This window comes from Epinephelus lanceolatus, chromosome 9 (genome assembly GCF_041903045.1).
Source record: "Epinephelus lanceolatus isolate andai-2023 chromosome 9, ASM4190304v1, whole genome shotgun sequence".
NCBI lineage: Eukaryota > Metazoa > Chordata > Actinopteri > Perciformes > Serranidae > Epinephelus > Epinephelus lanceolatus.
Window position 1 is genome coordinate 16,362,113 of NC_135742.1, and position 488,775 is coordinate 16,850,887.

The following is a 488,775-nucleotide window of genomic DNA, read 5'->3' on the forward strand; positions in this document are numbered from 1 at the left end:
CAGGTTTCGCCTTGACATGTGTGGCATTTCAGTCCAAACGCTATACAAAAACAGAATAGTGTCACAAATGGTTTAAGATACTTTAAATCTAACACTCATTGTTTTATATATTTATCTAAAAAAAGAAAGACAAATACAGGAAGAAAACACAAAGAAAAATGAGAGAAAGTGCAAATATTAAGTTTTTTCTCACAACAAAAGAAAATTGAAAGCAGAAATTATTACTCAACAGCCTGATCAAAATGAAAAAAAAAAATCGAGAATTTTTATCATTACACCTTATGGCAATACACATGACATGAATCATAATCGTTACCTGCAGACAGAGTCACAAAGAGGATCAGCGCTCCAAACCACTGCATCATAAACGAGGAGAAAATCAGACTTTTAATCAGCCGTGTGAGAGGAGAACTGGAGAAAAGATGTGAACTGTTCCTTTTATAGTCCGACCCCGCAGTCCTCTTTCAAAACCTGACAGTTACATTTCTTCACAAAACCTCCTCCCAAAGTGAGCACAAGTATTTCACTGATTTCTACAGCGACATCAGACATTTGACATTTATTTTTGAAACCTATGGACAAATTATGAAAATTAGTGAAGTTATTTTCTGATTGTGATTCATCTGGTTTCACTCAGTACGTCAGGAAGCAGAGGTGGTCCTACATTCAAGGTTTCACCTGAAGTAAAAGTTAAAAAAAAAAAAAAAAGTCTAAGCAACAAAATGTACTTAAAGTAGCCTATTAGAGTAAAAAGTACTGTTTAGGCACGGTGGTCCATTTCAAAGAGCTCTAATACTGTAACATTTATTGGAATGTTATATAATATAATTTGGCACATAAACAGCTTTTACATGTAACTTCTTTACATACTGTTGGATAGTTCAGCCTGTAGCACAGTATGTTTGATAAATTGTGTTTGGTTTGAAAAATCTTAATTTGTAAAGTAACTAGAAACTTAAAGTCAAGCTATGCAGGATTTTCATTAAAAAAAACACAATGCATAGACTCAAACAGAGGAAATCCACTCAATTATCACTGTCAACCCACTAGAAGTGTGTGCTGGTGTATTTTTCTGTCCTCTGCCTGTTTTTTATTTTATTGTATTTTATTAGTTGAGGTCAGGGCTTCATAAAAAGGTAGCAGCCAGACAATAAGGTGGAATTTATACTCTTGCGTTGTATCAATGGCGTAGCTACAGCATGTAGGCTCTATGTCGACATGGAACCTATGCCGTAGCCTGACATGCCCCTCCCCAGAAATGTAACTACACGTCACGGCGACACAGCTGTCTATGTTTGCAAACTGAAACCATTTCCCTCAGTGGAAACAAGCTATTATTGACTTTAATTTCAGAGATAAGAAACAATAAATTGTGAAGACAATAAAACCTCCACAAAAATAGCATTTTAAGTCTTGTATGTGATATATCCTGGCTTCATATTCAGAGGAAATCTCTGCTTGTCGCTAGGCTAATTCATACAATGTAAAATGCCATAGGCTTGTGCTAATAACGTTAGCATGTCATAGGCCTTTTTGTTTGGGAAAACACGTTTAGTATAAGACAGTTGTTTTGTCGGTCAACCTTGTGAGTTGTAACAGAGCCAAATTGTGTGCCGTTACCTTTGTTAAATGTTGCTGTTGTCCCTGGCTTCATATGAGAAGAGGAAAAGATCGCTGGCTGCTAGGCTAATGTAAACAATGTAAAATGCCATAGGCTTGTGTTAATAACGTTAGTATGTTGTATTTGTTTGGAAAACATGTTTAGTATGAGACAGTTGTTTTGTCAGAGAACCTTGTGAGTTGTAACAAAGCCAAATTATGTACAATTACCTTTGTTAAATGTTGCTGTTGTTCCTGATTTTAGCCTATATGGCCTACTTTACATTTCATGGTTCAAGTGACCCAATTCCGATTTTTTCCTCTCAAGTGGCACAGGTCGGATCTGTAACATGAACGTGTAAACAGGAAAAAAACGCATGATATCGGATATTGTAAGACCAGATTCAGGCCTCCTTCATATGTGGAAATATATCGGATATGAATCAGACATTAGGTCTGTAATCTAAACAGACAGATCGGATATTTCCTGGCAATCCACGTCGTACGTCATGAATAATGCGACGACAGTGCATTTTGATGACGTGCTCATGAGCGAGGGAAAGGAAGGAAAGCCGAATAATCGCACGTCAATCAAAAACTGTGAACCAAGAAAAGCACAATCTATCCCAAGTGAGACAAACTGCTTGATCCCCGTCTCCAGTGTACCAGCAGAGAACCTGCAGAACCGAATCAGCGACAAAACACACCGGGCTACACAGCCTCTCTACCTGAGCAGCTGAAGCTGCGGCTCGCACCCCTGACACACAGACACATAGACGGCGCTTCTGCTTGCCAGCCAAACCTGTGCGCAACTGTGAAATAAATATGTGAGGTGTTCTTTCTTTCTTTCTGTCAGCGACATACACTCCTAACACAGGACGGGTTGTTTTTATTGACTGAGTTGATTATTAAGCCATAGTGATGCGCGGATCGGCTCTGATAGCACCCGAATCAGCATGTATGCATCAGTCATCCAGCTGCACCTGTCTGCAGCTGCATGGACATTTCCACCACTCAGTGTAAGTTACCTTTTAAATTATGTGGAGCAGCGCCAGCTTTCCAGGTGATTTATTCTTTAACGATTAACTTCAAATATTTAAAGTTAGTTCTTAAAATTGCTTTCAGTAATGTAAACATTTCAACGCGCGCAGTAATGTCACTGTAGCAAATACCGTGGGCCATTTACACAGTGGTCAAGAGTGCTGGACCAGAGGTGTCACACAAAAAAACAGGTTCTGCGTTCTGTTTTGCCTCCGTGTTTCCGTGAAAAATAAGGTGAATAGAACATGTAAACAGCAGTCAGGAAAAATCGGATATAGGCAACAAATCGGAATTGGGCATCAAGACATGGTAGTGTAAAGGCAGCCTATGAGAAGAGGAAAAGATCGCTAGCTGCTAGGCTAATTTATACAGTTTAAAATGCCATAGGCTTGTGCTAAAAACATTAGCATGTTGTATTTGTAGGGATAATGTGTTCAGATAAAGACAAGCGTTTGTTTGTGAATGCTGCGAGTTATAGTGAAGCTGTTTTGTGTACTTGTTGTCTCTATAAAGCCATGTTTAATGTGTGTTTTGAATCAACTAAACTTTACAGCACTTCACAGAAACCCCACCGCCGACTTGTGTTTTTGAGGTGTAACTGCGGAGCGACACAGACACACCATCACACAAGTATAAATGCTCAAAACGGCTATATAAATCCATATAAATCCTGCTTAAGATTCAAGATTCAGGATTCAAGATTCAAGAGACTTTATTGTCAATTCTACAGTTATGTAACAGGCATAGCTACAGAGAATCAAAATAATGTTTTACTCTGAACTGACCCATGGTGCAGACAGTGCAAAAGGATAAGTATAAAATTGTTCTGATAATACAAAATAAATATAAATAAGTGCAACCAAGTATCACAAAGATGTAACTTCAATCAGTTCAAATGGTGCAAATATTCAATAACTGAATAGCAGCTTGCAACCAGACAAGAACAGTAAATGGAAAATGAGTATATGAGTACACTGTGGTCTGGCTGGTGCTTTTATGGGTAATATGGTTGTGGCTGTCTTGTGTGTGTCAGGCTGCAATGCCTCAGTTCACTGGAGGCTGGGGATGGAGGGTGGGGGAGAGAGCTCAGTTTCCTGACAGCTTGGTGGATGAAGCTGTTCATGAGTCTGGGGGAGCAGACAAGAAGACTCTGGAACCTTCTCCCTGATGGCCGGAGGCAGAAAAGGGTGTGTGAGGGGTGGCTGGGGTCACCCACAATGCTGAGCAGCAGAAGTGGCATAAAATTAAAATTCTCGAGTAAAGTTGAAGTACCATCAGAGTGGCCTTATTCCAACGTAAGCATTTGTGTTAAGTGTTAGTTTGTCTGATTAATTTGTCAAAGCCACTTTGAACAGGATGTAAAAATGTCTCACTTCGGCAGCATCTCAAGAACATCTGGTGAACTTGAAATGTTAAGGTGGAAGAGATGATGTGAATGATCATCAGTGTGGTTGTTGACATACAGTATCGGTTACAAAGAAATCCTTAAAATGAGTTGAAAACGTGAACATCACCAAGACTGGGATTATACCACATAACAAAAATATGCAGCATTTCACATGGATTATTCAATGAGTCTGTCTTTGCTTAAGCTCCTACAAACTAACTATAACACTGGTAATGTGTAATTCACCTGACATAATGCTGACTTTCTCGGTGAACCATATTCCCTGTTTCAAATAAACATTTTAATACAAATCAGAATATAAATATCAGCAGCCACTGAGCTGGTGCCTTTGCTCTGATCATTTATTCTGTGCCAGTAATAAAATAATAAACTAATAATAATAAACTTAAATTATATAGCACCTTTCAAAGCATAGTTACAAAGTGCTGTACAATAAAATGTAACACAATTAAAACCCAAAAAGAATAAAACAAATAACATGCCATAAAATGTCATCTAGTAAAAGAAGTATGTTTTAGCGACATCTGATTTTTGATATCACACAGACAGTCCTGTAGAGCATGCTGAGGTCACTTGGTTTAACAGGGAGGTACACCTGAGTGTCATCTGCGTAACAGTGGAAAGAGACACCATGTCGACGGATGACATCACCCAAGGGGAGCATATATAATGAGAACAAGATAGAACCAAGGATTGTCCCTTGAGGCACACTGTACTTGATATGGGAAATGGATGACAGACACTGTTAACGGACACACAAAACTTCCTGTCTGACAAGTATGAAACGAATCAGTTTAGGTCAGTGCCAGATACGCCCACCCAGTGCCTCAGTCTATCTAAAGGAATGCCATGATCTATTGTGTCAAAGGCCGCACTTAAGTCCAGCAACACAAGAACTGATCACATGCCTGCGTCAGCATTCATTAAGAGGTTGCTGACAACTACTAGCACAACTAGCAAACTATTTGCACAGAAAAAAAAACAAAAACAAACAAACAAACAAAAAAAACACAACAACAATACACAAATAATAAATAGATAAAATAAAATGCAGTTCGGGACAAGTTACCCAAACACCTGTCTAAACAGGTGCATCTTAAAAGAAGTCAGCAGACTATAAGGGGGCAGGCAGAGCATTCCAATACTGAGGTGCTACAGTCACAAAGGCATGATCACCATGGGACAGACAGCAAATCTATTGTACTAGATTGAAGAGAGCGAGCTGAAGAGTGCGGGTGAAGTAGTCCAGCCACATAAGAGTGATCCTGACTGTGTAATGCTCTTTAAGTAAGAATGAGAATTTTGAACTGGATCCTAAACTAAACAGGGAGCCAGTGAAGGGATTTTAGTATCTGTCCTAACTGTCCCAGGGAGAGCAGCCAAACTCCAGGACACACACCGAGCATGGTGCCCTACTGCTGAGCTGCGCCGCCGTGTCTGGCCCAGTGGGATGTCGCACCACAGAGAGAAATATTTTCTAGAGCTTTGTTTTGGAGCTGCCCAAGTCTCATACCATACTAGTGAGCCCGGTCTCACTACGAAGATGTTGAAATCCGACACTTGGGCATTGACTTGCAGCTTCAGAAACCAACGAAAAAAGTCATCCTTTGACGTCTGCGTGATACACAGACGGTTGCCGCTATAGTTTACCAGCAACTGGTGGCATCATAGGGGAACGCGGCGGGACCAGAACGAACGTTAAGGCATGATCTGAACTGTGCTCTCTAAATCCATATTGGTGTTCGTATAAGATATTATTTTCTTGTAAATGTTTTAATACTCTACTGTAAATTAAATTCTCAAGGATTTTTGAAAAACAAGGTAAAATGGATATAGGTTGATAGTTTGTGAAATTTCTTTGATCTCCAGTTTTAAACAATGGTACAATTTTTGCTTTTTCTTTTTTAGATCTTTGGGAACAACACCGGTTGCCAAAGATCGGCCTAGAATATGGTTGAGAGGTTCCAGTATGTAGTCTGACACATCCTTTACTAATGAAACACTGATTTCATCATGGCCAGCTGAGGTGTTTTTTAAATTCTTAATAATATCACTTACTTCAATTAATTGTGGAGGGTTAAACTGTAATATACAGGGATAGTGTTTTCCTAAATAATCTAAAGGACTACCCTCAGTGATATCAGTTTTATTTGAGAGAAACGCGCCCACATTTGTAAAGAAATTATTAAAACCACAGGAAATTTCATGTGGATCACTGATCAGTTTATCCCCACTCAAAAACTGAGAGCCAGAGCCCAATGATGTCTTCATTTTTTTTATTTAACAATTGATTTAATGTATTCCATGTAGCTTTTATATTATTTGTTGATTCTTGAAATTTCTTTGAGAAATATATTTTATAATTTTATAATCTTGGTGTATAATCTCTTATAAGTAACAGTTGCTGACTTTTTTGATTCTTGCATTTTATGAACTACACTAAAAATAGGCAGATGATCAGAAATATCAGTGTATAATATACCACTTTTCAATTCCCAGTCAAAGAAGTTAGTAAAAATATTGTCTATTGAAGTGGCAGTTGTATCAGAGATCCTAGTTGCCATATGAATTAAAGGATAAAAATAATTGGAATACATTGCATTTAAGAATTCTGCAGTCTGTGGGAGACTCTCTCTCTTAAACAGATTGATGTTAAAATCACCAATAAGGTAACAGACCTTACCCTCTTTTGAGACAACCTCCAGCATATCTGTTAATTGCTGATTGAAAAGATCAATGTCTGTATTAGGTGGACGGTAAATAGCCCCTATGATTACATTTCACCTCTCAAGAGATGGGCAAGAAATGAGTTCAGTAAAAATACATTCTGCTACAAAAGATTCAAAATTCCCAAGATCATCTCTGCTGATAAACTGATAATCTTTGTGAATAAATAGTGATACACCTCCTCCAGTTCTTACTTCCATTGTAAAATGAACAGCTTTATAATCAGATATTTTATATAAAGATACCATAGATCCATTTAGCCAAGTTTCAGTTAATGCTATAATAGAAAATCTATGGTTCAGACATGAGAGATAGTGGCTTAAATTATCATAATTCTTGGGTAAACTCTTGATATTAAGGTGAAAAACTGAAAATGTTTTTGATATGTTAGGGCATGGAGAATTTTGACATATCAACTTGAAATCTTTCTCTTGATAATATTTACATATATCTGGTCTTTGCAATAATGTCAAAAAATTAAAATCGGGATCATGTTCATCAAAGCACTTTCAAAGTCTGCAGCAACTAACCATGTAATTTGGTAATTCATGTCATTATGCTCATCATTGTTTATATTTTATGTTGTGTTCTGTCGCTCATATTTCCATGAGTCTAAACAGTGAGGTGAAATGCAGAACTTGAAGAATTAGACAATTCAATGGTAGATTATGTTGTGTTTTTATTTAACAGACATTGATCTGCAGTCCTTTACAGCGTTCACATTTTGGAAATGTGTTTATTCTTATATAAGCTGGGTAAAAAAGATATTCTTAAGCTGTAGCTGCTCCAGAGCCTCAGAGAGAGAGTGTGACGATGGCTGAGGATACCAGCAGGAGGAGGACAATGGATGCAGTGGGTGTGGCGTTGGATTGAGCAAACTGGTTGTCATTACACAAGTCCCCCCTACAGCACCTTGTGGGACTATTACATGAACCACTGAACATGCAGCTCCTGGCGATGTAACCTGCAATATATGATGGGAAAACCCCCAGTTTCATTAACAATAAAAGCCACCAGGTGTTTAGTACAGCAATTTATCAACTCAGATAGATAAATTATTTATTTAAAATACATAATATTAGCTGTGGAGGAACAACTCACCATTCAGATCACTTACGGCACAACGGTCAGATTCAGGTGGACAATATTCCACATCTGTGCACTGGAGGCCTGAACATGAGTAGCATCTCAGTCCACATGCTACACAAAAATAGAGAGAAGACATCTAAATGAACATTTTTAAATTTTCCACTGTCGTAATTTGTGCTGCACTCAACATGGGCGGGGTCAAATGTTTGTGCAGTGAGGGACTTTTTTAGTACTTTTAGGGGAGAAAGCAAACCAAACAAAACAAAAACACAACAAATAAAAAAAAAAAGTAGAAGAGCATTCTGGAAGTGTTTGCACGTTGTGTTTTAAAATCCAATCCAATCCAAATACATTCTTTTATTAATATTCAAAATGAAATATAAATATATCAAATTATTAACCAGAAGCCACAACCATAATTACTTTTTATTTATTTGTGTTACAATGTCAAGCCAAAGCACTTGTATCATAAGCTGTTCTTACCTGCAGACAGAGTCATGAAGAGGATCAGAGCTCCAAAAAACTTCATTGTGAACGGAGAGAGAAAAAGACTTTTAATCAACCCTGTGAGAACTAGAGACAAGATGTGAACTCTTCCAGATCTCTCCTTGTATTGTGCAACTTCTCAGTCTCACCACAAATTTTCTTCAGAGTCCTCCCCAGGAAGCCTCCTCCCACATCACTTCCCAGAAAAAGCCACGCAGATGTTGAAGAAAACTGAAACATGCACAGGACTGCACTAACAACATGTGATGCTTAAACCCTGAGCACATTCAGTGGGCTGTGGAGGGTGTGGTTATCACATTTTTTTACTGTATATGTAAGCCGGGCTGTTTATTTCACTCTGAAGTGCACACGCATCCACAGTCAGTGCCCAGTGCTTATAACACACACACACACACACACACACACACACACACACACACACGTCTGACAAGTAACACAAATACACCCAGTGCTTAAAAACAGAGACCATCGATAAGCATGGATGACTCACTTTACATTCATTTCCTGTATTTGTGTCACATGGGTATTGCCACTGCCCTGCCTCTTTAGGAGATACATGGATGTATAAAGAATAGGGATGCACAATATGTATTGGGCCGATAAATAATCAGCTGATAATTGGACATTTTTATAAATATGCATTATTCCAATAATTAAAATTATAGCTGATAAATAGCGCTGATAACACGGAGCCAGACTGCTTTCATTGACTTCACAAGGACAGTATCTACACACCTGACATAGTGGGTGGTGTTACATGTACCTTTAAACTTGGTTTGTGAGCCGCCGATAAACACAACTGCAACACGTTGCAGCTACTCTGCTCCATTTGTTTTCGAGCTGCCCAAGTCTTGCACCATAGTGGTGAGCCAGGTCTCATTCCAAAGTCGTCGAAATATGGCGCTTTGGCAGTGACTTGCGGTGTCAGAAACCAATGAATAAAGGTGTCCTTTAACGTCAGCATGATACGCAACCGGTTGCCATTATAATTTAACGGCACCCAGGGGCATCAGGGGGAAACGCAGCGGGACAAGGACAAAAGTTGAGGAGGCGAAAGTCCAGGTACAGCAGGCAGGAGGAATGGTGGATGGGTCCAACAAACACTGACTTTCATCTGGGAGAAAGGTGTTTGTGTCCTGCAAGATTCTAAAGCCAAACCCCTCTTTTTTCCTAAACCTAACCACGTGCTTTTGTTGCCTAAACCCAACCATGTGTGTTTGTTGTTGAAGGAAAGAAACGTCAATTTGTGGTGTTGTACTGACGTAGTGCGCTTATTTTGAAAGCAACTGTACGTAAATGTTAAATTTCCTGTGAAAACACAAGTGTACTCTGAAAGAAGACAATGCATGTAACAGGCAGAACTTGACATGCCGTGTCAGACCGTCAACAACCAACGCACCCAGGGTACCTTGCATGTTGTATGTGGACGTGGAAAGTCCATTACCAAGCACGTCAATATGTGTTGAGGTCAAAGTGAGAATGTGTTGCACGGTGTGGGTGTCTGTCACAGTTCCAGAAGAAGACAACAGGATATCGCCGAGGGTCTGATCTCAAACCGCCTGTCATCGGTTAGACACAGTGCTGAAGCACCATCTCCAGAGTGTTAGCACGAGCTAACAGCAGCTTATATCCAACACCAAGCTTTCAAAAGGCTTGACTTATTAATAACCACTAGCCATGTTAGCGAATATGTTTTATCATTACCTGGAACCCAGTCTGGAGCACAACTAAGCATCATGTTAATGAGTTTGTCTTGTACTGGTGGTGGGCGTGGTTTGTAGGGGGTGTCTCCTGTAGGCTTCACACAAAAACTATGTTTGTTTCAGATGAGTGGTGCTGCTTCCCCACTGTGTGACCTATAGAGCAGGCGCACTAGAGACTCCCACCGATGGCCGAGCTGGTTGCTTCCGGTTTTACACTTCGTTAAGTTGAATGGGGATAAAGAGAATCAATCATTCAGCTCTTTTAGACTTTCCAAATGTAATCGCATGGAATGGATTAAATCCCGATAGTGAAACAACTCATTTTGTGGGGGATGTGACCAGTGTTGGTCAAGTTACTTGGAAATAGTAATTAGTTACTGATTACTGATTACTTCTCCAAGAAAGTAATCCAGTTACTTTACTGATTACTTATTTCCAAAAGTAATTAGTTACTTTACTAGTTACTTTACTTAGTTACTTTTCAAAAACATGATGCACAACCTGAATACGCTATAAAGCAATAGACCTTTCAGCCTAATTCTATTCTTTCTGCATATTCCATCATATAAAATTGAATCAAATGAAACAGTCTCTTTTTTAAAACTTGTTTAAGGTATCCTGCAAATGACTTTCTCTGCGGCAGCTGGACACCGCTTTTGGTCAGTACTTTTTCTACGATGCGTCGGAACGATTCTAGTCTACAGTGGAAATGGGCAACATGTCCTCGACAATATAGCCAGCGACGAGCTTCTTCAGTTCAGCGGCACTAAGTCCTGTCGCTCTTAAGTCGATTTTCACCTGTTTCACAGGAGAGGGGCCTTCGGAGGTTCGCCCGGTGGAATTGGATGTGGTAGCCGCAGCGGTCATGTCAGTGGGGGGATCCGGGGTTTTTTCAGTGAGTTTCACATTCCTGTGCCGGCTTGCTAGGTGCTTGCTCAGATTTGAGGTGGAATTTTTCGCTGTAGATAAAAGTTTTCTTCCCACGCAGAGTGTACAGCGGACGCTGATGTTTTTTTTGTCGCCTTTTACTGAGTCAAACTCAAAATAATGTCGGTACTTCCAAGCATTAAATGCTGCATAGTCCTGCTCTCTCCCGCGCTCCATGTTGTCTCTTGTTGATGATCACAACACGTGTCTGCTGTCTGCAACGTCGCGCCGCTCAAACGTCATTGTCACGAAACAGTCTCACAAAACAAAATCACGGTTAAGTAACACAGTAACGCAGCCTGCTTGTGGGAAAGTAACAGTAATCTAATTACTGTTTTTGCAATTGTAATCCCTTACTTTACTCATTACTTGAAAAAAGTAATCGGATTAAAATAACGCGTTACTTCTAACACGTTATTGCCCATCAGTGGATGTGACACAGAAGTTTTACCCACTGATTTACAGATGTCTTGTGCACTTGTGAAAAAGTATTTTTGGGCTGCAGGGCATCATGTGACAGTTTAATTATACTGTTTGGCCACTATGAAAATTGGCTTCAAAGCCCGATGCACTTGCTGGGGACCTGGTCCTGAGTCTCTTCATTCCAATAGGAACAGTTAACCTGAGTACAGTTCATGACCGATTCTTTCGTCTCAGTCACACAAGTAAATATTGGATTCAGTTTTCACAAGCCACATATCCTCCAAACATTCTGACAAATCAGGAGAAAATTAACCTTGTTTGAGACGTGTTTGTTTCAGCCACAGACGCGTACTCGTTACATCTGGCAACACAGAATCTCCCTACTCTGTTGGTGCTTAACTGACAACATGTGACTCTTTTGTCACATGATCTATTTTTATGTCTACATTCCTTGACCTGTTGTGTCATTGTGTCATTTCAAAATCTATCACTTCATGCATTTTTTTTCATCTGCAGTTGAATTTACAGCTCAGGGTAGATTTAAAAGGAGAACATACTGTATATGTTAGAATTAAATTTGTTGTTCCACAGTGATATTTGCCCTGTAAAACAGGTATTGTTCTGTCATGGTCCTTGGTTTTTGTTTATATTCTGTTGTCCTATGGACTATGTCTGTTTGTGTTTCATGTCATGGTTTTACTTCCTGTCTTTGTGTGTTTCCCCGCCTGTTTTCTGTCACACCTGTCTCGTTAGTCCTTCCCTGTTCCCAGAGTCTGCAGCCTACATGCAGCCTTAAAGCAGGCATGCCTTTTCACAACAAAACAAAACATTTCTAGACATTTCCTATTCCAAGCTTAATATTTTTAAAAATAAACCAACAGTATGTCGGACAGAGTTCATTTTTTTCAGCACATCCTCTGAATTGTGACAAAAGTTTGTCTCACTGCAACCTATAGTCAATTCAGAGGTCTGCCACTCTGTATGTTTTAAAATATGCAAATCAGTCAATATCTTTGTCTCCACAAGTCTTTAGTCTAATACTATCGAAATTGACACAGATTTTTTCCGGATACAAGATATCTATCAAATAGTGAGTCCACAGTGATATCCAGTGTCTTACACTTATAAGTGCTGCAGTCATTTCCAGCTTTTACATATTAAAAAATTTGTTTATTTTTTTGAGTTATACAAATTTAGTAAGAAAGAATGCCGATACTCTTAATCTGAAGCTGCTCCGGAGCCTTAGAGAAAGAGTGTGAGGATGCCTGAAGATACCAGAAGGAGGAGGACACTGGAACCAGTGGGTATGGCGCTGTTACACAAGTCCGTGTCACAGCACTGTACGGCACTAAAACAAGAAGCTTGGTTGATACAACCTTTGAAGAGAGCATCTGCAAAACATGATGGCAAAAAAACAACTCAGCAAAACAAAAGAAAAAAACAAAACTCAGTTTCAAAAACAATAAAAGCCACCAGAAATTTAGTACAGCAATATATCAGCTCAGATAGATAAATAACCTTTTTGAAATACTGAATATTAGCTGACGAGGAACAACTCACCGTTCAACTCAAAGGAGGTACAACGGTCATAGTTTGCAGGACAAGTCATTGTGTCTTTGCAGGGTTTTCCCACACATATGTAGCATCTCAGTCCCCATGCTATACAACAATAAAGAATAGTGTCACACATGGTTTAGGGTAATCCAAATGCAATGTTCATGGAAAAACACAAAACAAAATTCAATTTAATTTTTCTTTTCTTTTCTTTTGCCATGCATCTAAAAGTGGTGTTGCAAGAAAAGACGACCGTCATACCAAATCATAAGTTTCTCAAAAAAAAGGAAGAAAGAAAGCAAGCATATTTCAAAAATCAGACCACCATTAAAAAATGTTCTTTTTTTTTGTTATTAAAAATAAAGTAACACAAACTTTCTGACACCACTACAATGACTTTAAAATATTAATAACTTTAACTTCATTGTGAGCAGAAAGCAAACTCTTTTAATCAACTGTGTGAGAGGAGAACTTAACAGAAGGTGTGAACTCTTCCAAAAGCTCTTACTTTTATAGTCCAACCCGTCTGTCCTCTTTTAAAACCTGGCCGTGTCATTTCCTTCCGAAGCCTCCTCCCATATTACCTACATTGAGCACATGATCCCAGAGAGACAGCCATGTAGAGTGATACACGTTAGGCTATTAACAGTAAAATGTAAGTAGTCGTTCCCAGCAGAAGTAGTTTTTGAGCTCTTTTATTATACATATTATTCATTGTAATATTAGTGCTGATTCTTAAGCGCATAAACAGCATTTAAATGTTACAGCTGGTGGCACGCGACATGACTAAAGCCCTGATTTTCCCCTCACCAACATATTTTGGAGCTCCTAACATAAGCCCCATTGAGCCACAAGACTCAAACATCATTTGCCGTACAGTGTACAGGGGGCGGTGAGCACTAATCGTGAACCCATTAACTGCTCCCAACTGGCCACTGGACGCTTGGATTGATTTCTGACAGGTCACAAATTTTGGATGGGCATCATCAGGCTTTCGCACAGTTGAAGCAGAGCCACAAGTTGATTTCCTACGATCAGTGCCTTTTTCTTTTCATCACACCATCCAAGTGCAGCAACAATTTTCTAAAAATTAGGCTGACTGATGATGTCTCTTTTTATTTTTATATATATATATATATATATATATATATATATACAGTACAGGCCAAAAGTTTGGACACACCTTCTCATTCAATGCGTTTTCTTTATTTTCATGACTATTTACATTGTAGATTTTCACTGAAGGCATCAAAACTATGAATGAACACATGTGGAGTTATGTACTTAACAAAAAAAGGTGAAATAACTGAAAACATGTTTTATATTCTAGTTTCTTCAAAATAGCCACCCTTTGCTCTGATTACTGCTTTGCACACTCTTGGCATTCTCTCCATGAGCTTCAAGAGGTAGTCACCTGAAATGGTTTCCACTTCACAGGTGTGCCTTATCAGGGTTAATTAGTGGAATTTCTTGCTTTATCAATGGGGTTGGGACCATCAGTTGTGTTGTGCAGAAGTCAGGTTAATACACAGCCGACAGCCCTATTGGACAACTGTTAAAATTCATAGTATGGCAAGAACCAATCAGCTAACTAAAGAAAAATGAGTGGCCATCATTACTTTAAGAAATGAAGGTCAGTCAGTCCGGAAAATTGCAAAAACTTTAAATGTGTCCCCAAGTGGAGTCGCAAAAACCATCAAGCGCTACAACGAAACTGGCACACATGAGGACCGACCCAGGAAAGGAAGACCAAGAGTCACCTCTGCTTCTGAGGATAAGTTTATCCGAGTCACCAGCCTCAGAAATCGCAAGTTAACAGCAGCTCAGATCAGACACCAGATGAATGCCACACAGAGTTCTAGCAGCAGACCCATCTCTAGAACAACTGTTAAGAGGAGACTGCGCCAATCAGGCCTTCATGGTCAAATAGCTGCTAGGAAACCACTGCTAAGGAGAGGCAACAAGCAGAAGAGATTTGTTTGGGCCAAGAAACACAAGGAATGGACATTAGACCAGTGGAAATCTGTGCTTTGGTCTGATGAGTCTAAATTTGAGATCTTTGGTTCCAACCGCCGTGTCTTTGTGAGACGCAGAAAACGTGAACGGATGGATTCCACATGCCTGGTTCCCACTGTGAAGCATGGAGGAGGAGGTGTGATGGTGTGGGGGTGTTTTGCTGGTGACACTGTTGGGGATTTATTCAAAATTGAAGGCACACTGAACCAGCATGGCTACCACAGCATCCTGCAGCGACATGCCATCCCATCCGGTTTGCGTTTAATTGGACGATCATTTATTTTTCAACAGGACAATGACCCCAAACACACCTCCAGGCTGTGTAAGGGCTATTTGACCAAGAAGGAGAGTGATGGAGTGCTGCGGCAGATGACCTGGCCTCCACAGTCACCGGACCTGAACCCAATCCAGATGGTTTGGGGTGAGCTGGACCGCAGAGTGAAGGCAAAGGGGCCAACAAGTGCTAAACACCTCTGGGAACTCCTTCAAGACTGTTGGAAAACCATTTCAGGTGACTACCTCTTGAAGCTCATGGAGAGAATGCCAAGAGTGTGCAAAGCAGTAATCAGAGCAAAGGGTGGCTATTTTGAAGAAACTAGAATATAAAACATGTTTTCAGTTATTTCACCTTTTTTTGTTAAGTACATAACTCCACATGTGTTCATTCATAGTTTTGATGCCTTCAGTGAAAATCTACAATGTAAATAGTCATGAAAATAAAGAAAACGCATTGAATGAGAAGGTGTGTCCAAACTTTTGGCCTGTACTGTATATTGTAATGTTCCTGTGGTTATGCCACTCTCTTCATCTGCTGACCCTGCGGTGTCTGGCCTGCACTCTAGGTACTTTCCTACTGGCACTTTAGTTTTTATTTGCGACAGTTTAATTTGCACTACTGTATTTCATCTGCACTTTTTATACTACAGGTTTGTTTTTTTCTATCACACTTTTTATGATTACCTCCTGGGCTAGTGCAGCCTTAAGGAGCTTTTATTCTTTTAGCCTTACCTGATATGTTAAAGTTGTATTTATTTCATCCAGTAGTCCTAATTGCACTATTATGTTATGTTATTCAAATCTGTGCCTTGTATACTACATGGTTGTCTTCTGTGTGTCTTGTTTGTATATGATGGTTGTAATGGCTATGCAGCTATGTAGCCCAAAACAAATTTCCCGCTTGGGACAATAAAGTTTATCTTATCTTATCTTATAGGACATGCCTGATATTTCATAATGAACAGTAAAACTGAGCATTTTTTGCCTGCCTATTTGTTTGTCTGACATTTTTTTTTAATCATTGAGAAAATGCTGATTTGACATCAAGTTTAAAAAAAAACAAAAAAAAAAAAACGTTTGCCATTTCCTCGTAGCTTAGCTTGCCACATGTCTCTGGGGATAGCTTCAATGTAGTGAAAATGGAGCGACGCCTGCGAGCTAGTTCAGGCAGTCAACTCGGGCTGCACTCTATGTTCTGCTGTTGAAATAAACATTTAAAACGCGAGTTGTCTGACTGAACTTTATTTTGATGTAGAGTAACTGGTGGCTCAGCTCACTACATTTTTCAGTCGGTGAAATCTGGCGCATGGGCAGTGACTTGCAGCGTCATAAACCAATGAAAAAGCCGTCCTTCAATGTCTTCATGACACATGGACAGTTGCCGATATAGTTTGACGGTGCCCAGCAGTGTCAGGGGGAAACGCAGCGGGACAAGGTCCAAGTCCAAGTGGGGCGGGAGGGAGTGGTGGTGGATGGGTCCAACAAAAAACGATTTTCACCTGAGAGAACGGCATTCGAGTCCCGCATGATTCTAAAGCCAACCCCTGTTCCTTTTTCCTAAACTACGTGTACGTGTTTGTTGTACTGTATGTAAACGTTAGATTTCCTGTGAAAACAGAAGTGTATCTTGAAAGAAGACAATGCATGTAACAGGCAGAACTTGACACAGTGTCCCAGAATGTCAACAACTAACGCACCCAGAGTACCTTGCGCGTGTTGAAAATACACGAGCCCACTATTTTTAACTATCAAAAATCTTGTAAACCATATTTCTAATCGTAAGAGAAGAATAAATAGTCAGATAAATCATGCTGCAAGTATAATATTATTGCCTCTCATGAACTGAGATGATTCTAATATTCCTGTAACCGTACCATCACCGGATGGCAGGGATGGTACATTGATGGTAAGATAGAGTTGACTAGATGAATTTTAGTAATTCAGCCATTTTATGTCGTACAGGAATGAAAACCACATAGACCACATTCTGCAAGAAAAAAAAGACCAGAGTCGCAGTGAAATATAGACAGGACATGTGTGTGTGTTTGAGTGTGTGTGAGTATGTGTGTGTGGGAAATGACTGGAAGAAAAAAAGAATATGATAAGACTCTAGTCTGCTTTTTTCCTGCTAGGATAATCAGAAGAGTCATTTTTATGGGTCTCCACAGCTCGCTGTTTAGTTGTCTTTGACAGGGCCTATATTCAGACAGAGCTGGAAAGGCCAGGTCTTGCCTGGACAGTATCTCATTGGCATTTTAACTGAGGGAGATGAGAGGAGTGTTTTATAATAGGCTTACTCGGCAAAGGTTCAGCAGCTAGTAGTATTATTGTGAAGCTGAGAATTCAAGTGCAACTTTATACAGGCATAAAGTTTATGATGAACCTATAAAGAATTTAAAACAGTAGTCAAGTGACAGCACCGGGTCATGAGTTTGCACTTTAGAAATAAAAAAGAAAACAGAAAAGTTCACAGATCAAGGTCTGTGTGTGCAAACTCGAAGAAAAGCATTTTGGGATGTTTTTAAATGTGGAATACACATTTCCTGAAACTATAGCTCAGTTTTCAAAACTCTAAACACAAAACACAAAACTGAAGAGATAACCATTTTGTCAAAACTCCACAAGTCTATTGCAAAATTAAACACTGCATGCCCAACCCATCACGGTCTCACTCTGAAGTTGCCGAAATCCAGCACTCGGGCAGTGACTTGCGGTGTCAGAAACCAACAAAATAGGCGTTCTTCAATGTCGGCAGTGATACTTATAGTTTAACGGTGGCCAGTGGTGTCGCGGAAACGCAGCAGGACAAGGATGAAATTTTAGGTGGAGAAAGTCCGAATGGGGCGGAGGGGTCCAACAAACACAGACTTTCCACCAAGAGCGGTGTTCATGTCCCGTAAGATTCTAAAGCCAAACCCTGTTCCTTCCTCCTAAATCTAGCCATGAGCTTTTGTTGCCTAAACATATTGCTATTGGGTGAACGTAATGGAACTGTGCTCAGAGTTAAGCAGTTTGGAGTCTTGTTGTTGATACATGAGCTTCAAGTTTTCAGAATAGCTTGTTCACAATCAGGGGATTATTATGACAATTATATACAGATGAAGGGCAGGATGATAAAAGGTGATAAATCTAGCCTATATATTGTGTGAATTCGAAATAGAGGAACATGTCAACATAAAGAAGTTGGATAACCCTACAGGCTGCAGGTATCGTCCGAAAATTTAAACTCATATCTTACTATATAATGATGAAAACTCTGTCTGTGTGTGTGTGTGTGTGTGTCTGTTCCATGTTTTTCTCCTCACTGACTTGGTCAATCCATGTGAAATTTGGCACAGTGGTAGAGGGTCATGGGAGGATGCGAATGAAGCAATATTACATCAATAGGCCAAAGGCGGGTGCTATAGCAACCGATTGAAATTGCAAACTTTGAATGGTCATATCTCATGCCCCGTATGTCGTAGAGACATGAAACCTTGCACAGAGATGCCTCTCCTCATGAGGAACAAATTTGCCTCAAGAACCCATAACTTCCGGTTATATAGATTTTCCGCCATTTTGAATTTTTTGGAAAACACTTCAAATCGATCTCTTCCTAGGAAGTTTGACCGATCTGCATGAAACTCAGTGAACATAATCTAGGGACCAATATCTAAAGTTCCCTCTTGGCAAAAGTTGGAAAACTTACTAAAACTGAGCTTCTATAAGGTAATGAATATTGCGGAGGGCGTGGCTCATCACATAAAGGTGTATAACATCTCAATGGTTTCACCCATCACCAAGCAACTTTGTAGGCATATGACCACACATAATCTGAGGGGACCCCTCCATTATTGACCCCATCAAACAAAATGGGGGCGCTAGAGAGCTAATTTCTTATCTAGGCCTAACTGCCATATCAATTTTTACTAAACTTGGTAGATATGTAGATCAGGATGCCTCAAGGTGACTGGAGAAATTTAACTCTAATTGGCAACTGGGTGGCGCTGTAACAACAGAAAAATGCTTAAAAATGGCTAAAATGCGACCGATCGTTGTGGCTCCCCCTGAGGCCCAATGTTTTGTTTTTTCTTCTAATTTTTGGTATGACTAAGTCACTGCATGGTATGCTGTACATAATCACGGAAACTGCCAGTGTGTCATTCTGTCAGTCAGTCATTCTGACTACTCACTGATGTGGCCATCTATGTGAAACTGCACATAGGCATTGAGGATTGGCATAGGTAGAAGGTGACAAAGCTACCAATGGGTATGGACTAGTACAGTAGAATGTGATTTATACAAAACAGAGATGATTTTTCCCACAGCTGGAATGATTTGCCCAGTGTGGACAAAATTGTTGTTACAAATGACTCCATCCATCAGACCAGGTAGCGTTACTGATGTTAAACAGCGAGCCAATGAAAGCATGCAAGTATTTTATATTATGTGTGCAGTTGGGTCCAAAACTGAAACGACTGGCATCTTGTTTTTGGCTGGGTGAATAACTGTGCTTGAGTATAACTGTCTTTTATATTTCAGCTCTGTACATGGATGCACCACTGTCAGGCAAATGTTACTACTGTATCAATAATTACTGCACACATTATATGTTGGGGGTTATTTTTATTATTTAAGTTACTGTGTTATTTATTAATGGGTACATTATTTATATTTAAGTAGTAATACATTCAGCATTATTGAGTAACTGGTAAATTTTCATTTCATTGTCATTTATAGTCCTTTGTATATTGTTTCATTTGTATTTTCATGTGCAGAGTTTAAGTCATTTGTCCCCTTGGTTATGAGCTAATTGGTTCCTACCTGCCCTTGTTTTGTGCAGACAGGTGTGAGTGAGACACATAGAGAGTGGGTGCCTTGTGCTTAACAGTGAAGAGATGTTGCTGTACCCCAAAGCTGGGATGTGTTAGCACTGTCTTGCTGTGTTGATAAAATTTAAACAAAGAGGAAGAAACAAATGTTGTAGCCCGTGTATTAGCCACAGCACGGAAGAAGTGGGGAACACCAACCATCAAGAAAAGAGGGTTACACTAGCTAACGCTGACTAATTTTAGCTACGATTTTCTACCTAATATGTCAACTGCTTTCAGAGGTCTGGTGAAACAGATTAAAAATCTGGGTCGTGGCTAAAATCAAGAAAATGTTTGCACAGCACATTGTAACTGCATCCAACTCAGGGCATGTTAAACACAACACTTAAATGTTTACGTTTGAAATTAGTTGTCTCTGCTCCTCTGATGTATGACGTCATGTGCAAAGAAGTACATAGATCATTTCTTGCTTGTAAAAAATGGGAGGAAAACTCTTAGTACATCTGCATTTGTATCTTTAGGGAGGGGACTGATAATTGTTGTAACTCTGCAAAGGGCAAAACAGAAACCCACTAACTACACAGGAATAAAAAAAATCAGCATTTTCCACTAGCTCCATCCTAGCTCCATCGAACAGTGACCTCCGGGATCTTGTTCACGAGTGAGGGTAGGATGGAGCGGGAGATTGACAGGCGGATTGGGGCGGCGTCAGCAGTGATGCGGACGCTTAACCGGTCCGTTGTGGTGAAAAGGGAGCTTAGCCAGAAAGCGAAGCGAGTAGAGCCGCTGCTCCTCCACATCGAGAGGAGCCAGTTGAGGTGGTTCGGGCATCTGGTAAGGATGCCTCCCGGACGCCTCCCTTGGGAGGTATTTTGGGCATGTACAAGCGGGAGGAGACCTCTGGGCTGCCCCAGGACACGCTGGAGGGATTACATCGCCTGGCTGGCCTGGGAACGCCTCGGGTTTCCCTCGAAAGAGCTGACGGAGGTGGCTGGGGAGAGGACTGTCTGGGCTTCTTTGCTGAGGCTGCTACCCCTGCGACCCGGACCCGGATAAGCGGAGGACGACGAGACGAGACGAGACATTTTCCACCACCACTGTCACATTGTGTACCACTTGTTTTGGTGATTGTCTTTTATTTGTCTCCTGTTTGCACATAACAGGTATGACAGTTATGCTGGTTAGAGCTCTGGAAATAATTAACTCTCTGAAATGCAGGGCAGGTGATGACATAGTTGTGCAATGTGTCTGAGATTAAAACAAGTTACAGTAAACGAGCTTTTGTTTATTGCCTCAGACAGTCGGTTAAACGGTTGAGTGTTAGGCTGTAAAAAGATTTCCCGGAATTTAGTAAAAGCGAAAGAACAGTAAACAGTTTACGATTCAACATTGAATTCAATATGTCTAAAACTGAATGTGAATCTGCATCCTGTATCATGTGACCTTACCTGACGACCTGTCATACCCACTGCCTCAGAGGTAAAAAGTTATTATCTATCTTACTGGAAAAGGTGACGTGACACTACTGTTTAGAACTGAGAGTTTCAACAGGCTCAAAGTGTTGACATGATTATTCTGTTAGGTTTCGCATCTCTCTTAGCGAAGTGTGGTAACTTATTTTAAAACGAAAATGAAGTTGTGGTTAACCCATTCACCAGAAAAGGTGTGAGCATCAGACTGAGTTGACCCATGAGTCCTAAATGTGTGTAAGAAATGAAAAAAAAAAAACTATAAATGTTGTTTTGTGTGATTTATTAGTCAAAGCCACTTTGAACAGGATGTGAGACTTCCTGACTTTGGCGCCATCCTGTGAATGTTTGGTGATACAAGTTTGAATTGCTAAAGAGGACGTATTTACAGCAATATGTGTCTTTATAGTGGCTCGACAGGGTTGGGCACTGAATCTGCAATACATCTGCACACAGAGTTGTACAGTTGCACTCCTGTTCAAAGGTCATAGCTAACCTTATGTCAACATGGCAGCAGGTGTATTCAGTGGCCGAACTGTTAATTTTTAACAAGGGGGATGCAATGTAGCTTTGATTTTTTTGCGTGCACACATCATCAAATATGACAGCACAGATGCGCAAAATTAATCAAGATAAAGAAAAATGGCATGATCTATACCTGCTGCCTTTAAAAAACTCAAATAATGTAATAGTATTGCTATTGCAATACAGACAAAAAACATTTTAGAATATAAATAAGAGTAGTTCTGAAATAGCTGTGAAAATTAATCTTAGAGTCACTCTTATCCAATAGACATTTCCTCAGCCAGTTATAATTTGCCCTTACCTGTGAAGCCTTGGGCTGATAATTGGAGCTGCTGTCAGGTCCCTGTCCTGACACCTGCCTGGTTTCCCCCTGTACCTCTTCTATCTATTGTAATTATATAGATAATAAATGCACAAAGCAAAATTCAGAAATATAATTAAGAATAGTAGTGGTGACATAGCTGTGGAAATTAATCACACAGTGACTTTTATGCTATAGATATTTTCTCTCAGCCAGTTATAATCTCTCCTCACCTATGAGAACCCTGCATGATCATCCTTGCTGGCCTCTGGTCCACTGTCTCCTCCCTGACCCTGCTCTTTCTATTGTGGCAGCAATAGTGAGCACAAGTTCTGGGCAGAAATTAAGGAGGAGTGGGCTTATTCCAAGCATGAAACTAGCTAGCAAGCGATTTAACATAGGTAACCATAACATTAGAATTCTTGTTAAAGCCCGTGTAAAGCAAATTCTGCTATTTTCTTCTAAACATATTAAATAGGTCATAAAAGTATTCCTCAAAATGTGTAAAATAGCCTTTCAACCATTTACAGTTGAATTGTGGAGCTAGGCTTCACAAACTGTGTTTCTAGGTTTCTGTGTTCTGGATTTAGTGGGCGGGCCTTAAATCATAGCTGCGTTGTGTAAGGGAGCTATCCCTGCTACAAACACGCCCCCTGAGGCTGTTATTCACAAATACTTTCGGGTAGAAAACCAGCAGAGTGTAACTATATATATGTATATCTCACATTTTTCACGTCACTATATCACCATTTAGACTAATCTGATGTTTGTAAAGTCTATGAACACAATGATTGAACAAACGTTACTATTTCTGTGTGCATGTTTTGTAATAATAACATGGTTATCGTAGATTAGCTGGGCTAACCGTTAGCTGTTAGCCGTTAGCCGTTAGCGGCGTCTGTAATAACTCAATAAACGGTCCGTGAAAAAAATATTTTTTCCAGCGGATGTCTTAGTTACAACATGATTGAGCTAGCAAAGCAGTTTTGTGTTGCTATGTGTGGTATTTATTCAGTTCTGGGAAATCACGATGTCTAGAGAGCATCAGTGGCTGCTGCTAACGGTGACAGCTAGCACTAGCAGCAAAGCTAACATCAGGACGTCATCTGTTAAAAGCCTCCCGTTGTCGGATACGACATGAAACTACTCCAGTTAGCTCAATCATGTTGTAACTAAGACATCTGCTGGAAAAAATATTTTCAGTCAGTGGAGCCGAACCGACACTCTCCCTCCCTGGATTACATCCTCCCGTTCCGCCCGCTGGTGCGGGGTTACGTTCATGTACAGTACAGGGAGGGTGCTTCCCTCCCGCGAGTGGGCATGGACTGAATGGCTGCAGCCTGGAGTCATGAGACACAAGAGGCTGCAGACATACCCCTCCAGACACGCCCCCAGCGTTTCACAGCAGAGAGAAGTGCTTGTTTTTCCAATATTTTGAGAGCTGATTTTATATACTTAGCGATTTTTTTAATCTTTCAAATTTGGCTCAGTGATTAATGACACATATTTCTGTGATGTGACAAACTTATAACAGACATTTTTTGCTGCTTTACATGGACTTTAACCAGTTTAACTTGATATAATGGCCTCTATTAATTAGTCATCATTTAGCTATCATTATCTACATGCAACAGCATTACTCAACTTACACAGTTTGTTTGGAAGAAACTGCAAGGTTTTTTGCTTCTTGCTGGCTGGTTTGCTGAACATAGTTAACACACAGCAGCACTGCCCAGCAGCACATGTCTGGTCTGTGATTGATTCAGATCACCACACGAGAGCATGTGTATGCCGCCTGGCGCAGTCTTCTTATGGTGTGTCTAAAGACGGTTCAGAAACACACGTTATCACATGTTAAGGCTGTAAAAAAGTGCGGGGGACGGAGGACACAGATATGGGAAGTGCGGGGGACATGTTCCGTGTGCTCCCCCCTCAAATTACGTCCGTGCCTGCACACACAGATTCTAGATTAACAAGGGGGATGCTTTTTGGTCAAGGTTAATAAGGGGGATGCTTTTGGTCAATTTTCTAACAAAGGGGATGGCATCCCCCCTCATCCACCCTCAATTCGACCACTGGGTGTATTACCGAAAACGTTTCCAGCTACCTACGTTAAAGCTAACATGCATTAATTAGCATTGCACTGACAACATGTGACTCTTTTGTCAACCACTTTTTTTTCTTTTAATTTGTCGGAAAGTATTTGGGTGTATATACAGTAAATTCACGTTATCCTGGGTTTAAATTTTGAGTGTTCCTCATGATCAACAGACTGCAAGTATTTTATGTCAACACTCCTGTTGTTCCATTCAGTCATTTCAGTGTCAAAAAGTGCTCCTTTTTTCACGTTAGTTAAATTCACAGCTCAGGTGGATTTAAAAACAAACAAACATTTGTAATATTAGAATTTTGTTGGTCCACAGCAAGAAATAGGTTTATGTCACTAATGCTACTGATTTGTCTTGTAAAACAGAGAGTTCTCAAAGATGCCATTTTCTAACATGCCGTCCATGTCAGCCTTGTGACTCTATTTGCCTTATCAGCTGAACTAAGCTATGCCAACCTTAGCACAGAGAGCCAGTAGAGTGACAGAAATAAAACTGGGGCCATATTCACAAAGCTTCCTAGTGCTAAGAGTTGCTCCTAGTGATGAAAGTCTAAGAAAATTCTTAGAATTGTGATGTTTTCCCCTTAAAGTTAAGAATAGGTACTTGTAAAGATAAAAGCTATTCACAGAGTGCTTAGCCCTTAAAAGAGCTCCTAAGGTGAAAAACTGTTGGGAGTAGAGAGGTGTAGAGAGTTTCTTAATCAGAGGAGAAAATGGTGGAAACACAAAGAGGTCAGAGAAATACTCTCTGAAGACAAAAACACAGTGAATAGATGAAATGCCACAGATTAGATTGTGCAGGCATAATATTTGTGGTCGATCTCATTAGGGATACACACACATTTTCCACCTAACAAAATAACACTATAACACCAGAAATAAAATGATCACAATACCAAAATATTTTGAAAACTGTAAAACTGTAACAGTGCAGCAGTGATGACTTGTGTCTGTCTCAACCTTCCATCAGCATGGTGATCAAACCAACAATGACAGCACTGTCAATCTCAAATTGTGATGCAGTTTATGTCATTGCCACTGGGTGTCCACACCTTGCAGGCTCACAAAAGTGCGTGTCCCAGACAACCAATCACATCTGTTAAAATAATGCATCACACCTAGCAACAGGGTCAACCACAACTTCTCACTAAGATAAAAGTTTCTGTCCCTTCCTTGCTCACAGTTGCTCTGAGAACTTTGCTATATCACTCTTAAGCTAGGACTCCTTACTAAAAGATTTTAGGCTATTTTAGAAGCTCTCTGAAAGTGTTCTCAGAATGTTTGTGAATATGGCCCCAGGAATAGGGAGACTGGGGTAAATTGAGCCAAAGGGTAAGTTGAGCCACCCCTTGTTGCTAGGAAACCGTCAATAAAATTGAGCATGTGACCAAATATTTAGGAGGAAGGCATCATTTTATGGAATCTGTGAAGGTAAGAACCACATGGGTTGAGTGGTTAGAGATTTATGAGATTTAAAGCATTTTTCACTGATGAAAGTGAATTTAGTCTATCATAAGTTTCATGGGGATTGTGTTTAGACCAAAATAGATCATTTTTAATTTGTTTTATACATCAATTGTGGTATTTATTAACTTCAAAATGAGGTAGTACAGCTAGCATGAAAGTGCACCATTTTAGCTGTGAGGGCTAATAAAGTCAGTATGGTAGCTATGGGGTAAGTTGAGCAATTTGAACAGGGGTAAGTTTCTGAGAAGAGGCAAAGCTGGATATGGTAAACCAAGCAAGGAGAAAGATGAGGGATTCTTCCCAAGAAGCGATGTAATTGCAAAACTCCCCAAACCTCAGAGTCCCAGCAGTTTGTATTCCCCTGCAACCTGGACAGGTGGGATATTGAGTAAAGGGGCAGGTGGGATATGGATGGAAGGAGGGAAGGTGGTGGATGGAACAAGAGTAAGATGGAGGGAGGAGTTTAGAGAGGACGAAGGAGGACATATAGAGGAAGGATGATGAGAGAATGAGAGTTTCGGTTCAGAATGCTCAAATGTGTTAATAAACAAGTTCAAATTATTATAATACCTTCAATTCCACAATTGGCCCTCCTGTTAGCAAGGACACCAAACTAGGATTCACGTCTACGGATTTAGTTCAGTGTTTTCTTTCCTGAAACACAGCTGTTAAGGTTCTCTTGCTAAGTGTACTTTAAGGCATTCTCAGGCCTATGTTAAAATGTTTTGAAGTTGTTATATGACATGACATGACCTGGCTCAAAGCCATGACAAAAACGAGGAGACGTATGGTTTTTAAAGTAAAAACGAAATGATTTTATTACAAACAATATAAAATTAGGTAATTGGCAACATAATCAAATACTAACTGAACTAACAAATAAACTAACTAAACCACAACATAATGCGCCAAGGAATCGCGGTCGCAGTGATGCAGCCGCGCCAGGTAGGTCACGGAGCAGAGCAGAGAAGACCAAATGTGAGGAGTAGTGCCAGCTCTTATACACCTGTGGACTGGCCAGGTCCAGCCAGGTGTGGCAAGCCCCACCTACGACCTGCAGGGAAAGACAAGACAACACAAGAGAGGGAACACAGAACACAACAGCAGGCCCTAGAGGCAGGAGGCCGTCACACAATGATAATTTAAAAAAAGATTTGTACCTGTTGAATTGTGTATTATAAATACAAATACACATGGATTTGAAGAAGTGTCTTATTTAATTCAGTACAGACATGTATAACTGTGGAATATCTTAACCCAGGGAGGGAGAGAGAGAGGGGGAGGAGAGAAGGTGAGGTGGGGGGAAGGGCGGTAGGAGGGAGGGCGGGGGGAGGGAAGGAGGGAGATGGCTCAACTTACCCAACTCCTATGCTCAACTTACCCCAGACACGGGGTAGACACAGTGTATCTCCTCCACCTCTTGTAGCAACCCTGTACCTACAGCTTTTTATAAGCGGGTGTTCAACAGTGTTTCAAGTCAAGATCTGAGGATTATAAATACATATCTTCAAACAGCTGTTGTAAAACCCATACTAAAGAAACACAACCTTGATGGGAATGCACTGATAGCCAACCTCAGATTCATTAGTAAGATACTTAGAAAAAATAGTTTCAGTGCAAACAAAGTCCTCTCTCAAAGAGAATAGTATCCTGGAGGAATCAGTGACCTCAAACTAAATTCTGATGAAAATAAGGTCTCAGTTCTTGTCCTCTTGGACCTAAGCGCAGCATTTGATACAACTGACCATCTCTCTGACTGCGTGTTAAACTGATTCAAAACCTACATTAAAGGGAGGAAGTTTTACATCAGTCTTAGAGATCACGTGTCTGAGAAACATAACCTCTGTTTTGGGGTTGCATAAGCGAGCTGCCTTGGTCCGTTATGTTTTCACTGTACATACTCTGCTGCTCCAAAAGTGTGGTGTTCTGAATAACCAAAAGGTACATTCAAACAGTGCCCCGAATTTACGAATGGTCCAGCTTGGAGTGAGTATTTCTGAATTTACCCAGTGTTTGCAACAAAGGGCTGCAGTGGTGATGTTTTTTTTTTTGTTTGTTTGTTTTTTTGTAGTCCGACGTAGAAGTAGGTGTCGCCCTGGTTCCCTCGTCAAAAAATCAGTGGGATTTTTCTATAGATTTTGGATTCTTGAAGAAAATAATCTCTGTGGCAAAGAAAAGTTAATGATACTCACTTCAGCAAGATAATCTTCACAAATGAAAAATGAATACCACTTTTATGATTTGTGAAGTGTAAATGCAATCGCCAGAGATAAAAAGCTAATGCGAGCAAACCACACTATGGTCACATGACTAATGCCTGGCTCACACTACACGGCATTTTTGTCCGTTCCAGCAGTCACTATGTCAGACTACGCAATTGTGGAGTCTTAAAATCGTGCTGTGTCTTGGCTGACAGACATGACCTTAAAGGGGGGGCCTCAGGGTGTTAATAACAGGCCTTATTTCATGTAACCAAAGACCCCTTTGACTTCAAGTCGAGGGAACCAAAATAGCAGAAATGCTAACTGAGTTCCAGGTTTTCGGACTCATTCCTGCACTACTCAGTGGCAATGGTACACATTAAAATGGGCACCACTCTGACCATCTCTCTACGTTTCTTTGAAAAAGAATTTCAATTGTCTCATTCTGTTTCTATGGATTAAACACTCACCTCTGCATTGCACCTTAAAATTTTTAAGCACTGACACTGCAAAGTACGTGAGGTGCTGCCGTCTGAATACGTTTGTCTGCTCTCATGTTGATTTCTGGCACACCACCAGTTAAGTCATATAAAGGCTCTGCCTGAAAATAATTATGCTAAATAAGCTAGAGCCAGCACTAATTTTTGAAATGTTCAGTCACTTTATGTAAGATTATTATAGGATAAGACTATATTTCACAATATTTTTTTTGTGGTTTTTGTTGATTGAAAATTTAAACAATTGCTGTAAACTGCAGCCTTCCTTGATGCTACCACCAGATGGCACCAACAAATCTTACACACTGGCTTTGACTGGTAAATAACACAGAACGTTTCTAAAAATTAAAGTGTTATTTGGAAAAATATCACTTATATGTGTTTGTGGCAGACATGCAGGTAAACTAGATTCACTTTTGCGTGAAAAAGGTCAAATAAAGTTTAAGGGATTTTGTCTGGTTGTTTCCACTGTGACATAACAGAGTTTGAAACGCTGAAGGGAAGTGTTTCCTAATAGAATGATTGCCAATGTTAACGGTCTTTGTATTGCAGTGAATAGATAATTCCTTTGATTATGAAGGTACACTGACAAAGAAACAGACATTTTCTTGCACTTTTGTGTTCATACAGTACCCTGAACAGAATGAGCTGAAAACATGAACATGACCGTAACGATATTCTTTATTTTACACAGTTTTTTTTAATGAATTCATCTTTGTTTAAGCTCCTGTGTGCAAACTAAACTAAAAGATTTAACCACTACGTACTTTTCACTTGTAAACCACCAGCCTGTTGTGTTATCTGTAGACTGTCCTCAGAGTTTTAACGTGTGAAGACTGTTTAGTTATCAGTGTGCTATATTTGCCACATTGCTGGATTTCCTCATCTTTATTCCACCTCTGAAGAGGGGTGTGCTGTCTTTAAAAAAGATAATATATATTTTGGCAGGTCCAAGTACATAAAAAACAAGTTATTCGACAGACTGTTCCAGCTCGATATCAGACACTAAATATTTTCTACACTGTATTTGTGTCTGCTGATCTGCTCCATCAATCTTCACTCATGTTTCTAACTGGGTTTTCCACACAACTTAAAGAATTAAAAAATTCAGTGGTCAATCATATTGTGTTTTTATTGAACAAACAATGATCTGCAGTCATTTACAGATTTTACATTTTGAAATTTTGTTTATTCTTCCAGAGTTACACACTGGGTAAGACAGAAGACAATATTCTTCAGCTGTAGCTGCTCCAGAGCCTCAGAGAAAGAGTGTGATGATGCCTGAGGATGCCAGTAAAAGGAGGACACTGGAACCAGTGGGTATGTTGCTGGAACCAGTGGGTTTGGAGGTGGGACCAACTGGGCTGCCATTACACAGGTCCCCCTCACAGCACTTAATGGGACTAACACAATTACTTTTGATCATGCAGCTCTTGACAACTTCACCTGCAATACATGATGGAAAAAACTCAGTTTCAACAACAATGAAAGCAACCAATCATTTAGTACAGCAATATATCCGCTCATATAGATAGACAGTCACTCTGAAATACTTAATATTAACTGCGGAAGAACAACTCACCGTTCACTTCAGCGGTGGCACAACGGTCGAAGTTGGGAGAACAGTCTATTGGGAAGTTGCAGGATTTGCCTGAACATGAGTGGCATCTCAATCCGAACGCTATACAAAAACAGGATAGTGTCACAACGGGTTTAAGATCCTTCAAATCTAACGCTCATTGTTTTATACATTTTCATAGAGAGAAGGTGAAGAGAAACTTGAAAGAAAATGCAAACAAGTTAACAAATATGAATCTTAAGTTTCTCTAAACAGTATAGGTATTTTGAAAATCAAATCGTCTGCAAATGGTGCTTTAAATTTTGACCTAAAAAAAATCATAATGTCATTATTATATTATAAGCCAATAGGCTACACGTGAATCATAATCGTTACCTGCAGACAGAGTCACAAAGAGGATCAGAGCTCCAAACCACTGCATCGTGAACGAGGAGAAAATCAGAATTTTAATCAGCCGTGTGAGAGGAGAACTGGAGAGAAGATGTGAACTGTTCCTTTTATAGTCCGACCCCTCAGTCCTCTTTCAAAACCTGACAGTTACATTTCTTCACAAAGCCTCCTCCCAAAGTGAGCACATTATCTCCAAGAAACAGCCATGCACAGTTGTATGAATAAATACAAGACCGGAAAGTGACATCAAAATCATCTCCAGTAACAGATTACATTTGTTTTGGGTGAAACATCAGAGCGTAAATGTTGCGATTGTTCATTTCAAAGTATTTCATTGATCTCTACAGCAGTAGTAGTAACAGTAGTAGCAGTAGTAATAGTGGTCAAAGAAGTAGGAGTAGTTTTAGTATAAGAAGTAGTAGTAGTAGTAGTAACAGTAGTTGTAGTAGTAGTAATAGTTATGGGTGCAGATCCCGGGGGGACGGGGTGGACATGACCTGATCTCTCCCTCCACTTTCTCTCAGCCACTGGAACGTGGCCATCGGCTGGCACTCTCACAATAGTCAGTAAACAAATGCCTTTCTGTGAGTAATTTTGATTTAAACTTCCTCAAGAAAAGGAAAGTGTGCCCATAAAAGATTTAAAAACGTAATCAGATTCTGTTTGTCGCCTCAAGTGAAGTAACTTATCCCTAGCCATGATTTGCACGCGTGCAATTAAAAAAAAAATCACAACTGATTGTGTCTCCCCCAAACTTCTTATCAGATCTGCACCCGTGGTAATAGTGGTAGAAGAAGCAGTAGTAGTAGCAGCAGAAAGTGTAATGTCTTTAACAAAAGACAAATAATATTTTGGCAGGTCCAAGAACATAAAAAATAAGTTATTCGACAGATTGTTCCAGCTTGTTATCTGACGCCAAATATTCTCTACACTGTATTTGTGTCTAAAGTGATAAGACACTTAGTTGAACTTTGAATTTGTTGCACATCAGCACTTTGTGGTGATAAATGTAAAAGGTAACCACCAGCATCAAAGCAGGAGGTGCAAAATCTTAAAGTCTACTGATCTGCTTTATTATTCCTCAGATCAACAACTAAACATGTCATTTCTTTATTTGCTTATGACTGTTTACATTTTATGTCCTGTTTTGTCACTCATGTTTCTTATTAGGGTTTCTGCGGAACTTAAAGAATTAAAAAATTCAGTGGTCAATCATATTGTGTTTTTATTGAACAAACACTGATCTGTAGTCATTTACAGATTTTACATATTGAAAATGTGTTTATTTTTCCAGAGTTACACACTGGGTAAGACAGAAGACAATTATTCTTCAGCTGTAGCTGCTCCAGAGCCTCAGAGAAGGAGTGTGATGATGCCTGAGGATGCCAGTAAAAGGAGGACACTGGAACCAGTGGGTATGTTGCTGGAACCAGTGGGTTTGGAGGTGGGACCAGGGGGTTTGGGGGTGGGACCAGGGGGTTTGGGGGTTGGACCAGGGGGGTTGGGGGTGGTAACAGGGGCTTTGGAGGTGGGACCAGGGGGTTTGGAGGTGGGACCAGGGGGTTTGGTGCCGTCTTCACCAGTCTGGTCGCTGTTACACAGGTCCCCCTCACAGCACTTAATGGGACTAACACAAATACTTTTGATCATGCAGGCCTTGACAACTTCACCTGAAATACATGATGGAAAAAACTCAGTTTCAACAACAATAAAAGCAACCAATCATTTAGTACAGCAATATATCCGCTCATATAGATATACAGTCACTCTGAAATACTTAATATTAACTGCGGAAGAACAACTCACCGTTCACTTCAGCGGTGGCACAACGGTCGAAGCTGGGAGGACAATCTATTGGGCCGGTGCAGGATTTGCCTGAACATGAGTGGCATCTCAATCCAAACGCTATACAAAAACAGAATAGTGTCACAACGGGTTTAAGATCCTTCAAATCTAACGCTCATTGTTTTATACATTTTCACAAAGAGAAGGTGAAGAGAAACTTGAAAGAAAATGCAAACAAGTTAACAAATATGAATCTCAAGTTTCTCTAAACAGTATGGGTATTTTGAAAATCAAATACTATGCAAATGGTGCTTTAAATTTTGACAACTGTTTAAAAAAAATCATAATGTCATTATTATATTATAAGCCAATACACATTAATCATAATCGTTACCTGCAGACAGAGTCACAAAGAGGATCAGAGCTCCAAACCACTGCATCATGAACGGGGGAGAAAATCAGACTTTTAATCAGCCGTGTGAGAGGAGAACTGGAGAGAAGATGTGAACTGTTCCTTTCGTAGTCCAACCCCTCAGTCCTCTTTCAAAACCTGACAGTTACATTTCTTCACAAAGCCTCCTCCCAAAGTGAGCACATTATCTCCAAGAAACAGCCATGCGCAGTTGTATGAATAAATACAAGACCAGAAAGTGACTTCAAAATCATCTCCAGGTAAAGGTAAAGTTCCACCTGAGTGTGTGAAATTTGTTCTCCGCATTTGACCCATCCCCTGAGGGAGCAGTGAGCAGCAGCGGTGCCGCACTCGGGAATCATGTGGTGATCTAACCCCCCAATTCCAACCCCTGATGCTGAGTACCAAGCAGGGAGGCAATGGGTCCCATTTTTATAGTCTTTGGTATGACCTGGCCGGGGATCGAACCCACGACCTCCCAGTCTCAGGGCGGACACTCTACCACAAGGCCACTGAGCTGGTAACAGATTACATTTGTTTTGGGTGAAACATCAGAGCGTAAATGTTGTGATTGGTCATTTTAAAGTATTTCATTGATTTCTACAGCAGTAGTAGTAACAGTAGTAGCAGTAGTAGTAGTAGTATACACCGATCAGCCAAAACATTGAAGCCACTGGCGGCTGAAGTGAACAACATTGGTCATCTTGTTACAGTGCAATATTCCACTGGGAAACCTTGGGTCCTGACATTCATGTAAATGCTACCTGATGCGCTCCACCCACTGGAACACCGTTGCAGACCAAGTAAACCCCCTTATGGCAATGGCACTTGTTGATGGCAGTGCCCCCCCCCCAGCAGGACAATGCACCATGCCACACCACAAAAACTGCTCACAAATGACCCGAGGAATTTTACAAAGAGCTCAAGGTGTTGACCTGGCCTCCAAATACCCCTGATCCCAATCTGATCATCCTTCTTGGACCAGACTTGGCTCTGACCTGTCAAGGCATGAACACAGGACCTCTGGGGGGTACTCTAAAGTGCCTGGCACCAGGACGTTGGCTTCAGATCTTTTGGGTCCTGTGGGTTGTGAGGTGAGGTAACAGCATGTCCCACAGATGTTTGATCAGACTGGGATCTGGTCAATGCCTTGAGGTCTCTGTCATGTTCCTCGGGCCACTCCTGAGCAGTTTTTGTAGTGTGGCATGGTGCATTGTCCTGCTGGGGGGGGGGGGGCAATGCTACTGGGGAGTGCCGCTGCCATAAGGAGGGGTACCTGGTCTGCACTGGTGTTTAGGTGGGTGGAGCGTGTCCGGTGGCAACCACATGAATGTCAGAACCCAGAGTTTCCAAACAGAGCATTGCATTGTAACAAGATGATCAATGTTGTTCACGTCACCTGTCAGTGGTTTTAATGTTTTGGCTGATCGGTGTATTTCCCCCTGAAATGCAGTGTAGTAGAAGTGTTAAGTTGCCTCAAATTTTAAAATAGTAAAACTACTGCAAAATAGTATTAAAGCACAGAACCTTGAGGGAATGTACTTAGTTACTTCTCTCACTACCAGAAAGACACCTGAGTGTTTTTTTTTTCCAAATTATGCATAAGTGTCAGAATATCTTTCAAATGATACTGATGGGATTTGTATTTCTTCAAGTTGCTTTCTTGCATTCTCGATACCACCACCAGATGGTGCCAACGCCATAAATGTTCAAATCCTACACACAGTGGCTTTGACTGGTAAATTTGACAGGAGCATTCCACTAAATAAATAATGCGGGATTTGTAATTACATCGCTCACATATGTTTTTGTGGCTGACATGTAGGTAAAGGGCCAATAATGGTATTATTTTATTTTAGGAGATTTTTAGTGAAATCCATCTGGGTGTTTATACTGTGACACAACAGAGTTTAAAATACTAAAGACAAGAGTTTCTTAGTTGAATTCCTGATCATGTTAATGGTCTTTTAAATGACAATGAATACATAATTCCTGGATTATCAATCAATCAATCAATCAATCAATTTTATTTATAAAGCCCAATATCACAAATCACAGTTTGCCTCAGAGGGCTTTACAGCATAAGACATCCCTCTGTGCTTGGAACCCTTGCAGCGGATAAGGAAAAACTCCCCCCAAAAAAACCTTTTAATGGGGAAAAGAATTGTAGAAACCTCAGGAACATAAGGAAATTGGTGCTCATCCAGGTTTTTATATCATTAAGGCATTTTTGAAGTTCGGTTAATTGATCAGTTTCTCCTGGCTTTATCAATAAATACAATTGTGTATCATTTGCATAACAATGGAAATTTACAGTGATCTCTAATGATGTTACCTAAGGGAAGCATATAATAGAGTGAATAGGATTAGTCCAAGCACAGAACCTTGTGGAACTCCAAAACAAACTTTAGTACGTAGAGAGGATTCATCATTAACATGAATGAACTGAAAACAATCACACAAGATAACAAGATAAATAAGATTATGAAGGTAAACTGCCAAAGAAAACACATTTGCTTGCACTTTCTGTGTATGTGCAGTAAAGGATTGTTCTTGTGAGGAAAAACTCAACGTCCATGTTTAATTACCCTGAACAAAATGAGTTGAAAACATGAGCATCGCCAAAACTAAATTTAGAAGTTTTCACATGACCTAAGAGGTGGGAGTAACTCACACATGTGCAAGTCATAACCTTCAAGTCTCAAGCAAGTCCTAAGTCACTGTGGTGAAAATCAAGCAAGTCAAGTCATACTCACAAACTCATACAGGTAATATAACATAAACTGCACCCAGTGTTGGAATGTAACTAAATACATTCACTCAGGTACTGTAAGTACAAATCTTGTCTTTTCATCTGATGTTACCGTCTGCCTCTGCTACACTACATTTATCTGACAGCTTCGGTTACTAGTTACTTTATAGATTTAGGTTTTGCACTCGAAACTAGGAAGCACAAAAGCAAGACAACCCCCAAAAAGGAAGTGGTTTTACATGTGGTGGCCACAGACAGTTGCTCTCTCTTTATCCTTTCTGACTGATTCCTCTCTAGTTCTGTGTTCTGCTAGTGTCCTTGTCACTACTGGTAGCATGAGGCCGTAACTGCAGCCCAATCAGGTTGCACAGGTAGTCCAGCTCCTCCAGGATGGTACATCCATACATGTGGACTCAAGAAGGTTTGCAGTGTCTCCCAGCACAGTCTCAAGAGCATGGAGGAGACACCAGGAGACTGGCTGTTAAATGTGAAGAGCTGGACGGGGCCGTAGAAAGGCATCAACCCAGCAGCAGGACCAGTATCTGCTCCTTTGTGTGAGGAGGAACAGGAGGAGCACTGCCAGAGCCCTACAAAATGACCTCCAGCAGGCTACTGGTGTGCATGTTTCGGACCAAACTGTCACGAACAGACTCCATGAGGGTGGCATGAGGGCCCGACGTCCTCTAATAGAACCTGTGGTCACAGCCTAGCACTGTGCAGCTCGATTAGCATTCACCAGAGAACACCAAAATTGGCAGGTCCACCATTGGTGCCCTGTTCTCTTCACAGATGAGAGCAGGTTCACACTGAGCACACGTGAAAGAGTTAAAGAGTCTGGAGGCGCTGTGGTGAACGCTATGCTGCCTGTAACATCATCCAGCATGAGCAGTTTGGTGGTGGGTCAGTGATGGTCTAGGGAAGCATATCCTTGGAGGGTCGCACAGACCTCCATGTCATAGCCAACACTACTGACCTAAATCCTGATCTATGGGACGTAATGTATTGGTGCACCTGACGCTGCCAAGTACCACCACAGACTGTCCAGGAGCTCACTGATGCCCTAATCCAGGTCTGGGAGGAGGTCCCCCAGGACATCATCTGCCAACTCATCAGGAGCATGCCCAGACGTTGTAGGGAGTGCATACAGGCACGTGGGGGCAGTACACACTACTGAGTCACATTATGAGTTGATGTGATTAAATTCACAAAGGCTGGGTCGGCCTGCGATTTTACTTTTTTACTTTGATTTTCAGTGTGATTTTGAATCCGGCCCTCAGTGGGTTGATGATTTTGGTCTCCACTGACCGTCTTTTTGTTCTCACCAAGTTATGCAGTGTACATCAGTAACAACTTTCAACTTGACTAATTCGTTCATCAAGATCTGATGTGTGCTTTAAGTGTTCCCTTCATATTTATAAGCAGTGTATATAGTAGTAGACTACAACAGTCACAGGGGGCATTTTTACAGTACTTTTACTTTCATGTTCCTGATTATACTACATATAAGCAATAGATAAGTAATGTTTCAAATGCAGGAATTTGACTTGCAACAGAGTATTTTCATGGGGTGGTATTAGTATTTAAACCCTTTAGTAAAGGGTTAAAATACTTCCACTCCAGCTCCGAACCCTCTGGTCAGGGTGAAAGACTCCACTCACATAACATACCTGCTGCTGTCAGGAACCGGAGGCCAAAAAAGTCACTGAAGAAACTACTTCATGGCGCGTGGATGCGCACGGCAAGCACACATACACACACTCAGATAGTGAACTAATATTTGGACAGCAGGGAAGAACAGTCGTTATGCACTGTGGCAGCACTAAGAGGACAAATGAGAGAGCCTGAGCATACAAAGCCAGCGGCGCATGTATCGGCTATCACAGCGGTGACTGTGTGTGCGTAACGGCCCGTTACTGAATGAGTAATAGGCTAGAAAACCTAACTCCCATGCATCACGCAGATATAAGTGAATTAAACCACAGGAAACGACACGGAGGAGCTCATGATACTGCTGCGCATTCTGCCACTCCTCTGAAGCGAGCTGTGGGCAGTAGGGAGTGGCAGGCAGAGTGGGCACGAACCTCGTCCCGCTGCGGCATGTGCGTCATCATATTCAAAAACCAAAAAAATACTTTTCAATATCTAAAAAAATACAAATATTAAATAAAAAAAATTCAAGGCCTTTCAAGTGATCTGTCTCAAGTCAAAATCTCAAGTCATGAAAAGCAAGTCAAAATCGAGTCTTGCGTCAGTGTTAGTCAAGCAAGTCTCAAGTCCCCATAACCAAAACTAAATTCAGAAGTTTTCACAAGACCGTAACAATATCCCCCATTTTACACCGATTTCTTATAAGAAATCGAAATTCACTATAGTGAATGCATCTTTGTCAAAGCTCCTGTGTGCAAACTAAACTATTTAACCAATATGTACGTTTCACTTGTAAACCACCAGCCTGTTGTTATCTGTAGACTGTCCTCAGATTATTCTGTGAAGACTGTTTCATTTTCAGTGTGCTATATTTGCCACATTGCTGGATTTCCTCATCTTTATTCCACTTCTGAAAAGAAAGTTTTGCCTGATACTGCCTCCAACAAAAGATAACATTTACATTTTTATTTTAGCAGGTCCATGTGCATAAAAAACAAGTTATTTGACAGATTCGTACTTGATATGTTACAGGAAATATTTCTACTTTTTATCATGTCTGAAGTGGTGAGATATGTGACCACTGGCATCAAAGCAGGAAGTGCAAAATGTTAAAGTCTGCTGATCTGCTTCATTAATCCTCAGATCATCAACTAAACATGTGCATTGATTTGCTTATGGTTTTTCATATCTTACTTCCTGTTTTGACACTGATATTTCTGGGGTTTCTGCAGAACTTAAAGAATTAAAAAGTCAAAAGGTAACTGTATTATGTTTTTATTGGACCAGCTTTTATCTGCAGTCATTTGCAGCTTTTACATATTGAAAATGTGTCTACTCTTAACAAGTTACAAACTGGGTAAGACAGAAGACAAATATTCTTCAGCTGGAGCTGCTCCTGAGCCTCAGAGAAAGAGTGTGATGATGCCTGAGGATACCAGCAGGAGGAGGACACTGGAACCAGTGGGTGTGGCGCTGTTACACAAGTCCGTCTCACAGCACTTTATGGGACTAACGCAGAGAGCACTGAGCATGCAGTTCTTAACAACAGCACCTAAATCACAGGAAAGAAGAAAACTCAGTTTCAACCACAATAAAAGCCGCCAGGCATTTCACACAGCAATATATCAGCTCATATAGACAGTCAATCGAAATATTTAATAGCTGTGGAAGAACAATTTACCGTTAGATTCAGCGATGGCACAACGGTCAACGCCTTGAGGACAAGTCATTGGGCCGGTGCAGGATTTGCCTGAACATGAGTGGCATCTCAACCCAAACGCTATACAAAAACAGAATAGTGTCACAAATGGTTAAAGATACTTCAAATCTAACACTCATTGTTTTATACATTTTCACAGAGAGAATGTGAAGAGGAGCGTGAATGAAAACGCAGCAAGTCTTTTTTTTTAAGAAAAACAAAACGGAAAACCGAAATTTTAACGCAATTATATTATAAGCCAAAGTACATAAATCACAAGCTGTTTTACCTGCAGACAGAGTCACAAGGAAGATCAGAGGTCCAAAGAGCTGCATCGTGAGTGTAAATAATACCAGACTTCAAATCAGCCGTGTGAGAAGAGAAGTGGGGAGAAGATGGGAGCTCTTTTGAAGCTCCTCCTTTTATAGTCCGAGCCCTGTGTCCTCTTGTGACCCTCAATTGTATTTCCTCACAGAGCCTACTCCCAACGTGATCACGTTATTCCGCATAAACAGACATGCAGACCATGAACATGAAAGCTGATAAATACTGGTGCTGAATTTCCTGTCCACACACAGTATATGTTTGATGTTTGGTAAAATGTCAGTTTATGCTGAAAAAGATGCAGACACCCAGTAAGCAGGCCCGCCATCGGGTGGGGGTGGGGGGGGTCAAAGGGTAGAATGAACCTGGCCCATGAAGGTCAAGGAGGGGCCCATGAAAGAGTCTATGGACCTAAGGCATTACAAGTTAAGCTCTCTTGTCAGAAAGGGGGCTAAACAATTCCCACCAAAGTTGCACTAAGTTTTGGCGAAGGAAAAAGTAACATTTCCATTGTTCAAAATGGTGTTTTTAAATATGTCTGCATCTTGGAGTCCCCCAACAGTCTTTGAACTCCATAAACTGAGTATGACTTGAAAGTTGAGAATTGACAAGTATATAGCCTACTCTTTACACTATTTCAGTTCTGCACACGATGTTTTTTACTTAATGTTTATTTAGTTTTCATCAACAACAATACGGTGTATACATTTTCCTTTTTTTCCAGCTGTATGTGACATTTGTATAGATTATATTCAGAAATTATCTAAACATAAACATAAAAAGACGACACAACGACAACACAAACAAATATCCACTCCAACATATTAACCCATTAGTTAGAAAAAGCAAAATCTAAATAGAAAAAGGTGAACTTTTTTTGAAGAAATGAAAAATAAAAGTAATAATTGTCCACTCCACATTATAGTCATTAAAGTACAGGTGCAAAATTTATACTACAGACTGACATGTATGTATGTGATATGTGCATAGGGGAAATATAAAAGCAAAAGTCTGGCAGAGCCTGACTGGATGATAAACCTCACTGTACCACTTAAGGCATGACAGGGCTCTCTGTCTAAAGAGTAATTTGTTCTGATAGAGACTTCCTGGATCCATGGATTGTAAGTGGGCTTTCGGCCATCTGATGGTTATACACTTAAAGGCTTATCCCTCACATTCAGACTTTCAGGAATAATACCCAGTAGTGCTACCGTAGGTTATTGTAGTTCTGCACACAATTTGATCAGTGTATGATTAAAGTAGCCTAAAGATGAGGGGCCTACTTTTGAAAATGTTGTCCCTCTGCTTGTATTTCCTAACAGCTGGCCTGCCAGTAAGCAGGAGTCTTCAACATTTTTCAGACCAATGACCTCTTAGCTGAAAGAGAGATGAAGCAGGGACCCTGTGATGGCCACACTTGCAGCCACACAGCTGCATTAAAGTCTGTATCCCAGCTGGCACTCACACTTTGGTTTCTTTTATATTTGTAGTTCATTTTTTCCTCATTTAGCTTATCTTAATTACATCTCACATTACAAACAAATAAATGACAACACATTGGATTTTGTTTCATACATCATACTCATTTTATTTTACAGTTTTGACAGTACATTAGTTTCTATTTGTAGCGCACACATTTGGTTAACTTTTGTACAGTCACTAGTTTCTTTAAGTTGTTCTAATTTTCATTTCTTGAGTTACCAGTGTGGTCTGATCAGCCAGTATATATGTTCCCCATTGTGTCCACTTTGTAAGGTCTGTTGGTGGTGTTAAGGTCACTTTAGTTGAGTTCTGTTTATTTGACCTCTTTTATGGGCCCAGAACTTTAGTTATATATTTTGTCATTTGTACCTTTTTTTTTTTTTTGCTTTTTTTGGGTAAAATAAAAGCCCTCTTTTGAAAACCACCTGAGTCTCCTCTTGTCTGCCAGCTCGGTCCCTTACAGACCCCATACCACATATATGGCATAAAACGGAGATGCATGTCAAACTGGGCCTAAAATAACATGTAGGGTGGCCTAAAGTGCCATGTATAATTTATGGCATTTATACTTAGAGATTTATTCTGGCTTCATATGAGCAGAGATCTCCCTTTGTCACTAGGCTAATTTGTACAATCTAAAATGCTATAGGCTTGTGCTAATAACATTAGCATGTTTTATTTGTTTGAAAAACGTGTTTAGTATAAGACAGTTGTTTTGTCAGTGAACCTTGTGAGTTGTAATGGAGCCAAATTATGTACCTTTGTTAAATGTTGCTGTTGTCCCTGGCTTCATATGAGAAGAGGAAAAGTTTGCTAGCTGCTAGGCTAATTTATACAATGTGAAATGCCATAGGCTTGTGCTAAAAACATTTTCATGTTGTATTTGTGGGGAAAATGTGTCCGGATAAAGACAAGTGTTTGTCTGTGAATGCTGCGAATTATAGTTATGCTGATTTGTGTACTTGTGTTTGAAATTGTCTCTATTAAGCCATGTTTAATGTGTGTTTAATGTGTGTTTAATGTGTGGATTGCATGTGTTTTTAATCAACTAAACTTTACAGCACTTCGCAGAAACTCCGCCGACAACTAGTGTTTTGGAGGTGTAACTGCAGAGTGACACAGACACACCACTGCACAAGTATAAATGCTCACAACGGCATAGGCCACGTGCATAGGCTATGGCATAGGGTCTGCCGCACGTGTATAAATTCCGCTTAACTCCTAGCTAACTAGTTCACCTCGAATGGACAGGTGCCACACAGTGATTTAGTGTTAGCTTATTAACATGATTAAACAAGAAAAAGCAGTAGAACATCATAACCTGACCTGTGGCACTTTATATATTTTTTACTGTACCATGATTACCAGGATTCTGCTTGGTGCTCTGGTGATTGCCTAATGCCATGCAGCTGTGTGACTGGGAATGGAGGTTATTTCTGCATGTCTCACCCTGCTTTTCTGTCTTTTCACACACTGAGGAAGAAGTGTTGCTGGCTTTTTCTTGTTTATACTGTTGTTCTGTGGCTGAGCACCTCCAGACGTTTTTCTTCTTTTTTGAGAGTGCGTGTTGTCTTTCTTCATTTATTAACATGACTATACAAGGATTCATGGGTAACACTTAGCTTATCATCAATGTTGTGTACCACAATTTTTTTTCCATGAATACAGCAATTGATTTTTGCCTATAAATTGGACTCATGTTAATGTGTTTTTTCAGACACATTTTAATTTTTGGAAAAAAAAAAATAAAATAAAATAAAATAATTAATTAAAACTTAAATCACCAAATGATAATTAACCAACCTCCCTGCACTAACTCTGAGGACCCCCTCATTAAGACTCAGGCAGTCATGCTTTCAAAAGCTCAAGAGGTCAGAAAATTTTATTGTTATTTCAAAATACCAAAAAGTGTCATTGTGGATGTCTAGCAATAAGAAGTTTAAAAATAATATCAAATACCCTAAAATAAAATTTGTACTTTTTTGTTTCCGGATAACAAAACTTCACACAGAGGACACCTGTGTAGAGCCTTGCCTTCAAACCAACAGTCTTTATATTTGGGGACATTTGTTTGCTCATCATTGAAATTCCTGTTACATGCATTGTCTTCGGCGCCATTAAACTATAATGGCAACCGGCTGCGTATCATGCTGACGTTAAAGGATGCCTTTTCTCGTTGGTTTCTGATGCCGCAAGTCACTGCCCAAGCACCAGATTTTGACGACTTCGGAGTGAGACCAGGCTCTTCAGACATATTTTAATTTAAATAATAAAACTTAAATTAAAACTTATACAACCAAACAATAATTCGGCGACCCCAATGCAGTAATTCTAAGGACCCCCTCATGAAGACCCAGGCAGTCAGGGTTTCAAAAGGTCAAGAGGTCAAAAAAATTTAGTTACCTTGAAAAACAAATACAAAAAGTGTAATCCATGATGTCCAGCTATCATAGGTCTTAAAAAATTGTCAAATTACCTAAATTTGAGCATAGCATTAGTTCAGGCAGGACATGTCAAGCTCAGCTTGCATCCCAGCTCCATCAGCTGATCTCAAACAGCCAATCAACTGATGGATCAGCTGATTGATAGAGGGGAGTCAGCTGATAGATCACATGATTCCTTTCTATGCAACCAATTGAGGAATCTCATTCAGGGCGCCCTATTTAAACTGCTCTGGCCTGCCTACTGTTGCTGCTTCCTCTGCAGGATGCTTTGCAACCCGCCTCCACCCCAGCTCGTCCTTTTCATGCTGTATCTGACTTATCAGTGTCATTTGTGTTTGTCATTGATGCTGGTTTGGTTCTGTTCCCGGGGGGTCTTTGTTGCTGCTCTTTCTGCCTTAGGCTTACCATGTAGGCGCATGGAAGGGCGGAGAGGTGTGCTCTCTCCGCCCTTCCACATAGCTGCCTGGAAGAGGCTTTCTGCATAGGCCTAGGAAAGGCAGAGGGGCCCTAGAACAGAGCCATACCGTCAAATATAATACTGCAAATGGAAAAAGTTTTCTTTGACAAAAGTGTTCCTGACTGAAATAGGATTTGTACTATTCTTGTTTCTAGATAACAAAACTTCACACAGGGGACACCCGTATAGAGCTTTACCTTTAAACCAACAGTCTTCATATTCAGGGGCATTTGTTTGCTCATCATTGAAATACCTGACCACTGTTACTGTACTGTACTTACTTGTCATGTCCCTCATGATAACTTTGGTCATCCCCTGGCTGACTTATTTTTAAACTGAGTGAAATACTTTGCCAAATATGGAATGGATTACCATGAAAACTGGTTCAGATATTCGTGGTCCTCAAAAGATTAATCTTTATGACTAGATTCTCTGACTTTTCCTGCAGTGTCAACCCAAGTTTTCCCCTCTCCATTTGTGTTGAGGTGCTCCTCTCGCGCAGTGTAGTCCAGAGTAAACATGTGCTAGTGAATGCAACCCCCAGTGTGCCTCCCTCCTCAGCCACTCCCCTAATTAGCACCCGATTACATAAGATCCTGTTGGCAGTGAAAAGCATTCTTTTGGCTCCTGTCCTCCCTGGTGTGGCTTGTTGTTTCTAGCAGGTATGTACTTAAACTTCACTTGGAAAAGTCAACTCTTTTCCTCCTGCACACTTAGTTGCCTGTATTTTGTTTTTAGCTTTGATCTAATCTGCTGGCTGAGCATGATTTTTGTGGAAACCCTGTTGTCCTGCCCATCTGAGTGATCCCGTGTTAATGCCCCATATCAGAGGTGGTGAGTAGGGTCCCAACACAAACATTTTAGTATACAGCACTGTGAGGCAGTGCAATAAGATGTTCAAATCACCACCATTTTTATTTGAATAAATGTTTGCATTGTTTTGTTCCACATCCAGCCACTTACTCCTGTCCTGCAGTGACTCATGTCCTGCACATTTGTTTTTAATTTCCCTTATTAGTCTGCAGTATCTGCACAAGCCCTTTTCCACACACACAGCCTTTGTTCCTGCCTGCTGCATTTTGGATAAATTTTCCTGTTCTGTATGGAAAGTATGGAAAAGTATGGAAAATGAAAAATAAAGTATGGAAAAATATTTATGTTTCCAGACTATTACCACTGTTCTAAAATACTGTTTTCTAAAATAGAAAAATAATTTAATCAATCCGGATCATGTTTTATGCCGGGCCAAGCACAGTTTGTGTGAGAGCAAATGTCTCAGAAAACATACCGCCCCTTTTACCTGATTGACAAGTGGTATGTCCAGTCCGCTGACTCATGACCCTCCTCCAGCTCCCCAGGTATCAAGTTTGACTCCAACACTGCACCTTCCACAAGAAGACGAGTTTCATGTGGCTAACAATGGGTAGATGCAAGTTTTTGGATGGATGGCTTGACAATATCATATATAAATGTGTAGGAACCCTGCCTCTGATTTAAGGATCTAAAGCTGTTACAAATCCTGGATGATGGCACTGGGACCAGTTGGTGAGGCTCTGTTACAGTCCCCTTCACAGTGCACCATGGCTCCTACAGGGGGCTGAGCTGGTTTGACAGCCTGCCAAAGATGGTGGGTAAACTCTCAAACCTGCTCACAAAACATATTGTGACATGTTTAAAGGGCCAGTGTGTAAAATGGGTTGAAAACAGTGACATCAGTGGTCAATTCTAGACTGCAGGGCTCACTCGCTCACTCCTCCCGTCGGGTAAATGACGGTGGGCTCGTAGGGACAAGAAGCCTTGCGCACGAGTTTTTCAGGAGTAGGTCTATCTAGCCACAACGTGAATGTTTATTTAGAAATCTAAGCCATGTTACGATATTGTAATGAATCCCTCACGAGCAGGAGACCAGAGGGAAAAAGGCCCGTTTATTTGAGCACTCCAGAAACTCCGGTAACACTCCAGGGGGTAAAAGACTCCGTCCCAAACTCTGACTCTTCTAGCGTAACAGACACACTTCATACACACATACTCGTTTACCATACCAAGTGGGGACCCCCCTCCCCTCTCTGCTCCGCCAACCTCCAGTCCACACACTGACTGACAGCGTAGCCAGTAAACAGAGCTCAGCTGTTTATTTAGCCTAGCAATATCTCCGGACTATAGTAGCTGCAATGGACGACTTTGAACGCGATTTTGAAGAGTTTCTTGCAGCGGACACAGACCCAGAGCCATACCTGTTTGAGCCAGAGCATACAGATGAGGAACTCCATGTGTTTGATGCTGAGCGGGCGAGAAGAGAGGCTGAATGCACAGAATGGGATTCGGTGCTATCATTGTGGGGAGATATATCATCAGGAGGAAAAGCGCCGCAGAGAGTGCATCACAAGGAGTGAAGCTGCGTCTTCTTTTCCTCGCAGATGACGGTTCAGGTTCATTCTCTCCTGTTGCATGGTAAGTGTGGTCCATTTGCAAACTTTATAACTAAAAAAACTTTTCTCTACTCTCTATCGACGAACTACTAACACTCTCTGCTGTTTCCTCCTCCTTCTTCCTTCCTTCCTTCAGCTGTCTTCGTTGGTCCATTTATACACGCGAAACGCGTTCTCTGGCTGGCTGGATTGTCTGCTCGGGCTGCCTTACATACATGGGGGCGCAAGATGGCGACCTCTCTAAAGCAAGGCCCTTGCTATATATATATATATATATATATATATTCATTCAAATAAACACAAGAAGTTTGTGCTCTAATAAAAAACAAAAAAAAAGGGATCAGCACTCAGTGAATAATCCTCCTAAGCCCTACGATAAGCTATTATGGCAAGGCTTAACTATATAGACCCGTGAGCAGTGATAACTAACATGTCTTTGGGGTCATCGGGTGGGAACCTCCTTTCACCGGTGTTTCGTCTAGTTAGTCCCACGACACCTCCAGGAGGCTAGACAGTGATCTCTGGCGTCCCAGAGACACTCCCCTAATGCCAGGTCTCACTGCTCCCCACACTAACCGAACAACCTCCTTTACCTTACCTATACTACCACAGAGGAGGTAGACCCAGGGAAGGAAGCCTTGTTAGGCTATCACACTCCCCCGCCGGGTTAGGCTGTACAGTCTACCTCCCCAGGACGAGCCCTCACAACAATGACACCTCCAGGAGGCTGGACAGTGATCTCAGCCCAAACAGCACTGCCAACTTCAACCAAGCCCAGGCTCCGTTTATGCGAGCTCCAGGCAGAAGCAATGCTGATACTACCTTTACTAGCACATTCACCATACTCTATTTCACACGCTACATAGCATAACTACAATGTAAGCTAAAGTTAAAGGAGATAAATGAACTCACAGGATCAGCAAACACACTCACTTTGCAGCATGGTCTCAAACAAAATGGATTCAAATAGGCCACTCCCACACTTAAATAACCTTCCTCTTCCTGGATTTCCTTCTTACTTACACATGGCTTTCTCAGCCCAAACAGCACTGCCATCTTCAACCAAACCCAGGCTCCATACATGCGAGCTCCAGGCAGAAGCAATGCTGATACTAGCTTTCCTGTCACATTCACCATACTCTATTTCACACACTACATAGCATAACTACAATATAAGCTAAAGTTAAAGGAGCTAACTGGACTTACAGGATCAGCAAGCACACTCACCTTGCCGCATGGCCTCAAACAAAATGGATTCCAATAGGCCACTCCCACACTTAAATACTTCCTCTTCCTGGATTTCTCCTGACAGGAAGTGGATCTCTCCACCTGATCTCAAGGAGTTATGTGCCCTGCTTAGTAGTTCCCCCTGCTGGCCCCCAGCTGACATTATTTCTTCTGTAATAGATAAACTGGCTGCATTTAATTGCTTCATCTGACATTTCCCTCACTGTCTTCCTCAAATTCTGTCCCCGCACTCCGAGTTCCCCCAGGAGTGAGACAGTTGATCTTGCTATGAATCCCCTACACCCCACTTCCACTGGACAAATCCTAGTCTTCCATCCTCGCTGCTCAGCTTCTGCTCCTAAGTCTGCATATCTAAGCTTTTTTCTTTCATAGGCTTCTTCCACTGAGTCTTCCCAAGGAACTGTCAGCTCAATGAAATAAACTATCTGTTGACTCACTGACCACAACACTAAGTCAGGCCTCTGCCTGGTACAGACTATTTCCTGAGGAACAACAGGCTTTCCCCCTAAATCTACTTGCATTTCCCAATCACAAGCACCTTCTAGGCGGCCACACCCTTGCCTCCTCACTAACTTATCCCTTCTGTATTTCTCTCCCTCACGGACAAACTGAATTACTAAGCCCCTATCCTTAACACCTTCTGAATTCACCTGTCTTCGTTTCCCTTCGATGCCTGTAGCTAAACATTTCAACACCTGATTATGTCGCCATGTATATCGGCCTTGTGACAAGCCAACTTTACAGCCTGACAAAATATGCTTTAAAGTTGCGGTACGTGAACACAATGGGCATGATGGGTCCTCATTTACCCACAGTTTTAGGTTCTGGGGGGTTGGTAACACATCGTATGTAGCCCCTACCAGGAATCTAATACGATTCTCCTCCATACTCCACAGGTCCCTCCAACTAAGCTTCCTCTTCTCTACACTTTCCCAATTCAACCACTGTCCCTGTTTAGCCTGGGCCACTACCTTTGCACCCCTTACTATCTCTTCCTGTCTGCGTATCTGTTCTGCAACCAACTTTCTTTTATCTTTGAGGCCTGCTGTATTCCATACCGGTTTACCTGAACCAAGCCCCAGGCCTCCCCGGCCAAACTGAACATTACCTACAATCTCTGCATGTCTAAGAGCTGCCTCTGCCTCCTGAACTGCCGATCTTGGGTTCCACTTCCTCCCCTTGGTTGGATTTGGAACCACACTCCTAACTACCACGTCCTTACTCCCAGATAACAAGAGCTCTGTCCTGACCTTGGTACATTTAAATTCCTCTGTTAAACTAGATACTGGCAGCTGAAGTATCCCTTTTCCATACAATGCAACACTACTTAGGCACCTAGGAGCGCCCAACCACTTCCTAATGTAGGAGCTAACCGACCTTTCCATTCTCTCCACAACAGATATTGGAATTTCATAAACTGACAATGGCCACATTAACCTAGGATATAGCCCAAATTGCAAACACCACAACTTCAACTTTCCTGGAAGTTCTGATTTATCTATTCTATCCAATCCTTCAGCCACATCTTTTCTAAATTTCACCACCTGTTCCTTATCATTCAACTCTACATTGTACCACCTACCTAAGCTCTTTACTGACTTTTCCCTAATTGTTGGGATTTCCTCATCATCTATGACAAACTTCCTATCACTTAACTTCCCTCTACATATCGAGATGCTTCTAGATTTACTAGGCTTGATTTTCATGCTGGCCCACTTGAGGTTCTTATTTACCTTCTCTAGTAGCCTCTTTGTACATGGCATTGTTGTGGTCACCAGTGTCATGTCATCCATGTAAGCCCTAACTGGTGGAAGATGCAACCCATTCTGCCGTCTCTCCCCACCTACCACCCACTTAGAAGCCCTGATGATTACTTCCATTGCCATAGTAAATGCTAATGGAGAAATTGTACACCCTGCCATGATGCCTATTTCTAGCCTCTGCCAACCTGTTGTGAAACCTGCTGTACTTAGACACAACCTAATATCCCGAAAATATGCTTTCACTAAGTTAACAACTACCTGTGGCACTCTGAAGTAGTCAAACGCACTCCAAATGAGGCTGTGCGGTACTGAACCAAACGCATTTGCAAGATCTAAAAATATTACATGTAGGTCCCTTTTGTTAATCTTCGCTGCCTGAATCTGGTGCCAGATCATGCTAGTATGCTCTAAACACCCTGAAAAACCTGGTATTCCTGCCTTCTGCACCATGGTATCTATTAAGCTATTCCTTTCTAAGTAGCTAGCTAGTCTCTGCGCTACTACACTAAAGAAAATCTTCCCCTCCACATTCAAGAGAGAAATCATCCGGAACTGGCTAAGGTCCACAGACTCCTTCTCCTTAGGAATGAGGACACCCCCTGCCCTACGCCATGCTCTTGGTATAATTTGTTTTTCCCAAACTATTCTTAGCTGTTTCCACAAAAATTTAAGGGTATCAGGCGCACTTTTATAAACCCGGTAGGGGACTCCATTAGGCCCTGGGGCCGAAGAAGCCTTTGCATGCCTGACCACCTCCTGAACTTCCTTCCACCTAGGTGGCCTGACATCCATCTCATGCTCTATCCCTCCTAATGGAGGGATATCAGGTGGGAAACCTACTATCCTATTCTTCTCCAAATCTGAATACATGCTTCTCAAATATTCTTCAACCTCTAACCTTTCTGCTTTAAGCTGCCCTCCCTTTTCCTGGCTGAACAATCCTTTAACAAACTTAAAAGGGTCCCTGAAAAAACCTGTCCTAGCATATTCCTTCTTCCTCCTCTTTTTCCTGAGATGCTCCGCCCTTCTAAGAACTGCTAGCCTGCTTCTCAACTCCTCTTGCAACACCTTAATTCCCTCCCTTTCTTCTTCTGTAGCCTTTTTCCACTGCTTTCTTAACTGTCTCCTTTCCTTGACTAACTTCTCTATTTCTCTCTGCCGCCTAGACTTACCTGACTGTCACTCCTCTTTCTCTCATGCACACCAAACCTCTCTACACCATATGAATACATTATATCTCCCATCTTTTCTAACCTTTGTATTGCATTTCCTCTAAGCCTACTCAAGATTACTGACAAGTCTCTATTAACTATCTCCCATTCTTTACTGTCATTTGCTCTAGGCCATCTAACTCTAACCTTTTGCTCCATAGTTCTTTCTCTGGCTAGCATACTGGCCTCAGTGTCACCTGCATCCTCTCTTACTACCCCCTCCTCCTCAGTGGCAGCGTTACTGATATCCTGCGAACTGTGGTTTTCTACCTGCCGCTGGACTTCATCCGACTGACTCGACTGACTTCTTAGGAAGTACTGATCAATGCGGCTACTCTGCCCTTTCTTTGCCACAAACTCTGACTCTTCTAGCGTAACAGACACACTTCATACACACATACTCGTTTACCATACCAAGTGGGGACCCCCCTCCCCTCTCTGCTCCGCCAACCTCCAGCCCACACACTGACTGACAGCGTAGCCAGTAAACAGAGCTCAGCTGTTTATTTAGCCTAGCAATATCTCCGGACTATAGTAGCTGCAATGGACGACTTTGAACGCGATTTTGAAGAGTTTCTTGCAGCGGACACAGACCCAGAGCCATACCTGTTTGAGCCAGAGCATACAGATGAGGAACTCCATGTGTTTGATGCTGAGCGGGCGAGAAGAGAGGCTGAATGCACAGAATGGGATTCGGTGCTATCATTGTGGGGAGATATATCATCAGGAGGAAAAGCGCCGCAGAGAGTGCATCACAAGGAGTGAAGCTGCGTCTTCTTTTCCTCGCAGATGACGGTTCAGGTTCATTCTCTCCTGTTGCATGGTAAGTGTGGTCCATTTGCAAACTTTATAACTAAAAAAACTTTTCTCTACTCTCTATCGACGAACTACTAACACTCTCTGCTGTTTCCTCCTCCTTCTTCCTTCCTTCCTTCAGCTGTCTTCGTTGGTCCATTTATACACGCGAAACGCGTTCTCTGGCTGGCTGGATTGTCTGCTCGGGCTGCCTTACATACATGGGGGCGCAAGATGGCGACCTCTCTAAAGCAAGGCCCTTGCTATATATATATATATATATATATATATATATACACTACAGGCCAAAAGTTTGGACACACCTTCTCATTCAATGCGTTTTCTTTATTTTCATGACTATTTACATTGTAGATTCTCACTGAAGGCATCAAAACTATGAATGAACACATGTGGAGTTATGTACTTAACAAAAAAAGGTGAAATAACTGAAAACATGTTTTATATTCTAGTTTCTTCAAAATAGCCACCCTTTGCTCTGATTACTGCTTTGCACACTCTTGGCATTCTCTCCATGAGCTTCAAGAGGTAGTCACCTGAAATGGTTTTCCAACAGTCTTGAAGGAGTTCCCAGAGGTGTTTAGCACTTGTTGGCCCCTTTGCCTTCACTCTGCGGTCCAGCTCACCCCAAACCATCTCGATTGGGTTCAGGTCCGGTGACTGTGGAGGCCAGGTCATCTGCCGCAGCACTCCATCACTCTCCTTCTTGGTCAAATAGCCCTTACACAGCCTGGAGGTATGTTTGGGGTCATTGTCCTGTTGAAAAATAAATGATCGTCCAACTAAACGCAAACCGGATGGGATGGCATGTCGCTGCAGGATGCTGTGGTAGCCATGCTGGTTCAGTGTGCCTTCAATTTTGAATAAATCCCCAACAGTGTCACCAGCAAAACACCCCCACACCATCACACCTCCTCCTCCATGCTTCACAGTGGGAACCAGGCATGTGGAATCCATCCGTTCACCTTTTCTGCGTCTCACAAAGACACGGCGGTTGGAACCAAAGATCTCAAATTTAGACTCATCAGACCAAAGCACAGATTTCCACTGGTCTAATGTCCATTCCTTGTGTTTCTTGGCCCAAACAAATCTCTTCTGCTTGTTGCCTCTCCTTAGCAGTGGTTTCCTAGCAGCTATTTGACCATGAAGACCTGATTGGCGCAGTCTCCTCTTAACAGTTGTTCTAGAGATGGGTCTGCTGCTAGAACTCTGTGTGGCATTCATCTGGTCTCTGATCTGAGCTGCTGTTAACTTGCGATTTCTGAGGCTGGTGACTCGGATGAACTTATCCTCAGAAGCAGAGGTGACTCTTGGTCTTCCTTTCCTGGGTCGGTCCTCATGTGTGCCAGTTTCGTTGTAGCGCTTGATGGTTTTTTCGACTCCACTTGGGGACACATTTAAAGTTTTTGCAATTTTCCGGACTGACTGACCTTCATTTCTTAAAGTAATGATGGCCACTCGTTTTTCTTTAGTTAGCTGATTGGTTCTTGCCATAATATGAATTTTAACAGTTGTCCAATAGGGCTGTCGGCTGTATATTAACCTGACTTCTGCACAACACAACTGATGGTCCCAACCCCATTGATAAAGCAAGAAATTCCACTAATTAACCCTGATAAGGCACACCTGTGAAGTGGAAACCATTTCAGGTGACTACCTCTTGAAGCTCATGGAGAGAATGCCAAGAGTGTGCAAAGCAGTAATCAGAGCAAAGGGTGGCTATTTTGAAGAAACTAGAATATAAAACATGTTTTCAGTTATTTCACCTTTTTTTGTTAAGTACATAACTCCACATGTGTTCATTCATAGTTTTGATGCCTTCAGTGAGAATCTACAATGTAAATAGTCATGAAAATAAAGAAAACGCATTGAATGAGAAGGTGTGTCCAAACTTTTGGCCTGTACTGTATATATATAAAAGCATAATTATAAGGCTACGAAAACCAAACAAACTTTATTTTATAGCGATCATACACTTGTATAAACATATTAATGGGTAGAATATTCAAATTCAGATTCAGATTGACAATAAACCATGATATATAATAAACCATTAACCTTTAATATCCACCAAGCATCAACATGTTGTATGAACCGATGATTAATTTGGGTGTGTGCTTGAAATTATTAATATCAGACAGAAACTTGTAAAGTGAAAGAAAAACAGAGAGACACAACAGTTGAAGATGACAGGATAAGATCTGGGGTCTGTGCAGGTATTTGGGAAATCCAGTATAGTGTCACACATAGTTTAAGATACTTAAAATCTAAGGCTTTTTTTTCTGTTTATAAAAAAAGTTCAAACAGGTGCCTTTTTGTGGACCAATGTGTTCTGCTGCAACAATGAATAACCACTGACGGCTTGACTTCTGCACTCAAGTATTCTCTCTCCAGAACTTACTGTATACATTTTGTCGTCTCATGTTGTCTTCAAGCACATCAAATGCTTTGTGTGGTCGATTCCTGAGTACTGAGTGTTTCCAGATGAAGTCTAGTACGTTAATTGAGTTTTACTGACATATGGTATCGTGTTGCACCCTCGTGACATTGGTTTCTGGCACAGTAACTGTATCTGCAACCACAGGGATGTTCCAGTAAGAGAGAGCACAGAAACATAAGAGCAAACACACAGTAGCTCAACCCTAAAACGGTCTATGAATTACATAAAAAAAATAAACATTTATTACCCTGCAGTGTGGAAGAGTTGAGCATGTTAATTCATCCTTTTCTTATTTTTCAAAATAAGCATCTTTAAAGGTGCTATAAAAAAAAAAAAAAATTTTTTTATGCTAAGCAAGTGTAGGTGCTATTGTGACAGTATCATAACATTCAATCCACGGAGAAACGAACACAGTCCGTATTCAGAAACTGTGCCTTTAAAGGAGCCCTCTGGACTTCCGAGAAGTTGTGTTGTCACAACCACGGACTGTATCAAACTTAAAACATAAACACTGTAAATGAGTCCTCTTGGAAGTACTCACTCCGAGTGCTGGAGAGAACTCTGCCACAAATTAGACCGCTCGTAAATTCAGAGCGCTGTTGGGATGTACCATTGGGTTATTCAGAACTACACACATTTGGAGCAGCAGGGTGCACCCTGGGCGCGTCAAGCGGTGTGAATGTGTGATGAACTTAATGGTAACTCATGTAGAAATAGAGTGCTCTATCACTTCAACAACAGCGCTCTCATTATTAGGGTTGGGAATTTCTCTATGATAGATGATTCGATACGTATCTAGATACACGGGTTACGATATGATTAAAAAACGATATATTTTTAATACAGAACGATTCGATACAGTGTAGGAACGATACGATTCGATACAGTGTAGGGATGTTACGATTCGATATGATTTGATACGATTCTATGGTTAACATTTGTTGATGTAGACATTAATCATATATTATAAAATAAAGAAGCCAATTCTATAAAAGAGACATTCTTACAGTATTTTCAAATTTGTAAAAGACCACATCCCCAAGCATTGTTGCTGCATGGCACTGGCAAAAATAAAATAAAAAGACAAACAACAACGAAATCACACATTGTCTGTGTTTTTGTATGTATCTTATATGGACTTGAGTCTGGAATAAAGTTTATTATAAAGCTGTACAATATAAACATAAAGCAGAATAAAATAATAACATGCAATGTAGGGGCAGAATCTGACCTCTCCTGTTAATAGTTGATATCATGGACTGTGATGACTAGCAGCTTATCACTGACAGCATGTCAGACTATTTCTCTGTGTTTGCTACACTCTGTGTTTGTCATTTATAAAAAGATAAATCACTTTTCTATAATACATCAATGATATTTCAATGGAATAGATTACTTATTGACTTATTCATACTTCAAAAACAGCATCAATAAGTGATTAACATAGGGGGGATCAAAATAAAATAAATAAATAAAATAAAAATCAACCAGCCACCCTCCTCCCCTGACAAGTAAAGAACAGTCCCTAAAGTGCGGTGAGGTTTGTGGAAATGTGAACGGCTCGTTTCTCCTCTGACACGTCACATACCTGTGTGCTGCCACGGCTCGGCTGTTCAGGTACTTCTGGGCAGTCATGACACCGACGAAGACTTCTTGGACCTGGTGCCGAGCTTCTCAGTCGCCGGTAAGCCATTATCTTGCGCCCCGGAGCACTATGGCCACCGTATTTGACAGGAATACGTATTTCTGTCTGTGTCTGTGACCCCCCGTTCAACCCACAACCGGCAGGATTCGCCTTTAGTTTCTGCTGCGGCTTGGCTGCTCCCTGGTTTATCCAACCAGCATTAGCTTCTGTTCCTCAGCTGCACCGGTCAAGCTGGCGCTGATGTTTACATCCATTATCGTTGTTAGTAATGCCTGCTACGGAGCATGCCACCGGCTCTCGCGTTGTTTTAGAGATGCAAACTGTTAAAGCCAGTCAACCGATTGCTAGTCTCGCGATATCTGATCCATGACTCTACAATCGATTCATCTAAGGATTCATGGCTGATTCGTATCGATTGAGGAGGCTGCTACCGACGCAGCCGTATCTCTCGCTTGTCAAACCGGATATCCGGTCGTATCGGTTAATCGTTCCCAACCCTACTCATTATAGTGTAGAGCATCAGATAGGATTTATTAGGAATAGGAATCATTAACATCTCCGATTCAGTTGGGGTGAAACGATTGGCTCTGCTTTTAACTCCGCTTTCTGCCACTGAAAATCACGTTATCTGCACTCCATTGATGATGGCTTTTGGTGCTCACCGTGAACACGTGTCCCCCTGGCTGAACATACTCCGAGTTGAATGAGCTAATTCCGATCAACTGTTCTGAAACTGAAAACTTTCCCAGCTCAGGCCCAATCAACTCGGACATCGGGATTACGCTCAGAGTCTGTTGAGCCTGCTTTCTGAAATAGGGCCCTGGAAACACTGACCAATCAGAGCAGAGTGGGCTTAAAGAGACAGGCACTAAAATGATTCAGAGGCTGAAGACAGGTATATTCAAGCAGTCAATACAGTAGAATATTGTAGAAAAATAATGTGGTTTTTGAACATTAAAGCATAAAAAGTGTTCTATTAAAAAACAGACATATAAGTGTGAACCTGAAAATGATCATAATATGGGACCTTTAATTGCAGTCATTCAAAGAAGAATGAAATAAATTAATTTTCTGACTTTCAGACACCACGACCTTTTTTCGATTCAACATTAACTTTCACATATTAACAACTTTTCTTTGCTGATATTACAGTGTGAAGCCAAAACACATGAATCACGAGTTGTTCTTACCTGCTGACAGTTAAATAGGATGAGGAGAAAAACAAGTTTTTAAGACTTCTTCCAGGTTTCCACATAAAAACACAACACCAGCATACAACATGGACAATCAAAAACACAACCCACAAACAGTATGACTTACCCAAAGCCCACATTCACATTCAGGTCAAACAGATGGTGGGCAGGGTAAGATGAGTCCTTCAGGATGTTTTTTGTTTTCTGGAGACAGCGGGAACGAAAAAGTCTTCCAGGGCAGGTAGCTGTGTGTGTGTGTTTGTATTTTTTGTGCAGCTTTTATCACTCTCTTCAGGGCCATACCACACCAGGATGCCATAAGTCAGGACACTGTCTACAGTGATAGAAGGACAGCAGCAAAGCTTGTTGCAAGCAGATATTCCTGAGAGCTCTCAGGAAATGTAATCGTTGCTCCTGATCAGGCAGTTCGTGTTGGGTGCCAACGGGAGGTCCTCTGAGATATGTAGTATGCAACGCCATTTTAAACCCTACAACAATGGGTTAGGAAAAATATGTCCTTCTGAGGAGCAGAGTTTACACTGGTGGCGTCTGTCTGAGCAGTGCAGTGGCAAATCTCTTTCTGTCTCTGTCTCTCAGTCTGTCTTATCAAATCAGAGGAAATTTCTACATGGTGATAAAATTTGTTATTGTAACAAAACAAAGAACAATCTCTAACTGTTGCACCATGTGGAAATGTTTTCTTTCTTTTTTCCTTTCACAACATGCAAAATATGTTATATGTTGTTTTAGGAATACGGCAACGCCTAAAACCATGTTTCTGCTTTCACTGTTTGTTTAAATATTATTTGATAAGTGGACTCAAAGGTTGAAAGATGTGTCATGTAGCATGACTGTTTTCTTGACTGTTGTCTCCAAGGTCCAGTGAAGCTCTGCTGGCAAGTCTAAATTGACACAATGCCATCAAAGTGTTAAGAGGAAACAAAACTTTGAACATCTCCAGTTCAGTGGAAACTGTGTAAACACCAACCACGGATGCAGCTGCAGTACACTGCTGTCGCTAAGAAAAGCTTAACGGTGTTTTACATAAATAGAGAGATCTCTGGAAGTAAGAATATAGTTTGCCTGAAAAGGAGGTCAATCATGGTCAGTTGCAACAGCTGTGGAGACACTTTTAATTCACACACTGAAAAAATGCCCCATCAAATTTAAGTGAAAACATTTTAGACACAAGTTTTCTTTTGCTTGAAACAAGCTAATTTGGCAATCACAGTGAGTTATTTTTTACCTTATAAGAATTCTTGAAATAAGTCATCCTGTCCAGCCACCAAAAGTCTGAAAACAATATCAAATTACTTTAAGATAAACTATGAAGTGGCCCCCTCCTTGGCCTTGGGCGCGGGTCATTTGTACCTTTTGATCCCCTCTGATGGCGGGCCTGACCTTATCACTTATGTGGCGGTGTATTTTTCTGCAGAGACTCTGCCCTCTGCCTGTATTTTCCTTTTTTTCTGTGTTAGGGACGTTTATGGGCGTGTACCCCCACAACTCTCAGCTGAGGCTGCAGCTTTGTAAAAAGGTGTAAACAGGTGCCAAACTGTAAGCAGCAGATTATTTTGATCATTAGTTCAGTTGTAGGTCAAAAGAGAGATGATACTGATTAGTGTGTGAGGTTACAGTCTGTGGTGAGGCATTTCTCCAAAGTCATATTGCACTGGTGGGTGAATTTAAACGTATTTATTGTTTTATATAAAATGTCATAAATATGGAATTACATAGTGTGTGCTGCCAGCAAGAAGCTTTCAGGACATTTTCAATTTCAGATCTGTACAGTCATCATTCATGGAAAAAAACACTACCTGTGCTTACTGCTGTAATACGCATGCGCAATTACTTCGACATTTCCAGCTCTGACTAATGTAGCCTTCACACCAGGCGCGAGTGAAGTGAATTACTTGCTCGTAACGCGAGTAACGCGCCGCGCGTAACGCATGAGTTTGGACGCTGGACCATCTTGTTCGTGTTATCGCATCATTCGCGCGAGTAGCGGGGAAGCCGGCTGTGCTAACTGGAACTAAGCTAGTGCTAACGTTCATAGTACAACCATTCTGCAAACTAATTGAAGACACATATTTACAGAACTTACCAAGTAGACCAGTCTCCTCGGCGACTTTCACCCAAGCCTGCTCCTTTTTGTCTCTGTAGAGTAGACACGTAATATCACATAGCTCCGGGTAGCCACTGACGACCATGACTGAGATAATCACCATTGCTGCTTTGTACCTGCTCTGGAAGTCCCAGATGCGTCGGAGGGCCAAACACCGTTGTTTTTGGGTTCACCCTATCCTGCAGAAGCGCATCCAGCTCTGTGAGTTTCACCACCACCTCCAGGAACTCCGCCTGGATGATAGCCGCTTTCAGCGGTACTTCAGGCTGACTGGGGCCCAGTTTGAGGACCTGTTGGCGAGGGTTGGCGCCAGGATCTCCCGGCAGGACACCAACTACAGGCGCTCCATTTCAGCTGCGGAGCGTCTGTCCATCTGTCTCCGGTGAGTAGCAGTTTATTGTTGTGTCAACAACTGGACGTCTGGACTTTAAGTCCTTAAAAACTCTCCAGCTAATTCAGAATGCAGCAGCACGTGTACTAACAGGAACTAAGAAACAAGATCATATTTCTCCTGTTTTAGCTTCTCTGCACTGGCCCCCTGTAAAATCCAGAATTGAATTTAAAATCCTACTGTTAACTTATAAAGCTCTAAATGGTCAAGCTCCATCATATCTTAGTGAGCTCATAGTGCCATATTATCCCACCAGAACACTGCGCTCTGAGAACACAGGGTTACTCGTGGTCCCTAAAGTCTCCAAAAGTAGATCAGGAGCTAGAGCCTTCAGCTATCAGGCTCCTCTCCTGTGGAATCATCTTCCTGTTACGGTCCGGGAGGCAGACACCGTCTCCACATTTAAGACTAGACTTAAGACTTTCCTCTTTGATAAAGCTTATAGTTAGGGCTGGCTCAGGCTTGCCCTGTACCAGCCCCTAGTTAGGCTGACTTAGGCCTAGTCTGCCAGAGGACCCCCTATAATACACCGGGCACCTTCTCTCCTTCTCTCTCTCTCTCTCTCGTATTCTATTACTGCATCTTACTAACTCGGCCATTCTGGATGTCACTAACTCGGCTTCTTCTCCGGAGCCTTTGTGCTCCACTGTCTCTCAGATTAACTCATATCACAGTGGTGCCTGGACAGCGTGACGTGTGTGGTTGTGCTGCTGCCGTGGTCCTGCCAGATGCCTCCTGCTGCTGCTGCCATCATTAGTCATTAGTCATACTTCTACTGTTATTATACACATATGACTATTGTCACACATGTATGCTGCCAGATATTAATACATACTTTCAACATATTGTACCACAGTAGCCAGAACTATAACTATAATATTATTACTTTCAATAATGTTGTTGTAACCTACTGTTATTACCTGCATCTCTCTCTCTCTCTCTCTCTCTCTCTCTCTCTCTCTCTCTCTCTCTGTCTCTCTCTGTCTCATTGTGTCATGCGGATTACTGTTAATTTATTATGCTGATCTGTTCTGTACGACATCTATTGCACGTCTGTCCGTCCTGGAAGAGGGATCCCTCCTCAGTTGCTCTTCCTGAGGTTTCTACCGTTTTTTTTCCCCGTTAAAGGGTTTTTTTGGGGAGTTTTTCCTTATCCGCTGCGAGGGTCATAAGGACAGAGGGATGTCGTATGCTGTAAAGCCCTGTGAGGCAAATTGTGATTTGTGATATTGGGCTTTATAAGTAAAATTGATTGATTGAATTGAATTGACTGGACGTTGTTGACACGCCAGTGACGTCGGGAGAATCTCAACGCTGATTGGCTTTCGCGGCACAGCATCACGCGAATTTGCCTCAAAAGTTCAATATGTTCAACTCGAGCTAGACGCGTCCATCGCGCCGCCCGGCGCGAATTCGCATCTAATCGCGTCTTTGCATTGACTTTGTATGTAATCTTGACGCGCGAATTTGCGAATTCGCGTTTGGTGTGAACGCAGCTTAATTCACTTCACTCGCGCCTGGTGTGAACGCTACATTAGTTTTATGTTATGCCTCTTAGGATGCGGGCTAGGCTGCCGTTGTGACAAGCTAGCTTGTTGTTAGCATGCTAGCATGTGGCATGCTGCGGTTCGTCCATAGACTGTATAAAAAAACAGCAGTAAACATTAACATGCTGCCTGACTGTTTTCGGGCCTGTTTCGGGGTGATGTGCAAACAAATGTGATATGTTTTGTCCTTCATACTGTACAGAAATTACAGTAGGCTAATGCTCAAAGAAAGGGATGCACAATAACTATCGGGCCGATAACAGGAAATTATTACATTCCGATAAGTCCGATATCATGACGAATAGCCCCAATAACATATAATTTTGTCAGCACGGCAGTGCCCTGCTCCCACTATGAGACCTGAATGGCCTGCAGTGAATGCTGCATTAAAGTGATGTCGGCATAATCAGAAAAACTCTTTCTGACTGGGAAAATTCAAGAATACCCCCTCATGTTGGAAAACAACTCATTAACTCAGTCATAATTTCACACAGACGCGCACACACTCTCTCTCTCTCTCTCTCTCTCTCACACACACACACACACACACACACAGACGCGCACACACTCTCTCTCTCTCTTTCTCTCTCTCTCTCACACACCCACACACCCACACACACACAGACGCACACACTCTCTCCCTCTCTCTCTCTCTCTCTCTCTCTCACACACACACACACACACACACACACACAGACGCACACACTCTCTCTCACACTAGTGTCGCATGGTATACTCTTACCAACGGTAGACCGCGGCACTAAAACTCCACAGTACATATGATACCATAATGTTGGAATACTGTAGTACTACAGTACCTCATGGTACCACTACTGTGGGATAAGTTGAAAGTCCAGTCGCAAGAGGGTGAGTGTCCATGCGCCGTCCAATAACGGCGCACGCTGTCCAATAACGGCGAATCCTGCCGGTTGTGGGTTGAATGGGGGTCACAGACACAGAGAGGAATTCCTGTCAAATACGGCGGCCATAGTGCGGTGCAAGATAACAGCTTACCGGCGACGGATAAGTCCGGCTCCAGGTCTAATAATGTCCTCTTCTTGGCGTCATGACTGCCCAGTAGTACCTGGACAGCCGAGCCGTGGCGGCACACAGGTATGTGGCGTGTCAGAGGAGAAACGAGCCATTCACATTTCTCTTTGTGGCAGGTAACGGCCCACAAACCTCACCGCACTTTAGGGACTGTTCTTTACTTATTGAGGGACTTGTCAGGGGAGGAGGGTGGCTGGTTGATTTTTATTTCATTTTTTTTATTTTATTTTGATCCCCCCCTATGTTAATCACTTATTGATGCTGTTTTTGAAGTATGAATAAGTCATTAAGTAATTTATTCCATTGATATTCTTTTTTATAAATGACAAAAGGCACATCTGCCTCATTTTTGCTGTGGTATCGTGATACTACTCAGAACCATGATACTTTCACTGGTATCGTACTGTGGGTCACTGTATATGTGTGTGTGTTATCGGTTATCGGTATCGGCCTTTAGGAGCTGAAAGTTATCGGGTATCGGTATCGGTATCGGTTTAAAAGAAAAGTTATCGTGCATCCCTACTCAAAGATATATATCTAGCCCTTGCTGCACATTCAGACTTTCCTCAGTGAAATTATGTGCCTTCTTAATACTTGTTTTATTTACAGGTTTCTACCATAGTATCAAACTGCAGTTTGTTTAAAGGTTTCTTCAAGAGGCCTGAGAACAAGGCGTTACAGTAGTCAAGTCTGCTGTAGATAAAAGGATGAACAAGTTTTTCGGTGTCTTTTTTTGATAAAAGAGGTTGTACACATTTCTAAGATGAAAAAATGCATTTTTTGGTGATGTATCTTACTTGGGTTTCAACACACAGGTCACAGTCAAATATGACTAAGTATGTAGCTTGTAAGCTGTTGTAGTTGTCATCCTCAAGCCAGAAACACATTTATAGTGAGCATTTTGAGGTTTAGAAGACGTTCAGAGCTGGTTCAAAAGTGAAAGGTTTTTTAACCATTTAAAGACATTGATCAAACAGTTATATTTAGACCATATTTCACCAGGACTTGCAGTATTGACTTTCAGCTGAGAAATCTGGATGTGATTTCTTAATTAGGCTCCAAAATGATGATAGACTATTGTTTGCACACTGTAGAGGATGAAAAATGTCACTATTGCAAATCCTGTTGAAATATGGTCTAAATGTGAACATTCAATCCAATGTCTTTAACTAGCCGATGAAAAAACCTTTGTACCATTTCTGAACGTCTTTTCACTGGTGTCTTTTCACTGGAAAAATGTTCGCTGGGAACCTTAAACGGGTAACACCTTCACAGAGCCTTGTCCAACAAGTGATGGAACCTACCTGCTATAAGTTGAACTGCAGATCCACCACTTTGGTCCAGACTGAAATATCACATCAGCCACTGGATTGCCATAAAGTTTTGTACAGACATTCATGTTCCCCAGACAATATCTCTGACTGACTGTGGCCCCATGACCCTTTGGCTTTACCTCTAGTGCTAACATGAGATTGATCTTTTTTTGTCCAGACCTTTAAATCCACCCGCTCCATCTACTCGACTGACGGAGTGTAATGAGTTTAAATTCTGCCTGATATCAGGCAATGATCTTTTAAATTTGAGTGAAATGTTTCTTTAACCATATGATGGATTGCCATGACATTTGGTGCAGATGCTTATGGTTGGAGGATGAATCCCAATGATTTGTGATTCTCTGACTTTTTCTCTTGTGCCACCTGCTGGTCAATGTTTTCACTTACCTAGTGAAATATCCTGACATCTATGGATTAAAACAACTTTGGTACAAATTTTCATGATCCCTTAGACGATGAATCTTTGTGATTTAAGTTATCCCCTGACTTCTCTTCTGGCACCATCATCAGGTCAAAATCAAACTTTGTTAACTATCTGAAGCAATTTTGTTATCAACAGAACTTGACAGATTGAAAAAGACGAAAGCGAAAAAAAGTCTAAACCGTGAAATATTTTTATTCCCAAAATAAAATTGAGATTACATAGTCATGCAAGCCAAAACATTTACGAGATTTGAAATACGATTATTATTTATCTTGAATCTTCAGAGATACAAAGTAAAAGAAAAGTAAAATAGTATCAAAACATACGAGCTCAGCATAAGCCCAAGTAAGACAAAATTGCTAATTAAGCAGATGATATTTTCTTGCACCAGATAATCAGGGCCACACTAAAAAAAATCTGACTTTAGATGTTAATGTAAAAGCAGCTTAATATTGAAGTTGTTTATTCTTCTTCTGCAGTTTGGAGCTGGAAAAGAGGTGCACTGAAATAACAAAATCCCAGAGCCTTAGGGGAAGATTGTGATGATGGCTGAAGATACCAGCAGGAAGAAAACACTGAGACCAGTGGGTATGACACTGGCACTAACAAGACTGGGTCTGGGAGGAAATAACATGGCTCCGTTACACAAGTCCTGCATGCAGCAAACCATGGCACCCTCACATGCTGAGCTGGTTTGGCAGCCCCTGGTAACCCTGAAATAACCTGCAAAATACAGCATGAAAAACAGTTTACAAAACAGGTCATGACATGTTTAATATCCACCAGGCATTCAGTGCAGCAACATTTTGTATCAACAGTTAAACGATTGACTTGAGTGTGTTCAACATTAGCTGTGGAAACTTGTTATGTAAAAGAAAAACGTACCGCCTTCTCTGAGAGAGAAACAACGGTCAGAGGTCGCGGGACAAGTTGTGAAGGCTGTGCAGGAGTAGGGGTCGGTTGCTGTGCATGTGTAGCATTGTAATCCACATGCTGTACGGAAAAACAGAATACTGTCACACGTGGTTTAAGATTCCACATAGGTCAAGGTCAAGGTCAGCTTTATTATCTACGAGGGGCAAATTGTGGTACAGCCAGCAGCACTCACATCTAAAATCACATATCTAATGCCCATCGTTTTACAAATGTGCACAAAACACACTGTCAGTTAAACAGATATTTTTATGTTCTTACCTGCAGACAGAGTCATAAAGATGATCAGAGCGCCAAAAAACTGCATCGTGAACGGAGAGAAAAACGTTTTTCTGATTAACTGTGTGAGCAGAGAACTGGAGACGATGTCGAATCTTCCAAAGCTTTTCCTCTTATGGTCCAACCCGTCAGTCTTCTTTCAGAACTTGACTTGCATTTCCTCACAAAGAATCCTCCCAAGTTACCTGAACAACGCCAGCCCCAAAGGGAGCTACAGCTCAGAGACGACTACAGTCATGTAAATAAGTAAATACGATAACTAAAACTGAAATGGTTATCATGTTTAGTAGCAGATAAATTTCCTTTGGGTGATAGAAATCCGCGTGTAAATGTCACAGTGCTTAATTACAAAGTATTTCATTAATTGCTGCAGCCACATCTGACATTGACTTTGCAACCTACACATTATTATAAAACATAAGTGAAGCTTGTTTTCTAGCCTTAGTTACACTGTTCTGTCAGAAAGACATGAGGGATTTGCTTCTAAATTATCCATTTGTTTTTTTCCTCTTTGAGAAATTAAGAAATGCTTTTGTCTGATTTATTTGTTAAAACTTCTTTAAACAGGATGTGAAATTTCCTCTCTTTGACCTTGTGAACTGGTGAGTTTGAAGTGTTAAAGTGGAGGAGGTGATAAAGTGAAATATGATCGATATGGTTTTTGAATTTTCTGTCTGCATACAGTGTTAGTATGGTGTTCTATGAAAAGCGTGTACTTTGGGGGCGTCGGTAACAGAGTGGATAGTGCCAGCGCCCCATGTACAGAGGCATTGCCTCGTTGCAGCGGTCGCGGGTTCGAGTCTGGCCTGCCCCCTTGCTGTGTGTCAGTCCCCACTCTCTCTGTCTCCCCATTTCACACACTGTCCTATCCGTTAAAAGGCAAAAAAAGCCCACAAAAATAATCTTTAAAAAAAAGGAAAGTGTGTACTTTGAAAAATGCCAGTTAACGTTAAAAGTAATGCAGAATGACAGTGAATATTTAAAAGGTTTAAAAAGCTCAAAGGGTCTGAGAATTTTATTGTTACCTCAAACAAACACAAAAACCTGTGTAATTCACGGAGTCCAGCTACTGTACCAGAAGCCTTAAACCTGCAGTGTGTAGGATTTAGTGGCGTCTAGCAGTAAGGTTTTATCATTGAGTGTAAAAATAATGGATGTAGCTACCATGACGTCACCTACTGGTTTGTGGACTCCTGTTTTGAAGAACTTTGGGCATTTTGGCCATCACTATCTTGGTTTTTTGGAGCCAGAAAGTGAGAGTATTTAGACGAGTGGCTGGATCTGACTGAGACTAAGGTCACTATGGACAGACGGCCTGTTACTCAAAGTGACTCACCCTTAATTATGCATAACTTTAAGTCTAAATAAATTGTAAACAGGTGACTCATAAAAATTGACCCACGCACAGTTGTCGTGAAGGGGGAAAATAGCAATACAAACCAAAATTGTCTTTTGTACCAGGCTGTATTCATGCTTATTTCTGCCGTAAAGTTGGGCATTTTAACATGGAGGTCTATGGGGACTGACCAACATCTATAGGATTGACTTTCTTTAGGAGCCAGCTTCATGTAGCCACTCAGAGTGCCGTCAGTTTTAAATGCTGCCGTGTCGCATCAGATTGAAATGCCGCAAACACCGTGTTATACTGAGCTGGAAAGTCCCTATAGGGTGGTGGAGGTGGATGGGTCCAAACTAACCCTGGACTTTCACCCAGGAGCCTGCTGTTTACTTCCTGTGTGATTGTTGTTTCACATGATGTCTTTTCTAAACATAACCATGTGCTTTTGTTGCACAAGGAAATAAACGCAGTGTTTTAACAGCGTTGTAAGTTTATTTTGAAAAAGACTGTATGCGTCTAACAAGCAGAAACTGTGCATGTCCTGCGAAACGAAAATGTATTTTTGAAAGGACACAATGCATGAAACAAGTGTATATTGAAATGGCGTATTGGAATGACAACAGCAGACACTGGAGGATATTTAGTGCATCGTATGGAGTCGTAAAAGTCCACTGACAAAATGGCCATATTTGACGAATTGGGATGAGAACTATTGTGGCCGGTGCGAGACAAGCAAGTGCAAATGGCCCTATCTAAAGCCAGTGTTTGTTTTGTCCATTCTGGGCTACTGTAGAACAACATGACTGAATCTGCGGACGAGGACCCACTCCGTATGTAAAAATAAACGGCTCATTCTTATTTTCAGGTGATTGAACATTTATGAAAACATAGTTGTGAATATTATAGACCATTTATATGAATAGATGCCCCTGTATCCTACACACTGGATCTTTAAAGCACGACTGAGTTTCTTAAAAGAAGGTTCATGTAACACAACTTTACACGGGGGACACCTGTATGGAGCCTTGACCAACCAGGTTTTAAACCAACATATTGGTCTTCTGACCACTGAACCATCTGTATAGCAGTACTGTGGCTCTAAACATGGCCATGTTAGTCAGTGCGTCCACCACTTTGATTCAGACTTAAATATAAATGTTAATGTAACAGCAGCTTAACATTGAAGTTGTTTATTCTCATTCAGCTGTACAAATGGGGTCAGAAAAAAGTGCAGCATTGTAATAACAAAATCCCAGAGCCTCAGAGGAAGAGTGTGATGATGGCTGAAGATACCAGCAGGAGGATGACACTGGGACCAGTGGGTATGGCACTGTTACACAAGTTCCCTTCACAGCAAGCCATGGCACCTCCACATGCTATGCTGGTTTGGCAGCCCTTGGTGACCATGTTATATCCTGCCAAGGACGATGGGAAAAAAAACCTCTCAGTTTGCAAAACATATCAGATACACCAGACATTTGGTACAGCAGCATGTTGAATCAGCAGTTTGATGATTGATTTTGGTGTGTGCAATATTAGTTACAGAGACTTGAAAGAAAAACTTACCGTCTACTCTGAGAGAGAAACAACGGTTGAAGATGACGGGACAAGATTTAGTGTCTGTGCAGGAGTGCGGGTCGGTGGCTGTGCACGTGTAGCATCGTAATCCACACGCTGTACAGAGACACAGAGCACATCAGGTCAAGATATGCTACAGAGCACACATCACTTTGGTTTATTACCAGTTTATGTCACAGCTTTTCTCTCGCTTACACACATTAAGCAAATCATAGGTCAACATCATTCTCTAGATTTCAAAAACTTTCCTTTGAGCTTTAACACTTTTCAAAACCGTTAATATAACCACACAAAACACAAAACCACAACCATGTCAGCAAACTGCAAACACTTGTATGAGCTCTGAACCTGCCTCTCAACCCATAAATGAGGTCAATAGATTAAAGTTAAAGGTTTAAGGTTGCAACACATTCTCACCTCCAACTCGTCCCAAAACTGACACTTGGTCAGTGTCCCTACACGTCAAACAATAATGCTCTGGCTGACCCTACAGCACCAGATTACATATATAGTGTCTTTTCAAAAAACATGTCCGTGTTCACAGCAGCTGTACAGTTTCCGCTCAGTACGCACTTTCAGTAACTTCCAGTTTATAGTTTTTAGATTTACTTTGTTAGGTTTCAGCAACAAAAGTACCTCATTAAGTTCAGATAAAAGATCATTGTCTGGGTTAAAATCCGTATGTTACTGAGGTAACATAACAAACGACATACTTCACACACTATTTCGTAGTTAAAATATTTTGACATTGACTTTTGGTTTCCCACAGGACCCAAACACTGATCTCCTAGGTGAAAGTCTTGTGTTTTACCCACCACTGCTCCCCGACCTCCTCTCAACATTAGATTTCTTGCTCTTTTTCTACATCAGTTGCTCTGACTGTCTAATAAGAACTCAGCCTGGTGTGTCTTATACAGATGTTAAAGGATGTCAAGGCAGGTCAGTATCAGACGTTGAAGGCCACTGACTAAGCCTTGGTATGATGACTAGCGCCCTAGTGACCCACTGACCATCAAGTGCTCTAACTGGGCAATATATTCCTTTTATTGGCATCTTTTCACCACTATGAGGTTAACCAGTGAAGATTACTGGAGGTCACTGTTTCAGAGCAAACAGTTTGACCCATAACTGCCATAAAACCACAAATGTTTACACAAGCACTGAGAAAACAAAACATAATGTGATCATTTCTGTTCCCACGCTTAATGCTAACCAGTTCAATCTTCTCATAGATTAACATATTTCCCGACATGTCAAACTATTACTTTAACTCTCTGACACCACTTCCCTTTTTAGCTTTTACAAAAACCTTTAAACCTTTAAAACTAACTTTAAATTCACAGTAAAGTATTATTAGTAAAGTATATTTAGTAAATGCACACTGGCCAAACTCGAAAGCGGTTCTTACCTGTAGACAGAGTCATAAACAGGATCAGAGCTCCATAAAGCTGCATTGTGAACAGGGAGAAAAACAGATTGTTAATCAGCCAAGTGAGAAGAGAACTGGAAGGAAGCCTTCCTCTTTCAGCTCAACTTAGCTGCAGTCTTCTTTCAGAACTTGAACATTTGCATTTCTTCACAAAGACTCCTCCCAAGTGACCTGAATAATGTCACCCCTAAAGTGACCTCATTGTCCCAGAGAAAGCCATCCACTTTTTGAAAAAGATTACAAAAACTTAATGCTGTTTGATAGACTATGAGACCATCTTTAGTGGCAGAAAAAAATATATATTTGTGTGATAAATGTTCACATTATTTTTCAACCCCCCCTAATTGCTTGTCTGGACGAATAGAGAGAAAGCACTTTCACTTCCCTCTTGTGGTTCTTAAAATACATTAGCCTTTGTTAATCAGGTGCTCCTTCACGAGAACAAATAAAGCTAAAAATAATGATCGGGGAGAGGGTACATGAGGTATTGAAATAGAGAAGAGTAAGCCAAATGGAAAACTTTGACACAAAGTGACCCTACAGTAGGCTACGTGCTGAGCCATTGGTCAGCCTCTGACCAGGCTACCAGGCGATGTCATCAGTTTGGCATGACAAAAAATCTGGTCAGGATAAGGATCAAATGGGCTTTTATTATTTTGTTAGATAAAAGTAGTGTCTTCTGTGTGTAATGATTGATTGTCCTCATATATGGGGCTGTAAGAAATGGACCTCATTCTCAACTTCACCTAAATTACACAGCAAAAAAATTCTGTCTTCCACTGGGGTGGCGTTAAACCTGTGGTTCCCAACCGGAGGGCACGACCTATTTAGGGGGGCACCAAAAAGCCAAGGCTGGGTCATAAAGCCCCCTTGATAATTTTAATGTGCTATGTGTCAAAATTTGTGTCAAAAACATATACATTTAAGGGTTATATTAAAAGCGTATTCATTTATTTAAAAAAGATAAAAAAAAATTGTATGGAAACTTTTTAAAATATGTATCGTGAGAATATGGGTGTGTGTAACGTGACCAAAGTCTACAATGGTAAAAATATGGGTCCCTCAAGAAAAAGGTTGGGAACCACTGCATTAAACCCTCCAGTCTCTAAGGCTAATTGTCGTGAGTGCAACTGTGCACACAGGGGTCTTTTGTCTTTTGTCTAGAATATACTTATACTTACACGTAACGTTCCACATTGCTTTTCTTCATGAGACAATAAGTTTGTAGTTTTGATTTATACCAAATAACAGTCCATTTTTCTCTAAACATGTGAAACATTTCACTTCTTATCTCCTGAATATCACAAAGTAACCTGTTCTGAAAAATAAGTGACAAGTTGTTCAAATAGAATAATGATTTCGACTTATTAGTCCAGGGATGACAGCGGGAGAGATGTCCCAATTAAATATCTTTTTAGCGAGTCTCTGATCCGACATCTTCACAGGTTTATTCCATAGCCGAAGCATGCCATTTATGCCTGATGTTTGGAGGTTTCCATCCCATGTCTCCACTAATGGCCAAAACTGAAGTAAATTTATGGACACCCAAGAAGGATAGAACCGCTCTCTAATGCACTGTGTTACAACTTGTATGTTTTTGGAAACGCCTAACACCTGATCCCAGTGCTCTACCTGCTGACTGTTATACTGTACGTTGCCACCCCGAAACACACACACACACACACACACACCCATTTAGTAATCACATGAAATCCAATCTAATCCAGTACAGTTTAGTATGTGAATACAGTGGCTGCTCTATGCGACAAGCTGCCAGACCTAACTAATCCACTTGCCTTTCTTATTGGAAAGATTGTCCGTGTTTCATAATCATGTTATTTTGTTCATTTATTGTTTTATTTAAAACAGGGACTGAACAATACACTCACCGGCCACTTTATTAGATACACCTGTTCAACTCCTCATTAACGCAAATAGCTAATCAGCCAATCACGTGGCAGCAGCTTAATGCATTTAGGCATGTAGACATGGTGAAGACGACCTGCTGAAGTTCAAACTGAGCGAATGGGGAAGAAAGGTGATTTAAGTGACTTTGAACGTGGAACGGACTGGTCTGGGAATTTCAGAAACTGCTGATCTGAATGGCCAGACTGGTTCAAGATGATAGAAAGGCAACAGTAACTCAAATAACCACTGGTTACAACCAAGGTCTGCAGAAGACCATCTCTGAATGAACAACATGTTGAACCTTGAAGCAGATGGGCTACAGCAGCAGAAGACCACACCAGGTGCCACTCCTGTCAGCTAACAACAGGAAACTGAGGCTATAGTTCACACAGGCTCACCAAAACTGGACAATAGAAGATTGGAAAAATGTTGCCTGGTCTGATGTGTCTGGATTTCTGCTGCCACATTCAGATGAACATGAAAGCATGGATCCATCCTGCCTTGTATCAATGGTTCAGGCTGGTGGTGGTGGTGTAATGGTGTGGGGGATATTTTCTTGGCACACTTTGGGCCCCTTAGTACCAACTGAGCATGGTTTAAACACCACAGCCTACCTGAGTATTGTTGCTGACCGTGTCCATCCCTTTATGACCACAGTGTACCCATCTTCTGATGGCTACTTCCAGCAGGATAATGCATCATGTCACAAAGCTCAAATCATCTCATACTGGTTTCTTGAACATGACAATGAGTTCACTGTACTCCAATGGCCTCCACAGTCACCAGATCTCAGTCTAATAGAGCACCTTTGGGATGTGGTGGAACGGGAGATTTACATCATGGATGTGCAGCCGACAAATCTGCAGCAACTGTGTGATGCTATCATGTCAATATGGACCAAAATCTCTGAGGAATGTTTCTAGCACCTTGTTGAATCTGTGACACCAAGAATTAAGGCAGTTCTGAAGGCAAAAGGGGTCCAACCTGGTACTAACAAGGTGTACCTAATAAAGTGAGTGTATATGGATTGCACCAGATGCAGCACAATGCTAATTTTCGTCCTTGTCCTTAGGCGTGGATATACTGCACATAAAAAAATGTAAAACATTAATATATAGCCACACATACCTGTAGGACAGACCAGCATAGAGCCTAAATGTTTGGAGAGGCTTTATCAGACCTTAATAAAAACACAACTGTCTTGTCTTTCATACATTTTTACAACATTAGTTTTAAACTAATAGTCTCTAACATTTGTAGGAAGGACAATCCACTGTTGTTACTGAAAAAGCAGCCTGGCCTTTGTTCATGACCAGTAGGTTATATTTTTATAATAATTTCTGTTCTTAATTATTTGTCGCAATGATATGAGACATTATGAAGTGGTACTTACTGTGGTATAATAGTGTTCTTGTCTGTAATTAGGGCACATTGTTAAGTCTGGAGACGCAGATGCAGAGGAGGCTCTCTTTGGCACATAATGAGACAGGAAGTAATTAAGTACGTTTCAAAATAAAAGGGCAATAAGATGATGCAACTAGATGAGATGATATGCCACAAGTCAAAGTCTTTAAACATAACAAAAAAAAATCTGCACATCATTCCTAACTGACTGTGTCTCTCTCCTGTAAGTAATAGCAACTCAGAATAAGCTTGTTCAGGGCCTATAAAAAATATGCTCTCTTTCTAACAGATATCTACCGGTTATTAAAGTTAAAGAGGTTTCCTTTGAGCTCATTCATCCCTGTTACCCTGTCAAGTCATTTTTAGTCAGGTTCAAGAAGGACAACGACACCATGTGCATTTTGTAACATGCAACCAGAAACTGTCTCCCCTTTGTACTGGACTTGTGAACACACTCTGACTCTGTGGTAAGGGATCTGTTGGACTATAATATGATGCTTTTGTACTTTGCTTTACAGATATACTGTTTGGGTTTACAAGTTATAAGTAAGAACTAGAAAATGAGTTTTTTTTCTGTGTAACCTGTGTAAACTCATCATATTGCTGGCCAAGTTTTATATCCATAAATGTAAGGTATTAAAAATCAAACCCTCTTTCTGCACCTTTAAAAAGGAAGCAGAATCCTACATCAGGACTCGGTATAATTTTATTGCATATCTTGTATTTATCTGTATCACCATTTATTTTTAACCCCTGGCATTGTCTGTCTATCTCGTTGTTGTTCCTTATTCTCTGATCTTCCGTTATGTTCTCTCACACTATTGTGGTTTCAAACAGATGTCCCGGGGCCAGAACCGGCCCACCAAAGTGTCCAGTCAGGCCCACTGGATGACTTTGCCCACCTAATAGTGATGTACTTGTGAAGGCCTCAGAGATTTTTCCACCCTGACGAGAATACAGCTCTCTGAAAAAGCAATGAAAACTTATTGTGGTCATATTTAAAGATATCGAACATTGTGTTAAATATTGTCAATCAGCAGCTTCAGCACAAAAGAATCTGTATTACATTTTTATCTTAAAACAGTATTGGTGGAACCCTGCTGCTAAGGTGCTTGCAAAACTTTTGATTTGTAAATGGTTTGTAGGCAGGTGATAACTTAACCTGCTTCCTCTATAGCCTCCACTTTGGTTTGGTGTGGTGATGCCTTTATGCACATGACAATGTCTAATTTAATGTTTATTTAGGGAAGTCCTCTTGTCAAGCCCCTTGAGGGTTTTTGGACCTCCTTGCATGTTCCCCATTGTTCTTTTTTTTTTTTTTTTCCTAAAAAGAAGTTCTTATATCACCACCTGTAAATTGTTTTAATGGTAATTGTATTACTGATTGTCAATTTTTTTATGGTAATTGTAATGTTGACTTTTTTTTAATACGTGCTAAACAAACAAACAAACAAATGTCAGCATTACTACACAGGAATGGAAATGTATGAAAATTAAACATGTAGACTAGGGTGACCAACTGTGCTCATAGACCCATCTGGGGGGATTTTTGGAATTATTTTGCATTGTTTGGGGGCCTGGAAGTGTGATTTTTGTCTTGTCCTGCCCATTTTTTATATTTATTTCTTTTTAAAAAAGATCACCCTGTTTGTATTGTATTTCCTCAAGAGTGAATGTCTCATTTGATGTGTCATGTACCAACCTTACCAAAATCAATAAAAGTTTGAATTATAAAAAAAAGAAAGAAAAACAAACATGTAATGACACTGAGTAGTGGACTGACTGAATTTGGAAAAACTGAGACATATTGTTGAAATTGCATTTATTCTTTTAGAGAAATCACAGGCTGTTTGCCATCTGTGTTGTACATGGATGAGCGTTTTTAAAATGTAGGCTACTTCATATCAGATCTAAAATTTGAAACACTTATATTCATTGATGAATTTAAGGGCATCATCATTAAGAATGTGGTGACAGAGATGTGCTTGTTTTTCTTAAGAGGCCACTATGTTCGAATAGTTTTATTGTGAATTTGTATTTGTTGCATTTTAAATGTGTATTGATTGGCTGCTACCTCGGCCAGGTCTCTCTTTTGAAAGAGATTTTCAGTGTCAATGGGACTTCCTGGTTAAAAAAGGTTAAATAAAAAAAAAAAAAATACTAGAGATAAAAAAAGGAAAAATTTGGAGGTGTTTGTTATTTATAGGATGTTATTCAATGGTTTTACTGGTGAAGCCCACCTGGTAGCAAATCAGACTGTATGTGGCCCATGAATTAAAAGTTGTTTTTTTTTGGTTTTTTTTTTAGAGATGTAGGTTTCTTTTGCAGTGGGGGGATTAACTAAAGAATGAAAAAAATAAAAATAAAATAATAACAGTAAATAAAATCAAACCTCAAAACGGACTAGGTGTGCAAAAAGAAACAAAAAACATAGTCTAAATAAATGGTTTTATTTCGAAAAATATAACCGGAAACCTTCTCGCGTTCTGATTGGCTTGACGCTCGCTGCGTCATTTACGCGCCCGGGTGATCTCAGCACATGCGCCGAGCTATGTTTACTTTGCTAAAGCTCCTCACTGCTCTATGTAGCTTCGCATGTGCGCAGACTTCTACACGTTTATTTCACGATGCATGGCACATAAAGACACATTCAAACATGCCAAAGTCTGTGAAGAAGTCCTGCACCACCCAGACCTCCATCAGCAGGTACTTCGGAGGGCTGAGCAGCAGCAGCAGCAGCAGCAGTGCCTCCAACACTCAGTGTGGGATTAACCAAAACCCTGCTGTGCACCAGCTTTCAAGAGGCAAGGTTAGTTTGCTCCAGTGAATACACACACACAGATGAACACACATGCTCAGAGCAGACATGCTAAACTTGCTGCTAATTACTGAAGCTCTGCTGCCTTTGTCCTGCAGAAGAAACTTTCCCCTGATGATGATTTTGGTTTGTCACCAAAACGAGCCAGGCTTCCTGTGCAAGACCAACAGGTGGAGGATTTGGACTGTGAGCTGGCACCCTGCCAGGACACTAAAGGTGAGTGTGTGCACCTCAAACAGGAAGTCAGTCCATTTCTTCTCAGCCCTCACACACATCACACATGGCTTCTGAAAGCATCACACCTCTCCAAACAGCATGTGCAGTAATGTTTGTAGTGTGGGAGAGATATAAGATGGAGTTGTTATGATGCATTTTGGTTGCTGGTGTGACACACCGGTGCTTAAATGCAGGAGAAAATCTTCCTGAGTGCACCCAGGTGAAGATTATGTATGAAAAACTGTCACAAATATATTTGAATTTCTTTCATGGAACTGTATTTCTTCTCACTCCAGAGACGACGCAAACCTCTAGGCGAGGAGCAGCCACCCTCTGCGCCTCCACCTTGGAGAGGCTGAAAGGCTTCACCTGCTCAGCTGAGCCCAGTATCGGGCACAGCGACGCTCAGAGGGGAGAAAAGAGGACAGAGGGGGCTGACAGTAAAATCAGTGAAAGAGGAAGCAGCGGTGTGTCTCCTTGGGACGTTAAAGATCAAAACAGCGACAACAAAGGACTTCAGCCGACAGAGGAGGAGCGTGAGGACGAAGAGGAGGAGGCTGAAGAAAAGGAGAGCTCAGTTCTGGCTGCTACAAAACAGGTACACAGTATGTAGATGTTGACTTCATCACATGACTGTCATCAGAGGATGTTTTGCCCTGCTAGAGTGTCTATGAGCACGGCGGCACCATAGGAGCTGACCTCTGACCTTTGGAGAGAAGTGTCAATGATGTTTTAGAGTTTAAGCTGTGTGGAGTTTCAGTTTTGTCTCTGGAAGTTGGGACTCTGCGTGAAACGTAAATAACAACAAAATGCAATGATTTGCAAATCCCTTATGATCTGAAACACGTTCCAAAAAAGGTGGGACAGTGCTGAACGTGTTTACCACTGTGTCCCATCACCTTTTCTTTCAACAGCACTCAGCAAGTGTTCGGGACCTGAGGACTGTAACTGTGGAAGTATTGAAAGTAAAATTATTTCTTATTCTTGCTTGATGTACGACTTAACTCTCCGTTGTTGTATTTTGTGCTTCGTAATGCTCCACACATGTTCAATGGGAGACAGGTGTGGACTGCACACAGGCCAGTTTATTACCTGCACTCTTTAACTATGAAACCACACTGCTGTAACACATGCAGAACGTAGCTTGACATTGTCTTGCTGGAGTATACAGGAACATCCCTGAAATAGACGTAATCTGGATGGCAGCATATGTTGCTCCAAAATCCTCTACGTATCTTTTCAGCATTCATGGTGCTCTCACAGACAGTTACTCATGATGCCATGGGCACTAACACACCTCCATACCCTCACAGATACTGGCTTTGTAGTTTGTGCTGGTGACAGTCTGGATGGTCCCTTTCCTCTCCAGACCAGAGGACACGAGGTCCATGATTTCCCAAAACAGTCTGAACTGTGGACTCGTCGGACCACAGCACAGTTTCCCACTTTGCATCAGTCCATCTCAGATGAGGTTAGGCCCGGAGAAGTCGGCAGTCTCTCTGGATGTTGTTGATATCTGGCTTTCACTTTTCGTGTTGCGGTCTTAACTTGCATTTGTAGATGTAGCGACAAACTGTAGTTCACCGACAATGGTTTTCCAAAGTGTTTCTGAACCCATGTAGTAATATCTTTTATCCAGTCATGTTGGTTTTTAATGCAGTGCAGCCTGAGGGGTCAAAGGTCACAGGCATTCAATACTGGTTTTCAGCCCTGCCCCTTACAGGCAGAGATTTCTCCGGTTTCTCTGAATCTTTTGATGATACTATGGAATGCAGATGGTGAAATCCTAAATGTCTTTGTAAATCTGCATTGAGAACATTTTTAAACAGCTGGACTATTTGCCCACAGGCGGCACGGTGTTATAGTGGTTAGCGTTGCCGCCTCACAGGTTCAAACCCAGGGTGGGGGATCCCTTCTGTGCGGAGTTTGCATGTCCAGGTGCTCCAGCTTCCTCCCACAGTCCAAAGACATGCAGGTTAATTGGTGACTCTAAATTGCCCGTAGGTGTGAATGTGAGTGTGAATGGTTGTCTGTCTCTATGTGTCAGCCCTGTGATAGTCTGGTGACATGTCCAGGGTGTACCCCGCCTCTCGCCCAATGTCAGCTGGGATAGGCTCCAGCCCCCCCGCGACCCTCAAGAGGATAAGCGGTTACAGAAAAATGAAATGATTATTCACACTAATGATTCTATTACCTTTACCTGTGGAATGTTCCAGGTGTTTTTCAAACATTTAACAACTTTCCCAGTCTTTTGCTGCCCCTGTCCCAACTTCTTCTGAAATGGGTTCTTGTTGGGCTATAGACAACATCAAATAAAAGATGAAGTGACTAAACACGCACAGCGAAGTTAAGTTAGTTTCTTCTGCTCTGTTAGAGCAGAATAAAGAACTTTGTAATTTGAGCTGGGGACAGTTTCTACTAAAAGGACAAAGAGTGATTTTATACGTTTTGTTTTCTGTTGCAGGGGTTCCGCTTTTCTCAGTTTGCCAAGCCAGGAGGAGGAAGGAGTGCAGAGCAGAGTCCCCCATCAGAGTCTAGCGCCCCCTCCAGACGCTCAAAGAGTGTGTACACTCCCCTGGAGCTGCAGGTCATCCAGCTGAAACAGCAGCATAAGGATGCGTTGCTGGCTGTGGAGTGTGGATACAAGTACAGGTTCTTTGGGGAGGATGCAGAGGTGAGAACTGAAAAGCATCTGTGGAAGAGAATTAACAGTATCAATCCAAAATTTATCACATATATTACTGTGTGAAAGTTATGGATATTGTCTTCATCTTGAAATCATTTAACCCTCTATGGTGCCGTGTTGCCACTCAGTAACAGTAACATCCCATTTCTGTCTGTTTACACTCACACAATTCATCCTGGAATATGATGCCAGGACCTTAAAGAAACCAACAGCACTGTTTATATTTTCACACTACTCTCTGGAGGCCATGTTGATTCCCTTTCTTGGGGCCTTTCTCACACTGTTCAGCTCCATCATCTTTCCTCACAAAAATAGAAAGGGTATTTTTCTGTTATCACAATAACAGATGAGTAGAGTTTAGTTTTTATTGTTTAATGTGCTTTATTTGATAATAAAAAAATAGAAAATAACACTGTACACTTATGAATTCCCATCACAACATTTTTTTGGTACTTTTTTATTTATGTTTATGTACTGCTAAATGTATAACAGTCATAACAAGTTTCTTTTTATCTCCACAAATGAACCTAGAAACATTTAATAATATTAGCCGCGATAAAGTTCAGGCCGTCACACTGCATAGCCTACTACAACAGTGCACTTTGAGTGTTGTCTCTGCAGTGCAGCCTGTATGCTTATATTTTACACACATTTTTTCTTTCATTTACAGAATGAATGCAATATTATTCAGTAACTCTTCAAAGAAGCAGAGGGTAAAATTATCACTCCCGCTTAATGTTAGCAGGGATAAATTAGAATTTAAAGGTGTGGAAGACAAGCTGCTAGTAACCCAGCAGCAACACAACAAATGGTGGCAACATACAGTATGTCAGGAAAGACACACACTGGGAGACTGAAAACAGGCTTTTAAATGTAAAACAAATAATCAGACACTGAAGTGTAACTCAATATTTTGTTTTGAAGAGGGGTATGACAGTTTAATTTGCTAAATTATTGATGTAAAGTTGCTGAAATATGCTTTCACTCTTTAATGCTTTCATTCCTGTGGGCTGTTCCACAGTGTTGTCTGAGGGCAACGTTCAGACAAACAAGTGTATGAAAGAGTTCATTTTGTAATGTTTTTTAAGAGGTTATTAAATATTTTCCATTAACAAAACCCCTCTTTTGTATATTTAATACAGCTATGTTAGTTTAGTTTATGTGATTTACAAGAGGACAGTGTGCAATGACATTAATCATTTACAGGAGATGAAAACATGATTGCACCAGATTTAGAGAAACACTAATTTCCATCTGTGGTCCTACACATAACAAGTAGATGCAATTAATAAAAATAAAATTCAAGGTGCAATGCACACTGCAGTAAATCCACGTGCCTAACACAATAGAAACAGTATACACACTGCACAGTACAAATATAATATAGAAAACACAGTAGCTACCTTGTAAAGTGACCAGGTTACCGCTGCAGGTGCTTTACGTAAGCTAAAGTTTTTTGTAATCATCTGGCATTATAATGTGCACCACAGAAGGTTAAAGAATATTTTCAGGTATAAATGTAATTGTTACGTGTGTTCCCTCTGTATAAAAGGTGTTTTTTGTAACTTATTGCTACATAGTATATTTTTAAATCAGTGTCATAGTGGATAGGAAAATCCAGCATAGTATACCTTTTAAAAAAATAATCTTTTACAGGCCAATATGAACAAGAGGAATGCAAACCTGTTCTAATGTTCATGACTTGGTGGCCGGCTTGAAAAAGTGGAACCTTTTAATGACGTAAAAATTTTAAATGTTACACTTTTGTACGACAGTAGTTTTCTATGACGGTGTTGATATTAGTCTGAATGTGTTTGTACAGTAAAAGTTATTTACACTGTAAAACTAGGATACGATTTTATATCCATGTTAATCTTTAGTTTCCTCCATCGGACTTCCCAGCAGCTGCAGTCTGGATAAAATAGGGATGGACTTTATTACTTTGGCCCTGAGTAAAAACTTCTAAAGCCTCACAAATACATTTATCAGCATTTGAGCCTGCTGGGGCCTTGAGGGCCAACTTTTATTAACTTTTATTAACTATAACTTTTATTAACTTTTAACTTTTTTTCAGCATTCATAACTACTTTACACGTTTGATGAATGAAACAATCTCAAGTTGATATATCATGACAGTTATTTTAAAAAAACCCATCCATTTATTTGGCTTTATCCTGATTGGACCCTGGTTGGAAACTGCTAAGCCCTGCGGTGAAACCCAGCATGCTGAGGGCCATTACCGCACAACCCCTCAATGAGCCTGCATCGATTCCCTCATCCAGACTGAGCCCAGAGAGCTCCAGACAAAACAACTGTCTACCTGCCGCGGGGAAATCTAAACACAATCCCTCAGAGTGACACAGACTAAACTCACACACACACACACACACACACAAACAGATATATACACACACACTCTTTTGTAAGCACACTGAGAATAAACTGTCATGTAGTAAATGGGTACAAGCCGCCCCCTAGTGCCCACACAGCAGATTACCTTGCATTGGCGATGCTCTGCAGGAGCCTGCTGGTTTGTTCGGAGAGGTCAGAGGGCACCAGGATCTCCACAGGGTTGATCTTTAGGATACGACCCTCCAGCTCAGAGCGATACTGACCATCAGGGAAACAGTCCAGTAACACGTCGCCTGTGCTGGGTTGAACGGCCTGCATACATAAACAAACGCAAAAAAATGAATGCACACAGTGGTCTATAACATAACCCCTTTACATCAGGGGTTCCCAGCTGGTGGGTCGTGGTCCAAAAGTGGGTTTAATCGCTAATTTTTAAATTAACTATAAATATCAATCCGCTTAAAGCTATATTGCATAACTTCTGTCGCCTCCCAGCGGATAATGTGTTATTACAACTAATAAGCCGGTGGCACTTCAATGTACACAGAGTAACACTCGCCACACACCGTGTACACAGAGTAACACTCGCCACAAACCGTGTACACAGAGTAACACTCGCCAGTCGCCACACACCGTGTACACAGAGTAACACTCACCACACACCGTACACAGAGTAACACTCGCCAGTCGCCACACACCGTGTACACAGAGTAACAGTCACTTCACACCGTGTACACAATGCTACACAACGTGGCGAACACCAGGCTGCTAACATTACATTGCATTCATAGCACCATTTCCAAGAAAATAATAAAGTACTAGGTCCAGTACATGTAACAGCAATACATACTACTCATAATATAATTATAAACCAAGTCACTTACTTGTCCAACAGCAGCAAGGCAACATCCGTGTCTGCCCTCAGCCCAATTTCTTCCTTCAGGGCTCTCCACCGAGGAAAAGCGACGCCAATACAAATCCTTGTCTGCCTTCTCAGTCAGTCACTTTCCTTCTTTGCAAATAGAACTTCAGCCGAACGTCCAGGCTTTTTCTTTGTGGTAGGATCCACTTCTGAACCGTGTCTCGGCCGCTTCTCCGCCATGTTGCTTTCTCTTTCTACCTGTGCTCTACCTCTCAACTATGACACTCTCCGCTCTTCCTCCCCCTCCCTTCTTGTTGTGAGGAAGCATTTCCTTTGCGCCAGCGCAGGAATGTCGCCGGTCGACACACATACTAAAAATGATATATATGTTGAAAAATACCGCGAGATGTTAGAGGAGCCGATCGGCTTAATCAGCATTGTGTCATCTCCTCTAGTAGTGGCTTGGGTGAAACGGACATTTACAGACCTGTAGAAGTTACGCACTATAGCTTTAAAACTAAAAGATGTGATGATGTGCATTCATAGTTTCAAAGAATTCATATTCATCAGCCTCACCACCAGCCCCACAGTGAGCTGCTTCTTCAGTTTGTCCCATTTCTCACTGATGCACAGCAGGAAGCTGTCAGGAGTCAGCTGTCAGGAGGGTCCAACACCACGTCACCACAGCCTCCCTCCTCTACATCCCCAAGTTTGCAGACGGGGTTCACATCTCAAAAACAAATCTGTCAAAGACACTGCTTGAAGCGCAAAGAGATAGAAAAAGCTCTTTTAAAGGACTCTACTTTGCAGTGTGTTTGTGTCTAAGTGTCTAATGGAGACAAATTGGTCCACTCTGCAATTTACCTCCAATAAAAGTGCTTGTGTTTGCCACTGACAGGCTCAGATTATAAGTGACACCATTACGGGTGGGATCCCTGCAGAAATAGACCTTTTATTAAAGAGTAAGATCCTTTTTGATTAACCAGAAACAGCCCCAAAATCACCATTCCTAAATCCACCAGACTTTTATACATGGTCTATTTTACGACCAAAAAAAAAAAAAAAAAAGACATCACCAAAATTTATTTACCATGTGGCATCATAATGTGCACCACAGAAGGTTAAAGAATATTTTCAGGTATAAATGTAATTGTTACGTGTGTTCCCTCTGTATAAAAGGTGTTTTTTGGTAACTTATTGCTACATAGTATATTTTTAAATCAGTGTCAGTGGATAGGAAAAATGATTTCTTTTTATCTGATAATTACTGATATCTGAATGCTCAGGTTAAAAAACAACTTGTATGCCAGTACTATATTATAGATTCAAATTTTAGACCCAACACCAATATGTCTGATCACTCAACTTGGCCTTCATTATCCTTTAAGGCAGCACAGACCTCATTTCTTTGTGTGTCGACAGATTGCTGCAAAGGAGCTGAATATCGTCTGTCACCTGGATCACAACTTCATGACGTGCAGCATCCCCACACACCGTTTGTTTGTTCATGTCAGACGGTTGGTGTCCCACGGACACAAGGTATGGAACATATCTTATGTATTGCTCATATTTTGAAGCTGTTTAGACTCGCAGTGTTTCTTATTTTGACATTGTCTTTAATTTCTAGGTTGGTGTGGTTAAGCAGACGGAGACGTCGGCGATCAAGGCCTCAGGGTCCAATAGGAACGCTCTGTTCGCTCGTCAGCTGAGTGCTCTGTACACCAAGTCCACTCTGGTGGGAGAGGGTATCCTTATACAGCGTGAATATCTGTGTGTGTGTGTGTGTGTGTGTGTGTGTGTGTGTGTGTGTGTGTGTCCTTGAAGGGTAACTTTTGTCATTTCAACTCGGCCTCTATTTTGCCTGTTTTTGTCTTTAAGTGACTAATGGAGACAATAATTTTTCTGCAGCTGTTGGCGGCGATAAAGCCTGCAATGTACGCTAGGGCATATGCATACCTTCAAATTCCATCCACTAAAAGTGCTTGTTTTTGCCACGGACAGGCTCAGACTATAATTTCGAGTGTCTGAAAACATTATGGAAAGGATTCCTACAGGGACAGACATTCTCATTAAAGAATAAAATCCTTTTTGTTTAACCAGAAGCAGCCCCAAACTCACCCTCAGCAAACCAACCAGACTCCATTTAAATAAATAATCATTTAAGCATGTATAGATCCAGCATATTTTCACATCTAACTGGGTGAATTAAGGGTTTATTTTAACTAAATCAGATTTGATGATTGTTGGAACAGTGGAAAGGTGAACTAAGATGGATTTTATTGGCTTTATTTTATTTCTGTCGACTTTAAACCAAGTGTGTTCTACGATTATAAAATTGCTGTTTTTTTAAATGGAGTCTGGTGGGTTTAGGAATGGTGATTTTGTGGCTGTTTCTGGTTAAACAAAAAGGATCTTACTCTTCAATAAAAGGTCTATTTCTGCAGGGATGGCCTCTGTAATGTTGTCAGACACTTGTAATAATAATCTGAGCCTGTCAGTGGCAAAAACAAGCACTTTTATTGGAAGTAAATTGCAGAGTGGACCAATTTCAAAAAATGTTGTCTCCATTAGACACTTAGACACAAAAACACTGCAATGTAGAGTCCTTTAAAACAGCTTTTTCAATCTCAAGCAGTGTCCTTAACAGATTTGTTTTTGAGATGTGAACCCTGTCTGCAAACTTGGGGATGTAGAGGAGGGAGGCTGTGGTGACGTGGTGTTGGACCCGCCTGACAGCTTCCTGCTGTGCATCAGTGAGACCTGGGACAAACTGAAGAAGCAGCTCACTGTGGGGCTGGTGGTGAGGCTGATGAGTACTAATTCTTAAAATCTATGAATGCACATCATCACATCTTTCAGTTTTAACCAGATTGATATTTATAGTTAATTAAATTAGCAATTAAACCCACTTTTGGACCACAACCCACCAGCTGGGAACCCCTGATGTAAAGGGGTTATGTTATAGACCACTGTGTGCATTCATTTTTTTGCGTTTGTTTATGTATGCAGGCGGTTCAACCCAGCACAGGCGACGTGTTACTGGACTGTTTCCCTGATGGTCAGTCTCGCTCTGAGCTGGAGGGTCGTGTCCTAAAGATCAACCCTGTGGAGATCCTGGTGCCCTCTGACCTCTCCGAACAAACCAGCAGGCTCCTGCAGAGCATCGCCAATGCAAGGTAATCTGCTGTGTGGGCACTAGGGGGCGGCTTGTACCCATTTACTACATGACAGTTTATTCTCAGTGTGCTTACAAAAGAGTGTGTGTGTATATATCTGTGTGTGTGAGTTTAGTCTGTGTCACTCTGAGGGATTGTGTTTAGATTTCCCCGCGGCAGGTAGACAGTTGTTTTGTCTGGAGCTCTCTGGGCTCAGTCTGGATGAGGGAATCGATGCAGGCTCATTGAGGGGTTGTGCGGTAATGGCCCTCAGCATGCTGGGTTTCACCGCAGGGCTTAGCAGTTTCCAACCAGGGTCCAATCAGGATAAAGCCAAATAAATGGATGGGTTTTTTTAAAATAACTGTCATGATATATCAACTTGAGATTGTTTCATTCATCAAACGTGTAAAGTAGTTATGAATGCTGAAAAAAAGTTAAAAGTTAATAAAAGTTATAGTTAATAAAAGTTAATAAAAGTTGGCCCTCAAGGCCCCAGCAGGCTCAAATGCTGATAAATGTATTTGTGAGGCTTTAGAAGTTTTACTCAGGGCCAAAGTAATAAAGTCCATCCCTATTTTATCCAAACTGCAGCTGCTGGGAAGTCCGATGGAGGAAACTAAAGATAAACATGGATATAAAATCGTATCCTAGTTTTACAATGTACATAACATTTACTGTACAACATTTAGAAGTGACGAAATAACAGTCAGTGGATGCTCTGACATAGAGAAGTGAAGGGAAAGGCACCAGACTAATATCAGCACCGTCATAGAAAACTACTGCCATACAAGTAAAAGTGTAGCGTTTAAAAAATTTTTCAAACCTGCCACCTAGTCATGAACATTAGAACAGGTTTACTTGCTGTAATCATTCCTCTTGTTCTTATTGGCCTGTAAAAGATTCTTTTTTCAAAGGTATACTCTGCAGGATTTTCCTTTTAAAACAACGTATACAGAAGTAATCCCACTCTGTCATCACTTACGACCCACTACAAGTGTGTGGTGGTGTATTTATCTGCAGAGACTCTGCCCTCTGCCTGTTGTTTCCTTATTTTGCTGTGTTTGGGACGATACTGCCAGACCGTAAGCTGCAGACATCTAAGTGGAAACTACAAAAATCCAGACAAGGCGATGAAATATGCATATATAGAAAAGCAAATATAGCAAAGGGAAACACCAAGTGGACAAAGCTGGGGTTGCCTTTCAAGTTTGCTGGCGACACACTTTACAAAAGGTAAAAGACAGTTCTTGCATCATAAATCTTTATTGTGGTTTTTGTGTAAGCGATAGGAAACAAAATCTACAGTCCTTGTTGTCTCCAGTAAAACGTATCTGAAGGTAACATGAGGCTTAAGCAGGCGTAATTTCCAGTTGACTCTTTGCTAAGTCCTGCCTCGGACGCAGACTGGCCAATCATAACGTAGCATCAGGCCAGCTCAGACCAGGGTCCAACAACAACACAGCTGTGCTCCATTGATTCAGATTTCCTTCATTTTCAGGCTGGTTTTGTGGATTTGGAGTTAAATGTTGTGCCTGGGGCACGTCGTGTATTAATGATACTCGTTACCTGGAGAGGTTGGAAAACTATATACGTTTCTTCCCTGTTCCAAAACCAAAATCAAACCCTGAAAAGTGTAGGGTTAGCTAGCTAGCTACTGAAGATATAGATACTGAATGTATACACATGCTGCTTTTGTTTTTTTAATGATTATAACAGTGAAAAATAGACCGACCCTGCTGTACAGGAACCAGTGAAGGGAAGCAGGGAAACTTTGCTGATATTCAACCAGCTGTGTGTCATCGCATTATGCGCAGATGAACATTGTTTGACCCCTGCCCGTCCGGCGGCGGAGGTCTGACCGCTAGCGGTGGCACAGGGGTGAAGCCAAACACTGTTCATCTGCACACACTGCGATGCCACACAGCTGGTTCAATATCAGCAAAGTTTCCCTTTATATTCATTGTCTTCTGTGGCGATCAGCAGTGATGTGGTGGTTCACTTTTACACTGTGATCTGTAGCCTGTAGTTCGGCTTTAGCTTCTAACTATCTTTGTCTTTTTAACCTGTTGTTGCTGCTGAGTCAGTTTGACATCCTGGATACATCCTTCAAACACAGACTGTAGACCCCTCTGTCTGCTTCTCTCTGGAATCACTCTTTTAGTTTTCCAACAATATGATAATATTTCTTCAGGGAGTGCAGTTAGTTACAGTGTGAGCTCCATGCTTACTCTGACAGCCTGTCGGACCATTGCAAAGGGGCGGAGCTTAGCAAAAGGTCAATTGATATACCAATTTTCATTTACTGGGTTAAGTATTCCTTTCATGGGCAGTGTGAACAGGAATAATTTCTACAGACTGAAACCTTCATTTAATGCCTCTTTGGATAACTATTTTTTTTAATAGACTTGAAAATTGTATCACCGTCAGTTCAGATAATCACAGACATTTTGCAGCGGTCGAATCCCAGTGAGAAGCTCAGCATAGGTACAACAGGGAGTCATCAGCTTTTATGTTGAACTAACAAGCTTCAGCCGAGACTCTGCTGCAGAAGCAGACGTCTATTTAACGCAGGCAGGCTGCTGTGTGAACCACAATATCAAAAAGAGCAAACAGTTTGTCCTTCGTTAGCTGGCTGACTAACATGGTCAGCGACAGTGACTACTAAACTGATGGCTCAGAAACCTGTTGCCTTCCAACGTGCCACCATTCGCCGACGGTCTGCACCCAGCATGTTCACACCAGTGGGGACGGGTTCCTCTTGAGGCTGCCTATGATTGCATTATGCTGTGAAAATGAAATGAGGGAGTGGGAGGGAGCAGAGTGGATTAGAAGGGAATGGTTGGATAAATAGAAGGGATGTCTGCTACTTTTTTTGTCTTTGACTCTTTGATGGGGCACATTTCTCATTATCCATCTTCCGTTTTATTCCAGTGGCTACTTTTTGTTCCTTTTTCATTTTTTCCCTCTCTGTTTCAATTTCATTCTGGAAAATTTGGTTCATTTGTATTCTTTCTCGCTACCCCTCCTGTTGAGTGATTATAGCGGAGATAGACCTGTAAAGGCCAGTCCAATTATTGTCTTTGAACAGCACTGGTGTTGTGATCATCAGAGACAAGACTCTTCTCAGTTCAAAGCCTGTATCATACAAATACAGGGCAGCTTTGTTTCGCTCAGCTCAGACAGAAAATTCATATTCTCACAGGCCCTTCACAGATCACTACTATTGGCGACCTCCCAAGATATTTTTCTAGGTAATTAGTTTTTTTTCTCTCAATCATAATTCATCTGATGACACTTTAAATGCATAGATTATTCTGAATAGATGTTTTGATAGACCTCAGCGCTGACACTTGTTGACATTAAGACCCACCCAGGTGAGCATTTAAAACAGGGTTTTTGTGGCCGCTGACGTTAGCTCGACAGCCTCCGTGTCTCTGGGGTGGGCTGACGAGACGAGCCCCTTGGCAACGGGAGGTATGTGTGTCCATGGAGCGGCAGGTAATGAGTCCCTGGGAGGTTGGGAGCAGCTAGGTGCGGTATTGGCTGCTTTACTCATCCCCAGCCTGGAGTCATGAGTCAGGATTAGAGCGGTGACGGGGATCAGAGGGGCTGAAAAGCTCGCTGGCTGACGCTGTCAACACAAATGTTCTCACTTTCCCAAAGATTTTAAGTCGATGCCTGACACTCTTGAACTCTTACATCCTGGGCACATGACAAGACGGTAGTCATGCATCAGGCACAAACACCAAAAGACTTAATATATGTATTTTATCTGTGTGTGTGTGTGTGTGTGTGGAGATTTAAACACCCACTCTCAGAGCTTTGTGTTCACCTTACAGCAATTGAGCCTGTTTCCATCTGGTATTATCATGCATCTTGGGTGATCGGATCATAAGGGGACAGCTGGAAGTCTGTCTATTCCCACCTGACATTAGGCTGTGTCTCCACACGCGTCTGGGCTGACCACTTGTTAATAAATCTCACTTCCCCGCTCCAAATGCAAATAAACACCTGCATTATTTTTGTTTGCACAGAGCAAATGCTTTTTTATTAATTAGCGGGTGGTTTGTCGTGCTAAATGCACACTTACAGCCTTTACTATTTGAAATGAATAAAATCTTATTTAATTGTAGGGTTGTGCACAGCCTATTGATTGGCAACCCATCCTTGCCTCTCTCCCTCTTACCCCTTGTCCACCAAAATTAGTGCATGTACGTAGGTTAAACCCGGGATTTGCCACTAAAAATAAGCTCGTTTTCCATTGCCAGTGGACCACAGCTAGCAAAGGGGCTAAAACTAGCACATCCACCTGGTCATAGTTTAATCACTGCTAATAAAAGCTAATCAGACCTGCCAATATAACATTTCCCACTGACTAAAGAAGCCAGATGTTAAGTGTGTTCTTTGTGCAGTGGGAAAGGGGCTTCTCTCTGTCTTTGTTTATCATGAGACAAACTTAGCTAGGAGACTACTGCTGCATGAGTGTGAGCTCCACGCTGGGGTGAGTTGGTGAGAATCTGCACAGCTGCATACACACAGTGACAGGGCTAACTGTAAGCATCACAGGGCTAACATTACCTAACGGTTATTAATGGGTTCAACAACTAAGTCTAGCCGTTTCCCTGTTGATGTGAGTTTGCTGGGACCGTTTAACAGCTGCACACAGTCCTTCACCTCTGTGTCAGTGCAACTACTAACTAACACCCAGGTTTTTTTTAATCTGGTAGGGTGTCAGATGAGCAATGTTGTCAGCTGAGTAGGCTGTCCCTCAAAGCAGTAAGGACACATTAGCGCTAGGATTGTGCCGTGTCATCACGTTCACGATAATATTGAGATAATTTTTAATATCATATGAAAAATGCATATCGTGATACTTGTGATATTTCGACCTGTTGACATACTGTTGTCATGTCATGTCAGCTTCAGTAGTGTGGAGTAAACTGTGGCGTCCTGAATGTTGTATTAACAGCCCAGAACTTGTCAGACTCTTTTAGCGAGTTACGGCGAGTTACCCTCCCTGCAGAGGGAACTCATTCAGCGACTCCTCCGGCAGCAGCACAGTGTCTCTCCTTCTCCTTTCTTGCCATGCACACACAGGAGTCAAGTGATTAAACCTATGTGCCTTGCGGCTCAAGAAAAAAAATATATAAATGTGAATGTGTGATAGTTGTGGTATCCTAACAGCCTGTCACAGGTTACAGCGTGATGATTAGAGGAGAAATGGCAGAGCATAAAGGTCCAGGTGGGAAAAAAACAATTCAATTTGTGGTAGATTTTATTTTGTTGAACTATTAATATTGTATACAGAATCTGAATCTCACTCTGAGTTACTTTTGTTTTTGTTGTTGTTCAGAGATCATTTTTGTTTAGTTTTTACTTATTATTTGAAGGCAAACTGGTTAATAAGTAAAACTATATCACTTACTTTGTTAAATCGCCCACCTCTAATTAGCGCACACACCGCTGAAAGAATGTGGCCACTTGCGATCCAATCACCCAGGAGGCACATTATCACCTGGTGTAAACAGGGCCATAGATACTTAGAGAGCGCCTCAATCTGTTGTGCATATTGACCTCTGCTCTCTGGGTCACAACATCTCTGACTTAACCTTTAACCCTGATTTTGATTGATTATCAGCATCACATTTCTCTGAGCATTTGAAAAAAAGCACGAAAAACTCTGCATAATGTGACGCACCCACCACTACACATCTGCAGTGATGAACCAAACCCAAGTACTATAAAAGGGAAAGCAGCTAACATCGCTGTTGACTCTTGTTGAAACGTTATTTCATTGTTGTGACGGCTGAGAAACCCCAGGTTCATAATGCTATATCTTGTCAGGGTTTTGCAGAGATGCTAGGCTGCACCCTTCTGTTCCTGGATCAATACCAGCAATTGTTGCTGTTCTTGTAAACCTCATAATATGGCTGAATTGACTGGTTAAATGATTAATGGTCGTAGTTGCACCTCTGGCACAATATACGGTCTATTGATCACTTTTATACAATCTTTGCTCCCAGTCTGACCAGTGACTGGAGTGAGAGATGATGATTATTCTATGTGTGTGTGTGTGTGTGTGTGTGTGTATAAGCATTAGGAAACGGAAGAAAGAAAATGCTCCAGCACTGCGTCCAGAGCCACGTGTTTGCCTTGGTTGCCCTGGCAACAACAGAGCGGACAAAGCGACGAGTCCTTGAAAGCAGCAACACCGAGCGAGTGAATGGAGCAGTAGGGAGATTCAGGGAAACTGTGTTTATGTGTGTGTGTGTGTGTTTGAACATGCGGTGCGACTGCGTCTAATTTTTCTCACAGACAGGAAAACGATCAGATATGGGATGTTGTGTTTCCTTCGTTCGTCTGTGCGTACAGTCACAGGCCCCACTGACCTCTTGAATCAGTGCTGTCATGTTGTTCCCCTCCAGCGCTCAGGCTGATGACCGGGTGAGAGTTGAGAAGAGGGACAGCGCTCAGTTTGAGTTCGCCTCTGCAATGAACACAGCCACTGAATTCTACTGCCACACCCAGGAGAAAGGTGTGTTTGTCTGTGCTACTATGTGCCTCTTTTCTTTTCAGTCTTTTACTCTATACTCCCTTCAGTTACTCACACACTCTCGGGCCTCATTCACTGACCATTCTAAAGAAGAAACTTCTTCTAAAAAGCCACTTACACAGTTTTGCCAAGATTCTGATGTGCACTAGTGTTTTCTTATTTGGGATTTGTTCTTAGATAAAAACAGAATCTACATACACTTGAGCACACGTATGCACATTTTGTGCTGACATGTTTGTGTGAAATAATTGGTTTATGTGTTTACATTCTACAGTTGTAAAATATTATAGAATTTAAATTACAATTATATTTTTGTAATTTATAGACCCTTTTAGGGCCGATGTCACGATGATGTCAGTTTGTTAGCTGGAGGCAAAACACGTCTCTCCACTACAGAGCTGTAGGCTACGTAGGAGTCTGAATATGTCGTCTTGTTGTGTTATTGGGAGCCAGAATAGAAGGAGTCATGGCTCAAAACTTAAATTTATCGCATACCAGCCGCCACTGCCCGTCAACAGAAACAAAGACAACTATGGTTAAATGTGATGAGATGAAAGAACTGGACGGAGGCGCTCATCAAAAATGCTCACATGAGCAGCACACACTACATATCAGGTTAGAGAAAAAGTATTTACTGTTGTAGCGATGAATAACGTTATGTGTATGAAGGGTTATCATGTCCACCTCATCAGACATTGGGGAGGTATTAAGAGGAATATTTGATATCTCTGTAATGCTAACTTATCACGCCAGAAAATATCACAGGCCGTTCGGATGTGCGGGACAAAAAGTGACAAGCAGCATTCCTAGTTATTGATAACTTACAGAAACATTGCGTGAAATAGTCCACCTTCCACCTTGGAGCGTGCTGTGTTGACAATGGTGCTACTACATTGCATTAAGGTTGTGGTTTGCAAGTCAAGTGCTTGATTAACACATATTTTTAACATCTCACGCATCTTTTTGTGGTATCTTAAATCCACTACTGACACCGGGGGGAATCCGGTGCTCTACACTTAGGTTGGACATTTTTTGTCTTCTTCTTTTACTTCTGCTTCTTCTTCAATTTCTGTGTCCACACAGCCCTGCAGTCTCATGCCTTTTTATCTACAGGATGTTTACCTATGCCAATTAGGACCAACACGCACTTTCAGTTTATGAGGACAGTGGGATTCATCAGTATCTGAACACAGGTGTAAACAATTCTGCCATTCACCAAAACATCATAAATCTGACACACACTTTTCTTCTGACCTTTTTTTAAGAATGATTTTAAGAGAGAACTAATGGTGAATGAGGTCCATTGAGACTAGGACAGCCATTCAGCTGTAACGCGCTGGATGTGTCTGAGGAGTGGGCCTGTGAGTCATGGCTGTGTTTTATCTGTAAAATGTGGCATGTTTGTGTGTCTGTGCCCTCCAGGCTCTCGCTCTCTGTCAAGTGTTGCATCCCTGGAGAGCCCAGTGATCTGCTGTCTGGGGCCGCTCATCCTCTACCTCCAAGAATTCAACCTAGAAAGAGTTCTCAGGAGTGAAAGGTACACACACACATGCTTTGCACTGCGCAATTATCCAGGATTTCTACTGGTCGCTGAAATCCTGGGTTGAGCTAATATGATGAGTCAATTAATCACATGGTTGATTGACAGAAAAATAATTGTCCATCATTTTGATAACTGATGAATCATTTCAGTCATTTTTCAAGAAAAAAAGTAAAAAATGCCAAACATCCAACTTCGTAAATGAGAGATTTTGCAGGGTTTCCTTTGTTCATGTTACTCAGACTAAATTATGAATGGCTTTTTCTAAAAGGATAATCAGTAGATTAGTCGTTAGTTGCAGCCCTAGCCTAGATTTACAGTTTACAGGAATGTACCACAATGTGTTTTATAATTTATTTCACATTTGTGATGCAGCTGTTAGCCCCTTCTGTTCACCATGTACAACATTTTTGAGGTGAACGTCAACAGGAAGTTTCCTGTCTGTGATCTCCTTCACAGAATTACACACTCTTAATTCCATCATCACATTTTTACATCTCTTCCCATTGATTCATTGATCATTTCATTATGCAGCTGTATTTTAATAAGTCTTTTTTACTCCGTGCAGCTCATTCCGGCGTCTGTCCTGTGAGTCGCAGAATATGGCCCTCAGTGCCGCCACCCTCAGGAACCTCGAGATCCTCAACAATCAGGTAACAGCACGTCTCAGCTGGCAGTCATGGAAACTGGTCAAGCGTAATGAAAGGGTGGGGTCTGTCTGGATGATAAATGGTTCACACTGCACCATACTGCATAATCCTCGTGTGTATACTAATTGCCAAACAGAGCCATCTGCACTTTGTCTTCTTGACTCAAGTCTTAAGTGTGTGAAGGGAGGTCATAAGCAAACTGCCAGTCAGTTGCATGCCTGTAAAGTCTCTCAGTGCTGCCCGTTAAAGCAACACAGCATTTAAATGTTTTTCTTTTTAAACCTGTGTTAACGGGGCGTTGGTGGCTTAGTGGGTAGAGCAGGCGCCCCATGTACAAGGCTGTTGCTGCAGCGGCCTGGGTTCGAGTCCAGCCTGTGGCCCTTTGCTGCATGTCATCTCTCTCTCTCTCTCTCTCTCTCTCTCTCTCTCTCCCTCTCCCTCTTTCAAACTTACCTGTCCTGTCTATTAAAGGTTAAATGCCCTAAAAAATATCTTAAAGAAAACCTGTGTTATCAGCATGTTTTACAGAGCTGAAACCAAGTCCTTTTAAAAAAAATGGGTCTAATCTTTGCTTTTAAGTTGTGTGTGGCAGCCTGCTCTCTCAAATTTTCTGGTAAATAATAATAATAAAGATCTTTATTTATTGAGCATTTTTCAAAACAGTTACAAAGTGTTTACATGTCAATTTTTGAAACAGACAAGACATGAAAACAACAACAAGTGATAAATACACTTTAAATGAACTTAAAACCCAAGTTAAATCAGGAAAGGCTCTCCGATAAAAGTAGGTTTTAAGAAGGGATTTAAAAGAGATCACTGACTCGGCTGACTTGATTTCCTCGGGAAGATTGTTCCAGAGCCTCAGGAGCCTGGCAGCTTTTCCTCTTGTGCCACCATGAAGCTGACATTTGTTTTTTTCAGTAAGTTGTCCAATACTTTGGTTTCTGACTAAATATGGGCAGTGTCAATGACATCAGATCCATTCTTTATAGTCCTCTCTGGAGGAAATTTGCTTCACAGTCTGTACAGTCAAACACTCAAAACAAGCAACATACAGAAACAAACAAGAACATCACAGCAACAGCTCTATTACAGTGACCCCAGGCTCTTTAAGGCAGTAGTTGCTGAGGGCATGAAACTACACCCAAAGCGAGATTTCTTGCAGAGTCGCTGTCTGAATCTGCAGCCATAGGGGTTAGAGGGTGAAACACGGGTTGAGGGGGTGGCAGGGGTTGTGTGCTTTGGTCAGTGCTCTGCGAGTGGTGGCAGTGTCAAGGAGGGCTGGCAGGGTGGGGGTGGGGAGGCCAATTATTTCAGAAGATATACCGGTGATTTTCAGGAGCTTGTTTCTATCGGGGCGGTGGTGAAAGAGCAGGTGGTGCAGTGGAGGAGGATGGGTTCAGTAATGCTATGATACAAGAGAAGCCACTGTTATTTTCAAATCAAATCAAATCAACTTTATTTATATGGCACTTTTCATACAACAGTAACACAAAGTGCCTCACAGAGGTTAAAAACAACAAAGATCCAAAACAGAAAACAAAAAGAAAAGAGAAAACCCAACCCTTCCACCCCACATAGATACGTAAATATACACACAAACACACACACACACACACACACACACACAGCTAAAAGCTGAGGGACTAAAACAGTAAGATAGGATAAAAGGTATAAAAAGAACCAAATAAACAAAAAGCTATTTAGCTCATAAAATTGAGTTAGTAGCTAGGTAAGAATGATCTAAAACAGAGACATAAAATGCATCAAAACTAAAACCTATAGGCTAACTAAAATAACAAAAGATAAAGGTTAAATAATATAAGAACGTAAAAAGAGGAAGGGTAAGAACATAAAAAATTAATAAAAAATAGATAATAGATAGATAAATCGATTATAAGAGGAATTTAAAATAGATAAATAAAGAGATCAGTTAAAAGCCTGATTAAAGAGATGAGTCTTGAGCCTCTTTTTAAAAACATCAACAGACAGTCTCTGCAGCTCTGAGGTTCACCGGCAGGCTGTTCCACAATTGGGGGTCATAATAACTAAATGCCGCCTCCCCGTGTGTTTTAGTCCTAACTTGTGGTATGGTCAAAAGGCGGGTGCCGGAGGACCTCAGGGTCCATGAGGGTTGATATGGTAAAAGCAGGTCAGATAAATAAGAAGGCCGAAGACCGTTAAGACATTTAAAAACTAATAAAAGAACCTTAAAATCGATCCTGAAGCGCACGGGGAGCCAATGCAGCGATTTTAAAACTGGTGTAATGTGCTCCCGCCCTCTGGTCCTTGTCAGCACTCGTGCAGCTGAGTTCTTTAATAATTGTAGATTTGAGATACTCTTTTTGGGAAGACCAGAGAGCTGGGCATTACAATAATCTAACCTACAGGAGATAAAAGCATGCATCAGCACCTCCGTGCTGGCCTGAGAGAGAAACGGGTGGACTCTGGCTATATTCTTAAGGTGGTAGAAACCTGCCTTTGTTATGTTTTTAATATGCGGAATAAAACAGAGCTCAGAGTCAAAAATCACACCCAGATTTTTTACAGATTGTGTTGGTTTAAAATCCTGTAGTTTTGGTAAAAGTCTCTCTCTCTTGCCTTCAGGACCAATGACTAAAACCTCTGTTTTGTCCTGGTTGAGCTGTAGGAAATTCACTGCCATCCATGACTTGATATCTAAAATACAGTTTAAAAGGGTATCAATCGGCCCTGTGTCATCAGGAGACACGGCGATGTACAACTGTGTGTCATCTGCATAACTGTGGAAGCTGATGCCGTGCCTCCTGATGACGTCCCCCAGAGGAAGCATGTAGAGATTAAAAAGAGTTGGACCTAAAATTGACCCCTGGGGGACCCCACACTTTATCTCATGGGTTCCTGAGGAACATGTATCCATACTTACAAAGAAGTGTTGATCAGTAAGGTAAGAGACGAACCAGTTAAAAACAGTACCAGAAAGGCCGACCAGGTGCCTCAGTCTATTTAATAAAATGTGATGGTCTACTGTATCGAAGGTGGCGGTTAGATCCAGTAGTACCAAGACTGTGAGTTTATGGTTATCTAAATTGTACCTGATGTCATGTAAAATCTTTAAAAAGGCTGTGGTTCATCCTAAAACCAGACTGATACTTCTCTAAAGTGTTATTTGTATTTAAAAAATCATTTACTTGGTTAAAAACCAGTTTTTCTAAAATTTTGCTTAAAAATGGTAAGTTGGATACAGGTCGATAATTATTAAAAATGTTGGGGTCTAAATTGCTCTTCTTCAGAAGGGGCTTCACCACCGCCGTTTTCAAGAGGTCGGGAAGACACCTGTCTGAAGAGAGCAATTCACCATGTACAGTAGCTTTTCCTCAAAGAATCCATAAAATGTTTTAAAAAACGGTGCGGGAATTGGGTCTAAAAGGCAGGTTGTGGGCTTTACTTGGGAGAAAACTCGACCAAGTGTCCTTGCATCAACCAGGGCAAAACTCTCCAGTATTTCCTTAAGTAAAAGCAATGATCCAGGTGTGTCGACAATCAATATTTTAAAATATTGATTATAGCTTTAAGTTAAGCCCAGAGTCTTCATTTTCGTGACTTATATTTATATATGTCAGGACTGTCCAGATTGTGTCCCCGCAACTTAGCAGAAACCAGGTTGCAGTCGTGGTTGTACAGCGGACTGTCAACATTTAAGGGGTGAGTTAAATTGTCATTCCTCCGATCACAAGAGGATGTTCAGTGACTAGTGAGGCTTGCATGGGTGACAGCTCAAAAGTTCAGCACGACTCCGCTGCCGTGGCATGTGCGTCACATGTGAAGTTCAAGCTCAGTTCAGACCTCCTCACCTGACTCCTCGTGGCTTCCATATCCTTCTCACATCTTAAATGTAGCACATCATAATGTATTTTCTTTTCCTGAAATTTGGCACATTCAAATGGTGCATGTGTAAATTGTGTTTTCTGTGATTGTGTGTTCTTTCGACGACAGACAGATGGTGGTGTGAAGGGCAGTCTGTTGTGGGTGTTGGACCATACTCGCACTCCGTTTGGGAGGAGACTGATGAGGAAGTGGGTGAGCCAGCCCCTCACAGACTCTCAGTAAGTACAGAGTAGCCTATGACCTCCTGTCAGTGTTCAGCTAAACTGATATAGCTTCTTTCTCTAGTCTCGCCATCAGTGCCACATAGTAAATCTGAACATCAGGAGTTTGTCTGCTCTGTGAGGCCGTCTGGATTACAGAACCAAGATGAGGGCACATTCTCGCCCTGAATTTGGACTTACAGGCAGTGCTTATGCTGCTTACCATCATCTGGGATGGCTGGTAGAGATGGGAAAAATTCCAGTGTTAACGATCTGCAAGCGTTTACCTCATCACACAACTCGAGATGGTTGTGTGATTGCAAAATTAGTTGTGCGTAGATAAAAATACTGTGTACTGACCGTTTAGTTTTTATTTATCTGAAACAACAGACTTTGGCCGACATGGTGCATTGGTGTGTGATTTTTCATGCACTTATGCATTATTGAGAAAAACACAAGTCTCCCAGTCATCATTATGGTAATTAAAATCATTTTGATATGACATGAATGCAGCGTTATTCCAAGGCTGTTAACCCTCCCCCCAAAAAGCTCCACTTATGACATGATTTTGTAATTATTAAGATGTGTTTTTGTTATTTTTCAAGCTGCCTTGCTGCAAATAAATTTTCCTCTAGTGGAATAGTAAAGATCTGAATTGAACTGACCAGATAGCCTCTGGTTTGTCAGTCCTAGTGGAGGCACGCAGCCTGAGAGAAAGCAGTGTCTCTGACCTGAAGCCTAACTTTGGACAAACTAGGCCATGCTTACAGGATCATACATTCACTGTGTTGTCTCAGTGGGACAAAAAGTACAAGTGCACAATGACTGCAATGTTATATTTGATGTTTCATCACAAGATGACACTGTATAGATTGCAGTCCTCATCCTCTTTCTCTTAAAATACAAAATAAAAGAGTATCCTTAAGATGACAATATGGATCGATGTTTTCACTTTGCATCAATGATATTGGATCGTTGATCATTGAATCGATATATCGATCATGTCAGTGGATCACTACACCCCTATTACTGTATTTTGATACAGTCACATATGAAATTATTTCTTTTTCTCATGTTTCAGTTAATAATTTAAATAATAAATTCTCCAATGTCACATATCAGTAAGCCAGCATTGTTAGAGAGGATGTAAGACAGCTTATATGATATGGACACTGACTTATTTTTATCCCCAGCAGAGCAGTTGTTCTTCTTTTCAGAAACACTGCAGGGTAAAACCGCACACAAAAACTGCTCTGGAGGCGACCTCTTTGAACACAAACACTGAAACTGACTCATAGCACTTCTGCCACAAACAACCTCTCAGTTATATTATCGCAGCACTGTTCAGGTTCTCTTCTCCGCAGTGTAATGTTATTATCCATATATTGATTGCATGACTATTTTCTGTGTGTGTGTGTGTGTGTGTGTGTGTGTGTGTGTGTGTGTGTGTGTGTGTGAAATGCTCTCTCCCTCCCACAGTGCAGGGATTATCGCTGTGGATTGGGCACTGCGCTCAGATTATACAGACAGCTCCTCTACAGAATTTCAACATCAATAAAGCCCAGATTACACGCAGGCACATTAATACTAAGACACACAGTGCAGCAGCACACGACACAAACACTCATGCACATGCACACACACGCACACGGCATACATGCATGATTGAGTGTGAGTTTGATGTCCATTTTATTACATAACTCAGATCAACTTTTCTGCTTTTTTTCCCACATTTTTACTCTGTCTTTAGTAGAATGTGTTTTACCAGGTTATGCGTAAGTTAGACACAGGTCATCACTTGTTTTTAACACTTTATACTCTAATATTTCATGTTTCAGCTGCCCACATTGTAAAAAGTACGAAAATGTTGCCTCAGTGGATCTGTTTTTAAACTTTTTTTAAACTAATACACACATTTTAATACTCCAATAACACACCTCTAATCTGTCATCAGAAAGGATATTATTAAGGTACTGCAAACTAATTAAAAATACAAACTGAAGAAATCTTACTTATTATAGAAAACACTATAATCACTTCCTTCATAGATGGTTGACTTTAAAGGAATACTTCACCCCCTGAATGGCCATTTGTACCATCCACCATGTGTTACGCTGAATTTGTGAAGCAAACTGTTTTTCTCACATGCCTCCACGATGAAACGAAGAATCCAACCATGGTAAAAAATCTGGATGAGCTTGGGATATCGTCAAGTGGTGGAAGTAGCACTTTGAGGAACTCCTGAACCCAGCCATTACATCCACCATGGAGGAGGCAGAGCCTGACGACTCAGGGAACCCTCGCCCATATCCCTGGCAGAGGTTGCTGAGGTTGTCAAAAAGCTCCCCAGCGGCAAGGCGCCAGGTGTGGATGAGATGAGATTGTGGTGAAGAGAGAGCTGTGCTGAAAGACGAAGCTTTTGATTTACTTGTCCATCTACGCCCCAACCCTCACCTATGGCCATGAGCTCTGGGTAGTGACTGAAAGAATGAGATTGTGGATACAAGCAGACAAATTTTCTCTGTGGGGTGGCTGGGCTTAACCTTAGACATAGGGTAAGGAGCTCGGGCATCTATAGGGAGCTTGGAGTGGATTCGCTGCTGCTTCGCTTCGAAAGGGGTCAGTTGAGGTGGTTTGGGCATCTGATCAGGATGCCTCCTATGTGCCTTCTGTTAGAAGTGTTCCAGGCACGTTCCACTGGTAGGAGGCCCCGGGGCAGACCCTGAACACACTGGAGGGATTATATATCTCGTCTGGCCTGGGCATGCCTAGGGGTCCCCCAGGAGGAGCTGGAAAGTGTTGCTGGGGAGAGGGATGTCTGGGGTGCTTTGCTTGGCCTGCTGCCCCCGTGACATGGCCCCTGATAAGCAGATGAAAATGGATGGATGGATGGGGCTGAAGTTATAGGGGACCTATTTAACAACAGCAAAACTGTATTAAAACATCTGTTTATAAACTCGGACTCAGTGTAATCCAATTCAGGTCTCAGTACTCTCCAGACAGACAACCCCTTCCAATGAGGTACTGAACTTTAAGTGAAACCTATCTCTCCTCAAAGCCAGACTCCATTGACAATAATGATAATTTTACCTCGCTGAACACAGAAGCTGCTGATCTACCACTGCCTCGATTGGTAGTTTGTTTGTGTTTCTGTATGACTTTTAAACATCAAGGTCACACAATAGCACACAAGCAAACTACGTGGCCAGCAGCTCTGAGTCTGGCCTTAAAGAGATCATTGATAAGTCTCATGACTGGACAAGTCGGGTTGTGTGAGAGTTTGTTAACAGATGGTTGTTGTTGTTAAACTCCAACCTCTATGAGTTCAAATTAAGCTTCTGCATTCACAGTGGAGGCATGTTAGAAAAATCTTTTCTTCACATATTTGTTTCTAACTCTTTGTTGGCTCTGCAAACAAGATAAAGGCACTTTTTACCGTATGGTATGGTCCTAAGATTAAAACCTTCTGGGATAATGTTACACAATCCCGGGGAAAAATGATTGGCTACGCTGTTCACTGTGACCCAGCATTGTGTCTTTTGAGTTATACAGTTAAAGGAGACTGGTCATATCACAATGCACAAATTGTAACAGCTGGATGCATGACCGCTAAAAGACTGATGACAACAAACTGGAAGGATGCAGCTCAGCTAAAAGAGGGACTGTGGCTTCAAACATTTGTGTAGATGATCTCAGCTTCCGACCTTTCTGAGGTTTATAATGAGGAACAGCAACTGTGGGAGGTCATACTGAGTACTGTTCGTAAAATGAGCCAAACTCCAGAAGCAACATGAATGGTCCAATATTTCTTTCTGTTTTGTGTCATTTATCCTGCAGATCAACAGCTCACTAAGACACACATAATCCCTCTGTAATTCTGTAATTACCACCCCTGTGTTTTTTTTTACCTGGTTTAAATACCTTTGCAGATATGTGAGTTAAGTATGCTATCTTGTTGTTGTGTTTGTTCAAAGTTCAAGTAAAAAAATCAAAGTTTTCTTCACAAATTCAACGATACACAAATGGTCGTTAAAGGGGATGTAGAATTCCTTTAAGTTGTTAAGGCTACCGGCGAACGCCAGCTCATCACAGAATCTATGAATCAGTGGCAATTTGGCAGTTGTTTCAATCAAGTCCAATTCAGTTCCCCAAAGAAGAACTTATTTTTTGCTGATGACTGAGATTGAACATTTTAATTTCTTCGACTCTTTGCCTTCCTTCATTACTCTTTACTTTCCTTTTCTATCATGAACCCACAGGTCTATCTCAGAGAGGCAGGATGCTGTGCAGGAGATCCTGGAGTCACACTCTCCCACTTTAAATTCCATCAAATCCCTGCTGTCGCATTTGCCCGACCTGGAGAGAGGCATCTGCAGCATATACCACAAAAAGGTAAAATAAAAAAAGCATTATAATTCACGCACACACAGACACACGTCTTACCCCTTGGATATGATCGTTTTTTCACAACCTTGGACTTTTCCTTGCAGGACTAGTGATCCTTCCTTTCAATTATGATAACATGTTACTCACCTTGTGAAGCTGAGATCTGTTAGAAAAATCAAAAACTACAACCCTCTGATAAAGGCAGTAAAAAAAAAAAAAGCAGATCTCCCTTTTCCTGCTCTTTGTGTCATAATGAAAACCAATACAATTTCAGCTCCCCCTGTTTCCGTCTCTCTCTTTTATGACGTGCGTCATGATTAACAACAGGGAGCAGTCGCCTCGGTGCCACTTACCTGATTGTCTGACACAATCTCATTTCCCATCGGACCCATTTTTGAAATGTCAGAAGGCTTCATCCCACCTGTGTGTGTGCATGTGTATGTGTTTTACAGAGATGAGAGAGGCACTCTGCTCTGAGCTCATGATCAACTTTCTGACTCCTTCATATATTGTTAAAAGAAAACGATCAAATGTCACTGAACACACACACAAATATACACACGCATGCACAACACACACAGGGGCCTTAATTGTCATTTTGCCCATCTGTAGATAAATGTGCCTGTGTGTAATGGCCTGTGTCTCTATGGCTCCGTTGACATAATGGGAAGGAGGACATACTGGTCTCCAGTCACTGTCTGTTTGGGTTCATGAAAGAGCATCTCAGGGGACCATTAAAACTACAGCATGTGATTAATGCCATAAACCATTGTCAGGGTGACTCTCATTAACCTTTCATGACTTGGTACTGTTCTGTGACATCACTAATGGGAATGTGAAGTCGATGTAATCCACGACATCGACTCTCTTCTGAGGTATTTCCATGCGGAGCATTAATTAATCATCAACTGAATTTCATCTCAGAGGTGTAGTGTGTAGGATTCAGGGATGTCTATCGGCAGAGGTGGTCTATAATATTCATAACTATGTTTTGATTAGTGTTTAATCACCTGAAAATATGAACCGTGTTTTTGTTACCTTACAATGAACTGTTTTATCCACATATGGAGCTGGTCCTCTTCCACAGAGTCAGCCATGTTGTTCTACAGTAGCCTAGAATGGACAAATCAAACACTGGTTTTAGATAGGACCATTTGCGTTTTTTTTCCCATTTCCACTGCAAAAAGTTGTGAATGGTACCAATGGAACCATTCCATTCTGTTGGAGTACCTAGCACACAGATCTGGTACTAAAAGGTGGAGCTGTGAACACAACTGTCCATTGATTGGTCAGTAGCAAAGGGTCACTCTGCTCAGGGCTGAGTTGTGGCTGGTTTTTAGGCTCATGTAACCACTGTTCATACCGTGGAGAGTTTTATTAATAGACTGTAACTATAAAATGAAAGGATGTTTTGCTGCCTCTTGCAGCAGCTGGAGTTGGAGAAAAAATAACTTCACTCACTGGGCCGACTGCCAGCAACTTTTAGGTGGAACGTTAACATTGTAATGTTACTCAGTGTACGAGCTGACAGCGTGAATCAATCAACACACCTTAAATAATTAATATGACAACTTTGACCATTACTTTAGTTTTTATATGACATACAGTACAGGCCAAAAGTTTGGACACACCTTCTCATTCAATGCGTTTTCTTTATTTTCATGACTATTTACATTGTAGATTCTCACTGAAGGCATCAAAACTATGAATGAACACATGTGGAGTTATGTACTTAACAAAAAAAGGTGAAATAACTGAAAACATGTTTTATATTCTAGTTTCTTCAAAATAGCCACCCTTTGCTCTGATTACTGCTTTGCACACTCTTGGCATTCTCTCGATGAACTTCAAGAGGTAGTCACCTGAAATGGTTTCCACTTCACAGGTGTGCCTTATCAGGGTTAATTAGTGGAATTTCTTGCTTTATCAATGGGGTTGGGACCATCAGTTGTGTTGTGCAGAAGTCAGGTTAATACACAGCCAACAGGCCTATTTGACAACTGTTAAAATTCATATTATGGCAAGAACCAATTAGCTAACTAAAGAAAAACGAGTGGCCATCATTACTTTAAGAAATGAAGGTCAGTCAGTCCGGAAAATTGCAAAAACTTTAAATGTGTCCTCAAGTGGAGTCGCAAAAACCATCAAGCGCTACAACGAAACTGGCACACATGAGGACCGACCCAGGAAAGGAAGACCAAGAGTCACCTCTGCTTCTGAGGATAAGTTCATCCGAGTCACCAGCCTCAGAAATCGCAAGTTAACAGCAGCTCAGATCAGAGACCAGATGAATGCCACACAGAGTTCTAGCAGCAGACCCATCTCTAGAACAACTGTTAAGAGGAGACTGCGCCAATCAGGCCTTCATGGTCAAATAGCTGCTAGGAAACCACTGCTAAGGAGAGGCAACAAGCAGAAGAGATTTGTTTGGGCCAAGAAACACAAGGAATGGACATTAGACCAGTGGAAATCTGTGCTTTGGTCTGATGAGTCCAAATCTGAGATCTTTGGTTCCAACCGCCGTGTCTTTGTGAGACGCAGAAAAGGTGAACGGATGGATTCCACATGCCTGGTTCCCACTGTGAAGCATGGAGGAGGAGGTGTGATGGTGTGGGGGTGTTTTGCTGGTGACACTGTTGGGGATTTATTCAAAATTGAAGGCACACTGAACCAGCATGGCTACCACAGCATCCTGCAGCGACATGCCATCCCATCCGGTTTGCGTTTAGTTGGACGATCATTTATTTTTCAACAGGACAATGACCCCAAACACACCTCCAGGCTGTGTAAGGGCTATTTGACCAAGAAGGAGAGTGATGGAGTGCTGCGGCAGATGACCTGGCCTCCACAGTCACCGGACCTGAATCCAATCGAGATGGTTTGGGGTGAGCTGGACCGCAGAGTGAAGGCAAAGGGGCCAACAAGTGCTAAACACCTCTGGGAACTCCTTCAAGACTGTTGGAAAACCATTTCAGGTGACTACCTCTTGAAGCTCATGGAGAGAATGCCAAGAGTGTGCAAAGCAGTAATCAGAGCAAAGGGTGGCTATTTTGAAGAAAGTAGAATATAAAACATGTTTTCAGTTATTTCACTTTTTTTGTTAAGTACATAACTCCACGTGTTCATTCATAGTTTTGATGCCTTCAGTGAGAATCTACAATGTAAATAGTCATGGAAATAAAGAAAACACATTGAATGAGAAGGTGTGTCCAAACTTTTGGCCTGTACTGTACACTTTAAGTAATGAGTAGATCTTCAAGCGTTTATATGTATTAATTTCGACTGGATTATGTGAACAGCATGTATTTTAATCCGGAGAAAAGTTTGGAGAAAAAAAAAGCATTGTGAAGTATCGCTCCTGTGGGCTACAGCAGCACTAAATCCCTGACCTTGCCTGAGAAGGACTAAATGCACAAACCTGCTATTTTTAAATATTGCATGGAGAGAGACTCTCACTGTAGCCTGTTTTATTTTGTTCTGAAAATGTCAGCATGCAGCCTCATTCTGTGGACGATAAACAAGGTGCAGACTTCCATCTGTGTCACTGGTAATGAGGAAATACAGTGAGTGTTGGACGGAGCAGTGAGTGACAACACCCCCGCCCACATTTAAGAGTACTGTTTGCAGTGGAAATGCCAGGGTCTAGGTACCATGTCTGAAGGGTTACTTTTGGTTCCAAAGGTACCATACTCAGTACGTTTACATGGACAGTTTAATTCCACTTTCATTTGGAATGAAAGGCCATTCCGATTAAAAGTGGTAATTCCGATTGAAAATTAAATCTGATTAAAGGAGATGGTTTATTCCGTTTGTCATTCCAAATGAAAGAATTTTGTGTGCATGTAAACGCTCATTCCTCTTTAAGTTCATTCCGGTCTTTCTGCGCATGCTTGTTTCCTTGCCCTTCTGGCGCGATGACGTATATAGCGCGCATAGCAACGGGCTGAGATAGAGCAGTCAGACTCGTTGCACTCACCGGTTTCCATACGCCAAAGCACGGTCTTCTATCTCCCTTTTTCGACCTTCTACCTCCCTTCTCCTCCTCAGCAGACGAAGCATTAGTAGAACAAGGTTGTTGTCATACTGCTGCTTCAAGAATATAAGCAAAGCATGCCTGAAAAAGGCACTAAGAACGGCGTCGTCAAACATCTTGTTATCCGGAGCGAGGACTACAGTGTTTTCTTCCGGTAAACGTAAACACGTAACATCCGCCCCGCCCCCTATCCAATCAGAAACCTTCCCTGCCCCAAACCTTGTGCAGACCCGAATAAAGGCGAATAAACTGATCTCCCATGTAAACCCTCATTCAAAATGAATATTTCCCATGTAAACTACCTGAAAAACTTTAATTCCGGATGATTTCATTCAGATTTATTTCATTCTGAATGAGAAGCCGTCATGTAACCGCACCCAGTGAAAGTGTTCGGTGGAAACGGGGCTTTACGCCTAGTCTGCAACCTCATCGCTGGATGCAACTAAATTCTACACACTGGACCTTTAAATGGCCACTGTTTGACTGGGGTGGTACACCTTGAGGAAACATAAATCAGTATCTGCTCTGATTTAGAATACAGACAGCTGTATTTCTTATATTATGGATTGTCAGCAAAAACCAATAGAACTGAAATCTACACAAAATAAAAAGTATTAATGGCAGCCTTTGATCATCACCTAATTTTAAAGTGATGAAGCATGTAAACACATTTGTCTTGGTGATATTTGGCATCAGTGACGGAGGATAACAACGGCTGAAACTCTGAATAAATCCCGTATCTGCGTCTTGTCTCACAGTAAAACATCTGTGATATTTAGTTTTTCGGGGGGCTTTATATTCCTGCTGCTGTATTGTAAAGACTTGCAGACTGTGCTGCTGCTAATGAGTGGTGTCTGTCACCACAGTGTTGGCTGTAATACATGGTCGCTCTTTAAGCTTGGCTGCCATACCCAGCGCTGATGAGATTTAGTGTTCTAATCTTGCTGGCTTACAGAATCCCCCAGTAACACACACACACACACACACACACTAGGGTTGCCACCATACCAAAATTTTACACTCAGATACAATATTAGTATAAAAAAACCTTTTAACCTTTTAAACATGTGGTATTGAAAAAGTATCAAAGTATCAACACTTTTGACAGCCCTAATATACACACACAAAAAATGATTTGCATTTAGTTGGAGAATAAAGTCTGTATTTTTTATTTCTGGTTTATAAATTGCCGTTACCATCTAATCATCTGCAGCTTCATTTACCACTTTAACCAGCTGTTGCTCACCTGTGTACACTTCGTTAAATATTCTGCATATCTCCCTCTCTCTGTGTGTGTTCCAGTCTTCCACGCAGGAGTTTTACCTCATTAGCAGCAGTCTCTCTCGCCTGGGGCTTGAACTGCAGGCCTTGCTGCCAGCTATCCAGTCACAGATCAGCTCTGCGTTGCTCCGAGGCCTCTTGTTGGACACTCCTGACCTGCTGGCTCCGGCCCACAGCCACCTCAAGGTGCTCAATGAAAAGGCCGCCAAGTGAGTATCCAGCAGCACGTGGAGGAGGTGTCCAGGTGAAAGAGGAGGAACTGAGAAGCGATTAGGGCTGCTCCATCCACTTTATTCCTAGTCCCTATGTTACCTTGCATGAATTATGGGTGCGACTTCCACCTTGCAACCTTTTGCTTGGAGAAACAATCCCCTTTTGTTCTGGGTGCATGTTTGACACTGTTTTTGAAGCAACAAATTTAGCTTAGTCTGGTTGTTCCAAACGTTACAGACGTAGGCAGAACAACAGGTACTGGAGATCCACAGGGACGTTTAAGAAAATGCTAATTTAATGTTTGTTTAACATCTGTTAAAATGAAGCAGTATTTGCTAAACTGAAGGCTTTCAAAAAGAGCCATCGTTCACAGCTAGCCAACAAGATTAGCCACTGAGACTAACCATAGACAAACAGTGCGACTAACTGCTTCCACTGTCTCCCCGGAAGTTTTACCCATAATCATTTCTGCAGTAGCACCTTCTGGAATAAGGTGGATATATTTGATCTTTCAGTGTTTCAATGTTGTTTACAGCGATAAACACATTGTGAGAGGCTGCGATATTGCAGTTTGAATATACTAATATTCAATTTTAAAATCCCCTCAATGGTTACAGTGTACGATATCCCTCCATCCTCGGACATTCTGTCTGTAGGTGTTAGGTTTTAGACGAGTGCTGCGATACTACTCTGCATATTTAAAGAAGGAAAGTGTGACAAGATGAGTGAAGGCTAAGGTGCTAATGCCAGAAGGGAACTGGTGCCTAAATGCATGGCAATATTTTGGATACAGGAGGGATGGCGTGGCACAAGTAGAGGTACTGTGCAAGTCTGAATCAAATGTAGTGATTTAATGCTAAAGCTGATTTCTTACTGCTTGTGAACAAAGCTTAATGAGCAACTGATTTGTTGGATACACTCACTGTAGTCTGGCAGTGCAGGTGTGCAGCTAAGGATTACTTTCATTAAGGATTAATACATTCATTTTTTAAATTAACTGAGTGATTGTACAGTCTCTAAATTGTCAGAAAAACATGAAAAATGCCCACCACAATGTCTCAGATGCTTCAGACCCCAAATATAAAACAGAGAAAAGCAGCAGTTGTCACATTTTCAGAGCAGATACTAGACAGTGTTTGGCATTTTTGCCATTATCAAAACTTGATTAAAGGTTTGTTGATTAATTAAAGAACTATTTTTTAGCACCAGTGTAGGACTTAAAATACTACAGTTAGTTTTGTGGGAAGATTGTCTTGCTAATTAACTTGATGTGTGATAGCACTGTATCAACATTATCTCAAAATTAAGAAATGGAGAACTTGCAGCAGCGTTTGTCAAGACTTTATTTTACATATTTTTACGTGAACATATCCTGGAGCTGACATATACACACCTACGCACATGAAAACCTTGGTTTTTATTATTTCATATGAAGATTTGTAAATCACTAAATGTCTGAATGTTGATGGAAAAAAAATATGTGTCCCTTCTGTGACTCTTCTACAGTTATTTCATTGGAGTCAGTCACTTGTTTCATTCAGTTTGATGGTTAAACACCGGTGCATAGTGGCCACAGTACCACAGAAATAGGCCTGAACATGTAACCATCAACAGTTGGCATGGAGCTCCAAGGATCTTTAGTGATTCCCTCCCTCCAGTTTTTGCTCCTGAATAGACTGTTCATGTCTCAGAAACTCTCCTATGTTGTGTGTCCGTCCTCCTTAACAAGCTGCTTCGATGTGTACGGTGATTTGTTGTAAGCTGCCATCACATTTGGACTGTGTTTCTGTGTTTGTGGAGGTCTGGAAATAAGACAGAGCTGTTCTCAGATCTGTCTGGCTTCCCAGTGCTGCAGGAAAGGAGGGAGCAGATCCAGTCCGTCCTCAACGAGATTCAAGACCACCGCAAAGAAGTCCGACTGACGCTGAAGGCACCTGCGCTGGACTACACCACCGTCTCTGGACAGGAGGTACCAACTGTGTGTTTGAGGCTGAGAGTGAAAGACAGGTGGGAGGAGATTGATGGCCTGATTCGGGTGGAAGACTGAGTCACAGTGATGATCTGATGTCCGTGTGTGTGTGTGTGTGTGTGTGTGTGTGTCAGTTTTAATCAAGAGTGACACATTGTTTTGTCCGTCTGCTCCCGTCTTATTTATCAAAGTCTTCCTCCTCGTCTTCCTCCTCTGCCCTCAGTTTCTGATTGAGGTGAAGAACTCGCTGTCGTCCACTGTTCCACCTGACTGGGTCAAAATCAGCAGGTGAGCTCACAGTTGCAGCCCACACACACACACACACACACACACTAGAGACAAACACACACAGACACAGTCAGTTTTTCTAAAATTATATAATAGTGGCACTGACTAAAATTTGCTCCACGGTGTTAAAATCACCTCTGAACCAAGTGAATTTGAATTATTTTTGTAGAAGTGTCATCAGAGATTTAGCTGCATAATTCTGAGGAAATTTATTTTTTCATTGAATGGTTAAATGCGGAGTGAGACATGCCTCTAAAAAACTGACGATAGAAAGTTTGTAATGAAAACCTTTTTACATTTCTAATTATCTCAATATATGATATATGATGGCAGAATAATGGAAGATAAATGTTTCTGACTGGTTGTTCAGGTGAATGTTAGAATTCTATATGAATTCAAGACACCACCTTTTATACATACAGTATGTTTCCATGACAACAGCAGACCCCAAAACATATACACAGTGGGAGCAAGAGGTCAAAACAATCTATATATATTACTACACGAATGACCGAAAAGCAATGGTGTGTTTAACGACAGGTAACCATAGCAACAGTACTTGTTTTAGACTATACTACCAGGTGATCTGGTCTAACTAATCCTATGATGGTTTAAAGCTGCACTTATCAATAGTTTTTATATTAATAATGGATCAATAGACTATGTGTAATGTGAAAAAGGTCAATCATAGTGATGAAGTCATTGAGAAATATCACCTGACTTTAATGATCTCCTCAGCTTTATGCAGCGTTCACTGTGTTTCAGTTCGTTGTTTTGGTTTTAGGTCTGCAACTTTACTACCAAACAGGAGGTAGACAAAGCCCCTAGCTGACTAGCGGATTAACATAAGCCCCGTTTCCACCAAACACTTTTGGTATGGTACCTCTGGCACAAAAAGTAACCCATCAGACATTTACAAACTAGTCCATACCCATTGGTAGCTCAATGCCTATGTGCAGTTTCACATAGATTGACCATGACAGACAGAATGACTGACTGACAGAATGACACACTGACAGTTTCCGTGATTATGTAACCATACCATGCCATGACTTAGTCATACCAAAAATTAGAAGAAAAAACAAACAATGGGCCACAGGGGGAGCCACAGCGATCGGTCGCATTTTAGCCATTTTTAAGCGCTTTTCTGTTGTTATAGCGCCACCTAGTTGCCAATTACAGTTAAATTTCTCCAGTCACCTTGAGGTGTCCTGTTCTACATATCTACCAAGTTTAGTAAAAGTCGATATGGCGGTTAGGCCTAGATAAGAAATTAGCTCTCTAGCGCCCCCATTTTGTTTGATGGGGTCAATAATGGAGGGGTCCCCTCAGATTATGTGTGGTCATATGCCTACAAAGTTGCGTGGTGATCGGTGAAACCCTTGAGATGTTATACACCTTTATGTGATGAGCCACGCCCTCCGCAATATTCATTGCCTTATAGAAGCTCAGTTTTAGTAAGTTTTCCAACTTTTGCCAAGAGGGAACTTTAGATATTGGTCCCTAGATTATGTTCACCCAGTTTCATGCAGATCGGTCAAACTTCCTAGGAAGAGATCGATTTGAAGTGTTTTCCAAAAAATTCAAAATGGCGGAAAATCTATATAACCGGAAGTTATGGGTTCTTGAGGCACATCTGTTCCTCATGAGGAGAGGCATCTCTGTGCAAAGTTTCATGTCTCTACGACATACGGGGCATGAGATATGACCATTCAAATTTGCAATTTCATTCAGTTGCTATAGCGCCCTCCTTTGGCCAATTGATGTAATATTGCTTCATTCGCATCCTCCCATGACCCTCTACCACTGTGCCAAATTTCACATGGATTGACCAAGTCAGTGAGGAGAAAAACGTGGAACAGACACACAGAGTTTTTGTCATTATACAGTAAGATAGCAGGTTTGTGCATTTAGTTCTTCTAAGGCAAGCTGGGGGGTTTAGTGTTGCCACGGCCCACAGGAACGACACTCCGCAATTGTTTTTTTTGTTTTTTTTCTCCGACTGAGGATTGGGATATTTACAGTTCACATAATCTGGTTGAAATGAAGATATATTTTTAAACACTTGAGGAACTAGTCGTTGTTTTAAGTGTTTGTATCATCCAAGAGAGACAATAAAAACTAAAAAGTAAGGGTCTAAGTTGTCACATTGAAATTTAAGGTGTGCTGATGGAGTCAAAGTGTGTTGCTCTGGTCTACTGGCAGAGGAAAAGCAGGGTTATCCCGCATTTAAAAAAACACAAATACACAGGCTTATTGTGGTGGAAAAGGCATTTAAGTCTAACGGTCCCTATGAGGTGTTGAAAATAGTGGACTCAGGAGGGGAAACCACTCTCCCCCTTAACTGCTTGTGATGTTTTCTGCCCCCACTATATTATCTTCTTACTTCATCATGGATTAATTTTCTCATATTATAAACCTTCACTGTGTTCCTGGGGAGTGGCTCCATCCCAAGGCATGCAATATATATGAGAGAACTACAGGGGTAGATAACTGATTAACAGAATACGGGAAAAAAGATGCATATGCTTTATGTGCAGTGGTAAGCACTGTTGACTCACAGCAAGAGGGTTCCACGTTCAAACCCGCCGGCCATCCTGGGCCCTTCTGTGTGGAGTTTGCATGTTCTCCTCGTGTCAACAGGGCTTGTTCAAAGGCATGCGGGTTAGCACTGATTCCAAATAACCCACAGGTGTGTATGTGAGCATGAACCTGTCGGCCCTGCTTTAACCCAATGATCTGCCCAGGGTGCACCCCGCCTTCGCCCAATGTCAGCAGGGATCGGCTCCAGCCCCCCTTCAGCCCTTAAGAGGATAAGTGGTTACAGAATATGGATAGATGGATAATTATTTTCAAAATTTTATTTTCATCTTCGCGTTTTTTTGCTTGCAAACTGCTGGATTATTTTACTTAACTCTGCGGCTGACGTAGTCCTTATCCATGGACATAATGCAGCTGATGACTATGTGTAACAAGTGGCTTTGTTTTAAGGAGGCACGAGACGAAACAGTTGGTATATGGCGGTCTCAGCACTTGTTGAAGCTCAGTATATGGCATCATTTCCTGAATTATGATTGATGTGAAGATCATATTGCACATTGCAGAGACAGGACACGGGGCTTCTCACTACTACAAGTCTGGTTACAAGTTCACCTCGGCTCTGAAAATGCAGTGGGAAAGGGACTGGGACACAACCTTTAAAGAAGATGAGTGGGATAAAATCACGGGGGTTAGGAAGTAAAAAAAATGTTGAAGGAGAGTACACTTGCAAGATAAATGCAACACTTTCTAATGTCACAATGGAGGGACAACTACACAGGTTGATTTTAGCGCTGCTCATTTTTGGACTATATTGCTGTCATTGTTCAGGAGGTGCACATTAATAATCCTCCAGGACTGTAACATGCTCATGTTTAACCAAAACAATGTGTCATGTGACTACAGTTGGTTCGGATCGAGGTCGGAACACGTTCTCACCACAAACGAACCACACCAGAGTTTGTTTGTAACCAGACAGAGACCACCTCTTCAAGAAGGTCTTGGTTGTTTTGGTGCACACCTGAGTGCTATTGCTGTGTTCACACCTGCCCATACAAACCGCACATAGGTAGCAAACGAACTTGAGTTCGATTGAACCGAACCAAACAGGGCAGGTGTGAAAGCACCCTTAGTCCATGCACTGTGGTCATGCTCAAAAGTACAGGCCATTTGGATCAGAGTCCATGAGTACATCACAGAGGTCGCAGGGGTAGATTATGACTTTAGTCGTGGTGCATACATTCTTGAAAATCCTCAACCTACTGACCACATTATAAAACCCCCAGCACATTGGATTCAGACAAGTATTATGACTGGTAAACAGATGATAATGAGAAAGTTGGAAAGCTATAGAGGGCCCATTATTTCAAGAATGGATCTCAGAAATGAGCAAGGTGGCAGCTTTTGAGAAAATACCTCATAGCCTAATAAATGAGGTAGAATAACATAATAATAAATGGGGAATGTTACTGCGGTTCCACTCACTACAGGGGGGCCAGTGAACACACTTGTCTGAGTGAGGGGTGTGATTTTGATTTTGATTTTGCTAAGCACCAGGCTCATAACATACAGTACAGGCCAAAAGTTTGGACACACCTTCTCATTCAATGTGTTTTCTTTATTTTCATGACTATTTACATTGTAGATTCTCACTGAAGGCATCAAAACTATGAATGAACACATGTGGAGTTATGTACTTAACAAAAAAAGTGAAATAACTGAAAACATGTTTTATATTCTAGTTTCTTCAAAATAGCCACCCTTTGCTCTGATTACTGCTTTGCACACTCTTGGCATTCTCTTGATGAGCTTCAAGAGGTAGTCACCTGAAATGGTTTCCACTTCACAGGTGTGCCTTATCAGGGTTAATTAGTGGAATTTCTTGCTTTATCAATGGGGTTGGGACCATCAGTTGTGTTGTGCAGAAGTCAGGTTAATACACAGCCGACAGCCCTATTGGACAACTGTTAAAATTCATATTATGGCAAGAACCAATCAGCTAACTAAAGTAAAACGAGTGGCCATCATTACTTTATGAAATGAAGGTCAGTCAGTCCGGAAAATTGCAAAAACTTTAAATGTGTCCCCAAGTGGAGTCGCAAAAACCATCAAGCGCTACAACGAAACTGGCACACATGAGGACCGACCCAGGAAAGGAAGACCAAGAGTCACCTCTGCTTCTGAGGATAAGTTCATCCGAGTCACCAGCCTCAGAAATCGCAAGTTAACAGCAGCTCAGATCAGAGACCAGATGAATGCCACACAGAGTTCTAGCAGCAGACCCATCTCTAGAACAACTGTTAAGAGGAGACTGCGCCAATCAGGCCTTCATGGTCAAATAGCTGCTAGGAAACCACTGCTAAGGAGAGGCAATAAGCAGAAGAGATTTGTTTGGGCCAAGAAACACAAGGAATGGACATTAGACCAGTGGAAATCTGTGCTTTGGTCTGATGAGTCCAAATTTGAGATCTTTGGTTCCAACCGCCGTGTCTTTGTGAGACGCAGAAAAGGTGAACGGATGGATTCCACATGCCTGGTTCCCACTGTGAAGCATGGAGGAGGAGGTGTGATGGTGTGGGGGTGTTTTGCTGGTGACACTGTTGGGGATTTATTCAAAATTGAAGGCACACTGAACCAGCATGGCTACCACAGCATCCTGCAGCGACATGCCATCCCATCCGGTTTGCATTTAGTTGGACGATCATTTATTTTTCAACAGGACAATGACCCCAAACACACCTCCAGGCTGTGTAAGGGCTATTTGACCAAGAAGGAGAGTGATGGAGTGCTGCGGCAGATGACCTGGCCTCCACAGTCACCGGACCTGAATCCAATCGAGATGGTTTGGGGTGAGCTGGACCGCAGAGTGAAGGCAAAGGGGCCAACAAGTGCTAAACACCTCTGGGAACTCCTTCAAGACTATTGGAAAACCATTTCAGGTGACTACCTCTTGAAGCTCATGGAGAGAATGCCAAGAGTGTGCAAAGCAGTAATCAGAGCAAAGGGTGGCTATTTTGAAGAAACTAGAATATAAAACATGTTTTCAGTTATTTCACCTTTTTTTGTTAAGTACATAACTCCACATGTGTTCATTCATAGTTTTGATGCCTTCAGTGAGAATCTACAATGTAAATAGTCATGGAAATAAAGAAAACGCATTGAATGAGAAGGTGTGTCCAAACTTTTGGCCTGTACTGTACATGGTGTGCGTATATTGATATGTTTGTTACAAAATGTTATGTGTAGTTGTAAACATACAAAGACATGTTATCAGTAGTGCGTACAGCTCTTGTTGGGATTGTAATGAGTGCAGGAGGGTGGATGTGGCGATGGCGCAGCCAGAGGGAGGAAATATTTACAGGAACACTATTTTGACACTTACCTGTTATGGACATTTAACAGTGGTATGGGTTCTATTATATCTATTAGTGTAAGTCAGCCCTTACCTTTACTATATTTCCTTACCTTTCCTTACCTTTTTTTCCTTTTCAGGTGGTTTGGTGTTGTTGAATATTTGAAATTCAGTAAACTGAAGTCATAAATAAATAATGATTGATGTGACATGTTATGCATTTTTTTCTCTGCTTCCTTCACCTCCCCCTCCTCTGCAGCACCAAGGCAGTCAGCAGGTATCACTCTCCGTTCCTGGTGGAGCGCTACAAGAAGCTGCTGCAGCTCCGAGAGCAGCTGCTGCTGGACTGCCAGAGAGAGTGGACCAATTTCCTCGAGTATAACATGCACACACACACACACGCACGCACACACACACACACACACACACACACACACACACACAGCTGGTCCTAAACTCGAAGGAAAATTGCTAAAAACATGTCAGTCTCTGGTAGAGAGAGATGCCGGCACAGCTCTCAGCCTGCCAGAATTAGTCTGTTTTGGTCAAGTACGCTGTCAGTGCCGTCTGCTCAGAGCACAGTATGCACTTACCTTAATTTACACTTGAAAATCTCTTTTCTCTCCCTCTCTCTCTCCGCAGCCAGTTTGGGGAGCACTATCACACCATGAAAAGGGCTATTAGTCACCTAGCAACCATGGACTGTCTCTTTTCATTGGCTGAGGTGGCTAAACAAGGGGACTATTGCAGGTGATGTCCTCTCATGACGAATGTAAATATTGGTGCATGTGTGTGCGCCTGTTGCGTGTGAGTTTGTACTTGTGTGTGGGATATAGTGTGCATGTGGGCGTCCTGTGTCGTGTCCTATATTCTCAGACAGGCTGTGTGTGGGAGTGTGCACCGGGCTCAGCAGCGTGCTCAGCCAAAACGCCAACATCTCTCCCACTCACTCACACACACACACACACACACAAATTCACACACACCTTTAAATTGTCCATTTCTACCAATTTTAGTATTTTAGCTTCACATCCATCCTCGTCTGCGTGTGCTGTCCCTCTTTTTTGCTGTATTTGGACATTTAATTCATCCCACGCACTGCTTCTCTTTAAATCGTTTTCTTTTTTGCCAGTCACTCAATTTTCCATGTTCCCTGCATGTAAATATGTTTTTTTTAAGGAATAGTTTGACATTTTGTGAAAAAATAAACATATTTGCTTAGTTAGATGAGAAGACCAGTACCACTCATGTCTGTACAGTAAATACGAAGCTTAAGCCAGCAGCCTGTTAGCTGAGCATAAAGACTGGAAACAGGGGGAAACAGCTAGCCTGGCTCCGTCCAAGGCTGTAAAGTGTAAAAACAACATGTTGTCGTCTAACGAGGGGGTTACAGTATGTGCCGGGCTATTTCTTGGCGGGGAGCAGAAACTTCCTGGAGTCTCTGCCGGTTGCCTGGCAGTGTATTTGTCAGGAAGTTACTGCGCCAGTCCTCTCATTTAAATCTCAGCAAGAAAGTCAATAAGCATATTTCCCAAAATGTTGAACTGTTCCTTTAATACAAGCAGGCATCCAAGTTTATGTGTGTGTGTTTTGGTTTATTTTGGTAGAGCCTGGCCAGTAGATCATTAGGCTAATATTATCAGCCAATATCTGGTTATCACAGATAAATTGTATAACTGTGTAAAAAGAGAAAGACGAGTGGCTGCTCTGTATTTAAAAACGTAGATCAAAAGCTTGTGTCAGGTGCTCGTGGAGAATGGGAAACAGCAGGATCGACAGGAAGGCAATCCAGGCTAATAGTAAAAATAGAAAAACAAGGATGGAAATATTAAAAACACCTTTTATTGTAGTGGCTAAATCATCAGAAGAACCAACATTTTTAAGCCACTGCAGGTCTTCTTTAGGGCTTTCAAAACATACAACACAGGCATGGCCCAACCTTTATAATCACAGGAACCAATCAGAGGCCATCACATGACCCATATAATGGCATGACAGGTGAGACAAATAGACATTGATGAAAAGATAACAAGTTATTAAAATCACAGAGTGACAGGCTAGATATGATAAGACACCCAGAAAAAATAGATTTTAATATATACACACCTGTCTTAAACCACAGGCTGTGAGAAAAATGGCGAAGCTCGTAGCTCCAGTTGAAAAAGCTTCCCTTAGATTAAGTTTCTGTGTTCTGGATTTTTGCAGAGCATCAGTAAATGTTTTCTTGGCGGCATATTTATTTATTTTAAACCTAAATATTTTCTCAGTGCAAGTTTTTATTTTTTATTTTATTCGTATTTTTTATTTGAATGAGTCCAATTTCAGTGCTGTTAAATATTGTTTGCTGTTACTGTCATGTTTGATAGCAGGGTGTGTTGTTTAAGTGAAGTAAATATCTTTACTTAGACATATCTTTATCATAAAATGTTTATCATAAAATGATTTCAGCCTCAGACACAAGGCGACTGAATGTGATCCACAAAATATACTCCTATCCTCTCAACAGTCGAATTTAACGGACACAAAAAAAGAGGAAATAAAGATTACAAGTCCAAATCCATTTGAAAGAAATGCCAAGATTTACTGCTGCTGACCTCTGGGTGACTTATTTTATTCTCTAAGATGTGTTAAGTGTGTGTGTTAGCCTTTTTGTGTCCCTTTATGATCATTCTGTGTTCCCTCTCTGAACTCTGGGGTCTTTGGGTCTGTTAATGCAGCACAGGAGGAACTTTCATAAGTGTTTTTTTTTCCCCTCAGCAACAGTTTGTTGAGTTTGATTTGTAGGGTGAAGTATTGATCGGTTTTGTGGTCGGATCAATCAGAGCTGATCAGATCGATGCGTTAGGTTGGAGGAGCAGATGCTGCAGAGGCGAGTGAAAGCAAACATTAAGACCCAGCGTCAGAGTGCAGGGTGTGCAGTTTCCATGGGAACGCAGCCATGTTCATCTCAAGTAGTTTGGAAAAAGATGAACACTAAAATAAGAGAGATGTTTGAACAAATAAAGCATTCTGCTTCTATATGAAGTATTAAATGTTAATTTAACTTTGACTGCAAGTAGCATTCTGCTGCTTAGTCTAGTCCGGGGAGTGTGGAGCCCTAAATAACTGAATGGTATATATATATATATATATATATATATATATTCCAACAGTTCTCCAAATTAACGATCCAGCTCCAAAAATAGAAGATCAATACACGGCAGCAAATGGCAATATTGTGGAGGGCCGTCACAAAAAAAAAAAATGTGCGGGAAACCCTGCTTTAACTCACAAGTGTGTTCTCTGTGTTCAGGCCAGAGGTGTGTGAAGGGCAGTGTCAGATTGTCATCAGAGACGGCAGACATCCTGCCATCGACTTACTGATGGGAGAGCACAACCAGTATGTGCCCAACCACACCGAACTACAGGTACACACACGCACACATGGGCTCATTCAGAGCGCTTTGAACAAAGTCGAGCCAAAACACACACAAACGTTTGCTCACTAACTCATTGAGACACTTCTGAAACAAAATTGTAACAGCACACATGCTCATAAATACACACATGATGCACACACTTACAGACTCGCATGGCACCACACACACTTCCTCGCTCAGTGCTGGAGTGGGTGTAGGTTAATTTTGCAACAGTGGCACAAGCCAATAGGAAGAGGAGCCAAGCTTTCAATCCACCCACCTCCTCAGCTGTGCAGGACAGCATGCAAATATCTTATTCTGTCTCTCTCCTCGCCTGCTGTCTATGTCACTGTTAGTCTCCTCTCCTCTCCTCTCCTCTCCTCTCCTCTCCTCTCCTCTCCTCCAGGGTGATGGCAGGAGAACTATGATAATCACTGGCCCTAACATGGGGGGTAAGAGCTCCTATATCCGCCAGGTGGCCCTGATCTGTGTTATGGCTCAGATGGGCTCTTACGTCCCGGCCTCTGAGGCCCGCTTGGGCATACTGGACGGCATTTACACCAGGTATGAACACAAGCATGTTGAAATCTAGATCTCAGAAATGATAACAGACTGCATTTGATATTTTCATGTTTTGAGAAGTGACTTAATGCTCAATGTAGCGTATACAGATCCCAACAGCAGCACATCAAGTGCAATCTCAAGATAAACAAGAGCCCACACACTGAATAAATGCTTCTAAACAGACATGATGAATTTGACCCAAGTGGCATCACTGAGGTTTGTGTTGTAAATATTGTAAATCATTTAATGTGTACATATGGACATAATTGATGGGTTGCAAGGACATTCTCGGTCACATGTTGTATATTACCTGATGAAGAGGAAATAATGGTGTGTCATATTACACCAAATAAATTGTCTTTTTGAGAGCAACTGATTTTGTGGGCATTTTTCTCTTGAGAGGTGACTTGGTAACATGTTGAGTACTTTAAAAATCACAAACTTATCCATCATCTCCTCGAAGCTGGACTTTAATACTACGTTATTTTAGTGAAAATGCATGTGTTGGGAAGTACTGAGCACACGACTGGATAAATGAGACTTGGTTTTAGGGCTGTGCCATATCGTCTCGTTCACGATAATACCGGTATGATTTTTAATATCATAAGAAAAATTCTTATTGTGATACTCGCGATATTTTGACGTGTTGATATATGACGTCATACTGTTACCCACGACAACAACAAGCATGGCTGAAAAGTTGTGTGGAATAAACTGTGGCATCCTGAATGTTTTATGAACAGCTCTGGACTTCTCAGACTCTTTTAGTGAGTTACTGCTCAGAGGGAACTCATTCAGCGGCTCCTCTGGCAGCAGCACAGCGTCTCTCCTTCTCCTCTCTCGACATGTGCATGTGTGAGTCTGTGTCTCAAGTGATTTTGTCATAAACTTTTGGTAATGTAAATTTTCTTAATGCTTGTGACTTGACAAATATCCCCTACTTGAATACTGACGACAGATGATGTTGATATTTTGTTGGTTTTAAGTTGTGTTGTTAAGTAACCAAAATCCTATATCTTTCTTACATCTCATGCCAACGTCAGGTCGAGGTAGAATAAAGACATTTGGTCGTGAGGTGTGGAGACCAAAACCTAGCGTTTGCAAAATGACGCAATGTAAACATCCACCCAATGCGACATTCCTGCGTCACTAGACATTTAACATATCGTCAACCAGATTTTCATTCCAAAAGTTTGTATTGACGTCCAGTGCAAACTGAGATACAGCACGAGTTGTGAGTTCGTAAATGGATGTTTTGATGTAGTTAACTGTTGTTAAATGTGGTCCCCAAACAATCAGTACACTTTTCACTGGGTCTACTTTCCTCTGAAAAAGTAGTCCTATCCATAACTGTTGAAAGCTGCAAGAGTTAACTATAAAAATATGTTTTTGTTTTTTTGTAATTTGCATGAACTGACACTTCACCAGAATCCTCCAGCTTGTGAATTGGCTTCAGGAACCAGTGTGGATTTTTACAGAAACATGAGACGAATTAAAGCAATCATTTGATGCAGCTGCACAGAAAAATGAACACAGCTTGCTTGTAGTCTCTCGATAACACCAGCATGTAGATGTTTATTTTCCTGGCAAGCATATTAAAGATGACATATCAATAAATAATGACACATTCACACTTTATAACAGCATACAAACATTTGTCTTTACCTTGTCCATGATGTTAAAGTGACTCAACATTGCCTTTGCGAACCACAGTGTTTGTCTCTTTTTACCGATGGACAGACACAAACATGCTCGAGAAGTGATATCTAGGTGTCTTTTTCTACCATCGTCTTTTTCAACAGGGAGACAAAGATTGTGACCATGACAGCACTGACGGAGCACAGCATCACCTCAGCAGATTGTTTCTTATTAGTGCAATTACACATAGAAACGAAGGTGGCGACGACCTGAGGCTAAAAAAAAAACAAATCCCACTGTACCCCAAAACACCTTATTCACCTTGTGTCCTCTCCTCTCCTCTCCTCCAGGGTGATGGCAGGAGAACTATGATAATCACTGGCCCTAACATGGGGGGTAAGAGCTCCTATATCCGCCAGGTGGCCCTGATCTTCATTGTGACATCAATGATTTTATTTTATTATATTTTTTGGGAGAGAGTTACTGCCTCAAATGAGAGAGTTCAAGTATCTCAGGGTCTTGTTTACGAGTGAGGGTAAAATGGAGCGTGAGGTAGATAGGCCGTTTCGGTCTACAGTGATGCGTAGACAACCGTTGTGGTGAAGAGAGAGCTGAGTTGGAAGGCAAAGCTTTCGATTTACTGGTCCATCTACATCCCAACCCTCACCTATGGTCATGAGCTCTGTGTAATGATGTGGATACAAGTGGCAGAAATGAGCTTCCTCTGTGGGATGTCTGGGCTCAGTCTTAGAGATAGGGTGAGGAGCTCGGACATCCGGAAGGAGCTTGGAGTAGAGCTGCTGCTCCTTCACGTCGAAAGGGGTCAGTTGAGGTGGTTCAGGCATCTGATCAGGATGCCTCCTATGTGCCTTCTGTTAGAGGTGTTCTAGGCATGTCCCACTGGTAGGAGGCCCCTGGGCAGACCCAGAACACACTGGAGGGATTACATATCTCATCTGGCCTGGGAACACCTTGGGGTCCTCCAGGAGGAGCTGGAAAGTATTGCTGGGGAGAGGGATGTCTGGGCTTGCAAGGCCTGCTGCCCCCACGACCTGACTTTGGATAAGTGGTTGAAAATGGATGGATGATTTTATTTTAGGACTCACACTCAGGCTACATCCACACTAATATGTTTTTGTCTTAAAATTGATAAGTTCAGCACATTTGCATGTAGCACCCACACCACTCCGGTGTTTCAAACCCCTGAAACAGACATGCTTGAAAACGCTGCTGTCCTCGGACAGTTTGAAAACTCTGTGGTTGTGTTTTGGTGTGGAGACATTTGGTGACGATGGCCCACGTTTGTTTCCTGGGTCTTAGCAGTCACAACATGTCAAACCAAAACATTATAGCAGGCCTTCATACCTTTTGCGATTTTATCCTTCTTGCCATAGCTTCCTCCAGCGATGGAGAATGGTCCCGGTATTGCTCTAATGTGTCACCGTATTTGCTTTGGAACAACTCCAAAGTTGTTCACCATCGCTTGACAACCGTACACTTTCAGTAACATGGTCCATGCAAAGAAATCTCTGGTCTTGCTTGTCGCCACTGCTGTTCTCCCTCCATCGTAAAACACATCCATAGTAACTAAGCAACCAACCGCAGAGTAGACAGTCTGCTTCTTGTTTACACCTGCACACAAAGTGTACCAGAACGGTCATGTGATATTTGTTTTCAGGCGTGGTAGTGTAGACGGAGATTATTTCTGAAACTGTGCTAAAATGCTGGTGTGTACGGAGATCTTTTTCATTTTAAAACTGCCAGCCTGATACTCATGTTAAAGGTGGGAGGTGTTGGATGTAAATGTTAAATGGACCTGCACTTGTATACCTTCTTTCTAGTCCTCTGACACTCAAAGCACTTTTATACTACGAGTCACATTCACCCATTCACACATGCATTCATACACTGGTGGCCGATGCAAGGTGGTGCCACCTGCTCCTCAGTTTTTAACACACACACCAATGGAACAGCCATCGGGAGCAATTCGGGGTTCAGTATCTTGCTCAAGGACACTTCGACATGTGGACTGGAGGAGCTGGGGATCGAACCTTCGATCTTCCGATTAGTGGACGACCCGCTCTGCCTTCTGAGCCAATACAATGTCGGCTGTTTAGACTGGGCAACAATCAATTTCTCTTCTATCTTGGCTCATTTGTAAAACTACAGGCAGTGACAGTCAAGTGGGATCAACCACACATATTTCTTTGCCATTGGTTGAGGCTGCGACATCTTCAGTCAAAGTTGACAAAATTGAAATCGCATCGCATATCGCATTGCATAGAAGTGAACAGGAGGCGGATATTTGCCAGTGTTAATTCTGCGCATGTGTGACTGTGCCCTTAGTGTGGATTTAGCCTCACATTAATCCTTCATAATCCCATTGTGTTCCTTACACACACAAGATGAGGTGTATGGGGAAAAAAAAGATGAACAAGACCTGTGTGACAAGGCCGGCTCTATTGTTCTGTCACGGTTCTGTACGTTGCAGCTCCCTGTATCGTAGGAACCTTCAGACAATAAGGCTTTGTTGGAGAAGATCTTTCTTTTCCCACGGCTGATGATTATTCTCATTATGATGAGAGTAGCAGTGAGCTCTGCATGTAGTTTCCAATCCTGACTACATATTAGAGTGGAGCACAGGCCAATATACGGCATGGTCTCTGTTATTCTGCCTCTGCTGCACTATGTGATTAGACCTAATGGCTTGCAGATGTGTGTAATTGTCTTTTTTGTGGGTTAAGCATGTTCCTATGTATTAACCCCGTGGGTGCCAGAGACCTGTCAGCACACCAAGAGTGTATGTGTGTGTGTGTGTGTGTTCGGATTTCTCTCTTTTAGAGACACAGTTGCCGGTTTTAGAGTACTTATTAGTGTAATGAGGTGATTTGGGCCAGTCCTCATATATATAAGAGTCTGCTTTATGGTCAGGCAGAAGTAAAGAACTGATCATGAAACTTAATTGTAGTACACATTGTATATATTTGGTCATTGTTTAAGATGAAAACAAAATTTAAAAACAAATTTAAACATTTGAATTAAACCAAAATAATAAAAAACATGTCAGTTGGCACATTAAAGTTAAATGCTGTTTATAATATGAAATTATTTTTATTAGAAAGGGGACCTATTGTGATCATTTCCAGCTTCACAGTTGTATTTTGGGTTTCTCCTATAACTTGTTTACATACTTTAACGGTCAAAAAACACTTTTCCTCTTATACTATCTGTGATGGAGCACCTGTATTCACCCTCTGTCTAAAATGCTCCGTATTTGTGCCTGTCTCTTTAAGTCTCCCTCCTGAAAATGCCCAGTCTGCTCTGAGTGGTCAGCATTTCCAGGTCTTCTGTATCACAGCGTCTCTGCACCGTCATTGCGGCCGGGGAAGGACTGTAACAGAGAATAGCGGCACTCTTTTTTTATCATAGCACATCACCTTCTAAACACAATTGGACACGTTCCAGCAGGAATATGATCCAAAATTGGGGAGAAATTAACAGCATCAGTCACCAAGATAACATTTTTCCCTGAGGTTAGCATGTAGCTTCATGTAGCAGTGTGGGCTATGTGATGTAAACCCTTGCAGTAGCGTGCCTGGAGTAGATGACCATAAAGAGAAATCGCGACCTGATGTCATGTTGTCATGACAGTAGAAAAAAACTGTTGGATACAGTATTCAGAACAGCCTGAAGCCTGAGGGTTTTGCTCACAGAGATTACATGTACATATATGTACCTCATTATTTGAAACCTGGGCCATGTTGAAAATCCTTCATTGTGACAAAAAATACAGAAAAGCATAAGGCCCTGAACACACAGAAAGTGTTTTAGCAGCTGGAGGCGCCTTTTTGTAATTGTTTTTAATGAGATTGAAGGTTTTTACCCGCAGTTTTTGTGTTGCGATGCGCCTTGTGTTTTTGCGTTCTAGGTAGGCTACTTGGCGTTTTTGCCGGAGCGCTTTGAACACCTCAAGATGAAAAAACTTAAACTCAAAGCACAAAAACGCCCCACGTCACCTGTTTTTTTTGTCATCTTTTTTTTCCGTTGTCCAATCAGATGATTTGAGAGGCGGGCTTTCTGTGGTGGTCACGACAATAAGTTTACTGGATACCCAGAGCTATACGGCCCGACAATAGACAGCAGGCTGTCAAACTGCCCCCGAGTCATCCTAAAATATGCCTGGAAATGGCCATCATTGAGGGGAAGCTCCTGGACCAACTGGTGGTGCTCCCCATGACCCATGCTCTTTTTTAGGGTGTCATGTACCCACACAGATCTTTGTTTATCTGTGCCCAACAAACTATCTGTTTACAGCCACTCACCCTCAACCAGAGCTACAGCAAGTACCCTCTGCCTCAGTATTTTAGGAACTAGATACTAATTACTGTGAAATAACTAAAATAGATAAATAAACGGTAGATTGATTAGACTGGAAGGTTGGAATAAAGAGGTGAGTCCGTGGTTGCCTGGCAACAATAAAAAGACGCAGCAAGTTTTTTTTCACTAGTGGCATTTAATTTAAAAAGAAAAAGGCACTGCGGCGGACCTCGTGTTTTGCAACCTGCAAAACGCTTTCTGTGCAATCAGGGCCTAATAGGTATATTTTTTGGACACGTTCCACTGTTTACTTTAAGTGAAAATGCTTTAAATCTGAATTTTAAAAGGTAAATTCCAGCTAAATACAAATCAGAATCCTATTGTTAAAATACCAAGAGCAACTATGGGTTAAAAAATTAAATCTGAAGGACATAATCAGGTGATGAGACACTCAGTTGTATCATATTCTTCATGTTTTTCTACAGTGGTGCTCATCACTTTGCAAACTAAGGTAACTGATGTCTTCTACCAGCAGGAAACAACAACTTTTAGGAGAGCACAGGGACATAAAATTGCTTCAAATTGATTTGCTTCTTTGGAGCATTTTAAGCCTTTATTTTAGCGAGTTGGTCGTGTGGAAATTACAAGAAATGAGGGAAGAGAGTGGAGCGACGTGCAGCATACTGTAGGTCCTCAGCTGGATTTGAAGCAAGGACGTTACGTTAAAAATCTGGATAATTCTTTGGAAATATTGGTTAATAAAACCCAGAGTTATAATGTAATGTTTGGATTGCAGTTAACGCTTGTTGGGTAACTAGTGTCAGCTTTAGGTCAGGGTGTGGGGTCAGCTTAGAGAATGAATGTACTTCAGTCAGTGAAGGTCGACCAAAGTTAACCATCTCTGTCTATCTGAAAAAAATGCAGCTTTAAGATCTAATTAATGTCCACAGAGAAAACGCACACACAGCCACACGGTATCCGCTGTTCTCTCCTCACCTCTGCTGTTACCTCCGCCGTCCTATCTGTTTCTAATTGGACTGCTTGCCATCTCTCTATCACTGAAATCCTGAGGAGAATCTGTTTTGATAATAAGCGCTCAATCAATTCCCACTGCTGTGTCAAGCGTAATAGACGCAGCGGTGGGATTTGCTTCATCTTGTGTGTGTGTGTGAGAGGTGCTGTGTGTTTATGAGCCAGAGCAGAGACAGACGTGGAGTGAGAGCTTGTGAGTGGAATAAGCAGACTTTGTGGGCTGGGGTAATGAGATGGTGCGTAGGTGTCTAATGGGATATCCTGTCTGAACTGATCCAGATGATTGATTATCAATGAGGATAAAGTGAATAATCTGGAGATCGCTTTAAAGCAGTGTGCCACCTCACAGAGTCTTGGTTTTATTTTCCTGCCCACTCCACTGTGCTACAGCATTTTTACAAATATGCCTCACAGTGGTTTGAGCATAATTCAGTGTGTGCGAGTCTTTTACAGACTTTAGCATAGTAAGCCTGGTGTTTCTGTGTGTGTGTGTGTTTCCCGGTGGCTGACGGATGCATATGTGTATGTGCAGGTATGCAGCTGCTGCGTGTATGTGTGTGTGTGTGTGTGTGTGTGTGTGTTTTATTGTGGGTATTGAGTCCTGAAGGTTATAGAGCACATTCTTCCATCCCTTCATGGTTGTTATGGAAACAGCAAAAGGAAGCAGAATGTAAAACCACGTATTGAAAAGGACCTTTAATCGACCATGGACGCGTAGCAGTGATTATACCATGTTTTACTAAAGTCTTTTACAAGGTCCCCTCCCGTCAGAAAATGCAGGGGTTTTTTTTATTTTTAGGGGGGCCCAGAAATGTTGCTAATATGCAGAAGGACCTCACAAACAGTGCTGAGTGTTTTGGTGCCAGCGGGTCTCGGTGTAACATCATCACCTTGGTGGGTGTTGTACAGCGATGTGAAACATGTTGAGCATGTGGAAAAATGTTGCATCCTAAATCGACTCATTCGTTCCTCAGAGTTTTTATAGTGCTGCAGAGTCAGTGCCTGTGCCATCTTGTAGGCGGCACACAGAGCTGGTGAGGCCTTTAGTGTTCTGTGGGACAGCGTTAACTCTGCAGAAATAAACTGGTTGGACAAAGCTAAATGATTGACTAAATAATTTACAAATGCCTTGTGGTAATGTGCTCACTTTGATCCTCTTGTTGTACAGATCTAGATAAGAGGATTACTTCTTGTGGCTTTATTCTTTTTTTTTGGATTTCCATTAGCATCAACGAAGTGGTTGCTCGGCCCAGTTGCCAGAAGTAAATGGTCACATTTTACTTTCCTGCAAACCCCAGATCTATTACATTTGTATGTTATTGTGTAGTAGATATGTTATATAACTTTACATTACAACAACGCTCTGGTTAACATGTTATATTTAGGCACAAAACCAACTGGTTATGGTTAGGAAAAGATAATTTTTTTTGGCTTAAAATATTAAGTTTAGGGGCACAACCTGGGCTGGAAAAGCAGCTGTCTGTGTAAATAACAACCGCTTTTTGTTGCACTAACCCTGCTGGAAAAACAGAAGTGGGTTACTAACATTGGTGCCTAAAAAGACACTGGAAATAGTGATGACTGGCTGCATCAAAACAGGTTTTGTTGTTTGTTGGTCTCAAACAGTGGTCTTCATCTTGGCAGTCGTCACACCAAGGTCACGCCTATGTCAGGCCAAGGTGACACGCCCTCCACCTTCTGTCACTTTTCTGTAATTTTAGAAAAGTTGATATGATACTTATAGAATGTGCGAATGTTATGTATTTGTGGTTTGCAGAAATGTACAATGTTCAAATTTTCTTCTGGCAGCTGGGCTGGATGATGCATGTATGAGCTAATATGATCTTTTCCTAACCATAACCAAGTGGTTTTTGTGCCTAAACCTAACCACACATTAACTGCAGTGTTGTTGAAATGTAAAGTAACGTAAAGTTTTAACATGTCTTCTATATTATAAGTGGTCAATCACGTCAATCACTGCTTGTGAACATGTCAAAGTTGGCAGCACTGATTAAATATGAATCCAGATTCTGTTACTGCATTGCCTATTTCTTGCCTCAAATATTTTCAGAGGCATATTTTAGTGCACTGTTTAGCTGTAAAATGAGAACGTTTGTGCCATGCTGGAAACAGTTGACTGCTCAACAGTAAACTAGAATATGTTTCTGAAAGCATTTGAGGCGAGAAATAGGCACTGCAGTAACAGAATCTTTATTCATATTTCATTAGCACTGCCTAGTTTGACAGTCTGACCGCAGTACAGAGCAATTGACATGATTGACAGCTATGTTGGAGACTGCTCTGGTGTGTGACTTTAGAAACATTTTCAGCAAATTAGAAAGTTATTTATTATTAAAATGTGTCACTGTGGTCACATGACTGCCAAGTGATGACAGCCAGTCAGTTTGTTGCTATCTTATATATGACCAGCACCTGCTTTAAATGATGTACGCAGCTACTATGCTTTTTTTGTGTCTTTAATCATTTTACGACGACATTGTTGTCATCGAAAACTCAATCCAGGTCTCAAAATATCAATATGTGACTTTAAAAATTGCATTTGGTGTTTGGTGTTGTGGTACCGCTGTTTTATTTTGTTTGTTTTTGGCCAAAATCAAGAAGTTTTGATTGGTTAGTGAAGAGTGATGTCACAAGGTGTTAAGGAAATGAAATAACGGGGCAATCTGAGAGCAACAAGGGAACCAAAGGAGTCAGAAGAACACTTGAAATTTGGCTCAACATTTTTTGGTTCTGGAGAGGTGATGATAAATGGACTATTTTCAGAATCACTTTATTTGGCGGGAAAGGAGGGACTTAATGCAGAGCAGCAGGACATCCAGCTGGTGAAGCGCGCCTGTGTTTTTGCCGTGCATCCGCTCATCAGTGGACGGACAGAGTGTGTGAACAGCGCGCTTCCTTTTCATCTGATTCTGTCCGTCCTTCCCACAGCGCAGTATAGATCCAACTGTCATAATTTCCCCTGAGTCTTAGCATACATGCACACACATTATAAATTGGCTAATGAAATGCAGCAGCATGTCTGCCACACCCCTCTCCTATGTGGCGTGTGGTGTAACCATGGTAACTCATGTGCTGGAGGCTCCTGTCGGTGGTTCATTGATACTGTGGTACTATGTCGAAGGACAACCAGGACAGGAAAAGACAGATTTAGAGGTGAGAAAATCTGACTGGCGGATAGATGTGGCATCTGTGATCCAGCTGGAGTCACTGCTGGGTCTGTCAGTGTGTATCAGTGCATCAGAGGAGCTCTCACACTGGATTTGAGGCTTGTGAAGAGCTGAACATGTTGTTATTCTATTTCTGTAATCAGTCAAGTCCTATTGACATGGGCTCAACAGGTGGTGACATCAGTCCTGAACTATATTTGTTCCATTGTTGGAGTCTTTCTGATTCCCTGTCACTGGCCTCAGATTTAACCACAGTGCAACATCATTAACCACAATTATACTTGAATGTGTTTGTCAATAAATTCATTACATGCGTTCCAGGCTGACCAGTAAATGTGTTTAAAGTGTTGTTTCTCATTATATATCGGGCCTCATGCAAGAACATTTTCTGTTCATTTTCTAGTCTTGTATCAGCAGATTAATGTCCATGGTTTTTGAAAGAGATGTTCAACAATCAGATTCGGGTGTTGTGTTCAGGTGTCTTCATTCTTTAGGTACCATAGTGTAGCTACCTGTTTTGTGGTTCAAAATCAAAACAAAAACTGGCCAAACATCAAGGCTTCGCTTTGTGAGACCTGCAGTTATTGATTGGAAATAGATGCATTGTAAATAAATAATTGGTTAGGGCTGGGAAATGTGGAGAAAATCAAATAAATTTTTGACAGAATACCTGTATATTGTTGGCTGGGCTCAGCCTTAGAGATAGGATGTTTTGGGCATGTCCCACTGGTAGGAGGCCCCGGTGCAGACCCAGAACACACTGGAAGGATTACATATCTCATCTGGCCTGGGAACACCTTGGGGTCCTCCAGGAGGAGCTGGAAAGTGTTGCTGGGGAGAGGGATGTCTGGGGTACTCTGCGGTTGACTTTTGGTGCTTTCACAAAATATTTAGACAATGACATTTTCAGTACATAATCATCAGTAATGTGGATATATTGACTAAGTGGGTAAAGACAAACAGAAAATGACATCACATTATTGTAATGTAGCCTTTAACGCCTCCTACATACTATGAGATTTTAGCAATCTAATAAATTTAGTACAAGCCACACTGTGCGACATGGATCTAATAAACTTGGGTACGACATCAAGTTTGATGCAGGTTGTACAATGACACCGTCTACTGTCTCCTTCGTCCGTCTTTACACAATCATAGTTCGGCCCAAACTTTGCTGCAGACTTCCTGAGAGGAGCTGCCCATTGGGGAGCTCCCCCAAGAAATACATAAATTTAAGGGCTTTTTTTTTTGTGTGTGCGTTTGTTCCATCATGTGTTCAACTGATCACTGTCCACATTTTCGTCACTCAAGGTTCCTCTTGTGCTAGGAGAGTACCTACTCTGAAATAAGAGCTAAAAACAAGTCCCTCAAAGTGGCGCTCTAAGAAGAATGATTCTTACTAGTTCTCATGGCGCACACACAATAAAAAGGGGGCCTTCTCAGAACTATGATAAAGTTCCTCCGGTCCACAAACCCCTGTTGTTAAGAACTGAACATGGCCTCTTCAAAAGAGTGCAACGTTGAGGGCCTAGAGTTCAAACTGTGTGACACGACAAGCGGGGAGGATGAGACTTGATCCATTTTAAGTCCTCCACACTGTCACCCACAAACTGCTGCTGTAGCTCGACTTCCTTCTTTTTCCTCTGTGCAGTTTAAATAAAGAGCCGCAGGGTGTTATGGTTACTGTCTCACACTTTTCTCGCACCCCTTCTTTTCCATCTCAGAGTTCTGGAAGAAAAAGAGAAGCAGGTTCACGGATGAAAAATTCTCCATTTGTCCGTCTGTGGGTGTTTTTTGGGTTTCTGGAAGAACACCAGAATTATCTCAGTGGCTTCAACTTTGAGAACACATCATTTATAGACTGGAAGCATTCAAACTTGATACAACATTTTATAATCAATGCATGGACATGAATTCTGAAATCCCCACGCCAAAGATTATTTCAAAATAAAATGATGAGATGATTCTGGCAGCCTTTCAGTAGCTTTTTTTTTTTCCTTACAGATGAGCATTAAAGTATTTCCTATAATGTTTTTTTGCTTCATGAGGGAGTCTGACTTTCCATCTAACCTTGAAAACAGACAGCACAATCAGTCCGACAGTCACCATCTCAAAAAAGCACAAAATACTTTGTAAACTGATGCATAACGACCTCTGACCTCTCCTGTTGTTCCTTGTCCGATTGGTCATCAGGATGGGAGCTTCGGACAACATCTACAAAGGGCGCAGCACGTTCATGGAAGAGCTGACCGAAGCCTCGGAGATCATTTCCCGTGCAACCGAATGTTCATTGGTCATCCTTGATGAACTGGGACGGGGCACAAGCACCCATGATGGGATTGCCATCGCCTATGCTACCCTGGAGTACTTCATCAGAGATGTAAGTGTGTGTATGTGTGTGTGTGTGTGTGTGTGTGTGTGTGTGTGTTTTTGAATCGACACTCTTAACTAATGACATGGGAATAAGACAGATTTAAATATTTGAAGAGGAAAAAAATATGAGAAATGAGAGGGAAGGCACTGATGGGACATTTGGGTAACCGTTAGCAAAGCTGCTGAAATACCAAATAATTTGAAATACACCCAGTTGTCAAACACACAGATTCATCTTGTGGCTAAAACCACTAGCATTGTTGGATTGAGCCCAATTAACCATCAAGCATATGGCCTCAAGAGGTGTGTGTGTGCGCATATGTGTCTGTGCAGGTGTTTTATCGTATGTGTTGTGCGCTCTGCAGACTGCAGCGATTGTTTGTTTCGCAGAGAGAGAGACGAGGCTCCAGAGAGGCCACAGAGGCTTGATCTATAATGTTAATATTCTGTTAGAGAGCAAGCTGCAATGGAAAAGGAGAGAGAAGGAGTGATCCCTAGTTACCTTCTCGTTCAGGGGATGTATGTTGTACTGCAGCATGCTTCATTTAATCTTCCTGAAACACCCACATAATCAAGACTGATGACAGGTTGTCCAATGTCCACCTTTGCACTCTCAGGGGATCATATGTGTCTATATGCGTCGCTGACTTTTCTTGATTACATAATTGCTGCTTATTTTTGTCATCTGTCATTATGACGATATGTACGGAAGGCGGAAAGGTCCGATTTTAGCCGGCAACCAAGGGACCAACGGGAAGAGAGGAGCTGGAGTACCTTGAGTACTTGGAATCAGTATTCCTACGAGAGAGACTGTGTGTGTGTTTTCTGCTGGGATTATGTGCACAGTCAAGAGCCCTTTGGGTGTTGCACAGTATTGCGTATCTACATTTTGACAGAACAGATGAGCGGTACCCCGAGAGAATGAGCGAGGGTGTGTATTTGTGTGTGTGCGCGTGTGTGTGTGTGTGTTAGTAAAGGGGGTTATCAATACCAGCATTGGCAAGTCAATAATTGTTCCCCTGTGGAGAACTTACAGTACTTGTTTGTAGCAATATGTGTTAAACCAACGGATCGATACTGTGAGCACAGAAAAACTCATAACACTTTGACGTGGGCTGCGTCCTTCAGCGTCACAGCTGTTTATTTTCTCAGCTGTTTACACTCAGAATATTTTCACCTGTGTAGCTTTAAATAAAACATGAGGTGTCTGTTCATTCTAGTATTAATGTGTCTAATTTAAATAAAACCATTTGCCTTTGGAGTCACACCTGCTGTCAGAAAGTATGTTACATATGTCAAATAGTGTGAACGCACATTAATTACCATAGAAACAGTTCTTTTAATGTGGCATTGACGCACGTGTTGACTGTGTTGATATATACCATTGAACAAGTAACTTTACTATCAGAGATGACAGTAAATCTCTAAAAAAAAACTCAACTACATTTGAAATTAAATCACCAAAAACTGTTAAGTAAAGATGAATTTCAACTAATGTATTTTAAGCTGCACTAACTGATGTTTTTTAATGGATCAAATTACCTTTGCCGTATAAGAGGTTTTGCCTGCAATTCAATTGGAAGAGACTAGTTCTGAGAGAAAATAGTATTTATTAACATGTGCACATATGAATGAGAAATGTGAAAAGTCTTTGGCAATTAGACCCCACCGTGATGTCATCTATTCCAGGAGGGTGGTAAAGAGATTAGGAACCCCTCCTGTGGAGTCTAGATGCTGGTGGTGATAATGGTGGTGATGAGACGAGATGAAGAGGGAGCTGAGGATCTGCATGTGAAGAGGAGTGGGCTTTTGATGAGCTCGTCCTGGGCTCTGGATAAGGTGTCTGGAGGTGAATGGGGTGGAGCTGACAGCTGAAGGGAGCAGAGAGGAGAACAGATTTAAAGTTTGGCAGCAGCAACATGAATGGCTGAAGGAGATCGTAGCAAAGTTTGATTGGCTAACCAGGAGAGGGAACACCCATAGTCAGCTGAGTGGTGGAAGTAGTGGGAGTGGGATACAGAGAGAATTGTGAGTGGATATAGCGTAGAGAAAGTCTTCCAGATTGAACTTACGCTGAGCTTCAGTAGTTGACCCACAGTCGTCCTCAGCTCTCTGAAGTCTTTTGATCTACTTTGGGTCTTAGTTTTGGCTTCTGGGCCCACAAACTCTGCTCTTATTCGTTTCCAGCAGCAACAAGAAGGTGTTTTCATTCTTCTGTAGCGTTTATGAAGACCAAAACAGAGCTAGAAAGTAGGGATGCACCTGTACTGATTTTGGATATCAGGCTGATTCAGACTAAAGATCGCTGGATTGCTGGATTGATCCCAGTGACAATGGGCCCAGTCACAGTGACGCACACAACTCATTAGTTAAACCCTGGTATCAGATTGGTACTCGGTATTGGCAGATACCCAAAGCACAGGTATCAGGACTGAAAAACTTCGGTGTATCCTTGTATAAAAGGACAGTAAATATTAGAGCTGCCCCCTGAAAGTCAGAGATTCGAATCATCGGACCCCTCAGTTGACTGTATTTCCTTCAAGTCAAACAGTTGGGTTTTCTCAGTTTTTGTTTTTGAGTCAGTCAGTGTGCAGTGCACTTCTAGGACATTTTGGTCCCCAGATTCTGCTGCAGAGTGAGAGCTCCTGCCTTACCCGCTGCTCTTTGGTACAGGCAACTGTCCGCAGGAGGAGAAGCTTTGCACCGTAAGGCTCTGAGATAACATTATATCTTCTGCCTTCTGTTTAGAAGTGGTGAATTTACAGCTCACAGCAACTAACACAAGACGGTCTCTGGCTTTTGTTTTATATCTAGTGATGCCAAAAATGCGGTTGTACATCTCGGGGCTGTTGTTAGCGCAGTTAGCTTGTTTACTATATTATGTAAGTGTCCCTGTCACACTGAACATCCTGCTTAACCCACTTCAAACTCTTGAACTGTGCATGGGGAAAAAAAAACAGGAACAGATGATTGAATATTAGTATTAAACAGCCAAATCTGATTTGACTGGAAGAATTTTGAGTTGGGTACAGCCCTAACTTTATAAGGTGATGTCAGATGTTGTGTGTACAGCTTATTCTGATGCCCTCAAGTGGCCAAAAAAGTATTACTGCAGCATAAGAGTTTCTATTTGCACATCTGCCAAGATGGATACGGATTCCGTTGCATCAGTTGCATAAGTTTGACTTTGTTTTTTAGTCTTCAAGACTCACAAAGACTACAACTACAACTAACTAACACTGTTAAGCTCGAGTGGTACAGAGGTTTGAACAGTTGGGTGGTGTGTGTGAGTGGTATTAGCGCCCTCCAGACTGTAGCTCCGCTGGGGAGAAAGGATTTATCAACTCAGATGTTCCACGCTGACCTTAGGGAACACGTATTTAATCTCGCACTTGAGGAACTTTTTTTCTGGCTATCGTGGATAAGCACACCACCAGCTGTTTCACTGACAGTCAATGAGCCACACAAACCACTGAGTCTGAATTTGGGGCCTCCTGGTGGAGAGGATGAGTCCTGGGGTGCAGCTCCCACTTCAGTCCATACTGATGGATTTCTGGAGGTTTACCATTTAAGTATACTTACCCTGCTGCTGCCTTCTGGGTAATCTGACAAGCTGTGTCCAATCTATGAAGCTGGTATTTTGGCATTTGTTTATTTTCTGTTTTCCAAGGACTCAGTCAAAAAGCTCCAAATTGCCCTGATTTACCGCTGTTCAAATATAGATGAATAAACATTTATCTTTGAAAAAACTCCTTCCAGTTTTCATGTTTTGCCAGTTCCACATCAATCTTTGGACAGAATCTTGGGGTTATGTAATCCTGCTGGAAAACGTAGAATGAAAATGTGTAAGTAGCAGCTAATGCAGCAGGCAGCTGCTGCTGGCAGGAGGAGGGAGCTCTCTAACTACCTGTTGTATAACAGCATTGATTTGTTAGAAAAGCCTCGCTATTAAAGGAAAGACAAACAAAAGAAGTTATGCTGTACAACGAAAGGCCTCCTCAGTACAGGCAGACCTGCAGAGTCTTTCATGCTCACTCCTCTTCCTCCTACTCGCCCTCCTCCTCTTGTGCCCCGTCCTCCTCTTCCTCCTCCTCACCAGACTCCACTGTTCACGTCAAAAGTCAGGCTACTCCTCCTTTGACTCGGTTGTTATAGTAACACACCTTTCCCTGTCCCCCAGCACTCACCTGAGAGGTAGTTAAGAATGTAGATTGGTTTCATAACACCACTCAATAAAAGAGACAGCCTTTGACGCAGAAAGAGAGAAAGAAAAGCAGAGGAGAGAGGATCACTAAAACTCACTTCTGCAGGAAGTTGCTGGGTTGAAATCACGATCAGCATATGCTTGGTTTAGTGCATGCTTCTCTCTAGCTGTGATGTGCACCTCATCCTGTCCTCTTCTTTAGCCATCACACACTCTCAGACTCACTTGGACTCTGACTTGTATTCACGCCAGCAGCAGGTCCAGGTATTAGCTTCACACTAAGCTCATCACTGCACATCGCTCTCCACTTGTACCATGACTCAGGTTTGCATGTGACTGCACTAACACTGCTGTACTGCACTGTAAGAGCAGGCAGAATCAGACCCAGCTTTACACTTGGAGAACTCACTAAAACTCACTTTTGGCTGCATGCTGATGGATAGATTTTCAGTAGAATGTATCGCTCCATGTGGGCGTAAATGGTCTGATGTGCTCACGCTGATGCACAAAGCTCCTATGGAGACCCACATGTGCTCCACTGCACACTGCACTGCTCCTCACTGTACTCATATACAGCATATAGAGGATGAAGATGCCAGTCAGTTTTTCTCTCAGCTCACTGTGATTGCAATCCCCAAAATACTAGCTGTTGTAAGTTGGATTGTAAGAACATTGTTGGAAGCTTTATTGCATGGCATACATTGTTCAGAGCAGTGGCTCCTAACGTGTGGGTTTGATTTGGTTTTGATTTTTTTGCACAGTATGACAAAATGGCAGAAATACAACAACAAAAGAAGCAAGTTGTGCAGATGGATTAAAAATCCTTAAAAAAAGAAAATCTCACCTCAGTAAGCACTATAAGCAAATACAAAATTCAAGTTATCAGCAGAAATAAATAAGCAAAAAGTCATTTAGTCCTTCATTATACTACCTTTGAATGAGCACAAATTCAGTTATGCACATTTATGAAACAACCTTTAAAACAACCTTGCATGAAAACCTTTTTTAACAAGAAAAACTGCTTCAAGTGTGAGCATAAATGGTTGTCTGTCTCTATGTGTTAACCCTGTGATAGTCTGGTAACCTGTCCAGGCTGTACCCCGCCTTTCTCCCAGTGTCAGCTGGGACAGGCTCCAGCCCCTCCAAGACCCCTAACAGGATAACTGGTTACGGAAAATGAATGCATCTCTAGTTTCTCCTTCAGACAGCTGTATTTATTTATGTTCATTGCCAAACACAGCACATCATGAGAACATTATAATTTACCTTCGCCCAATAGTCAGTTTTACCAAAGGGAACTTGAACACATCATAATGTAACTCCATGCAACCTCCGTCAGGACTTTATTCAGCCACCAGCTGCTAACGGCTAACGGCTAATGTTAACGAGCTCTCCTGCCAGTGTCAACATTAATTTGTTGTTTGCAATGTAGCACTACCAGGGAAACCATAGGGTTGGCAATGAGTTTACTGCACCCTTTGGTCCCGACAATGTCCTTGGAAAGATCTATGTTCCTTCCAAACATATTTTCTATTGTCTTGGGAAGGACGGGACACTGTTAGCTTCGAGCTGAGAGTTTTAGCATGCGCAAAATTGATGTGACACAAGGGAAAAACATCGTCCACTACCATTGGTGAATATCATCTTACTTGCCGATTGGCTGATGACCGTCAACAAGATGACTATCGGCCCACACTGATGTACAGCCTATAAATCAGTGCGTTCCTACATATACAGCTTTGAAAGCTCCCTGAAGCACTGCTCCACGTCAGCATCTCAAACAGTCAGTCCTTCTTGCTCCCTGTCTGTTACAAAAAAGCCACTAGCACTGATGCTCTGAGTATTTCTGTTTAAACAAAATACACAATTAGATCTAAAAGACTTGTATAATTAAGGCCAATGAGAGAACAAGATTGACTTGCAGCCAAAGTCAGAGATCAGAGCACCTCAGTGAAAGCCTTGTTAGTTGTGAGGTGAGAACACAAAGGGTGTTGACTTGAGTCAGAATTAGATTTGTGTCTAATTGGATAGAGAGAAGTAACAAGGCAGAGAGACAGCAACAGTGGTGTTGACACCCTCAGCTTTTTCCTCAGGATCAGATTTCCGAGTGGAAGCACTGGGTGCTCACACACACTCATGTCTCTACAGGTGTACAGTGAAACAGACACCAATTTGGAGCTCAGAACCCATCGACGACGTAACACAGGAGAAGAAGAGGTGGACAAGGTGACAAAGAAAGTGTTATCTGTGGCATGTGGCAGATCAGCAGTCTGTCAGAGATGATGTTTTATTTTAACCTTTGTGTCAAATCAGCCGAACACACAGCCCGTCCCATCTGGGCCCAGCCGCCTTAATGTTTGAGCTCTCTGAGCATTCCTCTATCTGTTTATAAACACACAACAAACAACTTCTAGCTTACATTAAGAATGGATATTTGTAGATGATCCTCTTTTTCAAGTCCCCAGACTAACACGATTTATTAGCAGAGAGGCCAAGAAATAGCCCTCCTAAACAAGCAGAGAATTATCACATGACTCTGCAGTTCCCCACCAGTCTACGGAAAGTTTTAGTGTCTTTTAGCCCATTGTTTTGTTTTATTGGCTCAGTCTGACCACTTATCAGTGTTCCTTCATGCCACAAAAGCTCTGATAAATGACCTGCACACTGCTTTAAGCACCAAACAGCAGACAGACACAGTTTTTGACTAGCTTGTGAACACAGTGGAGCACTTAACAGCTAAAGAGTCGGACGTCTTATCAGACGTTGGTGGAGATCAAAACAGAGCTAAAAGAAGAGTGATTACTTCTGGTAAGAAACACATCTTCAAATAAACTTCCAAGCAACTTTTACACATGCACTGCAAAACTAAAATGATCTAGATATTATCTGATAGTGCTACAGTTGGATCGGACTTTACACTGCCAGCTCACTAGTACAAAGTCCGTGTAATGTCCCATTGAGCCCATGTAGGAGTAGAGCATCTAACTGTCTGAATAAATCACAGCAAGCAAGTGGGCATGTTGATGTGTGTATAATGAGGCTCAAGCAAAACCTGAAGAAAATCTGAGGGTGAAGAAGACGGTTTGTTCAGAAAGCTCGTAGTTGGTTGATGGTCCACTGCGAGGCAAGCTACCGTCTGTCCCAGCTCCTGCCTCATGGCACCCCCTCAATGCTCTTAGCTGAGTGTCCCATGGGGTCTGAAGTGTTTACTTTAACAAACTTAGTTCTCAAAACAGGCCTGGTCGCCTGAATACCGCAGCTAGGAATGATGTTCTATTTTGTGGGTTTTCTCTCTGAACTGGGGCCGTGATTAAGAGGGACGGCCGGGGGCATTCGTATTGTGCCGCTAGAGATGAAGTTCTTGGTAAAAGCATTTGCCAAGAATGTTCTCATTAAACAAGGACAGCAACAAAAATGTCTCACTGGAGAGACGGCGAGATTCAGGAACTTCTGTCCTGAAGGGCCAAAGCCGACATCGTCAGACAGATTCAAGGAGCGGCAAGAGACTCTGTTGTGTATGACTAAATTACAAACTGGCCATGTTACTACGCTGTAATCCGCGTCATGTCCTGCTTGCTGCACGCTTTACGCAGGCGCCACCCCTTGCCTAAACCAGAGTATTTCCAGCAGGTGAGAACACTTCTGACACTGGAAATCTCCTGGTGTGTGCTACATGTATGAAAGGGGAACTCTGGACAATGTCAATATATGATATGATTATATGTGTATATGATTTTTCTTGCATGTTGTGCAGCCCTACTCTGTGTTTGTATGAGATGCATCAGGCTTCCAACTCGGTTTGGTGGACGGTTCAAACAACGTAGGGCTTTCACTCAGGAGATCAGTAGACCACTGTTTGTGTCCCGTCTGAACCAACTATGTAACATAGTAAACATCATATACATCATGTGACATACTTGTTAACTTACTGACATAAGTGAAGTTACATAATAGATGTAGATACTTAAACCAAGCCCATGATCTTTTTTTGTTGATGAAACATTTCCCGCAAACTGGAAAGTTTATTTTCAAAGGACAGTGTATCATGTAACGAGCAGGAAATTGACATGCTGTCCCTGAACATTGAAAACTGACGCCAGAGGGGAACCTAAAGCGCTGTAGTTGAATGCGTAGGGCCACTGACCAAACTTCTTTTGCTGCAGTATTTGACAGGTTGAGAGTGAGGAAGTGTTTGGATTTCTTTTAACTTGATTTAAACAATTATTTGATCATCGAAATTGCCTGTGATTAATTTTCTGGTTACCGACTAATCGATTAATTGTCTAATTGTTTCAGCGCTAATTTCATCACATCGTCCAGCTCTGCAGAACACGGCTGTCAGTTCACCCAAGGGTGGCCTGGTAATGAGCCGCCATTAGCACCTAATCAGACCATTATCCAGGCTGGAGCCTCCCGCTGCCACGCTCCGTTTGTTTTTACCTTTTTCAGTGTAGGTGGACAGGAATGATTGAAGTAGCTTGCCTGTGTGTGCATGTGTGCCCGTATGAGTGTGCAGGTCTGTGTGTCTTTGTTTAAAACATGTGGGAGTCACCATGCACGTCTCTTTCAGAGGAAGGTATTACTAGTGACGTGTGACCTTTCTTAGACCGAGCGGTTAGTGGGACGATCCTGGAGTCAGACGAGTCCTGCAGCCGCTTGTCTGCTGCGATGATGTAAGACTCAGGCCTGCTTCACCATGATTCACCACTACTGTTTTCATTACTGTCATCATCAGACCTAATGATTATTAATACTAACACTAGTCCAGCATTAGCTTTTATGTTTCAACACTTTGTCACATCGTCAGGACTGTTTTTAGTATGCATGAGATATTTTCAGTGTTTTGTGTTAACGCGTCCTCCCTGCTATCATTCATGTGATTGGGCTGTTAAAGTAAGCAGGAAAAGGAAATGCATTTGTTTTAGTGAAGAGCTCTCAGCAGCTGTCCTGAGAGGGGAAAAATGTTTGTGCATGCATTTTAGAGAGAGGCTGAGTGACTGAGTGCACGCCCCATCCGCTTTTTGTGATTTTCACGTCTTAACCTTAATGCCAGAGTTCAGTCATGTAGCCTTTGGGTGGCTCCCAGGCCTGACAGAGATTAAAGTATAGCGGGATGAGGTGAAGTGCCTTCACTTTGCTCGATCCCCCTCCAGAGCCTGAAAAGCGGGGAGTGGTGTTTACAGTGAGAGGCAGAAAAACGGAGTGATTGACTGCAGACATCCTGAAGAGAAAAACAAAACAAAAGAGTGATGGGGGAAAGAGTGACACAATACTGTATGTATGTGTTTATACTGGTGGTAATATTCACAAAGCGTGTACTCATGTATTAGCTCAGCACACTGCAGGGTACAGAGGCGGTTAAGTAACACTGTGCCAAAGTACGGTAGATATAGATGATCTGCTTTTGGCTTTTCAGCTACAACTTTTGCTTAGTTGTGGTAACAGGAACGCTGTTACATAATGCAACATTTGTTATAATACCTACCATTTGGTTTGTGTATCACTTTGTCTCTTTCCTTTGTCTCTTGTCTTTTTGTTCTTTTTGCCGCCTACTTTTCTCCTTTGTGTGAGGCTGAAGAAATAGTAAAAAAAAAAAAAAAGATTAATAATCACTGAGGTCAAAAGAAATAAAAATATTTAGTAGAATAGAATCAAGATTCTGGTGTTTACTAGGCTTATTAATCATATGCTTGTAGAAAGGGTAAATATGCATATTATGTGTAAGGGCTTACACCACCAAGTGAGCGTGCGCTTAAGGTGACGTTGCTTTGTAAATTAGATGGTTAGGGTGTTCATTTGTTGGCTGGTGCGTCACTGAAATATCTCAACAGCTTTTTGAGGGACTGCCGTGAAGTTTTGTGCAGACAGCCCAGCTCCTAATAGCAATTCACATTTGTTTTGTTTTTTGTTTTTGTTTTTTTTCTGCGACTAAGCTTCCAATGAAATCTTGTCCACTAATGACCTTTCTTGTCGACTAACGTTTGCTCAACTATTAGGGGGCAGCCCCAGTGCTTAGTGCCAACTGGAAGATATTAGAATGCAAATATGCTAAACTGGTGAACATGGTGAGATTATGTTTACTAAATATCAGCATGTTAGAATTATCATTGCGAGCATGAGCCTCACAGAGCCACCAGCCTTTAGACTGTTAGTCTTGTTTATTGTGTGATAGACTTTTTTCACAGTAGACATTTTTGACTTGTCATAGTCGGGAAAGCACAGGTGTATTTATTAACGTTAATGGTGGCTGCATTCCGCTAAGGGGAGGTCTGGCACTGAGCATGCTGGCTCACTGGAAGAGCTTACTGGGACACTTAATGGAATTGAGCCATCGTTAATGATATCAATTTCACCTGTGATTTTCCCACTATGACATGTCAAAATGTCTGCAGTGAAAAAGGTCCACTATGGCTTCACCTTGTTTATGAGGATGTTTCTGTTTCTTTACTGTGTTTAATGAAAATTTGGCTCATTATTTTTTATATGTGATTATTATTCAATCAACATGACCACCCAGTATTAAAATGTGTCTGTTTAATAGACCGTGACAAATACAACTGCAGTATCTCAACATTTACTTCAGTTTTCCCATCATTTTCTTGTCTGCATTCTGTGCACATAGTGATAGATCTCAGTTTTCACAGGCACTTTGCAAAGCTGGTGAGTAGGTGGGAAGGTGGTAGTTCTATTGTCAGTAAAACCAAACATAGCAGGTGGGGGGTCACCTCAAGTGACGTTACTAGTGTACAGCCTGTACTTACTTTTCTTACTTTTACCTAGAGATGTCTTCAACTCTCAGAGACAACAGAAATGACAAGCTTCTGTGGCAGGCCGGTATAAGCAGCGACTGCAGTGATGACATTTCTTCCTGCAGCTATGCTTTTTTCTACCTTTCTGCTGAATATTCTCTTACATATGTGAACTAGGGTTGCAGCTGTGTACCATTAAATTGTGTACTGTGGTATGAAAATTGATGGTTGTCATACCTTGTACATTTGCTTATGTACGGTATGATATAAAAAGTGCAACCGCACACGTCCTCCTTGACTGCCTGTCAGACTTTTTACACATACTAACATTTAAATAATAGTTTCGAGTTTTAATGACAATATAGCATTTGTTAAAAACCCTTCTGTTTTAATTTCTTTAAGGCTCACTATAAGCAATGAAAATAACAATGTTGTTATGCTGTATATTGTGATATTGTGAAATAGTGATATTTTCTTTAAAGGTTAGTGTACCATGAAACTCCCATAACATTGCAACCCTAATGCAAACACATAGACAAAGAATGGATTACAGCCACTGAAAGCACCATGAATTGCTCATCACTTGCAACCATCTGCCTCATCTCAAGGTCCGAAAAGATATTGCGCTGATGATATTACCGTACAAATATGCTGTTACATTTTTTGAAGTTGTGTGCAATCGGTTTGAAGTCGACCCATCGCAAAGCCCCGCCCCTTTGCGATGGTGTGTCAAGCTGTTGTAGCTTGCATGGAGCCCACACTGTAACTAACTACACTTCCTGAAGAAATATCATCACATTTTTGTAAAAATGTAATATTGATTCTAGAGAGAAGCAGACAGAGGGTTCTACAGTCTGTGTTCGAAGGATATATCCAGGATGTCAAACATCACTGGTGATCAACACAGAACACAGAAGACAATGAAAATAAAGGGAAACTTAAGTGATTTTCAACCAGCTATGTGTCATCGCACTATATGCATATGAATGGTGTCTGGCTTTTCCTCGTCCCGTCTGCGCTCAAACTACACTTGCAGACAGGCTGGTAGCTCTGGTGGAAGCCAGATACCATTCATTTGCAGACACTGCGATGACAAACAGCTGGTTGAAATTCAGCAAGTTTCCCTGCTTCTCTTGTAAAACAGGGTCGGTCTTTATTCATTGTTACAAGCACTAAAAGCAAAAGCAGCATGTGTATACATTCAGTAGGCTATATCTTCAGTAGCTAGCTAGCTAACCCTACACTTTTCAGGGTTTGATTTTGGTTTGGGAACAGGGAAGAAATGTATATCTTTTTCCAACCTCTCCAGGTAACAAGCGTCATTAATACATGACGTGCCCCAGGCACAACTTTTAGCTCCAAATCCAGAAAATCAGCCTGAAAATGAAGGAAATATGAAACGATTGCATAAGAATCAATGGAGCACAGCTGTGTAGTTGTTGGACCCTGACTATACCTAACTGCTCCCTTAGGTATAGTCACGTCCCTAACTGGACCCTGACTGCTATACATTAATCGACCAGACTGCGTTCGAGGGGCGGGACTACGTGAAAGATCAATTATCCATGTTGGAAAGTATAAACGTTGCCTTTGCATCAAGAACACAGTGGGCAGAACAACAGAGCAAAAGAAGAGCTACAGTGAGCTACAGGTCATGACCGACGAGGTTCATTCCCCAAACCTTAAGGCAGTCTGGAAAGTCTCAGAATGGCACCCCTTATAAGTGCACTTAAGTTACCACCAACTCTCTGAAGATATTAATAATTTCTGTGTAACTGCATGCAACACTGATCAATGTGGATTAGACTGGTTTTGCAACGAGGCTCATTTGCATAGAAAGGGGCCAATGATGCACTAAACGATGCATGGCAGCACAGTTTAGGGTGCATTTCACCCTTAGCGAGTGCATTGAGAATTACACCATTTCTTTTTGTTTATTTGTGCAGCTTTAGCTGCAAAAACCTTGCAGTCCTTTTGTGAATCTGCCCCCCGATGTACGGATTGCATTTACATCTGGTTGACCGTGTTTATGCAGTTTTCCAGATCCGTAACATGCTGAAAAGTCTGGTACACAGGGTCCCTGGAAGCTCCTCAACCTTTTTAGACCTGGCATCAAAATGTTAACACTTCACTCTCTCTTTCCTTTTCTTAGGTGAAATCCCTCACCCTGTTTGTGACCCATTACCCTCCTCTGTGTGAGCTGGAGCGGGTCTATCCTCAACATGTGTCTAACTACCACATGGCTTTCCTACTCAATGAACCTGACATCGACACTGACACTGACGGTATGTGTGTGCGCATTTTTGTGTGCATGTGAAAATGATTTAGATCTTTTTTTGCTGGGAATTCCTGGTTTGACTGTTGCCTTGCAGGTAAATTGAGAGCAGTCATATTTTTTCTAAGTCATTATCACCTGGCACTTTGTTGAGAGTTTAATGTATATGTGTGTGTGAATGCTTACAGATGGAGAGGTTCAGCCAGAGTTCATCACTTTCCTCTACCAGTTAACTCAAGGAGCTGCAGGGCGGAGCTATGGCCTGAATGTTGCCCGATTGGCTGACATCCCAGATCCTATACTACACTCTGCTGCACGCAAAGCCCAAGAGCTTGAGAGCATGGTCAACGCCAGGAGGTACAGCGAACACGTGTATTCACCCTGACCATTTCTTAAAGGAATTTCACACAAAAAGATCAGTTTACAAGTCACAGGGAGAACAACTGTGAAAACATTTGAGTAATATATTTTGTGGCTCAGGAGGAGCTTTTTAAATTCTGGGAAAATATTTCTGGTGATGGTAACGGGGTTATCTGTGTTTGGGCTTTTTGAGACTAAGAATTATAACAGAGCATGTGTCATAAACTGGAGGTGTGAAGTTTCAAAGATGTGGGTGTTTACCTAGCAGGGTGGGTCAAAGTAGGCGTTCAGACTGAAAACAGCACTGTGTTAAACAGCACAAGGGGGCTATGTTGTATCAGGTGAGATGGTGAAATCCAGGAAGTACCATAGATCAGTGAATTTAAAGGGTTATCAGATGCCAAAACATTGTACAAAGATTTGTAGAACTCTGTGACAGTATTTTACAACTCTGGAAAGATATTACAAAGGCAGTTAATAATCATTATTTTCTCTAACATCACGTTCTAACTGAATGTGACGTGTGAGCATCAGTTCGATTCAGTTATTTTCTACTTGAAGGTTTGACCTGGCCACAAGGGACGCGCAGCACTGCCATTTCGTCAGATGCCCTGGTTCTATTTATTCCTGTCGCTCGCTATGAAAGCTCTGCAATGAACAAAGAATGACTAATTCACATAGTTGAAGACAACTCATCCTTTAACTACAAACATGAAATGGAATTGCAGCTGATTGGAGGGAGATCATTGCCAGGGAGCTGAAAGTTTCTGCTAAGGCAGTGGTTCCCAACTGTTCCAGCCACGGGGTCCAAATTTCTCCTTAGTCATTAGTTCAAGGTTCACACAGATTAATACATTCAGTGTCACACTTGAGTTTGGTCATGTCATCAAGTTAGTTTGCCGTCTCTGTCAAGTAGCTGTTCATTAGTTACTCACTTTACAGCAGGAAACCGCACTTCAAAGTAAACGCTCTGTGCTGGAAATTCACTGTACTTTGAAAAAAAAGTGTGCTTTTACAAACCTGACATGTTTTGGGAGCCACTTACGGTCAACGTTAATTTTGACAGCTATTTTAGATTTAGTTTTAGTTAGTTAGTTAGTTTTTTTTTTATCTTTAAACAAATAGCCTGTTTCAAACTCATTCCCTCTTGACTTTAGTTGTTTTGTTTACTTTCCTCACTTTCATTTTTCTTCACGTGCGCTGAGCTGAACAACCAATCAAAGTGGTTTCACTCAATGGGCTCAGCTGTCACTGATGCCAGTTCAATATGCTGAATCGGACAAAAGAAGCAGACAGGGGCCGATGAGGGACAACAGTGAAGGACGCACTGCACCACCTAGGGCGAAAGACACTCATCGATGGCCCAACGTTGACAGACGGCTGGCCGTTGGCTTTGTGTGTCAGAGCCATAAAAGTAACCCTCCCAACTCTGCCAACAGTCCTGTAATCCTGTAAGAGCACTCCTGCTGCTTTAACAGTCTGGTCTCATTGAAATGGACTAAAGTTGCTGGACTAAAGACAGTCCGAATGCAGGTTAACACGTAAAACTATCAGGTTGCATTATGGGAAATGTAGGATGTGGTGCTTTTGGGGCTTGACCCATATTAAGGACAAAAGTGAGGATATTTCAGCCTTGAATGCTTTAATTTTTACTTTTATTTTACATTTTGAACATGTCTCTCACAAATCCCCCTACTTCCTGGATGGTTAATGCTAAAACTGTGGAGTAATATCCCTTTAAACCTTCTCATAAATCAAAAATATTTTGTTCCAGCACTTTTAGAGAGTTTCTTGAATACTGTTCAATACTAATCAAGCTTGACAGCTGAGAGGAGTCAAATGTGTGTCATTAGGAAATAAAACTCAAAGCAGCTCTGCCAACATTGAATGAGGTTTATTTAAGCTTTATCACGCAAATGAACTTGATTTCATTCTTGTGCTGCTTACCAGAAAATGTACCAATATTCCTGGTACATCAGACGGGGTACAGAGTGCTGGTGCAGCTCAGATTTAGGAGAGACAGAGAGGAGAAAGACCTACAGGCAGGTTTATGATAGGACGTTTGGAATTCATCTACCGCTGCCAAACTTAGGCCCCTTTGATCCTCAGACATGCAAAACCATGTTGCTGTCAACTTTTATTTCAATGTTTTTAGAGACTCTCATGATGTCTGAAAGGGATGCAGCCAGTACGACCTCTGGACCGTCTTATCACCACCATCAGATGTTGTGTGGGTTGTCAATAACTACTTTTATTTAGCTGTCTGTGGCGCAATTTTCCTTCAGCAGAAACAGGATTGCTTTTTCAATTGTTCCTTGTTTAAAGGTCTGATTTGAAATTAATGTTCCTAATCTGTTGTAATCCAAATTTAATTCATATAAATTTGCTGGAATTGCTCATTAAAACCAAATGGACTCAGTTTTGTTAAACTATTGTCATACCTCTCTCCCAGGGGTCCTGATCTTATTTGGCTAATTTATTTTTCCAAGTCTTGAGAGGATTGTACAAGTGCATACTAATAGTGGAAGGAAGAGAAAATCTGATGTAGCCAAGTTTTTCTATTTGGATGAACCACACACTGCCAGGTACAGATGTTACACTTAAGTTTGAGCTAGGAAGTGGGAATAAGACAAACTCTTTTGCTGTCAAAGCATCAGCGTTTTGCACTTTTTCCAAATACACTCTTCTATCTCTGTAAATTTGTACATGGCATCTCCTCGCTCTGTAACAGACAGCCTGCTGGGAGTTGAGTGCTGCTTAGCCTCTTCCTAAGTAATCCTCACCATATGAAATATCAGTCAGCACACACACACACACACACACACACACACACAGCCATACTTCTCTGTCAATGTAATCCTCCCTATATGAAATGTTTGTCCTTTGTTGGAGTAAAGCCATGCTGAGTACACAATAATCGTACGCAGGAGATGAGCTGCCGGTCGGAGGTTAAGAACAGGGATTTTATTGTACCCTCATTGTACTCTTACACAGCTGTATGTCAGGGTAAGACACTGTGTGAGGATATACAACATTTTTATATACAGTGTTTTGTTGAAGCAACATTTCTCTGTCTTTGTCTCCATCTCTCTAGGAAGAATAAGAAAATTCTCTCAGATCTTTTGAGCATTTCGGACAGATCGTCCTTCATGGAGTGGCTGCAGTCAAGCTCTTGACGGCGCTACAGCGGTAGTCAGTACCACCAGATCACTAATGAAGAAGAGAGAATGCTCAAAGAAGCATATACAAGGAAGTACAGAAGTAAAAACTTGTTTGAAAAATGACTCAGCACTGATGGAGTAGTGGTTGCTGCTGCTATCTTTGCTAGTTTGTGTGCATGAAAAGGATTTTAACCCTCTCAGGTTCTGGTTAGCACCACCATCTGTACTGTAACCTAATCATCATACCATCAATTAATACCCACCAGATCAAGATTTTACCTACGAGACTACATGTCACATTCATGTGTTTGGTGATCGTGATTAAATAAAGAAAGAAAAGACAAACTTGTCACTGTTCTTTTACCTTCAAAGAGAACACCACCAATTTAGCATTACACTACTACAACATTCACATAGTTTCGAAGAACTGTTAAAAAAGATCAAAATTGATGCAGCAGAACCAGAGATGTTTTACTCCATGCATTTTCTCCTTTGTCAGTGTGTGGCATTACCCATAATGCAGCTTTACCGTGACAGTTTGGTTAGAGATAACAGTATGTTAAAGTTATGCTATTAGTGTCTAGTGTGGCCTTGAGCCCCTCGCCTCAAGCACAGATGATGGATCTGTCTTCCTTCCTTCTCCTCCTTAATAACTGAGATTATACATTCCTCTCAAAACTGCTGCTATAACTCCAGTATTAAAGAAACCTGGTGCAGATCCTAACAACTTGAACAAATTCCTTTCTAAAATACTTGAAAGATCAGTTGCCACTCAGATCCACACTCACCTTAGTCACAACAATCTGAACAGTTTCAGTCCAGTTTTTGCTCTTTCACAGTACTGAGAGAGCCTTGGTAAAAAGGCGGTATCACTGGCACCGCTCTCGACTGGTTTAAACATTATCTCTGTGGCCACACTCACTTTGTTCAAATCAGAAATTTCAAATCCAACTTTTTTCAAGTTACTAGTGGTGTTCCTCAGGGCTCTGTCCTAAGTCCCCTTTTATTTATGATCTACCTTCTACCTTTTGGCCATATCTTCAGAAAATTTGGCATTCAATTCCACTGCTATGCTGATGACACCCAGCTCTATCTATCCACTAGGCTTACCTCTACTCTTCCCCTCAATTCCCTTTGGCTTTTGTGCAACTTCCTCAAACTTAACAGTAATAAAACTGAGGTTCTCCTTATGGATACTAAATCTATTTTGGCTAAACCACACAGTTTCTTCCTAACCATTGACAACTCCAAAGTCCATCCATCCCATCAGGTTGAGAGTTGGGGTGTCATCCTGGAGGGTACACTGTCTTTTGAGGCCCACATCAACAATGACACTCTGTCTGCATACTTTCATCTACGAAATATACCTCAGAGCGCTGCTATCCTTGTTCATTCTTTGGTTACATCCTGTATTGATTATTGCAATTCTGTCCTCTGTGGTCTCCCTCTCAAGTGTCTTCATAAACTCCAGTTGGTCCAGAATTCATATGCCCGTATCATTACCAGAACCCCCTCCATAGATCATATCACTCCTGTTCTTCTTCTTCTGGCAACTTCACTGGCTTCCTGTTAAATAATGCATCGATTTCAAGATTCTGCTTCTTACCTTCAAGGCCCCTCATCACTATCTGCCCGCTTGACTACCATGGGTTCTAGAGCCTTCAGCCATTTTGCCCACACATCTGGAACTCTCTTGCCCATGACATTCACAATATTTAGGCTCCCTTTCCACTGTCAATCCCGTCTGAAAACCTTTTCAAGCTGGCATACTCAGTCTGATTTAATGGCGACACACATATTAACACCGATTAACACTGATGATGATTTTATACCTAATGTTTTTAAGTACGATTTTTGTCCAGTCATTTTATTAACTTTTATTGGATATTAGGGAATTGTTCGATTATATGACCTATGGATACATTGCTGCTTGTTTTTTTTTGTTTGTTTTTTTTTTACTGTGTCTTGTAAGGCGTTCTTGAGCGCTCTGAAAGGCACCTACAAATAAAATGCATTATTATTGTTAATATTAGATGAGAAACTCCAACTCCAACTCCAGGTTTCTTTTCATTATCAAACTTGTGGTCTTGTGGCGTCACTTAAAGGCAGTTTATCGAGCCCGGTCTCCCTCCGAAGTCGCTGAAATCTGGCGCTTGGGCAGTGACTGGCGGAATCAGAAACCAGTGAAAAAAGGCATCCTTTAACGTCTGCATGATACACAGCCAGTCGCTGTTATAGTTTAACAGCGCCCAGCAGTGTCAGGGGGAGGCTCCGTGGTACAAGGACAAGGGCAGGTAAGTGTGACGGGGGGTGACATGCAGCAAAGGGCCACAGGCTGGATTCGAGCCCGGGCTGCTGCAGCAACAGCCTTGTACATGGGGCGCCTGCTCTACCACCAAGCCACTGACGCCCCACAAGGACAAAAGTTAAGGCGGTAAAAGTCCGACTGGGGTGGGCAGGAGATGTGATGGATGGGTCCAAACACCGACGTTTACCCCAGAGAACGGTTTATATGTCCCGAACCCTGTTCTATTTTCCTAAACCCAACCAAGTGTGTTTGTTGCCTAAATACAACCACCTGTGTTTGTTGTTGAAGGGGAAAAAAAGTCAGTTTGTGGTACCGACATAGTGCATTTACTTTGAAAGAGACCATATGTAAAAGTTAAATCTCCTGTGAAAACATAAGTGTATTTTGAAAGAAGACAATGCATGCAACAGGCAGAACTTGACGGTGTCCCAGAATGTAAAGAACCAACGCACCCAGGGTACCTTGCACATCGTATGTGAACGTGGAAAGTAAATGACCAAACGTCAATATTATGTGATGAGGTCAAAGTAAGAATATGTTGGTTTATCAGACTTTGTGCTTTAGTGCAGCTCCCTCTGGAGCCACACAAGGTTTTCCATAAGTTGTTGTTTTTTTCATATTTAATTGTACTCTTCCAAAATATCAGTGGAGCTCTGTGTCAATATAAACTACAACATTTCTTGCTGTCGGGCGAAAAAAAAAGCCTAAAGGAAGTCAAGGTTGAATTTGTAGGACTATTGATCTTTTTTCTTTATCCATTAATATATTCATTAGTGTGTGCTCTTTGATGCAACGCTATTAATAATGCAGAAACAAATCACAACATTTGCCACTATGGAAATCAGCATTACATCTCCCTCTCTCTCTCACTCACACACACTCACACAACTCACGCTCCGCCTTTAATTCCGCCAACTCCAAGATCAGCGCGCATCACCAGAGAGAGAAAGAGAGATAGTGTGAGTGAGTGTTTGTGTGCATGCGATAGAGAGACAGAGAGTTAACCACTGTCAAAGCCGATTACTCTCCACTGGGTCTGTGATTCTGTCACTGTGTCCACTTGAGGGTTCTCCCCTTTGTGAACGACACGCCTCTCGCTTCCTTCCTGCTTGTTTTCTTTTTTATACATATATAAAAGCGTGCTTTTTGACGAGCAGCATGGATTTATCCTAGTGTTTGTGGGACTCGGACTTCTGTACTATGAGTTCTTCTGCAGAAGCGCTCCAGTCAGCGGGGCAACTTTTTGGTGCGCCACGGCGCCTCTGAGCCGCGCATCTCTGGGTGGGAGAGTTCACACGCAACCCCCGGCGAACATGGGCTGTGAGAGCTCGCGGTGAAAGCTTCGCTTGTCCCACTTTCTTCTTCCCTTCCAAAACCGTACGACAAAAATGCAGAAGAGCTTCCGCTACAACGAAGGGCACGCGCTCTATCTGTCGGAGTACGCGCGTAAAGAGGGGACTAAGCGCGGCTACCTGAGCAAGAAGACCGCGGAGAGCAGCCGATGGCACGAGAAGTTCTTTGCCCTCTACCAGAATATACTGTTCTACTTCGAGAACGAGCAGAGCACGAGACCTGCCGGGATTTACCTGTTGGAAAGATGCACCTGCGAGCGCGCGCCGGCGCCCAAGATGTCCACTACTGGGAAGGAAGCGCTGGAGAAACAGGTGAGAGTTTTAAAAGAGCAGAGGGATGTCAGTCCACTAAACCCTGCTGTGAATCAAAGTTCCCACATTTTTCCTATCTTGTCTAACTTCCCCAAATCTACTCAAGCCCACTGATGTCATCATGGTGCAGTCACTCATTATAATACACCAAATAATCCACAGACACTCCAAGGAGATAAATACCTGGAGTCTACTGTCTTGTGTTTTCACATAACCCATGGAGACATTTATACTGATTATTGCTTGTTTGGTAAACTTTTTAAAAATCAGAATAATGACAACTACAAGTTCAAATTGTTTCACAGCCCTTAAACTGACCATGTAAAAAGAGCAAGTCTCTCATGAAGCATCATTTAAGTGGCTGCAGCAGCTCAGCATCTCTGCTCTCTACAGTTTCAGCAAGCCCCGCAGTGTCAAGTGCTCCAAGTGCATCATCCCCAAGCAGGTGATCATCCCCCAAAGACTCAGATGTGCAAATGGGAGCAGGCTGGTGGGAGAGTTAGATTTCCCACAGCATGTTTTTTCCAGCTCAACCCAAACGAAAAACCCTCTTCCTTTTCACATAAACGTATTCCTCTCTAGTTTTATCTCTGAGGTCGTGAAATTTGCCGACCGCAGCGACAAAAGGTACTTAATTTGTAACCTGTTGAGTGTGAACCCAATAGTCTGTCACATTTGCACCATAATGCAGTTAAGTTATTCTGAACACCACCTTATGTGGATTAGCCGGACAAGGTTGAGATTATCCGTAGCCCAAAGTCAAATTCATTTAGAGTCTGATGGGAGGAAAGCAACAGGTTCTTGTATTTAACCTCATGAAAGCTATAAAGCAAAAGAAGACCTTTTCATTCTGCACTACATGCATATTTTATATTTCCTTGATCCACCGCTTCAATTAATCTACATCTTTACATTTAATAAAATATTCATTCCCAGGATGCCATGTTTTTATGACTCTAACATTACATCATTTAGCTACACATACTGCAGCGTGGCACATTTAATGTCTTCAGAGAGCTTTTGATCTGAGCTACAATTTTAAGTAAACCTTTAATGCATGTTTGTAGATCCGCAGCTGCATCTTGCAGGGCTGAGAAAGGGTGAGAGGTTCATGACTTTAAAGCAGGGTAATATGTTTGGGCAAATCTGTCAGTGACTGCACTCCTGGAAGTTGCCTCAGCATTGTTGCTCCAACAGTTAGGTAGATCTTGTTGCTAGGAAACATTTGAATTACCATTTGCACATGCATTTCATTGAGAAAAAATGGAACATGCATGCACTGGTCATGAATCCCAGGGTGATATCAATCAGAGAGACAATCTGTCTTATAGTAAAAAAAAATAAATAAATAAACAATGTCTTGCAAACACTCCTTCATTAGAGTATTCAGAGCAAACAAAATGATTTCTGTTTCTGATCCCAGTTTTCAGCTGGCCTCGGGGACTGTGTGTGTGTGTGTGTGTGTGTGTGTGTGTGTGTGTGTGTGCGCGCAGGCATCATGCCCATTAAAATGTAGAAGGAGCGATACACTGGAGAGCAGTGACTTTTTTACAGTTTGAGCAAGTATTAAGGAGACACTAAGCGGATGCACAATTAATCATATGAGAGGTGTGGAGAGAAGCGAAATAGCCACCAATCATGATCACTTGATCACCATCGCTAGAAAATATCCCTCCCCACTGACTCCCACCTACTTATACAGTAGATGTCTGTCTCTTTAAATGTACAGTCAATTCAGTCAAGACAATTCTTTCCAGATGTATGCAAATGGAGAAAAGGCTTCAGGAGAGCCAGGAGATGGTAGAGTGTGGTTTTAATCAAGTCATACATAAAGCAAGAAGCACGTGTCTTTATTTCTGTAATTGAGTTGTTAATAATGATGATGAAAGGAGGACAAATCTCTCTTATTTGGGGGCAAAATTACATCTGGCTCCAACTGCTAATGTGATGTAAGCCCAAAACCTGTCTCATCTGATGTTACAGAGCTTGGCAATTATGATGTCTCATTTTACCCTCACTCTCACTGACTGTCTCGCTGTCTCTCCCCATCTGTCTCACTCTCACACTACAGCTGTGGTATTTAATTAGGGTTATTTTCAATCTGCCCTCAGATGAAACCTCATGTGCTGCAGTATAACAGTTTAACTACATAGCCATGCACACAGCAGGCACCGAATAATGCTGACACTTTCCCTGGCTTATGAAACCGTGTGTGTGTGTTTCAGATGAGTTTCGATCATGGAGAATCTCAGAGTTCAGTCTGATCCTGGGTTTTATTCCTTGTGGCAGGGTTTGGTAGGATACAGTAAGAGAAGGCCTTCTATCTTCCCATCAGTTGCTCTCGCTCTTCGCTGTGTTTCTGTGCAGTGGAGTGAGTCTGCCAGCAACCTGCAGTATCACACCCCCACAGTGAGCCACAATGCAACCACACAAATATCACACAGCCACTGCGTCTCTCCCTCTCTCTCACTCTCTGTTGTACTCTCACATAGACACAAACCCTTCAAATCATTTGGAGCGCAGTAACACTGGTCTGAATGCTTTCCACAGTGACCACCATGGACCTGCATTGGCGATGTGAACGCATGTGTGTGTGTATGTGCGTAAAAAGGCCAGCCGATTTAGCTGTGTATAATTATCAAACCATCCCTCCCCCCATCGTCAAGCGTGGGGTTGGTTATTGACCCCGGAGAGAGGCACAGTTCATCAGAGGCCATGAAGCAGGGGAGATGACTATTACATACAGTACGTGTAGGCAGTTTACAGATGGCCACCCATATGTCAAATTGTACTGAGCGATTCAAAGGCCTGGGGGTGCTTTATTGAATGATCATGTTGTAGAAACAAACAAGTCGATCATTCATCATTTGATCCTTGTAGGACTTTGCTGGTCTGTAGTTTGGGAGCGTCATCTGATTGGTCGGGAGCCAGGATCCAAATAAATATAGAGACAAAGCACGGATGAAATCAATGCAGCTACACAGGCTGTTTAATCGGCCAACAGAAATTACAGCTCCACAATCAGAGTTATGCATGAAAAGCTTTCTTCAAAGAGAGTTTGATTTCATTTCTTACGCTCCTCACAGGCTTAGGAAAAAGTTTTATCAGTGTTTATTCTCGGACATCAGTTAGCCCCTCTGGTGAGGAAAGGAATCGATTGGTTGTTTTGATTTCCTAGACTGAATATGAAATACAAAAATCTGAAAGGGCTTGGCTTACAACTACTGCACTCTGAGTGCACAGTAAAAATCAAATAATAAACAGGCACAGCTTGACATGTTAGGGGTGGCTGTGGTTTGGCAGGTAGAGCAGGTCAAATTGCAGAGTTAGTGGTAAGTGGTTGCCCCCGTCAAAATGTCTCACAAAGTGAACTGCTCCGGCTGCTAATACTGCAATACTGTACATGAGAAAGATACATGAATAATGCATTGGTGATGTAATGTAAGCTCAGTCAGGCTTAGTGGAGGCCCCAAGGTGCAAATGATAACATTTCTGATAATAAATAAAAATAATAACAAAAAAACTCCCACATCAACAGTGGAAACAAATATGCAGTCATTTTGTGTCTCTTCGCAGTTCCTTTGCATCTTTTTGTGGTCATTTTGTGTCTCTTTGTCATCACTTTGTGTCTCTTTGAGGTCATCTTGTGTCTCTTTATGGGCATTTCTATTCTCTTCGAGATCATTTTGTGTCTGTATTTATTTTGCATCTCTTTGTTGTCATTTTGTGTGTCTTTGTTGTCATTTTGTGTGTCTTTGAGGTCATTTTGTGTCTCTTTGCAGTTCCTTTGTGTCTCTGTTGTCATTTTGTGTCTTTTTATGGGCATTTCTATTCACTTTGAGATCATTTGTGTCTCCGTGGTCATTTTGTGTCTCTCTGTGGTCATATTGTGTCTCTTTGCAGTTCCTTTGCATCTCTTTGAAGTCATTTTGTGTCTCTCTGTGGTCATTTTGCATCTCTTTGAGGTCATCTTGTGTCTCTTTATGGGCATTTCTATTCTCTTCGAGATCATTTTGTGTCTGTATTTATTTTGCATCTCTTTGTTGTCATTTTGTGTGTCTTTGTTGTCATTTTGTGTGTCTTTGAGGTCATTTTGTGTCTCTTTGCAGTTCCTTTGTGTCTCTGTTGTCATTTTGTGTCTTTTTATGGGCATTTCTATTCACTTTGAGATCATTTGTGTCTCCGTGGTCATTTTGTGTCTCTCTGTGGTCATATTGTGTCTCTTTGCAGTTCCTTTGCATCTCTTTGAAGTCATTTTGTGTCTCTCCGTGGTCATTTTGCATCTCTTTGAGGTCATCTTGTGTCTCTTTATGGGCATTTCTATTCTCTTCGAGATCATTTTGTGTCTCTGCATTTCCTTTGCATCTCTTTGTTGTCATTTTGTGTCTCTCTAGTTCCTTTGCATCTCTTTGTTGTCATTTTGTGTGTCTTTGTGGTCATTTTGTGTCTCTTTGCAGTTCCTTTGCATCTCTTTATGGTCATTTTGTGTCTCTGTAGTTCCTTTGCATCTCTTTGTGGTCATTTTGTGTCTCTTTGCAGTTCCTTTGCATCTCTTTGTGGTCATTTTGTGTCTCTTTGCAGTTCCTTTGCAGTTCCTTTGCATCTCTTTGTTGTCACTTTGTATCTCTTTGAGATCATCTTGTGTCTTCTGTGGTCATTTTGTGTCTCTTTGAGATCATTTTGTGTCTCTGTGGTCATTTTGTGTCTCTGCAGTTCCTTTGCATCTCTTTGTTGTCATTTTGTGTCTCTTTGTTATCACTTTGTGTCTGTCTGTGGTCATTTTGCATCTCCTTGAGGTCATTTTGTGTCTTTTTATGGGCATTTCTATTCATTTTGAGATCATTTGTGTCTCTGTGGTCATTTTGTGTCTCTCTGTGGTCATATTGTGTCTCTTTGCATTTCCTTTGCATCTCTTTGAGGTCATTTTGTGTCTCTGAAGTTCCTTTGCATCTCTTTGTTGTCATTTTGTGTCTCTTTGTTGTCACTTTGTGTCTCTCTGTGGTCATTTTGCATCTCTTTGAGGTCATTTTGTGTCTCTTTGTGGGCATTTCTATTCACTTTGAGATCATTTTGTGTCTCTCTGTGGTCATATTGTGTCTTCTTGCAGTTCCTTTGCATCTCTTTGTGGACAGTTTGTGTCTCTTTATGGGTCAATTTGTGTTTCTTTTAAAACATTTTGTGTTATTTTTATAATTTATAACTGTGATGATTTTTTTGTGTTCACCTTGTACAGATGCTGCATTTACAGTCTGTCACATGGCTCCCTTTAGCTTATTATTATTATGCACTGTTTTTTCTGGTTTTGGAAGAACACAAGATGAGACATGAGCTTGTCTCTTTTCCTAACCGTGCCTTTAGCAGCTTTATTCATAAGGAAATGCCTTTTTATTAACTTCAATATTTCTGTCCAAAACTGAGTGCAGCCAGAATGTTGTGTATACTGTAGCAAAAAGTTCCATTCACTGCCAAACCTTTGAGCCATGTATGAAGGCATTACATGTGTAAAAATAATCAGAACCAGCCCTGCTCATTTATCGAAGATAATAGATGATATGTTGTGTTGCAGCCTTTTGTTTTATAAAATGTTCTATAAAATGCCATGTTTCATTATTTCTGTTGCATTTTGCACCTCAGGGCCACCGACATTAGACTAAATAGACATCAGTGTATTTATGAATTAGGAATATTCCTCCTCCGAGGCATGTATGCGTATTATGTTCAAGTATAACATTTGCAGAATCTAAGGCTCATTATCATCATCAAGGGCGTTTCAAAAGGGATGAAAAAATTAGCTGGTGAGGGGATCAAATTTGTGACCTTCCCTCCATCCCTGCTTAAATTACCTGGCTGTGGTGCAGTGAAATTCATTAAAGAGTTAAAGCATGGGAGAGATATCATAGGTTAATTCAACCCTGTGTGATCTGACTACATTGGCTTTAATGAAGTGTGTTTTTGTTGAGTTAAAGGCACATTGGGGTTCTTTTCAACGGTCCCCTTCCTCATTAAACTTGATGCAAGAAAAAGTGGGGTGACACTTTAGAGCTGAAGTGTCACTGCTGACTTCCTTATGCATGTGTGTGTATGAGCATGTGTGTGTAATTATTTCTCATTAGAAAGCTCGTCAAGCCCTAAACGGTCCTCTCAGAGCCTGGCGTTTTTCGTTGTTGCTCGCACTAATCGTCTGCATCGAGGAATCAATGCTTCCCATATTACTGGAGTCTGATCTGCTTTTCTCCGCAGGCTGCTTTTCATTTTCCTCTTAAGTCTTCTGCCAAGTGTTTGAGCCATTATGGACCTCATTAGTGTCAGATAAGAATTTACAGCTGCCATGTGTCTGAAAATCTGCCTCTTGTGTTTGAAATACTGCACTAATCAAAGTATGGACGACAATGAGGGTAGATTGTGCCTTCAAGAGAACACTCCTGGTACAACATCAATATTTTTGTGTCTAATACACTCCCCCCTCCCATTATGATCATTGTCTGCAGATTGTCAGATGTTCATGAGCAGCTCCTTTTCAAAGAAGTAGTTCAACATTTTGGGAAATATGCTTATTTGCCAGAGAGGTAGATGAAAAGATCGATGCCAGTCTCATGTTTGTGTGTGAAGTGTGGAGCTCCAGCCAGGAGATGATTAGCTTAACTTAGCATAAAGCTAAGGCTCAATCCAAACTTCAAAAATAGGGCAAGTTACATGCTGTAAATATCCCCTTTTGAGCAGAAGCTGGGAGCAGTGACTTCCCAGAGTCTTGTCGTCATCGTGGGGTTAACAGGCAACCAGCTGCACAGAAGCGCTGAGCAGATGGATAAACTATTGAGCCTTAAAGGTAGCCTACTGGTGGGATTTTTTTTTTTTACTTTGAAGAGAACCAGCCTAGCTGTTTCCCCGTGTTTCCAGTATCTATGCTAGGCTATGCTAATCACCTCCCAACTGTAGCTCCACACTTAAAGAAGTATTTCACTGCTGTAAGGATGATCTTCTCATAAAACTGGGCTGTGTATGCAGAAGAAAGACACAAATACTTTTAAAATTGGTGCTACATGACCAGAGAAAACAGATGAAAAGGGCTGTAGCATTTGATTTTACCTACCAGAATGCACAGCGCCACACCGCACCAATAAACACTCCCGCTGGTGCGTAACCTAATCCAAGCTTGGCCGTTTTGACCATAGACTGTATAAAAATATGGACATACTCACCATGACATCACCCATTGGTTTCTGAGGAGTGGGTTTGAAGCTCAAAGTAGTCGGCTCTGGCCATCGCCATCTTGGCAGTGCCTGACTCCGCCCAACTCCCGGCCAATCAAAAATGGGCAAAGAGGCGGGCCAAATGAAGCCTGGTTGCTTAAACACGCCCACCTCGCTTGAAGCTGTTATGTTAGCTAAGGCTAACAAGCTAGGCTAACAAGCTACGCTACTTTGGCTATCCCTGTGGTGTTGGCTGGTCCCGCTCATGCGCCCGGTTGGTGCCAGCTCCTTCACGAAACAAAATATCCACAAGGCTAAAACACGGCTGAGAGGTCAGGTTCAGTGACTTGCGAATTACCTGAAATGACGCCTAGTAGACAGCCAGCGGCTAGTTAGCCACCCGTGATGGCGCCACCTGTCACTCAAAGTGACCATGCCCCTAATTATGCGCAACTTTAAGCCTTAATAAAATTTAAACGGATGAGTTATAAAAAAAAATTCACCCCCCCCCCCCCCGTACAGCTGTCATGAAAGGGGAAATTAGCTATAGAGACCAAAACCGTTTTTTGTACCAGGCTGTAAACATGTTTATTTCTGCTGTAAAGTTGAGCATTTTAACATGGGGGTCTATGGGGATTGACTCCCTTTTGCAGCCTGCCTCAAGTGGCCATTCAACGAACTGCAGTTTTTGGCACTTGCGCATTGGCTTCACTCATCATCCCTGGAGGTTTCCGCTTGGTTTTGACGCATGAAAAAATATGGCAGCCATCTGGTAACAAAATATTAATTATAGTTAAAACAGTAAGCTGATGCAGAACAACCACTGCTCCACCCTTGGTCTTGGCAAGGTGCTGGAAACATCAGTAAGTCTGAACTGGTAGAAAAAGATTTCCGCACACTTACATCTATGCAGCATTTCACTTTATTGTTGAGCTTTCGGTCCATTCGACCTTCATCAGACCATACATATGGCAACAATGGACAGGCAGGTAAAGGTGTCACTCTCAACAATCTCTGCCTCCCTGGAGTTGCAGTTTTTTTTTTTGTTTTATTAAAATACTGAATGGCAAACTGAGGCATACAGATGGAAGCCGCACTTGTCTTGTCATACAATACCAGAATACAAGAAAGGGGGTGGAACACAGTGAAAACAGAACAACATATAAAATCACAAAGCACCTTATAACAGTGTCAAATTACATTTTCATGAGATAGTGAATGGGGCTTTGAGAGGATTCCGGCAAAAGTCATCATTAATCAGAAATCCCCAAATCTATAGAACACGCATCTCAAAAGTAGAACAAAGGGTTATGAAGGGGTATCAGATGAGAACCATCATTAATCATAGAACAGTGAGCTAAAATATGTTTCCGGAAACATTTGAGGTAAGAAATAGTAATGCAGTAACAGAATTTTCGTTCATATTCCATCAGTGCCGCCTAGTTTGACCGTAGTTTTTTCAGCCTCCATTTTAACAATACAAAAAAACAGCATGGTACCCACTTTCTGCTCACAAATTCTCATATTACAGCCAAACAGTGCACTAAAATATATTTCTGAGGACATTTTAGTCACTAAATTGGCAATGCAGTAACAATCCATTTGACCAGCACTGCCTGGTTTTACAGTTTGATCTGAGTTTGAGAGATCTGCTGCTATAGCCTACTGTTTGTGTCCGTAGTGGTGGGTATACAGACTATTGAAGTACAATCTGTAATTCGACAGCTCCAGAGGTGAGCGCAAAAGGATGAGCAGGGATATATGGGTGCTGGTTAGATGGAGGGAAGTTCACTTTATTACATTTTTACACATACTACCAACATTGTTGATACAAGGCTAGTTGGAAATCTGGAAAATGTCCCTTTAACACACATACATGTCACCAATCTACTCAACTGACTCTCAGAAACTGCAAATATGTGTATTCTGCATGATATTAAATCATTCCTTTAATGCTGCTCCTATTAATTATGCCACATGGCAGTGGATGAGGGGGTTGTGTGTAATGTGAAGGGGCTTGCTCCCAACAGAGAATTACCATCCGACTCTACAGTTCCCCTCAGCTCAGCAGAGCTTTTTAGTAAGGATAGACCGATACATCGGCCGGCCGATATATCGGGCTGATATTTGAGTTTTTTTACTTGTATCGGCATTGGCCGATACGCGCGTGGGTTCACGGATTTATTTTTCCCTGGCATGATTTACAGACAGGCATCCACGGGCAGCTCTGTGTTGCCGAAAGACCCTGCAGCGCACATGCAGCGAATCCTACTGTGTACAGCAGTTGTTGTTTTATTTATGCTTCAGCTTAAATATTTGTTTATTTTATAAAGACATTACTGGAAGATTTAAGAGCACTGAATTTGAATGTATAACAATAATAATAATAATAATATTCTACCTGTTCTACCTCAACTTTCCATCTTGTTTTAGTATTTTTTACTGTTCAATAAATGTTTCTTATTTTAAACTTGAGACCTGTAATATTTGTTATCATTGTGTCATTTTTTTTATGTAAATTGAGGGAGCAAAAGCAGTATCGGCCCCAAATATTGGCTCAAGAAAATCGGCAGTCCATAATCGGTCATCGGCTAAGGGTGATGGAAAAAAATTGGTATCGGCATCGGACCTAAAAAATCCATATCGGTCTATCCCTACTTTTTTAGCACCTTTCAGCTCATTGTTTGGTTTTAGTTTTACAGCTCACAACTTGACTCTTTTGCATCTCCAACTGCTCTCTTTAGTGCCATTTTCAGCAGATCTTTTAAGGAAAAAGTTCTAAAAATCCAATTCCTGCTCAGCTCCAAATTTGCTGATTGTTTGTCTCCAAAATGGCAACATAATGTGAATACGTTGCACCGTATTGATCAGCTTGTTGGGAAAGCTGAATGTGGCAGGACTAAAATTGTTGCTAAGACTTGTCAGTCACCACAGTGCCTCAGGTTAGGCAGAGGAGAGGTGAGAATAATACATAATACAAACATCCAGCAGGTATAAGTTTCTATTTCATCACATCCCCTCCTGAACTGGTGCTGGGCTGTTCACGGGGACGCCCTGGGTGATAAAAGCTCTCGGGGCATCGAGCCTCTGTACTCTTCAGTGGTGTTATTGTTATTGCTGGAGCTGCTCCCATCTATTATACATGCTCCTCCTGTCACCAGCTACAGGTGCTGATGTGGAGTGGTGGCACAGAGAAAAGGAGACACATCCCACGAGGAATGTATAAAAAAACTTTAGTGTGAGGTAATAGGATTGTCAAGTATAGTTTCATGTGTGTTTGTTGTTGTTTGCTGTGCACTTTATGAGCAGTGTATTTTACAGGATCAGGTTAGGCGCACTGGCAATTCTCAAGAATATAGTAAAACAGATTTATGGTGTGTTTAGACACCTCCCACTCCTGAGGGAGTCGTAGAGCAAACTCTCTAATCCAGCATCTATTGCATTAAGGCGTCAGGATGTTTCCCAACAATTCTTCCTGGCGATGGATTGACAGAGCAGCTGTAAAACAACAACACATGTCTTAGTTGGGGGAAAAAGCTTGATGATAGCTTTATATTATATATGTTTGTTTTTGATTTAAGTGGAGTAGCAGGACAGCGGTGAAACAGTGGAGGAGGGGAGCTATCTGTTTAATCTCCAGATAGACAGACAGGTAATCCCTGATCAAAGTGTTCTGAGGCAGGCACAACCGTTATTAGGATACTTATATACAGTGTGTGTATGTGTGTGTCTGTTTGTGTGTTTGTGTGTGAGAGAGAAGGCCCCATACTTTGTTAAAGAACTTCTTTGGAGGAAGTGAACAGCATGGAGGGCAATGAAGAAGCAGCAGGATGTGGGATGTTGATTCAGTGATTGTCACATTAGCTGGTACATCATTAGTTGACTTCAGTGGTTACATAAAGTGCTGCTGCTGCTGTCGGATTAATGTTTTGTATCTCTTCACAATGACAAAACTAGGAAATTAAAAATCTGTTCTTGTTTTGTAAAGTGAAGTAAAGCTGGAATTACAATATAGTCTTATAGAAATATACAATGAGGACAATTTAAACACAGATTGAGAAGTTCCCTGATATCAGACAGAACTGTCAACTCACTGTGTTTCCATCTTCAGTCTGACATTGTGTCCACTGGGAGGGGGATTGATTCTGCCTCACCAGTCACTAGAAAAGAATCAGTCTACTTGAAACTACTTGTTTGGTTCGGTTCAATCGTATTCAATGTTGTTTGCCCCCTGAGTGAGGTTTGATTGGGCAGGTGTGAACACAGCAATCACACTTGGGTGCGCACGAAAACAACCAGACCAAGACCTTCTTGAAGAGGTGGTCTCGGTCCGGCTACAAAGGAACTCTGGTGCAGTTTGTTTGTGGTGAGAACGTGTTCCGACCTCGATCTGAACCAACTGCAGTCACATGACACATTGTTTGGGTTAAACATGAGCATGTTACAGTCCTGGAGGATTATTAATGTGCACCTCCTCCTGTACTGCCTTAATATGCACATTCAGCACATTCAATGCATCAAAACATTGTTTTCTAGTTGGAGCCGCGCCTCGTTTTCAAACTGTATGGTTTGACTAAAATGAACAATGACAGCAATATAGTCCACGATGAGCAGCGCTAAAATCACCCTGCATAGTTGTCCCTCCATTGTGACGTTAGAAAGTGTCACATTTATCTTGCAAGTGTACTCTTCTTCAATGGTTTGTTTACTTCCTGGATTTTTCCCACATGGAAATTCTGACCAATCAAGAGCAGCTTTCTCACGCAAGGCATTTGATCTTGTCCGCTTGTAAAAGGTGCCGTAAGAACACGAACCAACTCTAGGCAATTACACATCTTTGAAACAAAATTAGTCCCTGATTCAGACCAAAGCAAAACAACTCTAGTTCTGAAAGCACCCTTGAACTCCATGCTGATTCATAGCTATGTCAAAATACCTGTATTGTCGGTCCTTTAAGATAAGAGCAGAGCGAAGTAAAAACAAATTACAATGTCAGCTAATATTGAGACACCATATCATTAAGGAACAGCCTTGATAGCAGCGTCTGTCTTGTCTATACTGCTTGCAATTGTTGTTATTATTTCTCAATGGTTGTGGAGCGCCAAAAGCACAAAAGTGAAAAGTGAAAATGAAATGCGAAAATTAACATTCCTACTAAAATTGTGACACATATCGCAGCCGCAATATCCGTCAAAATGATCACAATATGACCTTTTTTTGTATATCGTGCAGCCCTAATCTGAATACTACAGGGATACGTGCTTGAAAGTGTGTCTTTAATTGACGACTCGTGTGTGCTTTTGAACCTACAGAACAATTTTTATGTCCACCCTGCTGGTGTTGTGGTGGTCAACAGCTTCTTTGTACTGTTGTAGGAGTCTTTAAATTTTCTCTTGGAGCTGCATGAACATATACAGAATGCCCATCTCCAGCCCTCACAGTCTTCTCGCTCCAAACATCAAGTGGGGCTTGTTGAATGCTGATGCTGAGGTGAATAATAATGAGAAGTCCATCTGATTTACTGCATCTTGCTTGGAAGTAGTTAACCGCACTTTGGCCTGACTCTGGAGATGGTCCATCTAGGGTGCAAGTAGTGGGGGAGACGTAAATCAATATGGCATGATTTGACTTGGCGCAACCAAAAGTGCCAAAGCCCTTCTGGAGTCTTGTCAGCACTGAGAGGCCTGGCAACCAGAGAAGACTCCAGGAGGGCCTCATGAAACCAAAAATGGTTGCTGTTATACTTTGGGTTTTTGTGCAGATTTAACAAACAAGATATAATTTGTTAACTACTAAACCTTAAAGACGCTAGTAGAAAGAGTTTGTCACCTTTGGACAGAGCCATGTAAACTGTTTCACCGTTTTTCCCAGTCTTTATGCTAAGCTAAGCTAATTGGCTTTTACTTAACACTCACATTTGTGTATCGATCTCATCTGAATCTAAACGAGAATGCAAATAAGCATATTTTCTACAAAGTTATTTATTATGGTACATATGATGGATGAGACCTGGCCACTTATTAACAAAGATGCATGGGTGTGCAGGTATTGCAACCTGCTGTACAGTAAATAAGGGCAAATTTATCTTATTGAATTCAGACGGTTTTCATGACAATAGCAGTTTGTCTCTTTGTGCTCGTCCTCGGAGCATTTTATGAAGCTACATTCGGTACAAAAAGTACATTATTGCCCCTGTGGGAGCACGACAGGAGCTGAGAAATGAGAGGAATATAAAAAGGAGAGAAGCAGATTGTGAGTCGGATCCAGAAGACTGGTGGGTGGAACAAGTGAACCCACACCCCTTCTATCCTATTATCTCTCTAAAGCTTCTTCTCACAAACGACTTTTATTGTTTCAGTCACTGATTTAACCCCAATAATGGCCAGTAACATATTTTAAAGCCTATTCTGTACGTGTTATAGGCCTCAGTCCGTCATAAAAGCCAAAAAGATGCAGTTTTAAAAAATACCCACAGTGTTAGAATATTAAGTTCATTTAATTAGTTACTGGATTTTTGCGCCTAATTTTCTATTTTCAGAATAATCTGGTTTCCTCTCTTGTGTTTTATCCATCCATCCATCCATCCATCCATTTTCATCCGCTTATCCGCTACTCAACTGACCCCTTTAGAGGCGAAGGAGCAGCGGCTCTACTCTGAGCTCCCTTTGGATTTCCAAGTTCTTTACACTGTCTTTAAGAGTGAGTCCAGCCACCCCTATGAAGAAAACTCATTTCGGCCCCTTGTATCCGCAGTCTTATTCTTTCGGTCATTACCCAGAGCTCATGACCATAGGTGAGGGTTGGAACGTAGATGGACCAGTAAATTGAAAGCTCAGCTCCCTCTTCACCACGACGGTCCAGTGCAGTGCTAGCATCACTGCACAAAACCGCCGATCCATCTCATGCTGTATTCTACCCTCACTCTTGATCAAGACAGCGAGATACTTGTGTTTTAGTAGAATATTGTCGTGCTCTTTGTGTGGTCTTTTCAAACCAAAATAACTGATATTTGTTGTAAATATAAAAATAATCTCCTGCTGATATGTTTGGGGCATTTTGTTCCCCCATGAGGATGCCAACAACAGGTGGCTTGAGATTAGCTCTGTTTTGATAATCACTCACGATCACTACATGCGGTTCTTTTTTAGTATCTGTTGTTCTATTCTTTAAAGGGAAACTCAACATGGTGTATATACTCACACACATTCATATAAAGGAAATCCAGAATATGAATTATATCAGTTGCTTCTATCGTCTCACATACACACACACATGAATCTGGTCTCCTCTCTTATGTCTTTCTCTGTAATGGTAATTATCACCCTGTGGGACGCAGGATCACTGAGCAGTCTCTGCTTCGCCACAACAGTGCAAAGGTGGTGACGCATTAAACATCAGCATCCAGTGGAGAACACTATGTTAAAACTGCTTCTTAATGATTTTTCTGTTCCTTTCAACTTCGTAATCAGCACATATGGATCTACGGAATAGGATGAGGCAAAAACCTGTGAAAGTTGTCAGATGTTAACACACAACAAAGGGTGTTTTATCAGCCAACCTGTTTTCCCTGCAGCACTGGATTAGATCTAATAGAAAGTGCCATGTTGCACACCAGCTTACAGAATTTTTTGTTCAATGGTGGCAGTGTCTTTTCTAAATACGCTCTTTCATGCAAATCAAGTTCAAATGAAGTGAGGCCAACCATTGTGGTTTGGCCATGGTATTTTTGTGAAACACACAACCACAAAAACACACCATGCTGTACATGAGACAAGGCAGTAGGGCAATGATCCATTTTTCTGACCTACCTGACTCCTGGTTCCACCGACACAACTTTGCATCGTGTTATTTGTATTAAACATTTCTCAGAATCAATAAGGCCTTATTTTCAGGCTTATATTAAATAACCGTGCCAGTGGTTTTGTGTGTTTTAGCACATTTGAACCACAAAATATTTGCAGGTCACAGAGAAATCAGTTAACCGTTTGCAAACTGCGGAGTTTTAGAAATCTGACAGGTTTTTTTCTACTGATCTATTTAGACACTGGTTTGTGTTTGTTCAAGTACGATATGAAAATAGTAGACATTTGAAACTTTGTACAATCTATTACATTGATCATTATGTCTGCAGTAATTTTTTAAAAACTTATCAGTATGAGGCAATGGAGGGCTGACCTTTTAAATCAATTAACACACAAGCAGTAAATGCAAACTGTGGCTATGTCAGAAATCATTCACCGAACTGTAAACCCCAGTGCGCTCACTTAGCTTACAGTATTTTGGAAACAGCTTGCACTCAAAACTTTTAGTTTAGTATAATACAATAACATAAAAGTTCTGAGTACACCACACAGAAAGTAATGTGTCACATGACCCTTGTCTGACAGGAATTTTATGTCACTTTAACATAATTTTTCCTTTGTTTTTTGAGCATTTAATCCTGTGTTATATGAACATAAAAACATTGAGAACACGTTTTACAACAATTTCATTTAATTTCATCGAGCTATAAAATTATATTGTGGCGAGCCTCGTGTCTTGATTGCCAGAGTAAGGCAAAGAGATGAATTCTGAACCTGGAAGTGCTCTTTATTTCACCCTAGCACAACTTTATGTTAGACACTCTAATATCCACACAGGCAGGAGGTCACTAACTGCGTTTACACATGAACTCATAATGCAAAATATTTTTGATACTCTGAATCCACTATATAGGATATAATAATTGCCACTAGACATTCAAACAGCACTACAAAATGGTGAACTCACAATAGAGTCCACTATATCCTGAGTAGTAAGGGATTTTGGACACAGCCATTGTTCACTGTGATGAATTAAACAACTCAAGAAAGTTCTAAAAACCCCTTCATACCTACAGTCCACTCACACAGGTGTTGCCACTTATGTTGTTTGATAGGACCTCTTCTCGGGACTGTGTGGGTGTTTGCATGCTGTGCTTGATTGAAATATTCCTCATCAGTTAATTGGCCATGTTACAGCTGCTGGTCTGTGTTGTTGTTTTTCTTTGTGTCCCCTTCCCTTTTTTCCTCCAGGTCCTGCCTCTCCCTCATTACTAGTGGTTGATCACACCTGAAGCCACTTGTAATCAGGGAACCATAGAAGTGGAAGGACTGGCTGCGACCTGGGGTACAGTGGACCGTGACAGCAGAGCTGTGTGTGGTGTGTGTTGTCTGGTAGAAGCATTTTCACGTTGGGTACTCCTTTGGTGTGGAAGGGAGGGTGTTGTTTTCCAGTTGCTGTTTTGCTGGCCTAAACTTACGTTTCTTTGCTTGTGTTTTATAGATGGTCTGGCAACTTGTGTTGGAGCAGCTCGCTTTAAGTTTTCATTATATTCTGTTTTGTAAATAAATCATTATTAAGTTAATGTTGACCTGCTCTCCTCTCTCCTTCTTCCGAAAATACCCGTTAAACATTTTATATGGACAGGGGATGGGAACGTAACATATTAAATGTTTACTGGGTATTATCGGAAGAAGGAGAGAGGAGAGCAGGTCAACCTTAACTTTCTTCCTTTTCCCGCTGCGTTTCCCCCCCTGACTTGGCCGGGTGCCGTTAAACTATTATGGCAACCAGCCGCGTATTATGCCTACGTTTTTCATTGGTTTCTGACACCGCAAGTCACTGCCCAAGCGTCGGATTTCAACGACTTTGGCGTGAAACCAGGCTTGATAAACTGCCCTTAAGTGACACCACAAGACTACAAGTTTGTAGTTCTGCCCACCCTACTGAGAGTTTTGCTGCCTTACCTTTCATTCTTGTCCTACCGCCTATACTTAAACTATATATATACTGGAACTGCTCTATGTGACTGTGCAGTTCCTTTGTTATTTCAGTACGCTCAGAGTATACACATTTAATCCCAGTGGGGATCAAACCTTTAACACTTTCAGCATTCATGCCTCCTTCTGCCCATTGAAGTAAACAACATCAAAGCAGTAAAATGCCAGTCGCTCTGAAAGGCAGAGAGTGAGAGCCGAGAAAAAAAAACAAACCACGAGGTCCATCTGTGGTACTGTACAACACAATTTGGCCTCTCATCAATACAGATACCAAAGCAGACAGCAGCGTTGCATCATTAGTTGCTATTCCAGTCCCCTAATCATCAGTGGATCCCAACAACATTCTGTCATCTCTGCCTTTAAATATTTATAACACATGAGTATTTCTGGATCCCCCAGCCATCGCTTGCCTAATGAATCTATTACCAACAAGTCCAGTTTCATCTTTGACTCTTAAATCTTTAATAAAGAAAGAAGTATTACATCACAGCACCACCATGAACCTCATAGTGTGTGTGTGTATGTGTGTGTGGAGAGGATTTAATTTCTAACGTTCAGTCTCTGTTGGACAGTGAAATCAAATCTAGTCTCAATCCTCACCTCTGTTCTTGCAGCAAGCAGTTTTTAATGACTGACCCGCAATGGCTTCTGAATAATAAAATTTCCCTTCACCCTGCTCAGCGGTGGTAAAACACACTCTTTTGTGTCACGCTGTCAGTTTCACAGTCTCATTTTCCATAATAGCTGTTCCTGAGATTACGCAAAAAAGGTGAGTGGTAAATTGGACGTCGGTGACATAAAGAGTGCAAGAGTGGAAAAGAGTCTCTGTCTCTTTGTTTCTTTTTGCTTCTCCTCTCTGTCTTTATTTGTTTAAATGAAATCTCTTACAGTACAGTGAAGGCCCTGAGGGAAGGAGGGCACATTTGAGCTGATCTGAAGGGAGAGCGAGCCGGTCGTCTTGAATGGTACTGTAGAGTTGGGAAGCTGCGTGTTCGCAGCTGAGACAGAGTCAGACCTCTCACTGCTTTTACATGTTCCTTTCTGGCTAATGAGGACACAGTACAGTGTTAGAGCGTAATTCATTGCACTGCATTGTTAATGTTTTCAATGCCATGAGGTCCAGCATGATGCAAAAATCTTCTGTAAAGGATGTGATACCATTAAACTTTAATGATTGCCTGGGGGCAAGTGGGTCACTGCTGCAGCACATAGCAGGAGTATACAGCTAGGGTTAAAAGAGAATAGAAACATAAAAGCAGAATGAAAATGTGTATACTATATACAACAGATTTGACTTACTTAACATACAAACTGAGAACTTTAAAGTTAAGTCGAAGTGTGAATGGAAAAATGGACTGTACATTCAGAAAGGAATTCAGTGCAGAAGATCTTCCTGGAAAGGGAGATTATGTGAACACAGATAATAGGCTTACCAGTGTGTGCTGTGCGCAGTATAAACAGTGGTGGATAAAACCAAGGTACATTTCCTTAAGTACTTTACTGTGGTGTTCTGTGGAGTTTTCTGAAAGCAGGGGTGTCAAACTCATTTTAATTCATGAGCCACGTACATCTCGATTTGATCTCAAGTGGGCTATATCAACAAAACCACTGCATAATAACCTAGAAGCACTACTCCACTAATTACATGTGAATTTTTCCATACAGTTCCCCGAACAGTAATCCAAAAGTGGAAGCTATTGAGGAAGCAGGTTATCTCTAGCCTTAGGCCCGATCACACAGGAAGTGTTTTGCAGGTTGCAAAATGCGAAGCATGCCACACTGCCTTTTTTAAAAATTGAGTGCCACTATTGAAAAGAAAATGCTTGGTGCGCCTTTTTTATTCTAACCACCCCGCGTAGTCAATCTACTGTTTATTTTAGTTATTTGACAGTAATTAGTATCTAGTTCCTAAAATGTTGAGGCAGAGGGTACTTGCTGTAGCTCTGGTTGAAGGTGAGAGGCTGTCAACAAACAGTTTTTTGGGTACATCTGTGGAGATCTGTGTGGGCACATGAGACCCTCAGAAGGAGGGTGGATCACAGGGAGTACCACCAGTTGGTTCAGGAGCTTCGCCTTGATAATGGCTGTTTCCAGGCATATTTTAGGATGACTCTGGGGCAGTTTGACAACCCACTGTCTATCGCTTGGCCGCATAGCTCTGGGTATCCAGCAACCACTACCACCAGTTTCTCCTCCGTTTACCAAGTGTAAACTCATTTTCGTGACTACCACAGAAGGCCCGCCTCTCAAATCATTCAATTGGACGATGGGAAAAAAGATGATGAAAAAAGAGATGATGTGGGGTGTTTTTCTACTTTGAGTTGAAGTTTTTTCAACTCGAAGAGTTCAGAGCGCTTCAGCAAAAACACCAGGCGCCTAGAGTGCAGAAATGCCAGGCACGTTGCAACCCAAAAGACTTGAACAAAAAGCTTCAGTCTCAGTAAGAACAATTACAAAAAGGCACCTCCAGCTGTTAAAACGCTGTCTGTGTGATCTGGGCCTAACAAATCATTTACAAATGAAAAGACAGAAATCTGATACGAATACTTTTTGTATGGAAGCTGCTGAATGACAATATTTTGCTCATTGTTTAATCTCTTTTAATACAATAAATATTCATTGTGTCAAACTGTATTCTTGTCAGGGTGGTTTACATGGCATATCTATTAACTTTCAAATTTGCTCCTGAAACCTTGCACCTCTTAGCCTTCACAAGTGCATCAATATTAGCTGTGCAGAGTCATCCAGTGGGCCTGATTGGACCCTTTGGCGGACCGGTATGTTTGACACCCCTAATTCAAAGAAACAAAGTTTACCATCAGTGTTTCTCACCAAAACACAGTTTACATCCTGCTGGCTGAACAGCCGCTTCGCAAATGTTTCATGAAGAAGGAAATGCATTCAGACCCTTCTGAATATTTTAAATTGCCCATTGTTTAAATCCATGTTTGGTAGCTTGCTGTCTTCTTCTTCACTGCCTTTATGGGCACACTGCTACACTCTTTTGCTTCCTTGTGTGCATGAATGACACAAACAAAACAGGGACATGAGTAAAAAAGATTGTATTATGGCAACACTAGTTCTCCACAGGATACCTTTAAGGACCATTTTGAGGTACTTGACTTGAATATTTCCATTTCAAGCTACTTTTATTTCCACTCCACTTTATCTCAAATTTAAATATTATACTTCTTTACTCCACTGGGCCTACATTTGATAGCAGATACTTTAGAGACTTTACTTATCAGGTCCTATTGATCCCAAATAGAGAGGAGAACTTAAACCTACTCTTCTTCATGAGCCCGCGGCTCAAGGCTCCGGCTCATGGAGAAGAGTAGGGATGTTAGCGTTAGCTCCTGGAGTTAGCACTAGAGCTACTATGGCTACTGGAGTAACTTACAGCTATGGAGCGCTTCTACCAGCTCTTCTAGTGACTGAGCCTCGCCTCCATCTCAGCAGATATATTGCATTTACTACAGGTACCATCATCATTGAAGTAGGCAGGGAAATAGCTAAACACAGTCACGTGAACGTACATGAGCACGCAGCCGGACCGGCTTGTAAACAAGGGGCTGGAGATCAACACAGAGAGAGGGTGTGTGAGGTCATGCTATACTCCAGATGAAATTAGACCTCTAGTTCTTCACATAGCAATTTTTTAATTCCTTCAATCTAGAAATGATGAATTTCGCTTATTGCTCCTTTAAGTAATATTGTAAATGAAGGATATGTGTTGCAGCAGAGTGGTGTTGCTTCTTTACTTAAAGGTCCAGTGTTTAAGATTTAGAGGCATTTATTGGCAGAAATGGTACTTAATATTCATTACTATGTTTTCATTAGTTCATAATCAGTTGTTAATATCTAAATCATCAGTGTTCGATGTCCCCAAATCCGACACACCAGACCTTTAAGTAAAATATCTGATTATTTATTTCACCATGTAGCATAAAAGACTACAGTGGCTATCATTATTATCACTGCATATTCATTCATTATTTTATTTATTCTGGTGACATGCCTTCAGCCCGTCCCACATGAGATTATAAGATACCATCTTTGTTTTAGTTAGTTAGTAGCAGTTTATTTCAAACATGTACAGTAAGTAGCAAGTAAACAAAATAATCATACTATGGTAGACAGACATAAAAAACAGGTGACTAAAGGAAGCATGAAAACTGAAAACAACATATAATGATTTGATTTACATGTCAATAAAGGAGTGGAAGGAGGTACAAACTTATTTATTCCCACTTCTTCTAATAGTCAATCATGAAGCTCCCCATCAGTATAAAGCTGTACAATAACTAATTCTCCAAGACCTATTCTAATATGTTAAACAAATTACCAATAATATTTGTCTTACAGCAAGATATGAAATAATTACAAAAATACTTACATATATTTAAACCTTATTCAAAACAATAATTTCATCTTTATATCCTTATCCAATCATGACAGATGTGTTTTGCTTTGTCAAACTATGAGTATATACACAGACTGTTTACATATACATACTCAAAACTGATGGCAATGAATAAATGAATAAATAAAGAGTAAACTCTTGCTGATAGTCAAACACCTTCATTGTTGTACCTTCATTTTTATGTGGGACAGGAGCATAAAAGAAACACAATTAAACTACAGTTATGAACAAACAACAAAACAATACAAAAGAAAAAAATCTAAATTAACTGTTTACACAAGGAAGCATCAGACACTCACAGACCATCTCCATAAAGAGCTCCTTTTCTTTTCTCCCGGGGTTGTTTATGTAATAATAACAACAGGGAGATCTGTTTGATCAAAGCAACCATGTGAATCAATACCAACATGGTGTGAAAATATCTGTGTATTCACTTTAATAAGGCTATAAAAGGCAGATATATTATGAACACTGACATGCGCTGTGCACGGCAAACATCAATAACCATTAACCCCATCAGTGCACTGTGTTATCTTAAATGTGCAGATAACAAGGACTCAGAGTATCCATCTAGATCTCTAAAATCTGCATTAGCCAAATTATTTTATTTTCCACTTGACACTGCTTCCTTCTCACGTCTGAAATTGCAGGATGGATCACTAAAAGCTTTAAATGAATAGGGGCTGCGCTGGAAGTGCAAAAAACACGGCGGAAGCGTCAGATATTGTGTTGCCATGGAAATGTTATCTTGTTAGGTGATGACACAATTCAGAAATATGTACTCGGTTAAGAAATATTATGTAACCGCTCCCTCTCTCGACCCTTCTCTGTCGCTCTTCCTCCCTGTCAAAGACTGTTAGAGCACAGATTATTGTTGATGTAATAAAATGCAGCCAGCCAGTGAATCGAAATGACAGATACATAAAAAGCAGGGATGGGGGGGTGGAGATGGAGATGGAGGAGGGTCTCTGAATGTGTGTGTGTGTTCCAATAACCTTGGTGACTGTGTCCCCAGCCCATTCCCACTGCAGGGGCCGAAGCCCGTCTATCCTCCTGCAGGGTAAACGTCTCTCCTCTGGACTTGGTTTGGTTCACTGAATCCTTACTGAGAGAGAGACAAAGAGAGTATGAAGGGATGTGGGGATGGAGGAGGAGGAGGAGGAGGACGAGGAGGAGGAGTGGGTTTTGACAACAAGAGAAGTGAGGATGCTGGTTGAGCGGGGCAGAGGAGGCGGAGTGGGATGATAGGTGAAGTGCAAAGACAGAGAGAGAGAGAGAGGAGGAGGAAAGAGGTGGTTGGATGATGAGAAGAGAAGAGGAGGAGGAGGAGGAGAAGAGAGAAAGTCCATGCAAAGCTCAGTCTTCTCTGTCTTCCCTGACTAAGAATAGCAGCTCTTCTGCTAACCCAGTGCCCCAGGACATGACCATTTGAATAAAAGCCTCTATCACTTCACGTAACGCTTGGTGTGTGTGCTCTACTGTAGGTGTGTGTTTGCATGTGTCTGTGTGTAAGTGTGGGGAAGTATGTTGAGGGCAGATACTCAGGGAAATTCATCAGAATAATAAGAGAGACAGACAGGAAACGAGACTGAGAGATAGAAAGATAGGGAGTGGGCTAATTGATGATGATGATGATAATACGCTGGTGAAGAACGGAGACACAGGCAAAACTCAATGTTTTATTTCAATGAGCAGTTAACTCTGTCATGTGTGTTGAAAGTCCTGTCTCACTTTCTGTCTGCCTGCTTCACGCACGGCCTGGGGAACTTTATATGGGATGAATCTGGGCAAGAAAAGAGCGTGAAAAGCAAATGTAGTCGAAGCCATGTTCCCATATGTGTGCGCCATATGTCTGATTAGCTGTGGCTCGCATCTCACAGGAGCAACCAAAACATCCCGAGCTGTAAAGTGAGACTGTTGGAGCTGTGGATGTGTTAGGTGTCAGGGTCACAAATATAAACAGCTTTGCTTTCTTTATCTCCTCAGCACTACTTCCTCATCATGTTTGGTCACGATGGACAGAAGCCTCTGGAGCTGCGGACAGAGGAGGAGAGTGACTGCGATGAATGGGTGGAGGCCATCCAGCAGGCGAGGTACATGCACAGTATTCCAAAAAGTGAATTTGTGTGCCTTCCCATCTCTGTTTTGTGCAGCACAAAATGTGACATCACACATTGTGACCACAGTTTGATGTGATGTGACAGAACATTAAGCTTAGAAAGCATTAACACAGCCAAACCTGTGGTTTTTCATCATGTAGCCCATTAGATGTAAATCATGTGTAAGGCTGAAGCTTTGTGTTCCAAAGAATACTTATACTTTGTTTCCAGCCTTCTACGTCTCCATTGGTTTAAGTTACTAAGTTGGTATGAAAGATTGGAAAATTTGATTTATACATGCAGTAATCCATCTTATTTTTTTCTCAGACTGACATTATTGTGGCATGAGCTGCAGCAACTTTTAAAAGATCCTCCTCGTTGGTGTGTTCAAAGAGGCTCAGACATCTAAAATTTGAGGTTTGGAGTTTGGACATGGTCGTCCTGATAAAAAATGCCTTGGTGCAATACAATCACAGCCTCATTAGTGTCATCTGTGCTTCCTGCAGCTTCACAGCGACTGTTTCTGACATGAGGAACTGTGCGACCGACTAAATCCACAATACATTGTAAGGGCACAGTCATGCATGGGCAAAATGAACACTGGCAAATATTTGCCTTCTGTTTTCTCACATTCAGTGCAAGCAAAGGTACAAATAAAGCAGTCCATTCTAGCGGCGAAGCAAATTTGCATCTTCGCATTGTGCAGAGTTCAATTTTGGTGAACTTAGACCAGCAAAGTTGCAGCCCTAACCAATAGCTAAGAAGTATGTGTGGAGGGGAAATGTTGTTGCCGTTTTTTAACCAGCCCTCATTGTATAAAATCGGTCAGAGAAACACAAAGTGCCCCACATGAGAGATGCTGCCTGGCTGACAGTGAGTCGGGAGACAGGCGTGGAACTTAAGAAAATGGAAAATGTACCAATAACATCAAATTTCGTGGCAAGCTAGCTTTCAGTGTGCGTCACACCCTGCACTGCCCTCATACGGCTTGAATATCTCTGCAGGTGATGGTCACTCGCCTGCACTCACTCATACGTGACTGTGCCCTAATCCAGTGGTTCCCAACTGTTGGGTCTTGGTCCAAAAGTGGGTCACAAGTCCATTCTGAATGGACAGGAAGTGACTTGCAAACATGTCAAGTTTGTAAATACCCCACTTTATTTTTAATTCCACTGAATTTCCAGTGCAGAGCTTTTATTTTGAAGTGCCATTTCCTGCTGTAGATTGAGTGACTATTGGACAGCTACTTGACAGAGACAGCAAATCAGCTCAATGACATGGCCAAATGCAAGCCAAATGCAATGTATTACACTGGGTGGACCTTGACCTAATGACTAAGGAGAAATCTGGACCCTGGGGCCAGACCAGTTGGGAACCATGCCCTAATCCCTACCATTAAATGCTACACACCTGTGTCTGACTAAACCTATTGTCTGGACTGTGTGGGCATGTAGAGACAGTGGGCTCGTATCAATTCTCTAATTTGTGCCTCGTCGTCTCCTCTCTCCTCCGTCCTTCTGCCTGTAACCCAGAAGTCAGTCTCAGTGCACCACCTTCAAGTATTTCTAAAAAAAAACCCAAGAGTAGGAGGCTTGCTGGAGGAGCTATGAGAAAGGATGCACAGATGTGTCCTTTGGGGAAGAAAAGAGGCTGATGATGCAGCTGTGCCACCACATATTTAATTGACATTGCTTTAAAATGATGGCTCCAAAGCCCGGTGTCTCATTATGTTAAATGTCTGTTGCCTCGACTCCTCCCTCCTCTTGTCTCTTGCCTCCTCTGTTTGCATCTCAGGTGGGAAGGACTTAGATGATAGGAGAGGAGGCAAGGAAAGGAGTGAGTGAGTGGACAACTCCTGAGCCACAGCCGCCCCAAATTAAGGCAAATCACTGCACACAAACTTTACATCTGCCAAATCTGAACCAGTCTTTAGTCGCAGCCCAAAGAGGACATTTGACTAAAAACATCTGACAACCCTCAGAATACTGTCAGTAGATTAATGCCCTTTTTCCATGGTCACTCTTGGCTGCGCCGAGTACAGCCATGCCACGCTGGTTTGTGTTTCCATTGTCAGTTTAGACACACTGTGCCATGTTGAGCTGCGCCGGAGATGGACCTTCTCAGGAGTAGGCCCAAAAGCCAGGCTACTCGGCAGTGATGTCTAGTCAACCGCAGCCAACCCCCGACAACCTCCCTTCTCCCCACAAACAAGCTGTGTGTTGCAAGACTGCACTCACCTCTGTCTGCAGGAGACCAGAGAGAAAGGCATTTTTAAAAGTCTTTCAGTACTTCTGTAGCTTCTAACTGAATCTCTGTGGTTTGGAGTTTAGTTTCTCTCCTGTGTCCTGTTTTTACTTTAGATATCTGCTTTATTTTATTATTTCCTGTTTGCCATCCGCTGAATTAGTTGTGTGAAGTTGGTGCTCGACAACTCAACATTTCCTTATTTTGCTGCTTCACAATAAAAGTTTTTACATAACAAAATAATAGGGGACTTTTATTTTTAAGACTCTATAGGAATATGTTTATTATAGAATTATTGGAACTTTATTAGTGGCTTTTCTTTGATTAAGACCAGTGTAATAATATGGCAGGGAGAAAAGTGAAAGCAGAAACAGCCAGAGTGAGATGTTGATGAAGAGCTGCAGACAACAGGCTCTTACTGCACCTCTGCAAACAGCTCACCTCCAACAGGTAAACTTCTTTTACCTGCCCTGCTGTGGAAAAACACATGCAGCTAAAATAACAGGGGACTTTAGCCGTGGATCGGCATGCTGCTTTTAAACGTCATCACTCAAGATGAGCCATCATCAGTTTAAGACACACCTTCAAGCAGGTAGCGCTGTTGTAATGGAAATCCAAATCCCTGCTGTGCTGGGCTGATGGCCCAAACCAAGCCAAACCAAGCCAAGCCAGCCCATTATTGTTAACAGGCCAAACAATGCAAATGCCGTCGGTGCGGTCCTTCTTTCTTGACTATAAAGCATCTGTCTAATTCACCCTAAGCCAATCTGCTTCATCAGGAACGTGTGTTTGCAGCTTGATCTGATTTGATTTACAGTGCTGGCAACATAACAAGACAATCCCACAACTGGCATCAGAATTTAATTCGAACGTTGCTCAACGCAGATGGGTGCACTAAAATATGACACATCTCGTTTTCCAGTGGAGCTCTGCCCACTTCAAACCAGTGAGAACAGTGAGGGCAAAAGTACCAACATATCTGGGGAAATAACCAGATTGTTCTAAGTTTGGCAGAAAATGTTGTGTTCAATGAGGACTCCATTGCTCAAAGTGAGAAGCTGTTGAGAACCTAGGTTTTCAGGGCTTTCAAGATTTTAAAGGTTCACACAGGATGGATCGTTTAAATCATCCCCAAGCATTCATTTCAATAAAATGAACATCCAGTGTTTTTGTTATTTCCTCATCTTCTGCCATAACACACAACTAGGGACAAAAGCAAGCAAAGAAATACAGGCTGTTATTCAGTCATGTTTATGACATAAGTGCCTCATATAACTGACATCTCTGTATATATCTGGTGACTTCTCTTTATTTTCAGTTACTCTGACATCATCATTGAACGAGAGGTGTATCGGCAGAAGTACATCCACCTGGGACAGATAGTGGAGACTGAGAAGGTGGCAGGCAATCAGCTGCGGACCCAGCTGGAAGATCAAAATACAGAAATTGAGAGGCTCAAAGCAGAGGTACAGCATGCATGCGCACACACACACACCTACACACCTGAAAGGTGTCCATTTAGGTGTCCGTTGCATCTCCTATGTGGGATCTAACCGCCAACAGCCAGTGCATGTGTGAATTTCATATAACACAGAAGACAACAGCGAGTGCTGAGCTTTGGACGAGGAAAAGTAGCTGGTGGTGACTGTCTTTGTTGGTGTTTTTTGTGAAAACAATTCTCTCGGGCCACAGTTTTTTGGCTGTGCTGTAGATACATGAGTTGCTCTTCTTCTGTTGCTTTTCTGATACAAGTGTCAATTTGAGTGGAACTCTGGAGTTATTGTTGTTTAGGTGTGCTTGCTGTAAACACAAGCAACCAGAGGTGTTGCCAAATCAAACAGGACTGAAATCTAACCATCTAACTTTAGATAGCATGTGTACAGTATCTTTTTAAAACAGGGAAATATGAAATGATCATTGTTGGTACCTTAACAAAAACATGATGGTCTTCGATGAGAAAGCCTCTGGGCGCGACAGCCAACATTTAGGCTGATCCGTTGTAGCCAGCAGATATTCAAGACTTCCTCTTTCTTGTGCCGGTTACTTCGGCTAATCTATATAAACAGATGTCTGCATATGAATGCAAACAAATTCTAAAAGGCTAATATAAAGCTAACTAGTCGTCAGACAAAGCTGATTGGTTCTGGGATTGTATCTAGCCAATGCCTCTCCACAAGGGGTCCGTCCCATGTCTCTTATTTTTATAGTGCTACTGCTAGCTCCTCACTTGAACCGGAAGTCGTTCGAGGCCCGCCATTTTCTAGGCCGTCCCAAGTCTCTTATTTGTGCAGCGAGGAGCTAGTGCTAGGAGTTAGCAGCAAACTTTAAGCAGCTACGAGCTAGGATGGTCGAGAGCTTCCTATCCAGAAGAGTTTTTCAGCTGAACGCCATGACGTATAAATACCTGCCCTCTACATATGGCACATTTGAACGAGATGGCGGAGAAACAGTAAAAGAGTAAGTACCCATTACATGCATTCTTTGCAATGAATCGCTGACTATGTTGAATGATGGTGAGTTAACTGAATGATCGTGCTCATCACAGTGACCGTGGAATAGCAGGGCTACAGACCGTTCTGTAATTGCACAAACTTCGACAAATGACTCAATAACAATGGTAATACATGCAAAAGTGTGTGACCAGAGTCATGACGGCGGGGGTGGGGGCTACTGTTTTGGTCAGCGAATATAATGAGACTTGGGATGTACCCATAGTAACGCCAGACGCTGGCTGCTTTACGGAGCAGATCCAGCGGTGCCGCCGTCATCAGGAATGGACGTCGCTTCACGTGACGCTTCAGTGGAAAGGACGTCTCATGTCTCTTAAACCGACAATGCTCGCTCATCGCTCCTAGCGCTAGCTCCTTGCATTTTTTCCCTAGGTGGGAGGAGCTAAACAGCTAGCAAAGTCGGCTAGGTAAGATAACTAGCAGTAATTTAAGAGACCTGGGACGGACCCAAGGATTGTTTACCTGCCATTTGAATGGGATTGGTCAATACTACTGGAACTACAAACAGAAACCAGAATACTTCCAGTAACCATGTTTTTTAATTTAATTTATGACCTAACATAAATGTATGAATGGCACCGTTACTGGGTCAAAATAACTATATATTGGTACGCCTGAAAAACCCAATGAAATAATATAAATAACACTAAAACTAGGTTGGTGCCACACTGAACCAGCACTGGGGTTTAACATTTGGGTCGATTGTGGTAGACCCAGTGCTGGGTCAACGTAGCACCAACCTAGTTTTAGTGTTATTTATATTATTTCATTGGGTTTTTCAGGCGTACCAATATATGGTTATTTTGACCCAGTAACCGTGCCACAAATTGAGCATTGCATTAGTTCAGACAGGACACAATGGCAAGCTCAGCTCACATCCCAGCTACATCAACTGATCTCTAACAGCCAATCAACTGATGGAGCAGCTGATTGATCATGTAGGCACATGGAAGGGCAGTGAGGTGTGTTATCTCTGCCTCAGGCTTTACACGTGGAAGAGGCTTCCTGTGTAGGCCTAGGAAAGGCACAGAGGCCCCAGAACAGAGCCATACATCCAAATATAATGCTGCAAATGGAAATAAAGTTTTCTTAGACAAAAGTGTTCCTGACTGAAGTACATTTTTGTTGGGTCATAAATTAAACTAAAAATATGATTACTTTTGCCCAATGTGATGTTATTTTTAATCATATTAGCTCATCATTTAAACCAAAATAGTGTCATTTTTGACCTAGGTTTAGAGTTATTTAGTCTTGTTGGGATATTGATCCATATTCTAAGTCAGAGGTACCTGGTGGAGGTTTCATATGTTATGTTAACATTTAGAGGACGTGAAACACATTGTGTGTAGGGCTGCAACGATTAGTCGACTAATCAATGACTAATCAACTATTAAAATAATTGGTGACTATTTTAGTAGTCGACCAATCAGTTTGAGTCATTTTTCATATAAAAGTACTATAAAAGTACCCCAAAATACTCTTATTGCAGCTTCTTACAATACGTTCAAATATTGGCAGCTTTACACCATCACCCCTGACAGTGAACTAAAACCCTTTGGCGTGAGTACGAAACAAGACATTAGATGACATCATTTTGGGGTTTGGGAGAGACAGACCGACATTTTTCAACATTTTAACACATTTTTCAATAAAATGATTAGTCGACCATTCGAAGAAATAATCGACAGATTAGTCGACAATGAAAATAATCGTTAGCTGCAGCCCTAATTGTGTGTCTTCTTGAAGTCTAACAAATGCACGTCCCTTCTTTTAAAACACTTGTAAAGCTCATGTCTTGAATGTCTGACATAGTGCATTAATAACATTTATATTTAGATGCTTGCAGCCTTCTTCTTCCATACTATTGTTGGCATGTTACTGCATTTCTGTGGGCATTATGGCCGACCATTGTTGATCACTGGAATAACATGTAACTGGTGGAGGAATGCATTGCATTTGCATGTTCATCCTTCTGCATGTAAATGATTCAAATAAAACAGGCACCCACATGGCTCCATAGGAAGGAAAGGAAACACACACACACACACACACACACACATAGAAATATCCCTTTGGGCATGCAGTGTGTGCGTCTTCTCACAGCTGTGTTTGTGGCAGTGGAGGAGGAGGATCTGAACGGTCCTCATTCACCACCAGGCGTAGGTGGAGAAGCCCACCGCTCAATAAAGACAGTCCATCAGCTTCCTTGCAAACAGCTGCCAAACCATTACGCTTATCGAACACAACACGTTTCTGTTCTGCCGTCACAGCATGGTGAATCAGATGTGCGCGTTGGCACAAAAAACACAAATGACCTCTGCAACATTGTTAATCACAACTAATTACAATTCTCCCTCACACACACAAGTGACAGCAGGTAATTATTGGTTTATGCTAATTAGATCAATAGCTGAAGTTGTTTTTGAAGTAAACAATAAGTGAGCTTACTCACTGACGTCACGTCAGTTATTTGGTACTTTTCTTTCACACATTTACAAACAGTTTCATGTCATGAAAAACAGCAGGACACAATTTGTTCTATTAGATACCAGTTTTAAAATCGGATATATGATTTTGCATTAATTTGCCACATCAGGAGGTAAATATCTCGGTGTCAGATTTTCTTTTATTAATATTGTAACACTGATTTCAACCATAATTCTAGCCAATGAGTTTGAGAACTGACTCCCAGATGAAGTCATCCGTAATAGTGATCCTTTTTGTAACACCTTATTTTGTGGATCTGTCATTTATGAATAGTTTTCTAATGATTTTTGTGAAAGTTTTCTGCAATAAACATAGTTGTTTGATCCAAACCTAGATTGTAGACAAGTACAGTATTTGCATATCAAACTGTCTCGGATGCAGATGTATGGGAAAATATTACTTCAGTCTTTGAACACAAAATCCTGCACACTGCTTTTGCTCAGCTTCACAATTTATTGATAACACTAATGTTTGCGTCCTCTTGGACCTTCATCAAGAATGTTTAACACCATTATTTCCAACCTAAATAAATTGGGAAATTATTCCAACATTATACACCTTTAAAATAAAGCTTTACCATTGTCTTTTAAGATTTAATTGCTAATCAGATATTTGCTAAAAAAGTGCCTCTCCTGTATCAGATAAGCTAATCCTTTGCAAATGTTTTCTTGCCACATAGGTAGCCAGACAGTACACCAGAGTTCACACCAGTTGCCAGAAAACTGTTGCTCTGTTTGTTTCAGCAAATATTTGATATTTTTACATTATTATGTAGTGCAGCGATTCCCAATTGGTGGGTCGTGGTCCAAAAATGGGTTACGGGTCCAATCGGAATGGACCACATGTGACTCATGTCAAAACGTCAAATTTGTAAAAAAGCACACATTATTTTGAAGTGCAGTGAATTTCCAGCATAGAGCTTTTATTTTGAAGTGCTGTTTCCTGCTGTAAAGTGACTAACCAACAGTTGCTTGACAGAGACAGAAAACTCGCTCAACGACATGGCCGAATGCAAGTACAAGGCTGAATGTATTAAAGTGTGGGACCTCAAACTAATGACTAATGTAGAATTTATACTTCTGCGTCAAATGGATGACGTACAGTGTTGGCTCTGCCTCAAGCCTTCACTGTACCCTACGCCGTAGCCTAACATGCACCTCCCCGGTGTAACTACACGTTTCGGCGATACAGACCTCCTGTCTATTTTTACACACTGAAACTATTTCTAACCCTAACCCAGGAATAGCATTTTAGTCTTGTGTGTGATTTATCCTGGCTTCATATGAGCAGAGGAAATCTCCGCTCATTGCTAGGCTAATTTATACAATGTAAAATGCTATAGGCTTGTGCTAATAACGTTAGCATGTTATATTTGTTTGGAAAACATGTTTAGTATAAGACAGTTGTTTTGTCAGTGAACCTTGTGAGTCGTAATGGAGCTGAATTTTGAAACATTACTTTTGTTTAAAGTTGATGATGTTCCTGGCTTCCTATAAGTATGGGGAAAAGTCTGCTAGCTGCTAGGCTAATTTATACAATGTAAAATTCCATAGGCTTGTGCTAAAAACATTAGCATGTTATATTGGTGATGAAAATGTGTCCAGCAATAGATAAATTCTTGAATGCTGCGAGTTATAGTGAAGCTGATAGGTGCACTTGTGTTTGACATTGTCGCTATAAAGCCATGTTTAATGTGTGTTTTGAATCAACTTCAACAAACTTCACAGCACTTCACAGAAACCCTGTCGCTGACTAGGGTTTTGGTGGTGTAACTGCAGCAGACACACCACCGCACAAGTATATATGCCCACAATGACATAGGCCATGTGTGTAGGCTAATGCGTAGGGTCTGCATACAGCTGATGCACAAGTAGAAATATGTAGTTTCTTTACATTTTAACAAGGCTGTCATTAAAGTGTGGTTATGTTTAGACACAAAAACCACTTGGTTATAATGAGAAAGAAATCATGTTTTGGCTTAAATGACATGCTTTTCGTGGTGCTATCCCAGCTGGAAAAAACAGCAATGGTTCGCTAGAAAAACCCACATTTGTTGGTCTAAAAAAGCTGTTGGAAAAATAGTGACAAGTTGCTAAAACACAACCAGTTTTGTTTGTTTGTTGGTCTTGAACAGTGGTCAGCAGGTTGGCAGGCTAAGTCAAAAGTCAGCTCATTTCCTGCATTACTTTAAAACGTTGATATGATACATATGAAACGTACAAATGTAACATAGGCTTATTTGTGGTTTGCAGGAATGTACAATGCCAGTGTTTTCTCCAGGCGACTGGTCTGCAGAGTGACTCTAAATGTACAGGTGCTTGATCGAAATTGAATTCAGCAGTTTGCCCCAAAGGAAGCTGTTTGCTTGCTTGGCCAGCTGCTAACATCTCAACAAATCACAGCTCCAGCACCATTTCCAGTCCAGTCTCGGCTCATCTGTGTCAATAATGGCTGATATATTTTATGTTTTGTTTGTATAGGCTATTTCTGTCTTCAGGAAGAAATAACACTAATGGATTAGCCTGTTAGGCTGCTTTTAGTTGTAATTCTCCCTCAGAGCAACAAGTGTGGAAGCTTCTCCCTGCTACACACTGTGATTATATCTCTTTGGCAGGACACAGTGAGCCCTGCTGATAATGAAAATGCTAACGACAGACATTTTATATTAGGAAACATCTGCCTGTGTAATTGGCCTGCTCATGAAAAAAGGATTAGACTTTGAGAGCCAGTGTGCAGTCGGTGATCCATCTCATTAAAACATACTCTTGTTTATTTGTTTATGTGTGTGTTGATCCGTGTTTATGAATAATTAAACCAACTAGCCACTGTAACTGTCAACAGTTGGCAGACTGGCTCCTCACTTCTGCCATTTGCATGATAGCGCTAGTGAATAAGAAAATGAAGATGAAAGTGTGTGGCTGGAAAAGGCTTTGGTTTCATCTTTCATGCTTTTCTCCATCTGTGATAAACTGATGTTGTCAAGAGGCCCGAAAGTAAAAAACAAATAGATGGAAGTAATATAGTACTGGAGCCAGTCGTAACCTCTGCTGGGTTCATTTCTTCACTGAGGATAGCGTTGCCAAGAAAAACCTTTTACCAACTATGTTTGAAGTTAGTCATCACTGTTATTTAAAGAGAAGTTGTGCTGTCTATTATTAGGTTTACTACGTGAAATGAGATTTTTTTTCCCACAGCTTAGCAACATTATGAGTTTGGTCTGCCCGGCGTTTTCCCTTCATGATGTGTCTGGTGTATGCCTCTGCTTTTAAACCTGGAAGATGACATTAACTTTGTGGCAGACAGCTGGCTTTTCTCACCTGCAGCAAGTAAATGTCACATGTCTAAAGGCTAATCTGACTCTGCTGTGTGAAGAGTTGGAGCATCTCATGGCTTTAAACTCAAGAACTGTCATAATTAAATGGATTAGGTCTCTAAAAGGCATTCATATTATGGTTTCCATAGATTGGTTTGTGCTAAAATAGATTCCCCTGCAGCGGATTATACTTACATGAGGATTATACTGCTGTGCCGTGGATGCACTACAGGTGATCAGGCACATTTAAGCCTTAATTTGCTTACTGTCACCAGCTGATAGCAGCCCTCCTCTGTCATTTTCTCTTTCTGGATAAAGGAACCAGATTGTCTAAGATAAGGAAGTCTGATGTCTATCTGGTGCAAACACACCAACTGAACACACACTGCATGCCATATTCAACCAAATTACTCTTAATCCCTGTAGAAACCTCATGGATTAAATCTACTACCTACCTACTATACCTCAGAAGACCATTGTTTCTATTTAATGTGATTTTACTGTAATTTAATGTCTCTTTTGTGCTGACATTAAGTCACCCACATTATGCTCATATTGTTTCTGACTAAATTTCTCTTTAAAGATTATAGCTCTGAACAAAACTAAGGAGCGAATGCGGCCTTACCATGTCAACCATGAAAACGAAGACCCGGATATCAAAAAGATTAAAAAGGTAAGTAAATATTTTTATGTTTTCGTCTTTCATAGTTTCTTAAGGAATACTTCACCCACTAAATGACCATTTTTAAATCAGTTAGTCATGTTGTTTTAACACTGAATTCAAAACCTTTTCTTGTATGCCTCCATGGGAAACGGCGAAGATATTGATTCATTGATTGATTACGACCCACATGTAACAACAGCAAAAGTATATCAAAACACCCGTTTACAAACTCTAACCCAGCTGGTAGTATAATCCAAGTCTCAGTTATCCCGTCATATATTCAGTACTTCCCAAACACATACATTTTGTTTGATAAAAAAGCTGAATATTGTAGTCTGACTTTGAAGAGAGCATGGATACATGTTTTGGCGAAAATTAGGGCTGCCCCCGACTAAGAATTTTCCCAATCGACCAGTAGTTGTCATTTAGGGCCATTAGTCAACTAGTCGCCTGCATGTTTACGATATTAATTGAGTTATTAAATGATATATTTTGGGCGGGGCAACACAATGGTTTGAGTTGAAGGTGTGAGAAAGAATAGTATCAGTAACATTGTTAACACTGTGCTACATTACAGAGAAATACCAAACCCTACTAATGAACCTTCATTAATATAGGCCTATATTTTATCTACAAGTGCACGTCACACACTGAGCGAGCTGCCTGTTTCGACACTGTCGGCTAATGGGCGTGTAGCTACTTCCATGTTTCAAATGATACGTCATGTTTGTAGTCGACCAATGAAGATGAGTTTACATATCACCTTGGGTTCGTCCTTCACCTTCTCAAAATGATCCCACTCTTTGGATTTCTTGCCCGACATGTTATTAACTAGCCTGTGGAATAACCACAGGTACCAGCCCTGGAAATCAGGGGCTGTACACATGCTGCGTCTTTAACCACCTGGAAAATGCTATGTTGGGCGCTGGGTGTTATTTTTGTGCCTTTAGTGTACCGGCTTTCAAGATTGCAGCGTCTGAGGTTGCTAAGCAGTTCTTGGTCAACTAACATTTGGTCGACTATTAGGGGGCAGCCTTAGTGAAAATGTGTGTGGGAAGTATGACTGGATAAATGAGACTTTGGTTATACTGCACAAGTTTGCTGTTGTTAAATGTGGTCCACAATCAATCAATGAATTAATATGTTTGCTGTTTCCTGTGGAGGCACATGAGAAAAACAACATTTTCTTCACAAATTCAAGGTAACACGGCATGACTCACTGATTTATACATGGTCTTTTTGTGGGTGAAGTACTCCTTTACCTGAGATTTCTTGCAAGTGTTACACCCTCCATGTGTATGACTGTGTCTACCTTGTTTGTGCTTCCTCAGGTGCAGAGTTTCATGCGGGGCTGGCTCTGTCGAAGGAAGTGGAAGATCATTGTCCAGGACTACATCTGCTCTCCTCACGCTGAGAGCATGAGGAAGAGGAACCAGATCGTCTTCAACATGGTGGAGGCAGAGACAGAGTATGCTAACGCTTTGCAATACATGACCATAACAAACATTCCCAAGCTGTATTTCACAGTTATATAGTCAGTGCTCAATAGAATTTTTAGAAGACTTACTTTATCACGATATACAATAAATTAGATTAAACTGAATCACAGTCAGATTATCAGACCCCGATTGGAAGACAAAACTGGGTGTATGCAGTTTGTGAGCACAGCTTACACGCAGATTGTGGATGGTGGTTGCTTCACGTTTCACAAAATATTGACAAACTGCAGACCATTGCTTCAAACCCTGCAGGCCTTTCCCATTCTCATGCGTGAGTTGAGTTACTAGTGTGGCATTTATTTAAATAGGTATAGCTTGTTAAATTATCTCAAGTTGCAAATTGCAAAAGATATTTCTATCGCCAAAAATGTTAAGTGACAGTGAGTAACGTGTTTGTACAGTGATGGGCAAACAGGAACAGGAAGAGGCATTCATTATTCATTACTTTCAGCAACAGTAGAACAAATAAAAACATTCAGCAAATTTTATTATCCAACTAGGACAACATTATTAGTTGGCCTGCACTTATTACAAAACACAACTATTAAAAATATCAACAGTGTATTCATTGAACATATTGGCTTATATACTGTATGTGTTTTGAAGCTATATCGCAGTGTTAAGTCTAAACCCAGACATTATTAGGTGATACATTTGAGGGTTTTGTCATTGAGAGTTTGTCCATGTGTGTGTGACGACAGGTACGTCCACCAGCTCTACATCCTGGTCAACTGTTTCCTCAGACCTCTGAGGATGGCCGCCAGCTCCAAGAAACCCCCCATTAGCCATGATGATGTCAGCACCATCTTCCTCAACAGGTGTGTAGATGTTTTATCCATCTTCGCTTGTAACCATAGACTGTATAAAATAATAGTGATGATGACCCATTGGTTTCTGGACTCCTGTTTTGAAGCCTCAAGTCTGGCATCTTGGCCGTCACCATGTTTGATTTTCGGAGCCAGAAGTGACCTTAATGGACGAGATGAGGGAGGGGACTCTGGCTGTTTGAGTTAGAGTTTTGGCGTCTAGACTACGGCCTCATAGCTCCCAGCGGATATGTTTACATGAGATATTGGGCGTCATGATTAAATATTCCCCCCCTTAGCTGGAGCCTGCAGGTGGATGCTGGGGTGGAGGTGGGGCTGAAAGAGCAAGCAGCAGCACTGATGCAGGGCAGCATCGGCACAGACAATGCAGAGAAAGAGCTGGGAAGATTTTGCATCTTAAATAGACCGCCAAATTGGGAGGGTGTGTTTGTAGATGACATATTGAGAGTGACGCATGACCTGTGTGTATGAATCAGTGCAGCTTAAGCTGACTGCCTGAACTAGCTTGCAGGTGTCGCTCCATATATCACAAAAACTAGACATTTGAATCCTTAGAAGGTATTTTAGTGCAACCAAACACTGACATAGACTTTTAGATTAACAAAAAGTTATAATTTACTTTCATTAAATGAAAAGACATACAAAAATAGCTACGACTATGCCTACAATCTGTGAATCTGGGGTTACACAATCATTACGTTACCCAACCAGTGTTGTCACTGTGGTAGCAACTTGTCAGTGGTCACTTAAAGCAGCAGTGCCCTAATTATGCATGACTTTAAGTCTTAATAACATTTAAATGGATGAGCTGTATACAAATATACCCCCTGTACAGTAATCATGAATGTTGAAATTAACTATAGAGACCAAAATAGTTTTTTGAACCAGGCTGTAAACATATTTATTTCTGCTATAAAGTTGGGCAGGTTTAAGGGGATTGATTTGCTCAAGGTGCCAGCCCCAAGTGGTTGTTAGAGGAACTGCAGTTTTTGGCACTTCTGTGTTGGCTTTGTTTTGCTGCCCCAGAGGTTGCTGTACGCTTTTATCTGAATCACTGAAGTATTACCAATGCAGGAGGGACAAGCAGAGACAGATGCTGAGGAATTTAAACAAAAAACAAAATCATTTTGTCATTTTGTTTTCACACTACGTTTACACTGTGTCTACAGTGAGACCATCATGTTCCTACATGAGATTTTCCATCAAGGCTTGAAGGCGAGGATAGCCAACTGGCCAACTCTGGTGCTGGGTAAGCTGTTACTCACACAGCACGCACATACACACTGTGTGCAGCCATTCAGTGACGTCAAGGTCAGGTTTTCAGTGGTCCATTTTTGTCTCATTCAGACATCTGTCATGACGTCTTACTGCCCCTTCACACACACATACACACACAAGCTCATTTCCCTATCTCAGTCAGCAACAGGCACACTCATTGTCTTGACAGACAATGACCACCCAGACCAGAAGGCATCCCACAAATTCACCTCCTAAAACAGAAGCACCCTCGTCAGATAAGCATCACCTAGGAAACAGACTGCTGAAAGACACAGTAGCAAATTGCTTGTGACAAATTCAAAAAGAAAAGGGTCGACTGATTAAACAGCCTTATCTGACGCTCTGCCTCAGGCTGATGCTGAACGGAGATTTTCAATCAAATCTGTCTCTGAAGAATTTTCAGAAAAGATCGCTTCCCTTTTTGACATTGTTAAAAATGTTATTAAAACATTTAGTCTCCGATACAGGATGCTTTTAACTCGACACAGACTGTGTTCAAACGAATAACTGCATCCATCTGTGACTGAGAGAACGAAGGCTCTCTAAATCTGTGTTTGCCTTTTCTTGCAAATTTTGATTCTTTTATCCTCTTAAGTTGAGAAACAGAGAATCTAGTCATTTGTTTCTTTGCAGTGAATCATGAAATAACATCTATTTCATCCACTGCTGTTTCAGAGGGTCCCATAAATTATATTCATTCTTTAAGAAGACTCGACACTTTGATGATGCCTTTTAAACAAATTGCTTGCTGTTAAATAAAGATGAAACATGACTGATAAAGAAACTTGTGAAAGTATCAAAACAGTGTTAACTGGATTTGGTTTAAAGGAGTCAGTTTCACAGCAACTGAAAAGCTTACATTAGTTTTAAAATATCCTCCTAACATTACCTTTGCCACAGGCCTTCCACCTCTTGTAGTTTGCCTCACCATTATGGGGCTGACTTGAATGAATTTATACTAGTAAATGAAATTGTGTTTTCTTTATTTGACTGTTAATCCTCTACCTTGGCCTTCTGCCCTCACTGTGAGTGTAGGCGCACAGCTATGCTGTGAGCTAAGCACACTTAAAATAAAGGTTAATGACATCTGTTGACCTTTGAAGTTTTTAGTGGAAGTAACTGTCAAACTGTGAAAACACGATTAGACAATGAGAAACAATGAGAATTAGACCAGAGTGATTATTTATTTGTTTTTACCAGGAAGTCCCACTGAGATTGAAAAATCTCTTTCACAAGAGAGATCTGGCCGAAGTAGCAGCCAATCAAAACACATTTAAAATGCAACAAAAATCCACAATAAAACATCAGCTATTCAAACATAGTGGCCTCAAGAAAAACAAGCACATGTCTCTGTCACCACATTCTTTATGATGCCCTTAAATTCATCAGTGGACATAAATGTTTCTAATTTTCGATCGTTTTGAAGATTGTTCCATGTCGAAGGTGCAGAGTAGGAAAATGCAGTATTCCCTAGATCTGTTAAAACCTGGGGTACATTAAAAAGCTTGGACCACCTGGAGGAGTGTAGCTGGTAACTACCAGAGCTGACACACAGAAGGGTGCAGAGGTAGGCCAGAAGTTTGCTCAGTATTGCTTTATAGATAAAGATATAGTAGTGGTGTTGTCTGCAAGTGGTCAATGGCATCCAACCCACCAAATCATAAAGCATGTAGTGATGAGTAAGTGACTTTGCATTTGTAATAAGAGAAATGCATGGTACACTGAATCAAGGCTACATAAAACAGGTTGCATGCATATACAATATATCATTGTAATCAATCACAGACAGAAAAGTGGCCTCCCCAAAATTAAGCAATAGCTGCCAAACTAGTTATGCTGTCACAACTAAAACATCAACATTTAGTCCCCATAAGAAGCACAAAACAGTATTTAATCTAGAAACATACACAAAAAGTGCATGAGAGTAAAAGTAAGGAGAGTAAAATGCTTAAAGGGACACCTCAAAACCAAAAATGCAAATTTCCTCTTGTCTGTAGTGCTATCAATCAATCTATATTGTTCGATGTGATAGTGAGAGTGTTGGAGATATTGGTCAGAGAGTTGTCCGCCTTCTCTTCAATATGATGAAACTAAACGACATGTTTGTGGTGTCAAACAATTCATTAAAAAAAATTGCAATGTCCCTGTTTCAGAAATCATGACCTGGTTACTCAAAATAATCCACAGGCCTTGTTGTGAGCAGTTTCATGTAGGAACTCTTTTCTTTCTTCTGAACAACACCGCAGAAGGAAGCATGCATCTAGTCAGGAATGAGAGGCTTTTGTCCCTTGAGGAGTAACGTTAGGTGAGGTAGCAGTAGATGCGCACCTACTGCTGTGTGATGATAGGGTTGGCAGGTGTAGTTTAGAAGACAGAAAATAGCTCCATCATGAAACTGCTCACAACAAGGCCTGTGGATTATCTTGAGTAACTGGGTCATGATTTCTGGAAAGAGACATTTACTGAGTTGAACTTTTTTTTTTTTTTTTTTTTTTTTTTTTTTTTGGCGCACCACAAGTGCCATCGAGCAATCACAAATGAACAATCACAGAACAGCTATAATAAAAACACTACCAGCAGATAATGGCACAACAAGGGCATTTATGGAGTAGATAAAATATGTCTGTCAATATTTGCTTAGTCACAGATCTGACAAAACTGCAGAGCTGTGCCAGCAGTGGTTGCCATAGCAACAAAATGACTGAAACCAACTGCTAGTGGCAAATACTTGTTGACTGCATTCAGTCATGTGACTTACACACTATATATATAAATATGTATAAAGAGCCTATATATGTGTGTGTGTGTGTGTGTTTGTTTCTAGCTGACCTGTTTGACATCCTGCTGCCCATGCTGAACATCTATCAGGAGTTTGTGCGTAACCATCAGTACAGCCTGCAGGTTCTGGCCAACTGTAAGCAGAACAGAGACTTCGACAAGCTGCTGAAACAGTACGAGTCTAACGCTGCCTGTGAGGGAAGGATGCTTGAGACTTTCCTCACATACCCCATGTTCCAGGTAGATCATGGGCACTACATCAGCCATGTTTTCACAAACATATTTTAGCACAAATGCAAATGCCTTTGTCATTCATTCATCTTTTAATATCTTTTCTCCACATTGCTGTTCTTTGTTAAAAGATTCCTCGCTACATCATCACCTTGCATGAGTTATTGGCACACACGCCTCATGAGCACGTGGAGCGCAAGAGTCTTGAATTCGCCAAGTCCAAATTAGAAGAGTTGTCCAGGTATGTGTCTGATTGTCAGAATTATCAACTTTCCTGACCCTTGATATTGAACAATGAAGTAACTGGCGTATTTGTGTGTGGCCAGAGTAATGCACGACGAAGTGAGTGACACGGAGAACATCAGGAAGAACCTGGCCATAGAGAGGATGATAGTGGAGGGCTGTGACATCCTGTTGGACACCAGCCAGACCTTTGTCAGGCAGGGTAAGTCGTCATCAGGTCACAGCACTGCTCACCAGACAGCAGCGCTCTGGAGGTTTTCCTGACAGTAAGACCCTCTTGCCTGTCAGCCTGAGAGCAGAGAAATAATTCCTCGGTGATGCTCAGTCACTGAATCATGACATTAGCGTCTGTAACACTTTCTACAGCTGGAGATTTGTCTCTTTGTCACCTTCCCAACTGAAAATGCCATTCTACAAATTGGCTTCGGTGCTTCCCAAACACATCATTCTGATTAATAGTAACAACAAGCATAATTTAAAGCAGGAATATCTTCAAGCACTTCAAAACAGACATTTCTTGTACAATGTTGCATTTTCCTACATGAAACCGTCAGATAAAACCAAATCCCTCGTACCAACTGAAAAACCTCTAAGCACTTGTACTGTCTTCACCTACAGTGCACTTATAATAAATTGCTTTAGGCAAAAGAGCATGCAAAATTCATGTAATATAATATACAATTGTAAATATAAATCCACTACAAGTTCTGTTTTATGTTTTATTATTATCAAGTTCTCATTCTCTTACTGCGGAGATAAATAGATTGCCTCCAATGCCAAAGCCTTAGCCTGGAGTCATCAAGCCAGAACTAACAGCCTGCCTAGCCTGAAAAAAATAAATAATTCTTGATCACATTAACCTCAAATGTAGCACAAAAATGTTCTACTGTAAATGTTAGAGCCACATGTTCCGCCACACCACTAGGTGGCTTATGTCACTGGCTGAGGGAGGCCATGGTATTTAAGTTCATGCCTGTTAGCACAGGTGTTGCTGATGTTAGGAAGCAAACAGTTTTCAACTGTGCTCACATTACAATTCATAAGACTGTATTTATTGACACTTACTGGAAATTATATGAACATTGTGAGAAAAAAAGTACACGTCCAAACAATTCAGCCAATTAGCAACCAGTAGCAGCTAAAGTATAGTTCTAGTCACTACAGTAGATGTAGTTATCATCAGTTGCTTCCAGCAACAAGTAGCTGGAGAGACAGTCCAATAAAGGCACTAGTCCAAGACCTGCAAAAGGTTTATACTGTTGATGTGCTCTTGAGAAAGGCACCAAACTCAAACCCGTGCCAGTGTTTATTAGAAGATGCTAATTGCTACATTGAATGGAGAGCGGCTGTGACTCAGAGGTAGAGCGGGTCATCCACCAATTGGAAGATCAGTGGTTGATCTCCGGCTCCTTCAGTCCACATGTCGAAGTATCCTTGAGCAAGATACTGGCCCCAAATTGCTCCCGATGGCTGTTCCATCACTGTGTGAGTGTGTTAAAAACTGAGTAGCAGGTGGCACCTTGTATGGTAGCCTAGGCCACCAGTGTATGAATGTGTGTGTGAATGGGTGAATGTGACTCGTAGTGTAAAAAGCGCTGACTAGGAAGGTGCTATACAAGTGCAGGTCCATTACCACCATACCATGAACTGCCTTTCTACCTGAGCAGAAAAAGTGCTTTACAATTTGCCTTCCATTCACCCATTAACACACACATTCATCCTCCAAAGGTGGCAGAGCTGCCATGCCAGGCCTGTTCATTAGGAGCGTTTTGGTGCGCAGTGTCTTCTACAAGCAGAGAAAAGAAGCCGGAGATCAAACCACTACCCTTGCGATTAAATGATAACTGGCTCTACCTCTTAATTAACAGATGCCCCAAGTGTGCAAACTCTAATGAGCTACCATGTCTGATCTCTTGTTTTGTTGAGGTCACTTAACATGAAGGGCTCGCACCAGTTTTGACAGTGCAAGTCTTCTCTTGATCCAAGGTGCCTGTCTGTTTGTACTGCTACGAGCAGGGATACAGTTCATGCCACTGTTTTAATGATCTCCTTCTTCATAATTTCTCCTTACATCTCACAAAATACACATGTGCAGAAATAAGTAGTTCAGAAATGTTGCTTTTTACACACGTCTGTTTGTGCCACTGTGGATGCTTAACAAACGCAGCCCTCAGCTTAGTGTCAGCTTAATGAAATACAGTGTAATCCTGTGCCCCTCCTTGCTCCTCAGGCTCTCTGATCCAGCTGCCGTCGGTGGAGCGGGGGAAGCTGAGTAAGGTCCGGCTGGGCTCTCTCTCTCTAAAAAAGGAAGGGGAGCGGCAGTGCTTCCTCTTCACCAAACACTTTCTTGTCTGCACACGCAGCTCTGGAGGAAAACTGCACCTCCTCAAGGTGAGAGTACCTTAACCTCAGTACTTTAAGTAGATCTTTAAGTGGAAATTAAGTTTTTTATTGACTTTTAAGCCGAATTCCAGTAAAGTGTTGATGATATTTGGTGTGAAACTCTTGCAGCAAGGTGGAGTTTTATCCCTGATTGACTGCACACTCATAGAGGAACCAGATGCCAGCGACGATGAGTGTAAGTTTACCACATCCATGAAGTGGTGTGGCTGCTTTGGTACACACACACACACACACACACACACACACACACACACACACACACACAGCTCTTATTGGCCCATTTAGGCCCTTCACCACTCATGGAGGTTAATTAGGTGTCAGATGATAAGTGTCTAGAAATGACTTCCCTTTAAATATCAGATGCTTACCCCTTTAAATGTCAGGGTTTGATCTTTTGACATTGATGATCTTTGTCCAATTTTATTTTTTTCCCTGAGGATTTATTTTGTGAATAGGGAGATTGATGAAACACCTAAACACACACACGCACACACACACACACACACACACACACACTGCTGAGACAATCACATGCATGTGCACACTTCAACACACACCTTTACACTTAAGCCTCAGGGGTGTGTAGAATGGAGATAGCAGGTTCGCTTAATTAACCCTGTGTGTGTGTGTGTGTGTGTAAGCACATGCATTTTTACTACCATCATAACTGAGAGGACAGTAAAAAAGCTTCATCTTTTTCCTCTATCACACAGCTAAATCTGGCGGTCAGGTGTTTGGTCAGCTGGACTTTAAGCTGGTAGTGGAGCCAGCAGACACACCTTCGTTCACCGTGGTGTTACTGGCACCATCGCGGCAGGAGAAGGCGGCATGGACCAGTGATATTAGCCAGGTAATACACAAAGCCACACAAACACACACACACCCAGACAAACACAAAATAACAAGAACCTCCAAATAGCAAGAGCGTGTCTCCGCTGGGCATTGAGAAGGCTTAGTGATAAGTAAACACAGACACGGGTGCAGCTCCCCAGGGGCGAGTTCAGCTCACTGCCTCAGTGCTTCACAAACAGAGTAGCACCATACGAGCATGTCAGACTGGATTAATTCTTATAAAGAAATACATTGACAGCTTTAAATGGCTTCTTTTTCCCTCACTTTTTTATCAACCATACTTTTGAAGTATTTTGACAACAATTTTTAGCATTTATTATAATTTAATGGGAGTGTACAGATAAATAAATGAGTGCTGAAAAGATTATTTCAAAGTAAATCTATTGTATTTTATCTGCTTAAAATGTCCAGTGCAAGATTCAGGAGGATATATTGGCACAAGTGAAATCTAATATAATAATTGTTTTTTTTTTTTACATTGTATTATTGCCTGAAAAAAGACAGAAATCACCATTTAAACCTACATAGGGAGCAGGTCTTCATCTATAAGGTCCTTCTTCCTACAGTAGCCAAGAACAGATTAACCAAACACTGGCTCTAGATAGGCCCATTCACGTTTTCATGTCAGACACCGCAGTTAGCAGCCACTCCTCAACAATTTTTAACATTAAACTGCTTTATTCTGTGGGAAGAAGAATAAAAAAAGAACTTCAGGCACTTATGTGTGGAGCAGGAACAGATGCATTTGAATTGAGTCAAAAAGCCTTTATTTCAAAACATACCTGCTTATAACAAAACACTGACCGGTTTCAACCCTGAGGTCTTCGTCAGGGTGCAAAAGAGTGGGCAGGAGTCAAGCAAGTATTTTATAAGCTTGGTAAGGGGTGTCACCCCATCTTGATTAATAAGTGAGCACAGGTGGGTGATGGCAATGGATTACAATGAGAAGCCATTTTGAAAATGACACACCTCCACAAGTGTTTACAAAAACAAAACAAAACAAAAAAAATCCATGTACTAAAATGAAAAATTACCAACCAAATGTCAAAAATACACAATGTAACCATACAGAAAACATAAACTAAGGTGTAGTGTTTCTGTCCTATGATATTCAGTGATTAAAAAGATAATAATAATAATAATGATGATGACGATGATAATAATAACTAAGAAACAGTAATGATTAAAAAAAAATCTGAATAATATCAAGACATCAATCATGAACAATAGCAAGAGCAGATCACTTGTCATATAATGATATTTCTAAATTAAAGGAAGGGTGTATAACCAGTTTCCTAATTTAAACCAGGATATATCATTGCATCGAGTTTAAAAATCCAAAAAGTTTCTCTCTGAAGAAGTCTGCGTAAACAATCTCCACCTCTAATGGACATCTGTATTGATTCTAAGCCTTGTATTCTCAATAAGGAATCATTGCTATTATGTACCTCTCTGAAGTGTTTGGCCATGAGGTTGTCCTCATACTGTGTCCTAATCAGGTATTTATGTTCTGAAAGTCTATCTTTAAGGCGTCTTTTCTTCGAGAGCACCTGCGTTTTTTCTCGATAAAGATGGTCCTCAAGCACACTACTATTTCGTTCTTCAAAGTCTGCTTTATTCTGTGTTTTTACCAGGTTAAATCACCTAGTTCATTTCTTTTGAGAAGATGAGACCTCTGTGGATAATTTTGCCCCTGAATGTCTAGATCTTAGATTGTCAGAGAAAAAAGTTGAGCACACATTAGCATGTGGTGGGCAAGCCGCCTGTGTCTGATGTGCCAAACCGAATCGGAGAAACACTAATTTGTAAAGAGAAATTGCTTTATTCTGTGTTTTTACCAGTTTTAATCACCCGTTCCATTTGTTTCGGAGACTAAGGGCTCATTTATGCTCCCTTTACGTACGAAAATGTATACGTCCGTTTCAAATGATGTTACCGTCACTGCCCACATACTTCCATGCGCCCTTTACGTTGGCATGGATGTTAACCAATATATCCACAAGGAGGCAGCCCAGCATCAAAAGTTTATGACAACAACAAACTCAAAAACAAACATGGCGACTGTGGAGGAGATATTGATAATGTACCTCTTGCATAAAAGACAAAAACAGGCAGCGTTGTAGGAGGCGGTGGTCGGTAAGGCCGTTAAATACATCGCGACTGGAGGACGGAGAATTCTTTTCTCTACTACTGCCGATGAGAGAAATTGAATTGTTATTTCTTCCTCGTGTCTCACTAGAGCTACGTATCGGGTAGTGACGGCAACACTGCTCCCACGGTTCCCGGTGGTACTGCTCCGTTTGGCCCGTATCCGTAAACTTTGAAATGTGCAGAAATACGGACGAAATGAACGCGGAGCACGGACAGAAGGCTCCGTCCGTATCCGGATCCGTATTTAACGTTGAGCATAAATGGGCCTTATGAGTCCTCTGCACTGAAGGAATCCTAACTGGGAGTTCATGCGTGGCAAACAGGAGAAGTTACAGACTGTTGTAATCTGCAGTTCTCACCACTAGATGCCACTAAATCCTACACACTGCTCCTTTAAAATAAAAGTAATTAGCAAACATTCTCACTTTTCCCCACTCATACTGGCATTCTTTCACTTTATCTCTCTGTCTGTAGTGTATAGATAATATCCGCTGTAATGGCTTGATGACCAGTGTGTTTGAGGAGAACTCTAAAGTCACCGTGCCTCATATGATCAAGTAAGTATGAATGTGTGTGTGAAGAGGAGCACCCATCTCTTCATGCCAGTTTTGTAACAACATATGATAAAGCATACCTGGGTGAAAATGTTACAGTCGTGTTGATGTACAATAAATGGTTAGGCTGTATGTTTTATGCTTTTTTAAATGTTTATTTCTGCTCAAATGTGATTTTGGTATCCACTCGTATTTCTTTGGGATATATGGATATTTATTTTATTCATTTATCTCTTTTGTACTTGGCTGTTTTTTGCTCAGCTACTTCATAACCTTTTCCTTGCTAAAGCAGCCCAGCAGTCACCCATGCTCGGTTGTGTGTGTGTGTATGTGTGTACGTGTGTATCCATCAGATCCGATGTGCGTCTCCATAAAGATGATGTTGACATTTGCTTCAGCAAGACGCTCAACTCCTGCAAGGTCCCCCAGATCCGCTACGCCAGCGTGGAGCGGCTGCTGGAGAGGCTGACCGACCTGCGCTTCCTCTCCATAGACTTCCTCAACACCTTCCTGCACACGTACAGGATTTTCACCACGGCAACGGTGGTCATGGATAAACTGGCCGACATCTACAAGAAGCCCTTCTCCTCCATACCTATCAGGTCATACAATGCAAACACACGAATACGCACTCTCACACACAGAAAAGGTGTTGACTCAAACACAACTGCTTGGTTTTATGTGTCTGTATATATGAATGAATGAAAAATGCAGTGAGTCTTCTGAGTGTGATTTTTAGCTTCTCTCTTTTTGTTGAATTCTGATGTAGTCAGATGTAGGTCAGTGTTTTGGACTCTCTGTCGACAAGGTTGACTACATACTGGCTGAAATACATACCAGCCTGTGTGGAGGCCAACAGAACAGATGCTTCAACATGGTTTCTGGCACCGCTATAGGAATATACTGTGTCAGATGAGGAGTTTCTCTCTCTGCTTTATTCATGCTCTCTTCTCTTATTAGGTCTCTGGCTGCATCATGTTTGTGTGTTTATATTTCTTCCTCAACTTTACTTAATTTAGCTTTTCAACTGGAAAAGCTTTGTCTTTTCCTCCGCCCCAGGGCAGGTTTGTAAGTAAAGCCTAACTCAGCGTGGCCTGTGGCTGCCTTCACTGGAAGAGAACAGGGAGGACTCATCCAGAGACTAGAGGTGTGCAGGAAGGGCAGTGGGGTTGTCAGGGCAAGTCCCTGCTCTTAAGGTCTTTACTTGCTTCATTTTTCCCCTAACGCCATTCGAGTTGGGCACATGAGCAACTCAGATATCCTTTTAGTCAAACCTTCCACTATTTAACTCTTTTACTCTCCTCCATCCACCAGAGAGTCAGTACAATAGAAAGTTTTAAAGGAACATGATTTATTGTTTTTGAAGGTGCTTTTTAGCCATGTTGACTCTCTGCTGGTCAGTTGGCTCAGCTCTTTAGTCCAGACTGAAATATTTCAACAACTGTTGGATGGATTACCATAAAAATGTGTACAGACATTCATGGTCCCCAGAGGATGAATTCTCATGACTATGATGATCCTTTGACTTTTCATCTAGTGCTGTCATCAGGTCCATATCTTTGATTTGGCCAATACGTTGGTTAGTGACCATTTACCAGGGAAGGGTATGGGATGGGAAGCAGTTGAGAGAGGCCACTTCTGATGTCCTACCCTCTCCTGCCAACCCAAATCTCTGGCTTGGAGATGATCCTGCTTGTCCATTGTGCTCTGTGCCAGCATCACTTAAGCATATCCTGGTAGGATGCAAGACCAGCCTTACACAGGGATGATACACCTGGTAGCACAACCAGGAACTTAAGTGCTTGGCAGCTGAGCTTGAGACCAAGGGGTTAACCACCAACATCATGCCTCTCAAACCCCAGCATAAGTTCCACCGGTCTGCATCGTTTGTCTGGGAGGGAGAAAAACAAGTAACAAGCCTCTTGCCTTCTGATTCAAGCCTGCTACATGGAGCCAGGGACTGTGAAATGCATGCTGACTTGGGCCAGCGCCTCACTGTTCCACCCAAGATAGCAGCAACCAACTTATGACCAGACCTAGTTGTCTGGTTGAAGTCCTAACTGTCGACTGGGAGTATGCCATGGAGGAGGCGTTTGAATGCAAGGGATTGTGCTATGCTGATCTCATAACTGAAGCGGTGACTAGAGACTGGAAAGCTGAGGTGCGACCAATCGAGGTGGGCTGTAGAGGCTTTGTAGCTACATCCACCACTAGGCTCCTCAAGGAACTTGAGATTAATAGGCAGGCCCAGAGGAAAGTGGTCGAGGATCTGGCCAATACAGCTAAGAGGTGCAGTCACTGGCTATGACTGAGGAGAGAGGATCCCGTCTGGGCCCCTAGGTGACCACGGAGGAGCCAACCCTCTGATACACACCCAGGCCTGGTCAGCCTGTGGTAGGCCTGCCTCAGCGGAAGGTGTCTTGTGATAAAGGCCGAAACTCCTGATGATGTTGAGGTGCACAACTGATGATGTGATGACACTTCTTTGCTGTGGTCATGTCTGCTGCCCAGCAGAAAATATCTGCTGTCAGGTAGCCGTTTGTTTGCTTGTTTACTATCTGTTTATGAAAACACCATACCTGCTACACAGGAACATGTTAGCATACTGACATTAGCATTTAGCTGAAAGCACTGCTGTAAGTGCAGCCTCAGGGCCACTAGCACGGCTGTAGTCTCTTAGCCTTATTTTAACCTTGTGTATTTACATTTAATGGCTCTCTTAGAATTTTGAATATTATATCTTGCATTTGTTAATTTTTCCAAGTCTTTGAGTGAGCATTAATCATTTAATTTAATGTGTAATTGTTTGAATCCTCTGGCTGCTTTGTGTGTTGGCTGTCCTCTGCACCAGCTGGAATATGAGAGCTGCTTCAGTTAGACGCATTACTAACAGACACATTCACTGTGAAGATGTGCTTGTCATAATTATGAGAATAAGCAAAAAAACATGATTTAAATTGTATTTCTTGAATTACCTTTGTTTAAAAATGTATTATCTTATTCACATATGTATAAAATGTCCCTAAATGATCTCTTCAAACTTGCTGCCTCACTGAATTATTTGAACAGTGCATGGTTATTATAGGACTTGTGGTTTCAAGTCAGTCCATGGATCTTGTATTTGGGGGTCGGGTTGCGTAACTAATTGGTAATATGCGTGGATCTTGAAAATCAGACCCGTGCAGAACTCTGCTGAGATTTTCACTCCTTTGTAAATGAGTAGGTTGAACTTTGGGAGGCACTTCAGTTGGAGGATCCCAGGAAATTCCCAAATTCCCCCTTTTCTTGGCTCACATACCTCTTACTTTTTTTATTCCTTAATCAAAGAGGTACCCCCATTTAATTTTTGCCCCTTTAGAGTCTCCGTTAGAGACTCCCTGCGTACCACTGTTAGGGACACACACATGTTCTCATAAATGCATAAACACAGAGGTACACACACTTTAACACAGCTCTCTCTGTGCAACCGTTTTACACTGGATTTTCCACCCATGCATGTGTTGATATTCGGGAAATGAACCCTCACATGCTGCCTCCTCTCCTCCTCAAACACACCTTTCCTCTTCCAAGAGATTCATCTATCATCCTTCCATCATCTTCCCTCAAGCCATCTTCTATCTTCTGTCTCCTCTTCTGCATTTTCATGTCTCAATCCAACCATCACCCTCATCCATTTAACCATTTTTCTGTGTCATCCATCCCCCTATCTCTTCATGTCCCCACTAACTACAGGGTGCGGTATCACTCATTTGATCGTCTGTCCATCTCATCCATCTGTCCCGACTACAGTCTGAAGATCAAGAAGATAGCCATGGATCAGCCCAAGTAACCGATTCTTCTCTCTCTCTGTCCTCTTTCTTGCTGTCTCTTTCCAACTTTTCCTGCTTGTTCTTGATCTGACACTTCATTGATGCATGACTTTCCCTTTTTAATCAACCTGCTATCTCTATCTCCTTATATGAATGTAAAAACTCCCAGTAGTTGTAGTTTCACCTGTTTGAAACATTTTAGGTTGATGATATGTAGATGGGAATGAGAGATGGGAAATAGTTTCTTCAATCTGCAGCCGGTCTGTAGCATGTTCTCTCACTGGAGCATCACTTCCTCAAGGCTGTTTTATTTCTCTGTATTCATATTGATCCCTTTTTGTCATTCCTATTCAGTCTGCTTTATGTCCTTCTCTTAAGCATCTTCCGCTGCTTGCTTCAAAGTTTTTCAGCATCCCTCCTCTCGGCTTTTCATGTATCTTTCCTTCCTCTATCTGCCTTTCATTTCTCCCTCTCCTCTTTCAGTCTGGGATGCGATTTGCTCCTCTATTTCCTGCTGAATAACTTGTGTGAATAAATGATGGATGTGTTTATCAGTGCATGATTACATGATTACTCCCTTGATGTATCTCTGTACACATGACTCTCTGAGCAGTGTTAATGTCACCGCAAAATGCTTGTTGATTAAAGCTTTGGCACTTTCATTGCCTGGTAAATAAGGCGTTTAAATGTTCCAAATGTAGTCTGTGATAAAAGATTGGAAACTTTCAGCTTTAAGGGTTTTTGAGGGGGTTCACATACACATTTGCTGAACAGTTTTAGGTTAATTGGACCCTTTCCATACATGGACCCAAGAGTTTAGGTCAGTGCAGCAGAACAATATTCCTAAATATTAGTCAGTACATCCAAAATAGCAAAGTTTTCTCTCTCCACTGGTCAAGTCCATTTTTCTTCACAACAAAAGTTATCATAGGATACCTTTCATATAGAGCAGGCCCAGACCATACTCTTTAAAACCTGGAGTCACCCGATCTCAGCTTAACCGACAAAATGTTTAACTTGTTAACTGGTGGAAAAAGCACCTTAAAAAGAGAGGGCAAACATGCCAACACATGGTTGCTTTTTACACACGTAGTACACAAATCAACATTATCATAAGTTTGGAGTTCTGATATGTTCATTTGACAAGTGTATGTCCAGTGTCCACTCTTTTTTTAGCTCAGTTTTGGTCACCACCAACTGAAGGAAAATTCCTAGCTCTTTAGCTGCAAAATATTCAGCTATGTTGCCTAGTTGCCCACCTGCTGTTTGGTGCTGCTCTAGGTAGTGCACAGTGGGTTTTATCAGAACTTTTTCATTTTAAACAGCTTTCTGAGAGCATGTGGTACGAAAGCTAAAATAAGTCAACGTTGGCTTTTGTTTTCACACGGGGCACAAACAGCAGTTTCCTGGGTGAAAATGTTGAGTTTGTTTGCCCCATCCATCCCACCCGGAGATGGATGGGGCAGTATATGTGAGACCTCTTTCACATTACATGTAGTAATTTCATCCTTTGAATTTATAAAGACAACAATTAGAGCAGCTTTAACTTTATGATAACTTGTCCTACTACTTCCTGTTCATTAAAAATTGGGAACCATGTATACAAAGCTCTAAAATTCCTACTATTCATCTGATGTGGATGTAAACACCCTAAAACTAGAGCCGAAGGATACATGGAAACCTCAAAGACATTGTTTTATTTCCAACCAAGTCTGCCGGAGCACAGACACAACACCAATCAAATTGCGTCACTGTTCTAATATTTTCTGACTGCACTGTTTGTGCCCACTCATTATAAGCCACTCTGGATTATCTAAATGCCTCGAATGTAACGCTGAATGCCTTGAGGTCTCCAGTGTACTGTGAAATTAGAAATTTTTCTATGAGACACTGTTTTCTACTTCTTTATGAATTCTAAATACACAATATTTTGACCCTAAACCAGATTAATGTCTCTAAAACAGGAAAAAATATCTGACAAAATTATTTTGCTAGTGAAACTTTTACTCTTTAAGGCACACGGACAAACAAGCTCTTATTTTGAGCTGCTGCAATTCCACGTTTTCTTTCCATCTTTTTTTAAATATCCTATTATTTTGCTAACAAATGGCTTTTTTGCTCTTTCCAGGTCCTTGGAGCTGTTCTTTGCCACCAACCAGAACAACAGAGGTGGTGAGCACATAAACGACAAATCTCCTCGTCTCTGCCGCAAGTTCTCTTCTCCACCTCCTCTGTCCATCCCGTCCCGCACCTCCTCCCCTGTCCAAACACGAAAGCTTTCCCTCCACTCACCCATAACTGCCAGGGTCGGAGGCCTCGACCTCACCAGTCCTCTGTCCAACTCCAGCCTCAACCACAATACCTCCCAGTCTGCAGCCAGTAGCCCCACATCTGCCTACACTCCCCAAACTCCGACACCTCAGACCCCGACTCCGACCGCCACCTCTCCTCCTCCTCCTTCATCCACCTCTCCTCCACCCAACAACAATAAGCCACTGCACGAACAAGTTCCTCCCATCCCCTCATCTCCGGACCAGAGTCCCTGCTCATCAGCAGAGGGGGAGGAGGTGCCCAAGATCGATCCCTTCTGTGGCAAACTGAGACGGAGCATCCGCAGAGGTATGCTATAGTTTCCACTTCAATACAGTGCAAAAACATTTATGCTGTACAGAGTATTAAGACCAGGTTTGATTAAAATGTATATATATAGTATATTAGTGCCAATGCAGAAGCAGTGTTTCACTGCCCTCTCAGGTTGAAAGTGTAAAGTCTGTTTGACCTCTAACCACACTCATTGATGCCATATCCTACACCGTAGCCTGACCTGCACCTCCCCAAAAATGTGATGAGTAGAGAGAAGTTCACTAGCTGCTAGGCTAATTCATACAATGTAAAAAGCCATAGGCTTGTGCTAAAAACATTAGCATGTTTTATTTGTGGGGAAAATGTGTCTAGCAGAAGACAAGTGCTTCATCTCTGAATGCCTTGAGTTATAATGAAGCCGATTTGTGTACTTGTGTTTGAAATTGTCTCTATTAAGTCATGTTTAATGTGTGTTTAATGTGTTTTTTGGGTGTGTTTTGAGTCAACTAAATTTTACAGCACTTCACAGAAACCCCGCCACCGACTAGTGTTTTGGAGGTGTAACTGCAGAGTGACACAGACACACCACCACACAAGTATAAATGCTCACAACAGCGTAGGCCACGTGTGTAGGCTACAGCGTAAGTTCTGCATAGAGCTGACACACAAGTATGAATCCTGCTTCAGAATCATGACGTGGTTAGATGTGGTTAGATGTGGTTAGATGTGAGCTTTTTTTACCTTTAGCCATACCCAACAGTGATGTCTCCATGTATTGACACCCCCTGGAGAACACTACCACATTACTGTAGCAAGATAAGAAGGTAGGGAGTTCAGGAGGTGTCACATTACTCCTAAACCAGATTAAAAATCATTTAATGCCAGCTTTCAGTATTGACAGTTTTCCATTTTAAGTGCCACAGACGCATTACGGTCTGTACCAAAAAAGTATTGAGGATCAATACCCAGTCCTACTGTACATAAACACTTTATTGATAATATGGATATAGCCAGTCTCACTAAATAGCACATTTTGAAAGGCTTAAGTGGTGACCTGCTTTTAGAAATTCATTCGAAAGATACTTTAAAAAGAAAAATCACATAATATTTATGAAAGCAACAGAGATATTCTGTGGGCATTTCAAGAAGGTTTAATTATACAAAAATATAATGATTGTAATTATTTTATGGGGGAATGTAAGGGCAGAATTGTGAAGCATCTGCAGATGATTCATATTCTCATTCTGTGTTTCTACACTGCACTTAGCTCATTAAGATATTGTCTATGGCTGAACGTCGACATATAGTCTTACTGGTGTGCTGAAATGCTCATGAAGAGCTGGAGGTCACTTGTCAAATGGCACAGTGTGAAGTGCTCCCTTTTAGAGCAGAACAGGCGCCTGGTGGGACATCATTATCTGCTCACATTTGTGTGCTTGAGTCTTCCCACCACACACACTCAGATCTTCTAATAGTGGTGTTAAACAGCCCTCTCAGACTGGAGAGATATAGTGTCAGGGCATCTGAAGCAGCACAGCAAGGACAAGCTGCAGTAAGACTCTCATTAGCATGTGCACACACATAAAATATATTTGTGTGTGTTTGTCAGTGGCAGCTGCTTAAAGTTTACTAGGAGACAAGAGCCATTAGCACTCGTACCATCAAACCACTCTCACCTCCTCTGCATAGTTCCTCACAGTTTCTTTAGCTTGTAATCAGATGTTTATGTGTTTATATGTATCCATGCACATGTAGCTATTTGCATATCTTCCTATTTGTCTGTTGATCGTGCCCTTTCTCTTGGCCTTTCTTTGTCACTGACAAATTACCGGTGTGACATTCTGCATATATATATTAAAGACTCATCAGGTGAAATAGGCAATCTCCGTGTCTGTCAAGTTGAGTGAAAATGGTTGGAATTAAACAACAGATGCATTTGTGAGGCAACAGGATGCATTACTGTAATTAGTAACACGAGCATCTACAGTGTAAAGCTCCTGGTAACCAGGTGATGTGTGGTGTCTTTGGTACTTAAAAGGACACTTTGCAGAATTTCCAACCAGCCTTGTATCACAACAACATTGGTAGTGTGTGTAAATGAACTGTGGTAAAATTCCCTCCATCTTACCAGTGCCCAGATCAATCTGCTCATCTCTCAGCTCAAATCTGCCAGATGTTGTGTTTCACTGGCTCCAGGGCTGTTACAGATTGAATTTCTGAATTTTTGTATGCCTGCAACCATGGACATAAAAAAATTAGCATAGCGTTAGTTCAGACAGGACACAATGTCAAGCTCAGCTCACATCCCAGCTACATCAGCTGATCTCAAACAGCCCAATCAACTGATGGAGCAGCTGATTGATGGAAGAGAGTCAGCTGATAGATCACAGGATTCCTTTCTATGCAACCAATCAGCGAACCTCATTCAGGACACCATATTGAAACTGCTCTGGCCTGCCTACTGTTGCTGCTTCCTCTGCAAGCTGTTTTACAACCCGCCTCCACCCCAGCTCCTCCTTTTCATGCTGTGTCTGACTTATCAATGTCATTTCTGTTTGTCATTGATGCTGCTCTGTTCTGTTACTGGGGGGGTCTTTGCTGCTGCTCTCCCTGCGTTAGGTTTTCCATGTAGGCACATGGAAGGGCAGGGAGGTTTGCATTCTCTGCCTCAGGCTTTCGTCGTTTGCACGTGGAAGGGCAGACAGGTGTGCTTTCTTTACCTTATGGCTTTCGACGCAGGTGTGTGGAAGGGCGGAGAGGTGTGCTCTCTCCCCCTAAGGCTTTCCACATAGGCACATGGAAGAAACTTTCTGTATAGGCCAGAGGAAAGGCAGAGAGGCCCCAGGACAGTGCATTTTCTACCTCTTGAGCAGAAGAGAATAACATGGCCTTTTTCTACAGCATAGACAGCCTAGTTTTATGAAAACACCATCTTTCTGGCAGTGAAATACTTCTTAATGGCTGAATGCATAAGGGTGACAAATTAAAGGAAAAACCTGAATAAATGAGTGTAGAAACATAATGAATGCAAGTGCATCCACACAGGAAACTAGGTGACATTGAATGGTTTGAAACATACAATATTTCATGTTCCTCAAAATCCTCAGATCTCAACCCAGTTGTGCACCTGCAGCACATGTAAATGAACACTTACTTGGACACAAAACGTGCAGGGAACAAATAAAAGTGTTGATGTTATCAACTGGTTATAGTGAGTGATTTCTGCATGGCTGTGAACTTAAGTGTAATAAAGTTCTTCTCTCCAGTAGAACAGAATGGCCACCACCATGACCATAACCATCATCATAATCGTCATCATCATTGTTATTCTTGTCCCTGTCCTCATGTCTAGCCGTGCTGGAGTCGGTGTCACTGGAGAAAATTATCCCCGAGTCTCCTCAGAGCAGTGAAGCAGGAGACATGTCTCCAAGTCGCTCTCCTTCCACACCTCGACACCTCCGCTACAGACAGCCTGGAGGTAAGACTGTGTGTGTGTGTGTGTGTGTGTGTGTGTGTGTGCGCGCCTCTGTGGTTTTATGACTCATAACTAGACCACAGTGCCATAGCTAAAGGCCCTCACAGTGGGCAGTGCTGTGCCCACTGACAGGCCACTCGGCAGAGCCAGGCAAACATCCCTGACCCTGGAGGCCAACATCTTTAGTGCGGCAGCATAATATAAAGCTCAAATACAGCCAGACCATGGCATAAATGGTCCTGTGTGACTGAGGGAAGATGACTTTAAAAGTCGTGGGTTTGTTTTCCTTGATCATAGTGGGGACTTTTGTGTGGCTGCTGGATATGAAACCCAATCACCAGAATAAATGTTGGAATTGTACATTTCTCCAAACCATGGATATTTAACATTTGTATGTTGTTATTTGTTGAAACTTTACATTTCCTTATGTTTAGACTTTTGTGAGTAATGTGTTTTTATGTTTAGGTACAAAATCCATTTGGTTATGATTTGGAAAAATCAAGTTTTGGCCTAAAATACCTGGATTTGGCAGCACAGTCACTACTATAATGGTTTTATAGACACAATTAAAGAGCGCTTCGAGCTAGGGAGCTGAAATCGACAGAGCAGCTTCTTGGAGGCGCAATGAGGTCGCTCTATGAGTTTAAGCCCCCTAGACCGAGGTTTTAATGAGATAGAGTGTCCGTCCACTAGCCCTACCCTGGGCCCAATGCTAAGGTATTGGAAGCGGACACACTCTGTCCGCTTCCAATACCTTAACATGATGTCAAAGGTATGGCAAATGGACAGGGCTATATATTCCCAAATGCTTTAGCTTAGGGGGCTGAAATTTTGAGGTGTGCATCCACCTGGGGAGACCTTTTGGCCTGCAGGCCACCTGAGTTTGGGGCCAATCTGAGATGGCTGAATTCCCAGCCCAAAATTGAAAAACCAGCCAAAATTCAACCTCCACCGACCAGCTTAGTTTTTTCAGAGTGGAATGCTTGGGACGATGGGGGCGACAGGAACTGAATTTCAGCCCCCTAGCTCAAGTGGTTTGGGAGATATAGCTCTGTCCATTTGTTATACCTTTGGCATAATGTTAAGGTATTGGAATTGGAAAAAGTGTGTCCAGTTGCAACACCTTACCATTGGGCTCAGGGTAGGGCAAGTGGACAGACGCTCTATGTCCTCAGCCCTTTGAACTAGAAGGCTGAAATAGACAGAGCATCTTCTTGGAGGTGCGACAAGGCCACTCTATGAGTTTCAGCCCCCTGGCCTGTGCCGTTAAGGAGATAGAGTGTCTGACCACTCGGTGGCTGCTGAGCTGCAGACCACTGTTTAGGATCAACAAACAACAGAATCAGTTGTTTCTTAGCAAGACATTGGCAACCACTGATGACAAAGTCAGCTCATACACAGTTTACAGAAACATACAATGCTAATGTTTTCTTTTGGCAACTGGTCTGGAAGATACTGTCAGTGACGAGGAGGTAAAGCATATTTATGGTCCGCAATGTGCATGTGCATGTAACAAGAATAGCAATGTTGGTGATTTGGAGTTTTATATATGATAATAAAGACAATAAATGATGAATAGGTGAATTTTCAGATTTGTATTTTGCATCTATACTTTCTATTATATAGCAAGTACCAACAAGAATTAGTACAAATTCATATTTTTCTTTTGATATGTTTATGACTAATGTAATAAATAAATGCGCTAAATAAACTTGGACATTATCTACAAACAACATATTATTTTCATGCAAACTACTGGTTTGAAAAGTTGGTTTTATTCATACCCATTCAATTTGCCATAGTGCTTATTAACTCAGCCTGCAATGTACAGATTGTTATGGCAATATTTGCTTCAATAGATCATTTACATGAATAGTAAGACAAACTTTGAATTGTTTGCCATGTGCATACTGCGTACCTCTCATCAGAGGGTTACCAAGCAACCATCACCTATGTGGTTATTAATTATGTTGACACAGGAAAACGTTGCAATTAATATAATAGCCAATTTGACATTTAGGTTAAAAAAAGACATGATACGAAAAACGGTTATTTTGATTTGTGACCAATCATGTTTCATTATGTTTGTAGGAAATTAAAGTTTAGTTGTAATCACTTGTGTCAACTCCTCTCGATGATGATCAGCGGCGAAAAATCATAACAGCATTGTTGCCGTTGATGATAATTATGTGTTTATGTGTGTGTGCAGTCCAGTCAGGGGAGAACTCACGCTGCTCAGTCTCTCCTGCCTCAGCCTTCGCTATCGCCACCGCAGCAGCAGGACATGGTTCACCACCAGGTACACACACACACACACACATACACACACACACACACACACACACACACACACACACACAATGATTAAACATACTGTAAAACTGCAGAAAAGGAAAAGATGTGTTTAAAAATGATATATCATTAAACATAGGAGGTTTTCTTTCTTGTTTCACTTTGCAAAGTTGTAGTATTTTTATCTGATACCAAATCAGTAATATTTAATATTTACAGTCCTCAAAAGGTACAAAAGTATCAGAAGGACATATGATGTTTTTACTTTGTTAATTCATCTTTCAGCAGCCATTATTACTGTGAATATTAGTATTTACATGCAAAGCGTATGACCAGCTCATATAATATATTTTGTAGAAGAGATAGCATCGCCTGGAAACTGTAAAAATGTAAATAAAATTGTCACTCACCTAAATTACAAAAAGACATAAACAGGTTTTATATTCCCAACACTTCTTCAGCTACCCCAATACAACAGAGATGGATTGTATTTCTGCTGGTCAAAGCCTTAAAAGAATAAAATAAAATAAAAAAAATAAATAAAATGAAATAAAATAAAATGATGAATAAAAAACATTATATTATTATATTTATTTATTTATTTATTAAGGTTTTGAAACTATGGAAATGGTTGACAGTGAGGTCTGTTGATTATCAGCACATCAGTGTGGGTGTATTGATCCTTTAAAATGCTGACTACATGGTGACATATTGAAACTCAAAAATTTCAGAACATGTACTTTTACTTTTGAAAGTTAAGTACAGTTTGCTGCAAATTATTTTATTTTATTAATTGTTTGAAATACTTTAAAGCATTTTTTTTTACTTATACTACGTTTTCAATACTTTTCAATCACTAACAGATTTTGTTTTGTTGGTAAATACACTTGTAATCCTCAGTTCATCACTGAACTTTTATATCATCACACAATAATACAACTTTCTCTCTGTCTCTCTCTCTTCTTTTTTTGGTTTTTAATTTTTCCTCCAGTGTTTACTAACTCTGAAAGAACTTGTGATAAAGAGTTCATCATTCGCCGAGCTGCAACTAACAGAGTCCTCAACGTGCTGCGGCACTGGGTTTCCAAACACTCACAGGTCTGTCTGCACCCACTACTGTCTGTGTGTGTGTGTTTGTGTAGGTGTGTGTGGGGGGTCCCCTGTTTTTGCTGGGGTGATCAAGTCTGCGGTCTCATTAAAACAGGCATGTGATGCATTCTCTCTCTGCTCCGCTGCTCTCACTTGAGCATGTAAACAGGCACACGCACACAAACACACACTGAATATTGTTGCCGTGTCAACTGGACGACCAGCTCAACTCGCCACAGTCCACCTACTCCTCTGCTAAACAGCCAGTGTTGCCTCTAATGAAGTGAATATCACGGTAATTGTCTGACTCCCTGCTTGGAGGTCTAACTGCATCGATCTGTTTTATGTATTTTTGTTCAATAACACAAAATGCTGTCATGACAGGCCAGCGTTAGTCGGCTTATTAACGCAGAGGTAAAAGAACAAACACACACACATATACACCCACTCACGTTTTTCTTTGGGAGGCCAGAGAACAAAGAGCTTGTTAAAACTGACCTTTGAACAAGAGTTAAATTGGGGTGGAAGTGAAAGGAAAAACGAGGAGGAAAAGAAGGTGTTCAGGCTGGAAGGACTGAGGGGGCTCAGGAGGAGGAGGGAACAGTCAGAAGACATGAAGGATTATACAGCAGTGATTGATGATGGATCAGACCAGTGTGTGGAGACTAGAGAAAGCCATATGATATATATACAATGACACTATATAAATATGTCAACCATCAGATAATTCACCGTGCTGTTTATACTGATGTGGTAGCTGCCTCTTTAATATCTCTGAGTGTATTAGGACCATGTTGCAAATCAAAGATGAGGACAGATTTATAGAAGTATTGGATTTATATAGGATTTCTGTATCATGGTAGTTTTTAATTGATCAGTCGCCGATTGATCAGTTTGCTGGATTATCTTAAAACAGATATTTTTATCTGGTTATTTTATCCATAATCACATTCTCAGTTGATTTTCCAGAATGTAATGCTGTTACGTTTGGGTTGTGGGTAAAGTTAAAGTACAGGGGACAGCTTTTGTGATGTGGCCGACTTTAATGTCCACAATAACAGCTGGACAGCAGAACTCTGACAGTAAAAAGTCTTTCTCCTTTCTCCTAACAGCCCCTTTTCACTAACAGGGGCTACGACTCACACCGTACCTCTACTTGCCTGGGGTTAAATGTCAGTTGGAACAATCAACTGTAAAAATAATGGACGTAGCTTCTGTGACATCGCCCACTGGTTTGTGGACTCCTGTTGTGAATCCTCAATTTCAACCAGGTCCAACTCCAAAGTCGTTGAAATCTTGCGCCTGGTCAGTGACTTCTGACATCAGACACTGACATAAAGTAGTTAAGGTGAATGAAAGTTAAGGTGGAAGTCTGAGTAGGATTGATCGGAGGGGGGGGTGGATGGGTCCAACAGCCACCAACTTTCACCTGGGAGGCTGGCGTTCATTTCTCATAAGATTGTAAAGCCAAACCCTGTTCGCTTTTCCTAAACCCAACCATGTGCGTGTGTTGCTGAAGGAAAAAAACATCTGTTCACGATTTTTGTACTGTATGCAAACTGTACATTTCCTCTGAAAATGGAAGTGTATTTTGAAAACTGACAATGCATGTAACAGGCAGAACTTGTCATGGCGTCCCAAAATGTCAAGAAGCAACGCACCCAGGGTACCTTGCACGTCATATGTCAGCGTGGAAAGTCTGTGTGAAGATAAGTGTGTGACGGGGTTGGAGAGAGAATGTGTTGTCAATTTAAGCGTTTAGTCTGTCGCCATCTTGGTTTTTTGGAGCCAGAAGGGATGGATCTGACTGAGAAGCTGGGGACACAATCGGCACACAGCCTCTCACTCAAAGGAGTCACGCCCTTAATTATGCATAATGTTAAGCCTTAATAATAACATTTTTTCAAAAATTCATCTGTGTCTAAAAAAAAAAAATAATTAATTAATTCAAAAATTCACTGACATGAATCCAGCATATTTTTGGCAAAAATAAACTGGCTATCCATCAAACCTATTTAATTTACCGCACACAACATTAATGACAGCTAACTGTTACCCATGAGTTTTTGGCAATCATGTGAGCTAGCCAACATTAAATTACTGTGCGATACTTTTATTTGGTCACATATTGGCTAATTAGCTGTGTTATTATGTGAAGTATTTGGACAGTCTTGTGGGCCACAATAAACCATTTTGTAACTCTTTCAGCAAGAGACCCTGAAATGCTGTTCACCTCAGAAACCACTGGCGAAAATGCTATGCAACATTTGCTGCCAACTTAGCAGCTGCAGGCAAGGGCAAATGGGACAAGACCTAAAAGTATTCATAGAATAATCTCAAGTGCAACTCAGTTTTATACAACTATGTAGTAGGGGGTTCCTGCTGTGTCTGTCTTTCAGCTAAGGGGTCCTTGGTCTGAAAAAACATTGCAAACCCTTGACTAAAGGCCTTTGCACACTGAGTCTTTTTTTTTTTTTTTTTTTGATTTATTTAATCTGTCAAACGAAAACAGTCGTTAGGCACAGAAACCTTGCACACTGATTCTGATGTATTTTTTTTATCTATTCTTTGTGAAAATTGTAATACATGACAAAATTAAGCCATGCATTTTGTCCTTTGCCTCTCTCCACTGGAGTTACCTATCTGGCTGTCAACACTCCCTCCCTGTCTTTCATTTGGCACTGTGGCTGCATGAAGGGGTGGAGCTGTTCTCCCTCTCTGTCTCCACATCCTCCTCCTCTTCATCATCATTCACCTGATTATTACTGTCTGACCTGTTGAAAGTGAGCTGTCTGAGTCATGAAATGTGTCTCGTCGCTGCTGTGTCCCGCTGCCAAATTTTCTTCACTGATTCTTGGTTAATCGTCTCTAAAGGCTCTGATGGATGCAAAAAACGCAGAAAATCAAACCTGTTCCAAAGGTTTCAATGATGGACAAAAGTTTCAGACTCAGTGTGCAAATGTGATTGACGCAGTGTGGGGTCATATTTATTTTTAGACGAAAAATCAGACTCAGTATGCAGAGGCCTTGGGTGTAATACATTGACTTCACTGTCTGTTGGTCTGTCAGTCCACAAATCTAAACACTTAGGAAAACTACTGGCAATGTGCACAGCGTTATGTAGTTCCTCATCTACACCAGAAAAGAAAAGTTTAAACTGTAAAATATACATAATCACTATTAAATAATTATGTCAAAAAACCCTGTTAACATCAGTAAAATATATCTCTTATCAAAAGAAATATCAACATCAGTGTCTGATATGATGATACATGATAGAAGATTATGTTCACTCCAAACATCCATCTTTGTGAGGACCAATTAGAGCTTCAGAGAAGACTTAGAAAGTAAGAAAAAGCATGTTTTTGGTTAACTTTCACTTCTGGTTTTAGAGTCGAGTCAGAATTAGGTCTAGGGGTAGTGATTGGTGCTGGGGGACCGATTACGTATGTCAGCGAGGGTCCTTTTAAAGTAATTAATTTGTGTTTGTGTTCAGGACTTTGAGATGAACGGGGAGCTGAAGATGGCAGTGATCTGTCTCCTGGAGGAGGTGCTCAGAGATCCGGACCTCCTGCCACAGGAGCGAAAAGCTACTGCCAACATACTAAGGTAACACACACCTGTATTTTATTCTATTGTGTTATGTTCTCCTGTATTTATGCTGTGCTGTTTTTTCTATTCTCTACTATTCTATCCTCCTGAGACCCTGTGTCCTCGTATGAGAACATCACATTTTGGGTTTACTTGACCTTATACTTCATTCTACTTAACTTAGATCTGTTGTCCTTGTTTGTGGACACTTTTTGTGCCATCTAATGGTGGTACATGCACAGATCACTAATTAATGTAAAAACAAGATGGCAGCCATCACTGTTAAGTCAGTCTGCAGCCAGTCCTGACACAGAAGTGAACAAAACATGATCACATTTTATGATAGCAACTTGTTTATTTATGATTAATAATGTTTGTAGTTTGATATGGCAACAAATTTTACCAATTTTAGCAACAATAACAAGCTAAGACACTGTTAATTAGGAAGTACTTGTTTGAAGACACTGGGACTTCATTGTCATTTCATTTGAGGACACTGGGACTTAATTATCATTGATGATGTTTCATTTGTTACACTTATCGGGTCCTACTGATCCCACATAGCTAAGAGAAATTAAAAATGCGAACCAAACAAAAGTTTTGGTCTCAGGAGGATATACTGTTCTGTTCTGATATATTCTTTCTAATGACATTTTCATCTATTATGCTATATATATTCTGTTCTGTTTATTTTTTCCTGTTCTCTTTTCTGTTTGCTTTACTTTATTCTGTTCTAATCTGCTCTTTTCTGTTCTGCTCTGTTTGTTTGTGTTCTATTGTACCATGTTCTTTTCCATGTTATTCTGTCTTAGTCTGTTCTATTCTACTCTGTCTCCTAGTGCCCTTTCTCAAGACGAGCAGGACGATGCCCAGCTGAGGATCGAGGACATCTTGCAGATGGTGAGAAAACTGCAGCACACTGACTCATTGCAAACATGTTGTTATGATTTTATGACATACTAGATGTTATTCTGTTGGATTAATGAAGCAACAGTTAACTGCAGAGAAGAAAAATCCTACCATTTTCTACAAAACCTGAACCTCTTTTTATTGCAGGCAGGCTGAGTTATGCAGTTTTTAATTTGAATTGGGACATTAATGTGGTCCTCTATGGGATGGCCTTGTTCTATGAAGCCAGGGCCCCTGAAGTACTTACACTTTAATAAACACCTCCCCCAAATACATTACCAGTTCCCAGAGATGGAAATAATCAGGAGTCGTGAGTGTGCCTATTTAATTATCTTGGATTAATAATGACTGGGAATAACAAACACACATACAATGCGTGTATGAGAAGCCTCGGTCAGTACAGGCTGTCCTTTCCCCCACACCAGGAGTAAACACACCCTCTCCTGACTGTGATGGTCTCCAGGGAACTGTCAGCTGTCATAAAACATATCCATCACAGCCTGTCTCTTTATTAGATATTTATATCTCCTTGTCATCTGTGTTATGGTATGAATATTTGTTTATGACTCTGTTTGTATGTATATTTTGTCCTGTGTGTGTGTGTTTAGGCGGACTGTCCGAAGGCAGAGTGTTTCGAGTCTCTCTCAGCGATGGAGCTGGCCGAGCAGATCACTCTGCTGGATCACATCGTCTTCAGGAGCATTCCTTATGAGTCAGTCCTCTCGTAAAACTCTCACGCTGTGATCTGCATCAAGCCAAACAGCATTTAATCACCTTTATGAATACTGTTTATAATGAAAACTCTAAGCAGTCCATGTAAAAGTATGGTTCTAGAGGAGCAGCGAGGAAAACTGAGGGCATTGAATTTTAACTTCAGTTTTACTTAATACTGAATTTATACTGACCCACAAGATACAGACATCACTATCTGGTAAACTGCTGTTATGGTGTTATGGTGAATTCACTAGCTTTGTACGCCACACATACCAGCATGCTATGCTACGTTGTTATCAAAAGAAGTCAACGTTTACTTCTGGCCATGAACACTGGTCCCGTGGGTGAAAGTCCTGAACTTGTTTGACCCATTCACCACCTGTCCCACCCACCTTATGAGGACTTATTCCATCTTTATACAACATTATGCAGACTTTGTCGCTTTTTATACTATGTCACCTCACCTCCTCCTCTGCGTAAATGGGTGGCAGATTAAGATTAATTAAAAGTTATGGTATTAACACCAAACACCCAAAATATAAAATCACTGGTGGGTGAAGTGAAAAACATTGATCATCTTGTTACAATGCAGTGCTCTGCTGGGAAACCATTGGTCCTGCTATTCATATGGATGCCACTTGACAGGCTCCATCCACCCATGCACCATTGCAAACCAAGTATCAATGGCTCCCTGATAGCAGTGCCCCCACTGCTGGACAATGTGCCAAACCACACCACAAAAACTGGCCTCCCAATTCCACTGATTCCAATCTGATCGAGCATTTGTAGGAAATGCCGGTACTTCAGAGATGCCCTTCGATCTTCGGTATGGCAGGGTACATGGTCCTGCTGAAGGAAGCACTGCCCTCGGGAGTGCCGTTGTCATGAGGGAGTGCTTGGTCTGCTGTTTGGATGGGTAGAGAGTGTCAAGTGGCATCCAAATAAATGCAAAGGTATTCCAGCAGAACACTGCATTGTATGAGATTATCAATGTTATTCATGTCACCTGGCAGTGGTTTAAATGTTTTGGCTGATCAGTGTAGGCTCTACATCATGTTTTTTTTTTGAGGTGTAAATTGTTTCTGTATTTTTGCAATATGACACATATTTGCACTAGTAGAGTAAAATAGCTCAGAAGCCTCAGTGCATCTCCATCTAATTTATATTCACTGTGTTGACCTTTCTCAGAAATCCGTGACCTTAGAAAAATAATCCAACTCTTTGGTTTGTGAAATTAAAAACCAGTGAAAACAACAAGGAAACACAGCTAACTTCTAAGTAATTGAAACTAGAATAAAATGCATTTTGTTGTTTCTCAAACTTAGTTTTGGCTAGATTGCAATACAAAATTTTCATCCAACAGTATTGTCATACACACCAAGCTCAGCTCTGGACTCCTCAGCAGCCTTCATGAGCCATCTGTCTTTATTGTGGTGTTTAAATAGTTTAAGAAATCCTTATCAACCCCTGCTGGGGATATGATAATATCTTTAAATCACAGGCTTTAGCTAATATAATTTACATCTTGTGAGATTACTGTGCTGTATTTCAGTGTGTGTGATCTAATTTGGGTTTATCGCATGTCTCTGACCCCCCTCCTCCCTCAGAGAGTTCCTGGGGCAGGGCTGGATGAAGGTTGATAAAACAGAGAGGACACCATACATCATGAAAACTACTCAACACTTCAATGATGTAAGCTCTTTGAATATCTGTGATATATTCTCTCTCATCCTTCTGTAAATATCCAACACACTTCTTTTATATTCTCTTTTCCTTTTGAAGATGAGTAACCTGGTGGCATCACAGATTATGACCCACACTGACGTTGGCTCCAGGGCCAACTCCATAGAGAAGTGGGTTGCTGTGGCTGACATCTGCCGCTGTCTCAACAACTACAACGGAGTACTGGAGATCATATCTGCGCTCAATCGCAGTGCCATCTACCGTTTGAAGAAGACTTGGGCTAAAGTCAGCAAACAGGTGGAGTAATTCCCCATCAATCCTCGCTGTGTACTTTAAAAAAAAGTCTATATAAAGTTTACCTAAGCATGATCAGAAGAAAGTCCTTTAGTCTTCATAATCTTCTTCAGATGCATATAAATGATTTCATTAGAGAGAGAGGGAAGGGAAAGACAGCGAAGAGAGGCATTTATCTGTAATGTTAAGTATCTGCTTTTCGCTCAATTCTTATGAACACTAAATCAATCAAAGCCATAATCATCCAATCACCAGACAGTCTGTCTCTCCAGAGAGCCACGCTGCCTATTCAGGGCCGAAGCAAATTCGATTTTGTCATTTTTATTATCATCATGTTTTATTAAGAGTAAGTGGATCTTGGGTTAATGCAACTGTCTTGTTTGCCCTGTGTTGCTCATAATAGTCTTTGTAAATGACTTTATCTGTTTATTTGTGATTTGCTCAGACTAAAGCCCTGATGGACAAACTGCAGAAGATTGTCTCCTCTGAGGGACGCTTTAAAAATCTGAGGGAGACCCTGAAAAAGTGAGACTATATCAATATCACAAATAACAAAATAGAAATGTGCTTTTATTGACTTTGAGACAATGTGCACATTATTTCCTCACACTTTCTTCCTCCAGCTGCAACCCTCCATGTGTACCATACCTGGGAATGTATCTAACAGACCTGGCCTTTATTGAGGAGGGAACGCCCAATTTTACTGAGGAAGGTCTTGTTAACTTCTCCAAAATGAGGATGGTAGGTGCATACATGCATACAAAAAATAATGCAAATCATCCATGCATCATGTGTGTTACTTTAGTGTCAACTACAATTCATAATTTTCTTCAGATATCCCACATCATCAGAGAGATCCGACAGTTCCAGCAGACTCCATACAGAATAGAGCATCAAGCCAAGGTACGTTTCTGAAAACACATTGAATATGTTTTCCCTAATAGAGTCAGAGTTCCTCTTATTTCTCAAGACCATCACCAAAGCACCACTGGACATCATCAAATGAACAGAACATTTAAAGCATAATAAATAGTCAAATTCATTTATATAACACTGTTGGAAAAAAATACTCTAAAAAATGTTGGGTTGAATATGACCTATATATATATATATTTCCTGACCCGAAAAGATGCAGAAAAATTGGTCCACTCTTTTGTTACCTCTAGGCTGGATTACTGTAACTCTCTATTATCAGGTAGCTCTAGTAAGTCCTTAAAAACTCTCCAGCTAATTCAGAATGCAGCAGCACGTGTACTAACAGGAACTAAGAAACGAGATCATATTTCTCCTGTTTTAGCTTCTCTGTACTGGTTCCCTGTAAAATCCAGAATTGAATTTAAAATCCTACTGTTAACTTATAAAGCTCTAAATGGTCAAGCTCCGTCATATCTTAGAGAGCTCATAGTGCCATATTATCCCACCAGAACACTGCGCTCTGAGAACACAGGGTTACTCGTGGTCCCTAAAGTCTCCAAAAGTAGATCAGGAGCTAGAGCCTTCAGCTATCAGGCTCCTCTCCTGTGGAATCATCTTCCTGTTACGGTCAGGGAGGCAGACACCGTCTCCACATTTAAGACTAGACTTAAGACTTTCCTCTTTGATAAAGCTTATAGTTAGGGCTGGCTCAGGCTTGCCCTGTACCAGCCCCTAGTTAGGCTGACTTAGGCCTAGTCTGCCAGAGGACCCCCCTATAATACACCGGGCACCTTCTCTCCTTCTCTCTCTCTCTCTCTCGTATTCTATTACTGCATCTTGCTAACTCGGCCATTCTGGATGTCACTAACTCGGCTTCTTCTCCGGAGCCTTTGTGCTCCACTGTCTCTCAGATTAACTCATATCACAGTGGTGCCTGGACAGCGTGACGTGTGTGGTTGTGCTGCTGCCGTGGTCCTGCCAGATGCCTCCTGCTGCTGCTGCCATCATTAGTCATTAGTCATACTTCTACTGTTATTATACACATATGACTATTGTCACACATGTATACTGCCAGATATTAATACATACATTCAACATATTGTACCACAGTAGCCAGAACTATAACTATAATATTATTACTTTCAATAATGTTGTTGTAACCTACTGTCATTACCTGCATCTCTCTCTCTCTCTCTCTCTCTCTCTCTCTCTCTCTCTCTCTCTCTCTCTCTCTCTGTCTCTCTCTGTCTCATTGTGTCATGCGGATTACTGTTAATTTATTATGCTGATCTGTTCTGTACGACATCTATTGCACGTCTGTCCGTCCTGGACGAGGGATCCCTCCTCAGTTGCTCTTCCTGAGGTTTCTACCGTTTTTTTCCCCCCGTTAAAGGGTTTTTTTTGGGGAGTTTTTCCTTATCCGCTGCGAGGGTCATAAGGACAGAGGGATGTCGTATGCTGTAAAGCCCTGTGAGGCAAATTGTGATTTGTGATATTGGGCTTTATAAATAAAATTGATTGATTGATTGATTGATTGATTGATATAATCCAGCTTGGGTTGGTTGTGCAACCCAGTGCTGGGTCAAACAAGGACGACTCCAGTGCAAGTTTACTTTGACCCAGCGTGTTGGTTTATACAACCCAGTGTACGGGTAGTTGTAAATCTTTGTTAGGTTAAGATAACCCAGTTTAAGTTATGTGTTTAAAGGATTATGCTCTTGTTTCTGCATTTATTCCCCCTATTATATATTTATATTACATTACAAGCCAAGTTCCACAGTGTCTGACATATTTCGACTCCTTCATCCTGATAGACTTTCCATTCATTTCCATATTGTGCAGGAAAAAATTCAACTTTCAGAAATGTTAAACTTACATAAGTTAAAAGCAATGATATCAACAAGTTGAAGTATCTTTCCAAATGATCTGTGTATTTCAATGCCCTGATCACAAAATAAATTGTGATATAAAATGTCAAAGACTGACTTTGACGCTAGTATGTAGAAGTGAGTTTGAAGGTTTGAAAATACAAATCCATCATGGAAGTTGTGCTCCTGGCTGCTGTTGTGAAAAGATTATTAAAAATCCCTTTTTGATCTATGATAGGCATTTGGAAATATATATTTGTAACATGTCTGAGAGCTAAGGACTTGGCCCTGCAGAAGCCATCTTAAATCTCCAGTCCTCTGTTTCTGCTATAACATATCCATCTTTCAAACAGCCACTGAGTATTAACCCCCTGCAGCTATTAGCTGAACCAAACAGACATCAGTGGAGAGCAGTTTAGATAAAGACATCTATGAGATCTAAATTCAATTTGAGTGAAGCAGCACATTCTCAAAGTCATTTAGGTTTATACCCTAGTTAGCCTTTAAGACCATGTAGTCGTGTAGTTGCTAAAATGTGAAACATTTCATCTCTTAACTGAAAAATCAATTCAACTCAACTTTATTTGTACAGCACCTGTCATACAAACATGCAGCCTAAAGTGCTTCACGTGGCAAAATTGGACACAGACAGTAAAATATTAAAAAAAGCAAACCAACCAACACCGAACACACTTACAAAAAAGATGATTAAAACTTCATAGGATAAAAAGAGAATAAATACATAAAGACAACAGAATAAAAATGAACAGGAGGGAAAAAGAAGGCAAAAACCAATAATATTCAGAGATAATGAATTCCACAGTTTAGGGGCGTAGAAACAACGACTACAAAATGAAGCCAGAGCTTTGTATCACTGGTCTGAAATACCGGTGATAATAGAATTTCATGTCACAATTATTCTGGCCAAAATAACTGTGATTCATGATATTGTCCTAGTAACCATCAAAATATTCTTAAACTTCAAATAGCACTAAAACATACTGGAATCACTTTACCTTATATTTTACTAAAAGACCAATACTTTATTGCTTTCATCACAGATAGGACACACCATTTTTTGTGAACATACTTTTTATTGAAAAACAAATAATCCAACAATTTTACTAAACCAGGTTTGTCAACTGTTTGAAATGGCTTTTTTGAAAGCGTCTTTTTTTTTTTGGTAGTGCAGCAGTGTCTTTGGGACATATTCAGAATTATCCAGATAATGTAAATTCACCTGATCAACCTTTTTGAGTGTACCACGATCCACAGTAAAATCCTCCCATCCCTTGTGTGAATCTAACAGTACTTCTCCCCCCTTTTTATACTTCCTGTCCAGGTGACCCAGTACCTTCTGGATAAGACTCTCATCATGGATGAAGAGACGCTCTATGATCTCTCGCTGAAGATCGAGCCCAGGCTTCCTGCCTGAGTTCCAGCTGTTTGTGGCCAGTGGGAGCCTGCCAAACCTGGACCCCCAAGGGCAACACGCCCATGTAATCTCATCAATCAAGAGGAAATCGGGAAGTTTTGAGAGCGACATGGAGACGAATATGAGAGCGATGCTGACTGAAGTGAGCGATATGTTTAGAGTCAAGTGTGAGGACAGTTGAACGAGCTTTTGCAAGAGACTCAGAGAGCATGAGAAGAGGACAGGTTGAGAAGGAGTTGGACTGATTGTCTTCGAGGAGAACAAGAGGAGAGGGTTTTGGTTGCATTGGGTTTTGAGGAAATGACATGTCGCTGTTTGCGCTCATCATTCCTCGGTGGAGAGTGTGGTGCGCATGACATCACACTTCCTCAGACAGCCCGAGAGTGCAGGAAAGGCTGAGAGCATGGAGCAAGATACAGTGGATGTAACAGAGATGTAGCATATACAGATAGTGTGACAGAGAGAGATGTCTGAGCTCGTGTCTCTGTGCTGTTGTCTGTGTTCTGTTGCCTGTGCATTTCCGTGCCATGTCCTGGAGCAAAGAGCCCCCAAAAAAAATGCTTTCTGTCATGATGGTCACTGCATAAAACTTGCATGATTTCAGCTTGGGATGTAACTGTCTAAATGGCCTTCAACCTGACCCCTGACCCTCAGCTTAGCATGCTTCACTCTCACCGGGGTGACTCTCTAAGCCACTATGCATCCTCAGTGGGCTGGGTACGGCAAATACGCCTTTAAGCCTTCAGATATAATATAGAAAGATACTAAAAGATACTATAAAGATAATTTAAAGTGGAAATTTGGTATATTTTAATAAAGTGGCTGATTTTTACATTGATAAAAACTGAAATATGTATTTAGTCTTTGCCTAAAGACGTCCCATGAGAATGGAAAGCTTTCTAAAAAAAAAATGTCCGCATGAATGATACAAAATTAAAAACTTTATCAGTGCCTTCCATTAGTCAATTTCCCCCCAAATTGCCAATTTACAAGAGTAAAGTTTTATATAAATCCTGCTTAGAAATCTTAAGATTCCTTTAAAAAAAATTAGACTGTAGTTTCACTCATTCAACTTCTTTTTATCAGAAAATAGGTCATGTAGACTCAACAGTAGCATGTTAGTGTGAACACAGTAAAGTCATTGCAGCAAATATCTCCCTCTAGTGTTTAAACATTGTTATATCCTCTACTGACCCAAAGCTTTTGCAGCGTTTGTGTGCAGTTTGTTTGGCTTTTACAAATTGTCAGATACTGACATGTGTAGTCAGGTCCCAGTGTGTAACTCTTGGATGTAGGCTGGGACAGTTTTTGCACTCTCTAAGATGTAGCTTCGCTTGAGTGACAGTATGATCGTTATTTACCATGCTACTTATTTCATCAGATACTGTATTTATGTTTGTATATAGTGACTCCACACATATCACATGATTGATGAAGAAATACTTTGAATTGTTATGCTGTGAATATTGATTTTTTTTTATTTGTCTCTTGCATTTATGTTGAGTTCTAGTTTTGCATCCCTTGTAGTGCGAGAAATCTGTATAACTTTATTCAAAAGAACAAAAGAAAAAAAAGATGTATTTTGAAGGTTTAAAAAAATGTAGCATTTGAATAATCAAAATTTGTTTTCTGTATTGCTGTTATGATGAAACCTAGTTGTCCTGCATGCACACAACAGCTGCATGTTGTGCATGTCTGACTGGACGCTCCCTGTGCGTTCTCCCTCTGCTTCTCTATATTTATATTGTCTCTGTAGCTGTCGGGAGGCTCTCTTAAAAGGCATAGAAACAATATTTTGTCCATCTAATCTGGCACATTTGTCTCATAGTGTAGCTCATAATGTCCAGCATAGTCTTTAGGCTATGTCATCTGCAAAACAGCCTGTTGTTATGAAGTAGCAGTGTTGGAAGTTTTGCAGGCCAACTTTCCTCATAAAACAATAACCTTGTTCCAGATTGATTAGAGGAAATGTTTTCAGGCTTTGCTTTTCGAAAAACGTGTCCTTCGCACTGCGTCTGTAATTTTGAGTGTCTGTTTCACACACAGGTTTGGGAAGACAGGATGCTATGTTTGTATTGTAATATCATTTTTGTGTATTTGTCTGCATTTTTCACTTGTAGGTCCAGGGGAAATAAATTCAACATGCCTTATGTGTCTGCGCATTTCCTTGAACTGTTCAGTTATTTTGATGATATTAAGTTGCTTCTGCTTCCTCTGGCAACACCCTCCTTTCAGTTTTCAACATACCATAGGGCTCTTACAATCACCCGTGCATCGACACTCTTGTGACACAACCCTCCAGAGGGGTCCAGGGGCATTCCTCCCAGAAATTATTTTTTAAGACACTTAACAGCTAAAGAAAACATTTTAGAGCATTTTGAAACAAACACCTTGGAGCAGTAGTTCTCAAAGTTTAATGACCGAGTGTTGGTCATGGTATGGAGCCAGCATATGATCGAGGGCCTCACAGTAAAGGTGAGCACACACTGACTTTTCTAGGACAGTTGTTTTAATTGACATTTTATGACATATACTGTGACTTTTTCATTACAATGATATTGTATTCTATCAGTTTTCATGCTGTACTATGACATATTTGTCACATTTTCATGACAAACTGTGATATGACTTTTTATTACATTTATATGACATACTGTACAATCACATTTTTTATCATATTTTTACAAAATTCTATGCTATGACATTTTTAAATTACATTTTCTATGACATTCTATACTGGGACTTTTTCATCACATTTTTATGAAATACTATACTATTTTTTCATGATTTTGGACAACATACTATACTATGATGTTTTTTCATGATTTTGGACCACATACTATACTATGACTTTTTTTCATGATTTTGGATAACGTACTATACTATGAATTTTTTTCTCATGATTTTGGACGACATACTATACTATGACTTTTTTTTCATGATTTTTGACAACATACTATACTATGACTTTTTTTCATGATTGTGGACCACATACTATACTATGACTTTTTTTCATGATTTTGGACAACGTACTATACTATGAATTTTTTTCTCATGATTTTGGACAACATACTATACTATGACTTTTTTTTCATGATTTTGGGCAACATACTATACTATGACGTTTTTTCATGATTTTGGACGACGTACTATACTATGACTTTTTTTTCATGATTTTTGACAACATACTAAACTATGACGTTTTTTCATGATTTTGGACAACATACTATACTATGACTTTTTTTTCATGATTTTTGACAACATACTATACTATGACTTTTTTTTATGATTTTGGACCACATACTATACTATGACTTTTTTTTCATGATTTTGGACCACATACTATACTATGACCTTTTTTTTCATGATTTTGGGCAACATACTATACTATGACGTTTTTTCATGATTTTGGGCAACATACTATATACTATGACGTTTTTTCATGATTTTGGACGACGTACTGTACTATGACTTTTTTTCATGAGTTTGGATGACATACTATATACTGTGACTTTTTTTCATGATTTTGGGCGACATACTAAACTATGACGTTTTTTCATGATTTTTGACAACATACTATACTATGACTTTTTTTTTCATGATTTTGGACCACATACTATACTATGATTTTTTTTTCATGATTTTGGACAACATACTATACTATGATTTTTTTTTCATGATTTTGGACAACATACTATACCATGACGTTTTTTCATGATTTTGGATGACGTACTGTACTATGACTTTTTTTCATGAGTTTGGATGACATACTATATACTATGACTTTTTTTCATGATTTTGGGCGACATACTATACTATGACTTTTTTTCATGAGTTTAGACGACATACTATACTATGACTTTTTTTCATGATTTTGGATGACATACTATACTATGACTTTTTTTCATGATTTTGGACGACATACTATGATGTTTTTCATGAGTTTGGACAACATACTATACTATGACTTTTTTTCATGATTTTGGACGACATACTGTGCTATGACTTTTTTTCATGATTTTGGACGACATACTCTATATTATGACCTTTTTTTCATGATTTTGGACCACATACGATACTATGATGTTTTTTCATGATTTTTGGCAACATACTAAACTATGACATTTTTTCATGAGTTTGGACGACATACTGTACTATGACGTTTTTTTCATGAGTTTGGACGACATACTGTACTATGACTTTTTTTTCATGAGTTTGGACGACATCCTATACTATGACTTTTTTTCATGATTTTGGACCACATACTATACTATGATGTTTTTTCATGAGTTTGGACGACATACTATACTATGACTTTTTTCATGATTTTTGATGACATACTATACTATGACTTTTTTTCATGATTTTGGACCACATACTATACTATGACCTGTTTTCATGATTTTTGACAATGTACTATACTATGACGTTTTTTCGTGGTTTTTGACAACCTTTCATGATATACTTCACAACGAGTTTTTTAAAATCACATTTTATGACTTAGTTTACTTTGACTTTTCTACTAACTTTTTTGCCATACTATACTTTTCCATTTTTTTCAAATTTTATGACATATTATACAATGACATTTTTATTACATGTTTTACGACATACTGTACCATGACGTTTTAATAGAATTTTTATGGCTTTCTTTACTTTGATGTTTTTATTAAATTTTTCAATGACACACTATACTTTTACTGTTTTCATCATGAACAAATATATTATGACTTTTTTACATTTGTACAACATATTATTGTTTGACATCCTAGAGGATACTATACCCTGACTTTGTTATGACTTTCTATGACGTATGTGTAAGGACATTTTTGAAATAGACTTTTTTAGAGACATTTTATTGTGTGACTTTTATTTTGATGGCATATTATACATTATACATATTTTAAGGGGGAGATATTTTGAGAAATTTTACAGCAAAGGAACCATTTTAAAGCATTTTGACACAAAAAATCTGGGATGTGTCCCCTTCAATATGTATTTAAATTACGCCCCAGTAAATTGGGGTAAGTAATGGGGTAAGTAATTGAAATACAAATCATCATTTTAAGAGGTGAAGAATTCCTTTAAGTCTGGAGGTTATCAGACAGAGTCTCTACATCCTCTACAAAGTCTTGTTTGAGTACTGCTGAATGGTTTTGACAGCCTCTGTCCTGAAGTTACAAGCCTCAGTAGTTATTGTCATGTAGTGTGACCCAGCACTGTGGGCATACTGCCACTCTGTGGTCATGACCAGCATCACCTCTTTGTGCACCAGTAAAGGCATGACCCTTTATACATCACCTGATCTCATCCCTTCTTGTTTTACTAAACTAGCTCAGTCTTACAAGTTAAACGATAACGTGCAAAAACGTTTGCTTCTTTAATCTCTACTAGCTATGATATCAAAGTGAGGTTTAAATAGAAAAATAAAACACTTGAATCCAGTTTTAGTATCAGTTAGTGCAACAGCTGATATTGTTTGCTGCAGTAAATAATGTCAGAGTGAAGGAAAGGCAGAGAGACTCAGACATACCAGACAGAGTCAGACATAAGTGTGACTTTTAATTTTGCAAGTGTTTGCAAGGTGATAAAGTCATCGTTCCAAATGTTCTCCATGGGATGTGACAAGCTGGCAGAAGGGCAGGAAGCTGAAAGGTGGCAGTTGTACATTGGAAGCATTTGTTTCTCTGTGGGAGTTTTACAGCAGATCAACCAACACGACTCCTGTTTCTGACAGACAGATGGATAGCTAGCTGAAGTTTACCACAACACTGTGTGTGTGACATCTCAGCCCTTTCCAGTCAAAGGCAGCAACTCATGGGCTTTGTGGAAATTTGTCATACTGGACTTGTTTGTTTAGAAAGCTGAATAAAAATGTTCCTTACATTTAGTACAAGCATTAGGCTACTCTCCACATGTTTGTGTACTATGGTGCCCCCTTGGGAAATTTTTGCTTTTGTCAACACCCATGTCAGTGCTGAAACTGGACTTTACACTTAGCGATACAAAACAAACGTGACATACAGGAACATTTTCAAGAGGCTGATATATTCTGAGCAGGGTTGATATTCCTGTAGACAGACAGGTGAACCCAACACTTTTTGGTCAGGAGATAAGTGCATACAATACACTCATACTTAAGTAGAGCTAGTGAAGGGACAGTAATGTTTTTGGTGCCTTCTTTTTGAGCCACAATACTAAATACTAGTGTAAAAACTCCAGCTGAAGTGTCACAGAGCACCTGACCTCGTAATCCCTTTTCTGCTCGCTATATTTAAGATGCCACTGATCGGTGTGGGCGGTAACTTTACTGACTTGTCAAAGGTGTCAGAAGTTACCGCAAGTGGTGCTGCAGCTAAGACTGATTTAGGAGCAAATATTCTAAAGATGTTTCATGAGCAAAAAGAAGAGCACATGAGAGAAAATGATAAAAGCCTCCTGTGAGTTTGTATTCATGTGTATGTGTGAGCAGGCATGTGTTTGAGTGCGCGTGTGAGGAGGCAGGTAGACATGCTGACTGACAGTAGAAAGAGGATTTTCTGTCTGTTGCTCAGTGAGAGGCTAATCCCAAAGCAGTGTCCCCATCTCTCTGATCCCATCTCTGTTCTTCAGTCTGCTCTCGCTCTGCACATTGAGCCTCTCCGGACTGAGCTGCAGGAAACACAGGGGCCCTTCGCTGCCTCCGCTCTTCAGATAAACCTCAGGTGAGTGATGGACTCTCTCTCCTCGCATCTCGGATCTTACTCTTGCAGCTCTGTCTGTGTTTCCTACCTCCTTATGCACACATGCCTCCCATTGAAAAATATAGAAGCATTTGTTTGAGAACAATATAAATGTGTTTATAAAACAGAGTATGCATACAGAGCATTTCATAGCATATATGCATGATCCTCAGCCATTTGTTTTTCACTTGCTCCATGGGTGAACAGTTACAGCACACTGTACAGTCTACACAGCAGCCTCTTGCATTAGGGGCCTCTTAATCTGCCTGATATTAACAGGGACACAGCCACCTGTCCACAACTGGTCCTCTTTATGTTGTCCGTTTCTCAAATATCCAGCAGTGTCTTCAGCATCTAAGCCTCACCATTTATCCCAACATGTTAATCCCCATTTCAGAACGTTCTAAAGGTTCAGGTGCCTCTCTTCATTACTTTCCCTCTTCATTTAATCTTCTAGTCTCGGTGAGAATCCCTCTAATCCTAACATTCCCACCCTCTTTCTTACCCTTAAACCTGACCTTAATGTGACCCTTAACACATCCCACGCTGCCCCTCACTTCTTTAGATTTTCACCACCTTCCTAACTCCTTTGCCTTTCCAAGTTTTTTTTCCACAGCTTCTCTCCAACTCAGCTTTCCTTCACTTCCTGTCTCTCTCTCTCTCTCTCTCTCTCTCTCTCTCTCTCTCTCTCTCTCTCTCTGTCATCCTTTCCAGAATTTCTTTGACTACTCCTCAGTACTTGGCTGCTCTGTCTCTATTTTCTCCCTGCTTGTCTTGTGTAAGATCAGCTGACTGACCCAGGATGTCAGAGAGGGTCATATGTTGTCTGGGGCCGATGCCAACTCTAAACTGGCACATCAGCTTAACCTCACCAACTGCTACTATCAATACTGCGTGTGGGTGTGTGTGTCAGGTGGCTTTGACCCAGTGCTTGAGACAGATATAGAATTTGCACCTATATTTTGGAGAATCTTACAGAAGTGCTGTAATATGTATTAATATTGCAGTTTATGATGCTATTTCTATAGCTACTGACAGGTGTTATAGGGCCAATGACATATTATAATATGGCAGTATCTCTCTTAGTATCCAATCACAAATCATCTGATCACCTGAGCTGGTGAATCTCCCAAGGCGACCAATCAGAAGGCTTCAGTCTGCTTCTCGAATAATCTCATCACACAGACTGCAGCAGTATCTGTTACTTAAGCATTTGATGGGTTAATGCAATTAATAGTTTAGTCTGGGTTTGTACCTGTAAAGATCGGTGTTCTAGTTGTAAACTTAAAAACCTCTTCCACCTCCCCAGGATGTCCATGTCCTCAGCTGACATTCCTATTTTTCAGAGGCTGTAGGGGGCAGAGTTTTAAAGCTAGCTTGCTCGCTAGGGGTTCATTTCAAAGTTAGGCTCATTTTTGGTGAGGGAAAAAATTGGGATAGCCATTTCACAGGTGTCCTATGACCTCTCACCTCAAGATATCTGAATGAAAATCAGTTCTATGGGTAATAATGATAATAATAATCTTTATTGATAAAGCACTTTTCAAACAGAGTTACAGAGTGCTTTACATGTCAATGATTAAAACAAGGCATGAAAACAACAACTTTTAAAAGAAGTGATAAAAACACTTTAGTGTATAAAAACTGAGGAAATAAAAGACAGTTTAAATGAACTTAAAAGTCAAGTAAAATCAGGAAAGGCTCTCCGATAGAAGTCTGTTTTAAAAAGGGACTTAAAAAGAGATCTCTGACTCAGCCGACCTGATTTCCTCAGACAGACTGTTCCAGAGCCTCAGAACCCTGATGGCAAACGCTCTGTCCCCTTTAGATTTCAGCTGAGCCTCTGGAACAGACAAAAGACCTCTGCCCAAATATACCCTGGAGTGTACAGTACTAAGAGGATGGAGATATAGCTGTGCGAGGGACATAGTGGGAGCCAGTGTAAAGAGGCTAAAACTGGAGTGATGTGATCACATCTCTTGGTTCTGGTTAAAAGCCTGGCAGCTGAATTCTGTACAGTCTGGAGTCAATTAATAGATTTTTGATTCAGGCAAGAAAAGAGGCCATGCAGTATTCTAGTAAAATTGCCTCTGTGTCTCAAGATGGGAAGATCATATTTCTGAAATATTTCTAAGCGAATGCAATGTTATGCATTATGCAGTACAATTGTGTTTGCATAAACTGGGCATGACTAGAAAGCTGAGACTCTTGGATTCAAGTAGCCCAGTTTTATTCATACTGTATGTGAGACCATTTTTCAAATGAACATCACTGTATAAAGTGACCCATTATGATCTCTCGGATAATCACAGCCTCATGAAACTTTACACCCACAAACTACAGACCTGGAGCATTAGGAGGATGTAGCTTTCATAGATATATTGACAATAATTTTCTCAGCAGTTTCTAGAATAGAAATGCTTGTGCCATTTAACGGTAGAAACATGCAGTTCTTGCAGAAATCTCCAAATATCAAGTGTTTTTGACACCAAATGACAGCATGGATTTTTCTATGGTGTTTCTCAAGGTCTTGGTGATTTAAGGTGGTATTTTGAGTGGATTTTAGTCAGTTTTTGATCAATCCTCTGGCAGTAAAAAAGATTTACATTTAGCACCAAATTTATGTATCAACTCAAAAATTGCTGCAACAACTTATGAGACATAAATGAGCAAAGAAATGCAGTCATATACTTCTTTCGTAATGTTCAGAGCCCCTGTACACTCTAAACTTCCAAAGTCTGAATAAGTGCTTACCTAAAACACAATGTTTATAATTTATTTATGACTACAAAAACTTAACAGTGCTGAGCTGCATCTCAAATCAATCTTTAGACTCTTAGCTCTAAGACGGTGTAACCACTTCATGTGGCAAATTCTGCTGACCTGCTATCTCCCCCTAAAAATCCCCAATCCCCCCTCAAAAAGACAAAAATCCTTAGTCTTTGGTAGAGAGAGGGGGGTGGAGGAGGTTAAGATAAATGTTGGGTGGCTGTGGCTCAGAGGTAGATCAGTTCCTCCAGTAGTGCATGTCAAAGTTTCCTGGGGCAAGATACTCATCCCCAAATTGCTTCAGATGGTTGCTCCATCGGTGTGTGAGAGCGTGTGAATGGTTGCTGAGTAGCAGACGGCACCCTGTGTGGTAGCCTCGGACACCAGTCTGTGAATGTGTGTGCAAATGGGATGAATGTGACAAGTAGTGTAAAAGCGCTTTAAGTGGTCAGAAGGCTAGATAGGCGTTATACAAGTGCAGGTCCATTTACCAGTGTTGAACTGCAACAACTAAAGCAGAATATATTTCAAGTGCTGCAGCATTGTGAATAGTAATTAGAATACAAAAGCCCAAACCACTGCTATTTCAATTGTGTATTTATTTACTTTAAATGAAATACACATTCATGTTTAAAGGTTGTACAACAAACACTGCCACAGATTGTTGTGTAGCTGCTTTTCTCTGGCGCTCTGCTTCAACAATCTGATTCCCAATTATCAGCTTTCTCTGAATGCCATCGGAAACATACAGGATGCTGCAGTTAAGTTCAGGCCCAGTGTGCTACAAAGTAGAGCAAATAAACATAAGGACATAACAGTGACATTTAAAACTACTTAATGAGACCATAACCAACTATTACCAGAAGCAGCATGGATATTTACATGTTGGTATCCAGTCAGTTACAGAGCTTTCCTACAGAATGTTACTGGATTCAAAGGTGTAATTTGATCAACAGATAGCACACTATGCTAACAGACTGGAAAGTGTAATTTTAACCTTTGCCCTCTGACCTTCACCAGGTAATAACCAGGATCCCGTAACCATGGCGAACTCTTTCACCCGCATGATCTCTGGCCGTAACACGGCTGTGATTCTGGCCAGCATGGGAGCTGGCACGCTGGCAACTGGATACCTCCTCAGTGACAACACTGGTGCTGCTGGTTCTGCTGGTGCCAGTGCTGAGAGGAAGAGGTGCTATCCGCCCAGGTACGTGTGTGTGTGAGTGTGTGTTTGTGAGGTGTGTCAATATCACCCGTGTAGCCAATTTGTCAAATGATACTGTTTCCTTTAAAGAAGGGTTAATGGACGCATATCAGTGAGGCTGTTTACTTCTAAATGTTTCAGGTTCAGGATCTGATACAGCCATGATACAATACAGGCCTGATAAAAATTAAATGTCAAGAAGGTATCTGTTTGAAATTGCTTTATGTGTACCTCTAGTTTTTTTTTCTCATGTTTGTGTACTATTTTGTGTTTTAAATTACGTCAGCTCCGTCCTAGAGAAGTCAGATGGATTTTATCTGTTATATTCATTGAATAATTGTTCCTTATGATTTATAAAATTAGTTCATGTTAATAAAAAGTTTCTGTGGTACACCTAATGTGTGTTCTGTGTACTAGAAATTGTATTATGTGTTATATCATATGTTTATCACAAAGACAACTTATATTATCAACTGAAAATTATAAGGGGGTAACATAATATTGAATAAAGATATATCATATCTGTATCATATCATATATCATACAGATAATTATATAATCTTGTATTCAATATGACAAAAATCATCAAATACTTCCTTCATGTGTTATATTATAAAACTAAGACATTTTGTGTTGAAAAAATTCAAGTCATCAACTGCAAAAAGTGCTTTTTAATAAAAATTTAAAACACTAGGAGGTTGGCCCACTACAAGGTTTAATTGTCAAGATTTTTAAAATATATTTCCTCAGCATTATTGAAGAGTAAACATTAAAAACCAAAACAACAAAAGGTTTTGAAAATTGCACGATGCAAAGTGAAACTTTGTGTTTTTCTCACTGCTGAATTTCAACCAGACTGTGACTGTCACCAGAAACATGCCTTTAACTCTCATTGTTTTTATTGTAAGTCACATCAGCATGATTAATCAATGGACAACACCAAAGGTACAACAGTACATGTTTTTATATGTATTTAGAAAACTACAGACATTCATACTACTGAAGGACCTCTCCAAAACTTAAAATATATCTCTTGAAAGGTTACAGAGTACTAAAACAGCTTTACTAGAACTGAGGCTTCTTTGTCCAAACTCTAAGTTGGCTTCGTTCTACAGCTCTGATTTCCCTGACCTGAGGAAGCACAACAACTGCATGGCATCAGCCCTGACTCCAGCCATCTATGGACGCCTGAGAGATAAAATAACCCCCAACAACTGGACCCTTGACCAATGCATCCAGACCGGAGTGGACAACCCAGGACACCCCTTCATCAAGACTGTGGGCATGGTAGCTGGAGATGAGGAGAGCTACGAGGTTGGAGTTTACGTTTGCAGTGAGTTTTTGTGTCTTCAGTCCTAAAATGGGGGAAACTAAATGCTTGATTTTTGCCGACAGGTGTTTGCTGAACTCTTTGACCCTGTTATCAAGGACAGACACAATGGCTACGACCCTCGCACGATGAAGCACCCCACTGATCTGGATGCTTCCAAGGTTACACCTACATTTCTTCTCTGCATCATATGGCCTTGTCCCTCCATCACTTCCTGCATCCACTCCCACATACAATGACCTTATACTTTCTCCTCCTCAGATCACTTCAGGAATGTTTGATGAGCGCTACGTGCTCTCATCTCGTGTCCGTACTGGTCGGAGCATCCGTGGACTGAGTCTTCCCCCTGCATGCACGCGCTCTGAGCGCCGTGAGGTGGAGCGTGTGGTTGTGACAGCTCTGTCTGGCCTGAAGGGAGACCTGGCTGGTCGCTACTACAGCCTGGGAGAGATGTCTGACAGAGAGCAGCAACATCTTATTGATGTTAGTGCCTAGTGACACACACTCCCACACACACACGCATAGTCAAGGCTCTGAATTTTTTTTGATAACCGTTGCCATCTAATGTTCCCATGAATGTTCCTCTGTCCCTTCACTGGCCAATCAGGAGCACTTCCTGTTTGATAAACCTGTGTCACCTCTGCTCACGGCAGCTGGGATGGCCAGAGATTGGCCTGATGCTCGTGGGATCTGGTAAGATTAGGAGAAACTTGGCTGTAAGTTTAGTTTAGCTATAGTCACTGCATAGTTTGCCTAGCGTGCTGAGAAACATTGTTTTTTAAGAGATGTGCCTCAGAGCCATCACTAGTGGTTGCTTTGTGCTTGGGGCAACTGGATTTTTAAGCTCAGACAGTAGTAGAAACACAGATATTGCTGCTAATGTGTGACCATCTTAATCCCATAACTTTTTTTTAGCAATATAGCTGAGTCTTATTTACAGACATTCACCAATTTGTGAGATACAAATGGTTATTTAGGAATGTAAAAACAGATTATGTAGAAAACACTGTGCCATTGTTGTAAAGCGTAAAATCGCCAGAAAACAACAAGCCGATTCAGACTTTAGACTAGAGTTTAGCATGCTTTTTCATTAGCTTTAGTTGAAGCTTAAAGGAATACTTCACCCTCATATTAATCATTTGTATATCACTTACTCACCCCGTGTTACCTTGAATTTGTGAGGAAGGCTTTGTTATTCTCACATGCCCCCACGTTGAATGAAGAATCCAAAAACTGAGAAAATTCTTGATGAATGGAAGCAAATGGGGGCTGCATTTGATAACAGTAAAACTATATCAAAACATCTGTTTACAAACTTTTACACAACTCATGCAGTATAATATGTGTATTCCATTGAAATCCTGCCTCCCACATTGTTGAATGACCAGAGCTCTGCTATCGCTCACCAACGGCTGTTGCTTCCTGGCCAGTTAACAAGCTGAGAGGTGGGATTTCAATGGATTACATAAACAGAGTTCAAACGCTTGTGCTTGCCCAGGTGTGCGAATTGTCCGTGTGTGAGAATGTTTATGTGGAATGGATTTGAAAAGTGAGGTTTTAGTGAAAAGGCATGTTTTTGGGAAGCACTGGCCATACAACTGGGTAATTGAGACGTACAAGTTGTGTGTGAGTTTGTAAGCGGATGTTTTGATATAGTTTGATGTTGTTAAATGTGGACTCCTTTCACTTGAATTTGCCAAGAATGTTCACCGTTTTTGGATTCTTCATTTATCATGGATTCATGAAAGAAACACAAAGTTTTCATAATGAATTCAACGTAGCATGTGATGAGTAATTGATATACAAATGGTCATTGTGGGGGTGAGGCATTCCTTTATATGACGTCTTGTAGACAGCCACTTGCTGCATGGCAACTAGTGGCACATCAAGGGTGAATTACATTCTGTCAGCAATGCTACCGCTGTTAGCTAAAGTTAGTCATATGCTGGCTTCCTAAATCGGTACTTGGCCATAAAAACTTAGAGCACCCTTGCTTTGGCACATCACTGATAGTATCTTGAAAATGGCTCTTGCAGCTCCTCTAAACACAAACTAATAGATAATTTAATTTCCTGTTTAATGCCTTTAACAGCTCTTCTGTGGCGATAAAGCTTCATTCTCCTCTGCAAATTCAAAATATCTCTTCTCATGCTTCTCTTCTTCCTTTACCCTCTTAACTCAAACTTCAGGATCATTTTCTTTCTGATAAAGTAGTGTTGCTCTGACCCTCACATCCTCACCTGTGCCTTTGTAGCCCACGACTGGCCTGACACTGTGGGCGTTTTCTCTACTGAATGATTCAATTGTATCAGCAGATTGGTACCAACATCAGAACCCAGCTTTGAATAGAAGTTTAATGCTGCCCTCCTGACTGTCTCAGGCACAACAACGAGAAGAACTTCTTAATCTGGATCAATGAGGAGGACCACACAAGGATCATATCCATGGAGAAAGGTGGAAACATGAAGAGAGTGTTTGAAAGGTTCTGCAGAGGTCTTAAACAGGTATGCACATCTGTCTCTTCTTGTACCTCCACGGTTCCGTGTGGATTTTTAGAATTGTTGCCTTCAAGACTGTAATAAACCTAAAATATAAAAACAATATATACAGTCTTTTCCTGTAACTTTTAGGTGGAGCAGCTAATTCAGGAGAGAGGTTGGGAATTCATGTGGAATGAGCGTCTGGGCTACATCCTCACCTGCCCATCTAACCTTGGCACCGGGCTCAGGGCTGGTGTGCATATTCGCCTGCCCATCCTCAGCAGGGTAATGCAGCTGAACACTTGGTTCAGCCTAAACTACACATATTCCCTCCCGCTTAAGGTTCATGTCTAAAAAATGATATTTGTTCATGATCCAGGACCCTCGCTTCAAAAAGATCCTGGATAACCTGAGGCTACAGAAGAGAGGCACAGGAGGCGTCGACACGGCTGCTACTGGAGACACCTTCGACATCTCCAACCTTGACCGTCTGGGCAAGTCAGAGGTAAACACTTGAAGAGGAAGGCAGCAGCTGAAGTAAGAGTAGAAATGAGCAGCAGGCAAAGAGAGACAGTCAGACAGAGGACAGCAGACATCCCAACAGGTGTGTGCTGTGAATAAGTGGACCCACTGCTGTTCTTTAATCTGTAATCCAGGCAGGGATGTGCCAGCTGAGGTTAAAAGACCTCTGTCTCCTTAGCTGAGCCTTTCCTGCTGCACTTCCTCACAGGCTGTGGTGACGGCCTCCAACAGGCGCTATCAATCAAAGGCTGTTAAAGGTCATAGATAGTTAAGGTCAGGGTTATGGTGTGGTTAGAGTCTGCCAATCAGAAGAAATCCTAAACTCAGGGAGCTTAGGTCCCCTAATGTTAGCTGAATTTGCCAATGCTTCCAGAAGTCAGCAGGCTATGGAGAGGAGGGGGGATGATACGGGCATCATGTATGCCAGGTAGTGGACAACACACAGCTGAGAGTCACAGAGAACTTAAACCAAAAGACAGCTTCTAAACAGACATGGCTACTGGCTCTCAACTACCTGCCATGCAAAGGAAAGAGTGCTATTCTAGAAGTAGTCGGGTTCAACTAATCATATTTACTGACAGTAAGTAGAAGCATTTCGTAAAACTCTTTAAAGGTGCTGGATGTAACTCTGGAGAAAGATAATTGATTACCAGGTTGCCAAAAACTGATGCTTTGGGTTGGCAGTTCAACCCCTGTGTCAACCTCCAGGACTAAAAAATGAAGCCAACGCAAAGTGCCAAAAAATTGAGTTCCGCAAATGGCCACTTGGGGCTGGCTCCAAAAGCAAGTCAGTCCCCAAAGGTTTTTGTCTCTATGTGACAACTCCAGAGGCATCAATTTTTATCGAACTCATCTGTTTATATTTTATCTAGGCTTAGAGATATGCATAGTGAAGGGCATGGCCGCTTTTAGTGACAGGTGGGTGCCATCCGTTGACCAGTAGCTACCACAGTTGGTTAGGTAACGTCACTGGGGTGTAACTTCAGATTCACACTGTAGGCTTAACTGTAGTTTTATTCTGTGCATTTTCAGTTCGTGAAAGTTTAGGTCTCAAAAAAGTCCCTTTGGGAATTTGGTTGTCCTAAAATATCCTCTCAGGAATCAGAAATTCAATTTCTATGTTGCCTGTTTTTTGCAACTAAAAATTAGCATTAGCATTATCACAACCAACCATAGCTGTAAATGCGCCCAGCTAACCAAGCTAGCAGCTAGATAAAGGGATATATCCGTCCTCTTGTCCACATATGGTCACTTCTGGCTCTGAAAATCCAAGATGGAGACGGCCAGAATGCCAAATTCAAGGCTTCAAAATGGAGGTCCATAAGAGTTACAATGCCTATGTTCATTATTCTATACGGCCTGCTGTCGGACTGAACCACCAACCCAAAGTGTCAGTATTTAACGACGTGGGAATGAAACTCAATTATCAACTATCTTTCCCCAGAGTTACATACAGCACCTTTAAAATATTAAAGAACATGATTAAACTAAATTTTGCAATGAAATGGGGAAAAAATGTAAAATACAAAATGCAAAGTCAGTAAAATCAGATTACTTTCATTTTTCTCTTCTAACTGCACATTGTGAATGGTTTAACAACTGTCCACTTTTGACGTCCAAAAAGACAAAACAGAAGTATACGCACACTGCTAACTGCAAATGTAGCGAAGTTAGGCTAATTGTAGCTAAAAAGTTACTTACTGGGTTTGAAAGTATACTCACTGTATTCCAACAAAACCAGCTGATTTCAGTTGTTTGCTTATATAATTCTTATAACATTAAAATAAATCCTGCAGACTCTTCAGCCTCAGTGACACATCTTGAAGAACAATTGTGTTAGCTAAATATCAGGATCATACTGCAGTTAATTATTTGCATGGATTTTATTTCAAATGTAACCTGAACACACTGATGATGAGATTTTTGACACTAGTTAACATGCGTCCACAGGTCGAGCTGGTACAATTACTGATTGACGGCGTAAACTACCTAATTGAATGTGAGAAGAGGCTGGAGAGGGGGCAGGACATCAAGATCCCCTCCCCCATCGCTGCGTTCAGGAAGTGAACGTCACTTCTGCTGGGAATCCTGAAGTAGAGCAGGCGCTCCAACCGCTGGTTGTTAAACTGTTGGTCTTACAAGATATTCGTGGCATGTATAGCGCTGTACTGACTTACATGCACAATAAATTACATGTACACAAATTCTAAACACAATAAACTCCTCTGATGAACCGAGTTGTATGTTGGTGATGTCACAGCCTGTGGTGGAAAGCAAAACATTACCCAAAACCTAAAACATCAGAAAGAACTAAGCTTATCAACAGAGGAGGAAAGTAACTAAGTACACAGTACAGTACAGTTACACAAGTGGAGTACTTATTATAACTTTGAGGTACTTGTACTCATTTCTAGTTTATGCTTTGTACCTTTACCCCACTACATTTCAGCAGGAAACATTGTAGTGTGTACTCCTTGACTATCTGACAGCTATAGTTACTTTCTGTTAGTTACTTTTCAGATTAAAATTTAACTCAATTCATTCATTTTCCGTAACAGCTTATCCTGTAAGGGGTCATTGGGGTGCTGGAGCCTATCCCAGCTGACATTGGGTGAAAGGCGGGGTACAGCCCGGACAGGTCTCCAGACTATCACAGGGCTGACACATAGAGACAGACAACCATTCACACTCACATTCACACCTACGGACAATTTAGAGTCACCAATTAACCTGCATGTCTTTGGACTGTGGGAGGAAGCCGGAGTACCCGGAGAAAACCCACACTGACACAGGGAGAACATGCAAACTCTGCACAGGAGAGAAAGGAAAGAAAGCACAACTCAAGTGCACACTCACACCTCCCACAGCTTCACTACTTCCTCCTCTCTCTCAGACAGAGATGTTGGTATTAAGTCATGCCGACTGCCAGACTTAATAAGATAGAGCTATATTGGACAATAATGTCACGACCTTTGCAACCCTATAATCAAGTGCCCAACCCCTGCTTGTCCTGACTAACAAAGAAGACTTAAGCCACTGTTACTGAAGCGAGTAAGTGTATATTCTACGATGAAAAAGAAATTAATAACATCAGGAATTAAAAAAGGGCTAAAAAGTGCACAGAGAATGGTCTACTCCACATGAGCTTACAGTTCACCTGTCATTCAGCGTTCACCTACCTCCTATACAAGGCCTTTAATCCATGGGTGAAAGGCCAAGCTTATTACTGCAGACAGCAGACAGACCAAACAGAGGTGGCTGCCTGCTCGACACTGCAGTATAACACTGCCACTTTTATCTTATTTACATGCTTAGGCAAGAAGTGGGGATTATACTTTATAAATAAAGGCATCCTGCCATGAGAAATTAGTGCTTTAATTATTTGGGTGAATGGTGCTGCTCTTCCTTTTCTGGCAGCAGATTAATGACGTAGATCTATTAATGCTATTAGAGATCTACGCTGAACAGCTCAGAAACTGTGTGTGTATGAGTGTGTGTTAGTCAAGAATTAATGCTGTAATTATTACAACCTAAATGAGGCTAGGATTTATCTGATGGATGCTGAAATTGGATTTCCTGTGCAGGGATAGTGAATCATTAGATTGCTCCTCACACAGAACCAATAGTAATGTTTAACTGGGGTTTTCAACCACCTAAAGGGACATTTAACCCCAGTAAAGAAAAAAATGCATATTTGTCCTCTTACCTATTTATCAGTCTGCATTGTTCTGGTGTGAGTTGCTGAGTGTTGGAGATGTCTGCCTTCTCTCGACTATTATAGAACTAGATGGCACTCAGCTTGTGGTGCTTAAAGTGCCAAAAAGTACATTAGAAAAACTCAACAGCGATGTCTCTTTCCAGGATTTATGATCTGGTTACTTAAGATAATCCACAGACTTTGTTGTGAGCAGATTCATGTAGGCACTATTTCCTTTCTACCAAACTACACCTGCCAACAGTATCACCCTGCAGCGTGCATCTACTGCTAGCTCACCTAGCACCACTGAGCTAGCTAACATTACAACTCAGCTGAGGAGGATGCCATTAATGTTTCCATCTTAAGCCATCACGAGCACGAAACTCCCTTCTAGGAGTAGATGCAGACATCTCTATGGCCAACACATTCTCACAATGTCCTTGTCAAATATCTACATTTGGTCATGGACTTTCCACATCCAGATAGGACATGAAAGGTACCCTGGGTGTGTTGGTTATTGACGTTTTGGGACACCATGTCAAGTTCTGCCTGTTACATGCATTGTCTTCTTTCAAAACACAACAACAACAAAAAACACCTGGTTGGGTTTAGGGAAAAAAGCAGGCTTTCGCTTTAGAATCTTACAGGACGGGAACACCACTGTCTTGGGTGAAAGTCTGTTTGTTGGACCCATCCACCACCCCAGCCCCACTTTCACCACCTTAACTTTCATCCTTGTCCCGCCGCATTTCCCCCTGATGCTGCCAGGCGCCGTCAAACTATAAGTGCAACCTGTTGCATGTCATGCTGACTTTAAAGGATGCCTTTTTTCATTGGTTTCTGACACTGCAAGTCACTGCCCAAGCGCCAGATTTCGACGACTTTGGAGTGAGACCAGGCTCCTATGGCCGATATCTCAAACACTCTACAACTCACACTGCAACTACCTAGATTGATAAAGAGCACTACAGGTACGTGACCCTTAACTGTCTCTTTAAAATGTATCATCAGTGTATATAGTACTTTCAAGAGGCCTAGAGAGGCCGTTTTTATAGCAATGAAATTAATATTCTTCCAAAGTCATTCTGGCTGTATAAACACTGATTAGTTACACATTGACATCTCCAGGTGTGGCAGCTTCAGTCTCACCTACACCACCGACGGCTCAAGTGGTTTTGATGAATGCTTTACAGAAACACAGTTCGCGTATGAGTTTCAGCTCAAGTTCCGTAAACTCTCATTGACTCTGGAATTCCTTTGAAAAAATGAATTGATGATGAATTGGTGTGACTGTGCAAATAAATGATGAACATTAAAGGATAGCTGGTGGACACTCCCCTTATGTGAACTGCCCAAACAATTAATTATTGGTATTTAGCCAATGTGGTGGGTTCTTTTTTTTGAGGCTATAAAACCAACAAGGAAGTGGATAATGTTCATTTGACATCAGATGTCTTGACAAGTTTTCAATTCTCTGCACTTTCTTACTTTATCAAAGACGCAAAATGAAGCTTTGTGTGTTTTTGGCGTTCATTTTAACACTGCTGTCAGCAGGTAAGGGCACTAAAGATAAACAATCTGCACAGAAGTTCATGCAGAAATTGAGCTCATTTTTATCAATGATTGTGAACACTTTTGCCTTTTCCTTTGCCTGCAGTGTGTGGCTTAAAATGTTTCACCTGCTGGAGCGCAAACCCCGGCACCTGCACTCAGATATGGAACTGTCCTACACATTACGACCGCTGTGCCACCACCATTGGTAAGTTGAATTGACAAACACATGTGGCTTTGATATTTTGTCCTCTGTGTAATATGATCTGCGTAGTCTGAGCTTTGATTCTGTGTCTCATCACATATTTTATTAATGGAACTTTTCCTGTCTCTCTTTGTTGCAGTTGCTGAAAATATGATCACCAAAGAATGCATGAGAAGCGATGTTTGCAATAACGTGTATTCTGTGGGTGTCAGATGCTGCGCTGAAGACTTGTGTAATGGAGCAAAACACGCTGGAGTCTTTGTCCCTCTACTTCTAGCACCCTTGGCCATCATTACACTCTTCATTTGAGGCTTAACGTCCTCGGTTTTCCATTTTAATGCTGTAAAAATCTGCTGTGGTGCCTGGAGTGTTTAAACGAGGAGGCAAAATCCTGGTAATTGAAGAAATTTTGAGGCATTGGTGATCTCTGAAAGATATTTCGAACCCTTGAGGGTAGACTGTGAAATCTAAAATCCTTTTGGACAATTACGAAGAATTTGCTTTTTGCACTCTTTAATTATTCTGATGGTTATCTGTGCTGTGCCATTTCATTGTATTTTGTACATGTTTAAGAGACACTTTATATTCTTAAAATATGTGTATATATAAAACAAAATGTAATGAGAGTGAACTGGTGTCACAAAATAAAAATACTCCTGACAATTAGTCAATATTTGCTCATATTTGAACAACAGCTTTGCCACACCTTTTTCCCTTCACATTCCATATACTGCCAGAAGTATGACTCTGTGAGCTCCTTTTAAAAGAATCTAAAAACCCCACAAAAAAAACCAACAATGCAAAATTATGTTCATACAGGAAAACTGTAGCTATCTTATTTATGTAAGCTATATATTAGAGGAAAGAAGAACTTGCTTGGTGCTTCAACTGGTGAGTATACCATGCATCGTCATGTGTGTAGTTACTGAAACAGGCAGTAGAGGGCAGTACAGGAGAAATCAAAAAGTGGCACACAAACTCTTGAGAATGGTGAGATTATCTGTAAGTGGAATCTACATCTCGCAACCAACCAAGCACACAAATATTTGGGTGCATCGGTTTTCTCATTTTAGGCTATGTCTGTTCAGATAATCTAAACATATAACATATAAAAATATTGCAATTTGTTACATAGAATATGTTATTACAGAATTCTTTCAAGAGCTTGTTCTGATTGATCTTCCTCTTAAGAATCTTCCATTACTGGTATAGAAGCTGTATTTTAATGTAAGGAGCCCATATGGTGTTAGGGTTGGGTGCAAACTTTGGTTTGAGAATTTACAGGTTGTGTTTTGCCTGTAAAATTAGGTAAATCTAATGCAATCACAATCAAGTTGAGTACAAAATAACAGCTATGACTGATGTAGAATAACAAAATGCTACATTAAAAGCTGCGGACCAGCAACCCAGTTTGATTTACTGGGGTAAATATATTGCAATTATGTAATTAATGGACATTTTTTAAAGTGAAGTCATAGCCGAGAAATCACCAACTGACCCGGTGTGCACTTCTGAAAGAGCAGATCAAAACCACACCCAGCTGATTATCAGCTCAGAGTGGTTTATTACACAGTGACTGCATATAAATAAACTTACACTCCTTTGTTCAGTCACTCTTGAAGTTACTGCGGTCTGCAAAATAAAAGGCAAAACAAAACAACTGGGGTTTAACCATTGTGCAATCACTCCAGTTTCGGAGAATAACTCCTCTATGGCTGTGTGTAAACTGTATTCATCACAGTTCACAGCACTCGGGCAAGTCATCCTCTGATGTTTGTAGTTAATATTGCTTCACGTCATTGATAACGGGAAGTTAAAGTTACATTATTGGGAAAACCTATCTGTAACCCTGCATAAAAACCTGATTTTAACATCACATTTTCGAATGAACTCTGACATACCTCTAGTTAATCTATACTGCTAATTAAGTCTGTCTGTCTTTTCTATGAGTCACATAAATGCAAAAAAGAATGATGGCGCATTAGGATCTCCACACTCAGATACTGTAAATTTAACTTTAGAGTCATGTTGTCAATTAACTAACATTATGAAACTAATGAACATGACAAATTGTTTATTATTGTCATGGTTTACATATAACAGCTGAGAATTCCCACACTCTGATACATTGTAGTAAATCACATATACGCAGTGTGTGAACACTGTACCGTATGTAATTTGTTGTGATATGTTTGCTCTGGGGTCAGTTGCTGATGTTAACTTGTGAAGTAGATTGATTTAATGCTCTGTAAAGAGGCACAGAGAGCCACAGAGCCGAGGTCATATATATAAACTGGTAGCTAATGTGTTGAGCAGTAGATAAGTGAGTGTGTTTTCACCAATGGATGCTCATTTAAGGACGTAAACGCTTACAACCACTATTTGTCTTGCTCTAAAGTAACTCTCCTTCCATCCGGCATGTAAAATGTTAATATTGACATATCAGTGGGAATTTATTTGCTGCCAGTCCCGCTCCAGCTTCCAACATAAGCTGAGCTGTCTGGTAAAAGAGTATAGATGGCTGATTGTTCTGGCTGCTCTTGCACTTTAATTTTGAGATCATGTTTTTCTTGCTTAGCTGGATGATACCACAGAAAATTAAATCTGATCTACTGCTATTGTATGTTTGCAAACTGCAGATGCTGTAGATGACCTAATGTATGGATGGAGTGTTTTCTTTTTCACATTACACATCACAACACAGATGCCCAGGCTACGTCCACACAAACAGTACATTCCTTATTATTAATTAACCGCCTTCCTCAGTCTGACATCACAAGAACTGACCAGAAGAGAGACATTTAAGCAAAAATGACTGACAATAACAACTGGACACAGCGGCGAGCGCAAAAATCATTATTAAGCCACATAAAGTTAGCTAATTAACCCAACACTTGTTGAAGTATCAACAGTAGACTAAAACACTAAAGAAGACAACACAGAGATGTATAAACAATATAAACGCCACCAAGGCTGCAGCCACAAAAACACATTAGAAAGACTAGCGCAGTGACTGCACAACATGTAGTGCACACATGCAAACAACATATTGCCTCCCATTACCAGAGATGGGACCAAGTCACACATGTGCAAGTCTCAAGTAAGTCTCAAGTCTTAACCTTCAAGTCTCAAGTAAGTCCCAAGTCATTTTTTCTTGAGCAAGTCAAGTCAAGTCAAGTCAAGTCACAGGTTATGTCAAGTCAAGTCAAGTCCTGTAATAGGTCAAGTCAAGTCCAAGTCACAGGTTATGTCAAGTCCTGTAATAGGTCAAGTCCAAGTCAAGTCACATTATTATTGTAATTTTACCTGCAGAATCTGATCTTGATAAAGTGAAAAGACAAGATATAAGTAACTGTCAGTAAACACTGACTTCATCGCTGCAATGTTTACTTTGCAGGGACGACCCCCATGCGTGCGCGCACACACACACGCGCGCATACACACACTACCCAAGGCAGCAGCCAAAATCACCCATTTAGCTCATTTAACCCTGTGTTGCTCGTTCATAAAACGTACAGCCGGTCTTGTGATGAACCGGTCGGAATGTTCGCTCACGTTTTTTGGGGTTAATGTTAGCAAACAAATTAAAAAACAAGTTCCACCAAACCGATGACTCTCGGTACCCCTCCCGCTGACATGTTGATGCCTATCTGATATAAGAGGGCGTGTTTTTCCAATAAACACGTAAGGTACATAGAGAGGGCATGACTGATTGACAGGGTAGTGATCTAGTCATGACAACGCCATTCTCAGCCTGCGGCCCTTTTTAAAATTAATTTAATTTTATATTCAAACTGAAAACCTGATGTGAATAACACTCAAGTCATTCAAGTCATCGTGTCTCAAGTCAAGTCCCGAGTCTTTAACTTCCAAGTCCGAGTCAAGTCTCAAGTCTTTTATTTTTTGTCAAGTCAAGTCACAAGTCATCAAAACAGCGACTCGAGTCGACTCGAGTCCAAGTCAGAATGACTCGAGTCCCCATCTCTGCCCATTACTGACGTTCTCCTCTGTGGAGAGAAACAAAAATGAGTGTGATGTTGTGCTCACCTGTCAAAACGTTCAGTGAGTTTTGCACACCACAAAGTCCTCTACAAGATACTCCTTGTTCAGTTTCACTGCTTGCCCATTCCCTAAAGCAGAAGTCTCACTGTGGTCATCAAGTTTTCCAACATTTGAGCTGAATGAAGCTCTTCAGTCACATCAGAGATAAACAATAGTAGCAGAAAGGTGCTCACACACTGAAGGTAAAAGTGCCTTAGTGAGCACAGAGGTCACTGCTGGAGGATCCACCATGAATATGTTAGCATTAAGCATGTTAACCTGAACCAGTGTGCACCTGTTGGTGATGCAACATCCTGGGTGTATTTGATTTGGGTCACGTAGCATGCTGGTAGGGTGGTGCATTAAATCAGCTACCGCTTTGTTTTGTTTGTTTGTTTTTTAACTATGCTGAGGTAAAATAATGCTAACAGTTCTGTTTAATATGACTTTTTTTAACTAGAGATGGAAAAAAAATACTTAAGCCTAAGTAGCCTACAATTAAAACTATTGTTTGTTTTTTTTTTTAATTTCTCAAAAAAGTACAAATGCACAAAAGGTTTACAATCCATAGACAACAAATACTGGACTTTTACTCCACTACATTCATACCATTTCAGAGGGTCGTCTACTGTTTCCTATACTGTTAATATAACCTTTTACAAACTATCAAGTATATTAAAAATATATATATATATAAAAAAATATAACCCCTCGGCAAAACAGTGGTAGTACTGCAAGAAAACAAGACAAAAATACAATTTACCAAAAAAATTAAAGTAGAGTGTCCGAAATATTAAAGGAGAGTCATGAGTTTTACCTTATCAGTCATGAAAAGGGTTAAATCAGCTCCCACTTAAGGCAGGACCAGGCATTCACCTCTTTAAGAGAGACATCAAACCCAGGGATTGTGCTGGCTGTCAAGGGAAAATCTGGCCTACAACAATGAAACATCAATCATTTTAGAAGTTACATGCAGAACACCAAAACATACAAATCAAAGAAACACAGGACACAGCTTGAAAATACACTCCAACATAACTCGCCACAGGAATGAGGAGCAGTGTTTTTGCAGCCTGAGAATCTGCATATGGCGTATATATATATAGAGTAGCATGAATGAGCTACACCTGGAGCCCATTCAGACCTAATCAGGCTCTCTTAAGGTGGACTGACCTTTAAGGTGCCAACTTGTTAATGTATAAGTCCTAAATGAAAGGTCTGACTCTATGATCTAAAATATCTTTAATAGTCCCAAACAAACTATAATAGAAAAAATATACTGATGGAGAAAAGATCTCAGGAAAGTTAAAGAGAAAGTGAAATAAAGAATGATGAAATAGCAGTAACAGATTTCTCTCTGTGGTGTATTCCCTAACCAGTCCAGTGTGAATAACATCTTAAATAAGCATCATTTCCGCTTTCTGTTACGTCAATGTTATTACTAACGCAAGCATGTCTCTTTCCTTACAGGGTCACATCTCATCTTCCCCTTTTAGCCCTACGAGTGACAAACTAATTTCCAGTCCACCATCACAGGCCACTATAAATACATTACAGAGTATTCAAGACAGCTGTGCTCAGTGCTAGAAACAAATAATCAGACTTTATCTCTTTCGATGGCACCCAAAGTGCGTTTCGTTCTCTAATGAAGACTGAAAATTGCAACACATCGAGCGAAAAAAAGACATCCGCTGGTTAATTGAATCATCGCGGTTGAGCAGGTTTGAGATTAATTCCACGTAAGGAGAAGATCAAAAGCGAGCCAGTTAGAAGGACGTCGAGGGGAATAAGAGCACTGAGGCTTGTGGGATAATCCCATTAAGAGCTGCACATTCATTCAGACTGAGGAGCCACAGCTGTACAGTATGTAAGAGATTAGGGCTGTGATGGAGAGGGGTCACAAGCAAACCTGTATTTCCACAGTTTCAGGACACTGTGGTGTATTATTCTGTGCACTCAGTATTAGGTCTTTTTAATTATGATTCTGAGCAATGATCAACCACTATGAAAGCCATTTCAGAGTTTGTCTCTGGAACAGATTGGATTACAAAAACGAAGAGAAATGCATGCGTCATTGCTTAATACTGATTGCCAAGGACATATTTTAATACACTGGAATACATATTTACATTGTATGTATGTATGTATATATATTTATACACGTATCCCTGCAGGTTATAGCAATGATGTCATCTCTGACTACACTGCAAGTATATCACCTAAGATTACACTTTATTCTTTCGGAGTCTTGGTTTATCTGTCTATGCATGAATATTGATACTGAGGAAGCGGCTCATTGTAGCATCTGCCACAGAGGCAAACTATTCATTGTCAAGGTCACCTGCTCAACGTCCGGGATGACATTTTATCATACCACACAGTGTTTATCAAAGCTTAACACCATGGATGAAAGGCAGCAAAAATCTGTGATTGAAACAAGACTAAAATTGTCCACAGCCACACTAGCGGCTCTGTGAGGCTGTTGTTTGGCATAGTCATGCTTTGAGCTAAATAAGCTCGCTAACATGTTCACAATGAAAATGCTAACTACTGTTCAGCAAGCATAAGGTTAGTTTCTATGAACAGATTTTGCATTTGTGTGCAGATCTGTAGGCAATGGGACATGATTTTGGTATCGGAAGTGTTCTGGTTTCCGTTTGTAGACGAATAGTACTGACTAATAATGTTTGAATGATAGGTAAACAGTCCGTGTCGAGATGCTGAATGCATTGGCCGAATTGCAATCTCTGAACCCACTGGCTATGTCTCATAACGAGTTAACTTTAAAATATCTTATTTGCAAATATCTGTTTACAGAGATTAGCCTAAATGACCAGCGCCAGAAAAACATTCTTAGCTCAGATATCCGTCAGCTACACTGGATCAGTTGGAATCCCCAGAGGCTTATTGTCTTCAGACAATAGCCGATGGGTTCTGAGATTGGTACAATGCTTACCAAATTCACCATCTTGGTGTTGTGTGTTAGCCTGCTAAAATAATTATCAGAAAGTACAGTTGAGGGCTTGCCTGGGTCCAGACCTTTGAATCTGCCCACTCCATCGCAATCAAGTTGACCGATTCATCTGGCATTGTGACATGAAACAGCAGTTTCTTGGTAAAAATAATTAACAGTCACTGAGGGACACGGTGGGACTAAAGTAGCCAATTAGGATCTGGGACAGGACGAACACTGTTGTCCAGTGGTGCACCACAACCAATGAGTAGTAATTACAACAATGGCGAGCGCTATAGACGAGATAGAGGCTCCTATCGAAGCTGCACTAAATGGACATGTCTTCTCAAACATCCTCTTCACTCTTAAAAGCCTAGCAAAACAGTCATGTTGGCATTGCTATGCATTGGTGTGGACATAAAATTACATTTGATTCAGGTGGATACATTGGTCTCTAGTACCTGGTTAGAGAAAATCAAATCCTCTTCCTCTACAGAAATCACCTCAAGTGGGTGCAATGTGAGACTGAAGATGGAAGCAGAGTGAAACAGGCAAGCTGAGGGCCTGAGGCTGATGCAAATGTCATTAGTTTGCAGCATTTAGCATAAACCAAAGTACTGGACCATTAGAAATGTGGACTTGATGCTTTTGTTCGATGAAAAGTTAAGGGGTCGTCAAAATTATTACAATTTACCCCGACAGGGACATGAACATCTGCACCACATTTCATGGCAATCTTTCCAGTAGCTGTAGAGATATTTTTCTTAAAACCACAAATTTCAACTTCCTGGTTGCGCTAGAGGAAAAGTTTAGATAATTGCTTAAGTTATTAAAATAAATCCTCCAGGGAACATGGATATCTTTTTAAAATGTCATGCCAATCCTATAGTTGATGAGATATTTTTGTCCGGACCAAGGCGGCGTCACTAGCCTGACTAAAAATGCAAGATCTGAATCTCCCGACGGACTTAAAAATCTCTGCTCCTTTATCAACTGCCCGATCAAAACTAACAGTGGAGAACAGTTGTTTCTCAAGGCAAATCATTGGTATGTAAATGTTATACAGTTTTGTTAAAAAAAAAATCTTCTGCCTGATAAATAAACATAAAATACCCAGTACCACACAAGCACATCACATGCTGTATTCAGTGCTGTTTCACTGAAGAACAATCCCACATTTTCAGATCTGTGGTTGTGTGATTAAAATGGACGAAACAAACACCAACTGAACATGCAGTCCTAGGCTATAACAAAAGGGAAGAAGCCTCATAGAAACAGACTGACTCACAAAAGCAGAACATTGAAAATGTGCTTTATCATGCAAGTCATATTTATTTTTAAATAATCAAGGCAATATAAACAGAGGAGAAAGCAGAGATGTAAAACCTCCCAAAGAATACTGAAACTGATACAAACTGAGAACAACAGAGGAAGGTTTGAAATCAAAGCTCCTGCCAAGAAATGTAATGTATAACAGATTCTCTTGACAAACGACTAGAAAGAAAATAATTAAATCCAACATCCTCCATAAATTTGAGACGAATAAATATAATTCTTCAAATAAATATACCACGATCAAAGCGAAACAAAATTAGGTCTCTAAATAAAAGATTTGGCAATACAATACAAAATATGTATTAACGGCATTAGTCAAACTGGTGTATTTACAAAGAGATGGATGACTGTGTGATTGTGTGTGTGCGTAGTTATAAGTGTGTGTGTGTGTTTGTGTGTGTGTGTGTGAGATCTCATTCCACAGAGCAGAAGTTATCCAAAGCGTTCTCTCGGGTCTTGGGGAGCTCACGCTGTTCCAGTAGTCGGTACTGGAAGGAAACACGGTTGATGTAGTTCCCACTGGACACCAGCCTCACCACTGAGTTATCACAACCAATCTTCATCTGGGCTGAAGGGCCAGAGAGAGAAAAACAAATCCTTTACACTGGAGCACATTCTTGGTCACCAGCCAGTCCTTCTTAGCCTGGTTATGACAAGTGTGTGTGTCTTTGTTCTGTGTGTGAAGGGTTTAGCATTGCACCAATCGAGATAAGTCAATAAAAATATTATAGTATTGTACAGTAGTATTGCATATTGCGATTCAAAATGTAGGAATATTTTATTCCCATGTTAATAAAAGAGCCTTGATAGTGCATCTTTAATTACATTTGTTTTTTTTTTCCAGATATTTTCAATTTTTGATATTAAAATAAGGTGAAAATCAAGTTGTAAAATACATAACTGCATGGCAAATATTTCACCATGAGAAATGATCTTTTATTTTTGTATTTTGAAGGACTTATCTGCAGTATCATCTGTCAGAACTTATATTATTGGAAGCATATTTTGAACTGTCCTCACCACGAGAGAACCATTGTACCTCGTCATAGGACCCTGCTGTAAAACTAGTGAACAGCGTTTTAATGTGTGCGATAATATGCAGCCAGAAATTAGTTTAAATGTTTTTGCCAGTATGATGAAATGTGCCAAACTGTGTTTAAAATCAGGGTAATTTTCAGTGAAAATCTGCAGGCATAGCATAGCAAATCATATCATTGTCCATTACAAGGAGTCATATTTCTGACGGAAACCTGCTGTTACAGTGATAATCACATATTCACACTGGAGGGAAACTGGAGGGGTTCAGACTCACCGAGCCCACTGAGGGAGAAACAGAGGTCAGCTACAGGGAACATCATCGAGGTGTCCACCCCATTTCCCCCGAGCAGCTCCACATAGTCACCAGACCCCGAACAGCCTGTCCATACCTGCCTCTGTTACATAAACAAACAAACAAAAAACATTAGATTCCGTGCTGAAGTGCAGCTAAAGCTAGCAGGAAACATAAGTTCTTTTTTTTTTTTCCCCACTAGTGGCGCTATGGAGCACTGTGTTGATGAACAGCTTTGTATCTTGTGTCTACTGGCACATTGCTAGTAGTTAAAGTAGTCACAAGTAATGTTGAAGAAAGTTTCATCTGTGTTGGTGAGAAATATCTGTCCTGAAAATATAGATAATCATGTTTGGTTAGAAGAAAACTCAGCAGGGCATCTTCTTTAAATCCCAGCTTGTCTGCATGTTGTCGGTTAATGTGTGGTACTGATTACCCTCCTGAGATCCTGTGTCCTCATATGAAGACATTAGATTTTGGGTTTACTTGACCTTATACATCTTTCTGCTTGAATTAGATCTCTCGTCCTTGTTTGTGGACACTTTTTTGGGCCATCTAGTGGTAGTAAGACCACAATACACTAATCCATGTAAAAACAAGATGGCAGCCATCTCTGCCAAGTCAGGCTGCAGCTGATCCTGACACAAAGGTGGACAAGGTCCAAAACCTGATCACATTTTATGGTCGAAACTTGTTTAATTTATGATTAATAATGTTTGTAGTTTGAAAGGTCAACAAATGTGACCAATTTTAGCAACAGTAACAAGTTAAGACACTCTTCATTAGAAAGTACATCATTTGCAGACATTGGGACTTTATTAGCATTCCTTTGAGGACATTAGGGCTTATTATTATTGACAACATTTAGGGGTTTTTTTTATACTTATAAGTTCCTACTAATCTTAGATAGCTAGGAAAAATTGAAAATGCACACCAAACAAAATTTCGGGTCTCAGGATGTCAGAGCAGTGTCTCTCAAAGGGGGTTTCCGTACCCCTAGGGGTACTTTGGAGTACTGCAGAGGAGTATGTGAGATTTTTTTCATTCATCTTCTAACCGCTTCATCCTCTTGATCACTAAACTGTAAGTGCAGCTTATCAAAAAGATGCAGTTTAGTTCAACTACTGTCTTAGTGTTATTGCTTGGTGACAAAAAATGGTCTGCCATGAATTTATTGACAGATTCTAAACATTTTAAAAGGAAGCATGTCAGTGTTTTTTAGTTACACTGATGGCACAATGCTGTATTGTACGTCTTAATATAGGCCTTTTTTCCCCACACAGGTCAGGGGCTACTTGGCTGAAAAAATATTTTAAAGGGGGAACATTATTGAAAGAAAGTTGAGAAACCACTGCATTAAAGCAGTTACTATAAACACTGCTAACAGATGGTTCTATCTAACTATCACGTAGGCAGTAATCTGATATTCTGTTGCTATATACTCTAAGGCTAAAGGGTACCTTGGTCCATCATATTTTCTTTCAAAGCATACTTTTTACATAAAATAAGATTACATGCAGCTGTGCCTGTAAAACAGTTCATACAAATCATCTCAGAAACGGAAAAATGTACAACATTTCTGTAGAAGTGTCAGGTTGTTGTATTTGGCCCAACAAATGCAGCCCTTACAGTTTATCATAATGTCAACAGTCAGACCAGCTGCAGGAGTCGTTCTCTTCTGTCCAGGTTTTTAATCAACATGTTTTACATAATTTCTGCCCTTCTTTAGTTTGAGGGATTTTGATGTCATGTGGTGTTCATTACTGAAAGTTTATGAACCATTAAAGGAATACTTCACCTACAAAATGACCTTTTGTCAATCAGTTAGTCGGCCATGATACCTTGAATTCATGAAGAGAACTTTGTGTTTCTTGCATGCCTCAGTGAAAAATGGCGAACATATTGATTTACTGGGGACCAGGTTTAGCAACAGCTGAACTATAACAAAACATCTGCTTCCAAACTCTCACAGAACTCTTGCAGTATAATTCAAGTCTTGTTCATCCAGCCGTACACGCAGTACTTTCCAAATACAAGCATTTGTGCCAAAACATTAGTGTTGTAGTCTGAAGTTTCACTCTCCTTTCAATTTAAATATCAAGTTTTTGACAAATATGTGTGTGTTTAGGAAGTACTGACAATACGACTGAGGCACGCAAGAAACACAAAGTTTTCTTCACAAACTCAAGGTAACACGGCATGAGTAAATGTTATAAAAATGGTCATTTTGTGGGTGCGGTGTTCCTTAAAGTGAATATTTACTGATGAACAATGAGCTAAAAGCCACTATAAAGCTTCCTGAAGCAGAGTCGGGAGCTGCAGATTGAAAACAAGTTCACACAAGTGAAACCTGTCATATTGTCATTATTGATTATAGTCGCTTTAAAAATGTTTTGACTCAAATGTTCTTTACTACAATTTAAACTGTTTCATTACAATTTACACCAGAGTTCAACTTGATTGAACATTCAGCATAAAGGGTTAACAAAAATTTCACCCTCCCATTTGCTGATGACAACAGCTGATTGAAGCCTTTATGAAGCCATTGCGCCTCCACACAGGTGTTTTCAATTTGCCTAATTAGACCTTTTGCCATGGAAGTGTAATTAGACTTTGTTGCACCTGTTAGAGCAGGATAATATCTGACAACAGAATCACTCACAGCACCAGTGCGGCACTGATTTGCCAAATAGAACATTGATTTTGGACAACTCCGCAAAACCATGGATCATTTTCTATTTTCATATCTATATATGGTTAATACAATATGAATAAGGTCTAAATAGGTTAAATAAAACAAATGAGTAAGGAACCTTTTGATATGTTTGGAAATATGAGTATTTGCTTTCTTGCCAAGAGTTTGACATGAACATTGACAAGATTCACACGTGTGTAAGGTAACATTTATTATACAGATATATATATATATATCCAATATATGCTGCTGGAGCCAGAAGACGGATAGCTTAGCTTAGTATAAATACTAAAAACAGGGGGACACAGCTAGCCGGGCTCTGTTACTACAACTACATATTGTCATTTTTACACTTCTGTATTTGTTTGAATTTAACAAATGAGATATTAAAGGTACTGACAGGGGGGATTAGTAACATTTGACAGACCCAGACGAGCAGTTTTCAGCCTTTGAGCTAAACTATGCTAACGTCTCCTGAAAAATATTAAACTATTTAACTATTCCTTTAAGATTAGGAAACTATAGACCAATCTTACTGCAATAAAAACAATAAGTTAAATGTGTTAGGGTCACTATATGTAAATATTTCCCCCCGCAAAATGCTCACATAAGTTATAAAAGTTTTTTTTTAGTAGCCTGATACTGAGACTGAATTTTATTTCACTTTAGTCTCTTGCTATTTTTATGAATATACAGTAGTTAAGTGAGTAGATACAGTATGTAGGAAGATGACATCCTACTTCTAATCACACCTATGAAGCTCTGGTTGGTCAACTGTTTCTCTAAGTAGGGGAAATTGATTGATTTGGGTTCATATCCAGGTGAATGGAGTTGGTTTTGACCAGAGGCTGATAGAGCTTAATGGTTAACTTTACTAAATGGAAAAAAAGATTAGGTCAAGCTGTGATAACAAATGTGCATGTGATTAATATGACTGATACACAGATAGACGTCTTCCTATCTGAGTCATTTAAAGAAGAATTCCAAAGTTAGAAAAAGCAGTTGTTTGTCTGTCTGTCTCCGTGTCTCACCTGCGGGCTGAGCTCATTGCTTTTGGCCTGCTCCAGGCTGAGATCTGTCAGTCGGATCTCCACAGGGTAGATGATGGAGAAGCTGCAGTTCCTGCGCTGGTGTGGCATCACCATGGTGAAGCTGCCCTCTGGACTCTGAGACATGATGTTACAGGCTTTACACACACACACACACACACGCACACACACACACACACGCACACACATACAGGAGGAGAGGTTTCAAATTAACAGTTCCCCGTCACCAGAGAAACTCATTACTGACACCTCATGTCACAAATTGGACATGATCAAGGCTGACTGCGGGGAGGGGACACAATTAGGGCTGAGCATGGAAATCCAATTCCAGTTCTGATGACAAAGATAAGAAAATAATGAAATCTGAATTGATAACAGTATGGTAGACTAGACAGGCACCAACAGGAGTCGGAACAGTTTACTCCTGCAGGCATGTTGTTCATTTAGAGACATTTTCGTGGTGAAGGAGCCGTGCCAATCAAAGCTGATGAGAGAATGTTTGAATAAATATTATTGAGTGGTATTTGTTCTGCAAGATTTGGAGACGAGATTAATGACTTTTAAGTGTTGTGTGTGTGCGTGGTTTTTCCATTTTGATGAGGTAAGATCACATACAAAGGAGCAGAATGAATATAAATAAAAATCTGCTGTTATTTTAATGAAATCTGTCGAAAACAGGTGAAATATTTGTTTTCATTGGCCATGAAGGGTCCACACATGTTGAGGGACATGTTCTGAGATTTGAATGTCATTTGATGGCCAGTTTTACTCATTTGCGGCCTTCTTGTGACACAGCAGAGGCAGGATCGTGACCAGCCTCAGTTAACTGTCATTATATGAATAAGAGTTCACACATGTGCCTGAGATTTATGTTGTCTCCCTGATAAGATAATCCATTCAGACTCCCTTTTTTTTGTGTCACTGCTCTGTCTTTGTCCGTCTTTGTCTCACAGCCAGACTGTGATCGTTATGTTGCTTGACACAGTGTTAACACCGTGTTTGTCAAGCAGCTGGAAAACAGGTGCATGCCTCTCATTCAATCCCGTCCTGTCGCTCTCGGCCTTGATTAATGCTCGACCAGGCGCAAATGTCCGGCAAGGACACACATGCATGCACACAAGTCACTAGTCTAGCCTTCATTTTAGGACAAGAAAATAAACAGCACAAACCTGATTTAGATGCAAGGCTGCATTTGTTTAAATGATTGCTCATGATTTTGTTTTTTGTTTACAATTTAGTTTTTATGGATGTTGTTTCTGTTTATTTTTGCTTTTAGACTTTTTAGCCCTTGAGTGACTTGAAGGACTCACGGAAGGGGTTGTGTAGCTTTTTGACAGAGAGGGTGAAGCCACTGTCAGGGCTTTGGATGCGAAAGAAGATCATGGCGACGTTCTGTGAGGAGCGGCTGCTGGCTCCCGGTGCTGTGGAGGAGCAGTAGTCTGTGTAGCGCTGGTGCAGAGGGAGCTGGTGGTCCTGTCTGCTGGGGAACTTCTCTCCCTTCAGAACCCAGCCGTCAAACATCTGCAGCAGGAAAATCATAATTTCATTTTATGATTTCATGATTTTATTCATGATATTTGCACCACATTCTTTATATTGTTTGAGGGAAGGTGTTGGGAACCAAAAATGATCCATGTATAATATTTATTACAAAGCCACTCCCCTTAACATGCACAATATGGAGTGATAATTTTCAAGCATCGTCTTAAAAGTTGGAATAAGAATTTGAAGCAGGTGTAAAGCTCAGTATGACATACTTAGTTTTGTGTAGGAATACTGGTAAAAGAGACACAAAATTACCATCAGTGGGACTTCTCTTCACATAGGATGTGATCATGATGGAAATTTGGCAGTTCGAGAATGTGTCAAGCTAATTTTTTTTACGTAGGATGAACATGTGGTTGTTGATATATATTATATATTATATATTATATATATTAAAAAACTGAGAACTGAGTATATCAGTGATACTGTACGATGAATGAGTTGATCAATAAGCCAGTCTCCCCCCCAAAAATCCTTATTCTTTTATTATCAAACTTGATTGAACAGCATAATGTTTTTGAATAGCAAAAACACTGCTGTTAGCTTATGCTAGCTAGTTAAAATTAAGTTAATAAAAGGCAATATTATTTAACTTCAAGTGTCTTTTTTGCATGTGCCTGCGCCTGTAAGATGGTTATTTGTGCTTACAGTTTTATGTATGTGTTTATGTCTGTGTTTGCCTTTTTTATTTTTTAATTTGTGATTTTAGCTACCTGCTCTGATCTGCGCAACACTCTGGGCAAAGTGGTTTTTTTTTAATTGTGCTTTAAAAATAGATTTGTCTTGACCTTTCCAAGGATATTAGTCTAACACAGTTTACAGCACCATCTATACTGCAGTGCTGTGAATCATACTAAATTGCAACCATAATCCAACATGAATTAATTGAATTAAATTCAATCTCATTTATGCAGATGATGTGTTTGAATATAAAGATGTGTGCTGTTTGGTTGTGTTGAGCCTCTTTCTCCTGTTAAAGGGGGTCTGTGGCGTTCAGGTAACACCTCGACCCGGCGTGTAACCCCTGTCTGTGTTATAAAGTTAACCAGTCTTTCTCTTTGTTATGCCTTTTACCACTTGAGCACACACAGACTGGAGCTGCAATGTCACTGGCAGGCTTGGCTTCACAACTAAAGCCTTCCCACACTTGCTCTGAGCAGTGTGACCAATGCATGGAGGATTCAGTGGGGCGTTTGGCCCTTAAACACCGCCTTAACCCTGTCTGGCATCGTTTTAATCAAACAGAGGCAGATGAAATAGGATTCAGAGTTTAAATTCCAAAGCTTCCTTTGTGCATGGAAGACAGGACTCTTCCACTCACAAAAGGGGCTGGGGGATGCGTGGGTGTTGTTTTTGGTGAGTGGAGCCAACCTTGATGAAGTCTCCGGCGCTGCAGTCGATGTTGACATCAGACAGCTCCAGGCTGATGACCTCACTGGGCTCGGCGATGATGAAAGCAGCACAGGCCAGCTGTGGCCGAGACGCCACGAAGGTAAAGTAGCCATCGGTGGCAAGCATGTCCAAACATCCTACGCAGCATACACAAACATTACTGATTGATAATGACAGAGAGGGGATTCACGGAACAATTTTAAGTCAGTGTTTGACCACAAGTAAACATCCAGGATTTAGTGGGATCTTAAAAACTGCTCATGAACTCAAATTGTGATGTTGATCAGCTTCATGGTCAAACACAGTGAACATAGATCTTGACTGGGAAGTAGAGCTAAGATGGCTTTAGAAAGTTTGTGCCAAAATTATCCTTAAGTGTCAATTCATTCTGGGTATAACATTGACATTTCTAACATTTTGCCTTGTGCACTTTAAGAAAACATAAAACGGATGTCGTATAGTTACTGCAGGTACAGTGTTATGTACAATAAAGACTAAGTCATGGATTGTTTAAGTGATTAATTGACTGATTGATGGATATAGTATTAAAATCAGTACCTGCCTGGTCACTACAATGAGCATCTCTATACTAAATGTTTCAAATTCATCACTTAACAATGCTTAACTTTTAATTATGCAAAGTGTCTACTTGTTGTTTGCCAAGTCTGTGAGTCAAATCAGTGACTGAATAAAGACATCATTTACAGCTGCACTTACTGAGAGGTCTGCGGAAAATAAGATCCTCTGATTCTCTCTTTTGGTCCAAATTGAGCAGAGAATATAATCCATCTGCAGCTTCATTGTCCTGAATAAAAACACAACAGACACCAAATGTTAGGTTGAGAGAGACAGTCTAACCTGTCTGACTGAAGCGATGTGGAATTATTTGATTAACAGTGAAAAGTCTTACCTCAATGTAGCGACTGAGCCCCATCCTGGATGAGAGGGAGATCAGAAAGAGGAACAGCTGTGTGCGCAGAGCCACCGACATACTGGAGCGCGTCTCTCAGTGGAGTGTTTCCTGAAGCAGAGGGGAGAAAATAACAGCGCTGTGTGAGAGGTGGCAGCTTTTATAGCAGCACACACAGACAGGCATGCAGGCCCTACATCAGAGGGTCACTGACAAACACTGAGCCATGCAGACTTAGTCATTTTAATCATGTATGGAAATCTGTCAGTCATCAGACCAGTATTAGTGCACCATGCTTCCCTGTGTGTGGTCTAATAATAGCTTAATTTTGTTGAAACAAATCAGTTGAGTCAGAATGTAAACGTGCCAAATTGCATACACAATATTATTTTGTTGGTTTTTAAATTATGATGGCATTTTATTCATGAAAAATGAAGCTAACATGACAAATACTGAAATAAAAAATCCAGCAAACAAAGCAGCAAATTCATTTTCACACTTTTTTATATTCATAGAGTTCTTTTGAACATTTGGCCAGATGAAAATTAATTTTATTGGTCTATTTATTTATCTTTGTCTTTATAGATGAATGGATATTGTCCCTGATAAATAAACACAATGTAATAAAAATAAAAAGTTCAAGCTCTTACAACTATACAACTACAACTACTAGCACTATATAAGCACTTTTTTCCTTTTTATCATACATTTCATGTGTGATGTGTATCTAACATTGCAATAAATTCCTTCCAAAGTTACCGTAAAACTTAAATTAAAAGCCCATTCCCTTTTAAAAGCCCAGTGTGGCTACACATTTTGACAAATAAAGGTCTGTCTCAATTAGACACCTGGTCTGGTTGCCAAGCAGTTCTTTTTAAAAGCTGTTTTAATAGAAGTTCTTAAGATATATAAAAGCAGATTGTTGGCTACTTCAAATTATGTGTCTATTTAGCTGTAAGTTATTCACATTCCTTTTGTCCATAAGAGTCCGCAGATCAAAAGAATCAAAAAGGTTTTTCAAAAAAATTAATCCAACTTGTGAGTATTGTTTTAACAGGATAAGGTGGTGTTGTGTTGGTATGTCAGGCGCATTAATTCTCGAGTGCCTTCTCTCCCTGTGATGCATTGTTTGTCGGAGCTAGATCATATATATACTGGTTTAAATAAACAATTCGATTGTATTTCCCATCTTTGCTGAGCAACAGTTTTATGTGAAAGGAATTACAGGCCTGTCCCAAATATAAAGATAATAGCCCGGGGTACTAATTGACGTTTTACAGTATACCCTGCCTGCAATGATTCAGTTTCCAACAGCTGCAGCTTCAGTTTTGACCAGCCATTCAAAACAAAAACAACTTGAAGTGTTTGTGAATGGGAAGCCAGTGAGGGATCAGGTTAGAGAAGCAGGCTTGTGACTGAAGCTTTAATCTCCTGTGAGGTACAGGTCTGACATCTGTAGAACTTTGACTCAGAGTGAGTGCTGACTGGGGAGGAAACGTTTTCTGATGGTGACTGTGCTGGACTAAATCAACTGACTAAGTTATTATTAATACCCACTGTGTATCATGGTGTTTTTCTCAACTGTTATAAACATTATTGTTTAGGAGACAAGGATTGCCTGGTCTCAAAGTGTACCTTCTTTTACCCTTTATCTCCTACTCCTCTCTTCCTTCTGTCTGTTCTGTGGTCACTGACTTGTTGCCTTCTTCGTCATTAAAAGAGAAATCATGGAAAAGTTTGTGGTCTGTCCTTCTAAACCAAGAGCTAAGAGCAGGTAGATTGATACTGTGGCAGCAAAAGCCAATCAACAAATACTATCAGTAATGACATATAGTTCTATCTTTATATTCAGTGTGGAAACAACATTCTGTTATAAGTTAGCTGGTGGCACTAATTTTGTTAAACTCAAGCACACAAAGATAATCACATCAGACCAGAGGATACTTTTGCTTAAATGACATGTCAGTTTTCTTTCATTTGATGATCTATTTCTGGTGTTTCTGTTATTTTGGTAGGCGCATGTTTCATTCCCACCAGAGACTGGTTGTTAAGTGTGTTGTTGTGTCATTCCTTGCGTGTCCATATCAGGAGGCTACATTGTCGGTTCTGCAGTTATGTAACAGGCACTCAGAGAATCGAAACAACGCTTTACTCTGAACTGACCAAATTGTGCGAAAGGATAAGTATAAAATAGAAGAATGAGAATGGCAGCTTGCATACAGCATACAGAAGCTTTCAAGAACAGTAAATGGTAGATGAATAGATTACAAGTAGATAACTACTTGTTCAGGTGATACTTGACCAGTGATATGCCCCACATCTTTAAGGTTTTTAAAATACCTTCACCTTTGTCATTCAGATAGTATGCTGGGGTACAGCACCAAATTTTGGGGCCTATGCATACACAGTCTCTATGGGCCCCCTGCCCCTCTTCTCTTGATCCATGTCTCCCTTACCTTTTGATTTTCTTTTGTTGGTCACAAAATCAGTTTCCTTTCTTTCCCTTTACTTACTTTACTTTTTTGGAACCCAGATTTTCTTTACTCAGGTATAAATATGACAGTGTGCTCCAGCAGCGTGAGCAATCAATCACTCAACAAATGCTAGTGCTGGGGTGGACTCAACCATTTTGCACCTTTAAGGGGTGAGAGGGGCCTCAAAGAGCTTCGACAGTTATTATTTATACAAAGTTCAGTCTTTCAACCAATTTGTTATCCAATTTTAATTGAGTTATGGCACCAATCACTTATAAATAAGAAAAATTGCAAACAAAACACACTTTTCATTCCAGGCTTTTCGAGGGCCCCCCTCCCACTGGGCCCTGGATCAGTCCCACTTGTCCCCCCATAATAACGCCCCTAAATATAATAGCTCGTGTTGTTTGTCCAACTAATCTATTTTCTTAAAAAATCTAATATCATTGGGTAAATGGTCTTCTGTTGGGCTAATATTTAATTCAGAGTATTGAAGACCACATTTAGTTTGCATCACTGGACATCTTTGATTCACAGGTAGAGCAGCTCAGATTATTATGGTATGGATTTGTCAGATAAGCATTCATCCTGTGAACCCTACTCCAGCATGGTATAACAAAAATAGGTTTCAAGATATATGCCAAATTCCTGCCCTACCTATGACATGTAACTTAAAAACAGTAACACCAGATGATGTCTGCCTCAGTTTAGATGGCAGGAGTGAAAATTAGTCATCCTCAGCATTTGTTGTGTTCTGGTTTTATAGTGATGAAGACAATTGGGGAACAATTAGATAGAAAATAGGATGCAGGCTCTACAGGGTGATTTTTTTCTTTGGAAACTATCATGTTTTTCTCGAATGAAGTACAGATTTTAAAGCACTCTAAGAGCTCAAATGACTTGGGAAAATAATGCATATAGCTGTGTACATGAAAAATAAAAAATCTGCCCGGGGAAACTCCCTGGCTCCACTTGGGTGTTTTTCTGCTAGTAAGACCCAAAAGCCAAAGTATTCAAACATACAGCTGTATTCAGAAGCAGAGTATCAATGGTATCTTTTTAACAAAACAAGAAGAAACTGAGGAGCAGCACAACTCAAAGAACAAAAAAGAACTGAGAAAGAGTGTGAGAGAGAGAGATAAGATGTGATGTAATTTGGTTTGCAGTGACACAGCAAATTCATTTAGATGAGACTAATCGTTTGTGTCCATGCTGCCTTTGCGAAAGGTCAGACTAAGAGTGGAGGAGATGACGATCATCCTGTCGGCATTCATACACACTTCAGCCCACACTTTCTCTCATTCATCTGAAATGAAGACGAGAGACTGTGTGAAACTCCGGCCCGCAATTATCTTATGCTAATGATAGCTGACATTTTCTCATAGCGTTGAAGGTCTGTGACGCCACACACACACACAGGACTACAAGCTGAATAAAAACAAACAAAAACAATAATGAACATAATGAATAACATTTGGTTGAACAGCCCCTCGGCCTGTTGTCTCACAATGCTGATGACCTATTCAAGGTGTATTACTTTCATTTAAAAGCCAGTGGTCAGCGATAATAATTAGTTGTCTTACAAAGTCCTCGTGTTGAGGAGATGTCTGAACCTATTAGCCTGTGTCTCGCTGCAGAAGTGTGCTTTGCTAATGTGAATGACAGCAGAGGAAAAAGGGAAATGCTGGGCTAAATGCTACATGGTGTGTGGGTGTGTGTGTGTGTGTGTGTGTGTGTGTGTGTGTGTTTGTGTGTTCATCTGCTACAAGTGCTCATCCCTTGGCAGTTTCACACAAATGCTGCGATGTGTGTGATGTGGTGCTGCGATACATACTGTAATTGTTTAAATCCAATTTATTAAATGAATCGATAGACTTTAATGAACAAGTAACCCCACACAGTCTCATTACACTGCTCTGAATGATGAACAGATTTATCAATTCGCATTATGCTGGTCTATTCCCAGAGTTCATCTTCTAATCTGATCTAATATAATCATATCTAACCCCTCTTCCCATATCACAACCCCACAACCCCACCACTCACCCACCCAGCCTCCATCCCTTCACTGAAAATCCTGAATGAATGAATGAATGAAGGAACATGCTGTGCTGCCCAGAGCGAAACTCTCCGTGCATGTTCTGAATTTCTGTTCACATTGAAGAAAACAGTAGCCAGATACAATCAGCAAACAAGTACACAAAGAGAACATGACAGCATAGAAAGTGTCCTGCTAATATGTGGCATACAAACACAGACAAACGCATACATATTAAATCAGCTGTTAGAATAAGTGAATTTTGTTTGGCATACAAATGTTGGCAAATGTCCCTGCTCTGATGTTGCCAAAAATGTAACATGAAATTCAGTTATGATTAATTATAACATGATTTTTAATTGAGGATGCTCCATGTCCTCATTATTAAAATGAATCCAAGTGCCAGCTGCCTCTGTATCAGCCATGGAAAAGACTACAACACCATCTGGTGGCAAATGTAGGAACAGGTTTAGGCATCTGAGGGTCATAACAATGCAAGATATGTACAAATTACAGTGGGGATCAAGAACTACACCCACAGTTTTCTTAAAAATGCGACTACTTCTGCTCATCAGGACTGAAGCAGTTCAGGAAATTCTAAGTAGCGTGATTTGGAGTGCCCTCTGTGTCTGTGATGTTCACCTCAGCTGGCCAGATGTGCCACTCAATCCTCCATGTGGTCAAAGTGAAATCACAATGATTGTTGACTCCAGACATTAGCGACTTAACTCTGCCTCCTATCCCAGCATGCAACCTCCCGCTGCACACCTGCTCCCTGCCAAAGACAGTACATATAGCTAAGTATTTTTGCTCTGTTGTTCACTGTGTGTTGACTCCCTCACACACGCACACACTACTTGTGTGGATCTGTCCGTCAACGCAGCGGCCCAGCCCAGCTCTCTTTACTGCCTGACTGACCCATTCATCTCCTGTGGGGGCCGTAATGAGCCGACCCTCCCCGTTTGGACCGACCTGACAGAGAGAGATTACTTTAAAGCCTGCATGGATTTTCTCCCTTGTCCCCTCCTCCGCATTGCTCTCCCCTGAAAGTGGTTAATTCAAAGTGCATTAATGAGGAGCGATGGATAACACACTCTTCTTTTAATTACCTTCCAACGGAGTTCTTCAGGGGAGGCCTGGTGACTCCCATCTGATGCCTGTTTGTTTGGTTTGCTTTTAAAGTCTTTTGTCTCATACATTATGTCGTCAGAGTAAATTATAACAAAGCATGTATGGCTCAGTCAGACATGCTGTATATTAAGGTCATAAATAACTGGACATACAAAATATACCTTCATAAAAATGGTCTTGTATGGTCTTGTTTCAACTGGGCAAGGTCACTCGAACCTTGATTCTGTTCATCACTGAGAATATATTGATACTGGAAAGATCCACTCCAACATCTTGGGCTATTCGTTGGTCTGGTAAAGCAACAAACACATTTACTAATCATGCAGTGGTGATTGATGGTGCATGCAGATCATGAGAATAATTCTACATAATAGTATAATTACAGAGTGCACTGTGGAATAATTGTTCCAGAGCAGCAGGGGACCTCTTATCTCAAGGAAACACAATCAGGCAGACTGATGCCATCACACACTGTAGTGGCCCAAAATGTAACTAAAGAGGCTGAGGGAGTGAAATCATTGTTTAAAAATTTAACTCCAATCTTGTTTGACTGATTGGTGAGAAAATAGTTGATCAAAAATCATCACATTATATCAGTATATCCAACCGGAGTCCGTCACCATGTGTTTGGTCCTAATAGCTCACTCATTACCAACTCACTCAAGCTGCATCCTAAAAGACAAAGTTAAAATTAATTATGACGGGATGCTATTGAACATCCTCTCTTGTAAAATGACTTGTTCTTTCAAACAAACAATTCATATCGTAGTGACATGTTTTTTGCAGAAGACACAAGTGAGAAATGATTTCAGTGAGAACAAACCTGCTTCAGTGTAGTGTAAAATCTGCTGGGTAAAAATGATTTAGGACCACTTCCACTGGCTTGCACAAAGTCTCAGGAGACTCCTATTAGTCTTGGGTGGTATCAAGGTATTACAGTATACCAGGGTATTTAGAAATCCCAAAGATATGATTTTCATTCCCGTCAAAAAATACAGATGCTCGTCTTTCTATTAAACGGATACAGAGATGCTGTGTTGAGGCGATGTAGTGCACAGCAGGTGCCACCAGAGGTCAGTCTCTACTGGTTGAAGATGCACCTGTAAGTGGTGGGGATAACGTTGCATGACTAGTAAAAAAGAAAAATACTCCTGACCCTGTTTAGGAGTATTGCCACATTTAACTTTATCTTGAGATGACCTCTTCCGTCTACAAAAGCAGTTTAATAGCTATATGATTTTATTCCACTCGTCATCTCAATTCAGCCTACTGATGCGTTAGCATTCTTTAACAAGTGTTATCGGTTCTTCCAGCTGCTTTTTCTATCTTTTAATTATTCGATGGGCCATAAGTATTTAAACCCAGCCAGACTTGTCTAAATAGGCTAATTGCATGTTAGAAATGCTACACGATGACACACGCTACAGTGACTTCTATCACTGGTAGCTCAGCTTTTACGTGTTTTTTTTTTTTAATTTGTTTGGTTTTTTAAATACTGTTTTACCCAGGTGACATGTCAGAAAGGTATGAAAAAATAGCTCCTACATGGCAGTCTGCGGCCTTTCACTTCATGTCTTAGAAATCATTCCTCCAGCTGCAGGCAGTGACCAATTACTGGGATAAAAACAGCGGACCATCAACTGCCTCTTTGCATCTGGAGGCTCCTGTCTGATGCTTTTATCCATGGCTTCCTGAAGCATGTGTTGGCCAACATGGACTCTGGTACCCAGTGCAAGAAAGGATGTGTGCACCTGTGCCAAAATAAGTGTCCACTGCCCTTTTCATTTGTTAGGCCTCTCAAGTCAGAGGCACTGCAGTAGACAAGGACAGGACTAATGCATTTTCAGCACTTACTTTTTTGAACCAAACTCTTCCTCTTTTTGTATAAATTATCTAAATCTTGGACAATTGCAGATATTCAGTTTGGTGGAGGCCTCTGTACTCCTAACTCAGGGGAGACAGAAGAATGAAGTAAAGATAATATTTAATACAGAGTATGAGTGTACAGATTAACAGATGATTTATGCTGATTTAACAGAAGTCTTTGGCGCTTGGACACCAGAGGGAGATATTTTGTGATCAAGGGACATCTAAACACCAGCAAGATGAATCCCCCCGTGGAGTCCAAACACTGGTGGTGGTGGTGGTGGCTGATGACTCTGAGGCTGCTGACTGCTGAGGCGGATGAAGCCGATGAATCCGTAAAGACTAGGTGGCGATGGGGAGGTGGAGGGAATGCAAGATGGCAGAGAAAGAACCATATTTATAATGAGGATCAGTAAGATGATAGGCTGACGAAGAAGGTGTCGCTGTGCTATTGTGAATCAGGTGATGACTCAATTGACCTACCAAGACAATGACACCTAGAGATAGTGAGCGAGCATGCCTGCAAGGGGTGAATGACAGGGTGAGAAAGAAACTTACAGCCTGAGCATGAAAAGTACTGTCTTCCTAACTGAACGTTCACCAGAGCTTCATATAAAAGAACCAGAAGCTACTTAGTTTAACTCAGTTCTGCCTGATCTGATCCGTTCAGTTTGTATATAAACTGTATATTGTCACCCAAAAAATAAAGTTCCCTGGCTGAAGTTCCCTCAAACTCTGAAACCTGTCTGCTCAGGGCAGGTGGGTGGGCCTCTGACACTCAGTAAATGTGTTCCTTCATCATTCCGCCTCCACTGTGGTCTGGCCAGTCTTATCCTGCCTAATAAACATTGATTAGTCCACATAATCAATGCACTCAATGACAATGATTCAGTGCACTGCATAAATGTATCGACTGCAATCAGCTATAAACAGCAGCCCTCTTTTTCATGCATTTTCTGCCTTTTATTAGCCATGTTCTGATGGAACAATAATTGTATGATTCTCTGTAGAGTTAAGAGACATATTTCATTAAGTGATGCCGAGATGAGATAAAAATCTATCGACCATCTGTCTAGATTTTTTTTTTAATTAAATAAATAATTGTATGAATGAATTAAAAAAAAGCACAGTAGTGTGACCCTTCACAGCCACCACAAGGTGGCAATGTTTAGCTGCTGTTGGCATCAAAGCACTGACAGCTCTTTGTTGCTTTTTTACTGTGAACGGTTGCACAAGAAATTATATTTTCTGTATCGTGAGTGAACTGAATAAAACATTAACCATGAGAAGAAATCTGACTTTTCCAGGCTTAAGATTCAGTTATGATCAGAGGGTTCAAATCAGGAAATGAAGTAGAAAAACTGTTGGATATTGTAACACAAAACTAGTTTAGCCACCTGCATTCAAGTTCAACATGTAAAAACACATCTAGCCTGTCAGTCTGGGTGAGGAAAAGTTTTTGGGGATTACCATAACACACCTATCTGCTCATGTACAACACCATCTAAGATCCAAAAGATGTATCATCTTTCACTAAACAGTTGAATTCAAGGAAGAGGTGCAGCAGGAAAACCCCAATGTGAAGCATGTAACTTTGCCGCTCCTGGTTCCTGTGGCCATGCATGACCAGGTCATGTAATGAATGTTGATAAAGTAGAAAAGCCCGTTTAATCAGGACGGATCACTGTGCAGAGGTGGAGAATGTCAGAGAGAGCAGGCACAGCTGCTTAGTGAGAAATCCAATATTGACTGTCGGGATAAATGTCCTGCATATTCTCTCATCTGTCCCAGGGGCCGTGGTATTATGCCTCTCACGTTAGCACTCCTAATTGGATTAAAAATGGCTTGTTATTGGGAGAAAAATGACTGAGAAAACTATCATGATTATTGCCTCTCAACAATGTTGGCTCCCAGAGCTGAAGAGCTGAAGTGATTGTCATGGTTTTGGAAAATGTCAGAATCAGGCAATGCAGTTTGTGTTGAAACACACAACTGCTTTGATTGATTGCGTTTTAAGATCAAACCAATGCAGTCACATTCAGAGCCTTATTCATTGTCTTAGTTTGAGGATATAACGCAAGAAACATCACATCAAAGTGGAGCATCTATGGCATTTACATGCAAAGTTTCATACTTTTCAAATGGTTATATAATCAGCTAAACGTGTAGTGTATGCATGCACACATAGCTGTGAATGCATGCGTAAACAGAAATGAAACAGACATATCCATCAGACGTCCACTGGGTTTTGGTTTGTATACCACCAGGAGCACCCATTAACAGAAAATAAATGCCTGACGCCATAAAGCTGACAGTGTCTCATTCATACTGACACTCTGGCTAAATTACACATAAAAGCACTGATAACATCATCATTAAATATTGATTTTAAGGGTGGTTGAAACGAAAACACATCCACACATATTCTGTAGATGAGGGGATTTGGATGGGAGTCAAATCAGATTTAGCAGAGTGGTTAAAAAAAAAGGCAGCTGCCATGGCTTCTCGTGGGAAAAAGATGGACAGGAGAGAAGCAGAAGAAGAAAAGGAGAGAGTAAGAAAGAGGGAGAGGAGGTGAAGAGCAGAGGGAGGTAAGGGGTTGGGGGGGTAGAAAGAGATTTAAGGCTGAGGCTCAGAGCAGATGTTAGTGTTGATGATGATGGATGCAGGTTGTTGAGATGCAGAGTTGTTATCATGAGAGGCACTCGCAGCCTCCTCACAGCACACTTTCCCCCCAGATGTCACTGTGTATCTGTGTGTGTGTGTGTGTGTGTGTGTGTGTGTGTGTTGCACAGCAGTGGAGAGGGAGATGCTGAAATGAGCATGCCACATGCCCAAATTAGGTTAACGCTAAATCTACTTCATCTATGTTGGTTTTTTATGAAGTTGTAGATTGAAAATTCTTTTAATGCAAGAAATTTCCTCTTCAGTCTGAACTTAGATCAACTACAAGCTATCAAAACAATGAACAGAAGCAATGAGACACGACAATGGAGAGTTTAGAGACTGATTGTGTCACAGATGATGCTAATGAACAGCTATCTTAACAATAACACTGTATGGCAGAGACATCGTAAAAAACAACTTCCTCTAAAGGCACAAATTGGATTAAGTTGAGGATTTTTCACCTTTATCTCATAGAGGAGACTGTTTTTTGCATCACACCTCGTATCACTGGGCTACCACGTACATCCCTGCAATAATCCAGATACACTAAAATCACACATTTGCCGCACACACACACACACACACACACACACACACACACACAGGCAGCAGGTGGTGTGTGTGTGTGTGTGAATGGGACATGTTGAGTGGTAACCTGCGCTACACTCTAACCAGATAAAAGGTGCAGGACAGAAACATGTTGGTAATTGATTGCTAATTAGTTCTTTTGTTGTCGTCCATTGTGTCCTGACAGAGCTTTGCCCCGGGCTGTCTATTCACCCGCAGACTCTGTGGCCTCACAGCAAGGAAATAAGCATAGCCAGTCCATAATGAGACACACTCATGTAACCCCGGCAGGCGACAGAAGCCGCTTCTGTTACTGAACTCTTGGATGTAAATAACAAAAGACTTGACAGTGTAAAGGGTGGATTTTTTTTACCCGTTCACTCCTCATGGGTTTTTTTTTTCAGACAGAGAGAAAATGTTAGGAAAATGGGTTGAGGAATATCATACTTTAGAAGATGTTCATCTTTTCTTACCCCTGACTCTAAAGTGCTGGTGACAGAAGCACTAGTTTTATCTCACTTTGATTACTGCTCAGCAGTCTGGTCGGGTGCAACCAAAAAAGATCGGTCTAAGCTCCAAATAGCCCAGATAAGGCTGCGAGGCTCACACTGCCCTGCTTGTTAGGTGTGAAGGCAGAATATAGAGAGAATGCATGCCAGTCTCTCACAGCTCAGAGCTGAGGATAAACTGGCATGCAATCTGATGAGTTTCTTTAGGAATATCTGTTTTAGTCAACAACCAAATTGTCTACAATAAATTATGTTAGAGACCAAGTAGGGCTGGACGATAGAGAACATGGGTGAATTATGAGACAATGGGCCTCTGGGCAAAGACATACAAAACATCTCCTTCAAGAAATAATACCCAACACATTCTCACTCTGACCTCGTCACATATTGCAATTTTGGTCATGGACTTTACACGTCCACATACAACATGCAAGGTACCCTGGGTGCGTTGGTTGTTGACGTTCTAGGACGGCGTGTCAAGTTTTGCCTGTTACATGAATTGTCTTCTTTCAAAATAAACTTCTGTTTTCACAGGATATTTAACGTTTACATACAGCCTCTTTCGAAATAAAAGCACTACGTCGGTACAAGACCTCAAATTGACGTGTTTTTTTCCCTTCAACAACAAACACACATGGTTGGGATTAAGCAACAAAAGCTTGTGGTTAGGTTTAGGAAAAAAGGACAGGGTTTGGCTTTAGAATCTTACAGGACGCGAATGCTGCTCTCTCAGGTGAAAGTCAGTGTTTGTTGGACCCATCCACCATCAATCCCATCCACCTCAGTCGGACTTTCGTCACCTAAACTCTTGTCCTTGTCCCGCTGCGTTTCCCCCTGATGCCGCTTGGCTACATTAAACTATGACAGCAACCGGCTGTGTATCATGCCAATGTTAAAGGATGCTTTTTCCGTTGGTTTCTGACGCTGCAGGTCACTGCCCAAGCAGCGGATTTCAACGACTTCAGAGTGAGACTGGGCTCTCTCAGGTGAAAGTCGTGGTTTGTTGGACCCATCCACCATCCTTCCCACCCACCTCAGTCGAACTTTCGCTACCTAACTTTTGTCCTTGTCCCGCTGTGTTTCCCCCTGATGTCATTTGGCTACATTAAACTATAACAGCAACCAGCCCTGTATCATGCCGAATTGAAAGGATGCCTTTTTTTTGTTGTCATTGCCCAAGTGTCGGATTTCGATGACTTCGGAGTGAGACTGGGCTCGCAAGACACACAGACCTGTTGGTGGTTTTGCCTCTTTTTTGTAGTGACTTTGTGTCTCTTTGAGGCCATTTTGAGTCTCTTCCTGATTGGTACATGTTAATATGAGTGACATTTTGCATGTGAAGGCTAGAGGAGCTTCCCTGACACACTGGGCCCGTTCAATAATCTATCCATGAAGGAGAAATCAAACATCACATTATATTTCACCAAATACCATGATATCAATATTGTGACAAAACTGTAAGATTGACTATTGGTACTTTAACATCGTATTTACATAATGAGATCTTTGATGAATGTAATCATCAGTAATGTGGATATAATGACTACGTGGGTAAAGGCAAATCACACAACAGGTAGAACAGTCCAAGAAAAGACAACACTTATTACGATTTCCAGAATCTAAGATGATATCTAGTTTCATATTACAGTATAAATATAATACATATATAATGCCCAGCCCTTAGACTAACATAGTCACACTATCAAGCAGCTTGCCGGTGTGCACTAATTAAATAAAAATCCAGAACAGATGAGGTATGAAAATCAGTAATGTACAGAACCATCATAATTTGGAACAAGTTATCAACGATAACCATTTTCAAGACTGTAAATTTAGATAAGCTTATTCCTTGTAATCAATTTAAATCCTGTTTGACTGACTTAGAGCAGTTTGAATGCCTGTGTTTTTCTGTGAATGGATATTTTTCCCTATGCTGATGTCTCTGTCCATACATATTGTAACCTTTACATTATTCTATTGTTTTATAACTTGCTGATGTATACTGTAACTTTAACTGTATACTGTAACACACAGCTGGTTCAATATCAGCAAAGTTTCCCTTTATATTCATTGTCTTGTGTGGCGATCAGCAGTGATGTGGTGGTTCACTTTTACACTGTGATCTGTAGCCTATAGTTCGGCTTTAGCTTCTAACTATCTTTGTCTTTTTAACCTGTTGTTGCTGCTGAGTCAGTTTGACATCCTGGATATATCCTTCAAACACAGACTGTAGACCCCTCTGTCTGCTTCTCTCTGGAATCACTGTTTCATTTTTCCAAAAATACGATCATATTTCTTCAGGTGGTGCAGTTAGTTACAGTGTGGGCTCCATGCTTACTCTGACAGCTTGTCAGACCATTGCAAAGGGGCGGGGCTTAGCGAAAGTCAGTTGTAGGCCCAGTTTAAAATGCAACTCAATTTTATACAGTATATGAATGCTCTGTTTTCTCCCTGTCTCTCTCTGTCAGCTAACAATTCCTTGGCCTAGTGTCTAGTGTGTAGGAATTAGTGGTATCCAGCAGTGGTACAACCAGCTGAGATCTCTCCTGTGTGACAAGCGTGTAGGAAAATATGGATGTGAAAACATGAATGGCCCTGCGTAGAACCGGTATATGGTTTGTCCACTCTGGGCTACTGTAGAACAACATGGCGGACTCGTTGGAAGAGGACCCGCTCCATATGTAGATATAAACGGCTCATTCTAAAGTAACGAAAACACAACAATTCTTAGTTTCAGGTGATTTTGCACTAATGAAAACAGAGTTATGAATATTATACTCAATTTCTGACCCTAACTCCTACACACTGGACCTTTAAAAACATATTAAAAATAATAACAATGTTAATTAGCTGAACTGAACAACTAAGACAGATTGCTGTTTGATGTGTTGTGACATGTTTTTCACTTGACTTTTACTTGTCTAGAACATATTCTTACTGAGTTTTGTGTTATGTTTTGTCGTATGTGTGGACCCCAGTAGCTACCACCTTAGTGGCAGCTAATGGGGATCCAAATAAAGACTAAAACCTGTATGCAAGTCTCCTTCCGTAACTCATGATGAGGTGATCCATTTACCCCTAAAACTGTCCAGCTGCAGTGTCCCCCCCCTTTCAGCTGCATCCTGCTTTACAGTATGTGGTGCAGCAGACTATGTGCCATTTACACTGTGCTGCTGCTATAGCCACATCTCTCTCCCTCTCTCATCAGTGCATGAGAAATTACCTAATGAGGAATGGGTCGCACATTTCCACAAACTCATTAACCCGCGAGCGAGTGAGACTAATTGCAGCGTTTGGGTAATGTGATTTCACATCTGTTACTGCAGCCCAGGACACAGTAGTCAGCACAGGGCTGGATCTGGTGGGCTGAGCCACACATAGAGCTAGATTTACCAGAACAACAACAACACACACACACACACAGTGAGGCTGACACTGCTGCAGCTTGAGCCTGGATGGGTGGAGCAGCAGTCAGTTTGGCTGTGGTTATAACATTTGATCAACTGTTGTCATGCGATATCTTGTAATTACATGCCTCTGCAGGGTAGGTGGGCCACCTGCATTCACTCTGAGAAGAATCAGACTTGCTGCCAGAGCTGGGATGAGTAGTGTGGAGGTAAATATACAGTATTGGACACATAAGCAATGACTTTGAGTTAGTGGCCATTGTGAAGCGGTCATTAAAATAGGGAAAAAAAATAACACTAATTAGTTTTTGTTTTCTCTGTTTCCCAAAAGACGTCCATTTATTTTGAAATCCAACGTCAGATTCAGAGGGTTGCCCAATAATTCCCCATAAATAAACAGGCTAAACATCCATTTACATCTCTGATTGACACTGACTGTGATGCTCAGTGAGTATAAACCATGGATAATGTGAGTATTTTCCCCCTATACATTCACTGTGACTTGACTGTATGCTTGGCAAAAAAAAAAAAAAAAGATTATTTCTTAATTAACTGCAGGTCTTGCTTCTGTGGTTTGCTGCAATTAGTCTAGACTGTACATTATCACAGTGTGGCCTGTTTATGGTATCAGTCTGTAAATGTAATCATAGTGCGATCCTGTGTTGTACTGCCACAGGGCACACTTGTAAGTAGCTTAAAAAATAATGTTGTTTTTATTGTATGTTGGAAAACTTCAGGCTATTTTATTCAAGCTAATTGCATATAATGGAAACATAGGGTTACACACAAACACACACACACTCAATATGAAAAGCACTGAGAGGAATAAATGATTTTTGCAGGGGTCTTGACTTTGGTTGGTATTTTCAATAATTCACTAAATTACTGCAAACAAATTTATGTTAATAGAAAAGGTGGGAACCAACTGTTTAATATGGGGAAAGTAATATACTTTTGTTAATTATGATTAATCCTTTGTTTAACCCCCCTGCATTGTTACAGAAACTCCAATTATAAGTTTACAGGCAGTGGGACTGCTTATGGTAATGCCATATCTCATCAATTACCATCCCGTGACCGTAAATTGGCCTCAGCGCTGACAACGAGATGAGGTTAACACGCTGATTAATTTGAGCTGCTGTGATTTCAGGCTCAAGTTGACACTTATAATCTTTGACACAGACAGTGAGGTCTGCTCACTTTCATAATGGAAAAATTTTATTTACTTCTCTGCGAGCTGCGCCAGAGTTTATAGACATTACATCTCACATCAGGATGATTTGAAATTAAAGTAACGCAAACAAGGTGAGAGTTTCTCTTATTGTACAACTGACGGGCAGGTAATGAGGAACTTTAAATAGGCTAAATGTCAAATGATCACAAGGTGTAAAAGAAATAAACTGCTTAATACTGATAATCTGTATTTTTACTTTTGTTATGACACGTGTGTAATGTAGGAAACACTTGGTCTAATAATAAATCAGAAATAATGAAAACATGTCATTTTAACAACTTCAGGATGACAATGTGTCAGTTTACATTCATACACGTCTCAGAGGATTGTGTTGTCCACTGCTTTAAAAACATATAACTGATATTTGTACTACATCCAGTATTATTGATGCTGTCATTTAGTTTCCAACACACTAATTATACCTTGGACGCAAGCAATTATCAGCTGTATGAAATTTCAAATTATTTTCTGCATTTTATTTCACTTTACCCTACAATTAACACCCAGCTCAACCTGTTTTAATATTTATTCATCTAGCTGATATGATGCATCGTGCTTGCTGGGTTTGTGCTCATCACTTTGTGCAAGACAGCTCACTCTATAAACAGCTGTATGTGTTGCATATGAAGAGTGAAGTGACTGAGAGCAGTTATTGATAATGTGTTGTAGGACCAAGGGTGGTGCACAATTTTGGTCACTTGGTGTGAGGGGTCAAGGATGGATTAACTAGGGCCGAAATGGGAGGGGAAAAGGGGCTCAAAAAGCCTGGAATGAAAAGTTTGGTTATGTTCGCAAATCTTTATTTCTCAATAATTTGTGCCGTAACTACATCTCTGACTCTTGAGGTCTCTGAGGCTCTTCTCACCCATCAAGGCATAAAATGGGTTAGTCCGCCCCTGTGCTAGGATTCATCTCTGAACGCCATAGAGCCGAGTGAGTGGCTGCTTACGCTGTTTCAGCACCTATGTACACTCTTGTTTTTCCCCCAAAAATGGAAATCAGGGCTCCAAAAAAGACAGAAAGGAAACTGACTGTAAAAAAAAACATAAATAAGTACAAAAGTTGCATGAGAGAGATATAGATCAAAAGCGGATGAGTGGGGGCCCCACAGAGATTGCTTATGCATTGGGCCCAGAATTTGGTGATACGCCCCTGCTTGGTGTAACTCTTGATTATTGGTGTAAATTTCTTAAAAAGAATATGAAGCCAGCATGTGGCCGGTCCATGTAAAAGTCTGTCGGCCTATCTGCACATAGAACTGTGTGAATAATAATGTGAAAGCTACACAGTGATTCTGCACTGGCCCATCTTTATATTAAACCACTTTGATTTCACCTTAGTAGCTGTTTGGCCTTTATACTGTGTGTACAATCAGCCATTTGGCAACTATCAAATAATACTGTTGCTTCCCTGTGACTCCTGATGTAATCAATACAGGAGTAACCTGCAGCTATCAGACTAAAGTGTGACCCAGATACAGGCTCTATCAATAGGGTTATGATGGGCTGAAATATAGTTACCATAAGATTCCCATTTTCATGCCTTTTTGTATTTCCATAATAACCCCAGTTGGGTTTTGTAACATGTTTAGTTTTGCTGCAACTAATCGATTATGTCATTTCTTTGCAGGGTAGGATCAGCCAACTTTAGCCTCCAGATAAAAGCTTAACAAAGGCTGATATACACTATAGACACACACAGGTCTGTGCCTCCTCCTATTTAGTTACAGTCCATCCAGTCTGCTCAGTGGGATGACCGTCATGGTTAGAGGCAATGACCGTCACATCACAGCTCTGACATCTTTACCGCTGCTGTCTGCCACACTGGGACCAGTCACCCCTCATAAACCCTTTAACCCTGTCACCTCAAACACCGGTCACTGAGCAACGACCACTAACAAGATCAGTTTGTGCAACAAAATTACATCTTAGGATATCTAAGCATGCCAGGCTGGTATAGATAAAGTAGAAAGCCCTTTAATATTTTTGATGGATAACCAAAATAAAATGCCAATAACCTACAAGGGCAGGTCAGCACTGAGGGTCACATATACTGTTTTTATAGTATATACAAGTGCCTATAGGAGTTTGTATAAAATGGTGGTTATGATATCTTGTTAACTTGGAGACATAAATCATTCTTGTTTTGACATTCTTGAAAATTACTTTTATTTGTTTGTTCATTTTAAATTGGTACAAACCCGTCAATGTGGTGCATTTCGATGTAAGATCAAACATTTAAGAAATGTGTCAAGTAATAGCACATACAATAAGTTAAAACATGTCACAAAAAAGACCAGCGGGTACATAGCAAGAATGTTTCATCTACACAAAACATCCTAAAACAGCGTAGGCCTACTGAAAGATCATTGTTCATTTTTTTTCCTCTTTAGGTTTATGCTCCCGTCTCACGCAGACGAGACCGAGGTCGCCTCACAAAAAGCACCTCTTCAATCTGAGTGGGCACCATTTTCTCCTTAAATTATCCAAGCGTTTAAATCCACATGCACAGTGCATGCCCGAGACCCAGTTCAATAGGCCCACCTACAGTATGGAGCGTGTGTGGTAGGCTGTTACCAAAAATTTATACCCAATCTTATAAATTACCGTTTGACATAACACAACTTCACCTGAACACAATAACATGTGTGCGTAAAGACACACTCAATGAAAACGTAAATACGACGATTGTTTGGCTCTCAATAATTAGGGCCTATAGTCTAGAGATCATTACAATAGATTTATTATCAATAGTTGATAAAATCCTTTTGAATTAACAAGATAAATAACCCCAAAACCCAAGATATTTTTTCTTCCATTTGTCCATCAGTGTTGTCCTTTTTTGTCATTATGTCTAGATGAAGTCACACACAGTCTCCATTTTCTCACATTTCAGGCCTGATTAGCTCGCTCGTTCTCACGTTTTGATCTAATAGCGGGAATAAAAACAGAAAAAGAGCCGCAGGGTGGGGCTGGGAGAGGGGGGTGAGGAGTAGAGGAGCGCGCTGGGGTGTTTTTTTGAAAAGTCACTAAGTGAAACTCATGGACACTGTGTGCTCCAGCGCTTTGCGCCGCAGTGACGCGATGCTTGTCCCTCTCCACATGTCACTGTCCGGTGAACTACACAGCTGCGGGGAGCCCGATACGTTCGTGGGGCCGGAGAGAGAGGCCGACATTCCCGGGAAATGCGACTGGTAGAGGTGGGACTGCAGACCGGAGCCGTTGGAGGAAAGGCCGTTGGAGAGACCCATGGAGTTTGGAGGCGGGCCTGGACCTAAGCTGCACTGTGACAGGGACTGTGGCATGCCCGGCTGGCGACCCAGGGCCGGCGGGAGCTGCAACTGCGACACCCCCGGCATCCCCGTGGCCCAGCGAGAGTCGTTGGCGTGGAAGGAGCACAGGCTGTTCTCCATGGCGGCCGCGGCAGAGAACTGTGGCAGGCCCGGTGTCGGGAGCAGCGTCCCCGGGGCGCGGAAAACATTGGTGGTCTTCTTCCTTTTCTTCCACTTTGCGCGTCTGTTCTGAAACCAGACCTGCAGGCAGAGAGAGAGACAGGACCGTGAGCCAACAGGACAGACCGAGGAACATACTGCAGCACTATTCGTTTGTATTACACTGTGATGAGGGCAGTAAGGTGGGTGTCATGGGAGAAAAGCGATATTTACGCACTATAATCTTACTAAAATCTTGCCAGACACATGACTTTAGGGCTCTAATTTGGACATTAGGGTCTTTAGAATATTATTACAACAAAACCACACATATTTAACTGTATTCCACAGCAGGGACAGCAGCATAGCGTGGAAAGTGGTTAGAGATTGCGTCCTTCTTCCCCTGGTGAAATCCAGTGTGTTTGAGCAACACTCTTTCTGAGGCCAGAATCTGACCTTATATCTGAACACTAAAATAAATTAACAAGACATAAATATAGACCCTCTGCATCAGAATATATTCGCCACCACCAGCCTAAAAGGCAGGACTTGGACGGAGTTATGTCCAATATCATGTAAACTGCATCAGTATATATGAAGGAGGCTGTTGTAAATACCAACCATCCGGCCTGTGTTTCCAAGACGCTATAGTTTGGACTGAACCAGTCAAAATGCCAGGGTTATGAATTTCACTGTAAATAAAACTCAATACAGGAGCCGCTTTGTCCCAAAACGCAGCCGTCACGGAGGGTTTATTGCGGCTGTTCCGCAGCAGTGGGCCGAACAATTTATCTTTCTAACATCTTATTTACAGGCAGATTAACTGAGTGTTGCCCTAAATATTGTGTGGACTCAAATACAAATGGCCCCGTATTACTGTACACAATCCACGTGCAAATAAAGCCTACCCATCCACACACGCGCGCAAGAACCACAAACACACCGACCTCAACGTACACAGCCAAAAACGCACGCGCGTCCCTGCTGGGCTTTATAAAGATTTCATCATCTTCGGGCGTGATTAATGCGCGCGCGAGGCCGTGAGTCGATGCCTCCGTATTAAAAGTGAAATCTCGCTCTCATTCCGCTCAGCCATCCGTGAAACGTCTCCAAACCCATTACACTCGGGGGGAAAGAAAATGCAATTTCTCATTCCATTAAAAAAGTACAATATATTCTTGAGTTCTATTAAGACGTCGCTGATGGAGCATTTTAAAGGCGAGGCTGTGGAGGCACGCGCGCGGGGCCAACACGCCCACTGAAGGCTGCACCTGCACGACCTGCACTAATGTTTACCAACAGCGAGCAGGAGCCGACCTGCACTGAGCGGTGAGGATCCTGCATCGCGCAGAATAAAGAATTGATTATTAAGGTGACTAATGATTGGACTGGTTTTATTGCTTTCACTGGGATCATTTGCATGAATTTCACATCACTGGTTAATAACCCGTTCACTGTTATAAATAAGACTGAAATTGGTTGATAATGTGTTTGGTTTGTTGGAGCCTGGTGTTCCTGCATGCTTGTTCGAAAAATAAGCAGCCAGTGTAAATTATTTAAAAGTGGTTCATATGTTCAAAACATAAATATAAAATAAAATGTCACCATAGTGAGCAAAACACAGTGACACACAATCTCACCCTGTAATTTTGTAAAAATGGGTCATTTCTTGTAAAGCAAATTCTTTAAGATGTAGCCTAGAATATATTGACCATTATTTCGGCTCTTTATTTGTTATAGTAAGAAATTATCAAAAATAACTATTATTAAAAAATTACCAAAGCCTCACTACCAGCCATGTTATCTTATATAATAGCTGCAGGATCCACAGAAGCAAAAATAAACATGAATTAAATTGGGCAAATGTAAAAATAAAAAGAACTTTCACACCTCTAATTTAAACATTTCCAGGTTCAGTCACCACAGGTGGCCTTACGCAATATTTTCTGAAATTTATAAAAGCCACCTGAATATTTTTTTGACTCCATGAGCACCGGGTTCCTGCTCCTGATCCTCACATGAGAAATGTTTCAGCACCTTGGACAGAGCCACGTGTATGTTATTAGATGGGCACGGCTTCTTAAAATTAAATATTGCTTACCATCAAGCTAAACTCAAATTAACTATGGGATTTTATAATATTATAATTCAATTAAAATTGGATTGAGTTGGCATATTTTGTAAAACAAGTGTTACGGGACTATGAGGACATTAATCTGTCTTCACACACACGGTGCTTTTTCATGCGAGTACACTGGAGCTAGATATATATATGAGCCTAAATAAGAAAATATTTCCAAGGGATTCTTTAATGTTTATAATAATCTGCACAATAGTACACTTTAGGTTTTGTTTTATTGTAACTTGGGCTGCACCTACCTATTAGCTTTGACATTTTAAGCATTTGCACGCAAAACTTACTAACACCTAATGGCCACAAATTTTCTGTGCGCAACAGGAGCAGAGATATATAAGTAGAAATACATTATGATACATAAAAAAAAATATTAGAAGTGGCCAAACTATCTTTTGCAAGCGCACAGTGAGAACACTTGTACTGATATCTCCTTCTGTGAGTTCAGCCTTTTGCTCACTGCCTTCAGGACTGAGTTAAAGGATGATCTTGGATTTATTTAGCGCTAAAAATCCCTCCAACATCAAACCTGGACCCAAAGCCACACCCTGCTATATCACGCCAGTGTTTGCATTCTGTAAAATCCACACTGCACAAGTGTTTACCTGAACTCTGGACTCAGTGAGGCCGATCCTCAGCGCCAGTTCCTCCCTCATGAAGATGTCAGGGTAGTGGGTTTTGGCGAAGCTGCGCTCCAGCTCGTTGAGCTGCGCCGGGGTGAAGCGCGTCCTGTGCCGCTTCTGTTTCTGGCTGGCGGACTGACCGGAGCTCTGCTGCGGCTGCTGCTGCTGCTGCTGCTTCTCCTGCTCCTTGCCGTTCACCGGCATGCCGGCGGAGTTGGATCCCACAGTGGCGATGTCTTCTCCCGGCAGAAGAGTGGTTCCCTCTACAGAGTCCGAACCAGGGGCCATGTCTCCCGGATGCCCCTGGTCTGGCACCCCACCACCCAGCCGGCACTTGAGAGCCTCTCGGTGTCCGAGTAACTCTGCAGCATCCTTCATCCCTGAGAGGATGAGGAAGGAGAGGGGCTTTTAGTGAATACATGGCACATCTCACAGCGCAGCATCTTTAAATGAGCATCACATGAAATATCTTTGCTTCTTCATGACAACAGGCGTAATTCAAAGAATACAACAAATAAACTCAGTGTAGCTCGGCTCGTAATTTTACACCGTAATTTTCGCTGTCAGATCATTCCTGATAAATTACTGCAAAGAACTGCTGCAAGCAACGATAAACCACTTAGCTGTTAACACAATTAACTACACAGTCTATCTATCACTTCACAAGGTTAAACAAGAAGTTGGAATCTTACACTGGAGTTTAGGGCCGGAGTTTAGTGATGATAACTCACCGAGCCGAGCATCCAGGAGGTCGGCGTGAGAGAGCATCGCGTACCGCTCCAGGGTGAAATGCGCTCCAAAAAAATCCCACAACTTTGGGCAATTTAAAAAGTATATATCGTCTAAATGAACGAAAATTCGGTTTGTGGTTAAAAAAGGAGGTCCCTTGCATTATAATGTCCTTTAGAGCGATGGGGAGGCGCTTATTAGTTGAAAGAACCCGTGAGCTTCCTCAAATAAGAGCCAATCAGAGCGGGAGCTTGGAAATGTCAGCGACGTGACTCCCCCCTCTTTTTTTCTTCTTCTTCTCCTTCTTCTTTTTACACACACATACGCACGCACGCACGCAGGCACGCGCGTACACAGAGCCAAACGCGCACGAAACCCTACAATTCAATTCAATCCTCTGCCATTCCGTCCTCTGATTTATTAGCTTTTCATGCTCAAATTATTCCACGTTAAACATCTTAATGTGTTTGTTTAATCTCATATAGCCTGTGCCATGACAGGACTCCTGTTTGTAGCGAGGTATACATGTAAAATACTGAAGGTGAGCTCGTGCAAAGGCTGGGTTTATTTCGTCAAAGGAGGTTGGAGCTTACGGGTTATCTGAGCCAGAAAATGCACTGCAATTAAGTAATTAGCCTTATCAAAATCTCAATTTTCAAATCATTGGACTGTGCCAATTAGTCTGTTTACAGACAATAACTCTTCTTCAGAGAGGGAGGATTATCAACAACAGAAAATCTATAAATTAAAACAAATTGCGAGTTAATTACTCTTTGTGTATTTATAAAAAGTATACATTTATTTTCTATTGGCTGGCACAAGAGATAGAGTGTATTCTGCTCAGATCACAGTCTGCACTTTGGTCATAAAAGAAATAAATGTAGTAGATGAGGAGCCTTATAACGCCAGGCCTCCTCCCTGCACCTCAGAGCCCCACTTCCCTCCCGTCCTTGGATCACAAACAAAACGAATATCGCTCCCATTCCCCCATGGCAGGTGATTTGTGGAGACAAATCGAGGAAATAAATAAATAAACGAGTACAGATGGATTTAAGCTCCGTTAGTGATCGGCCGCTTTAACTCCCATCGACTTTTCATCAGCGCGCGCGCAATTAAAGGTATTTAGGCCTGTTTGGTTCACACAAAATCAGACGTGGTAGACCCTAAACGATTGTGCCCCTTTAGCACTGGTCCATAAGTAGGTCTATTATACAATTAACAGGACAGCCATTGATCTGCGCTCCACTCTTACTCCTCCAGACAGTGCTGGTTAGAGAGGGCTTTTGGCAGATGTCAGGGTGAGCATGGTGAATAGACCACCGCCTGGGACTAAATAGGTTTCTTTGCAGCCGCACAAAGGAGGCGTCCGAGCGAGGACTCCTCTCTCTCTCTCCTCCTGCACCACATCGGCAGTTCATCTTTTATGCTCCTCAACCGCAATCTACCGGGACGCAGGGAAGTAGCCTATATGTGGCACAGCGTGAAAACTTAAGGAAATGGGCTGGTGCATGGTCCACTGAGACGAGGAAAGCTGTGACCAGCTCCCGGAGGTTTCAGGAGAAGCAATCAGCAGCAGCAACAGCAGCAGAGCCTCGAGTCGTCTGATTCAGACGTGTAGACCAGGAGAGGAGAGGGACTCTGTGTGATGGGAGTTGTAAGGCCAACCCTGCGTGTGTGAAGGGCTTGAGCCAGGAGAGACGGTCTGTATGCTTTGGAGGCTGTTTGATTTCCACTTATTGGAAGCATGAAGACAACTGATGTAATATTAAATAAATAAATTACTGAGAGAAAAAAAATCTAAATTGTTGAAATTAACTCAGTCCATGAATGTCTTTTTTTTTTTCTAAAATACTATTACAAATGTGCATTAATAAATATGTGAATAATGAATAATTTATGACAGGCTATATTATGTAAATTACGAATTAAGTGAATGTAATAATAAATTGCATTCATTTAATTCCAATTCAGGATGATTTTGAGGCCATTATTCAATGAGTGAGTCTAATTTGATGAAATCGTGCTTTGTATTATTTTTAACAATTACAAAATAAACATGTACCCTACCACTATTTTTATTATTATTATGATTATTAAAATTGTTTTATTATTTTTTTATTTTATTTCTATAGAAAACAGACAAGACAAAAAAATATACAGATGTTGCTTTAACAACAATGATAATTATGACAATAATTATAGTTACAATAATAATAATAACCATAAAAACAACAATAATAAAATATTTTTAAATTATTAATAATAAATACTATTTAACAATAATGATGATGATAATGACAACATCATAACAATAATAATAAATAATAATAAATATAATAATAAGAAAAATATAATAATATTTTTTTAAAGTATTAATAGATATGCCATAATTGAAAATCATTAACATGGACGCCCTGTATGCATAAGTTAAGGCACGTGTAAAAACCAGATGGTTGTGGTTACTGTTGACTCTTTCTCTGAACACCTACATGATAAATATTGATATTGTGTTTTGTTGCAGTGAGAGCAGCCCGGATAGCAGACATCCCCTCAGCTGTCCGATCCTCAGGCTGTAACTTATTGCTGTAATAAGAGGAACCCACTTGAAATGGGTCTATGTCTCACTCAGCCTCCCTAACTGGACCGCATCAATCTTCCCCCAGTAAAAACACACTCACATACAATCCTCCCGGGTTAATGCGGCGCATCTGAGTGCGGAACGGCTGTTTACACGCGAGGAGACACTTTTAATGGAAGCGCACCAAAAACAAATGCAATTTTGTAGAGCAATTTCAAAGATCAAGAATTCCGTGTCCACCCTCTCCGCGGTTTTTTTAGCAATCAAACTGCGTTAAATCCATTGCTCATATGGGCCTTTGCAGAACAGGTTAAAATAATACAAGTAACAGAAGGCAGGTGCAGGGATGAGATCCTCTACACCACAACCACACCGCAACACCAGCAGCAGGCGTTTATGTTCAGGCCTATTGCATCGCCTCGTACATCTGCATCCACATCAGTTATAGAAATCTTAAAAGGGGATCTTAAAAAAGGGAAATCGATTTTGCCGTCTGCTCTCTAGCAAATCACACTGTAGTTTTGTGCAGCTGATGTGATGACAGTCGGTGGAATAAGAAGCAGGCCAATAAGTGCGTTGCATCCGAGCCCGGGAGACGCAGAGAGAGGCGAGAGCGGGGAGCCACAGACAGGCAAACCCATTAGAGGCTCCCCTCTCCGGCCACCCAGCCTGGCTGCACCACCCCGCGCATCTCATGCCCCAATTAGGCCCTCTGCCCTCCGCCTGCTCTCCGTTACTGCGTGATCTGGTGGACAGAGCGGTAATCACGGCTTCAAATAAAATAATCAGCAAAGAAGAGCGATTTCCTTAATGAGGAAGAAGAGGCGTGTGTCACGGAGAGTGTGGTGCGGTGGCGGCGTGAGTGCTTGTGCGCGTGCGTGTACGTGCTTGGGGGTGTGTGGTTGTTGGGGGGGTTATTAAAATAGCAGTGAAAGTCACAATAGGCGTCATTAAGAGAGTCTCAGCAGCCTTAAAGATGTCTCATTAGCTTTGCTGCTAACAGCTGACCTCATGCTCGGGTGTGCTATGTTTAGGATCAATTGTAATGAGGAGAAACAGAGTGAAAACCCTCAGGTTAGTCACAGGCATATGTGGTGCATCAACAGTGAGTTCAGCACCTTATACTGTTCAAAATCAAACTTAAAGGTGACACGTTTAAACAGGGTTCAGTAGCTTCAAGGAAAAGTACAACCATGACAGCATCACTTTCCCATGTAGGTAATATCTTGTGGCATAGGTGTAGATTTTATGAAGAAAACATTTTAATCTCTCAACATAACCACAATAACCCTAATTCCCTCTGCACGTGAATGCAGCAGGGCCTCTTAAAACATAGTGCTTCATAAAACCCTGCCATATTTGTGCTGTTGTGATGCTTAAATGAATAATAATAGCCTGCTCTCCACAAAGAGACCATAAATATTGACTATTCAGCTAAAATTCTCTTAGTCAAACAAGACACTTTAACGTCTGATTAGTCACCTAATTGACTAAAAGGTGGCAGCCCTAAACATCACACACAGTCACTGGAAGTCCCAGCAACAGAAGGCTGGTGGGGCTGCTGATGCTGGTGCATGTATATTTAGGATATATACTCAAATGACACATGCAGCTATTAAGTTACATCACTGAAACTCAACTGAGCTGGCTATATGGTGCAAAACAATTAAGGTAATTTCACAGTTGTAGTTTAATTCATAAGGTTTTATGTTCTTTCCTTTAAATGTTTGCTGATAGATGTGAACCCAGAGCTCTTCCCCTCTCCGTCTGAACACTGGACATTTTGGAAATACAGGGTTTAAGGCCAGCAGCAGAACAGATCTTCTTTAAAATCTGTTTTGACAGCTTATTGGCTGAGAGCATCTACTGAGCTTTGCAATACAGTTCTGATAAAAGCTGGATTCCACATGATCATGAGCCCTGTATGTTTCCATTAGTCCTCACTAGTGTTGGCAGCGTCACTTGAATGTCTATTTTTTTTTCCCTTTTAATTTCTTCCATCACATTTAAAACAGAAGCAAAACGTTTGACTAACAAGGTTAGAGTATTACGCATACAGCCTGTAATCTATTGTATTTACAGTGTGACCTCAGTCATTTAGGCTCCTCCAGCTGGCCACAGATCTAATTCCTTCTCCTCCCCAACACCTTGACTTTCCCTCCAGTTCTGCTCCAGCTATTAGAATATGTTCTTTCTTAAGTCCGGTCATTAGTTAGGTCCATTACTGTGGCTCCATCATTAGGAAGCTGTAATGCATCATTGAAGGTAATGAGTGCCTTACATTACAGGTGCCAGCGAGCCTTAGACACACTAAACGAGAGCCTTTTTTTTTTTTTTTAACTCTGCAGCCTGAAAACAACCAGTTTTACTCGTTTTAAACACAAAGCTGTCAGAGTGAGGTGGTGGTGGCATAACAAGGGCATAGCAATGATGTGATATAAGAGTCAGTGCATTATGAAAGATTTTATTTACATAATACCACCTTGTGAGAGTAAAGATGATCACATTATTTATAATTTAATAATTTCAGATAGTGAGAATAACCTGTAGCAAACAGACACACACACACACACACACACACACGTCCTGCACACACTCGTGCTCCTAAAATACCAGATAAAAGGGGAGGACTTGGGTCAGTAGTGTCTCTGAGTAGCTTGAAATTAGAAACATGTGCTGGTAATTATCAAACTGCAGCAAAGCCACATCATGCAATTTAATGCCTCAGCAAATTAAAGAATAAATGGGATCAGTCTCTTTGACCTTGCTCACTCTGACTTGCCGAACTTGATCTACCTGATACTTCAAGTGTGTGACTCGCTCACTCTGAGACATATATAGGCACACACACGCACTCTCTATCTCTCACACACACACACACACCCAGGCCAATATATAGCCTACTGTGGAGAGACAGATACAGATACATGTGCACATAAACACACATCCTAAAAATGAGCTCTGGTTGATTGTGTGGTGATGGGAACAATGTGAAAGCAATGCAGTAAAACCTATAAAATGAAACGAGAAAGCGCGCACACACACACACACACACACACACACACACACACACACACACACACACACACACACACACACACTTGTTGTATTTCTCTGTTGTCCCTTCTTCCTCGTGTTTCCTGCGCGTTACTCACCCAGCCAGTTCAGCTCGTCTCTCACTTCACAAATCCCACACTTTCCAATCCATCCATTCTCTTTATCATACTCTCCTCGTCTCCTCCCTCCCTCATCTTCTCCTCCTCTCTCTCTCTCTCCTTCCTCCTCTCCATCCACTCCGCCACATTTCTGCCGCTTCCCTGCTAAACACGGCGCACTACCCCTCCCAAGATTAATTGATCATCAATTTAGCTCTAATTTGGACCAAGTCAGCTGGTAAATGGGGCAGTTTTCCCTGATTGTTAGTGAAATGTGTGCAAGTACATTGATAAATTTTGATTATTTATCAATTACAACCAAATGAACTAAATCTATTGAATAAATTCCAGCCTGATTGCCATAATAGAGTTTGAAAATATGGCTATTGATAATGATTCCGGCTAATAGTCTTTTCCGGCCGTGGTTGCCGGCTTGTCGGAATGACAACACAAAACTCATTTTTCACAGAATCAGCTGAGTGAGTGCGAGGCCGATCTTTCATTAATCAGTCACATTACGGAGCTGATACGCCGTAATACGCGACGCTTTCCTCAGAAAGACTCAAACACTTTGTCATATTTTATGTCAATTACCAGTCATTTCGTTGTGTTCCATCAAGACATCATGTAATAGTTAACATATGCTAAGGTAAAGCTCCCCTGTCCCGCCCTCCGGGAGCTCCATTGGAGGATGCCGTCTCTGTGTTTGGGGGGGAGAGATGATGAAATGGGCCCTGCTCTTAATTTCTTATTTTCCTGAGCGGAGGCGCTTATGGGAAGGGTGGGGCACGGGCTCTTTTAAATGGACCTGCCACCGTGTTTTCCCAAAGTTAATGGAAAAGCAGCTTGCTGGAAAATAGGAGAGGGAAAAATTGGAATTAGGTTCAGAGGCTTTCACACACAATAACAAGGGATAACAATGAGCCCAGGGCCCGTTTCTGCACAGACATACAAATTAGTGCTGTCATATTCTCACAGCCGCACGCTATTAACTAAAAGTGATCTTTTAGGTTTTTATTTAGAAATTGCAAGAAAGGTGCGTGACACGATTTCTCGCTCTGGAATCGTATTAAAAATGACAAAATGCCATTAAATAGCCTATAAAGCATGTAGGAAAGCCAGACCGATATATTGCTCCGTACACTGCTCAGTGATTTGATCTTAAATGTGTGTTACCTCTGCAGCCTGACCGCTGGGAGAAAAAAGGAAAGGAGCTGAAATAACTGCGATATCAGCCTTTCCTTTTTAATCAATGATATGAGCCCCTCTGCACCAATCATGGCCGCTGGAAGCAACTTAATGATCAGCATTTAGACTGGGCAGGTAAACCGCCGCGCTATGGAGCCAACACAGGGGCCAACTGCAGGTGAATTAACCCAGTCCAGATCTAATATGCTGGTGTCAGCTCTGGTTAGTTCATGGCTAACTGCGGCCTGTATTGGCAGTGGCATAGCATCCAGCGTTGTCTCCCTCATATATGCCAGCAGGCAGCTATCTATAATCGATGGCCACTTTTAATTGGACAGGCTGTCTGTTAGTGGACACTGAAGGTTGTGCGGGAGGGGGGCACCACTGTATTTACCACACGGTTATTGTGGATAAATAGGTCGGGGACGTCTCTCTAAAGAGCCAATCAAGGCTTCTGCTGTTGCATGACAGTCAATTATATTTGGAAATTTCACGCAGTGACCCTCAACAATTTATTCCAGTCATGAAACTCTATAAACGAACCAGTAATGCATTTATTTATCAGTATTTTCTTCAAAATGATCCAAACTGGGCACTGAATTATCATTGTGTGTCTTGTGTGGAGCCATTGTGCCCACAGTCAAGTCCATCACTGATAAATTATTGCACAGTCAATGACATTATATCATATGTGCAGATTTTGGTGGGGACACTCAATATGTGGAACATGTGCATTTGTCCCGGACAAAATTAGACATTTACGCAATAAATTAATGCAGAAAAATCACAGATTGGCGCATACAAACTCACCACAATGCAGGAAATTAAATGTTTTATGCTCGAAATCTTCTGGTGGAGGACCCTCAAAGCACCCCATTCCCTGTGCCCTTCCAGCATGGTATCAACTTGTAAACAACCAAGATAATCCAACAGTTTACCATCTTCCTTACTATATATAATTGTTTCCAGTGCTTCAAAAATAAAGAAACCTCCATTAACGCAGATATCATTTAGGCCTAATTGAAGTGAGTGGGCCTGTTATATCCAAACACAACTCATTTTCACTCCTCTAAAAATAAAAGTAGATTTAAGATATGAAATCAGCACGGTTAGACAGAAATATCTGCACTAATACAGTCAATAAATGAAATCAGACGTCATTAGCCTCATTTCTATACCGAGCCAAGGAGGTCAGAGAAGAGGAGAAATGTGAATTAATTCTCTCTAAGCCGGAACGACCTACTGACGCTGGGTTGAGAGGCTTTTCATTCCGTATCCACATACTATTCATTATTTCCAGAATGAACTCCGCAGAGGTAGGCTACACTGCCTTGACTAATAGGCCTAAGTGACTTTTCCTTTATTTCGCCTCTTGATTTGAAGCTCGGAGGTGTGCGGTTAAAAATACCACCCAGATGTGGCTGCATAAAACTGGCCTACATGTTATTTAGAGAACAGCCGAGGCGCCATCTGATGAACATTGCCTTAACTGTCCTTTCTCATTTCTCCCTCACGGTTGATGATTGCTACCCCCCAATCCCATACCGCCACTCTGCTCCATTTTCCCTTTTCTATTTTATTATTAGGCTACTATTTTTTAAAGCGCTGTGAGGAGGCTGGAAGCAGGAGACGGAGGGCCACCGGTGGACATGCTGCTTTTGGCGCAGCCTCTAATTGATATTGAGCGAGCTGCTGGTGAGGAGCGCACAGGGCCACTGCTGGCTAATCTATGCTTTAATCAGCGTGTGTAATGAGAGTGGCGGCACGCTCGGAGAGAAAAGAGACTTACAAGAAACGTCTGTCAGGGTCCGGGGGAAAATATTGGCTCTAATTGTCGTGATTAAAGAAAACTAGAAGACTTTGGGCTGCATTGAGGAAGAAGAAGGTGTGAGGGAGTCTGCTTTCCTTCAGCACCACCTGAGCTGAGTCCTCATGGCGCTGTCCAAGGTGCTGAAGCTGTGCACGCAGGTACCTGAAACACGGCTCCCATTAACTCCCACTTTAAACCACAGGTGAAAATGTCTTTGCGTGTCTCCCCAAATCTGGATTCTCGCAATTACTGCGCGTATATCTCAGAAGAACCTGATCACAATTCTGGTGAGGTAAGCTAATTAGTGCGCGAGGCTGCTATTGCAACGGAACAATCCGTACCGAAGGGAGAGGGAGGAGGACAGGCAGGCGGAAGGCAGGCCGCAGACTGAATAGCAAGCGGAACATTAGCAGAGGTGTGTGTGGGAACACTGTCTGGCAATTAACAGGGCATTAGAGATGGGCGCGCGCGCACTCAATCACATGCATGCACAGGCGTAACCATGCATGCACGCACACATGGGCATACGCATCACATGACACAGCCTCTCTTACATAGACACACATTGGCTGCATGTACACATCTTTGCAAGTGTTTGCGCGTGTGACAAAAACTGTAAAATGTAATCAAAGTGTGAAACTATAGGCGAAGTATAAATTGTTGTTGCTGATAATTTGCTGCTTTGCATTGCATTATTTAAGTTTATCGTGGTTTTGCTCCTCTGTAGGCCTATATGAAATACTACAGGTCACATTTTAACATAATAAACAAATTGTAAAACTCAAATAATTGACCAAAACTACCACTACATATGTGTAGATTTCAGGGGGATGCAGGGAACATGTCCCCCTACATGTCTGCCACCCCCAATTAAAATATGAAAGTAGCAGAGGATTTTTATTTGGATTAAATTAAAGACATCTCCACCATAAATTGGTGCAGAAAATTTCTCCAGAATGCAGGAAATTAAATGTTTGGCCCAGCCCCAGCTCCCCTTTTCATCTGCGTCCCTGTTGGAACTAAGGACAGTACTCTCAAGCATTTGGAGTGAGTTAGTTTTGCATGCAGTCGTACAGGTGTTCCTATTTTTCTGGCCACTCAGTGACTGACAGAGAGAAAGAGGGGAGAGACAGAGGAAGAAAAAACAGCGCAGGGCAGCCGAGCGCCATTTTACACCCAGAGCCTCAACAAAGCTGCCTGACAGTCTGCCTGCGGCTGAGATTAGCCTCATCTATCCGGTGTCAGTGACGGTCGTGTCCAGAAAATCACAGCATAAACGGGTCTGACGGAGGTGTGAGTGAGGGAGAGGAGGGAGGGAGGGAGAGAGCGGGGTCATAGGATTACTCATACAAACAGACTGAAATAGACTCCGGTGCTGTGGGAATGTGCTGAGAGGGGAGGGATGAATTGGGTTTCCATGTGACAGAAACAGAGCACACCTCAGTCTTCCCCGGCCGGGTCCACTTCCTGTCCCCGGTGCCAACACTTTGTCCTTTCATCAATCACACCTGCATGAATTATATATGTATATATATATATATATATATATATATATATATATATATATATATATATATGTGTATATATATATATATATGTATATATATATATATATATATATATGTATATATATATATATATATATATATATATATATATATATATATATATATATATATATATATATGTATATATATATATATGTATATATATATATGTGTATATATATATATATATATATATATATATATATATATATATATATATATATATATATATATATATATATATATAAAAACAATGCACACACACACTCAGACACGCACGCGTACACACTCTTGCTTTTTTGTCAGTAAATAACGCATCTGATGCGTAAACAGTGCCTTTATCTCAAATAGATGGGTCGCTTTTATCATCACATAACTGAAGGGGGATTTCCCCCCCTAAACAAAATGAGATATCCACCAGCCCACAAAAGTGACAACTTCTCTAACAAAATGATTGATAGCGCAAACTGGGAAGAAATCATGGCACTTTTTAAAGGTTAGGAGGCACCTGGAATCATTGGCTGACAAAATGATTACACTTGCACAAAGTGGGTCCTGTAAATTTAAGAGATATGACTGATGAACCTCGGGTGCTGCTGTTGTAAATGATATTGTGTATCCAGACTCCTTAGCCGTCTTATTTAACTGCAATCATCTGCAAAATGAGGCGACTACTGGGAAATTTGAAATTAGATGTTGTAATGTGAAAATGTGTGAGAAACAAAATGTGAGGCTATAGGTTCAACCACATACTGTAATTATAATCCAATAGACATTTTACAAGCAGGCATTTTCCTAACCAAGCCAGTGCTTCTGTAGACAATTGTAGACAGTTAATAATTCCAGGTCTGTAGGCTCCTTGAAATAAATTACACATTTTAAAAATAAGTTGTACCCTATTTACCTTTCTTTTTCCTATTAATATTTTGCCTAAATAAATTGGAAAACAAACTCCGGAGCGTCTCCTGCCTGTATCTGTGCTCATCATTTGTAAAGTGTCCGGCGGGACGGAGGAATGGAGATATCAGGAGCGATCGTATTTATGAGGCTTTCTGACAAATAGGCGCAGATACGCTCCGCCGGCGCACTGCCTGTTTACATAGACCAGCTCCATTTCAGCGCCAGGCGTTTATGGAGCGTGTATGTGTGTGTGTATTGACGTGCATGAGCGTGTGTATGTGTGTGTGAGGGTGTGTGCTTCGTCCACAGATGGCCTGATGACCTTGGAGAGGGTCACCTGTGAGGAGGTGATGCGTCCCGGAGAGACAGAAGACAAACCAGAGCTGTGTGGACGCAGACAGCTCCAGCAAACCTCCCAACCCGCGAAGCTGCTTAAGTTTTGAAGGTGACTGCGTGATTTCCTTCCTCGTGCATCTGGAAATGCCAACGTCCTGTATGCACTCTGCCTCTCCCGGGCTCCCCGTGCGCACTAACTGCCTATTATGGCTCATATTGGAACGACCCGGAGTTATTTCCTTTACAAATAAAGTGCCTTTGAAAGAGATTAGAGAAATATGTATGAATTTCAGCTTAATTTATTTGATCATTCCACATTACAAAGCAGCGTAGTGCTCAAATGTGATAACAAGTTTTCAGTTCCTTTCATTATGTAAGAGAAATTAGACCTCGATAGGATTTCACTGGGGCGCGGTGGTCCCTCGGATGAAATGTAATTTGTGGGGAGAATTTGTTGTATCTGTCACAAATATTCCCAATTAGCCGCGTAATTATTTGAGGGTTTCTGCAATTACGGCTTAAACCGGTAAATTTGAAGCTGTAGCTGTCCCTAATTGGTCTAGATTTGATATTTTGCATATTTGCATAATGAGGAAATTGGGAGGAAATTGTGTTCATCCATTTGTGAAAAATTCTATGAATTTTATGAATCTGAAAGCCATCCCCTTGCGGTGGGTGACTTTGCCTCGGCTCCCAGAGGAAGCGGGGCGGGGGCGCGCAGGGCACGGTCACGTCTCCATGTGCGCTCGAGACGCACTCAGGGTGAACACAAGAGCTGTACAGTACTCTCTGCAGGAAATGTTGCAGAGATCCATGCCATGTAAATAAAATACTATTGATTATATTAAACAAATGATCCTGATTAATATTCAGCCCATTACAGTACAGAAATACATTAGAATAAAAATACCGCTGCAGCAGGATGAATAAGAATATACATTTGTGATGAAAGCTCTGTAATGGAATTTGCTTTATACATCTGATCAGTGATTTATCAAACATTAGCAGAGGCGCCATGGTTATCTTTTTCATTTTCCATCAGTTAATAAACAATATGGCTGTAGGGTTTTATTAAGAAGTCTTTGATTTTGTCATTAGGTTTATATTAGATAATTCATCCAGATTGGTCTGTGAGACTTAATTATGCATTATCACAGTGTGCTGATTGATATTGAGAAAGCTAAGTGTTCTATGTAATTGGTAATAAAGAAGGTAATTTTAGAAATTTGTCCAATCAGTAATGATTATGAGGCTGTGAGTAGGTAATGATGTTAACCCTAGTTGCCTTTTACACAGTCCACCTCTAGCATATCAAATGTTAAATATAATAAGCTCTGCAAAAAAAGAGGAAATACCCTGTTCACACACATTAACATTATTAGAAATATCTGTAGTTTCAGAAGTTAATGAGGATTTAAAAAATGAGTTCAAGAGGCCAAACAGTACAGTGAGACACTTCACCTCTGAGGTGTTTCTCAGAGACAATCTCACAGGAAGGCTCCACCTGGTAATAGTGCTGGTGGAGTGTGTGTCCTCCTCATGTGAGGGCTGTAGCCCGCTGAGAGCCGTATATCAGAAAGCAGTAAAAGAGAGACGCTAAGAGCACTGATGAATGTCTGGGAGATAGATGTGTTAAGTGACCTTGGTACATTACACTCTCCTTCAAAGCCGCAGCAATGAAGATTAGTATAGTCTTATCTCACCATGCCAAGTGTGCTTATGTGTGTGTGTGTGTTTGTAGTCTAGTGGCTGTATCTTATCCACTTCCCCAAGAATATCTAGGTCTTATGTGTGTGTGTGTATGTGTGTGTGTGTGTGTGTGTGTGTGTGTGTTTGTGTGATTGTCAGCTTAATGTTGTCCCCCTTTTGCAGGCATGTACTGCATGCATATGTATATAAATGTGTTTAAATGTCATACTTATAATTAACAAAAAATTGAACATTTTACTTTTTTATGTAAACTAGCAATGCTTTTTATTAGCAATTAATTTAAATTAATTCTTTTTTTTTGGTCTATGAAATGTCAAAAAATAAAATAAAAGAATTGCTCATCACATTTGCTGTCCAACTAACAGTCCAAATCTCAAATATATTCAATCTACAATGATATAAAACAGGAAAAAGGCAGATTTTGCATTTAAGAAGCTACAAAACTGAAACATAACTGATTACCAAAAGTTTCTGAGTTATTTTCTGCCTAATTGACTAATTGTTGCACCTCTATTTTAATTTGTTTACTTGTCATATAGGATAATAAAAAAAAAAAAACTCCCTTTCAGAGAAGGTAGCATTTACGCTTTAAACACAAAAACATTTGGCTCATGCAGAGAAAATTTTGGATTGAGCCTGTCAGCGGAGACCCTGAATTACTGCGAGCGTGGTTTTATTAAGAGGGAAGAAAGCAAGCCAAAAACAAACACAATCACATTGATTTATGGGAGGCATATCACACAAAATATCCTTCTTTAATATTCGCGGGCAGCTCATAAAATAGGCTGCATAATAATTTCACCATTTCATGGGATATTAGACCATAATGACCACAGTCCACCCTTCTACACCCCACAGCCCTACAGGCTACACACACATACAGATATACACCTCAACCCCTGGGCAGACCAGCGCCGGGGCTAATTTATAGGTGAGAATGAAAGGCAAGCTTAATGTAATGGCTCCTTACAGCCATGAGATATTATTCGCACGATCACTCCATGGGTTCAGAAGGAGGAAGATTTGGAAACAAGGAGGAATGTGGACTAAAGGAGACAGCAGGTCAAAAGAGAGAAAGAGGAAGAGAGGGAGTGAGAGAGAGGCTAAACATCAACACAGGGATTGGAGGGCTCACAGCACACATTCTGCTTGTTTTTTTTTTTTCCAGGGAAAAAACAACAGCAGCCATGAATGTGTTCCCAATGAATCTACAACTACAAGCCTGAACAAATAGAATCACACACACACACAAACACAGCGGCAACAACAGCAGCAGCAGCTGAAACTGGCGTATTCTACTCTTTGAGTTAATGGGAATAAAATACCTCAGTGGATGAGTGCAGATGTGTTTGATACAAATAGTCATTTTCCTATTTGCTGCCTCATTGGGCATGATGAATGATGGAAGTCATGGAGGCGGTGTGATAAATGGCAGCACCTTGGCTCTACTGCATGGCCTATTGATTCTCCTTCTTTATTACCCCTCCAACCCAGCTGGCTGCTCTGCCCCCCCTTACACACACACACATACACGAGCACGCACACACACACACAGTGCTCACAGAGTGCAAATACGCACGTGCGTGCAGCCATGTGCTCGGTGAACACACACACACACACACACACACACACACAAAGCATGCAACACATGCACAGTTTGAGATACACAGAGCAAGGGACGGTGATGAGACACAGCAAGAAAAAGAGGCAAAGAAAAAGTAATAAGAGGTTGGAGGAAGGGTGAAGAGAGCATAGCAGAACTGTGTTTTCATATCTGTGGTTTAACAAAGCCATGAGATGGTTGGCTCGCGTGGAAATCTACATCCAGCAGGATGAAACACAAACTCCCCCAAAAATCTAAGGGGAAACGAAAACATACAGATGACTCAATTAAAGCGTTTTGTGAAGGTTGATTTAATCTTCCTGAAAATGTTTGGTTCATTTATAAAGCCCAATCTGTCAAAGACTGAATAGTTTGATGAGGGATTGGCCTGTGTGTACAACGCCATCAGTCACACAGACAAAGCGGGCAGGATAAATCAGTGATATGACCATCTACTGAGCTCTTCATCATGAGGTAATGAGGGTAATATCCTCCTCTGCACAGTTACATCCACGCAGGTTTCAAATAGACAAACACAAGAGCCCTGACTACCTCTGCTGTACATATTCACACACTCACACAACCACACCGGAGTGACGTCTGAGTGGCAGTGACAGGCATATTCTGTGTGACAACATGTCTAAAGGTGGGCCAGGAGGACTACTTCCTTGGACAGCAGGAAGTGACACGGGTCAGAGGGACTAAGGTTAGCTGAGGAGAGATACGGCCTGTCAGAGACGTATCGAGGTAATGTCTCTATCATCGCTGTCACAAAAAAACCCAAAACTCCTTTTTCAGCTTTGTCTCTCCAAAGCAGCATGAAGAAACAGAGTGATCAAACTGCGCTGACCTCTTCGACTTCAATTTACCTGCTGCATCTCCTTGACCTTGAACCACAGAGATAATAATTCAGGGTCTCGGGCAGGTGATAAATAGGTTTGTGTGCATGTGTGCACATGCATGCGCCTCTGTGTATGTCCATATCTAACTCACAAAAGCCAAAACAAATACAGAGGCAGTGAGCTGGACACACAGCGGCAAAGCACACACATGGTTAAAAAACACATCTGCTACTAGATTGTTATAGAAATTACTGTTTTGCTATTAAGATCAACTTTGTTTTTTCTTTGCATGATGTTGCTCTCCACTTTTCCATCACAGGGATCTGTCAGTGCTGCTGTGGTTAAACATGGAGGTTTTACTACACTGAATGTTTTTTGGTACCACTCTCTTAAAAAAGGCATCTTACATAACAGGTTTACACAGTAATTAGTATCTAATGGTTAAGTAATAGTTTACTAATGCTTTACAGATCAGTCAGAAGCCATTAATAAGAGCAGGCTTTGTGTTGCCAGGTTGCAAATAATCAGGCCTCTCACTCTCATATATCAAGACAATTTATTTAATAAGCAAATGGAACAATGCTGCAATGTAAAAATACTTCAATATCCTGTAACAAAAATGTCACCAAAGTATTAAAAGCAAAATGTAAAAATATCAAAAGTAAAAATACTCTAATGTATAAAAATGGCTCCTGCGAGTGGTTTAATAGTGTTGGGAAGGTTACTATTAAAATGTCACAGGTTACCGATCAGTAGCTTGATTACATTTTGATTACTTTTCTGACAAATGTTTTAAACTGGGCAATAAAACCGAAAAAAACACTATACTAAAAGAAGGTATTCCTGCGCAGCAAAAAGATGCAAAGCAACAGAATTCATGTTTTATTCTGCATATAAACCTTTACCAAAAAGAATATTCGGATGTGACCTCTTTGTAATCACCAACATCCTGATTAGTAACTGTAATTAAATTACATATTTTTCCTCAGTAACTGTAACTGATTATAATTACATTAATTATGTTATGTAATTACATGTCACTAGTTACTCCAAAACACTGTATATATTATATTACTGGATTATTATTGCTGATGTATGAATGTTTGAGCAGCATTTAACTGTTGTTGAGGCTGATTTGAACTATTTTAAATGCTGCAGAGTAGTTTCCTCCATTACACTGTGTAATATTTTATAAGCTCATCATGTTATATAGATTACATTTGAAAAGTAATTTTAAAGTTGTCAAATAACTGAGTGAAAATTACATATTACTCTTTGACTGACCTCAAATTGGCACTTAAAATCAAGTACATGTACGTTAACAAAGTGTTTATATAAAGAAAAAATAATAATAGAAATTAATGATAAATAATAATAATAATAATAAAGCCTTTATTTAGCATTAATAAAGCTTTTAGTTACAACCTATAAACACTATATAAGGGGCTCCTTAATAGAAATATCCTTTTTCAGTAACATGTAAACCCCCATACCCCCATAGCCAGCATTTAGTCTTTATAAGTAGTGTATAACAAACTATAAAGGTAGCTGTAAACAGATATAAGTGTTTATTAAAGTATTTGTCCAACATTGCAGCTCCTCCTCTGAGTGTATCAACAGATACTGAATGACGTTACAATAAAACTCAGTTGTGATAATATAAAATGTGTTTTCTTAGCAGAAGTTACAAATGTTGACAAATATTGGAGATTAATAAACATCTAATGTCCTTAAATCTGCTTAACTACACTGTAGTGTGTTATAAACATTTATCAAACAGGCTGATGGATTATAAATACTAAATAAGAGAGTTAAAAGTCTTTTTGGATGAATGTATATTGCACATGATGACATAGGTCAACACAGCTTAATAAGGTCAGTCCACCGACAGTTTTTATGCTGACTGCATTTTTTGCTACATGCATGTGTATGTGTGTGTATGCGTGTGTGTGTGTGTAGGCGCCACGAGCATGTGCGTGCACATGTGCGGGCTTGATGGCTTCCACCTCACGCTCCCTGCTTTAAAAGTCCATTTGGACTCCTGCCTACAATCACCTTCTCGTCGTCGCTGTGGTAACGGAGCCAGGCCTAATTAGTATGCATTATCAATTAACAAACTTAATAGCCGGCAGATTGATTAGATCCTCAGTTATAGGGGCAGAACTCAGGCGAAACATGGAATGAAAAATAATCATACGCACAGGCCTGCATGCTCACTCTCTCTCACTCGCTCTCTTTCATTCACACACAGCTACACACAGCTACACACACACACACACACACACACACACACACACAGCAGCAGCAGCAGCAGCAGCTCACCAACCTTCTCCTCCTCCTCACTTGTGTAATTACTGTATGCATATGGTGGTGAGTGGATTGGGAATGAGGCAGTGTGAGGTTTTAAATAAACCTTCAGCTTATAATGAGTCAGGCCGCCATGGCTAGTTTAGCTCTGATTGTGCTCCACTCTAATGAATGACAAACCTTCTCCACTGCACATGCATGCACATGCACACACATGCACACACATACACACACAGACACTGTTTAACTGTGTATCAATACAATAAAGACATGTGCAGTGTGTGGAGAAATGTATAGGGTGCATCTTTCACTCCCACACACCCACCATGCACACTGTGTGTGTGTGTGCCCACACACATGGACGCAGACACACAAAGTCATACCCACACACACTGAGAATGTAATCAGGCGTTAGGTTTACCCTCCTATCAGTCTAATGGAGGTTAATGAATGATTAGGTCTAATAATTTTAGAGTGGAGCTCTAGCTTAGCCGCACAATGCATCAAACGCCTAACAGAGTGGGAGCAACTAGAAACAAACTCAATGTTGGTGTTGTGATGGTGACATGGAAGTAAAAGGAGATGATATCTAATATTAAAAACATTATCATTAAATTCAGACCATCTTAACATTTTTTCAAAAAAATAAATCTTTAGTTTGTGTGAGTGCTGAGCCCCAGTTGTGCTGTCCGTGGTGCTGAAATGCTGGAGTTAAACAGAGAAGCTGTTCTGCTGGTAAAATAAATTAGATAAGAATATTTTGCATTTTCTCTAATCTCTGTTTAAATAAACTATAAAATAATCTAAAAACAACAGGTGCAAACAGGGAGTCAGACTGTCAAGGGGAGAAAGCCTATAGCTTATCAAAAAGTGACACATTTTCTAGGTAGAATAAAATATTAGTGTTGGTTTTCCTTGACATAATTTATATTTCGGTCACCCAGGGACACCATGATGTGACTGACTTTAAATGTTTGAATTAAAAATCAAAGTAAAATTCGAAGAAATGTATTGTGACTGATTAAAAAACGTGTCTGACAAAACAACCATATAAGCTAAAACAAAATTATTTTAAAATAAATACCTGTGCCTTCTAAATTACCCAGAGTGGATGTGATCGGCCTTCTGCCAACTTCATATTATCACTGGGGAAATAATTGATTGTTCAATGACAACAACAGATCTGACCAGTGGTGTAGTGGTAGTTGATGAGATAGGTGTACCACTGGGTAGATGGGTAGGTTACTGAGGAGGAAGTGGGTATAATCTCCTATATGTTGCAATTTGGGTATACTATAAATGGCCAGAAAAAGAGCGGTGAGTATGCTGTATACCTGTGTATATCCTCCACTACACCACTGGATCTGACACTAAAACATACTGAGACAGTCTCTACGATACAAGCCAAGGTATAGCAGGGGAATTTGTTTTAAATGAGCGATACTTCAATTTATTTTGGAATACTGATGGTTTGCTGACATGTGTCCTCTTGGCACTCAGATTGAACACAGTGAGGCGACAGTGAACCAATCAGCACAAGGATATGGGTTTCCTTCGTAAGCTGTGGCGACTAAATGCAGGGCTACAGGCCCCGTATAGAACCAGTGACCTACCACATCAGTGAAAGGCCAATTCATGGGCATTAAAATGCAAACGCGCGCATATTTCACAGTGTTAAATTTTATGAAGCATTTAAAGCACCATCCCTCCAGTAGTAAATCCAAATGGTCTTATTTCCTATTCATAATATTCATACTCGCCTCCTCTAAGCAGCGGCATTAAAAATGTTTGCATCTCCACCAACTTAGAGGTTGAAATTAAACTGAGTTTGGCAGTGCAGACACATAGATATTTACACATAATCACACACTCACACACACACACACACACACACACAGTGTGACTTTAGTGCAGATGTGTGCCTGGTCTCCTCTGCTGCATTGTGGCCCAGTTTGCAGCCATCTCCCTCTGATGTATAACTCGTTGTCCAAGCCTTAATGTTGATTTATTATCCATCCATAAATTAGAAAAATATGTTTGAGAATTCCGTGGCGCAGCCAGGCTCTGCGGACCGTCTGGGGATTGGCTGACGTGTCAGAGGCGCATATTGGCTCGCCAGGCAGCCTTTTGTTTCCCTGCACCAGCAGGCATTTAATGAGTGCTGATGGCTTAAGGTAAATGTGTTAGGACAGACAGCAACAACAGCCACAAAAACAGCCTGCTACATGGGAGAGAAGTAGAGCCGCTAAGCAGCACAAACCTGCTCCTTTTATTTACAGACGTCTGTGCATGTTAAACAACAGCATGATTTTCATTATATATCATTTGGCTCCTTTTTTTTTTCGTGAAGAGTCAAATAAAGTTTCACGAGCAGTTGATGACTATAAACTTCATGAGCAGTGTCTTTACACTACCTGAAAGACTTCTTTGCTAATTTTACAAAGCTTCAGCCTTCCATTCAGCAGTTCAATAAAATGCCTCTCCAGAGCCAACTCATCATATTAGCTCCAGTTTCTGCAGTATGCAAGCCTATTTTTCTCTTATCCTGCTATTATCGAATAAGGTTGATTATTACTGGTGATGATTCTCCAGCTGGTCCTGGCTTACTTGTGTACCGACATACATACTAATTCCTAATAAAGCCTCAGACATCTCTTGGGGTAGCATGTTGCAGCACAAACCAGTCTGTGCCACGGCCCTAGCAGAAATGTTTTTGTGCAGTTTGCATTAATCACAGAAGTAATCACAGGTCAAGGTTTAATTTTGTGACATAAAGAGCTGCCGTGATGTGCGTGGGAGCATCATTCCCCATTTATCCAGAACAGCCTCCAGCTCTGCGAGACACACTGTACGCTGCATAATCAACACACTGAGACAGAAACATCATTGTCATCTTGTCTTGAGCTGACACTGTCACTTCATTGTCATGGCTGTTAGGTCTGCTGTGCTGATGTCCTGCTCTACTGTTTATGTTACAGATGTTGCAGTAATCAGAGCAGCAGCGTGTGAAGGACTCAGCCTGCAACCCCGACCAACATCACGCCTGCAAAGGTCATTGTGGAAATGCTGGGTGATGGTGATGGCTTGGATAGAATGAGACATGGTTCCACTGAGATAACCCATTTTTCTCACATCGATACTGCCGCCATCAGTGGCTCTCATTTGCTCTCATGCTCATTTGTCTCCCTGACATCGCTAAACACCCAGGAAACTAAAATTATCTGACACCCAAAAGCTGTACGATAACTAAATACATGGACTTTTATTTTTAAAACTTTACAAGCTGCTTCAATGTCAAGTTTCTTGTCCTGGTGGCTCACTGTAATAGCAGCAATTAAGCTAATTCAGTTGGACAACAATAAGGACAGTAAGGCGTTCATGTGTGCTCAATGTTTGTTCATAATCCATTACCATATTTTAATCATCTTGTTAGAATTTTGAACCAATTACAGATCTTGTCACAACATTAGCTGGCCAGTTTACCCTCAAAATGGCTTTATCCATTAGCCGGGTTTCTGAGTGCCTTTTCTCATCTGGAAAACGATGAATCGCTCTCATGGAAATCCATATCAGTCAAGACACAATTGCTGTTTTGATGCCAGCCTGGGTTGAGGAAACAACTGATGTAGGTTTTTTTTTGGGGGGGGGGGGAGAAAAAAAAAGATGCCTGCGAGGCACACTCTGAGCATTTATCCTGGGCCATAATGGGGTGCTGAGTTGCTGGTGGCGGCCATTGTTTAATGATCTCCTTGGGCGCTGGGAGTAAACTACTGCGGTAATCAGAAGGGTAAACTCAGCTATATTTCAATTTGGAGAGCCGCTCTTCCGTTCAGAGAGGCCGCTCTGAGACGATAAATAATAGGACTATTTAGCCTATCCCACAGGCTGCCTCTCTGACACCTACCCAAACACACACACACGCACACACACACACATATAAGGCAGCCTATAACAATTCATGTCCCTTCCATAAATCAGCCCCACTAAAAGCTGGTGATTAGCGACATCATTTAGCCCCTAAAACCCAAACAGCGACAATTGTTTCCTTCCCTGTTTTAGGGAGAAGATGGAGAGATGCACAGATGGTAAATTGGTTGGAGGGGAATGAACTGTAGCTGGATGACTGGACTTGGGGATGTAGAATAAATTCAATGCAGGCTTCGGTTCTGGAGTTGAGATTATTTGGGCTATTTATTGTGGCCAGTGACGGTTTCGACCTTGACTATGACATGGTCGCTGAGGTGATGATAGCGTCCTTTAAAAAAGTATTTTGTTGTTTATAAGAGTTCAACAAAATGTTTACGATGAGGGTGGATGTAAATATACAGACTGAAAAATCAACTTAAATAAATCCATAGTTTACATCTAATGGTGGTTTTAAACCAGAGAGTTCCCTCTTATTTCTAGAGCAAAACTACAGATAAACAATTGGATCTAATGTGTCAATATTATGCAGATATATCATTGGAAGAACATCTTTAGTGAGTAATTTCAGTACTTTTAACTTTCCCACATATCTCATTATCTGTCTCCTCTGTTTATTGAGGCACAAATTGACAACATTCAATTGCATAGCTGAGCGTGCTCACCCTTTACAACGTCTAACAGACCCCTGGTGACAAACAAGCAGTTGACTTGAATCATTTTTTAGTTATACCATCCTGTTCCTAGAATAATCCCTGGTGCCTGTTGTGCCTTTAAATTTATATCATTATATACAGACAATTGCATTCTTCTTATTTTCTTATCAAGAGCTCAGACAGCCCATATGATGATTTTCTTTATCATCCGTACATCAGCAGTGGAGGCAGTTTTCTAATTATGGTTGACCACCGCTGTAGCGTCAAACACTCCTAGTGTTTATTTGCACTGGAGAATGTCATGTTGAGAAGCGGAGGACTTAAAGCTCACAGTGGAAGCGCACATTGAATACAAAATAAAAGCAGCTGATGGTGCCATACTGTGCTTTATGAATGCAATATATAATGCTTGGAGTAAAGACTATGAAAGAGATGAAGAGAAGAGATTGTTTTTATGTAGACACTCTGGCCTGCTATGCAGAATAAATAAGTATTTACATCTCTGCTTTACTGTTTCTCTTTTCTGTCTTGTAAGGTTGGTAAATACATTGGGGAAACGACTGTAATAAGCCAAGAATGTTTGCTTTTCACTGTTTGCATTGTGTTTTCCTCAATTAACAAAAAAAAAATGATCACAATAGTAGAGATAACAAATGAAAACTGCAGTGTAGCGTCACTGAAAAATCCTCCTAAAATTGTGACTAGGGATGTTTGTAACTTCTAATTTCCAAAAGTTTAAACTTAGACATAGCCGACTAGTCTTAAAGAAAACATTTAGAAAACACTAAAAATTGAGCACAATTCAAACTACGACCTTTAAAGTTAAAAAAAAATACTGCATATATTACAAGAGACATTTAAAATCATTATCACATCTATTCAATAACAAAAATCGTATTTTAGATGCTGATAACATGTGAGGGACTTTGTACCATGCAATATGAACACTGCATATTGTCACACAAAACATGACACCAACTTGCTTATTAAAAGTTAACAAGTAACATTTATTAGAACAATATTCTTTGGGAAAATTAAACTTTAGTAAACGTATTTGATAAGTGCAACAGCATTTTCACTGTGTGAACGCAATCGCATAAAATAATAAGTTTAATTGACTAGTATTTCTGGTGTCTTCTAGCAAGTGCTGCAACATTTAATCGACTAGTCGACTAATCATGGACATCCCTACATGTCACAATAAATTCTTAAAGATTGATCATTCCACATGCAGCTCATATTAAGCAGTTCTTTAAAAAAAAAAAAAAAACATGAAATTTTAATTGGCCCATATTTCTCCACTCAAAAGAAGCAGCTGTTACTGAGCTAAAGAGAAATAAAAAAATATATTTTCAAGCCAATAACAACCTCTTTTTTTTTGAGAAACCACTGATTTACATGCACCAATAAAATCAAACCGATTAAGCAACCTAACCCCACAATTTGCTCATCCACCATCCTGCAGTACTGTTGTACTGGTCTCAGTGGAAAAGGATCAGACGTGTGTCTGATGATGGCTTCCTAAAGAGCTTCAATTAATGGCCTGTCACTTATCATTAGAGCCACTGAAAGGCGGGACACCAGGGAGCATGATGCAAACAAAGGCACGTTTTAGAACGTCAATTCTAAAAGCACCCATCGACTCTCTATTGTAGCGGCCGGCCTCTGAGGCCCTCATCCCTGCTGGCCCCGAGCCCTGCTGTCCCTCCTGGGGGATTAGAGGGATCTGGAGAAATTAGCCGTTTGGATGTCAAGCAGAGGCCAAAGGACGAGCGGGTGTTAATGTCCCCTTTTACAGGAACAAAAGCAGTGATTTTAAATAACATGTCTCCATTGCCGCCTGCGTCCACTCCAGTCGCAGTGTGAGAGTGGTAGGCTACTCAGCGGTGTTAATTGATTGAAGTAGTGTGTCTGATAGCCTACAACATCCTGCATCTGTGGCTCAGAAATCCAGCTTGTTTTCACAGTTTTAATTTACATGACCGGTGCCACTCCAACATTGTGACAGTGTGTATAATTCCCTCAACAATTCCTCAAAAACTGTAAATCAGATTTTTTTAAAATGCTTTTATTAGGAGCTAAAAGGTGCAAACGATGTCAGCATTCAACTTGGAGTCATACAAGTCCTAATGTAGCCCAACTACCTTTGGTCTGCCACTAGCAAGGATGTTTACTCTTCATTACAGTTTCAGACAGAGGCAGGGAGATCCTCAAAGAGAACATCCACAACAACATCCTCTTGACTGGGGCTCTGCAGTGCTGCTTTTGTCCATTACGCTTGGCCTCCTCATTGACAGCCAATAAATCATTCATTTAGAGGCAAAGCAGGGAGAGAATCAAACAGCCATTTCAGAGCCTGAGGCCTTTCACTGTAGTGGCTGCTGCAGGCCACAGATCTAATGTAGAGTGGCTAGGCTACAGGCGGGTGGAAGGGCTCTTAAGAGACAGGAGCGCATTGTTTGGAGAGACGGGAAACGCTGCTCTCATTAGACCTGGAGCTGAAAACCAACCTGAAAGGCCTGCTTCAATTTACCTGCCCTGTGCTTGGAATAAATCACCCCTGTGTGTGTAGGTTTGTGAGTGTGTGTGTGTGTCATGCACACATACAAACACATGTACATCTGCTAACACATACACACACACTCATAAGCAGACACTTACAAAGAGCTTTATACATGCCTTTCAGAGCGCACCTCTTCAGCTTCAGAGTTGTTTTAGCGCATCGCTTGTTAGAGGTAAAACCTTTTACCTCTCTGCTTCCGATGGCCCTTTTGTTAAGCTGCTTTCTCATTCAAATCAGAATCACAATTAAGCTCGTCCTGACTTGTGTTTTTTTTTCCTTCTCTGTCCTGTAGATTTGAGTACGTCTTTGCACAAAGTGATTTACTGCTGCGAAGAGTAGCCTATGCACGAGCAAGACTACAGTCACAGACGTCAGGCTGCTGTGACAAAAACAGTCGCCTCTGGGCAGATATGTATAAGCTAACAAAGATTTAGCTGTTATCGCTTCCAGGGAATATTGCCAGGAATATTCTGGATAATTCTGAACTCAGATTTAGCCTTTGGCCTGTTGCCACACTGAATTTTCACTAGAGCCAAAAACTCACTCAGCGCAGCCAAAGTAAAGAGAATCTAATACTTTACACCAGGTAGTCAGGCACAGCAGGTAACACTCTGTGACAAATTCCAACACACACTGAGACAAAATAAAAGAAAAGAAAGGAATACATTTCACAGTCAATGATATAAAGACCAGAAAAGGGAATTGGCAGAGCACGAGAGCAGCCTGGTGGAAGAAGGATGGATAGAAGGGTGGAGGGATAAAGAGAGCAGAGGGGAGACAAGCTGGAAAAGTGGGAATGGAGAGTGGGAAGTCCGTGCAGAAGTGTGGTGGCAAAGATGTCAGAATATTTAAATACTGATAAGGCCCTCTGTTGCCCCTCGTCGCTGCTAATGACAGACTCGTCAAAGCCAGACAAAAGAGCTTGCAGCCTGTCACAACACACACACCAGGGTACATCTGTGTTTACGTGTCGGGGGGATTCTCACATTGCCGTTCTGTCAGGGTGTAAGGTACCATTGAGAGGTGATAAATCTCCTCTTCCTTGTCAGAGAGTGCTGGCACTGCATCCTTAGACACTCGCACAACAAAATCTCCACTTGGGTCACTTTCTTTTTCTACTCTCTCCTCATTTCTCCTTTCCTTCTTCCCTCACTCCCCTCATCCATTTGTTCTCTCGGCCTGCTGTGTCTCCACCAGCATTCAAAATTAAGGTGTCACACTAGAGCAGATGGATTACACACGCATACACAGAGTCACACACACAACTCATAAATGAGGTGAAATGGAATCAGGCTCTTATTGAATGCCTGCTTGAAAAACTGTGTTTTGTCCGTAAGCACTGCACTCCGTTTCAACCCATATCGATCTCTGCTTGTTGTTTGTTTTGAAGTGAATAGTATGTTTGGACTAACGGCAAAGTCTTTGTCTCTCAGACTGCTGACAGGAAACAGCAGGTGATAGAGCAACATCATGAAAAGGACGGCCTGCTATAAAACAGGCAATGAGCACCATGAAAACGAGTGCCTCACAAAACACATAAGCCTGTTTGATACATGAACACGGAGTCATGTCAGACAATAAAGCATCCGTGCAACAGACACTCAACCAGACAGGGGGAAATATATTTGTTTGGGTTTTACTGTGTGACTACATTTCCAATTGTTATTGCAGCTGGAAACTAAACTTTTGTTCTAAATTGGCTTTAAAAAGACATCATAAAACTGTCTCTCCATCTTTCATCGCCTCTCCACGTCGTCTTCTTCCGTCTCCTCTTTGTGACTTTAGCTCTAAAGCAGAGGAGAGTGTCAGCGAGTGTTCTGTTTGATTCAGTGCTATCTAACCTTGCTTTATGAAAGCATTAAATTGATGGTTCCAGACCAGCCCAGAGAAAATGCACATAAAACTGAGACTAACTGAGAGATAATAGTCCTCGTAAACTGGTCTAAGAGCTCTATAACTCACAACGTCCTCAACTTGTTCTGTCTTACACAGCACAAGCTGTCACATCCAAAATACTGATGCGCCCGAAGGCACAAACTGCAATGCAAATGCAAACAAAAGGGAAACCACACTTCAATAAATGAGAATGAGACAAGACTGGAACCTACTATCACATCCAAATCTATAGATCAGTGTTCAAATACACAAACCAACACTAGGAAAAAACTAAATCTAAGTCTTTAACAGCTGTGATATTGGTCATTTATTGTAAAAACAGGCATTTACTTTGCATGACTGTCAATCTAAGAAACACAAAAATGCTTATTTACTATACATCAATCAAACCTTTAAAGGAATAGTTTGACGTTCAGGGATATACCCTTGTTTGTTTTCTGGTGGAGAGTCAGATGAGAAGATCAATACCACTCTCATGTCTTTCCATTACATATGAAGCTGGAGCCAATAGTTAGCTAAGCACAAACACGAGAATCAGATAGCCTGGCTTTATTCAATGGAAACACCTCTGATGCTCACAAATTAACGCACTGCTTGCATAATCCATAACTGTAAAAACAAGCATTTGCCATTTTATGTGGGTTATATGCCAGACCATTTCTTAGCTGGCACCAGTAGCACCAGAAACATTCCAGCATACACTACCTATAAAATGGTAACATATCGATTTCACACTCGTATTTGTACGAATTAAACAATCAAGATATAATGTGTTATTTTGTGATCTTTAGGAGGTGCTGTTGGCTTTTGTCACTTTGGACAGAGTCATTTCTCTTTGTTTTAAGTCTTTATGCTGAGCTAACTAGCTCCAGCTTCACATTTAACATCAGGGCTGTAGTCAACCAAAGAAAAGCTTGGGCGACAGAAATTCTACCTACTCTTCAACCAATTGATTGGTCAATGGGGGACGAAGAAATCTCCAGAGTAAAAGCTCGGACATTCCTTCTGCATTGGACAGCTGCGGTCATGCAGATGCGGTTCTATCCATAGTAAAATTGAAGGTCCGCATCAGCTCCCAGCAGTAAACAGGAGGGCTGGGAGGTGAGCTTATCGGCCTACTACTGCCAACATTGGCTGACACTGAAACGAAGAGGACACTGCTGGTTCTGGAGTGAATGTCCGTCAAATATCCAAGTTAAAACTAACAACCATGGTGCTGTGGCTGTGGCTGGCTTGACTGCAGTGTTTGGACTGGACTGCAGTGTGGAACAAGAGATTGGAGCATTTGCATTGGGCGCACTTGCTACGTGAACTGTCTGCATGGTCACAAAAAAATGGTCTGCACATAGACATTCACATACAGTCCACGCAGACCTTCACAGACATGAGTGGATGACAACATTTACATCATGTGGACCAAAGCGGACCCTCGTGGGCACAACTAAATGCATTTTTTTCCAGGTAGCTAAGAGTTGAAATAGTGCTCAACTTCAGGACAAATGTTGCGCTCATCACTGTCACTTTTTACACAGCTGTCCCGTGACAGGAGGAGGGGCGGGACAGATACCAAAAAGACCAACTGTCACATACAAGCGCTGAACAACAACAACAACCGAGGAGAAATTAGAACTAAACCCAGACTGAGTGGCGGGTCCGTCTTCTCTCTCTACATGCTTCAGCCTTCCCTTCATCCAGGGCAAATACTCTGACTTGTGCTGACATTTTTCCTGCACAGATAATGACAATCATATAAACTAGACGCAACCAAAGCATCTCAGCTGAAAAAACTCTGCTCCCAACACACTGCCTAATATCAGGGATTGTCCAACCAATGAGACTTTGGTCGGACAAGAGCATATTGACCAAGTAATTGACCAAGAACGTGTCAGCCCTATTTGACAGAAACACGTGAGTGGTGTTAATCTTTTCATCCAATGCTGCTTGAAAGTGAATTAGCTTATTTACCAAAAACTACAAATTGAGGAGTTTTGTGTTGAGTACTACACCAACTGCTCTGTTGTATCACTAGATTCTATCAATAATATATATTATACAAATATATTTCACCATAATGTGGAGACATATCGTATCCCTGCATACACACAATAGGATTTTTCTACATTCTTTATCTTCAATTAACATGACGACTAGAAATGTATGTGACTGTGTGTGCAGCAGTAGTGGTAGCAGCTGCTGTCAGCTAGATGAGTGATGAGCCATGTAAGGGCAGCCTTAACTGTGTTTGTGCGTGTGAGTGTGTGGTAAGAGAGAAGAAGATAAAGACATTTTCCCCTCAGCACCAAACACTTTCAAGGTCCGCTCAGCTCCCATAAACCAACTCTGCTTCTGGATTCTCAGCCTCCTGTGCCTTAAACCTAACCATTCCCTCCATCCTCCACCTCAATCTACCTGTGCAGGACAACACAAATCAAACAGAGGAAGCAGGGTTTTATAGGCTGATTAAAATTTTACAAAGCCCTCCAAAAAAAAAGGACAATAAGTGCTGTTGTATATGCAGACAACAGGTATGGTGCGCATTCAGTGCATGAGATCTGTGAGTCTATTGTACATCTTTGCAGGTTGCACAGGGTGGTAATGGATGGCCGGCGGGTGCCCGCTGACGTGTTATTCTTTTATAAAACATTGCCTCTGCGTACCGGAGCGCAGGGGAGAGCGTGTCATGCTTGTGATGAATGACCAGAGGGTAACATCTTCACTCCTGACCCCTAACACAGGCGTGCATGCTCACACATAGACACAGACGTACATACATAAAATCAAGCATGCACTCATGCACATTCACGTTAGTAAACAGATTTTTTTTTCCACCATGAAGGCACACATAAACATCTGATGTGGTGAATCCACTAAGCAGAGGGTGATCCACATGCAGGGTAGTGACCTCTCTCTGTGTGCCTTCCTTTTGAGTGCGTGGTGAATACAGAAAGGCTCCGTCTTTGTATTCTTTTCAAAGCTCCTGCTCAAATTTGTTTCATCGCTTTATCATTTTTTTTATTTGATCACAAATCCGTCATTAAAAAAAGACTTTTTCTTACTTCCTCTCATTTATCACACAGCCTGACTAACAGGCCTGCAGTCATCAAAGGTATCCTCAGCTATGTCTCCAAACAAAGCATGAAAGAACAACATCAAAAGCAGCTCCTATTAACACTGGCAGAGCTGGAGCCGTACTGGACAATGGAGGAGCTGGAGAGGTGAGTAATAAGCGGTGACCTTCTGCTTTTACATGCACACACTTGAACACAGCACAATCTAACAAGCAGCAAAGAATGCTTAAACATCAGAGGGCTGGAGCTGCAATAACTGAAGAAGTGCAGCAGCAGAAAGAGAAAAGGAAGAGAGAGACAGAGAAAGAGATAGGAAGAGAAGGAGACATGATAGGGAGGAAAGCGAGACAGAGGGCATGAGGAGGGAGACAATGAGACAAGGAGACAGAGACAGAGTGGGTGAAGGTGGCGGAGGAGGCAGCGGAGGTTTGGCGGGGCAGGTGGGGAAGGGGAACAGGCAGCCAGTCTATTATCAGGGGTCTATAGAGAAGCATTTAGGGACAAATAGGACACCACCCCCCTGTCACCCTGAACCATTCAGCCCCTGTCAGCCCAGGCCATTCAGCCAAACCCCAGGGGGAAGTGGCAGAGGGGGGACAGAGGGGAGGAAGCAGGACCAGGGTGGTGGGGGGGGCTGAAGATGGAGTACCCTGGTACCACCCCTCCATGATGCTTCAGATGCTGTATCTTAGCAACGGCACTCTGGGTGTGACCTGTAGTCATATGGCTCCATTCAGTTTCACAACTCTTGACACACACACACACACACACACACACACACACACACACACACACACACACACACACACACACACACGGGCCCCGCAGTGCTCATCAGGAGCCAAAACAGGCTCTCATGTACAACAATTAGCACAGATCATGCCCCCCACCCGACTCGCCCCAACCTGGCCATACCAGCAACCCCACAGGGAGCAAACTTAATTACCATCAACAGACAGAGGGGAGTTCATCTTTACACACTTAAGATGATCCACTTTGCACACAAATACACACACGGCCGAGCCATCCTATACGAAAACTCTCTATTTCAGCACGCTGTCAATCACATGCTAATTAAAGCAGCGTATTGATGGCATTCTTCTCTCCCCGATTTTCATATGGAATTAGCATTTAATGAATTGTGTGCAGATTAATTACAACATAATGATATTTAATTGTTACCAACTAATTGTTGTGGCGCTCTTTGTTTTGCAGTTGCCGGGAACTTTGTTTGGTTTTAGTTCAGAGAGGAACAGTTGGCTGGAGAACACTTCATTGAGCAACATTTACACTTGAAACGTTTCAGTAAAAAGAGCCTTTTAATCACAATCACGATTTTTGTTTCATGAAAATGAGCGAGTAATATTTCGTGTGAGATAAGTGATGTTAAAGATCGAAGGTTGGGAGGCATGTTTTGGGTGAAATGTGTTAATAAACATGCTTTGATTGCTTGGATTCATAGAGACAGTGCTTTATCTCTGCTGTCACCTTTACTGCGAGAGACAGGCACTCACATACAAAGGGTCTTAGTTTGGTAATCCCCCTTTCAGAGGGATAAATGTCTTTATCAGGCTTGTTCGGGCTAATAGATTTATATACCCCATCTATTACTTATCCAGGGATTATCACTGTTGCCTGAAGGTAGTGATGTACAATGTTTACCATGACCTTGGGCCACACACACACACACACACACACACACTTCCAGCACACTCAATTTGCCATGGAATTGGTGAGTGATAATAAACAGGCGTGCAATAATTGTCCCAAAGTCACTTTGTTCTTTTTCAAACTCTGAGGACCCTTACAAGCCAATTCTGAGACCTACTGAATAAGATTGTCTACTGAGTCTTTATGACTACTCATTAAAACACACTTTTATCATTTGTTATAATATAGCACACTCCTCTCCAAATGACATCATTAAACATAATTCAATCTTTACCTCTTCTTCATGTGTGCTGGTTTTCCTGATTTATCCCCACTTTTATTTCATTTTCTCTCTCCGGCTCCACAGCGGCTGCAAACTGCTGCACTGCCCCTATGTGGATGGTGATGGAGCTGCACGTTCGCCGACACATAACTGCACTAAAAAAAGAAAAGAAAAGAAAAGGCAAAGATCACTGAAAACCAAACTGTCCACTCAAACCAAATTGATCTACAATATTACTAGAATACAAACAGACAGCATCAAGTTTGCACAAATGTTGCCAGGCACAAACACTGGGCACATGCACACAGAAACACACACCCACAAACACATTGCTCTCTGTCTGTATATATACACACACGCATAGGGCAATTTAGTAAATGTCATCAGGTCTGCAGAAAGAGAGGGAAATAGGCCTGCCTCCCATCTTTGTATTGGGAACACAGGTGAGATTGATGAGTAGCGTCTGTTTATGATATCGGTTATTCAAGATGAAAGATGAGGGTTTGTAGAGGGGTTCCTCCCATTCACTGTCATTGATTTACACACACAAACACACACACACGCGCGAGAACATACCCACAGTGAGTGTCCTTGCTTTGTCAATAGTCAAGGTTATTTCATATGCAGTGGAATATTTGACTAATATCAAACACAGCAAATAAAAAATACTTTTGGCTGTGACTGCAGAACAAAGACTTCTTAAGGGACGTATTCTCACCGGACAAGCAAGTAAGTACTGAATGAACATCCATCAGCGAAGAAAGAACATAAAACTGTGGTTTAAAAGCAATAAAAGACGGCAGGGAAATTTGTGAAGAGCAGTCAGGGTGGAAAACGAAGCACTCAAGCCAGAACCAATTCTGTTCTGGTGAATTAAAACCTAAACCCCTTTCGCATTAACATCCACAGAGAGACAAGTGCTGTGGTAAGTGAATGTGTTGCCTGTGTTTGTGTCAAAAGCCTGTTTTTCTTCCTCGGCCAATTAGAGGGACTATGGCACAAAGGCAGCTAATTTTGTCAAGCTCCTGTAAATGGAATGATGGATGCTGACGTTTGGGGGGAGGGGGGTGGAGGGCCACTGTGAGTGAATGTACGCCTCGTGGTTACCCAGCAAGGCCTCCTTCATTAAAGCTTCTTCTAGAGACAGACACAGTGAGAGAAAGATGCACAAACATTCCCTATTCAGGATGAATTAAAAACCCACAACACACTACTTTTCACAAGAGAGCATTCATTATGGAGCCCTAATGTAATGGCATAAAGCACAGGAGCAACAGCCTATCAAGTGCAGCAATTTGGCTTTTTTCACTTGTGCTGTTTCGTTGCTATAGGGTAATTTGTAGCACTCAGCAGGGCAGGGTAAAGTGAATCAAGATTAATTTACATGCAGGCGAACACTTAGGCAGAGGCAGAGCGGTAAGCAAACGCACCGTCTCTGCGGCTTAGCGGGAAAGAAGGCAGCAAGGCAGAAGAGGGGGGAAAAGTGTCGGATAATTAAGGAGCATCAAATGTGATTGCTGAAGGCAGTTAAAAGGCCACAACATGCCGACTGTGGTTGCTCTCAGAATGCAGCCTTCGCGTTTTCTAGTGGAGCTGCATTGATGGAAGCATGGATTCTAATGGGAACAACAGCTGTAGAGCCAACCAGCCACTCCAGATTCAGTCTTCATTAATTGTGCTTTAGTGTCTTCTCCTCTAAGCATATTATTCCAATACATTAGTTTGTTTTCATTTAGGGAAAAGAGTGCCGTGCTCAGTACTGCACCAAGCAGGACAGTGCTGAAGCCTCTGGACGAGTCAAGGAAGCTCCGTATGAACCAAAAAGCAAGAGGTTATTCAATTGAAACACTTGATTTAAATAACACATCGTCGTACATCACGGTGACACAAAGACAAAGCAAAGAGTCCCTGAAGATGCGAGGTTGAAGTGACAAGGCTAACTTGGACAAACTGCTGCAAACATTCACACACAAATGCAACTACAAGAGCAGCAAGCAGAGGGGAATGAAAATGCTAAATGAGCTGTTTGAGGTGGACACACGTCTCGGAGAAGCTGAATCCTTGCCCCACTGAACAGACTCAACATATCAGAGAAAGAGATCACTGGGATGGGATAAAAAGAGAATAGCTGGTAGAGTTTCTCCCCTCTATCGCTCAGTGGTAATGGACCCTGGACCAAGCCAGTGGCAGGGGAATCTGATCAAGCATGCTGTCCTGGAGACCCATGCGCGCACTTCACATGCACGCACGCACACACGCAGTCACACACAGAATCATTCTGTCAAATCTGAATAAACACAAACACACATCGGTTGGATTGTGGGGTGCAGCCTGGGGATTCGGGGCGAGCGTCTGGCATATTTGGCCATCTCAGATCTCCTGTCAGGGTCTGAATGCAGGATGACAGCAAGAGAGAGCCCGCAGCGTCTGGAGACCTGTCTCCATCTATGCATCTCTCACATAAACAAATTCTCCCATCGCTGTATTCAGACTAGCCTCTCTGCTCTATTACACACAACACACAGCTGCCACAAGCACTCAGACACCCAATCAACAACCACAGAGAGAGAGAAAGAGAGAGGGAAGAGAAAAGGAAGAGAGAAGGGGAAGAAAGAGAAAAGGCAAAGGGGGGAGAAGGGCAGCAGAGGGAGATGGAGGAGATGGAGGAGAGGAGAAAGCGAGACAGGAGCAGCGTCGAGGGAGATGCTGAGATGAGAATGTTGAGAGGAGGGCCAGCGCTCCGAAACTGTGCTCAGCGTTCTGTCTGGCCGAGCAGGAACCTCCTAAAAGCAGGACGACGACCAGCGTGGATGAAAGAGAAATGGGCTCTAGTGGGATGAGGAATAGACAGGGGCAGGAGCGGGGGGCTAAGGGTTGCAAACACACTGAACGCATGAAATATTAGGACCACCTGCTCTTTCCATGAAATAGGCTGAGCAGGAGAATGCAACGGCTGAGGCTGGATATTAGGAGAGTGATCCTGGTGTTTTGTGTACTCTGCGGGATCGGGCATAGCAGCTCAGTCGCCAGCACCCAGAAATGTCTGTTTCATGTGCATGTTTACATGTTTGTTTATTTCCTCCTGAGTACTTTGTTCTTATTTTTCACAATTTAGTTCATCATCAGCTGCAGGGTGCTGCATGTTGTACAGACTTTAAAGGACTACGAGGAAAATGTGCAACTCCTTGGTCGAAATGACATAACCCACATGATTTAAATATAATATCTGATAGCTAATACTGAAGTTTTTATAGGGTTTTCATAGCTTGAAGTACATTACATTAAAATAAGGTTGTAACTTCTGATTGTTTTCATTTTTGATTCATTTCTCAGTTATTTTCTTAACTAATTGTTTGTTCAGGAAATGTCAAAAAATAGTAACATCTTCAAATAGCTGTTTTCTCCAACCAACAGTTCAAAATCTAAATTTATCTATACGGTGATTTAAAACAAGCATGCAACACCTTGTATTCTTAGACTCTCAGAAAAGGAAGCTCAGAAGAGCAAGACAGAAAGGATCCCTCTGTCAAACATGCAAGAGGTGTCTTAGAGTCAATATAAGAAGTGGCAGTAGAAAGAAACAGAATAAGAATATTGAGTAAAAAGATTGTTGTGAGGTCATTTTCTGTTCATCAACTGAAGCACTACATCAAAAAGGAATTCAATTAAAGTTTACATCGTAAAGAAAAATGCAATGGGCTCCTCTTTAGTAATCATCCAGAATCACCACAGAGATCGACTTAAAGAGTGGAGTTACTCAAAAAATAAAGTCATTTAGCATTTTCAAGCTTCCGGTTCTTTAAAGGGGACCTGTTGTGCTCATTTTCAGGTTCATACTTGTACTTTGGGTTTCTCCTAGAACATGTTTACATGCTTTAATGTTAAAAAAAAACAACTATTTTCCTCATACTGTCCGTGCTCGAACACCTGTATTCCCGCTCTGTCTGAAATGCTCCGTTTGTCTCTTTCAGCCCCCCGCCTCCAGAAAAAGCCTGGTCTGCTCTGATTGGTCAGCGTGTCAGGGTCTTCTGTATCCTGGTGTCCCTGCACCATCACTGCAGCCAGGGAATGACTGCAGCACAGTATAGCGGCACCCTCTAGCTTAAAGCAACACTTACCTTTCTGAAAAATGTATGCTTTTCTTTGTTTAGGTTAAAATGCTATTAATAAGCTGATGGCACACTAAAATGTAAGTGAATTCCACCAGAAATAAAAACTCATAATTGTACCATTCTCATATGGTTCTAAGAAAACTCCGATCAATCATAGCTATGAATGGCCGAGCGTCCTGTCTGTCTTCCCCACGTGGAGGCCACTGACTGACGTAACCGCTCGCGTAACAACTTGGGTCAACATCGGCTCTGCTTTCGAGCGATGGTGAAGACTGATGCAGCTTCATCCTGAGCTAAAAAGGGACGAGATGGTCGCAGAGTTTCTGCTGGACAGGTATTTTTAGTTTGCCTCTAATGTAACACAGATTGTAGGCCTAACGTTATATATGACAACACAGCATCCAGTTGCTAATGGCTAACGTTAGCCTACTGTAGCGTAGCCTCTGAAACATTAATGTTATCTTCCTTGTGTGTTTCCACTTACGTTAACGCTACTATCTAACTTTAGCATTATAACCTTATTCTAAAACTCAGTCATCGCTGACTCCGGTTGAGTTTTAAAACTCTGGGGTTGCGTTTGACTGTCTTGGTTGTAACGTTACACTCGCTCTCCTCTTCCGTGATTCTAACGTTACCTTGCCAACGCTTACATCTATCATAGGGGGACGTAATGGAGGAGGGGGGAAGTAAGCCTTTGGAGGGAGGTGGGAGTTGTGGATGTTTGATGAAATTTTTTCTAAGTGCTGTGTGAAATGCAAGAAAGAGTAGCTTTAAATAACTACCAATAAAAGCTTCAGAACAAAAATTCTTCAAATCCAGACATGTTCCAGCAGGAATATGATCTGACATTAGGGAGAAATTAACAACCTCAGCTACCAAGATTACATATTTCCCTGACGTTAGCATGTGGCATGCTAACGTCACTAACAAACACTTTCAGTAGCAGGCCTTGAGCAGATGACCATATAAGAAAACTATGAGCTGATGTCATCTTGTCTCCTAAGTTGAAAAAAGTGGCTGCAAACAGAATATTCACAACGGTCTGAAGCCTGAGGTTTTTGCTCGCAGGGATTCATTTTACACACGTTTACCTCATTATTTGAAACTTTGGCACATTTATCATGAACATCTGACATTCTCACATCTTATAGGACATAAAATAAGGAAAAGCATAAAAGGTCCCCTATAAACCATCACCAGAAGCTATAAGAGGTGACAGAAAACGTCAGCTAACATTTATTTATTCATTTTTCATAACTGCTTTTCCTGTTGGGTTTGAGGGCTGGAGCCTATCCCAGCTGACATTGGGCAATAGGTGGGGTACACCCTGGACAGGTCACCAGACTATCACAGGGCTGACACATAGAGACAGACAACCATTCATGCTCACGTTCACACTAATGGCCAATACCGTAGCCTAGTCTTCGGATTGTGGGAGGAAGCTTGAGTACCTGCAGAAGATCCACGCCGACAAGGGGAGAACATGCCAACTCCACACAGAAGGGCTCCTCCGCCCCAGGTTCAAACCAGGAAACCTCTTGCTGTTAGGCAACAATGCTAACTACTTCACCACAGTGTGACTTCAGCTAACAACAGCTAATTAATACCAGGTGTGTCTGTTACTTCCTGTCATCTGGTTACTCTACTCTTATGTTTTAAATACCAGTGGATCTCCTGATGTGTAGGCATTGACCTAATTGTCCAACATCCAACTCCACGGCAGATTTCCTTTTCTAATTGCCCAAAGCTATGAAGTTTGCATCAGTATGTGTTCAACCTTTGGTCGATTAGCAACTTGTTCAAGGCGTCATCATGCCCTCTGGGATACACATTTGCCTCTAGTGAGACTGAATCAGACTACAAGAAGTGTGTGAGAATTTGTAATGACTGTAAGCCCCTTCTGAGTCCAGATTTGTGTCAGGCAGAGGAGCACCTGAGAAATTAGCTCAGTGGCAAAAGTTAAAATGGGCAGCACAGTAAATGTGATAGGTGGACTGAAACACACCCAGAGACTGTGCTGTTCAGCCAGATTGATCTCCCACATTACAAAACATCCCTCCTCCTTCCTCTGCATCCTTACTTTCTCTGCTCCCACCTCTTCTGATCAGATTATCGATCCCCAGACCAGTCGATCGGTTGCTACTCTGTGATCTGGGCCGGGCCAATTACTTCAGTGAGTAATAGTGATTAGTTTGTGTCTAGATCAATCCACACTGATACAGGCAGAGAGGCTGCTAATGGGGCCAGGGGAACCACTGACAGCCACATCAGCAGCACATTTGTGAAACAACAGTGTCGTAGAAGGATCCTGCGCTTACTATCTTGAATGTAATTGTTTTATCATGCCATCAAACCTCCACAGAGTACATATCTGTGGAGGTTTGCAGGTCAATTCAAGACCTGCAGAGGCTGTCTAGGTTTGCAAAAAGTTTAAATGTCGCACTCCACAAAGAAACAGACAGATACCGCGCTGCAGCCACACACACACACACACAGACACACACAGACACACAAACCCACCACATATAGTTAGTGCTTAAATCTCAGCCTGTGGCATTGGTGTGACATTGTACAGGTCATTAAAGGAAAACTAGTACTAATGTCGAAGGCAAATCTATTTATGTTGATAGTATTCATGGGCAATCTTTCCATAACATTGATCAACACAGTTTGTCTAATAGGAAAATAATAAACAATTACTCCTGCAGACGAGAAGGGTAATTGATTTTCTTCTGTAAATTACTACCACCATCAGCCCTGCGTACACAGAAAGGTGATCATCTGCATAAAATCAATGGGATATGATCCTATCTGTATGATAATCATGGACTGTAACCAAGGAGCCTTCATTAGCCTCAGAGAGAGAAGGGAGCGTGGAGGGTAAAACAAAGAGACAGACAGAGCGAGCGGTAAGACTTTAAACAGATGGCTGCATAAATCTTGCCTGTGTCATTGCTGCTGGAGAGATCTTCGACATTTTTGTGCATCAGACATTAGAGTACAATGTGAGCTCTAGAATCAATGCAGCATAGATTGTATATGACATTTACGAAACTGTTAAATGCTTTGGACCAAAGCAGATCACCATAATGCTCTCATGTGTTGAGCCTCCCTTGAAACCTGCAGTCACACTCCGGCCAAACAATATGATGCTGTATGAATTACGTGAGAACTGTACGGACTCGTGAAGTAGTAGAGATGAAGGCAGCATTAAATCTCCCTGATTAATTTCTGATGGGTGCTCACGCCACCCCTGGTGTTCCCAGCCAGACACTGACTTATGGTGATTAGTAAGCCCACCACCAGACAGCTGTATGTATGACTGTGTGCAGGCCTCCAAATCAATATGGCCACCAATATTAATATCACCACATACGTCAACAGAACAGTATCTGCCTGCAACAAGGACAAAGAATGAATGGAATTGCAACCAGTTCTCATTCCCAGGTCTCCAAATACAGACACTTCGTCACGCCCCTCGACATCTCATGGAGACGCACAGGGTACACTGTAGTGTATCTAAGCAGCTGAAACACACTGGAGCATGTGGTTAATGTTGTGAAATGGTCATGGTTCGATTTAGGCAACAAAACTACTTGGTTAGGTTTGGAAGGAAAGAAAACATGTTCCAGGTTAAAATAAGTATTTTTGTGTGACATTGCGACCATTAGTAAATTGACTATTTCACATTAAAACAACATTTATTTTGGGCCATCAATATCACATGCTGAGGGACATGACAAAGCGGTTTTATTCGCCTCCCTGGGGATGAGAACTGGCTGGGACATGGCTTACTAACACTATCAGTTACTTAATTTACAAGACCATAACAAAAATATGTAACCATTCTCTCACTCTTCCATAGTCACACCAGATAAACATTCATTCATTTCAGTCATTTTCCGTAACCGCTTATCCTGTTGGGGGTCACAGGGAGCTGGAGCCTATCCCAGCTAACATTGGGTGAAAGGCGGGGTACACCCTGGACAGGTCGCCAGACTATCACAGGGCTGACACATAGAGACAGACAACCATTCACGCTCACATTCACACCTACGGCCAATTTAGAGTCACCAGTTAACCTGCATGTCTTTGGACTGTGGGAGGAAGCCGGTGTACCCAGGCAAAACCCACACTGACACAGGGAGAACATGCAAACTCTGCACAGAGGGGCTCCCCCAGCCAGGGTTCAAACCAGGAACCCTCTTGCTGTGAGATGACAATGCTAGGCACTTCACCATCGTGCCACCCATACTAGATAATCAGCATTGGTCACTTGTTAAAGCACTTAAAATCACTCATGTTTGTTTTCCTGACGAGCATGTGAATACTCTGAGAAGTAAAGTGAATTCGGTGGTTTAAGCATCCTGGAGTGAAGTTGCATTTTGCGTACAATTAATAAGGTAGATTCCAGCATTTTCAGGCTCAGTTTGTTTAAATTTGACAAGTTTTAAGCCAACAAAATACTTAATCAACGTGTCTGACACTGACACCAGAGACTAACCATGAGCACAATCCTTCCTCAACCTGAACCAAGTAATTCCGTAGCCTTGACCAACCATATTTTAATCTTACAGATATAAAAACACTGATATGACCATTTTTGTGGCAGTCATATGGGTCGTTTTGGACGGCAATAACAAACAACAACTTTGACATTTAGGTATGAGGACATAGTCTGGCTTCGACACTTAGCTACTGCAGGGCCCGCCCACCATGGGGGAAAATTAGCTTTTGGGCCACTACCGACACCATGCTTATCCTGCTTTCTCTGATCAAATACCTGTTAAGTGCACATCCCAGTCTTAACATAACATTATATTTCACCTAAAGACACAGTAAACAACTACTTATCTGTATGTCCATTAAGATTTGATGATACAATTTTATTTCTCTATTTATTTATTTATTTATTTATTTATTTATTTATTTATTTAGTCATTTTAATTTAAACTTATGCTCCACATGCAGCCCTGATCCCCAGAAATTAGGTTTATATTCAGCTAATTTGAAACAGCAAATATGTTTTTGATGGAAATGTCATGCCGAGTGACTTAATGAGTAGGAGAGAAAAAGAGGAAAGAAATATACTTTTTCTAGGATATTTACTGAACCATACCAATTTTTTTACCAGTATTATTTTTTTTCTTAAAGCATTTTAGTTATTTCATTTACTTTACGCCCCTTTATTATTTATTGCAATAATCCTACGTATGTATGTAGGAATGTATGCATGTATCCTTATATTACTGTCATATCTATTTTATTATTATTCTGTTTATTTGTTTTGCTTGTTTTTGTTACTTGAGATGGGATGGTGGGGTGGGACGGACATACAATAGCTACTGACGCTGTCTTTTCCTTTTGTTTCTATAAGAAGTAAACCAGCTGCTGTAAGAGGGTATAATTTTGACAAATAAAGAGGATTAAAAAAAAAACCCAAAACTTAATGAATAAAGGGTGTTTATCAAAATAGCTTGCAAGTCACAAAAATGTTGATACTGAATGTATCATCAGAATGTTCTGACAACGTGTTTCATTTGTTTTTTGCCAATAGGCAGTCTTGCTATATACTATCCAGTCGTAGGACTACAACATTATTTTATTGTTTTTCTTTTTTTATTAAAATTTAACTGAAATCATGAATTTTCCTTACCATTATCAAAGTGCTTTTGTTGCCTAAACATAATCAGAGACAGGAGTCTGAACATGTACCCTGGATTCAGGTGTCAAAGTCCTGCACTTCGTATGTCCGCCATCCACTTCAACCACCACCCTGTAATTCCAGCACAGTAGAAAAGTGTAGAAAAGTAACATTGTCCATGAACATAATCCAGACAGTTATTACGTTATCACCACAACATAATCACAAAAACAATTTAGTATTATGCAAACATAATTTCTAGGAGACATGGTTGCCATGTGAAGATTATGTTGCCAACAAAATCAAGTACTTAAAATCTGACTTGGACTCTGGGTTCTGGACTTTCTTTGGCTCCTAAAAGCCTCAGCATTTCAGTTTATACAATGCTTCAGATGTGTACTGCAATTTACAAAGCTACTAAAACCCAAATAACACAGTGAACCTCGGCATCTGGGGCAGTTGCTGGCTTCGCCTGGTTGGTAATCCAGCCTTGAGCTACTAAAACAGTTTACAAACAATCCACAAGGTCTCCACCAACTCTGTAGCTTGTTTAAGGCGACCGAGGCGGGTGATGGGTTTGACAGCGGAGCACAACCTACAGCACGACAGATAGCTTTTAGTGTGATTACTTTACTGCACCTCCATATCTCTACGAATCAGTCTTTCCTGTCTATTCAGAAGCCAAACACAGACATACTGTATAATGAATCTATTTTAGGCACCGACGGCACTCAAACTCTTTTCATCCTGTGTTTACTGAGGAAAATGTGGTACCCAATATTGTAAGACCCTAAAACCAAATAGAGGCCTTTTCAATAATAAAGGCTTTGGGCTTTTAAAGCTGAGAGAATGAGTAGCTGGAGACAAACAGCAAGGAGAGGCTTTCAGTATATTAGCTTCTCAAATCAAATCACTGTGAAGGGAAGACAGAACCAGCATTTAACATAGTAAGGAGGCCTGGACATGGACGAATAAAGTGAATGCTCTGTTTGAATCTGTCCTCCCTTCATAGACTTTAATGGCCTATGGTAAAGTGAAGTGCGTTAACACTTGATAACTACATTAGCCCCGGACTATTTTTTAAAGCACAGCGAGGGCTTAGTCCATTTACCATTTCCATTTGCATTATGCTGTAAATTGCGCAGAATGAAATCAAAACCTCTGGCACACTCAGCCCATACCCTGTTATCAAATTATATTGATTTATTAAAACTAGTTAATTTGAGACACTAAGTGCAAATAAAGGCACGGACTAATATGTAGTGGCCACTGTGCATAGCCAACACACCGCCTCACACTGCAGCCAAGTTTGCAGGTTTGGATATAGTAAATATACAGCTGAATTATAGTTGTTGAAGAAGTAGCTTTGTCCAGATTGATGTCCTGCTTTCGTCATGACCGGCTGAAAGGCTGGGATCACTCAATACTAATCAACAGGCTGGACACGAGCTGGTCTTTATCACTTTGTCCCCTTTATATGACTCCCAACCTTGGCTGCGCGACCAGTTGCCTGATTTCTCATTTTGTTGCACTGCGACTGACAGTGAGCGGCTCTGATTGAGGGGATCCATTAGGGATCAGCCTGAGGAAAGCCTGTTTGATGGATGAGACCAGCAGTCACCTTCAGAGCTTGCTAACAACACCTGTATCCTCTCTGTCACACATACACACACACGCGAACACACACTTCTGCTGACATATAACAATTCACACAGTGTATTGTGTAGAGAGTGAGAGACAGAGAGATTTTAAAAGATGAAAATCTATACTGTCTTATCAGCGGTGACTGCTCAGGTCCACCTGTAGCCAAAACTCAAAAGTGACGAAACTACACTTGTTAAATAAGAGAGCTACTTTGAAACAAAACATTCAAAGCCTGAGTCCCAGTTTACCTGATGGATGAAAATTCTTATTTAATCATTTAAGTTTTACACAAGTCCTGCAACATAAATACTATTTAAGAGAGATTTAAGCTCAAGGAAAAGTTTTCTGTTTCTATATTTCATCATAAACAAAACCATTCAGACCATCTGTTATGAAAAATGTTTGGCAGACAAAATTTCTCACAGACATGGCTGAAAAAACTGACACTAGACACCGAGACAAAGATAGCTGTGACAAAAATTTTAGCAAGGCCATCTGAAGTACTGGGAGGGAATACACTTTAATCAACATATCCAATGTAGATTAAACACGTCCTGTAAATGGCCATCTCCTAAAGATGCTGTACCTCCAACAAATAAATTTTACAACTCCAAAGTACTATATTAATAAGCTAGAAAAGTGCACTCAGTAGCGTGCAGATCACCGCCAGGCAACCGCAGGTTACTGCCACTCTACACACGGCACAGCTGGATCCAGTGGATATGTCCCTCCCACCTTCCTTACAGTCAAGACGGCGGCAAATATAACCACAGTTTTTCCATCTCATATCTTGCCAAACTTTCATGGATAATAAAATATCGGGTATGGAATTAATATGCAGATGCCCACTCAAAGCACTTTAACACTACAAGTCACATTCACCCCTTCACACACACATTCACACTGCTGGCCGAGGCTACCATACAAGGTGCCACCTGCTACTCAGTAACCATTCATTGGCACTCACACATCGATGGAAGAACCATCAGGAGCAATTTGGGGTTCAGTATCTTGCCCAAGGATCAAACTGCTGATCTTTTGATTAGTGGACGACCCACTCTGCCTCTGAGCCACAGCCGCCCCAATGAGACCAAACTTTGATATCAGTTTTTCAGCCACGAAAAAGGCCAAAATGTGGCCTGCAGCAGATAGTAAGGCTTCTTATTTTTAGCTGAGCTGATTACCGCAAATGTCTTTTGCTCTTTGCTTTTGCTACGTGATTTTGACGAGGACTTGTGACTCCTACCTGCAGGATAAGAGGTCAGCAGTCAATGACAGTATGAAACAGGTTTTTCAACAACTGTAAATAACTGCAACCTGGAGAGGACTTTGATGTCAGTCAGAAATGCACACACAAAATATTAGGCTTATGGTCTAGTAGTTCGCGAAATTAGCTGCGGATTGACGAATACACACTCATACTTGCATAAAAGCACACACAACAAAATGCATGATTAATAATCAATTAATCAAACAACACGCAGTTACAGATTAAACTCAAAAATATTAAAGTCCTGTTACATTACATCAATAATTCTCAAAAAATAACTGAAAGCTGAATGTTAAAATCTTTATCTATCTTTCTTGGATGCAAACTACTTAAATTACAATTTCAAACGATAATTATTATGTCACACTTTAACGTCTTTGGGGCTTATTTGGCATCATTTAGGGCCATGGTTCCCAACTGGTTCAGCCATGAGGTCCAGATTTCTCTTTGGTCACTAGCTCAAGGTTCACACAGTTTAAAACATTCGGCATCATACTTGTGTTTTGCCATGCTGTTAAGCTAATTTGCTGTCTCTGTCAAGTAGCTGTCCATTAGTCACTCACTCAACAGCAGGAAATGGTACTGCAAAATAATAAGTCTGTGCTGGAAATTCAATGCACTTAAAAATAAAGTATTATTAAAATATTAGTATTAGTAAGTAATAGTTTTTTTTATAAATTTGACATGTTTGCGAGTCACTTGCAGTCCATTCAGAATGGGCCCCGACCCACCAGTTGGGAACCACTATTTTAGGGCATTCCTTCCAGTGCCAGATAGAAACAGGCCAATGTGTGAAGGAGAAGTTATTATTTTCCATTTTAAAAAGGGACTGTTGCACCCAAGACAAAACGTGCAACAGTGGTCACAGACATTAACTGTATTATGTATGTAGAAGTATGATTAATAAGAAAACAGAACAGGTATCTGTGGTGTAGGAGGGAGATATCACCACAGCCTGTGACAGCAGCATGTAACAGGTATGAGAACAGTCTGATGTCACCTGTTTAAATACTGGTACATCGTGTTTTGAGTTGCTAAACATCATCAGGAAAATTTTAGATGAGCTGACCGTCAGCTGAAGCAGTGTGCAGGACATTCATGTGGTCACATTTTGTTCTCAGAACAGCCCTTGAATAAGTCATCAAGTCATAAGTATCTTTTATTTCGCCTGTAAGTGGCAGTCGTTTTCTCCACTCAGCCACATACAGTATGTTTATATAAATGTATGTATACACCTACTGTATGTGTGTGAGTCTACGTGTGTTAAATAGTCTTCTGTGTGTCTAGCAGGCTAATTGCTCTCAGCAGTATTATCTCATTAGGGCCCATCAGCATTTGGCATTTAAATACAGAGCTGCTAAAAGCCTCTCTGCTTATTTAATATTAACATTACCATCCATCACATCCTCCAGAGAGGCAGGGCAGGCACGGGCCTTGGTCTTGTTAGCTCCTTTTCTCCTGACTCTCAGCTCTTGAAGCCTCTGGGTAATTTTTTTCTTAAATCACCAATTGATGCATTTAATAAGAATAATGTTGTTAATAGCTACAGCGCGAATGTGGCAAAAGGGGAGAGCACAATCATATCACATGCACAGTCAATGAACATGGTAGGAAATAAGGAGGGGACGCCGAGATGAGTGAAGGTAAGCAGGAAGGTGAAATGGAGGATGAGAGATGGAAGAGTGAGGAGGGATGGGAGCGGGTGAAAGAGAGGGAGGGAGGTCAGCAGAGCGGTGTTAGAGAGGGGAAGGTAGAGCCTGATGGGCACCAAATGAACAAATTATGACGGGCTCCATTTTGCAGGATGGGGTCACACACCCCCCATCCCACCCTCCTCTCTCCTCCACTCCTCCTCTCTTCTCTTCTCTCTCTGACAGTTCAATTTCCCCCTCTCGCCTCCCTGCTCCTGCCTGCTAATTGTGAGTGAAGCCTTATCATTGGGCCCCCCATCCACCCTGGGTCCGAGGCATCGCGGTGTCTGTGAGAGGAGACTGGAATGTCAAAATGTTATCCGAGACAGCAAACAGCCAGAGAGACGGAGGTCACACACAATAAGACCGGACGTTCATCTAGATGCAGAAGCACAGGCACCTCTCACAGGATGCACAGACAAAAGGAAACCTAGCGATGTCTGTGCAGAAAATATAATTCATAAATTCATTTTCATTTATCTCTGCTGTAAGTGTGTGAAACAAATGATCTCCACATGCTTTTTCTAGTGTTTAGCTTCTTGTCAGTGGTCTGAAAGATTGGCTGCAGTGAAGGATAACTGAGTGCCAGGTGTCAATCAAATACAATCATGAGAAAACACCTCCGTTACACCAGGGGCAATAAAACTGTGATCCAATAGATTCTGTTCTGAACCATATTGGATTTTGAGACTAAGAAAATCAAACTCACACATTCACGGCGGGAGCGAATTCTTGGAGCTGGATTGATTCATGTGCTTTGTAAAAATGCCTCACACAATCACAGAAACACACGCACACACTCCTCTACCCAAATCTTGGCTGAGAGCACTTGACTCTCGTGTGCAAAGTGGAGCTGAGGCATGTTATTTACAGACTGGAGGGGGCCAGGTTTAAATGACACCTGAGGATAAAGCTCATCTCACACCAGTGCTCAGCCCTCTGTCTCTACTTTGTCATTTGAAATTGAAGCATTGCCGAAGAGCATTTGCTCATGGTTTCCTTTTTAGTCGCACTGTTCCCTCTGTTCATACGAGACAGAGACAGATAGACAGACAAGCTGAGAGATATGAGGCAATCTTTACTCCGTGGGGAGCAGCTGGCTGCTGGATAGGTTGGGGTTTAAAGTGCGTTAGTGGTCAGCTGATAGGGCTGATCTAAGGTCAGAATAATCTGAATGCAGGAGGAACTATCAGGGGCGACACAGGACAGAATCACTGACCCCAGACGTCCCCTATCACGGAAAGCTAGATGGAGGGTAAGAACGGGATAGAGGGGAGAAGATTCAGAGCAAGAGCGAGAGAGAGGGAGCGCTCATCTATATTCCAACACTGGTAATGAGGGTTAATTCATTGGTTAAGGATTAACAAGGTGCAAGAGTATGATAGGCAAGCGGTTGCCTTCTTGAATATAGGTTTAAATCAACCCCATTATGCGTGATGTAATTTCAGCTCCAGAGCCCCGCCTAGTGGGAAAGTAATTACGCCATGACTTCAGGGACTCGTCTTAAAGTAAAACTACAAACCTGTGGTGCACTGACAGATGAAAAATGGGCCATTCATATGTCGGACCTTTTTATTCTCTCCTTCGTTAAAACAATCATTCAACATTTCACATTGTGCAGTTACATCAGAGTGAAAGCTGCATTACTACATCGTGTTTTCAGAGGGATTAGATGCACTTTACTACTCTGTGTGCCATATGCAAGAGGTGAACATCAAACCGGCATCACCTTAGATATTGCTTCTGCTACATCCACTATGAATCAGATTGAATGGTACAACAGGGTGCAGAAGATGCAGGATGGCATGCAGGTTACATGCAGGTCATAGTTTAGTATCGACCACTGTTTAGAATCAGTGAGTTTAAACTGCAGTTAAGTGTTTTTTTCAGCTCTTTGATTAAATATTGAGTCCTTTAAATGTTGAATTAAGCCTCTTAAGTGTATATTAAAAGGTATACTATGCAGGATTGTCAGTTACTGTTTGTTAACACACTCGCTACTGAATCCCCAGACTCACTCTTGTTTGGCATTTCACCTCACTGTATTTGCATTTTTTCAGTGTTGTGTCTCTTGAATGCTTTCTGCTTATTGCCTGGCACCTGGTCGCCACTTTTTAAAAGCCCTTACCTCACCTGAGCGCTGTGGGGGTACACACCCATAAATGTTTCAAATACAGAAAATAAGAAGAATCTAAGTAAATATAGGTGGAGGGCAGAAAAATACACCACCACACACTTCTGGTAATGATAGAGAGGGAAATACTTGTGTGTAAGTCTTTACATTGTTTTTGTTTATGGGAAAATCCTTGTTTGTCTTTAATGGGAAACTAAGTAATTTTCAAAATCCACGTTTTTCCTATGGTCTAAAAACAGTCTAAAAATGTTAGGTCTTCAATTTGGGAGAGAGTTGCTCACATTTACTAGAGAGATAAAACTCAAATTCGTGATGTCATCAAGTATAAAGTTTGGAGCTGCTCCACAGACAATGAATTGGGAAAGATGTTTGACCCAGAGCACACAGGGGAATGTTCTGAGTACAAGAGCACATTTTCTGTTTCAGAACTGAGAACACTAAAATAATATTAAACTCATTTGGGTATAAAAAAGAAAACAAACATTCTGTCAGTCTCCCATTACAGTACGTGTCTATGGAGCAGCTCTAGACTTTATACTTGATGACATCACAAGTTTGAGGCTTACTTCTCTGGTTTCTGGCTTTAAGAGAGAGAGTAGCTCATGTTCACAAATACTGACTGAACTTTCAAAGGCCATCAAAATAATATACTGACTTTCTTAATTTAGGTGGTGTTCCCCTTTAATGTAATAAATGGGTCCATGTAATCGATAGAGATCATTAGTACTGGTATTAGTGGTATATTTGACTTCAGTATGCTAGTGATGTTACTGTTGGTGATTTTATGATGCACGACTCTATGTCTGTATTGTGACAGGTGACAGGAAGTACAGCAAGTGGCATTTTAAATTAGGCCTAATTTTACAGGTGAGCACAACAACTGCATGTAATGTAATCAAGACAGAATTTAGAAGCCATCCATACTTTTAGAGTAAACAGGATTCAGAATAGATGCAATTTAAAAATTCTATAAGTCATTCAACTTTCAAAATCATCTATAAATTAGGTGCCTTAAAATTCAGATGCACCTTTTTCACATTAAATAGAAGGTCTTTTCTTATATATAATGCTAATTTTTAATGTCAGAAGTTTCATATATTCACAGCAAACCCTGTCAATTCTTGTGATTAAAGAGTATGATTTACGACACTTATTCTTTGATGCAAGTGGAGTGGTTCTGATTAGTCAAAGAAAACTTGTTGCCAACTATCTTAATAATCGATTTATCATTTTATTCATTTTTCAAACAAATGTCAAACATTTGCTGATTCCAACTACTTAAATGTAAATATAAATTATGACAGTTATTAAAGAGTGTTTGGGTTTTGAACTGTTGGTTGGACAAAAGAAGCAATCTGAAGATGTCCCTTTGAGCTCTGGAAAATTGCACTGAACATTTTTCCACTCTTTTCTGACATTTGACAAAACAAAGTAAATTAAAAAGCTTTGATGTTGGAACCAGCAGATTTTAGCTGCAGTATTTTTTTTAAGTCTAAAATTGTGATTTCTTTACAAACTGACAAAATAAAGCAATGAACCTGCACATTCATGTAATAACTGGGTTTGATCTCAGTGTGTGAAAAAAAGATGAGCTGGACCTGACCTCCAGGCAAGCCCAGACTAACTAATGATAGCCTGAGTTAAGCTAATATTTCATCATCAGCTGAGCCAGTGTTAGAATGATCTTGATACTATTAGCAGCCTAATGGCTAAATACTCCGGCACTGCTAAAAAAGGAGCCAGCCACTGACACACTTAGCATCCATTGGCTCGTTTAGCATGGACATAAATGAGCATGTGAAATGGAGACATGAGAGGGATGGGCACACCAGTGACCCCTGCATATATACATGCACGTATACAGACACATACACTACCACACACACACACACACACACACACACAAGCACGGACATGGTGACCCCTACACGGTTGATGAGACAGGAGCTGATATGCGAGTCAGACGGAGCCACATTTGTAAAAAGCGATAGCCAATTACGGCAGCCCGGGCTGGGGGATAATAGCCTGCCTGTCAGGCTCTGTGTGCAGTATATGCGAGCGCATGTATGTGTGTGTGTGTGTGTCTGTGCCTGAGCACGTAGTACCCAAGAGTGAATATCGGGTTCCTATTCTCATCTATTTGCCCTATATCTCCATTCCTTAGATATTAATTTCAGAGCAGTGCTGCAGCACAGGGCCCAGGTCGTTAGTGTGATTCATCTGGGCGTCATCCAAAATGGGCATGAAAAAGACAGAAAGAGTAAGCCATGTCTACCAAAATGGGAGGCATATTTCTGTAAGATTTCAGCACCATGGAATAATGGGGAGGTTTTTATCCATAATATTCTCTATCCCTGCTTTATATTACAAATGATGTGAGATACTGGGTGAAGCAGAACATAAAGATGGAAAATAAAAAAGACTGGTGAAATATAGGGAACATATTCCAGAGCATCAGTACGAGGAGAAAGAACTACACTCATGATCACAGAATGAATAGCATATCAGTGATAGTATATATTCCCTGACACTGTACGATTCTTGGCGCTCCAACAATGCAAAATCATGTGCCAAGCTTTTCCATCATAGAGATGTTGGGAGTGAAACACAGCAGAGACAGAGGGAAAAGGCAACAGCGGGGACATTGGTTTCAAAGCTCAAACATCAGTGTTTGTCCTGTACTTTCCACAGACACATGATCTCCTCAAGGACTCGGCCCTGTCAGCCACAGTGGCCAGCCACCTGAAACAGAGGAGTGATAGACTATCAGAGGAAGGGAAACTGTTCAAGGGAATTGTGTGGATTTAGTGGTCTAGTGCTGACACATGGCTTTGAGCATGGTAGAAAAGCACTTTAACTCTTCAGTGCTTTTATCGCATGTACACACTCCATAAAACATGGCTCCATGTCGCAGCACGGCTCACACAATACAGCAACACACACACATAACACTCGCTCAGAAGCAGCAAGGTTGTCAGGAGAAACCAAAATCTTTTCTTTTTTTTTAAAATAACAATTGTGTTATTGTCAGTGTGGATGTCAATCAATAAGAAGCAGTTGACAAGAGACTGGGAAAAATTGTCAAAACAGCTTTTAAACTATCGTAACCATTTTAATTCACATCATGAGAGCAGTGGTGGGTAGAGTACTGAAAATCTATCCTCAAGTAAAACCATATTACTTTCATTAAAAATGGCTCAAGTAAAAACGACCTGGTTAGTAAATTACTCAGACTACAAGTTACTTTTAGTGTGAGCCTGTACAAAATGATTAAAAAAAAAAAAAAAAAAAAAAAAAAAAAAACAGCACTCGTTGATAAGGTTTGGTAAATAAAATAGCAATAAAAGCATTGTCGCCTCACAGCAAGAGGGGTTCAAACCCTGGGGGTGAGGGAGCCCCTCTGTATAGAGTTTGCATGTTCTCCCCATGTCAGCGTGGGTTTTCTCCGGGTACTCCGGCTTCCTCCCACAGTCCAAAGACATGCAGGTTAATTGGTGACTCTAAATTGCCTGTAGATGTGAATGGTTGTCTGTCTCTATGTGTCTGCCCTGTCAGTCTGGTGACCTGTCCAGAGTGTACCCTGCCTCTCGCCCAATGTCAGCTGGGATAGGCTCCAGCACACCTGCGACCCACCACAGGATAAGCGGTTACAGAAAATGAATGAATGAATACACAATTGAGATATGAACAATCTCCCACACTCTCTCTCTCTCTCTTCCCCTCTTTCTTATGAAAACATCAAACACTACATGTTAAATTAACTTGGCTAACATTAACTAGCTAACATCTTTTTCTCATGCAGTTTGCGCAACTTCAATATACCCGCAGAGGTCAGAATATGAGTTTATAAAAGTGGAGATCGGTGTTTTTCGGGAGGTGCAAGCACTTCATCATGTAACCGTTGGTGTATTTTAGATTTTGGTACAAAAAGTGTGGCCAGATGTGGTCAGGGATTTGCTGAAAACTGTCTTTTGTTCCTGCTTTTGCTCAAGGAAAATAAAAATAAAAAACTTTCATAGTTTCCTTGGTTTTGCTTTGTGGTGCATCCTTTTCTTTCAGACAGCTGAACCTTTCTATCTGCAGAGACACTCCTTGCATGCTCCCCCCCTTCTCTCAATCCCTGCATTTAAAAACAGTTGCAAAGAAGGTATAAATGGCAAATGTAGTGAAGTAAAAAGTAGATCGTGTCTCAACAATATACTCTAGTAAAGAGTAGAAGTACAGTTTAAAAAAAGAAATATAAAAAGTACTTGTTTCTTTCAAAAACTCCTCTTTAACTCATGTGCATTACTTGTAATAAATTACTACCCACGCATGGGAGACATAACAGTCATTTTAATACATTTATACTTGCCACGTCTCCAGAAAGGCTCAAGTTGTCATTTGTTCCTCATGTAATGAGACTGTGGATTGAACATAGCTGACTTTAACGTGACCTGTTGTCAAATTGTTTTTGTCTTTTTCCCCACTGTGAGCAGCCACTTGATTCCACTTTCTTGTCTGCACTTGCAGTATTTCCGCTATGAACTCCGATGGTGGGACCCACACAGCCAGAGACTCGTGCACCCAATCACACTCTCGTATTTATAAAATGCATTTTGTCTCTGCGGTTGCCATCTTATCATTTCCATAAAATCAAATCACAGAGGGGAGAAATAAAAAATCCTACAGAATTGAAACAAAGCACAGCAACAAAAAAATGTTATGGAACTGCTTTTTATGGCTTTATTTGATTGAATTTAAAGTAGTTTTCTATAAAAAATTGATTAACTGAAAATAAATTATTTTTCAAGGGCTGGCGGGATACAAGCACATGAATTTTAAATCTATTCAGAAGCTGTAAATAGTTTGCTCTTGTTGTTCATATCTATTTGTATTGTGATACTGGAGAAAAATGGTGACGATATGGTGGATTGAAGTTTTGACTATATTATTTTTCATCAGCAGGCCTCTCCTTGTATATTTATATACATAATTCATATGTGCTTAAAGAAATCCCAGATTGGGGTTTTAATGCTGAAAACAAACAATGAAGTTAGAGCGTATCCTATGCGATATTCCCCTCTCCCCTATTCATCTCCGTAATAGAGATGCAAGCTCCGTAATGCTCGCTGGGAGCCAAGCATGAGATTGAGGATTTCTCACACGCCATGCATTATTCATAGTCCAGAGCAACAGAGTGTGTAAGATGAGAATTACACAGCATGAAGAGAACAGGGGAGAGGGGACTGAGGGGAGAAGAGGGGGAGAGGGGGAGGAAGGAGAGGGGAGCAAAGGTGAGAGACTGTGTGGAAGAGAAAGAGATAAAGGAGAAGAAAAGAGAGCGAGATAGTGGACACTGTCAGACCTCCATTTCCTCTCCCTCTCAGGTTAACCCCAGGATTGTTTTTGGAGTTTGCGAACAGTGGGGTGGAGGAAATGAATATGGAACCGGGAGCCCCAGATAGCTCGACCAGATTGGCACACAATTTGCATTTGTTAAATGTGCGTCTTGTGAGTTGGTTTGTATTCCGAGCACAGACGGAGTAGTGAGCAGGAAATTTCAGGGTTCTGTTATGATTCGTGTCCGGCCTTCGTTCTTCATAATGAAAAACAATGGGAAGTGAGTCAGGGTTGGAATTGATTTGTTTAACAATGGAAATGAACAAAGTAGGAGGCATGGACCAAAATAGGAGGCATACTTTCTTAAACGAAAGCTCGGGACCAAGAAATTGCAAGATTGTGGCTGATACAATTTGACAAATGACTTGTACAGAATGATATAGAGCATTTTTCATCAGAATAATTGGTAGATAGATAAAAAAAATGATTTCATTTCCATTAAAGCGCAAAAATATTCCTGTGCTGACATACGTGAGGCTGGCCAAGAAACTCTCACTGCACTTAATTTGCAGCTTAAAAAAAGTTCCTGGAAAAAAAGCGGACACAATTGTACAATGCAAATGTAATTCATCAGCAACCATTTTCTGATTATAATTATTCAGGATATGTAATGTGAAATAGCAGCAATAAAATTTTAGTTATTCCTCTGATGACCCCATTTGCTTGGTCTGAAAGCCTTTCTCAGCACAAGACTAATGTTATTAGTTTGCCAAGTTAATGGAATATTACATTATATATTTTTTTCCTTTCAACTTAAATACGCATGTGAGCATGTGTGTGTGTGCCTCTGTGTGTGTGTGTGCATGTATGTGTCTCCTCAGACGCAGCCTTAATGACAAGAATGTGATGGTTACTGGCTTTTTAACTTCCCAGTGATGAAAAGCCAGTATTAATTTAGGCTACAGATTTCATTTGTTCCGAACAGGAAAAACAATATAAATCACTTTTAGAGTGATTAGAGAGAGGGTTGGATTAATCCAGGCCTGATTAGGGCATTATGCTGGCTTGTTATGGACACACAGGGTGACTGACGGTAATTACTGTCTGTAATAGGAGAGCACACACTCAGTCAAGGCATGAGCCACGGCACAGTGTGTGTGAATTTGGGTGTGTGCGGTTATGTGCCGCATGTGTGCGCGTAGTTTGACTGAAACTAGGGTTGATAATGTTTGCTTTTCACCAATTACACGTTGAAATATGTAGACTGTGTGCAATCAGAGCGCGAGCTGAGAGAGCAGCCTTGTGTGAGAGACAGCCGCAGATATCGAGAGGGGTATGCGGAGGGAGAGGTGAAAGAGTCATGGCTTTGTTTATGATTATTGATATCCTTAGACAAACATATTCACCCGGGTAATAAAAACAGATGGCAGTAGGTAAGGCAAATATTACCCTGTGGAAAATTAGAGAGGTGCTAAATCAGCAAATCGAACCTCAATGTGCGCAGGCACACATGCAAAGCCGTGCACACACACCTGAATCTAATCCATACACATAAAACAGACAACGTCTAAGTGGGATTTCTACCTCTACAAAAACTGCAGCACTTAAATTAAGGGATATCCTGATTAGACTCATTTTCTCATCTCTTTCCGCACAAAAATAAAAGTCAAATATAAATAAATCTAGAGTAATCATTTTTATTCTTTTCAAGCTGCATTAATACCATATAGGCGTCTCGACAGTACTAGAAAGCATAGAGCAGATTCAGCAAAGCCTCCATATGCCAATATTGTCTTTATTATGGGGACTTTCCTGCAGGTGTAAAGCTAAATATCTTTTATAGTTTGGAAGCAGACATAAGGCGCCCAATGAGATGTGTCCCATTAAAGGCATGGAAAATAAGTGTGCATATTTAGCAGAACGCTGCACATCTCTCCTCCAACTGCACTCTCCCTCCACCCAGAGCACTCCCGTCTCTCTCCTCCATGCTCCTCTTCCTTTTCTCCCCCTCTCCTCTTTCTTTCTTTATGGCGGCAATTGTTCCTTTTCATCACATCATTGGTTGAGAGAGAACTTTAACACGCCGTTGGCTCAGCAAGAGCTCCACATGATTTGATAGGCTGAGAGGCCCCCCTCCGTCGGTCCCTTTGGGCTGTAAAACAACAGTCTAGAAGCTTATTTTATGAGTGCACGCCTCTGCTCTTTGCATGTTTATGTCAAACATTTGGAACAAATGGCATCCATTGGCTGGAACAACACAGATAAATCTAGTCAATTCACAGGCAAGGAGAGCAGCACAGGCCACTGAGAAAGTGGCCCACTTGATGGCTGACAAGAGGAGTGCTTGCATTATTCAATTAATACCTGAAAGGGGTATATTTTATGCAGCATTTACTAAAGCATCCACCAGTCAATGTGTGCATGGCGCGCACAAATACACAAACGCACACCCACACAAACAAACAAACACAGGGACTTGTGTTTGCATCCTGGGAAAAGACTGGACTCCCCTTCCATTTTGCCAAATCAAATATACAGTGAGAGCAAGCTAAAAGGCACTTTCAATCAGCCGCTCTGGGTCTGTCTGTCAATCTGGGAACAACAACAATCTAGCCTACTTGGAGTGGTCTAGTCAACATCCATTCCCCAATAAATTCAATCAGTGATGCTTTGTGTGTGCGTGTGAGTCGCGTGTTGTGTGTGTCTAAGTGCAGGTGTTTATGAGAGAGGCAGAGCGAGAGACAGAGACTCTTTCCGACAGGGTTGTTTTAGAATAACAAAGGATCATTTTAAAGTGACACCTGGATGTATAGAGGATGTTGAATATTCACGGAAAAAGATATAGACACATCCAGGTTGGGAAACACGGGAATTACAGAATAAATTTTGCTCTGTGTGTAATCCTACTCCTCATTCACGGTGACAATAGGAATCTCTAGTTCACCAAATAATCTTAGAAAGCCAAGTAGCAGAGTTAACAGGCCTGAGCTAATGACATTGATGTGGAGGGCTGCACGCTGGAGTGATTGTCTGACTGTTTGAGACCCAAAAGCAGCGCTAGCAAGCTCATCATGGACCCGCACTCTCATTATTTGGCCACAAATGGAAATGCAAATCGCTCGCTTTGCTGCGGACGCCTCAAATTTATTAAACTAAAAGGTTTAATTTCCATTTTTCTCTGCATCAGCTTTATTTATAAATGTCGTGCCCTATGAAGACCCTGTTATTTTCTCCCTCTCCTGCAGGCTCTTAACAAATCTGCTCATTAATATGGAAATGGAGAATCAATCGCTTTTCCGGCGACAGAGCACCATTTCCCTCTGCGGTGTGTAATGTGCTCTGACTGGTCAAGAGCACAAACAAATTCACCTGCATGCGTACTCCATATATAAAGCCATACATTAACACATATCTATATACAGTATCAATTTATCTCACCATCCTTATAGTCATATAGGAATAATGCATTCTACATTGTGTTTGACTTTATGGTCATGACATCAGTTCAGTGCTGAATTTTCCAGCCCATCCACATGACTGTCAGACTATTGCCAGAATGGCACCAGATGTTGCAGCATTAATAACCCATAATATCAAGTCCTGCTTATCCAACCTTTTCAGAGCCCTAAAATAACACTCATAGACCTTAATGAGATCTAATTATGCACAAGGTTCTTATTCAGGGCAATATGACGATAATTGCATCTGCGGCTTTTAACACTTGGTCGTCATTTTGGCCAGTAAATTGCTTCGCTCTTCCTCTCCATCTGTCTGTCTGTCAGTCTGTCCGCCTCCCCCCGTCTCTTTTTCCCGTCTGTCCACAGTCAACAGTGGGGAGTGAACTATCACACCTATCCACTCTGGTCCGCGACCTAATGAACATTTCTAAATGGCCATGACCAGCTGGTTAAGAGACTAATGTAGCAGCTATTAGCCAAAGCGGTTGTTTCCTCACAGAGTCATCTGTGGAAAGCAGCAGAAGAGAGGCAGAAGAGAGTGGGCAAGGACGGACATGTCCCTGTTTTCACATTATCCTACTTCTCCACAAACACATATACAGTACATACATACACACATGCTGTACAGCATGTTTATCTTTCACATTCTGCAGCAAACAAACCATGTGACGTATTCTCAACCCACAGTGCATTAGTGCTTATTAGGGCCTCAAGGTGTGTGAGTGTGTGTGTGTGTGTGTGTGTGTGTGTGTGTGTGTGTCTTATTAGGAAAATTCAGTTTCACTCAAGGTCTCGGCACTGCGGTTGCAGACCAGTGGCCATTGATTATTCATAGAGTCTGTGATTGGGTCCATTAATACAAGATTAGGGAAGGAACCGATGCTCATTTTGTGTGTGTGTTTGTGGACAGGAGTTGAATCGTAATGAATCCACAGTTTGTGTTTATCTAGAGTCTATCAATGCAAAACATTATATAGGTACAGCACATAAAGCAGAAGGAGCACATTAGCAGGGTATGAAGGTGTTTAGTTTCTGATTAACAAAAGTACATTAAAGGTTAGTTAAAGGTATTAGGTGTTGGGGCTATACGCCAGAGTAACACAGTGCCTTTGTTTAAAAATGAGCAATAAGATTCAAACAATAAAAGGGAATATTTTAACCTCCATCATTTACCACATACTGTAAGATTTCCACCTAATAGCATTTGTTCTTCAATTGAAACTTAATCTGAGTAAATGGTGCTTAAATGTTTAAATCACATTTACAGGCTGTCAACTGATGTGATGTTCTTCACATGGTCACCCTTTGTTTGAATGAAAATAAATTGATGGCAAATGAGAAAGGATTCTGCAGAGTGGCTTCAGGAGACCTATTGGATCGTAGCTCCCCCAAGTGGTCATTTGGGGCAACTAACAGAACCTCAGAGCCAACGCACCCACAGGAGCTCTCTGGGGGTCTGATACTTCTTATAAGGAAGAGTGAAATAAAATGATTTCCAGTAAATTGTCTGGGATTGCTGCTGAGAAAGAGGTCAGTGTTACATATCATGAAATAAGTAGTCTGGGTTCGCCTCTCCGGCTCTCACAGCCAAAACACCAACTGAACAGCAGACACTTTCATACATCATCATCGTCATCATCATTATCATCATTAACATAATCATCATGATCATCAAGTGGAGGAGATTGCTGTGCTATTTGACCTACAGGAGCTCGAATACTGTGTAGTGTGCACAATATATGTGCTGTTATAGAAATCAGACCAGAAAATAATAATCAAATAATTTTGGTTGAGGTTTTAGTTCCAGTTGTGTTTTGGGGGTGGTAAAGACTAAATCTGAGAAACACTCCCTTCAGTCTTTCCCAAAAAATGATCTTAATGCTTTAATTTTTTAGGGTGTATCTGAGAAACAAATATGGAAAAGGTAAAAGAAATCGTCTATAATTCAAATTTGGGTTGACATCTTTGGGATAGGGGGGGAAAAAAAAGTATAAACAATTTAATCCACTTTAAAAAAGTCCACAAAAGTCATTTAAAACTCTACTTGAATAGAGCCAGAGAAGTATGATGAGTAAAATGTAGTTAAAATATCAACTGCCCCCATCAGAGTGTATTGTATTTTTGGACTATTATTAATGATAGCAGTGGCATTAAGAAATTATGACAGGCCCCAGCGCAAACTGTTTTGTCCGGCCCTATCGTGCATGTATTGTCTTGACACAAATAGACTTGAGATTGGCCAACAACAACATGTACAGGTATATTACCCAGCAATCATCATTGCATAGTTTTTTGGGATATTTATAGATCCTATATTTATATGGGAAAAGCATATTTAAAAAAAAAAAAAAAGAAAAAAGAACCATGACAGAAAGGTTTGTCTTTTTAAGGACATATGTGGCACCATTTTTAAATATATAATTTTTTTTGTTATCATTTATCTTTGAACAGATATATCTTTGAACACAAGGTGCCAATCTGAATCACTTGCAAGGGCCCGCTCTCTCCATGGGCCCCTCCCTCCAGGGGCCCTGGTGCAATTGCACTGCCTGCACTGTCTACTGTATATTTGCACCCCTGCATGACAGACATTTTTATTTAAAGGTCAGTGTGTTGGATTTAGGGGCATCTGTTGGCAAAAATGGTATTTAATATTCATGACCATGTTTTCATTAGTTTATAGTAATCTGAAAATTAAAAATCTTTTGTTTTCGCTACCTTAGAATGACATATATCTACGTAACTGGTGAGTCCTCTTCTACGGAGTCCACCATGTTGTGCTACAGTAGCCCAAAATGGACAAACAAAACATTGGCTGTAGATAGGGCCATTCATGTTTGCATGTTGGCTACCGTAGTTCTCCGACACGCTTCACAAAACAGGAGAAGTTTCAGTTCTTTTTCTTTGTAAGCTCATCAAATACAGTGTGTCATATCTAAAGTACAAACTATAATGTTCCCTCTGAACTGTAGGGGAGTACTCAATAGCAAAAAAAATGGGAATACTAAAGTAAGTTACTTAAAAATTGTACTCAAGGCTGGAAGCAACTGGGTTAAGTAGGCAACTGCCAGTAGGTGCCATAGATCAAGGGTCTCCAAAAGTCCCTCAGGGTGAGTGTCAGCTGATGTCTGGCAATTTTCATGACTGCATATTTGTTAGAGAATTTGCACCACTAAAAGTACAATATCAACTAAAGCAGATTCTGTGTTATTAAATAATTGTGTTGTCCTGTCCTATAGAGGGGCCGTGTGTTGTGCTCATGGGACATATCTTTAACTAAAGATTTGTTTAATTACATTGCTGCAAAATAACATGTGGCAGGTGGCATGGAGGAAAAAAGGGGGTGCACCAGGTAGTGACACCTTGGATAAGGGGTGACCTGCAGGAGGAACGGAGGCTGTGATGTTGGTTCAGGAGAGTGGGATGAGACAGGTGCACATCTCATCCCATGCTGGTGTGTCGGGAAGACTGGGGCAGTGTAGGCCTACAAGTGTTTTTTGTGTTAAGTGTTTTATGCTGTTGAGTTTGAATGTTTTTCACATTTCTAGTTTTCATGTATTTCAGGTATGCTTCCCTGCTGAGTTGAAGGCGGCTGTCTAGTCGATAGGAAAGTAGATCAGTGGACCACGTATTTTAAAATTTAGCCATGTAGTTATTTAACTTTTAATCTGAATGCATTTTCATATTTTGTGATGTATTCTTCAGGTTATTAATTTGTGTCTCTGCAGACCAGTCAGACGGTCAGGGCAAGATTAAGGTGTGCCATGGTTGACTGTTCACAGTGAAAATAATCACGTGTGGTAACTTTGGAAGTATGTGGGCACTTCGAATGCAAGATGTATTGATTGCAGTGTGCACTGGTGTGACAGTGGAACCTAAACCCTGCCAAGTTAGTGATAGCTGGAGGAACAATCCTGAGGAGGGTTTCTCCCTTCATATCATTTCATTCATTCATACAGGAGAGGAGTTAAAAGTATTATTGTGTGTTACGGTTAAAACTTGCATGACTCAGTTAAAAATTAGTTTTCAGCAGGTTCCTGTTATGCAACATAAACACATTACAATACAGTAGAGAAGCAGAAACAATCAACAGAGGCCAAACAAGAAAACATAGGCAGCTACTGAGACAATGCAGAGTAGACTGAAGTGGAGTGAGTAAAATGGGATATAGGATTTAACTCAGTGGTTGCAGGTCTGTCCTTCCATCAGGTAGTGTTTATATGTGTGTTTGAAATGTGTATAATAAAGGTTATTGCTCTAACATAGCACGGGATCTTGTTCCAGATCTTAGTGTAAGTGTGGCAACATGATCTCTGATCAGTAAGTGCATGCGAAACTGATCTAGTGATGCAACTCCATCATTTCCTATCATTTCTTATGCTAGAGACCTGTAGTGGTTGTTACAAACAGACACACAGAAAACGTGGGGCCAGGGAGTATTTCAGCATAGGAGTAGCCTACAGGCTGATTTTGTGTCTCTGGATAAATAATGAAACTGCCATGCACTGTAGCCCACTTGATGGAAACTTGGAGCCAATGTAGGTGCATGCACAATTCACAGAAAGTGAAAATGGGGGTAGAGGTCAACAGGGGCCCCAACATACATTTTTGCCCCTATGTCCAAGGGCCCCCTGACATATTAACCTGACCACATCTCAGATGAAAGTGGCTTATCCCTGTCATTTAAATGAAATCAACAGTGTTCGTGTCTCAACTATACAATTTTGACTTTCTGTGTGAGACAACCAGAGAAACAAAGGGCAGATCCTCCTCGCCCCAGTGCACCACACCGGTGTGTTCAGATGTTACTGTACCTGTCCAGGCGTCATGCTATCCGTGGTGCTGAAACCGTGACGTAGTAGGCGCCGCACATCACGCATCCGCTCCTCCTGCCATTTTTGTGCTACTGGCTAGCTTGCTAAGCAAGGGGTCTCCATCAGCAGGAGGCGGAGAGGACTGCAGGCAAGCAGAGAGAGAGGCAGTCAAATCAGGAGACTGAACCTTCCCTTGAGAGTCGGGGAGCTCTTCCACACAGGAAACCGTTTTTAGAAAGGCTGTACAATGTCCGACTTTGACAGCAACCCGTTCGCAGACCCGGACTTCAGCAATCCATTTCAGGTAGCTTACTTAGCTAACCAGCCAACATTAGCTAGCTAGCTAGCTAGCTAGCTAGCTAGCTAGCTAGCTAGCTAGCTAATGTACGCTTCAAAGCCCAATGAGGCCAGTGTTACTTTAGCATCCCTGCTAACTGTCTCAGCTAGTAACTTGACAGCTAGCTTGAGCGTTTCCTTGGTATGTGGCTAGGTAGCATAACGAGCTAACCATCGCTCACATTATTTATCTTACCACTGACGCATTATATGGCTGCTCACTTTGTAAAATAAGCTGTGAAGGATTAGCTATCTTGCTACTGCTGAGGACGTTGGTGTTTTTAACGTTGTGTTGACGTTTAAGCCAACTAAGAACAAAGACACATGATGTTAGCCGGCTAGCACTGCCCAGCGTCAGTAAACATTTGATGGCACCTGCTAGCTTGGTAAATAAGTTAGCTAACCGGCTTGTTAGCATCAGTTGGGTGCATTGTGTGCCCACAGTCATCTCTAAATGTCGCTTGGACGCAGGCTTAGGGGATTTAAACGTGTTGGTGGAGTTGTACACAGTCACAGCAGTGCTCCAAAATAAACTTAACTTTGCATCATTTAACACTGCATGCATAAACGTCGCACACAGTATTGGACCTTAATATTGTCTTGAAACATTGACTTCCTGTTCATCTTAGGACACCGATTTAGCTAGAAAAACATTAAGATTTAGGCTAGATGCAGGCATCAAGCTGTTTCTTTGTGCTACAGTTATGCACAGAGGAGTGTATTCTCCTTTGCAAGCTATCTTACCTTTCCTGCCAACAGTCTGTTGATTGCACCCTAACAGGACACCTAGTGCGTGATTTAAATGTTAAGTCCCTCCCCTACTTGCAGGTGTGTTAATCAGTGGGTGGAGTCTTGGTTGGAATAAATACCTGCAAACTGTTGGCTCTTAATGGCACATGGTGTTGCATGCACATCCTACTCTCTATGTCCACCGTACTTGAAATTAACAGACCCAGCGAATGTGTGGTCAGCTGTGTTTTTTCATACAAATAATAGGTTAAGTTACAACAACAATAAATACGCTTTTCATTTTGTGGCTGTAGTTTTTACCCCTCTAAATCTCTCTGTCCTCCTTTCTGTCCTGTAGGATCCTTCAGTGACGCAGGTGACCCGGTCTGCCCCTCCTGGTGGTCTGGAGGAGTATAACCCCTTCACAGACGCCAGAACGGTCAGCTTAACTAGTGTCGCCATCGATGAGTGTGTGCATGCATGTGTTTGTGTGCCTCTGAGTCATTGACCTCATTTAATCCACTACCCTCCTTCTCTCTTTCTCCACCTCTCAGTCACAAAGGATTTCACTGACAAAATATGACTGTGGCCTAATTACAATTTTGATTCAGGGTCTATCTTTTTGATTGCACAAATATTAATATAGCAGGTCTATGCTGGTTTACAGGCGGCCCCTGGGAATGCCCCCAAAGCTACTCCTGCCCCTGTCCAGCAGAACACACAGCCTGCCATCATGAAGCCCACAGAAGAGCCGCCGGCTTACTCACAGCTACAGGCTCAGGTACTGCTCACAATAACATCTTTATATATACTGACTCACCTGCAGTTTTATAGCACATGTACAAAAACTCTCTGTCTTTGTTTTTGGTTCACATTTCCTCTTGTTCTTCATATATTCATCTGATGGCCCAACAGCGGCGTAATGAGGTACTGTCTTACATGTGATGCTTTCCCTAACCTGTCATGTCACAGTCTTGAGTAGTGTGAATTCAGTTGTTGCCCTGTCCCTACATGTAGCTTTCCTCTTGCTGTTCAGTGTTAGAGCTAGTTCACTACTAACTGAAGAAGACGAGTGAGCTAACAGCTGATTGCTTTTAGGATTATAACCTTTTTTCCCCTTCCTAAACTAGCACACCTCTAAGCTTACCTGAGTGGAAAAACACCTTTATTACTTACCTTACTGGATATCATTACTCCTGTCAGTGAACTTTAAGAGAGTTTCTGTGTCTGTGTTAGGACCAAGCACGTGCTCAGGCTGAGTTGTTGAGAAGGCAGGAGGAGTTGGAGAAGAAAGCAGCAGAGCTTGATCGTCGGGAGAGAGAGTTACAGTCCCACGGAGCTGCGGGAGGTCAGTCGGTCACCTCATTCACTTGCTTACCGCATAAACCTCAGGATCTAAATGGTCATTCTGAATCAAAGTTAGATTCATGACAGTTTTAAGACTCAGAAAGTTGAGTTGGTTGAAGTTGGTTTACAATGGCAAGAACATAATTGCATAGTTCCAGTTGTGATAGTTGTCACAACTGGAACTATGCAACCAGTTGTAACATCATAACTCTCTGATTCATATATTATATACAATAATAATGAAGCATTTTGTCTGTCTAATTATATTTTATTTAATAATATGCAGTGATTTATAACACCATGGATTTTGGAATTTTAATTACATTTCAACCAGTATTATTTTAGAGTAGAAATAATGAATACATAATGGTTGTGTGAACCAAACTTAAACTTTATGGGAAAGCATTGTTCGGGCTTTTTCTCTGCTGCAAATTAGAATGATCAGTTTCAGCATTCAACTTTATTTTGTCCCCAGATGGCAATCTGTTTTATAGCAAGCAACATTACAGTACATAAAAGAACATCCAGTCCAGTAAGGGGGAGGAGGTGTCCTGAGTACATGGGTGGATATACACTACAGTGATGAATATTTTGGGGAGTTCCCAGGGTAAATAGGGGGAGCACAAAGACACAGATAAGAGTTCATCATCTGTTGTGTACGGCACGTCTCTTTTGCACCAGTGCTCATTCCTGTAGAGAAAAACCCCTTCGCCTTGTGATTTGCCAGTACCACTAATATCTAGTTCTAGATGCACCAGGTGCACCAAACCATCAATGGACAGTTCGGCATCCAAGTGTCCTTGATTGCCTCTAAATAGGCATCTCTGAATCCATGATGGAATTGAACATGGGGTTGCAGATCATCTGTTTTATTTTGGAGAGATTGTTCATTAGCGAGAATGATAGATGATCGTGATATACGAGAGATAGTTTCCGCAATCAAGACATATGAATCCCTGTTTTCCCCGCTTCCTGGTCTTGTGGTGCAGAGGGCCATAAAAATCTGTCTGATCATTCCTATGATCAGCAAATGAATTGAGGCACAAAAGGATTAGACTTGAGGGAGGGGCTGAGGAATTCCATTTAAAATAATTAAAATTTTCTGTGAAATACCTCTGTCATAAATGTTAGGGTTACCAGCCTCTTGGACACACAGCAGTTTACTTTTTATTGTACAATTGTGAGCCTCCAGCAGAGAAAAGGTCGTTCTGTGTGAAATGAAAATTTAGGAGAAGCATCTTTGAGCTTCATGCACGGTGGCTTACATTATCAGAAGGCAACTAGAAACTGTGAATAACTCTGATTAGAAAGAGTATGCTAGCACCAGTTTTAAAACAAACATAGAGTAGGTTTTCTGCTGAATGTTCCCAATCAGAGTCATCAAAATATTCACTCACACTCATACCTTACATTTACTGATTTCAGGTGTAGTGATCACAGCATCTATACATTGTTGTCTTTGTCCACACAGGGCGTAAGAACAACTGGCCTCCCCTGCCAGAGAAGTTCCCCGTTGGCCCATGTTTCTACCATGACATCGCAGTGGACATTCCTGTAGAGTTCCAAAAGACCGTCAAGATCATGTACAACCTTTGGATGTGTAAGTGGATCATCTGACAGCCTCCAAAAAGGGCAGTTACCTTCATTGTCATTTATTTTAATTCTGTCTCACACCTCCATCAGAGGTCCACGATCCTCAGAACACCTGGGTTTTCAAGACGAACCCACACATTGCATTGCAAAAGAAGCAACCTGCTCTGCAGCATATTTCACCACAGAATCATAAAAAAATATGTAAAAATTTGAGCCAGTTTGTAATCAAGCATGCTTGTCAACTCGTTCATCACAAAGACATTAGAAAACAAAGAGATTTTTATTTAGTTTGCTGAGCAGACATTATAATTTGTCATGTGCCTGTACTGAAATGGCACAAAATGTCTTTATTTCTGTTTTTTTATCAGTTCACGCAGGCACGCTCTTTGTGAACATGTTCGGCTGCCTGGCCTGGTTCTGTGTGGACGCATCTCGCGGTGTAGATTTTGGCCTGGCCATGCTATGGTTCTTGCTGTTCACTCCCTGTTCATTCGTCTGCTGGTACAGACCGCTTTATGGGGCTTTCAGGTAAGTAGATACATGGAAGATTACACCGCCTTCAGCAGCAGCTGAACGAAGCAGAGACACGTCTCTCTGTGGACAACCATTGTGTGATAAGGCAAAAGGCCGTATTTGCTCTAAGTATGAAACCAGTAAAACAGGTGGGCAGTCGACTTTGAAACTGCTGTTATTTCTTGAGGTTATAGGAGCTCATTCTTATCCTCTGGCCGTTTTCTAACTCTAGTATTACAAATTCCCTTTTTTTCTGCATGGGTAGGGTGCCAAGACAGACTTTCACGAGGAAATCATGTTTAATGACAGATGAATTAGTGATAGAAATGGACAAAATGTTTTATTTTATTGCCCCTAAATAGCTCTCTCTCTACCTTGCTCTCTGTCTCCACCACAGGAGTGACAGTTCATTCCGCTTCTTTGTCTTCTTCTTCGTCTATATCTGTCAGTTTGGAGTTCACGTTCTACAAACTATTGGCATCACTGGCTGGGGAACATGGTAAATATATAATTTTGTGCTTTTACTGACGCTGTACCCCTCATAGTGTGCACTGAAGTTCCCTCACATTGTCATTGTTTTGTTTTGCCAGCGGTTGGATCGCAGCTTTAACTGGTCTGAACACCAGCATCCCAGTGGGCATCATCATGTTGCTGATTGCAGCCCTGTTCACTGCACTGTCTGTGGGCTCGCTCATCATGTTTAAAAAGGTACGACAACCACAAAGTGCTCCTACGTGCCAGTTGCTGTGTTTAATAGTCTCTACCTGAGATGCAATAGCTAGCACCTCTTTAAAAACCTATCAATGACGCAAACAATTTAAACACTATCAGTAAATGTTTAGATTGTTTAGAGTGGACAGACGTACACTGACTAATATACTGATAGTGACAGGAAATGTGGGTCCAAGCCGCACTATCAAGATGGCAGGAATAAACAGGATACTGTGCGTCATAACTATTCAGTGCTTACGTTGAGCCAAATGTCAGAGTTATGATTAGCCAGGAAGTGAGCCATATGAATCATTCAGTGCTGCGAAAGGCCTTGTAATTGATTTAGTCCCAGTGAAACGAAAGTGAGAGCGTCTTTAGCTTCTGTGCTGTGATGTATTTTCCAGTGAAACTGAATATTTCAGCAGTGTACAGTCACATTAAGGATTTAAATGACATACTTCACATTTGATTGGACCTCTAAAAAGTGGGAGTTTAGGGCGTTGATGTAAACATATTTTTGACAAAATGTATTTTTCATTTAATCAGGTCTTTAAATCACTTGACTTGAATCCATCTAATTTTCTTCTCTGCTCTCCCCAGGTGCATGCACTGTATCGTACCACTGGTGCTAGTTTCGAGAAGGCTCAGCAGGAGTTTGCAACTGGGGTCATGTCAAACAAGACCGTTCAGACTGCAGCCGCCAACGCCGCAGCAAATGCTGCAACCAATGCTGCTCGTGGGGCCTTCAAACCTCAGCCATAAACTGAACATACCCACACGTACATGCACACACGCGCACACATACAAGCATACACACATTCACACACAAGAATTGAAGATGCACCACTCTGGCTCCACAGGCTCTCAGATCAAATTGATTCTATTTATGAATGTTGTTATGCTAAGATTGCCCTGCACACTCGCTTGCACACACACTTGCACCTGCTTAAAAAGTGCAAAGAGTCGGAGACCAGAGATAACATAGAAGTTAGTCAGATAAAGTGACCAGAGTTGTTCACCTTCACTTGAAATCAAATTTCAGAAACAAAAAAACTCTCCTACATTCTTTCTGTCTGCTTCTCAGTCAGATGACTGCTCACATCCCTTGAAACATCCACTAAGTGACTCGAGGTGTGCTCTGAGTGTGTGGGATTTCATCTCACGCTTTCTCACTCGCTCCTTCCGCTTTCCCTGTTCTTCTGTCACCTCGAGGTTATCCTAGGTCAGGCAGAGGTTCGCAGTTCTAGCATACCTTATTTTTGTCATGGTGATGACCTCCAAACAGCTTCCTGCCTGGTTAATACAGTACACAGTTATGAAAAGTGATAATCTGATCATGGTGTTTTTGCACATAGCTCTGTTGTCTCGGTCACATACGGAAAGTACAGTGTATGTTTGACTGCCTGGGCCTACGTGTGAATGTGTACTTTACTTTAAGAGAACTTTGGCTCTCACTTTTTTTTTAAGAATTCAGTCATTGACATCCGAAAGGTAAATTGTACCTTGTCCTACATCTGTGCTTCTATTCTGAGACAAATATCATCCAAGTAGAAATATGTCGGTATGTTCTTATTTAAGGACCCGCCTACAGCACCCAGCAGTGCTCCAGTGAAACCTGTCAGTTGAACAGTTATTCCCAGTTTGTGTGCTACTTTGATTGGCAATGTGGGCTGGATCAGCATCTCCGTGGCTTCCTAAGATTTGACAGCATGATAACGACATGCATGTTCAGCACAGTAACGGTAGCGGTTTCTTTGGCAGAGTCATACTGTCTGCTTTTCTCTGGCTACAGCTGGTGGCTGGTTTTGAGGGGAGGATGTTCGCCTACTTATTTTCCCTCGGTTGGGTTTCTGTGAGACGTGAGCTGTAAAGTTATTGCATGTCCCAGCGGCTGTGAACTGATTGACGATGTTTGGATCTAATTGTGAAGATGCACTAAACACCCAGGTCAGTAGGGTCACCAGTTCTCACAACAGACCTTGAAGAGTTAAGTTATGTGCTTTCATAGCCTCGGCCCAGTTGTTGAAGAATTTAATCTGGGTCAGAATGATGCAGATTTGGAAATTGGAAATACTTTGTGCCATTTTTTCAAAGCAACATTGGATTGGATCACCCTGATCCAGATACAGACTTTTCAAGATCACTAAGAAACACTAAAAGAGGCTACATATCACAGTGTAGGCAGCCTGCAATTACCACTTATCCCCATAAGTGTCGCCAAAGAGAATAAACAGATATGTGAGATTGTAACTTGAAGCCTTGGGGTGTTATCCCCATAAAACAATCCCCCAAATAGCTGTCAGTATCAGTAAGAAAGTAAGTATTTAGTTGATAGCCTAATAAAGTGCAAAATATAAATACAGTCATAAATATTTGACCATTTTAAAAGTTTAATTACATTTTGTTGCTGAAATCCACCCATCTTCTGGGACCAGGATGATCCTGATTTTGAACAACACGTACTGAAGGTTAGGTTTGATCCAGATCAAAACTGAAAAAGAAAAAGACTGGATTATGTGATATAATCTGATTTCAGAATCTTTTTTGAATGACCCGTTTTGCAGATTTGATCCAATCCGATTCCCCAAATCTGATCAGATTCTTTCTGAACAACTGGGCCCAGGTTCACTAAAGACAAGGTACAACATAAGAAACTTCCTAATTTCCCCTCATGTATATGTGACATTAACAGACTACTATGTGGCTCCATCTCAGTTGTTTTTTGTAGCCCTTCACTTGGTTAAAAACTAACGCTGCTATGAATTGGAGCGCCACTTGGTGGTGGACTCCTGCTGTCATGTTTCCTATTGAAAAGGACACACACTATTCATTCATTCATTCATTCATTCAATCATTCATTCATAGGAAGAACTGAGAGAAGTGAGCGGCCTTTTCTCACAGACGATGACCTGGACAGTGGTGAAAAATTTGATTTTTCTAGAGATTAACCTGCATACATGAAATAGTAAAAACACTGACACTGTGTATATGTACACAACATAGACTAACAGCCCGTTTGCATTTTTACAGACTTTTTTTTTTCTTCTGTTAATGTTACTGGCATCTGAAGTTTCATAGCCAAATGAACATTAAGATAACAGAGGATAGGACTTAATGCACATTCAGTGATATCACTAAGATACATTAATTTATATACAATAATAACAGTGTTATTCAGAACTAAGTTGTACAGACTACTGTCGCTGAAGTGAAATATGGAGGTGGGTTACATTTGTGTCGTGCTTTAGCACCTCTCATAGTGGTGGTGAGTGTGTGACGGCGTGCATAATCGATGACTGATGACTGGTACTGCTTTTATCACAAATGTACGGACTGAGCATTATCGTGGATGAAATACTCCTGCAAGTGTTACCAAGTTGAAGGTCAGTAGTTTGTTGTGAAATAATCAGTCTACATCTCGGCAGTATTTTTTTGTTTGGAAATATTATGTTTTTAAATTCATTGCACATTTCTTGTTTTACGTTGAATTTAAAGGAAAAAGTCAAACCTGTTTTTATTTATGGCGTAATTTAAGTCGTTTGCATTTCAATTTTGTTTGGTTTGATTTTACATTATGTATTATGTTTGTGTGGTTTTGTAATGACATGATCATAGCTATCAGCTAGATTTAAAAAGTGTTCAATGACTTTGCAACTTGACCCTGCAAGAGGTGTGTTTGTGTGGATGAGGATGTGTGAAGGACTGGTATGAAAGGCAACAAAAAAAGGACAAAAAAATCTCCCTCAAGTGTTATTCTATGTCCTGAAAAGCTGTGAGAAATCTACCAAATGTCCATATAGATTTGTTTTTAAATCTTGGTTCGTGACGTGCTCCCTTGCCATGTTTTACTTTAAATATTACACGACTTTTCTTTGCTACAAACACCCACATGATTCCCATGTATCTATAGGTTTAAACAGTCGTTACATGAAGCCATGCCACAGTGGGTAATTTCTTGATGTGTTTTGGCGAGCCGATCCGCAGTACGGAACGATGTATTTGAAGTCTGCTGACACAAAACTGTGTTTTTGACCTGTGACCATGTTATTTCGCTGAATCAGAGAAGAAACTCATTCAAAAGGGACACTTGTACATTTTGTAAAGTTGAAAATTTGATCCCCATCATCAATCACATGTAAAAAAAAAAAAAAAAAAAAAAAAAGATAACATAATGCACTCTTGTCTGGCCTTTGTTGCATGTGAAATAGTTTGAGTTTTGTATATTTATGGTATTAACATGAAATAAAATTTGAAAGAAATATTGGTTGACTTGTTTTTATAAAGTTATGTAACTTATCGGCTTCTTATCTGTGTAAATTATTGTCAAAAAATTCCTTTAACCAAATGCCCTTGCCAAATATTTGCTAAGGATTGTGACAGTGTTATAAGCCAGCCTTGTAAACCTTTAAAATCAAGCAATGTCTACTTATAACAAGACCCCTTGTCGTAGTTTGTGGACGCACAGGAGTTGCAAGTAGTTCAACCAAAAACTTGATGCTGATGCAGGTTTAAGAGCACTGACAAAATAAAAACTTGGCAGTATTAGCATCCAGATTTGGCCCACTGATATCTGATACCTGACCTTACTTTCATTATTACTGACATTTTTTCTTTGCCAATCTTGTCAAACCTGTTGAAGGGACCATTTTCTAATTCACAAGAAAAACACAATTTGATTCACAGTGGGATTTTTTAAGGTGCCAAAGTGCATTAATAAGCATCAAAACAGAGCTTGTTTATCAAAAAGAGTGTCAGGGGAGAATCCCTGTGACACCATGACAGATTTGCAGGCTAAACATTAATATATTATTAATGTTTGTTCAGTATCTGGCGCCTGGCTGACTGTCATTTTTGCCAAAGTGGCCTCCGTGGCAAAGCAAGTTGGGTATCCCTGCTTTAAGGTATCAACCGAAATAACCAGTACCACGTAGTATTGAAACTTCTTCAGTCAATCAATTCCTCCATTTGATCCTTTTTGTACCAGGAGATTGAAAAAAAACAATTTGTATGGTTCTGCTCACAGCCAATCTCCACAGACGCTCCTTGATTTAATGCTAGGTGTGATTGCTGCTGCTACAACCAGCGCAGTCTGTGGTGTGGTGAAGTCGAGCACAGTGTACTTTGAAGTTTAGTGTGCTGAGATGCCACCAAAACATTCAAAAGTGTGGCGGTACTACACACCTGTGGCATCTGGTGGCATTTTACCCAACTGAATGCTTACATTCAGGTGATGGTACTCCACTGATACCAGTATCACTTTAAGTGTACTGGTTTCGTAATTCTTAGGGTGTTTTCACATATAGTCCTTTTTAAATAAATTGAACGCAGTCCTCTGAAGAGCACCAAAAAGTGGACCATCAGAAAAGGGACTTAGTTTTTTTTTTTTTTTTTTGTTCACATTGTCAGTCCATTTGAAAAACTACTCAGTTCTCTTTCTGGTCAACTTCAGCTCTGATGGGGCCTCAGTCCTCTTCCTGTTCACAATATAGCCTATATATAATATATATTGACATAGTTTTGTTTTTACTTTGAAGTGACTTGCAGTGCAGTTATGAAGCCACTTGCTTTCAGGTGAACTCAGCGTTTCTGTGCTGTAGACTGTTTCCATTTGATGTATTCTACATTCCACATCTGGAGAAGTGCTGTATCTTCTGTGGACCAGACCACTCCTCATCCTGCGTCTTTGCAAGTGTTACAGGCTGACATGGTTTTGTCTGTGGTTTCAAGCGTCTTAGTGCAATAGCATGTGATCTAGAGGGTTAAATACAATGCCAAAGAGCAAAGAGAACCTGGAGCTTTGTGTTCAAAAGACAGGTTAAGTGAACTGCACCGTGGACTTGAAGAGTCTTGTGACCTCCCTCTGAGGGGTCTGAGTTCATATACACCCAAATAAGCTTGAATCACTGCCCTGAGTCTGCTTAGAGGGCTTAAATGATACCCAGCCCAATCCTGGTTAGGAAGCACTGGTTTAAGTTCCTGTTCTGCGTTGTCTACTTTCCATCTCTAGGTGTCAGTGTTTCTTCTCAGGAAGTCTCAGGAAAGAAAACATGGAAGAAAGAACTTCTGCACATCAAAGCAAAACAAAGCTTAGTAAAACTCAGAATTACTAAAGAAGGCCTGGTTTATTAGAGTACAAAGTACAGACTGTATCACTCCTCACACATATCACCCTCTCACACACATGCAGCATCAAACAATGTGCCACAATGCTGTTGCTCTTTTGTTAATGTAACAAAAACAGCCGACAGTTCAACATATTAATTTAAGCACAGACAGACTAGAAACATCCTCTCGATCCACTCGCTCTCACACTATAGTTGAATTATTGCACATGTCATCTACAATGAATAAAAGCAATCACATGATGTTACATTTACAGCAACTTACTGAAGCGTGGCGGGGAAAATGGAAACAAGTGTACAAAATATGAAGCGATGTGAAAGGGCCAAGTGCAAAACACGATATCAGGCGATCTCCAAAAGTACCAAAGAGGTCTGCCTTAATCATGGCAACGCTGATGACCCATTTTGCATTCATCTAGCAGAGGCTCAACAAACACTTTTAGAAAATGTTCCCACTTATTTGCGTCTCGGACATTTTTACAAAGCCAGATCTAGTCTGTGTGGTGTGCCATGATAAGCTCTGGTGCAGCCTGTTTTATCTTGCTGTGAGCAAACATCCCCTCACGAAAGTTCGCCACAGTGAAACATATGGCGAGGCTCTGTTCCTGCTCTGCTCTGTTCACACACTCTGCCGGTTAATAAGCTGCAAGGGACCCACAAACAATCTGTATGAGAAGGGAAACTCCCTTTAAAGTGAACAATCCTTTAAGTGGCACATGTGAAGTCAGCCAGAGAGTCTTACTGTCCTGCTGTGCCGCACAATCAGAGCATATGGACGCTAAGAAACCTCAGCAGTTAATGTCTGTCACACACGCAGACGCACTCCGCACACATATGCAAGCTGTTGTTGGGAGTTTTAGTGGACACATCTGCTAGTATTCAGTGGTTTGTTGAGGTTTGCAGGTGAACCGTGTGAATGAACATTATAATGACAGCCTATAAACTGTGCGACTGGCAGTGTTTAACCTGTCCACTACCAATTTCTCCAACTAATCTCCTGCTATTCCAGTACAGTGTATTTTTTTAAGGCGAGAAATATTACAAAAATAAACAGTAACTTGGTTAAAAACATTGAAGAAGTCTACAGGTAATGTTCCTCAGCCTGCTGCAGTACCAGAGCCTCAAAGCTGTACAAGGGAAATTTTTTTGCCTTTGTCTTGGTATCATCAGGTAGGCGAACCCCATGCCTAAGAATTTAAAAAGCATTTACCAAGGCTTGTATGTTCTTAACAAACTCTTTCAGATTAATCACCATCCTTCCTCCACTGAGATCTACAAGCGTCCACCTAAGAGAAATTACACCACCGATGATTTCCTGGAGTTTCCCGTTGTTTCTGAAGGCTCACAGCAAGCAGATCAGACTCTTCCCCTCCTCAATCTCCTCCTGAACCTTGTCGCTGGAGGTGGCAATCTCAGCCTGTGCGGACAAAATAGCACACAGGAAGGATCCCAGCGTGCCTCCTATCGCTGTGTAGAACGCCCAGCCGAGCGAGCACTCAGCCGGCCTAAAGGGCAAGGCCTCGGGGCCGCAGTAGCCCATCACCTTCTCCGAACCCCAACCGGCAGGGTACAGCATGAGGCCCACCATCAGCAGCAGGCCTGGAGGAAGAGCAGACGACGAGACAATGGGTTTAGTCACGTACATGTAAACATGGGAAAGCACAAACAGATCCTGGTGCAGCTGCAAACATGATGACTCAACTCTGGTGAAGAAGACGTGTAGTTTTCAACTGACAAGCAATTGATTTGTGGTGAGAAGAAAGACCCTGTTGACTGCTTCCATAGTGATGTCACACAATGATAGATTACCTGCCTGACAGACCTGTCCGGCCAAACACACCTGTGGGAGCTCATTGTTGTAGTAACATGCAAAAAGACTTGGAGAGGTCTGGTTGGAATATCCGACCTCCAACTAGGAAAAGTTTGATGGAACGCCACTAGATGTTGCCAACTTGTAAACTCAACAGCGACTCAGAAATTCCCTAAAGGCTGCAGCATGATTATAAAACATACAATAGGCTTGTGTAGGCGTGTGACCACAATAAACTCACAGATCCCAGATTATTAGCACTAGCTTCTGCAGAATGAGATGTAGCCGTTTGGCTTCTTGAGTTTGTCAGTGATTCCTCCCTGCTTCTCTGAGCTCAGGCACCGGAACATGTGGGTCAGAGGACGCACATTGTGTGGGAACTTCCAGTTTCCTTCCTTTTTAACTGGCAACTTTGAACGTGTGAGCCCAGAGGAAGCATGGCAATAAAAAAGAGCATTTGTTTATATGTCTTTTTGCTTGTTTTTAGGGTGAAATCACCATGTATACTTTGTATGCAACAGACTTACAAATTTCATTATCAACACCACATATTTGTTGCAAACAATTTGCCCTTTGACCTCTATTTTGCAGAAATCATAGCAGATCTTCACCTTGTTGTCTGTGTTATGTTAGCAAGGACTTTTTTTTAATTTAGTATGGTTTCGTGACATTATGATATGGTTACAATAAAGTACAATATTTTGCACATATATACACACAACATATTAGAATTTGAAAGGAATACAACAATAAAGCCCAGGACTTATTTCTATTATTGTCTCTTGTGTTCCACAGTCCACCAGTCTTTATAGACACAGCCCAGGCTTCAGTGTCTGACATTAAAGGTCCCATATTACGCTCGTTTTCAGGCTCATACTTGTATTTTGGGTTCCACAAGGACATGATTACATGCTTTAATGTTCAAAATGCGTTGTATTTTACTCATTCTGTCTGTCTGAATATACCTGCATTCACCCTCTGTCTGAAACGCTCCGTTTTAGCACCTGTCTCTTTAAACTCACACACTCGAAAAAGCTCTGTCTGCTCTGATTGGTCAGTGTATCCGGGTCTTCCACCTCTCCATTTGGCAGCATCCGTGCTCTGTTAATGTTGCCAAATGGAATGACTGTACCAGCACACACTATCTTTATAGACTGTTTTAATGGAATTACATTACTAGGCAACAGCTTGAGACCATGTTTATTTCCTGTCAGCTGATGTCATTCACATACACCTACAACAAGGGAAATATTGAAGAAGGAACGGTCATGACGACAGTGACAGCGTTGGAAGAGCCAGACTTTGGTGCCAGTTGTGTTGTTGTTTCAAGTTTGACTTAAGAGTCCTATCACCAGATTGAAAAGCACACATTAGTGATGCTTACTGACATTTGATGTTTGATTTTTTTTTTTTAAATCTAAATATGGTCCTTGTTATTGGTCTCCAAACGGATCACGACTCTGTCCATCAGCTGCATCTGAGCCTCTTTTGGACAGAGCTATGGTCTGTTTAGAGACCAATAACTGGGAAAGCATATTTAGATATTTAGATTAAAAAATGTCAGTAAGCATCAGGTAATGTGTGTGGTGGAATCTGGTGGAAGGATTTTTCAAAGTTAAAACGACAAAGATATGATGGGTTATAGTGTGATTTACAGTGTCCGCCCCATTGACTTCAATAGAACTGGCACCAAAGTCTGGCTCCTTGATTGCTTTCACTTTCATCATGACCATTCCTTCCTTTGTATTGTCCTTGCATTACAACAGGAAATACAAAGGGACTCGTTTAGAGTGTTTATTATTCAAGTTTGACACAGTATAGTAGTGGCTTTACAACTTCACAGAAGTCCTGACTGCCTGTTTAAAGTCACAGTTTCTGAATATGTACAGTGGGCATTTCTCTGTGGATTGAACAGTACTTCTATAGCATCTATACCTGCTTTATATTAAAAAAGACTTGGCAACCTGACAATATGGGATCTTTAAGAGATATCAGAAAGTTGAAACCTGTGAATTCTGATTTCAAGTCATTAGTCAGCAAGATTTCATTGGTCGCTTAGTCGCATAAAAAAAAAAAAAAAAACGTGAAACTCTATTAGGAGCTGTGCCTTGTCAAAATAAATCAAAACCTATACGACTGGAAATCCAAAGTGTGGGATCATCACACCTTCAACTCAAACCATTGTTGCCCTGCCCAAAATATATAATTTAATAATTAAATTAATATCTTAAACATGCAGGTGATTAGTCGACTAATAGCCCTAAATGACGACTATTGGTCGACGAAGAAAATTCTAAGTCTGAGGCAGCCCTACTAAACACACACACAGATAGATGTCTCACCTCCAATAGCCTGTAGCAGTCCACAGATGTTGAATATGCTCTTCTTCAGGATGCTCTGGAAGCACAGGCTGAAGATTGAGATACAAGCCACTCCTCCTAGCACTAACATCCCTGCTGCCAGAAACAACATGGCACCCTGCCAGAAGCCACTGGCCACTTCCCCAAACGTCCCAGCGTAGGGCCCGCAGCTCACCCCTATCCCCCGTGACCCGACGCGAAGGCATCGGCTGTAGAGGCCGAGAGACGGCCGGTACTCCCCGGAGTCCACTCCCTCCCCGCTCTCGCTGGAACGAGGAGATCCCAGCAGCCAATCTGGGCTCATGAAGGCAATGAGCTCAGCAAAGGCCACTACAATACTGAGCAGCGTCCAGAGCATGGAGCGGCATGTTACGATAACATGGCACATGGCGTTAAATCTTTCTGAGGTGGTAACAACCAATGATAAAAACAAAATTCTTGAAGCTCTTTAAATTGACAGAGCACTAATACTGGGGAGGTTAAATTCCTTTCCTTACAAAGAGAACAGTCCGGTACATTCCCTGTTCTGATCTTATCCTCACTGAGCAGATGTTTTTCCTCCTCACGGTTCTTTCCCCTCTTCTTCTTCTTCGAGGCAAGGTCCGGCTTTGGTCATCCCAAACAGCTACAATGCACCGAAGCAGCTTCCCTCAGCCATGATACCCTCTGAAAGCACACCTACGGACACAGAGACACACAGGATCTGTATAAATATTTGGAAGACACTGACGTATATGAGGGCGAAGGAGGAGAAAAGAGAGGCTTAATGTAAGAAGGATAAGTGGCTACTGATTTCCCATCCACTATGAATCATGAAGCTCTCTTGTGTTTGTCCCACAGGATGTCTTATTTGTACCATTGTCATCAAATAGACCCAAGATCGTCCCACAGGGCGCTCCTTCACATTCACTATCAGCCAGCTGTGAGTGTATCATGAGCCACACTTCCAGATGTCTGCTGGAACAGCCGAGATGAATCACACACTCAATAAACACACACACAACTGAGAGTTTAAACTGTCGTCATTTTACTCACGATCACTGGGCCTTTGTGTGATTGATTTTATCTGCAAAATGACAGAAGCCTTGTGTGTTTTGCCACTGAGCAGCTGTCAACATGGATCAGCGCAGAGCTCTGTTACAGCATGCCGCATTTCACAGTAACACAAAGTGAAACATGCTGGATCCTCGCTGCTGTGGTGAGCACACACACGACACCAACTGGAGCTCCATCATTCAGTTCACCATTCAAAGTGCAGACAGAATAAAAATCTTTGTTCTTTATTCAACAGCAATCAAAACCTGATTACAAATAAACTGTAACCTGTAACAGATGACATTTTAAGAGCTCTCAACCCTGTGTACATGTGTGTGAGTCACTGTTCAAGCAAGTGTTGAGCAAGCGTGTATAGGTCCCAATCAAAGTGATTGTGATACTGTTGCTATGTTATGATTTAGTTGCTGTGGCCACACTGGCCTCGACGCAGCCGCGGCCTCATGGGAGCAACGAGGTTTCTCAGAAGCCCTCTGAGGTCATGATCCAGCAGTATGATACACACAGGAAAATATGCGGGATCTGCTTTAAACACAATGAGGTCAACTCTGCTGTCTTGGTGGATCTTACTGGTGGAGTCAGAAAGGGTTGACGGGTCAATTCAACCACATTGCAAAGAGTATTTGTAACTTATCTCTTGTGGTATCTAACCATGCAGATACTGTTGGTTTTAACTGGTTTTGAGATATCCGTCTTTGAGATTTCAGGCCTCCGCCCCAGTACAATGGAGTCGAACAGAACTTCATTCATCATGCTTACCCTGATAGCTTGACTGAAACAGCATTTTCACGTATTCAGCTTGACATTGTGTGATTCTGTTGTGGAGGAGGGGATTATTTTTGTTTTGTTTTGACCTAACAGGTGACGTACGTATCTCTTGTTGCAATGTTTGTGTCCACTTCTGTTGCCTTTATTTTTAATAAATTAAACTATATTACTGGCTCTGGAACACAAAGATTATGTCCTTATTCCCGATCCCACCTACAAAGCTTGGTCGAAGGCTTCTCCAATGGGGAAAACAGCCCTTAGCAAGCACAACACCTTACCTACGGACAGTTGAAATGCTGAGCAGATCAGAGATGTGGGCGATTTAAAGTTCTGGAGACAGGCTCCTGAAAAATATATTTAAACTACTATTACCACCTTGGGATTGTATGTGACAGCAAAGTTGACCTTTGACCTTTTGGATGTAAACATTATCACTTCACCATTTTATCCTGTTCGGCATTTGTTTGCAATTTTGCCATAATTAGCGTACAAATTCTTGAATTATGGTCAAAAATGTGTTTTGTGAGGTAACAGTGACCTTTGACCTTTGACCATAAAACTCTATTTAGTTCATCCTTGAGTTCAGGAGTACCACTGAAGAAATAATCCTGTCGAACTGTTGAGAGTGATGTTTGTGGATTAGGATCATAACAGGATTTTCTTCAAAAGTTGCCATTGAAATATTTCAATGTAATTTTTCAAAATTGTCCTTCACCTCCATTGTTCTAGACTGGGGGAAGAATTCTTTGATATCTCAACATCTGGGAACATTTGTTTGGATTGCATGACACCACTAGCGGTAAGTGAGAAGTAGGTTTTTGGATTTAGGTGAAGCAGCTCTTTAAATGTGTATCAGTCTAATAGATTCATAAATTTCACATAAAAGGGAACGGAGGCTCGTTAATCTGATAACAGTGGACTGCTCTGTCATGTTATCGCTCTAATTCTTGCTGAATGTGTCATTTGCTTGGTGATGAAAAGTTCAGCACAAAAACATTCATTTAGAGTTACAAGTCAGTCTCATGCCCCGAGGTGAATGAATGTGGTATTCGGCTACACGTAACCTCCCCGCCTGCCTCCATTCAGGATGGTAAATCATCCCAGCACGTCTGCAGGGAATGAACACTGATGCTGTGTACTGTCTGATACGATCTGAGTCAGTTCAAGGCAAAAACACTTCAGACATTTCCCTGGCCACAAAATAAGAGCATTATCTCATGCGGCTAAAAAAGGCTGACTGATTCATCTGAGGTCGGGGTCGAGTAGAAACCAGCAGATCTGGGTCATAATAACAAAGTCACAGGCGTGACAACATCTGAGGAGTGGAGCTATGAGATTTGAAACACTTAAGATGCGGGTGTAATTCAGTTCAGCAGGATTCAGTCATGTCTGCAGTTCATGGTTGTGTTTTCAAGTGAAGAGGTTTGGTGTCCTTCAAGTTTGTGCTCAGGTTTGCTTTGTCTCAGGTTTGACAGTGATGCCTATCTGTAACATTCCCAGTCAAGTTCGTCCCATTCCACCTACTTTGCTTGAGCAGAATTTCAGAAGCACGTATCTGCTTAAAATTAACTTTATCCTCATTCCACAATTTTGCATCCTAATTAGAGATTTCATGAACTCTCAGCCAAAATACACTGCCTACATATAATTACCCAGCATGAAGATGAACTGAGGGAGTAAATTTCAGTTTCAACTGAGCTGAAAGTTGTAGCAGCAGAATAAAGAAGCTACAGCGACACAGTATACGATATCAGCCAAAAGGGAAATGGCAGAAATAAACAGGAAGCAAACAGGAAGCATCAGTGTCTGTCTGACAGCCTCTGAGGCACAGACGTGCATTGTGAGGGAGATATGTCATCCTATCTTCTTTCAATCTAAACCGTCGATCCGCGCACAGGTTTCTGAAAAAAAAAATCATAAAAGGAATGTCTGCAGAGACATGTTTGCAGTTGTGATCCTACTTCCAGGAAATTACAGAAAAAGTATGTTATCATCAGGTATCTGAAGTGTGTTTATGAGTTTGAGGATGGTTTGGGGTGCGCCTTGTTCTATTACAGTCCTTGAGTTTATTCCAGGCCTCCTCACAAAACAATGGCGCTCCTTATTGTTATCACAGTTTCCATTCTGCAGTAGGTACAATGGTTTCACACAACAGCACTTGCTTAGCCTGACTCACCACATTGACAGTGTTTTACCACTATTTATAGCAACCATGACAATACAGAAATGCATTTTTTTCAGTGTGTGCATCCTGAATAAACATAGGTGCTGCATGTTTGTTTGCATGAGTTTTTTTTTTCTCCAGCCACCCAGGCTTCAGTTTTAGTTTCTCTGTGGAGTCCTCTGTTTAGAGCTGATTATAGTCCATCCAGGCCAGGCACAGGGCTCTCTGTTGAGACTACAATGCCCTCAAATTAGCAGCTCTGCCTCTTTAAACTACAGGGATGGAGCCTAAACATGCCTCGTTAAGGGAGTCAGCAGGCACCTTGTGTGATCTCCCCACAGCTCTTACAGGAAATCTCTTCGCTCGTACCTCATCATGGCTCTCTGTAGTCTCACCGAGGACGACACTCGGAGGGAGGTGAAGGGACTTTTTCTAGTGGGGTAAAGTGCAGAGCATTTTGAGGAAGTACTTTGACAATAACATAGTGATTCAAACACCCACAAGAACCCCTGATAACAACTTTGTTGGGTACTACAAATGATTATCATTACTGTTCAAATGCAACATATTGGCTGACAATATTTTTTTCTTTTGAGTATGAGGCCATGATTATCTGCTGGAAAATGGTGGATAGCCTCCTCCGGGTTGGGAGAGATGGACTGCTCCAAGCAAAGGAGCTCAAGTATCTTGGTGTCTTTTTCACAAGTGAGAGTAACATGGAGTGTGAAATATACAGGCGGTTTGGCAGGGCATTTCCCTGGACCATCATGGTGAAGAAGAAGCTGAGCTGGAAGGCAATGCTTTCGATTTACCGGTCTATCTACATTCCAACCGTCACCTATGGTCATGAGGTTTGGGAAGTGACCAAAAGAATGAGCTTGTGAATGCAAGCACCACAAATGAGTTTCCTAGGATGGCTGGGCTCAGCCTTAGAGATAGAAGCTTGACACCCAGACGGAGCTTGGAGTAGAACTGCTGGTCCTTTGCACTGAAAGGGGTCAAGTAAAGTGGTTCGGGCATCTGATCAGGATGCCTCCTGGGCACCTCCCATTAGAGGTGTTCGGGCAAGTCCAACTGGTAGGAGGCCCCGGGGCAAACCCAAAACACTCTGGAGGGATAACATATATCTCATCTTGACTGGGAACATCTCAAGATCCCCCAGAAAGAGCTGGAAAGCATTCCTAAGGAGAGGGACATCTGGAGTACCTTGGTCAGCCTGTTGCCCCCTGACCCGGCCTCTGATAAGCGGATGAAAAAGGATGGATGGATGGTAAAATGTGTCCCAACATACCATTATAACTGAAGCATTGTGCAGCTGGCCTAAAAAATAAATTCCAGATGTAAGGGAACATGTTTTCTTTAGAACAGACATCAGCAAAATTTCCATCATCATCTCTTCTTCAGTAAAAATGAAATGCAAAAAATTGTCATTCAAACTAAAATCGTGACTCAAATCCTAACATCTGTCTATATGATTTTTTTTTAAGTTCTTTTCTGCATATCATGCAGCTCTACTGAGTTTGTGTATGCGTGCATGCTGCAGTGTATCTTAGTGAGCAGAAAGGTCACTACATCCTGAAACTGATGAATACTTTCCGCTTGTTTGCTGATTGTTGAACAGACTTCTGGGAAAGTGCTTGAGCAGCGCTGCCTCGGGCAAGGTCAGGATTTTCTGTGTGTTTGTGCGAGCGCAGAGAGAGAAGCGTTTTACACTTCACGGCACATCAGACACATTTCGAATTATGACTTATTCATAACCTGGGCGATCAAGGCGCTGTGGGTGAGAGGTCTCTGCCTCCCAGTTGCTTTTGATAGATATGTATCTTCAAACTGTCAGATCTTTGTTACTGCAGCTCTCTGTGCGCCTGTGGAGTCACCGTCATAGATACACATCATCACCAACACTGACAGATCATGGGGTCTTATGCTTCTTTCATGAATCCTCCGCGATGCTGAGCCTGACTGATGATACAGGAGATAATGCTACAAGATGAAAGCAATAACGTGGTTCTGCATCTGATCTGGACCTGCTCATTCCCACACCGCTCTCCTGTCCTGACACAAACCAAGCCTGCCACACAAGATTATATGCATGTCGTGAGGGTCTGAGGCCAACTCACACACAGTTTTCCAATCCTTCATTCAGCGAGCCAACATGAACAGTCTCCTTGCTGCTATGAGACAAACTTTCTCTCGTGGAATTTACAAAAAATACAATCCACGGGCTGACAGCCAGCCATGTGGACTACACGTTTGGCTGTGAAAACATGTTGGCCAAGCAGCCAGTATGCTCAATAAAACTTCTACTAATGAAGCGTAACATCAGTTTGAGACGAGCCCTTTCAAGGCCCCGGACGTAGCCGTGGATATGAGGCAAATGTGGGTCAGTCAGTTGGCCGTTAGTTAGAGGAGCCCGCTGAGTAGTAAATCTAGAGTAATTGGTCTGAGATATCAGCAAAGGCTCTGGTAACATGCCAAGGTGCTGAGGTAATGAGTGCTGGCCACTGTAGTCTGCTCTAGAGAGTGAAAGTGAATGAGGACTGAAGGTGGGTGGCTGAGAGATCCAGTTGACCCAGATTGTTCTAGAAAGAGTTTAGAAACAGCCGAAACAATTCCATACATAAATATAAAACTTGTGAGAGATGATGGAAATGCTTTTGTTTATCTAGAATGGCACGAGCCTGTCCCTGTTTAGGAAAGCGTCTTTGAGCTGTCGGATCACCCACCCAGATCAGATCACCCCCCAGTGGATCTGGGCTGGGAGGACTCCATTAGCTCATTTTTTCTTTACGCACTGATCCTGAACCAGAAACCTCAAACCAAGGCAATCTGTTCCCTAAGCTGCTGCGCCTGGTCTGGTCTGGTCATGCAGCTGGACCAGCCAGGAGGAAGGCCCTCAAACCAAAACCACATAAAGAGGCTGCTTCACCATTTTCAGGGCTACACAGATGCTCAAACAAAATGTGGACACTGAGGAAAGCACAGGCTGCTGATGAGGGTCTAGTTCCCCTCTGTATCTCCGAGAATCTGGAACACAAAAAACCCAGAGATAGGGATGTGAATGGACAACTGGTCCAAGTTGAGATCTATATTAGAATCAAAATCATATGCTTCTGAGCTTGTCAATTCCTTTCATCAATGCTGGCAAGTTTTTCTGATAGTTTCACTTTGCAATGACGTCAAACTAATGTGTCTATGCTGCTGGAAACTTGACACAAGAAGGATTTATGGTGTAGAGGAAGAAACAGTCCAAAGCGTGGCTTCCTTTTTCCTTCCTTTCAGTGTTGCTTGTAATGCCTGTAAATGACAATTTCAAGTAAGGTTGGACACACCAGCAATATGCTCAAACATCGTTCTACCCAACACTATGCCAAGTATTAGACCCTCTACGCATGAGTTTCACTGCTTCCCAACCGAGCAGCACGTCCATTACAGAGGGTAAATATCATCTGTTATAATAACATTAGCACCACGCGGGCAGGGTTGGTAGATTTTTTTGCTTTGACTACGAAAAATGCTGTACAAATATTATCTCATTTCATCTACGCTGTGTTCAGCCTCAGAAAAATCGTGTAGGCCTCCTTTTTTTTTTACACCCAGAAAGAATTGGACCGATCCTCTGAATCAATAATGGCATTAGTATCAATAAAATCTTATAATTTCCAACACCTAATCTCAGGGAATCAGGAAAATACAAAACCCTTAGAGATATGAAGATAGTATGATACCAGTCAGAGTTGGGCAGGACCAAACATATCCCACTCTCATAAAAGAATGCAGCCGAGCTCCAGGTGAGGCGAGGGAGAATGAAGCACTGTAGCTTGAGTACTGAATGTACACCTCCCACACAATGGGAGATAAAACTACACCCTCAGCTCTCGATTTCTCAATCAACTGCCTATTAATTTTCAAGGAAAGTCTTCATCAAGACTTTGTCCTGGCATGGCGGAGCAAATGATGCAACAGCAGGCAAGCCATAACACCTAGCCAGAATAGAGACACCCATGCCCTCCAGTGATTCCTTGTAAATTTTCATGTACTGAACAACAGATCGACAGAGAGCTCTTCTTTGCCCCTGGTCTGAAAGGCAAGCTTGTGAACTTGTGAAACCCAAACCATGACTATACCATCAGAGGTGAAGCGAGAACAAAGCCTTCTGGACAAAAATGAGCGAACGTGCGCACCAAACTAATGAGCTGTACATTATGACTCCCTTTGATTGTCACACCTGAAACCCGTAGCCTTAGGGGAGGCAAACATCCACCTGCTTTCACAGCATGATACAAACAGAGAGATAGCAAACAAGTGACTCATGCAAAAAACATACAAAGAGACACAAGATTTACATCAAGCTTTCTCAACCATCCCAGATATTATGAAATAACCCGGGCTGCTCTCGTCATGAAACTCTTTCTTGCTAACCATAACCATGTGAGCCACTGCTTTGGTAGCCCTCCATAAACAGCGAATGAAAGAGGAGAAAATGTTTCCCATGGATAGGCATTCACCACAACTTGTGTCTCATTAACTTCATCCAGTGAGTGATGGCGGCCATCAAATGCATGTTTGGTGCTCCAGAGTTAATTTAGATTTATTTTACAGACCTAGATTAAACACTATAAAACAATCCAAGCTGTAAAAAGCCATTAAATGTTATTCTCCGACTGTGTATAAAGAGTGAAGACGTGCCAGCAGTTTGAGCTTTCAAATACAACCAGGGGGCCTGAGGTTTCAATGACAATAAGAGGCCCCGAAATGTAAACAGCAAGTCAACAGTGAGAAGCCCTCCAACAGTGTGCTGAAACAATACAGCCCACTTTACTGACGCACAAACATAAAAACAAATACACACCCATAAACCGTGAAAGGTGCCAGCCTGTGCTCACTCGTCCAGGGTGTAATTGCATCAAAACGCATGACTTCCCCAGAGGAAAGTACGAGCCAAGCCCGTTTGTGCGCATGTGTTTGTGCATGCATGTGCCAGAAAGCCTGAATAAAGTCGGCCCTCTTCATCTGGTGCCACTCAACTCAGACAAAGGCCGCACAAAGACATGCCGACACCGGCCCCCTCACTCACTCTCCGGCTCTCAAAGACATGCCACCGTCGGCCCAGAATGCACTCCTTCATTCTCAAAGACAGACCGCTGTGGCCCCTAACCTATTCAATCTGTGCAACACCCCGGCCCCTCACTCCCCGCGCTGACTCTGTGGTGGCCCCACAGCTTCTGACGCACAAAGCCCCTCAGTGACCCTCACATTTCACTTGCACAAAGACAGGAATGACATGGCCTTGCTCTGCCCCCCCCCCCACCACCACCACCACCCCACCCCTCACTTCTTCAGCTCTCTCATTTGTTTCTACAAAGATGATGGATGAACACACAAACTTTCTTCTCTTTCTTAACAACTCTACACCGTCCCTTTCATGATGTGAGATGTTTGAAGGACCTCATAGGTATTCTTTGCACATTGACGAACAACTGATAGCTGCTTATACTTCCTATCACTTCATTTAATTTAGTTTTTAGATCCGGGCAGCTACTGGTTCCCACTGTTCCTGCGACAACATGAAAACTTGCTGACACATGCTAGTGATAGGTAATCCATCAATACAAACATTGTGTCATCGCTATTTTGCCACAAAGTGGTAATACTGTTGTGAAATCTGGTTGTTGGTGCAATTACACGTCTTCCTCTCCGACATGAGACCGCTGCATTAACAAACTAATTTGGCACAAGCAACACACTTTCTTCCATTAAAGGGGCACTTCACTGATTTCACATCAGAAGATCAGTTTGTTTGTTGTAAATATTAAGATCCATTAATGATAATTTGCAATTTCAGTGGCCTCCTAGAAGGAAGAGAATCCATCAAACAACCTAAATCAATCAAAACAAATCTACAATAAGCAATAATGTCAAATGGACAAGTGCAGTCAATAGAGAGCAGATCTCCACCAGGGAAACTGCCCGTGCTGAGCGCAACCACTCTAGACAATCCTTTAATTCCAGTAGACGTGTTTAAGAAGCTGCCAGAAGCTCAGAAAACAACTGGACTTTCAATGGTATTAACTTCATCTGTAGGCTACAGTGCAACAAAGTAGGAAATAACAACAATTAAAACAGACAAAAAAGAAACCATTTAACTACACAGCCTGCTTACATACTTACCGTAGGAGCACAACTATGACGGAAAAATGACCAAATCAACAAAATCTGCAAGTCTACAAAATCGGGCAAAACACTCCACTTCTGAAATGCTCCCAGTGTGGTATGATACAATGCGGATGACAGAACAAAACAAAGTTGCAGCCGGGACACTGAGAGCTGCGGCAGGTGGAACTGTCCTGGCCAGCTCACTAACAGTCAAAATGGCGGCGAATATAACATCTCTTAAGATGCCTAATTTTAGCAGATCATAACACATCGGGTATGGAAGCAGCAGCTGCTCTGCTTCAAAATGAGACCAAACTTTTCTATGGAAGTCAATTTTTTAGCAATGGCAAAGGACAAAGTACCGGCTGCACCAGACTATGTAAGATGTGTTGCTTTTAGCTGAGCAGATTTTTTGGAAAACCTGTGGCCTCTACTGGCTGCTCAAGAGGAGTGTGGAGTCAGCAGTCAGTGACGGTATAAGACAGTCAATAAAACAGGTTTTTCAAAAAATTGTGAATCACTGCAACCATGTGAGATCTTTGGGCATACAGTCATAAATGTGCGCACAAAAAATTAGGATGATTGGTCCAGTAGTGTGCGAGATTAACTCCAAACAGACAGACACACCCTCACACACACACAGCCGAACGCATGATCCTTTCCAGACTGTCAGTGAGTAGTTAACAGGATAACTTATACAAAACTATTTGTATGGTTTGTTTGTGTCTTTTAAGTGTTATTCTTTCTTACATCCACTCATAAATCACAAAAATTCCTTTTTGTCTCACAACTTTCTGCTGATGTTCAAAGCACATTTGCACAGAAAGAGAAAAAAAAACACAAGAGGCAGAGCTTCCAGTTTAACTAAAGTTTGTAACCCTCAATAGATCCATCTGACATATTGTCAAGACCATTTTTTTGCATTCACTTACGAGCACAGCTTTTTACAACTGGAAAAAAATCTCCCTCTGCTATCACTATCACGTAGCTCCATCCAGTGACACGTAACAAGTTTGCACTTGTCGTCTGGGGGTTGTCAAAACTCATTCTAGGAAAAGTAGGCAGGTTAGGGCAATCACAAGTCAATTACAGCATAAGTGCAGCGTAAAATAAGTCTTGGAATTTTACTGGATGTTAAAAGAAAGTAGATTTGCAAGAGTATAAACGTTTTTAGGTACTTTCTGAGAGATGTTGATTCCCTCCTCTCATCACTTCACTACGGTTTGTCCTTGAACTCAGCGAGAATTAACACTGCACGTTTTCCTGGTTTTGTTTAGTTTATGATGTAGCACCACTTCCCCTCTCTGTGCAGTGTGTATCAGGCGCAGAGCTCCATGGGTGGCTCACACATGGATGGACCTCCTCCCTGCACTTCAAGGACACGGGCTTGTGGTGGAAAGAGAAACTGAGAGAACTGCTGAGTGGGCATGTGTGCAAAGACAGTTATAAAAGTAATAAAAACAACACAAAAAGTGCTGTATGTGAGGCTTCTGGTGGAGGTGATGTGTCTAATAAGGCACTGTGCTGTGATGTCAAACTGCTGCCAGATGTTGTACCTGAACACAAAGCTGCAGCTGGAGATATCTCACCTTCTCTCAGTCTACATCCCTCAACAAAATAGCTGGGTTCAGGTGGCTGCCTCAGCACCAGAATCAATGGAGCATGCAAACTTAAACTCCTTAATAAGAGCTGTCAATAAACACTTGTTTGAAAGTAAAAGCTTGATTCTCAGAAAAATATTAAATAAGTTAGAGGAACTTTAACCTTTGAAAGACGTCTTGCATGAGTGTGTCAGCCCAGTTGTTCATCAATGACACTTTCTGAGTCATATCTTCAAGCCAAAGAGGAGATGTGTGAAAACAGTGTCTAAAACACCACATTATGTGTCCCTGTCGCATTGTTTTCTACTCACTTGAAGTCAAAGTGGAGAGATTTTGCAGGCTCAGAGGTGAAGAAGCTGTCCTTTGTTTTGAATCGCCGCTCCTCTTCCCGGTGCGGCCCGAGCGCTCATTCACTCGAGTCTCCTTTCTTCGGGGACTCTTTCCTTCTGCCCTCACATAAAGCCATCCCACTACCATCTGACGTCCTCTTTTCTCCTCCCTCCCTCTTTCCCTTCCCCCACTCCGTATGACCGAGAGAAAGAAGAAGAAGAAAAGTTGCAGAGATGATGTGAGAGATGATGACGAGTTCCTGGATTCCGCGACTCCGCTTCCCATAAACGCCTCCAATAAACGCGTCGGGATGATTTATTCACGCTTGCTTCTTCTGTCTGTGTGATGCAGCTCATTACAAATTACAAGTTCTCCCTTTCTCTTTTCTCATGAGTATCAACGCATTTTCTCACAGGTCTTGGGAATAAGTAGGATACACTCACAGATACTGAAATATAATACAGAATATTAAAATGATCACGTGTAGAATTATGAAAATGAGATTTGGAATACAGTCACTCACATCCAAACAAATGTAGTATGGTACAACAGTAAAAAATAATATTTTTTTAGATAAAATCTGTGTCAATGTGCAGACTTTCAGAGCCTATTTTTCTTCTGTAGGGGAGAACGGGGTTGGTTGTCACATTTATTAGTTCTTATCCCCTAGAGGGTGCTGTTAAAAAATCTTGGTGCTGAAACTTTTAAAAATAGGGTCAGAGTTCACCCACAGGGTCATTTCTGGGCTGCATTCAGCCCCGTCAAAATGTAGCAAAACGTTGATTCAAATAAAAATGGCGACACATTCTCACTCCCACCTGGCCAAAGACTTTGCACATCCAGATACAGCGTGCAAGGTACCCTGGGTGCGTTGGTTGTTGACGTTCTGGGATGTCATGTCAAGTTCTGCCTGTTACATGCATTGTCTTCTTTCAAAATACACTTCCGTATTCACAGGAAATTTACTATTTACATACAGTCTCTCTCAAAATAAAAGAGCTACATCAGTACAATAACACAAATTGGTGTTTGTCCTCCATCAACTAATGCACATGGTTGGGTTCAGGGAACAAACGCATGTGGTTAGGTTTAGGAAAAAAGAACAAGGTTTGCCTTTACAATCTTACGGGACACGAACACCACTCTTCCAGGTGGAAGTCAGTGTTTGTTGGACCCATCCACCACCACCCCTGTCCACCCTACTTGGACTTTTGCTGCCTTAACTTTCGTTCTTGTCCCACCACGTTTCCCCCTGAAGCTGCTGAGCGCCTTTAAACTCTAATGGTGACTGGCAACATATCATGCTGACGTGAAAGGACAGTGTCTGACACCGCAAGTCACTGCATATGCGCTGGATTTCGACAACCTCAGAGTGAAAACGGGCTGAAAATGGTGGTGCATTTGGCTGTCGGTGGCTTAGTGGATAGAGCAGGCGCCCCATGTACAAGGCTGCTGCTGCAGCGGCCGGGGTTTGACTCCAGCCTGTGGCCCTTTGCTGCATGTCATTACCCCTCTCTCTCTCTCTCTCTCCCCCTTCACACTTTACTGTCCTGTCTATAGAGGCAAAATGCCTTTAACACCTCTGAAACACCCACCAAATGAGAGAAAATGTACCCAAAATCACGTTGTACACTGTTTCATACCTTTTAAAGGAACGTGTCATTCAAAAAAGATGCAAAACATTTTGAGATTGAATGTGCCCCAGGAGTAGGGTCATTTCAGTCACTTTTCAGACACTTGAAATTGAGGCCAGAGGATTCTTTTGTTTCTGATGTCAGAATGTACATATCGGGGTGCCCACTAGCTCACCTGGTAGAGCAGGCGCCCTATGTACAAAGGCTGTGTCCTTAGTCTTAGGCCCAATCCCATTTCTCATTTTTGCCCCTACCCCTACCCCTACCCCTCTTTTTCAAGTGCCCCTTGCTCTTTGCAACAAAGTTACAAGGGGTAGGGGTTGAAATATTCCCCTATGAAATGGGACAACCCTTCATACCCGGAAATGTCATCATTAGTTGTCAGTGATGTCATAAAAAGACGCAACGAGTATGTTGCCGGGGAAACCTCACAACTATTGTTTTTTGTTATGTTTGTTAGAACAAATGTATATAATACATTGAAACGACATTTCCGATGGTTATCATAGTCTTTAAATCTTTAGTTACGAAGAAAATACTTAGATTTATGGTTTTCTTTCATTGCCTCTGAAGCCTTCCCTGTCATCTTGCCGGTGATTCACAAGGCATTCTGGGAGATTTCTCGTAGCACTCGCTTTGAAGTGTGCCTCTCAAAAACTCCATTTGGAGGGCCATATAGCCCTAGCCCTAGCACCCTTCCCCTCTGCCTCAATGAGAATCGGGACATCCCTACCCCTATGCGTGAACGCGCAAAACGGAGGGGTAGGGGCAAGTGGTAGGGTTAAGGGGTGTATTGGGATTGGGCCTTAGTATGTCTTAGTAAGACATAAGTCACAACCAGGAATTGACTTCCTAAAGACTTTGTTTGAGTCTTGAAAGGCAAAAACTTTGAATATATCAAGTTTTCGGTTCAAAAGCTGTAATTTCAATCTGGCTTTTGTTAAGCTAGAACCAGGAACATTTAACATGTTTATTAGTGAGCTTGAGAGGTGCTGGTTGGTGGATATTGTTACCTTAGGACAGAGCAAGGCTGGCGGTTTACCACTGTTTACAGCCTTTATGCTAAGCTAAGCTAACTGGCTGCTGGTTGTCACTTCATATTTACTGACATGCAAGGTTTCAATCGACAAACCCTTTGCAAGAATTCAAAAAAGCATATTAACCAAAATACTGAACTCTATATAAGTAGGCAACTGAGACTTAACTTTAACTTGACAGCTCTGATTCTTGGCTGTGGACTCATACAGACTCTGTTGTTTCACCAGGCTGCATTAAAGATAATCACCTTCTCTGTTTTGTTCACTGAGGCTCCAGAAAAGGTTTGAGATCATAAGCTTGCCTCTGCACGCTGCGTCTCCTCCTGCAGAGAAGAAACTGTTCTTTCCTCTCTCTTCACTCAGGGAGCTGAGCTACAGACATAAACCACACTTATTGCATTGTGGTCAGTGGAACTGTGACAACCCAGGGACTGACTGTCACACTGGGACCATATGAAAATTCTAGGCAGGGCAAATACATTGTAGCAGGGAACAGTGAATGACGCTGGGCCCCAACTGCATGTTTGGAAGGATTTTTGTGGCTTGTAAGCAATGTTAAATGTTGACAGTGATAAACTGTTGGAGGAAGTCCATATAGATTGACGTAGGCCCTGCACAGCTCTGTTTAGAGTCACTTGAGTGGTGAGTAACAGTGGTATTATTCACAGGCAGGTTTGAAAAACATGTTCATGTTTTTATTTTATGCAGGATGGAAACAAATGTCTTTTCTCAGCTGACTTCTGGTGTGTTTAGGAATCATGTTTAAAATATTCCTGTTAGTCTAAGTCTGCTTTGAATCATGTAGCAGTCGGCTAACAGCTCCAAGAGTCCATTTATCATGTTCTCTGTATGCCTTAAAGCACTGTGAGCTGCCTTTATGTATGAAATGTCCCCTATTAGGTCTTGCACGCTGTAAATGTTGAACGCAAGATCGATAAAAATTGATGATCATTTAACTTGCTGTATTCAGTGACTTTTGTTCAGCTTCAATGGGATGCCTCTTTCCCAAATTCCTATACCAGGAGAGAGTAGTCTGTTTGGAGGGATCCTCAAGCCTTGTCTTTGTGAGGCCTTGCACATGTTCAGCTTCATGTCTTCAGTCTCTTTGTTTTAGATACTCTGACAGGGAACATGCATCCAAATCTGGTAAAGATGCTTCAGTGAGTGGAAAAAACACCCTACTGTGACTACTCTGCTCCATCCATCCATCTTTTTTCATCTGCTTATCTGGGGCCGGGTCGTGGGGGCAGCAGGCTGAGCAAAGCACCCCAGACGTCCCTCTCCACAGCAACACTGTCCAGCTCCTCCTGGGGGACTCCAAGGCGTTCCCAGGCCAGATCAGATATGTAATCCCTCCAGAGTGTTCTGGGTCTGCCCCAGGGCCTCCTACCAGTGAGACGTGCCCGGAGCGCTTCCAACAGCAGGCGCCCAGGAGGCATCCTGATCAGATGCCCCAACCACCTCAACTGACCCCTTTTGACGCAAAGGAGCATCCGCTCTACTCCGAACCCCAACAATAAAGATAAATACCACCAATGAAACAGATAAGCAATGTTGGCAACAAACTGCGCTCAAGATTGCACTGAGGCAAATAACAAACGTCAAATGTCTCCTTGATGCAGTTTCCAGTCTTTTTAGCACAGCGTCAGTTTAGTGAGCTTGTTATGTGATTATTTGGACGTCTTTGTCATTCACTGGACCTTTTTCAGGACCCTGCCATTTCTTTGTGTGGGCCTGACGGTAAATAGCAGTTTGATAAAGTTCATCCAGTGCAGTTTCTGTCAAGGCTGTCAGAAATAATGGTGAGCAAAGTTCCCATAAAGTGTCAGCGCTGTTTAGGGTCTAATTGTGACCACCTATGTGTTTGACATGCGTCATCATGGCTTTTCAGGCTTTTCCCCCATGTTTTGCAGTGATTGTGACTGTGCAGCTCAAACATTATGAGTTTCACCACACTGGTATTTACTGCATTCCCACAGCATGCTTTTTCTGTTATTTTCTATACAAACCTTTAAAAAAACAGCAACAACTCCTCTTCACAGCCTGTTAATACCAGCTCTCATTTCCTCCTTGGGATGCTGCAGTGGGAGTTTGTTGAGTGCAGCTCTTCACGCTGCCCTCCTGACATTCTTCACAGCCTCAAACTTCATACCCTACAGTTTGTCTCCTCGCTCACACGGTGCCTCTGTGCTCCACCGCGGCCGAGCCACTGTGTCATTTGGTCGGCCCTGCCTTCAGCACTTCCTCTTTCCACACCAGATCTGTCTGTGTGTGTGTCGTCCTGGTGAGAACACTGTGGGAGGCAAAGAAGTCTGTAAATAGATAAGTGTGGTCAGGACAGCGCTCTGGTCTCAGGGGTAGGAAGATGTTCTTAGCTGCAGGGCAACTCCATGGGACTGAAGAGACACTGGGAGAGATGACTGGGTTTAATGGTTAGTGGCTGTGGGGAGGAAGTTACGCTGTCTTTGAAGAAATGATGCCATGATGCCATTTCTGGTGTATGTGTGTACAGATATGTGTGTGAAAATAAGAGCTGGTATAATTGTGTTAATTGCAGTAGGGCTCTAAAACTAACAACAGATAAATCGTGTAGTATATATATATACATATATATATACATATATATATATATATATATATATATATATATACAGTACAGGCCAAAAGTTTGGACACACCTTCTCATTCAATGCGTTTTCTTTATTTTCATGACTATTTACATTGTAGATTCTCACTGAAGGCATCAAAACTATGAATGAACACATGTGGAGTTATGTACTTAACAAAAAAAGGTGAAATAACTGAAAACATGTTTTATATTCTAGTTTCTTCAAAATAGCCACCCTTTGCTCTGATTACTGCTTTGCACACTCTTGGCATTCTCTCCATGAGCTTCAAGAGGTAGTCACCTGAAATGGTTTCCACTTCACAGGTGTGCCTTATCAGGGTTAATTAGTGGAATTTCTTGCTTTATCAATGGGGTTGGGACCATCAGTTGTGTTGTGCAGAAGTCAGGTTAATACACAGCCGACAGCCCTATTGGACAACTGTTAAAATTCATATTATGGCAAGAACCAATCAGCTAACTAAAGAAAAACAAGTGGCCATCATTACTTTAAGAAATGAAGGTCAGTCAGTCCGGAAAATTGCAAAAACTTTAAATGTGTCCCCAAGTGGAGTCGCAAAAACCATCAAGCGCTACAACGAAACTGGCACACATGAGGACCGACCCAGGAAAGGAAGACCAAGAGTCACCTCTGCTTCTGAGGATAAGTTCATCCGAGTCACCAGCCTCAGAAATCGCAAGTTAACAGCAGCTCAGATCAGAGACCAGATGAATGCCACACAGAGTTCTAGCAGCAGACCCATCTCTAGAACAACTGTTAAGAGGAGACTGCGCCAATCAGGCCTTCATGGTCAAATAGCTGCTAGGAAACCACTGCTAAGGAGAGGCAACAAGCAGAAGAGATTTGTTTGGGCCAAGAAACACAAGGAATGGACATTAGACCAGTGGAAATCTGTGCTTTGGTCTGATGAGTCCAAATTTGAGATCTTTGGTTCCAACCGCCGTGTCTTTGTGAGACGCAGAAAAGGTGAACGGATGGATTCCACATGCCTGGTTCCCACTGTGAAGCATGGAGGAGGAGGTGTGATGGTGTGGGGGTGTTTTGCTGGTGACACTGTTGGGGATTTATTCAAAATTGAAGGCACACTGAACCAGCATGGCTACCACAGCATCCTGCAGCGACATGCCATCCCATCCGGTTTGCGTTTAATTGGACGATCATTTATTTTTCAACAGGACAATGACCCCAAACACACCTCCAGGCTGTGTAAGGGCTATTTGACCAAGAAGGAGAGTGATGGAGTGCTGCGGCAGATGACCTGGCCTCCACAGTCACCGGACCTGAACCCAATCGAGATGGTTTGGGGTGAGCTGGACCGCAGAGTGAAGGCAAAGGGGCCAACAAGTGCTAAACACCTCTGGGAACTCCTTCAAGACTGTTGGAAAACCATTTCAGGTGACTACCTCTTGAAGCTCATGGAGAGAATGCCAAGAGTGTGCAAAGCAGTAATCAGAGCAAAGGGTGGCTATTTTGAAGAAACTAGAATATAAAACATGTTTTCAGTTATTTCACCTTTTTTTGTTAAGTACATAACTCCACATGTGTTCATTCATAGTTTTGATGCCTTCAGTGAGAATTTACAATGTAAATAGTCATGAAAATAAAGAAAACGCATTGAATGAGAAGGTGTGTCCAAACTTTTGGCCTGTACTGTATATATATATATACATATATACATATATAGATAGATATATTTACCCAAAGAATAGGTTTATTGAGTTTTCAGAACTAAGTCAAAAACAAATCATACTCATAAATTCTAGTTTCACACATACAAATCTTAGAATCAAATCCTAAAACCTTCCACATAAACAAATAAACATGGATAACAAACAACAACATAAAGTGCCTTAATAAGGTTTCGGGCCACCACACACCATCAGAAGAGCTTCAGTGCTTTTTAGCATTGATTCTTCAAGTCACTGAACTCTACAGGAGGGATGAACACCATCCTTCCAACAGATATTCCCACATTTCAGTCAGGAACACTTTAGTCAAATAAAACTTTATTTCCATTTGTGGTATTATATTTGGTAGTATTGCTCTGTTCTGGGGCCTCTGCCTTTCCTAGGCCCACGCAGAAAGCCTGAGGCCTCTCCAACATTTCCACATGTCTACGTGGAAAGTCTTAAGGCAACAGCAAACCTCCCTGCCCTTCCATGCGCCTACATGGAAAGTCTAATGCAGGGAGAGCAGCAGCAAAGACCCCCCAGTAACAGAACAGAGCAGCATCAATGACAAACAGAAATGACACCGATAAATCAGATACAGCATGAAAAGGAGGAGCTGGGGTGGAGGCAGGTTGCAAAGCATCTTGCAGAGGAAGTAGTAGGCAGGCCAGAGCAGTTTAAATAGGGTGCCCTGAATGAGATCTGCCAAATGGTTGCATAGAAAGGAATCATGTGATCTATCAGCTGACTCCCTTCCATCAATCAGCTGCTCCATCAGTTGATTGGGCTATTTGAGATCAGCTGATGTAGCTGTGACGTGAGCTGAGTTTGACATTGTGTCTTGTTTGAACTAACACTATGCTCATTTTGGTGTTTTGCTGATGGTGGTGAGGAGCGTTGTCTGGGGCCGTCACATACCAAGGTGACAGTTGGCCGTTGGACAACGGTGGGCTGTCAATGAGCATCTGTCACCCTAGTTTTTGCACTGTATTCCACACTGTTAGATGAAGTTGGCCCTTGTTGCTTGATTGTTTAGCATGTTGAATTGGCAATTGGGTCAGTGGAGCCCCAATCTGATTAGCAGTTCAGTTCCATTTATGAGAAGAGAAACATCTTGAATCCGTCCCGCCAGTCTTTAGGTCTCCCCTTTTTGAGTGAGAAATACAGACTACTGCTGCCTCCTGCTAAGGTGAGTTATTTCCTCTCATGCAGGCGCAGAACATATGTGCTTGTTGACTGTTGGCTGTAGTCTTTGCCATGTGTTGAAGTTCTTTGATGTCAGTTTGGTACATTTGGGCCTTCAGGGCCCTGATACATCAAGCTAAGTATGTACCATTGGTCAGTGTCTGGCCAGCAGTAAATGTCCGTTGCCCTAGCTCCTGCAGTGTGCCCAGCAGCATTGGCACTTGTTTTTGGCCAGTTCCACATGTTAAATTGCTGTCGTGGGCCATCAGTGAGTGAAATCACTCTGATTGGCACTTGAGCTCAGTGCACAAGAGATATGGAAGTGAGGACAGGAAACAACTGACGAAGGATAAGAAAGAGGGCGTAAGATCAAGACAAACTTGTTTTATGAGGTAATATTATTTTTTAGCCACTGAGCTCCTTAGCAGAAACAGTTTGTAATTGTTTGTGTTATTGTTCATTTGGTCTTTAATGTGCTAACTGGCTAACTAGCGCTTGAATCTGTCCTGTTGATCTTCTGGTTTCCCTTTTTGAATGACGAATACAGACTACCATCGCCTGCTGGTATGAAGAGTTATTTCCGGTCATGCAGGCCTTTAACAAAGTAACATTTAATAATGCCAAACAGATTCATTTTCATCCAGTCTTTGCAAACCTAATGCAACTATTTTCTGTTAGAATACCTTGAGATCATGTTGTTCTTTCACACACGTTCTGCCAGTCCTTGAGAGAATCCAGTTAATCAGGGGTTAAAATGCTTCAGTCCGGTGAGGTAAACATAAACACACAGTAGGCAGCAGTGTGGTGAGAGACCTGGCATTTAGAAAAATAAAGGAGAATCCATCATTTCCATTTTTGTTTGGGGGGAATTCCCAGCAGTATCTAGTTTGATGTTGACAATGAGGTCACAGCGGGACACATGAGACACAAATAAAGTGTGACATAAAGGTGACACAAGACTTTGTACCACAAAAACAAAAACACAGGAAAGAAGAACGTAACAGATGAGTTAGGTCACTCAGTCAGAGCACACAGATCCTGCTGGGACAAGCCAACCATGATTAAAGGCTTTAGGAATAAAGACGATATATCATCAGGTTGCATTTAATTTAATCTAATAAACAAAAAACAGCAGGGCTGCTTGATCTGTGTGTGACTCATCAGCGAGCACACAAATACCTAAACTAGAGATGATCTTATATGGTGATTTTGAAGAGTGTGTTTGGCTCACCGTGTGCTTTACAAACATTTTGACTCTTTGCTTATCCGAATTTTATTTATCTGACAAACCCTCTTATACTAATCTCAACATATTAATCAACCTGCACACACCAGGAACGATCCACAGCATCCCCTGACTCATTCCCCAAAAATCACATTAAGCATTCGAACCTGACTCATATCAACAGTGATACACTGCTGTTTGTTTCGCCAAAATAAACACAACTGTTGGATGCAGAATTGTGAATTGTGTTTGGACAACACGTCTGTGGTTGCTAACAAACAAAAGAGAAACAACACACACCAGCTAATTCAGTCTGACATTTGAAGACGGTTGTTCCTCGAGAATGTTGTTCACAATCATACAGCCGTAAAATATAGAAAGTGTACCTGAGGATATCAAGAGAGCATTGTTATGTGATCAGGTTGGACTTTATTGGACTTGTCTAATATTTGACAATATATATTCTGCAGCTGATTATCTCTTTTAGCACATTCAAGGAGTGGCAGGCTGTAGCTGTCCTGCTTTCTGTACAGTCATGCTGGTAAACTTTACTGTGACATTAGAAGCAGCAGTTAAAAGACGAGTTACTGTAAACCTTCTATACAGTTCCGCATCTTTACAGTCACTTCTAAGAGGTGATAAAAAGAAGACGGTAATGAAAAGCTATGCCGCTCCTTTATTACAGTGAACTACAGGTTTGTTGAATCAAACCATCTCTCTCTTTACTTTATGTGTGTTCACCTGTTGTGAAGCAGCTGCTGTAGCTGTACACATAAATCTGTGTTATATACCAAAGCTGATGTGCATTTAAGAAACATGAAAATGCGGAGAAGTGAAAACGCATTTTTATATACTTTACACACTTGCTACCCTGGAAATCCAGAGTTCTCGCGAGAGCACAATTTGAATTTGCTCAGCGAGTCACTCTGGCAATCAGTAATGATGCTCATTACCCATGCCGCTGGAGCCAAGCTGCACCAATCACATCGGTGTATCTGATATACAGAGGCGAGCGAAACAGATGATGACAGCGCTGCGACGACGAAGTCCGGAATCAGTCGGTAAACATTGCAAGATGGCTACGGATGAACACAAGTTGTTTGAAACGGCGTTGGTCGCTACAATGAACGAGTTAGACTTGGCTTTTTCTCTAAAAGAGGAACAGAAGACGGCGCTCCAATCTTTCCTTTGCAGGAAGGACGTTTTTGCTGTTTTGCTGACCAGATACGTCTAATCTACCAGTTAGTTCTGCTGGTAGCTAAGCGCTAAGTATTGTTCTGATTGGTCGTGGTGTTATCCAATTGTGTGCAGTGATATTTTCAAATGCATGCATGGTGCCGCCCTCGAGTTGGGCCATTTTCATTACTCATAGCCAGACCCTAAATCTTTCTAGATTTGGGTCTGGATTTCCAGGCTACACACTTGCATTAACATTTTGATATTCTGACAGGTTGCCAGTGAAGGCCTTTTATGGTCCTTTTGCCTTTAAGTGCCTGTGCACAAACTAATACTACGCTAATATTAAAGGAGTTATGTACAACATTCAGAGCATTCATATAACAGCAAAAATTTCCTCCAACAACTAACAGACGTGGTTAGGTTTAGGAAAAAAGAACAGGGTTTGGCTTTATGATCTTAATGGACTTGAACACGGGTGAAAGTCTGTGTTTGCTGGACCCACCCAACATCCCTCTCACCTGCCTTACTTGAACATTTGCTGCTTTAACTTCCGTTCTTGTCCTGCCGTGTTTCCCCATGCGCCACTGAGCACCATTAAACTATACTGGCGACCGGCCGCGTATCATGCCAGTGTCTGACGCTGCAAGTCACTGCCCAAGCATTGGATTTTGACGACCTTGGAGTGAGACCAGTTTGGTCAGCACTGTTGGCATTGTTAGCACCGTTAGCTGCTAGCTGGCAACTCAGCCACCTCCCTGTTGAGAACCGTGTGCAAACAACCTGGATCAGGATCTGAATCACAGATATGCTTGTGTGTGTATGCCAGTGGGTAGGATTTAGGACCATCTGTTGCCAGAAATTGTGTCTAACAGTCATAACTATGTCACCTTACATTGAGCCATTTATATCTACATGAGGAGCTGCTTCTCTCTCACATATCCACCATGTTGTTTCTACAGTAGCTGAGAACGGACAAACTGGCTCTAGATAGGATCATTTGAGTTTTCGTCTCAGCCCCCGTAGTGCTCCTACACACTTGGCTAACGGGACAAGTTCAAGTTCTGCACCCTAGATGCCACTAAATCTTACACACTAGACCAGTGGTTCTCAAATGGTGTGCTGCAGCACACTGGTGTGCCCTGATGCCAGGCCCAGTGTGCCATGGAACTTTGTAATAACTATACATCATTACTGCAATATTCAACTGGGCCTACGCAAAGAGTTATGAGTGAAATTTTAATTGACTGTGTCGGTATGTTATGGGCACCCGTTTCCTAGTAAAGAGGCAAACTTAAAAACCTTAAAAAAAAGGTAATTTGATTTAAAAAACCTTCACAGGGAACCTATTTGTGACACATCAAAAGCCCTAATTAACAGCCAGTGTGAGGGATGATATTTGATGATTTAACAAGACTGCTTTATTGTACAGAGCAAATGACAACAAAGCACTGGTGAAGATGACCTTCCACCGAAAAAAAAAACTGTCAGTTGACAGTATCAGGAAAGCTACCGGTCTTCTTTTTTCTTATTTTTATTGTCTCATGTCTTGATAAGGGTGTTTTGATGATGGAAGTTGAGAGTACAAGCACCTCAACACCTCACCTCAGTTTCCGCTGGATTGAGATTTGACTCCAACGGCCTTAACATGTCATTGAAATCTTTTAGTGCTGATCAAACCATTCAGTGAGCTCTTGTTCCCTGTATGAAAGCATCTGAATTATGTTTCTTCTCTCCTGTATGCAGGTTTCAAGTTTCACGTCTGTGCATGAGAGAAAAACACTTACTGAGAGGTGCACTGTTGTGCCCTCTTGTGTCTGAAAGTAGTATTACATTGTATGATTTTTACTACTTTTTTAAATGTAGTAAATCTAAAACATTTTTAAAAAGTTTAGAAGAAGTAGGTCATGATGAGTGGCCGTGACATTTGATTTCTCCACCAGTGTTTATGAATCACAGGAGAAATAATTAACACATCTACAAAGACTACAGCGGGTTTATAGGTCACAGAGTGCTCTCTCTCTCCTCCTCCTCCTGCCCCTCCTCCTCCTCTCACTCAGTGTCTCTCTCCCTATCTGTCTTCCTGTGGCCTACAAATCCACAAAGAATGGACGGTTTCAGCAGAATGTCTTCTTCGGCTTGAGCTTTGATTGGACCAGAGGCGGGGGTGGAGGTAAACAGGGGGCTGCACTGGCACAGGGAGTCCCTCTATAACAGGGAGAGGAGAGTGAAGCAACACAGAAAAACAACATGTGTGAAGGTTGTATAGGGAGAAATGGCACCAAGAGGTGGGGTAGCGTTGGCATTACATGCTCTTATACACATCATTTTCATTTTCTGATTGAGGGTGCACTGAATTCAGCACGTGGGGAACTTTTACAAACTCTGCACACACACAGAAACACATGCATGTGCAATGATGTAAAGCTGCAGAGAAACCGGTCAATAATCAGCACACGACAACATTACCATAACTTGCAATGCAGTTTTGAATGCAAAAACATATTCTAGAGAACAATTTTCAGTGCTCTACCTGTGTTGCCACATGGCCAGAGGAGCATGTGACAAGTCCAACACTTTATCAGTTCATTAGGAGTTAATAGTTAACCACAACTTTATCAGTGTCAGCCCAGGTCATTCACATTACAAATGTGTCTCCCCACAGAAAGAGCCATGCTTGCAAACTTCTAACTTTGCGCAGCCTCTTCCCCCCCCCCCACTCTCATGCCTCAAATGTGGCCTTTTTCCCAGCCCGATCCTCACCCCTTCAACCATTCCAGCCCCAGCCCACTGTGAAGTGAGTGAGTTCCTCCTCCCCCGCCCAATCAGCCATCAGTCCTTCTCCTTTCACCGTCTGCTTCAGCCTTTGGTCCCTTTGTAACTTCATGGACAGCCCCAGTTCCAGCTTCAGCCTGCGAGAACTAGTTGTGGCTGCAAAGAGGAAACGTTTTCCAGTACAGCTGCTGGTCAGCTCCTGATACTCTAACTGGAATAGCTGGAATAACTCCAATGAAATGAGATATGGTAGATATAGACCGTGTAAATAGATTTCATAGAACTGAACCACGGTACAAAACCACATGGCCTTACATGTAAGAACTCTGAAGAATAAAGAAGACTTGTTACAAAAGGGGCAAAGTTCTAAAATAAAAAACAGGCAATCATATCCCTTTCTGAAAACTCCCGATCACTCCAAGCCTTCTTGGTCTCTTCATTGCGTGTTGCATAAACCATTGGGTCAGTCAACATGATGTAATGTGGGCATGGTGAGCAGTGCTCCCTGGGGTGCATTTCATTGCTCTTCTCAGAACGGACTCGTGGTTCAATGTGCTCTTGGAATTTGGGGGTCTCCTCCATTGTGGAGATCTGCCACCTGACGCAGCACCTCAGTGACACTCGACACATCAGAGCTATTTCTGCTCTTACACACTTGCAAACATGTGGACAAACGCTCACTGAAAACACCATGTGCACCACACATGCACACTTTAACCCCCGTGCCTGGGGGAAGACGTTCAGAAGGTTCCTTTTGGTGCCTCTGCAAGTGAAACTACTACACCTTATAGTAAACAGATCACTCCTCTCTAAATGCAGCCAGTACAGAAAAGTTTCAGTTGCCTGTGAGGACAAACTATTTTTTCCTGTTGGATGAATGACTGAGTGGTGCGCTTACAGTCGTCACCCGTCCACCAGTTTAAGGCACTGATTTTAGTAACCTTTTAACATTTTTTGGCTGCTCCGTGTGGTAACCTTTTATGTGCTAAAGGTCACAAACTCTTAATCCTTCTTGGTCATATTTCTCCTGTTTGTCTGAGAGCCTAGTTTTTATCAAGATGTGCAAAATACCTACAAACATTTTATTTGGCTTTGGCTTAGAGTTAGATGCAAAGATTGATATCATATTTCTCACACATGAAGCTATGACAGTTAGCTTAGTTTGCACAAGGCCTGGGAACAAGAGACAGCTAGCTTGGCTTTGTCTAAAGCTCATTAATTAAATGTTATATCTCATTTGTTTAATCTGTACAAAAAGCAAAGTGTAAAAAGAACAGTTGGTGGTTTTACAGATTATGTGCTTGTTTTGGTTGGATGCAGTGATTTCTTGGAGTGTTACTGTTTTTACCATGAGTTTGACTCCAGGAAGTCACCTCGCCCTTCCAAAAAATGTTTAACTACTACATCTTGCACAGATTAAACACACAAGAGAGTAAATCTTCAGTGAACTTTAGAGGTGCTGGAGAGATTGATCATGAACAGAGGCTAGATGTTTCCCCCTGTTTCCTGTCTTTGAACTTAACTAAGCTAACCGCCTCGTGGCTTCATATTTAACAGATAGATTCAAACTATTCCTCTGGCCTGTGAAGTGAACTTTTCCCCTTTAGAGGAAATGATATTGTTCCAGCTCTTAGTTGAAGTTATATTATGTTTACACTCAGTGACATATCAAAACCCAAGATGCCATTTTATGGTTGCACCGTTCATGAAATGGAAACATTCAAAAAGTCTCAGGTCTTTGCACTCAAGCCCCAAACCCTAAACTTTTGAGTTTTGAGTCGTGAACAAGTCATAATCCACTTCACCAAATGTACAGCCATTTTAATGACCATATAATATATCAAATTTACAAAAACCATGAATGTTCTTTCACAGTTTGCACTTCTTTGTTAAAACAATTTCGTTGGACATTGTTGTGTCTCTGTCTGAAATTTTCGACCTATGCTCTTATTTGTTTCTTTGTTGAGCACTGACTAGTTTTTGCAAACTAAATTATCTTTTGCATAATTCTTTCAGTAACATAACTTTAGTTCTTCATGGCTTTCTCCTGCAACTTGTTTGGATGCTGTTGGACTGGGTCAAACTAAATGGATCTGGGGAAGTAAATGTTGACTTGCTGGGAATGAAAACCATTAAAGTTAGCCAATTCAGGGAATGAAGGGAAATGAACAAATTCATGACACACATTTTTGATTAACACATTTTTTTGCTTGGGCTCGGGAGGATAGTATCAAGTATTTTCAACACAAAAGGCTCGTGTCCAAATTAAGTCACGAGTCACTGGTGTTAAAGTCCAAGCTGAGTTGCAAGGTTTTTTTTACTTTGTCGAGTCTAAAGTCATTAAATTTGGGATATGAGTCAAACCATGTGACTCGAGTCCACACATCTGAGCGATAATGCTAACAGGATGCATCGGTAGGAAAAAAAAAAAGCAATATATAAGTATGTAAAATAAGTGAACTGTACAAAAACAAAGAGCAACACAATAAGCAAACAGATTAAAAACACAAAGCTGTATCATAAGAAAGCATCAAAAGAAGCAGAGTGTAATAAAGACACAGACTGAATGGCTGACGTCACATTACCGATTGATGGAAGTAAAACTGCTGCACAGTTTAACCACAGCAACATTAGATCAGCAGACTGATCTGTGCACCTCTGATTCAAGCTGATGAAATCCTATGTTGAACTATTAGAGGCATTTTTCTGAACTTTGACTCTGTTGATAAACACCTATCTGTAACATTCCCCCTTAAACTGGATAGACCCAGAGCGGACAGAGCTACACACCAGCACTCTACTGAAGGTCAATATCCCGTATCTCTGTGTGTTGCCGTGTGTGCATGTGTGTGTTTTAATGTGTGTCTGTGTGCAGTGCATTGAAAAATAAGATCAGCAGAGGACTGTGAGCAGGAGGTGTTACTGGTTAACCTGGATTAATGCAGCAAGCTACATGCAGCAGTGGTTTTTAAATCCTGAGTTTTGGACAAGTTAAAAAGCAGATTCCCACAAAAGAGGGACCAGAAATAATGAATTTTATCAGTGTTATTAACTTTAAATAATTCAATTTTGTCAGTCACCTAATTGAGTAGTTCGCACAGATTAACATACACAAACCACAAATCTTTCCCTTCTGTTCTGAGGCCAACATACGAGCTTCCATCAGTCACCTCACATTGCACTGAGCCTCGAGTTGGGAGCATTGCCAGTCTTATATTTCAAGACCAACAAGAATTGGACAGAGGTGCATAATACTGTACAAGCTTATCTCTTCAGGCCTTTGAAGATGGTTCCACTGTGAGGACACTGCAAGTTTGTAAAGTCCCTACTTGCATCAGACATTTCAGGGTCACATGAAGAAGACAAACACCAGAATGATTTGAGTTGTTGTAATCAGGCTGTATGTATCTGCAGGCGGCGGCTTTGCTTCTCCAAAGTCTGGTCTTTTAAGCTAATCCTTTTATGTGTTACTCCACTGCAGCCCACAGTTTACCAGAAAGCAGTTTGCAGCACAGCACAAATGGTTTAATATTCAATCTAAATGTTAACATAATCATTAAACTGGCAGATGTCTTGCTCTACAGCAGACCACATGTCCCTGTCCTACCTGAGCTGACTGCTGCCCATGCCATCCCCATTGATCTGTCAGGCAGACTCTGTTGCACAATGTCCAAACAGACATGTGGCAATTATATGTGAATTTGGCACCAAAATGAAATCCTCCCATGTTCATCCCGTAGTATAAAGCTGGCGAGGAGCGTCCCTCCTCACTCTCCGGGTCAAAAGCGGGGTTCGCTGTTACCAAGTGCTTGGTGCTGCAACTGAAACTGGGAAGACGATGTCAGCTGGCAAGAAGGTAAAACAACGTGGCTTGTGAGGATACTGCGTGTATACCACTTCTGTTACTCTGCAGAGAACAGAGATGTTGTTGATGCAGCATGCAAGTCTTTAACATCGTGCAATGTAATTACATACAGCAGGTCAAAGTTGTCCTGCTGGTCAATGGACTGTGCTATTATGAGCAAGGTGTTTTCAGTGCAGGTTTTATGTGTGTGTGCATGTTGTGTGTGAAACAGCCAGACTGAAGCAGTCAGTGCTGGAGAGTCTCAGACTAGAAAACGTCTTTATCTCTGCACCATTGCACCCATTTGCACCAACTGCAACAAACACTGCAAGGGCATACATGCATGACATTACATGTCTTATAGTGTCTTTAATTCACATACATTTTGTCTGTCCTTCCTCCCTGTTGTATTTATAGCAATATTGAGTGATGTACAAATTATCAGTAAGCTTATGAACTATTCAGTGTGGAGCTCCAGTGAACAGTGTGCGTGGGTTCCTTTGCTCCCACAGGGCATCCTTGAGCGTCTGAACGCTGGCGAGGTGGTGATTGGCGATGGCGGCTTCGTGTTTGCTCTGGAGAAGAGAGGCTATGTGAAGGCCGGGCCATGGACTCCTGAGGCTTCTGTCACACACCCTGAGGCCGGTAAGACAGCGCACACACACAAGTATTGTATCCAAAACCACAGGGAGGGAAGATATGACAAATCTGTATGTTTCCATCAGTGCGTCAGCTGCACAGGGAGTTCCTGAGGGCAGGATCTAATGTCATGCAGACATTCACGTTCTACGCCAGCGATGACAAACTGGAGAACAGGGGTCAGAACTTGAAAATCACTGTGAGTACAGCCAGCTTCAGACCTCCACTTTCCTCCACACTGACTGTGGATTTATCAATAAACACGATGTGTCTGCCTCGTTCTTTCAGGGCGCAAAAATCAACGAGGCCGCCTGTGACCTGGCGAGGGAAGTAGCCAGTGAAGGAGACGCCATGGTAGCCGGTGGAGTGTCTCAGACTCCATCCTACCTGAGCTGCAAGAGCGAGACAGAAGTGAAGGCCATCTTCAAGAAACAGCTGGATGTGTTCATGAAGAAGAACGTGGACTTCCTGATTGCTGAGGTAGATTCATGTCTAATTTCAAATCATGTCAAAGCTGCTTCAATGTGATATATGATTACTGGAGCAAATGGGCACTTTGTGGTGACTGTTGTTTCTGACACGCAGTACTTTGAGCACGTTGAGGAGGCGGAGTGGGCCGTGCAGGTGCTGAAGACCAGCGGAAAGCCTGTGGCTGCTTCCCTGTGCATCGGACCGGAGGGAGACATGCATGGCGTCTCTCCTGCAGAGTGTGCTGTCAGGCTGGTGAAGGCCGGTACGTATTTAATCCACCCAGCACAATTTCACACTTTACTCTTTTTGTCTTTACGCTATCTGATGCAGCTAAACATTTCCTTCTGTTATCTCAGGTGCCCAGATTATTGGAGTCAACTGCCACTTTGACCCCATGACCTGCGTGAAGGCTGTTAAGATGATGAAGGAGGGAGTGGAGAAGGCCAGGTTGAAGGCTCACTACATGGTGCAGCCCCTGGCATTCCACACCCCCGACTGCAACTGTCAGGGATTCATCGATCTGCCAGAGTTCCCCTTCGGTAATATATTTTTCTTGGACATCAAAGGTCTGGTGTGTAGGATTTAGTCGCATCTAGCAGTGCAACCAACTGAAACTTCCCCCATGTGCCAAGTGTGTAGGAGAACTACGGTGGCCGATGTAGAAAATATGAATGGGCCTGTCTAGAGCAAGAGTTTGGCTTGTCCGTTCTGAGCTACTATAGAAACAAAATGGTGGACTCTGTGAAAGAGAACCTGCTCCGTATGTTGATGCAGACAGCTCATTGTAAGGTAGTGAGAACCCATAGTTTATAATCTACCAGTATATCCCCCTAAATCCTACACTATGGACCTTTCAAAGAAAAAAAGCATCACTAGATGACAGTTGTGTACTTGGCAGCTTTTCTCAATTGTCTCCATTTTCCTTCCACAGCCCTGGAGCCCAGGATCCTGACCCGCTGGGACATGCACGCATATGCCAGAGCAGCTTACCAGGCCGGTATCCGCTTCATTGGTGGCTGCTGTGGGTTCGAGCCTTACCACATCAGGGCTATTGCAGAGGAGCTGGCCCCCGAGAGAGGGATAATGGCCGCTGCCTCAGAGAAACATGGGATGTGGGGTGCTGGTCTGGAGATGCACACCAAACCCTGGGTCAGAGCAAGGTATAGCATCCACCATATTCAACACACTGACATGCACACAGTCATGTGAGTGATATTATTTTATGGATCTTTCTGCTGTGTGTAACCTGCGTCTTCACCTCCTACAGGGCCCGTCGTGATTATTGGGAGCAGCTCTCTCCCGCATCCGGTCGTCCCAAGTGCCCGTCCATGTCCACGCCAGAGGGCTGGGGTGTGACCAAGGGCCACGCTGACCTGCTGCAGCACAAAGAGGCCACCACCAGCCAGGAAATGAAGCACGTGCTGGAGATGCAGAAGAAGGCCAAGTCCACTGCATAAGCAAGGAAACCGCAGCACCCATCCTTTCGGTCGGTCAACGAGAGAGGGACGAGGGAGAAGGAGTGAAGTCTTTCTGGGTCCAGTTTGGCGATAATAAGCACTTGTAACAGCGATGCTCCAGTTGTGGAGTATTACTTTGTAAACCCCAAACAATAAACCTGAGTTTGTCACTCAAATTTTATGACTATGTGTCGTCAGTGTTGAATGAGAGCAAGAGGGCTGCTGCAACAAACCTTTTTAAAACTTAAAAAACAGCTCACACTTTTAACATATGCATTGAATCAGAACTCAGTCCTTACAGGCATGTTCAAATTGGCTGCCCATATCAAGTTGGACTTTACGAAATTCTTTATTCAGGGTCCAAAAAACAGAAAACCCACCCACTAGCAGGAGGACAGACAAACACACCAACAACCCCAATCAACCGGGACACTCACAATACTCTCATTCAGTTAAAGGGGGGAAGGGAATGAGTGGGCATGGCAGTCGTATAACTACTCTTGCCAATCAGAGCAGCTCCTTCTCAGACCCCTCCCCTGCTTCGGGGAGATTTAAAGTGAACTTCTGCTCCGCTTCAATGTTGCTTCAACCTCTCAAAGTCCTGAGCAGTCAAGGGTCCACACAGCTGCAGGATTATGGCACCAGCAAAGAAGGTATGTGAGAACTCTTGTCCAGAGACGAGCCTGCAGAATGTCCATGTGGGGGATTCAAATGAGTCAAAATGTTAGTAATTATAATATGTTTAGTTTCTAATTGTGCAGACTCTTGAGTTTCAAATTTAAGAGAAGTGTTCAAGTTTTGAGATATTTGTGTGTGAGAATCATCTCAGTGCTCTGCAGGGGAATGGTGGAGGAGGGGAGGCAGGGGGACATTTTATGATTGTGTTTTTGTGTTTATTCTGGGCAGAGGGATCTAGTCTTTCTAATGCATCTTCTGCACAACTGGCATATCAGGTCACATATCTGACCGCTGAACCTTTTTGAGCTGTTCATGGAGGCATAAGACCAGTAAGGGTACTATAAGGTGACTTGTAAAACATCCTGATGAAAACTCCTCTGGACCCCTCATTGTCACTCTCAGCAAGTCCAGTATTTATGAGGGTTTTCAGAAAGACTGTGCTCTCAAATCTGACCCTAAGTGTGGTTTAAGGTGAGGAGGATCTGTGAGGGTTCATGACATGAGGGCACACCATGTGGAGCTTTTCACAGATTCAAATATGTGAATGAATGAGTGGATAAATAAATTAACAACTGCAAATATTTAGACAAAGCAGTGAATTCAAACTCATCACAGAGATTGCTATTTAGTCAACAGTTTACATTTTTTGCCTGAATTTTGGTGTAAATGCATTTTGCAGACGCAGAATCAAATGTGAATCAAATAAACAGAACATAAGCGGAATTTTTTCAGATTTAAGTTATCGCAAAAAGTCAGATTTTTACTTTGACAGATCAAGCGTGTTGGAATCAAAAGGTTCAGGTCAATCAGTCATCAGAAGCAGTGCAGCTGTTCTCAGACATGTGCAGCTGTCTTGATGACTCAGGCTCACTAAGAGAAGGGTGGCATGTGCACTGGACGAGGAAACCACTGTGGAGAAGAGGGGGAAATGTATAGATATTAGGGTTTACCTGAATACTTAGACGAAACGATTAGAGGTTACAGATAAGGTAGTTTTTACAAGAAGGAGTATCTTATAATCTGAGGAAAGTGTTAATATCCAAACGTGAAAATTCTCATTTGAGTAGCTGTGTTTTAATCTTTTACTCTTGTAATCAAAAATTATCTGAAGCTCCTCAATTTAAGGTTTAAAATAACTTGCCTAGTAGTCATTCAGTCCACATCATTCTAAATATACACTGACCCACTATCACAGGGAATCTTGGAGCGTCTTGACGCCGGGGAGATCGTGATCGGCGATGGAGGTTTTGTGTTCGCCCTGGAGAAGAGAGGCTACGTGAAGGCCGGTCCCTGGACCCCTGAGGCTGCCGCAGAGCACCCTGAAGCAGGTGAGCTCACCCTATTTCACCAACCGTAATACTCTGTTTCAACTTAAAATGGCTTATTCATTATTCTCTGAGTCTTCCATGCAAATGCCTTTCCTTAAGTGTTTGTCTAATCATGCAAAACTGTTTGTTGGTGATTTCAGTGCGACAGCTGCACAGGGAGTTCCTGAGGGCCGGAGCCAACGTCATGCAGACCTTCACCTTCTACGCCAGTGATGACAAACTGGAGAACAGGGGCAACAAGCTCAGCTTCACTGTGAGTTAAATCACATCAAACATCTCACACCTTTTTAGAAAGCTGCGAAAGCGCTGCTCATCAGCAGTAGACCTATCTTTAAACCTGTAATCTTACTTTCCACTCACTATAGAAATGCTGATACTTGACTCCCACTTTTGTTTCACTGTAATTTGCCTTTCGTTCCACAGGGAGCTCAGATCAACGAGGCCGCCTGCGATCTGGCCCGTGAGGTCGCCAACGAGGGTGACGCTCTGGTTGCCGGTGGAGTGTCTCAGACTCCATCCTATCTGAGCTGCAAGAGTGAGACAGAAGTGAAGGCCATCTTCAAGAAACAGCTGGATGTTTTCGTCAAGAAAAATGTGGACTTCCTGATTGCTGAGGTACAGATTTTAAAAAACTAACATCCCTTAACCATAGAAAACTGAATTTTTGTAGCATTTTCTGTTGAAACATTGTCTGACTGTGAGCTGATGTGTCTGTCCTGCAGTACTTTGAGCACGTTGAGGAGGCCGTGTGGGCTGTGGAGGTGCTGAAGGAGACTGGGAAGCCTGTGGCTGCTTCTCTTTGTATCGGACCAGAGGGAGACATGCACGGCGTCTCTGCTGCAGAGTGTGCCGTCAGGCTGGTCAAAGCCGGTGGGTACAGCTTTCTTTGATAAACCCATGAGCATAACTTGTTACTGGAAACTGCAATCAAATGTAAGAGAAGCAGGACATGTGAGACGTAACTTTAAATGCCCATTATGTTACGTCTTGTAAATTTGTAAATATTCACCTGAAATAAGAACTGTTGTGTTTTTTTTTGTTACCTTAGCACTAGCTGTTTACATACACAGTGGATCCTCTTCCAGAGTTCGCCATTTTGTTTCTACAATAGCCCAGAATGGACATATCAGATGCTGGGTCTAGATATTTTCGCATCCGCCACCATAGTTCTCCTACTTCTCACTGCTAAATGCCACTTAATCTTACACACTAGACAAGGGATGTCAGTTAACCTTAACCACAGAATATTTTTGACCAGTTACACGTTAGTTTATGGTTTAATTTTTACTTTTATTTTAAAATTAACTGGCTATCGTGAGCAAAATTAACAGAAACTGACACCCCTGCACTCAATCTTTTAAACTTGATGAACCCCTGTCCTCACATAACCTCCGTGGTGTGACTGCAGTGCTCTCCATGTTGGTAAGGGCAAGATTTCTAACCAGTAAACAAGAGATAAGACACATCTGTTCATAGTCTACTGGTATCATAAATGAATAAATGCATGCCAACACTGTTTCCAGCTGTTATCAATGCCAAAATGTCGACTATTAAACGGAATCAGTGTCTTATAGATTCAACCCGAACCTCTTGTGTTCGTGCTATGCTTATCTGTAACAGTCAGCTCACACTGACGCATGTTGTCGTAGGTGCCCAGATTGTTGGAGTCAACTGCCACTTTGACCCAGTGACCTGTGTGAACGCCGTCAAGTTGATGAAGGAGGGAGTGGAGAAGGCCGGGCTGAAGGCTCACTACATGGTGCAGCCCCTGGCATACCACACCCCCGACTGCAACTGCCAGGGATTCATCGATCTGCCAGAGTTCCCCTTCGGTAATAATATACTGCGCTAAATGTAAAATTTACCATTGCAGCAAGGTCAAGCATTTAACACAGGAATATACAACTGATTATAAATCTTCTTTCAGGTCTGGAGCCCAGAATCCTGTCACGCTGGGACATGCACAAGTACGCCAGAGAGGCCTACAATGCTGGCATCCACTTCATTGGTGGCTGCTGTGGCTTTGAGCCCTATCACATCAGGGCTGTTGCTGAGGAGCTGGCCCCCGAGAGAGGCTTCCTCCCAGTTGCATCAGAGAAACACGGCAACTGGGGTGCTGGTCTGGAGATGCACACCAAGCCTTGGGTCAGAGCCAGGTCAGAGGCAACTTTTAATCTGTCGCTGAATATTAAAAATATGCACCTAAACTCAGTCATGTGAAACATCAGCTCCTCAGCACCAGTGACTAACTGGTTTGACTTTGCCTTTTCTAGAGCCCGTCGTGACTACTGGGAGAACCTGAAGCCAGCCTCTGGTCGTCCTCTGTGCCCCTCCATGTCCACCCCCGATAGCTGGGGTGTTACCAAGGGCCACACTGACCTCATGCAGCAGAAAGAAGCCACCTCTCAGGACCAACTCAAGCAGCTGTTTGACAGGACAAAGAGCCACTGAATCCGTATGTGTCTTTCAGACAGCTGGCAGCAGACCTGAGTCGTACAGCCGTGCCGTGCAGCTGCTGACGCTTCACAGTGGTGGGCGCTATCTGTATACAGTGCTGCAGCAAACGTAATGTCAGGGGCTGAATCTTGACTTGAGACTGTTGCTGTTCTGTGCAATCTGTTGATTGTGAGCCTGTCTTTTGTATGTAGCCACAGTGGCATCTCAAGTCAGGAGTCGGCCCGTGTTAAGATTGGGACCTTTTTGTTTTCCATGAGTCTGGACCAGTTTGTTAAAAAACACCTAATAAAATGTGAATTGGCCACTTGACTGTTGATGTGTTTTCTTGCTGTGAATCATCTGTATTGGACATTGGACAGAGCTATTCAACCTCTGTTTTATTTGTCGCAGATATGTTGATACTTTTCATTTCAATTTTCAGTTTTGGTAAATGTGTCACTATATAGGCACAGAAACAACTTGGTTAGGGTGAGGAAAACAACATGTTTTGGCATTACTCTTAGTAACAACAGTTAAAACTCAGGAAAGTTAAAACAAACACGAAACAATCCGTCAACTTTAAATGATACATACAGGATCAGCAGAGTAAAACATCATAAAGGTGCAAAGTCCATATACCACTCACGTCAGTCCCCTCTTTATCCTGCCTGGTATGTTTAAAGATAAAAAGTCCCAGGTCTGAAGGGCGCTGTTATGTAATCTTGGGATGAGTGGTCTAGTCAGGAGTGACAGTCTGATGCAGGTGGGGTAGAGACTGGTGATTCACCAGTTCCAATCTCTCATTAAGAAATACAAGGTTTAGTCTCCCAAAACATGGCCTGCTTGGCAGGTAACTTGCCAAGGTCTCATGCCAGCCATCATCCCTGCCTCCATCTGATGGGAAACTCAGCTCATATACAATCTAAACTACGTCACTTTAGAAATGTTTGTGATTCGTTTGAAACATAAAAATGTAACATATGTGGTTTGCAGACATCTTGTATAATGTCAGCTTTTAATTCTGGCGACTGGGCTGAACTATTATGCAGGGACATACGCAACATAGACTTGAAAATGTCAAAATAGAGCAAAGCTTTAATGAAATAAAATCTATCCTTTAACTAAGCCCATATTAGTGACAGAACATTAAACAACATGCACATATTAACACCAAGGTTTCTCTCTGCAGTCTGCACTATATATCATACAATGAACATGTCATAAATGTTTTGACATTATCTCATCTCACACATGAGGTCAGGGGCTGTGGATTAGCTTTATTGTTTATAAGTGTTGAATTACACGAGTAAAAAAAAAGACATTAAACATTATAAGGCTTTAGAGAACCGTGCAATAAATAATGGATCCAGTAGATGGCGGTGTTGCGCCTGACCGCATTTACAAAGAGCCTTTTTAAAAAAGATGCTCCACCAGCTTGCAGTAGTGGTAACACGTTGGTATAACGCCATCCTTCTGAATTTCAGACTCTAAAGCCAATCTACAAGAATTACTCCACAGTAGTTTCTGTTCAAAGGTTTTATTCTTTTGAACCAAAGGGGCACTCCACTGATTTTACTCTTCAGGAAACACATTATTCAGCCTGTGAAAGCAGTCGAAATCATGGTGTTTTATGGCAGACACTGAGTCAGTACACCGTCATCTGGACTTCATTTACCTTCTGCATTTATAATTAATAATTATCTATTCGGTGCAATAATTCAGCTGCTGGAATATTCTGTGTAGTTTTCAACTGTGGAATATTTTTCTGTATAGCCTACGACTTTATCATGCGCAGAACTGTATATATTTCTTATGTTTAATATTATTCTACTCTTGTTTGTTTTATTGATGTATGTGTTGTAGTTAAATTTCACACTTAAAGCCTCGGTCCAGCGACGATATATATTTTGTTTTATTTTTTAATATCCTAAGCACTAGTGTTAAACGCAGAAGCATAATGCACATTTTCATTTATAGTTACATAGGCTACTTTTATTTCATACTCTTATTCTTAGTTCTTATAAGTCTCTGTTCTTTACATCTGAGTGACTGCATTTTCTCCTCAGGGATCAATAAAGTATTTCTGATTCTGATTTTGAGGTCAGGATATCCTGCTTCTGCTGCTTTGATTTTGAGCACCCAGTTTTGTTTTGTTTTGTTTTGTTTTTTAATCTGTTTAATGTCATGTGATTCCTGGGTATTATGTAGGGCCAATAATTACTTTTATTTAGGTTGTAAATATATAGCAGGATGACTGATGTCTGTCTCTATTCTATTATATGTAAATAGTATGTCTATGTGCAATGCAGCATGACAGATTCGTGCTTTAATCTGTGTAAAGCGCACTGTGAGTTTACTTCTGGTGACACATCTTCTCTCATAAACGATCTCTGCTGATTTCCTCGCCTCTGATTGGACGAGCCTTGGCCATTTGACCTGCTATCGATTTTTTCTTTCTCCAAGGCGGAGTGAAATTAAAGATAGGGGTATGATATTTGTCTTTGACCTAGCGCAGTACTCTTATATTGATATTTTAAGGTATCACAGAGACAATTTTAGTGCATTGTAGTAGTTTTAAAGGGGATAACAGCCTCTGGAGCCTCACCTGACCTCGGCTGGTTGTGCTTTACAGCGGATTAAGGTGTTTTATTGGTCTATTTCTGTATGTCCTTTTTTGACAGGAAGCTAATTTACAGCCGGGAGTGACAGCAGGGTGCAGTAACGTTATGGCCTGAGGATTTGACATCGCAGGGACAACCACAGGGTCAACATATCTATCTGCTGCCTGCCATAACCGCCAAAGAGATAAGGACAAAGAGGTAAAGTATCGCTAATAACAGACTCAAAATGTAGCTTTATTGTTAACCATATACTTACCGTATAGTCACACGTTAATACGATTAATATTATTGCTGTATTGTCTAAATATCAGTCGCCTATTGATGCTATTCATGTGTGTACTGTGAGAGGCACCTTACCCTCTCTGCAGCATTACCATGAACCGCATCCTCTGGACCACTTATGGTATAGACGCTACTGTTTGTAGTGACGGCGGCGCCATCTTGTGGTGTGTTTCCACAGCTGCAACGAGCTGTTATTTTTATACCGGAAGTGAACCCGTGAGGTCGTCATGGGAAGCAAAGTCAGCTCCAAAATGGCAGCCCCCGCCGCCCGAGTTATCCAGGTAATGCTGCTCCTGATTTTTTAATGACTGTAGACATCAGTGTGTTGAGCCCAGATTATTGTTGTGGAGTAAACAGATCATTTTTCTGTTGTTTGGATCAAGTCGGTTGTTTTTGTTGAGGCCTTTTTGAGTGACAAATCCCGTCGTACCCTTGTTGGTGTCCTTGTTTAACCGCAAAACACACAGAGACATGTTATATAAATGTACAGCGACAGAAAAGCTTTTCCCTGACTGAATTATTATCAGTGGTTATTGATATTTTCCCTGTTATCCCGGTCTGTTAGTGCTATTTTACAGAGTCAGATCTACCCAGGATATAGGCTAACCTTAGCTAACTTTGTCCATACATGAGGTTTAGCTAAAAGCAGCTGTCAGTTAGGATAGAAACTCATTATTCACTATTATTCAGTCACTTAATAGTTAGTTATTTTGTGATATTCTCTCACATAAACATGCCTGACAGCCTTTTTACTTGTAACAAATGTTAAATTCACAGCCTAGCAAGCATGTAAACAATGTTTGTATGGATTAGGACAGCATCTACTGATTATTTTTATATGTCATCAATTAAGTTTTTGATTATTTTTTGGTTGCTCGATGAATTTGAAAACAGTTTAGAAGCATACCCGTCTTTATTTTCCAGAGCAATGTTTTTTATTTTCATCTCTAAATTTGCTTTGTTTTGTTTAGTCCAGTGCCATTTCAAGATTTAAAGTCTTGTCATTTATAGATGAGCAGTTGCTGGTAATGAAACTCACTCCAATAATGCTACTATTAAATGTATAAAAGATACACACACAAGCTAAAATGAGTATTCCAAGACATGAGACTTAACACACAAGATAGTGCAGAAGTCAAAATATTTAATGAAAATATGACATATATAAAATAAAAGACTTTGCTAGGCTGCTGTACAGCAGCGATAAAATGAATAAATTGTGATATAGTCAAGATAAAGAAGACAATCATCTCGTTAATCCTCAGGGATTAACGAGATGATTCAAATTCAGATTTTTTCATTCTGTTGTCATATACACACACATTCACAAACAGGACCTATACATGCATTAAATGGAGAGATGTCAGAGCAAGGGGGCTGCTTGAACAGGCGCCCCGAGCAGTTGGGGGTTCAGTGTCTTGCTCAAGTGCACCTCGGCAAACAGGCATCTCTCCAGCTACCTGTCCACGCGCCATAATTTCGCACAGGAACGTTACCATTAGCCATAGAGACTGGATGGTTTAACACCACCCTAGAGGAGGACAGAATTTGTTTGTTGTGTAATTTAGGTGTTCATCACCATTGTAAATTGTTCTCAGAGACAGATACCTCAAATATTCCACAGATGTTTGGGGTCACCTGACCCTTTATTTTACACAGTTCACACAGCTGCTTGTTTTTATGTGTGTTCGCAGGCTGTTCGGCCTCACGCTCCTCTGATCAAGTTCCCCAACAGACATGACATGGCACGGCCCAATGGTAAGTATGATGAAAGTAACTAATGGTCAGACAGTGGACATAGTCTTCCTCTTTTATTGTTTCACATTGTATTTGTTCTGTCTGTGCCCAGCAGGCCAGATGTTAACATCACTTCAGGTTGAGATCATGTGTGTACAGTAAATCTGCAGTGTGGTTAGAAATGATTGATTTGAAACAGTGTAAGGGTAACTAGAATTTGACCCAACACATGAACTGTTATTGTTTTATGTTTTCTTAACTGATTATGTGTAATGTCTCCTCAATGCTTCTTGAGCTACTCTTATCAATACTGACTTTTTTCCTTTCCATTTCTAGTCCAAGAGGCATTGAAAACGTTAGCAGTTGATTTACCACCGCACAACAATCCAGCGCCGCCTCCGTTATCAAGACCTCATGTACCTTTGACCCCCATCTCTGGCACGCCAGACACCTTGGCCTCTATTCAGCTACTACCTGCAAGGTACCGCAGGAGACCGGTGGCAGCGGAGGAAATGGAATTCATCCAGGTGAGGGGTCAAACAGAACACTTACAGCTTGAGGCCCAAACACACCAAGCCGATAGCAAAGAATTAGTGGCGATGGAGGCCAACCGTTGCATCGCCTCACAATGCCTGTGTCAAAGCCAAAAAGTTGCACTTGAACACACCACAAGGACTACAGCCAACGATCAACTAGCAGTTATGTTCTGCGCCTGCTTGAGAGTAAATAACTGAACAGTGGTCTGAATCTGTCATTCAAAAAGAAAACTGGAAGATCAACTGCATGGATTCAAGAAGCTACCTTTTAGCTATAAGCTACCTTATATTTACCTTGGGCTAGCAAACAGTAACACAAACCAATACAAACTGTTTCCACTAAAGAGCTCAAAGGTTAAAAGAAACAATTTTACCTAACAAGATTGTTTTTTTTAATCTCACTCCCTGTTAACTTTAGCCATTTGTTCACTTTTCTCACTTCCGTTTCTCTTCTTGTGCACTGAGTTGAACTGCCAATCAAGAGTGATTTCATTCACCCACAGCCTCTTCTGTCTCTGATGCCGATTGATCACGCTAAATCAGACATAAAAGGCCGACAAAGGCTGATATGGGCCGACTAGTGCCAGCAGTGCAAGACATACCACAATAAGTAGGGCAAGAGATGCTCACCAACAACCTGACATTGACTAACAGCTGATTGGCTTGGTGCGTCAGTGCCGTTAGACTGTACCCAGAGCATTTAACTCTAACAAGCTGGCCTTTTAACTTTGGTATCAGTGAGAACAATATAACCTTTGTCTTAGAGTAAAGATAAACCTGCATAGTTATCTTTGGCCTTAAAGCACCCATAGAGTTCAACTGTTGTCTGCATTGATACTGTAGTAGGTGGTGTGATGTTTTACGATTTACACCACCTTACGATAATTTTACAACTAGTTGGATAACTTGAAAATGTAAACTTAAACCTGTGCAGTCTCATGCCGTGTTCCTTATTTATAGATAAGTGTTTTTTCTTACAAATTTGTGTTCTTTCTGTCTTTCTTGGCAGCGTGGTGGACCAGAGTGACACGAAGCGACTCATTCACTGTAACCAAAGTCCTTACCTGTTGGAGATCAGTGTGTGTCTTTAACTCTGTTCCTCAGCACAAGACAACCTAATGCCACATGAGACATGATGTAGAATAAAGTATTGAATAAATCCTGTTAAAATGTACATACGTTTATTTTCTAGATGTTAAATCTTAATTGTATTTAAACGGATATCTTGGTTGTTATTACGCACAGCAAAGCCATAACCAATAGCGTCCAGGTTTTTCATACTCACTGTACTGTCACTGCAGCTATTCCTCCAGGTTTCTTGTTTTTGTTCAACATTATATCTGCTTGGTTTTTCTTAATTTTGTCATTATTTTATTGAGCTTTACTTGCACTACCACCACACTTCAATCCAAGCACAAGGCTCTGGTGCATAGAATAAAATGATTTCATGCCTTTCACTGCAATCCACTAACTCGTCTGTTTGTTGGACCCAAACAAGGCTGAAGAGATGCTGGAAATCAAGTTGAATTATGACTGAGTGAAATGGTGTTTATGTGAACTACTGCTGGATTTAAATGATTAAAAGCATATTGTATTTTGATTGTGGTGTTCTTATCATGCTTGGCGTAAACGCTTAGACACAAAACAAGCAGAAGATAAGGACATGTGAACATATTTAGGATTAATCTCAGGTATTTATTGTTGTTACGGTTGCTGGCATGCTCTATATGGTAAACATTAACAACATTGAAATTTCACAACAGTGCAGTATGACCAGCCACCATCCATGTGTCACAGGTTTTCTAACTATGAGATCAGTAAGCTGTTTAGCACTCGGATGAATATTGGCACAAGTAGCACAGACGTGACAGAAAGGCCAAAAGTGATTATACACTTCACCTGTCTGCCTGGCAGATTGTCATTTTCACCAGAGCTGAGAGAAGCTCATACAGTTTCAGTTTTTAATCATCTCCTCTTGCTGTGAGTTCATCAAGGAGAAGTCACACCCAGGTAAACACATATGAGAAAACAAAGCTGCGTTAGTAAGCACATGTCTGCCTTCTGGCTAAAGTAAAAGAAAACCAGCTCCTAAACACATGAATGCCGTTACAGAGCAATTCATGGCTTTACAAAAATACCTCTGGATGTTTAAAACCCAAATATCAAACACCAGCTATGAACTCTGAAGAAGAAAGTGCAGTATATTCATATATCATATAAACACTTACAGCAACAAGAACTGTCAAGTCACAAATGGGCACAACACTAGAAACACTGAGGTATGCACTGGATTACTCTGATTATTTCGGGAGAATATTCTGTCAGCGCCGTGTTACTGAGGAGTGGAACTTTTTTTTTGTTAGTTTTTTTTTGCCAGACTAAACATTGCACTTGAAACGCAGTAGAAGCAATCTGTGCTCCGTACTGGAGGCGAAAGGACTCATCAATTGCTCTGTTCATCCAGTTCCTCAAAAGCGGGTAAGAAATCAGCGATGGTGTCCACCACGTAGTCGGGCACCAGGCCCGACTTGGTGGTCAGCTCACTATTCCTGTACTCCTGGGCCTCCTCGATCTGAGACACGCCGGTGAGAGTGAGCATGGTGTCGAGGCCGCAGTTGGACCCAAACAGCATGTCCGTCTCTAGGCGGTCCCCAATCATCAGGCACTGGGCGGGGTCCACCCCGCTGAACTGACTGGAGATGCACTCGAACATGAAGCGGCTGGGCTTTCCGATCACAGTGGCTTTGCGGCCGGAGGACACCTCCAGGGCTGCGGTGAGGGACCCAGAACCTGCAGAGGGTGCAGAGGAGACAAAACATTAGATTACAGTGTATCTTAGGACACATCCTCCCCTCCATCCTCACACTCTGATTTCTCTTCTTCAAGTATGTTTGGGCGCCACTGAGATATTGTGTATCACATGTCACTTATTCACAGTAATTCGTCTGTGTGCCTGAAGGCCACAGCAACCCACACACTGCCACAAACACCAATGTAACACACAGATAAATGGAGATTTATTCTGCAGTGCTGATTAATGGTTTTAGTACTGCCAACTTGTTTTTGCATGTGCTAGTCTGCTCCTGATCACGTACAGTGCAGCCTACATAGGGCCCAGTGGCTACCTGATAGTGGTACCAAATTCCTCAGATACTGCCTAAAATGCTGGATCAGGTATCGTTGAATATGCAAGTCTATGCACCGATGCCATACTTGGCTGTAGGTGTGAATGTGAGTGTGAATGGTTGTCTCTATGTGTCAGCCCTATGATAGTCTGGCGACCTGTCCAGGGTGTACCCTGCCTCTCACCCAATGTCAGCTGGGATAGGCTCCAGCCCCCCCACGACTCGTAACAGGATGAGTGGTTATGGAAACTAAATGAATGAATGAATAAGTATTGTTACGTTAGCTGTTAGCAAAATGTAAAATTAGATAACAAAATAAAGTTAGATGGTGTCATCCTCTGTGTTTGTTCATCTTTTACCTCAGGGTTTAACCTGAGCCATGTCATACAACAATGATAGCAATCATTTCACAGCCATAAAAGGTCAGTAGTGTACAGTTGCATTTATGTTTTTTAATGTAATAGTAACAGCAAGTTCAGGTTATCAGAATTGTATCGGAGAGGAACAAACTGTATCGGAGCATCTCTATTTCTGAGTGCAGTACTGCTATTTTACAGGGAGACATTGGTTTCAGTTCATTTCAGTGCAACATACAAATTAGAGTCCAGGTTCTTGAACCTTTAACTGGATTAGGCCCTGAAGCCTCACACTTCCTGGGGCCCTGAAAGACTCAAGTTCACTTTGCGTCAGCAGGTCCTGCATCATGACCTCACTTTCGTATAGTTTTGGGAGCATTTTTGTCTTTATAGTAACAGTAGGGCAGAGGCAGGGAATGAGGGGACAGAGGAGGGGTGACATGCAGCAGAAGCACCAGTCTAGACTAGAATCAGCATCATTGCAATAAAATGGTGGGCATCTTGAAAACGTAGGCCACCAGACCTCTCTATTATCACCTGATCTTGAGGCCCTGCAGAATGGTTTCAATACCTTTAATGTAACAGTTCATGCTGCACTTATATGATGTATGTTCATTCCTAAATAAATGTGTGTTTAATCAAACTGGGAGCATGAGAGCACTGGACAGTCACAGATAAACGTACTTGATAAATGTACAGATAAATTGAGACGTTTTCTGCAACTATGGGGCTTCCACAGACCAGCATGATTTGTGTAATTTAGGGAGTGTATAAAGAACAGGGTGTACTGGGTGTTTCTGCAACAAAAAATCTAATTCATTTTCAAATAATTTTTGTTCATCTACAGCTTCACTGAGAAAGCTGTCTATCTCTTCAGCCATATACCTACCTTTATCTCAGCTTTGTTTCTGTTTATTTTGTCCACATTAAAAACGTAAATGTTTGTTTTTGGATCCTCACCACAACCGCGCACCTCTATATATTGTTTACCTTTTTGGAGTTGTGCACACTGCTGTATTTCAACAGTACTGGACAGTAGGGTAAATATACAGTAGTGAAACTGCCACGTGTCGTCTGTTGTGTGCACTTTACATGGTGGGCTACACAACCAAAGTACAAAGAGCAAGAAGAATGGCAGTCAATGGAGGGCCCCCCCTATTCAGCCATGGGTAATCCATCACAGTAAACACCATGTGTATTTGTATTTTATACTAAATAAGTGTGCACTGCAGCAGAGATGAAGCTGGAATTTGCAGGATTAGCCTTAATATATCAGGTCATGTTGCATTTACATGATGCATATTTATTCTTAGATAAATATGTGTTTATTCAAACTGACCTATATTTACCCTTTGGTGTTCCAGTAAATACACTGTAATGAAGCTGACACGTGTGGTCTGTTGTGTGTGCTGTACATGGTGGGATACATGAACAAAGCGCAGTGAGAAGAAAGGCAGTCAATGGGGACCCCCTCCTATTCAGCCATGGGTCCATCAAAGTAAACACCATGTGTATTTGTATGTTAGACAAAATAAGTGTGTAGTGCAGCAGAGATGCAGCGAGAATGTGCAGGTTTGATCCTGAACAATAACTCTACAGTTCTGTTGTTGGTTGGAAACAATTTTGTTCATGCTGGAAATAAACAGAGCTACATCTGCTACAAACCTCCATGTTACAGTGGATACACAGAGTCACTCCTCTCCACAGATATCATACAGAACACTGCAGCTGATATTCTGCTGTCTCACATTTAAAGTGCTTTACCAACTTATATATTTACTGGAGCTTAAGTCTGCAATGTGAAGAAGCTTATAGTGAAGATTGGCTTTTATTTTAGACATAAGACTTGTTTTACTGTCAGTGCTACGAAAAACCTTGTGGAGGCCACTTTTCTGTCTGTGGCTGATTATAATGACACATTGTATGCCTCCATTTTACATGGCCTTGATTCAGTGTACCATGTATCTCTGCGTTTAATTACACATGCAAAGTCACATACTCACCTCTGCATTCTATGATTTGGCGGGTTGGACATCTTTGACAATTCGCAGACAACAGCACTGGTATATTTTTTATCTATAAAGCAATATTGGGTAAACCTCCAGCGTACCTCTGCACCTTTCTGTGTGTTTTAACAGATCTAGGGAAAACTGCATTCTCCTACTCTGCACCCGGGACATGAAATAATCCTCAAAAAGATCTAAAATTAGAAACATTTATATCCACTGATGAATTTAAGGGCATCATTAAGAATGTGGTGAGATATGTGCTCATTTTTCTTGAGAGGCCACTATGTTTGAATAGTTGCCTTTTACTGTGGATTTTTGTATTTTATGTTGTGTTTATTGCATTTTAAATGTATTTTGATTGGCTGCTACTTCGGCCAGGTCTCTCTTGTAAAAGACATTTTCAATCTTAACGGGAATTCCTGGATAAATAAAGGTAAAATAAAAAACAAACAAACAAAAAAAAATACAAATAGACATACTGTTCACTGTGATGGACCCATGGCTAATTAAGGGGGGTCCCCATTTACAGCCATTCTTCTCACTCTCTGTGAATTGTTTATGTGCCTCATCACCCTTTGGGCCCACCATGTACTGTGCATTGCACACAACAGACTACAGGTCAGCACCATTACAGTTAATTTACCCTGACACTCAAGGGTAAATATACATATCTTTGACTAAACACAGATGTAAAATGTGTTTTGATTGGCTGCTACCTTGGCCAGGTCCCAGGTTTCAAGCTTAATGGGACTCCCTGGTTAAATAAAGGTTAGATAAAATAAAATGTGCAGCTGTAATGAGGAAAAAAGAACAATATAATAAAAATCTACGAGGAATGCTTAAAATAGTTCCTACAAATTGAGGCTCTAGCTGTACCTGACCTCCTGGGCTGCTGAACCTGTGCCCAATGTCAGTAATCTATGCATGTTTGGCACTGACACAAAGATCATCACCACCATACCTGGCAGTATCCTTCCACTTGACAGAGGGTGCCAGGGGTCGTTGTCGGTGGCCAGGAACAGACAGTCCGGGTCCCTCAGGTAGCACGAGGCTTTGGCCAGTTTGAGAAAAGTCAGTTTGTCATCATGTCCCACCAGCACCGCCTTGACGTCCGGAGCCAGGGTGCAGTTATATATGGTGGCGTCCGGGTCGTCCGCCTCCTCCACGCAGGGGATGCCCGCCTCTTGCAGCTCTCTGCGCAGTCCGTCGCAGCCCATGACGAACACCTGGCCGCGGACCTTGACGACGTCTCTCAGGTAGAGAGCCGAGCAGTAGGACGAGCTGAAGATCTGCTCCAGCATCACGTCGGTGAAGCCGAGCCGGGAGAACTTGTGCACATAATTCTCCCGGGGCCTGGTGCAGTTGTTGGTGACGAACACTACGTTTTTGCCGTGCCGTATCAGCGAACTCACCACCTTCGCCGCGCCCGTGATCGCCTTCTCTCCGTGCCATATGACCCCGTCGCAGTCGAAGAGGATGAAGTCCTTCGCTTCGAGCAGACTTCGGATCTGCGGACCTCGAATTTTCTGGCAGCCTTTGAACCCAAAGGCGCCTGCCATTCCGGCTTTTCCCTCGGTCTCTTCCGTCTTTCACCTGCTAGTGGTCCCCCATGGCAACGGCTGGTGCATAATGTGGCGAAGACGGCGGGTGAAACGATATGAAAACAAATCAATGTCAGGAAATCACATTGCAGAGTCCTTGGTGCGGTTACATACACGGACAGCGGGCTACATAAACATTGACGTATAGCCACACCCACGCTGTCAGCACTGACCAATCAAACGGCAGCGCTTCAACCAATCAGGTTCGAGTGTGTCACAAGACTTATATGAGCAGCATCCTGAAAATTACATTGCGCCCTCTTTGTAGCTGATGGACGCTTTTACATTACGTTACATTTTTATTTTATTTGTGTTCACAACCTGTAAATAACAGAGCTACATAAATAAATAAATTACAAATAATAATAATAATAATAAAATGTATTTGATATATCACCTTTCACAGAAATATAATTCACAAATTGCTTCATAAAATACAATAAAACATGCAATCAATAAAAACAAAGGCAATATAACAAATAAAACAAAGCAACAAAATAAAGTTAAACATAAAGCAAATACAGGCTACTGAGGCCCCAACACACCAGGGAAACAAGTACGAGACAATTTAGGGTGAGACAGAGGCCATTTTGAAAAGATGGGTCCTCAGTTGTTTTTTTAAAAATTTCTAAGGACACCGCAGACCATAAACCTAATGGAAGAGAGTTCAAAAGTGTTGGAGCCACCACTTCAAAGGCTCGATCACCCCTCATTTTGAGCCTGGAGCGGAGGACAACCAGGGGTCCTGTTCTGAAGACCTAAGAGACCTACTGATGATATACTGTATGAATGGAGGAGATCACTGATGTATGCAGGTGCCTGACCATGGAGGGCTCTATACGTGAGAACAAGAAACTTAAAGTGAATCCTGACCCTGATAGGAAGCCAGAATAAAGACACACACACACACACATACACACACACACACACACACACACTAAAATGACTCTATTCCAAGTAAAAGTTCTGCTATCATTATGCACAGTGGCCCCTCTCTTTGCCTCCCAGAATGTTATATATAATGCCTATATTACTTAACTGGATTATTGCTATTGAGACTATAATGTGTAAACAGCATTTTAATCTTGTAGTCAGTTCAGTTGGAGCTAATTTAAGTTCATATATATTATGTTGGGTAGATTAATATATAAAATGTACACGAAAGTAGCCTAAATCAGTGGTTCCCAACTCGTGGATCGTGGTCCAAAAGTGGGTTGTAGGTCCATTCTGAATGGACGGCAAGTGACTCACAAACATGTCAAGTTTGGAAAAAAACAACACTTTATTTTAAAGTACAGTGAATTTCTGGCATGGCATTTATATTTTGAAGTGCTGTTTCTTGCTACAGAGTGAGTGAACAACGGACAGCTACTTGACAGAGCTTGACAACATGGCTGAACGCAAGTATGATGCTGAATTTATTCAACCGTGTGGACCTTGAACTAGTGACTAAGGAGAAATCTGGATCCTGTGGTTGGACCAGTTGGGGACCAGTGAACCACTGGCCTAAGTATCCTGGGTCGAACATTGTATGTAATAGGTACTGAGTAATATGTTGCATTGCATCCACTCTTCGTAGTGTCTGTTGTAATTTGTATTGTTACGTGATTTTGTTGTTTGGTTAAATGTTGTATTGTATTTTTATAGTTGATGTTCTGGGATGCAAGACAAATGTCAGAATCTTATTCTGACAGTAAGGTGAAATCAAATAAAAAATGACATATTTTACAAGATTACAGTATTTTTTAACATACAATTTTATTTCTAATATAATGACTATATGTGAGATAAATGTAGTGGAGTAAAAGAATAAAGTAGCATAAAATAACTCAAATACGGTACGAGTAGCTCCAAACAAATACATGTGCTGCATGTATCACCTAGACATGTAACCAATAGCAAGAATCAAAGTTTTCAACTTCATCATACTCTCAGTTGACTGTTTATTATTATCACAACAAATGCAATCTAGTTGGGATGTGGCTTAGGAGGTACAGCGGATTGCCTACTATTGCTCTAATCAAAATATTGGTGGTTTGATCACCAGCTCCTTCTCCAGTCTGCATGTCGAAGCATCCTTGTACAAGATATTGAACCCTAAACAGCTTCTGCGGAAGCATATTTTTTTATATATCAGTTCAAGGAAGACCTACATGCAGACTAACAGGCAGGTTGAAGTTTTTAACAAAAAGCGAGCTTTAATGCAGCTGATAAAAAAACATCCAGAACAGGCAAGTAACTAAAAGTCCAAATGAAAGCAGAACCAAAGCTAAACTGAAAAACAACCAAGAAAAATACAATGAACTCAGGGAAAAAAAAACCAAACAGAAGACAGAGCAGGGAACGACACCAAGAAACACAGGGATGAATGCAGGACAAAGACCAAAGGGGAAACACACAGGAATATATACACAGAAAACTAATGACAAGAACGAGACACAGCTGGAGCAGGAGGACACTGTCAAAAGAAGGGAGATGGGGATTGGCTTACAACAAGGGTGTGGAGGGGAACACTAGGATGGAGCAAACAAGACTAATACAGAACAGGTGTGAAGGGAAGACTGTGGGAACAGGGAAGGACTAACGAGACAGGTGTGACAGAAAACAGGTGGGAAAACATACAAAGACAGGAAGTAAAACCAGACAAGAAGCAGATTAAACATGAATGAATAACATGAAAGAAGGAACACAAACAGAACACTCCAAAACAAAGTCCTTAGGATAACTGAATATTAACAAACCCAGGATCATGACATATTAATGTAGAAACAGAGAAGCAGGTGGCACCTTCTATGGCTGCCTTGAATAGCACTGTATGAATGTCTGTGTGGATGTAACTCTGTATTGTAAAAGTGCTTTGAGCGGTCAGAGGACAAGAAAGGTGCCATTTATCACTTTCAATACCCCTTCAATAAATCTTGTAAAGTTTTACAAAATGAACAGTAACAGTAATTAACAGCAATACGTTGGTGGTCATGAACCAGATACTGAACGCGGCCCCTTTACCAAGAGCATCTGAACACATTTAATTGCTTTGTTTTCTAGAATTGGTTAATTCCTGTCCAGAAAGCCATGATTTTTTTAGACACACGTCTCACTCTCAGTTAAGTCGTTTTCTCACGTCACTAGATGGGGCTCTAACCAACAAATCTGAGCTTCAAAACATCCACTCAGAATAACCACCATTACTGCTGAATACAAGCTCAAACCATGTTTAATCAAAATTGACATTAGAGCTGCGACATCTCTGTCTGACACCTGTAGTGAAAGTGTCGTGGTTGTAAATAAGATGCAGACAATTGCAATTCCATCTTAAATTAAAAATGAGAAACAGAACAGTAAATTAAATGCAGCTACAGTATCAAAACAGCCAAAAGCGACAGTTTATTACTTTTTGGAAAGTTGTCCGTTTTATTCTGGTCACTACTGCTTCTATCTTCTTATTCTGGCAGCTATGTTTTTATGTTTCCTCCCTTGAACCATGATTTTCCTGTATTCTATTTTCCATTCATGTATTCTTCTTCTGCTTCATTAATGTTTGCTCTTTTTTGCCCCGTAATGCTTTGGCTGCTCTGCCCTGCCTGTTTTGGATAGCGTGCGAGACAGGGGAAGACTCACTGGCACTTGCAACTGCCAGACAAATAGACAAATGAAATGCAGGGAAAGAATGGACAGCTGAATGGACAGGGAACAAGCTATCCTAATTGGTCATTATTTCCTTGCTAATCTATATTTTCCTCCCTGCTAACCCCCAACACAGATGTGAAGAGTGGAAGGGAGGACAGGACGGGGGGGGGGGGTCCTCCAAGGCCTGGTCTACCCTCAACAGTGGCTTGAGCGCTGACCGTGAACATTGCTGTTCGCTTTTGTGTCTTGTTTAGAAAGAGGAAGGGGACTCAGTGGAAACCAGAAGAGGAGGGTGTGGGGGTCAGAGTTGAGACTTGCAGGTGGTTAATCATTGAAGAGCCAGTAGACCATAACGCTACCCCAAACACACACATGCACACACATACACACATGCATACACAAACTTTGCAGGTAGAGCATAATTCAGGTACATTCTGTGACATACTTTGTCTACATTAAACCAGTCAAGCAAATCAACACAAAAACATTCTTAACATTCATATACTAAATTTGGACAAATGCAATGACACAAAAGCCCATCAGTGTTGCTTAGTTAACGGTGTATGTGCATGTTTGCCTGAGTACTGTCAACCACCCCTGCTTGCAGCACAGCCAGGTCAAAGCAACAAGGAGGTGTTGGACAACGTGGCGCTGCAGTACAAATGAGACGTCTGGTAGACATGACGGCGCTGGGGGAGGAGAGGGCAGGACACTTGGCATTAGGGATATTCCACTGGAGTGAAACTTGAAATACAGAAAGTGAAAATCTTTCAGGGTAGAGAAAGGACTCAAAATGAAAGGCAAAGTTGAACATTATTGATGGCATCAGCAGTTTTTTTCGCACACTAATGTTGTTACCACTTTTAAACTTGTGTAATTTTTCAGCTTTGCAGTAGTTTGCAGCTTTCATTTTGATAATGAAAGGGAATGTTCTGGGAAAAAAACACCTTTTTCTAAGTTATGCTTTTGTCCTTGGTCCAGTGTGTAAGATTCAGAGGCATTTAGCAGTGAGGACTGCAGACTGCAACCAGATGAAACTTCACACATGTGCCAAGTGTGAACTCCTAGTTAGGATTCCCTCAGTGTTCATTGTTCAGGAGATTTTTTACCAGGAGTCAAATTATATGCGGAGGTCTCGTCCTCTCCAAAACAAATCGTCCCAGTGATTTAAACTGGTATAAACACTGAATAAAGCAGTTTCACATTAAAAATCTGTGTTTTTCCGACGCTGTTTGGCTTGTCGCAGTGTTTGGTTTGTTGACTCTGGGCCACTGTAGAAACATGGCAGTGGTACATGGCAGACTCCATGGACAAGGACCTGCTCCATGTGTAGACATAAGCACTCATTTTGAGGTTACAAAAAACCCAACAATTCATATATGTAAGGTGATTTTACACTAAAGAAAACATAGGTGTTATATCATATTCAATTTTTGCCAATATATCCCCCTAAATCATACACACTGGATCTTTAAGAGATATCTTTTCTGGGCCTGGTAGGGCTACAGGGGTAAAGGAGTTTGAGTTCATCACTTGGCCAAAGCAAACATCTCCTACGTTAACATGAAGGCCTGTTATCACTTATCTAATTTTTGTATTTAAAGGTGTACTTGTATAAAACAGTGACAGCACGTACTGTTTATTTATTGAACATGTGCAGTATTTTAGAGTAGCAGGAATTCATTTTTTAAAAGTTCCCATATTGGTTCAACTTTAAAGTCCAAGATAAACAAGTAACACAGAGCTGAGGTATCAATCTGAAGTGTCCCAGAGGAAACACTAAGTACAGCTATTGTGTTTTTTTGTGTTTTTCCCTGCTGTTCTTGTTCCTACAGAAAGTCCAGCAGAGGATGACAGGTCCAAGAAGCCCCAGGAAGAGAACAAGCACCAAGTCCAACAGGTATCTCTGGTACCATGGTTGCATCAGTGACGCCGGCCTTAAATGAGTTCCACCTCCGCTGTGCAGGATGTGCTCTACCCACTGAATGAATCGAAGGGCTGGAGGGACAGGATGGGATTTGTGGATCCTGCTCAGGAGCAACGCTGAAGACTTGAACCTGGAAGAGGAGAAATGATTGGGAGAAATAAAGAGAGAGAAAGGGAGGAGTACAGTTAGACATCTCTGTTCTCTACTGGCATCACAAATTTTGCCCAGCCATCGAACCACAAACCTCATGTCCTGTATGAGTGTTTGAATAGTGGAGCTGAGCAGTTCCCTGGTGATGTGCGTGGGGTTGATGGCGAGGCCAAGTCCCTTTGTTTCAGCCCTCACCACATTATCAAACTGGTCTCCAAACAGAGGGATTCCCAGCACAGGAACAGCATGGTACACTGCCTGGAGCAGACTGTTTTGTCCACCATGGGTGATAAACAGACGTGCTTTTTTGTGGCCTGGGGTAAACAGAAAATAGAGAAAGCTTCAATATTGAGTAAAGGAAGTTAGAGTGTTTGGGTGCAGTGCAGGCTCATAAAACCTCAAGATGAGAACAGGCTGTCCTAGGGTTTAAACAACATGGGGATGTGCATACACAAAATGGTCGATTTCATTGCCATGATGCGGCCGTATTTGTATCTCACTCTGTTTAGAGTCTTCATGATGAAACGTTACTGTACATTTAAGGCAAGCACTTGGGTCTTGTAGTGTGTCTTTAAATATGAAGGGATTAATTGGGAAGAACGGATCTGCAGTGCAGCAGTGACCCAGTCTCTATCTGCTGCAGTCTCGGCAGGAATCTGTCTTGAAATTTACTATTTTAGTCTTTTTTCAGATAGCCCACAATGCCTTCAATAAACAAGCCTATTGACAGTCTATCATACTGCAACGCACCATTATGTTTGTAACACAGGGTTAGGGTAAGAAACTGTTCCTACCGAGCAGGTCATTTAGAGGCAGCCAGTCCAACAGCCTGACATTGGGAGGTCTGTCCAGGTAAGATGGCCATCGTTTGGGGTCGTACCTTCAAGCAAAACACAGCAGGTTCAGGCCATTTCCCTAAATATCCTGACATTACTGGAAAATACCAGTTTTTTGTGTCAATTGTGTCATGCTTTTACCTCCACAGCACCCCTTGAGGGATCCTCAAGAAGCCAGCCACCAGCTCCACAAGCAGAGGGTCCACTGAGACGGAAGAGACCATTGATCCCAGAGTCACTACAATGAAACCTGCTTCTCCAAAATTAGAGATCCACAACTCCAGATCCTGAGGATTGAAAGAGTAGGGGTACGGGCAATGGAAGAAATGTGCAAAGAAAAATTTGCAGTGTTGAGTAAGCCAGGCAGAGAGACAGATGGAGAGAAGTTAGAGTGAGAAAGACAAAGAGAGGGAAATAAATTAGAAATTTGAAAAGCTCAGTCTCATTAATGTATCTAAATATGTTTATCAAGGGGTGAAACCTGTTCTGGAGGCTTTGCAGGTTTATTCAGCAGACCTCCCACCAGCACAGTGTAGGGCATAAGAGGCTGGGGGAACTCTAGTGAGAAGTCAGTGTTGAAGGCCCAGAGTTCAGCTCCTCGATGTAACTCCTCCAGACCACCAGGCAGTGAACCTGACTCAAGGTGGTGTTCAGCTACTTCCCTAAACACTGACCATACGAGTTCTTGGCCTTTGATATACAACACAAGACACAATCAAAAAACACCAACAGTGTATGATAAACATTTGTTGAAAGCCAATCAGATTTATTATCATAACTAGTGTCTTAACTAATCAGCTAGATCCCTTCCTGGCTCACTGCAAACACAGAACAGTCTTTCAGTAAGAAATTTAGAGTAGATGGTGATACAAGAAAATACCATTGCCAAAGGGGATAGTCTGGATCTTTTGAAGTGGGGTTGTATGAGATACTCGTCCAGAGTCAGTGTATTACATACAGTAGATGTTAGTTGGCATTCTCCCAGTTTGGAGAAGCAGCACAAGTGCCAACTTGGAAGCTGAAGGCACAAGCACTTAGATGGAAGCTAAGCAATGTACTGCTGTGGATGGGGGCAGCGGCTCCTGTGTTCAGCAAGCCAAAGTTACACTTTTGTCAGTGGAATTGGGTGGCTTTGAGCATAGATGGGGAACTCAGGCTGTTAATGGCTGTCTGATGGCAAGGTGAAGCAGTAGAAATATTCTTCGGTGGGACTTTTTTTGGTGGCTAAAAACGTTTGGCTGCTTCCCTCCATCCACAGCAGTACTTTGCTTAGCTTCCAAGTCAGCACTCCTGCCGCTTCTCCAACCTGTGGGCATGCCGACAGACATCTACTGTAAGAAATACCCTGACTATGGATAAGTACCTCATACAACCCCACTTCAAAAAATCTGAACTATCCCTTTGAGATGAGAAAATATCTCATTGCATGCAAACAAAGTTAGAATGAAGCAAAGCAGGCAGATTTTAATTTAAGAAGAATTAATGTAAATATTCTCACTACATGTACAATCATTTTACACAGAATATTAGCCAGTCATGAATGGAGGAAATTAAGATGTTTAAAAAAGAAAAAGTATGGATTACTATATTTAGATGATGTGCTAACAGCAGCGGAAAAGGAAGATGTGTGAAATGTGAGATTTAAAAGTACTAATATAGAGGCAGCACATTACAAATGAGAAGACAATGAGGTATGAGTATGTAAAAACCTATATTCATAATATCTAAAAAGGCACTCATTTAAAATTCTTCTGCATTACAGTGTGTATTAAAGATAATAGATAGATAATCCCCCTACACTATGTGATCTCTTATTTAACACCATCCTTACCTACAGGAGCCAAGACAGAATAAAAGAGGTTCGTCGCACGACCCCAGAGGCTCATGTGGTCGGACAGCTGGGAGCCAAAGACTGGGATGTAGGAGACTGGGCTGGGGAGATCGATGGACAGAGGACCATTCAGAGTGCCAGGATAGAAAGCTATGTAGCTGACACCTGGGGCAAATCAAGTATGAAGTGCATGGAAATGTAGTAATGTTAAGATCTAAAGGATGATGGTAATTATGACATAATCCAGAGTGATATGAGCAGCAGATGTACCAAGTTTGTGTGCCAGGATGAAGGAGCAGGGGTTAAAAGCATCAAGGATGGTGATGTCGTAGTGTTCCCTCTGGAGGAAAGTTATTATCTCTTTATCCCCTAACAGCTTGTCGCACTGATAGGACAGGTGCCCCATGAAGTTGAGAAAGTTATTAAAGGTATCCCTTGAAGACAGAGAGAGGAAGAAAAAGAGACAGAGTAAGAGAAAGACAAACAGAGAGGCCACAGGAGTGAGAAAGAATTTAAATCTGATATAAGCCAATGCTGTTGATAATTCAGTTTAATACAAGAGGGTTCAAAAGTCTAAAACAGAAACATATTGGGGATCAGTGTTTAGATAAAGTCAAGAGCCTTAAAAACACTGATGGAAAACCAGACTTAAGAAAACAAGATTAGGTAGCTTACGAGAGCTTGTCTCCTAAAAATCTGTGTGATACCTTCCCAGTAAAAACAGTCTCTGTTGCTCCAGGAACCAGTTATTGTATTCTTTGATGTATTTCTCCCCTAAGGACCAGGTGCTTGTCTGGTAACTGTCTGCACGGCCTGTGTAGGAAAAACCTGTGAGGACAGTCAACAGAAATTTGCAGTTATAAACATGGAAATTAGAGTGACTACATTAGAGAAAAGATGAAAAAAAACGGTGTCAAATATTTCTCTGTGTATGTATATTTGTGTGTATAGTGTATGACCTGTAATCACAGGGTTGCCCAGCTGCAGGAGCATGCGGACCTCATGGCCATGCTGATGTAAGTTGTGAGAAATTTCATCTAGTAACAAGTAGTGGCTTCCTCCTGGATCAGAGGAGAGGAGACAACATGAAATAACCGTGCTGTCTGAACATGTGGCTCACTGTTTGCAACATACTACATGAATCATACACACTTACTTTCTTCACTCACCAGTCATAATATCCCTAATACTACTCATAAAGGACACTTTAACAACCACTGCTCCACTACTCACCAATTAGACAGACAGTCAGGATCTTGGCAGACTGAAGGACTGGAAGAGCCAGAAGAGAAAACATCCAAAATACAATTCCCATGTTGTTCTTAGAATACCGCACGCTGACCTGCAGCCAAGGTCCTCTTAAAATAGTCCTCCAATTCAAACATAAACTGTAATGAAAACTTTGATGCGCGAACAAGAATTCCTTATGAGAAAGAAAGTTGGATCCAGTGAGTAACTGGGGCAAACAGGCTCGAAAACAGAAATGTGATATGCACAAAATTTTCCACAAGACATTAGAAGGAAAAAACACAGGATTACCAGCATAAAACAGAAAATTTACATCGTCTTTTCAGAGCACCACGTAAAGTCCTGAAAGTCTTCTTTCTGATCTCACTGTTTGCGCAGGAGTAAAGACTCTCTTAGACACTCTGCAGTGTCAAGTTGATACAAGGGAAATCCAAAATCCTTACACAGTAAACAAAGACTGTATCCAGTACGCTTTATCTTGCAACAAATGTAAAACGTCCGAAATAAGGCCCTGATTTATTCCGTATTATTCAGGTTATAGATGCAAGTCTGCAAGTATGATTCTGTCTGTATGACATGATGTGAGTGGCTCTGTTTTCTCTAAAAGTCAGACACTGAGACGTCCAAGAGCCTTGGACCTGCAGCGGTAATGAAAGGGAGGGAAAAAGAGACAGGGAGGTGGGTCAGAGGGGTGGGGTGTTGGGGTTCCCCGAGCCTTGTTGTATCAAATTAGACAAACAGAAATGTTAACAGGACTTACATTCTCTCAAGGCTGCTGACAGAATGAAATCCCCTCAATCAATGAGTACATGAAGGAACTTATTGATGATAATGATGATATTTATTGTCACACCTGTATCTAACTAAATTAATGAAGCAGAGAAAAATTGCCATATCTGCTGTAATGTGAAAAGTTAGCAAACAGCACTGATTACATATCTATACATGCCCCTATTTTTACACATTCAGTAATTCACAAACAGCATGCACGGTAACTTGACTGGCAAACAGGCAGCAGTGGCTGCTAAGTAGAGTAGCTACCGTAACACATCATCACTGCTGAATGGACGTTGGTAGAGTTGTGGGTGCCATGGCAGGCAGTTGCTGGTAAGTCAGGCTTGACATGTAGGTTATCCTGGACAATGCACTCATTGTAGCCACAACCAATGCTTTTCTGTGTCAGAGAGGTCATTAGAAAAACAAGTCAGTCAGAAAAACTGCTGGAGTGTATCAGGGGAAAAAAAGGGAATAAGAGAGGTCAATCCTGCCGTTGTTGATGTTATTGTTGTGATTCCACCCTGCATCAGGCACAGACATTTCTACATACTGACCATAAGATGTGGCTGCAGACGTATTTATTTAATACTGAAACAAGCGATACATTTCAGCAAACGTCAAAAGTAAAAGTAATGAGAACGCTTCAACATCTTTTGCATTTCCTTAGTGAAAGAGTTCTTTGTGATGCAGACACCAGTGTGTGTGTATGTACGGTATACGTATGTCTTATACTTTAGGAAACTGCCAAGCTGTTAGCCTCTGCTTCGTCCTGATGGGCCAGCAGCACTCTGTGAATGTTCTGAGAGACAGAGAGAGAAGTTTGAGAGATGAAGATTTAAAAAAAAGGATACAAAAGGTGGTGAGGGAGAGAAAGATGGGAGATGAAGGTGAATCCTCATGTGGGTTTGACTATGTTAAAACACATGATGGTGGACACTCTGGATGATAAGCATGTGTGACTGATCGCAGCAGCAGAGGACAGAAGGTGTACTGTTTTTGGATTCTCATCTAACACACACTGACAGATGAGTCTACACAGGGACTTACTACAAGCTGGTAGCGTGTTGAGGTCTCCATCAGGCCCTGGATCAAAGGATGCTGGGAGAGAACAGAGAAGGGGATGCAGTCCTCAGGTTTGTAGCCCAGCTCTCTGAACATATGCACCAGGTGCTAGAGACCAGAAGGGATAAAGAGTATTACCATGAGGGACGAGAATCGTTATAATGAATTGGTTAATAATTCTGCTTAAGAAAATCAGTTTTTAAGGATAACAGCATACCCATTAAAATGCACTTTGATATTCTGCCAACCCACAGAATCAGTAAGTTAAAATTATTAAAAGCTTTAGTTTATTTTTTGTTTCTTTGCCTGTATTTTACCCCCATCCTGAAAAAAATATGTAGCCTCATTTATTTTAAGTTAATTACATAAATGAGGGTGTGGACTGTTCCCTAAATATCCAAATTATGGGAGCATACCATAAAGGTTTGCTACTCCTCCCTACTAGCCGTCAAAACCAAGTGAAGCATCTCATGTTTGCCGTGTGTGGGAGAACTATGGTGGTCCGTTCAAAACACGAAAATGCAAAAGGCGACAAAAACAAGGTGAGGTGACAAGGTGACAAAAACACAACAATTCTTATTTTCAGGTGATTATAAACTAATAAAAAACAATATCATCAATATTATATTCACTTTGCCAATAACCCCCCTTAGTCGTACACACTAGACCTTTAATGAGTTCATCCATTCACTTGCCAAGCCCAGTTTTAATCAGTACATGTAAGGGACGGTCATCTTTATTTCAGATATAAAGGGTATCATTGTAAAGCGATGTTTGCCCTATATGTCGCTACTATTGGATTGTGAATAGCAGCCATATGTTCAGTAATACTTGCCCCTGGTTGTTACTATCATGTTGATATTAGAGGTATAGTTATCTTACCATGTCTACTATCATTACAGTGGTATGTTTTATTTTACTTCAATTTATTCATTGTCTTTGTTTTGTGTGATGTTACGTCTTTTAAAAAGCAATGAAAATGCATAATTTAAAAAAGTTTGAACATTTGTACTTCATTGTGCTCCTCCTGACTCCTGGAGCAGCCTGGAGGAAGGAGGCTGTCGTCTTTCATCTTGGTGACTTTGTGGCAGATGACGGCAAGGAGAGCAGGGATGGACACTTCCTGTTCCCCCAATGAAGTGCTTGATGCGCACTGAGTCTCTTCTTCCTTGTGGTCTCCATCAAGTTCTGAGGAGCTGAGCTCTGCAGCCTCATCTATACTGGGCATTGACTGTACACACAACACATACAGATACTGCTCCGTTAGTGTGCAATAGTTTGTATCGAAGACAAACATTAACACCCCACAACCACTAAAAAAAACTGACACATGCTGTTACAAAACCACTATTTCACTATCATAATTCTGGACCACCTGAAGACACTGGTGACACAACATAATATTTATAAGACAGAGGGAAAAGAAGAAGTGCTCTAGGAATGACTTTCAAGCGCAAATTTCATTCACTTCATTTTGTACATTAATTTACTCACCTTGACAAGATGGCCAGGTGAGGAGTGCTTGAGATGTTTGCCCAGCACTACACTAAGTGCTCTGATGAAGCCCTGTCTGGGGTTAGGGTCGGCTGCAAAGTACTGCAGCATGGACACATAGTCCAGTCGAGGGGGAGAGACAGAGCGGTCCGCAAACAACTGGAAAAAGAACTAAGAAGAGGAACAGAGACAAATGTTACTGTTAATTTATTTGATTTATTTTATTTATTACATCAAAGGCATCAAAGTTAATCTGGGTGCACAGTAAACACAGGATGTTCAGGTTTGATCTCTTTGAGGCTTAAAACAAAGTGGATAGCATTGTGATGACTGTACCCTTTATAAGTTTGTGTTTTATATTAATTTCTGTCATAGACATAACTGAAACTAGCAGAAATGTCCTCTTACAGTAATAAAGAGTTCAGTAATGCTTCATTACTCTTCTGACTTTGTTCATTATTTTTATTCCTTTAGATGTTTGTGTATCATGACTACTTGAAGTTCCCATTTCAGGTTTAATAAAAGTTTACGTTAACCTGGACTTAAGTAGGCTTTGCAGGTAGTTACCTTGCGTAGGTTAGCCAGACGATCATAAGGTAGCGGCTCAGAGGGGTCTTCAGGGGTGGGCTGGATGCTCTCACTGGTGAACCACAACTCTGTCTGGTGAGAAAGTTGGCAAAAGGAGTAACTCAGACATTTATATGTATATATGTATATATATATATATATGTATGTGTAGGAGCTACAGTTTTCACTTTATCCCTTTATAATATGTTTAGTATACAAGTCTCTGTCTCAGTGCATATTAGTAATGCCACAAGAGCAAAGATGGGCCATGGGGTGTGTGAGAGGATAGATAACTTGTCGATGTAGGTTTATCCAGAGTAGAAGGATATAATGTCCTGAATTCATAGTGCACATCTGAGTTTATGTGTGTAGAGACCTGTAGGTACTGATCCTCGTTTATATAGCCTGTGTTGCCAGTATCTGCTGCCTTGAAACCACGTAGCACGCCCAACAGCTGTGATAAGGACGGAAACGTCCACGGGAGGGCAGCGCTGAGCAGAAACCGACACCAGTCTATCAGCTCATTGTCGTCCATTAGCAGAGATACAAGCTCCATCAACTGTGGACAGCAGAGAAAATGACAATGCTCCTGTAAGACATGTGATGTGTCTTTTATGGTAAGTGGAAGATATGGAGCAGGAATATTTTGTGTCTAATAAAGTGTTCATAATTTTTCTTCCTAGTAGACTTTGGTGTTATGAGGCAAGGAAAGAAAAGAGTCTGTGAAATACTTTGAAGAGTACCTGTGTTTCATTCATGTTGATCCAGGGCTGAGGCAAGGTGTCTCTGCCCATGTTAACAGAAATTAAATCCCTGAGCAAACTGGAGAACTCAGAACTGGACATGAGGCCTGAAGGTCAGATCGGAGTGAAAAGGATAAATGCATGGATGGATACAGTAAGTGGATTAACAGACCCAAGAACACTGCAACTTGTCTCCCTTACACTAACCTGATGGGGCAATGTTGCATAGTGCTCGGTGGAGTGACTCTAGCTGAATGATGGTCGGGGTGGACCGTGTGGGTTTCTCCAGAGGCGGTGGACGAGGAGGGGAAGCCGGGGGGCTTGCCACCATGTGGCAGTCTCCATTCAGGTAGAAGTCAGTACATTCCTGGAGAAGAGAATATAGAGAATCTTAAAATGGGAGGACTGAGGTAAAGGAGACTGTGGTGGTTGCACGTTGGGAGAACAACTGAGATTTCATCCTGCAGTCGCTAATCTGTAACTAGTGAACGCCACACTATACCTTCCTGGGGTAGACATCAAAGGTGTGTTTAAAAAAAAACAAAAAAACAATTAACACAATCATAAAGTCATTACGTACCAAAACCAGCTCATTCTGCATCTTAGCACCAGCCTCTATGTGGTGGCGAACCACCTCTGATAGTTGGTCAATACTAGAGAAAAGGAGACGGATACAGATAAAACATCAACTATGTCTTCTGTGTTTAATTTGTAACAAAAACTGCCTCTGACCAGACTCAAATGTGTTAGAAATGGTTTGTTCTTAGCAGAAACTTAAACCTAGTTTTTAGAGGGCTTTCATTAATTTGGATATGCTTTATGTTACATGACTTTTTGCAAATCTTTTTTGTTTAAAAAACAGTTACACACAAGTCCAACAATTCAATTCTGGGGGCTCACATACATGCACACATAAAGCATAATGACATGACTTGGAGATAAAACATAAAGCATTTATAACACACTAATCAAAAACAGCAACATTGATAAAACAGGGACAGCGGGGCAGTGCTTCATTCACATTAATGCACACATGGCCCACCCTGTGCTGTACCATACCTTTTCATTTCTGCAAGGTAGTGTGCCTCTAACCACTTCTTCATGCTGCTTAATGTCTCCTCTGCTCTGCTTTGCAGGGAGTGCACCATCACCAGACCATGACCTTTTAACAGCGCAATGCGCACCTTTGCTGCATTCGCTGGAAAACACACGAACAGACAGAAAGAAAGAAGAACACAACTACATAAGCATATTGATCTTATACACATATTCATGCATGTGTGTGTGCACATAGGAAAATACACAAAGGAATACTCATAATAACAGACTACCCTGCATGTATATGTTATATATATGTTAATATGAAAATTAAATATACTTTATATGATTTAAATAAACTACTGAATCTCTGTGCATGCATACCCTCATGATCCAGTGCGGCTGCATATTCTTTATGTAATTTGTTTGTGAGTAGTTGATTATGAGTCTTCTCTGAGTTTTTGTCATCAGCCGGTGCAGGGCTGGGTGCTGGATTTGACGATGATGGACCTGGAGGAACGAGATTTTGGAGGAAGATAATGATAAAGAGGACCTTCTGAAACACACAGTGCTTGTCAGAAGGCAGCTCTCTCCTCCCTTTTCTTAATACCTTGCAAATACATACCTCTCTGTTTTTTTGATGACTGCTTCCCTCTTTCCCTTTTGTGTGCACTTGCAGATGCCTTCGCTCTCTCCTTCTCTTGTTGTCCCTCCTTCTGCTCTTGCGTCTCTCCCTGGTGGCCTTCTGCTGACACCTACATGCATGTATTATCCATACACATCAGGAATTAAAAATATGTATTCATACCGTCACAATATGCTCATGCAAGCTCTCAGACACAAAGCTTTACCAATTTGCTCATGGCTGTGAGTGCCTCCTCATAGTCGGAAATCAGTTTCTCATGGGGTGGCTGGAGTTAATAATAAAAAGGGTTAATATCTCTTTCTATAGGATTGTATTAGTAGAATGTAGATTTTAAAATGACAAAAGGATTTGAATTCACCTTGTCAGATTCTGTCTGACTCTGGTCTTTCATCTTGGAGTCAGGACGCCTGGGGAGGAGGGGAGCAAATTGTTTATGCGTGTTCATGTTTGTGCTGAGGAGCATTTGGACTGTGAGGAAATGACAACATCCATTTCATGTTTCAAACACAATGCAGAAAACTTAAAGGAAATACTATGTGCTGTTGTGCCTCTCCCTTACAGCTTAGTTTTCCTCTTGCCCTTTCTGACATCCATCTGGCTACACATACTTGGTGACTTGGTCACCGCTGATCTGGTACTGGTGAAGCAGAATAAATCATTCACTTTCTGCACTCATGAGCTGTATAAACTATTCACATTTAGCTTTTCATGTCAGTTTAATATCTTGTAGTAACATGATTAGGTTGCTATCAAGAGTGCGTTACTTGCCTCTCGTCCTGATCCTTAATTTCTGGGGTGTTCAGCAGGGGGATACGATCCAACTTGGAGGGTAGTTCAGGAGGCTCCTGTCTCTGCATGCTCAAATAGTAAACTCTGAGAATATACAGTGTGTCCTGGAAACGGTCCATCTCTACCTATACAACACAAATAATCCCACATTATGGTTCTGCCAGTCAAACTGAAGAGATACAGAAGAGACATGTGTGCCTATACACCATAAACAAGACAAGGCCCAAAAAGAAGCAAAAGAACAAGTTCAAAACACAAAGAATAAAGGAAACTATACCATGAAATTATAAACTATAGCCACCACAACACTGAAATGTTTGTTCAGTCAGATGCTTTCACAGAAACAGAAAAGTACCTGCATGAGCACAGAGTGATAGTTGATGAGGACGGCAGTGTGTTCCTCCAACCAGCCATTATCCATGAGAGCAGCCTTCTCTTGCTCGTCCTCCTCTTTACGCTTGTCACTAATGTCCCACAAACGTTCACGCAGTTCCTGAGCACACATCAGGATAAACATCTCAACATTTTCATTTTCAAAGTTTAGAGTATTTTCGTGATCAGTTTAACAACATATGTGTTGTATTATCTTATAAATTGTTCTCACATCCAGTCGCAGGTGCAGCTCTGCTTTGGTGTCCTCATCTTCCCTCATATCATCAGGTACGTTGTTGAAGTCCTTCTGCCAATGAGACACTAACTCTTGCTTCAAGTCTGGACGCCCCAGGTAATGTTTATATTCCTCTCTGCAGATACAGGGAACCAGGTGATACTTATATAGTAATACATGTAATATTAATCAGAGATACTTCTTTTAAATACATAAATGTCCTCTTTTATTTGTAATTATTTCATTTAGGTCACATCCAATTGTACCCCAAGATAACGGTATTCAGTTGTTCAACTGTATCTAGCTGCATCTGCAGCTCAAATATATAAATAGAGAAAAGACTGGCATAGAAAGGTGCCCATTATACAAATGCTTAGTTACGTGCCCATATGTACTTAATCTACTACATGAAATAAACCATGTTCACACTTCTTTAAAGGCCTGGCAGATTACCTGATGTTGAAAAGGTGACGGTCAATAACAGTGCGTTGTGAGCGCAGCTGCTGCATCACTGTCTTTACATTATTCACATAGGAATCACACACTGTGTCCCAATGTTGACACAGGTACTCTGGGATCTCCTACAGATAGAGATGGGAAGGGGAAGAGATGAACAAGGCCGGGGGAAGAATTGAGGTCAATTAAACTAAACAATACATAATGTAATGCAACAGATTTCACAATGATATCGCCTGACATGCAATTCCATACAAGTGAAACAGACTCTGAAGTGCAATACAGCTGGGAGACCAAAGAACCAAAGGCTGAATCATGTTAGATGGCCACCTTGTGGTAACGCCCAGTGAGTGCATCTGAATGTCAAGACACTGACAAAACCAGATTTTTCAGGGTAGAAAGAGATTAGGAGTAAACATCCAACTCTGAAAGACAAAAAAACATAAAGTTGTATCCTACTGGAGGAAGGGGATCATCCACATAGACCCAGCTGGATGAACCAGGGCAGGGAGAGGCAGACTCAGGTGAGTTCTTGGGGACACCCTGAGAGTCCTCATTGGTCACTGAGGACATTGATGCCTTCCTAGAGTGCCCTATTGATTAACCAGAAGAAACGTTTATAACTCATCACTATGATAAAGTTAAATTAATCATGTTCATGGTCAGTAGATGAAATTTACAAATCATCTCTTTGAGGCAGAATTTCTTTTAAGACTTTGAAACAGTAATGAAACTGCAATCCGCAGACTATTGATCAAATCACCTCTGGGAGAGTGTGTGTTGGATTTGGAGAGTGACTTCACACTTTGAACTTTTTCCTCTTTCAGGCTGGAATAAGAATCTGTAGGACCAGGGACACTGTCTGTGAGGGCCTGAGGTTGATCTGTAGGTGGAGATGTGGCTGTAAATGAGGAGTCCAGAACTTTCCCACTGTTCAACACAAAATCTTCACCAGGAGGAGAGGCAAGAGCTGATGAGGGAATATACCAGAATATTGTCAGTAAATATTTTGTTTCTTTCAGGATTGACATACTGTATTTGCTAATACACATAATTTAGTCTAGCAAGAGACAGATCTCATCATAATCATCATGATAAAAATAACTTTTAACCCCTTTTTAATCTAATCTTACAGAATAATGTAGAAATTTATTCTGAGTGGGATATTGAAGTTATTAATTTATTACTTAAATGAGTTACCTTCCTGTTTTTGCATCATAACGTGCAGCAGGGCAGACTCCACCCTTTTGTAAAGCTCCTCCTCGTCTACATCTGCATCAACACGAACCAAAATGTTTTGCTTTCCACCATACCATTTCTCTAGTTTTGACCAAGTGTCCTGAAAAGCTGTGATCCTTGAGGGGGAAAAGGATATAAGATATTAGACACACAGTCATGCAGTAGCAGCAATGTGTTAACTTAATTTTAGCTTTCCATTTCTTTTTTGTTTTTTACCTGTGTGGAATCTGTGCTACATACACATTCCTGTCTGTGGGATGGGAGGTTGTAGCAGCAGCATTATCTATATCTGCACCAAGTTTGGGAAGCAAGAGAATCACATAAACACACAGACATACAATTAACATTTAACTGGTTATTGTGTATATGTATACGTACACATACCATCTATCAGATAATGTGTGGGTGCACACAGAGACGTGTCATTAGTTCCCACCAGTATAACATACCCGTCTGACTGAATGGACGTCTGACCACACACTCATCAGGGATATCCAGCAGCAGAGCCACATCCAGAACAGGAGGTGGGGGTGTTGGAGGTCTGGGTGGGTTAGGATCAGCAGCAAGGTTCATCCTGCTGCTTACAGCACTATTCCCTTCATCTACAGACCCACCCAGGGCTTTCTCTAGCAGGTGAGCCTGGGTGATATCTGCTGGAAAGCCATCCAGGATCCAACCTGACTGAGCTGGAATCTGCCTAGTAAGGACACAACAAATATAACACTGTCTACAGAGAGCTTGTGGAGTTGTTGTTTATTTTGTCCACACTGTATACAAAATTAAGACTGTATCATTGAGATTTCTCTTAACTGCAATAATACATAGACTAAATCCCATGTACAATATTTTATAGCAATACAGGTTATGTGCTTACCTGATAGCCTCTACTATGATTTCCACTAACAGCTCATTAGGGATGGCATTGCCTTTCCTTAGCTCTTTTTCAGCAGCTGCACCCTGCAAGGCCTGGGTAGACAGCTGGAATGAGGGACACATGTAAGCAGGAAGAGAAATTTCATTTCAGTTAGGTACACATCAATTATGGAAAAAATGTTTATTACTCAATATTTCAAATTAATACAATCCCACAAAAGTCATTATTTATCAGCAAGGAAAAAATGTCTCAGGTTGGTTAGTGATATAAACTGAATACAGGTCAGATTTTGCATAGGCAAATACAAAATAGAGTCGGAAGATCATAAATTACACTTACTCTTATGTTGCTGTCTTTACTTTCCTCTTGAGTGTCACGATCTGAAAAGCATTGAATTATGAGTAAACACCTACCTCAATAAGCAACTGGGCGATATTCCTTAAAGGTCCAGTGTGTAGGATTTAGGGGGATATATTGGCAGAAATGGAATATAATATAGTTTTTTACTAACGTGAAACTAAGGATCATCATGTTTTCCACTGAGTTCACCATGTTGTTTTACAGTAGCCCAGCTCAGACAAACCACACACTGGCTCTAGATACAGCCATTGACGTTTTTGCGTCAGCCTACTATGGTTCTTCTACACTGGAGAAATTTCACTTGGTCGCAACCTGCAACCTCATGCAGGGGCGAAAATCCCATTTCATAGTTGGGGGGGACAATAAACAGTAAAATTTTAGAGAATAATTCCAGGGGGGGACAAGGAAAAAAATTTGTAGCCTGTCTTTTATACAGCATCTTTTACCGCAATTTGACGCTTTAATCTTCTCTCTATCCCTCCAACAGGCAGAGTGAATGTCTATACTTATGAGAAATGGCTTAACAACTAAACATTTCCTGCAATTAAACTGGTAAACTGGTTTATAAACAGTGTGCTGTGAGATCCGCCGCTGTGCACCTCACAACCGTGCGTAATAGTGGCGCGTAATGACCGCTCCTCGTCGGTTAGACTGCGCGTCTTTCATGTTTGTCTCACTGACAGGTGGAGAGCCTACAGACAGGTACCCATTAGCTACGAGCTGCTCCACCACTGACTGCTCTTGTCCTGTCCTCTCCCTCTTCTTTCTCTCCTGTCCTTCTGACTATCACTAAACTCTGAGCTTAATCATTAGCTTTTAGCTTAGCAGCACTTGTAATTGAGTAGGCTTTTGAACAATGCAGGAGAAATGTTGCAGACAGTTTATATTATCAGCCTGGGCCTGGGGCTTGTTGTAACAGTAAATGGGATGTGTTGTAACTTATGTAAGTTAAACTGTGTCTGTGTGAGTGTACATCTTACCCCGTGGTCCAGCCACACGCTGCTACTGCTGCCAAGCAGCCCCGCCCGTTGGAAAGAGTGTGGGATATACCACTACTAGGAATGGGAGGGGGGACTAAATCTTTTAAGATTTAAATAGCACATTATTGCGCGATTATAATGAGCACCGCTTACATTGTGCTTTCAATAAATACTACTGCATTGTTCAAAAATTATTAATTGTGTCTCAAATTATTCTAGGGGGGGACAGCTTTACTGAAGGGGGAGTCATGTCCCCCCTGCCCCCCCGGGATTTCCGCCCCTGAGATGTCACTGAATCCTAGACACTAGACCTTTAATATCCAGTTCATATTTTATCACAAGCATAGAGACATACTGAAATGTATAATATAAACCAGCACAGAATAGAGTCATGCTGGCTTCAGTAACCCACCAGGCTTCAGTGATGTGGAGGATGTGACTGGTTGCTCATTGTCTTTCTCTCCCTGCGGCTCTGTGACCTTTAACTTCTGTCCAAAGATTGTTGTTTGAGAAAGTGAAACATTTAAGATCATTGAGGACATTTGAAGGCCACACGTTTACAAGTTTATACATTTTTTTGGCACCGGCAGGAGAGACTAGTGAGGTTTTATGGTCCTGACATTAAAATGTTTTTCTGTTAATCTGACTCACCTCCTCTCCGTTACGGTAAGCATTCAACGCCTCCTCAATCAGTGTGTCAGCTGATAAGACATGAATGCCATGGGCTAAAGCAGGAAAGAACATACCCAGCAACAAATAAGTCATACAGTCTCACTCCACACATTTCATTTCAGTAAGTACATAAATAATTTTTGTGAAAGGGTGTTTCATCTGACTTGCTATGTACCTTCAGCAAACTTGGCCAGGCAGGTGGTCTTGCCAGAGCAAAACTTGCCAAGGACACAGGCCTTGAGGGTAAAGTGAGGGAATGAAGATGACAAGGGTTCTACGATGGCCGGATGAACAATGTTCCTCAGTCGAACGACAATATGCCCGAGAATGTTGTTGTTGGTCAGGGGTAATTTGGACTCCCCTGCTTCCTCCGGCCATGCCCACTCACCAACCATATTCTGACAAACATGACATATGGAGGATCTTCAGCATTCGGTCAGTTCAAGTGCAAACACGTGTACACACGATTTGAAACTCACAGTGTATTCATCATAGTCCTGGTTTTTGAGTATGTCCTGCTTCTTAAGCTCTGTGGGATCTAGTGGTGTAGAGAACTCAAACCCTGGCTGCTGGCACTTAATCGGCTCATAGAGAGGCAGACCACTGAGCAGCAATTCCTTCCACTCTCTCATCGGCTTTGCTGGAACCAGACTGGACATGACAATAGAAAAAAATAACAGAAGGGAAATCTAGATTTAATGAGTGAATGTGTCCAAATAGATTCAAAATAAATCAAATTGTTCTTTAATTGAGCCTGAAAAATATTAATCTTTACTGTATTTCAAGACATGTAATGGATATGTAAAACCTCGGTATCAAGATATATACAAGGTGAATATTGAGCAGGGATGTGTGGGCAGTGCAAATCTGTGCATAGTGCATAGTGCATAGTGGGAATTACTTATTTGATCATGAGAGGAAGCAGACAGGATGTTGACATCTCCGGATTTTATTTGACCACTGGTCAGGTGTGCAAAAACGTTTCCAATATTGGTAATGTTTTAACAGGCTTTGGACTCGCACCTGAATTAGCACTGTGCTACAATGCTTCAGTTTTTATACAATACATAAAAGATTTCAGTCAGATTTCAGTTTGTGAATACTTTCCTAATACACCTTTTTAATGTTTTCATGTAAAAAAAGAAAGAAAAACAATGATGAAAAATAGCAACAAACAAATACTTAAAGGGCAATTTTGTCACAACCCTTGTCAAGTCTTGGTTTATTTCTTTATCTTTTCTGTTTTCATGCCATATCACTAACTCTTTTGTCTGTCATACCCCGTCACTCCCTTCTGCTCTTCAGTCCCTCAGTACTCACACCCACCAGATTTGATTTGATCCCTGTTTTGCCTGACCTGCATGTCTGAAATTTTTTCTTTATTCTTGGACTTGAGATTCCCTTGCCTGCCTTTCGTCAGATTTGTTTGCCTGTTTGCCTGATCTCTCCTGACCCGTGCCTGTCTTGAGCTAAGTCAAGCTGAACTTACACTGATTACTTATGTGTCATGCTCTGGTGTTCTAGTCCGCCACTCATCCAGTGTTATTACACATTTGCCCATATTTCCTTCAGTTGAAGGAATATGGGTTTATTTTACCAATTCTGACCCTGAGTCTTCCTCTTTTAAAAGAAAAAAGCTGCATATTCTACTCTGAAAATTAAGAAAAACCTTTGATATGATGTTTGAATAAAAACTTTGTTCAAGCATAAATAAATAAATAAAATTAGCAGACATAGCAGTGGACTTGTGCCATCACCCCCTCTGTGGCAAAAGTCAAAATGTCTTTACAGCCAGAGTACATTCAGCTCTTAAAACTAACCTTTACAATCATTTGTGATAATACTTGGTAACTACCAAAAGACACAATGTTCACAACACATTTTGGAATTTCCACATTTATCAGCTGACTCACTAAGAGTCACTTTGGAGGTTTCAAACCCAAATACCATGTACATATTTCTACTGCACCATTAAAAGCAACTGTGTTACGTACTTCCCAGTGAGCAGTCGATACTCTCCAACCTTGGTGGCCAAGTCCACTATCTGTTCCAAAATGTCCTTGCAGATATTAAAGTGCTTCTTGTATCTGCTCTGAGCTCGCTCAGCAGCAATTCTGTTACAGAATTCAAGCTCCTTTCTGATCTCTTCGGTGAGCTCCAACTTAGCCTGCTGAGCCAAAGCCTAGACCAGGCCCCAGTCAGAAAGATGGAGTGAGTGGAGAAGGCATCACAGAAATGTTCCTGCTAATCACACAGTTCTAATAAACTAAGGAGATTAAAGATGATACATAGGTCATTTATTATTCACTACGGTATACTGAATATTTAACACTGAAACCTTGATGAACCATGGCTGTTATCCTTTGCAAGGCATATATCAAAGTATCTACCTTCTTTTTAGCTAAATCAGCCAGATAGTGTGACAGATACAGTTGTTGCTTGTATACATAACAGATACATTATTCATTTGGTCAAAATCTATCCTTTCCCTCTCTCTGCCTATGACAGTACTCAACCTATCACTGACACAGCCTATTACGAAGCAACATTATAGAGAGTATCATTCTTCTTCCTTATTCATCCTATCTCACCGCCTCCCTCTCCAGAGCTTCCTGGAAGTCCTGCTCTCTCCGCTGCTTGTACTGCTGCTCTCTGAACAGGCGGTTCTCCCGGATCCGGTCCTTCTGCACACGAATCTGGAGGAGTTGAGTTGCCAAACGCTGCTCCTGCTGAGTCTGACACGTCAGATGCTTCACCAGCTGGTCCTCTCGCCGTGCCTCCTGCAAGGTGAGGCAGAGAGGGCTCATCAGTTAAATGATTTTGGGTCAAAATGACAAATCACAAATAACCGACTCTCTACAGTGAAAGATTTCAAACATGTTTTCATATGGTTTACAAAAACTGGAAGTTTCACCTCTTGAGCTTCATGGGCCTTGAGCCACTCCACCAACAATCTGTTTCGCATTTTCTCTCTCTGCGCACAAGTCACAGCACTGTTCTCCAGCCTCTGCCTGACATCCTGTATATACTTGTTATTGGATTGCAACATCAGCTTGGTTCCACCTCCAGGGACCTCACAGCCCTGGCTGCTGCCATTGCGAGGAAAATCTCCAGAGAAGGACTGACCACTAGAGTTGAAATGGGTCAAATCACTTATGAAGTCATTGTCTTAAAATATATTGGTGAATATCTTACGTTGTCATAAAACATTCATACAAACATTAACACTAGATGATAATACCGCACAATACAAAATCAATTTAGTGAATGTTTCCTTTTCTCTCACCTTAACGAGGACGCAAAACCACAAGTAACCAGTTTCTTCCTTGTCTCAAACTGGGCTAATTCAGTCTGGACCCTCTGCAGACAAAATGAACAGAAATTGCAATAACACGAGAGAGACAAACAAACCCATATAATTCATTTGTTGTCTGCGTGTGCTGTGACAAATTGTTGTTGAACTTGTGGCATAGCAATGGCCTTAGAGGCAGTGCTGTATACAGAAGGTCATTAACTGAAATTCCTAATAAATCTGAAAAATCCCAGGGAGAACCTTGGCAGAGATATTAAATTAGAATTAATCCCCCCTCTCAGCTGTTGAGCATTAACAGGTTATGGTTTTTAGAGGACCTGGGAACATACGGCAAACTTAAAAACAAACACAAAGTTCTTAGCCTGGATTTCTGTAAAGGAAAGGATATTTTTGAGGGGACTGCTATTTATATTCATGGCCCATTATCACAAGCAACAGCCTCTATGGGCACCACACTATAGCTGAGCTTGTGTCAGCAAGCCAAAACTGAAATTATCACATCATCATTTAATCTAGATCACACCTGCGCCTGTTGTTCTCGGCGTTGCTTCTGCTGTTGTCTCCTCTTTAGGTTGAGCTGTGACGTGTATGGAGGTGGCTTAGGCACTTGGACAAAAGTGGCCTGGGTATGAGTCATGATGCCATTGTGCTTCTCATGACACACACGCTGCTGCAACATAAAGAGTTCCCCAATGTCATTAGCATGAGCTTTTTTTTTTTTAAATTCCATCATCAGCACCTGGGGTTCAAGTGTAGGTTTTTCACTTATTACTGGTATAGTATTACAGTAATGTCCAACACCAAAATACAGCAAAGAATTGCAACTGCGTGATATTTGAAAGTGAGAATCAATACGTAAAAAGGTGATAAAGATGTAAACCACAGACTGTCTTAAAGCCTAGTTATAAATTGTGACAGGGGAATGTATTACAACACTGCATTGTACTTTCCATGGTCTCCAATACCTTCTCAATATTCTTCACTCTCTTCTGATCCTGGTCTCTGAGTTGTCTCTTCTGCGGGATGGGATGGGTCATCACAAACGTGTCATTCAGTTGCAGGCATTTCTTCTCATAGTGCTGAGTAATTTTCTGTAGCTTTAGCTCTGCATCGCGTTTCACCACCTGATGCAGTCGCTACGCAAAAAGAAAGACAGGAAAATGCTTGCAAATACAAGTTTTGTAGATAATATGTGACATTAAACTAATGATGTGAACTTAAAACATAAAACCACTGACTGACTGAAAGACTTCAGAGACAGTCAGAGTTGCCATTCTTCACTGTACAGTTATTCAATGTACTGTTACTTAAGAACCACATGCACATTCTACACATAAATCTATACAGCCCCCCTTACGTCAGAGTAGATCTCATGTTCTTTTTTGTGTAGGCCAGCAGTGGCTACAGGCTGCATGATTTCCATCAGTGTGCTGCTGATTTCTGCTTTCTTCTTCTTTTCAAGTGAGACATAGAGTTGGTAAAGGAGACGCATGGCAACACCCCGCTTCTCCTGCATCAGGTCCTCGGCTGTGTTTATGTCAAAGGAGATCCCCAGTAACCGGAGAGTAGGCTCGACACGGGTAAAATTATTCAGTCTGGAGATGGAGGTGCTATGAAAAAAAGATGCAAGTAATTTTAAGACTTATGAACACCTTTAATGAGCTGGAGAATTGCAAAAGAAAACTATATGTTAGTAAGGGATAATGGACAGATAGCTAGAGAAAGAAAGAGGGCAACTTACTCCTTCTTCATAAACATACTGAAGTCATTCTGCAGCTGGTATTTATGCAGAACCTCCCCTATTAGATAACCACTGGAGAAATCCTTGGCAAAGGTCTTTGGCTCTGTGAAGATGACAAATGGATGTCATTTACGTAAACTGACATTTACAACATATTTTTTAATTTTGCTCACAGCTGAAAACATATTGGACAACAGTAGGTTATCAAAGACATCTAAAATGACTAGTCTGAGCACCTGTCAGGACTTTACAAACCTAGCTATGAAGCTAGCTAATGTGAGTCGACAGGTTTTTAAGGTTTTCTAAGTTAAAAAACGTAGCTCATTTCCTATCCCATTCAATATCCCATACCTGTGTTAATAAGTTTGCAACTGTTTATCAACTTTGATATATAGTTTCTAGCTCAGTTTTTCTTAATTCACATGCATTTAGCGTGCCAAAATAGTCACAGTCAACACTGTCTAGTTAGCATAATTAAGCTAGCAGGTAGCTAGTTAGATACGCTATGACTTCAGTAACTTACCAACAGCTTTTGACAGACGGAGCTCCTCGTTCAGCCACCTGCACAATATGTCTGACATCTTCTTTCTTTAAAGTTCAACTCGGACTGAATACTACCTAATAATTGCCATCTTACTGGGGAATAGTAAGACTCTTTAGCTCGCTAATAACACGACTGGAAAACAGACAAGCACGTAAGATATCCCAGAGGTGCACTGTTGCCATGGTGACGCGTCAACAGGGTCGCCCTGCGTGCTCCAGGAGGGGCACTCGTGGGAGCGGGCGTGCCCAGCTGGCCCTGGATCAGTTTTTTTTACCCGCAGTGACATTAAACCAGGAATGTAATGACTTGAAACTGGTCCAGAACCAGTTTAATTCCACTCTTGAGAGTCAGCAGGGACAATTGTATTTTTAGCAACACTTCACCGCTGTTGTCCTTCAGTAATTACGGATGGAAAGAAAAGAATAACTTAAATTTTTTGCACTAATGATGTTAAAATGTTGAGCAAATTGATTATAGCAAATAGTTAAAGACAGCTGTTTACATTTCTGCACTGTATTAAAATTGACAAGTAAAAAAAAAACACTGACAAACTGTTAAGTGGCCAGACAAATAACTTTATTGCCTTTAAACAAGAAGCATTTCAATGTGTTATTAGTGTTAACATTTATTTATTCACTCAGAAGCGCTTCACTGTCTCTTTTCATTCAATCAATAGTAAAATAGTCTGCAGTATCATGAATTTTAAAGCATTTTCAGAAAGGTGCACAATACTTCTGTCATGTTGTCGTGCACAACATTAGTCAGTGTTAGTGTTTCAAAGCCATAGAGAAACATAAACATGACGTTTAAAGGATTTACAAGCCACTGTTTTGTAGTAATAGTTTAAACAACATGCATTGATTTTGCAAAAACATCTAAGGCCAGAGATGAGGATGTGTAAGGCAGCGAGTGTGCCCTGCTGTGTAAAGCACAAAATGTTCTTAAAGGAAACACAGGCTCCAATTTAGAAATGTGGATGGACAGTTGAAAAAAAAGGTAATGGACTGAATGGAAAATTTGATGTCAGCAGATGCCATGTACGAGTCTGCATGGTGAGCACTCTTGTCCTACTTACAATGATTCTGGCAAAGTAACACTGCAGTGATAAGATAGGAACGCAGTGCAAGCTAAACTATAATAATAAGATCACAAGTCTAATTCAGTTTACATGACTTTTCAGACACACTTTCATGTGTCTGAGCGCACAACAAATATACAGTCAAAGTGTGATACCTTTATATTTCATATGACTTTATATATCTGGCGCCAACACAAACATTTGCCTTTATTCTCTTTAGATAGATGATTAGTCAACATCAACTCTGCCTGTTGTAGTATAATTGGGAGTATAATTTTATATCATAAGAAAGAAACAAATGAAAGAAAATTACAGTTATGTACAGTTAGTCATATAAAACAAGGATTCAGAAGAAAATAAAAAGGTGCCATTTTGTTGATCCAAATCAACATAAAAGCATGTAACACATAGCGTTCATAGGTTAGTCTCCAAAGCCGTGCTTGTTTGAGGAAGCAGGCTTCAAAGGAAAACGATCTGCAGCCATGTTTAAATACTCAAAACTATATCCACCCTTTCCCACGGCCTTAAAATGATCACTGATCTTACGATGTAGCTGGTTGGGTCACTCTTTACCCCAATTTGATTTGACCAATTCTTCCAACCATTTTTCCCATTAATCAAGATAAAATTCAGATCAGTGTCACAAGACAAAGAGAAAGACGTGATACATTTTTCTCAGTAGTCAAAGAGGTCTGCCTGCCTGTCATCAGTTCATCAGTGAAGCCATCCATTATATTTAGTCGAACTCATCGCTCATTTCACAGTAGTTTTACATAAAGCTTGTTGGCTGGAGGCACTGAGAAATAACAGACCACAGGCTGCCACACAGGCGAGCGAGGGGCCTGGCTCTGAAAAATATGATAAAATAAACATCCTGGTTCCCACTGGATGAGAATATCAAAAAATAATCTTTGCATAATGATGCTTTTGGGAAGCCTGGCCAATGGTGCATCCTTAACACCCACACTGTACACGAGTGAAGAGCAAATGGAGTATGTGGAGTCTACTTGGGCAATTAGTGGCCTGTGTTTGACAAGTGCTGTCGAGCGACCGATATTCACAAGGTTGTTTCCACACATTTTTGTCAGAAAGAGCTAAATGATAGCATTTCTGGAAATTCTATATAATTTCCAAATACATGTTTTCCCCATGGTCCCTTTTTCCAGTCACAAAATATACAAGGACGCTCCAGGAAAAAAACAAATGAAAAGATAAATACTCACATTACAAAAGAAAAAATAAAAGTATTTCTAAAAATAAACAAGCTTTCAAGCACAGCAAATCAACATCAAATGCATTATTGACCACATCTCTGGGCTTGAAGATAAAGCAACCAAAAAAAAAATACTAAAAAGGGCTGAGAATAACATCATGTCAATTATAATATAAGCTTCTAAAATCATTTGAAGCGGACATCCTTCGTACATTACGCTCTGTGCCAGTGGAATCTGTAAGTGCATTACATTTCTGATTTGTTCTGTACTGCATTACTGTAACATTTTCTTATTTAATATACGTAACATTTAGAAGCAAGGCGGTGTATGAAATGTGATATGGTGCAAATGACTGGAAGCATTACATTTATCAAGGCAATTTTAACACTGCGGTAAACCATCAAAGCTAATTCCCATCATTTGTTCAATCCCAATAATTAAATTGAGGATAACACACAGCAACATTACAAAATGGACACTGGCCTTACTGTGAAATGCATTTCTTGACAAGGGGAAAAAATGAATGCATTAAAAACTCGATTAAGGAAGACAAAACAACAAAAAACATGAGAAAGTAACATACATTATAGTGTTTTTGTTAATTAAATTAGATCAGTTTGTATTCATGTTCTAGCTTATATCTGTGTATATATCCACAGGGCTCGTCACCCACACAATTCCAGACCATAACAGACAGCACCACTCCTGTATCTGTGTAAAATAATGACTGTTCTTGTTCATAAGTGCATTTTTCAATCAACATCTCACTGGTCTGACAGTAAATTCTGAAAAATAGATCACGTCTGTAAGGATAGGAGCTACCTTGGTACTGATCCAGAAGAGTGCCATCTTTACATACCTTTAAAATCATTTCTATTTACAACCAAATGCCTCTTTTCCTTTCAGTAGCTCATCAGCTGTTATAAAACAGGCAAGATAATCCCAATGGCGGACCAGCAGAAAACATAGATGTTGTAAACAGAGGTGTTCTGTCTACTTAGCTACCTTCTATTGAAACTGTTCATTTGTAGTGTTCTTCCAAAAATGTCCTTTACTTTTATTGTGCCGTCATTTGCTTTTGCATCTTTCTTGCTTTCAGTTTTCTTCTGTAGTGTAGTAAAGTTCACAACATGAAAAATAAAAACATCTGAAATGCAAGCCGAACACTGGATATACTCAACTGAAACACATGATATGACGTTGCTAAATGCCCATCATAGGAAGTCACAGACAAGGCAGTGAGGGGACGTAGCAGCCACCAGGTTGCCAGGGGGGCGCAATAAATATGGTCGAAGAGAGGCACAAGGAAATCATTTGAGAGATTTCTTGTCAGAATAAAATTGTTTTGATCCATAAATATACAGATTTATGGTATGTATGTATGGCAGAGAAAATTAACTATATATCTATTTCTGTATGTTTGGAAGAAACACCTTAAACAGCATTATTAACCTGCTCTCAAAGTGCAACACTGTAGTGCTACATCAAAGGGGATATTTACATTGACCATATGGGTTAGGCTTGTGTGACGCATGACACTGGTAACAGTAATGAATCAGAAAGTTTGATGTTACCCCCCCCCTGGCCTGGCTGCGAGTAGCAAGACAGAGATGACATCACGGTTTTGTGGATGACAGCAGATTGGTGAACCAGGTTGCTGCCGACGATGACAGCGGTCGCTTCTCCTCTGCGTGTTCCTCTCCATCAGGGAGGAGGAACTGAGTGGAAGCAATTGAGGTGGGGGATCCAAGAGAGGGTGCCAGGCCACCGTTTTCCCCAGCTCCCCCAGGGGAGTCCAAATGCCAGGAGCTCTGGGGTTTGTAGCCCCCACCACTGGCAGCCTGGGGCTCGAGGAAAGGCTCAGGAGAAATGAGGCCCACGTCATCACTTGGGGCTATAGACTGCATCTGAGGCCGGTAACCTCCTCCTCCACCGATGCAGACAGACAGATCAGCCTGCGGTTGGTGGCCCTCAGAGGAGCCCTGTGGATCCAGCTGGAAGACCAAAGAAGATCCAGAGGTCTGGATCCCTGTGTACGTCACATCAGTGCGTGCTGAATTCAAAGAGGACGCAGACGAAGCAGAGGAGTCTGGGTAACGCGGCCTGATGGGTCGCTCATCTACCACTTGGTTGTAGTAGCGTAATGACGTTGGCTCATCTGTGTCAACTGGCTCATCTCCTATCCCCTCCCCGTCTTCATCCTCATCTTCTTCAGGAATGACGACGAGTGCTTCTTTACTAGAATCCCACTCGGGCCTTTCAACCATGTGGACCAAACTGTGGGGAGATGGCTTCACATCCAATGGCCCCTGTCACACACAGAGAGTGTTTAAACATTTACTCAGTCAGTTTAAATGGGAGCTAACCGCCTCATAGTCTTCTCACAACAAGGACGACCAAAAAAACAAAAATAGGGAATGGTTCTATACATATATTTAGCAATGAGTTTTGTCGTACCTGTGGCCTGGACCAATCTCCAGGCAACTTGGGCTCAGGTATGTCTGGATAAAATGCCTTCTTCACCCTGGTGACAAAGCAAAATGACACTTAAAAATACATTATCAAAAGGAAATGTTGCCTTGTTGCTGCTTGTGTCTACATTCTTCATGGGAACACACACATGAGAGACACAGGATAGAGCATAACCATCTCACCATTTCCTTTTCTTGTAGCAAATCAAGGTGACAATGGCCAGGAATAAGGCTGTGATTCCCAGGGAAGCCAAGATCTCCAGGATCAACCAATCAGCTGTCAGGACAAGATAGTAGAGATATTAGACTTGAAGCAAGACAGTTATTTTTACTGCTTTTGAATTAGCTGTAATTATCTATATATTTATACTTTTTTACTTTTATTTTGATTATATTTATACTTTACTTTTACAGCCTCACATAATGGTAATAGTTGTAGAACATAACCAGTCGTAGCTATACACATGTAACTAAAAATTCACGTACTGTATGGCTCCAACGTTATGGAGGCAGTGGCGCCTGTGTCCTCGCCTGCTGACGTGAAGGCCTTGACAGTGAATTTATAGGAGCCTTCAGAGAGACCTTCTACTGTGTAGCTCCTGCTGTCTAGTTCTGTCAGATTGGCTGTTCAACAGGAAGGGTGAAAAGCAAGAGAGGCAGGGAAAGGAAAGACGGAGGGAGAAAAATGGAGAGAACAACGAGGAAGAAAGTGTGTGAGTTGAACAGGTTACAGAATGCACTTTCTACCACATATTTCGATCAACGCGGTGATGAATTATAGATGCATTTATATACATGTACCTAAAAGTATGAGCTGGGAGCCATTGCTGACATAAATATTGTAGCCCAGGAGGAAGCCTCGTATGTTGGCCAGTGGGATCTCCCCCCAGGTCAGAAGAACATCAGAGTTCTGCTGACTGGCTGACAGAGGGACAGAACTGGAGGGGACTGTGGAAGCCGCAAAGGAAGGGAAGAAAAAAAAACAGAGGTATAACAATCGGAATGAGAACAAAGATACAAAAATTAAAACACAGAGTGTGATTTCTGAGGTCATTGCTTTTCACATGCAGTACTATCCTTACCCAGCTCCTGCATGTATCCCTGCCAGCGCTGCAGCAGCTCTGGGGCCTCTGAGGAGCAGCTGTACAGGGAAATATTGTACCTCACACCTGGCTGGAAGTTGCCTGATGGCAGAGAAACACATTATTATGTTTATGATATATATTATAAATATAAAGTATACAGTACAAATTCAATTTAACCTCCTTTTGGCAGACACTAAAGATAAAAGTTATGTTTGAGTATGTTGTAAAGTGAAAATTTTGTTTAGTTTTTAAATTCTAAACACTATCCATTGTCCAGAACCTCTAGAGCAATAAATAAAGCCACCGCATACGTTTTTTTTGTACTCACTCATTTACATTTTATTAAGAGTTAAAGTTATGCAAGTAGGTGCTGCCTGTTAACACGTTGACAATGTTAGTTAGGCAACATAACCATGGTGTAACCCCAGGTTCTCAATCAAAGAGCATTGGCATAGCTTAAGCTGTCTCTATTTCAGTGTGTTTTCAGTTCAAGAAAAAAAATTGCAATGTTTAAGTTGCTTAAAAAAGTCTTGCTAGGTGTTTGGTTGTAGTAAAAGACCCTCTAAAGAGTCAGATGTTCAGTTTTTCTGGTGAGTACATGTTGCTGGAATGGTTTTAAGCCTGTTTTTCACTAGCAAAAATTAGCATTGCGTTATCACAGTTATCCATAGACTGTAAATGCACTGTGCTAATAAAGAAAGCGGCTAGCATTAGGGTTAGCTACACCCTCTCGTCCAAATATGGTCATTTCTTATCACTCCTGGTTGTAAAAATTCAATATGGCTCTGGTCAAAATGCAAAAATTTAAGCATCACAAACGGATGTCACAGCATCTTTGTCTATTATTTTTTCACAGTTTATGTCCATAGCCAATAAGCACAGGGTACAAAGACACTTGAGTTATTAGACTTTTCTGTCTGCAGAAACACAAACAGTACATTTGAAATATCCTGAAAACAATTTTTCAGACTTGGTTAGCAGGCATCAAGGGTGGCATACCTGACTCAATGGAGAGGTTAGTGCTTCCAGCAGCCACTTTGATCCACTCCACAGGGCAGTCCCTCTTACAGGAAGCATCATACCATTCTACCACATAACCACAGGTGGTGTTGGCATCGCTCTGCCAGAACAGAGGGAAACCTCTGTCTGTATAAACTACCCTGGACACAGCAAGGGGTTCCACATCTGGAAAGAAGAAAATATGTATACTGCAATGCAAAAACCACATGGCTTTATTTTCTCCTTTTATAACTAAGTAACTGCTGCTTTCAAATTAGACAACTAGGTCAAGACGGTGGAGCCAAACTGTGGAAATTAATCCAGATGCTCTCAGTAACTAAAAACTTCACATGAACTGAAACTTGTGCCTCTGAGAGGAAACAAGCTAATCACTTTTTGCCTTCTCACTTCTTATATACTACAACATCCCAAACACACTCTACTTCCACATACCTGTCAAACGTAGAGGTATAAGTACACTTGCAGGCTGCGACGCCCAAGCAGCGTTCTTTGCAATGACAGTTGCTATATACTTGTTGTCACCGTTGAGGGTAGTGATCTGTGTGAGGTTGACTGATACAGCAGAAGTGTCTGGTGGAACGTTTTTGGTGTGCTGTAAATTTTCTTCAGGGCTCCAGAGAGTAATTTCATAACCTGTGATCAGACCATGGCTCTGTCTTCGTGTCAGAGGCTAAAAGATATCAGGTGGAAGAAAGGAAGGGGGAGAGAGGAAGACAGAGACAATTTTAAATCCCATTTTACTCACAATTTCAGACATTCCTGGTATATATTCACAAAGGGTCAAGCTTCTTTGTGTCAGAATGGAGAAAGGGAGTGAAAGGAGGAAGAAAACCAAGGACAAAAGATATAGACTATAACAAAAGCACCCTGACAAGTAATGCACGTAGCTTATGTGAACATACTGCACATCAGTGCTCTCTGCAGTTAAAATAACAAAATATAAATTAGAAATCTAAAACCAAATCGAAGACAATTCCATTCAAAGATGAAAAACAAAAGATACCTTCCAAATGACCTGCCCAGTGTGGTCTTTGTTCATCCACATCCACACATCAGGAGCATCTGGAGCTGAGAGAAGACACAAAAATACAACTGAATTAGGCAAATGGTACTGCTGCTGCTGTTTTGTAATTGTAAAGTGACAATTCTGCTACTGAAAACACAAACGATGACGACTAAAAGTAAAAACTAAATCTTTTGAGTTTGAAAGTTCATTATTGATTTTGAAAGTAGGAGCTTGACAAAAGACTCTAGCACAAGGTCTACTTTGAAATTATTACTGGTTGCAGCTGGACTTTACTGAAATCTCTGCTAAAATAAAGAGATACCACTAATGAACCCTTTACCATAAGATTTGGTTTTGAAGGAAAGTGGTTCGCTCCAGTTTCCCCACTTCCAGAAATTCTGCTGGGCACCGCAGCGGACTTGAACACTGTAATCCTCATAAGGATACACGTCGGATATAACCACTGACCGCAGACCTACACCAGAGAAGGTACGCTGGACAAAAACACATGCATTAGACATCATTACTGTCTGGAACATTGATGGTCACACAAATGGAGATAACATGCTGATACGAGCTTGCATTTGTAGAAAGTAATGTGGTAGGTCATTGGTTGTAGAACAGTGGAAGTGATGTGGCCTACTGCATATAAACAAATCATTTATGATGGGCAAAAAACAGAGGGAAGTTTTTGCACATTGAGACAGAGCAAACAAATACAAAGAAATGGACATGTGGTCTTACTCTGCAACACACACACACACACACACACACACACACACAACTCACCTTTGTTTTGATCCCAAGGGAGGTGACTTCTACCTGGCAGACCAGAGCCAGAGAGGAATAGGTCTCATACTTCCACTGCCACATTACAGTGGCATTCCAGGCATTGACAATACAGTCCAGGTTAGATGGTGCTACTGGACGCACTGAGGAGAAAGGGTGAAACAACAATCAATTACTTTTTTTTGGATGTGTTTCATGTCTATATTTACCTCTATTTAGAAAAAAAGGGAAGGTAAGGGTGATATACTTACCTCTGTGACTGAACTCAGCAGAATCAGTGAGGCTGTACTGGCCAAGAGTATTCACAGCTACCAGTGTCCAGTTACCGTCCCACTGAGCCATGCTACACTCTATCTGCTTTCCCGGCAGTTGTTTCAGAGTACAGTCCCTACAAAAAAACAAAACAACAAAACAAATTACCAGCAGATTCACTGAGAATGTGAGAATCAAAACAAACCAAATTAAAGACAGACAACTTTCAACTTTCAACCCCTTTGGTATTTCCAAGCGGTATTATTTTTGGCAGCACTATAGCAAAGACAACCAGATCACTTTCCACTTTCCTCAAAGACTGGGGACTATCAGCAACACAGGACGCACTGCAGTTTGTTTTTCAGTTTTCAGTCGTTCCACCGTCCACCATTCATGCTACTGGAACAGTAACTGCAGGGAACTTACACTGATACTCTTTAGTAACTGAGGATAGTTAAGTTTGGGTGGCATCACTTTCTTACAATATACCAAGGTACTTAGAAATCCAGATACCATGATTTTCAGTAGAGTGCTGCAGGGCTGATGTTTATTTCTGGGCCAAGAAGGAAATTAACATCACCCTGGTTCCCTCAACAAAAAGCAAACAGGATTTTTCTATTGGATTTTGGATTACTGCAGAAAATAAGCTCTGTGGTTAACAAAAGTTTGTGATACATGTTTTGTTCAGCAAGATAATCTTTCAAGTGTAAAATGCAATCGCAACATAAGGCTACAAACAAACTACACCACAGTTGCATGACTTTAACATCGCCAACACAATGAGGCTGTAAAGCCTATTCAGCGGGATGACGCTCTGTAGTCTCATTTAGCCACCTGTTAGCAACCACCTTTTTAAAAGCACCTAAAGGCTTTCAAATTCAGGAGTGAGATATTTACTGACATATTTTATGTTGTAGAACAAAACGTCAAAGTCCCTTAAGCTTGGGTTCAACACAGACCTTATTTCATTTATAAAACAACTGACTTTGAGACCAGGAAACCACGAGTGCTACGAATCATTTCCGTATTTTAGGACTCATTCCTGCACTACTCTGTATCGACGCTCCAGGGCACAAGATAGATAGTGCTGTACACAATATCGTCCTTCACCGTATACCCTGGTGAAATTTCATAATGGTATGAAGGTATGAAAAAAAGATACCAACCAAGCTGACTAACAGCAGCTACTAGGGATAAAAAAAAAGCACTTCCTTTGCGTCATAAATTGAGATGTCTTTTTTTTCTGGGAGATTGATCCCGGTGGCAGACAGACCTGCATAGTGAAAGCAAGGCTCATAGGGAACCAGTCTTAACACTGATGGTGTCCTTATTCAATTCCCATTATATTATTCAATCAACATTCACTTCATAATAAGTTAAAAACTTGTCTATTTCCACTTTAAATCAAAATACAATAAAATCACTTCGGCTACTTAGTCTCACCTACAGATGCAGACAGACAGCAGACCCAAACACATTCATAATGTGACTTCTCCTCAAGCCAGCCTTCAGACAATTCCTGTAAAAGCTCTGGCAGACAGCCAATCCAGTATCAATGTTAAATGGACACACAGAAGCAGTAAGTGCTTACTTAGACTAAGTGCCTTATATTTCTTGTCATCCTCTCTCTGTTGGTGGATTTTTTTCTGGGCAGAAAACACTTTTTAGAGAAAGGCCTGGGGGGAACAATCATAAATAATGCACGGATCAGTTCTCAGAAACAAAGTGACATTGTACCACATCCTGGCTCGTCCACGAATTGCCGTAAAACTAGCCAAAAAAAAAAAGAAAAGCCACATCATTCCATTATTGCCACCTCTGTCCTGGACCATCATGACTTTCTGCTGTGAGTTGCCAAAATACTGTGTCTTTGCTTCTTCCTCTCTTATAGCTTTGTGGATCAGATCCAGATACTGTTGTATGATTATAGGCTTTTTTGTGTGTCTTAAGGTACTTTCACAGCTAACCTGTTTGGTTGGTGTTTGATTAGGTTTAGGTGGTGATTCAGGTGATGTGATCGCTGTCAATTAAACCTAATTGCAGACTGTACAATCATACCCAGACAGCCACCAAAGGTCAGCCTGTTTCCACCTAACTCTGGTGCAGTTGGTTTATGGTGTCAAAGCAAAGCAGATCAACCACAGGATTTTGGGATTTCAAAGTAGATATTGAAAGCTGCATCCATATTAAATCCTTTTGCTGATTGACTGATTATGGAAGTCTCCAGTAGGCAATTTGAGGGGGGAAGAGGTGGGGTGCCATCGGTCTTGTTAGCAAAAAGGCCAAAATGCATCCCCCTTGTTAACCTGCCATACCTCTCCATCCCCCAGGTATGGACCCAGATGCCATCCTATCCAGACCCATACCTACAGCCGCTAAATTATTGAGAATTATTAAATTTTGATGGCGCGCTTCTATTTTAACCAGCACAGTATTTGTAGCACTGGGATGGCACACTTGCAGACCAATTACATGCATAAAATCCACAGAAATAATCATCTATTTCTATAATCATCTATTTCTATGGTTAAATCGTTTCAAGTGATGCTCCTCAGCCATCTCATGAGCCGATCAAATCTTTGATTTCTGATAAGCACTGCTGCCGGAGTCAGTGGGGGTGTTCCCCATTAAAAATTAAAAAATTGCCTACTGCCAATTTCCAAGCCTGGCAGTGTCAAGGTTGTGTCCTACTCCATATATCTTAGAATCTGTAGTCTGCTTTTTGTGAATGAGCAAGTGTGTACAGTTCTGCCACCCAACCCAAGCCCTGCGGTTTCCCGACACAGTATGAGGTTACAGATCAGGTTACAGCCATTTTCATTGGTACATGTCATGCGTGAGCCCAGATGAGGTTTGGCTGTTTTCAAAAGTAATTGTGTTTGCGAGTGTGACTGTGGTACCTATTGTTCAGGGTGTAGCGTGTTCCTCGTTTGCGATACAAGTTTGTGTCTCGTCCTTCGTTCCACTGGCACACAGCTGAGATCAAGTCATTGGTCTCACACACAAAATCCCTGGGCAGTGGTGGATCTGGGGAAGAGGACAAGAAGTAGAATCTTACTTTACCTACAGGAACTTACTGATTTACTTGGTGCTGACTCCCTCTTTATGCTACTCTAAGCACAATTACCCATCCTGAATAAAACAACCTTTCACACTTTAGCTTATCTCCATCCACTTACATCCAACAAACACCACCGCTCCGGTCAGTTTTTGCTCAGGGGTTTCGTAACAGATGACGTTGGTTCCCGTCTTGCCAGACAGTCTCTGATTAACCACTGTAGTGGCATAAGTTCGCCTACTGAGCCGTGTCGTGTTCATGAACATGCTGCGGTAGCGGATGCTACCAAATTGCTTCCCCTCTTCCACAATGCAACAGAAGGTGGTGTTGGCCCCCACTGGTACAATTCTGTCTTGGGGGTACATCTGGAATTTCTCATTGCTGGGGATATCGTTTCCTGAAAAGAAGAAGTGAGGAAGAACAAAGAAAGCCTTTAAATTTTCAAATAACAGACAAAATGGGAGAGGGAGATATAAATAGAGATCTATGTTTAGGTACAGAGGATGTCATTTGTTTGGCTAAAGAGACAGATCCCAGAGAGAAAAGGAATTTGAGTAAGAAATGGTCTTAACGTCCCCTGAAGGAATCAATTCATCATGTTAATCCGGTCAGGCAAAGCAGTATTTATGTCTCTCTAATTATTGCTATCCTACATATATGGGTGTAATTACTCCGCCTCTGACCTTGAAGTATTTGAGTGTCGCTCCATTCGCTTGTTATTTGTCCGTCTCTTGAGCGGATTTTGATCGAAAGCGAGGTACACTCCAGAGGTTCGACTGAGGTCCAGTTCCACTGGTGCCGACCACTCGCCTGACTCACCGTCGCAGGCACCGTCTCCTACAGACAATTTACAGAAAACACAGTGAGAAAACAAAAAGTCCGACCATATCAGCCAACATTAAGTCATTGCATACATGTCTGTATCGATGTATACGTCAGCCAAAGCATGACAAGAAATTAAAGTACAGAAATGCCAATAGAGTCACTCTTCTACAGTTTCTTAAGGGCATTTTCCCGTTGTAAAATGTTCTGCCCAATACATTTCTTGGTCGCAGTTGTTTAAAAGCACAAATAAACCTTGGCAAAAACATCTATTGATGTTATGTGGTGTGTATAATTTATATATATATATATATATATATATATATATATTATATATATATATATATATATATATATTATATATATATATATATATATATATATATTATAGCATAACTGTACAATAAGACAAGCATAAGAAAAGCTCTTACATAGAAAACAGTTTCATTGAGTTCAGTTCTTAGAATCATGAGGTCAAAGGTTGTGGCTGCTCCTCCCAGCCAGGATATGGACAGTTGCTGTGTATACATGTCAGCTGACAGGCTCACCTGCTGGGGTACAGTGAGAACTGAAAAGAAAAACAACATGGGGACAATATTAGGTGATTTAAATAGCAATGTATGCAGACTCAAGCTTAAATCAGCAAACATAGTTTTAGTGTCAGCCCCATAGAACTAAAGAGCAAACCTTTCCAGATGGACCTGCTATAGTACATAAATATTTAACACTTAAAACATCATGTGCATTAAGCTTTGCAGATCATTGATTTATCAGAGTGTCGACGGTGGGATTTCCCTGTAATGGAGTTTGGTTCTTACCATCTTTGGCATGCAAATGTGTAGCTGAGAGTCCCAGGAGAACACAGATGAGCCAGGCCAGCTTACAGCTAGCATTTGAGCTGGGACTGACACTTAAGCGAAGCATGGTGTTCAACTGGCCGAGTCACTATTTGTAGATGGTTCTCTCCACTACAGCAGCACCATGCTAGACATCCTGAGAGGCAAGACACAGACACAGGGTGCCCTGTGGGAAAAGACAGCAGAAGAGAGAAAAATGGTAAATGTACAATAGAGATCTGCTAAAAAAACCCCAACATAACAAGAATAAAGACAGATAGCACCAAAGCTGCAAGGACATTCAACCCAATTCATGGTGAGAAAGTCACCACTGTGGAAACCTATTTTGTTTAAATAAAACCCCTGAGGACTATGCTGTGAAGGTGGTGTTGAGATGAGGACAGCTGTTGCGAAACTGTGAAGTTGGAGTCATGCAAACATAATGTCTTTATTCATGGAATATCCTGGCATATTATTCTGGCAGTTCCCTAAAATGTCTCTCAAGGTTTGGCTTGTTTGCTCTTGTCCCTTATAGGTTCTGGGGAAGAGCTGTAATCCATTGCAGCATTTTTTTTTATTTCTGCAATGATTCCCCATTAACTGTGTTTGATGTGTGAAGCCAAAAGCCCCACTGTCAGGAAAAGCCAAATCTTACATCAACACAAGAAAACACATCTCTCTGGCACCTGCTTTCAGGCCAGATGTGGAAAGACACAAGTCACAGAACACTGTATTTATACAACTTGCTGTCTTTGCTTATCCCGTTCACCTGTCATAATCTCAACTTGTGTAGTTTTTGAATACTGAAGGTTTTTTGCTGCCTATCCACTAACAATCTGCAAGCCACTAGTAGTGTGAATAGCCAGATGGAGATCAGGCACACACGGACAGTGCAGCTGAGGACAGGTGGCAGCTGTGGGTCCAGCATGACGAACCCATACATGATGCCTTACATAAAGCACTTGGAATTGCCTTTGTTGAACAGATGCTGTACAAATAAGATTGCCTTACATGTTGCGACACATTTAACTACTACTTTCGTTTCAGTTTTATTTCAATTAGATGTGCAGTCAAACGTGCCAAAGCAAACATACACAGTGCTGCAGAAACTCAACGCACGAGAAAAGTTACCATAGAAATGAGTAGGACGCATAAATTCTCCAGAGAAAACTATCTCCAGCTACAATCCAAAAACATAGGAGCTTTTTACTTGTACTACATGCATGACAGACACACAGTCACAAACACATCTGCTTAAAGGCAGCTGGAAGCAATGAAGCTACAGCTGAAGATACAAGTGCAACTGTATGGAACCACTTTTTCCAGGAAAATATTCAAACATCAGCATAATCTGGTTTACACTGAATGGAAGGTCACAGGGTATTCATTTCTACCGTCAACACACCTCCTTCCAAAAGGGGCCTTCAGCCAGAAAACTGCACTGCCACAACTTTTTCAATAGCTGTTGCTGGCTCTCCACTATACTGTGACCAGAGACTTTCTTAATTGTGAGGATTTTCTGCATTTTTCTTTGCCTTATGTTTTCGCTTTTTTCTGACATTTTCTAGACTTATCTATAATGAAACAAGTGCAATTTTGCAAAAGCTGTGACAACATACATGCATGCATGCGTCCACACACACTGCCCCTTTTTGCCAATGTCATTCAGTTTATCAGCTGTCCTTTGGCTCATGACCTACCTTTCCACAAAGTCTTGGCCAAGTCTGTGAATCCATTTGGAAGTTATAGGCCTTTTTGCAAAAGGCCACTCCCATTGCCCCCCCTCCATTTTAGCCATTAGGCATGGACACAAACACACCTTGACAGTCACACACACACTTGACCTCCAGGCCAAATTTCAGCCTCTTGGGGCGAAAACTGTGACCACCAGGAGATAGGGAAACTTTTGTGGATCAACTGGTTGACCAACAAACTGACAGAGTTGGCTACAGAGCTGTTGGTCGCAGGTAATAATTGTTAGGTGCAGCCTTAATTAAGATTATAGTCAAATACTTGCAATGCAATAATTGCGTAAGGATGGATTTAATGAAACCTTTTAAATAATACTGCAACACGAAGGTGCACATACAAAGGGACCAGAACAAGATACAAAGTGTTTCTGATTGCCATGGTGAAAAAGCCCAGCCTTCATGTTATGTAAATGCTGCTCTCTGTACAAATAAAAAAAACCAAGATCAACATAAAGCACAAAAGAGGATGTTGCAATAATTTTGTTATGAGGCCTTGATAAGCCTGGGTGTGTGTGTTTGTGAATGTAATTCTCTGTTATTTTGTGTTTAACCGTCATGGAGAAGCTGCGGTGCCGTTGGTCTGGTTTCCCAAGAAACAGGCAGGGACAGGCCTCAAACAGCATGGTAGCTTGATAAAACAATGCTCTCAAGTACTGCCAAGCCCGTCACAGCAACAACATGATCTGAACGCAAACTACACAGACACAAACACACATGCAAAGCCCTTTTGGATGACTGAACAAAAGAGCCCAACCCTGACCATCTTTGTCAAGCAAAAAGTCACAGAGCATGCACTGCAGACAGTAAGACAGTATGGTGTGACTGTAATGTAATTTTAGCAGGTTGTCTCATTTGATTTGTATTTGACTCCTGCAAACCTTAAGCAGCAAATGAGGAGACATTTTTTCTGCATCTGGTTTCGTAACTCACCAATGTCTGCTAATAGATAAATTGGTGGAAAAAAAAACAGGCCAGAAACTGATTTTAAAAAAAGAAAAAACAGACAGTTAGATGGATATCTTTGCCAACAGCTATCCTTAGACTGTTTGCCAAAAAACTTGATGCATGATTTACAGTTGTTTTGCTTCACAATGCGGGGAGCTAAACAAGCTGCTACAGGTGCCAAACACTTCCAGTATGTGAGGCTACACCAAAAAAATACACACTGATGTCAGAAGAAAAAGCTTGCATTAAGGAAAAGGAGAATGGGAACACTCTTTTAGCCTGCTTATTATTTTTTATCTAGACTCCAGTGACAGATAGAATACTAATACAGAGATAAAATGCAAAAATAAAAACAAGAGGACATTGAAGAAAAATGTGTGAAGGCCAGATAAAAAATATTGCTTTTAGTACAGCAAGAAAAGTATTATAAAGAAGTAAACAAAAATACCTTAAATTAATAAAAATGACACCAGTAAACTGAGTAATAACAGTTAAATGACAGCAAAACACAGATTGCTTACCATTGTGGAGACTAAAGGAATCTTACGGACCCCTAAAGGTCCCTTAGCTTGTTCACAAAAGACAATAACTTGCATACAAGATAATCATCTAGTGCAAACAAGTTATTATCTTGTGGGTAAAAGATATCTTGTGCACCTAAGATTTAAGAAAAATCTTCTTTCGAGATTTTAGGGCTTAATGGCATCTACATCTTAAAAATCATTTACGTGGCCCACTGTGACATTTTCTTTCCTTTAGATGATTTGGCAGCAGCAGAAGTAAGAGAGGAATTTCAAATCTGGAATGTGTTTTTACCACTGGCTTCCAAAATGGGTTTCACATATGGTTTTAAAAGAGCTCCTACTCAGAAATGAAACCTATATGGGTGAACTTTAAGGTGACCCAGTAATTGATTTTACCATGCATTTTCTTTACCATGCTGGAGGCCTGCAGCTGCCATGTAAATACTGCAACTATTTCTGTCGCCTAAAAAAAAAAAAAACACTCACTCTTGGTGTGATTTTTTTAGTTTGACTTGGTTAACAAGGAAATCTGAACACTTGTGATTATATTAACCCAAATGTGCGGCGGAGGCGTTCCACATTTGGCTGGGATTATACAAGCCTTCTAGTGTGTTCCTGGCTTTAAAAACATCACCTCAAGACAAAATTCAGAGGCATGGCTCAACATAAATACAGCTGTGTGCAGTCGGTGTTTCACATACTTCTGTGCTTGAACCAAAAATGGCTTCTGAGCCTGTTTCAGGTCAAGTGGGTCTCCACATGAAAAGAGCAGTTGTATGTTTAAAGGGTCTTGGATCCTAAAGGTTTTTCCAACTTCAGCACCAGGCTGAAATATTTCACAACATCCAATACAATCTATGACCATTTGAGCCCTGGAAAAAAACAACAATAACATAGTGCGCTGATGGGAAGCGGGAAAAACAGCGATAGATTCTGGGAAATCTAACCAAGAAACTGATAGCTCCAAATGCACAGCAACACACAAATCAATACTTCTCTGCTGGGCTCTGGTCCTTGTCCTTGTAGCAGTAATAAATGTGACCACAAACTATAACCACAAGGATATTACTGTTACTTAAAAACCAAGCCTAAACCTCATCTATGCCTGCAGCGGTCCTATTTTAGGAAAGAAAAGACACGCCTAACATCAACATCATGATTTAGAGTCCTCTTTTCACACTGGACTTCGCCACTGTTCTGTTTGACCATTCAGCTGTGTAAGGCAGCCTTTTGGAGGAAGCCGTCCAAGTATACTCGCACACATATACTGCGCAGGACTGACCACCCTGTGATGCAATCGTTTCTCGGAACCCAGATTTGCACAGTGCAAAAGGTCTCGTTTGTCCCCACTATTTCCCGTTGCTAAACACAAGTTGGTGGTAATACAGAATGAACTCAGGCAAGTACGGTGTCAATACACCATCACCTCGTTTCCAAGTCAGTAAATATATACAGTTACTGGCATCTGCAAAATTATGCATGTTTGCTTGCTGTGTATGTGTTTTGGCTGGGGCACTTTACTTCACATATTAAGCAGCCTGTTTTTGTGTTTCAGCTGCTGTTGCCCTGGAATTAATGGTTAATTCTCAATTAATCTATTGATATGTTTGAGAAAAGGGTCACTGATTAACTTGTGGTCAACCTATCTATTGATATCTCAACCATTGTAACACTAGCTTCAGTCTAAAGTACATCCCTAAGAACAAAGTGGATTGTTATCCCAGCTGGAGCCAAAACCAGGACAAAAAAATGAACTGGAGCCACAGCTAAAATTATTCCAAACTACCACAGCTTGGAGAGAGAAGAGCTACTCATGGAAAATACTACACAAGCTTAAAAAGGTTTCATCTCCATCTTAGCAGACGTCAGACTGTGATGAAACCTTTCATATGAAGCTTTGTTTTCCATGCATTGTCCTGACAGTAGCATGTATGGTCTAAGCATATCTATATCCATTTGTACAGTACACAGCTTACAGCACCTTACTATCACAACCACATTTTAAAACAAAGGACAAAACCTCTGCTACTATTCTTGTCACTTAAACTGTGTAGGCTGGCAGCTGAAGCCAAACTTAGGAAAACCTGTGTGTCTGTTCTCAGCCTACACTCGGCAACGCTGTCATTATGCTGTCATATGATGACCACCGGGACCAAAGAAATAAGCACACAGGGCCTCCAGTGTACTATATAAGTGTGGTGACATTTTGAAACACGAGCTAAAGCTGCTGGTAATTATGTTTGACCTTCGAATGGGACTGGGAGGAAGACCGGATGCAAGCGAGAGAAAAAGTGAAAAACAGAGAGAGTTAGTGACCAGATGAGTGTGTCTGTGTGAAATGTCTGTGCTCTGACCTCAGTCGAGAAGGGACATTCAGTCCTGTGTGTGTGCGTGTAGCTTTTGGACCTCAACCAACAGTTTCCTTCCTTCCTTCCCTTTCCCTGTAATCCTTAATGAATGTAAACGTAAATCTTGAAAGCAAGCAACAGGATGTGAGTAAAAAAAAATAAAAAAAAACCTTTTAGAAATACACAATTTGTTTTTGGATCCTTGCTTCTAAATTACAGTCTTAATATAATTAAACACATCCACTGCGAGTCAAAAGCATGCCAGTCTAAATATACAAACTAGTTTAATCTTTTTTTTAGCTCAGACACAACCAAGCAACAAAGAAAACACACACACAGGGTGGCTATTGTCCTGCCAGGTACAAGTAGGCGCCTTAGAATCGTCATTTGCCATGGTGACTAATGTTGAATGTTTTCTTGTATTGAGTAATACTAGAACAGTGTGTAGCATGAAACTCAGCACCTGTTTATACAGTGGCAGATTTATTCCATTGAAAAACTGATACAACATAGTATCGCAGTATTTTTGTGTGGCAATACTGTCTCTTGTTTCTTATTGCTACAAAAAAAGTAGTATTAAAAGCATCAAGGTAATACAGATATGTTTGACTTCTATGGAAATGCATGTAAATGTTATAAACAGAATATCCCCTACTATAACACCTGTGAATGAATGACTGCTTTTCTACCACATCTCCTATTGAACAACTTTCTATATTTCCATCTTTCAAAAGTGTTACAGTTCTTAAATGAAATGAAATGAAAAAACATTATAATTTGAATGCAGTGTAGCCAACTACTTAGTAGAGTATGCTATTACACAATATTAGGACTGGGTGATATGAAGAAAACCAATTATCAAATTTTTTTTTCACTAAATACCAATACCTCAATATCATATTGCGACAACATTGTAAGGTTGACAAATTTAATTTAATTTATTTTTAATTGAATTTTTATTTAATTTAACTGAATTTTAATTCAGCTAAGTAATATCGATGTAATAAATACGTGGGTAAAGAAAAATAATAAAACAGCTAGAACAGCCTAGTAAGTTCTGAAAATTATACTTCACTGTAACGAGGCCTTAAAAACCAGAAGAAGAAAACATTTTCAATATTACAATATCCAAAATCTAAGACAATATCTAGTCTTGTATCAGGATATTTATTGATATACTGCCCAGCCCTACATGATATAAATAAAAAGAGATAATTTCCCAACCCGATTTCCTGTGGAAAAATACAAAAATTTCAGATGGAAAACAAATCCTTTTCTGTGCATGCAGACCGCATTTGAGCAACACAGACTTATTTACACCTTGCTGATTTTTCTTACTTCATATTTGCACACTTTATTTGTACTATTCCAAATTTGCATTGCACTACTGCACAACAATTCATCTCGAGAAAATAACGTTTTATCTTATCTACACTATATTTATTCACAATCTGGTATGTCAAAGAGCCTATAATCCATTCAGTAATCCATACTGAGTCATGAAAATATTTTTTAAAATGGTCATAAAAGATTAGGTGATCTATGAGCAAAAATAACAATGATGACGAAACGATCATACTCATATTGTTCATCACACATTTGGGGTCCCAACTACACAAAAAGAAAACTAATAATGTGCCTGCTCACTCAACACGTAGCAGGTGATCATGTGCAATAGCTATTTTTGCTCCTCTAAGAAAAAGAGGCTAATACAGCAGGTATCCCAAACTGCATCATCACAGGACGGTTTGCATCATTAGCATTAGCAACTTGGGCAGCGTGATAGGTACCGTTACGAGTCCCATCATAAACAACGGACAGACGGTGATTTACCTTTATAACTTTACTCAGCTATCATTTTAACAACATTTTAACATGAGAGACAGTGTATGTGAATTAAACAAAATGTGTTAAATGACATTTTAAATTCACTTAGCAGCCAGCACCTCACCACACACACGCAGAAGAGGCCACTGATGTTTGGAAAAAACACAGCTAGCTACAGTAGCTGCCATCTAACGTTACAAACTAACGTCTAACGGTTGGTATGAGCTCACATATAACACCAACATTACCTTTGTTGTAGCGAGGTGTCCTTTTAAGTGCTGTTTTTATATCGGCTGGTTAAATATTATCCAATAATTCAGCTTCTTCAAAACCCTGCCACCGCGCTGTATAGTTGAACCATTCCCACTGACTCCAGAGAAGGTTGGGATTACTGGAACAGGGCAAACCAGGGCGTTTGATTGACAGCTGTACCGACCAATGAGATTCCAGTAAAGTGTTTTTTCACGGGGGAGAGGGCGTTGTCCTGCTGCGTTAGAGTGACACGGGAAAACGGGGCGACGGTTGGGACCCTGTGATCACGACGCGCGTCAAATTATTGTCAGGAGCCTGCCCTGAATGATTTTTACCGATTTTCTGGATTCCAGTACGAGAGTCGTTAACGAGGGTGATATGACAAGGGAGGGATCAATGCTTATTTCAAATACAGTGATCCCTTGTATTGATTTTCATCATGTGATGTTAACTTTTCCATGCCATAATAACATGTTACGCAACTATACTTTGGAGGACTTTATTGTGGGACGCAAACGCACCTCATGGGGTTCTTGTTGACTGCAAAAAATAAATTAATTTAATTTTTTTTTAAAAGAATAAAATAAAATAAAAATAACAAAATAAAAATGAAATAATATATTTTTTAAGTATAAAAATAGCTTATTAGAGTAACAATAATGAATAAATTTTGAAAAAAGAGAAATGTGGTAACGCAAACCCAGTAGGCTTATTTAATGATAATCTGTAAAAACCTGATAATAGAACTCCGAGTCCAAAACATTGGACGCAAATTTAAAAAAGAAAATCAATGATTTGTAAATCTTTTTTTGACCTTTATATAAAATTAATTACTCTGACAATAAAAGAAATATACTGCTTCACCTTTATAAAATACTTGAAACCAAACTCTTACCACTTTTACACTAGTGGTCACTTATTTAAACGTCATTTTCTTGTATATGCATTGGTTTTGACGCTATAGTTGCATGTAAGCAACTACAGTGGATCCCGTCTTGCCATACACTGCCACCCAGTGGCCAGGTGTTGTAAGTGCAACACAAATCTCGGAAAACCAAGATGGCCGATGTGCAGCTCACGAATTTATTGCCAATCCTACTATAATAGGAGAGCCCTGCAGGTAAATGAAATTTGTAAACATCAGGTAGCATCTAAGAAGTAATACAGTTGTCAGAATGTCCAAGCTTATGTTGGCAAGAAATGACAGTTAATCATCTGTCCACTAAAATGGACATCATGCAACACTGGCTATATTTTAACTACAATTAGCATTACTCTAACCTTGTACTTGTTATCAGAATGTAATTTGCAATTTTTGTGACAAAATTTTTTGTACAGAACGTTCATTGAAAAAAATGTATATAGTGTAACGGGGAGGTAAGTGGGGGGCTGAGGAATGAGCTGAATGAGGGTTTACATTATTATGGGATAATGTGGTGTTTGGTTTCCTCAAGTTCTCAAAAACACTTTTTTATGATTACCTTGGTAATGATTTTGGCAAAATAGTTTATCCAGAAATGTAAGTTTAGCAATAATAAACCTCATATTGTTCCTTTTTTTATTTTTTTTTTTTCTGAAGGATGTTGAAGACTATATGAAACTGCTTTTTGATTTCAACCAACAAAAAGGCTATTAAGACACCTGACATCTGTAGGTCTCATAATATTTTTGTGTAATATGTTATACCATGCCCTGTGGCCTCTTATAAGGACATTACATTTTGGGTTTACTGGACCTTGTACTTCATTCTGCTTAACTTAGGCCTGTTGTCCTCACTCGTGGACACTTTTATGTGCCATCTAGTGGCAATGAGACCACATTACACCAATCAATGTAAAAACAAGATGGCAGCCATCTCTGTCAGCCTTAGTAGCCTTAGTAAATAACCTCAGGAGTTTGATACGCCCTACAAATTTTTATCAGTTTTAGTAATGTAACAAGCTAAGACACTGTTAATTGAAAGTACTCATTTGAAGACATAAGGAATTTATCATCAGCTCATTGAAGGACATTGGGACATTATTATCGTTGACAATGTTTAGTTTTTTTAAACTTATCATGTCCTACTAATCCCAAATAGCAAGGAGAAATTAAAAACCAAACAAAAGCTGGGGTCTCAGGAGGTCCTCATAAAGTTAATTAACAATAATAAAAGACATCTGCTCCTCACCAGTAAGGGTTATAAGTTGTTGTTGTTGTTTTTTTTTTTTTTACAAAGCACCTATTTAGTTAGCCTGTTGCCTTTTTGTTCTTAAGATGTTAATATATCCTTCAAATTAATTTCAAGTAATGCTTTTACTGTTTAAATCAATCAATTTCTATCAATCAATTTTATTTATAAAGCCCAATATCACAAATCACAATTTGCCTCACAGGGCTTTACAGCATATGACATCCCTCTGTCCTTATGACCCTCGCAGCGGATAAGGAAAAACTCCCCCAAAAAAATACTTTAACGGGGGGCAAAAAACGGTAGAAAAAATCAGGAAGAGCAACTGAGGAGGGATCCCTCTTACAGGACGGACAGACGTGCAATAGATGTCGTACAGAACAGATCAACATAATAAATTAACAGTAATCCGTATGACACAATGAGACAGAGAGAGAGAGAGAGAGAGAGACAGAGAGAGAGATGCAGGACAGATGGTAATGACAGTAGCTTACAACAACATTAATGAAAGTAATAATATAATAATTATAATTATGGCTATTGTGGTACAATATGTTGAAAGTATATATTAATATCTGATAGTATACATATGTGACAATAATCATATGTGTATAATAACAGTAGAAGTATGACTAATGATAACAGCAGCAGGAGGCATCAGGCAGGACCAGCAGCACAACCACACACGTCACACCTTAAATAAATTGCATATAGGTTTAGCATATAATAAAATCTACTGTACACCTGCCTTCTCCTCACACTGATTATGGAGAGTTCACTTCCGCCTCCGCTCCGGTAGGTGGCAGCAGAGCTCTGCATAGACTCACACAGGACACAGTGAGGAAGAGCTGTGGGCGAGGCTTTACTGGCACAACAGCGCCACTTTTGAGCGCTTATCTACATCTCCAACAATAACAGACTGTTGAAGTTGTCAAAAAGTGGTCAAGGAAAACCAAGAGAAGAGTGCCAAAACCATAAAGCCTTCAGTCATATGTGTAAGGTACGTTATATCGTGTTAGTTCTATTAAATGCTGTTTAATGATGCGTGAAAGTGCATCTAAAAACATGACCATTCACAGCTCGTTAGCAGAGTCCGTACCAACGGTTGCTAGGAGCTTAGCTTGCTAACGCCACTGGATCAACCAACTTACTACACTGTAGCTAGATTCAGTTTTTTAACTCCAATACGAGCTAACTAGAAAGTCTTTCAGCCTTCAAGTTACTTTGAGGTTTAACGTTGACATTTAGGTGTTACACTGAAGTCTGTGAGCCGTTATGTTTCACTGCAGGTCAGCAATGGAGGAATAGCTGTCAGGTTGATAGTGACAGGAGAAATGTTGACTCTACAGACAGAACTAGCTAGTACTGGTCATCTGCTTCTGATACCAGAGGAAATCTACAATGACAGCAATCAAACTGTGCTACCCTACCTATGGTAATCATGACTTAATGGTATTTACTTACAGCACCAGAAAAAAACCTATGTTGGAGTCAGTATACTGTTGCTGAAATTTCTAATCAACCTTTGTATAGTTTTATCATCAATATCAGAGGAGAATATAAGTAGTTGCAGCAGTATACCAGTTTTAAGGTATTAAAATTGACAGTTATCATACTGCGTATAGAAGAAAAACATGTAGGTGGATGAAGAATCTCACCATTATCTTAGTTATTTTCAAAAGGGAGACTTTTTACACATACTTACATTAAAAAATGGTTTCAATTATAGTTATAAAACATTTGTTTAACTAAAAACAAAAGTTCTTGTGTTTTCATTCCTGTAAGGGTCATTGTAACTGATAGAAATAACAATCATATAACACCATGATACCATGGCACCAGGGTATTTCCTGAGATGGTTATCATACCGTTGAAACCCTAATCTCATGGTGTTGTTAACCTTGAACTACTCTGTCTTAAATGACTTTCGAAAAAATATTTTTGTTCCCAGGTCAAAGATGGTTCAAGACAGTGCCCACATTTGGCAGCGGGGTGCCCAGGACTTTATGGCATACTATGACTTTGCCTGTGCCAGACAGGAGTCAGTCCCTCTCCCTGCTGTCAAGATGAACCTTGACAAAGGGATGCTGGACTTTAATGGAGACAGGGTCAAACTCACAGACTGGCCGCCCATTCTCAGTTCCATCAGCATCAACAAACACCTGCACCACATTGCAATAAGTAGCACATATCAGGCTAGTCTGGCTTCTGGAGACGCAGGTAAGGCGGAAAACAAACCTGGTAACGGGGGGGGGGCAGATGAATTAAATTAGGAACTTTAATTACCTGCCAATTTTGGATATAAACATTAATCATATCACCACCAATTTCAGACAGAAGGTACTTTAAGTCTAGCCTCAGGAAGAGGATCCCAGCCATTCGCTCTAAGGATATGACATTTAAGTTGTGCAAGGCCCTGAGAGAGTGTCTGACTGTCTCCCCCAACCTCAAGACTATGCAGCTTAATGGACTTCCACTGAGAGAGAGGGATCTCATCACTTTAACAAAGGTAAAACCAGAATGAGAATATGATTTGCACAAAGGGATTTTATTGTTGTTGTTTTTTTTTTCTTTTTACGTATTTGGAGAGACTGGCACAGAATCACAAGTTCATTTGCATTCATCCCTACTTTTCTCTTCACTTTCTGAGCTGTGTATGTTGAGTTGTAAACCCTGTTTACTATAATCCATGGTGAATACTCTCATCTTGGAGGAGGAAACAACTTTTGAGTGTTTGGGACGTAAAGCAGATGATCTGTGAAAGAGTGAAATTTGATAAAACCTAAATATGTTTTATTTTTTATTCCAGGGTTTTGCAAAAAGTGTTTCCTTGGAAAACCTGTCTCTGGCCAACTGTCCAATCTCTGACGAGGGCTTAGAGAGTAGGTTTATTCACAGTTTTCGTTCCCTTTATTGTTTAGAAAGCCTTAGCAGGATTGTACTGTATGTGAGCATTTTGTCTTTGTAAATGTCATTTTCTTGTGTTTCAGTCATTTGCCAAAGTGTTAAGTACTCTACAAGCATCAGGACAGTAGATTTTACAGGATGCAATCTCACCTGGAGAGGGGCAGAACATATGGCCAACATCATCAAGGTACTATACATAACTTTTAAGACTTAACCCACCATACTGTTTCATGTGTTATGGATTATTATATTGTAAACCCAGACCCTAATTCAAAATGACCTGTATTTAAAAAAATAAATATTTTAAGTATGCATTTTTTCTCAGCATCAGGGAATGCAGAGGCATGGTACTGCATGGGCAGAATCTCTGAGGTATCGGCAGCCACAGTTTGAGGGAATGGGAGGTCTCCGCCGTGTCACCCTGAACTGTAACACTTTGATTGGGGACCGGGGTGCTGCTGCTCTCGCGCATGAACTGACCGAGGACCTCTGGGTTAAAGGTCAGTAGGTGTGTGTGGGTTTGAGAGATAAAATGAGACAAAGAGACACTTACTTTTTTGGTTGCTGTGGAATTTTGCTCAGGTTTTTTGTTTCTGTTTTGTGAACAGCTGTGGACTTACAGAGGTGTGGTCTGTCCAATGAAGGAGCTCGCCGTTTGCTCGAAGCCTTGAAAACAAATTCTGCACTTTGTGTGCTGGATATACGAAGTAACCCTTTAGTTGGTAAGAAAGTATCCCAACCAAATCCTTACATTTTCTAGATTGTTTTCATACTGCATAGAGCTTTAGTTAGTATGATAAATTATTGGTATGTTGTTTGTTCCATACATAGATTGTGTATAAAGGTGGGCGACGCACCTCCATTTCCTCCGTCTGTATAAAAGTGAAGCCAAATTATTCTGAATAGTTCAGGTCATTTCGAGCCAGAGTCTGCAAATCAGTGATGGACAAGTGGAGCTGTGGTATTGAGTTACTGCTCATACACCCTCCGACCCACACAGCTGTCAATCATGACATCACACCCCCTTTTTATAGCATCAAATAACTAATTAAAACCAAACTTATCAGAAAAAACAGACATTTGAAACATACATTAAATAAGAACTAACTAAGATGACAGAAACCATCTTTGGTAAAAATTTATTTGACATGTCCTTTTGATTTTTTTATTTTGGGCCAAGTCCCATTTGTAAACATTGAGGGGGAAGGGTTTATGACCTTAACTGCAGCCAGCCACCAGGGGGTGTTTGCAGTGTTGTGACTTCACTTTTGGAGAGCTGTCATCAGAGACCGCGTTGATAAACGAGACTGCTTACTTTCGAGTCATTTACTGTACCTGTGTTTCGTAGGTTTCACCACTGCCCTGCCAATTTAGGAGACTAGTGACAGGTCCGGAGTCTATTCATTTTAATATGAGGAGCGAACGTGAGCACAGATTATGACCGATTCTTTCGCCCTACAGTCAATAAGAAAACACTGGACCCATTTTTCGCAAGCTACATATTTCCTGAACCTTCTGACACTCAAACAGCATTTTTCAGACAGACAAATCAGGAGAAAGACCTGTTTCAGCAACACACTCTCAAAAGATACAGCAACAACTGATAAGAGCTTGTACTAAGTTGATATCAGATATTAAGCTAGCTGATAAATGCAAGCAGCAAAACAAGGCACTAGCATTACATTTGTACAGTATATAGTGTTGTATTGTTTTAAATCTGCTTGTATCATCCACACAACATTTACAACACTTCAAAACATGGGGAGGGGTTACAAGGGAGAGGCGGTCGCACCCATTTAGGAGACCAGAAGTGTGTACCATTTCTTACCATCTTTTGTTGTAGAGCATCTTCACTGTCATGCTGTCCATCATTATATATACAATCACTGGTTCCACAGAGCATTTTTGTATTGTGAGTGTAATAAAGATTGCAGCCTCTAGGTGCAGCTAGCGCACTGTTAGATTTTTATTTAGCTGTGTTCCCAGTACATACTCATTATAACCATGTTTTGAGTAAATAGTGTTTTCATACAACAAATTTTTTTTTTTTACATTTTTGGACATATATTTTTCCTTGGTGAATGTTTCTTTTCCCTTCACAGACAAGGTCCTAATTAAAACTATACTAGAGAAAGTACTGATGAATGCTGATGGACAGTCACCAGAGGTGAGTGTCTGGGGCTAATGTTATTATTGAAAGTCTAAGTGATAGAGTAGTGTATTTGCTTCATATTTGTAACCAAACTGTGCCCGTATCTTGTATCTTCTTGGTGCTGTGCTGCAGTACTACTGGATCAAGCCTGCAGCCTCAGAGCCGCAGAGAGCTTCTGGTCCGAAGAGGCGAGCTCTACCCAGTACAGTCAGAGGAAAAACTACATTCAGGATAGGTATATGCATACATTTTTTTCTTCAAGGTCACTGTATCCCTAGTCAGATAAAACATAATGCAGATATTTGATCAGTCCATAAAAACATATTTGATCTTTTATCTTTTATTAACGTTTGGAGAGGGTTTTATGACAAAATATGTTTAGTTTTCCCATACTGACTTAAACTGTCTAAGTTGCTAGTGTCAAATAATTTCAGATTTTCCGACTCTCAAACCTCTAATTTGACATTTAGACATAGTTGATATGCAAATTTGCCCCGTCTTCAAACTGCATAAGTGCCTAACCTTCAGTGTTGGATCTCTTTGAGTCTAGTTAAGATAGCGTCTATTATCACATACTCATATTGTCTCTTTCTGACTTCTCACCCTTTGGCTTTTAAGTCATCTGGAGACATGGTAAGACCGTCATGCTGTTCTCCCCTTGTTACTACAGGCAGCTCTGTGGACCAGAGCAAAAAATAAGTCCACATTTATTTATATGACAAAATCCTGTAACACTTTTAGATACTTTTATTTGTATACCCTGTAGTAAATATCAAAAGCAAAAGATGAGGAGTGCCATGCTGTCTCATAACTGATACAGTAACTACAGTTATTTTCAGCTGGACTCATCAGTGTCTATTTGCTCTTGCTTGTGATGTTAAGACCCTGCTTTTTAGATGTAAAGTACCTCATGGATCCACACAGTATATCACCCACTTACTGCCGGAGTCTGTGTGTCCTCGTTCTACACCACAGCCTAATAGCCAGTGCTCCCAGAGGAAAACCTTGTAGCCCAAAGCTCTCCATTTCCAGTCCTTTACATGCTCTCTCTCTCTCTCTCTGGTGCAGCCCCTCGTAAAGGATCATCTCCTTCAGGACAGAGTTCAGGCGTTGCTCAGACACAGAAACCCTATTCCCGCTCCAGCTGTGTGCCTTGGCGTGCTGCTGCACGAGCTGGACGCCAGAGGTGAGGAGATGTTGGCAAACCAGTTTACTTTTAGTTAATTTATAGATTGAAGACAGCCTATTGCTAGAACAGTTTTTGGCTTCATTACGGAACATGCCTCCTCAAAAAACTAGAATAGAACATACTCCTTTATTTAGAAAACAATCACCAGGTATAACTGTGATGGTGCTCAGTGAATCTTAGACTAATGTTATGTTGCCTTTGTTGCAGAGGTATGCCTCCTGGAGTTTGTGTGATAGATCAAAGCTTTGAGGTGAGTTTTCTTTTGTTTATGTGCAGTGCATTACTATTAAAAACGACCAAAAGTTGAAAACGGATCAGAACTCTGACAAGATCCGTCAAAAAAAAAAAAACCTTCCCCTGTTAAAACATATGGTTTTCTTCAGGGTGCAGCTACCGTGAAGGTTACTGTGGAGTCGGAATCAGAGCAAGAGGAGGGTGAGGAGGAGGAAGAAGTTGTGGTGGAAGTGGAGCAGAGACCATCTTCTCTTAGTCTCCAGGACCGAATCACTGAACGGCAGTTTAAACACATACAGGTAGGTCACATATGGCTAGTTCCCAAACTGGAACTTTTTAAGTGTTGCGGACAAGACAAAGCTTTTTGGACTTCATCAGTTTGCTTTGAAGAACTTAGAGCATGCTGTGTATTTGTGTGTGTGTTGTTATGCACGCCCTGCAGATGGAGCTAAAGGAGTGTCGTCTGAGGCTGGCAGAGGAGCGCAGAGCCAGACTGAAAGCTGAGTCAAGGCTCATGGAGGTAATGATGATCTCAGCAGTGCTAACATATGATTTTTTGTCTGTAATCTATTTTTATTGTGTTTTCCTTCTGTGCAGCAGTAGCCAGTTTGCATTTTCTTGTAGTTTGTGGACATTGCTATAGCATTAGTTAGTTCTAGAGTTCGTGTCAATGCCATACTTGATGTAATGACATAGCAAGATCTTTATTCCATGCTAACATTAGATAGCTTGAGGGTCAGCCAAGATGGAGTGGGTTTTGGATAATTATGGTCATTATACCTCTAGATTAAGTGCTGATTGTTAAATCTGAGACTGGGAGAAAGTTCCTTTGATGATCCCACAATTATATCTCAACAGACAGTCCAAAGTTTTAAGTTACAGCTCTGTATTATGTTCAGAAATGGTTTTGTAAATGAAAAGCTCAAGAGACTGGCTTTTATTCTTTCTTTTTCTTTTGCATATACAGTTTGAGTTGGAGAATGCCCGTCTTCGTGGCACCAACCTCTCCCTGTCAGAGGCACTTGCAGCCACCGGCTCTGCATCAGCACCACCTGCTCTCGGTGCTCTTGAAGATGAGGCAGTTCTGGAGAGCATTGAAAGTTCATTTACAAAGTTCCATGCTTTCCTGGATCTGCTCAAGGATGCAGGGTGAGTATTCGTTACACTGTCCAAAACAGCATCTGTCTTTTGACTTGGACTGGTGCCTATTTGGCTCTAGGGTCGAGGTGATTTAAAGAAAGTCTTAATTTAGCTATACAACTTTCAGTTTCATTTTGCATCACTGGGTGTTCCATTCTTAGGTCATTTGTTTGGTTCAAGTTTCCACACCCAGGATCTGTTACATACCCTGCGTCAAAGTGGAGTTCTGTCCTGACAGAATCCCCACAGAGAGTTGTTTTGATTTCATTTAACTATTCCTGTTTCTCCTTGTCATATATTTCTTTTATCTAAGGTTGTTTTCAGTGCATTTCTTTTAGGACCACTATAGCAGTTGTTAGTATTGAACTGTTTATTACTTTTTTAGTTAAATGTGATGCCTTAAAATTGCTTATTGTGTCAACCAGCAGCACGAAACCTTTTTTGCATTATATAAGTAGCACATGTTTGATATTTTTTTCAAAGTACTGCAAACATTGCATGGTTGACTCCCAGCAGCTCTCCCTACACTCCCAGTATGAAACCCTAGGCAGGTTTAAGTAAATAAAACAAGCCAAGTATGCACTACTTGCCCGGCACAAATGAGCAAACGTGAAGACCAATGACAGATGAGAGTTAGACATTTTGCACAAGTCCAATGTAATACTTGTGTTGCTCTGTGTGCTAGTTTTCTAAGTTGGCTAACCTGTCAGCCATAAGCTGATAATATTGTCTGTCAAGGCTTTGTTGCAAGATAAAGATTGCGGCACGCAGCTTTAATATTTATTGATCAAGTACTTGGTTAATTTACTTAGCATTTTAGTTCAAATTTTGTTGATGGTGCAACTACAGATGTAGTGGTACAGAAAAAGAGGACATCTGATATTGATACATCATGAAACTTGCTTATGTATGGAAAACCACATCAAGTTGTGTAACTGATGTCCATCATACTGGATTGCCTGATGATCGTAAGTCAAAGAGGAACCGTCAAGTAATTCAAGACCTGTTTTGGATTCATCCTCTCATGTGACTGAGGGTTTGATAGCAAAGGGCTGGGCTGCTTTCTGGAAAGTGACCTTTTACTGTAGATGTGTGTGTTTCTGTTTCATTCTGAGGTGCCCCTAAATAACACAAGTCTGTTTGTTCCGGTCTTGTTGGTTTCCTGGTACTGAGCCTAGTTCAGAGAAGAGTTTCACTTTGACAGGATGAGTTTCACTGTGACAGAACCAATAGTTTATTTATGTAAGCCTGTCATTTTTGACATCTTCTTTGATTGTTTCATTGATTGATCCTCAAGGGCCATTAAAGGATGCTGAGTTGTTCTGAAACTAGGGCCATAAGGTGCAGTAAATAGGTGGGGACCAGAATTTGCCCAGTATTGTTTTACTATGCTGCCGTCTTTGCTGCTTGCATTTATGCATCAGCAGTGTATCCTGCATTGATGCAAACATTGCATGGTTGACTCCCAGCAGCTCTCCTTGAACTCCCAGTACAAAACCATAGGTAGATGTTTAAAGTTAATAAGCTCAGACCAGTATGCACTACCTGCCCAGCACAGAGTAAGGGTTAATGACATATAAGCATCAAATATCTTAAAAGAGAACCAAATATTTTATGCCTCTGTTTGGCAGTATGTCTTCAGGTTGTCTGTCCGTACGTCCCATTCTCGTGAAGGCGATATCTGAAGAAGACCTCGAGGGAATTTCTTCAGATTTGACACAAACATCCACTTGGACATAAGGATGAACTGATTAGATTGACATTCATGATCACTGTGACTGTTTTTGGCCATAAGTCAAGAATTAATACACTAACTGTGACAAAATTTTACACAGATGTCCAACAAGACAAAATGATGAAGTGATTGTGACATCATAAATCCTCTGTAAAACTCTTCTCTGGCTGTTATTCAACATCATATCTTAGGAATAGAAGGGGAAACATTTAGTTAGGTACTAACTACTTTGATGTGCACCTTGAAATTGTGATGATTGTCTGCTGCCAAATTGGTAATGTGTGTGAAACATACATGGTATAGAATTTGTAGCTTTGCAGCAACATCCATATTTAAAGCATTGTTTGCTGTCATGGCTGCATATGAGCCTGACAGACAGATAACTGGAACTTGACTGGTTGGCGGTAATTCTAGTTTTTCAGGAGTTGGTGATCCAAGCAAGGGCTACTATACGAGGAATAAGGGGACTTTTTATAAAGGACATTTTGCACAACTCCAGTGCTGCTTAGTGTCATGTAGTTTTCTGACTTGGCAAACATGTCAGCCATAAGCTGATAACACTGTCTGTCAAAGCTTTGGTGCATGACAAACATCGCTTAATGCAGCTTTAATATTTGTTGAAATGCTACTTGATCAACTTATCATTTTAGTTCTGATTTCTTCGATGGTGCAACAGTAGATGAATTTTGTAATATTTGTTCCAAACTAGTGCTGATTGGTTCAGAAAAATACTTAATCAGTTCCTACTCCCATTATTACTCTCTGTTTGACTGGTCATAAGTCACTTGAATGTGCTGTCGTCCGGCACTGTGGCATCTGTCAGTTGTCAGTGAGCTGTCGAACTGTTATCTGTCTGCTGCTCAGTTGATGTGATGCATCGTCTACTGTGCAGAGGGTGAGAGTGGCCAGAAAAGAAAAGCATGCTTGCTTGCATACTGTTAAATGTGATCAAATCACATGGACAAATACAGAATACAATCAGTATTTTTGGCATGCTGCATTCAACATACTGTGTATCAGAAGTGACACACTAAATCGTTTTCTGACATACTACATAGTATGGTAGTGTGTGCAATGGAACTCACAGCTTTTGTGGATTCATTAAAGGGGAAATAACATTTTTTTCAACCTGGGCCCTATTTTCTGATCTACTTTTGTCTAAATGAGTGATAGGATGTTCAATATTTGACATTTCTCCAGTACGACGCTAGGGCTGACCTGCCTGCAGCCCGTGAGCGTGTGCTATATTAAATAATAGGGCACTCAAACAACGTCAAAATACGTCCACTTAAAGTGCATTTTTTTAACACAGATAGGCTCGGATTGTTAGTATAATTATCTGACAACATAACAGAAAGGAGAAATGAACATCTGTGTTTACCTTTAGGTGGATTCAGACATGTTCCTCTGCCTGTTGCTGCTCCCTCTCGCTCCTCGTCCGCTCTTCAGTTTCAATGAGTAGAGTCCGTGTACGTCCGTGTACTCCGTGTTTAAATAAATACGGCCGGTCATCAAATTCAAATGGCTCATCCAGATCCAGTTGGTCAAAATCGGGTAATCAGGTTGATGACCGCCCATATTTATTAGAACACGGAGTACATGGACGCAGAGCCGGATGAGGAGAGAGAGGGAGCAGCAACAGGCAGAGGAACATGTCCGAATCCAGCTAAAGGCAGTGTTGTAGTGGAAGGTATATACAGGCATACAGGGTATGCCCACTTCTTTTTCTGGCCATTTACAGTATTACCACCTATCAGCCAAAAAGTCATTGTAATATATAAGAGAGTATACCCACTTCCTCCACACTAACCTACCCATCTACATAGTAGTATACCCACCTCATCAACTACCACTACACTACTGGCTAAAGGTAAACACAGACATTCATTTCTCCATTCCGTTATGTTGTCAGATAATTATACTAACAATCCGAGCCTATCTGTGTGAAAAAAATGCACTTTTAGTGGACGTATTTTGATGTTGTTTGACACTGTCTAAGTGCCCTATCTTACTATATAATGACGAAAACTCTGTGAGTGTGTCTGTGTGTCTCTTCCACGTTTTTCTCCTCACTGACTTGGTCAATCCATGTGAAATTTGGCACAGTGGTAGAGGGTCATGGGAGGATGCGAATGAAGCAATATTACATCAATTGGCCAAAGGGGGGCACTATAGCAACCGATTGAAATTGCACACTTTGAATGGGCATATCTCATGTCCCGTATGTCATAGAGACATGAAACTTTGCACAGAGATGCCTCTCCTCATGAGGAACAAATTTGCCTCAAGAACCCATAACTTCCGGTTATATAGATTTTCCACCATTTTGAATTTTTTGAAAAACACTTCAAATCGATCTCTTTCTACGAAGTTTGACCAATTTGTATGAAACTCGGTGAACATAATCTAGGGACCAATATCTAAAGTTCCCTCTTGGCAAAAGTCGGAAAACTTACTAAAACTGAGCTTCTATAAGGCAATGAATATTGTGGCGGACATGGCTCATCACATAAAGGTGTATGGGGGCGGCAGTAGCTCAGTCCATAGGGACTAGAGTTGGGAACCGGAGGGTCGCCAGTTCGAGTCCCCGTCTGGACCAAAAAAAATATGGAGCGTGGACTGGTGGCTGGAGAGGTGCCAGTTCACCTCCTGGGCACTGTCGAGGTGCCCTTGAGCAAGGCACCGAACCCCCCAACCACTCGGGGCGCCTCACCAAGGGCAGCCCCCTCACTCTGACATCTCTCCACTTTGTGCATGTATAGGTCCTGTTTGTGCATATGTGTGTCTTTCGGACCTGTGTGTAATTGACAAGCAAGAGTGAAAACATTGAATTTCCCCTCAGGGAAAGTAAATAAATAAATAAAGTAAATTTAAAAAAAAAAAAAAAAAACATCTCAAGGGTTTCACTGATCACCACGCAACTTTGTAGGCATATGACCACACATAATCTGAGGGGACCCCTCCATTATTGACCCCATCAAACAAAATGGGGGCGCTAGAGAGCTAATTTCTTATCTAGGCCTAACCGCTATATCGACTTTTACTAAACTTGGTAGGTATGGGACAGGATACAGGACACCTCAAGGTGACTGGAGAAATTTATTTCTAATTGGCAACTGGGTGGCGCTATAACAACAGAAAAATGCTTACAAATGTCTAAAATGTGACCGATCGCTGTGGCTCCCCCTGTGGCTCCCCCTGTGGCCCAATGTTTTGGGTTGGTTTTTTTTTCTAATTTTTGGTTTGACTAAATCATGGCATGGTATGCTGTACATAATCACGGAAACTGTCAGTGTGTCATTCTGTCAGTCATTCATTCTGTCTGCCCCACGTTTTTCTACTCACTGACGTGGTCAATCTATGTGAAACTGCACATAGGCATTGGGAATTGGCATAGGTAGAAGGTCACAAAGCTACTAATGGGTATGAACTAGTTATTTAATATAGTGCGTGCTGCAGGCTGGTCAGCCCTACCTTCAAACTGGAGAAATGTCAAATATTGAACATCCTATCACTCATTTAGACAAAAGTAAATTGGAAAATAGGGCCCAGGTTGAAAAAAACATTAGTTCCCCTGTAAAGTGAAAGGGGCATCCTCTCATGTGACTGAGGGTTTGTTGGCAAAGGGCTGGGCTGCTTCTTGTAAATTGACTTTTTATGGTAGATGTGTGCTGGATTTCTGTTTCGTTCTGCGGTGCCCCATAATGACACAAGTTTGTTTGCTCAGTTCTTGCTGGTTTCCTGTATTTGGAAACCTGTTGCTGAGTCTAGTTCAAAGAAGAAATTCACAGTGACAGGATGAGTTTCACTGTGACAGAACCAATAGTTGATTTATTTAAGCCTTTATTTTTTTTGTCATAAATTCCTTATCTACTTTTGAGTTGAATTTATTTCTTCAGTTGTTTCCTTGATTCATCCTCAAGGGCCATTAAAGGATGCTGTGTTGTTCTGAAACTAGGGCCATAAGGTGCAGTAAATAGGTGGGGACTAGAATTTGCCCAGTCTTGTTTTACTTTGCTGCCGTCTTTGCTGCTTGCAACATCCACTTGGACATGAGGATGAACTGATTAGATTTTGGTGGTTGAAGTTCATGATCACTGTGATTGATTTTGGTCATAAGTCAAGAATTAATACACTAACTGTGACAAAATTTTACACAGATGTCCAACAAGACAAAATGATGAAGTGATTGTGACATCATAATGTTCTGTAAAACACTTCTCTGGCTATTATTCAACATAATTTCTTAGGAATAGAAGGGGAGATATTTAGTCAGGTACTGAATTGGTGACACTGATCTTTGATGTGCACCTTGAAATTGTGGTGATTGTCTGCTGCCAAATTGGTAATGTGTGTAAAACATACATGGTATAGAATTTGTAGCTTTGCAGCAACATCCATATTTAAAGCATTGTCTGCTGTCATGACTGCATATGAGCCTGACAGACAGATAACTGCAACTTGACTGGTTGGCGGTAATTCTAGTTTTTCAGGAGTTGGTGATCCAAGCAAGGGCTACTATACGAGGAATAAGTGGACTTTTTATAAAGGACATTTTGCACAGCTCCAGTGCTGCTCGGTGTCATGTAGTTTTCTGACATGGCAAACGTATCAGCCATAAGCTGATAACACTGTCTTGTCAAAGCTTTGTTGCAAGACAAACATCGCTTAATGCAGCTTTAATATTTGTTGAAAAGCTGCTTGATCAACTTATCATTTTAGTTCTGATTTCTTCGATGGTGCAACAGTAGATGAATTTTGTAATATTTGTTGCAAACTAGTGCTGATTGGTTCAGAAAAATACTTAATCAGTTCCTACTCCCATTATTACTCTCTGTTTGACTGGTCATTAGTCACTTGAATTTGTTTAGTTTTAGTTAGTTTAGTTTATTTACTTTATTAATCCCCCTGAGGGGAAATTCAGTGTTTTCACTCTTGCTTGTCAATTACACACAGGTCCGAAAGACACACACATGCACAAACAGGACCTATACATGCACAAAGTGGAGAGATGTCAGAGTGAGGGGGCTGCCCTTGGTGAGGCGCCCCGAGTGGTTGGGGGGTTCGGTGCCTTGCTCAAGGGCACCTCGGCAGTGCCCAGGAGGTGAACTGGCACCTCTCCAGCCACCAGTCCACGCTCCATATTTTTTTTGGTCCGGATGGGGACTCGAACCGGCGACCCTCCGGTTCCCAACTCAAGTCCCTATGGACTGAGCTACTGCCGCCCCACAATTTGCTGTCGTCCAGCACTGTGGCATCTGTCAGTTGTCAGTGAGCTGTCTAACTGTTATCTATCTGCTGCTCAGCTGATGTGACGCATCGTCTGCTGCACAGAGGGTGAGAGTAGCCAGAAAAGAAAAGCATGCTTGCTTGCATACTGTTAAATGTGATCAGATACACAAGGACAAATACAGAATACAATCAGTATTTTTGGCATGCTGCATTTGACATACTGTGTATCAGGAGTGACACACTAAATCGTTTTCTGACATGCTACATAGTATGTTAGTGTGTGCAATGGAGTGCCAATGGAGCTTTTGTGGATTCATTAAGATGAAATGGGTATCCTCTCATGTGACTGAGGGTTTGTTGGCAATGGGCAGGGCTACTTTCTGGAGACTGACCTTTTACTGTAGACATGTGTTGGATTTCTGTTTCGTTCTGAGGTGCCCTTAAATAACAGGTCAGTTTGTTCTGGTCGTGCAGGTTTCCTGTATTTGGAAACCTGGTTGAGTCAGGATGAGTTTCACTGTGACAGAACCAATAGTTGATTTATTTAAGCCTTTATTTTTTTTGTCATAAATTCCTTATCTACTTTTGAGTTGAATTTATTTCTTCAGTTGTTTCCTTGATTCATCCTCAAGGGCCATTAAAGGATGCTGTGTTGTTTTGACGCCAGGGCCATAAGGTGCAGTAAATAGGTGGATACCAGAATTTGCCAGTATTGTCCTTAAACATGGGCTAGGTCTAAACTTTGCTGCTATGTTTGTTTCCTGCTTTCATTTTGCATCATCAGCAGTGTACAGCTGAATTCCCAGGGTTTTCTATATTGATAAAAACAACCGAGATTTGTTTCTTCTTTTGGAGTTTTGAGAAATTATTCTGAGTCATTTGTTCCTCATGTTCCCCTTACTGTTTTACCTTTTTACTCAGCGAATAGAATTAAATCAGTATACCTGCAGTTTGGCCCTTTTAAGCAGGATTTATAGTTGTGCGGCAGACCCTACATTAAACATGGCTAAATGGAGAGAATTTCAAACACAAGCACACAAATCAGCTTCACTATAACTCGCAGCATTCACAGACAAACACTTGTCTTTATCTGGACACATTTTCCCCACAAATACAACATGCTAATGTTTTTAGCATAAGCCTATGGCATTTTACATTGTAGAAATTAGCCGAGCAGCTAGCCAACTTTCCCTCTTTTCATATGAAGCCAGGGACAACAGCAACATTTAACAAAGGCAACATTACAAAATTTGGCTACATTACAACTCACAAGGTTCACCGACAAAACAACTGTCCTATACTGAACACGCAAATATAACATGTTAACATTATTAGCACAAGCCTATGGCATTTTACATTGTAGAAATTTGCCATGTGATGAGCAGAGATTCCCTCCTCAATGCTTTGTTTCCACTGAGGGAAATGGTTTCAGCTTACAAACATAGACAGGAGGTCAGCGTCGCCAAGATGTGTGGTTACAAATCTGGGGATTTGCACGTCAGGCTATGGCGTAGGTTACGGCGTCAATTCGAAGCAGAAGTATGAATTCTGCCTTACTCTGCATCGTATATTCTCCATTGTTACCTTGTTGTGACTTCTTTTTGAAACACATTGAAAGATTGAGGTCTAAACAACAGAAGATATTAGTAAAAGTATTTGTACAAAATTGCTTTATAATCCTGGAATATTACAGTATGAGCAAGCCACAAGCACAAAGACAGTTGTTGCTATGGATGCGGTTTAGCAGCAGGATGCATTTTACCAGCACATTTACTACCAGTTAATTACATCTTTAGTTAATTGTAATGGATGTGGTATCTCAGTGACATTTGTTTGCATTTGCTGTGGAAAAAAGGCAGCTAATATGTAAGGTAGCATTCATTAACTTTTACCAATTCAGTATCTCAGGTGAAGAAATGTTTTTGCCCTTTAAGTTTCATTGATTTTTTTTTTCTTTTTCTGTAGCCTCGGTCAGCTAGCTTCGATGGCTGGAATTGACAAGTCAGATTTCCACCCTCTGGGAAGACCTCAGCTTTCATCTACGGTGGGACCATATTTGGATGGTGCAGCATCACTGACTGGAGGGCAGTATCAGGATGTTTGGGCAAAGACTGATGCGTCATCTTTGGTAAAGGTACGCAAAGCAATGTTTGAGATACGTTTGCCCCGATGTCGTTGTGTTATACCCTCAGTTTTATCTTTCCATTTAGTTTGTAGCTTGTAGTTTTAAGACCACAAATCCATAATTTTGCAAATGCATTTTGGTTTAAGGATGATTTATTTCACAGCACCATAAAAGTTCAAAACAAACTGATAAGCGCCATCCTTAATCTCAGACCGAGAACCCATGTAAGCCCAAACTATTTTTAATTTATTATGGTCTGCAAGATTTTAGTGTTGTCAAAAATGTCATCCCACAAAGTGTTGTCCCACAATGTCACTCATTTCACTAAAGGAACTGGAGTTACACAAATAACCTCAAGTTTTGACTGATGCCTCTGTTATCATGTCTTCTGTTGATTTGTTATAGTTCCTGAGTGTCTCTCTGTCTTAAGTAGAAGCACTAAATTCATGGGCTGTATCCAATCAATAACTTGAAAAGGTTAATTTAATAATTTGTCCTTTACTCCATTTTTCTCATCAAAACCTCCAATTTCATTCTTTAGGTAGGCAGCGTCCTGCCTGCTCCCCCTGATAGACCGGTGGACCCCACCACACCAAGATCTTCATCTTCTGTCAAGGAGTTTTTGCGTGAAGACAGGCCGCTAGATATGACCTTCAATCGGGCTTCCGGACCTGCAGGAGACCCTGGTGTGGTTGGAGAAGAGGAACCAGATAAATATTCAAAGCCTGAGACCCAGCATGACTCAGGTTCTGAGAAATTCTTTAAGGTTTCCTTCAATAAAACTTTCCAGACTCAGTCAAGTCATCCTAAGAGCAACAGCAACTCCCACCGAAGCAACGGTTCTCATGGATACAGCTTCAACAACAGCTATGCCAACAGTCATGCTTCCCAGTCATGCAACGGGTCTCATGGTGGATCGTCGGTAAGGTCGAGTGTTAGCGACATTATCAGTGACAAGGCAGAGTCTTTGAGATCAGTAAGGTCAAGGAACAAGGGAGAGGGAAGGCTGGTGACAGCAGGTCAGTCAGGGTCAGAGGGATTGGAGAGGAGAGCGTATCCTGGGAGGGAGACTCTGGAGCAGATCAGGTCTCTGGGCTCTCTGGGACGGCAGTCAGATGATGAATCCTTCTGACCTACTGACCAGTAGGATATGAAGAACTCCGATCTCTGTGCCTTCTCAAAGGTTTTTCTGTTATTTTGTATGTATGATGTAGATTTTATACATCTCTTTTTAAGGTACAGATTTATTTTTAAATATTCAAAGAAAGAAGGACCAGAAAGTTTTTTAATTTTAAAGAGAGAGGACATGGGAAGTCAATGAAACATCTTGTTACATTGAAGTCAAAGTAGACATAGAGTTGAATGTCCTACCAAATAGACTGTTATAGACTGAGACGTGAAAAATGTAATGTGACCGAAAAGCAATGTATGATGCATCTTGCACTCACTGATACGTACAGTGATTAATTCAGCAAAGTGTAATAGTAAATAATTGGGTCTCCATGGTAACTCCACCTCAATCAATCTGCAAATCAAGTTCTTCCCGATGTGACACCGTTTCATGTGGGAATGCATCAGACCTCAGGGGAAAATGATCTCAAGCCATTTCAAAGGAGTTCTTAGAGTTTTGACAGATATTTGATTTGTCCATTTCTAAAAAATCTATGATGTAGAATTGTAACACTTGTTGTTCCTGTTAGGATATTCAGCACCTTAGAATTTATATTTTTTTAATAAACATGTCAGCAGTTTGACAGTGTGTTTCTGATTTTCAAAATTCAAAATTTAAGAACTGTACTGACAATCTAAAGTCAGAAATGCTAGAAATGCACCATCAAAGTACATCATGAGCCTGGTATTGCACTAATTTACTAATAAATTTCACACTTTGACAAGTTTTAAAATATGCCCCAACGTACCAGGGTGTCTGCAAGACCTTAAAATATCTTAAATGCCTTAAAATATTATACCTTAAGTCATTAGTCTGAAATTTGAATTTGTGAGGTCTCAATTGCCACAAATATTTTATTGAATTTTATTTATTCACCCTTCATTAACTTCATTTTGAGTCAAACTCTTGTGTGAAAGCCCACATTTTTAACGTTACAAACCTTTAAACCTGCCACTGAATCTAAAACTGTCTTTCACTTGATACTGTCACTCACCTGTTGGCAAAATGTAGATTAACCTAAGTCACTAATAACCATATTCCTACATAAAACCTACCTCTACATGGCAACACACATTTACCTGCAATGCTTGAATAAGAAAAGATGATTTCCCCAAAAAACAGTCTTAAATTTAGTTATAAATTATCTAAGTCTCAAAGGCATTAAATTTAAGTGACTGATACCTGTAGTAGACAACTCTGTATGCCATGTATATGTCATTAACACTTGCAATACTGAAAACCAATCCTGCAGTAGATGTTCAGTGTGCTGCAACACAGATCCTGGCAGGCTGCTCACTGAAAGTATGTTTTTACTCCCAGTGCTGCATGTTTGGCTCAAATTTTCCCATTCCCACTTTTACTTGTTTATCCCATGCTCTCTGTAGGAAAGGTTTAGGCTCTGTGTCTCGTAGCTTTCTAGATGCAGCAAACTTCTTGTGGAGAATGTGTAAAAGCTCCTTTAACAGGACCAAAATCTGTTTACTGCATTTTGTGGTTTACGCTCTCTTTTGGTGCTGCGTCCTGAGAGACGGAGAAATGGGACCAGGGCATGATTTTTGTGGGCTGGAGTAGGACACTGTGTTCTGCTGGATTATGTGTGTTTTCCATTACAAGGGAGCAGCACATACACACACACACACACACACACACACACACACACACACACACACACACACACACACACAAAGTGAAAGCCAAAAGTGCAGCTCTCTGCGAAGGTGACGAGGAGTGCATAAAGTGCTTCATTTGTAATGTCTTTCCAATGTTACCTTATCTTTTATTCTCTTTGTGGTATTTTCTCCCCAGATACCTGTTTTTGCAAATACTGGTCTGATAAAGAGATTTGTTGTACAAAAAATATCTTTAGATGGAAATGCTTTGCTTCTCTCTTTTTATTTGCTTTTGTTAATGTGAGGTTTATGTACAACAGTCGGTAAGATTATGGAAAAAACAAAGATCAAGACGTGCAGAGTTTCTCAGTTACGTGCCCTTGAGTGGCCCGTGCACTTGATCTGCTGCGGGATGGACTGTTGTTCTGTGTGTGTGTGCCAGCCAGCTGTAATGTATGAGGGTGTACAAGGAAACAATTTCACAGTTAATGCACAGTTGCTAGCAAGCTGGGCCTCTGCTGTGACTAGGCCTGTCCTTTACCTAATGCTGCAGCGGTTTCCCTAAAGTAAAATTAGGTAAAACCACTCGTCAATGTAGGTGTGGCACTTGTGCAACGAGGCATAATGCTTTTTTATCACTTTATTCAATTAAAAGCTGGACTGTGTAACTTTTAATGAAAAAAACACTGTCCTCTTACAAATTAAATGTTATTTATAAACAAATATACCTTTGTTCACTTCACTACACTCAGGGAGTTTGCTGCTACAGCCGTGTTTGGCCTGGTATGATCACTAACTTTAGGTGGCTAATTGTAAGCAAACTTAAGCTAGATATTGCTCTGTAACAGACATTTGAGGTTGCCAGCTGCTTGGCAACCAGACCAGGTGTCTAACTGAGACAGGCTTTTATTTGTCAAAATGTGTAGCCACACCAGGATAGTAAAAGGGACTAGACTTTTAATTGAATTTTTACATTATATACTATTTCTGCCTATAGATGCCCCTAAATCCTACACACTTGACCTTTAACAAGGGCAAAAACTGAGTCAGAACGAAAGTGAAATTAAGTGAAGTACTAAGATGTCAAATCAAAACTTGGGAGATGCAGGACCCCGGCTTGTTTACAGGAACACAGAGGAAGGTAAAGTCATTAATTGCTGGCAGCAAGCCAGGGTGTGGTGCTCAAGTGGTCAAATGAAGTTCCTCCTCTCAGTTTCTTGACCTTTGTGTGGATGATTAATGACTGACACTTATGGAGTTTAGGGTGTAGATGCTCAGTTTAGTTTAGATCTAATGACATTGTTCCCATGGTTGTGATATTCATGGAAAAGCTATGGAATTAAAAGAAGCGTGCTGCACTCAGCCCAGACAAAACGTCGCCAAACGTTTAAATAAACGGAAACAGTCCATTGAACACCCTGTGGTGTCACGCAAGCACACTGTGGGGTTTAATTAATTAAGCACTTTGGGGTTGCATTTTTGACGTATGAAAGGCGCTATATAAATAAAGTTTGATTGATTGATTGATTGAATTTAATTCAAAGGACCTTTATTGGCAAGGAAAACATACATTTACAATGCCAAAACAAAAATTGTGGGTGCAATAAATGCAGATCTACCAGAATCTGGTTTATATACACATCAGTGCTGATTGGGTACACCTCGGACATACCCACCAAATGAGAGAAAATTGCCTCAAATCCCATTGCATACCATTTTACACCACTTCAAAGAAACGTCATTCAACCATTGCAAAACAGTGCTCACCACTTTGAGACTAAACGTGCCCTTGATTTTCAGGCTTGGAAATGCTTCGAAATTAACACAATGGGTTTTTTTTGTTTTGAATATTCATTTCTTTGGGGTAATGTTTGAAAAATGTTCATAAAAATCATGTCATTACGCGAAATAAATTCCTTGTATTATTAACTTAAAATCGAGAGCTGAACAGCATGACCGTTGACACATCACTGGTATCACATGATACACATTGGCATATGCAGCTAGTTGGCGTTGGGAATAGAGCGCCCCAGCAACAAGTCCTAAAATAGGAACTAAGGGAGAACTTATGGTTCCCTTTTCTGAGTCAAGGGCTTTTTTGAGTCCTAATGCATTCCTAATGATTGAGCATTTTCCACTCCGGCTCCCTTTTCTCACAGTCAATGGCTTTCTGGTTAGATGCCTGAAATAAGGTCTGTGATTCACACAAACACAGAACGTCATCTCGCCACGCCGAACACAGCTTTACAGTCTTGTTAAGGTGGAGACGATAGGTCATGTGATCATAGTGTAGTTCGTTTATAGCCCTAACGTTAGCTTTTTACTTCTTGCTTTAACAGTCACAAAAGTGGTGTGCATTTGTGAAGATCAGCTTGCTGAACAAAATGTGTAGGTATCATAAATGTTTGTTTGCCACAGAGCTTATTTTCTGCAGTAATCCAAAATCCAACGGAAACGGCTTTTTGACAAGGCAACCAGTGCGATGCTAACTTCCGTGTTGGCCTACTGGAAAATCGTCTGGGGGGGCTCTATCTTTAACAAGGGAGCAAAGTTAGCAAGCGCTAACAGTTTTCTTATTCACAAATGCCTGGCAAGTGCATATTTATTAATGTGTGACTTTTGATTGACAAATATAATACATGATTCAGCTGCAGTGGATGTAGGTAAAAACTTCCTGATCATCTGGGGCCGTATTCACAAACAAATTTTTTTAGTACTGACTCTTAGCTTAGGAGTGATTTAGGGAAGTTCTCAGAGCAACTGTGAGTAAGAAAGGGACAGAAACTTTTATCTTAGTGAGGAAGTGTGGTCGACCCTGTTGTTAGGAATGATGTATTCTTTTAACAGATGTGATTGGTTGTCACAGACGCCCTTTTGTGAGCCTGCAGGGTGTGGACACCCAGTAGAAATGAAATGACCTGTAGACTGTGACAGTGTTGTCATTGTTAGTGATCACTCTGCTGATGGAAGGTTGAGACAGACCCAGGTCATCACTAATACACTCATTTTCCAGTTTTTCACATATCTCAGTGTTGTGATCATTTTATTTCTGGCATTATAACGTTATTGCGTTATGAGATCGTAAGCAGGTGCTTGGTGAGCGGCCCATCTATGACATGGTGAACAGCATCGGAGAAACACTGATTTGTAACGTTAAACTGTGTCATTCAGTGTTTTTACTGGAGTAACTCACCATGCCCATTTGTTCAGACCTCTGCAAATAATTAGGCTCACAGTAAAAACCTCCTGAACAATTAACACTGAAGGAAATCTGAACAGTAATTTCAGCTAGTTTCAATCTGCAATCCTCACCACTAGTTACCACTAAATCCCCCTAAAGCTCATATGCTGCTCCTTTAAATAAAGTGATGGCACTGGGGTAAGACATTACTTCTATGGAAAACATGCAAATGAAATAAATGTGAAAAATACAAATGTTCAGGCCTATGAATGCATTGTTAATAGAACTGAAAAGGTAAAACAACAAGAGGTAAAGAACGGCGGCTTTATCACTTTCATGTGGTAAAACAATGGGCTGTCATGCCACGCGACTTGGACAGTACAGCCTATGCACTGTCTGCTGCATGAACGAGTTTTTCACTATCAATGTACTGAAGCCGCCTCGATAAGTAAATTATCAAAGCTATTCCGCTTCCTTCGGTGTCCTAGAAGATTCTACAACACTGGCTTATTGTTATCATCAGTCACAGACTCTACTTTGCACTTTCAAATCACCGCACCGCCAGAACAAAGTAAAAGGTTAGGGAAACAGTGTGAAAATTGCTGTTATGTTTTATGATCTATACCATAATTATAGCCTCTCCACAGATATGGAGACTACCGGAGCAGCACAAACACAGTACAGTGTGTGAGGGGGTGAGAAAAAGGGGACAAAGAGTAACAAATCAAAGTGGAGACAGTGTGACAAAGCTGAGAAACCACAGGAAAAACAACACAGAAACTGAAACACGTCCCAATAATTCAGCACAACAAAATCTGTAGATTATTGTGGCTACTTCATGCCAAGCGCACTACTATCTGGGGCCAGCACAAGATATCATCCAAGGTCAGCATGTACACAGAGAAAACTGTATTCAGTCTGCAATCACTTTTACCAAAATAACTTAAGTAAGTAAATACAGAACTCCATATAAACAAAGATGTAAAATAAAATGAATAAATACATGAAATATGACACAAAAATGCAACTTATGATGTAACGTTATACCGGTGAGTTATATTAGCGGTATGCAGATGTGTGCGCTTAACCCTCCTGGTGTAACAGTCAAAATTAACCCATTTCAAGTTAAAATATTTAATAAATATTGTCCTTTTTTATAGGAGCAAGTCTTAAAAACAGATTTATTAATGTAACAGAACCAATTTGATTTTGAAGATCTCTAAAAAATTGTTACATCTGTGGTGTTGCAGGTTAAATCTGTCCTGGCAGAGAATATTAAGAGTCTGGGTGGATCTGTAGCTAAAGTTTTTGGGTCTTGATCCACAAAGCTACCTCCAATGTTTCATTTATGCATTCCATATTATCAACTAATGTCCTCTGCGTGTCAGATTTTACCCTATTTTTGAAGATTTGTTTTTATCAGATTTCAACAGCAAGGTAAATGTAGCCTTTCAACCACAGAGTAAAAAAAAGTAAATGTATATTTTGTGGTTATAAATGGATAAAAAAATTAGTTATGAGGTAAAAAACTATAATGGGTGAAAAATAAAAAGTTTTGAGTGTAAAAATGACCTGCAACAGCAAGAGGTACGTGCCCCTGTCCAGCACAATCCAAGGGTTAAAAGAGGTCTGACTGCGTCCGTTCAGAGTTCCAGTGATTTAATTTGATCAGTGCATTGACCTGCAAGAGCACTGGTCAAATGACAGCAAATAATTAAAAGGAACAGGTCACGTACCCATGAAAATTATATTTGCACACATCAGCTGAAACGAATAAAGTCAAGTAATCGACAAAAAAGACGCAGTAAGTAAAAGCAGCAAGTTTGCGGTTTCAAAGTATCAACCACAGTCATCATCACTAAAACAGGAATCGTGCCCTTTAGTTGTCTAAGACTGTCTAACAGCATGTCACACTGTTGGGTATCTTATCTCTTCAACACTTCTGAAAACACTTGGTTTATCATTTCACATCGCCCTGTGAAATAAAAAGATTAAAAAGATAGTACTTTATTGAAAAGGGCATCAATGATGCAGCTCTCTTACATAACAGAAGCGCCACCCTGCATTATTCTCAAGCATCAAGGACATCTCGATTGTCCCTGAGGGGCAATTTCTTGTACAGCCAGCAGTAACCTGATAACTATCAGACTAACAATCAGCAATAAATACAATATAAAGATCACACTGAGTTATTCAAACGGCAGCAGCAGGGACAAATGGGTTCTTTAGTCTATTGATCTTACATCATGGGATAGGAGCACGAACTCCTTAGACAGGGTTTGTCTAGGATCAGCCAGGACTGACTCCTCAAAGTCCTAACATTACCTTGTTTAGACGAGGAAGCTCATTCAAGGTAGTGGCTGCAATTTTGCTGCACACTTTGACGATACCCTGCAATTTGTTTCTATATTTGAGGCTAAGTAACCAATAACAGCTGACAAAGGAGGTTGATGTTTACATACAGATGATATCATAATCTAACACTGAGAGAAAGGCTGCGCTCACAAGTCTTCATCTGCAGAATCTCTGAAAATACATCTCATTTCAATACTAAAACTTCGACGTACTGTTTGTCGTTCATGACGATGAATCAACACTCAGCAATGTTCTGACACAGATTGTTTTATTGAAGGGTTAATCTTCTGAAAAGATGGACAATTATCACTAAATTCACGAGCCAAACATCAGATCAAGATAAAGGTCTTCTGGACGAGCCTCCATCCGGCCCCAGCACATGGCAGTCATGTCCTCTTATAAAACAGGTGCCTCTCTGGGGCAATCAAGGCTATTGCTTCATTATTACGTAACACTGGCTGCAGGCCATCCCATGGTTGACCTGGTACAGAGAAAACCTGGAGGAGATGCATTTATCAAACTCACCTCTCCGACACACTGTGTGCTCTCAGCAAAGGCAAATAATGATGAAATGTGTCTAATGACGTTTGTTTGTTTGTCCAAACTGTCCATTTTTGTCATGAGTCAACAAGAGACTGGTTGGGGGACACGTCACCAAGAGGGGAGAGAAGTGAAATCCAGGGTTGTAGAGAGTTTAAATTTTAAATGCCCAACTAATGCGTGTGAATGTTTAATTTTGATTGAGGCGATATTCCGTGTCTACTTTTAGCTGGAAAGACTTAATTTCCTGGCTTGTGGTCAATACAGAATTTAGCGCATAGCACATTAGAGAGTAGGATGAGACTCTTAGTCCATCAAAATGTACAGGCAAACCACAGACTACACCCTTTATTTCCCCCTCTTCACATGACAAATGGCATCAGGACAGCATAAAATAGAAACACTGCAATTGAAAAGGCCAAGAGGCCATTGGTGTATACAGTAGACCCCTTAAAACACAATGTAGAGGAATTAACATTGCAACAGTCTAGCTGGATATGAGCAACTAACACGAGGAACCAATATCAATACTTATAGTCACTTTAGCTTCAACCATTATGTGTTCTTTGTACAGGTAAATGGTGCTTTGCACGCACTCTCACCTGTTTTCGATTGCACCTTATCTTTCAAATTCACCTACACAGACACACTTTAACACTTGTTTGTCCGCCAAGGAGAAGCCAACTGTGCACAGACTACGCACAGAATATCTGGTACTTTAATACTATTATCAGGGCACCATTAATATAATCTGTTTATTGGTCAGGTTGATGACCAGCCAGTATTTCCTTGGTATCAAAGTAAAGAGGGCGGCCCACGCATTCGTTTGCTCTCCAGGCTGATGCCAGACTGAGGCCTATCTGTTGATGAATTGCTGCAATTTCCTCAATTACTGTAATATAGTTTTATGTGACTATTAATGAACCATTAGGGCAGTGATACTCAACTTATGGCCTGCAGGCCAAATCTGGCCAGCGATAGGGTGCTGGCTTGCACCACCCATTTTTAAATCACTGATTTTTTTGTACTTTGCGCTCAAATCAGTTGCCAG

The 488,775-nt window shown here is 41.2% G+C and overlaps 18 protein-coding genes and 1 long non-coding RNA gene across 26 annotated transcripts; 8 read left to right on the plus strand and 11 right to left on the minus strand.

Moving 5' to 3' along the window:
* Positions 1-29,762: 29,762 nt before the first annotated feature.
* On the minus strand, positions 29,763-30,762 carry LOC117252337 (CD59B glycoprotein-like). The gene is made up of 3 exons (XM_033619142.2): positions 30,603-30,762; positions 30,231-30,329; positions 29,763-30,094 (listed from the first exon to the last, which is right to left on the minus strand). The coding sequence occupies exons 1-3, from the start codon at positions 30,646-30,648 to the stop codon at positions 29,907-29,909; spliced, it is 333 nt and encodes a 110-aa protein (XP_033475033.1). The 5' UTR covers positions 30,649-30,762; the 3' UTR covers positions 29,763-29,906.
* A 1,062-nt stretch (positions 30,763-31,824) lies between these two features.
* On the minus strand, positions 31,825-39,360 carry LOC117252338 (uncharacterized). The gene is made up of 6 exons (XM_033619143.2): positions 39,202-39,360; positions 38,895-38,993; positions 38,619-38,765; positions 32,797-32,859; positions 32,424-32,522; positions 31,825-32,287 (listed from the first exon to the last, which is right to left on the minus strand). The coding sequence occupies exons 1-6, from the start codon at positions 39,245-39,247 to the stop codon at positions 31,971-31,973; spliced, it is 771 nt and encodes a 256-aa protein (XP_033475034.2). The 5' UTR covers positions 39,248-39,360; the 3' UTR covers positions 31,825-31,970.
* Positions 39,361-66,957: 27,597 nt separating this feature from the next.
* Positions 66,958-72,193, minus strand: LOC117252987 (lymphocyte antigen 6G-like). Its single transcript, XM_033620302.2, has 4 exons — positions 72,092-72,193; positions 68,770-68,809; positions 67,350-67,457; positions 66,958-67,198 (listed from the first exon to the last, which is right to left on the minus strand). The coding sequence occupies exons 1-4, from the start codon at positions 72,128-72,130 to the stop codon at positions 67,044-67,046; spliced, it is 342 nt and encodes a 113-aa protein (XP_033476193.1). The 5' UTR covers positions 72,131-72,193; the 3' UTR covers positions 66,958-67,043.
* Positions 72,194-74,644: 2,451 nt separating this feature from the next.
* msh3 (mutS homolog 3 (E. coli)) lies at positions 74,645-148,668 on the plus strand. The gene is made up of 24 exons (XM_033618604.2): positions 74,645-74,911; positions 75,019-75,136; positions 75,433-75,734; positions 77,601-77,810; positions 82,459-82,575; positions 82,664-82,781; positions 83,697-83,836; positions 84,046-84,212; positions 90,620-90,729; positions 92,170-92,284; positions 92,856-92,940; positions 96,913-97,022; positions 101,264-101,396; positions 106,726-106,913; positions 108,718-108,886; positions 109,110-109,174; positions 115,324-115,440; positions 115,707-115,814; positions 118,357-118,471; positions 118,869-119,026; positions 131,395-131,581; positions 144,680-144,812; positions 144,991-145,159; positions 148,257-148,668. Exons 1-24 carry the CDS (start codon positions 74,654-74,656, stop codon positions 148,336-148,338), a joined length of 3,474 nt encoding a protein of 1,157 aa, XP_033474495.2. The 5' UTR covers positions 74,645-74,653; the 3' UTR covers positions 148,339-148,668.
* Positions 148,669-151,570: 2,902 nt separating this feature from the next.
* Positions 151,571-226,660, plus strand: rasgrf2b (Ras protein-specific guanine nucleotide-releasing factor 2b). 4 transcript variants are annotated; one of them, XM_078170617.1, is made up of 29 exons: positions 151,573-152,295; positions 175,695-175,801; positions 179,370-179,517; positions 186,945-187,034; positions 188,357-188,493; positions 189,226-189,342; positions 190,521-190,600; positions 193,454-193,647; positions 193,770-193,879; positions 193,965-194,083; positions 196,112-196,272; positions 196,393-196,459; positions 196,998-197,134; positions 199,762-199,844; positions 200,195-200,443; positions 203,574-203,666; positions 205,779-206,269; positions 209,586-209,711; positions 211,918-212,007; positions 212,992-213,098; positions 216,586-216,698; positions 217,493-217,580; positions 218,198-218,301; positions 219,911-219,995; positions 220,086-220,283; positions 220,726-220,805; positions 220,904-221,021; positions 221,115-221,183; positions 224,406-226,660. In XM_078170617.1, exons 1-29 carry the CDS (start codon positions 152,020-152,022, stop codon positions 224,496-224,498), a joined length of 3,930 nt encoding a protein of 1,309 aa, XP_078026743.1. In that variant the 5' UTR covers positions 151,573-152,019; the 3' UTR covers positions 224,499-226,660. The 4 variants fall into 4 exon arrangements, with proteins under 4 accessions (XP_033475978.1, XP_033475979.1, XP_078026743.1 ...); XM_033620090.2 differs by having other exon boundaries at positions 217,520-217,580; XM_033620087.2 differs by lacking the exon at positions 203,574-203,666 and having other exon boundaries at positions 151,571-152,295.
* A 4,447-nt stretch (positions 226,661-231,107) lies between these two features.
* LOC117252009 (creatine kinase U-type, mitochondrial-like) lies at positions 231,108-241,758 on the plus strand. The gene is made up of 10 exons (XM_033618633.2): positions 231,108-231,202; positions 235,010-235,196; positions 236,309-236,507; positions 236,589-236,684; positions 236,785-237,006; positions 237,131-237,216; positions 238,904-239,027; positions 239,154-239,288; positions 239,383-239,508; positions 241,476-241,758. Exons 2-10 carry the CDS (start codon positions 235,033-235,035, stop codon positions 241,590-241,592), a joined length of 1,269 nt encoding a protein of 422 aa, XP_033474524.1. The 5' UTR covers positions 231,108-231,202; positions 235,010-235,032; the 3' UTR covers positions 241,593-241,758.
* Positions 241,759-253,281: 11,523 nt separating this feature from the next.
* On the minus strand, positions 253,282-347,282 carry LOC117252443 (corticotropin-releasing factor-binding protein-like). Its single transcript, XM_033619333.2, has 9 exons — positions 347,143-347,282; positions 317,066-317,208; positions 262,229-262,339; positions 262,036-262,123; positions 261,298-261,455; positions 259,692-259,902; positions 258,364-258,518; positions 254,620-254,740; positions 253,282-253,875 (listed from the first exon to the last, which is right to left on the minus strand). Exons 3-9 carry the CDS (start codon positions 262,307-262,309, stop codon positions 253,721-253,723), a joined length of 969 nt encoding a protein of 322 aa, XP_033475224.1. The 5' UTR covers positions 262,310-262,339; positions 317,066-317,208; positions 347,143-347,282; the 3' UTR covers positions 253,282-253,720.
* On the minus strand, positions 280,265-285,188 carry LOC117252442 (homeobox protein orthopedia B-like). Of its 2 annotated transcripts, none has more exons than XM_033619332.2 (3): positions 285,040-285,188; positions 284,291-284,688; positions 280,265-281,653 (listed from the first exon to the last, which is right to left on the minus strand). In XM_033619332.2, the coding sequence occupies exons 1-3, from the start codon at positions 285,074-285,076 to the stop codon at positions 281,150-281,152; spliced, it is 939 nt and encodes a 312-aa protein (XP_033475223.1). In that variant the 5' UTR covers positions 285,077-285,188; the 3' UTR covers positions 280,265-281,149. The 2 variants fall into 2 exon arrangements, with proteins under 2 accessions (XP_033475223.1, XP_033475221.1); XM_033619330.2 differs by having other exon boundaries at positions 285,001-285,188.
* Positions 347,283-347,307: 25 nt separating the features above from the next.
* On the plus strand, positions 347,308-356,630 carry LOC117252441 (secretory carrier-associated membrane protein 1-like). 2 transcript variants are annotated; one of them, XM_033619328.2, is made up of 10 exons: positions 347,308-347,446; positions 348,566-348,646; positions 348,875-348,988; positions 349,123-349,134; positions 349,444-349,555; positions 351,026-351,154; positions 351,516-351,675; positions 352,058-352,159; positions 352,251-352,368; positions 352,972-356,630. In XM_033619328.2, exons 1-10 carry the CDS (start codon positions 347,390-347,392, stop codon positions 353,131-353,133), a joined length of 1,047 nt encoding a protein of 348 aa, XP_033475219.1. In that variant the 5' UTR covers positions 347,308-347,389; the 3' UTR covers positions 353,134-356,630. The 2 variants fall into 2 exon arrangements, with proteins under 2 accessions (XP_033475219.1, XP_033475220.1); XM_033619329.2 differs by lacking the exon at positions 349,123-349,134.
* LOC117252069 (LHFPL tetraspan subfamily member 2a protein-like) lies at positions 354,325-374,895 on the minus strand. Its single transcript, XM_033618742.2, has 3 exons — positions 374,717-374,895; positions 362,646-363,341; positions 354,325-360,092 (listed from the first exon to the last, which is right to left on the minus strand). Exons 2-3 carry the CDS (start codon positions 363,049-363,051, stop codon positions 359,836-359,838), a joined length of 663 nt encoding a protein of 220 aa, XP_033474633.1. The 5' UTR covers positions 363,052-363,341; positions 374,717-374,895; the 3' UTR covers positions 354,325-359,835.
* An 11,826-nt stretch (positions 374,896-386,721) lies between these two features.
* On the minus strand, positions 386,722-391,715 carry LOC144464264 (uncharacterized). 2 transcript variants are annotated; one of them, XR_013492019.1, is made up of 3 exons: positions 391,672-391,715; positions 388,053-388,220; positions 386,722-387,497 (listed from the first exon to the last, which is right to left on the minus strand). It is a non-coding gene; the product is annotated as an uncharacterized LOC144464264 (long non-coding RNA). The 2 variants fall into 2 exon arrangements; XR_013492020.1 differs by lacking the exon at positions 391,672-391,715 and adding an exon at positions 388,380-388,502.
* A 70-nt stretch (positions 391,716-391,785) lies between these two features.
* Positions 391,786-394,651, plus strand: LOC117252925 (betaine--homocysteine S-methyltransferase 1-like). The gene is made up of 8 exons (XM_033620205.2): positions 391,786-391,920; positions 392,421-392,553; positions 392,634-392,746; positions 392,836-393,027; positions 393,133-393,280; positions 393,375-393,557; positions 393,950-394,178; positions 394,286-394,651. Exons 1-8 carry the CDS (start codon positions 391,903-391,905, stop codon positions 394,473-394,475), a joined length of 1,206 nt encoding a protein of 401 aa, XP_033476096.2. The 5' UTR covers positions 391,786-391,902; the 3' UTR covers positions 394,476-394,651.
* Positions 394,652-394,969: 318 nt separating this feature from the next.
* LOC117252926 (betaine--homocysteine S-methyltransferase 1) lies at positions 394,970-399,247 on the plus strand. Its single transcript, XM_033620206.2, has 8 exons — positions 394,970-395,128; positions 396,349-396,481; positions 396,622-396,734; positions 396,905-397,096; positions 397,204-397,351; positions 398,131-398,313; positions 398,409-398,637; positions 398,755-399,247. The coding sequence occupies exons 1-8, from the start codon at positions 395,111-395,113 to the stop codon at positions 398,930-398,932; spliced, it is 1,194 nt and encodes a 397-aa protein (XP_033476097.2). The 5' UTR covers positions 394,970-395,110; the 3' UTR covers positions 398,933-399,247.
* A 2,087-nt stretch (positions 399,248-401,334) lies between these two features.
* kgd4 (alpha-ketoglutarate dehydrogenase subunit 4) lies at positions 401,335-405,263 on the plus strand. Its single transcript, XM_033620289.2, has 6 exons — positions 401,335-401,403; positions 401,599-401,736; positions 401,999-402,101; positions 403,515-403,578; positions 403,894-404,084; positions 405,103-405,263. The coding sequence occupies exons 3-6, from the start codon at positions 402,048-402,050 to the stop codon at positions 405,118-405,120; spliced, it is 327 nt and encodes a 108-aa protein (XP_033476180.1). The 5' UTR covers positions 401,335-401,403; positions 401,599-401,736; positions 401,999-402,047; the 3' UTR covers positions 405,121-405,263.
* A 504-nt stretch (positions 405,264-405,767) lies between these two features.
* pdxp (pyridoxal (pyridoxine, vitamin B6) phosphatase) lies at positions 405,768-411,346 on the minus strand. Its single transcript, XM_033620288.2, has 2 exons — positions 410,545-411,346; positions 405,768-406,883 (listed from the first exon to the last, which is right to left on the minus strand). The coding sequence occupies exons 1-2, from the start codon at positions 411,140-411,142 to the stop codon at positions 406,537-406,539; spliced, it is 945 nt and encodes a 314-aa protein (XP_033476179.1). The 5' UTR covers positions 411,143-411,346; the 3' UTR covers positions 405,768-406,536.
* Positions 411,347-412,406: 1,060 nt separating this feature from the next.
* Positions 412,407-422,017, minus strand: LOC117253194 (UDP-glucuronosyltransferase 3A1-like). Its single transcript, XM_033620579.2, has 10 exons — positions 420,789-422,017; positions 420,515-420,616; positions 420,263-420,383; positions 419,826-419,989; positions 419,556-419,720; positions 418,206-418,414; positions 417,866-418,011; positions 417,683-417,768; positions 416,983-417,202; positions 412,407-416,868 (listed from the first exon to the last, which is right to left on the minus strand). Exons 1-10 carry the CDS (start codon positions 420,868-420,870, stop codon positions 416,601-416,603), a joined length of 1,563 nt encoding a protein of 520 aa, XP_033476470.2. The 5' UTR covers positions 420,871-422,017; the 3' UTR covers positions 412,407-416,600.
* Positions 422,018-422,141: 124 nt separating this feature from the next.
* spef2 (sperm flagellar 2) lies at positions 422,142-438,860 on the minus strand. The gene is made up of 38 exons (XM_033620578.2): positions 438,685-438,860; positions 438,162-438,264; positions 437,778-438,030; positions 437,386-437,556; positions 436,944-437,090; positions 436,394-436,467; positions 436,022-436,235; positions 435,699-435,887; positions 435,102-435,289; positions 433,587-433,758; positions 433,283-433,505; positions 433,087-433,160; positions 432,848-432,923; positions 431,435-431,475; positions 431,096-431,199; positions 430,671-430,918; positions 430,438-430,510; positions 430,183-430,337; positions 429,746-429,952; positions 429,442-429,575; positions 428,980-429,107; positions 428,524-428,662; positions 428,275-428,412; positions 427,899-428,044; positions 427,489-427,537; positions 427,336-427,395; positions 427,110-427,239; positions 426,869-426,994; positions 426,506-426,644; positions 426,027-426,099; positions 425,654-425,813; positions 425,447-425,553; positions 425,080-425,262; positions 424,704-424,796; positions 424,137-424,307; positions 423,655-423,873; positions 422,628-422,750; positions 422,142-422,379 (listed from the first exon to the last, which is right to left on the minus strand). Exons 1-38 carry the CDS (start codon positions 438,740-438,742, stop codon positions 422,314-422,316), a joined length of 5,154 nt encoding a protein of 1,717 aa, XP_033476469.2. The 5' UTR covers positions 438,743-438,860; the 3' UTR covers positions 422,142-422,313.
* Positions 438,861-439,259: 399 nt separating this feature from the next.
* lifra (LIF receptor subunit alpha a) lies at positions 439,260-460,131 on the minus strand. Its single transcript, XM_033619675.2, has 18 exons — positions 459,980-460,131; positions 452,319-452,523; positions 451,932-452,068; positions 451,362-451,515; positions 450,800-451,075; positions 450,521-450,647; positions 447,620-447,756; positions 447,369-447,511; positions 446,920-447,073; positions 446,577-446,641; positions 446,006-446,243; positions 445,553-445,738; positions 444,551-444,652; positions 444,270-444,416; positions 443,955-444,092; positions 443,652-443,745; positions 443,455-443,521; positions 439,260-443,306 (listed from the first exon to the last, which is right to left on the minus strand). The coding sequence occupies exons 2-18, from the start codon at positions 452,422-452,424 to the stop codon at positions 442,614-442,616; spliced, it is 2,964 nt and encodes a 987-aa protein (XP_033475566.2). The 5' UTR covers positions 452,425-452,523; positions 459,980-460,131; the 3' UTR covers positions 439,260-442,613.
* Positions 460,132-463,012: 2,881 nt separating this feature from the next.
* On the plus strand, positions 463,013-481,906 carry cep78 (centrosomal protein 78). 2 transcript variants are annotated; one of them, XM_033618973.2, is made up of 16 exons: positions 463,013-463,148; positions 464,105-464,373; positions 464,487-464,662; positions 464,963-465,035; positions 465,144-465,247; positions 465,386-465,560; positions 465,669-465,782; positions 467,163-467,227; positions 467,345-467,447; positions 468,281-468,398; positions 468,609-468,651; positions 468,785-468,934; positions 469,078-469,155; positions 469,603-469,784; positions 478,708-478,876; positions 479,409-481,906. In XM_033618973.2, exons 2-16 carry the CDS (start codon positions 464,112-464,114, stop codon positions 479,997-479,999), a joined length of 2,403 nt encoding a protein of 800 aa, XP_033474864.2. In that variant the 5' UTR covers positions 463,013-463,148; positions 464,105-464,111; the 3' UTR covers positions 480,000-481,906. The 2 variants fall into 2 exon arrangements, with proteins under 2 accessions (XP_033474864.2, XP_033474863.2); XM_033618972.2 differs by having other exon boundaries at positions 463,023-463,153.
* Positions 481,907-488,775: the final 6,869 nt, after the last annotated feature.

What these genes read in the sequence shown, in the direction of transcription:
- LOC117252337 (XM_033619142.2), bottom strand. Translation starts at nt 30,648, where the DNA reads ATGCAGTGGTTTGGAGCTCTGATCCTCTTTGTGACTCTGTCTGCAG. An exon ending in CTTTGTGACTCTGTCTGCAG is followed by an intron (nt 30,330 to 30,602) that starts GTAACGATTATG and finishes GTTTTTGTATAG; the next exon opens with CGTTCGGATTGAGATGCCAC. An exon ending in TGCCACCGCTGAAGTGAACG is followed by an intron (nt 30,095 to 30,230) that starts GTGAGTTGTTCT and finishes CATGTATTGCAG; the next exon opens with GTGAAGTTGTCAAGAGCTGC.
- LOC117252338 (XM_033619143.2), bottom strand. Translation starts at nt 39,247, where the DNA reads ATGCAGCTCTTTGGACCTCTGATCTTCCTTGTGACTCTGTCTGCAG. An exon ending in TGCCATCGCTGAATCTAACG is followed by an intron (nt 38,766 to 38,894) that starts GTAAATTGTTCT and finishes CCTGTGATTTAG; the next exon opens with GTGCTGTTGTTAAGAACTGC. An exon ending in CTTTGTGACTCTGTCTGCAG is followed by an intron (nt 32,523 to 32,796) that starts GTAACGATTATG and finishes GTTTTTGTATAG; the next exon opens with CGTTTGGATTGAGATGCCAC.
- LOC117252987 (XM_033620302.2), bottom strand. Translation starts at nt 72,130, where the DNA reads ATGTGCCCTAATTACAGACAAGAACACTATTATACCACA. An exon ending in GTTTATGACTCTGTCTACAG is followed by an intron (nt 67,458 to 68,769) that starts GTAAGAACCGCT and finishes GTCTCTGTACAG; the next exon opens with CGTGTGGATTACGATGCTAC. An exon ending in TTTCTCTCTCAGAGTAGACG is followed by an intron (nt 67,199 to 67,349) that starts GTAAGTTTTTCT and finishes CGTCCTTGGCAG; the next exon opens with GATATAACATGGTCACCAAG.
- msh3 (XM_033618604.2), top strand. Translation starts at nt 74,654, where the DNA reads ATGTTTACTTTGCTAAAGCTCCTCACTGCTCTATGTAGCTTCGCATGT. An exon ending in AGAGTTCTCAGGAGTGAAAG is followed by an intron (nt 92,285 to 92,855) that starts GTACACACACAC and finishes TACTCCGTGCAG; the next exon opens with CTCATTCCGGCGTCTGTCCT. An exon ending in AGCATGGTCAACGCCAGGAG is followed by an intron (nt 145,160 to 148,256) that starts GTACAGCGAACA and finishes CCATCTCTCTAG; the next exon opens with GAAGAATAAGAAAATTCTCT.
- rasgrf2b (XM_078170617.1), top strand. Translation starts at nt 152,020, where the DNA reads ATGCAGAAGAGCTTCCGCTACAACGAAGGGCACGCGCTCTATCTGTCG. An exon ending in GGACCAGTGATATTAGCCAG is followed by an intron (nt 197,135 to 199,761) that starts GTAATACACAAA and finishes CTCTGTCTGTAG; the next exon opens with TGTATAGATAATATCCGCTG. An exon ending in ACTTCTCCAAAATGAGGATG is followed by an intron (nt 221,022 to 221,114) that starts GTAGGTGCATAC and finishes AATTTTCTTCAG; the next exon opens with ATATCCCACATCATCAGAGA.
- LOC117252009 (XM_033618633.2), top strand. Translation starts at nt 235,033, where the DNA reads ATGGCGAACTCTTTCACCCGCATGATCTCTGGCCGTAACACGGCTGTG. An exon ending in AGCAGCAACATCTTATTGAT is followed by an intron (nt 237,007 to 237,130) that starts GTTAGTGCCTAG and finishes CTGGCCAATCAG; the next exon opens with GAGCACTTCCTGTTTGATAA. An exon ending in ACCGTCTGGGCAAGTCAGAG is followed by an intron (nt 239,509 to 241,475) that starts GTAAACACTTGA and finishes ATGCGTCCACAG; the next exon opens with GTCGAGCTGGTACAATTACT.
- LOC117252443 (XM_033619333.2), bottom strand. Translation starts at nt 262,309, where the DNA reads ATGTCGGTGGCTCTGCGCACACAGCTGTTCCTCTTTCTGATCTCCCTC. An exon ending in GGCTCAGTCGCTACATTGAG is followed by an intron (nt 262,124 to 262,228) that starts GTAAGACTTTTC and finishes GTTTTTATTCAG; the next exon opens with GACAATGAAGCTGCAGATGG. An exon ending in TTTCTCCCTCAGTGGGCTCG is followed by an intron (nt 253,876 to 254,619) that starts GTGAGTCTGAAC and finishes CTGGCCCTTCAG; the next exon opens with CCCAGATGAAGATTGGTTGT.
- LOC117252442 (XM_033619330.2), bottom strand. Translation starts at nt 285,076, where the DNA reads ATGCTCTCTCACGCCGACCTCCTGGATGCTCGGCTCGGTGAGTTATCA. An exon ending in CTCCGGCCCTAAACTCCAGT is followed by an intron (nt 284,689 to 285,000) that starts GTAAGATTCCAA and finishes TCATCCTCTCAG; the next exon opens with GGATGAAGGATGCTGCAGAG. An exon ending in TCACTGAGTCCAGAGTTCAG is followed by an intron (nt 281,654 to 284,290) that starts GTAAACACTTGT and finishes CTCTGCCTGCAG; the next exon opens with GTCTGGTTTCAGAACAGACG.
- LOC117252441 (XM_033619328.2), top strand. Translation starts at nt 347,390, where the DNA reads ATGTCCGACTTTGACAGCAACCCGTTCGCAGACCCGGACTTCAGCAAT. An exon ending in GTCCCACGGAGCTGCGGGAG is followed by an intron (nt 349,556 to 351,025) that starts GTCAGTCGGTCA and finishes TTGTCCACACAG; the next exon opens with GGCGTAAGAACAACTGGCCT. An exon ending in CATGTACAACCTTTGGATGT is followed by an intron (nt 351,155 to 351,515) that starts GTAAGTGGATCA and finishes TTTTTTTATCAG; the next exon opens with TTCACGCAGGCACGCTCTTT.
- LOC117252069 (XM_033618742.2), bottom strand. Translation starts at nt 363,051, where the DNA reads ATGTGCCATGTTATCGTAACATGCCGCTCCATGCTCTGGACGCTGCTC. An exon ending in ACTGCTACAGGCTATTGGAG is followed by an intron (nt 360,093 to 362,645) that starts GTGAGACATCTA and finishes CTCTTCCTCCAG; the next exon opens with GCCTGCTGCTGATGGTGGGC.
- LOC117252925 (XM_033620205.2), top strand. An exon ending in TCTGCCAGAGTTCCCCTTCG is followed by an intron (nt 393,558 to 393,949) that starts GTAATATATTTT and finishes TTCCTTCCACAG; the next exon opens with CCCTGGAGCCCAGGATCCTG. An exon ending in AAACCCTGGGTCAGAGCAAG is followed by an intron (nt 394,179 to 394,285) that starts GTATAGCATCCA and finishes CACCTCCTACAG; the next exon opens with GGCCCGTCGTGATTATTGGG.
- LOC117252926 (XM_033620206.2), top strand. An exon ending in GCAACAAGCTCAGCTTCACT is followed by an intron (nt 396,735 to 396,904) that starts GTGAGTTAAATC and finishes TTCGTTCCACAG; the next exon opens with GGAGCTCAGATCAACGAGGC. An exon ending in TCTGCCAGAGTTCCCCTTCG is followed by an intron (nt 398,314 to 398,408) that starts GTAATAATATAC and finishes ATCTTCTTTCAG; the next exon opens with GTCTGGAGCCCAGAATCCTG.
- kgd4 (XM_033620289.2), top strand. Translation starts at nt 402,048, where the DNA reads ATGGGAAGCAAAGTCAGCTCCAAAATGGCAGCCCCCGCCGCCCGAGTT. An exon ending in CCGCCGCCCGAGTTATCCAG is followed by an intron (nt 402,102 to 403,514) that starts GTAATGCTGCTC and finishes GTGTGTTCGCAG; the next exon opens with GCTGTTCGGCCTCACGCTCC. An exon ending in TGACATGGCACGGCCCAATG is followed by an intron (nt 403,579 to 403,893) that starts GTAAGTATGATG and finishes TTCCATTTCTAG; the next exon opens with TCCAAGAGGCATTGAAAACG.
- pdxp (XM_033620288.2), bottom strand. Translation starts at nt 411,142, where the DNA reads ATGGCAGGCGCCTTTGGGTTCAAAGGCTGCCAGAAAATTCGAGGTCCG. An exon ending in AAGTGGAAGGATACTGCCAG is followed by an intron (nt 406,884 to 410,544) that starts GTATGGTGGTGA and finishes CACCCTCTGCAG; the next exon opens with GTTCTGGGTCCCTCACCGCA.
- LOC117253194 (XM_033620579.2), bottom strand. Translation starts at nt 420,870, where the DNA reads ATGGGAATTGTATTTTGGATGTTTTCTCTTCTGGCTCTTCCAGTCCTT. An exon ending in GCCTCTAAATGACCTGCTCG is followed by an intron (nt 417,203 to 417,682) that starts GTAGGAACAGTT and finishes TGTTTACCCCAG; the next exon opens with GCCACAAAAAAGCACGTCTG. An exon ending in ACACTCATACAGGACATGAG is followed by an intron (nt 416,869 to 416,982) that starts GTTTGTGGTTCG and finishes CTCCTCTTCCAG; the next exon opens with GTTCAAGTCTTCAGCGTTGC.
- spef2 (XM_033620578.2), bottom strand. Translation starts at nt 438,742, where the DNA reads ATGTCAGACATATTGTGCAGGTGGCTGAACGAGGAGCTCCGTCTGTCA. An exon ending in CAACACACACTCTCCCAGAG is followed by an intron (nt 429,576 to 429,745) that starts GTGATTTGATCA and finishes GTTAATCAATAG; the next exon opens with GGCACTCTAGGAAGGCATCA. An exon ending in ACGAGGATCAGTACCTACAG is followed by an intron (nt 424,797 to 425,079) that starts GTCTCTACACAC and finishes CTTTCTCACCAG; the next exon opens with ACAGAGTTGTGGTTCACCAG.
- lifra (XM_033619675.2), bottom strand. Translation starts at nt 452,424, where the DNA reads ATGCTTCGCTTAAGTGTCAGTCCCAGCTCAAATGCTAGCTGTAAGCTG. An exon ending in CGCTACACCCTGAACAATAG is followed by an intron (nt 447,757 to 450,520) that starts GTACCACAGTCA and finishes GTTTTTTTGTAG; the next exon opens with GGACTGTACTCTGAAACAAC. An exon ending in TGCTACAAGAAAAGGAAATG is followed by an intron (nt 443,522 to 443,651) that starts GTGAGATGGTTA and finishes CTTTGTCACCAG; the next exon opens with GGTGAAGAAGGCATTTTATC.
- cep78 (XM_033618973.2), top strand. Translation starts at nt 464,112, where the DNA reads ATGGTTCAAGACAGTGCCCACATTTGGCAGCGGGGTGCCCAGGACTTT. An exon ending in TGATAGATCAAAGCTTTGAG is followed by an intron (nt 468,652 to 468,784) that starts GTGAGTTTTCTT and finishes GGTTTTCTTCAG; the next exon opens with GGTGCAGCTACCGTGAAGGT. An exon ending in GATCTGCTCAAGGATGCAGG is followed by an intron (nt 469,785 to 478,707) that starts GTGAGTATTCGT and finishes CTTTTTCTGTAG; the next exon opens with CCTCGGTCAGCTAGCTTCGA.